The 562,619-nt window shown below is 45.4% G+C and overlaps 1 protein-coding gene and 1 non-coding gene across 2 annotated transcripts; one reads left to right on the forward strand and one right to left on the reverse strand.

Annotated features, from left to right (window-relative positions):
* Positions 1–124,862: 124,862 nt before the first annotated feature.
* Positions 124,863–432,600, reverse strand: LOC146854285 (protein mono-ADP-ribosyltransferase PARP12-like). Its single transcript, XM_085652066.1, has 12 exons — positions 431,610–432,600; positions 415,349–415,484; positions 346,345–346,609; positions 296,895–296,996; positions 295,899–296,025; positions 289,044–289,212; positions 263,469–263,586; positions 236,424–236,520; positions 209,798–209,861; positions 194,333–194,463; positions 145,231–145,382; positions 124,863–125,788 (listed from the first exon to the last, which is right to left on the reverse strand). The coding sequence occupies exons 1-12, from the start codon at positions 431,924–431,926 to the stop codon at positions 125,295–125,297; spliced, it is 2,172 nt and encodes a 723-aa protein (XP_085508192.1). The 5' UTR covers positions 431,927–432,600; the 3' UTR covers positions 124,863–125,294.
* A 119,631-nt stretch (positions 432,601–552,231) lies between these two features.
* LOC146854286 (small nucleolar RNA SNORD16) lies at positions 552,232–552,332 on the forward strand. Its single transcript, XR_014958937.1, has one exon. It is a non-coding gene; the product is annotated as a small nucleolar RNA SNORD16 (small nucleolar RNA).
* Positions 552,333–562,619: the final 10,287 nt, after the last annotated feature.

Here is a 562,619-nt window from a genome sequence, read left to right on the forward strand (position 1 = left end):
CCGAGTCGGCAATGCGGAGAGCACAAGGTAAGTGATTTTGTTTATTTTTTAATTTAATTTTCCCTATCCCGTCATCAGTCAACTTCTCCCACACCTGCCCCCAGCCCACCGCCCCACTGCACTTACCCGTGCCAGCCGCGCCTCTTTCTTAGGCCCTCTAATTTTTGATTATATATACTCCTAGATTTGTTTATTTATTTATTTTTATTGGCATTTTGCATAGTAACAACACATTTCCATTTGTACATGTCACATCAACTTATATAGGGCCATATTATCAAGGAACGGCGATAACATTATCGGTGCTTTAGCGGCAGGAAACTGCCGCTAAAGCGGCGATAATGGGCTTGATAATATGCCCTTGTGAATACCTATAGAAGCCCAGGTTCTGGTGTGAACCTGGGCTTCTATGGGAATTCACAAGGGCATATTATCAAGCTCATTATCGCCGCTTTAGCGGCAGTTTCCTGCCGTTAAAGCAGCGATAATGTTATCGCCGTTCCTTGATAATATGGCCCTTAGTCCTTGTCTCTAATCTGGGGGGATAGCATACTTCAAATATCACTAGCTCATATCCTCATAGCTTCCTCTGAGACTCTTACAGTTCACTTTTAGGTTATACCATTTTATCAGCCATAAATAACAATAACATTCAATTTATCCCTCCTCCCCCTCCCTAAGGTCGTGTTATTCCATACACCTGCAAAAGAAAAACCTATCATACTTTTTAATATGTTATCCGTCTATACTGCATTCTTTGTAGGCCTGGGCCAAAATTCCGTTCCGTTCGCGGAAATTGCGATATTTTGGCATTTTCGCGTTCCGCGGAAAGCGCGAAAATGTCAAAATTTCCACATTCCGCAGTTTAGCGATAATTAGTTTCTTGCTCGCGCTGTAAAAAAATACATTCTTGCGTGCGCGCAATCGCCTTACCTGAATACCCGCGTTCGCTGACAAGTTTTCCCGACCCGGTCATGTTCTCCACGAGATATTGGATTGTTGGTAGCCATTTTGCGCTGTCTCGCAACAGTTTGCGCTCGCATTGTCGCGCGATGACGTCATTTGTTGCGCGAACACGTCATTCTTCTCACGATCATGCACCGCGCGAGTATGAGAAGATTGAGATCTCGAACACGTCATTCTACATCGCGAGCGAGAGGGTGAGGACGCGGGCACATCTAATCGAACGCGAACAGGAGAAAGATACCCCGAACACGTCATATCCAACGCGACAGGGACGAAGAGAACGCGATCATGTCATTTTCGACACGCCGGCGGAAGTAATGTGAAGCTCGAGAACTCGAACATGTAAAATTTTCAATTTGGAGAGGAATATCAGCTCTAGCAGCATGAAACCTTCTGCAAATGCTGATTTTGGATGAAAACAACTCCTTACATTGACATTTGGCTGTCCTTTTTTGTGCAAGGAGTCCTTTTTTAAAAAGGTGGAGAGAGGGAGGAAGTGACACAGAATCTCCAACTTCCTGTTCCTTTCCAGCAGGCTCCTCCCTGCTCATTCTGCCTTTGGGTTTGGAGCTGGAAAGATCACTCTTTTTGTCTGCTGCCTCATTGCAATTGGATTTGAGGATTTTTGGAATAGGATATTTTACAAGTAAGTGGTTGTTGTGTCTGTTTGATTGTGGGCATTGTAGTTGTTGTAACTACAATTTATTTTTGATAACTATCATCATTCCTTTTTTTTTTTAAATGTTGTGGGTAGTAGTAGTAGACACCAAGTTAGCCATGGGCATGGCCTCATGGGTGTGTGCATGATGAAGCAACTGTTCCTTTTGGTGTTTTTTGAATGTATTTCATTTTCAAGCATCATTTAGGGCATGGATGGCATTGGATTGAGTTGGGGAAGTGTGCTTTGTGGGGGTGGCCTTTCTGATGTTGCTGGGCCTGGCCATGTGGCTGGTGGCCATTTTGAAGCCTAGGCCTGCAAGCTTGCCTGGCCTTGTCCGCCAACAGGCCTGCTTTCATCTACTAGGATCAGAGCAGGTAGCCACAGCTTTATTAATCTAGTGTTTTCTGTGTGGTCTGTTGAATTTAGACTTCATTTAGGGCATGGATGGCATTGGATTGAGTTGGGGAAGTGTGCTTTTTGGGGGTGGCCATTCTCATGTTGTTGGGCCTGGCCATGTGGCTGGTGGCCATTTTGAAGCCTAGGCCTGCAAGCTTGCCAGGCCCTGTCTGCCAACAGGCCTGCTTTCATCCACTAGGATCAGAGCATGTAGCCACAGCTTTATTAATCTAGTGTTTTCTGTGTGGTCTGTTGAATTTAGACTTCATTTAGGGCATGGATGGCATTGGATTGAGTTGGGGAAGTGTGCTTTTGGGGGTGGCCTTTCTGATGTTGTTGGGCCTGGCCATGTGGCTGGTGGCCATCTTGAAGCCTAGGCCTGCAAGCTTGCCTGGCCTTGTCCGCCAACAGGCCTGCTTTCATCCACTAGGATCAGAGCAGGTAGCCACAGCTTTATTAATCTAGTGTTTTCTGTGTGGTCTGTTGAATTTAGACTTCATTTAGGGCATGGATGGCATTGGATTGAGTTGGGGGAAGTGTGCTTTTTGGTGATGTGGCCTTTCTGATGTTGTTGGGCCTGGCCATGTGGCTGGTGGCCGTTTTGAAGCCTAGGCCTGCAAGCTTGCCTGGCCTTGTCCGCCAACAGGCCTGCTTTCATCCACTAGGATCAGAGCAGGTAGCCACAGCTTTATTAATCTAGTGTTTTCTGTGAGGTCTGTTGAATTTAGACTTCATGTAGGCCATGGATGGCATTGGATTGAGTTGGGGAAGTGTGCTTTTTGGGGGTGGCCTTTCTGATGTTGTTGGGCCTGGCCATGTGGCTGGTGGCCATTTTGAAGCCTAGGCCTGCAAGCTTGCCTGGCCTTGTCCACCAACAGGCCTGCTTTCATCCACTAGAATCAGAGCAGGTAGCCACAGTTTTATTAATCTAGTGTTTTCTGTGTTTTCTGTGTGGTCTGTTGAATTTAGACTTCATTTAGGGCATGGATGGCATTGGATTGAGTTGGGGGAAGGTTGCTTTTTGGGGGTGGCCTTTCTCATGTTGTTGGGCCTGGCTATGTGGCTGGTGGCCATTTTGAAGCCTAGGCCTGCAAGCTTGCCTGGCCTTGTCCGCCAACAGGCCTGCTTTCATCCACTAGGATCAGAGCAGGTAGCCACAGCTTTATTAAGCTAGTTTTTTCTGTGTGGTCTGTTGAATTTAGACTTCATTTAGGGCATGGATGGCATTGGATTGAGTTGGGGAAGTGTGCTTTTTGGGGGTGGCCTTTCTGATGTTGTTGGGCCTGGCCATGTGGCTGGTGGCCATTTTGAAGCCTAGGCCTGCAAGCTTGCCTGGCCTTGTCCGCCAACAGGCCTGCTTTCATCCACTAGGATCAGAGCAGGTAGCCACAGCTTTATTAATCTAGTGTTTTCTGTGTGGTCTGTTGAATTTAGACTTCATTTAGGGCATGGATGGCATTGGATTGAGTTGGGGAAGTGTGCTTTTTGGGGGTGGCCTTTCTGATGTTGTTGGGCCTGGCCATGTGGCTGGTGGCCATTTTGAAGCCTAGGCCTGCAAACTTGCCTGGCCTTGTCCGCCAACAGGCCTGCTTTCATCCACTAGGATCAGAGCAGGTAGCCACAGCTTTATTAATCTAGTGTTTTCTGTGTGGTCTGTTGAATTTAGACTTCATTTAGGGCATGGATGGCATTGGATTGAGTTGGGGAAGTGTGCTTTTTGGGGGTGGCCTTTCTGATGTTGGTTGTCTTAAAGACATGCTTTTGTTGTATGTGTCTGGTCACTGGTGTGTTGTCGGTGTGCAATGCATGCACCCTGCAGACCTTTTTGGGGCCTGTGAATGTTCGTATTCACATTTTGTTGCATTAAAAAGGCAGAGCAGTGTGCTTTAGCATGCATCCTTTACCTGGCTTTTATAGGCCTTTTGTCAGCTCCTGGTGTTCTGTTCTCCAGGCCCCCGGCTTGTTTGTGATTTGTGAGTGTCCATGTGGGTGGTGGCCTTTTTTGGTGTTTGGACTGGGAGTTATTAGTGTCCTGCTTTTGCCATAGGCCTGCATGGTTTTCCTATTGGCTATTTGGCTTACTGCTTCCATCCATCCACCCCCTTTGCCAGCAGCAGCTCCATGGATGCTGAGATGCTCAAATAATTTAATGCGCCAGTGCTGCACTTTATTCAACAAAGACTTTCACAAAGTGTATTGACTCAAACAATATCACTGGCAACTTCTTTTTCAGTTGGATTTAATCAAAAATATTCTTTGAATTACATTAAATTCCTCTTACAAAATACATTCCACAAACCTAAAAGCACGTCTCACAAAAATGCCCACATTGCTGTTTGCACATTTTGTTTTCTTTTACATTTGTATAACACCACCTTTCGTATCAAACCAACATAGCCGTACAACTCTCTTACTTACTATTCACTCATACACAATCAACCACATTCATAACCACTTGACAATTTCACAAAACCACAATTATATACATATACAAAAAAAGGCCATCAACGTAAACACATTAGTTGTGATTTTTGCACAATGAACTCTGTTTTTTGTTTAAACAAGTAGATTCCAGTTCATCTGGTGTTGGAAGTGGCACATCCAGCAGTGCCAGAAAGTTCTCCTCCCCAGTTTGGGACTTCTTTTCTGTTAGCGCCAAGGAGGAGAACATTGCTATATGCTCAATTTGTCGGCAAGGTGTTCGGGGTTGTAAGCTTGGTACAAACTATGGTACCGGAGGACAAGCAAGTCATCTAAGAATACACCACACTATCCTGTGGGATGATCACCTACTTAAGTTAAAAGAAAGTAGAAAAACTCAACCCATTGAAGTTTGTCAGGATGAATCAGAGAGCGATATTATTGCGGTGGCAGGTGAAGAAGAGGGAGGCATTTCTAGCCCTGTCCCCAGTAGTGCAGTGGTAACGCCCACATCCTCCTCAGTAACATCAGAGTGGCACCGCTGTAAGAGCCATACTCAGAGTCTGGGTGAGACACCAAGGCGGCTGGCGGGTACCTCAATGAGACAATCTGTGTCGTTGAGCCTTAGTGGGTTAATGAAAACAGCACCACTAAGGAAAGTAAGCCAGCCGACCATTGAGAGCATGTTTAGGTTGGAGGGGCAGTTCCAACGCAACCACCCAATGGCACGATTGTACAATGCGAAGCTGGCTAAAATGTTAGCGCTGGACCTTCTTCCTTTTTCATTTGTGGAAGGGGTGGGTTTCCTTGAATTTGTGTCTGCCATCTGCCCGAAATGGAAAGTTCCCAGCCGGTCCATTTCGCAAGAATTGCTGTTCCGGCACTACATCATGATGTGCTGGAATTGGTTGCACAAGCTTTGCAGCAGAGTGCTGTGCACAATATCCACCTGACAACAGACATGTGGAGCAGTTGCCAAGCCACAGATTACATGTGCATCATTGCACACTGGATCTCTTTTGTGGGGGTTAGTGATAAACTATCTGCACAAGGTGTTGTTGACACAGCTGCGATTTTTGAAGGTACTCGGAAACATGCAACTGTAGCCATGTTCGCCATGGAGAAATCTCATACGGCTGAAAACATTTTACACGAGTTTCGCAGCAAGGTTTTGGAATGGCTGCGGCCCAGAGGGCTTGGTATTGGTTTTGTTGCCATAGACAATAGCAGTAATGTACTTAAGGCCATGGAACTTGGTTCCTATTTCAGGGTTCCGAGTTTGGCTTACTGCATAAACATTATAGTTCAAGACTTTCTGAAAAAAGAACCCATAGTGAGCAATTTACTGGCCATCGGCCGAAGAATATGCACTCATTTCAGCCATTCTTTTAAAGCTCGGAAGCAGCTGAGGATCATCCAATGTGAACTTAGGATGCCAGTCAAGGCACTCATCCAGGAGGTGGCAACACGTTGGAACTCAACGTATTACATGCTTGATCGTCTGTACGAACAGCACAGGTCACTCCATGAATATGTCTTGTACAGAAGCAGGGATGCTAGTGTTAAAGGCATGAACCTTGAGAGGGATCAATGGACCCTAATTAAATGCCTGACTGAGATGCTGTCTCCTTTTGAGGTCTTCACACGTGAAGTCAGCAAGGAGGACTGTACAATGGGCCAAGCTATCCCATTATTGCAAATGCTAGAGCATGAGCTGAATAATGTGTCTGAATCATACAAAGGTGTAGAGGACAGAAGGCAAGCCCATGACTTGGTGGAGAGCTTATCCCGGTGCTTAGCTGAAAATGTAAGGATACAAAATAAAATTTTGTCACAAGAACATTACATTTGTGCCACAATTCTGGATCCACGTGCAAAATTAGGACTACTGAAGACATTCTTTGCTTTTTCCGACATTGATGTTGCCCGCTACAAAAGTTGTATAGCTGAAGCAGCCAGTAAGTTGGAAAACGAAGGGCTGCTAATTAAAACTCGCAAGATCAACCCACAACAAGTACTGAAGCAGGCCATGCAGGATCAAGTGCAACTTCGTTGGCTGAGGGCAGTGTGTTTGGCTCACAATCACAACACTCACCATCACTATCGACTACAGAAACAATAACTGGATCATTAGGCCGAGTACAATCATTATCATTACAGGAATGGTATGTAAAGATAGGCCTTTGTAAGCACAGTGCTGATGCACAGAAAAAACAGCACGAAAGCTTACCAGCAGCAACCCTGAACATTGAGCGGATGGTCCAGGCCTATCTGGACGACCCAACAGAGGTGTACGTTGATCAAAACCCATTGCAGTATTGGTATAGGAAAAGGTCTGAATGGCCACAGCTCAGCAGGCTGGCGATAAGCTATCTGGCTTGCCCTGTCGCAAGTGTCTCTTCCGAACGTGTTTTCAGTGCTGCTGGTTCCATTGTAACATTGAGAAGGACCAGTCTATCTCCAAAAAACGTGGAGAGGTTAACAATGATCAAAATGAATCAGCACTTCATACCACCGAATTACACAATACATGAATCAACGGAGGAAGATGAGGACAGCGGCTCAGGTGACGGAAGTATTGTGTCAAATGATTACCTACTACTGGCTGAACCCCCAGATTTTGAGAACGAGCTATACTTCTCTGACAATTAGGCTCGCACTTACTGTCCTCCTCCCTTTTTTCCCTGCTTTGTTTATGTGTCTGTCGTTCCGGTTATAAACTTGTGAATCACAACAAATCCATTACCACCGTCTTCTACTCTTCTAATTTAATATACAAGTTTCAGGTGTCTGCTATTTGACAGTATAGTCCTCCGAATCCAGATCCTCCGCTCCATCATACTGAATCTCCTGCTCAATTCCATTTCCCTCATGAATGATGATTGGATGATGGTAACAACAAATTCAAACTTTCCTAGTCCTTCCAAAAGAAGTGGAGCATGAATCAGATGACTACTATAGCTATCCTCCTTTCAGAGCCGAGAGAGACTGGCCATTAACTGAAAATAAGATGGAACAGGTAATGATTGATGCCATGCATTGGACGCAGAGTCGCAGACTGAATGATTTAGATTTTGTTGTGTTTGTTGTGCATGAATTTATGTAATTGTGCACTGCCACTAATCAACTTTCTACAGAACACACTAAACTTAACTCAAGGTGAATTCAATTATCCCCTTCTTGCAAATAAGAAATTTGTACTTCTCCTGCAGCTTGGTGATACATTGCTTTTAATTCAATACAGGAAGGGCACTCACTCAATCTGCGCAATGAGTATGATTGATACAACAGACCCGTCCATCATGATGATGGCGAAATAGACGGCCCGTTAACTTAAGATGAGAAGGAACAGGTAATGATGACAATTAATGGCATGCATTGGACACCTGACTCTGAGCGATTGGTCTTTGTGTTTCCGTTGTTTGTTTGTTGTGCACAAAGTGATGTCAAAGTGTACTAGTAATCTATCTTTCTGTACACAATAAAGAATGACTCAAGTCAGTAATATTTATATTTCTACTCTTGTTGTGTCATAAAAATTTTACTTATACTGCAGGCCGATCTTCACAGTCAGTCAGTAAAAGTATCGGAGATGATGATGAAGGCAGGAGGACGTTTCATGAGTGGCATAAAACGGAAACGCATAAGGTAAACACGCCAACAACAACCACAGCAGACACAAATGTCTGTGTAGAAGTGGAGTAGAGTGTAGCGGTGGGATGACTGCAGTGCATTGATTTTACTAACTGAAACTGTAAAATGCAATGTTTGGAATGGATAATGTGCTTTGCGTTTGTCCAACTCTTTGAGAGAAAAAAAAGGAACTGTTAACGTAGGATGTGCTACTGCTAAGCACTGTGGGCCTGCTCTCTCCTGTTTCTGTTGAAGGTCAATGCTGTAAACAGACTAGAGTAGTAGAGATGATGCATACATGCCACCTCGGAAAGTGTTCTTGTTGCACTACACCATCACTTGTGCATTTGTTTTAACTTTCTTTCTCAATATCCCCTTTGGTTTTCCATCTACAATTACAGGCTGGTCCTTGCCCTAAACTTTGTAAAACATTACAATGCATATTAATTACCTTACCAATAAATCACCTTTTTTTTTCTAGCCGGGCAGTGGCGAGTGGCGAGGCGACACACCCAAGATTGATGGACGAGAGGAGCAAGAGGAATGCCGAGATGCAAATCCAGTCCACATTTTTGACCAGGATAACACAGTAACAGTATCCACTTTTATCTTCTTTTAAATAATTTGATTAATATTTTGTATACAATCTTTACAACAGTGTGTTCTTGGAGTTGTTATTATCATCATTAGGTTTGCTCTGTGTTTACAATTCTTCCCTACCAATATTTAAAATTTCTATTTGCTATCTGTAAAAGTATTAAGGCCGGAACAGAACAAGAACTAGAAGTGTATGTAATCCGGGTCTCTCATCATCATGCATGCATTGCCTTTTTCTCCCTTAACATATGGATATGGTAGTCTTCAATGATTGTCGTTTGTTTGTCTAAGTATGCATACTGTTTTTCTATGTCAAACCTTTCCCAAAAACCCCCTTCCCATCCATTCAACAAACCCTAACCCTCTTCCCCCGGGCTGTGTGACTTATTGTCGAGGTGTAACTAAGGATATATGACGTTACAACGCATGCTATTACAACGCATACCTTTACAACGCATTTTTTACAACGCAAGTACTACTACAACGCATTACTTTACAACGAACACTTTTACAACGCAAAACCTATTAAAATACTGAGAAGTGCTGTTACAACGAAATCTATTATAACGCATACCATTACAACGCGATTTTTTATTTTTTTTATTTAAAAGTACAATAAAATCTGGCACGGGATGCAGGGAAATTAGGGGTTTTAGGGTGGGGAAGTGTATTAAAATGTGGAGAACAAGTGTACGTAAATCTAATCAAATCCATTACCAAATTAATACTCGAGTATTAAAATTAATACTCGAGTATTAAAATCAATACTCAAAATCCCCAATAAAATTCCATTTTCACACATTTCAAAGATTAACAAAAAGAACGATAGTTAAAACAACAGTACTAACACATTTTTATCATGATTAAATCGGAAAGTAAGTAAACAGAGTAAAACACACATACACATAGGCGCCATTTTCACCATCTCACTTGTAAAACTTGTCCTACAACACTTTCTATGAAAACAATACCAAAAGACATGTTACAAAATGGATGCCAAAACGGAGCAAATGAGTGAAAACAATACATTTTAAAATGCATTTTTAAATTATCATTTTCCACAGTAAAATAAAGTACAAAAAAAAACACATCGAACGCAGTTTTTAAAAAAATTAATAGTGACACAGAGTAAAACTTATAAATGCCAGGAAGACACCATTTTGCAATCAGTTGATTATCAACTACCAGAGAGACCAGACGTCAAAACCTGACCCTCTGTCACCTCCACTGCGACCTCCGCAGAGAGAGCACTGAATTTCTTCAGAAAACCATTATTAGTAGACAACTACTAGTAAGTCAGTAAAATATTTTTTAACCATGGTTTTGCATAAAATATGTCTACTTCCATACAAAATATATTTTTAAATTTTTAACATTAACTTTTAAAATGTACTGTTTCTAATTTGTTATGACTAAAAATATATACCAACTAAAAACAACTACTTTCTTTTCCAAAAACAGAAACTTGCAATACATTGATAATCAAAAATTGGTGTACCTAATTTTGCATCGCCTCCACATAAACGACTCACCTTTAGTATAGTGAAGGTAAATATAATTTAATTTAAATTATTTTAGTTTAAAAATATATTTTAAGCATTAGCTAAAGTGTTGTAATGGCAAAGGTGATTTTTTTTCTTTCCTCATTCTCACTACATCATAAACGAAATTATACCATGGTGCAGAGGTAACAATTACTAATAAGACTTCAGTTAGGTACAACACCTGAAAAAGCGTACCAAGTTACTGAGGTAACGATTAGTATTCTAAGTCCCAGAATGTTCAGCAATAGAGTAATTGAGTGATAGTGTAGGTGTATCCATTATTACTCTTATTTTAAAATGCATTCAATGTGTATTATGTTTTGCTTAACCAATTTTGACACATACTCATTTGTCAAATATCATACTTTTCAAAAATGTTTTTTTTTTTAACCAACGTTGGCTAAGTAACATTAATTTTTATATATTTTTTTTTTTTCCACAGTAAATCGGTTACAAAAAATATAACTATCCTGCAGCAAGCATTACCTTAAAGGCACGAAAACAAACAACAACTGACAAAGGTATTTTACATTATGAGTGTTATAATTTCAACAATTTAATACTCATTCCTTTTGCTATTGTTACTCCACTAAAGTGCAGAAATAGGATAACTGATGGATAGTGTAAAGGTACAATTTACTATTCCAACTCCAGGAAGGTGCAGCAGAAAGGAAAGTGATGGATGGTGTAGGGGTGCAATTTACTATTCAAACTCCAGGAAGGTGCAGCAGTAGGGAAAGTGATGGCTGGTGTAGGGGTGCAATTTACTATTCCAACTCCAGGAAGGTGCAGCAGTAGGGAAATTGATGGATGGTGTAGGGGTGCAATTTACTATTCCAACTCCAGGAAGGTGCAGCAGTAGGGAAAGTGTTGGATGGTGTAGGGGTGCAATTTACTATTCCAACTCCAGGAAGGTGCAGCAGTAGGGAAAGTGTTGGATGGTGTAGGGGTGCAATTTACTATTCCAACTCCAGGAAGGTGCAGCAGTAGGGAAAGTGATGGATGGTGTAGGGGTGCAATTTACTATTCTAACTCCAGGAAGGCGCATCAGTAGTGAAAGTGATGGATGGTGTAGGGGTGCAATTTACTATTCCAACTCCAGGAAGGTGCAGCATTAGGGAAAGTGATGGATGGTGTAGGGGTGCAATTTACTATTCCAACTCCAGGAAGGTGCAGCAGTAGGGAAAGTGATGGATGGTGTAGGGGTGCAATTTACTATTCTAACTCCAGGAAGGTGCAGCAGAAGGGAAAGTGATGGATGGTGTAGGGGTGCAATTTACTATTCCAACTCCAGGAAGGTGCAGCAGAAGGGAAAGTGATGGATGGTGTAGGGGTGCAATTTACTATTCCAACTCCAGGAAGGTGCAGCATTAGGGAAAGTGATGGATGGTGTAGGGGTGCAATTTACTATTCCAACTCCAGGAAGGTGCAGCAGTAAGGAAAGTGTTATGTACTATATGTTAAAATGAATTTAATTTTTGCAAAAAGTTATTGTAAATTAGCATTTCTCTACAACGTTCATTTTTCTCATTTTGTCCATTTATCACTTTTGCAGACAATTGTTTTTGTTTTACATTTCCAATCAATACCCAAGTGTCTACTCCAGCCTACAGGCCATTCCCACTGTTGAAGACTCTGCAAGGAAACCAATTTAAAAAAAACAAGGTATTTTTAAACAACATTATAAGGTGCAGCAGTAGGGAAAGTGATGGATGGTGTAGGGGTGCAATTTACTATTCCAACTCCAGGAAGGTGCAGCATTAGGGAAAGTGTTGGATGGTGTAGGGGTGCAATTTACTATTCCAACTCCAGGAAGGTGCAGCAGTAGGGAAAGTGATGGATGGTGTAGGGGTGCAATTTACTATTCCAACTCCAGGAAGGTGCAGCAGAAGGGAAAGTGATGGATGGTGTAGGGGTGCAATTTACTATTCCAACTCCAGGAAGGTGCAGCAGAAGGGAAAGTGATGGATGGTGTAGGGGTGCAATTTACTATTCTAACTCCAGGAAGGTGCATCAGTAGGGAAAGTGTTGGATGGTGTAGGGGTGCAATTTACTATTCCAACTCCAGGAAGGTGCAGCATTAGGGAAAGTGATGGATGGTGTAGGGGTGCAATTTACTATTCCAACTCCAGGAAGGTGCAGCAGTAGGGAAAGTGATGGATGGTGTAGGGGTGCAATTTACTATTCTAACTCCAGGAAGGTGCAGCAGAAGGGAAAGTGATGGATGGTGTAGGGGTGCAATTTACTATTCCAACTCCAGGAAGGTGCAGCAGTAGGGAAAGTGTTGGATGGTGTAGGGGTGCAATTTACTATTCCAACTCCAGGAAGGTGCAGCATTAGGGAAAGTGATGGATGGTGTAGGGGTGCAATTTACTATTCCAACTCCAGGAAGGTGCAGCAGTAGGGAAAGTGTTATGTACTATATGTTAAAATGAATTTAATTTTTGCAAAAAGTTATTGTAAATTAGCATTTCACTACAACGTTCATTTTTCACATTTTGTCCATTTATCACTTTTGCAGACAATTGTTTTTGTTTTACATTTCCAATCAATACCCAAGTGTCTACTCCAGCCTACAGGCCATTCCCACTGTTGAAGACTCTGCAAGGAAACCAATTTAAAAAAAACAAGGTATTTTTAAACAACATTATAAGGTGCAGCAGTAGGGAAAGTGATGGATGGTGTAGGGGTGCAATTTACTATTCCAACTCCAGGAAGGTGCAGCATTAGGGAAAGTGTTGGATGGTGTAGGGGTGCAATTTACTATTCCAACTCCAGGAAGGTGCAGCAGTAGGGAAAGTGATGGATGGTGTAGGGGTGCAATTTACTATTCTAACTCCAGGAAGGTGCAGCAGAAGGGAAAGTGATGGATGGTGTAGGGGTGCAATTTACTATTCCAACTCCAGGAAGGTGCAGCAGAAGGGAAAGTGATGGATGGTGTAGGGGTGCAATTTACTATTCCAACTCCAGGAAGGTGCAGCAGTAGGGAAAGTGTTATGTACTATATGTTAAAATGAATTTAATTTTTGCAAAAAGTTATTGTAAATTAGCATTTCTCTACAACGTTCATTTTTCTCATTTTGTCCATTTATCACTTTTGCAGACAATTGTTTTTGTTTTACATTTCCAATCAATACCCAAGTGTCTACTCCAGCCTACAGGCCATTCCCACTGTTGAAGACTCTGCAAGGAAACCAATTTAAAAAAAACAAGGTATTTTTAAACAACATTATAAGGTGCAGCAGTAGGGAAAGTGATGGATGGTGTAGGGGTGCAATTTACTATTCCAACTCCAGGAAGGTGCAGCATTAGGGAAAGTGTTGGATGGTGTAGGGGTGCAATTTACTATTCCAACTCCAGGAAGGTGCAGCAGTAGGGAAAGTGATGGATGGTGTAGGGGTGCAATTTACTATTCCAACTCCAGGAAGGTGCAGCAGAAGGGAAAGTGATGGATGGTGTAGGGGTGCAATTTACTATTCCAACTCCAGGAAGGTGCAGCAGAAGGGAAAGTGATGGATGGTGTAGGGGTGCAATTTACTATTCTAACTCCAGGAAGGTGCATCAGTAGGGAAAGTGTTGGATGGTGTAGGGGTGCAATTTACTATTCCAACTCCAGGAAGGTGCAGCATTAGGGAAAGTGATGGATGGTGTAGGGGTGCAATTTACTATTCCAACTCCAGGAAGGTGCATGTTAGAAAAGGTAGATGGACCGGGAGGGTCGGCCGGGGTCAGGAGGAGAGGTCTCCGGGGAGAGCCGTCTCCAGCGATCGTACAGACAAGTAACTTCCCCCCCACAGACAGATATCACACACGGATAAGGTTCAGCGTTCTTTATAAGCACTTAATTAAGGTACGGTTGAATGGTACAAGGAGGTCTGGACTCAGGGGTCCCCTCGATTAGGGTCTCGCAAGGTAGGGAAGGGGGTAGCGGGGCAGTCTATTTACCAATCAGGTAGTTCTGAGGAGATGATGATGAGCTCACAATCCTCGAGCTTGGTGGTTAGGTGGTACGGGCCGCGGCAGCGCCAGCAGGTCCCGGTGTGGATGGTCGATACAACGGGCCGCGGCAGCGCCAGCAGGTCCCCGGAAGATATACGGTCCGCGGCAGCGCCAGCAGGTCCCGGTGAGGATGGTCGTTACAACGGGCCGCGGCAGCGCCAGCAGGTCCCAGGAAGATGACTGTTGCAGAAGGCCGCGGCAGCGCCAGCAGGTCCCGGTGAGGATGGTCGTTACAACGGGCCGCGGCAGCGCCAGCAGGTCCCCGGAAGATGGTCGTTACAACGGGCCGCGGCAGCGCCAGCAGGTCCCCGGAAGATGGTCGTTACAATGGGCCGCGGCAGCGCCAGCAGGTCCCAGGAAGATGACTGTTGCAGAAGGCCGCGGCAGCGCCAGCAGGCAGGACGATGGTTCACAAGAGCGGGCTACGGCAGCGCCAGTAGACCGTCAAGGTTGAGTTCACTCGGTGTCTCTCGACTCCAGGATACAACTGCCTTCCTGCTCCGGAGCTGCCTCAGTTATAGGGCTGGTGCCCTTTGATGTCCGGACCCTCGCACTTGGAGGTCGGAGGGTCCGGGATGAAGGTGTCCAGACACCCAGCAGGGGGTGGAGCCAGTGCCTGGGGGAGCTGGGGGCGATCGGCACCTGGCGGGGGAGAGCCCTTGACAGTTCGTTCCCCCATTGACTTGCCAAGTGGTCCGCTCACCTCCTGGGTGGATGGTGGTGCCGGGATGTCGGGGCCGGCCAGGCCCGGGGTTCGGGTCGCGGGGAGGCCATGCGGCCGCGTGGTGCAGGGCCCCAGATGGCGGCTTGACCCGGCCGGGGAAGCCGGTGGGGCTGGACCCCGTGAGGAGTAGGGGTCCGGGGGCAGAGGGTCCGTCGGGAGACGGAGTACAGGTGCTTGTCGTGGGGATATGCCAGGTGGGCCGGAGTTCGGGCCCTGTCGAGCGGGGAGGGAGCAAGCCGTCTGTGAGGCCTGTCCAACATGCGTCCCCCCCAGCTGAAGGCGGGGAGAGTCACCCATCTCCTTGGGGACTCTCTTCGTCGAGGCGGAAAAAGCGGGACAGGCCATCCGCGTTGGCGTGGTCTTGACCTGGTCGGTGCTCCACGGTGAAGTCCATTCCCTGCAGGGAAATGGACCAGCGCAAGAGTTTTGGGTTTTCCCCCCGCATCTGCATCAGCCATTGCAGGGGTCGATGGTCGGTTTGTACCCGGAAGTGGGTACCGAAGAGATAGGGTCGGAGCTTTTTGAGGGCCCACACTACTGCAAATGCCTCCCTCTCGATGGTGCTCCAACGCTGTTCTCGGGCCAGGAGACGTCGACTGATGAAGGCCACCGGCTGGTCATGACCTTCGGGGTTCAACTGAGAGAGGACGGCTCCGATGCCGTGGTCGGAGGCGTCGGTCTGCACCACAAATTCCCGACTGTAATCGGGGGCCTGGAGCACCGGGGCGGTGCACAGGGCGGCCTTCAGCTCCTCGAAGGCCGCTTGACAATCAGGAGTCCAGTTGACCCGCTTCGGTTGGTTCTTGGATGTGAGACCCGTGAGGGGCCCCACGATGCTGCCGTAGTCCTTCACGAACCGCCGGTAGTAGCCGGTGAGCCCCAGGAAGGCTCGGACTTCGGTCTGGGTGACGGGGGGCTGCCAGGACTGGATGGCAGCAATCTTAAGTTGTAGGGGGGCCACCAGCCCGCTCCCCACTTGGTGCCCAAGGTAGGTCACAGACCCTTGGCCAATCTGGCACTTGCCGGCCTTAATGGTGAGGCCGGCCCGCTGGAGGGCGTGTAGGACCTCCTGGAGGTGACGGAGGTGGTCGGACCAGTGGCGGCTGTATACAGCGATATCGTCCAGGTAGGCAGCGCTGAATTCTTCAAGTCCCGCCAAGACCTGGTTCACCAGGCGTTGGAACGTGGCGGGGGCATTCTTCATGCCAAAGGGCATGACCTTAAATTGATAGTGGCCATCGGGGGTAGAGAAGGCTGACCGTTCCTGAGCCCTGGGTGTGAGGCCGATCTGCCAGTAGCCCGCCGTTAGGTCGAAGATACTAAGGTAGCGGGCGGCACCCAGCCGGTCGATCAGCTCGTCTGCTCGGGGGATGGGATGCGCGTCGGTCCGGGTGACAGCGTTCAAGCCCCGGTAGTCGACGCAGAATCTTAGTTCAGGGGTGGAGCCGGGGGCAGCGGCCTTGGGAACTAATACGACCGGACTGGCCCAGGGACTGTCCGAGGGCTCGATGACCCCGATCGTGAGCATCTTGGCCACTTCCTCCTGTATGCAGGCCCGTACCCGATCTGGTACGCGGTAGGCCCGGTGCCGGACAGGGGGACTGTCCCCGGTGTCTACGTCGTGCAGACACCAGGGGGTGACCCCGGGGGTGAGGGAGAACAGGGCAGCGAACTGCAGCAGGAGGTCCCGGCAGTCCTGGCGTTGCTCCGAAGTGAGGGCGTCAGAGAGCCGGACCCCGTCCACGGAGCCGTCCTTCTCCTGAGTCTTCAGGAGGTCCGGGAGGGGCTCGGAGTCTTCTTCCGTGCCACTGTCTGTAGCCATCAAGAGGCTTAGTTCGGATCGCACAAAGTGTGGTTTGAGCCGGTTGGTGTGGAGGACCCGAAGGGGGTTCCGGGAGGACCCCATGTCGATGAGGTAAGTGACGGGGCTTTTGCGCTCGACCACTTTGAAGGGCCCCGTCCACTTATCCTGCAGGGCACATGGTTCGGTGGGGGACATCACCCATACTTGCTGCCCAGGCTCGAATTCAACGGAGGAGGCATTGTGATCATACCACCTCTTCATGTCCTCCTGGCTGGCCTCGAGGTTCGCCTTGGCCATCTCCCTGAAGCGCCGGGTCTGGTTTCGTAAGGCCAGGATGTATTTGAAGACGTCTGGAGGGGTCGTGTGGGGGGCCATCTCCCAACCTTCCTTGACTAGGCTGAGGGGCCCTCGCACAGGGTGCCCGTAGAGGAGTTCAAAGGGGCTAAAACCGAGGGACTTCTGGGGAACTTCCCGGTAGGCGAAGAGGAGGCACGGGAGCAGTACATCCCACTGGCGACGGAGAGGCTCTTCCAATCCCCCAATCATCCCTTTGAGAGTGCGGTTAAAACGCTCCACTAGTCCGTTCCCTTGGGGGTGATAGGGGGTCGTGAATCTGTAGGTGACCCCGCATTGTTGCCAGAGGGACTTCATGTATTTGGATATGAAATTCGTACCTCGGTCGCTGACGACTTCTCGGGGGAAGCCTACCCGGGAGAAGATCCCCATCAGGGCCCGGCCAACCACCGGAGCGGTCACTGTCCGTAGGGGCACCGCCTCGGGGTAGCGGGTGGCATGGTCCACTAGTACCAAGATGAACCTGTGTCCTTGCGCCGTGCGGGGGTCCAGAGGTCCCACAATGTCTATCCCCACCCTCTCGAACGGGGTGGTGACCACAGGGAAGGGTTGCAGAGGGGCTTTCAGCTTCCGACCACTCTTCCCGCTGGCTTGGCATGTGGGGCAAGATCGGCAGTGGTTCAGGACGTCATTCCTCATTTTCGGCCAGAAAAAGTGGGTCACCAGGCGACTGTACGTTTTGTCCTGGCCCAGGTGTCCAGCCAGGGGGACATCGTGGGCCAGGTTGAGCAGAAAGTCTCGGAAGCGGAGCGGCACCACCAGAACTCGACCGGCCCCCAGCTCGGCGATTCTTTGCTCGCTGTAGAGCAGGTCGTTATCCCAGTAGACCCAGTGGGTTCCGGTGGTGTCCCCGGCGTTTTGGGTGCTGGCTTGTTGGCGGAGTCCCTCGAGGGAGGGACAGGTCTTTTGTTCCTGGCGGAACTGTTCTTGGGTGGGCCCCCCTTCTTGCCGCCACTGAGCCAGATCCGGAAGGTCCTGGTGTTGCGCGTCTTCTTCGGTAGTCGGGTCCGGGAGGTCGGACTCGCCGTTGTCCTCTACGGGGGCAACCGGGGGCGGAGGTGCTGGCCATTCGGTTTCTTCTGAACGGGGGGCGGCCATGGATCGGGTGGTTACGCAGGCCCAGTCCGGGAGGCCCAGCATCCCCAAGTGCTCTCTTCTCTCGACGGTGGCCCACGGGGAACTCTCGAGGTCATTCCCCAGGAGGCAGTCCACGGGGGCATCGTCCCGGACCGTCACCTTCAGTAGGCCGGAGACCCCTCCCCATTCAAACGGGACGCAGGCCATCTTACACATGCTCTCAGAGTTATCCGCCGAGCGGACGGGGCAGAGAATGTTCGGCAGGATCTGCTCGGGCTTTACCAGGTGACAGCGGATGGCCGTCACGCTGGCGCCGGTGTCACGCAGGGCCTTGGCTCTCTGTCCATTAATGGTCACCCACTGACCGTATTTTCTGGTGTTGGCGGGTAGGGGAGCCCGCGGAACCATGTCTCTTCCCCCTAGGCATGCCAGGACCATGGCGGCCGGTTCCCACCCTTGCTGGGCCGGCTCATACTCTTCGGGTCCCTCCGATGATTGCTCTTCCCCGAGGGCAGCGGCAGCTACCTGGCGGGGCTTGGGTGTTTGGTTCTGCGGGCAGCTCGGGTCATTGGCATAATGGCCGACTCGCTGGCATCGGTGGCACGTGACGTTGGCCCGGAACCCAGGACGCAACGGGGGGTTGCTCCGGCCGGCCGGAGGCGGGGTGCTGGCCACGGGGGTTGCCGGCAAGGCGTCTCTCCCTCGCCCCTGGCCTCCTCCTCCACCCCGAGGACGGTGCTGGCTTTGGTTGCTTCGATTCTGCTCGTGTGGCCCTCTCCGGCCCACTCGGGTGCTTTCCCATCGGTCAGCTTCGGCGGCGAGCTGCCGGGGGTCAGTCAGCTTACTGTCGAGTAGGTGCTGCCTGAGCTCGACGAAACAGTTGTTTGACAGGTGCTCCCATACCATAAGGTTGAAGAGTTGTTCGTAGGTGGTGACCCGACTTCCCTTGATCCAACCCTCGAAGGCCCGGCTGAAATAGTTCACGTATTCTACCCAAGTTGTACCTGGGATCCGGGTGCAGTCTCGGAACCTCTGGCGGTACATCTCGGGCGTGAGGCCGTAGCGGGCGAGGAGGGCATCCTTCATGTGGTCGTAGGACGACATTTGGTGATCGGGGAGCTGTAGTAGGGCATCACGACCCTCATTGATAAATCTCCCCCAAAGTCCGGCTCCCCAATCACTCCGGTCGATCCGGTGGGAGGTCATTGCGATCTCATAGGCTTTAAACCACTGTTGTATGTCGTCTTCTCGGACATACTCGCGGACCACATCCTTGGGGATGTGAACTTTTTTCTCAATTGGCCCCGGGGTGTGTGGTCGCTCAGGCACCCCCAGTTCCTTATTCTGTTTGCGCAGTTCTATTTCCGCCAGTCGGCGCTCGTGCTCGAGCGTTATTTTTTTCTCTTCCAGCTCTCTCTGTCTCTGCTTTTCTTCTCGTTCCTCTCGAAGCCGCATATGCTCGAGGTTGAGTTTCTGTTCAGCTAACTTGAGTTCCCCATCCATCTTGAGTCGTGCCATCTCTAATTCGTGTACTCTGACTCTGTCTCTTTCTCGTATCTCCTCCTGCGAGAGGCCCGTTCCCCGCTCCTCGGGAGCCGTGGCGTTCCCCTCTGGTGTGATGCTGTTTTGGTCTGGTGTGACGCTGCTTTGGTCGGAGGGTCCTGCGACCCCAGTTTCTGTCCATGACTCAAGAGCGCGCTTTAGATCATCCTTGGTACTCAGGCCGGTGGTAGCAATGCCAAGTTCTATGCAAAATTGTCTCAGTTCGCGGTGGTTGTATTCTTCTAATTTCTCCATTTGGAACTTCTCGGTGGAGCTGCTATCTTTGGTCGACATCGTGTTTTGTCGTGGGGTGAGCTACTCTCTGTACGATTACGCGTTGATTCGGATCACGCCGCTGGCCACCAATGTTAGAAAAGGTAGATGGACCGGGAGGGTCGGCCGGGGTCAGGAGGAGAGGTCTCCGGGGAGAGCCGTCTCCAGCGATCGTACAGACAAGTAACTTCCCCCCCACAGACAGATATCACACACGGATAAGGTTCAGCGTTCTTTATAAGCACTTAATTAAGGTACGGTTGAATGGTACAAGGAGGTCTGGACTCAGGGGTCCCCTCGATTAGGGTCTCGCAAGGTAGGGAAGGGGGTAGCGGGGCAGTCTATTTACCAATCAGGTAGTTCTGAGGAGATGATGATGAGCTCACAATCCTCGAGCTTGGTGGTTAGGTGGTACGGGCCGCGGCAGCGCCAGCAGGTCCCGGTGTGGATGGTCGATACAACGGGCCGCGGTAGCGCCAGCAGGTCCCCGGAAGATATACGGTCCGCGGCAGCGCCAGCAGGTCCCGGTGAGGATGGTCGTTACAACGGGCCGCGGCAGCGCCAGCAGGTCCCAGGAAGATGACTGTTGCAGAAGGCCGCGGCAGCGCCAGCAGGTCCCGGTGAGGATGGTCGTTACAACGGGCCGCGGCAGCGCCAGCAGGTCCCCGGAAGATGGTCGTTACAACGGGCCGCGGCAGCGCCAGCAGGTCCCCGGAAGATGGTCGTTACAACGGGCCGCGGCAGCGCCAGCAGGTCCCAGGAAGATGACTGTTGCAGAAGGCCGCGGCAGCGCCAGCAGGCAGGACGATGGTTCACAAGAGCAGGCTACGGCAGCGCCAGTAGACCGTCAAGGTTGAGTTCACTCGGTGTCTCTCGACTCCAGGATACAACTGCCTTCCTGCTCCGGAGCTGCCTCAGTTATAGGGCTGGTGCCCTTTGATGTCCGGACCCTCGCACTTGGAGGTCGGAGGGTCCGGGATGAAGGTGTCCAGACACCCAGCAGGGGGTGGAGCCAGTGCCTGGGGGAGCTGGGGGCGATCGGCACCTGGCGGGGGAGAGCCCTTGACAGTTCGTTCCCCCATTGACTTGCCAAGTGGTCCGCTCACCTCCTGGGTGGATGGTGGTGCCGGGATGTCGGGGCCGGCCAGGCCCGGGGTTCGGGTCGCGGGGAGGCCATGCGGCCGCGTGGTGCAGGGCCCCAGATGGCGGCTTGACCCGGCCGGGGAAGCCGGTGGGGCTGGACCCCGTGAGGAGTAGGGGTCCGGGGGCAGAGGGTCCGTCGGGAGACGGAGTACAGGTGCTTGTCGTGGGGATATGCCAGGTGGGCCGGAGTTCGGGCCCTGTCGAGCGGGGAGGGAGCAAGCCGTCTGTGAGGCCTGTCCAACAGTGCAGCAGTAGGGAAAGTGATGGATGGTGTAGGGGTGCAATTTACTATTCTAACTCCAGGAAGGTGCAGCAGAAGGGAAAGTGATGGATGGTGTAGGGGTGCAATTTACTATTCCAACTCCAGGAAGGTGCAGCAGTAGGGAAAGTGTTGGATGGTGTAGGGGTGCAATTTACTATTCCAACTCCAGGAAGGTGCAGCAGTAGGGAAAGTGTTATGTACTATATGTTAAAATGAATTTAATTTTTGCAAAAAGTTATTGTAAATTAGCATTTCACTACAACGTTCATTTTTCACATTTTGTCCATTTATCACTTTTGCAGACAATTGTTTTTGTTTTACATTTCCAATCAATACCCAAGTGTCTACTCCAGCCTACAGGCCATTCCCACTGTTGAAGACTCTGCAAGGAAACCAATTTCAAAAAAACAAGGTATTTTTAAACAACATTATAAGGTGCAGCAGTAGGGAAAGTGATGGATGGTGTAGGGGTGCAATTTACTATTCCAACTCCAGGAAGGTGCAGCATTAGGGAAAGTGTTGGATGGTGTAGGGGTGCAATTTACTATTCCAACTCCAGGAAGGTGCAGCAGTAAGGAAAGTGATGGATGGTGTAGGGGTGCAATTTACTATTCTAACTCCAGGAAGGTGCAGCAGAAGGGAAAGTGATGGATGGTGTAGGGGTGCAATTTACTATTCCAACTCCAGGAAGGTGCAGCAGAAGGGAAAGTGATGGGTGGTGTAGGGGTGCAATTTACTATTCCAACTCCAGGAAGGTGCAGCAGTAGGGAAAGTGTTGGATGGTGTAGGGGTGCAATTTACTATTCCAACTCCAGGAAGGTGAAGCATTAGGGAAAGTGATGGATGGTGTAGGGGTGCAATTTACTATTCCAACTCCAGGAAGGTGCAGCAGTAGGGAAAGTGATGGATGGTGTAGGGGTGCAATTTACTATTCTAACTCCAGGAAGGTGCAGCAGAAGGGAAAGTGATGGATGGTGTAGGGGTGCAATTTACTATTCTAACTCCAGGAAGGTGCAGCAGTAGGGAAAGTGTTGGATGGTGTAGGGGTGCAATTTACTATTCCAACTCCAGGAAGGTGCAGCAGTAGGGAAAGTGTTGGATGGTGTAGGGGTGCAATTTACTATTCCAACTCCAGGAAGGTGCAGCAGTAGGGAAAGTGTTGGATGGTGTAAATGTTATGTTTTTGGTATTTCATTTATTTTGTCATGCTAATTTTTTTTTCTTCTCTTCTCTTTTCCGATAATGTCTAGTCTGGAAGCTGCAAAGTTTATTAAATCCAAGAAGGGCAAAAATTTATTAAACCATGGTGGATACATATATAGTAAGGAAAGAATAAGTTTAACTAGAAATCATTGGAGGTGTGTGCAATACTACACTACCCATTGCAGTGGCAGAGCGGTTACTGTTGATAATTTAGTAGTGAAAACCACTGAACATAACCACTCTGCCTCTGCAATGGAGGTAGAAATTAGAGAAACAATAAACGAAATGAAAGCTATTGCAAGCACCTCCAATGATTCTACAGGATCCATTTTAAGAGAGGTTGCACAGCATGTCCCCAGTCATGTTGCTAGTAACATGCCTATAATTCCTAATTTGAGAAGAATTATTCAGAGACAAAAGCAGGCAAGTAACATTCAATTATCTACACCACATTCTTTCTCTGACATTAGAATTCCTCATGATCTTTCTATTTCTTTTTCTGATGAACCTTTCCTTCTGCATGACAACGAAAACCCTCAGAAACGAATTCTCATTTTTAGTACCCCACGTAACCTTGCTAAGTTAGAAAGTAGTGAAATTTGGATGATGGATGGGACGTTTAAAAGTACACCCGATCCTTTCACTCAAATTTACACTATACATGCTAAAATTAACAATAGTGTTATTCCCTTAGTTTATAGTTTGCTACCTGATAAGACTTCTGCAACATACACTGAACTTTTATCAGTGATTAAAAGTAAAACATCTTCTAGTCCTCGAAAAATAATTATTGATTTTGAATTGAGCATGATCAATGTGATCACTAAAACGTACACGGATACCCAAATTCAGGGATGTTTTTTTCATTTTTCGCAGGCATTTTGGCGTAAATTACAGAAAACATCCCTAGTTGCAGAATATTCTCGGGATAGCAAACTACAATTTGAACTAAAAAAATTAACTGCACTTTGTTTTGTTCCTCCCGATAGTGTGGACGAGTACTACACTGCAATTATAGAATCTGTTTATTATACGAGTAACGAAGAAAAATTGGCACCCATTCTAAATTATTTTGAGGACACATGGATTGGACACCTAAGCAGATCGGGTCGCAGGAGGAAGCCACGATTCCATGTGGAGTGGTGGAACTGCTACACGAGTTGTTTAGAGGGAGAAGCAAAAACAAACAATGCCATTGAGGGATGGCATAACTCCTTCAACCACACAATTGGCAAACCACATCCAAACTTCTACTCTTTTTTGGAAACTTTGAAGAAGGAGCAAAGTTTTCAGGAAATGAGAATAGCCCAAACACTCGCAGGTAGTCTAAACCCACGAGTAACAGTCAAAACAAGGGAAATGTCTGAGAGACTATTGGCAATTCTACAACAATTTTCGTTGTGTGTGGCTATAGACTACCTGGAAAATCTTTCTAACATTCTTTCTTTCTAAAATAATGTATTAACTTACTTTCCTGCTTTGCTTAAAAATTTAATATTTTTCAAATTACAATTGGCATACAATTTTTTTTTCTAAAAACTTTTACAAACAAACAAGTCGGGTCCTTTTTTTTTTTTAAACAAATCTTCATTTCAAGAAAAAAATTCCAATGTTTTCAAATTTACTGTCCCACAGTATTTGTACAATTTTTCTAAATCGGAACGCCATTACTATAATTACCGATAACTTCCATTATAATTTCCGTCCTAAGAAATCACCAATATTCAAACATATCTAAATTCTACACGTCAAACCATATTCAAAATTGCACTTTGCTGCTTAATCACCATTTTTCAATCTATCTTTATTTTCCAAAATTTACAAGTGCGCTATTTTTTTCCAATTCGAAATGAAGATTGACATTACTTTTGTTACTTCCTAAGTAAACAAATCAACTTTCTGAACAGTAACTTTAAAATCTTTTACAGTTACAAACTTTTTTTAAATAAAAAAATAACTTTTCGCGACCCGACTTAGGCATACATTAATGACATTAATGTGGACATGTTTACAAACATTTAAGACATCAATTAGTTTTCCCGCAACCTCTCCTTATTCTTTCCTCACTATATATGTATCCCTTTTAAAGGTTTAATCTATAATATCAAATGAAAGTATTTCCTACCTGACCGCAGATCAGCTTCCTGCTGCTTCCTCCTCCGATGCTCTGCAAAATGGCGCATTACGTCGACGCTCACGTCATTACGTCATCGCGTGCATCAAAATATTCAACGGACTACTTTATTTAACTAATCTGTTAATAAATGTTTATAAATGTAAATAAAATATTAATATGTTTTTTGGAAAATGTTAATTACATTGCAAAATTAAATAAAAATATGGTTTATTTTTTCCTTATTTTTATATAAATAAATATTTTCAAAACAAAAATTGTTTGCTGTTATTATTTATTAAAAAGTGATTAAATCTTCAAAATTGTAACTATTTATATGTAAATTTACTAAATATGTTCCTTACCTCGACTCTTTTGTCTTTTCCCTTCAAAACTTCCTCTTTCTTCTCTTTCTGATCCTTCTTTTCTTGTTCCGCGGGTTGTATATTCAGAAGCTGCCAAAATAAATGAAGGACAAATAAGCTCATAGACTTCAATGCAAAACCGTGGGAATTTTTTTTTAAAAGTAAGTACTTTTTTTCCTTCTCTTTTTTTTAATCTAATATTATTTTTAAAATGCATTTTTTATTAGTCTTTAAATATTAAAAATATTTTAATATTTGAAATATTATTTTTAAAAATTCTCTTAATATTTTTTTAAAAAGTCAAAAAGTACTCTTCCATTTTATAGATAATAATTATACTTTATTTTTGAAACTTAAAAATACTCTAGTATTAATCATTGTTATTACTGATTAAGTACTCTTATTTTTTTTTTTATTAAATTTATAATATATTTTTTTTCTCAAAAAAAACTCAAGTAATAACATAATGTAAAAAATACACATTAAAATTTGAAAAATAATCAAGTATTAATATTTAGTTACTCACTCTTTTTTTAAAAAAAAAATATTAAATACTCTTTCTATTTAGAATAATTCTCAAGTATTAATTTAACTTTTTACAAACTCACTATTAACTCTAATATGTTTCAAATTAAATTAAAAAAAAATCTATCTATTTAGAGAAATACTCAAGTATTAATTTAACTATCCTAAAAAACATTTCTATTAGTCAAAATACTCAAGTATTAATATTTTGAAAAACAACTCACTTTTCAAGTATTAATATTTAGTTACTCACTCTTATTTTTTTTTAAATATTAAATACTCTTTCTATTTAGAATAATTCTCAAGTATTAATTTAACTTTAAAATACTCACTATTAACTCTAATATGTATCAAATTAAATTTAAAAATACTCTTTCTATTTAGAGAAATACTGTAGTATTATTTTAACTATCCAAAAACAACATTTCTATTAGACAAAATACTCAAGAATTAATATTTTGTAAAACTACTCACTTTTTAAAAATTATATTTTATTTAATAAAAATTAATTATACGATATATATATTTATTTAAATTAAAATACCAACATTAAAAAATGCGTTGTAATAGTATATGCGTTGTAAAAGTACTTACCATATAACATCATGCGTTGTAAATGCATGCGTTGTAAATGCATGCGTTGTAAATGCATGCGTTGTAAAGGTATTTTCAAAGAATGCGTTGTAAAGGTATATGCGTTGTAAAAGTACTTACCATATAATAGCATGCGTTGTAAAAGCATGCGTTGTAAAAGTTTTTGCGTTGTAAAAAATGCGTTGTAATAGCATAGCGTTGTAAAAGTTGCGTTGTAAAGGTAGTTCCCCGTAACTAAATTAAATGTACACCAATACTTAATCACACACTTGCTGGGGCGGATGTGGTGAAAGCAACACTACTTCAATTTCAAGGTAGAGCGATGATCTTCTTCTGCTTGCCCACCCATGAGTAGGATATTTCAGAGGTTATTTTATTTAACAAAGGGACACATATCTCAGCATGAATTGCCGGCATCGATTGGATTTGTTTGTTCTCATTCCTCATATACAGCACTAACTGTTAGGCTGTAGGCCTAGTCAAGTGACTCGACACAACTATAGTTTGTAACTCTGTCTAGTAGGCTATCCCAAACCACCATTCTGTTTTTTTGGCAAATATTTGAGCATATTATTGTTGCTCGGTAAGTTCTGTACTGTACTTCATTCAACTACTCCTCTAACAGTCTCTCAAAGGCGATTGACTGTCTCCTTTTCTTTTTTTGCAAATGCTGCCGCCCTGCCAGTGTCTACTACTACTACTATGCTACCACCACCACCACCCCAATCATGGCATGTATGAAAAAGGAAACCATCTTCACCATGCAGCCAGTGCTGTGCCACAGTTGGACATAAACATCAAGCACCGGTAAGAGAGAAGTTTGGGGGAGGCAGAATTAATAATGGACATGTTGTCAATGATTTCATTTTCACACACCAGTACAAAGAATGCATAGACTAGAGGACAGACTGAAAGTACTAGAAGGACCAGTCAATGAGTGAGGTGTGTTGCATCTATCTGTTTGTGTCTTATACAGTCAGCCAATTATTGAAATAGAACACAGGCTATGGGCGGCCATGCACCAGCAAGGAAACAGTGTGATGTAAAACAGTTACTCCACCTACAAAACATTAACAACATTGCATGTAACATAGAAAAATATATTGAATTTACCCTAACAAAAATAAACTAAACCGACAAAAGCTGACCCCCACCCCCCTCCCTAACCCCAACCAATGTCCATAGAAGTCCGTAACGCCCAAACAAGTTCCCACCCACCCACCCAAACAAGAATTAAAAAAGGGGCAGAACAGGATGACAGGGACTAAGTGGTTGGGCTGGACTAAAGGAGGACACGCATCTGGCGCATCTCGCCCTCTAAACGGGCGACGCGGCGTCTAAGGGCGCGGCAGTTGCAGCCACAGTGGGGGGGGCACCGGAGATGGCACAGTGGCGGCGGGCAGCCGCCAGACGGTGGCGCCGAACTGCTGGAGGGCGGTGGCTGGGGCCCGGGCCACTGGAAGAGGCTTCAACAATTGCAGCCGCAGTCTCCTCCTCCTCCTCGGCTAAGACCACCAGCCGCCGGTATTCTCGCTGGATTACCTCCAGCTTCCCGCGCCGTGCCTTGGAGGCCAACTCCTTCCGATTTTGTTTCGGAGTAGCTGTGTATCAAAAAGAAAAAAACAAGACAATTGTAAAATATACTCTTAGAAAAACAGTAGGACAAGGTAATTATTTATACACATAGTGGCATGGTAGAGTAGCACTATAAAATAAAGCACAGTAGTACATAACATTTGAAATGTCGCCCGTCCTTCTTCCTTCCACCCGTCTTTCACTTTTTAGTTGAACAGTGCACCAGGTGCTCTTCTCCATAAAACTTTCAAAGCGGAGTTGAAATCAGATAGATGAGGCCATTGGTTACTCAATACTCCCGCTCCTATGCCAATTAAAGAGAATTCTAGTCTTCTAGTTCACTCTTCAAACGTCCCCAACAACTCATACTTACTTACGACATCGGATAGCGGGCGGACTTTGTCCGCCCGCGATCCTCATGCTAAAAAGGGTGGGGGTCCCGTGGGGACAATTAATTAGGATGATGCGCCCGGTACAGTGGCGGGCGCATCCTGTTTTTTTTACATTCTGGTTGGCTTTGCTGAAAGCAATGCTAAAATGTTGTGCTGCTTTTCCAAGCACAACATGACGGGCCCCGCACGGAGCCTGTCACGTTTTGCTTTGAAAGGCGGGGGGGTACCATAGCATAGGTAGGTACCCTCCATGGGGGCACCCAAGCATACGCTGCAATGTCTGCATGCCTTTCCGTGGCGGACGGCAATGCCGCCACGCAAAGGCATTCCAAAATGCATATTATATGGCTGGCGGTGTGTTCAGAGAGACACCACCGGCATATTGAACCCTTTTCCACCTGGTCAACATGTGGGGGGTCTGAATATTTTCTACAGGGATGGCGGGAGGTTTGCCCCTGCGGTGTCGGCAGTGGATTCCAGCCGGCCCAGCGGGGGCAATACGCCCACCATCCTAATGGGGCCCTAAATCACAACTGTACAGTATACATATACATAGAGTACATCCTTGCAGTGAGTGTACTGTCAAGTTCAACAATAGTTAAGGATTATGAATCTAACTTACCACCGCCTGCCACTGGTGCTGCCACTCCCCCTACCGCTCCATCGTCGGTATCGGCAGCAACTGCCGCATCCTCGCCCTCCGCGTCGCCTTGTTCGCTGGCCCCGGCAATGGTGGTCGGTAGTGCGCCTAGAAAACTTTACACATTTATTAGGCGTCATATACACCTCCCCCCTATTGATCAGTAGCAACGTTGAAAATGAGTTAATACTAACATACATCACTAGTACAAATCAGGTAGTAGTAGAGTAGACACTAATAGTTATATATGATCATTGTAGCCTTTGCTTAATTAGCCCTAGCCATGCTACCATTTTACCTTTGTGTCTTTTATTTTTGCACATGTGACGTTACCTTGCAGCTTCTTAAGACACCTTTGAGCCCACATGACCTGCCTCACACTGCTACTGTCTAGTCTACGCGCTGCGTACAAGCGGTCAACAAAAATTAACAAGCCACTTTTTTAGGAAGTACTGGTGTACTACTGTTACTGTTAGTCCATATTGCTTATCCATAAATGCTACACTTTTTGGCACGGCTGAGAAATGCTTGCAAGTTGCAATATACTAACGCACACCATTTCATTTTTCGCATTACAGACGGAAGATTCCCTTCTACGAACCAGAGCTTCTGAATGATGCAACAACTACCAGTACTAGGTTCTTCTAAGGTGAGGGGTCCCTTCACTCACATCTTCATTTATAAATTTATATAAACTAAATCCCTAGGAGATGGTGGTGCTGCCTTCCACCACTGTTCAGTTATCATGATTTAATTCCCAACTGTATAAGTGTAACAATGTATATTGTTTTAATGTTATTGATTTTCCGGTTGGTGCTGCATTTATAAGAAAACAGTGTACAGACCTTCTCAAATTGAAATAAACATTTTGAACTTACATAGACTTGGTGGTATTTGGTGTGGACTAACTTACACGAGAGAGCAAATTAAAGTAAGGGTGTGCATGTGAATTGCTTCCACGACTGAGAGGTTGGGTGTGTTATGTTCTGGGTTGTCTACTTGTTGGGTATCTTGGGGGGAGGGTTCCGAGACCTAATAGTTATGACAAGACAGTACTATAGTCAAGCAGTAGAATTGTGGTGGGTGTGGAATTTCTGATTGAGGTGTGCAAGGAAGGTCCAACCTACCATCACCAACATCCTATTTTCTGGTGCAAATGTCTGTGTATGTGCAAGATCCCTACAACAGTAGTATGTCCTATAGGGTATCATATCAAAATAGTAATAAATCTGGTAGGGCTGTTGTTGCTGGGAATTTTCAAAGCCTCAAGATCAATAAGAGTAAAAGTAGTACAAGTCGACGACCCAACGGATTGGACTCAATGGCTCAAGCTACTGTTGAATATGAGTTTTATATTACAACCTTTCACAAAGAGTGGCACTGGCCAACTGGGCAAGACTAGCTACTACAGTACAGACAGACTGATAGTATGTAGTAGTAGTAGTACTCAGAGTCATCATAGCGGAGGCAGGGATAAGATTTTTGAAACCGTACAGATCGAAGGATAATTGGTGGTAAAAAAATAGCATTTGGAAACAAACAATAGTTCGGGAAAAATATGGGGCAGTAAAAGTTATGGAATAAGAAATATTATTAAAAACAAGAAGACTTACTGGGGCCAGCAGAGGAGCCCTCAGCGGTGTCTTCCTGGTGGTGTTCTGAGTGTCCCGCCGACTGCCCAGTCCCTGTCTGTCTGCCCCTGGGTGCTGATGAACAGGAAAGATATAAGAAAGAGACAAACATTGATGGATGGTGTCAAACAAATACAATATTTTTCAACAACGGTCAAAAAACACTTATGTAAACAACAATTGCAATAACTAAATTGACCGATCTCATCTGGTCAACAAGTAATATCGGGGGATTCGCAGTTCGACTACTTAAGTTACTATTTATCAACAGTAATCCAGTCTTCCATTCTGATTCCAGAATACTAAGTTACAACTAAGCCTAAGTACAACGTACAACCCAACCTAGCCCACCTATTCCAGGCATGCCAATTGTACATTAAGTATGCATTTCCACTGTATTCCTCAACAATGCATATGGTCAAATCATGGAGGACAAATGAACATGACTACATTTTTTGTATACACCAAATTTGGGTTTGATTGATTGATGCTGATCTGCTAGTGCTAAGTAACTGCTAAGCCTACCACCACTCATTGAACAAACTAGAAAAGGTTCTAATAAAGACTGCCGTACTAGCAGCACGTCACATAACTGAGTGAGGGGGCATCACGCATACCACTAACAAATTAGAAGCTCATACAAAGTACCTAAACCTAAGTATCAATCTGCCCCTATCTATTAGTGACAGGACAAAGTAAGGAGTGGACTAGAGTCACTGTAGCATTACGTAGCTTAATTTCTCTAAAATAAACTCGTAAAGAATCACGCTAAGCAAGCGCAAACGCAAAGCTGCAAACAAGTAAGATTAGTAGTAGCGCAGAAGAGCACCTGTGTCAAAAAAAATCACAGACTTTTAAACGTAATTAACCTGGAATGTAAGCAGCAACATTCTAGCTGGTTGGAAGAAAAAAAAGATATTCGCAATATATAACACAGAGCAGAAGAACAGACACAAAGTAGTAATAATTAAATAGGTACTCACCAAGCCCCGGGACCTCCACTCCCAGCAGGTCCAGCAGGTCCTGCTCACGGTCCAAGATGTCGGACCACCGGTGCGTCAGCTGCGCCTGGGTGTGCTGGACACCAGAGAAGCGTGACACTGCCCGGCGCACCTTCCCCCACCGCTGCCGACGCTCCCGGAGGCCGTACCTGGACCCAGGCCTGCCACCTGCTGCCAGGGTTGAGGGGAGGTGGCGCTGCACAAAGAAAATGAGTGCAGCCAACTCCACCTCCCCAAATAAGGCCCGTGCCTGCACCCCTTGTGGGCGCCGCCTTCCGCAAGGAAGGAGGTCGCGGCTCCGGCTGCGCCGGCGAACAGCCCTACCCTTGGACATGGTTCTGGGGACAGGGCGGGAAAGAAAATGTAAAATAAATAAAGGAGTAAAGGAAATAAATAGCAGGCAATAGAAAGAGAAAAAGTAGCTAAAAAACAAAAAAAAAGTAGACAAAAACCAAAAATATAGAAGCAGGAAAATAGTTAGAGAAATAATAAGTAATAAAGATCCAAAAAAAGTGGCTATAAACAAAGGATTGAAAAGATTTTGGGAGGATTAAAAATCAGGCCCCAGAACCATGCAATAGAGTGAAAAACAAGATGGCCGCGCCCATTGCGACCACGTGCGCAAGTTCGCGCGATATTTTCTCCCAGAGCAAGCAAAAAGCAACGCGATCAAGTAAAAGCGGTCGCGAACAGGAAATATCAACCGCGAACGGGTGCGAACATGCATTGCGCGACCCGGAACAGGAAGTAGGCATCGCGAGAGGGCGGGACAAGTGAAAACAAGATGGCCGCGCCCGTGAGCAACCGCATGGGTAAATTGGCGACCCGCGATCACGCAAAAAATACCGCGAACAGGCAGGAAAAAAACTTCCGCGTATTCACGATATTTCGGGCGTGTTTGTGGAGATTTTCAGCATTTTCGCGATAATTTGCGAAAGTTAATTTCGCAAATTCCGCCCACCCCTAATTCTTTGTTGGAGGTCCTCTGGTCATTACCTCTGTGCCTATCTCTTCCTGTTCTGACTGAATTGGTTCTTCCTCCCCAGCCAAAGAGCCCTCTTTGTTTTGTATAGCTGCTATCATGAGGTACCAGCCACGCGCATCCTCTTCTAGTTTATCATCTCGTCTGACTTTTTCATTGAAACTGATTACGCTGTGGCCCATTCGTTCAAGTCTTTTACCCATCCCTCGATTGTGGGAGGGTCGCGGCTTACCCACCTGATTGCTATCCTTTGTTTTTCTAGTACAAATCCAACTGAAACAAACTTTCTGCTGAGTTTTTTGGTTTTTGGTGTGGGGAGAAGCCCCAGCACCACCACATTTATAGTGGTTGGTATTCTCAATCCAGTAGCGGTTTGAAGGCTATCTATTACCTTTCTCCAGTATTGTGTTAGTTCGGGGCAGTCCCACACCATATGTATAAAATGAGCGTCCTGGCTATCTGCATCTAGGACAGTGGTTTGCGAGCTCCGGATATATTTTATGCATTACTCGCGGGGTTAAATATGCCTGATGAATTATATTGTATTGCATAAGTTTGAACCTCGCGTTAGAGCTTATCTGTTTAACCCCTTCATGGACTTTCCTCCACTCCTTATCAGTTGAGCTCTGTCCCATCTAGTGTGTACTGGGAGGGGATTGTTGGGATGGTCCTCCCTTAGTGCTCTGTATATATGTACAAGACCAATCCACGACCTCCCGCTAAGCTAGTTATCGCCTGCAAAACTGCTATGATGGATGGTTCCTGTGGAAATGCAGGTCATATTTCCCTGGCTACGCTCGAGATTTTTGCGTATTGTAAGTATAAACCGTTCATTGCTGTTTAGGTCTCCCATCAATAGGCAACCTCCTTCCACCCATTTATTAATGGCCATTGTTTTTCCTATCATTTTGAAGGGCTTTACAATCCATATTGGTGTTTCTGGGGCACAGGGTGCTCGCCTAACTACTTTCTGTACAGCTGTTTCCAGACCTCTGCCACGTGTCTTATAATGTATGGGAAGGATTCGGGTACTCCAGTACCCAGCATAAGGAGCTCTGGAAGTGTTGTCCCTTCGTGTGTTCCTACCAAAAGCTGTTTCTCCCAATTATCCTGTTCATCCAACCAGTGTAGCGCATGTTGGAGCTGTGTAGCCAAATAATATAGTTCCAATCGAGGAACCTCCATTCCCCCCAGCTCCCATTTTCTTTGCAGAGTATTACATGTTATCCGTTTCCTTTTGGTTCCCCACAGCAGTTCTATCATAAGGTGCTCTAATTGTGTGAAATACCTATGTGGGGCTCTGTACAAGGAGTTCTGAAGGGCATATAGACATCGTGGTAGGATGACCATTTTTGTCAGTGCCACTCTGCCCATCAGGGACGGTGGAAGCTCTTTCCAGAAGGTGACCGATCCTCGGATGCCTTCCACGTTCCTTCCTATGTTGTTGTCTAGATATGCTGTGTGAGTGTATGTCAGTCTAATCCCCAAGCATCTGACTCCGTCTTGTTCCCATCTCATCCCCACCCTAGGCAGTTCAACGTCACTTTTCCCTACCAGACTCCCCATGGGGAACAGTTTGGATTTCCCAGGATTGGGGCGTAGGCCAGATAGCTCTCCGAACCTCTCGAGCTCTGTGAAAAGTACCGGTACTGCTTCTTCAGGTTAGCGCAGGTACACCAGAGTATCGTTGGCGTACATGGAGACCACGTTATTCGTGTCTCCCAACTGAATTCCCCATCTCCCCATTCTGTTTTCTCAAGGTGACCGCCAGGGGTTCTATCGCAATGGCGAACAAGAGCAGGGATAAGGGGCACCCCTGTCGGGTACACTTCCGTAATGTGAAGCGTTCTGACACTTGGTCCCGGAGTCGCACCTTGGCTGCTGGGTTAGTGTATAATATGTTCATCCATTTTATATATTTTCTTCCTACGCACCACCCAAACATACTCCCATTCTACTGGATCGAAAGCCTATTGGATGTCCAGCAATGCCAATGCTCAGCTCTCCTTTTCTATACGCAGTGCATGCCACACATGTGCCAACCTACGCAGGTTATGTGTGGTATTCCATTTAGGAATAAACCCGGCTTGGTCTGGATGGCTTAATTGGGGCATATAAGGCAACAATCAGGACGCTAGAATTCCACTTAGTATTTTGGCATCTATATTTATTAGGGAAATCGGTCTATAGGAGTTTAGAGAGAGGGGGATTTTATCCGGTTTGAGGACCATAGTCACCTCCGCCTCCAGTATATTTTTTGGTGACTCTTTTTTAACTACAGCTCAGTGAAATACTTCCAATAACCGATCAGCTATCAGCGGAGCAAATTTCTGATAGACCTCTGCCAGGAGCCCATTACCCCCCCCCCCCCCCCCCCCCCCCCCCCGGACATTTCTCCGACTTCAGTTTCCTGATAGCTGCGAGAATTTCGTGTTTTAAAATTGTTGCTCCTAGGACATCTGCCTCTGCTTTCCCCAGAGTAGGGAGTGTAATGCTGTCCAGGAATTCCTGCAGTATGTGCGCGTGAATCTGAAGGTTATTTGTGCATGTTGTCTCTAAGTGCGTGCGGATTCTTTCAGGATCGCCCCTTGTGTGTGTACAGTGTCCCAGTTGTTATTTTGAAGTTGCAAAATAGATATGTGTTCCCTCTCTGTTATGATCAATCTCGCAAGAAGTGCCCCCGACCTGTCCCCCTCCATATGTAATCTTTAACTGTATGCTGTGTATGTGAATTTTTCCAATCTAGACCACATTTCAAGTAGTTCCCCTCGGACCCGGGTCCATTCAGTCATGTGTGCTGGTGTCGTGTGTACAGTTCCTTCTAGTTTCTGCAATTGGTTTTCTAGTTCTGTTATATCTCTTACCAACTGCTGTTTCACCCCATACGTAGTTTTCATGCAATCTTCTATTGGGGAGAGGATGTAGCCTTATGGCTAAAGCGGTCGACCTCGGACCTAGGGAACTGGGTTCGAGTCTCGGCAACGATGCTCAACATCCTGTGATTCTGGGCAAATCTCCCCGCGCCTAACAAAAATGAATGTGTTCATCTGTAACGAAACTGGTGCTCATGTAAAGCACTCTGATACCCGATGTCTCGGGTCTAGTTCGCGCTATATAAGTCTTTTTAAAAAATACAAATAAACCCTCGTGGGCTTCCCACTCCATTGATCTGGTGGCTGTCAACCCCCAATTTTCGTCAAAATAATGTTTTAGGGCCTCTGATACTGTTGTCGCGTATGGTGGGTCTGTGAGTGATTCAACTCAAAGCCGCCAGAGCGAGATGGCCTGACGACCCTCACCACTCTTCAGGGTGAGCAATAACGGCACGTCAGATAAGTAGCGAGGAAGATAGGAAATTCCTTCCGTCACAGCGGAGAGCCCGGGCTTAAGACGGCAGTGGTCTGCGCGACTAAATCTATTGGCAGCTGGGGTGTAGCATGAGAACAATCTTTTGAGTGGGTTCCTAGCTCTCCATTCATCTCTAAGCTGCATACCTTGCATTACTGTTTTCAAAGACGCTGACATGTGAGGTTTAGTGTTATCTCTGGGGGATTCCCTATCCAGCACCGCATCAAAGCCACAATTAAAATCCCCCATGAGGATAGTCTCTCTGCACCTATATATATGGTGTTGCCGCATTCAGGATTGATGTGAAAAATTCAGGGGAGTCCGCATTAGGGGCATAAATATTAATAATGCATAGCTCTCTTCCCTCCCATTTTCCATGCAAGGTAACATATCTCCCCTCAGGGTCCAGGACATGGTGCAGATGCTGAAAGGGGACCCTAGGCGCCACACACACAAGGGCCCCCCGCACGAAGCCCGAATATGAGGTAACGTATAGCTGCCCTCTCCATTTTTTACGCAGACAGGAGATGGTGTCCCCCTATATATGGCTCTCCTGTAATCCAGCCACTCCTATTCTGCACCGTTTCAGAAATGAGTGCACTCTATGACATTTTTCCAGGCCTGCCATACCTCGATTATTCCAATTAGGTATTTTCAGAATTTATACATCCATTTTCTATCTTCCTCCCAGCCCTCATCACTTACATTTTTCTCCTGTGGAACTCTTTCCTCTGACAAGGTTTTACCCATTAAAAAGGCACATTTTTCAAGCGACTGTACAAACTTCCCCATAACTGATACAACATGTATAACTGAACTTTACCTTACTTTCCCCCGCCCATTGGGCAGTTGTGTGAGTTCCGCTGCTAGCAATACAACCAGAACAAAATTCAGCACATACCGCCCTATTCCACCCTTCACCTAACCCTTATGTATTCTTATAGTCAGTGCTCCGGCCTCACTTCGACTCCTATCTTTTTTTTTTTGGTTTCCTCATTCGCCTCAGTCCCCAGTAGACAAAATAAGCCGTCCATACCGTAACTCAATATTAACAAGACATAGGCTACTGGATGGGGACCAGGAGAAGGCGCCCCGCCTACCGGTACAGAACAGTCTTAAGATGACACTGGGCCAAAGATGGAAAGGAGTGGTCACACTCCCCTCTGGTTCCAGTAGAAACAGTGACTGTTAATGCTGGCCTATAGATGGACAAGACTGGGGGGCCCAACACAGTCAGGGGAGTTTCAAAAGAGGCACAATCATAGGATCCAGATTTCTTTAAAGATGAAGACTTAAAACATTCATGACAGTAATCAATAAATCCCCAAGACTAAGCATTAGACCATGTTAATAAGAAATCCCATAGTGCTTTCTTTTTACTACTCTGCGTTCTACACAAATCCAACCTGGATGTTCTAAATAAAGAAAGCAGGTGCAACTTCTACCCATCTTTTTCAAATTTCCCTCCTAGCCAACAGCATTGCGTAGAAGAGGAAAAGCATAGCGGGACGCTAATTCCACTAGATATGCCCAAAATTATCAAGCCAAGATTGATTTGGATTGGAAATCCCAAGATGTCAGCAACGGTTGTTCCCACTTTTTCCCCAAATTCTGCTATCGCAGGGCATTCCTTAAACATGTGTATATCAGAAGCACATTCTAAGTCAAGTTTTTTACAGTGGACTGGGGGCCCGTTCGACATTTTGGTCAATCTTAATGGTTCCTCCTCAGCCAAGCTGGTTTAACAGCGGCAAACAAGGTATTAAAGGAAGTTTGCCACAAAAGTTCCAACTGTTCGTTTGGCAAAGAAGCCCCCCACAGTTCTTCGGCCAACTTAAAATCACCATTGATAGCCTCTTCAATGGACCAATAAAGGAAAGAAACCTCTTTCCTCCCCGGTAGGTCTTACCACTAGCTGCTCCTCAAGGGTGTTTCCTATGCCTATAGGTTTTTTTTAGGTTTTGGGACCAGCTCTGGAACTGAATATATTTAAACTTAGACATGCCCTCCTCTAGCCTGTTGTATAGTGACCTCCATGGTAAAAGTGAATCCTCAAAAGCAAGGTCACCCCACACCTTAAGCCCCACAGCTCAAAGTGGTGGTGCCAGCCTGTCTTTGAGATAGTCTGGTGCACCAGGAGAGTCCCACAGGGGGGCCCGACTTGAAAAATAATTAAGACTAGCACACTGTTTAATGCCAGCCAATATTCATGCCATAGCCAGCAGGACTTTTAGCCTAATCTTCTTGAAGAATTTCTGTTCTCCAAATTTGAACAGAAATCCCTCATGAGACAGACCAGCGCCCTTTAAAATAGCAGAGAACATGGCCCCCACCCCTGAGTGGTCTGTGGTCTTTAAAAGCATTCTCAAGTGTGACAGCTGGAAGGCCCATGTATAATATTGCAGATCGGGCAGTGCAAGGCCACCCTTCTCCTTCCTACGCCTGAGCTTCTTCCAGGCATTCCTCGTAGCCCTATAAGCCCAAACAAACAAATTGATTGCCTGCTGAAGCTTAGCTATGGCTATTTTTTCAAAATGAAGAGGGATGGTGTTGAAGAAGAAAGTGATTTTCAGTAGCACCACCATTTTAACTAGGTTAATCCTCCCCAGAATGGTCAGGGGGAGGTGGGCCCACGATTTCATTAGTTTCTGACATTCCCTGGAGACATTTGCCAGGTTAGTCCCTGAGATCTTAACAATGTCCTGCACTATTCTCACCCCCAAGTACCTCATATCACGCTTGGTCCGGTACTGACATTCCGCCAAGTTCCACGTCATAACCTCAGTTTTATCCGCGTTGACCTCATAACCGGCTACCAGCCTGAAGTCCTGTGCTAAACTGATGACATGGGGCAAAGTCGTCGCCAGATCAGCAGAAAGAATCAAAATATCATCGGCGTACAGGGCTACCTTCCTCTCCCAGTCACCATACTTAACGGCAAAATGCTAGACTCCTCTCCTTAGCGCTGAGCAAATGGCTCAATATATAGGCAAAAAGAAGCAGGGATAGGGGGCAGCCCTGCCTTGTACCCCTGGTGATTTTAAAAGGTTTAGTCAATTTGCAATAACCAGGACTCTTGCCGATGGATCCCGTTGAATGGCTCGGCAGAATTTCTCACTCAGATTCCATTTTTCCATAACTGCCGAGAGATATACCCAATTGACCTTGTCGAAGGCCTTGGTGGCGTCTAATGTTATTGCTGCAAGGGGGAGCGAGAAGGTAGTGGCCAAATCTATTGCGCCCAAAAAAATAGTTAGCGAGGTCGGCTAAATTCCTGCCCTTAACAAAACCTTTTTGATCAGGGTGAAGCATCCTCCCGCTACTGAACCCAGCCTATTTACCAGGATCCTGGCAAAGATTTTATAATCTGCATTCAGCAGTGAGATGGGCCTGTAGGACCCGCTACTCGCTGGGTTCTTACCTGCTTTCAAAATCAGGGTAATAGTAGCTTCCACCTATGAACCTGGGAGCCTTGCGCCTCTAGATGAAATCTCATTAAAGAGTAATGTCAGAGTAGGAATAATCACCTCCCCAAGAGATCTATAAAGTTCTGCTGGAAGCCCGTCGGGCCCAGCAGCTTTCCCTCCTTTACAAGCAAAGATAGCCTCTCGCACCTCTTCCTAGGAAATGTCCAGCTCTAGATCTTTCTGCTGGGACAAATTCAGGGGGGTGAGTGTGCTCCCCTGCAGCCACTCCGTGGCCTTGGTTTTATCCACCACGCTATCCTCACGGAATAGCTCCTGAAAAAATGCAAAAAAAGTGTCACCAATCTCTTTGTCTGTAGATAGAGCAGTAGCTCTATCTGCGCTGTCAATTTGTTTTATGAGGTTGCACATCCTGTCGGACTTAGCCTTCCATGCCAAAAGCTTGCCTGGGACTTCTCCATACTCAAAGTGGGAAAGCTTACTCGCCTCCCACTTGCTTGTAACCCTTGTCCGAATAATAGTGTCCAGCTGATCCTTTAATGTACTTAATTTGGCAAGATTTTCCTGGTGCTTCTCAGAGTCAGCCTCTCTATTTAAACTCAACTCTACTCTCTCCATCTCTGCCTCCTTATGGGCCACCTTCTCCCTGTATTGTCTGTTCTTGTGACATACCCTGCTCGTAATCATGCCCCTTAAAAAGGCCTTTAAGAAGTCCCAAACCATCGGAATCCCAGCCGAGCCAAGATCCGTGTTAAAAAAAACACTCAGTCTCCTGAGATAAAAAAAAAAACATCTCGGCATTATCCAGAAGTAGAGTACGATCGAACGTCCAGGTTCTAAGATGATCGCCGTCTGCCAAGGCCAGATCCATTCAGACCCCTGAGTGATCAGACAGATGAGGAGTCAAGTAGCCAATGTTCTTAACTATACCCCTAAGGTTATGGCTGACCAAGATGTAATCAATCCTTGACTTGTGGCCGTATTTACTGTTGTAGTATGAGACTCCTGGCCGGTTACCTGCTCTGTCCTTCCAAATGTCACAAAGTCCAGTCTGCACCATCATAGATTGGAGGTATCTCCTGGACCTAGAAGGGACTCTAGCTCTACTACACGGCGACTCATCCAATTTAGGATTCAGGACAATATTAAAATACTCGGCCATGATAACTGGGTCTGGATATTCCGACAGGTTTTAAAAAAATGCTTTTTAGAGAGGAGGGGTTGTCCTGATTTGGGCCATAGTAGCCCACCAAAGTTAGCAGAGAACCTAAAACTTTACAATGATCCACCTACCACTTGGATCAACGATGGAATCTAAGATATGGGCATTTGCTTGTTTTTTAATTAATATGGCGATGCCCCTAACATTAGCACTCTGGTGAGAACAGATCATGTGCTCTATCCACTTTAAATTTGAATATCCCAGTCATCTCTTCTTTTAGGAGATGAGTTTCCTGGAGAATAATGACCTGCGTGGGAGAATCTTTTAAATACTGCAAAATTTTGGCCCTTCTGGTTTTAATCTGCAGGCCATTAACGTTCCAGGACAATAGCTGAATCGTTCTCATGGAGGTTCAAACATGAGAGCTGTGAGTCGACTGAATCTCTGAAGAAGCCAATACCAGACCAGTTGCGATAAGACCAAGGTAATCTGACAAGGTAGTAAGGTGATCCCTATCTTAATGAGTATATTTCAAGTGCTATGCTATAGAACTAGTTTCCTCCAAGGTGCGAGAATACTCTCAAGCTCTATAGGCAGGCCTGAACTCTGGAGGGGCATCGCTGGCCCGCGGTTGCCCGTCTCTTCCCCTGCTCTGATTTTTAGTTATGTTATTATTCTCACCTATACTTTGCCCATGCCACTCCCAACAATAAGCATATGTAACTCCACACCAGCGTGTGCTTGCTGATTAGTCACTTATCTACACAACTCTTTTTTGAATTTCTGGTTGCACTCATTCATGTCCACTTCCCTGGTCTCTGAATATCAGTCTCTGGGTCTTGAGATATCTCTTCTGATTCTGGTATCGTCTCCGTGTCTCAAGCTTGCAATGTGCCATTGAGAAGAACTTTGATTAGGCCTGGGCCACCTGTTCTGTCCATCTGCTGTTTTCTTTTTGACGGTCCGTGTTCCTGTGTCGAAGTTTTAGACATCTGATTTCCAGTGGAACCCATGGATGAGGCCAACTCCCCTGATGTCCAGCCATTCGCCCGCCTCCCCTGCTGAAAAGAAAAACAGCGTGCGACTCTTATTCTCAACTCGCAGTTTTGCAAGAAACATGAGGCATTAGGTTCAGATCTCGAAGTCTCTGTTTGACCGTGATGAAGGTTTTCCTCTGTTCCTGCACTCTTTGAGTATAGTCCGGGTATACAAAGCTAGGATGACCCTCGAAAAGGAACTTCCCCTTGTTGTGGGACCCCTGCAAGAGAAGGTCCCTGTCTTTATAATTGAAACGTTTTGCGATAATGACCCGGGAAGGTGCTCTGGTCTGGGGGGTTACCAATGCCCTCTGTGCTCTTTCAACACTGAAAAACTTGGAGAGTCTCTTGGGGGCGATTTCATTGGTTATCCAATCTTCCAGAAATAATTCCATTGAGGGAACTTCTGCTTTTTCAGGGAAACCAACAAATCTTAGGTTGTTCCGTCTTGATCTCCCTTCAGAGTCCTCTGCTCTCTGATCTAGTTTTATTACCTTCTTTTTAAGTTCGATCACCGTGGCATTAAGACTTCATTTCCTTCTGCAGTGTGTCCACGTCCATTTGGCGTCCCTTGGTGGCGGTCACCCTGCAGCCACTACGCCGATTCTCTATTGTCTCTAGTTGATTGGATTGCTTGGATCATGTCGGTCAATGAGTGGGGACCCTCATTGCTTTGCTCGTTGGGAGACTTACCGCCATTGGCATCTTCTTCTCTGCATTCTGGAACAGACACCAGTGGCTGGGCATAGTTTGATATTTTATTTGTCTGTGCCTTAAGTGCCTTGTCTTTCACCATGTTTGCTGCCGATTTCCCTTCCCAGCATCCACTTATCTTAATGGGCTTTCTCTCTGTATGGCCCAGAATGAGAGATGACTTCTCGGGTTGTCCTGTGGTAGATCCGCGGGACAGGCTTCCAGCTCCCCAGTACCACGGTGTCACCTAAAGTCTGTTTATCCCCCCTTTTGTTTCCCCTTGTGTGCCATCTGTTGTTTGTTTCTTTTTGTTCAGGCTGCGCTGCGACGTGTGTGGAGCAAACCTGCTTCACAGTAGCTTGCCTTGTCAGTTTATCTGCTCTTAGTTGGTGCCTTGGTCAACAATTTAACTGTCCCACTCTTAAGCCTCTCAATCACGCAGGATATTGCTTACCCCCAGTGTTTGCAAATCTTGTCTTTCCCACACACTTCAATGTGTTAATTCCTGAGGCCCTCTGGGGACCAGTTACATCGCGGCCCAGCCTGTCCCAGCAGATTCTCTGCAGTGATACAACCCAACACGAGGCTCGGGGGTTGACCGCGATACAGCGTTATAGGAAGGGGCACATTTTTGCTGTGGGTCCTGAATGCCCACTGTTAAATGTGAGTCCAGCAACTCACCTGAAAACCAGGAACGATGCTTGTTCCACAACCCTCCCTGAACACCTCTCAGTGCTGCTGACCAAAACAGAAGCCCTGGCAGGTGCCCAAAGAGGGAAGGGGGTTTGGGAGGAGAGACAAAGAAGAAAAGAGACTACTACATTTTGCGCTTCACCAAGAAGTGGGTGTACCGTCTGGACCAGCCAGGTTCTATAAAGTTGACACAGCAAACCACCTATGTGTATCCTAAAACATACAAAGAATATATATACATAAGCATAGAAAACCCTCACTACCCAGAGTTAAAAGCAATACTACACCATAATAGTTTTACATTCAAATTACCTTTTCTTGGTGTTAGGTTACTTTGCATAAGTTGTCTCTCATAAACATTAAAGGCATGGAACTTTAGTTTTTCTATAAACATAAACAAGGATTGTATTAGACCTTGTATTCTGTTTTATGCAAATTCACTTAGAATATTTGTTATCTCAAAACATTATTATCTCACCTTATTGTGCGTTACAATGTCTCTTCAAAAACAACCACATAACACCTTGCTCAACTGTGCTTAAGGTCCCTAAACTCTGGGAAAATCAAAACTCAAATAAAGTCTGATGTGCTTTTAAATGCTCTCAATAGGGCCCAATAGAACCCAACATGATATGCGTCAAAATATAAAACAGTTCTCATTACACAAGATCGCGTTGGCCACACGCTGCCAAATACGCGTGCACACAACTTGTTAGTGTTTTAAAAGTTCCAGGAATACTGATTACTTTTTAACTGCTCAAAGCGCAAACAACAAGTACCTGCTAAAAACATCAGCATCATAATAATTTTTGCTATTTCGAACAAACAAATCAACTAGTGACAAATTACCCAAAGATCTATGAGTTAAAACACATAAGCTTTTCAAGTTCTTTCAGACATGACAAATAAACCAAATTAATTTGCGTGACAAGAACACTTAGCTCTTTCACGCGATGTCCGATTTGCCCTGCAAACGTGATCTGGTTTTCTGAAAGGTCCTACACTCCGTCTGAGCCGGCTCGAAGACGGAGAGTTTTTCCTGAAGGCGTGGTCACGTGAGGTTGACACGGCGAGGCTCTAATCCTTGAGGATGCTCTCCTTGATGACGCGCAGAGAGGAATCCTTCTTTGATGGGAAAACAGAAAGCCAAGCAACGAGTGACAGAAACCCTGAGCTATTTATAGTCAGGATCTTGGGCGTCGTCGGGTGTGTGCTCATGTTCTCAACTGCCAAGAGCAGCCCTCATTTTAATACAGGTGTCACTGCTTAATAAACACAACAAGCATTGATACATACACTTCAACAAACATTGGCAAAGGATTCCTATAGACAATAAGCATTGGCCAAAACAAATAGAAAACTAAAACATAACAAAAGAGACAGGTTTCAATTAAGGCAATTTTTGTTGGAGTATTGCAATATGATTAAGTTTTCCACCATACGGGTGTTTGCAAATAACGCAGGATAAACAATGATTTGTGTGACGGGAATTCCTGACACCCACTCACTGATGTCCCAGATTAGGCTTACTGTCTCTCTATGGCTTTTGGCGTTTCTCCCCAGAGATGTAGGTGGGAACCAGAGGTATGCCTCCTACTTACAACAATGCGGGCAGTTCAGCGGTGATCGGCTGTCTCCCACGGCGCAGCAAGCGGCGGGACTGTTGTCCCGCGCCATTATATGATTTAGGGCCTTCCCTCAGGAGCCAGCACCCTCCTGGACTGCCGTACGATTTCTTCCCCTCCCGGGGTGCCAAGGGGGAGTTTAAGGGTTCTCTGGCGCGATCTGTTATTCCCACCGGGAGCGCGACCTCCGCCTCCCTCTCAAGCACAGCTCCCAGAGCTCCTCATCAGTGTTAGGTGACCTCCCAGTTCGTCCTCCACGCTTTCTTTTGCCTCAGGGGGGAACCGCAGGATACACAGGCTCTCCGGTCTCGCAGGTGAGTTAATTATGCGGTTCACTCCGCCCAAGATGGTGCCGCCACTCTCTGGGGAGTTTACCGTCGTCTCACCGGTCCCGGGGCTCCTCTCAAATCTGCGGCCCTCTCTTTTGCTGGGTAGGGACCACGTCTAGGGCTTATTTCAGGGGCAGGATGATGCAAGATTTCTTCTGATATTTGGACTGCCGCGAGAAGCTCTGAGAAACACGTCTAAGAGGCCATCTTGTTAAGCCACGCCTCTCATATATACTCCTAGGTATGTAATTACATCTCTCAATATCTGCAGTGAAAATGCTCCACCGTAGTCATCCTTGATAGTGGTAGTATGTCGATTTGGAGATGTTGATGGTGAGGCCCAAAAATTCCCCGAAAGACCTCTTTCTGCAGGATTCTGAAGAAATACCTGCAGGTCACCTGCGTATAATGAGACTCTATCCGTTGTGTCACCAGCACATACGCAGTCATTCGGCAAGTGGTTTGGGTGCTAAGACAAAAAGCAAAGCTGAAAGGGGTAGCCATTGCTTGTTCTCCTCACAATCTGGAATTCGCCAGCGAGTTGAGTGCCTAGTTGAACCCTTGCTTGCAAATCGATGAACTGAAGGCACACGTGTCGTATACTGTTATTGCCAAAATTGGCTTTATGAAAGAGCACTAATAGATATGTTGAATCTACAAATTAAAAGGCTGGCTATTAGGAGTGCTAGAGGGCCTTGGAGATGTCCTGTAAATGCCAGGAGATTGTAAACTCTGCAGATGTTATGTCACGTGTTATCGTCCCAGCATGAACCCGCATTGGTCAGTATTGGCCAACCAGCCGATCATTGTCAATATCCTTGATGTGAAGACTTGGCTATCAGTTTCACTTCAATGTTAATGAGGGAATTACAATGAATGCAATACGATTTGCATCCAGAGGGGCTCCTTACTTGGGGATCATGACAATGTCAGCTAGCCGAAGTTCATGAGATAAGGTGCCATTCTCGGGGCCTCCTCTACCATTGTCCTAAATTCAGTTGGGAGCCCATTTGTGCCAGTCGATTTCCCCGCCTACAATTGTGAGACGGTGTCAGACAGCTCTTCCTCCTCAATGTTTGCTTCCAGTTAAGTCCTCTGTTTCCCAGATAGGACTGCCACTAGTAGGCCCTTACAAATTCCACTCTCTCAAGCGGATCAGACACTATGCGCTCACCATAGAGTAGTGAAACTGAAATTCCCTCTCCTTCCACTGGCCAGTAACCAGTGTGCCATTCGTAGTTCGGAACACAGTAATGTGTCTTGGGGTGAACAGCCAATGCAGAGGATTTGAGGCTCTGTTACTACCTTAGTAAATTCTATTTTCAGAAGCAGGAAGATTCGAGTTCTATGACCGTTGATGTTGCGGTGAAGAATTGGATCGGACGGATGCTGGAACTAGGTTTCCATGCAATTGATGACAGTCTCCAGGCCGGTGATCTCCGATAGTTGTGTTTTGCATTGGACAGCTATATAGCCAATACAGACCACTTTTACATATGCCTTGAAACCTGGCTCGTAATTCTTAGCTGTACAGAGTATGCGAGGGATGATTTGCACAACTTCCTCAGTGACGCAAACTCCCACACTGCTGCCATCAACTTTAAAACACCGGGAGAAGTGTGCTTCATGGACCCAGCAAATATTTTTTGGTACTTTTACCATAGATTTCAAACTATACATAACTTTATCTGCAACAAAAGAAATCCTTTTCTATGTGAGGACACTGACTACTTTTGGAGAAAAGAGTACCAAGCTAAATAAAGGTGCTCAACATAGTCTCATGTTATTGTGGCTAAAAGGTGCGCCTAAATTTGGACAGAATACTGATGAGTCAGTACTGTCATTTATTGAGCATTATATAACATATAAGATTCCCAATCAGCATGAGGACACACCAGTTAGACAGCAACTGTTGTGATTTCAGTCCCACAGATGTGGCAAATACTGCTGTCACAGATAGTTAGTTAAATGTACATGGGGTGGACCCAGTAACTCTCAGAATCTGAGTTAAGTTATGAGCTTGATGCAGATTGATTGTTACAGGCCTAAACAAGAAGTTGACAACTTGCTGCCCCATTTGTCAAAGTTTGTATATAACTGTTCACAGGCTCTTATTGATGTAATATATGTTGTACATTTGTCTATTGTTTTCACCTCACTTTCACTAGGACTGCTCCAATTTCACCTTGTGGAAAACCCGAAAACCCTTCTAAATAAAGACGTTGTTTTAGAATATTTTTATCTAGTTTTGTTTTCGGCTAAGTGGTGTTTTGTTGTAAGTCACTACATAACCTGTTTAAGGGGGATTCTTGTACTCGTTATCAAAAGAGTTGGCTTTCAAAATATTTTTTGAGCCTCAGTACATCTTCCTGACACAATTATTCTGGAATTTTTTATGTCGCAGATACAGAGCTAAAGGAAAATACTGCACCAAGTGTCACTTTGGTTTCCCTAGCCCTGTTATCTGTAAGGGAAGATTAAACAGTTTCAAGTCTGCAGTCAAACAAACAGTCACTGGCAAATCTCTAAAGAATACATACAACATAAAGAGTAGTGAAGCATCCAAACTTCTCAAAGGCTGCAATCCGGACATTGTGTCTATGTGGGATGCAAACATGGACATTCAGTTTGTAGCTGACAATTCCATTGGTGTTGCTCTATACGTTACTTCTTACTTTACAATGTCTAAAAAGACAGAAATGAAAGAGGTGAGCCATGAGATTTCAGCAGAAAAGGCTTTAACAAAGAAGTTGTAAAGCTTCTGTCTGAAGATGCTTTCCCAGAGGGAAATAAGTTCTTATGAGGCATATGACCAATTAAGTTCGGTTAATTTATATGGAAAGTCCAAATCCATGGTTTGGATCAATTTAGGCCTTGCTTCTATTTGTAACAGAGTATTGAAGTATTGAGATTGAATATCTTGCACACTCTGATCCTGATAGCGCACACTTTGTGAAAACGAATATGCTGGACACTTATTACACAAATCGAAGTGTTCATTTAGAAAATCTCTGTCTGTATGACTGTTAGAAGGTGGCTCTGACCATCTGAGCCGCCCAGATTTTTCGCTTTTTGAACAGCTATTTGTTGAGCTTTTACTGTGGGAGAGCCTCATAAATTGGAATTCACGCCCAGTGAACTCATGCTGAAAGGGACTGCATGTGTATTTTACCGGTATCCCCCTGGCGCGAGTAGGCCATGACGCTGCAGCCAGAGCAAGGGGCACCGGGCTGGTTACATGCAGACACATGTTTACAGGGCACTTTCTACCACTAGGCAAGACTAGGCGGCAGCCTAGGGCAGCAAAAGGGGGAGGGCGGCAAAAAGCATGAGTTTGGGAATCGGAACGGCCTTCGACCTCGACAGCGCATTGGGTAGCGCCTTGCGCCTTCTACAATTCGACGTGACATCACGTTCGGGGCCATGGGCAGGGGCCGTGCACTAGCAGCTGGCGGAGGCAGAGTTTCTGCCTGAGGCCCAGCAGGTACTGGGGAGGCCTGGGTGGGATCCGGGTCGGCCAAAAGCCAGGTAGTTTATATGTGTATTTTTTAACTAACTACCCTTGTTAAGGGAAGACCCGGAATGATCATGGCGCAGCCAGACAAGAAGTTTTTTGAGAATCTTTCAGGCTCCGGTAAAGACAGCACGGTGCTGACCAGCGGAGAAGATGCGCAAGGTAAGCGGCTCACGTGGAGGTGGTGGGGGTGTGAGGCGAGGGACGTGATCTAGCGCTGGGTGGAGGTTAGAGTGGGGACTCTGCATTTGGAGACTGCTGCCTGTCTTGTTCTCCCCCTGGGAAAATAAGCTCACCAACTTCTGTGGCACCCAGCTCATGAACGGCATCCATGGGGACTCGAGGGATGTTACGTGCATAGCACTCTCCGCGGGAAGTCAATGACTAACGAATTACATAGAGGAAGTGCAGCTCATGAAAAAAACTCGTGGCTGTGCAAAACGTTGGTGATAAGCACTCAGCGGATGAAAAGAGATGTTATGTTATCTCTGTACAGCAAAGACGTGACGTAATGTAACATTTGAAAGCATATAGAGGAGAGGAAATGTAGGAGGATGGTGCTGCCCATCGTTTATAAACAGTTCATAGGTGTGAATGATACAAATTCAGACTTAGCGGTGTGTGGCTAGAGTTTCCTGTGGAGAGTAATAAATACGCGTACTTCGCCATCGGTGTAGGACAATCCACTGGCTTTCTCTAGTTGGGGGTGTCTACTCTACTTAGTTTGTTTTGGCATCGACAAGCAGGTTCTAAGTCTGTGACCATAGACTCGCGCCCAAGCTTTAGCCTGTGTTTAGGAATACTTAGCCAGTGGTCGAAGTGGGCAGGAACGGCAGGGCACGGCGTGCCCCTACTTCTTTAATTCTATAGATTCCGTTCCCCTACTTTTTTATTTTGAACATGCGTTCCGGGACGTAAGAAATATCCAAGGCCTGCAGAGAAGGCTGGCATTAGTGGCTGTTCGGGGACGGGCGGGGAGCAGAGAAGGAAAAGGTCTCCGTCTCTTGCTTCCTGCCCAGACAAGACAATGAAGGTGTCCGCTTCTGCTCTGCCGCTGGCAGCTGCCCCCCCAATAGTGAGTGTAAAATCGTTAAGTTCACCATGTTGTTCCTGCTTACATTTCACAAGCTTTATTTAATCTTTCATTCCCAATGAGTGTTTGCTTTTTCCAGGATGTTGTTAATTTTTCTTTTAGGCAGCATATTGCTCTCGCCTAGTGCGTAATTTGAATTGAGTCGCATCCAGTTGTTTATAGCAGGTCAAATTGGATTGTAGTTGAAGGCAGTGTGAATTTCTCTCAGTGGAGCAGTATGGTGTTCAGTGAGGGAGCGGATGTAGCACTGGGGGCAGAGCTGCCGAATTTAGAACTGGGGAACCAGGTTCAGCCTTCATGAGCAGTCCCCCAGACCACTCTCCTGAGGGAGCACATTTCCCTGCTAGACCTTAGAAGGCCCCGCAAAACTGGAAAAGCCCTGGTGTCTTAGCACCAGCAGGTGGACCCTAGCAGTGGCAAGTGTGGGTTCACCTTGAAGGCTTGTCCACCACAATTCATACTGAAGTTCACCTCCAGTCTTGCAGGCAGGCCTACGAAGTAACAGTGAGGTCACAGGACCCCTCAGAAGAGCTGGTACTAGGGTGGTGAGACCGGTGTGACTGTAACAGGTGCTGACTTTGAGTTGGGGCGTTGTATATTATGGTTTTAAAAGCACTTGCTGCCTCCTTCCTGGCCTACAACAATTTTCGGCAATAATAAAAATGTCATGATAACTCCGGTGAATAAACATCTTACTAGAGCGAGATCGGAGCATTGTCTAGTGGAAGTTTTGACTCATGGAAAGATAGCGCAGAGGGTTAATGTGCCTGCTGCTAAGAACATGTACCATGCCCATCACAAAGTGCACATATTGTAAATAGCTCAGTGGGTTACTGCTTTTGTCAGTAAGATCCTTTTGCTACTTGCAGTTTATAAGTTAAAATCCTAACAAAGAACAGCAAGCTATTAACTTTCATCTAAGAGCTGCATACAAACTGCAAGGTATAAACTAGAGCTTTATGGTTTTTTCCCCTAAGCCTTTGATTATCCTAATGTTGCAAAAAGTGTTCATTTGGATAGAAATCAGTAATGATTATTAAAGTGAACCCCCAATCATGGTATTAAGTTTTAAATTCTGAGTTTGTGTTTCTCGAGATCAATCACTATTAAACTATACTGCCTACTAATATGGTTGTCATGTGACTCCTACACCTTGTAGTCCTTTGTCTTATGTAACATTTCCTATACAGTGATTTACAGAAGTAAAATTGATTGTCCCTGTGTATATTGCTGACAACAGAGAATCCATGGCTCAGAAACAAATGGCTTGTGCTTCCACTTTTAAGCATATTTGGGACATTCTGTGATTAGAAACATGTCCCACTTTGTGAATTTATTTTAATGGCAATAACTCATATTAATCGTTAAATAATCATGTGTATCCATTGGTTGAATTACATAACATAATAAGCTGTAACTGGTCAGTGAAATGCCAAACAAATACTAAAGATTGGGAACCGCAAAGAACCTGCCGCGAGTGCTGCTGCCCACACGGAGGGAGAGGACTACGCCTCCCACACTCCCTGGCTGATCCTTGTCGCGCCCGGGGCTTCTCACCTGGTCTAGAGAACAGCGGACGCAGCAGCAGGCAGAACCGGGCAGCTTACGGGACCCTGACGTTGCTTGTTCCCCTCGCCGCCACCCTCCATTACTGGCCGCAGCAGAGGGGAACTACAACTCCCGCCATTCCCTGATTTCCACCGGACTTCCTGCCGGACACCAGAGCGCCCGGATGCGCTACTTAATCAGAGGCTCCCTCCGCGTCGCGGGACGCGCGCGGGACATGCCGGGCTGAGCCCGGGCAGAGGGCGGGCCGTCTGTGGCCGTCCGGGGCCGGAGGAGGCTGGGCCGGGCCATATCCCTTATTGCGCTCCCTTCCTCTAACAGGCACTATCCTGCAAGGCAAGTACACAACCACTGCTACGGGACCCGGGACACTGAGACTGTTGCTGCCATACTGGTTGTATCAATTGCCTATTGTTGACTGTTTCCTCCTGTTGTTAACGTTCTGCATCCACCTTGCCCCATACACTGGTCTGAGGTAGTGGTGGGAGATCTCGGCCGCGCGCAGTACCGCCCCTTTGGTCCTCATTAAATCAATAGTTGGTCCACTCATTACATTAATATCATGGTAAAGAGTAAGAACCCTCAGCCCAGGGTGGAGGGAGGGGTAAAGGGGACCCTGGACGCCTTTATTGTAAGAGCAGAGTCCCTGCTAGCCCACGAAATTTTATTGACGGAAAAGCGGCTTTCCCTGGACTCTTTAATAGCCAAAAAACGGTCCTCCTTGGGCAACTTAACCCTCAGTGTAACGCCGGGTGGGGTTCCCCCCAATTCCCGCTGGTGGCAGACCCTAGCCCACGAGGGACTCTAGACCTAGCAAGCCCGTCTGCTATAGTTATCTCCCCCACCCTCAGGGCGCCGCAAGTAGCTGGCTCGCTACACTCTGATACTGTGCTAGGAGAAGCAGACAGGGGGGGAACCAGTGCACTTTTAACAGCACCAGACACTGAATCTAAGCAATCGCCCACCAGGGAAGTGGTAACTCGATCAAAAAGATCTCAATTGCAGGCAGACCCATTAACCATAGGAGGGACGCACACCTCTAACCCCTCGAGTAGGTCTAGCCGCAGAGGACCAACTAAGGCCACCAAGAACTCCGAGTGCTCTAAATGCCCAACTTGCAAAACCACAAATGGGTCAACAGGGCTGCATGAAATCATCACAATACTGGAAGGGAAATTGGAGCAGCTCCTAGTTCAACATTTAGGCCCAGTATTAGCAGCAATCTCTAGTTTGGAATGCACATTGAGGAGGTTGGCAGATCCAGTCCCTGAAAAGCCAGTTGGGATCACTCCACAGAGGAGGCAGGAGGGTGGTGGGAGCGAAGAGGAGTCACATAGGGTTGCCAGTGATAAAACGGTTACCATTAATACTGAATTCGAGCCCAGAAATTGCAGGGAAGCCGTTTTAGAACAAACAAACACTGGTAATAGGCACACTGGACAAAAAACCAAGGGTAATATGCGGACTCCCCCTGATCTAAAAACCGCTCCCTGTGGCCCAAAAAAGAACGCAGTTTGGCCCAATATTAGTAACAATACTGTCTGCGCTCAGAACACCCCAGGCCTCCCGATACTAGATTTACCCCCCGCATCCAGTCCTTACACGCTAGTGTTAGTAGGCGTCCCAGGCCTTAATAAAGATGTCGAGGAATCAACTAGCACGCTGATAAATAAGACCTTACACTGGGTGCGAAATAAACCACATGGGATGAGGCTCCAACACAGGCACATCTTAATGGCCAGGAGGGTGGCCTGGATTGGGAATAGCGTAAAAAGATTTACAGGTGACTGTATTATAGTTAATCTCAAATACCCCGAGATGGTGAGAGACCTACTTGATAACCGACACATGGATGGGGGTTTTGGGTCAAGTATAACGATGTTACCCCTGAATTTCTTCTATAGGAACAGTGCACTTGAAACTGGGCAGGGATGGCGGGGGCCCTGGGATCCCAAAAATCGGAGGGAGGTGGCACCTGTTCATGACACAAATAGATTTGCGCTGCTTTCTTGTCCCTCCGTATTGGATGAACAGGACTGACTGATGGAAATAGGGAATATGGAGCCTGAGTTGGCAAACCCTACCCCGGGTAATACCGTAGATTTCAAGGGGATTCCAGAGCAAGCAGCAGCATCCGTCCCTGTGGTAGAGCAAGGGACGGAAATGGAAGCCAGGCCGAATACGCCACACGGCCTGGACAAGAGCCCCCCCCTAATAATGCCCTAGCACGATTAGGGTTGTAGCTCCAAACCTTAGGGATCTGGGGATTATTTCCTGGAATATTTCAGGACTTGCAACCAAGATCCAAAATATTGAATGGTTAGCCTTTATAACAAAATTCCAAATCATTTGCCTACAGGAAACATGGGAAACCAACAAAACTGTCCCATTCCTGGAAGGATATAAATTGTTTTTTGTGCCAGCCCAGAAATCTAATATGGGAAGAGCCAAAGGCGGACTAATAATGTATGTAGCGTTGTCATTGCAGGGGAAATGGCAAGATCTGGGGTGGGACTCCGGCTGCCTTCAGGGCGTAAAACACTCATCGGTGGGCCTAAAGCTCATTTTTATAAACTTTTATAATGCGGGACAATCTTTAATAAACTTGATGGAGTTAGAGGAAAGACTGGTTACCCTTCAGAACTCAGGGGATGAGGGCTATCAGATAATTCTCATGGGCGATTTTAATTGCCATCAGTGCCCACATCTGAAATGGGAAGGTGGCTCTTGGAATAATTGCCCTTCTATGAAAGGTTGGCACCTGGAGCACACCAGAGATGGCCTGTCCCTGAGTACAATACTGAGCGAGTTTGCCCTAACTCAGACAATGGATCTGATTGATCGGGGGAAGTCTGATAACATAGCCCCTTCCTTTAAGGGTAGAGGCTGTAACTCAATAATAGACTATATTTTTATTTCCACTGTCCTAATAACTAGAATAGGCCAGTTTACGATAGTACCCAGCGCGTTTAGCGATCACAATCCCTTGGTCATGTCACTAGTGGACATCTTTCCAGGTACTAAAACAGACAGAAGGACCACCACGGGTGAATTTAAGGCAAAGGATCAAGGAAGAAGAATTAAATGGGAAAATATTGATGGGGAACAACTCCATAGAGCACTCCTTGCCAACGCCGAGAATCACTTGTGGAGATGTTTAGACCTCACTGTTGAGGGGACGGACCTGATTGCAGCGTTTGAGGGCACCGCACAGCATATAGACACTCTCTTAAGAAGCAAACCAAGGCCCCAGGTAGATTTCTGCCCTAGATGGTTCGACAAGAACTGCTCCAGAGCCCATAGGGACCTAAAATTGGCACTATCAACTGCCCCTAGGAACAGAGGAGAGATTGCTGACTGTAGAGCCCGGTACAAAAAGGCAATTAAGGCGCGAAAAAGACTCCTACAAACAGAGGCCTGGGAATCTTTGAGAGAGGCCGCGGAGCTCCATGATATGACCAGCTTTTGGAGGATTATAAATGCTCCTTGCTTTCAACCCCCGAATAAGCCTCAGGTCGCTTCCCACATCTTGCCAGATGAATGGATGGCGCACTTCAGTGGCCTATACAATCGTGGCGAGCCTGAGGAGCTGCCAACTATCGGCACAGAATCCCTTGGTGGTGATTGGTCACACTTTACGGTCCAGGAGGTTAAACTGGGAATTGAGGGCTTGGTGGTGAGGAAGGCCCCAGGGCCAGATGGGATACCCCCCGACCTCTTCAAAAGCCAGGTAGACCTCTGGGCCCCGATACTGACCAGGGTGCTGAACACAGCTATTGAAGCAGGCATGCCCAGATCCTGGTCCACGGCCACCATCATACCTATATTCAAAAAGGGCAATAGAAACGACCCGCAGTGTTATCGCTCTATCTCCCTCATCGATGTCTCGGCAAAAATTCTGGGAAGAGTTGTTTTAAACCGTCTGTTGACTTGGGCCGATGATAATAACATCATTACGGATGTGCAGTACGGGTTTAGAAATGGGCGTTCTACCACTGATCAGTGCCTCAATCTGTACCTCCTGGTAGCAAAGTACACTGTGGCCAGGGAAGGCACTGTTTACCTGGCTTTTATGGATCTCTCAGCAGCATTCGACTGTGTGAACAGAAGAAGGCTGTGGGAGATCCTGGATGTGCTGGGCGTTGATCCGGGCCTGATCCATATCTTACGAACACTCCATTTAAACACCACGGCACGGGTCAGATTTGGCGAGAGGGGGGAAGTCACAGAGGACTTTGGGTGCAGTGGAGGGGTGAGACAAGGGTGTATCCTTGCCCCTTTTCTGTTCTCGCTCTATATTAATGGGCTTGATAAGGCACTTAGAGAGCTGGAGGCCGACTGTCCCTGCATCGGGAGGAGAAGTATACCAGTCCTCCTTTATGCAGATGACGCGGTACTCCTGGCGCGTACAGGAAGGAGCTTGCAGACTCTCATCAGCGGCTTTGTGCGCTTTATGGCAGACTTAGACTTAGTTCCCAACCTTTCAAAGTCTTACGTCATGGAAGCAGGCAAAACCCCTTCAAGGAACTGTACCTTCTCTATAGGCACCCATAAACTTGAGAAGGTAAAAACCTTTAACTATCTGGGGATCATGTTTGACAAGGACCTCTCCTTTAAACCCCTTGCAAAGCATAAATGTAGTCAATACCCGAGAGCAATAGGGTCAATCATGAACTATGCAAGTAGACTTGGACGGTGGTCGCCTAATGAAATAGTAAAGTTATATAGGTCAGTTTGCTGTGCGAAGACTCTATATGGAAGTGAGTTATGGGGTTTTATAGATGTAAGCAAAATCCAAGTGGAAGAAAATAAGTTCCTAAGGAGACTCCTGCAAGTGCCCCAATGTATCCCCTCATATATCGCCCATGAGGAACTGGGCATTCCCCACCTTAGTGACAGGATTCAGCTCAACCCCATAATTTGCTGGATCAAGATCTGGATAAATCCAGAGGCATTGTTAACTAGACAAATCCTGGAGGATTGCATGAGGGGGGACAAGGGCTTGCTAATACCCTGGCTTAAATACGTCAGGGATGCACTAGATTTATTGGGCCACGTACCCTTTTTTAATTACCCATCCGCACTGAGCAAAAAGGACCTGGCCCTTGCTAAGGCTGACCACCTACGATATATAGCCAGGGCCAGAGAAGAAATAGAAGGGCGAAAATGTAGTGTCTGTGACTATCAGCTCACAAAAACCTCTGTGGGGATGGAATTCTACCTGTCTAATACATATAACAAACAGGATAGATTCCTGATGACTAGATTTAGGTTAAATCTTCTGCACCACATTCTGTCAGTCCCCGCCGGTTTTGTAAGCGATGCTAGGACAAAAGGGTGCTGCGGCTGCGATCTACGATCTCCGCAAGACACCCTACACTTCATCCTACTCTGTCCCTTTTACGCACTCCCAAGGTCTCGTTTTCTAAAAACTGTCTTAAAACGAGCCAAAATTAGACAGGCCAAAGTGGCCCTCTTGTTTCTTAAAATGTCGATCGATCCTTTTGTCTTATTTAGCACTGTGCACTTTCTGCGACTCGCAGTTAAATTAAGATTGACCAAAGGAGAGGCACACTGAAGTAGATAGCGGAAAATCATCTGGGATTGATTGGACCCATATAGATACATTTTACTTTTTCTTTTTTATATAAATGACTGTCGTACACAAAGGCTTACTGTATTCGATTGCCTTGTTTTTATTCTTAACTTGTTTGTATATAGGGATTTTTATATCATTGATTTTACAGGGAATGTGTATAATTGATTTATATTACTCTTAATGGATTGTACGATTGGAGCATGAACTGCATCTTTTATGGATATCTTCTTTTTATCCGAATAAAGATTATTGACTTGAACTTGATTGGGATGTTTTACCAATCCTGGCCACACCTCTGGCTCCGCCCACTGATCCAATCCTCAGGTTATTCCCGCCCTCTGATTCTCCGCCCATAGTTCCCCTACTTTTTTTCCCCCACTTCGACCACTGTACTTAGCCCGTCTGTGCCTGTGGTTAGGGGGGCACTAGTCAAAACTTTGCTTAATATAAATGACACCTGAACAGAATAAACCTTGGCTGGAGGATATATGCTTAGATTTAGCCCCGTGGTGTAACGCTAAACGATGCCTCCTCCGGCAGAATGTGGTGAGGGGCCACTGCACTGAGATTCCCATATCTCACAGATATTCATTGGTGTTGTCTCTAAAGGGGGCCCAAGGAGATCGAGCCCCCTCCCTCAACCGTACCCCCTCCCCCGCTTGGAGGGGGAACAACCTTTACAACGCAACTTTTACAACGCACTACCATTACAACGAAACTATTACAACGCAAATGCTGTGACAACGCATGCCATTACAACGCAAGTCTTTACATCGACTTGCACTAGATGGCGTGCTAACATTAAAAATAGTGTAGTTTACTATCCAAACACCTTCCCTACTGCAACGTGGACTGGAGTTAGAATAGTAAATTACCCTTTTTTAATGTTAGCACGCCATCTACTGCAAGTCGATGTAAAGACTTGCGTTGTAAAGACTTGCGTTGTCACAGCATTTGCGTTGTAGAAAATTCGTTGTAACAGCATGCGTTGTAAAAGCATGCGTTGTAACGTCATACATCCGCTTGGAGGGGCCTGCGTTATGCCCCTGGTGCCCATTTGGTTTGGATCGCAACTCACTATATAACCCGCGTTAGAGTGGCTCCCTGAGTCTATTCTTCAGGACATTGACGTGGTTTAATTCTCTCACAGGTGGCCCGTGTGTGTTAATGTGTGTATATGTGGTTGTATCTGTAGTCTGACTGGCGCGGAGGTGTGCATGCGTACGTCTGTATCCATCTCTGGATGTGTGCGTGCGTACGTGTGCATCCATCTCTGGATGCGCGCGAGAACAGAAATGTCCTCTCTGTATGTGCGCTCCAGTGGCCAGCCACTACTGCCTCTCCAGAGGCCCCGCGGTTTGCCTTGTGTTGTGTTGACGGATTAAACTCACTTCTGGATTCCAGGAACGCTAGGTGTTACCTGCGCGTTCTCAGGCAAGGCCTTTCAAGGGCTGGGCTCCGGAGCTCATCTTTCTAACAACACGATCTGGCTGGAGCAGCGGGGAGGGCTGAGGTGCTGAGAGGGCTGAGGTGCTGAGAGGACTCGGTGCTTCAGAACACAGACCCCATATGCTGCAGTGCAGGTTTTCGCTGAGCACTTACAGTCACGGTCACAACCGGCTTTCGTTTTCACTGTTAACAGAACATATTACCTTTACAAGCGGGATTAAAGGGGGTAGGCAGAGGGACAGTGTTCGATAAAAAGAGGGGACACGTATTGCGTGCAATCCTCCAAAACTGGCACCGCTTTTACAATATACAATATGCTGCTGTGATTTGAGGCCCTGTTGAACAGCTCCTACATTCACCAGACATCATTTCCTTCATGTGGAGACATGTAGAATGGCAGAGAGGGAGTTTTGCGTACGAGGGAATGTTAGTTTAACCAGGGCATAAAGTACACCCTGCCGTCCCTCTCGTGCAGGGTGCCCCTACTGAAGGCCAAGATTTATCCGTGAGATATGGGAGACTCAGGGGCCCTCTTCCAGAGACGTTTTAATGCAGGGGCAAAGTGGGCTCTGGCCCAGGGCCCCAGCCTTTCAAGGGGCCCCCTGACAGAGTCAGCTCCGTTCTCCAGAGTTTTGCCCTAATGACCTTGAATATTTCTTAAACAGATTATTTTAAATACTGTTTTCCTTTCATTTATTTTTTATGTACCTGATGTGTGAGTCTATTACAGCCATTTTGCAGAGAAATGTTGTGTTTGTTTCATGAAATATACATAAAAAAAGTTTATTTTAGATCAAAACAAGGCCTAACATGTAAGAAATGGGAGGGCGTCACAGAGATTATTTGCAGTAATAATGGTGAGCTGCTGAAGTGTTACAATATTGAAAACACACATAACTATCCCTGAATATTAGATTTAAACTCATTTAGGGCCTTATTTATGAGAAGTGATGCATCGCTGTGTGAAAACAGGGATGCGTCACTTCTTAGTGCGCCCTCGTTGCGACATGATGGATGAGTCATATTTACTGTATGATGCATCATGTCGCAAGGAGTTACAGATACGTCCGTATTTCTGACATATCTGTAGGCGCAAAAGTGATGCATTGCTGGGGTGTGTCTGAAAATAGACGCAAGTCCAGCAATGTGTCCTTTCACATGGGGCAAGCCTCATGCGAAAGGGCCTGCATCAGTCTTACGCCTGCTGTGAGGCAGGTGTAAGATATTGACGCAATGGAGTCCTAGAAGTGGTGCACTGAGTTCTCAAAGATTTCAATGCACCACTTCTATGAGGCTTTTTGCGGGGGGAAAACCCACCCTGCATACATTGTACCTGGCGCAGGTATAATGTGGTGCAGGCAGATCTTTTGGCCACCAAGAGCTCAAGTCAGGCGTTTCTGGATTATTTTATGTTATGTTAGTGGGTTTATAAAGCGGACAGCTTCCCCAGCAAAGAGGCGTCCCGGCACTGACAGTAATGAGGTGACCAAGATCAGGGAGGGCCCAAGGAGGCCTACGAAGTGGGAAAGAGAAAGGTTTTGATGGCTTTCCTACATTCGAGGTAATTATGGAGCCCCCACATGTGGGCCGGCAGCGTGTTCCAAAGGATGGCCGCTCTGTTCCGAAAAGAACTACCTCCGGCACGAACCCTCCTAACCAGGGGGGCCACCACCAGGTGTTGTCCCATGGAGCGGAGCTGGCAGGAGGGAACATGAGGTAGAAGCAAGTCAGTCAATATATTAGGAGAGGCAAATTTCAGAACTTTAAAGGCTATACAGAGAGCCTTGAACTCAATCCGCCTAGCCACAGGCAGCCAGTGGGGACGGCGAATAGCGTTTGTCACTGAGCAGGCTCTGTGCACACCGAGGAGAGATCTTGCGGCCGCATTCTGATCTCTCTGTAGCCTATGTATTTCTGTCTTGTTTGCTCCCAGATACAGTGAGCTAGCGTAATCAAGTCTTTACATAATCAAGGCCTGGTTTTATAATTTGCCTGGTGGGAGCATCAAAGAAGCCCAAAATGGGTATGAGTCCTCGCAACAACCCAAAGCAGGTTCCCGCCACCTTTTTCATTTGAGTCTGGAAGTTAAGGGAAGCATCCATCCAAACCCCTAAGTTCTTCACTGCCTGCTTGGGGGAAGGGCAGTGCCTAGGCTCTTGGGCCACCAGAGCTCATTCCATACACCATGGTCATTTCCTATCAACAACACCTCCGACTTGTTGGCATTAAGTTGGAGACAGTTGGCGGTCATCCACTCGGCGACTACCCCAAGATCGCCTTGAAATTTAAAAGCATCCTGCTTAGAGTCGCTCGAGAGAGCCACCACCAACTATGTGTCGTCGGCATAGGAGACCATGGTCAGCCCTCTGCTCTTGTCTACTGTGGCCAGAGGCTGTACATATAGATTGAAAAGCAGAGGGCTCAGGGAAAAGCCCTGTGGCACCCCTTGCTTGATGGGAAAGATGCCAGAGGTATACGGGGGAGCTATCACCTGAAACATCCTATCAGCAAGGAATGAGGCCAGCCACTTCAGGGCTGAACCAACAATTCCAGCCTTCTCCAGGCATCACAACAGAATGGCGTGGAACACTGAATCAAACACGGCACTGAGATCCAGAAGGATCAGTGCCGATGTCTGCTCAGCATCCAAAGCTGTCCAAAGATGTTCTGTCACTGCCAGGAGCGCCGACTCTGTGCTGTGGCCAGGACGAAAGCCATTTTGGGAAGGGTCAAGCCTGTTGTTGGAATTCAGGTGGTCCGTGAGGAGGGAGTTAATATAATATTACCAAAGAAAACAACTTCAGTTTTGTCAGGATTGCACTTCAGCTGATTGATCTTAAGTCAGTTAAAAACCTTTGTGAGGCAAGACCTAATCATTGCCCTATCAATGTCAGTTCCTTTTTTACATGTAAAAATCAGCATAGGAAACAATTTTGGCACCCTCTTCCTCTACCAGAAATGCAAGGGGGATAAATATATATTAAAAAGGGTAGGACTGAGAATGGAGCTCTGAGAGACACCTTCATTCATGGCCGGAACCGGGGCTGGGAAAGGGGGGAGCCAGATGTCCTGAGATCGGTTTGCCAAAAAGGATGACATCCATGTTAAGGCGGTCCTCCCCAGGCCGATGTTAGCAAGTCTCTCCAGGAGCTTCTCATGTGGGACCGTATCGAAGGCTGCCGACAGATCGAGTAGTATCAGAACAGCCTTGCCTCCCTGGTCCAGCTTACCTTTGACAAATTCAGTCACTTCCATCAGAGCGGTCTCCTTATTGTAGTTTGCCCTAAAACCGGATTGGGACTCAGGTAGCAGCTTCCCATCTTCAATGTGTTTTTGGAGGGCCTTGTTTACATGCTTCTCTAATACTTTGGAGAGGTCCAGAAGAAGGGAGATTGGCCTGTAGTTGGCAGGGTCCGTCGGTTTGGCTGCAGCTTTTTTTATCAGTGGGAGAATCTTAGCATTCTTCCATAAATTTGGCACGTTGCCTGAGGAGAGGGAAGCATTAAAGAGCTGGTTTACCATGGGGTTTATGGTGGGAGCTAATAGTTTCAGGATATTCACTGGACATAGGTCGGTAGGAGAGTTGGAGTTAATGCTTTGGAGAAGGGTCAGTGACTCTTCAAGCTGAAACTCAGGGAAAGCTAGTAAGATGGAGGATCCAAGAGGTAGAAGGTCAGTTCTTCCTCTGAGATGTTAGTGAAGGCTTGTTGGATCATGGAGATCTTTTTGCGGAAGAATTGAGCTATTTGCTTAGACCATACTTCCATGCATGGCCCTTCCTTTGTGCCGACTTTTGGTGCGGTAAAGGATTTAACTATGCTAAAGATTTCCTTACTCTTATTTTGGGCATTTTCTATCTTGATTTCTCTTGGCTGCCTTTACAAGAATGTAATGAGCTTTTAAGGTGTCTTTATACACCTTCCTGGCAGGTAGATAGGATTTACGCCATTTCTGTTCCATTTTTCTACAATTTCTTTTGCTATATCTGAGGGAATCGTTAATCCATGGAGCTGGTGGGACCAACCACTTTGAGGAGCGGGAAAATACCGGTACCGCTGCACCAATGTTGGTTCAGAGCCATGAATCTATTGAGAGGGCGTCCGAGTCGGGCGGCTAGACAGCTCTGGTGAGGAACGACCGAGGGAGTCTGCTAACATCGGGATGGATATTTTATGGAACGTCCTGTGATTAGGGACCCTCTGCCCTGCGTTAGCCCGAGGGGCTGTGGCAGAGTTGGGAATGACGAATTTTAATAAGAGGTGGTCAGACCAGGTAATGGGAAGAGGTAGGCTTACTGATATGTCAAAGTTGTGAAAGATTTGGTCTAGGGTATGGCCCTTTCTCATGGGTGGGCGAAGAATTAGATGGAAACATGTTGTAGGCCTGCAGCATCTCCAATAAGGAAATTGTTTGAGGGTCATTTCATTTCATTACACTTTATTCAGTGTGTAGAAACAACCATAAAGGTATACAGAAAATACAGTACATCGCGAGTAGTTCATAACATAAAAAATCATAAAATGTAATTAAAAAGATAGTACAATTACATCAAATCATCAAGAATTCAGCGCTCCATGGGAATAATTATGCTTTTACGTATATTAAGTGCATTTATAATAAAAAGCGCCATGTTAAAACAGACCCTAGCATCGCTGAGCTCGGACAAACATTTTGCTGCAGCAAGATGTGATCCGCCACCAAATGCGAGCAAAAGTGGTTTAAGGTAGTAAATTCTGAAACCAGTATAAAATTAGCAAAGCAACATAAAGTGCACTGTGCTCTGTTTACTTTGTCCATCGCATGGGCACGGAAACGTGTTTGAGGGACAGGATTTTTCTGGGAAAAGCAACCAAATGATAGACAATACCCAATCTTAGTCTAACTAGGACAAAGCGATGTATGGGATTGTGTATATAGGTCAGCTAATCCTGGCAGCCCTGTACTTGGTTAAGCGTTAGATAAAACATAACTGATGGTTTCTTATTCTCACTAACTAGCCGGGTTTCCCTTCTAATATTCATATATAAGTTTCTCTGATGGACAATTTACTAAGTGATAAAACTTGAAGGGGGTTATTCTGGATTGACATATTAAACATTTTGCTATACACAGAATTGATATAGCTTAGCCAAGGGATCATAATGGCGTTGTCCAATTTAAGACTGTCTTGGATAATTGCTTTGGTAAAGCTGGTTTTGTCTTTGGACCATAGAGAATGCCAAAGCAATAGGGGGCGTGATGCAACTACATCTGTGAGGTACTGTAGTCCGACTTCTCTGTGAATAATCTCAGATGAAGACAAAGTAAGCGTTTTAGGAAACCATTTTCCTTAGTCTGCAAAACTTTACTATTAAAATAACCCCATACACCAGCCCATATGTTGCAATGGATAAAACCCTTGCCTTATAAATTTCAGTCATCTCCTTAACTGGTCTGGAGCCCAAATTGGCAGAAAATCTAAAAATGCCATGTGTACTTCTGTCCATTTTACTCTTAACATTAATGAGTTCACGAGTCCAGGAGCCATTACCAGAGAAGGTAATGCCCAAGTAACAAAATTAATCAACAGAAGCCACTGGTAATTTATCCAAAAGGAATGATCTACATTTTTTAACCTTGGACCGACATGCCATTGTGTAAGTTTTACTTTTGTTAATGACCAGTTTCCGTGCACCAATAAAATCCTCAAAAGCATCCCTTAGACGTTGCAACCCCAGAGGGGTCCTGGCCGGCAGGACCGCATCATCTGCGTACTGTAGTATCGGAATGGGGCACCCATCCACTTGTGGGACATCAGCATGGACAGTTTGCAAAGTCTGATCCACCCCATTAATAAATAAAGAAAATGAAATAGGGGCTAAAACACAACCTTGTCAAATGCCACGTTTAACTGCAAAATTATTAGTGCATTCTCCCAGAGAACCGTTGCACTATAGGGGACCCCCTGTAAAGGCTAGGGAGAAGAGGGGAAAGAACCAGAGACCACTAAATATGCTCCCTCATAGCCTATCTATTCCTTACATCAAGGACTTGCTCTCTCTTGAGCTATCTCATGCATATAATCACAACAGTGACACTTGACATTTAAATTTTCATTACTTTTATTATTTCATTGCTTTATATATTTTATAACATTTCACTTTTCTTTTTCTTTTTATGTATATCTTTCTTCCAAATAGAAAAAACTGATTATGAAAATTCGTACAAAAAACAAAATCATCACAATAATTACATAAAATTACATAAAATTTCACATGCACAAATCCATTTAATAGAAAAACAACCCCTGGACTAACTTCAATAAATACATCTATATCACAGCCATTCGAACACATACATACTCTCACAAACTTCATACAACCAGCATCTGAACAAGGTAGAGGTTATGTGTGACGCAGAAAACCTCCACAACCAAATAGATTTTTATGTTCAGAGAACAAGGCTCAACATAAGGTCGAAGCGCGTTTCGGCGGTATATGAAGAGTAGTTAGACCACCTTCATCAGGACCTTTCCAGATACCCACATCAATATCACAGCAACGAGGGGACAGGGTCAAAGGATTTATGGAAAATTGACAAATGGCAGCTATTCGTATACTCTCATTATAAGCGAAAGAATCCTCCCTATATTTCCAAGGCAAGTTCCTTAGCAAATGCGTAGTTTCAATATGTATTAGTCCTGGGGCCCAATGCGCGAGGAAGCCAAGCTTTTTCCAAAAGTTGTTGATAGGCAAGACCATAGAAGACCTTCTACGTTTTCTTTCATCAATTTGTATTCCTCAGTCGATTTTTTTCTTCCCCCACTTATATCTGTTAGAGTTTCAGAGTTGTTACACGACTCGTGCGTTCTGCTTCACAAAGTACGGATGTCTGCACGCGATGGCCCACAGTTCTCCAATTGAGAACCATAATTGCTTACCAAATTCTCATACAGTCTGGCCAGGAAGCTCACAATTGGTCTAGAGCAGTGGTCTTCAAACTTTTTTGCTCAGAGCCCCCCAAAGCAAAATGTTTTGGAGTCGGGGCCCCCCTGCAAAACTTTATGGCAAGGATCAGAAAACAGGAGATGCAGGGCTGAGCGCAGAGGCAGAGCTTTTGAGATCATATCATGGATACTTTTTTTTTGTGGCTCATAATCCACAATAAATGTGAAACATATAATAGGGAAAATCATCAAACAATAACAGAAATTGACTAAAAACTGTTCTCTCCATAATTTGGTTATTGTGAGCCCTTCACACTCCTGGGCTCCAATGCTACTGCACTTACTGCACTAATGATAGCTGAGGCCCTATGTAGAAGTCTACCCTTCTCTGCCTCTTTCACAACTTACCGACCATGGCCATCACTCCAATCTTGAATCAGGTTATCCATCCCTATTTTGGTTTTTGGAGGGAGGACCTGGCCCAAGGGCATTGGAAAACTTTACAAAGGCACCATATACATTACACAAACACTATTTCATATTCATTCATCCTATATTTTTTTATTTTAGGCGTTGGACGATTAAGTAATTTGAGTTGCGCTGACATGAGGACCTGAACTAGGTTCCAAAGTAGGCAGCTCTCGCCATTAGGCTACAACTCCTCCCTTTCAGAATAAAAGAGCTCCAGCGTGTTGCCCCCACCTTTTTGCAGCAAAGGTGCTCTCATCTCTATATGAAAGGTCCTTTTCAAAGCTTGACTAGTATGCTTTTTGCTATATTTGGGTATTAAACCGGTATTAATGAGGTGAAACCTACGCCCAGATAGTTTTTACCAAATGACAAAATGACAAAATAACAAAATAAATGTATGACAAAATGTGCTGTATAACATCACATAATTTTCCTTTTCTTGCCACATAATTTAGTCAACCCTACCACATAATTTGATCCTCCCCTGCCGCATAATTTCGGTGAGCCTGGCTTTAATTGACCTCATGACGCTGGACCCTATGCAACTGGGTAAGCAACACACACAAAAGTTGCTGAGGAGCTAATATATGCTCTAACTGTTGGAGTCAGAGTGCTTTTTACCACAGGCATGGAAGTTGTAGCTCTATAAATACACTAGTTACTATTTCCCACTGTACAAACCAGGATTCAAATCGGCGACTCTCTGGTAAGACAGAAATCTGCAGTTATTGCTTTAGCTAACTGAGGTTTATAACGTAAGACAGTATATTTTCAAAACATTTGTTTCATTTGCTTTGTTTTTTCATTTATTGTGTGTGCGTATCTGAAGACATGTGGTCTAGGGGCACCCATACCAAGCAAGGTAGTCCAAAGAGTGAGGTGATCTACTAGATCAAAAGCGCTGCTCAAGTCAGCGAAAACAAAGATATAATCTTCCACCTTTGGCGCGAGTTTACTTGCCTATAAGCAGGTCATAATTCACGCATTACTCGATAGACCCTTGGGCTTTCCGGAAACCAAACCGCGCAGGTGAGAGAATTGAACAGTCCCAAGCCCCTTCTTGTAGTCTTTTCAGAAATACCTGTCACGCCTGCCGATTCCAGCCCCCGGATGAATCCGTTCCCTGTCCAAGATGGCCGCTCCCGAGTGCGCAGGCGCAACATGGTCAGGCGAGTTGAAAAGCCTGACTTCCGGTTTACTCGGAGCTTCGCGTTCCAGTGGGGCTCCTCAGGCTGTTGCGATACTTATCCTCATCGTTCTGAGTTTCCTTGACTACCTCGGTAGTTGCTTTGTTCCTGTGTACTTCGCCCATCCTCTTCTGAGGATTCCGCGGTTGCTCTATTTTTTACCGCAACCCTCTCTGTCAGAGCTCTGACACCCGAGCCTGTTTCCTCCCGCTCGGGGGCTCCTTTTTGTTTCGCGCCGTTTGGCGCCTTGTTCCTTTGCTCTGTCGAGCATAATTCAGCAGGCAGTAGTGTACTCCGCCCACCTTACCGGACCTTGTCTCGTGGGCCGGCCGGGTTTAACTGCGCCTGCACCTCTGTCATTCCACGCTTCCTTCCCTGTTTCGTTCCTTATCTGCCCCATCCTCCAGAGACCCGCTTTCCTTCGTTCCCTAACTTGGAGAGCTGGCCATATTCTACAGCTGGCAGTCGGGACTACATACAAGGCTCCTTTCTTCACATCTCAAGGTACTGTGCCGGGGGAGCATTGAGGGAGGGGGTGTTAGTTCCCATACTATGAGCATTCATCCTTATCCTGTTCCTTTTATGGTTTCATAGATCCTAATCAAAGATGTGTCTCACATAACACCAGGGGCAGTTCCAGTAGCTTCTTAGGATTCCCTTCACAACCAGTCCAGTAGGTAGGCGAGCCTCCTGTTGGTAGCCAGGACAGGTGGGAGGGGGCTTTTAGGGATCTTCACCTCACTTCTCATTATTATTATATGTTCTTTGTGCCTTTTCCAGACTTCCGCTCTCTAGAGACCACAGTGACGAGAAAGAAGGCAGTTCTCTGGATGCTACCCTCCTTTCCTTGTTTTGTCTCCCCTCTTTCCCTTCTTACCCGTGTGTTCTAGGGTTTGATAGCCACACGGTGTGAGAAGGGACGGTTGGGAATTAGCCTCTGCACCTCGCAACAGCAGCGTGGGGACTCGGTGGCGCTCCTGCAGAATCCTATCCGGTAAGAACCTGACAATACCTTGCTCATCACTTTAACAGACGAGTCTAACAATGAAATTGGTCTGTAATTTTTGGGGTCTGATTTATTGCCCTACTTATGAATATGAGCTATGATAGATGCACCCCAAGTAAGAGGAGGAGTTGATTCTGCAGCCATATTAAAAACTCTAGTTAAAATTGGTGCCCATAAACTAACATTTTGCTTAAAAACATCCACTGGTACTCCATCCAGGCCCAGTGCTTTCCCCCTTTGCTTTCATTCAGTGCCCAAACCACTTCCTGTAAGGTATTTATTTATTTGAAAGATTTTATATAGCGCTGGCTAGACCCGGAAGTATCAGAGCGCTTTACATGAGTATCAGACCATAGTTGCAGGTTACATCGTTACAAAGGTTACACAGTTAATCAAGCATAGCTACATAGTTACATGTTCAGTCGAGACAAACAATAAGGGCATATGCGTAAGGGAAAAAGCAGGCAAGGGGAGCGAGTCAGGGGGGAGGGGGTAGGAGATGGGGAAGTAGACAGCGAATGAAGGAGGGAAAGAGGAGGGGGAGGGTAAGAGACACAGCATGAAAGAACAAGAGAAGGGAGGGTGACGGGGGCACAAACCGGTAGACGAGTAAAAGCTGCTTCCAAAGTCCAGTAAGCTGTGATCCCAGGGGAAGTGGTATCATTCCCTAACTCAGATGCGAGAGGCTCTCTTTACACAGTGGACTCTCTCAGAGGGGTCTCTGAGACTCCAAGGCCTACCTACTGGATCCTTCCCCAAAAAGGGGAGCGGGAGTGCTTTGGCAAGGGGCGCCATTCCATGCCTCAACTGTGAGTGGCTCCCTTGGCGCTATGGACTCTCTCAGAGGGAGCACTGAGACTCCAGAGTATAAGTAGTTGGATCTTTCCCCAACAAGGGGAGAAGGAGTGCTTAGTTAAAGGGCACAAGGGACAGGGAATTAGGGGGCGTAGCAGGCAAGGGGAGAGATTAAGGTGGGAGGGGATAGGAGCAGAGGAAGTAGACAAAGAATGAAAGAGGGAAAGCTGTAGGGGAGGGTGAGAGAGAGCATAAAAAGAGGGTGGGGGGGTGTTTTACGCGGTTGACTCTCTCAGAGGGGTCTCTAAGACCCCAAGGTCTACCTACTGGATCCTTCCCCAACAAGGGGAGAGGGAGTGCTTTGGTAAGGGTCGCCATGCCATGTCTCAGCTGTGCGTGGCTCCCTTGGCGCTGTGGACTCTCTCAGAGGGTTCACTGAGACTCCAGAGTAAGAATATTAGATCTTTCTCCAACAAGGGGAGAAGGAGTGCTTAGTCAAAGGGCAACAAGGGACAGGGGGCTAGGAGGAGGGTCGGAACTGGCAGGTCAACAGAGGGGGAACAAACGGCAAAAGAAAATCGCATTAATTACAGAAAGATAACACCTACAATACCCGAATAAATTAGCGATCCAGAAAAATACAGGATCCACTAAAGGCAAGGGTCAGGGAGGACAAAGGGAGGGAGTCAGTGAGTTGAAGAGTCCCACAAGGAAGATCCGTGTTAAGCTTGGTAGATTTCGCTAGGTCGTGGACCATTTCCAGGTTCCTGAGTATCATGTCCATTATGCTGGTACCTTCACCTTTAATATCCAGAGGTAACGATGGATTTATCAACTGGCCCCTTTTTAGAGTGGGCACCTATCCTGCTACAGAGGGATTAAAGATACTAGTGAAGTGCACCACCCATGCCTCGCAGGTGACATGCCAGGAAGTCAGGAAGGGAATCATCCTTTAAAAAAGACGAGTTAACAGTGTCCCAAAAATAACTTACTATCCCTTATCTCCGCCGCTTGAGTCAGTTTTGACCAGGCTATTTCCTGCAATTCTTTTTTCCTTGCTAGAAGTAACTCTCTTTGTTTAAATCTAAGAGATTTAACCAGTAGGCTATCTCTAGGTTGTTTGAGGGTCTTTTCCATTGTCCATATGTGTATTGAAATCTCCCAGAATAAGGCAGTTGTTGTATTTTAAGTCCAGGGAGGTGGTGGCTGTATTAAGTGTAGTAATAAAATTTCCAATTGCACCGAGAGGTCTGTAAATCAGAAAACCAGCTATGCTATGAATGGGGGGGATAAGGTACAGCGGAAGCTTAAGGACTCTGCGCCCTCGATGTTTTCCATTGGGATGGGAGAGCAGTCTAGTTTTTTATTGAAAATTATGGTGACACCGCCCCCCTTCTCACTCAGTCTGTCCCTCCAAAGGATATTATAACCCGTAGGAATGGCCGAGGTGATAGTAGGGTTGGAGGCTTCAGACAGGCAGGTCTCAGTGAGAAATAAAAGATCAGGCTGTTCGTCTAAAAGTAGGTCATAAATGTGTGGTTCATGCTTTTGCATAGAGCAACAATTTAAAAGGGTGAACTTTAAGTCCTCCGTTTTCTTATTGTTTTTACACTTATTGTTGAGTGGGAGGATCTTGGGTGCGAGTTTCCTGGGCTGGAGGAGAGACCAGTTGCACTTATTGCATCGAAAGTCTACCTCCAAGCTCATATCAGCCGCTGTACACTGGCATAATGGTAGCTGCCTAAGGCTAAGCAGTTTTCCCTATTGTAATATAGTGGAAGAAACTCACCGGAGGGGAACTGGGCAGCATGGCTGGCACCGGACGCCTCCGCGAAGCTGACAGGCGCAGACGGGCTTGTCTGTTTGCATCGGGAATATATAGGCTAATGCCTGTGATGCAAACTGGATCACTAACGCAGCTGAGGAAGCGGAAACTGCGTGGGCGGTAGTGAGGAGCCCGATAGTAGCCCCAGCCCTCCGCACAATCTGCGTATAATCCGTGACGGACCAGGACTGGAGGAAAAGCGAGATGCGAATCGGAGCAGCTAAGGAGGTGTAGGCAAGCAGAATCAAGTAAAGTGCAAGTGCGCGTAGGTAGGAGAAATTGTTAAAAAGCACAGAGTAATTCAGCCACACATATACAATTTAAAAAGTATTAAAAACCTAGTAGCAGGGCAGGATACACTAAATCCTGACACTGTCAGCTGTGTGCGTCCGTTTGCAGCGGGACTATATAGGCTAATGCCTATGATGCAAACTGGATCGCTACCGCAGCTGAGCAAGTGAAAACTGCGTGGGAAACAGGGACTCAAATTGGATCATAAATTCAAAGCTGTTCTGAAAAGGGGCCCCCAAAATATGTTTGGCCCAGGGCCCCCAAAATCCTTAAGATGTCCCTGCCCTCTTCAAATGTTGCCTGTTGGCCCCACCATTTTGCATTGCGTCATTGAGTGTAATGTGCTGTAGGCCACAAGGCGGCTGTGAGCTGCGCATGGTACCTTTGTATATTTCCTTGTCTAGAACTAGATATTCCCCAATACTTCCCGGAAAATCCGTTCTTGTCGGAGGAGCAAGTGTGTCACCGAACAGGATGTGACGCAGGGGTATAGGAGGGAGGGGATTCAGAAACGCTAACATCATGGAAGGGCCTTTAATGGTGCCGGTGTGATGATGGAATACCTTTCTGCACTTACATTGTTTACGGAAATGTGCTCCCTGTGCTTTAAAGTGAGGAGTGTTTGTTATGGCTTTGCCAATGTTTGTTGGTAAAAATCCTAACTATGTCATGTGTGAGACATGTAATGTTCCAGATTCTAGATGGGGTATTGGGAGTTGGAACCTGGGTTGGCAGTTTGCTGCCGGATCGAGTTCGTGAGGGTTGTGATTTTGAACTGGAGTAAAGCTTTCAAGATACTACATGACTGGATGGCATTCCATATCTTAACAGTGTTGAGTGCGCGGTTTAGTACGGGAAAATGGACCTGCATCCCCGGATCAGACTCTGGCAGCTAGAGATGCAGCGGAGGCTCGTGGTCACTCGCTTCCATTTCTGCACATTCATGCACCTTGGACCGGAAAACGTACGCTTGTCTGTAATGTAGCCAGCGCGAGGCCAGCTGCTGCAGCAACTGTACTCCATTGCTGTGGGCCCAGAGCGATGATCCAGGGTTAAACCTTCTCTAATCTCAGTTCCTTCGTTAATCGGATGCACCGACCAGAGCCTTGGCCTCCATTAGTGCAGCAGGAGCATTGGCACCGGGGTTCAGAGGCCCTATATAGACACACGCATTCAAACACACACACGATCTCCCTATCTAGACACACGCATTCAAACACACACACACAAACTCCCTATAGACATCCAAACACACACAACTCCCCACAGAGACACCTAAGCAAACCACATGCACATAACCTTTCTGTAGACACCTAAGTACACATTCATGCAGACACACTCACAAACGCGCGCACACCCCCACACATACACAAACTGTTTTCCAGACACCGAAGCCCACACGCACATGCGCGCACACACAATGACACACTGGTCCAAATTGCAAATAAAGTAAAAGGGACGAGGAGGCATTTTTCAATTCTCGCTAGGGAGGCAAAACACCTAGAAATGGCACTGCATGTGTACATGCATGTGCACAAGTGTAAGGGCTGCGCAGGGGAGATTCCTTGCGTGCGCAGCCCAGGAGCAGCTACAAATTGAATGGTGTGGCAGGACTTATGCAGAACTGGCTGGTGACATGGAATAGGCTTTCTACAATGGGAAGAAACATTTGAGGGAAAGTCAGTGTGCTTTACTGTTTTTATTCCATTAATCTCCTATGAGGATGGGGAGCACATGGGCTTGTTTTACTTTCCTAGGGCCTACAAATTCCACACACGCACTAAAGTCCACTGTAACTTATGTAAGAAGAAGTATTCTGCAGAGTCCAAAGTCATATTTGTACTGCTTTTGGGTCATCCAGAAATGTCATATTTCTCTGAGTCAGCTCATAACCAGGGCCTGGCTGGGGCTGACCCTGCCAGGCTGAATTAATGACCTTCCTCCCCAAGCTGTGGTCTCAGAGGCCCAGCCCTGCACAACAAGCATTCCAAGGGCGAAGACCTCCACTTCAAGAAGAGAAGATGGGTGGAGCTACAGGTTAATCCATCAGCAGCTGTCACCTGGTGCCAGGCACCAAGCTGCTCTGGAGCGAAAGCAGCGAGGGGGGAAGGGGATTCCAGAGACCATGTGGCATGAGACCCTTGGGTGACACCATTTTGAACTAACCCAGAGGCCTGTGCAGCAAGGAGGGAGCAGGGAAGTGATGTGTCGCTGTTTGATAGGGCAAACAGAGACTTCCTACCAGCCCCTCCAAATTCTTTAAAAGAGTCTTGCATAGGAAGGGGAGCTCTCTCTGGGTTGCGGTCTGCTGAGGAAGACTGGTGCTGGAGCCTGGCGCAATGGGCAGTTGGAAGGAAGAACCCCCTGACTGTCCCAGGATGCAGAATTGCACCAGGAAGAGAGTCCAGGACCAGTGAGCAGAAGCCTGGGCATCTGCGCAAGGAGAAGAGAGACCCAGGAGAAGAGCCAAGTGAGAGGCTGGTGCAGGGAGCCAGTGAAGACAGCTCCCTGCCGAGTTCACCCTCCTTGAGACCAGGAGAGCGAAGGAAAGTGCTTCCAGTGGCTGGGGAGCGCCACCAGGAGCAAGAAGAGGCAAAATGGTGCAGATCAGTACCCTGGGGGCTGAGATATGCCCCCCAGAAGGTAGGCGACCTTTGACCTCTGACCGGACCATCGACGAAGCGCGTGGGGCTCCGCCGCTGGTTTTGAATGTGCCCCCGGGGTGGGTCAGGTCCTGGGGGCTGCCCCCAACATGAAGCAAAGCCCCCGTGAAGTGGCCCAACTGGGGTGCCAGGAGCCCACCCTGGCCCCCGGCGACAACGGAGGGCGGGGAGCGCTGTCGCACCCCCCGCAAAGATGCCTTTGGGGACCGGGACCCCAACTCCGGGCCCTGACGAGGAGAAGCTAAGTTGGGGAGTGTGCCGTCGCGCTGCCCGTGAAGCTGGGGAAGCGAGGTGCCAGGCGCCCACCCTGGCCCCCGAAGAGAGCGGAAGTCGGGGAGCGCTGATGCACTCCCCATGAAATGGCCCGGGGCCCAGGACCCCATCTCCGGGTCCCCAACGTGAAGGCGGAGGACAGGGGAGTTCCCCTGCACTCCCCTGCAGCAGCAGTAAGGAGGGGGAGTACTGTCGCTCTCCTCCAAGGCCCCGCTTACCCAGCTACAGCCTCCGTGTCTGCCCCCCGGAGCGGGCAGACCAGAAAGGAAAGGCCAACTCCCGCGGCAACACACAAGGGTGCTGGCCAGTAGGAGAGCTGGCAGAGGCAGTCGGGGGTGGGCTTCCCGGGCTGCCCTCCAACAATGTGGCAATGCGGGGTGCCCGAGTGGGACCGGGCCCCTGCGAGGAGATGAACGGCTGGGGATGGGCTCCCCGAGCCGTGTAGAAACACTCACCTGGGAGGCCAGGTGGGACCAGGCCCCCAACGAGGTCTGGATGTGGCGGGAAGCCACCAGCATTGATTGCGGCTCTCCCCGAAGCAGCGGGGGAGCCGCTGCTACAATATTCAGGGGAAAGGGAGTAAGCGCCCCATAATGCCCTGCAGTGCTCGTGTAGGCATGCAGAGAAAAGCAGCTTTTTCCTGGCTTGTGGTGGTCCCAGGAGGATGGGGTCACTGCAAAATGTGTGCAAGGGTGCAGGGGGCGCTGCAGGAGCAACTCAGTCTCCCCCAGCATGACGGAAGAAAGTCCCTCCCTAAGTCTCTGGGGACTTGCAAAGAATAACCCCTCAAGGGCTCAGCACAGGCATCAACCACATCCTGTGGCTGGAACTTTTGTTCTTCAGCTGGGAGTGCGTTAAGGATTGCACCAAGGAGTGAAATGTGAAGGGCTGAATTTGGGGATGTCAGGAAGAGAGCATCTCCTGGAGGTGGAGAGGTGTAGTTGCACCAGAAGTGCATTTACCCACGTTATTTCATTTTAGAGGGGCTGAAAGTCACATGTGTAAGGTGAAGAACCTGTGTAAGGTGATGTCATAAGCAAAGTGGGGTTATGTTGCCAGACTTTCCTGCTAGGGTGTCTGGCTGTATATGCTTAATCCTGTGATTCAACTGTGATGCCTTTTAGGGGCTTTAATTACAAGGCATTACAACTGTTATCAACTATGATGAGTACCTCATTTAAAGTGATGCCCCAACATGTATTCTTGCTAATGCGTTAGGGGAAGAACAACCCAGACTGTTAGCCACTAAGATGTATAGCTGTATACTGTATGGTCAGTATAAGATGCTCAGTCAGGGTTATGTGTCTCCCAGGGCAGGTGTTCCTATTTTTAATGCTTGTTGAGATGATGGGGTGGGTCGCCACTGGGATGGTACCAGTTGGCAAGGCCCTTGCTCCAGGTTGTGTCAACCCACTGTATTAGGGGGCAAGATGATGTGCATATATGAGAGTGGGGGTACTAGACCCCACCCGTGGGAGGGGTGGAGATGTTATGCAATGTCACAAAGTAATTCCAACAGCTTATGTATATTTGTAAATTGGTGCATAGTATTGAGTAGTGTCTGTGTTTAATAAATGTACTCATACTTTTATAAAGCAAAGTACAGATTGGGCAATCAAATATTGAGTGTTATTCCTGCGTACCTTTTTTTTTGTTTTTTTTTTTAAACCTTTATTACAAAATGCAATGGATATACAAATATGGGCCTACAACCTTCAGGCCGGCCGCTAGCAAACAGTGAGGTCATAAAACACAGTTATAAAACACAAGCGGCAAGTGGTAAAGGTCCCAGAAGTCGAAAGAAGCGTTTGCGGCCACACTGTCCAGACCCCCCAAATGGCGGTTCCATTTTTAATGAAAAACTACAAACAAACCCACAAGGCAGCAAAAGTCTAAGCAACATTATGTGCTCCCCTCGGGAGGACCCTACCGATCTACAGGAATAGGAGGGGGGACGGGCAGGGACAGAAACAAAGTGGGCACGATGACACAGAGTCAAGGGAACAAGCAGACTAGGGAAACTGGGCCGCCGCCAAGTCAGGCGTCAGTGGCGGGGTACAAATCCCGCCACTCCTGCGTACCTTTAATGGTGATTACTAACCCACACCACCTCCCTTGAGTAAGCCTTAGATTGCTCTGCAACGCTACCCTCCGAGAGTCAAGCGCTACAATAGAGTGTTTGGTTCCCAGTGAAGAACAAATGTGACATGTTATTTGTGCAGACCTCACTGATACTGCCTCATTTTCCAATTCCAACAATGACACATACAGAAACACTGTGGAAGAAAACATTGAGAGCAGAAAGTTTGCTGCCTCTGGGTCTAACGGTTGTTTAGTGAAACACAATAAACCGACTCTCATCAACAACCAGAAACTCAGTTGCTTAAGTGCAGGTAATAGAGAGTTCATTAATTTGGCACTTCTGAAACTCTTCCAACCTTAGTATAATGAAGAAGAACTCTTAGGTCAATATGACTGCTATGAGGATGCTTTTAACACAGTTAAATACAACAGTGAAAGTTCAGTGTTTCCCACGTATTTTATATTGTTAAATGATGAGATCCAACAAGAGATAACAATAGCAGCTGAGGTTGCTAAGGAAAGTAACCAAAGCAGCCAGAGTTCAAGTTTCATAGTCATGATCCTCTTGGCCAGCCTATTATTGAGAATGAGGCAGTCATTGCTGAGAATGAGGTGCAAAATGCTATTGATCAGGTGAAGATTCAGTCTATTGAGTTAGAGACTTTAATAGCTCAACTAAATGATGGGCAAATACAGCTTTACCAGGAAATAACTACATCAGTTGATCATGGAATTCTGCACATGCACCTGTACCACATTCAAGCCTACACTTCTCTAGGTTAGTGGACAAGCAGGGCATGGTCAATTTTCCTGATAAAAGTGCTTACTGCATATGTCCATAAAAATAAAGATTGCAGCCTTTCTTGTGTAGTAACAACACCCACTTGACTAGCTGCACACAATAAAAAAAGTATTACTTTGCATGGACTTCTAATTTTGCCAGAGGAGTGTCATAAGTTTTACAGAGCTGTTTGTCATGATGTATTAATGGCTCTTAAAAAGTTCTGATTATAGATGAAGTTTCAAACTTAATGCAAGCCTTTGTTCATTTGAAGTTGTCAGGAAGTTGTCAGAATGAACTGCGATACTTTTTTGGGAGGGAAACATGTTATAGTGTTTGGGGATCTACTTCAGCTGACCTGTGTCAAAGTTTTACCAGTTTTCAATAAATTGCTGCATGAACAAACTAGAAGCTCTTTAGGCAGCATTGGAAATGTTAACATTTGGTTAAATTTCCAATACAAAGAATGAATTAGAAATATGAGACAGACTACAGATGTACAGTATGGGAGTATATTGAAGGATATTAGAATAGGAATAGTCTCTAAAAAAGCTGTAAACCCTTGAGTCATTCTTCAACTACTCTTCACCCACACTAAAGGTCTGCCCTAGCTGTAATGAAGGAGATCAGTAAATGTTACAAACTGATTGTGTACCACATGCAACGCTGGATGAGTGCACACAGTTCAATACTGACATGCTGATGTTAGAGAAAGAGGACATTACCAACCTTCCATGTAAAGACAAGATGGAGCATCAAGGATTACATTTACCACAATGTCAGTCAGTGGTAAAGAAGCTTGAAGAACTTGAGAAGACAGTGTCATGAAAATCTGCTTTAGATTAAAATCTAGGCCTCTGTAAAAAGTGTAGAATCATTTTGCGAACTAATTTGAATGTTGAGGGGGGCTTGGTGAATGGTGCTATGGGAAGTGTGGTCGACCTTATCACATATCCCAATAATAGAGAGTTTGAGTACATTTTGACCATATAGAGGAGCCAAAACAAATAGATAGGTCAGTCATTCAGTCAATAGAGCTTTATTTCGGCAAATCAGCCATAAAAACAGTACAATCAAATAAAACACATAAAAACTATTGTCTTCTAAATTGTTAAAACTAGTAAAAAAGCTCTACGTAGACATTAATTTAAGTTAAAAAAAAAAAAACTGTAGATGCAGTAAATTCTAAAACACATAAACAATCGCCCATTAGTTGTCATTGAAGGTGGCTAAAGGACATAAACCTAGGTGCTCCCTTTTTTCCAAGTCTATAATCGTGGCTCTACGGGTGCACCACATTGAGAGCAGAAATCTAGAAGTGACGAATACAATCAGTGGAGTGCAGTAGTGTTTCAAAAGTCTATATACTTCCAGATAATCCCTAATTCCTGGGTTATTACATAATTGCCGAATCCACCTTACTCTAGCTCTCTTATATAGGGTGTGGAGCAGATTAATTAATAACCTGCTGGTGCAGGGATCACCACTTCGCCACGGGTTCTTATCAAGTAAGGAGGAATCAACAGTGGAGCGAAGTACAAACCATAGGTAATTTATTAAGCATTCAGAATGGGTCTCCATCCAACGAGCACCATGGAGTTACTCAAGGAAAGGAGCACACTTGAACAATAGCTACATGGGTTTTTATAGGGAAGATGACCAACAAGGAACGCCCAGAGGTAAATAGAACTTTGGAAAGAATACACAAATGAGCTAAGGCAAGAATCTGACAGCCTCGGTGTTTTGTGCAATTTCTACGTTTTAAGGCTGAGCAACAAAATGTGCTATTCTGAGTAGACTTTACTTAAGGATTAACTATTGCCTGAAAATCTCCGAGCAAGCTGACTCTGCATGTTTACGCAGCCTACAATGTCTCAACTTTAGCTTTGTGACCTAATGTTTATGCAGGTAGCGTCAGGGACAGAATCAGGCTGAAAACAGATCAAAGGTGAGTATGAATGAAGCACAGCTAAATTAAGAAAATTAGAGATTCAGATTTTAAGGTTTCACAGTCCTTCCTTTTCAGCTGTGCTGAATACATAAGGAAGGTACGTATATACATTTTCATTATTTCATCAATTTCAAGTTGTATCATCATTTCTCTACTTAATTCATGAACATTAATTGGGGAAGGCTTGATACTGTTACAGGTAGCTATATAAGCTGTACATGTCACAGGGGCATGCTGAATGCAGCAACAGCAAGTGAGAAAGATGGCTCCTATAATCACTATTCCCTTTAATTATGTCCAGCCCCAAGCAGAAACAATACCTCAAAACCATTCTGATCAAATCCATGTTCCTTTTTCCTGGTGTAATTCTGCAGTTATTTGATGAAGCTTTTGTGTGGCTCAATTAACATTAAGGGCGTTTTATTTATTTGACAGTGTGAATCCTTAAGAGAGGACAAGGTGAAGTGATAATGTTCAGATGCGGTAGAAGTAGGGGGCACTAGGCTATGAACAGGGTAATATGTTTTAACTCCTTCGCCGTGGCACGAATTTTGCCGCGGCGCTGGGGGGGTCGGTGTGAGCGCTGTGCCACCATGCTCTTGACGGAACCACTCCGTCATGAGCCATGGGCGCGCTGTGCTCATGACGGAGTGGTTCCGTCACGACTCCGCCCACTTGCATTATTCGCCCGCACAGGCGGGGAATCAGTGCCGCGTGGGCGGAGCGGCCGCAACGGCCGCAGCATGACGGAACCACTCCGTCATGAGCACACGGCGCCCGTGGCTCATGACGGAGTGGTTCCGTCATGAGCAGGCAAGGGGTTAAGCCTCAAAAATAGACCCAAAGAAAAATCCCAATACTAAGAATAGAAAACATACAAATATCCCTATTTTTCTCTTTCTAATCCAAAACTGTAGGCTTTTAGCGGGCACCTTCCCAAAGGACCTTAATGACCGACAACTCTACCTATTTCAACGTAATCTATATACAAATACCTATTTCAGAAGAACACCTAACACTATTCCCTATACTGATCTTTTATATCCAACCTGTATGTTTCTTAACCTTCCTTCCTCTTAGTGTAGTATTTGTTGTTTGATTGCCAAGATAACAAAGAGTAGCGTAACGATCAGCCAGAAACAGAGCAATGTAGTCTCAATTCTCCCAAAATTTCCTCACTACACTATCAGAGAGCATTAAGTCCCAAGTGTCTTTTGCTTCAAAGCCTCACTTGCAAGCTTATGTACTGGTCCGGACGTTGGCGGTCTCGACCACCGGCATGGGTTGCCATCTCGCCAGAGATAGTTTCTTCAATCAAAGTCTATAGTTCTTTTCGGCCCTTGGCCACACTTTCTATCAGGGCTGAACAATGTCAGGATGTTCAAACAGAATCTGTTCATCTGGGTCAGGCATGATGGTAGCAAGTTATTATTCCAATGACACCACTTCACCATTTAAAAAAAAAAAAAAATCAGCATCTCCAAAAGGCACTTGCTGAGAGATCTGATTATATTCAGGTATTCCTCTTTTTATCCACTGATCATATGGCAAAGGGAGTGGCGCTTCTTTCTCCACATCACTGGCATGGAGCTGGTGCCTGTGCCCTGTGCGCTTAGCAGCAGTCTGGATGGCGAAGAAAACATGCGCTGGCCTCTGAAACTGTTGGGTAAAGACACCGTCTCTAGGCCTCAGCTTGTGACCTGGACCTTTAAGACTGGGAGAGAGACTGGCCTTCACCTGTGAATGGATCAAATGCAGATCTTTAGTCAATACAGTAATCAACAAGAATGGTAAATTCAATGTCAGATTGTCCTTGATCTTGGTACACCCTATACATTTGCTGACCTCCCCATAACCACCTCAACTGGTTGCAAGACCTTCAAAGGGCAGATCTGGGGGTGCAAAATATCCTGTTGAAATGGGGTACCTTTTCCTGTGCTATATGTATGGCACATCATGCACTTCTTGACATAGAACTCTGCCACCCTGGGAATCAGATTATTGAACCATACATGATCTGACATGGCCACTATTCCTTTAGCACTGATATGGGCTGAACTGTGGGCCATGATAACAATAACATTCACATAATAATTTGGAAGCATTCATCTTTGCTTTCCTGACAGATCTATCCAACATCCTGTTGCATCCTGGCGCCTATATTCTTTACGTTGTTCCTTTCGTTCCTCCGTAGCTTCTTCCTGTACTTCCCTAATGAAATCTAGAGTTTGATTAAACATAGTCCCTACAATATACATTAAACTATACTCTAAATTGTCTGACCGTTTAGCTGTTTCATTGGCTAAAGTATTTCCCTGTATTACCTCATCTATAATTTTCTTGTGGACAAAATATTTAACAATAGCAGCTTTTTGGTAATATCAAGGTATCCAGTATCTTTACTGTTCATTCATCAAACTGTATCTTATCACCATGCAAAATAAAATAAAACCTCTTTTTTTTTTATTTTTCCCTTCAAAGTCATCCGAATGAGGGGGCATCTCCAAAGGTATATATATTGATATTTACAGTCAAATCTTTACTTAATTCACAAGCTCTAGTCAAAGCTGTCAGCTTCACACATTACGTTGACATTTGCTGTATTTTACATAACTCAGCCACAGATTTCAAGGGAGTAACTGTATAAGCCGCTGTACTAGAGCCATCAGGTAGTTTATAACATGCACCATCCACAGACAGTTCCCCTGGTGGATCAGATATAGGGGTATGTGTCAGGTCTACCCGTCCCTTAGTCTCCTTCTCAGTAATAAAATATGCAATCATGCTTCTCATCTTGTTAGGACTCCAAGAGGGGTAGTACAGTGGGTGGATTCAAAATGTTACAGCATTTCAGAGTGATATTTTGGAGCAAAAAGTATCAACTCATACCCTGTTAATATTGCACTGGTCAGGTGCTGGGTCTGAATAATTTTTTAGATATCCACTAAATTTGGTGCTATAATTGTTCAAATTGTGACCTTAAATATACCCTTCAGATTGCTTTATCGCAGTGGGGTCCAATGTGGAGGAGAAATATGCACATGACCTATTCCTTCTTACATGGGACCGTGCCAAGTTGCAACCATATTTTACATGCACAAATTTGTAATAATCAAGTTTTACCTAAAGCAGGAGCATTACATAAAGCATTTCTAAATTGCAAAAAGACAGCTTCACACTGATTAGTCCAAAGAAAACGGCATGCATACGTGCCTTAATGTTAAGGCAAGCAGGGGGTTTGCAATTTATGAAAAATTTGGTAATAAACTCATAGATATTAGATTGAGTTAGTGGTTTCTGCAAGTTCTGCACCAATTATATCCTATGTTGTTGTATCGTCTCACCCCCACTTTGACACGAGAGACCTAAATAGGTAATCTTCTGTTGATAATACTGTTATTGAAAAAGAGATACTTTATGTCCCAAGGATACTAAGTGATGCAATGATTTCACTGTAACTTGTTTCAAACCTTCTGCTGTATTGCTATGTCTCCAACGAGTAGCTTACCAGTGTACAGTCCAACCTGTATTTTAAAATATAAAACTTTGGCATTCAAAACAACATCTCTTTTATATTTTCACAACTCATAAACTGATGCCTACAGAGAAAATAGGTAACATTTTAAAAATGTGTTTAAAACTATTATTTCAGTTAGAGAGGTTTTTTTAAATCATTTTTATACCTTGGTGCAAGGGGTATTGTAGCTATGGTTTGCATGCGCTACACATGCAGCTCTTCAGTTTAAATTGTCAAAGCCTTGCTTTTTTTTCTTCATTACTGCTGAAAACCCTGCCTAATGCACCAATGTGATCACTGCTGATAGTCGTGAATGGGGTGCTCATTTTACATTACTAGTAACTTTTGTCACAGAAAATGTTGGAGACCATTGTACTAACATTAAGTTGTTGTGAAATAGGGCTTTTAACGGGGATGTCAGAAAATCCCACAGGTGTATTAACTTTACCTGAGAAACAACAGGATATTGAGGGACTACTATCTTGTTACTTTTTTCCTCAAATCAATCATAAATTGATAAACTTGTATCCTGTATTTCATCCCCCTTTTAAGGACAGGAAGAATAGAGCTATTACATACATTAGAGGAAACTTCCTCAAAGCGAGTAAAGAAATCGGGGACGGCCTCTCCCCGTTTCTGTTTACAAGCAGTAAGGAGTGTCGAATCTATTTTCCTAGCTGGAACCATTGTTTTTATATAAGTAAGTATGTTACCATGGTAGATCCAGAATGAGCTGACTAGGTTTCTGACCAAGTTTCCTATCTCTATCAGCTGCTATAATGGCATCCAATCTCCTCCCAAATCAACAGCATGATCCTGTTTCCAGGTAAGTCGCCACAAATCTGGTGGCAGGATCATACCCAAAAAATAAATATCGATATCCGCTAAAGTCATGATACAGGAATCAATGGCTGCCTATACATGATCATAAAATCCCCTAGGATGTTTCCTTATGTCTGGTAAGGAGGCTTTTAAAGTAAGTACATCCATCCTTTTCCAGGGCGTATATATCCAATTGTATAAAAAATGGGCTCTAGCATTAGGACTATTTGGGTCATCATTATCCTCATTCCATCTTCCAGGAATGAACTGTGGCGAAGCTTCCCTCATAGGTCTCTTTATTCAAGGAGAGGAAAAGAGTTCATTAAATTATCCAATTATCATTGCAATAGCATTATTAATTCTATCTACAGGGAAGGCCCCTATCTGACACTGTCTATTAATTGCTCTAACATCATCCAGGCCATTTCGCCCTGTAGTCCTCTCCCATTGAACCATAAGTTGATGAGAGAGCTTATTTATAAGACAAATAAGCTCACCTTCAGAAAAAATCCTGAATCTGGTTTATCATGTCTTCTACTTCTATTTCAAAATCACTTAACCAATTTAATACCATCAATCTTATCGCATCCTGACGAAACTGAGGTACAGTAGAGCGAAGAACTCGAGGGGTTAGAACAGATGCAGAAAGTACATAATCATTAGACATTTGAAGTGCAGTGGCCTGAGGTGGAGGCGCAGAGGCTTGGGATGGGGGTGCAGTGGCTTGGGTTGGGGGTGCAGTGTCCTGAGTTGGAGAGGGTAAAGAGTGTACCGGTACTGGTTGAAACATAAGGGGCTGAACAACCGCAGGCCAAGGAGGTGGAACCGGGGGTACAAGGGGAACAACATTCAATGGTGCAGGGGGAAGAGGTGTTAAAGGTACATATGAGGGTGGGGGTTGTTCTATCAACAACCTATCAATATATGAATCCACATCTTCTTGGTGGACCTGAACTGCTACAATTGGTCTACCTATATATTCCTTAGATATTAATAATCTATGCTCCTTATCTAAACATTACTTTTTCTCCTGAACTTCCTTATCCTTCAATTCCTTATACTCTGATACTGTCTTCCTCTCCTGTTTCCTTTGTACCTTCTCTGCTTTGAGCTGCCGCTCCCTCACTTCTTTTCTCCACATACGCAAACTGTCAAACATAGCCGGCCTAACTTTCTTCAAAAACAATTGATTCTCTAAATACTGGAGTTTGTGAGGGTCCATGGTACCAACCGAAGGCCCCAGTCAAGGCTAGCAGCCGCCAGGAAGATCAGAGTTGGAGAGCAGAAAAATCACCTTGGACCACGAGCAACACTAATCTCATCAGGTGGGGCGCTTCCTCAGCGAAGTTCATTTTACCAACCTGATCTCCTGCCCTGGTCCGACTGCAAGCGCTTGATGAGGACCCACGTTGAGCGCCAATTTGTGGAGCAGATTAATTAATAACCTGCTGGTGCAGGGATCACCACTTCGCCACGGGTTCTTATCAAGTAAGGAGGAATCAACAGTGGAGCGAAGTACAAACCATAGGTAATTTATTAAGGATTCAGAATGGGTCTTCATCCAACGAGCACCATGGAGTTACTCAAGGAAAGGAGCACACTGAACAATAGCTACATGGGTTTTTATAGGGAAGATGACCAACAAGGAACGCCCAGAGGTAATTAGAACTTTGGAAAGAACACACAAATGAGCTAAGGCAAGAATCTGACAGCCTCTGTTTTTTGTGCAATTTCTACGTTTTAAGGCTGAACAACAAAATGTGCTATTCTGAGTAGACTTTACTTAAGGATTAACTATTGCCTGAAAATCTCCGAGCAAGCTGACTCTGCATGTTTACGCAGCCTACAATGTCTCAACTTTAGCTTTGTGACCTAATGTTTATGCAGGTGGCGTCAGGGACAGAATCAGGCTGAAAACAGATCAAAGGTGAGTATGAATGAAGCACAGCTAAATTAAGAAAATTAGAGATTCAGATCTTAAGGTTTCACAAGGGGGCAAAACATTAAAAAAAATGAATATCAGTCTCATCATTTTCTGTGCACCCCGGACATCCTAAAGGGGGAGTAAGGATTCCTCTCCACCTATTTGAGTAAGCCCTTAGGGGAAGGAATCCATGCCTAAATTGTGTGTACAATTTCTTTGCCAGAAATGGCTGTATGTTATCCAGGGTCTGCTCAAATTTATAAACACATTTGGCCTCGAGAAAGCTTGTTGTTAAGACACCCAATGTACTATTCTGCAATAGGCATGCCAATTTATGTTCCTTCATGGCCAGTGAAAGAGATTTTTGGGATATAAGTGGGCAGGACTCCTCCGGTGTGTGCCAGAGATTAGGTCTTCCAATTTTATAACAAAGATGTCTGACATGCAAAAGCCATGGTAGTTTCCCCACACCCAAAATAGACAATACATCCTTTAATTCTTCCTTGTAGGTGGCAAGTTCGGGGGTGCTCCAAATTCGTCGCCAACAAAAAAAAGGGGACGATGAGCAATAATGTCCTTTATGGGTTCTATTCCCAGATCAAGCCTCAGGGGAACGAGTGGTGTACTCTTTGGGAGACCCAAAAGGCATCTGAGGAAATCATTCTCTGTCAATGATAGTGATTTGACAGAGGAGTGCCCCCAAAGTTTGACCCCATAGAAGGGTCCCCCCCTGGCTTGGGTCTTATATATTTCCGCTGGAGGGGCCACAATTTTCAGGCTGCATTTGTTATACACCTTTAAAATAACCCTGGTTGATTGTAGGAGTTCTAGATTTGCTTTTGTCATATGAGGCCCCCAGTGCATTCGATCGTTAAGAGTAATCCCCAAGTAATCGAAAGTGGACGTTCTCTCCAAGGACAAACCATTCATTTGCATGGAAAACCATATATTTTGTCTTCAAGAGATTAATCTCGAGGTTTCTATTTTTACAAAATTTGCAAAACACGCTCAATGTCCTTTGCAGACCCATAGGGGACTTGGAGAGTAAGAGAGTGTTGTCCGCAAACATCAGGGCTGGAATCTTTTGATTAGCCAACCTGGGGGAATCAAGATCTTTTGTGACCAATAAATCATCAATCAAGCCATTAAGAAAAAGGGAAAAGAGAGTTGGGGCCAGGATACAGCCCTGCCTTACCCCCTTTTCCACAAAAAAGGGGGCTGTTAATTCCCCTTTTTTCCCAAAACGTACCCTTGCATATGTATTCTGATGCAAGCGTTCAATTTGATGGCATAAGTAAGGTGGGACACCCATATCTCTCAGTATGCCCCAAAGCTTGGGGCGCTGGAACATGTCAAAAGCTGATTTTAAGTCGACAAAAGTGAGATACAAACTGCCCCCCTCCATAATGACTGTCTTCCAATATATCAATTGCAGTCTAAATACCTGGTCGATAGTAGAAACCTTTGACCGGAATCCAGCTTGCAAAGGAGTGATAACCTTATGTTCTTCCTGCCAGGACTGCAGTCTCACGAGTAGGAAACGTGCATCTAGTTTCTGGGAAACATCTATTAGGCTGATTGGACGATAGTATGCAGGGTTCAATGGGGACCCCTTTTTAAATATTGGTACAATTTCTGCACCCAACCAAGTTTGCGGTAGCTCCATGCCCTGTAAAAGAGCATTAAAGAGCACCCATAAATAGGGGGCCCAAACCTTTCGTTCACTGCCGTACAGGTCTCCAGGGATTCTGTCCAAACCCGGGGCTTTTGCAGGCATCAAAGCATCCAACACCATCAGGACTTCTTTCATATTACATAAGGGAGTACTTGTATTTATACTACAAAAGTCAGATACACTGCTTAAAACTTCAGGGACAAATGTGGAATCAGTAGGGGAAGTTTCTATGTTATTTGCATATAAGTTTTTAAAGTGCAGACTCCAAACAGCTTCACTCAAGTTGGGCTCAAGGGCTGCACTTCCCTCAGCCTTACCAGATTTAACTAGATTCCAAAATGCCCTCAAGTCATGATTATCCAAGGCAGATTTGATATTCTCCCATCTAACCTCCTCCCAATCTTGTTTGGCCTGGGCAATAGTTTTCTTATAGTGAGCCCTGACTAATCTAATTCCCAGAGGAGCTCCACCTTTTATCTCTTCAAGTAGAGCGCGTTTGGCTAAATGACATGATCTAGTATACCATTGGCTGTTACTCCGAGCCCGTACTTTGGTATTAGTGGAGGTATAGAAGAAATCCGCTAATTTAGCACATAAATCATAATGAATGTTCTGTAGGGAGGATAAATAAGCCTGGCTATAGTTTTCGTCTGATAGACTAAAAGCGTTTTCTAAGAGAGGGGCGGCATACTGATAAAATGCGGCAACCTTGTCCTCTGCCTGAATAAACCGATTCCACCTAACTCTTTTTCCTCCATTGGCAGCAATCAAATTTGAATGGGAAGAAGACTCATCATAAGAAGATTTATTACAGCAACCTAGGAAGGGCAATAATTCAAGAACCAATGAATTATGGTCACTGTCAAATCTAGGGCTAACTCTAAAGTTTTTTATACTGCTCCAGAATTCAACATTGACCATAATATAATCAATAGTGGTGTTACTTCCTATCCTATTATAGGTGAAATTGTCAGGATTATCCAAAGGTAGTCGACCGCTGCATGCTCCAAGTGTGTGGAAAACAGTAAGTTTATAGAGCTGCAGCACTAACGGGGTCCACCCCGGTGTAGGGTACATATTACATTCAGGGATGGACCATGCCGAATCTTCGTCCTGGGTGATAGAGTCAACACCATCCAGTGGTTCATAGTGGCAATTAAAGTCCCCCCCCCCCAATATTTTGTGTGTTGTGTCATTAAGAGAAGAGAGGCAGGTATCAAGCAGGCTTAGTATATTCGATATCTGAGAGGAAGGTGCTGGACGAGAGTACACATTAATGACAGCTATCTTAAGGCCGTCAACAAAGGAGAGGAGAATACAAAGAATATCTGGAGATTGTGTATCAATGACAGTGATAGAGCATCCCAAATGAGTACCTACCCAAATATAGAGGCCCCCGTAAGGTCTCCCCCTCACCCCTTGATTTGCGGCATTAAAGAACGTGGCAAATCCTACTCTGTGGGGGGCTTTCAGGGCCCAAGTCTCCTGGAATAGACAGAGATCAAATGTGTCTATATATTCCCCCCACTCAGGAATCTCCTGCTTTGTGCCGATACCTGCGATGTTCCGGGAAATAATCTTAGTATTACATTGTTCCGCAGGTAAAGTATTAGAGGCTAGGGGGAGACTGGTTTAATTGAGTGGGAGAATCCTTAGTTTTTTCAATATTGCCAAGGGATAATTGTGAAGTAAGAAAAGTGCTCAAAACCTCCCCCTCTGTGTGTCTACCAGCATTTGTGTCCACATAGATGGGTAAAGTGGTAGGTTCCTGTAAATCAAAGATTTTCATTTGCAAAGCGAACAGTTTCCCTAGCCATACATCCCAAGGTTTAAGTCTGGATGCTGCAGTTATAAATGTACACAAAAAAGTGATGGATGGAATGCTTTAATCAATCTCAGCCACTGGTAATTACTCAGTCCGCAGCCCAATCCACTGTTATTTTGCACACCACCCCTGTTTGGACCCAGCTATATGCAAATCAGTCTTGACCCTGCTCCAATGGGACCAGTGCAGCCTGCACTGCCAAGCCAGGTCCTCCCAGAACCAAAACCCAGGCAACGCAGGACTGGTTTCACCCTAGTTATGGGCTCATCAGCCAGGTACAGATTGTTTCCAGTGACAAAGTGTGCACAGGACTCACGTCTGGGCATACCTGTCTCACTTAGGCCAACACATTAAAGTATACAAAAAAGTGATGGATTGAATGCTTGAATGAATCTCAGCCACTGATAATTTCTCGGGCCGCATCCCAAACCTTTCTTATTTTGTACACCATGCCACCTCAGTTTTGACCCAGCTTTATTCAAATCAGTCTTGACCCTACTCCAATGGTAATAGTGCAGCCCGTACAGCAAATCCATATCCTCCCTGAACCAGAACAAAAGCAACCCAGGAACAGTTTCGTTCTAGTTATAGGCTCATCAGCTAGGTACAGCTTGATTCCAGTGACACAGTGGGCACAGGGTCCACGTCTGGGCACACCTGTCCCACTTAGGGTGACACCGAAAGTATACAAAAATAGTGATGGATGGAATGCTTGGATTAATTTCATCCATTAATAATTACTCTGGGCCGCATCCCAATCCATTATTATTTTGTACCACATGCCACCTCAGTTTAGATCCAACTATATCCAAACCAATCTTGACCATGCTCTAGTGGGAACAGTGCAGCCCGAACTGCCGAGCCAGTTCCTCTCTGAACCAAAACACAAGCAACCCAGGACCTGTTTCGCCCTAGTTGTGGGCTCATCAGCCAGGTATAGCTTGGTTCCAGTAATAGAGTGTGCATGAGGCCCACGCCTGGGCATACCTGTCCCACTTACAGCGACACATCAAAGTGTACAAAAAAGTGCTGGATGGAATGCTTGAATTAATCTCAGCTACTATTAATTACTCAGGCCGCAAACCAATCCATCATTATTTTGCACACCATGTCATGTCAGTTTGGACCCAGCTTTAAGCAAATCAGCCTTCTGTCCCAAATGGAAGCTTAGTAAAGTATATGAAGAAAGGGAAGACTGAAATGAGGAGAATGTAAGACAAGATATTCAAAAAGGTGAAAGCAGAACTTGTAGAAAAAACCCTTGTCATTTTAGGCATCATCCAAAGCTTTATTTCGATAAGATTTTATCATAAAAGCATATAAACAAATATAAAAACACAATAGAAATCACGAAAAGATCCAATAGGGGCGAGAGAATAGAACAAAAAATCATTCAACAGACTAGATGGAAATACATGTTTACGTCTCTTTCCCAGTCCCCCTCGACCTAATACATGATGTCTAAAGTCGTGTTAACTATGGTCACAAGGTTAAAAATGTATTAAACTACGTTTGACACAAAGAAGGGATTATTTACCCAAAGCATTTTGACACACAAATAAAAACGAAACTAAAAGATATTTGGACAAGGCAAGAAAGGATATATCACGACAAGGGACCCAAGAATTTCAGTCTAATCAACCAGGACCAGGCAAGAAATTTGGCCACCCCACATACGAGCAAAACACTAGTGTCCGATTGGAGAATTCTCAGCGCAACACGGTGGTTCACGGTGCCCAATTGTCTACAAACAGGACTCAACCATCTTGCCCTGGGAGTTTTATAGAGAGGGCACTCAAACAGTAGATGCGCCACAGTTTCCACCTTCGTTTTACAGCACGGACAACTTGCAATCGTTTGGTGAGGGGGTTTCCATTTACTTGTACGCTCCCGGGTAGGCAAAGTGCCGAATCTAAACTGAATATACAGTCTCCTGTCTCTGGGCTTCTGTATTTGCTGCTTGTCATTTTCCCAATGCATCTGGAGATAGCAGTTATTGCAATGTAGTTTACAATGTCCTCTTTGTTTGAGCTCCAATGGCTCAGAGCTTTGAAGAAAACCAATATAAAACATTATGTAGAACACTGACAACTCTCCTGAGAACTGTGCAAGGACAGAAAGATGCTTGTCACTCTGCGATAGGTATACGCGATTATGTTGATGTATGTACTGGAATGACACAATTTACTGTAAATTCTCAAGAAGACGCTCAATAATTTCTAATGGTAGTATTAGGCATTCTAGTAAATGAGCAACATGAAGGTGAGATTTGTCAATACACCACATTAAATCACATTCGCTCAGAGTGATTTGTGAATTTACCAGACTGCAAATTAGTGCCACTTGACAAATAAAATTATTATTTTTTTAACTTATTTTTATTGGCATTTCTTATACAGCAATTCAAAACACAGACAGAGAATAAATCTACATGCAGCATCTTCCTTCGAATCAACTTGGCGCTTCAAGATATATCTCCTCAGGATTGCTTTGATCAATGATTAGCATGTTTATCACCATACTGCATTTGAGTAATCAGGTTAATGGTACCCACAAAATCTTAGGGCCCGATCCACAGAAGTAATCTGAGACAAAATCCTTAACTTACTACTTTTGGTATTCACAGAAGGCATTTAGTAGTAGTAAAGTTAGGATTTACTACTACTAAATGTCTTCTGTGAATACCAAAGTAGTAAGTTTAGGATTTTGTCTCAAATTAGTTCTGTGAATCAGCCCCTTAGTGAACAATGATACATTCCATTATTAGATGTACATTCCGTTCGAGTCTTGCACGTGAACAGTCGGTGGCTTCGCATTAGGGTGTGACAATGTAGCCCAACATAAATGAATTTACTTTTTAAAGAAAAACTTCTGAAACAAACTTAAACCTGTGCAGTAGAGTGGTATAGATTAGGGATCAGCTGTTCGTATCTGGGGGATCAGTGATTAGGGGTAGGGGGCCCACCTGGGTGTATCAGACGAGAGGGGAGAGACTCTCCCCACATCAGTGTCTAACATATTCCTGATCACAAGTCAACGCACTGCATTGTTCGAGAAAATCAGCATTTACGCCCCTATCTTTACAGGGACAGGAGCAAACCATCATGGCTTGGTACCATCACTTGGGTTGTCTCGCTCCCCCCTCCTCGTCACTAGTGTCTGTCGGCTGCTCCCAGGACAGCATCATTTCCTTCCATAAATCAGCTATGGGGCGTTTCCGCACTCCCTTACCTTCCTCCCAACTCAGTGCTCTACCTTCTGCTCCCTCTCAAATAATCACATCCCGATTCCAGTGTTCAAACTTGGGTCCCTGTGTGGATTTCCATACTAAGGCTAATCTGCGCTTAGCAAGACCCAGAGCTAAGGTGATCAGCCTGTTCCCAACCTTACGTTTCTGTGGACGAGGAAAGAGCCCCAGCAAACACACCCGAGTCGTAGAGGCCAGCGCCTCTTAAAGTTTGGAAACAATTGCTTCCCAAAAAGGGCGTATTTTTTGGCAATCCCTAAGCATGTGCATGAAATCAGCGTCAGGGTGGGCACATCTTGGGCATTTTCGTATGCCCCTCCCCCCCCATAGGTAATGTAATTTCAGAGGGGTGTCATGTAGGTCATATGAATGACATTGAATTGTACATATTTTAAGCGTGTGTTATGGGAAATCTTCTTGGGGGACTTCAGAATTTTACCCCGTCCAGCGTCAGTGAATACACCTCCCATTATCTTTTCCCATCTCCCTTGCAATCCACCCAGTGGGTCCAGGGACGCTGGAGCAGGGTGGCATAGAACCACTTCACTTGGTGCCCGGCCGTGCCTAAGGTTATCAGTGCATGCAAAATTGGGTGCGTCTCAGGCTCCTCCCTCCCCTCCCCCCACAGTTGTCCGAAAGTACAGATTAATGCTTCGTTGCTTCACCTAAGGACGCTGTTTTTTGCCTGCAGCTTGTCGCCCCAGGAGGGGCCCATATCGCCGCCATTGGAGAGCGAGTAGAGAGGGGAAAGGAAAGGAAAGCCTTACGGGACTCAGTCACCCACCAGCCCCTGCGGCGCAACACCTGTGCTTCCACGCCCACTCATCTTATTAAAGTCTCACCGATAACCGCTACGCGGTACGCGTGCGGGACGCGCCGGACGAAGCCCGGACAAAGGGCGGACAGTCTGAGACAGTCCGGGACAGGAGGGGGAAGGAGGGGGCAGCATACTGGTCTATTGTAAGTTAATATTTCGTTTAGTTAGCTGTTGGACCCGATCAGACAGTACTGTTTTCAGGATCGGTCAATAAGGTGCTTGGCAGTCCCATGTGATTAATTAATTGGGATAGGCAGCTACATTCAGAGTAAGTCAATATTTTCCCGCTTCCTGCGGTATCAGTCTGCTGTGAGGATTTGTTATAGGCCAGGCCCAGTCACAATGTCTAAAGCTAAACCTGCTGCTGTGTCCACCACCCTGGATAATTATTTGGTCAAGATGGTTGACAAAATCAACCATGAATGTAGGAAGTCTCTAGGACGCTCAGGGCCACAATGCACGAGTCCCCCCCCCGCTCAACCAACTGGTCCTCCAGTCTAGTACCAACCAAGATGTTATTACTTCTCCAGATCTTATAGATTGTTCGATACTGGGTGTTCCAAAGGATATCACAAGCGTGGTTAGTGATACCCCTGGCCCTTCTAATGATACGGATTCTGGCCAAGCTGTCTCACCTACTCCTTGCTTGACGGCCCCAAGGCCACAAAGATTATTACGCTCATGCAGGAACTATAGTAAAATTACACAGCCTAAACGAGGGGGGAACCGCTCCACTAAGAGAACTGACCCCATAATATCCAATATTCAACGAGATCAATCAGCATCATTGGATGGTACTAAGATCACTCTAGATAATGAGCAACTTGACTTTCTGATTAACGCCATAGATGTCAAGCTTGATTTATTGGTTAAACCCATTTTGACTAAACTCGCTACACTTACAGATGAAGTAGTCAGACTGGGAGGTTTATTGGACTCACTTATTAAGGCTGGTACTGAGGCAAAAACAAATGAACAAGGGCCGGCAGAGGTAATTCCTATTACTTCTAACTCAATCCCTTTAACGGCAGGTAGCAGAAATTCTAATTTTTGTACTGGGAATGTTTGTGAAGTACCATCCGCTGTCCCCAATACTCCCCCTCAGCGGCCGGGTCCCATTAATCCACCCTTTGATCCAGTAATAGGGAAGCAGTTGGGCCCCAATGTAAACGCTAACAGTCTTAGTAGCCCTCAACCGGATTTGCCACCGACTTGTGCACCTTTCGTGGCAGTCTTGACAAACGTTCCCCCAGTTAGAGAGTCCGGTAGTAATTATGGCTTTGGTGAATCCCACTCGTCATTAAAGAATAAGACTGTGGACTGGCTTCATCGACGGTGTGGCTTCCCTGTAGCTCTATCAAAGGATATCCTAAGCACTAGAAGAACCAATTGGGTTGGCAAATCCCGTAAGACCTGTGAGGGAGACTGTATTGTCATTAATTTCCGGAACCCACAACTTACCTCCACTGTATTGATTAAAGCCGCATCTCTCCCTACAAGTGACCAAGGTATCTCTCTACGCCCTCTTGGGTATTTTTATAGAGATCTTGTTACTCAATCTGATGCTGAGTGTCACCGGTGGAGGCCAAGCGACCGGAACTTGTGTGCCGGCCCTACTATCCCTATGTTCAATAGATTCGAGCCCCTGAGCGGGCTTGATTGTAACGACTGACTGGTACCCCTTTTAGCTGATATTGGATTCGAGGACGCTTCCCTGGGAAAGGGGAGGCGTAGTCTGGTCCCTGGGGTTCCTGATCCTGTCGACCCTATTAATATTATTGGTGCTTGTGGTAGTCCTATTGATTCCCCAGTGGATTGTGAGTCCGAAAGTCAGGTCTCCGATGATAGGGATTGGACAGTACTAAATAAGCTTACCCCTCCAGCCAACTGTGGCCCGTGCTCAAATGCCTGCTGGAATGTTGCGGGACTCTTACATAAGGACGCTTGTTTAGGTTGGTTTGATTTTATCAATCTTTTTAACATTATATGTTTTCAGGAAACCTGCAGTGTGGACCCCATCAATTATAATGGTTTTGTTTCTTACCAACTGCCGGCCGTGGCTTCCAACTCGGGAAGAGCCAAGGGGGGGCTCTTGACACTGATCTCAGTGGAAGTACCACTTACTGTAAAGAAATATGTTTTGATTGGGGCCCATTCCCAGATCCTATGGCTTTGTCAGGAGTCGGATAGAAATATCCTTTTAATCAATTTTTATAATAATGTATTTGATAATACCAGGCAACAGGTAGTGTTCGCCTTAGAGTCTGCTCTGGCAAACATTGTCTCGGGAAATGATATTGTCTTTGATTTTATTTGGCTAGGGGATTTTAATACTTCTGCTTGTCCATTTTCTGCAAATAGGGTCTGTGGTTTTGTAAACTGTTGGGGGGAGGGCGTCCCTCATTTTCCCCATAATCCCTATGGTGAATCATTAAATAAAATTCTGATGACCTATGACATGGAGATGTTGGGTAATAAGAAAGGCGCTATTGGCGAAACCCTCCCTACCTTCACGGGCCGAAATGCTAACACTGTTATTGACTTCATTTGTATTTCTTCTAGCCTTAACCCATGGTGTACAGTCCCCCTGGTAGTTGATAATCTAATTAGTGATCACAACTGCCTGACTATGGAGGCCGTCCTCTGGAAGGCAAAATATGGCCCTAAACCTAATATAGTAGCTAATATCGAACCACATCGACCCAATGGACCCAGAATCAGGTGGAAGGGAGATAAGGCGGATATCCTGTCCAACTCCATTATTACCAATTGTGTTAACGAAATTGTTTTTATTATAGAGAGCAGAGATTTAACTGATGCAATCATGCACAAGTTTATTAACATTAATCTCAGTATAGAAGCTAAATTTACCAAGCCTCTTAAGGGTAAGTCATGTCGGCAAAGGGGGTGGTTCGATCATGCTAGCACCATCGCCCTCAAGGGCCTAAAAGAGGCTCTGGCAGCCAAACCAAGGGACAAAATCCTGATCAGGGAGCTTAGAGCCACCTACCAGGCTGCAGTTACCAACAGAAAGGTTGAACTACGACAAGAGGCATGGGACAAGCTAGATCAGGCTGCTGAAACATCAGATTCCTCTCTATTTTGGGCGACAGTCAATTGTCCCTTCTTAAAGAACGAGGAGATACCTGTATTGACGGCAAACGTCAGCGCGGAAAGTTGGGTCTCTCAATTTTCCCTGATTTTTGATTCAGCTACACCTTTGGAGGCAGGGGGAGGTGTCTGGCCAATCATTCCCTTAGATATATCTTTATCTGAAGTTCAGGATTGCATCTCTGCTAGTAAAGGAGGGAAGGCCCAGGGACCTGATGGGGTGCCCATAGATGTCTATAAAAAAGAACCTGAGATATGGGGCCCGCTACTAACCAAAGTATTTAATGCAGCTGTCTGTTACGGTGTCCCGCATACCTGGGAGGAATCTATTATTATTCCTATTTATAAGAAGGGGGAGAGAAGGGATGCTAAGAATTACCGTCCGATCTCCCTCCTAGATTCCTCCGTGAAAATTATGAGCCGGGTGCTTCTTGTCAGATTAGAAGAATGGGCCGAATCGAACAACATTTTGGCAAATTCCCAATACGGTTTCAGGAAGGGACGAGGGACAGTAGAACAGTGCCTCAACCTAGAACTTCTCATAGGGAAATATACGAAGGCCAAGAAAGGCTCCCTTTTTCTCTGCTTTGCAGATTTAAGCAGTGCCTTCGATATGGTAAACCACAAGATCCTATGGGAGAAATTACTTGAAATGGGGGCACCGGAGGGCATTGTTTATTTTCTGGCAAGGTTATATGCTAACCTTAGCTCAAGTGTTCGATACGGCCCTGGAGGGGAGCGCACCCCAAAGTTTCTCATTAGGCGTGGTATCAGACAGGGGTGTGTGCTCGCCCCCCTACTTTTTACACTTTTTATTACTGAGGTTGACTCTGTTTTAAAGACTGTTGTGGCAGACGCACCAAAAATTCTTGATTTTCATGCTCCAGTTTTACTTTATGCGGACGATGCCGTTCTTCTTTCTAGGACCCCCATCGGCCTACAACGCCTAATGGACAGGTTTTCTCTGTTCATTAAGGAAAGGAAGCTGATGATTAACAAATCAAAAACCTTCGTTATGGAATGTGGGAAGGGCCGCAAAAAACCGCATTCTTATTTTATCGAAGGGCATAAGGTCCAAACGGTTGACACTTTTAACTACCTAGGTATAACCTTTTCCAAGACAGGTAGTTGGTCCAGTGAAATCACCCATGTTAGGGCTAGAATGGCGAAATGTGCCCACGGGGTGTTTATGTTCGCTTCAAAAATTGGGGATAAGCGGCTTAGAGATATGTTGAAAATCTACCAGATGAGGTGTCTTTCAATTGCCCTTTATGGAGCGGGTGTTTGGGGGCACGTTTTGACCGGGAGTCTACAGGTGGAGGAAAATCTCTTCCTAAAAAGATTATTATGTTTACCCATTTCAGTTTCTACGGATTTGGTGCACAGGGAGTTCGGAATCCAACATCTCTCAGATTCTGCTGCCCTTAGACCACTTCTGTTGTGGCGTGCAATTTGGATAAAGGAAGAGACCTCCTTAAACAGAGATATTATTAAGGATTGTTTTACGATTGATAACCATCTAAAGATTCCATGGGTTAATTTTGTCACGAGTAGTTTCATGGAGATTTATGGTCTTAACCTATCTGAGGATAGTCATGCCGCCTCTAGTTTGACCAAAAGCGAGATGAAATCTGTTTTTATGACCCAAAAGTCTGAGCGACGTGAGAGGGCCAGTAGTAACCTTACCACTTGTATGCTCTACGGAAGTTGTTGCGATTCAATAGGTTACCAACCGTATTTGAGCTTTGTAACCAGACCCTCCCATCGGTTCGTTCTGACCAGATTACGTTTTGGGATCGTCCACCATTTAGTGGCGTTCCCAAGTATCAAAAAGCACCCGATTGGCCCTTGCCCTTGTGATTATATTACTGCACAAAGCACTTTGCACCTTCTATTGTTCTGCTCACTCTATGGCAACTTTCGTATAGCCTTTTTAAAACCAGTTTTTAAGAAATATGGAGTTAGGACAGTTAAAGACACCATGAAATTGTTATTTAACCCCTCACCCGATGTCTGCTTTTTTACTGCTACATTTCTTCTCCAAGCCATTAAGGCAAGGCCTAGTATTATTTTTTAATTGTTATTCAACTGTATTTTAATTGCTTGTTTGACCATGTTGCATAGAGGATGTTTTTTAGGGTCTATCTTTTTTGTTTGTATTTAAAAGATGTTTTTTAAAATGTAATGTATGTGCTTTTATGGACTTTGTGTTAAGCTCCGAATAAAGCCTTATGAACTGAACTGCTTCATAATGCAGAAACTGTCCCAGAGGAAGCCTACTACCATCCACCAGTTCTTCAAAGGGAATGAGGCCTTTTTCCAAATAACAGTCTCCCACATTTTCTAACCCTATCTGTTTCCAAGACACCAGTTGTGTCCCCAGTAAATAATGACATAGGAGTGCCGTGTGGTAGGCCCACAAGATGGAGCATAGGGGTATATCTCAGGGCTTTTTTAACTTTATCCAAAGATCTCTTCCAGACCTGCAATGCAGTGCATTGTAGCACTGAAGGATATGGGGTGGGGGTAGTTGGGACTAACAGTTTAGCCAACAGCAAACAGGGATGACCATCAGGCTCCAACAAACATATGCCCTCCTCATTCACCCCCTCTAACCACTGCGCCAACCATTGCAGTTGGGCGGCCAGCATGTAAAACTCGAAGTTCGATACCCCTAGTCCACCTACTGTCATGGGGCGCTGCCATCCCACACTAATTCTCTCAGCAACAAGTTTAACGGGCAGAACCAACCTGGCATCATCAAAACTGAAAGGTTGACAGAATAATATAAAAGCCGGGGTGACATTACCATTTTGGACAGGGAGATCCTGGCCATGATATGGAGTTGCAGTGTGCTCCAGAACTTAACACAGAATTTGAGTGAACTCACTGCTCTTCCCAAATTTCCTTCCTTCAGATCTTCCAGGGAGTGGAATACTTGGATTTCTAAGTACTTAAAGGAGTGGGAAGTCCAATGTGTGTTCAACTGTAAAGCCTCCTGTCTGGGTAGTGGTCCCGTTACAGGAAATAAGTACGTCTTGGCCTTATTAACCCGGAGACCTGATATTTGCTTGAAGCTCTCTAAGATCTGCATTGCTGATGCGGTGCCTTTCACTGCATCCCCCAAATAGATCAGCACATCATCCGCATAAAGCAAAATAGTATATACTCGTGTGCTCACCTTAAGAACCAGCCCAACTCCCCCCAGTCGGGCCCTTTCTGCGAGCGCCTCTATTGCTAAAGCAAACAGAAAGGGCGAAAGAGGGTACCCCGTTGCGTGCTTCGGAAGATTGTATATTGAGCAGAGATAGTTTTACCCGTTTTGACCCTCGCAGTGGGTGACGCATAAAGGAGCCACACCCACTTCCCCTAATCGTTCCCAAGGCCCATTCGCAGCACGACCTCAAAGAGGTACTCCCATCCGATCATGTCAAAATGCCTTTTCCAGGTCAATTGACAGCACTGGTGCCTGCTGGGTGTGGGAAGGTTCCTCGTGGTATAATACGGAATCGAGTCTGTGAAGGTTGTAGGAGGTGCAGCGGGAAGGAATAAATCCATTCTAGTCTGGGTGAATAAGTGTTCTCATGTGGGGAAGCAACCTACTTGCCAGGACTTTACTAAGGATTTTAAAATCCAGGTTTAACATTGAAAAGGGGCTGAAGACTGTCACTCTGGCAGCTGTCTCCTTAGTTTTAGGGAGTGGAACCACAAGTGCCTCCCTAGTGTACAGGGTAGCTCAACCTGTTAAAGCAAATCGGCATAGAGAACCTCTAGCTTTGGTGCCAGATTGGTGGCAAACCGCTTAAAAAATTTCGCCGGGATCCCATTAGGTACTGGCTTTTTGCCCATTGCCATATCTCCAATGGCTGCACGAATTTCGTACACTGTCACCGGGCCTCCCAACTCTTCCTGTGTCTGGCGAGCCACAGCATGAAGTGGTAGGGGATCTAGGAAGTCCCTAATGAGGGATGTGTGGGCTGCTGCCGTGGCAGCATACAACCTCTCGTAGTAATGTCGTTTGGCCAGAAAGGAGCTCACCCATGGACAGCCATAGCTGGTTGACAGGTGACCCATGAGTTTCCGGTTGGATCAACCATGCCAGGAGCTGCTCAGCCGTCCCCTCCTCCCTCTGCATCCTATCCAGGTATTCTAAGTAAATATAATGCCGGAGTTGATTTAATACCCTTGTCTCCTGTAACTCAAGCAGGGCAGTGGGGTCAGCACCCTGGGCGTTGTCAAAATGGCGTAGTTTCTCCTCTAAATCTAAGATTTCTTTGCGTATTTCCAATTGTGCCCCAATCGACTGTCCCATACAAAGCCCCCGCACCACCACTTTAAAGGCCTCTCATTCCACCAAGGTCAAAGAAGCCGTATGTGCATTCACGAGGAAGAAGGACTCAATGAGTGTCGTCAAGGAGGACCGATATTGGATATCCTCCAATGCCAACGGATTAAGTCTCCAGGAAGGGATCGGGGGTCACCTCCCAAAGGGTTGATAAGACAACAATAGGGGGCTGTGATCAAACAAGGTGCGCCCCAAATATTCTGTGTAATGGAGCTAGTAAGTGTCGGCACACAGAGAAAGGTATCCAGTCTGGTGTGCACCTGGTGGATCGGCGAGAAGAAAGAGTATTCCCTGTCTTTCTCATGTTGCCATCTCCAGATGTCGACTAAGCCTCAATGTTGTATCCAGTCCCGAAATCCCCTGCCGCCGTGCGATGGGACTGCGACCCGGGGACTGGCGGGTGGGAACAGTCAGTCGCAATAGCCACCACACAATTAAAATCTCCTCCTAGAAATACCTGCCCTTCATATTGCCAGCAATCTTGACCAATAGGGAAGCCAGGTATGTGACCTAATCCTGGTTGGGCACGTAAATGTTACCTAGTATCTCTCGTCCCGCCAGTCTACCCACCAGGATTATGTACCTACCCTCCGTATCTATCATAGAGTGTGTGAGGGCAGAGGGGACTTCAGGCTTTACCCAGATCAACACCCCGCTTGAGAAGGCCGAGGAGGTTGTTGCAAAGACTTGCCCTCTCCACCGTTTACAAAGTTTCCCCGCGTCATCCTTGGCAAAGTGCGTCTCCTGGAGAAAGGCTACATGTATGTCCCTGCGCTTTAAGTAAGAATAAATTGTGTGACGCTTAGCCATGGATTCCATTCCCCTTATATTCCAGGTCAAAAATCTTATGAAGTTATGTGTTTGCACCATAATAGTAGTGGATCCCTCGCCTGCCACCCCGTAGGCTTCCCCCACTCTCGTTCCCATAATTATGTTGAACCACTCTATTCTGCAAACAACAAAAAAGAAAGTAACGTAGCAACCCTATTGCTGAACAACTCCCGGATCCCAGGGCAGTTTGGCAATGGCCAGCCACCCAAACAGTGTGCAGAACGTAGAACACTAGCTGAGGCCCAGCTCCAAAGAGATGGGGGACTTGGTGGGGGGTGGCAAAGATAGGGGTGTAATCTAAGACGGGTAAGCTGCCCAGGGCACATCGGCTCGAGCCAGTGTGGTCTAACTCTGGTCCCTGGCAGGCATCAGGAGCTCTCTCAACCCCCAAGGGTTCACTAATAATCACCAGCTTGCTCCTACATCAAATGATCTTGTCTGCTGTGTTAGGAGTCACCACCAGTAGTGTTATGCTGCCACTATGGGACGTGTCCGAGTCAATCCCCTCAGTTTCCCTCGAAGAGCGAGTCCCAGCCTCTGAGGGGGGTCTCTTGTCCTGCATGATGGCCACCACCGCCTGCAGGGCTCCGCTCCCTGTCTTTCAGTTTGTGAGGACGCCGGCTGGCCCGGGGCCACCCTTCTGGAGCATCTCCTAGATCTCTTCCTGGGGTCCTGCCTCTCGGATGTTACCACATGTGCCTGTGCTGACTGGGGAACTCTGGCTCTGTATGCTCCTAACCACTCCCAGGCAGATTTGGGTTCATCACAAAAGTGTGTCTTTCCATCCAGGACTATGCGTAATCGGGCAGGAAAGATCAAGGAATACTGGAGCCCCTCCTCTCTCAATGCTTTCGTGACCTCTAGAAAGGAGGTTTGCTTTTTCTGAACGTCCAAAGTATAGTCAGGGAAGATGGAAACTCTAATGTTGCCTACAGTATATGGTCCTTCTGTCCGGGCTTTATGTAGGAGGACATCCCTATCTCTAAAATGGAGGAGTCTAGCCACCACTGGTCACGGAGGCCGGCCCGGAACTGGTGGTCTGGCCGGGACACTGTGTGCTCTCTCCAGGGTGTAGAAGGTCGACAGGCCCTCGGCGGCCACCACAGTTCGGAGCCTTTGTTCTAGGAAGGATACCATATCATTACCCTCAGTTCCCTCAGGGAGGCCAAGAACCCTTATTCCCCCTCCGCAACTTCTGCTCTCCGCTCCAGGATGCAGATGCGATCTATGAGGTCTCCCATTTGCGCCACTAGTGATTGTTGCGCCGGCTCAGTGACTGTTATTCTAAATTCTGTGTCTTTCAATCTTTCGGCTAACTTCTGATGCTCCTTCCTGAGCAGACCTAGGCCCACCAACACCGTACTGATGTCCTGATGGAGGGTGACCCTGGTGTCGGCAATAGCCTCCAAAATTCTCAGCAATTGCTGCTGCACTGGGTCGCCCAAATAATTTTGCACCTTTTCTGGGAGAGTTTGATCAATTTCCTGGGCAGCCCCAGTGGGCTTCGCTTATGGTATGCCCATTGCAGCGCGACGATCTCAGTCCCTTCACTACTATAGCTGAGTGCCTCAGGAGTTGTCGCCCTAGTTTGCCTCGTAGCACTGTTGAGCGCCGCAGCTGCTTTCCCCTCCGCACTGTCCCTAGGCTCTATTGAACCTCCACTCAGGTTTTATTTATGATGTCCACAAGTGTTCCAGTGCACCTCGTGGCTCTCCATTCACAATGCCGCCCCAATCACAGCAGGACACAACCACATGTGAGTACCCCAGGGATCCTTCCCACCAGGGGTAACCACACTCATGTGGTTTCCGTTAGTCGGCGTGTTCACACAGTTAGGGCTTACGTGGAACTCCCACACTGATCACACCGCTATGTACTCCCATCAGCGGCTCCCGGCTCGCACAAGATCACTCAGGGATGTCCGGTGGTTGGCCTGTCCCCTCAGGGATTCCCCGCAGCCTCTCATGGGTCTGCTCTTCCAAAGCCTGAGTCACTGTTCAGGGTACGGGTCCTCTCGCTTGCCGGTGCTAGGATCTTTCTTGCTTCCAGTCAGGCCTTAGTGTTCAGTCCCAACTCCTCTCTGCTGGCCTGTTCCCAGTGCCCCCTTCTCTCTGAGGACCCTTTTTGGTGGTGTCTATAATGCAGCCTTCAACGCGGTCACCAGGTTTCACAGCAGGGCACTCAGGATTCTGCCCACATCCCCGATGGCCATACTCCACAGGTGCACACCTTCCACTGCACCTCCGCAGCTGGGCTCTCCCTCGGGCCTCCCCGGTTTTTCAAAGTGGGCTGTGAGCTGAACTGCCAACCCAAGGATCCGCAGAGTAGGCCTCACACCTCTTGTAGAGGGCCACCCGGCCACTACGTGAGCGAGCGTATGCACGCACCCCTCGTGACCGGGCTCGGTCCGAGGGTATATAATAAACGGGCCGAGGTCGCACGTGAATTTACGGCCAGATTATAACTCTCAGTGGTCGTGTCCCTTATTTGATTTTCCCCAGTTGTAGGCCGCATCCCAGTCCCAGAACCTCTACACTGGCGACGAAGGTGTTTTAAGAACCCCCGCTGCAGTGGTGCGGTGTTGTACTGCCGTGTCCCGCTGTGCTGCGGCGATATCGGAAGGCGCACGCACCCGTTCCAGGCGGTGCACATCCAGAGGTGTGGCCATTTTGGTTCCCGTCGCGGGAGCCGCTCTCTGCGTGTGCCGGCGGCCCCGGCTGCATTGCGCGACTCCCGCTGGAGTGTGCGCAGAGGTGGAACAGCGTGATTCCCTGCGGTGCAGCAAGTCAGACGGTGAGGCTGTGCGCACGCGCATCAGCAGGCGGCCCCGACCGGCACGTTGGCTCCACGTGGCTCCTGTCTTCTCGCCTCAGAGGGCATTTGTTTGCACGGGGGTGCCTCCAACAGAGAAAAGGAGGTGGATTCCTGCCGGCAAGGGGTTTTGGTGCCACAATTAAACCCAGATCTAGACACATGGCTGTTTCCCCAAGAAAGGGTGCTGTTTTTCCCCCATTGGTGGGAGTAGACCAAATAAGGCCTATACAACAGAGGAGGCAGATCTCACCCCATACCTGGTGCACGGAGGGTCAGCCTGCAGAAGAGACGGGACAGAGCCTGCGCATACACACTAGGGGGAACCCCTGTGCGAAATAGCGTTCATCTGGAAGCGGTTTCGGCCACCAGGCCCCAGCAGTCGGCGGTGCAGAGTGTAGCGACATGGCTGATGACCCAGCGGCCCAGGCTCCAGCCCCGATGGCCCCGCACTCGCATGCCTCGGTGATGTCCTTACCGCCTTTCAGCCAGTTGGCGGAACCGGCCACCGCGGCGCCAAGATGGAAGCGATGGGTAGGCCGCCTCAACCACTACTTCACGGGGACTCGAGAGCATGACGGCAAAGAGAAGCGGTCACTTCTCATTCACTTTGGAGGCGATGAGCTCTACGAGCTGTTCGAGTCACTACCCAACACCGGAACGGACGACAATCATGACGCTGCCATTGCCGCATTGAACAAATACTTTGATCCCCAAATGAATCCGGATTATGAACGGTTCAAACTGCGACAGGCTCGTCAGGGGGAAACGGAAACGATGGACATGTTCTACGCTAGTCTCAGAAAGCTGGCGGCCACATGCACGGGCATAGACCACAACGATGAAATCAGAGCCCAGTTGATCGCCGGATGCAAGGCGGTGGCCCTGTGACGCCTCATCCTGTGTCAGCCAGGCATCTCCCTGGATGAGATTTTGATCCTAGCCCGTTCGGATGAACTCTCTGATAAACGCGCAGAGGAAATGGAGACAGTGAGATTACGAAACACGTCAGTGGTAGCGACACCCAAGCCGGTGCGAATAAAGGAAGAGATGGTAGAGGCCATCCAAAGACGGCCAGGAGGAGTTCAACGACGGGGCACAGGACCAAGGCCCAGCGGCCGGTGCGGATACTGTGGGTTCGACCATGGGGACCAAGAAAGGTGCCCCGCGAGGGGGCAGGCCTGCGCAAAGTGCGGGAAAGCCAACCACTATGCGAGTGTGTGTCGCGGGCGAGGGGGAAGAACACGTGGTAGTGCTCCCAGAGGATGCCCGGGGAGTCTGAAGCACCTCACACTGGAACACTGGGAGCCCGGAGCGCCTCCCCAGACAAAGCTGTGGATACAGCATACTACGAAGACGACGATGACGCATTCATCATTTCATTCACTGGACGCACGGGCAAGAGAAGGCGACCACCTCCCATGTGCCAAGTCTGCGTCAATGGATTTTCCATACAGGCTCTGATAGACACTGGAGCGTCAGTGAACGTCATGGACTCATACCAATTTGATCTACTGCAGCCCAAGCCAACGCTCGTTCCAAGTAGAACCAGGATCTTCACATACAGGGGCACTGAGCCGCTCCCATTGAGGGGTATGATTGAGGTAGAGGTCTCAAGCGAGGCTCGCACGCTGACAGCAACATTCCATGTCACAGAAGGTGGAACAGGCACGCTAATAGGATGCCACACAGCGGAAGATCTGGAGCTGGTTTTCTTTGCGAGACAGGTGCATGAAAACCATGTGGAAGACATCATGAAAGAATTCCCGCAACTCTTCACGGGGCTAGGCAAGCTCAAGAACTTCCAGGTGAAACTGCACATTGATGGTAGTGTCCAACCGAGAGCACTCCGACGAATACCGCTACACATCTGCCCGTTGGTGGAGCAAGAGCTGCAAACCCTGGAAGACATGGGAGTCATAGAGAAAGTATCGGGACCCACACCGTGGGTGTCACCCCTGGTAGTGGCGCCTAAGCCCAAACAACCTGGCGCCATTCGCTTATGTGTGGATATGCGGCTCCCCAACCAAGCCATTCGAAGGGAGCGGCATGTGAGCCCGATGATGGACGACATCGTAGCGGACTTAAACAGAGCCCAGTGGTTTTCTAAACTAGACCTTAACTCGGGATACCACCAGCTAGAGTTAGCTCCGGAGAGCAGGTATATCACCACCTTCTCAACGCACGTGGGGTTGAGGAGGTACACCAGGCTCAGCTTTGGGGTGTCGTCCGCGGCAGAGGTTTTTCAGAATGTGATCCAAGAAACCCTGTCTGGCCTCGTCGGGGTGATCAACATGAGCGACGATATTCTAATATACTCCCAAAGCCTCGAAGAACACCACGCCAGGCTGAGAGACACGCTACAGCGACTAACAGACTGTGGCCTTACTCTATACCGGAATAAGTGTGCGTTCTACCAATGTTCCATCGATTTCTTTGGGTATGTGTTCTCCAGGGAGGGGCTCAGAGTGGACCCTCGGAAGGCGGCGGCGATCCGGAATGCTCCAGTACCGCAGAATCCAACGGCGATCAGAAGCTTCCTTGGCATGGCAACGTACTGCGGCCGGTTCCTCCCGAATCTCGCCACGTTGTCAGAACCACTCAGGCAGCTAACAAAAACCGGAGCACCATGGGCCTGGACGCCACGGGAGGAAGCCGCATTCCAAGGAGTCAAGAAAGCGCTGTTGGACCAAACGACAATGGCGTACTTTCACCCCGGACGAAGCACAGAGCTAGTGGTAGACGCCAGCCCGGTGGGGCTTGGCGCGGTACTTCTGCAAGAAACTCGGCAGGGAGTCTTTGTGCCAGTAGCGTACGCCAGTCGAGCGCTGACACCAACGGATACGCGCAGATTGAGCGCGAGGCCCTGGCCAATCGTTGGGCCTGTCAGCACTTTCACCTGTATCTGTTTGGTCATTCTTTTAGAGTCGTAACAGACCACAAGTCTCTACTGCCGTTGTTAAATGGGTCGAACCGGCTAGCACCACCCTGGATTGAGTGGTGGGCTGTCCAGCTGCAAGCCTACTCGTTCCAACTGGTATTCCGCCCAGGGGCCAACAACCTGGCGGATTTCCTGTCAAGGCACCCGTCACAAGTGGAAGAGGGACCACCATCGGATGACAGCCAGAGGACGGAAGCGTTCGTACAAATGTTTGAGGATGATGCTTGCCCGCTAGCGGTCACCAAGGAAGAGCTGTGCGAAGCCATGGAGCTGGACGTCACGCTGCAGCGGGTCAAGGAGGCTCTCACCACCGGGCGCTGGCACAGGTTTCTGGATGGAGTGGCTAGCCTCATCGAAGAGGAGCAGAACACTCGGAGACAGCTATGGTGCTTCGAGGACAGAACATCGTGGTCCCGCACAGCATTCAGAGACGCCTCATGTCCATAGCCCACCAGGGTCACAAGGGAGTCGTGAAAACGAAGGCGAGGCTCAGGGCCAAGGTATGGTTCCCGGGCATGGACCGCTGGTTGATGAGGAGGTGCGGACCTGTCACTCGTGGGCCATAACCGGAGCAGATCCGGTTCCCGCACCGGTAATAACGGAGGAGCCATGCAGCACACCCTGGACCAAAGTGAGCGTCGACTTCGGCAGCTTTCCGGACGGGCGGCACACGATGGTCGTAATGGACTCATGCACAAAATTCCCGGTGATTGAGCTAGTGTCGTCCACTGCGTTCACGCATGTACAGCCTGCTCTTGAAAAGATGTTTGCAACCTTTGGGCTACCGGAGGAGATAAAATCAGACAATGGCCCGCCCGTCCAAGGACAGGAATTTCAGGACTTCCTGCAGAGGCGGGCCATCAAACACAGAAGAATCACACCTCAATGGCCCCAAGCCAACAGGGAAGTTGAGCGATTCATGAGAACTCTCAATAGAGCGATGCGCATAGGGGTGGACCGTCATCAAGACCCTGAGACCTGCCTCCATCAATTCCTGTTTGCATACCGGCAGACGCCGCACTGGACGACAGGATGTGCTCCGGCTACCCTCCTTCTGAAGCAGCCTCCTCGGGACCTCATCCCTGAAGATGCCAAATGGGCGCCACCTGGTTTGGACCCAGTAAGAGCCCAGCAAAGGCACCAGCAGACCAACGACAAGGCTACCCTCCGCCGAGGGGCCAAAATCCCGACAATCCAGGTGGGGTCTCAGGTGATTCTGAAAGATAGGCACCCCGGCTGGAAGTTCCGCACGTCCTATGAGCCAAAAGAGTGGACGGTTACCCAAGTAAATGAAACAATGATCACCGCTCAGAGAGGGCCACACACAGTTGTGAGGAATGTGTCATGGTTTAGGGTAGTACAGAGCAAGCCGCATAGGAGGTCGAGTGACCCCGAAGACGAGGAAGAAGAGGATGTGCCCAACTTTCCCTGCGGTCCGGAGGGGAGTGCCCCGAGTCAGGGAGCCAGCACAGTGCAGCGACCTGGCCAAGAGGCCGAGAGTCCCAGTAGCCCCAGCCAAGAGAGGGCTGTGGAAGATTCCGACCTGGACGTGCCTCCGGGATGCGCCTCACCAACCCAAGGGGAACCGGTGTCCCGAAGCTGAAGGACTATGCCTGTCAAATGGCCGACGCGATGACGACGCCCGTGGAGTACGGGCCAGAGGCTCTCTGAGGACCTTGGACAGTAGAATCTATCTTTTTCTCTTTCTTTTTCTCTCTTTCTCTCTCTCTCGCTTCTCCATTCCTCGCTGGACTCTTTTCAGCTAAACGTTTGGAGGGATGTAGAGGGCCACCCGGCCTCTACGCGAGCGAGCGTACGCACGCACCCCTCGTGACCGGGCTCGGTCCGAGGGTATATAATAAACGGGCCGAGGTTGCACGTGACGTTACAGCCGGATCGTAACTCTGAGTGGTCGTGTCTCTTATTTGGTGCTCCCCATTTGTAGGCCACATCCCCGTCCCAGAACCTCTACACCTCTCAAGGTCTCTGCACCAACCCACCAGAGTGCGTGGAGACCTGCAGTCTATGCCAGCGTTCCCCAAGAGGCCCAGGGTTGGCCACCAGCACCCGGCGGGTACTCTCGCTGCTCCGCAGCCCTCGCAGCCACTGGACCTCACTGCTCCTCAACTGATGTCTGCGTAGGCCCTCCGACGCCAGGCCTCGTCATCACGGGATCCCAAGATCATCCGACAATACTCACAGAAGCCCTCCGTAGCCTGCAGGCAGCACTTGTCGGAGCCCTCTCCCCTTCTCTGCATGGCAACCGTCCACACGATAATCCCAGGACTCTGCTCTGATCCGCCGTCAGGAGCTACGCCACCATTTTATCCACAAGCAGGCCGGCTCCTCTATCACGCAGTTTTCAAGCGCGCCAGTATCTCCAAGCAGCGGGGAGTCCCACAATCTGCTCCGCAATGCCTCCGGTTGCCAGATCTGTCCCAGGATGTGTGTTCGGACCCCATCCGCCTCTGGAGTGACAGGATGATTGCGGGCCACCACGGAGCTACAAGCCATGCCCCCCCACATGACAAATTAATAAAGAAAGCTGTGCAAAATATTGTATGTCTTGACGTTACAGTAGACTTTCTATCAACTTTAATTGTTGATTGCAGCAATAAACACATCATTTTTAATGCTACAAAGATGTAATTCAGATAGCACTAAAATGGAAACGGAAATTTCCAACTTTAAAGCTGAGCAGATTTCACTTTAGATACACTACAATATCCATAATTTTCCAGGAGGGAGAGAGAATAGGATCTGGATGTACAGAGTGTAATGACATTTGATTTGCATTGCTGAGGAAAATAAAAATCTATGAGGCCTATGTGTCCCCATGTGCCCCCCCCCAAACGCTTATATGCACATACATGTAACCTATGTATTTCCCCTCCATGGCCTTTCTATCATGATGCTTATGCTATAACGTGGCCTGCCATCATCCAGTCTCCCATGAGAGAAACGACAAATCTGTATTGAGGCCTACACGTTTTTCATCATGTTTTCCTGCATTTTCATGAAGCCCATGTTTATGGCTCAGCCAGAGCCGAAAAGAGGTTTCATGCCTCAGAACGCTCTGAAAGCTGCAGCTACGTCTCCTTGGCCTTGCACACTTGGGCCTCAGCCAAAGGGGCCCCGACCGAGGTGCCGAGACAGTATTGAGCACGGTTATCTGCTTACTCTTACTGAAACCACATTCTTGCCTGGTGAAGGAGGAATGAACGCGACCCATCTGCAAGGAGGGAGCCCAGCCCTACTGTCTCTCTTTGTGAGATTGCAAAGCTCACGTCAGTAAAAAGCCCATAGCCCCCATGTAAGGCCTCTGCAGTAAATGAAGTAAATGAAGAAATAGATGCCACATCGGCTCTTGGTGATGAGCAACCTATGTCACAAATCAGTCCCTGCTCCAGACATCGGATATCAGATAATACAAGATGTGCTGGTCGTCCTGACACTGAAGGCCTCACTCACTGAAGGCCTCACTTCCAGACTTGTCCGGTTGCATAGCAACCCTCCCCACGTCAGTTACACGTCATGCTCGAGTTGAGCACAAGTAAGGCAAAGTTCCAGTACAATTCCAGCAGATCACGCAACCCCCTCCAGGTATCCACCCACACATGACAAATTACCCATTATCATCAAGTGGACGCCCACATGGACGCCCACCTTCACGCCTACTTACACGCCCACATGCTCTTATCTCATTCTCTCTTGCTCTTTTGCTTACGTACAATTGAGAAATGTATATATACTGTACTCTGTGAATAATGTTTTGAGAATATTGAGAATACTTTTGAGTCCCTTTCCAGATCCTTTTTGGTGATGGTAATATTCTCCCTTTGACTCGAGTTATTGGAATAAAGCCCTTTATGAACCTGATACCACAGACTCAGCCTCTTGCTTTATGCATGATCTTATTTATATTTTAAAAATTCTGAGAGCGTAATATTTTATTTACCACATAATGGCGCCCGAACAGGGACATCTCTTTCCCCACACGCCGGAGATGAAGGTCCAGTTTTGCCCCCTTCCATAGCCGTGACGGACTTCAAGCGCGCACGTCGCGGGTCTTCCCGCCAACTCCCTCAGGCCAACGAAGGGGACAGACTGCGACCAGGCATCCATACGAGGCGGTGAGGAACGCAGATTGTCCTACCCAGAGCCCACCTGCGAGAGAGCTGTGTCCGAGGTATACAGAGGCCCACCAGATTCCGAAGTTCCGAAGTATCCAAGTCACGAGTCGAGTCCAGTCCAGTCCAGTTTGGTCTAGTCCAGTTCAGTTCCGAGGCCTTCCGTTCCGTGCTACCCGGTGAGTACCGTTGCTGGGGAGGCAGTTAGACGTGCACATTAGGTTGTGCCGGTCAAGACGGGTTTGGGTACACAAATCCGGTCTGCACTGTTTCAGCAGTGTATCTGTACTGTTTAGCAGTATATCTAGTATGTCTTGCATATAATTCAGTATTCTCTAGTGTTAGTATTATGTCAGTAACTAGTTTCCTATTAGTTATCATCGTTCGTTAAATGTTAAATGTTAAATGTTTTAATATGTTTTAAAAATTGTGGTATGAATGAGTGTTCATTATTGTGTTTATTGTAATTTATTGTGTTCAAAATCAAGTAGCAAAGTTTAAAGATGCCGTTCTTTTCAAAATTAAGACAGATCAAAACTAGAAAAGGGGTACTCGAGGAAGCTGTTCCCATTCCACCTAGGGACACTCCAGGGTACTTTATTTATCATAAGCATGGCCTAGATGCCGTATTATTTCTTGATTTATGGGTGGACTACACCAAGGATTTACCAGAAAGTCAGAGGTGGCCCGCAGCTGGGACCTGGGATGCAGATTGCATCATGAGAGTAGAAGAAGAGTTATGGAAAAAGACAGCCAGACAGTCACAGAAAAATGCCATTGAATTATGGCGTAAAGAATTGCATAGACGCACAGAGAAAGCGCTCAGAAAAGAAGAGAAAAGTAGGGAGGATTCAGACAAAGCCCGAGAAAACGTATTAGTTGAGGAAGGTATCCGAGTAAAAGCAGAACAAGTAGACAGACAACGAAACACTCTTATGAAAGAGAAAATGTAGACCAGCTCGGAAGGATGCCATTGAGTTTTGGCGCAAGGAGTCACATAGGAGGACAGAGTAAGTGTTTCACGAAGCAGAGAGAAGCAGACTGGAATCTGGAAAAGCCAAGGAAAAGATGTTACAGGAGGAAGTGGAGCAGGTAAAATGAGCGCAGGCTGACAGAGGAAGAAATACTGACGTTGCTGGTATTTATCCCGTCCTTTCAGAGGACCTAGCAAGAGTGGCCCCAGTAGAAAGACCAGTTAGAGTGCCACCGCAAGTACCACGATACATATAATAATGATATAGTAGCCCAAAGGTTCTTGAGCCTCCCACCAAACGAACAGCGCATAGCTGGTGTTTTCATGGTCCAACATTTGATTACGTTGTTAAAAGGGACTTGAGAGGGGTGTAGCTAGGGTAATAGCAACACCTGTGATTTGATGACACCCCTAATGTACAAAGTGTTAACGAAAAAAATAATTAGTGAAAAGTTTAGCTTGAAAAAAGAATTGTGGGTATTTCGAATTTGCAAATTGTTCAAGAATACAGGTTTGTGTTCTTGGTGGTCCAGTGAGCCAATGTGCTGGGTCAAGACGGTAAGATTATGACCCCCTGAGAGCAAATTGTATGTAAAAATAATTTTTCAATTGGGCGAATTATTGCAGTTTTTATGGAATTGAGTAGTCTTTTTGTCTTTGACAGCTTCAGAATGAGGAGAAGGTGGGGGCTGTGTAGAGCAGAATGTGATACAGAAATCGGAGACAGATTCTGACCTTGTAGCCAGTGTAGGTGGGGGCCGGTGAGAGGAGCAGAACAGAGGCACTGCTTAGAAAGCTTCTCTGACATCGCATCTGTGTAATGCCTGCAGCCGGAGAGCCTTGGGGGCCAGGAGTAGGAAAAAAAAAAAAGATGGCTGGCAGCCCAGGCCCAGGCCGCGCTGAGGGGCTATTTTTAGCTTCTCTGATAAGACAGGGCAGCTGAGAAATGTAAGTCGAGAAAGATTCCCTTGTTCTATTCTGTGCAAAACCAGTGCCCCGAGGAAATGTCTATGGAGAAGATTTGTTTTATTTTTTAGCAATTGTTATATTGCTTCTGGCCAGAAAGTAAAATGTTGCTCTTGCTTGGAATTTTAAGGGCTATATGCCTATATAAAAACGATTTTCAAATTCAGACATTTTTTAATTGTGGCCACAAGCTGCCACCAGTTGCATTGGATAAATGATCCAGTGGTTAAAAGTCTGTGAGGAGAGATGAGAGGTGCGTCTTCGTCTGGGACATTAGGGTACATTGTGTTGACGAAGATGCATAGCTCATTTTTATAAAAGAAAACAAACAGGTTCGTGTGTTCTTCGTTTTTGATTATTATTGCTGATTCTGTGTGTCAGACTTGACACGGTGATTTCAGATGGGGGTGTATAGGGCAGGTAAACCAGTTATTGATTATAAGCCTGACAAATTAAGCAGGCCAGAATGTTCGCCTCTGAGCTGTAGGTACTGTAATTGCGCATCACTGCTCATTTATATATGTTAGTGTAATTGTCTATGCTTTCTGTGCTTGGTATACTGATGGCTTGGCATATGTATTTTATATATGTTTTGTTTTTGTGTTGTATTGACCAGTATGTTTGGCATTGATACAAGTTCTCCTGGGCGTCACAGAGATGGACGTGACGACGTAAATCTTTGCGCAGCGCTTGGCTGGAACTTGTTCACAATTACTAAATTTCACAGACATGATATTACCTTTATCATGCTGTCAAAATAGCGGACAACACGTTATCAGTGTATGTCTAATTGGTATTGGTGATGAATAAAAGAAGAAAATAGTTATGCAAGACTTAAATATGTATCACATGACTGCCTTTCTCTTATAGACAGGCAGCCTCGGTCATATGTTTCCAGATTGGACATTAAGGAACCATTATGATCTGTGCACTCGCATCTTAACTCTTGTAAGGCCTGTTTTAAATAAGGACTGCCACCCCAGAGTGACAAATGAGGCTCGGTATTTAGGGTAATGAGAAAATAGCTGACAGGATTTCCTTTTTAAAGTTTGCTTTAGTAAGCTCATTCTTGTAAGTGGTGGCCCCAAAAGTTGACTTGTTTTTAAATTAGGCTGTTTATTGTATAGGTGGAAATTATTGCAAAATGACTGATTTCTTTAGCAGATGAATTATTAATTATCAACATTAACAACTGTTCTTAAACTTGGTTTTCCGAATATTTAGGTAATTTAGCATTCCTATTAGGGCCTCCTAGCATTAATATTGACTTCAGGTTGGTGTAGGTTCATGTAATAGGGACATTTGCATATGAGATGTCATTTGGCCAGCTTATGAGCTAACACAATGAGGTTTGTACATTAATTTGAAGGATTTCTCGCCGTTTCAAATACGCTGTGTATCTCCTATAATTTTGCTTACGCCCAGTAGCTACACACAGGGATTAATAGTGTTGACAAGACACAGGGTTTGATAGTGTTTGACAGCAGTGAAATCTGTTTCGGATTTCCTCCTGTCAAAAAGGGGGGGAAGGAGGAGAATATTGGCTTTCTGCTGGCCCCTGAGGAGGTTCGCTTCCCGCTAGCCCCTTAAGAAATTAAGCCCCTTAGAAATTAGCCCCCTTAGAAATTAAGCCGAGGAAATAGGTATGGTGCTTTCCCCTTTTTCTCATGTTTTATTGTGATCTTTCAGGGGAATTAGTCCAAGCCCCTAATACAGCTTCTACTAAAGTCCTCCCTTGGACACAAGAACACACTGTGGCATTTGAAGAATTAAAGAGAGCTTTATGTCAAGCACCAGTTTTAGCAAACCCTGATTACAACAAATCGTTTATGCTTTTTGTGACAGAGCGGGATGGAACAGCACTATCTGTCCTAACACAAGATCATGCAGGAAAACACGAGCCCTGTGCTTATTTTTCTAGTACATTAGACCCAGTAGCACAGGCTTTGCCTGCGTGCCTAAAATCAGTTGCAGCAACGGCCTTAGCCATAAGACAAAGTGACTCGATAGTGCTGGGCCACCCTCTGACAGTACAAGTACCACACGCAGTAGAGGTTCTCTTGAACCGGACACAAACACAACACCTGACTGTAGCTAGACTGACAGGCTATGAGCCAACGTTATTTCAACCACACATAGAGATCAGACGATGCAACATACTGAATCCTGCTACCCTTTTGCCTTCCAGTACAGAAAGCGTTTCACCACACGACTGTGTTGAAGTAATACATACCGTGACTAAACCAAGACAAGACTTGACAGACGTTGCACTCCCAGACCCCGACCTAACACTATAAGTTGACGGCTCATGCATGAGGACAGGGGCGGGAGAATTAGTGGCAGCATATGCAGTGACTACTGATACTGTAATAATAGAGACTAAAAGAATAGACATATTGTCAGCACAAGCAGCAGAGCTCATCGCCCTGACACAAGCGTACATAAGAGCTAAGCACCTGAGAGTAAACATTTACACCGATTCTGTGGCGAGAAAGAGGTTTCTTGACCTCTCATGGAGCCAAGATACAGCATGGCCCCCTTATTCAAGCCCTACTGGAAGCAATACATTTACCAACAGCCATAGCTATCCTAAAATGTAAAGCACATACTAGAGCCACAGATACCATTTCCCAAGGCAATGATCTGGCAGACCGAACAGCTAAACAGACAGCTCAGACCCCACTAGACATGACAAAATCACAGATACTATCACTGTCCAAAGCCATGACAGTTAGGGATCCTTCCAAGGATGTACAAGACATACAGACACATGCTACTATGGACGAATTAAAGAAATGGTCGGAACAAGGAGGGGTACTGACTGATCAGGGTTGGATGAATAAGGGCAAATCCACATGGTTTCTTCCTGATTCGATGGTACAAGTGATTATAAATACCGCACATAGTCCTGCACACTTAGGAGAGAAAGCAATGATAGATAGCTTACAGAATATATGGTTCAACAAGCACCTGCGTGCAGCAGCGAAACAAAAGGTCAGAACATGTATGATCTGTTGCCAATTCAATCCAGGTAAAGGCATTCCGATGGAACAAGGTGGATTCCATCCACCTGACCACCCTTTTGAAGTGCTCCAAATGGATTATATCCAAATAAACAGATGTAGAGGTTACAAATATGTCCTGGTACTAATGAAGCAGGTGTCCCTTCTGTTAGGGTATACCTGGAAATTCCATTGTGTGCGACATCCTGAAGCAGCAGGCCTTGTAGAAAGACATAATCGGACATTAAAAATTTGCGCAGACAAAGGTGTAGATTGGATGGTAGCCCTGCCGGTTGCCCTCTTTTACATGCGAATGGTAGCCCATTCTAGAACAGGCTTATCTCCCTATGAAGTGGTCTTTGGTAAACTACCAAATATGTGGGGCACTCCAATGCCTAAAAGATTACTGATGTTGATAGTAACATGCTGACAGATTACCTGACTTCCTTGATGTCTGCACTACTCTCTTGTTGTTCGCAGGTTGCTGCCGCCTTCCCTGACAACACCCAGGTCAAAGAATACTCCATCGCTCCTGGATGGAAGGCGCCAAAGTCAGTGCTCTGGACCACGGGGACGGCCGTTAAAGTCAAAGGGCGGAAAGGATGGTTGCACCTTCACCACTCTTTTACAAAGGAAAGACTTTGAACACCATTTTCTAAGAGGAGACTCCCCAGCAGTTTCCACAAAGCTAAACTTAGATCTAAAAAGTCAGAACCCGTTTGATCAATTAAGTCCACTAGGTGGTGAAGCGGTTGAACATGTATTCTGGCTTGCATAAGATCTTGGACAATAACATTGATAAAAAAAGCAAGATAAAAAGCAAATACTGTAAAATATTACGTGGTAGATGTATAGTGACTGTAATTTTTCTATCTCTTCTGTGCATCACGATAATATGTATCAGCTTAATACTACATGCTATTTTTCCTCCTATTGCCTCACTCTTATACTCCTCCACTAATGATACCATCAAGCACACATTTAGTGATCTGCCATCCTATGAGCTATCATATCGACTTGCCTTACGCAACAATACCTTTATTCAGATGCTGCACCATTCACATCAGACTAGCAATGCTACAGACTGCTGGGTCTGTGGCCGATTTCCCCCGTATCAGAAGGTAAAGGGAGTGTTGCCTCTTTTTCCTTTTCCGTTCTCCCATGATGGTTCTTGCGGAGCATGGTTTGCCTTAATGACATCCATCAACGGTGATGCCAAAGAATACAAAGCAATAACAAGGCTCCACAAGATTGCCCAAAACATACATCAAGACCCAGACACGTGGACATGGTCCGGTTGGCTCTGGGGATTAATATCGGCTTGGGGATGGAAAGTGTTGACCGTCTGTGGGTTGATACTATTAATGATATTCAGTTGTTGCCTATGTCTGCAGTGTGGCCCGGCCATTTGTGGCCTGTGTGCTACTGCATGTGTTCCACATCCCTATTTACAGAGCATTGAAAATGGAAAAATAATGCTGCAAGAACAGATCGACTGTCTCATGAAAATAGACGTTACATAGGGGGTTCACTAGGGTACAAGGAGGGAATGAGGAAAATAAAAATCTATGAGGCCTATGTGTCCCCATGTGCCCCCCCCCAAACGCTTATATGCACATACATGTAACCTATGTATTTCCCCTCCATGGCCTTTCTATCATGATGCTTATGCTATAACGTGGCCTGCCATCATCCAGTCTCCCATGAGAGAAACGACAAATCTGTATTGAGGCCTACACGTTTTTCATCATGTTTTCCTGCATTTTCATGAAGCCCATGTTTATGGCTCAGCCAGAGCCGAAAAGAGGTTTCATGCCTCAGAACGCTCTGAAAGCTGCAGCTACGTCTCCTTGGCCTTGCACACTTGGGCCTCAGCCAAAGGGGCCCCGACCGAGGTGCCGAGACAGTATTGAGCACGGTTATCTGCTTACTCTTACTGAAACCACATTCTTGCCTGGTGAAGGAGGAATGAACGCGACCCATCTGCAAGGAGGGAGCCCAGCCCTACTGTCTCTCTTTGTGAGATTGCAAAGCTCACGTCAGTAAAAAGCCCATAGCCCCCATGTAAGGCCTCTGCAGTAAATGAAGTAAATGAAGAAATAGATGCCACATCGGCTCTTGGTGATGAGCAACCTATGTCACAAATCAGTCCCTGCTCCAGACATCGGATATCAGATAATACAAGATGTGCTGGTCGTCCTGACACTGAAGGCCTCACTCACTGAAGGCCTCACTTCCAGACTTGTCCGGTTGCATAGCAACCCTCCCCACGTCAGTTACACGTCATGCTCGAGTTGAGCACAAGTAAGGCAAAGTTCCAGTACAATTCCAGCAGATCACGCAACCCCCTCCAGGTATCCACCCACACATGACAAATTACCCATTATCATCAAGTGGACGCCCACATGGACGCCCACCTTCACGCCTACTTACACGCCCACATGCTCTTATCTCATTCTCTCTTGCTCTTTTGCTTACGTACAATTGAGAAATGTATATATACTGCACTCTGTGAATAATGTTTTGAGAATATTGAGAATACTTTTGAGTCCCTTTCCAGATCCTTTTTGGTGATGGTAATATTCTCCCTTTGACTCGAGTTATTGGAATAAAGCCCTTTATGGACCTGATACCACAGACTCAGCCTCTTGCTTTATGCATGATCTTATTTATATTTTAAAAATTCTGAGAGCGTAATATTTTATTTACCACATTGCAACGGAGATTACCTTGGAAATTACCAAACTCCTATTTTATTTTTCTTGAACCAAAGTTCTAGAAAATGAAGTGTTGTCAGTATTAGAGATGAGTGTTTAAGCAAAAGAATTGTGTATGGTCTATATTTATATTTATATATATGTCGTCATGTGGCCTAGCAAGGGTGACCCTACGTTAGGCCTTGCCTTTTTTTAATGGGCGTATGCCAGCATTATGGTGTTACTTTTTGGAACTTACGGTTTTAAGGAATAGTGTGTGAAAATGATCTGTGACTATTGGTGGTTTGCATTATCTGCTCTTTACAATTTATAGTCCGACATCCACAGTATTATTGTTTTTTTTTGTTCCCAAAATCAACATGCTTTTTTCCTCATACTTCAAGTATGACAAACATTTCTTGGAAATGTTGCCAGTGTTGATTGCATCTGGCTTCTTATACTTGGTATGAGAATTCAATCAGTGTGAGAGCATGGTCTGTGAACACAAAACAAAATTGTTTTAAGTATATTAAAAGCTTAATTGTAATGCTTATTAAAATCCAGAGAAAGTCACAGCTGCAGGAGATCTCTTCCAAGGAAGCGCAGGCGCTTCGCTTGGAACAGCACCTATCCACGTCAGAGGATGCCGCTCAGGCCCGACAATTGGCCCTCATCCGGGACGATATTAAGCAACTATCCCTGGATGCGGCCAAGCTCCTCTGGAGGTCTTCGGTAGCAAGAGTCTACGGCTGGGGGGACAAGAACGGTATGATCTTGCACAGGTTGGCCACATATCCCAGGGTGAACCGCATCATCCCGGAGGTGGTGGATTCAGCTGGAGCGGTACAATGCCATCCCGTGGCATTGGCAAATGGCTTTGCTACATACGATCGGAAACTGTATGCTGCACAGACCCCCGGGCTGACCGTTGCTGCTCTCCCTGACCGGGGAGGGGTGTGCCTCCCTAGGCTGGAACCAGCGGCCCAGAAGGTTCTAGAGCGCCCCATCTCCTTGAAGGAAATTGAGAAGGCGGTCACTCTGGTCTCCCTGGGCAAGACCTCGGGTCCAGACGGCCTTTCGCAGGAGTATTATGCGGTATACCTAGGCACCCTAGCGCCCCACCTAGCTAACTTATTTAAAGAAACCGTTGAAAGAGGTTTGTTTCCGCTGGAGGGGGACATCGCCACCATCGTGGTTCTCCCGAAGTCCCAGCCTCGCCCCATATCACTCCTTAACACCAAAATTAAACTTTATGCCACCATTCTGGCCCAACTGCTGAAACCCTACTTGACCTCATTGGTGCACCCGGATCAATGCGGGTTCATGCCTCAGCGGGGGACCCACCACTGCCTCCGAAAGCTGCAGCTGGCTTTGGCAAATCGGCACCTGCTTACCCCATATTTGGCACTTGTGTCCATAGACTTCGAAAAAGCTTTCAATTCGGTGGGCTGGACATAGCAGCAGGGCGTGCTGACCGAGATGGGGTTCGGGCCACACTTCCGTTTGCTGGTCCAGGTCCTATACGCCCACCCGAGAGTGCGAGTCTTGGTTAACGGGGTACTGTCGGAGGCCTTCCCCATCGCCAGGGGCACTAGGCAGGGATGTTTCCTTTCTCCGTTGCTGTTCACCATGGCGATGGAGCCCTTGGCGTCCCTGGTGCGGGTGGAAGACCGCCTCCGTGGATGGGAGTGGCCCAATACGGCCGCGGACACGATCACATTATATGTGGACGATGTTCTTGTCTTCCTCTTCTGGGCCACAGTGTCTCCGGATTCTGCTTGCCTTCGAGCAGGCCTCAGGGTTGCGGCTAAACCCCGGGAAGTCAGTGTTGATCCCCCTTCATCTTTCTAGAGAGTGCTTCGATTGGCAGTCCACCATACCACTCCAGAGGCAGTCTTTTAAATATTTAGGGATCTGGATCACCCTTCTTCCCGAGCTGGGCTGGTCCCTTAATGTGGCCCCGCTGGTTAAGAAGGCTAGGGAGGACCTCCTTAGATGGAAAACGCTGCCTCTGAATCCCCTGGGGAGGGTGGCCCTGTTTAAAATGATGATCCTCCCCAGGTTCCTTTACGTCCTGCAGAACACCCCCTTCTGTTTCTCCAGGGCCTGGTTCAGGGAACTGGACAGTCTAATCACCAAATTTCTCTGGAGCGGAAGCCGTGCCCGCGTGGCTCTGTCAGCCTGCCAGATTCCCTCCTACGATGGCGGCATGGAGATGACTCACCTGTCTCTGTATTTCCTGGTGGTACGCCTCCTAGTAGTCCATGACTGGTTCAATGGGGGCTGGTCGGACCCAGCCTATAGGCTTGAACTGAACGAAATGGGGCTCGCTGACATCCAAGCCATGCTGTACGGGGAGCCCATTCCGACCCGGTTGCCTGAGGTGACGCGCTCTGTGTTGTTGGCCTGGTGGGCCTCGCTCCGCCACACAGGGTGGACGGGAAAGTTGACCCAATGTACTCCCCTGTGGCAGGGAGCTTGGCTTCGGGAGGTTAGCGGGTTGCGGGTGTTTAGAACTTGGGACCTTATTGGTATCTCCCAGCTAGGGGATGTATGGGCAGAGGGCCACATGTTGTCCTTCCAGGAGCTCCAAACTCGCTACTCCCTACACTCATCCCAATTTTATAAATGTTTGCAGTTGAGGCATGCTCTCCACATACATATCACAGGCAATATGAGGCTCTCCGAATACATCCCCACTGAGGCTCAGACGATGATGGGAGACTTAGGTGGGGGGGTCTCCCACATTTACCGCACCCTAATTAACAACACTCCCACGTCCCTAGACAAGTTGAGGGATCAATGGGTGGACTGCGTGGGCCCCAATGACGAGGTAGACTGGCGTGATGCTCTTATGGCCCCAGAATAGTCACCGTCTCCGCCAAACTCAAGTTGATTCAGCTATACTATTTGCATGCCACATACCTCACCACCCTGCGCCTGCATCGAGCGGGTTTGCGCCCAGACGTGTCATGTACCAGATGTAACCATGCCCCGGCCGACTTCTTCCATATGGTTTGGTTGCGCCCCCACTTGGGGCAGTTCTGGGGATCCATTGAAGTGGAGCTAATGGAGGTATTGGGCTAGGAGGTTCCTCACGATCCACATCACTCCTTGCTGGGGATCGCCGATGGGCTGGATGGGTCCAGGAATGAGAAGCTGTTTTTCAGCACAGCTATGATGGTCGCTAAACGGGACATTGCGGCGGCCTGGATAAACCCCGACCTACCAACTCTAGAGAGGTGGCGACGAGGGGTAGACTGGTGTGCGACCCAAGAAAAAGCCCTCTACAAAGCTAAGGGGTGCGTCAAGAAATATCGTAGAGTGTGGGGGAAGTGGTTGGGGAATGTGGAGGGTCCTGATTAACCTGATTCCAAATTTCGCTTATGTAATTTAATGGGGATTGTGATTGGGGGGTATAGTGCTTGTGTGAATGAATTTATATTTGTGACTTCCGTGTACTGGCTGAATTGTTTACATGTTTTAAAATCAATAAAAATGTGCTTATCAAAAAAGAATTGTAATACTTATTATTACATTTGTGATAACAAATGTTTTAGAATCTGCTTCATAGGTATGAATAATTGTAATTAAACTACTGATTTATCTACGAAGAAGCTGACCACGGTCTTAAGGAGTACGTTAACAGTTTTTCAATGCTTCAAGTATATGATGTCTATACCCTATACTAAGTTCTATCGCACAGAGGCTTCCCTTTTAGAGCATTTACCTGCTGCAGATAGTAGCAGAAGACAATTTTAAAGAAGAAGAAAAGGAATGGTTTATAAAGTGGTTGTAGAAGTGTTAATATTTTAATGAACTAATGTGTGCTTTTCTTTACTATTTAATTATTGGGTTTTTAATACAACTCTTTATCTCTTCATACTGAAATTGATGTTGCGTATATCATAAAGGACATACTATAAACAGTGACCAATATCTTGAAAAAAAATTGTAATTCTTATTATTACATTTGTGATAAAAAATGTTTTAGAATCTGCTTCATAGGTAAGAATAATTGTAATTAAACTACTGATTTATCTACGAAGAAGCTGACCACGATCTTAAGGAGTACGTTAACAGTTTTTCAATGCTTCAAGCATATGATGTCTAAAAGGCTCTACTACTCTCACTCTTTGTTCAATAGACAACTCCTTATGGGAAACCTTTTCTCTCTTCTTATCAAAGGTATATTATATATGAATCAAATACTTTCTACAGTGTTCATGCTGCTGAGTGCTTTCCACAGACAGGCCATTTCTTTTATATAGAGAATCCCCAGTTTCTAAAGATACAATGTACCCTATACTAAGTTCTTCGCACAGAGGCTTCCCTTCACCATAGTTAAACTCCCTTATGTAAACAATACTCTTTAACTAGCCATTTTCATGCTTTACTTTGCTCTTTACAGAGAAGTTAGACCCTAAGTGAACTATAGTAATACTATATGATCAAGGTTATACTATGTGCAAAGTTAGTCTTTAACATGGGTGTTCATACAGAGGGTATTGTTTCACCAAAATGAGGTATCACTATATGTGTAAGTACCTAGTACATGGAACCTATGATCTGTTTAAAAAACTAAGAAAATATATGTTACTCCTCTCATAGAAGCCTAATTATCTGACAATTATTCTACTCTGCACAGACCTCATAATTTAAAGAAATACATGAAAAATGTCTGGTTCTCATTATTTTTATGTATTTTTCAGGGCACTAAAGATTCTTCTTTCAAATCATCAACTGTGAAACAGAGGGAGTGTTGCTGAAATTTCAAAACATATAAAATGTATATAATTTATATAATTGAGAAACATATGAGCAATAAAAGTTAAACATTGATGTTGATGCTTATATTTTTAGAGCATTTACCTGCTGCAGATAGTGGCAGAAGACAATTTTAAAGAAGAAGAAAAGGAATGGTTTATAAAGTGGTTGAAGAATTGTTAATATTTTAATGAACTAATGTGTGCTTTTCTTTACTATTTAATTATTGGGTTTTTAATACAACTCTTTATCTCTTCATACTGAAATTGATGTTGCGTATATCATAAAGGACATACTATAAACAGTGACCAATGTCTTGAAAGTGCTCACAGATTTAATCACCTTACACACAGGTAAAAACAAATCAGCAAACACACACACAAAGACACACACATACATAAAAACACCCCCACACATCCACACTGATATCTTTACACATTCATTGATGCATGCACTCACATACACACCTACACACACCTCTACACACATTTTCTTGCACACACATACACAGACAGATATTTTATTTATTTATAAAGTTTTATACACTGTCACACACATCCAGACAACCATGCACGTTCAGTCACACACATAGCCACACACTTGTGCACACCTCCATACTCATCCCCTCACATACACATGCTTCTAAAACCACACACACACATGCCCACACCAATGCACTCAAGTCACCCACATGCACTTCTGTACATTCAGTGACACACACACTCACACACACCTACACACATTCCTTTATATACAGACACTAACACACATACACCCACTATCAGTCACACACACTCACACTGACACCCCCACATAATTACAGACACACCCTCACACAATTGCATACACCTCAAACACATTTCCTCATGCCCACACACTCTACTACACACACACCAAACAATAAGTCACATACACATACAAATACACCTCCACACATTCAGTGACACACACACTCATACACATACCTGTACACACATCCATACACATTCTGTCACACACACATACATACACACTGCTAGTCAGACACTCACTCACACAGACACCCCACACATTTCATGACACACTTGCACTCACCTCCACACACACCCGCACACTCAGTCACACATATGCACCTCCACATATTCAGAGACACACACTCACATGTACACCTACACACAGCTCTACACACATTTCTGGACAAACATCCACACACAACTACAGCCACACAGACACCCCCACATGTTCAGTTACACATATCCCTACACAAACACTTGCACACACATTTCCTTGCACGCACACACACAAACACCAACACACTCATTCACACATATTTACACCTCTATATGTTGAGTGACACACACACTCACATACACACCCATACACACAGTTTCTTACACACATGCTCAACTACACTCATGCAGACACACCCCACACTCACTCACACACAGAGCCACAGACACCTCCACAAATTATCACATACAAATACATACACACATGCACACACCTCCATACACATTCCCTCCCACAAACACACTACTACAGCCACTCACACACAGATACACTCCCTTGCACGCATACACATCCAGTAACACACATTCATATACATGCCTACCCAATTCCCTTACCCACGCACACAACTACATCCACAGACACACCTCTGCCTAGTCACACATACCTACACAGACACCCTTACATGTTCAGTTACACACACATAGATCCATACTCACTTCCACAAACCTCCAGACACATTGCCTTGCACATACACACACATACTACTACACCCATACACACCCACACTCTCAGTCATGCACACAGTCATACACCTGCCCACATATAGTCACATGCACAGATTGACATACACACAACTGCAGACATACACAAACATATACTCACACACTATGAAGTTTCTCACATTCACTCATCTCCACATTCACTCTGCCACATACATGCAAACACTCACACATGTATCCTCAAAATCCTCAAACTCACCCTTTTCGACACTTACACTAACAGAAACACATACATACATGGATACAGACATGCACACAGCTATAAAACATTAATAGTCACAAACAGTAACACATTTAAAAACAACATGTCATTTTCTATCTTAGAACAAAAAAATGTGGTTCTGAAAATAAACTTTTTTTATTGTTTTTATTGAAGATTTGTTTTTATATTTATTGGGGAATTTTTTGTGGCGATTCCAAAACTAGGGGAAAACCCCCAGAAAAAGGGAAACTTCAAATTGGAGATGGTAGAGTAAAAAATAAAAAATAAACATTTGTGATGTTCTACAGCTTTTATGAATGCTGGTAGTTACTGATCACCCATACTGATCACCTTGCTGCACTCATGTCATAATCAATGGCATCACTGAAGACATCAATGATGATGTATCAAATTACATAATTGTTGACATCCCTGGTCACATCACTGCTGACATCATCCACAGAGAGCAACAGATTACTATACAGTTTTGAGAAAAAAGCATAATTAGAATGCTCCATCTACATCCAATTGTCTATAGCTTTTGTGCTGCTAATTTATGTAATAATTTACAAGAAGATATGAAAGCTAATGACAGACAGAAAATGGTTGACAGGTTGATTAGTGTCCTTTTAAAATCTAAACTACTTTGTTATTTGTAAAATCATTTGTATCACAATCCACAGTCAGAAACTGTCAATTAGCAATGGGCATCCCATTCTTGCCTTAGCTGATGCAGCAGCTCCATTCATTTTTGTTGACTTCTTTTCTCTGTTCCGTGCCATGTACATTGGACTGTGGGTATGCGTGTGCCTTGGCCTGCATAGAATTCTGTGAATACGCCTGTGCGTTGCTGTGTACTTTGGTCTGTTGATAGGCTTGTACATTGGTGTGTGCATATGCTTGTGTCTTGTCATGTACATAGTTCTGTGGATATGCCTGTGAATTGCTCTGCAATGCATTCCCTTTATATTCCAAAATGTAGTCAGGATAGACTTGAAGCTTCTCGAAGATGACAAAAATTGATGGGTCATACTCATTGTCCACACAGCTGTCGTAAGCCATTTTCTGGTTGATAGGTTTAGGAGGAGGGCGGCTGTAGCGTTCAAGTCCATTTACAAAGTCTCCAACTAGAACCCGTGCCAGAAACATAGACTTGCTGCTGGAACTGGATTGACAGTACTGGTGAGAATAAGAGGCATCTCTGGAGAAGTAACTCCCTAAGAAGGAAAAAAAAGGAGACATTATCAGCTGTTATATGCAGTTTCGCAAATCTTGCCTAAATATAAGCCCAAGAATAAAGGTACAATGAGCACAGGAATATGTTTTGGGAGAATTATTTCAGAAGAAAATACAACAGCAAGCTCATTCATGCAAATGCTAGAAAAGAATCTGAGCCTGGTTTTAATGAAGCACTAATTTGCAGAGACAGGATCCTAGTTCAAACTAAGCTCCAATGGGGGAGCTAATATAACCCCGTCTATCCTTCTTTACCTCTCTACCTCTCCCATCCTAGAGATTATTGCAATGATTGACAATGCAATGATTATTAATATGTGCTGAGAAGTGCAATTTTGTACCTGATGCTTCCATGAGATTAAGTGCATTGCAGGCAAGTTTTAGTTGTGGGAAAGTGTTGCTTAGAAAATCACAAAAAACTTGACTAAATATGAAACAAAGAAGTAGAGATACTAATGAACCTAAGGATGTGGGGAATTGGAAAGTAGTTTAAATGATATGGTTTTGATGATCAAGGGAAACAGAAAGCAATAAAGAAGCAGAGAACTCTGGGTAGTTCCCACATTTAAGCAGATAGCAGCCACTGTATAGAGCACCAGTGACACTCTAAGTCTGCTCGCCTCAAATGTTTGTTTTTCTAGCAAAGTTTTTAAGCATAGGATTAGCACAGACAGTGCTATCCATACCGAGCTAGAAAGGGATAAAGGACCATATGTGCAAAACTTGTTTACATTTGCAAATGTCCTGATTCACAGAATTAGGCAGTTTGGGAAAGCAAAAAGGCATTTTGAAATGTACAAAGGCCCAATTGTGATTTGGTAACCTCTTCGAATCACAATTTGGGTTTGCGATTCGGTATTAGGAAGGGGCGTGTTTAGTATGCCCCTTACTAATAATGAATCGCAGTGGCATGTCTGAATGTTTTGCAACCGAAATGCGGTCACAAAACATTCACAATTTACCACCAACTTCAAGTTGGTGGTAACCTATTCACAAATGGGAAGAGGCCCCCAAAGTACCCCTTTCCCTTTGCGAATGCTTGTCAAAACATCTTTGGAGGGAGGCCGTGGTCCCACAGACCGCTGCCTACTCTTAAAAAATGAAAATAAATCTTTTAATTTTTCTTTTTGAAATGCATCCTGTTTTCCTTTAAGAAAAATGGGCTGCATTTTTAAATTGCTTTATTAAAAAGCAGTCACAGACATGGTGATCTACTGATCCTTGTACCCCACCATACCTGTGATTTTTGCGATTCACAATGGGTAGCGAACCGAGACCTACCTCATTAATATTCATGAGGCAGGTCTATTTGCGACCCACTGGTAATCGCAAAATATGTAATACACACATTTCTGCATGGGTGTTTGTGATTACAAAATAGCGAATAGCAAAAATTAGCTATTTGGTAATCGCAAACGATTACCTACATACATCTAACCTAAATTATTTTGCCATTTCTACAGCAAAGTCTTTAAGCATAGGATTAGCACAATTTGGGAAAAAGGGGGTGGTGATGGACAGAGTCTCTGAATGATGCAGAATACTCTTACCAAGTCAAGAGATCATGGTTTTAATCCATCACCGTTTTTTAGCTCACTGCACCATCCCAGCTCAGAACCTGGCTACATGCAAATTAGTCTGTACCTCTCCCAGTGCATGATGGGAACAGGGCAAACCAAACTACCAAGCCAATTCTTATACTGGGAAGGAAACAAGCTTCCGGGGACCGGTTTCTGGCATCACAGCCTTCGTCGGCCCGGCTTGCCTGAATCCTGATGGTGCAATGAGCAAGGGACTCACGTCTGAGCATACCCTCCCACACTGAGTGTGGATAAAATCGATTTGGAAAAAAGGGGGTGGTGATGGACAGAGTCTCTGAATGATGCAGAATACTCTTACTAAGTCAAGAGATCATGGTTTTAATCCATCACCGTTTTTTAGCTCACTGCACCATCCCAGCTCAGAACCTGGCTACATGCAAATTAGTCTGTACCTGTCCCAGTGCATGATGGGAACAGGGCAAACCAAACTACCAAGCCAATTCTTATACTGGGAAGGAAACAAGCTTCCGGGGACCGGATTCTGGCATCACAGCCTTCGTCGGCCCGGCTTGCCTGAATCCTGATGGTGCAATGAGCAAGGGACTCATGTCTGAGCATACCCTCCCACACTGAGTGTGGATAAAATCGATTTGGGAAAAAGGGGGTGGTGATGGACAGAGTCTCTGAATGATGCAGAATACTCTTCCCAAGTCAAGAGATCATGGTTTTAATTCATCACCTTTTTTTAGCTCACTGCACCATCCCAGCTCAGAACCTGGCTACATGCAAATTAGTCTGTACCTGTCCCAGTGCATGATGGGAACAGGGCAAACCAAACTACCAAGCCAATTCTTATACTGGGAAGGAAACAAGCTTCCGGGGACCGGTTTCTGGCATCACAGCCTTCGTCGGCCCGGCTTGCCTGAATCCCGATGGTGCAATGAGCAAGGGACTCACGTCTGAGCATACCCTCCCACACTGAGTGTGGATAAAATCGATTTGGGAAAAAGGGGGTGGTGATGGACAGAGTCTCTGAATGATGCAGAATACTCTTACCAAGTCACGAGATCATGGTTTTAATCCATCACCGTTTTTTAGCTCACTGCACCATCCCAGCTCAGAACCTGGCTACATGCAAATTAGTCTGTACCTGTCCCAGTGCATGATGGGAACAGGGCAAACCAAGCTACCAAGCCAATTCTTATACTGGGAAGGAAACAAGCTTCCGGGGACCGGTTTCTGGCATCACAGCCTTCGTCGGCCCGGCTTGCCTGAATCCTGATGGTGCAATGAGCAAGGGACTCACGTCTGAGCATACCCTCCCACACTGAGTGTGGATAAAATTGATTTGGGAAAAAAGGGGGTGGTGATGGACAGAGTCTCTGAATGATGCAGAATACTCTTACCAAGTCAAGAGATCATGGTTTTAATCCATCACCGTTTTTTAGCTCACTGCACCATCCCAGCTCAGAACCTGGCTACATGCAAATTAGTCTGTACCTGTCCCAGTGCATGATGGGAACAGGGCAAACCAAACTACCAAGCCAATTCTTATACTGGGAAGGAAACAAGCTTCCGGGGACCGGTTTCTGGCATCACAGCCTTCGTCGGCCCGGCTTGCCTGAATCCTGATGGTGCAATGAGCAAGGGACTCACGTCTGAGCATACTCTCCCACACTGAGTGTGGATAAAATCGATTTGGGAAAAAGGGGGTGGTGATGGACAGAGTCTCTGAATGATGCAGAATACTCTTACCAAGTCAAGAGATCATGGTTTTAATCCATCACCGTTTTTTAGCTCACTGCACCATCCCAGCTCAGAACCTGGCTACATGCAAATTAGTCTGTACCTGTCCCAGTGCATGATGGGAACAGGGCAAACCAAACTACCAAGCCAATTCTTATACTGGGAAGGAAACAAGCTTCCGGGGACCGGTTTCTGGCATCACAGCCTTCGTCGGCCCGGCTTGCCTGAATCCTGATGGTGCAATGAGCAAGGGACTCACGTCTGAGCATACCCTCCCACACTGAGTGTGGATAAAATCGATTTGGGAAAAAGGGGGTGGTGATGGACAGAGTCTCTGAATGATGCAGAATACTCTTACCAAGTCAAGAGATCATGGTTTTAATCCATCACCGTTTTTTAGCTCACTGCACCATCCCAGCTCAGAACCTGGCTACATGCAAATTAGTCTGTACCTGTCCCAGTGCATGATGGGAACAGGGCAAACCAAACTACCAAGCCAATTCTTATACTGGGAAGGAAACAAGCTTCCGGGGACCGGTTTCTGGCATCACAGCCTTCGTCGGCCCGGCTTGCCTGAATCCTGATGGTGCAATGAGCAAGGGACTCACGTCTGAGCATACCCTCCCACACTGAGTGTGGATAAAATCGATTTGGGAAAAAGGGGGTGGTGATGGACAGAGTCTCTGAATGATGCAGAATACTCTTACCAAGTCAAGAGATCATGGTTTTAATGCATCACCGTTTTTTAGCTCACTGCACCATCCCAGCTCAGAACCTGGCTACATGCAAATTAGTCTGTACCTGTCCCAGTGCATGATGGGAACAGGGCAAACCAAACTACCAAGCCAATTCTTATACTGGGAAGGAAACAAGCTTCCGGGGACCGGTTTCTGGCATCACAGCCTTCGTCGGCCCGGCTTGCCTGAATCCTGATGGTGCAATGAGCAAGGGACTCACGTCTGAGCATACCCTCCCACACGGAGTGTGGATAAAATCGATTTGGGAAAAAGGGGGTGGTGATGGACAGAGTCTCTGAATGATGCAGAATACTCTTACCAAGTCAAGAGATCATGGTTTTAATTCATCACCGTTTTTTAGCTCACTGCACCATCCCAGCTCAGAACCTGGCTACATGCAAATTAGTCTGTACCTGTCCCAGTGCATGATGGGAACAGGGCAAACCAAACTACCAAGCCAATTCTTATACTGGGAAGGAAACAAGCTTCCGGGGACCGGTTTCTGGCATCACAGCCTTCATCGGCCCGGCTTGCCTGAATCCTGATGGTGCAATGAGCAAGGGACTCACGTCTGAGCATACTCTCCCACACTGAGTGTGGATAAAATCGATTTGGGAAAAAGGGGGTGGTGATGGACAGAGTCTCTGAATGATGCAGAATACTCTTACCAAGTCAAGAGATCATGGTTTTAATCCATCACCGTTTTTTAGCTCACTGCACCATCCCAGCTCAGAACCTGGCTACATGCAAATTAGTCTGTACCTGTCCCAGTGCATGATGGGAACAGGGCAAACCAAACTACCAAGCCAATTCTTATACTGGGAAGGAAACAAGCTTCCGGGGACCGGTTTCTGGCATCACAGCCTTCGTCGGCCCGGCTTGCCTGAATCCTGATGGTGCAATGAGCAAGGGACTCACGTCTGAGCATACCCTCCCACACTGAGTGTGGATAAAATCGATTTGGGAAAAAGGGGGTGGTGATGGACAGAGTCTCTGAATGATGCAGAATACTCTTACCAAGTCAAGAGATCATGGTTTTAATCCATCACCGTTTTTTAGCTCACTGCACCATCCCAGCTCAGAACCTGGCTACATGCAAATTAGTCTGTACCTGTCCCAGTGCATGATGGGAACAGGGCAAACCAAACTACCAAGCCAATTCTTATACTGGGAAGGAAACAAGCTTCCGGGGACCGGTTTCTGGCATCACAGCCTTCGTCGGCCCGGCTTGCCTGAATCCTGATGGTGCAATGAGCAAGGGACTCACGTCTGAGCATACCCTCCCACACTGAGTGTGGATAAAATCGATTTGGGAAAAAGGGGGTGGTGATGGACAGAGTCTCTGAATGATGCAGAATACTCTTACCAAGTCAAGAGATCATGGTTTTAATCCATCACTGTTTTTTAGCTCACTGCACCATCCCAGCTCAGAACCTGGCTACATGCAAATTAGTCTGTACCTGTCCCAGTCCATGATGGGAACAGGGCAAACCAAACTACCAAGCCAATTCTTATACTGGGAAGGAAACAAGCTTCCGGGGACCGGTTTCTGGCATCACAGCCTTCGTCGGCCCGGCTTACCTGAATCCTGATGGTGCAATGAGCAAGGGACTCACGCCTGAGCATACCCTCCCACACAGAGTGTGGATAAAATCGATTTGGGAAAAAGGGGGTGGTGATGGACAGAGTCTCTGAATGATGCAGAATACTCTTACCAAGTCAAGAGATCATGGTTTTAATCCATCACCGTTTTTTAGCTCACTGCACCATCCCAGCTCAGAACCTGGCTACATGCAAATTAGTCTGTACCTGTCCCAGTGCATGATGGGAACAGGGCAAACCAAACTACCAAGCCAATTCTTATACTGGGAAGGAAACAAGCTTCCGGGGACCGGTTTCTGGCATCACAGCCTTCGTCGGCCCGGCTTGCCTGAATCCTGATGGTGCAATGAGCAAGGGACTCACGTCTGAGTATACCCTCCCACACGGAGTGTGGATAAAATCGATTTGGGAAAAAGGGGGTGGCGATGGACAGAGTCTCTGAATGATGCAGAATACTCTTACCAAGTCAAGAGATCATGGTTTTAATCCATCACCGTTTTTTAGCTCACTGCACCATCCCAGCTCAGAACCTGGCTACATGCAAATTAGTCTGTACCTGTCCCAGTGCATGATGGGAACAGGACAAACCAAACTACCAAGCCAATTCTTATACTGGGAAGGAAACAAGCTTCCGGGGACCGGTTTCTGGCATCACAGCCTTCGTCGGCCCGGCTTGCCTGAATCCTGATGGTGCAATGAACAAGGGACTCACGTCTGAGCATACCCTCCCACACTGAGTGTGGATAAAATCGATTTAGGAAAAAGGGGGTGGTGATGGACAGAGTCACTGAATGATGCAGAATACTCTTACCAAGTCAAGAGATCATGGTTTTAATCCATCACCGTTTTTTAGCTCACTGCACCATACCAGCTCAGAACCTGGCTACATGCAAATTAGTCTGTACCTGTCCCATTGCATGATGGGAACAGGGCAAACCAAACTACCAAGCCAATTCTTATACTGGGAAGGAAACAAGCTTCCGGGGACCGGTTTCTGGCATCACAGCCTTCGTCGGCCCGGCTTGCCTGAATCCTGATGGTGCAATGAGCAAGGGACTCACGTCTGAGCATACCCTCCCACACTGAGTGTGGATAAAATCAATTTTGGAAAAGGGGGTGGTGATGGACAGAGTTTCTGAATGATGCAGAATACTCTTACCAAGTCAAGAGATCATGGTTTTAATCCATCACCGTTTTTTAGCTCACTGCACCATCCCAGCTCAGAACCTGGCTACATGCAAATTAGTCTGTTTCTGTCCCAGTGCATGATGGGAACAGGTCAAACCAAACTACCAAGCCAATTCTTATACTGGGAAGGAAACAAGCTTTACCAACAAGATGTACCCTCCCTCTGTCCATCACCACCCCCTTTTTCCAAAATCGATTTTATCCACACTCAGTGTGGGAGGGTATACTCAGACGTGAGTCCCTTGCTCATTGCACCCTCAGGATTCAAGCAAGCCGGGCCGATGAAGGCTGTGATGCCAGAAACCGGTCCCCGGAAGCTTGTTTCCTTCCCAGTATAAGAATTGGCTTGGTAGTTTGGTTTGCCCTGTTCCCATCATGCACTGGGACAGGAACAGACTAATTTGCATGTAGCCAGGTTCTGAGCTGGGATGATGCAGTGAGCTAAAAAACGGTGATGGATTAAAACCATGATCTCTTGACTTGGTAAGAGTATTCTGCATCATTCAGAAACTCTGTCCATCACCACCCCCTTTTCCAAAAGCGATTTTATCCACACTCAGTGTGGGAGGGTATACTCAGACGTGAGTCCCTTGCTCATTGCACCATCAGGATTCAAGCAAGCCGGGCCGACGAAGGCTGTGATGCCAGAAACTGGTCCCCGGAAGCTTGTTTCCTTCCCAGTATAAGAATTGGCTTGGTAGTTTGGTTTGCCCTGTTCCCATCATGCACTGGGACAGGAACAGACTAATTTGCATGTAGCCAGGTTCTGAGCTGGGATGGTGCAGTGAGCTAAAAAATGGTGATGGAACAAAACCATGATCTCTTGACTTGGTAAGAGTATTCTGCATCATTCAGAGACTCTGTCCATCACCACCCCCTTTTCCAAAATCGATTTTATCCACACTCAGTGTGGGAGGGTATACTCAGACGTGAGTCCCTTGCTCATTGCACCATCAGGATTCAAGCAAGCCGGGCCGACGAAGGCTGTGATGCCAGAAACCGGTCCCCGGAAGCTTGTTTCCTTCCCAGTATAAGAATTGGCTTGGTAGTTTGGTTTGCCCTGTTCCAATCATGCACTGGGACAGGAACAGACTAATTTGCATGTAGCCAGGTTCTGAGCTGGGATGGTGCAGTGAGCTAAAAAACGGTGATGGATTAAAACCATGATCTCTTGACTTGGTAAGAGTATTCTGCATCATTCAGAAACTCTGTCCATCACCACCCCCTTTTCCAAAATCGATTTTATCCACACTCAGTGTGGGAGGGTATACTCAGACGTGAGTCCCTTGCTCATTGCACCCTCAGGATTCAAGCAAGCCGGGCCGACGAAGGCTGTGATGCCAGAAACCGGTCCCCGGAAGCTTGTTTCCTTCCCAGTATAAGAATTGGCTTGGTAGTTTGGTTTGCCCTGTTCCCATCATGCACTGGGACAGGAACAGACTAATTTGCATGTAGCCAGGTTCTGAGCTGGGATGGTGCAGTGCGCTAAAAAACGGTGATGGATTAAAACCATGATCTCTTGACTTGGTAAGAGCATTCTGCATCATTCAGAAACTCTGTCCATCACCACCCCCTTTTCCAAAATCGATTTTATCCACACTCAGTGTGGGAGGGTATACTCAGACGTGAGTCCCTTGCTCATTGCACCATCAGGATTCAAGCAAGCCGGGCCGACGAAGGCTGTGATGCCAGAAACCGGTCCCCGGAAGCTTGTTTCCTTCCCAGTATAAGAATTGGCTTGGTAGTTTGGTTTGCCCTGTTCCCACCATGCACTGGGACAGGAACAGAAACAGACTAATTTGCATGTAGCCAGGTTCTGAGCTGGGATGGTGCAGTGAGCTAAAAAACGGTGATGGATTAAAACCATGATCTCTTGACTTGGTAAGAGTATTCTGCATCATTCAGAAACTCTGTCCATCACCACCCCCTTTTCCAAAATCGATTTTATCCACACTCTGTGTTGGAGGGTATACTCAGACGTGAGTCCCTTGCTCATTGCACCCTCAGGATTCAAGCAAGCCGGGCCGACGAAGGCTGTGATGCCAGAAACCGGTCCCCGGAAACTTGTTTCCTTCCCAGTATAAGAATTGGCTTGGTAGTTTGGTTTGCCCTGTTCCCATCATGCACTGGGACAGGAACAGACTAATTTGCATGTAGCCAGGTTCTGAGCTGGGATGGTGCAGTGCGCTAAAAAACGGTGATGGATTAAAACCATGATCTCTTGACTTGGTAAGAGTATTCTGCATCATTCAGAAACTCTGTCCATCACCACCCCCTTTTCCAAAATCGATTTTATCCACACTCAGTGTGGGAGGGTATACTCAGACGTGAGTCCCTTGCTCATTGCACCATCAGGATTCAAGCAAGCCGGGCCGACGAAGGCTGTGATGCCAGAAACCGGTCCCCGGAAGCTTGTTTCCTTCCCAGTATAAGAATTGGCTTGGTAGTTTGGTTTGGCCTGTTCCCATCATGCACTGGGACAGGAACAGACTAATTTGCATGTAGCCAGGTTCTGAGCTGGGATGGTGCAGTGAGCAAAAATACGGTGAGGGATTAAAACCATGATCTCTTGACTTGGTAAGAGTATTCTGCATCATTCAGAAACTCTGTCCATCACCACCCCCTTTTCCAAAATCGATTTTATCCACACTCAGTGTGGGAGGGTATACTCAGACGTGAGTCCCTTGCTCATTGCACCATCAGGATTCAAGCAAGCCGGGCCGACGAAGGCTGTGATGCCAGAAACCGTTCCCCGGAAGCTTGTTTCCTTCCCAGTATAAGAATTGTCTTGGTAGTTTGGTTTGCCCTGTTCACACCATGCACTGGGACAGGAACAGAAACAGACTAATTTGCATGTAGCCAGGTTCTGAGCTGGGATGGTGCAGTGAGCTAAAAAACGGTGATGGATTAAAACCATGATCTCTTGACTTGGTAAGAGTATTCTGCATCATTCAGAAACTCTGTCCATCACCACCCCCTTTTCCAAAATCGATTTTATCCACACTCTGTGTTGGAGGGTATACTCAGACGTGAGTCCCTTGCTCATTGCACCCTCAGGATTCAAGCAAGCCGGCCCGACGAAGGCTGTGATGCCAGAAACCGGTCCCCGGAAGCTTGTTTCCTTCCCAGTATAAGAATTGGCTTGGTAGTTTGGTTAGCCCGGTTCCCATCATGCACTGGGACAGGAACAGACTAATTTGCATGTAGCCAGGTTCTGAGCTGGGATGGTGCAGTGAGCTAAAAAACGGTGATGGATTAAAACCATGATCTCTTGACTTGGTAAGAGTATTCTGCATCATTCAGAAACTCTGTCCATCACCACCCCCTTTTCCAAAATCGATTTTATCCACACTCTGTGTGGGAGGGTATACTCAGACGTGAGTCCCTTGCTCATTGCACCATCAGGATTCAAGCAAGCCGGGCCGACGAAGGCTGTGATGCCAGAAACCGGTCCCCGGAAGCTTGTTTCCTTCCCAGTATAAGAATTGGCTTGGTAGTTTGGTTTGCCCTGTTCCCACCATGCACTGGGACAGGAACAGAAACAGACTAATTTGCATGTAGCCAGGTTCTGAGCTGGGATGGTGCAGTGAGCTAAAAAACGGTGATGGATTAAAACCATGATCTCTTGACTTGGTAAGAGTATTCTGCATCATTCAGAAACTCTGTCCATCACCACCCCCTTTTCCAAAATCGATTTTATCCACACTCTGTGTTGGAGGGTATACTCAGACGTGAGTCCCTTGCTCATTGCACCCTCAGGATTCAAGCAAGCCGGGCCGACGAAGGCTGTGATGCCAGAAACCGGTCCCCGGAAGCTTGTTTCCTTCCCAGTATAAGAATTGGCTTGGTAGTTTGGTTTGCCCTGTTCCCATCATGCACTGGGACAGGAACAGACTAATTTGCATGTAGCCAGGTTCTGAGCTGGGATGGTGCAGTGCGCTAAAAAACGGTGATGGATTAAAACCATGATCTCTTGACTTGGTAAGAGTATTCTGCATCATTCAGAAACTCTGTCCATCACCACCCCCTTTTCCAAAATCGATTTTGTCCACACTCAGTGTGGGAGGGTATACTCAGACGTGAGTCCCTTGCTCATTGCACCATCAGGATTCAAGCAAGCCGGGCCGACGAAGGCTGTGATGCCAGAAACCGGTCCCCGGAAGCTTGTTTCCTTCCCAGTATAAGAATTGGCTTGGTAGTTTGGTTTGGCCTGTTCCCATCATGCACTGGGACAGGAACAGACTAATTTGCATGTAGCCAGGTTCTGAGCTGGGATGGTGCAGTGAGCTAAAATACGGTGAGGGATTAAAACCATGATCTCTTGACTTGGTAAGAGTATTCTGCATCATTCAGAAACTCTGTCCATCACCACCCCCTTTTCCAAAATCGATTTTATCCCCACTCAGTGTGGGAGGGTATACTCAGACGTGAGTCCCTTGCTCATTGCCCCATCAGGATTCAAGCAAGCCGGGCCGACGAAGGCTGTGATGCCAGAAACCGGTCCCCGGAAGCTTGTTTCCTTCCCAGTATAAGAATTGGCTTGGTAGTTTGGTTTGCCCTGTTCCCATCATGCACTGGGACAGGAACAGACTAATTTGCATGTAGCCAGGTTCTGAGCTGGGATGGTGCAGTGAGCTAAAAAACGGTGATGGATTAAAACCATGATCTCTTGACTTGGTAAGAGTATTCTGCATCATTCAGAAACTCTGTCCATCACCACCCCCTTTTCCAAAATCGATTTTATCCACACTCAGTGTGGGAGGGTATACTCAGACATGAGTCCCTTGCTCATTGCACCCTCAGGATTCAAGCAAGCCGGGCCGACGAAGGCTGTGATGCCAGAAACCGGTCCCCGGAAGCTTGTTTCCTTCCCAGTATAAGAATTGGCTTGGTAGTTTGGTTAGCCCTGTTCCCATCATGCACTGGGACAGGAACAGACTAATTTGCATGTAGCCAGGTTCTGAGCTGGGATGGTGCAGTGAGCTAAAAAACGGTGATGGATTAAAACCATGATCTCTTGACTTGGTAAGAGTATTCTGCATCATTCAGAAACTCTGTCCATCACCACCCCCTTTTCCAAAATCGATTTTATCCACACTCTGTGTGGGAGGGTATACTCAGACGTGAGTCCCTTGGTCATTGCACCCTCAGGATTCAAGCAAGCCGGGCCGACGAAGGCTGTGATGCCAGAAACCGGTCCCCGGAAGCTTGTTTCCTTCCCAGTATAAGAATTGGCTTGGTAGTTTGGTTTGCCCTGTTCCCATCATGCACTGGGACAGGAACAGACTAATTTGCATGTAGCCAGGTTCTGAGCTAGGATGGTGCAGTGAGCTAAAAAACGGTGATGGATTAAAACCATGATCTCTTGACTTGGTAAGAGTATTCTGCATCATTCAGAAACTCTGTCCATCACCACCCCCTTTTCCAAAATCGATTTTATCCACACTCAGTGTGGGAGGGTATACTCAGACGTGAGTCCCTTGCTCATTGCACCATCAGGATTCAAGCAAGCCGGGCTGACGAAGGCTGTGATGCCAGAAACCGGTCCCCGGAAGCTTGTTTCCTTCCCAGTATAAGAATTGGCTTGGTAGTTTGGTTTGGCCTGTTCCCATCATGCACTGGGACAGGAACAGACTAATTTGCATGTAGCCAGGTTCTGAGCTGGGATGGTGCAGTGAGCTAAAAAACGGTGAGGGATTAAAACCATGATCTCTTGACTTGGTAAGAGTATTCTGCATCATTCAGAAACTCTGTCCATCACCACTCCCTTTTCCAAAATAGGATTAGCACAATGCCATCCATGCTGAGCTGTAAAATGAGAAAAGCCTTTTACCTCTCCAGGCACAGTATTACAGCTTTGGATTGGTCAAATACCATCCAAGCCAACCTAGAATGAATAAAAGCAAACCCTGACACGTGTTTTGCTATCTTATAGCACTTCAGAGAGGTTTAGCTTTTTCCAGACACAAGGGAGCACCCAATATAAGTCAAAACAATATCCTTTCGTGCTTAGAGTTCCACATAAATTATGCAAAAAAGAAGCAGAAAACTCTGGGTAGTTCTTAAGTTTAGGTGGCGAGCAGCTCCTGTATAGAGCACCCTACAACACCAGCAACACACTGAATCTGCTCACCTGAAATGTCTGTTTTTCTAGCAAAGTTTTTAAGCACAGGATTAGCACAGTGTCAACCATGCCGAGCTGCAAAATGAAGAAAAGACTTTTACTATTCCAGGCACAGTATTAAAATTTTGGATTGGTAAAATACCATTGAAGCCAACCTGGAATTAATGAAAGAAACCCCTGACACGTGTTTCACTATTAATATAGCTCTTCAGAAAGGTTTAGTTTTGTCCAGACACAAGGGATTACACAGTATAAGTCAAAATAATACTCTTTCATGCTTAGATTGCTGCATAAATTATGCAAAATAGAAGCAGAGAACTACCAGTAGTTTTGTCTGGTGGTTTCACTAATCATAAAGTAGCACAGAGGGTTAATATGTCTGCTACAAATAATGTGTACCATGCAGCTCACAGAACTGCATTTTATGTGGATAGCTCAGTGGCTTCTGCCACAGATGTCCTTTTGTTGCTTACAGTTCATAAGGTACAATCCTAATATAGCACAGTACCTATGAACTGTCATGAAAGAGCTGCATGGTATAGGTTGGAACGTGATTTGTTTCCCAGTCTTCCATGTTCCTAATGTTGGTAAATGGATTTGTTTGTTTGGATAGAAATACATTCTTATTAGTAAAGCCAACACAACCACTGTGATATGTTTAAATCCTAAGTGTATGCTTCTCCACCCCAGGCACTCTTAAAATATAGTGCCTACTAGTATTGAATACATGTAAATCCTACAACATATAATCCTCGTTGTAACATTTCCTATCGACTGATTTACTGTTTTCTTCACCATCATTAGTTGAGCATCCAACATTTCAAGCAATCAATCTTGCTAAAACCAAGTCCAATAAAAGGCATCTGATGCAGAGGACCCCAGTTTCTATTTAATATCTTTCACCAACTAATAGTTTGACTCCCATCAGCAATTAATAGCCATTCTAGATCTGTCTAATTTTTGGGTAGATGAAATTTGACAATATTGTTCATCTGCTGTGTGACTGGCTCCCCTAGTTTGTCGGAAACACACTTAATCTTTGTTGTAGATTCAAGTCTATGGGGCATATGTATCAAATTCTCTATTTGCGATTCTCAAATAGCGATTTTTTGAGAATCGCTATTTGGGAATCGCAAACGAGATGTAAGTAAAAATTCGCAAATTGTTAGCGATTCCTTGGCATTCCTTAATTGCGATTAGCAAATTGCGAATCGCAATTAAGGAATACCTTCCCATTCATTTCTATGGGCCAGGTGGCCCATAGGAATGAATGGGAAGACATTTTCAATTAGCGATTCGCAATTAGAGAATCGCAAATTGAGAATAATTTCAAGGGTGCAAGGGTGTCATAAGGACAACCTGATGCACCCCTGAAATGAGCATGTGTGCGCATGTGGTGCACATACATGCCCTAAGGGCATGTATGTGAGCCACATGGCACTTTGAAAAATGCCAAAAAGTGCATGTTTCAAAGAAATCGCAAATTACCACCAACTTGAAGTTGGTGGTAATTTGCGATTTCTTAAGGAGAAATCGCACAAATTGGGTGCTTGCGACATCGCATTTAAGGAATCGCAATTTGCAATTCCTTATATGCAATCGCAAAATAGAGAATCGCAAATTTGCGATTCTCTAATTTGCGATGCCCTTTTGGGATGATACATCCCAAAAGGCCTATTCCCGTTCGCAAACCGGCCGATTCTGAGAATCGGACTGTTTGCGAACCGGAAAAGGGCTTGATACATATGCCCCTATCTCTGTCCACTAACCTTCATATCTTGAAAACAAGCTGTCCATTGCAGAAGCAACAAAAGTTTGTGTTGTGCTGTGTTGTGCTATGCAGATTTGTAGTGTGTTCTATCACCTGGGCGGTTATCCTGGCACTGAGTAGGTGGAGTCTAGGCATACCTGGGAACTAGTGGGACTACTCAAAAAGCCAGGTCTTCAGCTACTTGTGGAATTCAAGTAGTGAGAAGGAGGCTCCTGTGTGTAGAGGCAGGTCATTCCATGGTTTAGGAGCGATGTAGGAGAAGGCTCGATGTCTAGATCTGGTTTTCACTATGCATGGGTTTTGTGGATGTTGGAGTTCAGATGAGCAGAAGTGTCTGGAAGGTTTGTGAAAGCAGATACGATTGTTGAGGTATTCTGGGTCAGTGTTACGTAGTGCCTTGAAAGTCTGGGCGAGGAGTCTGAATTGTGCTCAAATGTGGACCCAGTATAGCTCCTTCGTGTGTGTGTTGTGAGTGCATCATGGAAGGTTGAGAAGTTCTGAATGGTCTGCAGCCTTATGGTAAGTTTTTTGCTGATCCCGGCATAGAAGGTGCTCCCATAGTGCAGTTTGCTTGTGAGCAGGGTGTGCATGATGGTTTTCCATGCATGCGAGTGTGAAGTGTTGTGTGCATGGTTGCAAAACTGTGAGAGAGTGAGGTTTTGGGTGCGATTCTTGCGGTGTGTGTTGAGTGTGGGTAAGGGCATGAAAATGTGCAGTAAGCACATAAGAATGCTCTTTCTGTGTTGTGTGGTGCAGTGAGGCGGTAGTGTGCAGGGTTGAGGACGCTGATGGTCACTGCATGGTAGCAGTGGGAGAGAGGAAAAATATAGGTCCTGGCACTAAGCACGGTCCACGCACGGATGGGTGCAGCTTTGGCAGTCATTAACTAGGTCCTAAGAAGGTTGAGAATAGGAGAGGAAAAATGTCCCAACATCTGAAGCTCATTAGGAACAAAACATTTTCTGTTTCCCAGCTTCTCATCTTTGCAAAACAACCTTTAAAACATTACAATCCTTTTTATATTAGACCCTCTTCAGTATGTTCTGCTCCAGTGTTGTTGTTTTGAGCTGAATTTCTCTATTTTGACAAGCAGGTTAACAGCTTGTCTTGTGACTAAAAGCTACAACTAAACAATAAATGTATGTAACTTCATATTTAGATATAATCATCCTGAAGAGATTTGAACGCATCAATTCATTGATTACACTTTAGTGAAATATTTATCAACATTTTTATGGGGGATTTCTTAATAATTTTCATGGATGTCATTTTGATGGCACACTTCCTGTCATGTCATGTCATATGGTTTCATTGGGGTCATGTATGCATGATATCAACCCCGAGATATGTGATGTACTAATTGATACTCACCTGAGTTCTTTACAAAGTTGAAATCCCTGGCCAAAGAGTATGCTGTGTGTGATGATATTTCCCAGAGGGCGCTATATCAGAGTTACTGCTAAAGTAGGCTTTATGCACAAAGAAGCAACGATTGCCTAAAGTAGCCCTTACTTTTTTGTTGGTAGCAAGCTATGCACAGGAGGCTTCCAGGTGTGGGGGATTGAGGCTTAGGTGAAGGAGGGACTCTGAGGACTAAGGTGTTGCAAGGCCCACTTCAGGAGATTCTCTCAATCCCACTGATTGTTTACATCTTGAAAAGATGATGTCCTTGGTGTGTCTCACTGCGTAAGAGCGTCCATCCACAAGCTGGTGCAAGCTACTGGCTCCCACATTTGAGAGGAGTGACTTAGTCTGGGTCTAATCAAGATTGGCAAACCATGTGAGGGAGTCTATGAGTATATAAATGTTGTTATTGTTGAATACAATAGCCACTAGGGAGATGTCTGTAGACCAGAATGTGGATAGTGTGCTTCTGACTGAAATCAACTTTAATTCTGTAGACAAGAACTTGGATAAGAGAAGGTGTCCTTGGATATGACGACTCCTACGGTCTCTTAGTTGATGTGCAGTTTTATGTGTGGATACTATATACTGAGGTTATGATCTCAAGTGACCCCCCTTTTAAATCAAGTCCTTGAAACAGGCAAATACCCTGAGGCATGGAAAAAGGCCTGTATAAGGCCAATTCTTAAAAAACTGACATTGGACCCACTAGAACCAAAAAACTATCGGTCAATCTCCCGACTATCGCTACCAGCAAAAATCCTGGAAAAAGCCATAAATAGGGAGCTAATTCATTATCTAGAAGATAATTCTCTGTTAGACCATACACAACATGGCTTTAGACCTTGTCATTCGACAGAAACAGCATTGGTGCTGGCAACTGAGGAGATTCGAAGGATAGTGGATGGCGGCGGCAGAGCAATCCCGGTGCCTTTTAGACCAGGATTTGACACCGTAAACCACAAGGTGTTGATGCAGCGGCTGAAAGAGACAGGGGTGGAGGACACTGCATTAAATCTACTTTCCTCTTTTCTAGATGCCAGACAACAAAATATACATTGGGAGAACACACAGTCTGGAACGTTTCTACTCCCATGTGGTGTTCCGCAGGGGCCTGCCCTGTCCCCAACCCTTTTCAATATATATGTGTCCCCACTGGCCAACTTGGTTAGGAAACATGGGTTCTCACTGATCATGTTTGCTGATGATTCACAGCTTACCGTCTCAGTTGATAAATTCCCAGACACAGTAGCCATCGGCTTCCATGCCTGTCTGATGGATATTATGTGCTGGATGAGTTCAAACTTTTTGAAAATAAATACTGATAAAACCGAGGTCCTTGAATTCGGTAATGGACCATCGGTATGGAACACCAACTGGTGGCCCACGAAGGCGGGAGTTTGTCCCACTCCCGTTGCTAAGGTTAAAAACCTAGGGGTGACCCTAGATAAGCAGCTCAATCTATCCGCCCACATTAACCAATTAACTTCCTCTTGCTTTTTTCCTCCTAAAAACTTTGAGGAAAATATTCCCGTTTATAGCACCTGAGCTTCAAAAGACAGTTGTAGTTGCATTGTTTTTATCTAAACTGGACTACTGCAACACTCTTTTTGTGGGAATTGATAAAGCACAGGAGAGGAAGCTCCAGTCACTTCAGAATGCGGCGGGCAGATTGCTTATGAACATTCCTAAGGGTCGCCCCACTTCAGAGGCCATCAGAACATTACATTGGCTTCCTGTCCGTCAACGGGCTAATTTTAAAGCTCTCTGTCTAGTACATAAGGCTCTCCACGGAGGCATCTCTGGGGAGGTACGGAAACGTTTAACCAGATATCTCCCTGCTAGAACGCTTAGATCATCCACAGAAGGTCTTGTTTGTGTCCCAAAAACACGTAAGGTAAGATGGGGGTGCCGCACACTGTCTTTCTGCGCGGCAAAACTCTGGAACCAGATGCCATCTATTTTGAGTTGACAACCGAATCGGATGCGGTTCAGGAAGGAACTAAAAACCTGGCTATTTGACAAAAACTAAAATCCACGCTCAGGGCCCTTTATCCACGTCTACAGCTAGCGCCAAGACGCCACGGCATTCGTTGCGCTCTATAAGTAATAATTCAAATCAAATTCAAATCAAGTGCAGAGTTATTACCTAGCCACCTTTTAGTGATGAGGTTGGGAGTGTGGGATAACGCCTTGTCAGAAAGTTTTGTAGTCATAGCAGGTATGGAGAGGAAAGCCGGGGAGGCTGCGGGATGAATAAACCCTTTCTCCAATAGTGTATGGAGAGACTTTACTAAGTTAGGTTGGGTCACCATGTCAACATGCTGTACAGCTCTACAGGTTCATTAAGATGGTACTGGAGTGTAGAGGAGAGGATGTGCAGCTCTCCTGGAGGATTAAAAGTGTTCTGTACAGAATGGGAAGGCGAAGTGTTGTGTCGAAAGAAAGGTGACACTACATTGGGAATAGTGTGGATTGTGATCTGGAGGATATGGAAAGAGGGAGAATCAGGAGAGAAGCAGGTGGAAGGGTGGGCAGAACGAGTTGGCTCTAAGGAGGCTGTCCCAGGGATAGAGAGATGTGTGGGTGTGTGACTGAATAAGGGGATACGGAACAGAATGGGGTGAATTGAGGGGCTGGGATTTGTAAGCTGAAGTAGATCTGTGGTAAGGTAAATTTTGGAAAGGAGATAGCGTAGCGGGTAAGGCAAATGGTAAGTGGTGGGGGTTATGCGAGGGAGCAAGAGGGTGCTGCTGGTACAGGATGCAGTAGTAGCTACCAGAGAGTATACATCTGAAGCTAAGAAATGTATATGTAATAGAATAAAATTAACAGCAGAAGCAAAGAGGTGGATCTTCTGAATCTTGCAGAGTTCAAAATGATCTGTGGTAGATTTTCGGAATGTACCAGATGGATGTATTGATGTTGAAGTTGAGTCCTCCTATCCTCACCTATTCCACCTTGCTCATAGTGCTCTTTGAACTATTTATAGACTTTTTGAAGCCTTGAACATCACCTAGGCAAAGAATATTTTTCTTGTGTGAGCAGTTGTGCACTCGTATTGTTTGTACCCTACATTTCTCCTTTCAGATCATGGACCACCTCCCCTGCATCCCATTATTTCATATAGATCTGAGGAGGATTCCCTGAGGAGAGGAGAAGGTATTGGTTTAAAGTGCAATATCTATTCTTCATCATAGAAGAATATTCACTCACACCTTTCCTGTTCATCTTAACATACAGGTTTAATAGGCATTTCAAAGTCATCCTATTTGAAAGTTATTCCACACTCTTCCTACAAAATGCGCACCTTTTCCATAAATCATTTTACGGACTTCGTAAATTCTCCAGTCAAAGTTTTCACGACAGATTGTATCCACATGGCAGGTGTCGGTGCCGTGGAATAATTTCTTCTCCAGCACATCCTTCTCCATGTTCACCGTCTTCATTTTCTTCATTTGCCTAGAGACACACACTTGAAGTTATAAAGAGAAGAACAATACTGTGCACTGATAATGTGCGTTGCCCACTTTTTATTCAATCTCTTAACCATTTTACTATTGCAAGATAACTTTCTCAAAATAATGCTCCTCCATATGCTCATCTCTCACATCTGGGTCACCTCTCTGAGCTGCATAGTGCAAATGCATTCAAATATTCTGCCACGTTGGACCCTTTATGATCACATATTCTCCCAGCTGTTAAATCACAGTGTGATAAAGTGGCACACCCATACAGCTAAGCCACCACTGTGAGATAATCGACTTCCAGTCCTGAATAACTGCCACCAGGTGCCCTTTATACTCTTGCTATCATACACCATCACTTCTGCAAGATCTCTTAGACCTTGGTCACTTCAGCAAGATGACCCAAGATCGATTACAGCTGCCTTCCGTCCTACCACATGGACCGACATAGTATTGTTAATGATATGAGGATTTATGTGGCTCTCTTGGAGCAGAGGGTACCTTCTTACTGTTCATCCATGCTCAACTCACGTTGACAGTGCCATCCCACCCCTGAAATCCTGTCTGCCATTATATATTTCTAAAGTATTATACTCACAGAATAGAGAGGTGGAGGACTAGGCCACCGTACTTTCCTCCAAGTTATCTAGCACATCACAGAAAGGAATGGGGGCCTAACAAAAAAGAAGACAGCAGAAAGCACATAGAAAATAGTTCCCTAAATTTCAGGAAGGTGTTTAATGATTACGCACAGTGGAACTCAATGGAACTCAATGGCCATCCCAGGACCTCTGTCAAGCCACATGGGAAAGCAATCCTTTTTGAGACAGAAAGCCTCACACGCCTGCTTCATCATCATCGGCATCCTTTCCCCACCCTGGTAGGATAATACCACCAGGGCGGACTCAGACCTGGTAGGCGGTAGGACCGAGTTCGTGAATAAAACTACTGGACAAAGCCCGATCCAAATTCAATATACATTACGGTTCCTCGGTGTGTCACCTTTATTAGTTAAATAAAGCTCAAACCCATCTAATACTAGCCAACATGTTTCTGCCCATAGTAACTAGCCTATCTGTTCTGGGGCATTCATCAAGGCTCAAGGATCCCTAAATCTAAAGTGTAAGTGCAAATTTTCCTATTTGTTATTAAAATCAAATCACCCAGGTGATTCCTACCTGAGACTCAATCAATCAATCAATCAATAAAATCTTTATTCGATCTTTTTCAGAACAGATCATTAAAGCACAATTTCAATCAAGCACCCCACAAAATAGACAAAAACCAAAACATTCAAAATCATTTAAAATCATGCTATACTTTGTATGCCTTAAAGACCTTGTCCACTCAATATTTATACATTTCATGCAGGCCCGCAGAAAAGTAGCTACTAAAAAACAAAAAAAGGGGTTGGGCAAAGATTTAAAAAAGTAAAGTGCCACGCTACATTGGCTGAAATTGTGATGCCTTAAAATTGGAAGAATAAATGCTTTTCTTTCTGTTTTATAAAACTCTCAAAACAGAACTAAATGTAGATCCGATTGAAAAGAATGGTTATCACAAGGGCACAGACTTAAATCTGAGTGTTTAAATTTTCTCTCAGAATAACCCAACATCAAAGGGATAAGATTCAGACGGATTGCAGTAGTATATATCTAGGCTGCGCTATTGTAGTACGGGCTAGGTAGGAATATCCTTCCTCTGGTCTAGGGGGGGATTTGGTCATAAACAAGGGCCGCCTTTTGTCCATGAATCCTTTCCCTGCACACCTGGTTGGCCCTCCGAATATGTGTCTCACTTAATTTCTGTTTTGAGATCCTCCTACAAGCTGTTTGGTCCCTAAATAGTTCTCCCAGCTCAATTGCACTTAATTCTGTCTCCACATATCTAAGCCATCTGATCTTATTATAGTAGTCCAACTTCTTTGGTTATACTTTGTGCTAGGTTGACAGTGGTCCTATGCCATATAGAGAACCATAAAAAATTGGTGCTAATCTAATGGTGTCTACCACATGGTAACCCTAATTTGAGGTGTAAAATATAGTTAGAGAAGGACGGGCGTGCTTCAACATCCTACGCATGCTACGGAAGATCTTCTGGTGGATCCCCACAGAGACCAGGAAGACCGTCACCCAGGCCCTCGTCACCAGCCGACTGGACTACGGTAACGCCCTCTACGCCGGTACCACCGCCAAGCTCCAGAAGAGACTCCAGCGGATCCAAAACGCCTCAGCCAGACTCATCCTCGACATCCCACGATCCAGCCACATCTCCGGACATCTGAGAGACCTTCACTGGCTCCCCGTCAACAAGAGAATCACCTTCCGCCTCCTCACCCACGCACACAAAGCCCTGCACGACCAAGGCCCGAGCTACCTCAACAGCCGAGTCAACTTCTACGCTCCCAGACGCCACCTCCGATCAGCCAACCACGCCCTCGCCGCCGTCCCCCGCATCCGAAGAGCGACTACAGGAGGAAGGTCCTTCTCCTACCTGGCCGCCAAGACCTGGAACTCCCTCCCGTCCGACCTGCGCCTGACCCAAGACCACCTCTCCTTCAGAAAGAAGCTGAAGACCTGGCTGTTCGAGCAGTAGCGGCACCCCCCCCCCCAGCGCCTTGAGACCCTACGGGTATGTAGCGCGCTTTATAAGTGTCACTGATTGATTGATTGATTGACGGGGGTATAGATGCTTGAGATTTACAAAAGCTATCTTCCAATATTTGGAGTTGGTCAAAACGCGCCATACCCCAAACTCCCGCCCCATAAGTTGCTGCAGCCTTAGTCTTGGCCTGATAGATAATTTTAATTAGGTCCAAGGGGCTGGTGCCTAACTTTGTGGCAAAGACCTTGATAGGTTGCAAATTTCTTTCCATGCCGAACGCTCTGCCACTACCAGGTTTACCCATGAATGTTTTTTACCAAATAAAACTCCCAAGTATGGGAAAGACTCTTCAATTTCTATTTTCCTGGAGTCCAAGTGGAAATGGGGGGATTTTACACCTCTACCTGTTCCTGCTATAATAATGAAAGATTTTGGTTCGTTCATTTTAAGATCCAGTGAGGCCATGAATGATGCATGATGTTATGAGACTTTGGTGGCCTACCCCTGTTCTTGCAAGTAACACCGCATCATTAGCATAAGCTAAGATTGGTAGGGGTATTGTCGAACTTGGGCACATCCAGAGATGAGCCCGACAGAGCTGTTTCGACCCCGTTTGTGTAGATGGAGAAAAGGAACGGGGCGAGGACACATCCCTGTCTGACTCCTTTAGTGATCTTAAACGAACGGGTACATTCCTGGTTAGAGCCATACCAGACACAAGCAGTGGCATTGGTGTATAGTTGGTGAATAAAATTAATTATGAGGGGGATCGATCCCCATCCCCTCTATCAGAAGCCAAAGTTTCTGATGGGTTACACAATCGAATACCGCCGTCAGGTCCATGAAGGCCATGTAGATCTTCCCGCCTTTTGCTTTCGTGTATCTATACAGAGTGAGAGATTTAGGCATTGGTCTATAGTGCCCGCCCCCCTCTGGAAACCGTTTTGTGCCTGCATCAAGATGTTGTTATTTTGGGCCCACTCTTCCAGCCTAGATAGGAGGAGCCAAACCATAAGTATGGCAGTTGTATCCAGTAGAGAGATGGGCTTGTAGTTCTTTGGGCTGCCCCTATCCCCGTTTTTGTATATAGGGACTATGATGCTGTTAAAAATGTTTGTTAATAGTAGGGCCCGCAAATCATAGTTAACTTGAAAGAGGTCAATTAGCACCCTATCGGGGCCTGGAGCCTTCCCAGGAACACAAGCCGCCAACTCTCTTCTGACCTCTGAAAGTGAGAAATTCAAACTACCCTGCATTGAAGAGTCTATGTCAAAGGGCGGCGTCGTGGGGGCGGTGTTGGATCCAAAAATAAGTTCAAAATGTCCCACCCATGATTCTTTGTCAACACGTGAATCCAAGGACGGGTCCTTGGGATCTTCAAAATAAGGCTCATTTATTATTTTCCAAAAGTCTCTGCTGTTACCTGAGCTAGCTTCTTGCTCAAGACCATCCCATGCTGCCTCCCTCATATCCTTCTCCCTCTTCCTTCTAGCAGACTTATAGTCGCTACGCAGTGATCTTATTGGTGCTGGATTTCTGGGATAGAACTTCAGCGCATTTGCAAGTGCTTTTCTCACTTTAGAGCAGGGGCAACTGAACCAGCGCTTAGCAGATAAACTATTTGCCGATTTATGACAGGCGAGTGCCACTTTTACTTTTGCTATAAGGTCCCTAAACTGAGATACAAATATTCGCGGGAGGAACTCATTGCCCTGGCCTCTACCTGTCCTTCCTTACTCTGGCATCCGCATGAACAATCCTTTTACTGTAAATCGTGTTCGTTCGAATTGACTCCGGCACTGAGGGCCCCTTGTCCATTAGGGTTTAAGGAATTCAAATTCCTGAGCCTCAACTGCCGCTCTTTGATAAAGCACCATGCTGAGGTCTTTGATCTTTTGTCTGATGAGTCTCCAGATGCTCTCTTCCTTACAGAGACTTGGCTCAACCAGGACGTCGTGGCAATACCTTGGCTGGCTCTTCCGCCCGGTTATGTGTTGAAAACTCTGAATCGGGAGGGGGGGGAGGGGGCGGGGTGGCGATGGTAGTCAAGGAGGCATATAGGGTTAGCCTGGAGCGAGAACCTATAGTGGGCTGTGAATGTGCGTCGTTTAAAATCAGGCTAACACATAACTTTTCATTGGCCGGTCTCCTGATCTATAGGCCTCCCGGACCAGCAAGCAGCTTTAGGGAAGACCTATTAAATTAAGTGGGTCACTTTGCTAGTAAGGCAGCTAATTTTACCATTCTGGGTGATCTCAACCTCCATTTTGAGAACGTTGAAAAAGTGGAGATCGTCAGTTTTCTGGCAGACCTAGAAGCTTTCCAACTAAGACAGCATGTGCTCGAGGTCACTCATGCAGCTGGTCATTTGTTGGATCCTGTTATTTCCAACCTTTCTCAGATTATAATGCGCACTCCAATTCCACAGGCCTGGACTGACCATTTTTTGGTCTCCTTTTCCCTGCAACTTCAGATTAAGGCTGATTCTATTTGCCCTACTAAAACTCTGAAACGCGCTTGGCACAGGTTCAACCCAGAGGTTCTCTCTGTCTGGTTATCTAGCCATCTACCTCAGTTACCCTTGAGCGCGGATGGAGCGAATCAGTGTTATCATGATTGGCTGACGGCTGGCTTGGATAATTACATTCCAGCTAAATGGGGTAGGAAAGGTTGCAGGCCATCTAATCCGTGGTTTAACGATGCCCTTTCCCTAGCCAAGAAGGGCTGTAAACAGCTGGAGCGCGTATGGAGACGCACCTATGCTGCAACTGCAAAATTGGAATATCGAATGGCCCTTAAGTTATACCATAAGGGTATCCGTAGAACGCGGGCGGATTTTGTGGCCAGTAAAATTCTGGGCAGCTCCAACCCAGCTAAGACTATTTTTTCTTTACTGGGTGACATGAAGAATTCAGGCGGCAACAGGGCCTCTCCGGTTGCCTCCAATCACCAATGCAATGAGCTAGCCCTGCATTTTATCAGTAAGGTGGAATAGATCTATCTGGGACTCCCGCAAGTAGTTTCCCTGCCTGTGGAGGCGGACCTGATAGGGGGTGAGACTGCGGAAGGTCGTAGTCTGGTGGCATTTCCTTCCATCACGCCTTTGGAGTTTGTGGCTTTATGCAAAAAAATTAAATCTGGCTCCCCAACAGACCCAGTGACTCCCATTCGCTTCCGTCAGCTCTACTCTTCCATCGCTGGTGTTTGTTTGGATGTGGTTAATCTGTCATTGTCAACGGCATCAGTCCCACGGGCTTGGAAACATGCTAAAGTCGTCCCCTTGCTGAAAAAACCCTCCCTAGACACTGCAGAACCGGGTAATTATCGACCCATCTCTCAGTTACCCTTTCTGGCTAAAGTGACGGAGGCGCATGTAAATTCAATCCTGGCTGGCTTTGTTGAGCAACATGCCATATTTGACTCTACGCAACACGGCTTCCGGCCCCGGAATAGTACTGAATCTGCGCTTCTGGTCGTGTCGGAAGCTATTAGGAGCTATCTAGATGTAGGGGACTCAGCGGCCTTGGTCCTTTTGGACTTAAGTGCCGCTTTTGATACGGTATCACATAAAATACTCCTGAAACGTCTGCAGGACATTGGGGTCAGGGACTCAGCCCTGGCCTAGATTAAATCATTTTTATCAGAAAGATCCTTTCAGGTCTCGGCGCCTCCCTTCTCCTCACAGGAGTCCGGTCTACACCAGGGGTACCACAGGGCTCTATACTGAGCCCACTATTATTCAATCTTTACGTTAGCCCGCTGGCGGAGCTGGCTAAGGGAAGGGGGCTATCGTTGGTATCATACGCTGATGATACCTAATTGATGATAGCCTTCTCTAGGAAATGTACCATCAATCTAGATAACTTCAAGGACGATCTGCTGGCTATTTCCGACTGGATGGCAGTGAACTGCCTACAACTTAACTCCGGTAGATCGGAAATCCTGCTATTTGGGAAAGATAGGGAGCTGTGGACTGATCTTTACTGGCCGGACCATTTAAAACCTGCCCCAGTCCCTAGGGACACTGTAAAAAATCTTGGGGTATGGTTTGATCGAGGATTGACCTTTGAGAAACAAACAAAGGCCATCGCTGGGGTCTGTTTTGGACTCCTGCGGGGTCTTAGGCCGTCGCTCGGGTTTTTCCCCCCTCCGGGTCGGCAGACTATCATCCAGGCGTCTGTTTTATCTAGCTCCAATAGGAACAGTCCAGCCCAAATTGCCAGTCCAGGTCCTCCCTGACCCAAACACAAGCAACCCTATTAGGGTTCTTCAGTCAGGTATAGCGTAGTTCCAGTGGCACAAAGTACACAGGACCAACATCTTAGACTACCAGCCCAAAACTCTATTTGTTGCATGTTCGGTCTTGTTGGAAATCATTTTTCATTTAAAACCTTTTTATTATTCTGTATGCTGCTGTTACGTGGGGCATGGGAATAGCGGGATTGTGATGCCGTATTTTTATTGTTGAAACTACTTTTTAACCTTTTAAAACAATAATAAGTCCACTCACTTGCACTTTAAAACAATCTTGCATCTCGCTGCCAAATGGGAATTATCCTACCGGCACTTGCATTTCCTAGTCAGCGCCACCTTGGTTAGCGCGCTAGTTGGTTGATCGCTCAGCACACGCCTCCCTATTTAGGAAGGGTGATACAAGCGCGCACAACCTAGAACATCTTAGACTACCAGCCCAAAACGCTATTTGTTGCACGTTCGCTCTTGTTGGAAAGCATTAAAACCTTTTATTATTCTGTATGTTGCTGTTACGTGGGGCATGGGAATAGGGGGATTGTGATGCCGTATTTTTTTTTTGTTGAAACCACTTTTTAGCCTTTTAAAACAATAATAAGTCCACTCACTTGCACTTTAAAATAATCTTGCATCTCGCTGCCAAACGGGAATTATCCTACCGGCACTCGCATTTCCTAGTCAGCGCCATCGTGGTTAGCGAGCTAGTTGGTTGGTCGCTCAGCACATGCCCCCCTATTTAGGAAGGGTGATGCACGCGCGCACGCGTGCAGCGGGCACGCCGATGGCGTGCCGGAGACGCGCCAGAGGCAAGCCCGTCCGCGCTCCGATCTCGTTCAGCGCCAGCCATCCTGTTAGTTTCACTCAAGGACATGGTAGAATATGCTATCCCAGGGAACAACTCCTCCATATAGGTAAGAGGGATGTTGGGGGGACACAAGAAGCCATGGCCAATAACGATAACACTGCTGCTGCTGAGCAGACCCAGGATAGACTAAAGTGTGGCCTGATCAACAGCAGGTCCTTAGTGAAGCACTACCAAGAGGTGTCAACTATGTTAGAGTGCCTTGACCTAGATGTCCTGTTTTTAACTGAAACCTGGACTAGGACCGACTCCACTGTAGAGTTAGGATTCACATGTCCAGAAGGCTATAACATTTTTCATAAACCCAGGTCATCTGGGAGGGAAGGGGGAGTCGGGGTGATTTTTAAAGAAAAATTGGATTTTACCCCACTACATGTCGACGATGTCGAGGGTATTGAATTATTAGGCTTTTCACTGCAATAGGCAACAGGAAAAGTACTAACAGGAATAGTATGTTACAGACCCCCAGGTCTAAACACCCAATATCAAGTCCTGTTTGACACCCTCACCAACTTGACCCTAACACACTCAAGGATGATTATATTGGGGGATTTCAACCTCTGGGATAATGGGAATTTAGGACCCCCTCTGAGAGATTTGAGGCAAACTTGCAAAAGCCTTAATCTGCACCAACTGGTGCACCAGCCAACTCATCAGGGAGGGCATGCCCTAGACTTTCTGTTTGCTAATCGGAGCAAGACAGAGGTGATTGATGTACTGCCCCAATGTTGGACTGATCATTTTCTAATCCATTTCAGGATAAAATTGCCCAGATTAGTTAATAATACAAATCAGTCAGTAACCTACCGTAAGGGAAGAGAATGGGTTAAGCTAGTAAAAAATAGACAATACCCGACATTCCCAGAACATAATTTTTTTGTCCCTAGCAATTCAATAGAAGAAAATTATCAAATCTACTGTAACTACAGAAATCATACCCTGGATCAGACTGTTCCAGAAAAAAGACTGAAGAACAGAAAGAAACCCTCAGCCCACTGGTATAGTGAGGAGTTAAAATTGATGCGGAAAAAACGCAAACAGACCGAGAGGAAATGGAGAAGGTCGTATGTAGAATCAGATAAAAAAGAGCTGAAACTTTTGCAGGCTTCGTATAAGGAAGCTATCTCTAGGTCCAAAGCAGAGTATTATGCCAAAAACATCCTGCAACTGCCTAATAGTACTAAAGTGCTTTTTAATATTATAAAGGACCTATCCAATCCAGCTTGCATGGGCAATAAGGTGGATGCAACGCAAAAACTTTGCGACGATATTGCTGCCCATTTTGACGAGAAGATTAATAAAATTGTTGGGGGTTTAAACCCCAACAATAACAGCTGTCTGGATGAGGAAAAGGAATCATCTCAGACACTAGCAGAAGAGCCACAGATAGAAGCATCTCACAGCCGTCAACCGCCTGCTCTAGAGTGCTTTCAACCTCTTACCGAGGATACATTTAACAACCTTGCTAAGTGTATCCTCGGGCTCCCCTCTGGACCCTCTTCCACATGGGATATGGAAAGAGTTTCAGCTAGAATTATTCCCCTGGCTGCGGCAGATTTGCTGTCAGTCACTGGAAAAAGGAATAGTTCCAGATGTTTGGAAGCAGGCAGTGGTGACCCCGCTGCTTAAGAAACCGTCTCTTGATCCTAAAAGTCCTATGAGTTTCAGACCAATCTCCCTCCTGCCATACCCAGTAAAAATCCTGGAGAGGGCAGTTAGTAAATCTCTGCCCTTATATCTAGAAGAAAACCATTTCACACTTGTAAGGAGCACTACAAATATACACAATATTTCCAAACAAATATCTTTGATTCAAAAACATTTATTCTCAAATCTCATATTTTTTAAATATGGAGAATGTCCAATTAATCATGTACCAATGTGTTATTGCTTAATGCCTCGGTTAGTCCTTTATCCATTAATAAATGTTCTTGCCATATTTACCAGCATATATTAGAGACACTATGGATGTCCTAAATAAATTACAGGACTTTAAGTGGGAAGATGGAATGACTCTTGTGACTTTAGATGTAATCGGGCTTTATACTTGTATCGATAATGATAAAGGTAAACAAGCCTTAAAACACTTTTTGAGCAGTCGCAGTGCAAGCCTACGTGCACATTCGGAGATGTTGGTCCAAATGAGCACTTTGATTTTGGAGAATAATTTTTTTCTTTTTGAGGACCAATGGTTCCAGCAAATTAAAGGTACAGCGATGGGGTTCAGGTTTGCTCCTTCGTATGCCAACCTCTTTATGGGGTTCTTTGAGAAGGAGCATGGGACAGCAAGATGAAATTATTTCAATGTAGGGATGGTTTAACGGTGACCATTCGTTAAGTGAACACTGGTAATTTAAATATTTTGAGGAAGTGACTCCCTGTGCGCATGTGTGCGGGACCCTCATCGTTGTGGTACTTTTTTTTTGTCTAGTAGAAAACCATCTGCTAGATAAGGACCAATTTGGGTTCCGACCAGGTCATGGAACTGAAACAGCCCTAGTGACCGTACTGGACAACCTGAGAATGTGAGCCGACAATGGTAATTTATCTGTACTAGTATTACTAGACATGTCGGCCGCATTCGACACGGTGAATTACATAATACTGCTGAAAAGACTAGAGAATATAGGAGTGAAAGGACAGACACTGAAGTGGCTGCAATCATATTTGACGGGTAGACAACAGGTAGTGACCGTTCACATCCACAAAGTACCCGGTGCGCCACGGGGTGCCACAGGGCTCTGCAATAAGCCCCATTCTATTCAATATCTACTTGCGCCCTTTGATCCCTATTATCAAGTCCTTTGGAATAGTCAACTATGTGGACAACACACAATTGGTGTTTTCCCTGGGAGGAAATCAAGCAGTATCCATAGACACATTTCAGGATTATATGCATCAGACCTCCAATTGGCTTAGGACAAACTCACTACAATTTTTTGGGGGATAATCAAGTTTATTATATTTAAAGAGAACAAAAAATTCATTTGCAGCAAATCAGACACATCATACACACACAATGCAATCCTTAAGAATAACAGAGATCTATAAAAAACAGTCATGGGATGGGTAGACCACCAGCTTATATATGACCACATACAAGATAGGCACGACAACCTCAGGCCTGCAATAGATTAAACCATTTGCCCCAGATTCTGCTGAAGAGTTCAGGACAACCCCTAGCTTCGAAAAGAGGCTCCTCCTGGCTACCGCACCAGTCCACCCCCCTTCTCCATCTCCGCACTGTAGGGGATTTAACTTGGGACCAGAGTGCCGCGATGTCACGTTTTGCCACCGCCAACGCCGTTCCCAGGAAACGCTTATCAGCCCGGGATCCATCAAGGCCATCGAACACCCCCAGAAGCATGCGCAGCGGGTCGTGGGGTACCTCCCACCCAAGGGCCTGCGTGAGCTCGAGCTCCACCCCTGCCCAGAGTGGCGTAAGGGCAGAACATTGCCATACTATGTGATAAAAATCAGCCTGAGCCTGCTGGCAGAGTTTGCAGGATGGGGAGAGCTGCAAGCGAGCTCTGTACAGGCACGCGGGGTGAGGTATGCCGCATGGAGATAATATAGCTGGACTAGCCGCAGCTTGGAGGAGGTCGTCAGCATTTTGGGGGCCATAAGGGCGTCCCTCCAATCCGCGTCCTCCAGGGGACCAGCCACCCCACCCAGCGAGCGCGAAGGAGGTCCAGGACCGCGGGGCCGTTGTTCCCTAGGGTGCGATAGATCTGCGACACCCCCCCTCTACCCAGGTTCCCCTTCATCACTTGGGCCTCTAGGAGGCTGAATTCTGGGATGGATGTGGGGGAGGAGATGTGGACCTGAAGGGCATGTCTGAGTTGTAAATACTTGTAGAATTGAGAGGATAAGCCATGTGGCCAGGTAGTAGAGGTGAAGACTAGTCAGCCCCATGCCCCGTCGTACGGTGGTATGCTGCAGTGCGCCAGGGACATTCGCGGCCTCTTTCCTCCCCATAGAAAGCGGGTATGGACCCCGTCCAGCTCCCGGAACCAACTCCCTGGGAGATACAAGGTAACATTCTGTAATATGTATAGGAAGCGGGGGAGGACCATCATTTTAAAAATGGCACTTCTGCCAAGGGGGTTGAGAGGGAGAGATTACCAATTCTTAAGGTCCGCCTTTGTCCTAGTAACTAGAGGGGTGATATTCAAGGCCCACTCAAGCTCCGGATGTAGAGCAATCCATACCCCCCAGGTACTTAAAAGATTGCCTACGCAGGGGGATGGATGTTTGTCAATTGAGGCACGCACGTGATGGGTGCAAGGGGACCAGCGTGGATTTTGCTGAGTTGAGCCTGAGCCCAGAAATTTGCATGAAGGCCTCGAGAGCATCCAAACATCTCGGGCCAGAGCACTCAAGATCCGCCAGAAAGAGGAGAACGTCATCCGCATATAAGGCTATTTTGTCAATCTGGGTCGGATCCCAGGCCCAACCTCGGATGAGGGTGTCTTAGCGGATGAGGCAAGCCAGGGGTTCCATCGCCAGGGCAAATAGAAGCGGGGAGAGCGGACAGCCCTGGCGAGTGCCCCTCTGGATAGGGAATGGCTCCGAGAGCACGCCGTTGATGAGGACTCTAGCCCCAGGAGCAGAGTACAGGACCCGGATGAGACGTCAGAACGCGGGTCCGAGACCCATCCTCTCCAACACGTCCGCCAGATAACCTCAATCCACCGTATCAAAGGCTTCCTCGAAGTCTAGGAAGAGCAGGGCCAGATACGGGGTGAGGTGGTGACGGTGTGCCAGAGCGAGGTGGAGGCGGCGTATGCAATGCCTTGTACCCCGGGCAGGCATAAACCCGCATTGGTCAGGGTGCACCAGCGTTTGCAAGTGGGGGCGAAGTCTCTGAGCTGCCACAGTGGCAAAGAGTTTGATCTCCGTATTAATGAGGGAGATAGGGCGGAAGTCCGCGCAAGCAAGGAAGGTCGGCTGCGTCTTTGGAAGGACTACGATAGTGGCCACGTCTGTCTCAGGTGGGAAGGACCCCGCCTCCATTACATGGTTGAACATCTCCAAAAAGTACGGAACCAAAGTGTCCCGGTAGATCGCATAGTACTCCTGGGGGTACCCGTCGGGCCCGGGCGTTTTGCCAGAGCGCAACAGTAAAATAGCCCCTTGTATCTCTTCTGCTGTGATAGGGCGGTCGAGAGATTCGGAATCCGAAGGGGAAAGACAGGGCAATTGGGTCCCAGTGTCAGCCAATAGGGCTGCCAGGGAAGACTGGGGGGCTCGGGCTGTGTAAAGCGTTGCGCAGTAGCCAGCGAACATGCGAGCAATGGCCCGGGAGGTGACGCAAGGAGCCCCCACTTCACCCCGGATCTCAGGAATAATGCGGTTGGCCCTGGGATAGGACACTTAATTATGCAACAGTTTGCTATTTTCATCGCCCCAGCAATACACGTGTGCGACCGAGGAGCGCCAGAGCGTTTTGGCGGAGTCCAGTGAGAGCTGACAGATCTCCTCCCGGATCAAAGTGAGCTGTCGAGTGGAATCGGCATCATCATGATCAGTTTGGGCGCCTTCCAGCCATGCCACCTGGGCTTCCAGAGGAGCCAGTCGGGCAGATTGCTCCTTACACTTACTCCCTACAATTTAATGGAGGAAAAACGGAGGTTGTGTACTGCTCCACGTCCAAAATGACGCGGCATCTGCCGTTGGAGTTCAGACTCACCCTATGGACAAACCACTGGTTCCAGCAAGAACAGTACGTAACCTGGGGGTTTTAATGGATGATAATCTTCAAATGGAGTCACAAGTCAATAAAACGGTTAGTACTTGCTTCTCCTTGTTAAGAGCGCTACACCAGATTCTCCCACTACTGCCTAGTGCCACTAGACCTCTAGTAGTGAGGAGTATAATTTTAAGTAGACTGGACTACTGCAACTCTCTGTACTTGGGAGCACCACAATCACTATTACAGAAGCTGCAGAGAATCCAGTCCATATCCAGAGACGTTTTAATGCAGGGGCAAAGTGGGCTCTGGCCCAGGGCCCCAGCCTTTCAAGGGGCCCCCTGACAGAGTCAGCTCCGTTCTCCAGAGTTTTGCCCTAATGACCTTGAATATTTCTTAAACAGATTATTTTAAATACTGTTTTCCTTTCATTTATTTTTTATGTACCTGATGTGTGAGTCTATTACAGCCATTTTGCAGAGAAATGTTGTGTTTGTTTCATGAAATATACATAAAAAAAGTTTATTTTAGATCAAAACAAGGCCTAACATGTAAGAAATGGGAGGGCGTCACAGAGATTATTTGCAGTAATAATGGTGAGCTGCTGAAGTGTTACAATATTGAAAACACACATAACTATCCCTGAATATTAGATTTAAACTCATTTAGGGCCTTATTTATGAGAAGTGATGCATCGCTGTGTGAAAACAGGGATGCGTCACTTCTTAGTGCGCCCTCGTTGCGACATGATGGATGAGTCATATTTACTGTATGATGCATCATGTCGCAAGGAGTTACAGATACGTCCGTATTTCTGACATATCTGTAGGCGCAAAAGTGATGCATTGCTGGGGTGTGTCTGAAAATAGACGCAAGTCCAGCAATGTGTCCTTTCACATGGGGCAAGCCTCATGCGAAAGGGCCTGCATCAGTCTTACGCCTGCTGTGAGGCAGGTGTAAGATATTGACGCAATGGAGTCCTAGAAGTGGTGCACTGAGTTCTCAAAGATTTCAATGCACCACTTCTATGAGGCTTTTTGCGGGGGGAAAACCCACCCTGCATACATTGTACCTGGCGCAGGTATAATGTGGTGCAGGCAGATCTTTTGGCCACCAAGAGCTCAAGTCAGGCGTTTCTGGATTATTTTATGTTATGTTAGTGGGTTTATAAAGCGGACAGCTTCCCCAGCAAAGAGGCGTCCCGGCACTGACAGTAATGAGGTGACCAAGATCAGGGAGGGCCCAAGGAGGCCTACGAAGTGGGAAAGAGAAAGGTTTTGATGGCTTTCCTACATTCGAGGTAATTATGGAGCCCCCACATGTGGGCCGGCAGCGTGTTCCAAAGGATGGCCGCTCTGTTCCGAAAAGAACTACCTCCGGCACGAACCCTCCTAACCAGGGGGGCCACCACCAGGTGTTGTCCCATGGAGCGGAGCTGGCAGGAGGGAACATGAGGTAGAAGCAAGTCAGTCAATATATTAGGAGAGGCAAATTTCAGAACTTTAAAGGCTATACAGAGAGCCTTGAACTCAATCCGCCTAGCCACAGGCAGCCAGTGGGGACGGCGAATAGCGTTTGTCACTGAGCAGGCTCTGTGCACACCGAGGAGAGATCTTGCGGCCGCATTCTGATCTCTCTGTAGCCTATGTATTTCTGTCTTGTTTGCTCCCAGATACAGTGAGCTAGCGTAATCAAGTCTTTACATAATCAAGGCCTGGTTTTATAATTTGCCTGGTGGGAGCATCAAAGAAGCCCAAAATGGGTATGAGTCCTCGCAACAACCCAAAGCAGGTTCCCGCCACCTTTTTCATTTGAGTCTGGAAGTTAAGGGAAGCATCCATCCAAACCCCTAAGTTCTTCACTGCCTGCTTGGGGGAAGGGCAGTGCCTAGGCTCTTGGGCCACCAGAGCTCATTCCATACACCATGGTCATTTCCTATCAACAACACCTCCGACTTGTTGGCATTAAGTTGGAGACAGTTGGCGGTCATCCACTCGGCGACTACCCCAAGATCGCCTTGAAATTTAAAAGCATCCTGCTTAGAGTCGCTCGAGAGAGCCACCACCAACTATGTGTCGTCGGCATAGGAGACCATGGTCAGCCCTCTGCTCTTGTCTACTGTGGCCAGAGGCTGTACATATAGATTGAAAAGCAGAGGGCTCAGGGAAAAGCCCTGTGGCACCCCTTGCTTGATGGGAAAGATGCCAGAGGTATACGGGGGAGCTATCACCTGAAACATCCTATCAGCAAGGAATGAGGCCAGCCACTTCAGGGCTGAACCAACAATTCCAGCCTTCTCCAGGCATCACAACAGAATGGCGTGGAACACTGAATCAAACACGGCACTGAGATCCAGAAGGATCAGTGCCGATGTCTGCTCAGCATCCAAAGCTGTCCAAAGATGTTCTGTCACTGCCAGGAGCGCCGACTCTGTGCTGTGGCCAGGACGAAAGCCATTTTGGGAAGGGTCAAGCCTGTTGTTGGAATTCAGGTGGTCCGTGAGGAGGGAGTTAATATAATATTACCAAAGAAAACAACTTCAGTTTTGTCAGGATTGCACTTCAGCTGATTGATCTTAAGTCAGTTAAAAACCTTTGTGAGGCAAGACCTAATCATTGCCCTATCAATGTCAGTTCCTTTTTTACATGTAAAAATCAGCATAGGAAACAATTTTGGCACCCTCTTCCTCTACCAGAAATGCAAGGGGGATAAATATATATTAAAAAGGGTAGGACTGAGAATGGAGCTCTGAGAGACACCTTCATTCATGGCCGGAACCGGGGCTGGGAAAGGGGGGAGCCAGATGTCCTGAGATCGGTTTGCCAAAAAGGATGACATCCATGTTAAGGCGGTCCTCCCCAGGCCGATGTTAGCAAGTCTCTCCAGGAGCTTCTCATGTGGGACCGTATCGAAGGCTGCCGACAGATCGAGTAGTATCAGAACAGCCTTGCCTCCCTGGTCCAGCTTACCTTTGACAAATTCAGTCACTTCCATCAGAGCGGTCTCCTTATTGTAGTTTGCCCTAAAACCGGATTGGGACTCAGGTAGCAGCTTCCCATCTTCAATGTGTTTTTGGAGGGCCTTGTTTACATGCTTCTCTAATACTTTGGAGAGGTCCAGAAGAAGGGAGATTGGCCTGTAGTTGGCAGGGTCCGTCGGTTTGGCTGCAGCTTTTTTTATCAGTGGGAGAATCTTAGCATTCTTCCATAAATTTGGCACGTTGCCTGAGGAGAGGGAAGCATTAAAGAGCTGGTTTACCATGGGGTTTATGGTGGGAGCTAATAGTTTCAGGATATTCACTGGACATAGGTCGGTAGGAGAGTTGGAGTTAATGCTTTGGAGAAGGGTCAGTGACTCTTCAAGCTGAAACTCAGGGAAAGCTAGTAAGATGGAGGATCCAAGAGGTAGAAGGTCAGTTCTTCCTCTGAGATGTTAGTGAAGGCTTGTTGGATCATGGAGATCTTTTTGCGGAAGAATTGAGCTATTTGCTTAGACCATACTTCCATGCATGGCCCTTCCTTTGTGCCGACTTTTGGTGCGGTAAAGGATTTAACTATGCTAAAGATTTCCTTACTCTTATTTTGGGCATTTTCTATCTTGATTTCTCTTGGCTGCCTTTACAAGAATGTAATGAGCTTTTAAGGTGTCTTTATACACCTTCCTGGCAGGTAGATAGGATTTACGCCATTTCTGTTCCATTTTTCTACAATTTCTTTTGCTATATCTGAGGGAATCGTTAATCCATGGAGCTGGTGGGACCAACCACTTTGAGGAGCGGGAAAATACCGGTACCGCTGCACCAATGTTGGTTCAGAGCCATGAATCTATTGAGAGGGCGTCCGAGTCGGGCGGCTAGACAGCTCTGGTGAGGAACGACCGAGGGAGTCTGCTAACATCGGGATGGATATTTTATGGAACGTCCTGTGATTAGGGACCCTCTGCCCTGCGTTAGCCCGAGGGGCTGTGGCAGAGTTGGGAATGACGAATTTTAATAAGAGGTGGTCAGACCAGGTAATGGGAAGAGGTAGGCTTACTGATATGTCAAAGTTGTGAAAGATTTGGTCTAGGGTATGGCCCTTTCTCATGGGTGGGCGAAGAATTAGATGGAAACATGTTGTAGGCCTGCAGCATCTCCAATAAGGAAATTGTTTGAGGGTCATTTCATTTCATTACACTTTATTCAGTGTGTAGAAACAACCATAAAGGTATACAGAAAATACAGTACATCGCGAGTAGTTCATAACATAAAAAATCATAAAATGTAATTAAAAAGATAGTACAATTACATCAAATCATCAAGAATTCAGCGCTCCATGGGAATAATTATGCTTTTACGTATATTAAGTGCATTTATAATAAAAAGCGCCATGTTAAAACAGACCCTAGCATCGCTGAGCTCGGACAAACATTTTGCTGCAGCAAGATGTGATCCGCCACCAAATGCGAGCAAAAGTGGTTTAAGGTAGTAAATTCTGAAACCAGTATAAAATTAGCAAAGCAACATAAAGTGCACTGTGCTCTGTTTACTTTGTCCATCGCATGGGCACGGAAACGTGTTTGAGGGACAGGATTTTTCTGGGAAAAGCAACCAAATGATAGACAATACCCAATCTTAGTCTAACTAGGACAAAGCGATGTATGGGATTGTGTATATAGGTCAGCTAATCCTGGCAGCCCTGTACTTGGTTAAGCGTTAGATAAAACATAACTGATGGTTTCTTATTCTCACTAACTAGCCGGGTTTCCCTTCTAATATTCATATATAAGTTTCTCTGATGGACAATTTACTAAGTGATAAAACTTGAAGGGGGTTATTCTGGATTGACATATTAAACATTTTGCTATACACAGAATTGATATAGCTTAGCCAAGGGATCATAATGGCGTTGTCCAATTTAAGACTGTCTTGGATAATTGCTTTGGTAAAGCTGGTTTTGTCTTTGGACCATAGAGAATGCCAAAGCAATAGGGGGCGTGATGCAACTACATCTGTGAGGTACTGTAGTCCGACTTCTCTGTGAATAATCTCAGATGAAGACAAAGTAAGCGTTTTAGGAAACCATTTTCCTTAGTCTGCAAAACTTTACTATTAAAATAACCCCATACACCAGCCCATATGTTGCAATGGATAAAACCCTTGCCTTATAAATTTCAGTCATCTCCTTAACTGGTCTGGAGCCCAAATTGGCAGAAAATCTAAAAATGCCATGTGTACTTCTGTCCATTTTACTCTTAACATTAATGAGTTCACGAGTCCAGGAGCCATTACCAGAGAAGGTAATGCCCAAGTAACAAAATTAATCAACAGAAGCCACTGGTAATTTATCCAAAAGGAATGATCTACATTTTTTAACCTTGGACCGACATGCCATTGTGTAAGTTTTACTTTTGTTAATGACCAGTTTCCGTGCACCAATAAAATCCTCAAAAGCATCCCTTAGACGTTGCAACCCCAGAGGGGTCCTGGCCGGCAGGACCGCATCATCTGCGTACTGTAGTATCGGAATGGGGCACCCATCCACTTGTGGGACATCAGCATGGACAGTTTGCAAAGTCTGATCCACCCCATTAATAAATAAAGAAAATGAAATAGGGGCTAAAACACAACCTTGTCAAATGCCACGTTTAACTGCAAAATTATTAGTGCATTCTCCCAGAGAACCGTTGCACTATAGGGGACCCCCTGTAAAGGCTAGGGAGAAGAGGGGAAAGAACCAGAGACCACTAAATATGCTCCCTCATAGCCTATCTATTCCTTACATCAAGGACTTGCTCTCTCTTGAGCTATCTCATGCATATAATCACAACAGTGACACTTGACATTTAAATTTTCATTACTTTTATTATTTCATTGCTTTATATATTTTATAACATTTCACTTTTCTTTTTCTTTTTATGTATATCTTTCTTCCAAATAGAAAAAACTGATTATGAAAATTCGTACAAAAAACAAAATCATCACAATAATTACATAAAATTACATAAAATTTCACATGCACAAATCCATTTAATAGAAAAACAACCCCTGGACTAACTTCAATAAATACATCTATATCACAGCCATTCGAACACATACATACTCTCACAAACTTCATACAACCAGCATCTGAACAAGGTAGAGGTTATGTGTGACGCAGAAAACCTCCACAACCAAATAGATTTTTATGTTCAGAGAACAAGGCTCAACATAAGGTCGAAGCGCGTTTCGGCGGTATATGAAGAGTAGTTAGACCACCTTCATCAGGACCTTTCCAGATACCCACATCAATATCACAGCAACGAGGGGACAGGGTCAAAGGATTTATGGAAAATTGACAAATGGCAGCTATTCGTATACTCTCATTATAAGCGAAAGAATCCTCCCTATATTTCCAAGGCAAGTTCCTTAGCAAATGCGTAGTTTCAATATGTATTAGTCCTGGGGCCCAATGCGCGAGGAAGCCAAGCTTTTTCCAAAAGTTGTTGATAGGCAAGACCATAGAAGACCTTCTACGTTTTCTTTCATCAATTTGTATTCCTCAGTCGATTTTTTTCTTCCCCCACTTATATCTGTTAGAGTTTCAGAGTTGTTACACGACTCGTGCGTTCTGCTTCACAAAGTACGGATGTCTGCACGCGATGGCCCACAGTTCTCCAATTGAGAACCATAATTGCTTACCAAATTCTCATACAGTCTGGCCAGGAAGCTCACAATTGGTCTAGAGCAGTGGTCTTCAAACTTTTTTGCTCAGAGCCCCCCAAAGCAAAATGTTTTGGAGTCGGGGCCCCCCTGCAAAACTTTATGGCAAGGATCAGAAAACAGGAGATGCAGGGCTGAGCGCAGAGGCAGAGCTTTTGAGATCATATCATGGATACTTTTTTTTTGTGGCTCATAATCCACAATAAATGTGAAACATATAATAGGGAAAATCATCAAACAATAACAGAAATTGACTAAAAACTGTTCTCTCCATAATTTGGTTATTGTGAGCCCTTCACACTCCTGGGCTCCAATGCTACTGCACTTACTGCACTAATGATAGCTGAGGCCCTATGTAGAAGTCTACCCTTCTCTGCCTCTTTCACAACTTACCGACCATGGCCATCACTCCAATCTTGAATCAGGTTATCCATCCCTATTTTGGTTTTTGGAGGGAGGACCTGGCCCAAGGGCATTGGAAAACTTTACAAAGGCACCATATACATTACACAAACACTATTTCATATTCATTCATCCTATATTTTTTTATTTTAGGCGTTGGACGATTAAGTAATTTGAGTTGCGCTGACATGAGGACCTGAACTAGGTTCCAAAGTAGGCAGCTCTCGCCATTAGGCTACAACTCCTCCCTTTCAGAATAAAAGAGCTCCAGCGTGTTGCCCCCACCTTTTTGCAGCAAAGGTGCTCTCATCTCTATATGAAAGGTCCTTTTCAAAGCTTGACTAGTATGCTTTTTGCTATATTTGGGTATTAAACCGGTATTAATGAGGTGAAACCTACGCCCAGATAGTTTTTACCAAATGACAAAATGACAAAATAACAAAATAAATGTATGACAAAATGTGCTGTATAACATCACATAATTTTCCTTTTCTTGCCACATAATTTAGTCAACCCTACCACATAATTTGATCCTCCCCTGCCGCATAATTTCGGTGAGCCTGGCTTTAATTGACCTCATGACGCTGGACCCTATGCAACTGGGTAAGCAACACACACAAAAGTTGCTGAGGAGCTAATATATGCTCTAACTGTTGGAGTCAGAGTGCTTTTTACCACAGGCATGGAAGTTGTAGCTCTATAAATACACTAGTTACTATTTCCCACTGTACAAACCAGGATTCAAATCGGCGACTCTCTGGTAAGACAGAAATCTGCAGTTATTGCTTTAGCTAACTGAGGTTTATAACGTAAGACAGTATATTTTCAAAACATTTGTTTCATTTGCTTTGTTTTTTCATTTATTGTGTGTGCGTATCTGAAGACATGTGGTCTAGGGGCACCCATACCAAGCAAGGTAGTCCAAAGAGTGAGGTGATCTACTAGATCAAAAGCGCTGCTCAAGTCAGCGAAAACAAAGATATAATCTTCCACCTTTGGCGCGAGTTTACTTGCCTATAAGCAGGTCATAATTCACGCATTACTCGATAGACCCTTGGGCTTTCCGGAAACCAAACCGCGCAGGTGAGAGAATTGAACAGTCCCAAGCCCCTTCTTGTAGTCTTTTCAGAAATACCTGTCACGCCTGCCGATTCCAGCCCCCGGATGAATCCGTTCCCTGTCCAAGATGGCCGCTCCCGAGTGCGCAGGCGCAACATGGTCAGGCGAGTTGAAAAGCCTGACTTCCGGTTTACTCGGAGCTTCGCGTTCCAGTGGGGCTCCTCAGGCTGTTGCGATACTTATCCTCATCGTTCTGAGTTTCCTTGACTACCTCGGTAGTTGCTTTGTTCCTGTGTACTTCGCCCATCCTCTTCTGAGGATTCCGCGGTTGCTCTATTTTTTACCGCAACCCTCTCTGTCAGAGCTCTGACACCCGAGCCTGTTTCCTCCCGCTCGGGGGCTCCTTTTTGTTTCGCGCCGTTTGGCGCCTTGTTCCTTTGCTCTGTCGAGCATAATTCAGCAGGCAGTAGTGTACTCCGCCCACCTTACCGGACCTTGTCTCGTGGGCCGGCCGGGTTTAACTGCGCCTGCACCTCTGTCATTCCACGCTTCCTTCCCTGTTTCGTTCCTTATCTGCCCCATCCTCCAGAGACCCGCTTTCCTTCGTTCCCTAACTTGGAGAGCTGGCCATATTCTACAGCTGGCAGTCGGGACTACATACAAGGCTCCTTTCTTCACATCTCAAGGTACTGTGCCGGGGGAGCATTGAGGGAGGGGGTGTTAGTTCCCATACTATGAGCATTCATCCTTATCCTGTTCCTTTTATGGTTTCATAGATCCTAATCAAAGATGTGTCTCACATAACACCAGGGGCAGTTCCAGTAGCTTCTTAGGATTCCCTTCACAACCAGTCCAGTAGGTAGGCGAGCCTCCTGTTGGTAGCCAGGACAGGTGGGAGGGGGCTTTTAGGGATCTTCACCTCACTTCTCATTATTATTATATGTTCTTTGTGCCTTTTCCAGACTTCCGCTCTCTAGAGACCACAGTGACGAGAAAGAAGGCAGTTCTCTGGATGCTACCCTCCTTTCCTTGTTTTGTCTCCCCTCTTTCCCTTCTTACCCGTGTGTTCTAGGGTTTGATAGCCACACGGTGTGAGAAGGGACGGTTGGGAATTAGCCTCTGCACCTCGCAACAGCAGCGTGGGGACTCGGTGGCGCTCCTGCAGAATCCTATCCGGTAAGAACCTGACAATACCTTGCTCATCACTTTAACAGACGAGTCTAACAATGAAATTGGTCTGTAATTTTTGGGGTCTGATTTATTGCCCTACTTATGAATATGAGCTATGATAGATGCACCCCAAGTAAGAGGAGGAGTTGATTCTGCAGCCATATTAAAAACTCTAGTTAAAATTGGTGCCCATAAACTAACATTTTGCTTAAAAACATCCACTGGTACTCCATCCAGGCCCAGTGCTTTCCCCCTTTGCTTTCATTCAGTGCCCAAACCACTTCCTGTAAGGTATTTATTTATTTGAAAGATTTTATATAGCGCTGGCTAGACCCGGAAGTATCAGAGCGCTTTACATGAGTATCAGACCATAGTTGCAGGTTACATCGTTACAAAGGTTACACAGTTAATCAAGCATAGCTACATAGTTACATGTTCAGTCGAGACAAACAATAAGGGCATATGCGTAAGGGAAAAAGCAGGCAAGGGGAGCGAGTCAGGGGGGAGGGGGTAGGAGATGGGGAAGTAGACAGCGAATGAAGGAGGGAAAGAGGAGGGGGAGGGTAAGAGACACAGCATGAAAGAACAAGAGAAGGGAGGGTGACGGGGGCACAAACCGGTAGACGAGTAAAAGCTGCTTCCAAAGTCCAGTAAGCTGTGATCCCAGGGGAAGTGGTATCATTCCCTAACTCAGATGCGAGAGGCTCTCTTTACACAGTGGACTCTCTCAGAGGGGTCTCTGAGACTCCAAGGCCTACCTACTGGATCCTTCCCCAAAAAGGGGAGCGGGAGTGCTTTGGCAAGGGGCGCCATTCCATGCCTCAACTGTGAGTGGCTCCCTTGGCGCTATGGACTCTCTCAGAGGGAGCACTGAGACTCCAGAGTATAAGTAGTTGGATCTTTCCCCAACAAGGGGAGAAGGAGTGCTTAGTTAAAGGGCACAAGGGACAGGGAATTAGGGGGCGTAGCAGGCAAGGGGAGAGATTAAGGTGGGAGGGGATAGGAGCAGAGGAAGTAGACAAAGAATGAAAGAGGGAAAGCTGTAGGGGAGGGTGAGAGAGAGCATAAAAAGAGGGTGGGGGGGTGTTTTACGCGGTTGACTCTCTCAGAGGGGTCTCTAAGACCCCAAGGTCTACCTACTGGATCCTTCCCCAACAAGGGGAGAGGGAGTGCTTTGGTAAGGGTCGCCATGCCATGTCTCAGCTGTGCGTGGCTCCCTTGGCGCTGTGGACTCTCTCAGAGGGTTCACTGAGACTCCAGAGTAAGAATATTAGATCTTTCTCCAACAAGGGGAGAAGGAGTGCTTAGTCAAAGGGCAACAAGGGACAGGGGGCTAGGAGGAGGGTCGGAACTGGCAGGTCAACAGAGGGGGAACAAACGGCAAAAGAAAATCGCATTAATTACAGAAAGATAACACCTACAATACCCGAATAAATTAGCGATCCAGAAAAATACAGGATCCACTAAAGGCAAGGGTCAGGGAGGACAAAGGGAGGGAGTCAGTGAGTTGAAGAGTCCCACAAGGAAGATCCGTGTTAAGCTTGGTAGATTTCGCTAGGTCGTGGACCATTTCCAGGTTCCTGAGTATCATGTCCATTATGCTGGTACCTTCACCTTTAATATCCAGAGGTAACGATGGATTTATCAACTGGCCCCTTTTTAGAGTGGGCACCTATCCTGCTACAGAGGGATTAAAGATACTAGTGAAGTGCACCACCCATGCCTCGCAGGTGACATGCCAGGAAGTCAGGAAGGGAATCATCCTTTAAAAAAGACGAGTTAACAGTGTCCCAAAAATAACTTACTATCCCTTATCTCCGCCGCTTGAGTCAGTTTTGACCAGGCTATTTCCTGCAATTCTTTTTTCCTTGCTAGAAGTAACTCTCTTTGTTTAAATCTAAGAGATTTAACCAGTAGGCTATCTCTAGGTTGTTTGAGGGTCTTTTCCATTGTCCATATGTGTATTGAAATCTCCCAGAATAAGGCAGTTGTTGTATTTTAAGTCCAGGGAGGTGGTGGCTGTATTAAGTGTAGTAATAAAATTTCCAATTGCACCGAGAGGTCTGTAAATCAGAAAACCAGCTATGCTATGAATGGGGGGGATAAGGTACAGCGGAAGCTTAAGGACTCTGCGCCCTCGATGTTTTCCATTGGGATGGGAGAGCAGTCTAGTTTTTTATTGAAAATTATGGTGACACCGCCCCCCTTCTCACTCAGTCTGTCCCTCCAAAGGATATTATAACCCGTAGGAATGGCCGAGGTGATAGTAGGGTTGGAGGCTTCAGACAGGCAGGTCTCAGTGAGAAATAAAAGATCAGGCTGTTCGTCTAAAAGTAGGTCATAAATGTGTGGTTCATGCTTTTGCATAGAGCAACAATTTAAAAGGGTGAACTTTAAGTCCTCCGTTTTCTTATTGTTTTTACACTTATTGTTGAGTGGGAGGATCTTGGGTGCGAGTTTCCTGGGCTGGAGGAGAGACCAGTTGCACTTATTGCATCGAAAGTCTACCTCCAAGCTCATATCAGCCGCTGTACACTGGCATAATGGTAGCTGCCTAAGGCTAAGCAGTTTTCCCTATTGTAATATAGTGGAAGAAACTCACCGGAGGGGAACTGGGCAGCATGGCTGGCACCGGACGCCTCCGCGAAGCTGACAGGCGCAGACGGGCTTGTCTGTTTGCATCGGGAATATATAGGCTAATGCCTGTGATGCAAACTGGATCACTAACGCAGCTGAGGAAGCGGAAACTGCGTGGGCGGTAGTGAGGAGCCCGATAGTAGCCCCAGCCCTCCGCACAATCTGCGTATAATCCGTGACGGACCAGGACTGGAGGAAAAGCGAGATGCGAATCGGAGCAGCTAAGGAGGTGTAGGCAAGCAGAATCAAGTAAAGTGCAAGTGCGCGTAGGTAGGAGAAATTGTTAAAAAGCACAGAGTAATTCAGCCACACATATACAATTTAAAAAGTATTAAAAACCTAGTAGCAGGGCAGGATACACTAAATCCTGACACTGTCAGCTGTGTGCGTCCGTTTGCAGCGGGACTATATAGGCTAATGCCTATGATGCAAACTGGATCGCTACCGCAGCTGAGCAAGTGAAAACTGCGTGGGAAACAGGGACTCAAATTGGATCATAAATTCAAAGCTGTTCTGAAAAGGGGCCCCCAAAATATGTTTGGCCCAGGGCCCCCAAAATCCTTAAGATGTCCCTGTCCATATCAGCCAAACTGGCGTTAAACAGGCAGCGCGGGTCTTCAACGACGGCAGCTCTAAAGGACCTTCATTGATTACCCATCAAGGAGAGAATCCAATTCAAATCTCTCTGTATTGTGTTTAGAGCAGTACATGGTCTGGGCCCATTGCCCATGCAGGAGAAACTCACCTGGTACAATCCTGGGAGAAATCTTCGTTCTTCCAGTGCGAGTCTGGTAACCTCCACTAGATTTAAGAAGACCAGGATGGGTGGCAGACCATTTGGTGTAGCAGCCTCATGTCTCTGGGAGGATTTGCCCCCGAATATTAGACAAATTAATTCTTTACTTCCATTAAGAAAAAGCTAGAGATGAGTAACATGAGCTCTTTAAATCAGCGAATAGGCTATCTGTTTTGCCTGGTGCCATCTTGGTAAGTCGCAGCGCCAGGATACCTGTAGGGTTACAGTTTTTTGCGCTATATAAGTCTATGATACAATACAATACCAACGTCTGGGCATACTCATCCCACTTATGCTTTCACAATGAAAAATGGTGGATGGAATGCTTGAATTAATCTCATCCACTGGTAATTACTTGGAATCGAAAATCAGTCCTGACCCTGCTCCACAAGGAACAATTCAGACCAACCTGCCAGGCCAGATCCTCCCTGAACCAGAACACAATCAACACAAGACCGGTCTGCGGCCCAGAGCGCTCACCAGTGGCTGAGATTCATTCAATAATTCCTTTCATCACCTTGTTATTTTTTAAGTAGATGCCGTGAGTGGGATGGGTATGCCCTGACGAGGGTCCTGTGTCCACTGTGCCATAAGATTCAAGCCATAACTCACTGATGAGACCTAAGTAGGTCAAAAACGGTCTGGCATTGCTTGTGTTTCCATCTGGAAAGTACCTGGCCTGGCAGCTCAGTTGGACTTTTCCTATTGGTGCAGGACCAAAACTGATTTGCATAAGGCTGGTCTCTATCTAGAATGGCACAGTGGGCAAAAGACAATCATCTGGTACATAGCCCAGAGCGATCACCAGTGGTTGAGATAAACTCAAGCATTTCTTCGATCACCTTGTTGTATTTGCAATGAAATATTCCTGAGCACAGCTTTACTCGCCATGAACACTTCACAGAAGGTTTCCCAGCACAGAGGAATTGCACTCTCTGGTGTTAGGTCACTGCCACCTAGTTCTTACTAGACTCAATACAATAAAAATGTGTGCTCCTGATTAACGGTCACTGATACGCGCTGTATTCATCACTAAGAGGCATATCCTTGTTTTGCGCCCTTTACCCAGTTACTGCTGTGATTTGTCCTCCAAACTCCAGACTTAGAGACTGCTTGCCTTTAATGATTTGGCGGTGGAACAGCACCAGAAAGCCCTTCTATCACCCCAAGAGTGTGGAGCTGAGCAGTGTAAACACCAGCAGAGTGCAGGAAACGATGTGCAAACAAATGATGGATGCAATGCTGAACAAATCAAACATTCACCCAGTCAAGAGATCTGGGTTAAATCCATTGTTCTTTTGCTCACCATGCCACCCCAATTTGGACCCAGCCACATGCAAATCAGTCTTGACGCTGCTCCTCATGGGAACAGTCCAGACCGAACTGCCAAGCCAGGTCCTCCCTGGACCAGAAACCAGCCAGGGTAGCATGAATCCAGTGGCACAGCGAGCAAGGGACAAATGTCTTGGCATACCCATCCCACATAGGGCAAAATATACAGTGCAAACAAATGATGGATGGAATGCTGGACAACACAAACATTCACCCCCCAATCATTGTTCTTTTGCGCATCATGCCACCCTAAACTCTAAAATAACACTTTTCACCCAAAAACCATCAAAACCACATACCCGCCTAAACCCTATAAAATACCGTTGCCACTAGAAGAAGGAGCGAAGCTCAAGTCATTGAAGCACTGGAGTTTATTCCAACTAGAATGACAGCAGTAAATCGGTGCTACTGACATTAATACGACCTTGGAACTGCATCATGGAATTGGTAGTATTTACTGCAGTCACGTGTTCAAGGTGATTTAATGTGTGAATTACTGCAGTTTGAACTGGCTCACCTGTGATAAAGGCCAGACTTGTAAGGCAGAAACGTGTAAGGATTTACTGCTCACATTCTATTTGGAATAAACACCAGTGCTTCAATGAATTTTTGCTTCGCTCCTTCTTCTGTGTGTTTAATTACGGGTTGCTCCAGTCCATGCTCGTTATTGCGAAGCTGCCCTGCAGGGATGGGGGCTCCCATCAGTTGGAGAAATGGAGAACTTTTGTGTGTGTTTACTTTTCGTTTTCTTTAAGTTTTATGAATTTCGGCACTTCACGTTAAACACAATAGCACTTCCATACCATGTCCGACATTCAGGCATTTTTAGGCATTTTTCTATATGGATATTTTTCTCTCACCTCTCTATGTCAGGATCAGACTCTGTCATGTATTTTGAAAGTCTGAATACATTGTTAGGAAATGTCGCTGCTTATTTCAATGTATCTTGTCATGTGTTTATGCTTCTGATTATGGATACACAATATTTTACTGGTCATTGATTTATATTTAATAATCACTTCTACAATACAAAAACGCAAGAACAGAGGGTGGAGAGAGAAAAACATAAAAAGAAAAAAACAATAATGCAAAAATTGAAGAACAAAATATGATCAAATGCAATTATCTGTTTGGTAGTCTATTCGCATTTAATGATTTCTTTCCAAACATGCGTAATAGTAGTTGGTATTTTATCAATGTCTATGTTGGGCAGGTCATGTGACGTGGCCTCGTACTGCACTAGCACTTTAAAAATGCACTGAAAGTTGGCTCCGGCATGTCATGTGAACAAGGCTCTGTTGAGCTGAAACGCATCATGACGACAAAGGAGTGAAGTAAAATTATCTCAGCACTCACATTGGGTCCGTGTCCATTTGTTCGGTGTGGATTGTTGCCAGATTTGGAGAAGAAAGTGATATATATATATATATATATATACACACACATATAATAAATATAGGTCTACATATATATATTTAGATAGATTTGCATATTTCGTGAGCCCTGCCCCCATGCTGCGGTAGCACTCGCCAGGAGTTCGGCACAAGTTGCTGGGACTTGATTTACATAAGAGTGTCTGAACCGTCACATCGGATTGATTCCTGTCAGCCATGACTGTGAGTTAGTCAAACTGAAGGTTGTCTAGTTATTTAACTAACACCTGAGGACAAGATTTCCATATTGTGCGGCAAGCGAGGAGTATGTGGCACACAACATGGAGTGGCAGGACTGTGTTAATGGAGCCACTTAAAGGGGGAATATAACAGCTCCTGTATGTTCTGATGCCCATTAAGGAGAAATGGAGCATTGGGGCATTTAACAAAGAACGGACCAAATGAGGGGAAATACAAGGGCTGCCATTAGTAATACAATCAAGTAACAGCACGCTAATATGGCTGCCGAAGAAACTAACATTCAGTAAAGGACGACAGCAGTCTGCCCTCTCTAACCACGATGAGAAATCCTCCAATGGGAGTGATGTTGTAACTTTTCAAAGACCTCAAACTTTGTCTGCAATTTGAATTTTATAAAGAATTGCGAAAGGCATTATAGCCGAAACGCGTCTGCTTAAACTAAAAGAACTCTTCAATTCACCCTGTGATTGCTCTGCTATTTTTCTCTGAAGCTTGAATATATATATATATGTTTAAAAAAACACTTAATACTTACAGTTAATACTTACTTTACTTTTTTTTACTACAACTATGCCTTTACCATTCATGCATTTACAACTACATTTGTTGTAAAGGTATCCATGGTTAAGACATCTCATTGTTCAGCTTTCATTATAAAGGCTGTCTTCCTGTGAGCGCTCTGTTAGAAAATGAGTGTTTTTTGCGTGAAAAACGGGGGTGGGAGTATGGTCAACACCAATTCTTTTTTTTATACCTTAGTGTGCGTGAACGGTCCTGGGAGGAGTAAGCTGGTTACGAGGATAGTTGGACACTCTTTTGTGCACAGGGTAGCGAAGTATACGGGCCAGCCAATTTATGGACAACACCTGGGATTGGCCAGCAGCAGGCATGAGGTGCTATGGTTGGAGAAATGTGGGACGCGCTTGGGGCATTTTATTGCCGTTGTTGACGAAGCTGGTCCTGCAGAGAGGTCACCAGGATATGCTCCTGGTGCAAATGGGGGCCAATGATTTAGTTCAGTTGTCGGGGTTGACTTTGTCATACAGAGGGACTTGTTTGGTATGGACAGAGTTTGTGCCTCGTAGACAGTGGAGGGGTGTGATGAAACATGCAGCCATTGAGAAAGCATGGAGAAAGCTCAACAGAGCAATGATGGTGTTTTGCATGGCAAGAAACACTAAGGTGCTAGCCCGTGGGGGCATAACATGAGGGGTAGTTGTTGAAAAAAAAAAATATATATATATATCCGAGTGTGCACCACCCCGTAATGTTATTGGGGCCACCCGACATGGTAACTATCATGTCGGCAATGTGGGCCAGCAGCGGCAAACAGGATTGAGGACGAGTCCACTTGCAGGGTCCATACAGGACAAGATTTGTATGCTATCCTGACCACATTTCCCACAATGCACAGTCTCATTCGAGCTTCCCATTGGTGGGTGTGCAATATGAAAATGGCAATGTGGGTTCAGCGTTGGCACACACCTTCTCCGTTCAAGCCTTTGAAGAGAAGCATATGGAGCTTCAAAATGCGTCCGGCAATTTCATTACGGAGCGGCTTCTACAAGCGGATCCTCGTCCCTGCCTATCATAAATAAAGCTGCTGATTGAGTGCTTCTCACCTGGTGGACAACCTTTGGAGCAGAATATATCCATATATATTCACATGTATGCACTACAAAGATATCATGCTTAGATATATCATACTAACAAGAGGTCCGGAGCTCCAAAGGGCTTCCAAATCTGACCTAGCCTGGACAATCTTCAACAGCTATTCGGAACCACCTTAGAGGTCACTTTTCTTGTCCTGACGCCATGTTACCTTCCTTATCTGGTTGTGAAATTTGCTTACACAGTAGATCTACAGTATAATTGGCACAGTGCTGAGCCAGCCTTTTATGGTCTGCCCATGTCTAGCTGTTTATAATTGGCATGGTGCAGATCTTTCAATATCCCTGTTAGCCATATTTTGCTCGGTGCCTTATTCTAGTTCCGCTGACATGACATTACTAAATGTATATAAGACCCAGAAACCAGTCACTCAGGGAAGAAGCAGGCTGGGAGCATCAGTTGGTGACCCAACTTCTCCCTGATCAGCAATCATGCATGGGTATCAATATATACATTTCACTGTTTCTGAGCAAACTGCTGTGTCTGGTGAGTTTCTTTTATTTGCTCCTGGGAGGGTTGAAAGTATTTCCCTAACAGTAGTGTCTCTTTAGAAAGGGTGGGGTGCATCTTTCACAGTTGGGCAATGCTTACTATATGATAGAGATGAGGGATGTGGTGAGTAGGTTGTGGAATAGGAAGATATGGTGTAGAAGGGCGTATCACTGAATTCCTTAGAATGCGGCAGAACAGGGGCAGTAAAACTCCCTATGGGGGTTTCCTGCATGACAGTATTTTGGGGGGTGGAGAGTCACATGCAGGCTTATTCACCCCTTGAGGGATAAAGGTAGCGCAGGCAAATGAAGATGGTGTGCGTGATTCTTGGATTAGGACAAAGAGGTTAAATTGGGGTACGTTTGGTAGGAAAGTGAAAGACAGATTGAGGAATGGAAGGAAGTCTATGAGTGAAAGGGGAAAGAGGACTGGGGTGAAAGTTTGAGGAGAAGTGAGAAGTGTACGGCGAAGAAGAGAATGACATATCAAAGATGCTTTGACGTTATGTTAAATGTTGTGTTAAGGTTGATTAACTGTTTTGCAATACTGTCCTAATAAATGGCCTTTTATGCTACATGATGCTATGGTGTTTGGTTATTTCACAATATAGATATGATGGCCTGCAACTGACAGCAAATCCCTGTCCCTGCATATGCATTCCCTAACAGAAACATTTGTGTTCAAAGCAGTCTCCATCCTTTTAACAGACATGAACTTCCTTTAAAAATAAGTGTTTTCAGTTTGTAATGCCTTCTGTGGGAGCGGGCAGTGCAAAATTATAGCAGGATATGTTAAACTGTTTTCTCAGATTATGCGAACTTGCTATAATAGCAATGGCTATTTAGCAGGCTCTTATGAGAATAGTGCTGTAATAGCACTGTTTGTTTCTGTTTTTCGAATGGGATAATGATGGAAAATGCCTTTAGGGGGGCATGTGTGATAAGCATACCATGAAAGATTTGGAATACTGTATGAGCACTCCTCCAACACTGCCTGTCAAGCCTTTGTCTGAATTTACTGAAAATTAGGATGTGAAATGCTCTATTAGGCCCACTTTTTAATTCAAGTCTACTAAACAGTGCATGTCGCCCATTGCTTCACCTCCTCATCCCCTTCGTGTTGCTTTCATCTCCTTCATGTTACTTCCCACCTTCAACCTCCACTGTGTTGCCTCCCCCATCATTGCCTTCCAGGTTGCTCGCCACCCACCGATGATTCCATAAACAAAAAAGCTTACATAATTTTGTAGGTGCGTGCATGCCTGCTGCATGTACCTATAAAATGACGAAGGCTGGGTCTTGTGTTTTTTATTTGTTTATTTCTTCTAGCCATGTTGCACAGTGTTAGATTTGGGGGTCTATAGTTGACAGAGGTAGGTACCTTTGACCAAATAGGGGCCCTTGCGTCTAGTCAGAGTAAGGGGGTACACTCCTAAAATAACCCCTGCTCACCCCCTTGGTAGCTTGGCACGAGCAGACAGGCTTATCTCAGAGGCAGTGTGTAAAGCATTTGTGAACACATACAGTAACCCAGTGACAACACTACAGATAGACACCACACAAGTTGTATATTAAAAATAAGTATTCTTTATATAGATTTAACACAAGACCATAAACAACAAAAATCCACAATACTGTACTTAAAATGGTAGAATTAGCTTAGTTCTCCTCAGATGTTAAAACGCGACACTTTGAGTTCAATGTACCTTAGGATGCGTAACGCAATACAATGAAAGTGTTGCAGGGAAGGTGATGCGTCGGGTCCCTACTGATGCGTAGGGGATGCGTTGGTTCTTCTCTGCGAGGGGAGGTGATGCATCGGTTTCTTACTGTGCTTCCGTGGCGATGCGGCCCGCAACGCCGTAATGCGATGAAGATCCGGTACAATGCGACAAAGATGGTGTCTTCTTCTTGATGAGACATGATGCATGCACACCCGACGGCAGTGCGGCGACTCAACGATACTTCTGAGCTGCGACAGGCCCTGCGACAAGCTTCCCGGTGATGCAGCGTTATCTGATGCGACATCGATCCTCTTCTCCGGCGATGGGAGACGCTTCGACAATGATATGAAGGCCCTGCAGTGACTCAACGATTCTTCTGAGCCACGACAGGCTCTGTGACTCGCTTTCCGGTGATGTGGCGGCATCTGATGCGACGTCGATCCTCTTTTCCGGCGATGTGAGGCGCTTTCGAGTTGTGAAGCGACAGCGGCAGTTTGGTGTCACGCTTCTTGCTCGTGAGTTGCGCTTCCAGCTCCTTCAATCAATCAATATCAATCAATCAATACATTTGTAAAGCACACTACTCACCTGTGAGGGTCTCAAGGCGCTGGGGGGGAGGGTGCTGCTACTGCTCGAATATCCAGGTCTTGAGGAGCCTCCTCAAGGTCAGTAGGTCCTGGGTCTGCCGTAGGAGGATGGGGAGGGTGTTCCAGGTCTTGGCAGCGAGGTGGGAGAACGATCTGCCGCCGGTGGTCACTCTTCGGATACGGGGGACAGTGGCGAGGTCGGTGGATCGGAGCTGTCAGTTCGGGGTGTAGAAGGTGAGTCGTCTGTTGAGGTATGCCGTTCCGGTGTTGTGGAGTACCTTGTGTGCGTGGGTGAGGAGCTTGAAGGTGATCCTCTTGTTGACGGGAAGCCAGTGCAGGTCTCTCAGGTGTGGTGTGATGTGGCTGTAGCGTGGGATGTCGAGGATCAGGCGAGCAGAGGCGTTCTGTATGTGTTGTAGTCATTTCAGGAGTTTGGCCGAGGGTCCTGCGTAGAGGGCGTTTCCGTAGTCCAGCTTGCTGCTGACGAGGGCCTGGGTCACCGTTATTCTTGTTTCGGTGGGGATCCACCTGTAGATCTTGCAGAGCATACGGAGGGTGTTGAAGTAGGAGGATGAGACGGCGTTGACTTGCTTGGTCATGGAGAGTGATAAACCCCAGATTGCATGCGTGGTCATTGGGTGTCGGTGCTGCTCCCAGTGCGGACGGCCACCAGGAGTCGTCCTAGGCTGAGGGGGTGGAGCCGAAGATGAGGACCTCTGTCTTGTCCGAGTTCCGCTTCAGACGGCTGTTTTTCATCCACTCGGCGATGGCTTTCATTCCTTCCTGGAGGGTGGTTTTGGCAGTGAGGGGGTCCTTGGTGAGGAAGAGGATCAGCTGAGTGTCTTTGGCGTAGGAGATGACGTTGAGGTTGTGCAGTCAGGCGACGTGGGCGAGTGGTGCCATGTAGATGTTGAACAGTGTCGGGCTGAGGAATGATCCTTGGGGTACGCCGCAGATGATCTCAGAGGCTTTGGAACGGAAGGCGGACGCTCTGGGTTCTGCCGGAGTGGAAGGAGGTGGTCCATTCCAGGGCCTTGTCTCGGATCCCTGCATTCTGGAGGCATGTGCGTAGGCAGGCGGTGTCGAAGGCTGCTGATAGGTCCAGGAGGATGAGGGCCGCGGTCTCGCCGTTGTCCAGCAGGGCCCTGATGTCATCGTGGCGGCAATGAGGGCAGTCTCGGTACTGTGGTTGCTGCGGAACCCGGACTGGGACGGGTCCAGGATGTTGTTCTCCTCGAGGTAGCGGGTAAGCTGTCTGTTCACGGCCTTCTCGATGACCTTTGCCGGGAACGGGAGCAGGGAGATGGGCTGGACAATTTTGAGGTCCCTCGGATCCGCCTTGGGTTTCTTCAGTTAGGCATTGATCTCGGCGTGCTTCCATCTCTGCGGGAAGGTCGCGGTCTCGAAGGAGATGTTGATGGCCTTGCGGAGATGGGGTGCGATGGTGGCGCTAGCTTTGTTGAAGATGTGGTGTGGGCATGGGTCTGACGGAGAACCGGAGTGAATGGTGTTCATGATTTTGATAGTGTTGTCGTCGTTTATGTTGGTCCAGGTGAGCAGGGGATCGATGTGGGTGGTGGCCGTGGGGTCTGAGGTGTCGGTGGTTGTTGGGGCGGTCAGGTTGTTGAAGCTGTCGTGGATGTCTGCGATCTTGCGATGGAAGAAGATGGCGAGGGAGTCGCACAGGTCTTGCGATGGTGCGATATCGTTGGTATTGGAGCTGGGGTTGGAGAGTTCCTTCACGATGTTGAAGAGTTCTTTGCTGTTGTGTGCGTTGTTGTCGAGTTGGTCCTTGAAGGAGGCCCTTTTGGCGGATCTGATGAGGTGATAGTGTCTGCGGATGGCGTTCTTGTGGGCTACGTAGCTGTCTGGTGTCTGTTTGCGGTTCCATTTCTTCTCTAGTGTGCGGCAGGTTTGCTTGGAGGCCTGGAGGTCTGCGGTGAACCAGCTGGCTTTCTTGTTAGTGTGTCTGTTGGAAGGTTTCTTGATCGGGGCGAGAGTGTTGGCGCAGTTGTCGATCCAATGTCTGAGGTTGCGGGCGTCGGTGTCGGCGTTGTGGGTGGGCTTCGGGCGAGGGTGGTGTTTAGCTGGTCTTCGGTGATTTTGCTCCAGCTGCAGCGGAGGATCCGTTGAGTGCGGTGGTGGGTTTCCGGAAGGTGAAGTGTATGCAGTGATGGTCATTCCAGTGGAGTTCGGCGGTGTGGCTGAAGGAGATGTGGGGGCTTGCGGAGAATATGGGTCAAGCGTGTGGCTGGCGGAGTGGGTGGGTATTGTGACGAGCTGTCTGATTCCGAGGTTGTCGATCAGGGTGGTGGAGTTGGTGTCGTTGTTTTTCTCGAGGTGGAAGTTCAGGTCTCCGAGGAGGATGTAGTCCGTGGAGGCAAGGGCGTGCATGCTGACGAAGTCAGTGATGGAGTTGCTGAACTGAGGCCGGGGTCCGGGGGGATCTGTAGACGACACGCAGTCCCTCAGAAAGCCCAACACAACTGCAGGCACTTGCAAAGAACTCTTGGGGAACTGGTTGGTGAAGTCTGTTGTCACTGAGACTTCAGCAGGAGGCAAGCTCTTTTCTCAAGTCCTTTTTTATAGTTATAGTATGCAGTTATATTAGCAATACGGTATATAGTTTGATGTCATGGTTTATTGATGTAATTGCATTCTTTGTTCTCTCGCGCATGGAGTGTGCATCTCCGGAGGTTGGATTGGTAGCTGGCAGTTGCTGACCGAGCCTCTGAGGGTGCGACGCTCCTGGATGTGGCTGTAGTACTAATTTAAGAATAAACCTGATTCTTTATCTGGAAACGCCTTCCGTCTTTGACCTTCAACTTAACATCTTGGCGACGATCGGGATAGTCTTCAGCCACACACTCTGAATCCACGCAAGGTCCTGTCTGGCATCGATTTACAGCCCCGGAGAGTTCTTCTTGTTTATCACTGAAGTGTGAATTCGAGGGGGTGTATCTGCCATCTGGTAGGATAAATTATTTTTTCTACAACTTCAGCGCAAACCAGTCCAGGCGTTACCCTCACGCGCTGCATCGCGCGCCGCTTTAAACATTAGCTTGATGCTCGTGCCCTTCAGCGCGTGCCTCCCACACACGCTTCGTCTATGCGTAATGTCAAGAATGTAAAAGACTGATCTGGAGCTTCACGTTCCATGCATTTGTGAAAGACTGATCTGGAGGTTCACGTGCCATGCGTTCCAGTGATGTCATAATTTGGAGAGTGGCATTTTAAAGAGGCAGTGGAAGCTAACTCAGCGCGTCCTTCGGCTTGATTATTCATCTGTTTTCAAGCTACGGTGATGCGCACACCTTAATTGGATTGCATGGTTACGGGAACATTACATTAAGTTCCATTTGCGCACTACGGTGATGCGCACACCTTGCATCATATTTTGACATTTTTCAGCAATTTATTATTTACTTTTATTTAAATTCTTCTCTGCTTATTAAGGGCTGATTCTACTCTTAATCATATTACACAACCGCCGCCTTTTCTGGCAAAACCAGGGAAACCCACTTTACCTTGGGATGAATGGTTCTGCTTGTTTGAGAACCACTTAGTAGTCATTGACGCGGTTGAGTATTCTTCTGCACGTAAATTCGCCCTTCTTTTTGGCAGTTTAGGGTTGGCAGCTCAACGCATTTTCCAAAGCATTCCTCCTATTCCTCCTCCTACTGGACAATCTGGAGACAGACAGTGGAACACTTATCTGGAGGCTATCGCTAGACTAAAAAAACAATTTTCAGAGCCCCCTAATATAATGCTAGAAAGACACAAGTTCTATAAACGCAAGCAAAGCGAAGAAGAAAAAGTAGAAGAGTATATTTCAGCGCTTAGGGTACTTGCCACCACTTGTGGATTTGGTCCTTTGGCAGATGACATTATTCGTGATCAGTTTGTGTTTAATTGCGCATCTCAAAAAACTAGAGAAAGAATTTTAAGTTGCAAAAATCTCTCACTTTCCGAAGTAATAGACATGGCGTTAAGTATAGAACGCTCTACAATTTCTACTAAAGTTATGCAAAGCAAAACAGCATCCAATGTTAATTCAATTTCAGAGTTGGAAGAAACTTACGAGGATGAATTATACACTATTGACTCAAAAGGAAAAGTGTCAAACACTTTTAGAAAAAGTGGTCAGTCTTATTGCTACAGATGTGGTTCAAAAACACATATCGGAAACTTTCAGGGATGCCCTGCATTAGGGAAACTCTGTTCTATTTGTAAGAGAATGGGGCATTTTCAAAAGCTCTGCAGAGGTCGTAAGAAATCAGTTTCAGTTCGAAATGTGGACATCAAACGGACTAGTGTACAGAGTCTTTAGACAATTTACTTTTAACAGTAGACTATACAAAGTACCTCTTAGAGATTAAGGGCCCATTATGTACTCCACTAATCGATGGTAAAGAAACCAACGTCATGGCAGACTCAGGTTCCCTTATAACAATTCTTCGGGACACTTATTTTTTTGAGAACTGGGGAGATAAAGTGATCTGATGTCAATCCAAAGGCCTTTGGCGAGAAAGACATACACATCTTGGGATTTTTTATGGCTGATGTTGTAATTTTGGAAAGAAAAATTAATACAAAAATGTATGTAGCAATTAAGGGGAAAAACTTAGTAGGATGGAAGGATCTAGCCCGTTTAGGCTTGTACTTAGTTCCAGGTGATGTAAACCCTATAAAAGTCAAGGATATGCCTGTATGTAGCCTAGATGATCTGGCTTTAGATTTAAAAGGTTTAATATCTGAATTTAAGTCTGTCTTCAGCGATCAAATAGGTTGTGTAAAAAAATGTAAACACAAAATCAAACTGATTCCTAATGCAATTCCCGTGGTGCATAAGGTCAGACCAGTTCCCTTGAGCGCACGGGAAGAGTTGAAAGCCATGCTTGAGGAATTGTGCTCACAAAATATCATACAACCTACGGAGTCTTCACAATGAGTGGCCCCCATTGTGGTCGCTCGAAAAAAGACTGGGGAAATTAGGTTATGTGCGGATTTGAGGGAGCTTAACAAGAACATCGTGGTAGACTGCCACCCCCTTCCTAAGATCCATGAGGAGTCTCAGGAACTAACAACATTTGTTACAGCTTTCGGTGCTTACAAATTCTTAAGACTTCCCTTTGGGCTGGCAACCGCAGCTAGTATTTTCCAAAGATTAATGGATACCATCTTTAAAGGAATTAGGGGTGTTCAGACTTACTTGGATGACATCCTGATTTTTTCGAAAGATTCAATTGAACATGTTGATTTGTTAAAAAAAGAATCTATTCTGGGCAACCATGGTATGACAGTTAGAGCTGATAAATGCAAATTTGGTGTGAAGGAACTAGATTATCTAGGTCATACAGTGTCTGATAAAGGTAATACTCCTAAATTTTCTGTGGTCAGAGCCCTTAAAGAAGCAAAAGCTCCATCAGACAAGGATACTCTCCGTTCATTTTTGGGCCTGGCTGAATACTATGCGCGATTTGTGTGCAACTATGCTCAAATCGTAGAACCCCTGAGAATGTTACTCAAGAAAGGTCAAAAATGTGTTTGGTCACAGGATCTAGATCAGGTATTTGTGAAAGTGAAAGAACTCATTATTTCAGCTCAGGCATTGCATGCATTTCGTGACGATGTTCCATCAGTCATCACAGTGGATGCTAGTATAAGAGGTCTCGGGCTGTCCTTAGTCAGAGAGTTAAGGACAAGGAACAAACCGTAGCGTTTGCCTCCAGGTCTCTGAAATCTTTCGAAAAACATTATAGTACAATTGAAAGAGAAGCCTTGGCTTGCGTATGGGTGGCCCAAAAATGTAAGATGTATATCTGGGGCAGAAAATTCGAAATTTTTACTGACCATAAGCCGCTTACATTAATTTTTTCTAAAGTCCCTAACAATAACATGTCGGTGAGACTCACTCGTTTAGTCTCTAAGTTACAAGAATATGACTTTGAGATGAAATACATTCAAGGAGGCAAAAACTTCCAAGCAGGCTGTTTGTCTAGAATGTTAATGGAAAATGACGATGAGGATGATATTGAGGAGGAAGAGGTCGAATGTGTAGCTGTGCTTGATGCAATTGAAAACTGTAATTCAGTTTTTTTTTAATCTGAATGGAAAGATGCATGTGCTAATGATGACGTTTTAACTAAAGTCATAGAATTTTCTTCGTCTAAATGGCCTGATACTAGAAATTTATCTGGTGAGTTAAGGAATCTTTCTTTAGTTGCTGATGAGTTATCTGTCAAGGACGGTTTGATTTTAAGAGGTGATACATTTATTCCACCTACTGTTTTAAGAAATGCACTAATCAAAATTGCTCACGAGGGACATCTAGGAGTGTCAAAAACATGTATGAGAATCAAGTTACATTATTGGTGGCCTTCGTTGGATGCTCTGGTAAGAAGTTTGGTGGATGGATGTGATGAATGTTTACTATCGGATAAACACTGGAAACTTCCTAAAGTTCCACTTCACCCTACTGATTTTCCAGAAAAAGCTTGGGAAAAAGTAGGTCTGGATTTTTCTGGACCGTATAATGTTCTTAATGAGTCTTCTAGATTTTTGATTCTAGCAGTGGATTACCACTCTAAGTGGATGTACTATAAATTTGTAGATACCCCTACCACAGACAACAGAATTACTTTTCTGAACTAAGTGTTTGTTTTAGAGGGAGCCCCTAAATCTCTGGTTACTGATAACGGTACTCACTTTGTGTTTGAGAAGATGTGTCCATTTTTGAAAAATCATGATATCAAACACTTGAGGGTAGCCAGATATTCGCCTACTTCTAATGGATTCGTTGAAAGAGGCAATAAAGTTCTTAAAGAGGGGATTCAGACAGCACTAGCTGCTGGTCTTGATGTGAAATCATTATTGGAAAAAAAAGTGTGGAATTAAAACACTTCTCCACACTGTACGACAGGAATCTCTCCTTTCGAGCTTTTGAGGGGCAGAAAGGCTAAAACTAATTTGCTTCCCTCTTGGTTAGAAAGTAATAAACTAACATGTGTTGCTGAGAATAAGGATTTGAGAAAGAGTGTGAAACTAAGTCAAGAGAAAATGAAAAAAAATGTGACAGAAGGTGTCCTGTGTCCAATGTTGAAATTAAGGTTGGTGACTGGGTTTTATTTAAAAAGCCATTTAAAGTCAGAAAAGGTGAGTGCATCTTTTCAAATCCAGTCCTTGTTTGTAAAGTCAGTAAGGGTGCAGCCTTCCTCCAAGATAAAGGCTGGTGGAATAAAAGACAATTAATTAAAGTAACTAAAAATCAATCTGAAGTGATCAGAAACAAGAAAGCCTCTTTGATAGAAGAGGAGCTTAATTGGTTCTATTGGTTAAATAATGGTGAAAGTCAAACATCTTTAAAGAATCAAACACTGTTGCATGAAATTCCATCGTCAAGTAATGAAATAGAATGTGATGGAGGTAATTCTCTGGGCTGTCGTGTAAGAAAGCTACCTTCGAGATTCAAGGATTTTGTTACTTATTAACACTGAAATGGTAAATGAAATTTTGTTGTTAGTTTTGTTGATATTTAAATTTTGTTTATTTAAGGGGGGAGGTGATGTGATAGTTATAGTATGCAGTTATATTAGCAATACGGTATATAGTTTGATGTCATGGTTTATTGATGTAATTGCATTCTTTGTTCTCTCTCGCATGGAGTGTGCATCCCCGGAGGTTCAAATGGTAGCTGGCAGTTGCTGACCGAGCCTCTGAGGGTGCGACACTCCTGGATGTGGCTGTAGTACTAATTTAAGAATAAACCTGATTCTTTATCTGGAAACGCCTTCCGTCTTTGACCTTCAACTTAACACCCTTGGAGATCCTTCACAAGTTGAATAAAGTACACACAAAGTTCCTTTCTCCTCTCTTTGGCAGTCAGGCAACCACTGCAGGCCAACCCCTCAAGCTTAGGGATAGTCTCTCCTCAGTCTCTCTGGTTCCTCTCCTCAGCAAAGGTTTCTTCTTGTTTCCCAAAAGTGATCTAAAGTTCTGGGATCTGGGTCCCCCTTTTTCTACACAGTTTCTCTTTGTTCTCTGAAGGCAGAGAGGCCTTTGCCTAGTCCAAACCAGTTCAAGTCAGTCCTGGAGCACTTTGTTGACAAGACTCCTTCTTTCCTTTCCCCGGGTAGGTGAGTGACATCAGACGTACCATAGGAGGTGGAGCCAGCATTGTGGAGGGAAGGCACAGCCCTATTGAGGTCCCAGGTGCAACTCCTCCCACCCATCTGCATGCAGATCTCTCTATTCAGCCCTGTGCTGACTCACCCTATCTCCTGGAATTCCCCATCCCCTGTCATTTAAACTCCAGACAAGGAATACACAACCTAGCAGAGGCAGGCTTGGATGGTTAGACAAGAAAAAAACTTCTTTCTAAAAGTGGTATTTTCAAACACAGAATGTTAAAACCAACTCCACTAAAAGATGTATTTTATTATTCTGAGTTCAGGCATACTAAACTCAAATTTCTACCTAGTTCCCTGAGTCAGTTAGGATTATAAGATGTAATGATCAAACTGCCCATTCTGGCCTATGAAGAACAGGTAGCCTTGCAATAGTGAAGAACGAAAATGGCTGTAATTCACTATTAGGACATGCCACACACACCAGTGCATGTCTTACCTTATACTTACAATGCACCCTGTCCTTGGGCCTACCATAGGGGTGTCTGATATGAAGAAAAGGGAAGGTCTAGGGACTGGCAAGTGGGTGCACTTACCCAGTCAACATGGCAGTACCAGTCTGCACACAGGCTCTGCAATGGCAGACCTGAGACACACTTTACAGGCTGCTTCTGTGGGTGGCACAACCAGTGCTGCAAGCCCACCAGCAGCATTTGAATTACAAGCCCTCGGCACACTAAGTGCACTGTACTAGGGTCTGACCAGTAAATCAAATAATTCAATCATGGAGTCACTAATCCATATATCAATTTACAATAGAGAGCATATGCACTTTAGCACTGATTAGCAGTGGTAAAGTGCCCAGAGTCGTAAAACAGCCAACAACAGATCAGAAAAAATACAGGAGGAAGGCAAAAGGTTCAGGGATGACCCTGCAAAAAGGACCAAGTCCAACACACAGCTTCGGTGGATACTGTCTGTGGTGACTGGCATGGATCGGGGTGGCGGGTGGAGGGTAGGGGTGGGAAGGACTGAAGAAAAAATAAATAAAACTTACCTCCTCGCCGCGTCTCTCCTCGTTGTCCCTCGTCGTCGTCCCTCAGCTCTGGCTGGAACAGGAAGCACCCAGGCTCCCCTAAGCCAATCATAATGCTGCAATGCAGCGTAGTGATTGGTCTGAGTGCCGTGGTTTGACTCTCAGCCAGGGAATGGGAGCCTGGGCATGTTCTCCACCCAGGCTGTAATGCAGCCTGGGTGGAGAACATGCAAAGTGCGCATGACTGTTTGGCTGGCTCGAGACGGCCCGCCAAACAGTCATACGAATTTCAAGTACCCACCAATCCTCCCACTGCTTGTCTTTAGAGCAGTGAGCCCCACCATGCCAAGCTGCCACAGCAAGAACACATAAATAATAATGACGGATTGTTATCAATTTATTTTTCCTTTATTTCCACTGGTGAAAGCAGTGGGGCGATGTTCCTCTGCCTTAGCGGAACAGCTGCCACTGCCTGCAGTACAATCAATCAATCAATCACTCAGGGGGTTTAGAGCCTGAGAGTCCCAAGACACTGGGGGGGGGTGGTGCAGCTCCGGATCAGATGAAAAGTCAGGTCTTGAGGCTCTTCCTAAAGGTGTGCAGAGTAGGGGAGCATCTGATGTTGACTAGGAGCTCGTTCCAGGCTCTGGCTGCGGTGTAGGAAAAGGCTCTTCCACTAGATCTGGATCTGTGGATGTGCGGGGTTTCTGCTAGTGCGAGATCGGCGGAGTGGAGGTTCCTTCTGGGTACATGGAAGGAGACTTTTTTGTTGAGATATTTGGGTCTGATGTTGTGGAGGGATTTTTACGCGTGGGTGAGTCGCTTGAAGGTGACGCTCTTTTCGACAGGGAGCTAGTGGAGGTCTCGCAGGTGCTGGGTGATGTGCCCATGTGGTGGGGTGTCGATGATGAGTCTGGCCGCAGTGTTCTGGATGGTCTGGAGTTTTTGTAGCAGCGTATTTTTGATTCCTAGCATACAGGGCGTTTCCGTAGTCCAGTCTGCTTGTTATGAGTGCATGGGTGACGGTCTTTCTGGCTTCCGGGGGATCCACTTGAAGGTCTTGCGGAGCAAGACCAGTGATTCATTGTCAGTGAATTTGCTCTCCCACCCTCGCAGCTCCACCATTAAGTGAGGCCACCCCGAGCCCCCTTTCTCTCGCTCCTTTTTTTGCCCCTTCATCCTCTCCTTTCTACTCCGTTTTTCACCCTTTCACTTTTGCTCCGTTTTTCACCCTTAGCCTTTGCTCCATTTTCACCCTTTAGCCTTTGCTCCATTTTCACCCTTGCTCCGTTTTCACCCTTTAGTTTTATCAACCTTTCACTCTTATATCTTATTTCTTCTCTTTTTTCACTCTTCTTTCCTCTTTACATTCTTTCCCTTCTTTTGCCAGCTTCCCCCATTTTTTCCTGCCGCTGCTGCCCCCGTGACCCCTCCACCCCAGCGCGGCCAGCTCGAGCCTGTTCCCCTCCCCACTTCCGCCTCCCAGCTGTCCAGCCCTCCCCGACCCTTACTTAATGGCGGCCGCTGCGGACGGGCCCCTCTGCGCCCGTCTGTGACCCGACCGCGACTAGCGCCAGGAACCCTGGACCTCTGCACCGCCAATGCTACAACCCAGCGGCCCTACACACACTCAACCCAGTCTGCAACAACAACTGCAAGCTATCATCACCAGCCAACACCCACGGACCCGTCAGTGCTGCCGGCACACCTGCAGCACCACCAGGAACACAGACCCAGCACAACCTGTCCGCAAGAACCCAACCGAACCGAAGACCCTGAAATGCATCCTCCTCAACATCCGATCACTCCACAAACACGCCACCGAAATCTGGGACCTCCTCGACAACACCACCCCGGACGTAGGATTCTTCGCCGAAACCTGGACCAACACCACCTCGGGAACGGACATCGCCATCTCATCGCCATCGCCATTCCCCAAGGATACAAGATCTCCCAGAAGGACCGCCCCACCCGCCTGGGAGGAGGAATCGCCATCATCCACAAATCCACCCTCCGGCTCAGCACACTCCGTGACGAGCCCACAGACCTGATGGAACACCTACACTTCAAGATAAAGGCCAGCCCTACCACCACTCTCCAAGGAACTCTCATCTACTGACCCTCCAGACCCTGTGGACCTTTCACCAACTCCATCACGGACATCACCTCCCCGCAAGCCATCGCATCTACCAACTACACCCTGCTAGGAGACCTCAACTTCCACCTTGACAACCAACTAGACCCAAACACCACATCTCTCCTGGACAACCTCCACAACATTGGACTCTGCCAGAACATGACCGCACCCACGCACTCAGCAGGATACCCCTTGACCCCCTCTTCACAACAGGAAACTCCATCACTTTCAGCCACACCAGCAAACTCCCGTGGACAGATCACTGATGCGTCCACTTCACCTTCAGAACACCCACCATCCACAAACACCAGCACCTGCTCCCACGAAGAAACTGGACCAAAATCACCAACGACCAGCTCACCTTCTCACTCGGCAACTCCACTGCAGAAGACGACGACCCCAACACCGCAGCCCGAACTCTGCACACATGGATCTCCGACAGCGCCAACACCATAGCCCCCCTCAAAAAGAACAACAACACACACGCCAAGAAAGTCAGATGGTTTACCACCGAACTTCAATAGTCCAGACGCACACGCCGGTGCCTAGAAAAGGCCTAGAGGAACTCCAAATCCACAGAAGCCCAACTTCCACCACCAACTCATCAGAAATATGAGAAAAACAGCGATCGTAGACAGAATCTCCACATATGAGCACAACAGCAAAGAACTCATCAGCATCATCAAGGAGTTCGCCCAACCCACCAGCAAGGCTACTGACATTCCTCCCTCACAAGACCTCTGCAACAAACTGAGCACCTTCTTCCACCACAAAATCAAGAACATTTACGACAACTTCGACGAAGACAACCAACACACTGAACCCTCACCAGTCACCCCGGACACCCTGAAGCCAACGATTGACAGCTGGACAGCCCTCACCACTGAAGACACACTGAAGACAATGTAGACAATCCACTCCGGGGCCCTCACGGACACCTGCTCCTACCACATCTTCAGCAGAGCCGCCGACATCATTGCACCCATTCTTCGCCACATCATCAACCGCTCCCTGGCGAACGCCTCCTTCCCCGATGACTGGCAACACGCCGAGATCAACCCCCTGCTGAAGAAGCCCTCGACAGACTCCATCGACCTCAATACTACAGACCTATCTCCCTGTTTCTGTTCCCAGCAAAAGTCATCGAGAAAGCCAGTAACAGCCAACCCTCTATCTTCATCGAAGAGCACAACATCATCTACTCCTCCCAATCCGGCTTCAGAAAAAAAACACAGCACAGAAACTGCCCTCCTCACCGCAACAGACGACATCCGCTTCCTCCTGGACAGAGGAGAAACAGTAGCCCTCATCCTCCTCGACCTCTCAGCGGCCTTCGACACAGTCTCCCACCGCACCCTAACACGCAGACTTCATGACGCATCAGCCCAATGCACTTCAAAGTCTACATGGCTCTGCTCGCCCCATAATCAGAACCCACAGACTCAACATTGTTTCATACGCAGACGACACCCAACTCATCCTCTCCCTATCCAACGAACCCAACGCAGCCGAACACAACTTTCAAGAAGGCATGGAAGCTGTCGCCAAATGGATGAAAAGTAGCTGCCTACAACTCAACACTGACAAAACAGAAGTGCTGATCATGGGCCCACACCCTGATGCCTGGAACAACACCTGGTGGCCCCCCGCCCTAGGAAGCCCACCCACCCCCAAGGACCACGGACGCAACCTTGGAATCATCCTGGACTCCGAGCTCAAAATGGACCACCAGATCAACTCTGTCACATCCTCCTGCTTTCACACCCTCCGCCTTCTATGTAAGACCTTCAAATGGATCACCCTCGAGCACAGAAAGACCGTCACTCACGCTCTCGTCACCAGCAGACTCGATTACGGCAACGCACTCTACGTCGGAATAAACAAAAACCTCACCCGCAAGCTACAAAACATCCAGAACGCCACTGCAAGATTGGTCCTCAACCTGCCAAGACACTGCCATATCTCCCAGCACCTGCGCACACTCCACTGGCTCCCATCGAGGCTAGAATCACCTTTAAGATTCTCACCCACGCACACAAAGCCCTCCACAACACCGGACCAGCATACCTGAACAGCCGTCTCAAATTCCACACACCCCAAAGGACCCTATGCTCAGCCCAGCTCTCCTATGCCATGGTCCACCATGCCAGAAAGACCAGATCAGGAGGCCGCTCCTTCTCCTTCCTTGCGGCCAAAGCCTGGAACTCCCTACCGCTCCACCTCAGGCAGACAACATCACACCCCATCTTCATGAGAAACCTCAAAACTTGGCTCTTCGACAGACCCCCTCATTTATGGGCTGGAACCTGCACCTCCCCGCCTCCCCAGCTTTAAAACCCTTACGGGTGAGTAGTCACGATTAACAAACTCATGATTGATTGATTGAGGATGCAGAGGGTGTAGAAGCAGGTGGAGGCGACCCCGTTGATCTGTCAGGTCATGGTGAGGGAGGAGTCGAGTATGATGCTGAGGTTCTGGGTGTGGTCCGTTCGGGTATGGGGGTGCCGAGGGCGGAGGGCCACCAGGAGCTGTCCCAAGCTGAGGGGGTAGGTCCAAGGATGAGGAATTCTGTTTTTTCCGAGTTGAGTTTCTCGCAGCTGCTACTCATCCAGACTGCAACGTCTTACATACCTTCTTGGAAGCTGAGTTTGGTCGTTTCGGGGTCTTTCGTGACAGAGAGGATGAGCTGGGTGTCGTCGGGGTAGATACAATGATGAGTCCGTGCTGTCTGAAGATGGCGGCGAGGGGGACCATGTAGATGTTGAAGATCCTTGTGGTACTCCGCAGGTGATCTCTCATCGGTTGGGTTCTCCCAGCGAGGAAGGAGTGAAGCCAGTCAAGGGCGGTTCCGTGTATTTCTTCGTCATGGAGTCTGGCTGCAAGAGTGAGGTGGGAGACGGTGTCGAAGTTTGCGGAGAGGTCGAGTAGGATGAGGGCTGCAGTGTGGCCTTGGTCTAGTAGCATGTGGTTGTCATCTATAGCCGGCGAGGAGGGTGGTCTCGGTGCTGTGGTTGCTGTGTAATCCAGATTGAGAGGGGTCGAGGATAGAGTTCTCCTTGATGAAGTTTGTAAGCTGGGCGTTGATGATCTTCTCGGTGACTTTGGCTGCATAGGGAAGGAGAGAGATGGGTCGGTAGTTCTTCAGGTCCGTAGGGTCAGCAGCGGGTTTCTTGAGGTGGAGCTTGACTTCTGCGCGCTTCCAGTCATCGGGGAAGGTGCCGGATTAGGAGGCATTGATGGTGCGTCATTGCTCAGGCGCTATGGCGGTGGCGGCTCTGTGGAAGATATGCAGGGGCAGGGGGCTGTGGGGGCTCCTGAGTGAGTGCTCTTCATGGTCGTGGTGACCGGGGTCCAGGAGGTGATGGCGGGCCGGCTGTCATCGCTGGAGGGGTGGGTGGTTTCTGGGGTCTACTCGCTGAAGTTGTCGTAGAGGGCCTTGATTTTCAGGTGGAAGTAGGAGCTGAGCTTGTTGCAGAAGTACTAGGCAGTAGAGCATTGCTAAAAACTGATAGCAAAGTCAATAGATCCCAAAGAATGAGACTTATTCGATTTTCCAATTCTTGTACAAAATGCTATCAGGAAGAGAAAAGTCCAAGCTCACCAGAGACAGCAAGGCATGTTTGCTTGAATTGTATGTGGTACACACCCTATAATTGCGATTGTGATCCATACCGTACCAGTAGGGAAGTTCACCAGCCACCACTACCTTAGTTACTTCCCACAGCCACATCATTGTTGGAGACTCTTCTATTAGCCCTTAGATAATGCCAATGGGCTGGTATCCATCTGAGCCTAGGCCACTGCTAAAAGAGCAATTCTCGACAGTCACTGTGATGTATTAATAATCACCCAACATCTCTGTGTTCTCTGGTCCGTGCTCTTAGCTTGCAGGCAACTTTTTCTGCCTTACCAGTACAGTATCACTATGATGTTAATTTCTGCTTCATTAGGGGCAACCCCACATCCAAGCCACCTGTCAACAACCCCAGTGACTTTAACGAACACTCAAAATAATTTCTACTGGAAACATTGCCAATCAACCATAAAATACTTACATTTGATAAGCTTGCCAGAGGGATGGATTCTGAACCCTCTTTATTTTCAGTCTTGAATATCCATGCATGGTCTTTTCAAATTCTCTTTCAATTTCTTTGAATTCAGAAGAGCTCCTATGAACATCCACCAACTGAAAGGTAAAGAAATATATTGTTTTACACTTAGGGCCTTGATTAGAAGTCAGGAGGAATTATGTGTGGAAGTTCTGGGTGGCTGGAGTATTTAGTACTGTCTGGAATCTCCACACATAATTTCTCGAATTACAAGTTAAACCATAAAGAATGGGGAATAACTGTGCAGACCTGGATTTATTAGGCTCAATTCTGCACAGATTCACATTTCCATGTGATTTAATGCACTTTTTTATCACCTGCTCAGAGGAATATGACTTGTAACTACGCAAGTCATTACATCGCGTAACATTACAACTCAGTTGTTACAACGACCGTGTTGTTACCACGCAATGTCATTACTACGCAAGTCATTACATCGACTTGCAGTAGATGGCGCGCTAACATTAGGAATGTATAATTTACTATATATAGTGTGGAGAAGTGTGGCTCAATGGTTAGAGCGGCAGACCCTGATGCAGAGGTCTGGCCCGGACCAGGGTTCAATTCCTGCCTTGGCGGGTCTTGGGCTCAATTTCCCTGGACCCGATAATTCTAGCCTCGGTGCCTATTCTAATCATGGGTACCACTCTGCAACTCTGGGCAATAGCTTGCTTAATCTCCACAACGGCCCCAACAGCGCTAGGATGCCTGGCTTCACCTTGGGGGTGCCCAGGAGTGGGCACTTCACAGGCAAAGGCCAGGAAGGGTTCCACAGCGGTATGTGCACAGTGCCTGAGAGACCGTTTCGGGGGTGTGCGGAGCGCTATATAAATGCACTACATTTACATTTACTATTCCAACTCCAGCCTACGCAGCAGTAGGGAAGGTGATGGAATAGTAAACTATACTATTCCTTATGTTAGTGCGTGCCATCTACTGCAAGTCGTGGTAACATTGCATTGCGTGGTAACAATGCGGTTGTTGGAACGACCGTGTTGTAATGGCATTGCGGTGCAATGACCATGATGTAAAGGTCGTTTCCCGCTCAGAGTAACTGGTGAATGTGTTCGAGGAGGCTTGTGCAGGTTGAGGGGTGAAGGGAAGGGTTGGGATGGGTGGGGGAGGACAAGTGAAAGGGCGCCAGAGAAGGAGAGTTTGTTGTCTGATAGGGGGTACATTAAAGGCTCTCCGTGCCTTAGTAGAGGATCATAGAGGGGGCTGAGCTGCAATGTAGCCCTTTCCAAATGCGATTTTACTGACTGCAATTTCTGGCAGAAAAAATCGGGTCCGGTCTTCCAAAACCCCCAAAGTCGGGGTGCTGGATCCCCAGTTCACATGCGGGTTTGCGGCTGGCAGTGCAGGCCCACCGGGTAGATCAGTGTGTGTTCCTCACCGTGAAGTGTAGTGTGGGGGGTTGCTGGAGGAAATTGGATGGGTTATTTCTTATCCAGCAGTGACTGTGAAATGTAATTGGCTGTCTTGGCTGGGAAATATGGGCAATATGGGGGCTGCGCCAGGAGTGTTACCGCCTTTTGCTGTGCATTGTTTCATGTATTTTCAATTCCTACCCTGACTGTGCGCTTTGTCATCAGATTGCCTGTGCTGTCAGTACTCCTTCAGCATATTTATTGCCAGTGATTTACATGCCTGTATGATTGTTGACAATGAAAATACAAAACAAAACATTATGGCATAAGTCTTGCTGCATATCACTGGGATATTTTTGTACTTTCATTGGCACATCACTGAGATATTTCTATATTTCTGTGGCATTGTGCTACCTAAAAACCATAGCATCAGTCTTTTCCTTTAATAGCAATTTATGCAGTTGTCAGTGTCATTATGAATCTGTGGTAAGGTTCTTCTGTCCAAGAACAATGTGGACTCCAGGGCTTGTATTCTTTAACTTTAATGGAGCATAGGAACCCTGTGCCTGAACAACCAGACACCAACAGCCACCACTGAACACAACGGACATAGAACCCCACTATGTCACTATCCCCATATTCCACAGCAGACCTGACACACTAGGTGAATGGTGAAGAAAGACTAAGACACACCGTAACACATCCCCATTATTTCATTACAATAAATATAAATGAACCCACCTGTGACAGCAGGGGGGAGGGAGGTCACAAAGAGGGAAGGCGGACAGACAGGAACACAAGAGGGACCCCACACATGAGACACTACCCACGAAAAACACACCGACAACTTCCCCAGGTGGCTGATCAGTGACAGACATAATCATCAAGCCATCTGGGAGGCCTACCATACTGTCTTTCCCTTCGACCACCCACACCCTTTGTATTGTGCAACATCGACGTAGCTAGAGACAACTCTTCAACATTCTCACTCCCATCATATCGTGTTGAAGTCGCCTGGGACTCTTCTTCATTTAAGTCAGAAAAGTACGAGCCTGATTCCAGCCGGCACTGGAACAACTCCACCCCTTTGAAATAAAGCCACCCATCTCATGTTCCAGACTTGCTCATTTTCTAACTATAACCAATTGCGGCCCACCTGCTTGACTTTGTATGGACCACAAAATTTTGACAGACCGGACCCTACACCACCCGGCTTGACTTTGACCCAGTCCCCCACCCGGATCACACCATCCGTGGAGAAGTCTGGGTCTGCTTTGGTTACTGACTTACCACTCCTACACAACCAGGAAAAAAACTGTTTTGTGCCAGGTTTCCTTCCCCTCACCATCTCAAAAGGCGTCTTTCCCATTGCAGCTTTGGGTGTAGTGCGGTATGCCAATAACATATCTTTAATTGCACTCTACACACTCTGCTCTGCTTTGCCAGCCAATTCCATGGTACCCTTCACTGATCTATACATTTTTTCCACTTGACCATTGTTCGGAGGGTTACACAGGGACGTACACACATGTTGCACCCCAACATGAGCCAAGAATGTTTCCATTTCACCTGAGGTGAGCTGTGTACCATTATCAGTGATGAGTTTCACAGGCACTCCCTCCCCTCTAAATATATCCTCCAATAAAGCAATGGTAGTGTTTATACTGATGTTCCTCAAAAAACCACCTCAAACCACAGTGAATTGGCATCCACCAAGACAGTAGCAAAACGTTCTTGTTCTGGCAAAAATGTGAACGGATAAATAAAGCCAAGACTGACCTTCTCCCATATAGAATCAGCCTCAGACATACGCAGCAGAGTGTCCTTAGCCCTTAGCACAACCACCCACTCTCTACCTTTTCTCCGAATCTTTGCATTCTACACAGTTCTCAACCCACCTCTTAACGTCAAAATCCATTTTGGGACACCAACATTTTTGCTTCAACCTTTTAAGGGGAATATATGATGTTACAACACAAACAATTACAACACATGCTTTTACGACACGGATTTTACATCGCAACTACCATTACATCGCATGATTTTACAAAACATGCCATTATAACGCATTTTTTAAAACTACCATTACAACGCATACCATTACAACGCATATCATTACCACGCATAATACTTTTAGGGCAACAGTAGGGTAAGTGTTGGATAGTGTAGGGGTAAAAATTACTATTCCCATCTACCCCAAAGCCCATACCCACCCTAAAAATCTCCATTACTTACCTTATAATGCGTTGTAATGGCATGCGTTGTAATGGTATGCGTTGTAATGGCATGGGTTGCAGTGACATGCGTTGTAATGTCATGTGTTGTAATGGCATGCAGTGTAAAGGCAGTTGCGTTGTAAAAGCAGTGCGATGTAATGACTGTGTTGTAATAGATGTTTCCCTTTTAAGGTTGAAAGTTTGCCCCATCAATCAATCAATCAATCACAGCATTTATATAGCGCACTACTCACCCGGAGGGTCTCAAGGCGCTCGGGGGCGGGGGGGGGGGTCCGCTACTGCTCGAACAGCCAGGTCTTGAGCTGCTTCCTGAAGGCGAGGTGGTCCTGGGTCAGGCGGAGGTGGGACGGGAGGGAGTTCCAAGTCTTGGCGGCCAAGTAGGAGAAGGACCTTCCTCCTGTGGTGGCTCTTCGGATCCAGGGGATGGCGGCGAGGGCGTGGCTGGTCGAACGAAGGTGGCGTGTGGGAGCGTAGAATTTGAGGCGGCTGTTGAGGTATGCTGGTCCCTGGTTGTGCAGTGCTTTGTGTGCGTGGGTCAGGAGACGGAAGGTGATTCTCTTGCTGACCGGGAGCCAGTGCAGGTCTCTCAGGTGTCCGGAGATGTGGCTGCGACGGGGGATGTCCAGGATGAGTCGGGCTGAGGCGCTCTGGATCCGCTGGAGTCTCTTCTGGAGTATGGTGGTGGTTCCGGCGTAGAGGGAGTTGCCGTAGTCCAGATGGCTGGTGACGAGGGCCTGGGTGACCGTCTTCCTGGTCTCGGTGGGGATCCACCGGAAGATCTTTCGTAGCATGCGCAGGATGTTGAAGCAGGACGAGGATACGGCGTTGACTTGCCTGGTCATGGAGAGGGAGGAGTCCAGGACGAAGCCTAGGTTTCGTGCGTGGTCTGTTGGTTTGGGTGCGCTGCCCAAGGCGGGGGGCCACCAGGAGTCGTCCCAGGCGGTGGGTGAAGATCCTAGGATGAGGACTTCCGTCTTGTCCGAGTTCAGTTTCAGGCGGCTGCTCATCATCCACTTGGCTACTTCTGTCATCCCTTCGTGTAGGTTGGTTCTGGCGGTGGCGGGGTCGTTGGTGAGGGAGAGGATCATCTGGGTGTCGTCGGCGTAGGAGATGATGTTGAGGTTGTGTTGGCGTGCGATGGCTGCGAGAGGGCTCATGTAGACGTTGAAGAGGGTTGGGCTGAGCGAGGAGCCTTGAGGAACGTCGCAGATGACTTTGGTGGCTTCTGATCTAAACGGGGGGAGGCGGACTCTCTGTGTCCTACCGGCGAGGAACGAGGTGATCCATTCCAGTGCCTTCTCCTGGATTCCGACGTTGCTGAGGCGCTGTACTAGGGTGCGGTGGCAGACAGTGTCGAAGGCCGCGGAGAGGTCCAGGAGGATGAGGGCCGCTGTTTCTCCGTTGTCGAGCAGGGCTCGGATGTCGTCGGTGGCTGCGATCAGGGCGGTCTCTGTGCTGTGGTTGGCCCGGAAGCCAGACTGCGAGGGATCGAGGGATCCGTTCGTCTCGAGGAAGGCGGCCAGCTGCTTGTTGACGGTCTTCTCGATGACTTTAGCGGGAAACGGGAGCAGTGAGATGGGGCGAAAGTTCTTGAGGTCGGTGGGGTTGGCTGATGGCTTCTTTAGAAGAGCGCTGAGTTCGGCGTGCTTCCAGCTCTCCGGGAAGGTGGCGGTGTCGAGGGAGGTGTTGATGATGTCTCGCAGGTGGGGTGCGATGACAGCGTCGGCCTTGTTGAAGATGTGGTGGGGGCAGGGGTCGGTCGGGGATCCGGAGTGGATGGAGTTCATCGTGCGGATGGTGTCTTCGGTGCTGATCGGGGTCCAGGCGCGGAGGGTGGTGGTGGGTGGCGTTGGTGCGGTCGTGGGGAGCGTTGGTTGTGTGCTGAAGCTGTTGTGTATGTCAGCGATCTTGTTGTGGAAGTAGGAGGCGAGGGGGTTGCAGAGTTCTTGCGATGGTGTGATGTCGTTGTTTCCGGCGTTGGGGTTGGAGAGCTCCTTCACGATGTTGAAGAGTTCCTTGCTGTTGTGTGCGTTGTTGTCCAGCCACTCCTTGAATGCTCTTTTCTTGGTGGCGTGGATCAATTGATGGTGCTTACGGGTGGCGAGCTTGAGGGTGGTCATGTTGTCAGGTGTTGGGTCTCTTCTCCAGGCTCTCTCTCGAGGGCTCGGCAGTTCTTCTTGGAGCTCTTGAGTTCGTCGGTGAACCATGGGGCCAGCTTGCTGCCGGGTCTGCTGGGCGGGTTCCTCAGTGGGGCGAGGTCGTCTGCGCAGTTGCTGATCCACTTCGTCAGGTTGTTTGCGGCCTGGCTGGGGTTCGCTGAGCTGGCGGGAGGGTGCTGGCTCAGGGAGGCGGCGAGTTGGTCGGCCGTGATCTTGTTCCAGCTTCTTCGTGCGACCTGTCGCTGGTGGTGGTGGATCGTGGTCCTTCTGAAGCTGAAGTGGACGCAGCTGTGGTCCGTCCAGTGGAGTCCGGTGGCGTGGCTGAAGGCGATGTCTTTGCTGGATGAGAAGACGGCGTCGAGGGCGTGTACGGCGAGGTGGGTGGGGATGGTCACCAGCTGCTTGAGTCCGAGGTTGGCGAGGTTGTCAAGCAGGGTGGTGGTGTTGCGGTCGTTGTTGTTCTCCAGGTGGAAGTTGAGGTCCCCGAGGAGGATGTAGTCAGCGGAGGGGAGGGCGTGCGGGCTGATGAGGTCGGCGATGTCTTCGCTGAACTGTGCGCGTGGTCCCGGGGGTCTGTTGATGAGGGTGCCTCTGAGGGTGGTCTTGGGGTCGGTGTGGATCTGGAAGTGCAGGTGTTCGGCAGCTTTGAGGGTGTCGTCGGTGGTGGTCGTGATGCGGATGGTGTTCTTGTGGACTATGGTGATGCCGCCTCCGGTCTGGTTGGCGGTGCGATCCCTCCGGGTGATCTTGTATCCGTCCGGGATGGCGATAGCGATGTCTGGCGCCGAGGAGGCGTTCATCCAGGTCTCCGTGAGGAAGGCGACGTCTGGGGATGTTGTCTCGATCAGGTTCCAGAGTTGGATGGCGTGTCTGTGGATGGATCGGGTGTTGAGAAGGATGCACTTCAGGTGGTTGCTGGTGGTGTTCTTCTTGGCGGGTGTGGGTGTGGTGCAGGTCGGGATGCAGGCGAACTTGCAGGCGTGGCAGCTGAAGGGTCCGTGAGCCCATCTCGGGTCGGCTCGGCAGCATCTAGGGGTGCGTCCGGTGTTGAGTGCGTTGAGGTCGGTCGCGTCGTAAGTCAGGCGGGTGGGCTGGGGTCTGCGGGGGCCAGGGGTCCTGGCACTGGGCGCGGGCCAGGCGCGGACGGGCGCAGACGGGCTTACCTTTGGCACACCTTCGGCGCGCTTCGGGCGTGCCCGCTGCGCGTCAACGCTGCGCGTTCGCCACTCTGCCATATGTGGAGCGTGGGGGGCGGAGCGAGGGATGGTCAGCTGGGAGGCGGGAGCGGGGTCGCGAATGGGAATGGCGCGCGAGGGAAGGGGGCGGGGCCGCAGGGGGGCAGCGGCGGGGAGCGGGGAGGTGGCGGGAAACACCGCAGGGGCTGGGCACAACAGTGAGGGGGAAGCAGCGGACGAAGGGGACACAGAGGAAAAGACAAGTGAAACGGCGAAAAGGCAGAACAATAACAGGGGAGAGCAAGCAGGTTACACGGAGGCAAAATGCAGTGAAATAACAGGGGAGAGTAGGAGGAGAGCAAGCAAGGTTACACGGAGGCAAAATGCAGAGAGGTTAGCAGGAGAAAAATATAGATGGTGCAGAAGCAGTTCCGGCGGTCGGGGCCGGGAGCACAGCTGAGAGCAGTGGCGGCGGGAGCAGGCTCACTCACGGGGAGTGTGCACGGTGGGGTGACCGGCCCAGAGGGACAAGGTCACTGCTCCTTACCGTGATCACTCTTCCATATATGGTCCAGTGGGAGGGAGGGTCAGCTGGGAGGCGGGTGCGGGGTGGCGAATGGGAATGGCGAGCGAGGGAAGGGGGCAGCGCCGCAGGGGGGCAGCGGCGGGGAGCGGGGAGGTGGCGGGAAACGCGGCAGGGGCTGGGCACAACAGTGAGGAGGAAGCAGCGGACGAAGGGGACACAGAGGAAAAGACAAGTGAAACGGCGAAAATGCAGAACAATAACAGGGGAGAGCAAGCAGGTTACACGGAGGCAAAATGCAGTGAAATAACGGGGGAGAGTAGGAGGAGAGCAAGCAAGGTTACACGGAGGCAGAGAGGTTAGCAGGAGAAAAATACAGATGGTGCAGAAGCAGTTCCGGTGGTCGGGGCCGGGAGCACAGCTGAGAGCAGTGGCGGCGGGAGCGGGCTCACTCACGGGGAGTGTGCACGGTGGGGTGACCGGCCCAGAGGGACAAGGTCACCCCATGTGGCCTTTGTGTGCCAAACCCACTAATTTAGACCTTAGTGCCACAGGAGGAACAAGTCTCTCACCCCTGATGATGAGATGAACCGTATTCAGAGATAATTCGTCCACCACTTTGGAATAGAGTCTGACAGCATATGTGCTCTCCCTTTTAACCCCTTCCTTAATCATCCTTGTTACTGCTCTCTTGTCCTTGTCCAAGGATTCCATCCATTCTTCCTTGGATACCGCAATGTGCAGATCCACCAAGACTTGATTCAGACTTGCCACTACTTCCTCAGTAACTAAATCACCTCCCTCACACATTTTGTCAGGCAACCTGGATAGACAATCGGCTACTCTATTCTTCCAACCAGGCAAAAAATTCACTGTGAAATCACATTCCTGTAAACTCACAGCTAACCTGGCCAAACAAGCTGAACAGTTCTTAAAGCCATTAGGTGCTGGAACCTTTAATAAGAGTCTGTGATCACTCCTGAGAATCACTCTAGAACCCCTCATATAAAGGTGGGAAATGGGTAGTCGTCCAAACTGCCGCCAGTGCCTCCCGCTCAATGACCAAATAGTTCCTTTCGGTATTCGTCAACGACCAGGACGCAAAAGCTACCATTCTTTCCACCCCTCCATGTAACTGAAAAACTACAGCACCCAAACCAACTGCACTGGCATCTACTGTAAGCACCGTCTTCAGGTTTCACTGAAAATGGGGCTAATATCTTGGCATTGGAGATCTCTTCTTTAATGGTAGAGTAAGCTCGCTGCTGAGCGGTTGACCCACTCAAACATTCTTTCTTTCCTGAGTAACTCCCTCAACGGTTCGGATTTACTGGCAAAGTCTCTCACAAACTTGCCATAGTATTCTACCACACCCATAAATGAGCGCAACATGTCCTTGTCGCCGGGTGTTTCTGTATTGACAATGGCACTCACTAGATTCATTTTCGGTCTCACTCCTTCACTGAAAATGCGGTACCCAAGGCACTTGACCTCACTCACCAGGAATTTGCACTTCTCTTTCCGCAACGTGAGGCCTGCCTCTAGCAATTTACCGAGTACTTCATGTAATGGTCATTGTGAGTATCCATGCTATCTCCAACAATCAGAATGTCATCCTGAAAAAATATGGCATTTTTGATGTCAGCCAACACTTTCGAAATGAGTCTTTGAAACACACTAGCTGCGGATGACAAACCGAAGGGCAACCTAATAAATTGAAAAACCCCATTGGCTGTGACAGATGCAGTAAGATGTTTTAAGTCTGGATGTAGCATTACCTGATGATAGGCACTCTTGAGGTCTATTTTGGAAAAATGCTTTCCCCCGGCTAGTAGAAAAACTAGCTCAGTGATGTTGGGAAGGGTAAACTAATCCATGGACACATTCTGGTTTAAACTGCAGATGTCAACACACAATCTCAATGAGCTATCTGCTTTTCGTGATCACAACAGGGGATAACCATTGTGTTGCCTCAACAGCCTCGATGGCCCCATCATCAAGCATCTGGTCAATTATCTTTTTAACTTCTTCCCTCATAGCGATTGGTACTTTCCTAGCACTATGTCTCACTGGAATGGCATCTTTCTTTAAGATTATCTTGTGAGTAATTTTTGGCCACCCCTAACTTGTTTTTGAAAACAGGTGCAAACTGTACCAGTACGTCATTCACATCACTTTCATCCACAACCATGACCTGTTCTGACGCTCTTGGATTCACCACAATATGTAAGTCATACTGATGAGACCAACCCAAAATAGGTGGACCATCCCTTGCACTGAATACAGGCAGGCAGGCAGGCAGGCAGGCAGGCAGCACAAGGGCAGGCAGCACAGGGAAGGAGAGCACAAGCCTAGAACACTCTGAAGAATTCAGTGGGCGCGTCGGTGTCGAACGCGCTCGCTGAATGTAATGTCAGGCACTAAATACGGACAGCCCAAGCAGCATGGCGTGGTGAGCTCCTCTCCCAAGACTTTTCAAATATGAACTGGGAGTGACTTTAACTAAACATATTGGCAGCAAATCGTTAAGCGCAACTTCTACAGCTGACCCTTAGCTGACTGAATCTTTACCTGCCGCAGATTTAAACGCATTTGCGATTAGCGCTATTTTAAAAATCGAATCCTCTTGTATGCCATTTGATTTGTTTATTCTTTGTTATCCCCTGATTTTAGTCACACTTCAATCCGCTTACTTGCACATTAAAACTTTGCTCCAACACCGCTCTTTGGCGGATCACGTTACTGGGAAGTGTGGTGATCTTTTTGCAGCCATCTTGGTTTGGAAAGGAACTGCCAGGTGTATGCTGGGTGCCATTTTGGGGGAGTAGGCGGGCAGTGCAGGCTCCGACGGCGTATTTAAACTAGCCGTCTGCACGCGCAGCGGTGACGCGCAGTGGTGTGCGCCTCCCTGCGCCGGAGTCGTGCCAGAGTCCTGCCCGTCTGCGCTCGTCCGCGTCTCGGGAGTGTCCGGGGCAGGACGGAGAGGTGTCTATTGCTGTCTATGCTGGTAACACCGGTGGTTAATCTTACCGGTATGGTATGTTACAGTGCGGCCGATTTACTTGCCTTGCGCCCCCCTAGTGGCCAATGTCATCTTTCATTTCCTGGCAGTCGGCTTTTTCGAAAAAGCTGTTCTACTTGTGGGTGGCGGCCTCCAATTTCCACCGGGACTGCGCCTGACACCACTCCGCTCCCTTTCCAATGCCACCTTCTCAATACCAGATCCGTGATCGGTCACTCTTTGGATATTTGGAACTTATTGTATAATTCCGATATTTCATGTTTATTCCTTACGGAGACATGGCTGAGTGACTGTTCAACACCTGATCTTGCCAACGCCATCCCTCCGGAATATAACATCTTTAGGAGGGACAGAACATCTGGTAGAGGGGGAGGAGTAGCTCTTGTGGTCAATAAAAACATCCCCTGCTCAACCTTTCCGGTAGAGAACATTCAGGGATGCGAAGCCTTAGGCTTCACCCTTCAGCTCTCCCCCCTCCAGGCTTGTACCGGGATTCTCTTGTATAGAGCCCCGGGGCCGACTGGGTCGTTCTTTGATGTACTACAAGTCGCTCTCTCTGTCCCCTGTCTCAGATCAGAGCACTGCATGCTTCTTGGTGACCTCAATATCCACATGGACATTGCAGCGGACCCTGACGCAATGAAACTAAGTGACATTACAAATACCTTAGGTCTGTCTCCGTTTCTTCTAAAGCCAACGCATAACAAAGGCCATACTCTCGACCAGATTTTTTCTACAAAAACTATTGTGATAGAGTCCTTACAACCGTACTCTGGTCTGATCATTTTTTGGTCTCTTTCTCGGTACCTGTCGCTGTTCTCACCCGGGTGAGAGAATCTATACAGACCTCGCGATCTTCGCGCCCTTTCCATCTACTTTCGGCGGAGATGTTATCTGAGGCCCTTAATATCTTTCCATGTCCTCTTCCGGGTACGTTGGAGGAGAATCTCAGTCTCTTTCAGAGTTGGCTGACAGCAAGACTTCAGACCTTAGCTCCCGAAAAGAAGCATAAATGTGGCGAGCGCAGAGTGTCTGCCCCATGGTTCACTCCCCAGTTAAGGGAGCAGCGGCAGGGCTGTAAAAGGGCAGAGAGAGTTTGGCGACGGGCCTATGACCTGACTGAGAAAGCAAAATTTCGAGGATTAACTAAAGCCTACCATCAGTCAATTTGGAAGGAAAAAAAAGCATACTTTGAGTGTCGAATTGATGAGGCTGAAAATGGCTGTAAGGAAATTTTTAAAGTTGTTTTGGATTTTATGTCCCCTGCTGTTTGCACTCCATCTCATATTCATTCTGAAGAATGGTTAAAACAGCTTGCAACTTTCTTTACGACCAAAATTACAACTATTCAAGCCTCTCTTCTCGACCCTAGCTCACACTTGGCCGCAGGTTTCTCATCCCTCCCTGTATTTAGGGAGAGTTCAGGCCCTTCTCTCTCACTGTTTCCTCATCTTTGTCTTGACACCTCCCTGGAGCTTCTGTCTGGTTTGAAATCAGGTTCTCCACTTGACCCGTGCCCAGCTAAACATCTGGGGAAGGTAGCACCTGCTTTAAATGCTTTACTGAATCCACTCTTGAATTCTTCATTGATAACAGGAGTGGTCCCACAAGCATGGAAACATGCCTTGATCCTGCCATTGATCAAGAAGCCTACCTTGGACCCCCTCATCCATGCCAACTATAGACCTATCTCCCTTCTCCCCGCCCTGGCGAAGGTGGCCGAGAAATTTGTTCATCGGACGATTTCTAATTTCATTGAGGAGCACGATCTGCTGCACGACACGCAATCTGGGTTCCGTGCAAATTTCAGCACAGAGTCGGCCCTCTTAGAGGTCACGGATGCCATCAGGGAAGTACTCGACTCTGGAGGAAGGGCTATGTTGGTAATGTTAGATCTATCGGCGGCGTTCGACACCGTCCCTCATGATCGCCTCCTTAAAAGACTCTGGGAGTGCGGCATTCAGGGAACGGTGTGGAGTTGGCTTAAATCTTTTCTAGCCGGCCGCCGACAAACGATCTGGGCGCCTCCTTTCTCCGTGGATATGTCTCCGTTAGAGGTAGGGGTACCGCAGGGTTCCATCCTTAGCCCCACGCTATTTAATATCTTCATGGCTCCTCTGGCGGCAGTCGCGGAATCTTTTGGCGCTCAGGTCATATCCTACGCCGATGATACCCAGCTCCTGTTCACTTGTGACAGGGGCGGAACTTTCGATGGCGTACAGATCAAGGACTGTTTGGGGGCGGTCTTCGAGTGGTTTAGGTGTAATGGGTTAAAGTGTAATCCCGACAAGTCGGAGTTGCTCTTTTTTGGTTGCACCTCTGAACCAGACTGGAAAGCCTGGTGGCCTCAAGATTTGTTTCCACCTGACAGTGTGTCACTCAAGGCAAAAAACCTGGGAGTAATTGTGGACAGTGAACTGTCTTTTGGGCCACATATTTCGTGCCTCTCAGGTAAATGCTTCGGCATTTTACGGATGCTGAGAAAGTTCCTTCCTCTTTTGTCTGTTCAGCATAGGAAGACTATTGTTCAGGCTTTGATTGAATCGCGACTGGACTACGCAAACGCCCTTTTTTTGGGCCTACCAAAATATCTTCTGACCCGTTTGCAAGTGGTCCAGAATTCGGCAGCCCGTGCTATTTACGGGCTCCCAAGAAGAGCCGGCGCCACGGCCCTTTTGAGAGACTTACACTAGCTGCCGATCACTAAAAGAATTCTTTTTAAGTGCCTGACTTTTGCCTTTAAGGCTCTACAAGGCTCCTGCCCCAAGTACATAAGGAAACGTCTTTCCCGATATGTACCGGGCAGGGCCCTGAGATCATCTTTGCTATCTAAAATGACAGTCCCGGTCATTAAGCGTGCAAGGATGGGTGGTCGATCCTTCCGCTACCTAGTCCCAAAGGAGTGGAATGAATTACCACTCTCTCTTAAACAGGCCCCGAGTCTCCTTGCCTTTAGAAAGGAGCTTAAAACGTGGCTCTTCACTAATTAAGTTTTTATAGATAACCTGAGTCTCTTTTCTGTCTCTTTTTTGCAGTCGTTATGTTTTGTTTTTGTCTGCCAATGTTCTTCAGCAAAGCGCCGGGACGCTCCTGGGAGTAGCCGTGCGCTATAGAAGAAATAAATTAACATAACATAACATAACCCTGCCATTCAAGCTTACTCACACGTGATATTCTCACGCTTGTACCTTCAGCAAATTAATCTGGGTGAACTTGTCTACCCTCAGCTGTTTTCTGAAGCCCTCAATTGCTCTTCCTTGCGCTACGAATAATTGCATCAATTCAGCTTGCTCACCCATTATATGTCCTGATGATGATCTCAAACAGTTGAGATCGAAACGCCGTTGACCTTTTACAACAAAAAACTCTTCCTATTCTATAAAGTTGCTTGAGGAGTTTTACACTATTGTTGTCAATGCGATGCCGTTATTTTAAACTTCACCATCACTCTGCACGTCACGCCTCTTTCACTTATTGTGTGAGCACCTGAATTCTATTGTTGTGGAAATAAATGTTTCACATGAACTGACTTATGTCCCTATGTACATTATTAACTTTAAAGTAATTCATCTTCAACTCTCTAATCATAAGTGCTCTCCTTAGGATCACTTTATTATTGGACCTTTTGGCCACACCCGAACCATTGATTTTTTACTGCATATTTCACCCCAGGTTCATGTATTGGGGTACCCTTGTTTTTCTTAAAACTTGTAATGTCAGGCAGGCAGCGCGAGGGCAGACAACGCAAGGAAGGAACACGCGAGCCTTGTTCAAAAGCTTGGCAGGCTCGGATACTTGACAGCATGGCGTTAATTAATTAAATGAAAGCTGATCGCGGATGAGGAAGTGAAACGGAAAAAGAAAAACACTTGTTTCTGCGCAGGCAGTCCTACCGCACTCCTCACAGCGGTGAAAGTATTAAAGACACGGCACAGGGTTCCTTTCTTCTTGAGCTCCACTTCATGCACACAGGTGTGTGGCACATCCCATCCTGTTGCCAAAATGTGATAAGGTTCTTCTGTCCAGGAACAACGTGGACTCCAGGGCTTGTATTCTTTAACTTTAATGGAGCATAGGAACACTTTGCCTGAACAGCCAGACACCAACAGCCTCCACTGAACACAACCGACATAGAACCCCCTGTCACATCCCCACATTCCACAGCTGACCTGACACACTAGGTGAAGGGTAAAAGAAGACTAAGACACAGCATAACAGAATCTTGTCAGTTGTGTCAAATTTGTGATACCAGCCTGTCTATAAAAGACCTCCTCGTTCTAAATCTCTTCACCTTGCCTTGCAGAATCAACCTTCTAATTGATGCTTTGGTTGATTGCTGCAGATGTTTTACTTAGAAAACATAAAGCCATCTTGACTTTCAACTTAAGGGCCACATATTTATACTTTTATCATATATTTGGCTTCTGTGGGCTTTATTTATATTTATAAGTATTATTAATAAACCTTTACTGACATTTGAAAATATTTCCAAATTATGCATAAGTTGTCAGAGTACAGGAGAAGTGAACACACTCTGAGTTCATTCACATTATATTCATCCAGATTATTTGTTTCAGACCATCAGTGACGCTATCCACTTTTTAAAAGAGAGGCCGAAATTAGTTCTCATCATCAGTGCAGGGAATGCTGTCTAATATTCTGTGTTTCTGATGGCTTAATTTATTCCTTTAAACTCCATAATTGTCAGAACAGATGCTCAACAGTATGGGGTGTGTAGCTGAAGGAAAAGAAAGAGGCTGTAATGTAACAGGCACCTATTGTACCATGCTTTCATTAGAAGGGATAAGACATTCTAAAGAAATTATCCTTTGCTGTCAATTCACTTGCTTCACATCTTGTTTACTGCTTGCACATTACTATAAAAAGGCATGTCCCTTCTCTTTTGGGTTAAAGACACCAACTTATACCTGATATCCTTTGATGGGCAGTGCTGTTTTGTCCCAATAGGCTGGTATTGCTTGGGGTTTTCCACTAGAAAAGAAAACACAAAAAGAGTTGATTAAAGAAATCCCCTCCCACTATTCTCCGTCCCATGTTCTCTTCTCTATGCTAATTGTGTCACAAAAATATATGATGTATCTTGACCTGAAGATTGGCATCTGCCCTTAGTTTCCCAGTTACATGACAAATGCCTTGAGGCTGAGAGTTGTTATCTGCACACACTCAGTGTTCTATGGTGACTGTATTATTTACAGTATGTATTTGGTACACAACAACATTTCCAGGAGGAAAGCAAGCTTTAAATTTCCTAACCTGACCTAACATCTGGATAGGAATGGGGTCACAGAGAAAAAATAAGCAGATCTTTCAAAAAAATGTAATGATGATTGAACAAGACCTAATTAAATTACTTCAAGTGGTGTTCATGGTTAGTAGAGCTGTAGTTAGATATGAAAAGGGGGAACAAGGGGAGAACAGCAAGGTTGAACGCCCCCATTTTCTCTTTAGTATTTCATTATGTTTTGGAAATGAATTGAGATTGTGCTCAATAAGAGTGGTTTTCACACATCTGTAGTACACATTTTAGGTCACATAAGTGCATTACCTTTCACATATTTACAGTTTTGTTGCCATGGTGAGATTAAGTGATTTGCCCAGAAAATATACCTTTCCCAACACCAGAATGAAATCCTAGGGAAGATATTTAGTTAGTAGATCACACCTTCGGCTTCATGAAGAACACACTAGAACTGAAACTGTTACATACAAAAAGGATCTAACTAATTTGAAGAACTCAGGTCAATGACGTGAGATTAAACATTAACATTTTCTTTATTTAGGATTATCTGTACTATGTTAATAACATGATGTGGGTCACTATCCCAAGTGAGTAGGCACTATGACACCACACCAATTATGAGACATATAAATGCCATATATTTCCATCTCCTGAGGGATTTTGTACGCTTTAGGGGGCCATCTGTATACCCTCACAGGTCATGTTCACGCTATATAAAACACTATAAATAAATCTCTATAATTATTCCTCATTTGGGAGATGGAATACTTAGTTTCTCCACATACTAAATCAAAGGCCATCATCTGTCTGATGTAATGCTGGTTGGTAGAAGTTTGTTATACTCTCAAGGCTGTGGTTATCTGATAGTGAACGCATTTTTATAGACATGTTTTGGGCACAGAACAAATTGAACAAAGAGAGATATTGCTCTACATACAGTGACTGCTGGAATTAGCCTGCCACCATCAAATTGCACATCATTATTGATAGGTATTCTAGAAAATTAAATTGAAAAATCTTTCTCATTGTGCTTAACTTTGCAAAGTGTGTATCATAACCTTTATGAAGCAACCAATTGGCAGTTTTGTCAGCACAGGAACTTCTGTGTTCACCTGCTGAAATTCCCCTTTCGTCCCAGAGTCCGCTGGTATGTAATAAAAGCTTCGACCTTTCCCTTGTCGACCACAGAGAATGTGAACCAGCTGCCAAGCTTTAACGTTGCCCTTTCACCCACTCCATGAAGTGAAGAGGGCAATATTCATAGCACATCAATAGCTATAGCCTTCCTCATTAACAATGAGGTTGAGAAGAGGTAGGGAAGGCACGGACATCTTGCAATGGGATAGATCTAAACCTCAATAACCTGTGCTGTGACCACCACAATCCTCCCACTGAGATCCTCACATTACCTCTCAACAGATATGGACACCAGTGAGAGGACACAGTGTTAACTGTAAGCACAGACCTCCAGACTACACTTTATAATTGGATGAGGGAGTGGTCTGTGGACATAGGGGCACCATTTTCTGCTCACCAATGCCAGGCCAGGAAGCACCTGAGCTCTAGTTAACTTGCTATAATCTTCATTACAAGGTCTTAGATGTCTACAATGAACTGTCGGGTACAGTGGATATAATAAATGGATACAACCAGATGTCACGAACAGCTATTCATTTCTGGCATGGTTAACCTTCTGCCTTTAGTGGCTGGAGTAAAACGATAGTGTTTGTCTCTTATCCACCATCATTTTGTAAAGAGCTAGTATTTCGAAGTAACCGCCCCAAACTCCAACATCAACCCATTACAGAAGGGGAACCAAAAGTTTCCCTAAGCCATCTTTATTGAAGAAGCCTTTACTTAATTCAGACGAGATTGGGTAACCTCCCAATGGTAACCCTTCCTGTAAAGCAATGATCTTCTAGACCACCATCAAGAAGATTTCAGGCTAGAGAGGGTCTCGAGGCAGTCACAGTGGCAATAGTGGAAAATCTAAAACTAGACTTGGGCCAGGGTAATTTTATCCCCCTGGTCTGATAAGATCTCTTCACTTCTGTTGACACTAGATCATCGGATACTCCAATAAGCTCTTGCTGAGGTAGGAGCAGATGAACAGTGCTGAATTAGTACTTCTAGGCAGTCGGCAGTCAAGCCGAATATTGCATTGTCACTGCTCCTCTTTAATAGCTACACCCCTTGCTACTGTTGATCCAGTAGGTTTACAACTATGCCAACTATGCCAGTGACACACAGATGTTGTTCAATATGTTTAAATCTGTGTCTAATAAGTCATAAACAAATCCCCTTTGGATAACTACATACACACTCTATACATACTCAAAAGAGAATTTGCTGTCACCAAAACATAAACAACGCGTAGCCTACAAGTCTTAAAAAAAAGTAAAAAAGTAAAAAAGTGGGTCAGTTAAACATAGCAAATTTATTATCCATAAATTAAAAAACTCACATAAATATTGTACAGCGGAATTGATTCAGTAATTTCTAAAAACAAGGTAACACGATCCACAGATATCAATATGATTGTCCAGATTTTTTACAAGCCACAACAATTCATAAAAACAGTTCTTAAAAACATTTTTTAAACAGAGACCTAAACATATACTGTGGGAGAACAAGCAAGAACGTTATTTCTAGAGGTGTATACCCCATGCCACGACGACTTAACTAGGACAAAAACGTAGGACTGTGGTCTGAATTACCAGTGAATACCTTTGCTCAACAAAGGAACAGTATCATTCAGTTGAAGCTTAGTGAAATTGGACTCTTAGAATTTACCCCACACTTTGGAACAACTAAGGATCACCATTTGAATGGTGAGCTAAGATCAGTACTGGAGGAAGGAGCTTAGAGCTATACTGCCCTTCTCTTTCCAGTGGAGGCCTTAAGAGATTGGACCCTTTTTAATATACTCCAACCTTGAAGGGTTCATCCTCGAGGTTGCTGAAGTACAGACCAGGATTTGCTCTTAGGCAGATATTGTTTTGTCCTGATGAAGGTGGCGGTCAAATTATAGTACCCACCGAAACGCGTCAACGCTCTGATGATAAAGGTCACCCTAGATCCTTGAGGACAACTGTTACACTAAAATAAAGGACAAGAGAAAATAACTATCTCTAGGTGTAATAAGTGATTCGTGCTAGAAATGACTAGAAATGTGTTGCGTGCCGGCTGTTGTGACTTTCTTATCTGTAGGGGACGTGTATGTTTACCAGTTAGTCTGTGCCTTGTGGTCGTGTAGTGACGTATCATGTTTCCGTGGGCACTGGCGAGGCGCTCATCACCCTCGACAACATGCACTCTGACATGATTTTCAACATGTGCCGGAACCTCAACGGCAGCCTCATCTGCACAACGGACAAAGACAAGAAGGTGCGGGTGACTATTTATTTTCATGGGCGCCCCTCTCCCGTTCTCTCCATGGTTCCGCCCTGCCTGTACATTCGCGCTGCGCTGCACCGTGCTCCGGAAAGCCATCTTTCTTTCTGCCGCACACATCTGAGACAGCGTATCTCGGACTTGGGTATCCAGGCGAGTTGCTACCACCGAAGCACGTTCTCCTCTGTGCCTGAGAGCTCACATTGGAGCAGTTGTTGAAGGGTACAGTGTGTCTTAAGCCCTCCTCAAAGTATTTGGGCATTATGAAGAAGCTGTAGTATTGTGCATTTGTGTACGCATGTGTGCAAGTGTCTTTGTTTCTGTTTGCCGCGTGTGTGTGCATGTACGTAATTGTGTGTGTATGTATGTTGTGCGTGTGTATATAGGTGCATGTATGTTGATTCCTGTGTGTAGTTTTTGTGTCTGTGTAGTTGTGTGCGAGTGGCCTTTACATCTCAGCACAATAATTGTGGAGAAGGGAACAGTCCTGTCAGCATTGTGTGTTTAAGTTCCGCCTTGTACAGTGAGTTAATTACCCCTAATACTTTCATTTTGGAGGGAAGTGTTAAAGGAGCCGTATGACGTAATCGATAAAGTAGTTCTGATGCATAAATTGGCAGTTAAAAGGACTGCAGAAGGGGCGTGGCCAGGTGTCCGATGAGTCCGATGAGTGCGGAGACGTTTCTGTGAGGCTCCCAGCATCGGCAAGGAGGAGACCCGATTTCACGGAACCTTGCATGAAGCATTCTGCGGGAAAACATCGGTAAACCGATGTAGGACATGACGCGACAACGCCTGCGGCTGTTTCCGGGTGAATAACAACTGATTTTTGCAGGGTAAGCGCTCTTGAGCGTCCTTGCGGCATTGCGGCCGCCATTTTGGGATCTGAATCGAGTGGCGAGCGCCTTACGGATTAAAAGATTTAAACCTGGGTTGTATTAATATACCCAGCATCTACTTTGAATTATTGCAACCTTCTTACCCACATAAGCGGTGGTATTTTTGTGGTGAAGCCTATTTACACTGCCTCAGCAATTTGATGATGTGGGGATCTTTAGGTGACCGCCATTTTGGGTTTTTCTCTCACTTATGCTGCCACCTCAGTTGTTGGTCATTTTTTTAATTCTTCATTCAGTGGCTTTTTATGATGGATCTTATGAAGTATTTTAAAAAAATAAAAAAAGAGAAAATGGTGAACATGTTCTGACGGAGTTCAGTGCACATGCAAAAGTGGCTGCAGTGATTTTTACCTTTTAAGTTAATAACTACCTGAAAGCCCTCACAGGCCACATTACATTATTATACCTGGTTGCTTATTCCTTATTCTTCATGTTATGCACTGCGCTCAAAAGGTTGAAGCTGTTCCATTCTTCTCTCTATCTTTTACTCAATGTTTCTCTCCTGGTCCCACCTCCAGCACCTCCTTTTTTTACTCACCTCTTCAGTTCATGGGTAGAACAAAAGGCTCTCTCCACAACGCTTCAAACCCACAGCGCTCTTTTATTAAGAACTCTACACTTTTTTCACAGTTGTCCAAATTGGAAGACTTACAATTACTTGAGGCAGAAAACGCCAACATAACAATGGATCCCTCCCCACCTTCATCAGGAAAATCTAATGTGAAAAGGTTGAAGAAGGATCCCCTTTCGCCTCCTAAGCCAAATTCTCCAGTTTCAATCGAACTGTTGCTACAGGAGATAAGAGCCCTCAGACCCTTTATGGTAGAGACTAATTCTAAATTACAAATCCTCTCAGACAATTGGACACAACTAGATGCCAGACTTACCACTGTAGAGCACAACGTCTCCTCCCTTAACGAAACTACTAAGAGTGTCACTTATTTACACTCTCAAGTTTCAACTCTACAGCAGCAGGTCGAGGACCTTGAAAATCGCAACATAAGGAACAACCTACGTATTTATGGTTTGGCGGAGGAGGCCGAAGGTACGGACTATTACATTCTTCAAATCGATCCTTCCTAAAATCTTACCCATGTCAGAGGATACTACATTGAACATACAATGTGCCCACAGGCTGGGACGAGCTTCCGCTACTAATTCCTCCTCCAAAAGACAGAGAGGAGTCATTCTTTATTTTCTAGAATATACGGATTTGCTGAAAGTATTGGCCGCAGCCAAGGCTATTCAACGGATCACATAGTCCAGCTCCACTTTGTTCTTTGCGCAAGACTATTCTAAAGCTACAGCAACTAGACGTAAAGCCTTTCTCAACATGAGACCTGATCTCCGTTCTATGGGTGCCAGATATGGCGTCTTCCACCCATGTCTTTTCAAGGTCACCTACAATAACAGAACAACGACTTACGAAGATCCAGTACATTTGCAGAGCTTCATCAATTCGCAAGACAGATTCCTCATCGCGTATTACATGGACTAATGAATTGCATATTTTAGATGCTGTTATCCTTTTGAGTATTTGCTTCACGAAGTTAGTCTAATGTTCCTGTTGACAGTTTCTCCCCAAACAGTATTATAGTTTATTTGTTCTTTTCTAGTCTGTTTGCATGGTTTGAATTTCTGCTATCAAGTTTTATTGTTTCTATGTTTCTATGTTCATGGTTCATCCTACAACCTAAATTGTCTATTTTATTCTTGCTTCACAGTTATGATCAGTCATCAAGAGGTCCTCCCAGGGCCATGCCGGGTCCCCTCTAGACGTCTGTCTGCTCCATGGGGCTCCACATTCCCCCTATCCATACTCCCTCTTTGTAGGTATGTTTCTTGTTTTGTCTTTTGTTATAGGTATGATATTCGTTTTGTCCCCTGTTCTATGTCTTGTTTTCTGTGTTCGCATTTTTTCTCATAATGATGTCTCCAATTTTTCCACTCCTTCCTATCTTTTTATATTTACAATTATCTTTGTCATTACAACCATAAACAGTTTTATTTCTTCGTTCTTCTATCACCTATACTCTTAGCTTTGGCTAATTGATTCATATGTTCTTCTGGTTCCATCCCTCCTCACCTCAATGTTCCCTGTGTACAGGTATGTTTTTCTTGTTGTTTTCTTGTTTCTTTCTTTATCTTCTCATGTTCCTTCACCCTTTGTTGATTTTTTCTTGTTCCTCTCTTCTGACCTTTTCTTTTTTTACGTTCTTCGGTTTGTTTTTCATGTGTCTTTTGTTCTGTGTGTTGCATTATATTTTTCTACTTTGTTCTTTTACCATCTAATCTCTTCACTTATGTTTTTTTCGTGTGACTATTTTCTTTTTCCATTTCTATATCTGCTTATCTATTGTCTATGTTTCTCTACGTTGTGAACTCATTTTTCTTCTTCTTCTCTTTAGTATCTCTTATAACGAGAACCGACGTGTTTGCAATCAATTGGACTTTGGTGTTTTAAGTTTGGATTTTTCCATTTCTAATTTTTTCACCTTTTCTTGTTTCTGCATAATTACTTTCTATATTACAATGTCCTAAATTTATTTCACTCTCTCTTCTTTTTTCTATCTCTTTCAATGCTATACAATTTTTTTGCAATGTATTGGACTTTTGTACTGCAAGCTTGGATCATTCTTTTGTCGTTTTTTTTATCTTATTGAATTGGATTGTTATTTTTTTCTGTTTTTATCATTCCACTTTAACCCCTTCAGTGCCCATGACGAGCTGGACTCGTCATGGGCTGCGGTGGCGCTGTGCCCATGACGAGTCCAGCTCGTCATGAACTCCGCCCGCTAATAAAAAGCGCGGCACTGGGCGGGGAAAGGGGCGGGCATGCAAGGGGTTAATACATCATGTCACTTAAGTTAGTTTCATGGAACATTAGGGGTGTAAATTCTCCTATCAAGAGACAGAGAGTTTTATCACACTTGGCTAAGTTGAATGCTGATATTGTTTTCTTACAGGAAACCCACCTTGCAGATATTGAATCTCTAAAATTAAAAAGGGGTTGGGTGGGTGAGGCTTATTTTTCCCCAAGAGATGGCAAACAAAATGGAGTGATGATACTATGTCGTAAATCCTTACCAGTTACATTGTTATCGCAAGAATCAGATGATGAAGGGAGATGGCTCATTGTTAAGCTATCACTAAAGGGTGTTATAGTTTCTCTTCTTAATGTTTATGCACCTACAGGTGGAGATGCTTCCTTTTGGCCTGCTTTGGCAAAGCATATTTCTCAATGTATTGAAGATAATTTTATTTTGGCTGGAGACTGTAACCAGGTGTTTGACCCCTTTTTAGATAGAAATTTAAAAGTGTCCTTCGTACCCAACAAGTCACATAAATCTTTTACTCATGCTATACATCAGCATAAATTGCTTGACGCTTGGCGCCTTTGCAACCCGACTACTAGCGAATATTCCTTCTATTCCTCAACCCACCATACTCAATCTAGAATTGACTATGTTTTTGTATCTTATAACATTTCACAATCCCTTACACATGCAGAAATTGGCCCTATTCTCTTATCGGATCATGCACCGGTTTCCATTGGTTTCGATATACTCCCTAAGAATAACGCTCCCAGAAGATGGCGTTTCAATAATGCACTCCTTTTAGACTCCAATTCACTGCAGCTTTTGCTTCATTCTCCACTGAATATTTTGAAAGGAATAACACAGACTCCCTATCTCCCGCAATCATTTGGGATGCCTTTAAGGCATCAGCAAGAGGTTTTATTTTAGATTATGTGGCAACGAAACGAAAATCTGCACGTAAGATAACTAGAGACCTTCTTCAAGACATTAAGGCATTAGAACATTCATATTACACATCACACTCAGAAGAATGTTTAAAGACCCTCCTCAAGGCTAAGTTGGAGTTTAACAAAAAATCAACGGAAGATGCTTCACTTTATTTATTAAAATCCAGCAAATTTTATGGAGGTAAAAACAATGCAGGAAAGATTTAAGCCAATTACTTAAAGATTCGCCAAAACAAACTAAACATTGAATCTGTCTTTGATGAGCACTCAGTCTTAAAATTTAAAGATGCTGAATTTTTACATGAATTCTCTCTTTTACGAATCTTTGTACTTATCAGAAACTCAACCGACAGATCTTTTACTATCGCAATTCTTCTCTAACATCCAAAAGCCTCAACAAGCCCCTTTGGATCTTTCCCACTTAGAATAGGACCTTTCCCAGCATGAACTTTTAAAAGCCCTTCAGATTCTCAAAAAAGACAAAGCTCCTGGCCCGGATGGCTTTACCGTTGAATTTTATACCCATTTTTCTACGCTTTTAATTCCCAAACTACATTCACTTATAAATTTCTTTTGCACCTCAAAAAATTATTTTGGATCATTTTCCGAAGCTCATATCTGTCTTATTCCTAAAGAAGGTAAAGACTCTAAATACTGTAAAAACTACAGACCTATTTCGATGGTCAATATTGATTATAACATTTTCTCTAAAGCCTTAGCTATATGTCTTGACTCTTACCTCCCAAAGTTACTAGGTAAGGAACAATCTGGCTTTGCCAAACGGCGAGTCATTACAGACAACACACGGCTCTTTTTTGATATCTTATCCAAATCTTCACATCTTGACCATTCTTTGGTGGCAATTGCACTGGTTGCCGAAAAGGTTTTTGATAGAGTTGAGTGGAAATATTTATTTTATACCCTTGATTGGTTTGGATTTGGCCCCAATTCTATAAATTTACTGTCTCTTCTCCACTCTAATCCTCGCGCAGAAATATGTGCCAATGGCTTAATTTCCTCATTTTTTGACTTAGGCAGAGGGGTACGCCAGGGTTGTCCTCTTTCTCCTTTCCTTTTTAACTTGGCCCTAGAGCCATTTTTATCTAAATTACGTCAAAACCCAAATATTTGCAGATTCCAAACACCAAATGTTCACGTCAAACTTGCAGCCTATGCTGATGATATTCTCCTTTTTTTGTCGAAGCCAGAAGTATCAATACCAGCTTTTTTAGCAGAGGTGAAATCTTATTCACTTATTTCCGGATACAAATTAAATAATGATAAGAGCGAAATACCACCGCTAACAAAACATACTTTTAGCTCACAATTTCAAGCTTCTCAATTTAAATGGTGTCCAAATCATATTAAATATTTAGGTTTACACTTTACACCCTCAATTTCAGAAACGGTAACATTATGTATGACTAAGTGGCTTCAAAAGATCACAGAACTGACTTCTAAGTGGTACCCCCTTTATTTGTCTTGGTGGGGCCGCTTGGACACCATAAAGATGATGTTATCACCCATAGTATTATACACTATCTCGAATATCCCAATCCCCATTACTTCCAAATTAATTAAAAAAATTAACTCCATTTTATCCTCCTTCTTATGGAATAATAAGAAATCTCGAATGTCTTTATTAAAACTAATCCGTCCTAAAACAGAGGGTGGAGTTAACTTCCCAGATTTCCAGGCTTATCACAAGGCTTTCTTACTGCATCAGGCCTCTTTGTGGTTGCTTGACTATGCAGATGAATGCCCTCTCTGGACTTCAATTGAGCGCCTGTTTATGTCTCCTTACTCATTTTGTGAATATCTTTCTTTTTCACGTAAGCCACAGTCCATTTCCACTCCTGTACTGAAGCATACTTCCAACTTACTCGACTTACCTTCCTGCTCCACTCTTGATTCTAAGGATTCCTTTTTGAATTCCACAATTTGGCATAATAAAGATTTATTGATCCATAATAGACCCTTTTATTGGAGGACTTGGAGAGACAGGGGTTTGATATGGATTCATCAATTATTCTTAAATTCAGAATTTTTGCCTTTTGTTACGCTCATGGAGGTATTCAACTTACCTACTTCCTTTATTCATAAATACAATACACTTAAACAAGCTGTATTGGAAGCTTATTCCCATCTCCCTGACACGCCAGCCACCTCCAATAGTTCAGAACCCTCTTTACGACTTCATGCCCTGTTAATGACCAAACCCAAAGCCTCTACTATTTACAAAAACCTACAAGGCATCGACACTGATAGACAGAAAACAAAAACTGAAGACGCTTGGGAAAAAGACTTTGCAGTATGCTGGCTACTCTTACTTTGGAAAGCCATCTGGTCCAAAATACGTAAGGCCTCTAGAGCAGCATATACCACACAAACATTATTTTTTGTTTACAATAGACTTTTATTCACGCCAGCCATTTTATGTAAGCGTTTTTCAGCCACTCCGGACACATGTTGGACCTGCTCTTCCCCCAATGCTGACCTGTTTCATATGTTATACATTTGTCCACAAGTACAAACTTTTTGGAAGCAAGTATGGTCACAAGTTAACTTGATATACAATACTACATTTCCTTTTTCTGTTATTCATATCTTTTTGGGTAGTCTCTCTTCTATTTGGTACGGGGTTTCACTTAATGTCAAGATTATTGATTTATTGTTAGCGATTGCCTTTCAACAAATTATCGTCAATTGGAAAGACTTCTCAAAGATTTCATACAGAGCTTGGTGGTACACTGTCTGTCATAATCATAGATTGGACACTGCCTTTGTATATCCACCTCAAATGGCTACAAACGTCTTGACTTGTGGTCACAACATTTATTGATAATAGTGCCAAGAGATGATCTTTACCAAAACCATCTCAACAGGAGGTTCCCAAACCACCCTGAATTCCCTAGTAGTTCCATAAGTTGCAGAGGCAACAGGACTCAGGGCACACGGTTAGGACAAGATCCAAAACCCGCAGCGGCAATAGGGGCAGACAAAGAGGACTACAGAAAGAAACTCAGGTCAGGCAACGACAGGAGCAAGTAGATACATCAATAGTGGGTGTGCAGGTGGTCAACCTGTCGTCCAAAACTCTCACACCTGACATGATCTCACTTTTAAGCAAAGGACTCAGTTTCAATCCACGAGATTCAGGGGATTTCTGTAGAATGAAGGTCCATTTGTTCAAATTTATCAGAGGTTTAAAATTGAAAAAAGTTTTTGCTTGTAATCCATCTGCAAATAAAAAGATCAGCAATACTGAAATGAGTAATGTGCATGGTGTTCCAAGTATACAGGACATACAGGCAACCAAACTTTTACTCTCTTTGACTGATGTTGAACAATCTCCCTATACCAAGGCACGTCTTCTTGAGGAGTTGAATATAGAAATGGACATGTCTATTTCCAGTGGCCTCAAGAATAAATCTAAATGGACACCTACCCTACTGGGGGGCAACACTATAGATACGTTTTATAAACATGTCTTGCAAGATCTGAATTCTCATGACTACAAGAAAATCCCTACTAAGAGATTCTATAAAGATAATCTAGCAGCAGGATAACGTCATGCCCTGAGAACCTTAAGCAATGACCAGGATATACTAATCTGAGAAACTGATAAGTGAGGGAACATAGTTGTTATGAATAAAGTAGACTATAACCAAGAGATAATGTCCCAACTTAACGATGATATGTGTTACAAACTAATCAACCATAATCCCATGGGACCATTGTGCACCCTGATCAATAAACAACTTACAGAGTGGCATGCCAAAGGCCTTCTGGACGATGATGAGTATGCATATTTGAAAGTTTTTAGACCCACTTACCCTGTTCTGTACACTTTGCCCAAAATTCATAAGCATTTGCCTTTCCCTCCGGGTAGACCCATAGTGTCAGGCATTGGTGGCCCTACAGAAAAACTCTGAGTATGTAGACATCTTTTTAGGTCCTCTTGTACGCAATTTGGCTTCCTAGATCCAGGACTCGAAACACATACTTGGTCTTTTGACAGATGTCCATTGGCAGCCAGGTATGATCCTTGCTACCCTTGATGTGGTATCCCTGTACACCAGTATACAACCAGAACTAGGCATACAGGCGTTTTTTGAACAAGAGGCCGGCTGCGCAGTGGTTGCATAATGAAATGATAATCACTATGATGCACCTTATTCTTCATAATAACTTCTTTTTGTTCGAAAGCAAGTGGTACAAACAAAAAAGGGGTGTAGCGATGGGATCAACATTTTCTACTTCATATGCTAATCTGTTCATGGGCTGCCTCGAAAATGACTCAATTTGGGGTGCCAATGAGGCTGAATGGGTTGATCACATCATCTTTTGGGGCAGGTACATTGATGACTGCCTTTTGTTGTGGCCTGGCACTCAATTAGAGTTGGACCGTTTCTGCACATACCTTAACACCAATGTGTATGGCATGCAATTCACTATGGAATCCAGCTTGACTACCATTAGTTTTCTTGACATTGAACTGTACATCAGTGAAGATAAACTTAACAGCCGTCTTTTCTGCAAGAGTACGTCCTGCAATTCTGTGTTACACGCAGGTAGCTACCATCCCATACGTCAAATTAGATATATTCCATATGGGGAATTCATCAGAGCCAGACGTAACTGTAGTGAAGAACCAGAATTTCTAAATTGCATCAAGGATATGAAAACTAGATTCTGCACTAGGGGATACTCGCCTAACTACCTTAAAAGAGCCGAAATCTTGCAAATAAAAAGAGAGGAGACATTATTGTCTAGAAGTAAATCTGACAACAAAGATTAAAGAGTCCGGTTAATTACGGATTACAATGACCTCAGCCATACTCTCAGAAGGAGTCTTAACAAACACTGGGGCATTCTTTTGGCGGATAGCTCCTTGTCCGGTTTCATCACCAATTGGCCTCAGATTACCTTCAAACGTGGAAGGATATTACGAACCAGACTCAGTCCCACAGTTCCCAAAGCCAGTATAACACAAACTTGGCTTACACCACACACTAGGGGTTTCCACAAATGTGAGTGTTGTGGGGTCTGTAAGTGGGCCAAATATAATGTTAGAACTTTCAACAGTTTTAACAACAAACAGTATGTTATTAGATCTAACATTAACTGCAATACCAAGTTTGTCATCTACATAATTGAATGTACTTGTGGGAAACAGTATGTTGGCAGTACTATTAGGCCACTGAAAGAGAGAATTGGAGAACACGCTAGGGCATTGCATCAGCAAGATGCAAGATATCCGGTAGCGATTCATGCAGCATCATGCGCCACACAGGGCCCCCATAAAACTTGTGCTTTCTTTGGAATTGAAACCATAGACCCTAACCCACGAGGTGGTAACAGGGAGTTACATCTGAGACGAACTGAAGCCTTATGGATCATGCGATTACATACGGTCGAACATGGGCTCAATTGCGATTCTGAGATGCAATACTTTTTGGGAGACTAATGTATGGGTTACAGTATCAGTGTATCGTTTAATAGGTTTTTACATCTCATCTTTTAATCTATGCTAAATGTCACCAACATTTCACTTCTGAACCTGTACAATATATGCTTATATGCTTATTTTCCACAAAAATCTATTGTTAAGTCCTTGACATGATTTTCTATATCATTAATGTCTTTCTAGTACCCCGTATATTCTGGTAACAACATATGTTATTGTGTATACAAATGATTAATCTCAATGATCTTTGTGGCACTGCAGGCTTTGTTGTGCATTCCACCTGTCATGTTTTTAGACTTGCATTATATTCTTGTACTGTATCAATATGAACCACGTGGTTTTATATTATTGTTATGTGACACTTCAGCCTTTGTATAATTAATGCACGATCTTATTTTTGCAATACTTATGTGTTTGTGTGCATATCCAATATGACTATATCCTCTGTTATTTGCTTTTCTTTGCATCTATCTCTGAATCTGTGCGGTTTTCCTATCTTTTAGAGTCTTTTCTTCGTTTGCTTACTTGTTTTGGCTCTATTGTCAGGCTGTTTTGGACCCATTATTGGCGAATTTATGTCTACATATGACATATATGTCACTTATTTGTCCATTTTTGAAGCGGACACTGGCGGTTGATATCTTTTGTTTTTGAAACGCATATTCCTGGAATTTTTCTCATCGTAGACATTGATTTGGAAGCTTGGTATTATTGGTATCTTACACAGTGTTCCGATTGAGAAATTGTAATTACTCATACTTACTGTTTCATGGTGTATATTTTTTTGGCATTTCACACCAGCCATTCTTTCGTCCTTTCTTTTAATTGCATTATTTATATGGTTTTGACACGATGTACCTCTGGCACCATAATTTCCTAAGATTGGTTAACTATTTTGTGCTTATTTGCTGCTCTAACCATGAGTGTTTTATTCTGTCTGGATTAGATTCAGTTTAGTGATATTGGCTTCTGTTGGTGCTAATCATTTTATCAGGGCCGGACTGGGAACCAAAACCGGCCCTGGCAAAGTGCTCCGCCGACCCCTCCCCCCCCCCCCCACCACGGGGGGCGTTGGGGGTGCCGCCGAGCTCTTTTCCAGGGCCGGTTTTCGGCCGATCTTGTTACAGGGCCGATTTTACAGCTATGCTGCAAAAACGGCCCTGTAACACAAGCATTTACAATGCAATAGGTCTTGCATTTACAAGAGTTTGAGCTATTGGCATTGTAAATGATATTGCTAACAGCTTAAACTCTCGCAAATACGGGACCGATTGCATTTAAAATGTAGGTTTTGGAAAAGGCCCTCATGCCGAGCTTTCACGTTAATGTCAGCTACGCCACTTTCTTTAGACAAGCCACGTACCGTAACGTCAGGGCACAAGTATTTGAGGAGTATTGTCAATTAATTTAAGCCTGGTATCATTTGCAGAGGCATGGAGAGGACTCCTTGCTGTTTTATAGTTACAACCTAGTTTCCATAGGAAATCTCAAAATTCTATTTTGAATAACTTTGGCGCCGGTTGACGAATCCTCGCGAAATTTTCAAAACTAATGGGGCACTCCGTTCAGCTCCTACCCTGAAAGTCTCGGGGTGATTCGTCAAGCAGGGGTCGAGAAAAAAGGGGGGTCCCAAAACGCGTTTTCCCCATGCATTTTTCCATAGGACCTTTAGACACAGCTACAGCCCGAATGGCTGAACAGAATTACTTGAAATTTGGCAGAGAGGTAGCCATAAGGTCAAGGAAGTGCCTTTTGCAGGTCTGGTGTAAATCTGTTCAGTATTTCCTGAGAAAATAGCATTTAAAAGCATATATATATGTGGGCGGAGCCTAACCACACATCTCATCCTGAGATCTGATTGGCTGTCAGCACTTCATCCAAGAAGTGTTGGCAGCCATCTTGGGACCAATATACATGATAGCACCTCATTAAAAAGCATTGCAGTTAATAGAAGGTTTTAAGACTTTAGTTACATTATAAATCATTTGTTGATGGTACCATACTCATTTTAGGAATTGTGGTATGTTCTAAGGGGATTTCACCATGTGAAAAAGCCTTCTGCTGGGATATCATGATTGAGAGAAAAATATTTTCTAAACTGAGAGCTTATTTTCTGTAAATTCACATTATCTTTCTCAGTCATGTGAGAATGAAGTCTGACATTCTCAGTAAAACATGTACATCCAACAAGGGCAGAGACTGTCAGTTGATTCCTTTGTGTTCTACTGCAGCTTCCCAGAGTGTTCCAAAGAACTACTAGAGCGCTAAAACAAGCAAACTGTGGGCAGAACGGGGTAGGCAGACACCGGGATCCAAGAATGGACCTGCTCCTGCACGTAAGACAGCGATGCATGCAGCGTATGTTCATTTGATGGAAAACGCTGACTAATATGCGACATGTAAAGCGCCTTGACACCCTCTTGTCTGCGCTATATAACACTACTACATGTAAATAAATAAAAGGCGAGCATGTCCAGCAGGCAAACTGCTTCTTACTGAACAAAAACAAATGGATAAAACCACAAATAATCTATAAAGGCGCCATCATAACTACAACAAATGGGGGTGTAAAGCAGAATGTATCATGTGCTGTGAGCGGCTTCATACAACAGAGCGCTGCTAGAATAGCGCCTTGAGGCTATTTAGTGCACAGTGCACTTTTATGAGCTTATGTAGCGCGGCCATTGTGGTTTAAGCCACTAGCCCGTGGCCTCTCTGAATGCCTTTCCTCCACCCCAAGGAGATGGAATGGGGCAATTAAAGGCAAATAAAGGGCTGGAAGTAAAAGCTTGAAAACAGAACACAGCAAAGCTGTGAAAAGCATTCCAGTCTGAGCACTGCAGGTCACCGCGCCGGCGGCTGGCGAAGGCCTGATTTTATCCGAGCAGGATTATAGCAACGCGCGCCTGAGCCAAGGGGCCCTGAGCGCACGGAACTCGGGGGCAGGAGGGGTCTCGACAAAGCAGGTAGCAGGGCTGGGGAGGCAGAGAAACCAGTACGACTGACTGCGCCCCAGCACTACAAGCTCTACTCAGTGACTCCATTTCCCCACCTGGCCACTCTGCCGCTTCTTAACTCTCCCGCAGAAGATGCCCACCCACCTTTAACCATCAGCAGGGCACGGAAACCGTTTTTATTTATAAAGAAGAAAAGCTTCTCAGAAATGTAAGGGCATAAGATAGCTTGTATGGATAACGTCCCTGCGCCAGAAAGGTGCTCTGAGGTCTGCATAGGCTCCAAGCCAAATAACAAATAGCGTGCATGGTCGCTCCTGTTTAACACGGAACTCGGGGGCAGGAGGGGTCTTGACAAAGCAGGGAGCAGGGCTGGGGGGATGGGAGGGGTGCAGAGAAAACAGTACAACTCACTGCGCCCCAGCCCTACAAGTGCTACTCTGCTGACTCCATCAGTAATAATAAACGAGTATGAGCTATTGACATTGTAAATGACAATGCCTTTTATTTATGTTTTGGGTTTAAAAACGTAAATAAAAGGCATTACCATTTCAATACTAATAGCTTAAACTCTCGCAAATGCGACACCTGTTGCATTGCAAATGCTTGTTGTTTTTACAGGGGAAAAGAAATGCAAGATGTTGCCTATGAATATGCATAGAAAGCCAGTTTGATGTTTTTGAAAACTTTTCTATGAAAATAATTGCTAGATGGACGCTCATGCATGTGCAGACCTGTGCATCCACAGTTAGCCATCTTTTTGTAATAAAGTTTAAAAAAAACAATTCCCAAACAGAAACAAGCAATGGCACAACTGAAAGTTTGGCAGCCAATGCCAGGCCTATCGGCTTCACGCTCGCGGTGGAAATTGTTTGGGAATCTTGAAAGCCTGAAGTGGTGACAAGCAACATCCGGCTCTTATTCCGTCGGTGTGCTGGTGCAGGAAGGCGAGGGTCCGCGATATACCTTATAATTACACGTCAGGCACCCAACCCTGGGCTGTAGATTCTGAACTGTGTACACAAATGATGTACAAAAAAAACCGAAAAATGTTAAATTGCATTGTACACAGGTTGCACAAAAGCGGATTATGAGATAAACACGATTTACATGAAACCGCGAAGTTTTTTTAAATCACGCTTTCCTGTGCAGGCTCTGAAATTAAATATTAGTAATCACACAAAGAAGGAGAGCACGGGGGAAATCAGAAAGATGTAATGCAGGCAGTTAAAAGTGACATGACCTTCTGTAATGTCACTTGTCACCGACTGATGCCACAGACTGGAGGAAGGTCTCGAAAGAAACGAATGCCTGGCGCGACTCCTCACGCGCAATACTAATACAGATGACATTTGAAACAAGACAAGCAGGAAGTGGGATAAGGGAGGGGGTGGCAAATGGTGTGTACATTTTGCGGGCACTTTGATGTTCGCAGTGGCCACGCGGCTCACTGCGAACATCAAAGCGCCCGAGAAATGTACACGCAGGCTGCCAATGCACTGTGTGAAAGTGATCGCGATCGCGATCAAAGCGGCCGCGAAAGTGAAAGCAAACGAGTGCTTTCAGGCTGCCAAATGGTGCGCGCGCCCGGCGCACATGCACTGTATTTGGAGGCCTGAAAGCACTCGTTTGCACTTCCAGATCCCCCATTTACAAAAGCTCTTGCGAGAGCAGCGCTAAAGCGCTGTCTCAGGCGAGACCTAAAAAACGGCCCCAGGGACCCAAAACCAGCCCCCACCCGTGCGGCGCACCGGGGGATTGCCCGGTGCCCGCTATGGCCAGTCCGGCCCTGCATTTTATTCGTACAGCCGCCCTTATTCGGGCTTTCGCATGGTACTGGCTGTACTCGTAGCTCTCGCAATGGTTTCCGTTTTTTTATTTCGATGGCCATGTGCACGAGTCATTCGGACTCGGTCTAGTTGTTTTTCCTGGCTGGCCGCCAGGACGTGGGATTCCGCTTGCATCCAAGTAAGTCTTTGGACTTTTCAGTCCTTTCACATCTCTATTTTTCTTTTTCCATTTCATGTTTATCCCCGTTTGGTGCGTTATCGTGATCTTGTTGTTGTTCTTTTTCGGCCCTTAGGTGGGTTTCTTACACACAACACACGTGTCTAATATGGATGGACTTGGGCATTACCCAACTAATTTGTGTAAGTCTAGCTGCATTGGCATGTCTTTTAACTTGGTGTGTGCGATATATTCCTATTTGCTTCTAATGACATTCCCCCTCCCCTTTTTCTTTTGTCTGCACGTTCTCTTTTTTTCTCAGGACCTAAATACAGGAGAGAATTTTGTCTCTTTATTGATTATACTGGCGTGATTATATTCAGCCCCGGTTTTGGCCCATTAAGGTGAGGACGATTTATTTTGCACTCCCAGTATGAGTCTTCTTTTTCTGGGATTATAGGTATATTGTTGAGACATATTCATGGTATAGATGATTATTGTTCATCTTTACAGACCGCTGTTGTCATTTTGACTATTTTACCCGGTTACTGACTATTGAATTGCCATTGGAGTTATCATCATTTTTGCGGTGAGATTGCGTCCTTGTTTCCTCTCTTCATTTTTTCTTTTATGCCTTCAGGCTATTTGCTTATCTTGTAGTTTAATTATGCTTTTTGCTTTTTTCCCACAGTCCGTTACCAATTTGGTCTTCACTTTTCTGCTTCTGTGGTTTCGCAGCACTGCTTTTATAGCATTGAACATAACCCCACCGGGTTGGAATTATCACCGGTGTTTGGGTAAGGATTTACGGTGTCACTCACATTTTGATCACATGCTATGATAGTGTGTCAATTTTTCTCCTTACGGAGATGGGACCTTAGTGATTCTCTCGTTTTCTCCTTTATTCCTCTTTTTATTATGTATTTTCTAGATTTTACGGTGGGCGACTTTGAGCGAACAGGTATTTAGATAATTCACTCCACATAAGCATTTCGCCAGATAATGCGTCTTTTACCTGATGGGCCTTGTACTTGATGCGTGGTTTTTTCACGGGTTCTCTGCTTTTTTGTTTTCCATTCTTGCTTGGTCGGATGTGGGCCTTTTTCTTTTCATTTTTCTTCTTTTGATCTGATCTCTTATTGTAAATAGATGTATCTCGTGTATGTTAGGAAACACTGTACTTTTTGAATTTCGCAATTTCACATTCAACTGCAGATCCAGCGTTTAGTATTTCATAATGAAGAGTATTTTGGCCTATCCCCACACTTCATGGTCTCTTGGGTCTTCCCCCCCCCCTTTTTTACATTCATTCATTTTTTCATTTGTGCTTCACGAGTGATGGGGGCTGCTGTATCAAGGGTTTGTTTATTCAATTTTGATTGTGCTCTCAGGTTGCTTTTTGTTTTATTCCCAGCCCTGAAGATTCAGAGATCATTGTTCCCTCTGATGAAACACGTGTCGGCTGGCTGCTCTGTGTGACAACATATTAAAGAAGATTACGATCAAGATATACCTGTTGGATTTTGCCCTATTTGTTTTTGATGCATTGACTTTGCTTGTTATAATATTGTATGTGTGCACGTTTTTTTTGTTGGTTTAGCTTATGTGGTAGGGTTTCCCTGCGCAAATTAAGGGGTTATTAGGGTTTCCCCTTCCCTGATTAGCACAATACCAAATAATTCTTCCTTTTCAAAAGACACAGTTACGTTGATCTGCTGAGTGCCACATCTTCCTTGTGTGTAAAACCTGCTCTCTTTATATGTAGTTCCATACGTTTCTTTCATATTTCTTATAATGCATATATGTTTCATTTAATGTACATTGTTTTCTTTTATGTTACACCTCTGTATTATCCGTCCAATTCCTTTACTTCTAAGCAATAAGATTGGAATGTGATGTTGTAAGATTTATAGCGTATACTTTGTATGATCACCTTGTTTTCTTTTCAATAAAATTATTTGAACCTAATAAAGGACTGCAGAATGCCCCTTTGTTTCATGGCTTCTGATTCAGTTGTGAGACCTATTATGACTTTATTCACTTAGTGAGGCTTTGAAACCAGAAGACAGGGAAGTTGCGCTTTCCTTTTTAGATTGGGCCTGCCAGGCAGCACAAGTTGTCTGGGTGCGAACGGGTTTTGGGTTTATCAAGAACTTATAATGGCTTAAAGCCCTCCCACTGTACTCATGTAATAATGCATGCGTGCCCCTCCAAAATGCAGCGTCACTGTAGTTTTATTTTTTTTATTTTTGGTCATTGCCATTCCTATACAAAATTGGCAAAGCTAATGGGATCCAAAGTCGCGACCGATTGGCTTTGCCAATACTTGATAGTTCTGATTCTGCTTAACTCAAGGTACGAAGTCTCTGTCATTTTCTCTCTGTATGCTGGTATGTCTGCAGTTAATGCCTTGCTAGTGCCCTTCGTTTTTCACTCTCTCTGTTTGCAACTTTTTGGTTTTATGTTTTCAGTCTTTGGCTTTGGAAAATATCACTTAAATTCAAACAGAAACAGCCAGGACTTTATTTCGTTTCTTCGGGGCTTTTGACTCACATTTTTATAAAGTTTCGAAAAGGCTGAGTAAAATGTGTTCAGGTGGTAATCTTTTCCCACTTAAAAGCAGTTCTCCTTTTTTCTTGCGATAAGATGTTACATGCCCCAACAGGCCTGTGTGACTGTTATTATTGTAGGACGCAAAGACTAGAGGATTTCTAAGTGTGTGGGTCAGTTCAAAGCGGTGGCATATAACGTCCTGGCAGTGATTTAAAGACAGTGTATGCACACAGTGCACGGGCGGCCTTTTAAGGGCGCCGAGTCTGCCAGCGCGACATGTGAAGCACCAAGCTTCTGTGGTGTTTAGGTAAAGCTTGACTTCACAGCTGTCACCATACCTGTGACCAACTCACAAAATAGTTTTCTGGATAACTAGAGAGAGGTGCCTTGGCTTCACCCACTTTTGATTGATTCGAGTTCAGCATTTGAGTTGGCAAAATGTGTCTTCTCCCGTCGAGAGTGTTTATATTGCTCTCCTGTTGGCCACCAATTGCAAACGTAATGACATGGCAGATGCTCCTGCAGTCCCATTGGTGCAACAGAGTTTCACCTCGCCCAATGCATTAAGTGGTCAGGTCCTGCCCTGTACAGAGTACCTGCACTTCTGAGCACATTAAAGACCAGCTGGAATCTTGCCTGCCTCAACCGAGTGGCACTAGTATGCAAGAGGGCTCAGGTCAACTGATCGGGTCTCCTAGCTATTGGCATTGTAAATAACAATGCCTTTTATTTATGTTTTTAAAACAAAAAAAAACAAAAAAATGCATTGCCATTTGCAATGTCAATAGCTCAAACTCGCGGGAATGCGAGACCTATTGCATTGCAAATGCTTGTTTGATTATGTTTTGAATGCTTATAACCAACTCGAACTGCAGTCCAACTACCGAACAGCATGCATCAACACATCCCGAGTACAGTAGACCAACTTACATAGTGAGCAGTGTTTAACCAGTTCCCCCATTGCCCCCACATATCCCCTTACATATCATTACAGAATCCACAGCAGGCAGCGTCTAGCGCACGGTCTGATGTCTCTTCCCTCTTCCCATGTCCTTTGATGAAGCTGTCATTCATGTAGGCTGTCCGTCAGTATCCAGGCCAGCCACGTCATCCCAGAGACGCTCCCAGTAATTTATCGTTCAGGAGGTAGGCGGGAGGGAATCTGCGCACCGTTCTGCTAGCTCACTACACAATAACATGTCTTTAAGCCAGCTCCTAAACTATGGTATTCCCTTGCCCCCTATGTCACTGCAACCCTGCAGCGGCCCAGTAGGGTTGCCATTGCCAGCAGTTTCCTGCAGTACTTTGGGGCATCCATTACACAACCCAGCATTACCACCATGGGGGATATTGGAATCACTTTATCATTTTGTCTAGAGCTTGTATCACCTGTGACCAAAATGGAACTACAGCCGGGCAACCCAATGCAAGAAATCAACAGAGGAAGTGCCGCAGCAACAGCAACTGGGGTTGGTCGTCAGTCCGTGCTTGACCATACTAACAGGTGTGTATAATGCCCTACGGAGATAGTAGTGTATCAGTCTATATTTCCTATTTCAAGACACTTCTTTAATCTGTGCACAGCAGGAAGCGCAATGTTTATCAGTGATCCTAGTACTGAGATCTAGTGACCACAAGGTCCGTGAATTCAATTCCGGTTTTGAGGCCGCTATTATCGCTATGCTATACATTTGGGAAATAAGGGACCACATGCATCAAGCATTTTTGCCCTCGCAAGTGGGCCGATTCGCAGCATTGGCCCATTTGCGAGGGTGAAAAGGCCTTTTCTGATGTATTAAAGGCTTTCCATTCGCAACTTAGGTAATCGCAATTTTTTGCGATTACCTAAATTGCAAAGGCATTTAGGGAATCACAATTTGCGATTCCCTAAATGCGATGCATCAAGCCTTTCCTAAATGCAAACTGTGCATTTAGGAAACACTAATTACCATCAACTTCAAGTTGATCGTAATTTGCATTTTTCAAAGTGACATGTGGCACACACACGCCCTTAAGGCATGTGTGTGCGACACATGTGCACACTTACCTTTTTGGGGGGTGCATCAGGGGGGCCTTAGGCCCCCTGGCACCCTTGGAATTGCATTCGCAATTTGCGATTACCAATTTGGTAATCGCAATTTGCAAATACATTCCCATTCATTAGGAATGAATAGAGTGACATTACCTAATAGCGATTTGCAATTTGCGAATCGCTATCAGGTAATGTTTAGGAATCTCAATTTATTTTGCGATTCCTACATGCATAAGGAATTGCGATTCCTAAATAGCGATTCCTTAAAAATCGCTATTTAGGAATCGCACTTCCTTATGTTGATGCATGTGGCAGTAGAAGTTTTGGGTACAGGTTTTCTAATAGAGTCAACAACAGATCCCATTTTGTCTGGGCCTCTGCGAGTAAAGGGATCAATTGTTTCAGCATGTGTTTGAGGTTGTAGTATCCCAACTTGTCTAATACTGAGCATGGTGACTGAGCCTGAAACAACTCAAGCGATAAGAACTTCTGATTTGGGAATAGGTTACCCATACGTCTGAAATTCTTGTGCCAGAGTAGCAGGAGCAGTGCAGTGTTATGATCTGTGTGAGCATATAAGTTAATGCTTGATTTCAGCTCGGGACGAATACCTAGTCTGGTCCCTTCCCAAATCCACCAATCATAATAGCGTCCATCCCATTCATAGAGCTCTGTGGAGTTTGTTGTTCGGTCGAGGCTTTCTAAAGTACAGTTTGACCTGAATGCTGGCCGCAATGATGTTCGACGTGTGGGGCCCATCGCAGGTCATGTATCAAATGATGAGTGAAATGGGCCACACACGCACAGGGATCTTTATTGCCACAATCTTGACACCAGAGTTTTGAGAAAGAAAAACTCAGTAATGCTCTCAGTGAAGGAGGATGACATCATGGACATGCTGCTTACCCTGGATTGAGACGCTGCTAAGAGTTGAGCTGTGAACCTGCTAGCCATTACACAGCAAAATGCAGTGGACAGTGAGCTGAGGCTACATGCAAAGAGCCAGGCTTCCAAAACAAGAGTGAAATCATTCCTGGGGGTCAAGGGATCTAGTGAATGGTCACATGGGTACATGAAGCAGTTTACCATGGCCTGAGTGTGTCATAGTGTGAGTATCTATTACAGAAAAGAACTTAGAGGTAGAGGTTGCTGTTACGCTGTCTGACATGAGAGGTCACAAAACCAGTAAAATAGCAGCAACATCCTGTGTTTTCCACTTCTATTGAAGAGCAAATATTCTGATGGTGTTTTATAGGTTATAATCGGTCTTAACTGAAAACTGGAAACCCTAGATATAACCCACTATTAAGCTCGCCTTTACTTATAAACCATGACAAACAACATGCAGCAAGGGATATGCATCTGCCAATGTGCAGGGCCAGTACTGGTGATAGTGTTTTCATAACACATGCCTACAAATAAGAAGGTTATTCACAAAGGGCCCAGTCTCAGAGGAATTGGGTAATCGGCACTCATACGCTTACACATACATGTGGGTGTGGATTTCTGAATTTCTGGGGTTTAGAAAGGTTTCAAGAGTACTCCTGGAAAGCCGCAACAGTCACAGCTTTCCTGACGTGCTCCTGGGGAATCATTTGACAATCGCCATTTACTTTCAACTGTCGCCATTTCTGCATGTGTATTGCACAATTGGTAATGCAAAAATGGCTTTGTATTGTACTTTTATATTTGTTATTTGTTTTCTTTCCAAGTAAAATATGTTTTCCTTTAGAGAAACCCCTTTATCTATATCCAGATCAGTTTTGTAGGTGTTCCCGACCCGTTCCTATACTGAAAACGAATTTACTCTTTCTCTTGACAGGAGAAAATCAACAAGACAACATTTGTGAATACGCCCAACTCACAAATGTTTGGCTGTACATAAACTATTATGTACACAGTCCAAAGAAATGATTAACCAGCACATCATTTTTCACCATAGTATGATAATTTCATAAGATCTTTACAAAAATACAACCATGTTTTGTGAATGGCAAAAGTGCTTTTATACTCACAAAATGGCAATTTGTATTTGTTAACTGGACACACAGGTGCAAATAGCTTTGTGAATCAGGTCGAAAGTTGTTCCAACTGTGGGTTTGAATTTTATCATTTGATTCAATTGTCCTACTCCAGGCTGCTCATAGTTGGCTCAAAGTAGACCTCTTAAGCCTGACATGGAGGAACTGACCACGGGTCCGGATAGCTCAGAATAGTTTTATGGTAAAAAAAGGCAGGAAAACAATGTAGCACAGCTGTTTAGGAATTCCCAGGTCATGGGGGGTTAATTTTATCCTGTCCGAGCTGACAACCTTAACATTATTATTATTAATATGATTGCATCTTATAAAGCCTGCAGCTACCAACAGAGTTTCCTGGCGTTAGATCAGGTACAATGAATCATTCCTTATGTTAAAAAACAGGCCTTAAGGTTTTCACAGAACAAAGCAAGAGAAGTACAGCTTTGCAGAGCATCCTGGAGGTCATTCCATAGCTTTGGGCCCAAGTATGCGAAGAAACGGCCTCCTGTGCATGCCATACAGATTCTATGCACTTTGCAGAGAGATTGATTGCCAGATTGAAGCGAGTGCACAGCCTGGTATGGCACCACCAGTTCTTGTATGTATTTTGGGCTTGTCCTGGATCTGGCCTTGTGCATATACCACAAGACCTTAAATCATATTGGCTTTTCCACAGTCTGCCAGTGGAGGTCACGGAGAAGGTTTAATGCCAATGCACACTTTGGCAGGCGATAGAGCAACCTAGCTGCGACAATCTGGACCACTTGTAGACACTGGATGGCTGCCTTATCTGCTCCCAGATATAAGATGTTCCCAAAGGTTTCAGCACGATGAGACCTGTAGGTCTATACCTCTAATAGGAGGTGTACACCTCAGGCCCTAGCACACTTAGTACTGCTGATTGAAAATACTGGCTGAAGTTCACGTTTGTTACATGGAGCCGATCAGAAGATATGGTGTAATTGAAGTCAAACACATACAATCTTTGAACAAATGATGTCACGAGAAGGTGCTGCACCCTATCACTTTAGATACCAGGAGGATCTCAGTAGTGAAGTTTACTGAGTGCTAATTACATTTGGAGCAGTCAACTGTGGAGCTAAAAATGGAGGGGTTGCACTGACCTCTACACATCAAGCGTACCTAGCCTATTCTCCTTTTCTGCGAACAAGTTCACTTGAATATAAATGTTGACCTGGCTTTACCGACCGATGTACAACATTTGTTTAGAGTGGTCACTGTAATAAAATAATACATACCTGGCCTTAAGCCTCTTCACATCCTCCTGGGAAACAAACATTGGTCTGCGAAGAACCTCTTTCTTTGTCCCATACTTCAAATTCCTCTGGATCATCTCTTGAAAACAAAATGAAGACTTGAATGAGCTGCTGAGATATTTGAGAACATTTCCGTCTTCTGGTTGCCTTTTTGTTTTAAGTGCCATGTCTTTCACATCAAAGCGTGAGGACTCAATAAATCACTCAGGGTATTAAGGATAAAAAAAACTGATCTGAGCAACTTAAAGCAGGAAAGAGACCTGAAATTACAGTTCAGCACTGACATTTCTACAGTGTTTCCACACTGACTCAGGAGGGTATAGCATGGATTTCCCCAGAGGGGTGGACATGAAACATCATACTACACATCCTGCAGATGTTTAATGTGATAAACTGGTTGGACTAAGTATAAAATATCAGCATAGTATATTTTTACATTTTTCACATTTTTCAAAGTTCATCTATGCAACTCAGAAGTAATTAACAGAGCCCCTATCCAGCAAAGGCAAACCAGCATCTGTGTAGGACCACAATAATCTGGGTGTTCATGCTGAGAGTCCTTTCCCAGATTACACTCACGTCTTTTTGGCTTTTTAGCAAAAGCAATTGGGTGTCAGAAAATACCAGTGAGAAATAACTATGAGGGCGGTTAGAGTTATTTTAAATCCAACCAAAAGGACCTTGGTCTTAGCTCCTTTAATAACTAGAACAAAGAAGATTCATAGCTAGCCCGTGCTAAATAATAGAGAAGACAAGACAGAGAACAGCATTAGGGGATTCCACAGTCCACTGCTACAAATGTGGAGGAGCAAGTCTGTAGTCCAAATTCTCTCTCTCTTCCCTCCCAGTAAAAAAATGGTGGATCTGCTTAATACATGTATCATCCACCCAAAAGTGGCCAAGCAAATTATGTAACACAACAACTGCATCCACAGAATAATGTAGATGAAGGGTTGAGTGAAAGGAAGAAGGACAGAACACCCTCATCTGCTCCAACTAGAATGCCATTGAGTCGAAGGCCGTTAACCAAATCTGGATTGATTTTATTAATAACTTTGACATTCTTTGTCTCCAGGAGACGTGGTTACTAAATGAGTTACATCTTGATGGTTTTAAGACATTCCACATTCCAGCACTGCGGTCAGTACATGGGAGACACAAAAGGGGGATTTGTGTTTATATTTCCAATATGCTGAGGGTACAGAACATCAAAATGACAAAATACACCTCCTATTACCAAATTGTTACCATTCATATGCTCCCACAAGTCAAGGTAGTGGTCGTCAATTTCTATAACAATATATATAAGGGAAAATTTGCAGATGTTATAAAAAGTCTAACCGATGATTTGAGCAATCTGGTTGTATCTAAAGGGATGGATGTGATTACGATCTAGGTGGGGAACTTTAATGCTAGCATTTGTACATTGAACAATTGTGGGTCTGGAGACATTGAAACAGAAGATAATGGCCATACTACCCATTTTGTACATTCTGATAGGGGCGAAAGGTATAATGGAGTTATGGCATTGTTTGATCTTGGTTCGCCAATATGTTGTGTTCTCCAATAGCAGATTTTGGCCCTACGTTCATTGGACGGGGATTTAATTCTTTGATTGACTTTATTATTATCCCGAATCGCAACGCTAACTGGTTTGCTAAATTCATGATCCATCCCAATGGTCTGAGTGACCATCACCCACTAAGCATTAACATAGTGTTACCAGCTACCAATGCCCCCTCTACTGTTGAAAGTTTGGCATGGACCCAAGACATTGCTTTGGCCCGCCAAAATGGTTACTCGTTGAGGTGGGGCAAGAAAGATCCTGAGGCGATGAATACAAAAATTATTTCTAAGGTCTTAGCACCTATTATTAAATGCCTGAAAGAAGATACTTCTCATATGGATATTCTAAAAGCGTTTTCTCGAATTACACAGGTTGTACAAAACATTCTGAGTTTTCGCTGTAAGATGCCACCTAATAGGTGTTACGGATGGTTTGATAGCTTGTGTACCAAAACGTATTCCCTCCTAAAGGCCGCACTTCATAACCCAGAGAGGGACTGTGAGGAAATCAGAGCTTGCAGGAAGGCTTACAATCTTGCTAGGAAAAAACGCAAGAAAGAAATTAAAGAGCAGGCATGAAACAATCTTTATGAGGCCTCATTGCGCAGGGATTGTTCTTCTTTTTGGCAGGCAGTTAAGGCACCTTTTTTTGCTAATAGCGAGAGTGCGAAGGTAGAGGTAGCGATCGATGAAAAATCATGGATCGACTTCTTGTCCAATGTATATAGAAATAAGGATGGCGAGATTACAATCCAAGACCATGAATTGGATCTCTCGGGAGATCAAACCGCTTTTTTACCGATTGATATTAACTTCTCCCATGGTGAAGTCCTGGCGGCTATAAATGCGAGCAAAGGAAGCAAGGCCCCAGGCCCTGACGGGATTCCTGTAGACCTATACAGAACAACAACTGAACTCTGGGCTCCTCTGCTAACACGAGTCTTAGAAGCATGCTGTGCAAAAGGTTTTATTAAATCCTGGTCCGAGTCAGTCATAATACCTATTTTTAAAAAAGGGGACCGGGATAACCCAGCGTGCTACAGACCCATATCTCTTTTAGACTCGTTTATGAAAATTGCAGGAAGGGTCATGTTAAATAAGCTTCAATCGTGGGCTGAAGAAAAAAATATTTTGGATGGGCACTATCGAACAGGTTTTAAATTTCACTATAATACATGGGAAATACACTCAAACTAAGACAGGGCAACTGTTTGCGATATTTGTAGATCTTACCGCCGCCTTTGATTGTGTGTACCATAGTAAGCTATGGAAAATCTTAGAGGACTTAAGGATAGAACCCACAATTGTGCAATTCTTGAGACAACTATACATGGGGGCCTCTGCAAAGGTGAGACATGGACTTAAGGGAGAGTGCACCAAGTCTTTTCGCATGGAGTTGGGTGTTAGGCAAGGCTGCGTTCTGGCCCCGTTCCTCTTCTCATTATATACCAACGTAATGGAAGAGGAACTGGGGGCCAGCGCAAGAGATTCTCCGAGATTTAACAACAAACAGATTGTCTCCCTTCTCTATGCGGATGACGCGGTGTTAATGGCTAGAACCCAGATTGGCTCACAGAGAGCCCTTTCCACCTACATTGAGTTTATGGCCAATAGGGGACTGAAACTCAATGTAAAGAAAACATTTGTGATGACATGTGGGAAGGGGAAGAACAAATGTAGAAGCTTAGCAGCTGGGAGTGGTAAAATTGAAACCACCAAAACGTTCTCCTATCTTGGCTTGAGGACATAGGCTCCTGGGGACCAGCGGTCAAGAGCAGGACCCTTTCGTTCAAGAGGTCGACCGCAGCAGTAATGAATTTTTCAAAAAAATTGGGAAAAAGGCCCCCTGGGATCCTTCTTAAAATCTATCAAGCAAAATGTATAAGTATTACAATCCATGGGGTGGGGGTTTGGGGTTTTTATGATGTGGCACCTATACAAATAGTAGAAAATGCTTTTTTAAGGTTTATCCTAGCAGTACCTCAGAGCACATCTGTTTTTACTTGTCATAGTGGACTGGGAATTTCACATATTTCTGCCGTTATTAAAATGCAACCTATTTTACTCTGGCACAGAGTTTTGACCTACCCTAGTTTAGGGTTGAATCGCAAAATCATAAAGGATTCAATGGGTTTGGAACAGGTTAGAAAAATTCCCTGGTTAAACTATGTTCGAAAACAATTAAATGATTTGAATCGACCTGAGTTTTATGTTAAAATCTGTTCTATATCCAGAAAAGATCTGAAAACACTATGCTTGAATCATTTCGAGTCACTCAGAATTGCAGTGGAAATTAATAAAAAATCTGTGGTTCAGCACTAAATGATTCTGGCCAGCAATTGTATCCAAACTTACCTAGTCTGCTGTATAGGGGGTTTTGATAGATACATTTTGACTAGGTTTAGGTTTGATAGCTTCCATCGCTTGGTAACTTTTCCAGCTGTAAACGACTGGTCTAGGGATCTTTGCCACTGCCCATCCGATAATCTTTCTTTACAAACAACAATGCAGGTGATCTTTTTTGTAAATTTTATATTAGGGAATGTGCAAGATGGATTACGCCATATCTGAAGCAGGGAGCATGGCGGCAATGCCGTCCAGCTTTCCTATTCTTACAAACACTGGATAATGGGTACTGTATTGGGATTATGACAGGCCTTTTAAAAAGTATTCTGAGGAAACGGAAATCCATAACTTGCTAGTTTTAACGAAAATAATGAAATTATATATTGATGTGATTACTGCTTATTTATGGAATATCTTTTAAATGTATACTTCTGTATGAATTTGTCTTTTTGACTGTTGCTTTTATGATTTCATCAATTTTCTAAAATCGAATAAAGCATTTTCTGAATCTGAATCTGATATGCAATTACTCAAGAAAACTTAATTGGGCTAGCCCTGTACAGCAACACTAGACTCCATACACCTGCAAAAGGGGTAGTATTACTTGACCAAGTAATGTGTTGCTTATTGCTATTTCTAACAAAATGTAGTATGATTCATGTAGAGTACTTTTAAAAACAAGGGGATTTTGGGATGCCTATTAAATAATTTAGCATCCTCATATTTCGGATACATTTTTCAAATCTGGCTTATATATTTGTTTGTGGAGAACATCCGAGGTATACCAGGAAATATATTATTGTTGATCCTTTGACATAGCTATTGAACATATTGGCCCTTTATTGTTTGATTCTAGGGTACCTCTAGTTTAATTTCAATGTGCTGCTAATGTAAAACAAAAAATAGTTAAAGGTCAACTTGCAGTGCTGATGAATGGGCCAGTGACCATTATTTGTTGAAAAGCCGAGTTACTCTAAGATGTCTAATGTTTATTTGGAGACAGAAAGATTATTCTCTTTATGATAAACTGTATAAAATTAGGGAAACAATTGATCATTAAACAATCTAGTTAAATTGGCAAAGAAAGACCACAATTGTAAAAATTAGTGCAAGCTGACAAAGGCATAAAAAAGGAGGAATGTGTGCTTACTGTCAAAACTGTCTGATGAAAATAACAAACTGAATGTGTCCCACCATAGCTGAAATAGTTCTTGACGACAGCATTTTTGATTTCTGTTCAAGGATAATAGCTGCATATTTCTATTAGATTCAGCAAAGATAATCAGCACAAAGTAGTTTTCTATGGCCACTAGTCCAGATACATTGTTTGAGATCTATTTAAAGTCCTTTCTGAGATGATGGGCCCCCATATAACTTCTGGTGATTAAATCTGTCTTTTCAACTAGTTTGGATTTCAATCAACAAGAAAGATTCTGGAATTAATACGTAAAATCATAGCTGAATAAAATAAAAGCAAATAGTTTTGCAGGGTCTTGAGGACTGGGTGTAAAATAATAACATTCTATGTATTGTTTGAATCATATTTGGGGGCCGATTCCGATCCTGTATTTTTTTTTTCCGTACGACTCGTATCTGTATTTTTTCCCGTACGAATCATACAAGTCCCATCCCACCCGTGAAGTACGATTCGTGCGGGAAAAATACATACGGATCGGCCCGATCCGTACGAATTCGATCGTGAAGTTGTACGAGACGGACCGGGACACTTTTCCGTACGAAGCCTAAAAATACAGTCCGACCGTACAAGTACGATCCGGACCGGCTTTCCGATTTAGGATTCGTATGGCAAACGTCCCGTACACGGGGAATGACTTTACCCACTACAAAGCAAACTTTGTACGACTTGTATCCCAGGAAAAGTAGTTCCCGGGGTGCGAGTCGTACAGGCCCCCAATGCATATGTACGCACCTCACAACAACATCATCGCGTATGTACGGTGCGTACCCCAACATCGTGTATGTACGCACCTCACAACAACATCATCGCGTATGTACGGTGCGTACCCCAACATCGCGTATGTATGCACCCCACAACAACATCATCACGTATGTACGCACCTTACAACAACATGATCGCGTATGTACGGTGCATACCCCAACATCGCGTATGTACGCACCCCACAACAACATCATCACGTATGTACGCACCTCACAACAACATCATCGTGTATGTACGGTGCGTACCCCAACATCGCGTATGTACGCACCCCACAACATCCTCACGTATGTACGCACCTCACAACAATATCATCGCATATGTACGGTGCGTACCCCAACATAGTGTATGTACGCACCCCACAACAACATCCTCACGTATGTACGCACCTCACAACAACATCATCGCGTATGTACCCACCTCACAACAACATCATCGCGTACGTACGGTGCGTACCCCAACATCGCGTTTGTACGCACCTCACAACAACATCGCGTATGTACGCAACGTACATAGGCAATGTAAAACAGCACAAGGAGGGTCTATTCGACTCACACAACACCACAAAACACGTCTACAGTGCACAAAACATGGAAATGACTGACCTGGCCACATCCAAACAGGCAAACAGAGGGGCAAACTCACAACCACCCCTTATAACACACCCACCAAAAATTCAAACTGAGGCCCACCCATAAAAGGACCAATAAAAAGGGCCCACACACACAAACCATGAGCCTTTGCAACAGACTCCCTGCAGCTAGAGAGCACACACCAACAGCTGCACCCATCCACCTGAACATATACACCTTCACACAACCTCCTTCACACATACCCCCTCTTCACATTCAGACCCACAACTTCACATTCACACCCACACACCCACAACCATCCACACCCTCACCCCACACCATTCCCACAGACAAGAATCCAAAGTTCACAAGGGAGGAGCTGGAGATCCTTGTCAATGAAGTCATCAGAGTCGAGCCACAGCTGTTTGGAACATTGGTCAGACAGACCAGCATAGCCGAAAAATCACACCTGTGGCAGAGGATCGTCGATAGGGTGAATGCTGTTGCACCCATCAGAAGGACCAGGACTGAATGCCAAGCCAGGTGGTACGATCTGCGGAGGGCGGTCAAGCGAAAAATTAATGACGACTACGCCCAGAGCAACATCACTGGAGGCGGTGGGCCCCGCAGACCAGAACATTTCCATCCCTGGGAGGAGATGGTGATGGCCCTGCTTCCGCCGGTGGGAGTACATGGACTTCAAGGACTTCCAGAGCCTGGTGAGTACACAAACAACTTACATAACATGGGGGTAATGGCATCCACACCCCAACTACACAAAATGCACGCAACTACCCCCGACCACAACCACAGTCAAAAACAATTCTAATGCCAATAACATGTGTATGCCCCATTGAAAAAGCAAGGCCATGCTATGTCCCATGCTACACGAAGCACCAACCCAAGAATGTATGTCCCGTATGCTGGGAGGGTGGGTGTCACAAAACGCATAGTTGAACTCCAAATCAGACACAATTGCCCTCATCCCATATGGCCCAGGTACATACCCATGCACCATGCGCAATGCACAGGGATTGGGAAAGTACTGACAAGATAGCTGACACTTGGCCCGGGTGTAGGCAGCACAAGGCCCTCCTGTGACCAGTGCAAACACAAACACCAAGACAACAAGGTCAGATATCTATGACAGGAACTCACCCTCACTGTCATGGCAGCATGCTCCATGGGGGGACAGCTACATCACCTGGGAGCCCCAGTGCCAAATCACATTACACCCACCAGCAGGCCCTGTCACACACACCCCTTACACAAGCAGACACCCCGGGGACAGCCAATGGATTTACCCACTGTCACAATGGACATGTAACACAGCAACACCAATACATAGCCGAAGAAGCATCCAAGCCAAAAATCTATATGTCAAAGACTCAGGAGAACATATCAATCTGTCCCCTGCAACATTCCAATCCACAAGTGAACATTGAGGAGAATGCTAGGCACATACAACTACCTGGAGAAACAGTGCAAACTTGAATGTGTATGAAACATGGATGTTGCATGAAACAGCATTAACATTGTCTGTCTCTCACACACAGGGCAACGTGATGATTCTCCCCCCAACAATGGGGGTGAACAATCACAGTCCCAGACTCGGGAGGAACCTGATCCCACCGGCAGCGACGCCTCTCAACACTCCGCGGATGACCCCGACCGACCTGGACCCTCTGGTGTCCAAGCCCCTGCAGCACCTGGTTCAGGAACATCTGTGCCAACCACCACCCCCATTCCTGCCTCATCCCAAGAGACACCGAGGAGCCCTGCCCGCAGTGAACACCTGAGCCAGTCTGACCAGGAGGGACAAGGTGTGCCGGGCACCCAGGAGGACCCAGACAACACTCCAACTGCCATCCCTCAGGGGTCCCGTAGACCCGATGTACCCACAACGGCAGCCCAGGCTCATGTGGGCAGGGGTGGTGGGAATGGAGGCAGGCGGAGGCGAGAACCTGACCAGCCAGCTGAAGGGACCGGTATGTCACACATAGACAACATCATGGACGCATACCGGCGTGACACCAAGGAGTTCAGCCAGGTAGTGGTGACCCTCACAGAGATGAAGAACCAGGAGGCCGAGCAACACGCCAGTCAACAAGAACACCAAGGACGGATGGAGGCAAGACTGGCTGAGCTCCTGGCGGTGCAAAGGGACATAAGCCATTCACTCCGTCGGATCGCCGACAACATGGGCAACCCTCCCTGTGCCACCAGGCGAAGACCACCACCAGCCACAGGGAGGGAGGAGGAGGAGGATTTGTCCGACGGAGCGTTCCAAGCATCGTCAAGGCCTGCATCTGAGGGTCCCCGGAGGAAGGTGGGTCGTCCACGGAAAAGCCCGTGAGAGGCAGCGGACCATCCACATATGCCAGGTCACCTGGCGTGGCACCTGGCCTCCATGTGCGACAGCATCACCTCATTTACTGACATCATCTGCCACATGGACTTGCTGGTCACAGTCTGACCAATGATGCCAAACACTGTGGCCTGGACTCTGATGACTTCAAATGCCAAGGATCCCATCTCCACCTGTGAACTTTGGATTCTATGGTCCCTGTATTGCACCTTTTTCTGTGCACAAATCACGCCCCAGACCTATAATAAAAAAATTCATAATTGTAATTGTATGTTGCAGTCATTTAGCATGAGTCCACACCATACGTGTGGGGATATGTCAAAGTATGCCTGAGTGTGGAACTAACTCCAGCCATCCATACACTTGGATCTGAGTCCGGTCGAGGACACACATGGGTCACAATGTATCACCAAATACAGACATGGAGCCCAATCCTCACCTGTGATGGCCTCAAGCTGCTGAGGGGGGGCTTGCAATACTGCACAGACAGACCAATTTCCCAGAGTATCATGAAGGTGTAGAGGTCATGGGTCATGTTGAGGTGCCCGGGAAGGGAGTCCCAGGTCTGTTTTGCGAGGTGGGAGAACTATCTCCTGCATGCAGTTGTTCTGTGGATGTGATGAATGGTGACCAGGGCAAGGTGGGCTGCACGGAGTTGGGCCAACGGGGTGTTGGATGACAGACATCCAAGGTCCGTTTTGGGTCTGGGGTTGTGGACTGCCTCCTGAGTGTGGTTCAGGAGTCTGAAGGTGATCCTGCAGCAGACAGTGAGCCATTCTAGCTATCTCAGGTGGACGGTGATGTGGCTGGGGCGGGGGATGTTGAAGATGAGGTGTGCGGATGCAACCTGGATGTGGACAACTTCTCCTGCAGTTTTGCTGTTGTTCCTCCGTAGAGGGTGTTGCTGTAGTTGACCCGGCTGGTGTTGTGGTCCTGGGGGACGGTCTGTCTTGCCTTGGAGTGGATCTATCTGTGGATCATTTGCAGCATGCGGAGGGTGTTGCAGCATGAGGTACAGATGGTGTTGAGTTGCATGGTAATTGTGAGCGATGAGTCCATGATGAACACCAGCTTGCGTGCGTGGCCACTCGGTGCTGGTGCGGTGCCCAGGCCGGTGGGACACAAGGAGTTGACCCAGCCGTAAGGGGACAATCCTCAGATGATGACCTCAGTCCTGTCCAAGTCCAGCCTCAGGTGGCTGATGGTCAGCCATTCGTCAACGGATCTCATGCCTTCTTGAAGGTTGGATCTGGCAATGGCTGGGTCTTTGGTGAGGTTGAGGAGCAGCTGGGTGTCAATGGCATACGAGATGGTAATGAGGTCGTGTGCGCATGTGATGGTGGAGAGGGGGGTCATGGAGACATTGAAGATCGTCACGCTGAGAGATTAGCCCTGGGGCATGGGCCAGTGTACTACATGCTGCAGGGTGGAGGCCGACTCCCTGGGCCTTGCTGGTGAGCTACTTGGTGATTTAATCCTGGGCCCTCCTCTGGATACCAGTGTTGGAGATGTGTGAGCTGACAGTGTGGTAGCACATGGTGTACAATGCCGTTGAGAGGTCAAGGGGGGTGGTCTCACCATTGTTGAGTAGGGCTAAGTTGTCGTTGGTGGTGTCATTGATGACGGTTGCAGTGGTGTGATTACTGTGGAAGATGTTCTGGTGCCGGTTGCCTGGAGCTGTTTGCGCGGAGGAAGTTTGTCAGTCGCTCGTTGAGTGTCTTTCTGATGACATTTGCTGGGTAGGGAAGCAGGGTGATGTTCCAGGAGATCCTGCGGTACTGCCATCCGTTGTTGAAGAAGGGCCTGGGTCTCTGCATGCCTCCAGCTCCCATGGAATGTGGCAAACTCAAATGAGACATTCAGGACACCCTGGGCGTGGGCTCCAAGGATGGGGAATGATGTGGTTGAGATGTTGTGTGGGAAGGGGCCTGATGGAGAGCCAGAGTGGATGGTGCACATGAGCCAGGTGGTGTATTTGTTGCTGACGGGAGTCCAGAACCTGAGGGGGGTTTGTCCCGCGGATAATAGTGCTGACTGCCTCTGTGTGCCAAGGCTGTCATGTATTGGCATAAGCTTGCAGTGGTAGAAAGTTGCAAGGGATGTGATCTGCCTTGCAAGGGTGGGGTGTCTTTGGATGGAGATCTGCTGTCAGTTCACTCACAATGCTGATGAGCTCCTTGATGTCGTGTGTTTTGGTGCCTCGGCCCTATCTGAAGGATCCCCACTTGTCCTTGCTGATGATATGGTGATGGCTGTGTGTGGCGTTTTCCAGGGCTGTAAGGTAAATGAAGATATGCTGTGTTGCAAGGTTTGCACAAGAGTCCGGCTCGATCTGTATGAGTCCAGTAGGTGTGCCTTGTCCCAGGTGGCTTAACTGTTGTTGTGCTTCACAGGAAAGTCCGTCAATGTGGCAAGATTGTTGGATCAGTAGCTGATCCAGTGTGTGAGGTTGCAGGGTGTGGCGGTGGTGTTGGTTCGAGTGTCCCACACAGCTTGTCTGTGGTGACTTACATCAAGCATCTTTGGGGGATCAGTAGCGGGGTGTGGGGCAGTGTGTTACTTGTCGGAGACGTGGATGCAAATGTTGATGGACCAATGTTGGATGGTGGTGTGGTTCTCCTCCAGCAAGAAGTTACTGGCCCCCAGCCACATGTAGCCTGTGGAGGTGAAGGGGTGCATGCAGATGTACGTGTTGATGGCTTTGCGGGATTGTGGATGTAGGCCTGGAGATCTGTAGATGAGTGTTACTCTGAGGGTTGCCAGGTGGTTGGAGCACAACCGGATTTGTGACTCTGAGGGTGTACTTTGGAATAAATTGCAATTCATCCTCCGAGATTGTTGTTGCCGTCCCTGCGGGTGATCTTGTATCCGTCTGAGATGGCAAAGAAGAAGTTGTGTGCTGAGGATGCTTTTGACCAGGTCACTGTCATGAAGGTGATGTGTGGGGCCGTTGTGTTGAGGAGGTAACAGAGTCCAATGGCGTGCTTGTGGACGGAGCGGGTGTGGAGTAGGAGGCACATGACCTGGTTGTTCTGACAGGGTCTGCTAGGCGGGGCAGCGCTGTGTAGGCAGTTGAAGTTGCACACTCAGCATGCAAAGGTGTCGTGTGTGCGCTTAGGGGTTGCCTGATAGCAGGCGGTTGATTGTCTGGAGGACATTGCTTGGAGGGTGGCTGCAGCATGAGCCTGTTGTGTGACGTGGGTCATGCAAGGACCAGAGGGTCGTGCACTGTGCACGTTGCAGGAGCAGACGGTCCTGCCTTTGGCATGGCGTTGGTGCAACAGTAGCACAGACAAGCTGCTGGCTGCATTTAGAATGGGTGGAGGGGGAAGGGAGGAGCATTTTGTAGGCGTGTGGGTTGCCAAATCAGGGCACTCGGTGGGGCGGTGCCGCAGGTGAGGCAGCAGCAGGCGGAAGGGGTGAGAAACTAGGCAAAAAGTAGCACACAAAGACAAGGAGGTCAGAAAGGCACAGTGCAACAGGTGTATGTAAAGGAAGGAGTGTCAGGTTACTCATGGATCACTCCGAGAAAATGTATGAAGAATCAACAAAAATGACGGCCACAGGATCAGGCTACAAAATGCGGAGCTGCGCACAGGAGACACACCGTCAGCAGGCGTTGACGTCCCGTTGTGGGGAGAAACCTGCACAAATACATACACAACCAGGTACTTCATGCACAATAGAGATTATTAGCCATGAAGAAATGCATGCATGTTGCCAAAGTACACATACACTCATATGCTCAATCTTTGACAATTATGCCATAGATGACGCATGCAAACTGGCAAGAGATCTGCAGTGACAGAGATGAGGCACTTTGTATTGTGCAGAACACCTTTATTGCACAAACTCACACAAAGGTAAATGCATCCATATGAACAGACTCACAGGTCAGTTGACAGAACATGTGGGACATACGCTGGACCCCCCCTTCACAACACGGATGTTGTAAATCCCAATGAACTGGCACACAAGTCAAGGGGATGAGCCAAACACATCCTGCTGCACACGGAGAGGCTGCAAATCACCATAGAGCCAGTTGTTGTGATGTCCCACACTGTGTCCACCCGTAGCATCAGCAATGTTTCAGAGGCAAGGTTTACGCACATTGATGCCTTAATCAGACTCCACACTCCACTACAGATGACTGTCAAGAAGGGTGACTATCATGTCATGGGAGTGATGCTACATGTTATATGCTCCATGGTGAGAAGACATGTATGCATGGTACCACAACATGCACAGAAGCAGTCCCCACACATTCCCAACCCGCACCACCACCAAAAAGCCTTGCTGCAATCCTTACCCAAACTGACATTTCCACATGTCCGTGCATGGAACGCTGATTCAGCACACGTTGCAATCCTCATGAGGAATAGCAGGAGGACAACGATGACACGAGCAGACAACAGGCGCAAAAACCTGGGAATGACAGACACACAAGAAGTCACCACTGTACTTGTGCCGTAGGGGTACGTGTGAAACGCACCGTACCCACGCATTCATTGCCTGTGTACGGTCTGTATCACTATTGTACTGGTGCCGTACGGGTACGTGTGAAACGCACCGTACCCACGCATTCATTGCGTGTGTATGGTCCGTATCAATGTTCTACTGGTGCCGTAGGGGTACGTGTGGAACGCACCATACCCACGCATTCATTGCGTGTGTACGGTCCGTATGACTGTTCTACTGGTGCCGTAGGGGTACGTGTGGAATGCACCGTACCCACGCATTCATTGCGTGTGTACGGTCCATGGGCCCGATTCACAGAACTAACTTAAGACAAAATCCTAAACTAACTACCATTTTCGTATTCACAGAAGGCACTTACTCATTTTGGTATTCACAGAAGACACTTACTCACTTCGGTATTCACAGAAGTTAGGAGTCCTAACTTTAGGACTCCTAAATGCTTTCTGTGAATACCGAAAGTCTTAAAATTAGGATTTTTCTCAGTTTAGGAGTCCTAAAGTTAGGACTCCTAACTTTACTACTACTAAACTCAGAAAAATCCTAATTTTAAGGCTTTCGGTATTCACAGAAGGCATTTAGGAGTCCTAAAGTTAGGAGTCCTAAGTTTACTACTACTAAATTGAGAAAAATCCTAATTTTAAGACTTTCGGTATTCAGAGAAGGCATTTAGGAGTCCTAACTATACTACTACTAAACTGAGAAAAATCCTAATTTTAAGGCTTTCGGTATTCACAGAAGGTATTTAGGAGTCCTAAAGTTAGAAGTCCTAAGTTTACTACTACTAAATTGAGAAAAATCCTAATTTTAAGACTTTCGGTATTCAGAGAAGGCATTTAGGAGTCCTAAAGTTAGGAGTCCTAACTATACTACTACTAAACTGAGAAAAATCCTAATTTTAAGGCTTTCGGTATTCACAGAAGGCATTTAGGAGTCCTAAAGTTAGGAGTCCTAACTTTACTACTACTAAATTGAGAAAAATCCCAATTTTAAGACTTTCGGTTTTCACAGAAGGCATTTAGGAGTCCTAAAGTTAGGAGTCCTAACTATACTACTACTAAACTGCGAAAAATCCTAATTTTAAGACTTTCGGTATTCACAGAAGGCATTTAGGAGTCCTAAACTTAGGACTCCTAACTTCTGTGAATACCAAAATGAGTAAGTGCCTTCTGTGAATACCAAAATGAGTAAGTGCCTTCTGTGAATACCAAAATGGTAGTAAGTTTAGGATTTTGTCTTAAGTTAGTTCTGTGAATCGGGCCCGAAATCACTGTTCTACTGGTGCTAGGGGTACGTGTGCAACGCACCGTACACGTCCACTTCCGTTGTTGCGGTGCGCAGGGGTTGCTGGCCACGTCCCCAAGTGACCAGACCCTGGTGGTAATGTATGGGCTCCATATTCTAGGTTTTGCTTTGGGTATGGGGTATGTTTCCTGCCCCTCACCCCCCGGCCCCTGGGTGTTGTTCTCACCTTCTGCGGCGTGTGCGTCGGGTCCGGTGCACCAGGTCGTAGGCTAGGAGGACCGGGATGACACGTACGATGGGGTTCATGGCGTGTACGTCGCATACCAGTGCTCAGTTGCGTAGCGGTTCACGTCGGACTCTGCTTTTCAGGCTGTGTTTGGCTCCCGTAAAAAAAGAGCCGTACGGAGTGACGTAGGGACGAATCGTACTTGCTGGGCCGGAAACCGCTGCTTGAATGTGTCCGGATGTCGCGTACAAGCTGTTCCGGGTCAGAATCGTTGTTTTTTTTGACCCGTACGGTCTTTTGTACGAAACGTATGGAAACAGGCTTTCTGTACGAATCGTACTTCCTAGGTTGTATGGACAGTTTACCGGGTACGAGTCGTACGGAGAAAACGCTCCGTACAACTTTTCGTACAGCCTTTTCCCAGGATTGTAATCGGCCCCTTGATCTGGCCAAAGCACCACGACTAATTACTTGTCTTTATGTAATATAGAAATATTAGTATTGGAAAACATCATCTCATCTTTTCTTCTATAATGGAGTTTATCAATGTCTTTTGACTTGACAAACTGCAATATACTCTGCAAAAAAATATCAAATGGCCTATCTCATCTCACTTATTAAAAAGTGTTTGGTTACTCTATACTTCCAATTGTCCCTGCATTCTTCCTTCTAACATGGCCACCATAACATCCAGCAATGGTTTTGGCAGTGGAGTGAAACTGTCCCTCTGTGAAAAAGTTAGTCCCTCTGTATTTTAACATTTATTTAACCAAACTTTATGGAATGACCCAAATAATTAACAACTTCCCTCACAAGCTTGGCTTCATATCAGTGCTGGCTCTACACTGGAGACCTATTTTGTTTTTTATACTGCCTTACAGCTTTCTCCATTCCTTCTGGATTTGTCTTGCAATTGCAAGCCATGAAAGATAAACAAGAAAAAGTCTTGCCTATTTGACCGGGAAACATGTTATGATTAAAACAACAATAAAGGGTCTTATTAAACTTACTAAACTCCCTAAAGTCATAATGTTTGCTAGATAATACCTTGATTTAAGACTTCCTCTGATGAGATTTCTATCTTAATTTATATATTTATTTAGTAGTTTTACATATTGCAGACTAGATCCCAAAGAGTAACACATCACTTTCTTTAAAAATGTTTTTATACATGAAGATACTTTTTTTTATAATAGTCTAGGCCTAAAAGCTCTCAGAAGGGGATTTGAAAGAATTACTCAAATACTCAGGAATATAGATAAAGTAAGAGTGAAGTAAATATATTCAGCTCACACATGTCAAAAGGATCACAGTCCAAAGGAAAAATCCAATTTCTTGCATGGTTGGAGGCCAAGATGTTATTATCTTAGGTTTCTTGTATGTGATAAATAAGAATGTCACGCTCATCTGTAGACAATCAACAAAATGATCACAACCAAAGACAATCTAAAACAAACTGTTTTAAGTACGGGCCTCTGAAAACCGTCCCTTTAGCTTTCTCATATATAAGGTGCTATGCTATTGCTGCAAGAGATGAAAGATTATAATGCGCAGGGAAGGGACTAGGGCCATCATTGTTGGACAGAAGTAATCCTGTGCACCATGTACATACTGATTGAATTCGGTCATTAATTACAGGTTGTGCAATTTGCGCCCCATCCTGATTCTTGCACAGCGGAATGGTGGATAACTCTGAAACATCTTTCCAACATAACTTGACTCATTCTAAACCTGTATAAAACTTTGCATTGATCTAAATGCCATTATTTGCTTTGTACTATTTTGTATATGTTGATGTAACACATGAGAGGTTTAGTTTCACAGTGAGCAAATACTGACTGATATTTATTTATATTAAATGGCTTTTAGGTACATAGGCATTGCGGGTAGTTACTAGTGTATTCTATGTTGAGATTGTGTGCAGTATTTGGCTTGCCCCTAGTGACCCCACTGCCTTTGCAACCCTTGCACTCGGAAGTGTCAAAATCAGTGCCAAGAAGAACACAGAGGTGTCTCCTTTTTAGGTCTCGCCTAGCGAGATTTATTGCTGATGAGGACTTTCATAAGAGGGCTTTAAGCCCCACCCCTCATTTCCATTGGCTGGCGTCACCGTTTCTGCTAAACGGTGGCCTGCCATTGGAAATGAGCTTTCTGGGTTGCCTTCCTTTCGCTTTATTTAACAAGCAGATAAGAAAAGTCTTCACGGTAGCTGTGAAGCATGCGAGCCAGTGCTCCGGGCTTCCTGCAACCACGTTGCCTTCACACCTGGAGCATGCACCAGTCGGCTCTGTGATTGGTTGGCGGCAGGCAGGCACAGAGCTCAGAGACGTAAGGGGTCACGGGGGGGACAGGGGTATTCCGTCATACTGTGGGGCTAGTATCTCTGAATACAGGAATGTCTTCACCTTTGAGCATGTGTTATTGCTTCTAGTTAATCTCCCCGTGCCTAACAAAATCAATGTTCCGTCTGTAATGCCACTGGTGCTCATGTAAAGCGCTGTGATACTTTCGGTCGAGTCCGCGCTATATAAAAAACTCAGAATTTTTTTTTAATAAACACCAGTGACATTATTACTTATTCGCATCGTCCCCAGTCTCATTTGGACATTTGAATGTAAAATTCACTGGTAAAGTCACACGGAATCAAGCACACCCTCTTCGCACCCTCCATCTGCATTGGGAGCTAGGAGACCGAAGCTTGTGCGACTGTGAGAATCACCAAGAGGGCAGCCTTTGGGCGCTTTGCTGACTGCACACCAAGCGGGGAACAATGGGGCAGGTTTTTAACACGGTGCTTCTTACTGCGGTTTCCAATTGGAAAATGTTTTAATGAGATCTTGTAAAAACACCAGGGGGCCGATTCACAGAACTAACTTAAGACAAAATCCTAAACTTACTACTTTTGTTGTTCACAGAAGTTAGGATTTTGTCTTAAGTTTGTCTTAAGACAAACTTAAGACAGACTTAAGACAGTCTTAAGACAGACTTAAGACAGTCTTAAGACAGACTTAAGACAGACTTAAGACAAACTTAAGACAAAATCCTAACTTAAGTCTGTCTTAAGTCTGTCTTAAGTCTGGGGTTACGCACCGTACATACACGGGGGTACGACTCGTACGTACACGGGGGGTACGCTCCATACATACACGGGGGTACGACTCGTACGTACACAAGGGGGTACGCTCCATACATACACGGGGGGTACGCTCCATACATACACGGGGGGTACGCTCCTTACATACACGGGGGGTACGCTCCATACATACACGGGGGTACGACTCGTACGTACACAGGGGTACGCTCCATACATACACGGGGGTACGACTCGTACGTACACGGGGGGTACGCTCCATACATACACGGGGGGTACGCTCCATACATACACGGGGGGGCACGCTCCATACATACACAGGGGTACGACTCGTACGTACATGGGGGGTCAGCGCGTACATACGGGGGCTGGGGGGGTCGGCGCTTACGTACACGGGGGGTGTTGGGCACGTATGCGGGCACATGTCTCCATGGTTGCTATGGGAGTTCGGTCCGTACGGTGCATTTTCCATACGGTTGTAACATCGGACGCACGGGACGGATCGTACTTGCGCGCTCGGACTTCACTTTTCACATTTGTACGGTAAATCGTCCGGGGATGTGTCGGACACTTTTTCCGACCCGAGGACGTGTCGGGAATTATTCCCAATGCAATTCGTACGGACTTTTTCCCATGCGAATCGTACTTGGCAGTTTGTACGGCACTTGTACGATTCGTACGGTAAAAAGACCGGATACGGGTCGGACGGGGAAATTTTTTACAGGATCGTAGTTGCCACCAAAGTGGCTTAACGCTGCCTTGTAAATAAGTCTAAGCCCTTATCGCCACTACAATGTCGGTAAAAGTGATGTTGTGGGGGCATAGGGGCTATGCCCCTAGATGTCTCACCTAAGCAGACTAACTCACCCCAATGGATCAAATCCGAGGTTCTGGTATGGAGTCAGACTGCTGGATAATTCAGTGTGCATACATACCAAACGGTCTTTCTCCATCTGGCATATTGTGAGCTTAGCTAGGACCATTTTTCCAATGGAATCACAATGGAGTGGACATGGGAAATGCAGGAGTCTTCTCCAGCAATCATTGGGATCCTGCTTATAGAGCTCTGGTTGAAAGGAGACCCTACATTTCTATTCGGTGCAGACAGTTACCTTGCTCTAGATTTGCAAGAATGGCAGAGGTTGTAAAGATGGATATCGAATTGACAAAAGGGTTCCAGTTTTGGTCTCTACTCAAAAGCAGTAGTGGAAATATTGGTTAAATTGTGACTGTAGAACTAACACCATGACTTTGAACTCCCAGTAGGAATCTGGAGACACTGAGGTGCCAATTACGATCCTGTAAAAACTGGGTACGAACCGTCGGACGGAGGCTTTTTTCCGTCCGACTCGTACCCGGTTGTAAAACTTTACGAACATGCAAGTACGATTCGCACGGAAACACCATTTCCGTACGAGTCGTACAAAACACCGACCGACGAAAAGATACATACAAATGTGATCGGGGGAAAGCGCCGACGTGACGTCGGGATGCTCTCAGGCAGCGTTTCACGAACCAGGAAGTACGATTCGAACCGACAGCGGTCCGGACGGCAATATTTTTACGGCACCCAAAAAGTGCCGGAAAAGCGAAGTACGCTGCAATGCGAGTGGAATCGGGGCCCCGGTACGCGCCGTACCCCCCCCAGCCCCCGTGAGTACGCGCCGTACCCCCCCAGCCCCCGTGAGTACGCACCGTACCCCCCCAGCCCCCGTGAGTACGCGCCGACCCCCCGTGTACGCTCCATACATACACGGGGGTACAACTTGTACGTACACGGGGGTACGCTCCATACATACACGGGGGTACGACTCGTACGTACACGGGGGTACGCTCCATACATACACGGGGGTACGACTCGCATGTACACAGGGGGTACGCTCCATACATACATGGGGGTACGACTCGTACGTACACGGGGGGTATGCTCCATACATACACGGGGGTACGACTCGTACGTACACGGGGGGTACGCTCCATACATACACGGGGGTACGACTCGTACGTACACGGGGGGTACGCTCCATACATACACGGGGGTACGACTCGCACGTACACGGGGGGGTTGGCGCGTACTCACGGGGGCTGGGGGGGGTACGGCGCGTACTCACGGGGGCTGGGGGGGGTATGGCGTGTACATACGGGGGCTGGGGGGGGTGTTCGGAGCGTATGCAGGCACATGTCTCCATGGTTGCTATGGGAGTTCGGTGCGGACGGTGTTTTTTCCATACGGTTGTAACATCGGACGCACGGGATGGATCGTGATTCCGCGGTCGGACTTCACTTTTCACATTTGTACGGTAAATCATCCGGGGACGTGTCGGACACATTTTCCGACCCGAGGACGTGTGGGGAATCATTCCCAATGCGATTCGTATGGACTTTTTACCATGCGAATCGTGATTGGCAGTTTGTACGGCACTTGTACGATTCGTACGGTAAAAAGACCGGATACGAGTCGGACGGGGAAATTTTTTACCGGATCGTAATTGGCACCTCAATAACATAGCGCACGTTTGAAAGCACACTTTCACCCAGAAGGATATCTTGGCACCGATTAACAGATGTTTATTGTTACCCAACGGTACTCATTTTATTGACCTCAGAAGGATGCGTTAAGCCACTGGGATTTGAACCTGTGACCATGAGGTCAAACACAGGCTTCCTACAGTGGATGCATTAGTCCACTAAGCCACCAGACCTGGCATGTAAAGTGGGAAAGAAGGTGTCACATGTGGAAACGTAAGAATGAACCCTGCCCAGACAAACCCAACAACATCGCTAGAGGCATATAGAGATGCAATCTGACCATATTACTTTTGCAGGAAGTTCACCTAGGAGGAGCAGAGATGCAAACATGATTTCAAACAGCATCAAATGTGACTACCTGGAGGAAGAATACAAACAGGATCAAGGAGGGGTGCTCTCACTCTCAAGGAGATAGGCTCAGCTTGGGCATAGTTCTAGTGATGTGCAACAGATCATGTACACTCAATGCTTGACCTCAACAGAGTACAGTGATGAATGTTATGAGGATAACCTTATTTTACAAGGGGGATCACCAAGACCGCCTATCACTTTGGCACATGTACCCTAAACATCGCTCTTTGCCCTCAGCACCTCCCACTGCCATAGCCAATGGCTCACTACAGATCTTGTGCTGCACCCAAGAGTCAAAGCACCCCTCTAAATTTACCAATGGATGATGCCATAAGACACTAAAGATGACCTTGTTATTTTAGTCCTCTAAATGATATGGTTTCTTCTCTTCTGTGCAGACCCTAGGCCAGGCAGTGGGGCTTTGAATAAGCTTGGATTCACCAGTGACCGGGAAGAAGCAGTTCTGAAAAATGCCCATGAAATTTATTGCATTGTACTGCAACATGTATATAGCATTTACTGCTATCGAAATGCTTGCCTACTAAGGGGCATGCTACACCATGTAAGGTGTATGGGTTGAAGTGTGTTGTGTTTCTTTTGCTCCTATGTTGGAAATGTTTTCATGTTGTGCAATATGAGCACCAAGCTGCAGTTTTCTTTTTATGGGACACAGCGTTCAAAAATATGATGGATGAAGAAGTGTGAGACAGGTGAACAGATTATGGTTTTCAATAAGTTGGCAGCTTTGAACAGCTCGGCAGGTTTCTTTGTGGTATTTCTAATGATCATAGTCCACTTAAATTGCTACTGCACTGGGATGTTAATTCTGAGATAGTTTGTTTAATGTTTATGTTGTTGAGCAGGAATGGGTTGGAGGAAGACGTGGTGGAGAGGGTATTTAGACAAATATCAATCAAAAAATATTGAGATGAAGAAATATTGACTCTTTAATATCGTGATCCACAAATGTTGTGATGCAGGAATATAGTTGGCAAGAATATCGATTTTCTAAGGTAAGTAATATCGATGCCAAAAATATTGTTTACAAAAATATCTATCTTGCTAATATCAATGTTAATATCATTTACAAAAATATAATTGTTAATAATATTGTTTTTCAATTTTCTTTATGTACTTTAGAATATGTTTTAATTGTATATATTATAAATTGTATAATTATTGTTAATGTTTTTTAGTATAGTTTGTAAGTTTGCAGTTGTTTTTAAATTGAATTTAATTGTTTATTGTCATTTTTAGTGTTGTAGTGGGTTGAGGGGTTTGTACGGGTACAGGGTGGGAAATTTAATTAATTATAATAAATTAATAATTAATTTGTAGTTATTATTAATTATTGAATTGCTAATTAATTATGCAATTGTGTAATTAACTTATGTTTTAAGTTATAATTTAGGTGTGGGCTGTGGGGTTTGTAGGGGTACAGGGTGGGAAGTAAATTAATTATAATTTATTAATAATTAATTTTGATTAATAATTAATTGATAATTCATTATGTAAATTGTTAATTAATGTATTTATTAAGTTATGTTCTAGGTGCGGTTTGTGGAGTTTGTAGGGGATAAGGGTAGAGAGTAAATTCATTATAGTTAATTAAAAATTATTTTTTAATTAGTATTCATTATTTAATTGATAATTAATTGTGTAATTTATTTATTTTCTAAGTTATGTTTTAGGTGTGGGTTGTGGGGTTTGTAGTAATACAGGGTGGGAATTAAATCAAGTATAAACAATTAATATTTACTTTGAATTATTTATTATTTAATTGATAATTAATTATAGTAATTATGTTATTAAGATTTTTTTAAAGTATATTTCAGGTGTAGGTAGTTGGGTTTGTAGGGGTAAATGGTTGGAAGTTCAAAAATTATAATTGGTTAATTATTAGTTATTTATTATTATTGTTAAATTGTTAAATAATTTATTTAGAAATCTGTTTATTGAGATTGCAATCATAATCATACAGTACATCTCATATTGGCAGAGAGCATAGTTACATCTATTGCATGGCAAAGGCTCAGGACACATCACATATAATCTTAACATTTTGTACCAAATGAGTGGCATGTAGCATTGCCTAAGGCTATAGCCTGCGAGGCTATAAGTAAAGCTATCACCACGCGCGGTTTTGCGATCGCATCACTTGTGGAGATTATCATACCGCCGTCTCTGTTGCCAAATGCATACGTATCCCAGTGCACCCCTAAACAGATAGTCAAACATTGCTAAACGCCCCATTCTGCATCTGGGAAGCTGTCTCCTCCACAGCGTAGCAACTAAAACAACATCCAACATCAGCTCTCAACTGAATTCTAGATGCCCCTCCCCTCATACCCCTCTCCTGTCGGGTTTCTCCCCCCAGCCCCCGCCTCCAGGAGTGTCATGTTTACTATTATCCATGCAGCGTCATGTATTGTCATCGGTATCAAAGTAGTTATACCCAGCGTCGTGACACCCCGTCAGGCCAGACAGCCCCCTAGTGTCTAACGCAGCTCTTGCAGCTCACCACTGTCCCCCGCCAGGGTCACCCCATCCGATTGTAGCAGGACCTGCAGCATCTCCCCCTATTGGATGCGATTGGCGTTACCCTAAGGCCCAGTGTTTCCTCCCGCCGAAGTGCCACTTCCTCCGCCTTTGCCGAGACCAGAAAAGAGCCGCGCCACGCCCGCACATGCGGTGCAGCGTCTGCCTTCCAGCGCTTAGTGATAAGTCGCTTCGCCACTATGATCCCCAGATCTATAAAACAAGAGGCAACCTTAGCCTGGGGTGGCCTATGAAAGAGGTGCAACAAGTAAGTAGTCCACTCAGAGGGGAGCTCCCGTCCCGCGCACCTGCGGAGCACCCCTTGTATTGTCTGCCAGTATGTGCTCAGTTCCGGGCAACCCCACAGCATGTGAAGCAGATCAGCATCAACCTCCGTACAACGGGGGCAGCATGCATCCACGCGATGGAAATATCTATTAATGGCAGCCGGCGTAAGGTAGGCCCTATGCAAGACGAAGAACTGTATTTGGCGGAATCTCCTATTTCTAGGCACCCTCCTCGGCCCCTGTAGTGCCCTCTCCCATTCTTTATCCGCCATAGGGTGGGCAAGGTCCACCTCCCATTTCTCGCGCAATGCCCCTAGGCTCAGCACCGCATGCGCTCGCAAGGCCGCAGCGAACCATTTAATCAGGTGTCCCCCTCGTCCCATGACATGAAGATATTGCACCACTAAGTGCTGTTCCGGCTCCTCCCGTAGGTCTCCCCAGTGACCTGCCAGCGTCTCCACCAGAGCCCGATGGCGGAGGAACTGGCCCCGCGCTAGCCCCGTCTCCTCCGCAAGGGTCGTGAATGCTAGAAGACCTCCCTCACGGTATAGGTCCTCCAAGGTGTGGATATCAGCCGCATGCCAGTCCCTCAGCTCCGCAGCCCCAAGTATGCCCCGCCCACAAAGGGAGCCCTCCAAGGGTATAGCCGGCGCGTATGGGATCCTGGTACTGGTAAGCCGGAGACTTCTACGGTAGCATGTACACGCCACCACTAACAGCAGTGGCGTGGGCCGCAGAGCACCAGTCGCCGGATGAAAGATCCGAAGGAGCTCGGCCAACGCCAGCGGAGGGTCCTCTGCCGTCGCAGTGTCCTCACGACATCTGTCTGCCAGCCATCGGGCCACCCATTGCAACTGTGCTGCCAAATAGTAATGTTCAAAACATGGCATCGCGAGTCCACCCTGGCCTACGGGGAGACACAGTTTGGGCAGTGCGACCCTGTGGCGCGCCGTTCCCCATACAAAGTCCCGGAGGGAGCACGTGAAGCTCGTGAAGAAGGACGCCGGTATGTAGAACGGCAGATTGGCAAAGTAGTACAACAACCGAGGCAGTACTACCATTTTGACTAGTGCTATTCGGCCGGTGACCGAGAGGGCAAGCGTGCTCCAAAACGCCATCTGAGTCCGGATCGCCGTCACGGCTCGTCCCAGGTTACCCTCCACCAAATCCGCCGGGCGGCGATATATCTGGACACCTAAATAGCGAAAGGTGTCCGGCTGCCACTGCACTCGTACCCCGCCGAGGTGGTAATCAGGGTCTCGAGTGTCGTCTCTTAAATTGTTAAATTATTATGTAAATTGTATAATTATTATGCTAAGTGAAGGTCTTGTCCCATAACAGTATCAATGGCCTCTATTTCTTGTTCTATTGGGGGTGGTCAGAAAGGATTTTAAAAACATTTCATACAGATGCAATTTCTCATGCAAAATACATGCTTAGTGGTTAAGGGGCCGATTCCGATCCGGGTCGGAAGGGCACCGAACGCGATCCGGCCGGAAAAACTATGAGCCATATGCCTGTTTTTCGCCTGACTCGTACAGCTGTACGAGCGAGCAGGTAAGATGCGAGCTACGTGAAATTCACCGACCGAGTCGTTTCCGGGTCCGAACCGCTCCGTACGTCTTGGTCGTAAGCTAACCATGGCGTGCAATGGATGCGATTTACGACCGAGTCAGTACGATGCACGCGTCAGACAGCCGGTGCGAGCCGGAGAGTCCGGCTCGCAAAACATTCGGGAAGTTGCCTTTGGGGGTCTGCGTCGGACCCCCTGTCACCCGCAGCCCTACGACTCGGACACGGGGGAGACCCAAGGGTCCCCCCAACACAGGCATGTACGGTGCGGGTGGCACCGACGCGTACCCACTGTAGGGGGCGCCCTTGTGCAAGACGTACCCATTCAGTCAATGGAAGCCCATGTACGCGTCGTACAACCGGCTCCCATTTACTTCTATGGGAGTCCGACCGAATCGAGTCCGGCAGCATTCGGCCGCATCGTACTCGCTCTGTCGGACTGCAGGACTCCAGCTCGGTCGGAAAACACTCCGGGTCCGGCTCGGTCGTTGTGCTTTGCGACCCGGATCGGAATCGGCACCTAAGTGTAATATAGACTGATCATGCTTACCCTTATTTTGAGTCTTTCATGGGTCATGCGTGTCTGGAGAGTGGTGTCGTCCTATTGTGACACTCTTTTGAGGGGAGGAAAGTCATTAGATACACATTTCAAAAGGACTTTTTCTTATTCTAAAACATATAGGTGATGGTTCTCTAGTTTGGTTGCATTTAAGGAATGATATTCCCATATGTAAATACTGTCCAATCTAGACTCGGAAAATTATTTCTCAGTAAGGCTGTACAATATTATTGTTCCTTCACTTCTTGCGGGTCATAAAACCTTTATTGGCCATGTGTTCTTGGTGTCAGAATCCTGTTTTGTGATAGATGATGCACCCATCAGGCTGAGCTCAATTTCTTTAGCTGGGTGTATAGTTCAAACCTCCCGCCAGCGGTCATAACTGGCAATTATTTCGTATGCTGCCATGCTTTAATGTTTAGTTTGAATTTGCTTAGGTGATGCACCCATTTGGCTGAGCTCAATTTCTTTAGCATAATGTATAGCTCAAAGCTACCGCCAGCAGTCACAACTCATAATTATTTTTATTTATTTTACTTTTATAATTTATTTTTATTATTTTTATTTTGTATGCCGCCATGCTTTAATGTTTAGTTTGAATTTTCTTTGGTGATGCACCCATCGACTGAGCTCAATTTCTTTAGCTGAATGGATAGTTCAAAGCTACTGCCAGCGGTCACAACTGTAATTATTTCGTATGCCAGCATGATTTAATGTTTAGTTTGAATTTGCTTGGGGCTGGCGGTATAGTCCAAACAAGACCATCTCTCACTGGACGAACTCATACTGAACCACATATCTCGTGTCAGATTGCTTGGTTACGTTTGTGTACGCCATAATGCTTATCATGCTCATTCCGAACCAACAGTACATTTTAAAGCTCCCATTGCAAAAGTCAGGAATGGCCTGGCCACTAATATCACACTGTCAAACCAAGAGGGGTGGCCATGACTTCTCCTGTCGCTGATGGGCACAGGACGGGCCCGCCCATGGCCCGGGCTTCACCGGGGCATGTCCCTTGGAGCTATATAGCCCAGGAGATAATGGCGGGAATGCAGCAGTATCCTGGGCACTCCTGCTTCTTGGGGCAAAGCAGTCTGGGCTTTGGAGTCCCCTCAGGCCCCACCAACAAGCAACAACAAGCGTAGCGTCTCATGCCATGGGATGTCTCTTGGCGCTATATAGTGCGGGTGGCAGTGGCGGGAATATAGCAGTATCCTGACGCTCCTCCTTGAGGCAAAGCAGCGTCGGACTTGGAGTCCCCTCAGGCCCCACCAACAAGCAACAACAAGCGTAGCGTATGAGAGTGATAGGAGTATAAAAAAATCAAAAAAATCACAGTACCTTGAAAATGGATTTCGTACTTTTGAGAACCAGCTTCAAAGTTCACGACAGCTTTTATATCACTGTTATAAGTAGTTTCTAGGTCCTTTGAAGTAAGTGTTGCTGTATCCTTTCCACCCTGCAGAAGAATACAATATATAAAGAACTGATGCACAGGAGTATTCTTGTATACTCTTTTCGTTGGACAACAGAGTGCATAAAACAACTTATCGGGAACACTAAACATGAACATACAAGCATGAGACCACAGTAACTTATTGCAAGGGCCACTCCTATCTGTGGAACTTCAGCCTTTAACGTATTTGATATCACTTACTGACTGTCCACTGAATGAGATTCAGCCACACAGAGGAAGGCCATCAATTTCCTCGCAGACCAACATAGGGACGAACAGTGCTGAATTTAAAAAAAGACAGGTGTACAGTGCTGTTGAGTGCCGGTGTCATTTAAAAACAAGTATGCCTAGTCTTGTTTCCAGCTAATCCATCCTTTCTTCTCCTCCCTACACTTCCTGTCGCTTTACTTCACCCTTGAAGGTGCTTTTTCATTGCTGCTCCTCCATTTTCTCAGTTTTCCTATCTTTTTAATCTTTCTTCATTCTCTCGCTTGCTGTGGATAAAAATATGTCCATGAAAAATAAGTCCTGATCCCCATAAAGAAATGTCAGTGCCACCAACTGCAAGCACCGGCACAAATTAAGCACTAGGAAAGGGCAGTGATGTTGGAATAAGGTTACAGGAACTGCTGTAGATCCCCTCATAGCATGGAAGATAGATACGATGATTATTGCTGCACTTTTAGACAAATTAACTTGGAAAGTCAATTGTCATGTATAACTAAACCATACATTCAGAACAATGTTAAAGAACTACTGTTATTCTTTTATAATGCCAATCTGTGTTTAGTTGGGTCTAACAGCATTTTGTAATTTGAAACTAACAATACTCTGACTAGGGCACATAAGAAGATTAACAAAGAACCTAATTTCAAAATGATTCTCTTACCTGAGATGTAAAAACATACGTGCTTCTTTTTATAAACTTTAGAAATACTTTAAAAACTATAAATCTCATTTGGAGTTGAAATGAGACATGTTGGCTCTTAATATCTTAATAAGGGAATAAATATTTTTCAGAAAGGTCAAAAGTTGCATAAGCATCCCACCCAAGATGAAATCTCCCTTTTTTATTTGTACTAACACAAGTACAGATAAAAGGTAAACATTCTAAATATCGAGTTTTTAATTTCGACCTACAATAATATCGATTTTGAAATATCGCAGGGGCACAATATCGAAGTCAAGAATATCGATGACCAGAATATCGACCTGAAGGTAAGAAATATTGTTTTTGTTAATATCGAAGTTAGTAATATCGATAGCAAAAATATCGATGTTACTAATATCGATATTTATATTAGTGTTATGTATTTTATTATGTATTTTATATGTTTGTGTTTATATTTTGTGTTAATTATTGTACTAGTTTTAGAATATATGTATAACATTTTTAGAAGTTAGTCATTTTTTTAAAAATTACATTTTGCGTTTTAGTTTTGTAGCGGGTTGTGGGTTTATAGGGGAATAGGGTGGGAAGTAATTTAATTGTAATTAAGTAATTATTTATTTGTATTTATTGGTATTGATAATTAATTGTATGTTAAATAATTATTAATTGGTAATTAATTTTTACTAATTGGTAATTATTTGTTATTAATTGGTAATTATATTAAGTGTATTAATTTATTATTGAAGTGTGTTGTGAGTTTATAGGGCAATAGGGTGGGAAGTAATTTAATTGTAATCAAGTAAATATGTATTTTATTGTTGAGTATTGATGATTAATGTATTGTTAATTGATTATTAATTGGTAATAACTTTTTAATAATTAATATTTTTATGTGTCTGACATTAATTTCTTCATTAATTAATAATTGGTAATTGATTGTCATTAAATTAATATTTATCGCTATTCATAAATAATGTATTGTTAATTAATTATTGATTGCTTAATATTTTTTATTAATTATTGTTTGTTAGTATTGAAAATTAATTATGTATTATTTTATTATTATTTGGTAATTAATTGTTAATAATTATTATTTAATTGTATTTATCATCAATTTTATTGTTAATTATTAAGGGGCCGATTCCGATCCTGTATTTTTTTCCCGTACGACTCGTATCCGTATTTTTTGCCGTACGAATCGTACAAGTCACGTCCGACCCGTGAAGTACGATTCGTACAGGAAAAAGTACATACGGATCGGCCCAATCCGTATGAATCGTAGCGGGAAAAGTTGTACGGGACGCACCCGGACACTTTTCCGTACGAATCGTAAAAATACAGTCCGAGCGTACAAGTACGATCCGGACCGGCTTTCCGATTTTCGTATCGTACGGAAAACGTCCCGTACACGGGGAATGACTTTACCCGCTACGAAGCGAAGTTTGTACGACTCGTATCCCGGGAAAAGTAGTTCCCGGGGTGCGAGTAGTACAGGCATACACCCCCGTGTGTTATGTATGTGCAGTGCATACTCCCAGCGCGTATGTACGCACCGTACCCCCAGCGCGTATGTACGCACCGTACCCCCAGTGCGTATGTACGCACCGTACCACCAGCGCGTACGCACCGTACATACGCGCTGGGGGTACGCACCGTACATACGTGCTGGGGGTACGCACCATACATACATAACGCACGGGGGTGTATGCCTGTACGACTCATGCCCCTGTGGACTCAGCTTTTACGGCTGTTATTGGCTCCCATAAAAAAAGAGCCGTATGGAGTGACGTAGGGACGATTCGTACTTGATGGGCCGTAAAACGCTGCTTACATACGTACGGACGTTGCGTACAGGCTGTTCCGGATCAGATTCGTAGGTATTTTTTACCCGTACGGTCTTTTGTAGGATTCGTACGGAAATAGGCTTTCTGTACGAATCGTACTTCCTAGGTTGTACGGACAGTTTACCGGGTACGAGTCGTACTGAGAAAACGCTCCGCACGACGATTCGTACGGCCTTTTTCCAGGATTGGAATCGGCCCCTAAGTAGTAATAATTTTTAAGTACTTATTTATTGGTATTGTTAATTAATTTATTGTTACTTAATAATTAAATTTCTTTTTTTTTTTTAAAGTATTGTAATTATTAGTAAGTTATTTTTACCCCTACGCTATCCAACACTTTCCCTACTGTTGCACTCTCTGGAGTTGGAATAGTAATTTTAATCTCTACGCTATTAAACACTGTCCCTACTGCTGCACTCTCTGGAGTTGGAATAGTAATTTTAACCTCTACGCTATCCAACACTTTCCCTACTGTTGCACTCTCTGGAGTTGGAATAGTAATTTTTACCCCTACGCTACACAACACTTTCCCTACTGTTGCACTCTCTGGAGTTGGAATAGTAATTTTAACCTCTACACTATCCAACACTTTCCCTACTGTTGCACTCTCTGGAGTTGGAATAGTAATTTTTACCCCTACGCTACACAACACTTTCCCTACTGCTGCACTCTCTGGAGTTGGAATAGTAATTTTAACCTCTATGCTATCCAACACTTTCCCTACTGTTGCACTCTCTGGAGTTGGAATAGTAATTTTTACCCCTACGCTATCCAACACTTTCCCTACTGTTGCACTCTCTGGAGTTGGAATAGTAATTTTAACCCCTACGCTATCCAACACTTTTCCAACTGTTGCACTGTCTGGAGTTGGAATAGTAATTTTAACCCCTATGCTATCCAACACTTTCCCTACTGTTTGCACTCTCTGGAGTTGGAACTGTAATTTTAACCTCTATGCTATCCAACACTTTCCCTACTGTTGCACTCTCTGGAGTTGGAATAGTAATTTTTACCCCTACGCTATCCAACACTTCCCCTACTGTTGCACTCTCTGGAGTTGGAATAGTAATTTTTACCCCTACGCTATCCAACACTTTCCCTACTGTTGCACTCTCTGGAGTTGGAATAGTAATTTTATCCCCTACGCTATCCAACACTTTCCCTACTGTTGCACTCCCTGGAGTTGGAATAGTAATTTTAACCTTTACGCTATCCAACACATTCCCTACTGTTGCACTCTCTGGATTTGGAATAGTAATTTTAACCCCTACGCTATCCAACACTTTCCCTACTGTTGCACTCTCTGGAGTTGGAATAGTAATTATTACCCCTACACTATCCATCACTTTCCCTATTTTTGCACTCTCTGGAGTGAGAATAGTAATTTTAACCCCTACGCTATCCAACACTTTCCCTACTGTTGCACTCTCTGGAGTTGGAATAGTAATTTTAACCTCTACGCTATCCAACACTTTCCCTACTGTTGCACTCTCTGGAGTTGGAATAATAATTTTTACCCCTACGCTATCCAACACTTTCCCTACTGTTGCACTCTCTGGAGTTGGAATAGTAATTTTAACCACTACGCTATCCAGCACTTTCCCTACTGTTGCACTCTCTGGAGTTGGAATAGTAATTATTACCCTTATGCTATCCATCACTTTCCCTATGTTTGCACTCTCTGGAGTGGGAATAGTACTTTTTACCCCTACCCTATTCAATATTTACTGTTTTAGTTAATGTAGTGTATAATTTATTTATTAACACATTTTTTTTGGTTATATATATTTTTTATATTTTTATTTATATTATTGTTGTATGTGTATATTTATAATTTATAAAATGTTTTAACAATTTAAAGTTATTACAATAATTAATTGTAAATATTATTAAGTAGGTATATATATATTATATTTTATATATATGTTTATTTATTCTTTACATTATGGGGCCGATTCCGATCCTGTATTTTTTGTTACCGTACGACCTGTATCCGTAAATTTTTCCGTACGAATCGTACAAGTCCCGTCCGACCCATGAAGTACGATTCATATGTGAAAAATACACACGGATCTGCCCTATCTGTACGAATCAGATCGGGAAAAGTTGTACGAGACGGACCCGGACCCTTTTCCGTACGAATCCTAAAAATACAGTCCGACCATACAAGTACGATCCGGACCGGCTTTCCGATTTACAAATTGTATGGAAAACGTCCCGTACACGGGGAATGACTTGTACATACGCAATGTCGTTGTACGCACTGTACATACGCAATGTCGGTGTATGCACCGTACATAGCAATGTCGGTGTACGCACTGTACATACGCAATGGCGGTGCACGCACCGTACATATGCAATGTCGGTGTACGCACCGTACATACGCAATGTCGGTGTACGCACCCTACATAGCAATGTCGGTGTACGTACTGTACATACGCAATGTCAGTGTACGCACCGTACATACGCAATGTCGGTGTACGCGCCAATGTTGCTGTATGCACCAATGTTGTTGTACGCACCGTACATACGCAATGTCGGTGTACGCACCGTACATAGCAATGTCGGTGTACGCACTGTACATACGCAATGGCGGTGTACGCACCGTACATACGCAATGTCGGTGTACGCACTGTACCTAGCAATGTCGGTGTACGTACCGTACATACACAACGCATGGGGGTGTGTGCCTGTACGACTCGTACCCCTGTACCGTACTGAACCACGGACACTGTAAAACAGCACAAGGAGGGTCTATTCGACTCGCACAACACCACAAAACACGTCTACAGTGCACAAAAAATGGAAATGACTGACCTGGCCACATCCAAACAGGCAAACAGAGGGGCAAACTCATAACCACCCCTTATAACACACCCACCAAAAATTCAAACTGAGGCCCACCCACAAATGGACCAATAAAAAGGGCCCACACACAAAAACCATGAGCCTTTGCAACAGACTCACTGCAGCTAGAGAGCAGACACCAACAACTGCACCCATCCACTTTAACATATACACCTTCACACAACCTACTTCACACATACCCCCTCTTCACATTCTGACCCACACCTTCACATTCAGACCCACACACCCACAACCATCCACACCCTCACCCCACACCATGCCCACAGACAAGAATCCAAAGTTCACAAGGGAGGAGCTGGAGATCCTTGTCAATGAAGTCATCAGAGTCGAGCCACAGCTGTTTGGAACATTGGTCAGACAGACCAGCATAGCCGAAAAATCACGCCTGTGGCAGAGGATCGTCGATCGGGTGAATGCTGTTGCACCCATCAGAAGGAACAGGACTGAATGCCAAGCCAGGTGGTACGATCAGCGGAGGGCGGTCAAGCGAAAAATTAATGACGACTACGCCCAGAGCAACATCACTGGAGGTGGTGGGCCCCGCAGACCAGTACATTTCCATCCCTGGGAGGAGAAGGTGATGGCCCTGCTTCCGCCGGTGGGAGTACATGGACTTCAAGGACTTCCAGAGCCTGGTGAGTACACAAACAACTTATGTAACATGGGGGTAATGGCATCCACATCCCAACTACACCGAATGCACGCAACTATCCCCAAGCACTCACCGGCCAGAACCACAGTAAAAAAATACGCTAATGCCAACAATATGTGTATGCCCCACTGAGAAAGCAAGGCCAAGCTATGTCCCATGCACCACGAAGCACCAACCCAAGAATGGATGTCCGGTATGCTGGGAGCGTGGGTGTCGCAAAACACACTGTTGAACTCCTAATCAGACACAATTGCCATCATCCCATATGGCCCAGGTCCATACCCATGCACCATGCGAAATGCACAGGGATTGGGAAAGTACTGACAAGATAGCTCACACTTGGCCCGGGTGTAGGCAGCACAAGGCCCTCCTGTGACCAGTGCCAACACAAACACCAAGACAACAAGGTCAGATATCTAGGACAGGAACTCACACTCACTGTCATGGCAGCATGCTCCATGGGGGAACAGCTACATCACCTGGGAGCCCCAGTGCCAAATCACACTATTCACACCAGCAGGCCCTGCCACACACACCCCTTACACAAGCAGACACCCCCGGGACAGGCAATGGATTTACCCACTGTCACAATGGACATGTAACACAACAAGACCAATACTTAGCCGAAGAAGCATCCAAGCCAAAAATCTACATGTCAAAGACTCAGGAGAACATATCAATCTGTCCCCCGCAACATACCCATCCACAAGTGAACATTGAGGAGAATGCTAGGCACATACAATTACCTGGAGGAACAGTGCCAACTTGAATGTGTATGAAACATGGATGTTGCATGAAACAGCATTAACATTGTCTGTCTCTCACACACAGGGCAACGTGATGAATCACCCCCCAACAATGGGGGTGAAGAATCACAGTCCCAGGCTCGGAGGAACCTGATCCCGCCGGCAGCGACGCCTCTCAACACTCCGCGAATGACCCCGACCGACCTGGACCCTCTGGTGTCCAAGCCCCTGCAGCACCTGGTTCAGGAACATCTGTGCCAACCACCACCCCCATTCCTGCCACATCCCAGGAGACACCGAGGAGCTCTGCCCGCAGTGAACAACTGAGCCAGTCTGACCAGGAGGGACAAGGTGCGGCGGGCACCCAGGAGGAGGCAGACAACACCGCCACTGCCATCCCTCAGGGGTCCCGTGGACCCGATGTGCCCACAACGGCAGGCCAGGCTCGTGTGGGCAGGGGTAGTGGGAATGGAGGCAGGCGGAGGCGAGAACCTGACCAGCCAGCTGAAGGGATCGGTATGTCACACATAGACAACATCATGTACGCATACCGGCGTGACACCAAGGAGTTCAGCCAGGTAGTGGTGACCATCACAGAGATGAAGAACCAGCAGGCCGAGCAACACGCCAGTCAACAAGAACACCAAGAACGGATGGAGGCAAGACTGGTTGAGCTCCTGGCGGTGCAAAGGGACATAAGCCATTCACTCCGTCGGATCGCTTACAACGTGGGCAACCCTCTCTGTGCCACCAGGCGAAGACCACCACCAGCCACAGGGAGGGAGGTGGAGGAGGATTTGTCTGACCGAGTGTCCCAAGCATCGTCAAGGCCTGCATCTGAGGGTCCCCCGAGGAAGGTGGGTCGTCCACGGAAAAGACCGTGAGAGGCAGTGGCCCATCCACATCTCCCAGGTCACCTGGCCTGGCACCTGGCCTTCATATGCGACAGCATCACCTCATTGACTGACATCATATGCCACATGGACTTGCTGGTCACAGTCTGACCAATGATGCCAAACACTGTGGTCTGGACTCTGATGACTTCAAATGCCAAGGATCCCATCTCCCCCTGTGAACTTTGGATTCTTTGGTCCCTGTATTGCACCTTTTTCTACGCAAAAATAACGCCCCAGACCTATAGTAAAAAATTTAATTATTGAAGTTTTATGTTGCAGTCATTTAGCATGAGTCCACAACATACGTGTGGGGATATGTCGAAGTATGCCTGAGTGTGGAACTAACTCCAGCCATCCATACAATTGGATATGAGTCTGGTTGAGGACACACATGAGTCACAATGTATCACCAAATTCAGACATGGAGCACAATGCTCACCCGTGATGGCCTCAAGCTGCTGAGGGGGGGCTTGCAATACTGCTCAGACAGACCAATTTGGAAGAGTATCATGAAGGTGTAGAGGTAATGGGTCATGTTGAGGTGCCCGGGGAGGGAGTCCCAGGTCTGTTTGGCGAGGTGGGAGAACTATCTCCTGCATGCAGTTTTTCTGTGGATGTGATGAATGGTGGACAGGGCAAGGTGGGCTGCACGGAGTTGGGCCAACGGGGTGTTGGATGACAGACGTCCAAGGTCAGTTTTGGGTCTGGGGTTGTGGACTGCCTCCTGAGTGTGGTTGAGGAGTCTGAAGGTGATCCTGCAGCAGACAGTGAGCCATTGTAGCTATCTCAGGTGGACGGTGATGTGGCTGGGGCGGGGGATGTTGAAGATGAGGTGTGCGGATACACCCTGGATGTGGACAAGTTCGCCTGCAGTTTTGCTGTTGTTCTCCGTAGAGGGCGGTGCTTTAGTTGAGCCGGCTGGTGACGTGGACCTGGGGGACGGTCTGTCTTGCCTTGGAGTGGATCTATCTGTGGATCATTTGCAGCATGCGGAGGGTGTTGCAGCATGAGGTACAAATGTTGGTGAGTTGCATGGTAATTGTGAGCAATGAGTCCATGATGAACACCAGCTTGCGTGCGTGGCCACTGGGTGCTGGTGCGGTGCCCGGGCCGGTGGGACAGAAGGAGTTGACCCAGCCGTAAGGGGACAATCCTCAGATGATGACCTCAGTCCTGTCCAAGTCCAGCCTCAGGTGGCTGATGTTTAGCCATTCGTCAACGGATCTCATGCCTTCTTGAACGTTGGATCTGGCAATGGCTGGGTCTTTGGTGAGGTTGAGGAGCAGATGGGTGTCAATGGCATACGAGATGATGAAGATGTCGTGTGCGCATGTGATGGTGGAGAGGGGGATCATGGAGACATTGAAGATTGTCACGCTGAGAGATGAGCCCTGGGGCATGGGCCAGATGACCCCAGTGTACTACATGCTGCAGGGTGGAGGACGACTCCCTGGGCCTTGCTGGTGAGTTACTTGTTGATTTAATCTTGGGCCCTCCTCTGGATACCAGTGTTGGAGATGTGTGAGCTGACAGTGTGGTAGCACATGGTGTAGAATGCCGTTGAGAGGTCAAGGGGGGTGGTCTCACCATTGTTGAGCAGGGCAAAGTTGTCGTTGGTGGTGGCAATGATGACGGTTGCAGTGGTGTGATTACTGTGGAAGATGGTCTGGTGCTGGTTGCCTGGAGCTGTTTGCGTGGACGAAGTTTTTCAGTTGCTCGTTGAGTGTCTTCCTGATGACATTTGCTGGGTAGGAAAGCAGGGTGATGTTCCAGGAGATCCTGCAGTACTGCCGTACGTTGTTTAAGAAGGGCCTGGGTCTCTGCATGCCTACAGATCCCATGGAATGTGGCAAACTCAAAGGAGACATTCATGACGCGCTGGACATGGGCTTCAAGGATGGGGAATGATGTGGTTGAGATGTTGTGTGTGAAGGGGCCTGATGGAGAGCCAGAGTGGATGGTGCACATGAGGCAGGTGGTGTATTTGCTGCTGACGGGAGTCCAGAACCTGAGGGGGCTTTGTCCTGCGGATAATAGTGCTGTCTGCCTCTGTGTGCCAAGGCTGTCGTGTATGGCCATGAGCTTGTAGTGGTAGAAAGTTGCAAGGGATGTGATCTGCCTTGCAAGGGTGGGGGGTCTTTTGGATGGAGATCTGCTGTCAGTTCACTCACCATGCTGATGAGCTCCTTGATGTCGTGTGTTTTGGTGCCTCAGCCCTATCTGAAGGATCTCCACTTGTCCTTGCTGATGATATGGTGATGGCTGTGTGTGGCGTTTTCCAGGGCTGTAAGGTAAATTATGGTTCTTTGTGTTGCAAGGTTTGCACAAGAGTCTGGCTAGATCTGTGTGAGTCCAGTAGGTCTGCCTTGTCCCAGGTGGCTTAACTGTTGTTGTGCTTCACATGAAAGTCCGTCAATGTCGCAAGATTGTTGGATCAGTTGCTGATCCAGTGTGTGAGGTTGCAGGGTGTGGCGGTGTTGTTGTTTTGAGTGTCCCACACAGCTTGTCTGTGGTGACTCACATCAAACATCTTTGGGGGTTCGGTAGCGGGGAGTGGGGCAGTGTGTTTCTTGTGGGAGACGTGGATGCAAATGTTGATGGACCAATGATGGATGGTGGTGTGGTTCTTCCCCAGCAAGAAGTTACTGCCCCCAGCCACATGTAGCCTGTGGAGCTGAGGGCGTGTGTGCAGATGTATGTGTTGATGGCTTAGCGGAATTGTGGATGTAGACCTGGAGATCTGTAGATGAGTGTTACTCTAAGGGTTGCCAGGGGGTTTGTGCGAATCCGGATTTGTAACTCTGAGGGTGTACCTGTGAATAAATTGCAATTCATCCTCCGTGATTGTTGGTGGCATCCCTGCGGGTGAACTTGTATCCGTCTGAGATGGCAAAAAATAGAGTTGATGCACACGCTTTAAAATAAATGAGTAATTCAATAAATCAGATGCAGCGCAAAGCTTCCGTTCTTCTCAATTTATTAACGAAATTCTTCCACTCCCCAACGCGTTTCGTCGTTTGGAGGGGATTAACCCATACGACTTCCTCAGGGCTGGAAGTGACACAAATAACAAATGTATAGAAAGATGGCGGCAAAAAATACACAGAAAAAATAACACATAGTTCCTATAACTGAGAGCAAAAAAATAAACAGTTCGAAAAACAGGCAAAATTATAAGTCAGAGTTAAAACATAGTGTAGAAATAACAGTGTAGGACATAAGTCCTAAACAGCATACTTTTGAGGAGCACAAAACAGTGGTGATATCAGTGAAACAATACCTCTAAGAAAACTACTCACCAACCCGTGTGAGTCTCATACTACTAACAGTTATAAGAGAATTATCTGTACCTTAATTATTTGAAGAACTGCAAACCTACAACAATACAAATGACTCAATATTAGTCGTTGCGTCACACATGAGGCACGATCAATCATGAGACCCATGAAGTCAAAATAAATACCTGTTGAAACTGGATAGTAATCATACGTTCAAATACCACATCTAGATACAGCCAAATCATAAAGTGGCCATCCGAGTAAAAGGCCTGAGTAGAAAGCGTCTGAGATGGCAATGAGGAAGTTGCGTGCTGAGGATGCTTTTGTCCAGGTTACTGTCATGAAGGTGATGTGTGGGTCTGTTGTGTTGAGGAGGTAACAGAGTCCAATGGGGTGCTGGTGGACGGAGCGGGTGTGGAGTAGGAGGCACATGACCCGGTTGTTCTGACAGGGTCTGGTAGGCGGGGCAGCGCTGTGTAGGCAGTTGGAGTTGCACACTCAGCATGTGAAGGTGTCGTGTGCGCTTAGGGGTTGCCTGATAGCAGGCGGTTGATTGTCTGGAGTACATTGCTTGGAGGGGGGCTGCAGCATGAGCCTGTTGTGTGACGTGGGTCATGCAAAGACCAGAGGGTCGTGCACTGTGCACGTTGCAGGCGCAGACGGTCCTGCCTTTGGCACGGCGTTGGCGCAACAGTGGCACAGACAAGCTGCTGGCTGCATTTAGAATGGATGGAGGGGGAAGGGAGGTGCATTTTGGAGGCATGTGGGTTGCAGAATCAGGGCACTCGGTGGGGCGGTGCCGCAGGTGAGGCAGCAGCAGGTGGAAGGGGTGAGAAACTATGCAAAAAGTAGCACACAAAGACAAGGAGGTCATAAAGTCACAGTGCAACAAGTGTATGTAAAGGAAGGAGTGTCAGGTTACTCATGGGTCACTCCGAGGAAATGTATGAACAATCACCAAAAATGACGGCCACAGGATCAGGCAACAAAATGCGGAGCTGCGCACAGGAGACACACCATCAGCAGGCTTTCACGTCCCGTTGTGGGGATCAACCTGCACAAATACATACACAACCAGGTACTTCATGACCAATAGATATTATTAGCCATGAAGAACTGCATGCATGTAGCCAAACTACACATACACCCATATGCTCAATCTTTGACAATTATGCCATAGATGACAACTGGCAAGCGATCTGCAGTGACAGAGATGAGGCACTTTGGATTGTGCTGAACACCTTTATTCCACAAATTCACACAAAGGGAAATGCATCCATATGAACAGACTCACAGGTCAGTTGACATAACATGTGGGACATACGCTGGACCCCCCCTTCACAACACGGATGATGTAAATCCCAATGAACTGGCACACAAGTTAGGGGGATGAGCCAAACACATTCTGCTGCACACGGAGAGGCTGCAATTCCCCATAGAGCCTGTTGTTGTGATGTCCCACACTATGTCCACCTGTACCATCCGCAATGTTTCAGAGGCAAGGTTTACACACATTGATGTCTTAATCAGACTCCACACTCCACTACAGATGACTGACAAGAAGGGTGACTATCATGTCATGGGAGTGATGCTACATGTGATATGCTCCATGGTGAGAAGACATGTATGCATGGTACCACAACATGCACAGGAGCAGTCCCCACACATTCCCAACCCGTACCACCAACAAAAAGCCTTGCTGCAATCCTTACCCAAAACTGACATTTCCACATGTCCGTGCATGGAACGCTGATTCTGCACACGTTGCAATCCTCATGAGGAATAGCAGGACAACGATGACACGAGCAGACAACAGGCACAAAAACCTGGGAATGACAGACACACAAGAAGTCACCTAAAACAAATCTCCCCACATACATGGTCATTTACAAAACATGAACAATGTTGGACACATGCAAATTTCAAAGAAAGTCTCTCCGCGAAACTGTGTGGCATGACATCATCACTCGAGTGACACATCAGAACACACATCAAAGTCAGTTTGCATTCAGTCAGCTGGACACACACATTGCAACACATGCCACTCAATGCTACAAGCTTGCACACTCATACCCAGTGACTCCCCATTATGAGAAGAAGTTCCATATGAGCTGACTCCGGATATCATCCTCCTCCTCCTCATCACTAGCCTCGTGACCAAGCCCTTGATCCTCCACGGGTGGATGTTCCTGCTCATCCGAATCCAGGATGAGTGGCACTGCGTTCTGAACTGGCATGTTGTGCAGCATGCAGCACATGAGGAAGATTTGGCAGACCTTCTCCTGTGCATATGGGAGGGACCCGCCTTTCTTGTCAAGGCACCGGAATCGGCTCTTCAGGAGGCCAAACGTCCTCTCAATCACTCGCCTGGTCTGCCCGTGTGCATTGTTGTACCGGTGATCTGCAGCTGTTCTTGGGTTGTGGAGAGGTGTCAGCAGCCATGGCATGTTGGGATATCCAGAGTCCCCTACATGGAAACATCATGTAAATAAGTGGGTCAGGAGATGCCGTAAGAGCCAAAGATACCGCAACACACAGGACAAACAGAGTATACCCACCAACAAGACATGCTCGTTCGTTGTGCAGCCGCAGCACCATTTGTGGCACCATGCTACGCCTCATGATGTAGGCATCGTGTGCTGATTCTGGAAAACGTGCACAGACATGGGAAATCAGCATGTTAGCAAGACACACCACAAGGGCATTTATTGAGTGGTAATGTTTTCTGTTGCGATAGGCTTGCTCCTGTGCCTGTGGTGGTACCAAAGCCACATGTGTCCCATCAATGGACCCAATTACATGGGGCATCCCACACAGGGCATAGAAATCACCCTTGACATCTGTCAACTCCTCAGGAGTAGGAAATTTGATGAATTCATCAAGGTGCTCCAACAAGGCTGCCAAAACATCACGCAGGAGACGGCTGAACATTGTCTGTGACATCCCACCAACATCAGCTATGGTCAATTGAAACTTACCTGTGGCAAAAAAATGTAGGGCTGCCATCACCTTCATCTTGGGGTCAGCGCAGTAGGATACCTGTGTCACGGTTGGAGGTGTGGTGCCAGCTTGTTTGTCAAGTCCTCAATCAACTGACGAGTGAATCTGTAACGGCGTATGCAGGCACATTCCCTCATTGCAGCCAAGTCTGGCATTGTTCTTGGGACAGGCGGTGCCCTGCAAGACATTGTTTGGAAGAATGAAGATTGAGAGTCGGCCAACATCAATGTCACTGAACATAGCACATGCTACACTGCTACTACTATGGAGTCGGGTGTGTGCAATACATCCAGGACACAGATGCCAGCTTGCTGGCACTCCTACGAAAAGCCAGATACACCTGATTGTCAAGTCTACATGACATGCCCTGTAATGAGCTGAGAGTGACACACATCCACATAGCTGCATTGGAAGGATGTCATCTCATCCAGACAGCTGTCTGCAAGGCACATGCACAGGTCACATGGAATGTCAAATGTACATATCAAACACATTGCGATGAAGGGGTACACGTGACAACAGAAAAACACAGCCATTGAGACGACGCAGACATGTATGCCTGGGAAAATATGATGTCCAATGCACACAGACCCTACAGCCGTGGGAATCCACATGTGGCATGGTGTGCGTAGATGTGTGCCATGGCCATCTCCACACAGACCCATGTTGGATGCACCAACAGCAGATGCAGTTGACGGAACACTGACAGCAAGCTCATGGGAACACATGACACACACCTGATATAGTCACAAAGGGGCACGCTGATTGTGACATGTCAGTTGGTAGAGTTTCCCTGTCCCTGGCATCAGGAGACAGGTGCGGGTGTTGATGACTGTGCCATCCCACTGCTGCTGTGCATGACACAGTTGGACTACAGACACACATGTGGCAAGTGTCAAGGTGATGTGTGCCACATAGTGCCCCATCACACATGACTTGTGTCCACAGGTCATCACACATCAATTGTGCAACTAGATGAGATGACCTGTTCAATATCACTGGCTGCCACACCTAGGGCCTGCACATGAAAGTATGCAATGACAAATACTTGATGGACATCCTTGTGCGACTCGTAGCCCTCCATTCCTGGCATGTGTACGCCTGTATTACCATCTAGTGCCGTAGGGGTACGTGTGAAACACACCGTACAACTAGTGTGTACCTGTACATGTGAAACGCACCGTACAACTAGTGCCGTAGGGGTATGTGTGAAACGCACCATACAACTAGTGCATACCTGTACGTGTGAAACGCACTGTACAACTAGTGCGTACCTGTACGTGTGAAACGCACCGTACAACTAGAGCCGTTGGGGTAAGTGTGAAACGTACCATACAACTAGTGCGTACCTGTACGTGTGAAACGCACTGTACAACTAGTGCGTACCTGTACGTGTGAAACGCACCATACAACTAGTGCCGTAGGGGTACATGTGAAACGCACCGTACAACTAGTGCGTACCTGTACGTGTGAAACGCACTGTACAAATAGTGCGTACCTGTATGTGTGAAACGCACCGTACAACTAGTGCCATAGGGGTATGTGTGAAACGCACTGTACAACTAGTGCGTACCTGTATGTGTGAAACGCACCGTACAGCTAGTGCGTACCTGTACGTGTGAAACGTGCTGTACAACTAGTGAGTACCTGTACGTGTGAAACGCACCGTACAACTAGTGCCGTACGGGTACGTGTGAAACGCACCGTACAACTAGTGCGTACCTGTATGTGTGAAACGCACCGTACAACTAGTGCCGTAGGGGTATGTGTGAGTCGCATCATACAACTAGTGCCGTAGGGGTACGTGTGAAACGCACCGTACAACTAGTGTGTACCTGTACGTTTGAAACGCACTGTACAACTATTGCGTACCTGTACGTGTGAAATGCACCGTACAACTAGTGCCGTAGGGGTACGTGTGAAACACACCGTACAACTAGTGCAAACCTGTATGTGTGAAACGCACCGTACAACTAGTGCCGTAGGGGGACCTGTGAAACACACCGTACAACTAGTGCGTACCTGTACGTGTGAAACGCACTGTACAACTAGTGCGTACCTGTACGTGTGAAACGCACCGTACAACTAGAGCCGTAGGGGTAAGTGTGAAACGTACCGTACAACTAGTGCGTACCTGTACGTGTGAAATGCACCGTACAACTAGTGCCATAGGGGTACGTGTGAAATGCACCGTACAACTAGTGCATACCTGTACGTGTGAAACGCACTGTACAACTAGTGCATACCTGTACGTGTGAAACGCACCGTACAACTAGTGCCGTAGGGGTACGTGTGAAACTCACTGTACAACTAGTGCCGTAGGGGTACGTGTGAAACGCACCCTACAACTAGTGCCGTAGGGGTACATGTGAAACGCACCGTACACCCGCAAACATTGCGTGTGTACGCTTCGTTTCACCATTGGACTTGTGCCGTAGGGGTACGTGTGAAACGCACCGTACACCCGCAATCATTGCGTGTGTACGCTTCCTTTCACCATTGGACTTGTGCCGTAGGGGTACGTGTGAAACGCACCGTACACCCGCAATCATTGCATGTGTAATCTTCGTTTCACCATTGGACTTGTGCCGTAGGGGTACATGCGAAACGCACCGTACACCCGCAATCATTGCGTGTGTACGCTTCGTTTCACCATTGGACTTGTGCTGTAGGGGTACGTGTGAAACGCACCGTACCTGTGTGTGGATTTCAAAATTACATAGGGGACACATAAGGGACAAGTATTAGGCCCTAAATGCATGCTGGTTGTCATGGATGCAGAGTTTTCAGTTGAAATTTGTCGATCAGGTGTCCTGGAACAGTCAGTTGGCCACAAAATACAATGTTGCAAAGTGAGTGTTGACTTGACATGATGCTCAAAATTTGAACGATGCGAATGTGTGTCATTGGTGTATGTTTAAAGGGAGTAAACGTACGATGCTAATGAGTCTGACCAATCACTATGTACTCCTCTAAATGAATGCCCCTCTGCAAGACAGATATAAGGCAGCCAGAACCAATGAGAGGGCACTTGCCTGCACAACTTTCGAGTCGACCACACTGCTGCTGTCTCTGCTTCCTCTGGACCATGTCACCTACTGTGGTGAGGGCCCAGCCATTCACCATGGAGGAGAATGAGGCCTTGCTGGACTGCCTCCTCCCACAGTACACCAAGCTGTATGGGAGACCAGGGGAGCAGGTGAGTGCTGATTCCACTACCTTTGCCTATGCACCAGTTGTGTGACTGTCAATATTGTGTCCAGGTGTGACAGACATGCAATGATGTTTAGAGTGGGTCCCAGGGGGGGGACGGACATGCTGATGTTTCTCATGCATAGCATGATGCAGTTCCTGTGTGCACTCCTCACTTGCATTGTGCTTACTGTGACTTTCACTGCATAGTGCATGACACATTCAGCCTGGCAAATCCTTGGTGGCTTTTTTTCCTATTGTCCTGAGGTGATTCAGTGGTCCCCCCGGTGTGACAGGTGACTGTACCCACATATATGTATGAGTTGAGTGGACCTGTGGTGAGAGTGTCCAAATGATGTGTACGACCTCATGTACATTGATGTGTGTGAATGTTCCTTGACATGTGGGTGAGTGTCTATGTGAAGTGTTGCACCACAGCTGCATGGAGGAGGCAACAGATCTACCCAGCTGATGTGACAAGTAAGCTGTGCTGTGTGTCTGACTTGCAGAGCTAGCACGACACCTGTGACACCCCACTGGCAAGTGGCACATAGGCAGAGTGAGGGTTGTATCCGCTGTTGTCAATGACAGGCGAGTGATCTGTGCCTGGGTGTGTCTGTCTAGTCTGCTGAGGGTGCGTCAGTGGAGTGGAACATGTGACTGCTTGGCACGTGCTGGCCATCAGCCTGCTGTTGCATGTGCTGCACAGTATGTGCCATGATCAGTGAGTGTGTCGCACCCTTCATGCCACCTGTTGAATTTCAATGCCATGTAGTGCATTGGGGCTTGCACACAGGCCAATTTCTTGTTGTGTATGATGCAATTCCTGTCTGCATCCTATGCCCTGTTCAACATTTCAAAGATGTTCAAATGTGTGTCTCTGGGACATGGAGCAGGTGTATTGATGTTGTGTCACTTTGTCATCCTGACAGGTAACTGCCTACGAGAAGGGTGAGATCTGGCGGAACATCGTCAGGGCCGTGACAACTGCGGGGGAGCGTAGTCGGCAGCTGCCACAGGTCCGCAAAAGGTGGCAGGACATCCGGTGCTGGACCCGGCAGATCGCCCGGGTCCAGCTGGGGCTCGACACTCCTCGCCCCCATGGCGGCCACTGATGCCTGACCCCCCACATGACCCGTGTCCTGGCGGTGGTCTTCCCTGACCTCGATAGGCAGTTACAGGAGAGACTGCAGCAAGGAGGGGGTAGGTACATGGCTGTATGTTGTGTTATGTGTCTCCAGCTTTTGGAAGTGCTCTGTAGCCTGGATACACTCCCAGAGTTTATATGTGCAGTGCATTTTCTGTTCCCCAATGTCACCTGCTGCTCTTTTTCATCACTTCCCCTCCTTGACATGTGTCCCCTGGTCTGTGTGGAATCACATTTGCACATGGTCATCTAGGGTGCCAGTAAACCTAAGTGCACATTGCTTTCTGCATCATGTGGGAGGGTGGTCTGTGACTTGTGTTGGTACCTTGCCTGTGCCATGACCTGTTCACTATGTTGGGAGTCCATAGTTGTTGCCAATGATGATGAATCTCAACATAGGAGTGTGATGTTTCAACTGAACACCCTTGCATCATGCATGACCAATGTTGTGGCCTCAGACATGATGTGCATGAGTGGGAGATATGCATAGTGCCATGACGGTTGATCATGGTACAGTCAGCTCATTCCAGGAACACAGAGCAGTGTGCCCGCTACAGTCCCCTGAGACACCCTGGTCTCCTAATCTTGTGTGTCATCCAACACTGTGCACATTCTCTGTGGGTTCAGCATAGGTCTGCCTCTGTGGCATGGTTCCCTGGCCTAGTTTGTATTTTTCAAATATGTGCTACATGTGTCCACTGGACTGGGATACACCATTTTGCTTGTGCATACTCACACTAGGCAGTGCCTGTGTGGCTATTCACAACAATCTGTTGATGGTTGTTTGTCACAAATATGTGTTGCCAGCCCCACGAGGTGATGTTGTGTAAATGTAGCAATTTTTGCTGCACAGTTTTTGTAACCCTGAAAAAGAGGTGTCACTTCTTGATCTGTATCAATCACATTGACTCAGGTATGGGTGGTTGTGCGGGAGATGCCTACATGGGCAACCCTGATTTTTCCTTGCCAGGTCTGACCTGTGTGTGAGAATTGGCTGTACAAAGAATCACCGTGCAGTGCCCCTGTGATGCTGGCCAGTGCTTAATGTTCGTGCTTTGCAGCCTGTGTCAGTTTTTTAAAAACATGATTCCTGCTCATACATTTTTGGCACCTGTGTGTGGTTCAGATGCAACGCAGTTTGGACTTTGTGTGCTGACATCTGTGTGTACATTCTGGCTTGCCATGAGGGTGTCTCCACAGTACAGCTATGCTTTTTTACAACCCAATTGCAGGCCCATTAGCTTATGCATTGTCCAGGGTGTGGACATGTGTGCCACTCCAGATGACAGGCAGTAGGTCATATGTGTAGCCAACTGTGTAATCAGGTGACGGATGGCCATGTGACAACTGACATAATTCAAGTTGTTACTCAAATAAATTGTACCTTGTCACTCACAGCACTTGTCAACAGTTCTTCATGTTTTAAATGTGGTAATTTGATGATTTGTGTTAAGAACAATGATGTGCCTGCATGAAAGCTGTCTCCCAAGGAAGTGCACACCAAACGACATTTCCACTTTCATGGAACACGCTGGCATCTTTTCAAAGAAGCCAATTAAATGGTGTTGCTGATTCTCCATATACATGTTCCACAGTGGTCTAGCTGTTACTCATGATGCATTGCCTGATATGCACTGTGACCAATTGTTTTTGTGCTCATGTGTCAGATGTATACAGGTGACTGATGCATTTCGGTTTCTTCTCCTTGCCCACAGCATCATCCTCCGCAACAGAGGGAGACACCTGCACGGACCTGGAGGAGGGACCCAGCAACAGTGCCACCAGTGCTGTGGAGTCAGAAGGAGCCAGTGGCACGGAGGGCGAGGGGAGTCAGTCAGAGGACCTATCTGGAGGCGATACCAGCTACGACGCCGATGGGTCCGACGCTGACCTCCTCGAGGAGGCGGAGGCTGCAACACCACCTGGCAGCAGCCCCACATCTGTCCCCGCCTCCTCCGTTACCATCTCCGCCCTCCCAGTTGCTCCCGTCCCTTCTGTCCTTGCAGAGGCACACCATGTCTCCTTCGGCCCAGGCACCGCACCCCCTGTCACCCCTGCTGCCCTCAGTGAAGAGTCTGTGGACATCCTGCGGCATTAGCAGGTTGGGCAGGCATCGGTGCTGAATTGCCTCCATGGACACACTAAACTGCTCACACAGATGGTGTCGTTCATGGAGGGCATGTCAGCAACGATGTCTGACCAACGCAGGATTCTGCGGTCCATGGACTCTTCCCTGACGGCAGCTGTTACTCTCCTACAGCGCTCCGTCCCCCCCACCCCGGACCCATCCACACTTCCCTCTCCCATGCCTGCCCAACGCACACCCAGACAGTCACGGGCACGCACCCCACCAGACACAGCCAGCACACCCCCAAGTAAGGCAAAGCGCACACCTCCTGGCACACACACTCAGGGGGATGTAGGCACACCCACAGGGTCTGGGGACAGACGACATACACGCAGCCACAGTCGCAGTCCGCAGTCCTCACAACCCTGTCCCTCCAAAACCACTCCCCTTGGCTCCCCTGCCAAACGCTCACCCAAGCAACTCTTTATGGGTGAGCTGGCCCTCGCCCCCACTGAGACACCACCCCACAAGCGGGCGAGGAAGTCCCCGGGCACGGGAGTTGAGTCCCCCACCATGTCCACCCCCTCCCCCAAGAGTGCTGCACCCCATCCCTCGCCCACCACACCCTCCGTTGACCCTGGGGAATCCTCAGGTGCAGGGGTTAGGATGGACTTCCTAGCAGCAGTGTGCAGCGCCGAGCTCGCCTCCACCTTCGGCGCTGCCCCACCCCCTGTGGTGGAGATGTCCACCCCTGCACCCACCACACCTAGCCTTCCCCCTCCTGTCCCTGCGGTGCCTGGCCCTGCCACAGATGATGCCCCCCCCCGGGTCAACAAACCTTGAGGTTCCTTTGTGCAGGCAAGCTAGGGGTAGACGGGGTCCCCTACGTCCACCCTTGGACTTGAAATATGGACTGGCAATTGGCCTTTGTAAATATTCTAATTTTTCAAATTTTTGGTTTGTGCTGAATAAAGCCTTTTGTTTTACTTTCAACACTATTGCATTTTAGGTACTTGATGTTGGTGATGACGCTCCTGGAGTTGGTGTTCTGGTAATGTGTTAGGGTTCTGAGAAATGTTTTTGTATGATGGTCATGAGGTGGACCATGGTATCTGTGTGCCCTCACAATGTGTCTGCAAAGAATCATTGGTAGTGTCTGTTCATTTTGTTTTGAGACATTGTTCCAAGGAGTGTTCCTTCCTCTGTGGCACCTGACATCTTCCCTGCAAAACAGTTGCACTATTGTTGTGCTGACCTGTGTTAACATTTCCTTTGTTGGTGACGGATCCCTTCAACAATGGCCATGCCTGCTCACCGATGTCTCCTGCTGAATCGTCTGTGCCATCCTTGCTAGTCACTGTACTTGTGTTTTGAGTATGTAGGAATGCCTTCAGGGACAAATTCCCCCTTTTCAGCACTATGCATGTGTGTAATCACGGCCTACCACACAAAGGGTACTTGTTATGCAGGGTATTTGGGTACCTGGCTCACAATTGTGGGCATTGTATCTAGGGGAATTCCACCCTATTCCTTCCATGAGAGACAACATCTTTGTGGCTGGACCAGCACCTGGACATTCCTATCACTCCTGGGATGTGTGTGACAGTGTGTGTTCCCTATGGCTATCTTAGTTTTGTAGGCAGTTACATGACTATACAGTCTTGTGGCATGATATCAATGTGTGTATTGTGCTGCATCCGCCATGGGTGGGTATGCATGTGTTATATGTCCTCACACCCACGTGTGGTGTGTCATGCAGTGTGTGAAACACATCCATCCTCCTGGGAGTGGGACACTCCTGTCAGTGATGTGTTGTTATAGCACTATAATCATAGTCCAAAGTTAGGGATGCGTCCATACCACCATGTAGGTGTGGTCATCTGATAATGATGTACACAACCCCCATATCTCTGTCCACTGCTGGGAGTCCTCTGCACCCACCCCTCATATTGCAGGCCACTGCTGGTAGTCATATGCACCCACCCCCATATATCTGTCCACTGCTGGGAGTCCTCTGCACCCACCCCTCATATTGCAGGCACTGCTGGTAGTCATATGCACCCACCCCCATATCTCTGTCCACTGCTGGGAGTCCTCTGCACCCACCCCTCATATTGCAGGCCACTGCTGGTAGTAATATGCACCCACCCCCATGTCTGTCTCTGTCCACTGCTGGGAGTCCTCTGCACCCACCCCCATATATCTGTCCACTGCTGGGAGTCCTCTGCACCCACCCCCATGTCTCTGTCCACTGCTGGGAGTCCTTTGCACCCACCCCCATGTCTCTGTCCACTGCTGGGAGTCCTTTGCACCCACCCCTCATATTGCAGGCCACTGCTGGTAGTCATATGCACCCACTCCCATATTTCTCTGTCCACTGCTGGGAGTCCTCTGCACCCACCCGCATGTCTCTGTCCACTGCTGGGAGTCCTCTGCACCCACCCCCATATCTCTGTCCACTGCTGGGAGTCCTCTGCACCCATCCCTATATGTGTGGTCACTGCTGGTATTGATCTGCAGCCACCCCCATATGGCTGGCCACTGCTGGGAATCCTCTGCACCCACCCACCCACCCCCTTGGTGCAGTACACTGCTGGCCTGGACCTACACACACACCAATATGAAGGTAACATGCAGGGCCAGTCCGTAAGCCCACATTCCTGGCGTGTTTACGCCTCGTAGCACAAATGTACTGGTGCCGTAACGGGGTACATGTGCAACGCACCGTACCCACGCATTCATTGCGTGTGTACAGTCCGTATCGCTGTTCTACTGGTGCCGTAGGAGTACATGTGCAACGCACCGTACCCACACATTCATTGCGTGTGTACGGTCCGTATCGCTGTTCTACTGGTGCCGTAGGAGTACGTGTGCAACGCACTGTACCCACGCATTCACTGCGTGTGTACGGTCCGTATCGCTGTTCTACTGGTGCCGTAGGAGTACGTGTGCAACGCACCGTACCCACGCATTCATTGCGTGTGTACGGTCCGTATCGCTGTTCTACTGGTGCCCTAGGAGTACGTGTGCAACGCACCGTACACGTCCACTTCCGTTGTTGCGGTACGCAGGAGTTGCTGGACACGCTCCCCCAAGTGACCAGACCCTGGTGGTAATGTATGGGCTCCATATTATAGGTTTGGCTTTGGGTATGGGGTATGTTTCCTGCCCCTCACCCCCACCCTGGCCCCTGGGTGTTGTTCCCACCTTCTGCGGCGTGTGCGTCGGGTCTGGTGCACCAGGTCGTAGGCCAAGAGGACCGGGATGACACGTACGATGGGGTTCATGGCATGAACGTCGCGTACCGGGGCTCCGTTGCGTAGCGCTTCGCGTAGGACTCTGCTTTTCCGGCTGTGTTTGGCTCCCGTAAGAAAAGAGCCGTACAAAGTGCTGTAGGGGCGAATCGTACTTGCTGGGCCAGAAACCGCTGCTTAAATACGTCCGGACGTCGCGTACAAGCTGTTCCGGATCAGAATCGTTTTTTTTTTTACCCGTATGGTCTTTTGTACGATTCGTACAGAAAAAGGCTTTCTGTACGAATCGTACTTCCTAGGTTGTTAGAAAAGTTTACAGGGTACGAGTCGTACAGAGAAAACGCTCCGTACAACCATTCGTACAGCCTTTTTCCAGGATTGGAATCGGCCCCTATATGTATTACTTATAATTTTAAACATATTTTTAACTGTGTTGATTTTAAATATATGTATCATTTACTTTATTTTACATAAATTTTTAATATTAAAAAAACGATATTTTTAACAACGATATTTGTGACAACGATATTTTTTTCCCAATATTTTTGTACTTACCATAATGTAGATAGGACTTTGATATTCTTGACATCGATATTTTGGCTCCGATATTTTTGATGTCGATATTTTTGACGTCGATATTCTGTCAGTGATTCCAGATGAACAAATCAGTGTGCTTTGTAGCATCTAATTGTAAGACATCACAGCAGGTCCAAAGCTTAATAAGTTGCATATCATAGGTCCGGAATAATTCGGGCATAGAGGAATTCCATGAGGAAATCCCGGGTGGCTGAAATTGTCATTACCAGACAGATTAAGTTCATGGAATACCTGCCATTACAAGCTAATCCCCTTGAAATGGGGGATTACTGTCCAGACCCGGTTTTAATGTGCAGAATTCTACCTGACATTCCCAATTCTGTCTGGTTTAATTCTATGTGGATTAATGCACGTAGTTACCACCTGCTTTAAATAGATGGTAAACCAAACTTTTGATCAACAAAACTAGATGTTATTATTAAAGCTGTGACTTTTTGGTCTCAATAGGAGAGAATGTGAGTGTGTGTATCATTTATAAAAAAAATGACATTGAAGGGCAGTGAATATTAACAAGAACACGGTGCTTATTCAAGATAGACATTTTTCAAGTAGTCCGGCTCTGAGTGAGTCTCGGCACAGAGAAAGTCCGGGTATGAAGAGCCGCTCTGACTAAATTTCTTGTGCACCCCGGGTTTATCCGGACACACACATTTCTGATGAGGCATTTTCAGACAAAACAGTACCCGCATCAAATATTTAAGATCTAGTTTTTAGCTCAGTAAGACTTTAAGTTCCCTTACACTGATTGTTTATACTAATTTCACGGTTTTGAGAGGCCCTTTAGACAGAGGACATGCACTCAATAAAGGTGTATAAATACAATGATGAACTCATGTTTTGGATATGATGTTCTGTAAAAGGGTAGGTAGCACCCATAGTTTCCCCAATAGTCACCACTTGATTAGTAAAACCAAATGTATTCACATTCCATATCACTTTGGTGACGTGGCACCACTGGTTGGGACCCCTTCTCAGAGTAACTGGGGATGAGAGGGTGATCCCCATATTTACAGCAGGTAAACTCACATGCTTGCCATATTCGATCCATTGCCCGTGTTCGTTCTTCCAGTACCAGATCCACTCGGTGGTGAGGATGTAATCCGATGGTTTGGCCACAGAGGAGGCTGTGGAGAGCCGCCGAACTGGCTTCAGTGAGGATGTCAAGCTCTGAAAATCGATGTTCTGATGTTCCGAACTATTGCAGAAGGAACAGAATAAAAACACCCATCAGGCAAGAGATTGCAAAGTACAGAGAGGTAACTACATCTTTGTGAGAGGTTACAGCCTCCTTTGGGTAGGGTTAGCTGATCATCTGCAGGTTAACCCAGATATACGTAAGATCAGAGTGTATTTCTGAGCATTGAGTGTTTGGTTCCTGTATTAGCACCTCTTTGGCAGGCCCGGGTGTAGATGTTGGGCTTCTTCATAACACCCGTAGGCATCTGGCTTGTGAAACCTTTTCAACATCTGGACTTCAACTGCTGCTTTTGACACTGTCCACTGGCAGACTCTACTTTTGAGATTAGAGGAGCTCAGTATATGATGAAGTACCTTAAACTGGAGTACCTCTGCGCTCATTTTAAGTTCTGACACACCTCTACCGATCCTGATCAGTTCCTTCAACGTAGCCAGCTAAATTACACTGATGGCATACAAGTCCTACATCTGGAAAAGACGAATGACCTATGCCCTCAGATATCAACACCTTTCTCCATCGACACAGAATGAACAAAACCCTATGACACATCAGCCCTCTAGACTCAACAAGCGTTGATCACTGTCTCCATGTCCATAAGGCACGGATGTTGAACAACCATCTTACACGTGACTTTGTCAAAACGCAGTTACTAACCTGTGAAGAAATTTCCAAATTTATAACCAACTGGTACTAGGAACTTGAGACCCCAATATCGGTGTCAAACAAAATAAGAAACTATATATACACAAGTATGAGAGGCAACACAAAACTAAATACACTGTATTAATACAGTATGAAAACTGAGTGCTGAGTCCACACAAAGATTGAAAGATTCAAATGTTCTTTGTTCCAAGATGTGGTACAACCATATTCGCAGCCAACGCGTTTCGCCCAAACATGGGCTTCTTCAAGGCTGTTAAAAATCATACAAAGATATTGGTTGTAACATTAATATGTACATAAAAAAGCTTCACAAACACGAGTAGTATAAAAAAGGAGAAAAAGAAAATTTAAGGAAAAACTAAAGAAAGTAAGGGAAGAGCAAGAGACGGCAAAATGCAGAGAAATCAGTAAAAAGTTGGAAAGACCAGTGAAGAAGAGACCAAGAAAAAACTAAAATAGTGCAATATAGGCAAAAGTCTGAAATAACCAAATAACCTGATGATAAGTGAAGAGAGAGAACAAATGAAAAAAAAGAGGAATGACCCCTAAGGAAACCCCAAGTGAGTGTCCAAACATGGACGCAAGACTACATAAAAAAAGCCAAATGTGTTGACGAAAGGAGTTTAAAAATAACCAGATTGCACCAAGTCCACAGAGTTTGAGCTAAGCTAAAAGAGTATTAAGGAATTAAAGGTGGAAGATCTAGGCTAAAATCAGTCGCTTACCAAGGTTTATAGAACGTAGATGCACAGCAAGATATTCACAAATATAACGAAGGTAACTTAACCCAGTATTGAGTCTGTAATCAAGAGTAAGTAATATTCCAAGGTGAGGAAACACCGACCAGAGTTCGCCATGGCGTGAAAACACAGTAATGTCGACTCACCTTGCTAAATAAGTAGCCAGTGAGCAATGGATTTACATCTGGTGTAGTGCGTCAAAAATAATTCCCAAGAAGCTCTGGCTAATCAAATCTTTTAGAAGAATAGAATCACAATACGATGTGAATGAATGATAGAATATGTGTGGGTAACTGGCCGCAGGTACAGATCACAGCACACATAATATTTAAGAAAAAAGGCACACACAAATGCCCTGCCCGTAAACCCGCCAACCTAGTAGACCGCGTCCACGTATTCTCAAATCGCACAAACAAACTTTAGTACTACGTAAACTATAATGAAAAGAGACAGTGTTAAAGTTCAAGGAATCCTGCAAGTTTAACGAGTGTATCAACCTCAATAGTTGGATACATCAATAAGAGGTGCTGGCCCGTACATTACTGACGCTTCTATTGTTCCCGTTTATGAACACTATACGCTAATCACAGGCAAGAAGGAATATATACCCTTATATAGCTAATTCCCAAGTATTTTAGGGTATGGCAAAAATGCCACAGAGTGTCACAGACCTAGAAGAAGATCTACAAAAAATACGTAGCCACAAAAATATGACGGTACTTCTCACGATACAGGATCCCATAGCCCGACAAAGTCGTGCCCCCCACCATACACTTACTTCGATTATCCCATATCGTAGAGTCCAATGGAGGTCCGTAGCGCCGTGATTCTCGTCGTGTTGGAACGGTTACCTGGATGATGGCAACGCCCATGAATTTATACCTTCGTTATATTTGTGAATATCTTGCTGTGCATCTACGTTCTATAAACCTTGGTAAGCGACTGATTTTAGCCTAGATCTTCCACCTTTAATTCCTTAATACTCTTTTAGCTTAGCTCAAACTCTGTGGACATGGTGCAATCTGGTTATTTTTAAACTCCTTTCGTCAACACATTTGGCTTTTTTTATGTAGTCTCGCCTCCATGTTTGGACACTCACTTGGGGTTTCCTTAGGGGTCATTCCTCTTTTTTTTCATTTGTTCTCTCTCTTCACTTATCATCAGGTTATTTGGTTATTTCAGACTTTTGCCTATATTGCACTATTTTAGTTTTTTCTTGGTCTCTTCTTCACTGGTCTTTCCAACTTTTTACTGATTTCTCTGCGTTTTGCCGTCTCTTGCTCTTCCCTTACTTTCTTTAGTTTTTCCTTAAACTTTCTTTTTCTCCTTTTTTATACTACTCGTGTTTGTGAAGCTTTTTTATGTACATATTAATGTTTCAACCAATATCTTTGTATGATTTTTAACAGCCTTGAAGAAGCCCATGTTTGGGCGAAACGCGTTGGCTGCGAATATGTTGTACCACATCTTGGAATAAAGAACATTTGAATCTTTCAATCTTTGTGGGGACTCAGCACTCAGTTTTCATACTGTATTAATACAGTGTATTTAGTTTTGTGTTGCCTCTCATACTTGTGTATATATGCTTTATTTATGGTCGTTTAAGCAGCTGGCCATTTGAGGTGGGCAATACTCTCACTACTGCTAAGTGACAGGTCCAGGCTGTGCACTCATGTATAACCTTGCTGCTTTATCTCATAAGTGTAAAAAATAAGAAACTAGCAACTTTCCTATATGCCTCAAGAGAATCAAGTCACAAGAAGCACCCTCTAAATTATGCGTAAACCCAGACGTATCTTCTTGCACCAAAGAGAGATAGCTACTCTCTGTCATGCCACAAGTAGGTATTGGAAGTGGCTGTATCTAGGGGCTCTACTTCTTCTACTTTTTAAATTGCAAAGTAACCAAAACACTGCAGCAAGACAACTTCTACATTTTCTCCCATCGGGGATGCATCCGAATGCTTCACTGTCTACCGAAAGCTTCACACTCTCTTCGTTCAGAGAGCCATCTAAGCAATCCTCTGAACGTTCCATGGGCGAGGCCAACACTTCCACTTCTCTATTCAAGGGCTTATTCATTGGGCAAGAGCATGGCTTCTGGATCCTAGAGCATTTATTAAGAGCACTGTAATAAATGTGATTATTGGTTGAAGGGGGTGAGAACCGATTCCTAATATTATCACAGTCCTGGTCAGGGTGAACCACAAAAGTCACTAAACAAATCTGTGCTTAACCACCTGATACTAAGGCAGACAAGCGGTCAGGCTTAACTTAGAGGCAATGTGTAAAGTAGTTATGCAGGAGTCAAAAAGTTATAAAGTGAGAACACAACAAAAGAAGAATCCCAAGCCAAGGTAGTAAAAATGGAGGGTATTTTAATACATATGATACCAAAACAACAAACAATTAATCAGTAGAACCACAGTTATGAGCTTTTAACATTTAAGGTAAAAAATGTTTCAAAAGCCATGAAGTGCGAACTGGGGGTATCTGGTTGCATGGGACTGGGACAAAGGTGCAAGTTTTAGCTGACTACAATGGAGTGTGGGCTGGCTACAGGGCCAGGGTAGGTCCACTGGAAGTCTTACCTTCTGACTTTTATGCAAGGACAGTGTGGCACGATTCTGCGGGTCTCTGCATCGTTCTGCCTTGCACTGCTATGGATGTGGACAGTCTTTCAGTCAGGAGCTGCACAGCACTGTGGGGTTCTGAGTCAATCACAGTCGGATCTGGTGAAGCCTTCAGCGAGGAGTTGCATGTTGCAGCTCTGTGAGACTCTGCATCGATCCGCATTGCTTATGCGTTGGATCAGGTGAAGCCAATGGATCAAGTGATGTCCTCAGTGGTGAGCTGCATGGCACGAATTTGCGGGGTTCTGTGATGCTCGGTGTTTTCTCTGATGAAACCTTCCGATCGAAGCTGCACAGCTTTGCAGGGCACTGCATCAGATCCAGTGGAACCTTCAGTTAAGCATGGAGAAGTACACACTGACTTTAGCCTTATGGACAGCACTTGGACGTCAGGACTCACTCCCTCAGAAGCCAGCAGAGGGGACCAGGTCAAGTCCAATTGGTTCTGGTCAACTGGAAAGCAAGCAAGGCCTCAGGAAGCTTATTGTATCCCTGTAACTAAAATAGGAGGCCAGCCAATTGACAGCTGAAGACAATTCTGGGTGTTGGATTCAAAGCAAGCAGGTCCAATCTTCTGTCTTTAGACCTTCTTCTGAATATTCTCAAGTTCGGGAGTGTTTCAGGTTCTAGGGATGCCACTCTTATATACGGTGCCAGCCTGTGGGTGGGGGACACTCCTCTGTTGGACTCTAAAACTAGCTCTGGTCATGACATCCATTCCCCCTGGGTTAGGCTCCAGCTTGGTTAGTGAAACAAAGGGCTAGCAGGCACAGGAGCAATCCTCCTAGGATAGACTAGCATTTATCTATGGGGGGCCAGCCTTGCCACAGTAAAAAATGGCTTTGGGTTATTTTCACTGCCAGGACATGAAAAACATGAAACATACATTTCTTGCTTTTTAAATTCCATGCACCCTGCCCTATGAGCTGTTAGGGCCTACCATAGAGGTGGGTTATAAGTATTAAAAAGTACTGTTTAGGTCTGGCAAAAAGTTTATTTTGCCAGGCCAAAATGGGAGTTTAAAACTGCACACACAGTGCTACTCTAGTGAGTGATAAAATGAGTGCTGCAGCACACATGTAGCCTTTAATTTATAGGCTCTAGGCACACATTGTACCATATACTAGGGACTTATAAGTAAATTCATTGTGCCAATTGGGTGTATGCTGATTTTACATGTTTAAAAGGGAGAGCACATGCACGTTATTACTATGCAGCAGAAGTAAAGTGTGCAGAGTCCTAAAGTCAACAAAAAAAGGGTTCAGCACAAATAAGACAGTGAAGGCAAAAATATGGGGAAATAACACACAACAGATGGTAATTTCCAACAAGCACTAACCCCGAGGGTATGAGAATCAAGCCAGATGACCCCTTCAAGAGGCATGGTTATTAGGATCTGACCAAAACACCCATCTACACCAAGTTTTTTTTAACCCACTGTGCTGTGTGTGATCTATTCCCATGATTAAGAGGTGCTGAGATTTAGTGAGAATTCTGTTGCTCTGAAGGTTTGCTTTTTAGAGAAACTATAAAAGTTTAGGTTTTGAATCCCCAAAATGAAAGGGGCAACCAAACTGACATTAGCACTCTATTACTCCCCTCAGCAGCCTTCTGTTTGCTGCCTATTTTCTGCTGTTCGCTGAGGAAGAGGCAAGGAGTGTAAACTACATAAAGAAGGGTCCTAGAGCCATGCTTAGTTTGTGTTTATGTCATTGCCTTTATGACTCCTCAGACAAGGGGCAGTAGGACAGCGCTGCCAGCAATAACAATTTTCAAGCCAGAGACAGAAGCAGACGAGAGCATGATCTGGTCAGAGCCACTAAGTATGCACTTATAGGCAGACAATGGGAACCAGGTGGCTAGCAAAGTTTTACCATCTCCAGGATTGGCATGTGACTTTGGAATAACTGAGATGCAAGAAAGGGATGAGTATGACTATGCCCCTCATGATGTTTGTCCTTAAGAGATCATTTTTCATATTTGAGAGTGCCAATCAATTTTACAAAAAGCTAGTAGGATGAGCTAATGCACCTATTGACTGGGACCCAGAGAATATATTTTCATGCTTCTACCATCCAACAGCTCTGGAAGAGATCTTGGTTGTTCATTTGAAAAATAATTAGGAGCAATCCCTTCAAGAGATGATGCATCATTCATTGGCACAAACCTATGACATTTGTTAACCTTTCACTCTGTCTGTGCACTAAAGAATGTACATGAAGCAGCCTAATTAGGAAATCACATATCTGCAAACGATTCACTGTGTATGATTTACCTAGATGAAGCATCCCATCCACGGGCTCATTCATCTGACAACCATTCATCCTGCTTTTGTACCATGGCTAGATGAAAGCTTCTACTCATGCGTCTGAGAACCATCAGCCCTCCCGTTTAAACACGAATTTAGATGAAACACTTCCTCTGAAAATCCCCATCTCAAGAACCGAGTATTCGTGTAGCTTCCACACATCACCAACAATACAAGATTACTGACCGTCAGAGCTCCTTCCATCACAATATGCTCAGGCTTCAATGTGCAACTCACAAAGTGGATATGTCATACTAAAGAAGTATGCAAATTGAACATTTTGAAAAATGAATCTTGAACCAAAACTAGAAATCCAGGTAGCATTAAAGAAAATCTCTACCTGGTGTTGTTTGGGTCGCAGTAGGCTTTCTCAATCTCCTCCATTGATGGAAGATCTTTCCATTCCCCTGTTCCCTCCAATACCTGCCAGCGATAGGGCAGATAGTAGTGCACCTGGGCGCATTTATCTGAGTGAATGAGAAGAAGGAAGCAGTTAGGGACATTGAGAAAGAAGAGTGGTGGTGTGCAGTCCTTTGGACGCAACCACTATGGTGGGTGAAGAGGAGTGGTTTAGCTGTGCAGTCAGCATTGACAAGAAGCAAACATTACAATTCCTCAGAGTTCCTTCACTTCAAGTACACAATGCCTACTGGCAGTACGATTAGTCAAATCTGAAAAAGGCTAATGATCAAATAGATATCATTGAGAACACTGGAGATTTATATCAATATCTGCTGCTGTTTGAGGCCATGTTGTTGAAACTAGTAAATACTCTACATCCACAGAACAATCCCACGCTTTGCTGTCAACAATCGGTCTTGCAGCAACATCTCAGCTGGAATGGTAACAAAGTCATCATCATTGTTCATTAAAAAGTGAGGTTCTGCAGTCTTAGTTATTTTGGAAAGTGTCCACCTACCACTGCGGGAAACATTAAGATGGTACTGGGGTTCCAACCAAGAGCAGCAGGGAATATAAAGGTAAGGCTTTTTATCTCAATCACATATTCCTCTGAGAGCCACAGAGCACTATCCATTAGATAAGATCTGCCTGCAGCCATGGTGTTGAGAAGGACATTAAAGTGTGTAGACCCAAGGTCCCTGCAGCTATTAGGACCCAGGTGGCACCAGTGTCTCCACTGGGAGTTCTGTCTTCCAGTGTTCTAACCTCACATAATCTTTAGAGTGCGAGTAGCTTGTGGAAACAGCAGAGACTATCAAATTGTTGCTAAGCATCCTTCACTATGCAATGAAAACAGCTGAGAAACAGGCTGCCCTTGATTTCTCCCCTCTGGGCACCACTCCCTGCAAGAAGAATGTGGACCCTGAGCACTCACTTTGGTTTCTGCAGAACTTCCAGATGTGATAGAGGCAGATCTCGTTTGGGTCATTTTGTTCACCTGGAGGTGAGACCACTGGAGAAGCTTCCGTTTGTGAAGCTGTAGAGAGAAAGAGTAAAAAACAATGAAAGCTGAAGGCGAATATAGAGTTATTGTTAGAAAACCACCACAGCAACAAGACTGCAACATTTAGACAGCTATAGGAGATGAATGTGCACAACATGCTTTATTCATCCCTCAGGATATGGACTGCCATCCTGACCCCTATTCGGACCATGGTGCTCTTGCCATCTTTCAACTTCAAACTTGAATGCTTTGCCCTTGACCTTCACTTTACCCCTGTGTCTTGATGCCCAGAACTTGGTTTTGCCCACATCTTGGTTTTGCTCTCTTTTACTCAGTAACTCTTTCATGAAATTGAGATGTAATCACTGATGTGTCTCATGATCCCTCCTCCTCAAATCCAACAATTTTCATTCTTTTAGTCAATTTTTGTGCTGAACTTGAACATGTATATATTTGCTATTCCTGCATGTGCTATATAAAACGATACATAAATGAATAAAACAAATGAATTCATCATGCCTTAAACATGCTGATTATCAAATTTTCTGCAACCCCTTCTTGGCTGTTCCACACATGCCCTACAAGAATTGCATTCGATTTTACTGTACTCTCAAGATTATTCCCACTTCCTTAAAACCCCGGCTAGAACCGATTCTGTTAAACTGCATCCCAGGTATTAGTGACTTCTGTTCAGTAGTACAGTGTAGCACGTTATCACCACCTGCGAAAAAGCTAGCTGTGTAATGAGAAAACCCTATGGATTGGTCTTTAATTCTCCTAGCACACACTACTGCAGAAGCAATTTAATAGTTTTAAAGATTTAAAAGTTTAACTGTACCACAGTCATATAGATTGTTAGTCATAGTAATACTTAGATTAGTGTAAAGCTATCTAAAATAACCTAAACGCAGAAATGTGGTATTTGTATAGCGTAAAATTAACCAAAAATGCATCGCAACGCTTTCCAGGTTCAAAGGTAAAAATGCAGTCCACTATTGATAGGAGTGGTTAGTGGATTGTTACTGCATTGGGTGGAGGTGTTCTTAAAATAGGTGTGTCTTCATATGAGGTGGTGCCACGACCTAGACAGTGCCATGATGGCGGAGAGGGTGGTGTGTGTCAACAGAGGTTGCCCCCGGAGATGGCAGAGAATATGGGGAAAATGGAACACATATAGAGGCAATTTATGCGAACCCCCTGTACCGAACTCGGAGTCCGAGCTAAGCGACTAAACTCGGGGCAGTATTGTCACGTGGGACTCGACCTGAGGGAGGGTAAGGGAAGAAGAGGGGGGTGGCGGGTGGCGGAAATAAGGGCTTGGATGTACCTGTATGACAATCGCAATCAATGTCAGAAATTGAGTGATATGACAGCACATTGTACCGCACAGATATACCATGTAATGACGAAAGGTGTACTTTTGTTCGTTGTATTAATAAAAATTGTTTAAAAAAAAAAATAGGTGTGTCTTAAAGTGTTTACTAAATAAATTGGAGAAGACTTAAGGCAGTTCTTGTGAATATGGTGAAGTTCTTTCAGATCATGGGAGCATAGATAGAAAAAGCCTGCTGTCTTGTTTTTTCATTTTTACTCTTCTTAGTCTCCAGTCTGATGGTGGACTGGCTGCAGGTGTGCCAAGAGCCACCAGAGATGGTGGGCTTGTCTGCAAGATAAACGGGGGGGGGGGGGCTGGTTGCGATAGCTTTGTAAATATTCGAGCTGATTTGGAAGATGTGCAGGCAGGCAAGAGGACTCAAGGGCTTCCATCAGGATGGGGGCGATGTGATCATATCTCTTTATGTAGGGGCTAAAGTGTGTAATTTGAAAGGTCGTGGACGAGGCATTACCACCATGCAGATGCGAGGAAACAAGGGATTGAACAGTAGTTATGAAGTTTCTTTCTAGAAGAAATGGTTTCACCTTCTTTAGAAGAGAGCTGGTATCAGGGCATTTATTTTGCAATGTGCTTATTGATGATAATGTTGGTGCACATACGAATGAACTGCTTTTCAGTGAAATTGGGTCTCACAGCCATCAAGGTTCATGTCATTGAGTCAGATTTGTTGCTTATGGTAAATAACAAATTCTTTCTTGGTTAGGGTGAGCTGCATGATGTGCATACAGTGTTTGAGCTGTTGGATGTCTGGAGTAGGGTAAATATTTTCTAAAGGTTACAATTCACTTTGAAAGGAGTGAGTATGTCTGTTCGAAGCACATAAGCCAATCTGTCCTCCTGCAAGAGTGAATATTTGGGATGTGTTTGGTTTCTTCCACTCACCATCCATTTTGCATTTTTGGAGAGCGTTTGACAATGAGAGGTGTAAGAGGAAGATGCGGTTTGGCCATATCCCTCCTCAATATGCGCATTATTGTAAATCCTCCAAAAGTGATAATTATTAGCCTTTGATAGTTTGCTAGTCAGATGTGCCCAATGTTTGGGGCCAGTGCAGAGAGCTTTGGATTTAAAAAAAAAATGGAAACTACGGGCTAATTACGATGGTGGGCGGCCAGATGACCAATCACCGATGCAGTGGGAATAAGATTGCCCGACAAGGAGTCAGTGGTCCCACCTGCCTTATTATGATAAGACCGCTGTGTAGGCGGTCAGAAACTGACTTTCTCTACTGTGGCTTGTGCTGCGGTCCAGGAACAGGGCCATAGCATAAGCTGAAGTAGAAAAAGGCACTTTATGCACATCCATGCACCGTGTGCCAGACACCATGTGGACTTGGCACATGGTGCATGGCAGGGCCGGCTTTAGCACTGGTGGCGCCCAGTGCGACAATGTTAGTTGGAGCTCCCAATGACCACCTCCACCACGGATTCTCTCACTAGCATCCTTTAACAGTGACCAAGTCTCCATAACCACTCTCTCTCAGATGCATTGAATTAGTTATATAGTGCCAATCATACCAGTAAAGGATGTCAGAGCACTTTGCATCACACACATTACACAGAGACAATCAATCATACGCGTGTAAATCAGTATATAGGAATTGTTACATAAGCCAGAGGACTACAAGGTGTAGAAGTGACATGTCATCCATACTGCTGGGCAGTATAGTTTAGGAGTGTTGGGTGTGGAGAAGCACAAACTCGTAGTCGAAAAAGAAACAGCAAATGAACCCTTTTTGCAACAGTAATCTATGCTCTAATGTATACTTTGCAGTGTGTATGCAGTTCTATGATGAAAGTTAATTGCTCACTATTTTATATTAAGACTTTAAGTTATAAATTGCTAGAAACAAAAGGATGTCTCTTTTAAAAGCAGTAACCTGCTGACTTATTTACATTTTAAGCAATCTGTAATCTACATGGTACACTTTCTTTGCAGCAGGCATATTAGCCCTCTGCACTACATTCACATAAGTCAAAACCGCTACTACACTAAACTCCGATTTCTGTCTAGGAAGAAAATTAATCACAGGAGTTATCTTGACATTTTTGTGAGGCCCGGTAATTGCTGGAGCAAAAGAACACGGCAGCAGGTATTTTAAAAACATAATAAACTTGCAAACACTGTGCCCCCAGGAAGCAAGCTCCCGTTGCAGTGGCACCGGTCGCACTGCCCTAGAGCTGGCCCTGGTGCATGGATGTGTGTGGGGGGGACTACAAGTGCCCCCCAGGCCACTTCACAGTGGCTTTCGGGGGACGAGGGCCCAGCTTTGAGCCTCTAAGTCCCTTGCCAGCAGCCTTTTCATGGCAGCCGGGCCACCATGAATAGGCTGTCCGAAATGGACGTCGTAATCCTGATGGTGGTGCCTGCGCAGGCACGCCTCCATTTAGGATCGCAATTCCAAACGCCACCTTGTCAGGATCAGTTGATCCTGTCAGAGGCAGCAGTCTGTCCCTCGATAGTCAAGGGTCCTACCACCTGCATCGTAATGCGGCGGTCGGCCAGAAGGGCTGTCTGTTGGTGGGACCGCCACCAACTGCCTGTCGGTGGTTGCCCTACTGGTATCGTAATGATGCCCTAAAAGTTCCATTTCAAAAGTATGTCAAGGATCATTCAACTGCTTTATGAAGCCATTTATGTATTTATAACATAAAACATAAACATTTGAATTGTTTGTTTTCTTGTATGTGTGGAATTTATTGCTTAATACTTTTGCTCTTTCCAATTAAAAAACATGTGCCCTCAAATAAGTTGATTCAATTGTATTGGCTTTCTGAATTCACATTCAAAATGTGACCCACTAGCCTCTCAACTGCCCTGATGAAGATGACTCCTGCCTCAGAGGTGGACCACAATGATTGTCCGAGATATTAGACACATGAATTATGGAGGGGTAACAGTGAATTACACTGATGTTTTTCACTAAGGGGTTATGAGTGATATTGAATATACATCGAGTGCAAAGCTCAAGTTGTCACTCACAACCCCAAGGTGAAAAACATTCCCTTGATTTACTTTTCACTAATCTATAATTTTATGTTTTTGTGGGTGCGGGTTAACCCTAAAATTCTTACACCCCATGAAACACCTTAATAACACGGCCACGGGTGGGTCGATCAGGCACGGTGTAAAACTTCCATTTCATGAGGAAATGTGTCCCTAGATAAGGTGCAAATCAGCATATCAAAATACTGTGAATTAAGTAAGGACCAACTTAATAAGTGAGCTTAGGAATTTCACAGATTTATTATAAACATTCAAAGGGTACAATACAGAAACTGTAAAGTGCAAATGCATGAAGCAATTGCTGTGAAGTTTCTCAATGATAGGGAAATGCAGAGTAACAGGCAAAATCAAATGCCCTAGCCACAAATGAGCAGCAAAATCAGTAAGAAATCAGACTGGATGCCTAGAAGCATTGGAAAAGTCTCTAGCTCACCCCAAATGTGAGGGTTCATATAGGAAATCTTCTTATAGAACATATTGGAAACTGCATATTCTTAATGGTGCGGGCAAAATAATTACAATTTAAGCAAATAACATCATGGAATTATAGAGCGTCATACAGCCTTACCACCCAATCACTATCCCACTGCATGAATATTGATTCAGCTCCTCTAAGCTAATGTCATCTGGAGGTGTCAGAACAAACTAGTTACAATAACAACAGAGAACTATTTATACAGTGTAATACCGTGTGCTAGAAGAAGGACCTTGAAGAACAGAACAATACTGAGTTTTTGTTAGAGAGTCTTTATCGAGAACAATGTAATTCAGAAATTAACAAAAATGACTTGCTTGACTACGCGCAGCAGATATAACAAAAAACAAGCAGTCATTGTGGCATGATAAGACATCCATTTTGAACAAGACGACCTTGAGACCCAACTATGGCCTAATTAGCATAAGCTGAGAAAATGCACTTTAACAGGTTATATCAAAATAATTTCAAAGACAATAGTATCATGTAAGTTAATACATATATAAATTCGGGTGCATATTACTATTCTGCACATTGTTATTAAAGCACAATTCGATTAATTAAAAAAGTTTTCAACAAACTCTTCTCTTAGATTCTTCTATAATCACTATAACCCCACAATTATTTATAATCCAGTCTGCATTACTTTCTGCTTCTTGCAATTCAATTCTTCAAACATCTTCAGTTGATTATGTACTCGATCTCTGGCATCTTCCAGTTAAATTTCAACCTTCTTTCTTTTTGACAAAACCCTCTCCTTACCATCTCCATACACCACATTTTAGAAATATTAATTCAGAAAATTTGAAAAAAGAGCAGAACAATTGCACAAATCAACAGAATAATCACAGGGGTGAGTATAACCCTAAACATGTCCCCTCCCAAACTATCAAATCACTCACCACCATTACTAAAACCCTTCTCAATCTCACTCTCCCAGGCACCCATACTCTTCAAAAGCTTGGACTTCATGAGAAATTTGAGATATTTTGGAGACACAGGCGTTAGTTAATAACCCTACTGTTATCTGGGATCAAATTGCAGTACTTTCTCATCTTCGAAACCCTGCAAACACCACCATCCTTCACAAGAAGGATTTCCAGGGCTAAGCGGTCTTGCATAATCATCTTTTGCATAGAAATTAGCTCATTATTTTTTTTGAATTAGTGCATCAGCAGTGTTAGAAGCGAGACGATCAACAAGTGTAGATAACCTTTTAATATGACATGATTCAAATAGACATAAACATAGCCCCCAATACTTCTAGCACAATTTGTCCAAATCCTCGTTTCATTCTCTTAAAGCCAACAACATAACTCATCTCATTCACAGTGTAAACCCTCGGTAATACCAACTCCATGTAACAGGAATCAGCCCATTTATAAGGTAATATAAGCAGTCTTGCCACACACATAATGAATTCCTCCAAGTGTTGGTTCTTCACCAAAAAAAACTCACACTACCTATATAACTTCTTTCACTCTCACTGTTTCCCACAAATACTATTGACCTAACTCCTACAGGTTCAGGACACACCCATACAATTCACCCTTTCTCTCATGCTCCATTCTCTAAAAACAAAATATATTTTTGTTAAATTTTCCTTGCAAGTAATTTATGGTGCTGAACAATGCATCGAGAACCGTAAATACATAGGTGCGGAATCACAGCCGATCAGACAGGGAGTAGCACAATAAATTGTTATTACAATCAGACTTGTCACATAATACTGAGAACCATATAGTCTACCAATTTCACTCACACTTCACAACCGTTGTGGCGATAGGGGCCGTTCAGCCGTCTCTTGCTAGGTGGCTCCATCACCTGCCGAAGAAGGGACAAAAGTCCACACAAGACAGTTGCTAGCCCCCATTACATCGATATACTCCTTTAATAAATTTGCATACACATTACCTACTAACTAATCTTTCCCTATGTGTTAGTGTGTTATGGCTAAATTCTAGGGGTTGGCGGAACTTGTGGAATTTTACTCTGTAGAATTCCAAGGAGTTACATAAAAACTATGCGAGATTCCGCGGAGGTCTGCCAATGGGCGGAAATTAGCACGTAGTGCTGCTCGCACTGTGATTTAGTGCTGGGAGCGTGCTCCGCACTGAAACATCAATGTGAATGGCACCACACGGTGTGCCAGAGGGCGCTGCTGCTTGAGTTGATTTTGCTACCGCTCGAATAGATTTTCTACTCGAGCAGCAGCCTTCTGACCACGAACGATCACTACTGTCCTTGACCACCCACATTAGATAAATCTCACCGGGTGGCCTCCTAGCAACTGGAAATCATGCTAGGAGATGCCAATTCATGCTTGCATGCTCCATCTTACCATCCTGGAGTTGCGTGTAGAAAACAATTCCACCACACAGCGATAGGTAGAATTTTTGCTGGAACTCTAATGAATTGTTGCCAAAATTATGCAAATTCCATCGGCGGAACAAAATATTTCGCCCACCCCTGCTGAATTCATTATGTCCTGTAGTCAATTCAACTTGTGGTGAAGCATATCCGACTAGAGAAATTAGGCACATCAGTAGGTCAATTAAAGCCATTAATATTACTATATTAATATTTTACTAAACATTTGGCAGCATCTGCTGTAAGTCATGTCTATTGAGATCAAAAGTGATGATTAATAGCAAATTCAGGATTCAAAAACAGTCTTGAAAATATGTTTTTTTCAACAAAACATATATTTTGTTAAACAATAATCAAAATTCAAAGCTTGTTATTTGTTTAATTTCGTTTTTTTTGTTCAGGTTTCTATTTATTCATCAAGGTTGAAATCATTTCAGAATTTCACCACTAGCAGGACCTGCAAAAGATCAAGGTGGGTACTATTCTTCTAGTTCACTTTCATAGATTAATTTTCAGCAGTTTGTCAGCCCATATACTTCCACATTTGACTCTTCTTCCGACACAGATATGCCCACTCAGGTGATAAGTACTTTCTGTTCGGGATTCTCTTTCTCGTTTGTCTTTTGGCAATAGGCCACTGTTACTATTTTAATAATTGATTTCTTTCGACTCTGGTTCTTCTTTGATAGACTCTGATCTTTCAGTCTCCCAGTGTCTCTTTTTGCAAGTTCTCTTCACAGTGTTAGTTCATTTGACTATTTGACGCTTTCTTTCAATCTTCTGTTTCTTCACTCACAGTCATACTTGTACTGTGATCAGTAACTCGACTCACCGTGAACTGCTTCTTTACCTTGTGGGTTCTTGGGACTCTCATATTTTTAGCTGAAGTTTTTCACAAACTGGATCTGAGATTTTAGCTTCTTACTGCCTGTGACTTTGCAACAGTTCTTCACTCTGATTATCAAAGTGAAACTGTGTACTAATACCAAGATCTTCACTCTCATCAGCTTCATCAGCAACTTCTCCAACATCTTCCCCCTCTGGATCAAAACTGCAAACTTGAGCTTAGCTCTGTGAATCAGTGGTTGTTGTCACCACCTTTTCATCCACCATCTTCACTCTCCTCGTCTGAACTACGTGGATCCACTGCATCATGCTTTAAGGTAGTGTTAGTCACAAGCACGACTTAAAGTGACCCGTTCCACCTGGGTTCAAGGAAGCTCTTGCAGGCATACTTCTTCAAAAGAACCTAGGCTTAGGGTTGTAGTAGATGTCACTGAGTTTCTTTTGTTGGTGCTGTTGCCAAATTCACATGATGAAAGACATATTTCACCAGACCCTTGCAGTAATCTAATACAAAATCATCAATTAGTGACACAAGTGTTGCTGAAGGGATGTATGGAATTCTCATAGCTCTGCCCATTAACACCTCATGAGGTAAAATACCAGTCTTTTTATATGGAATGCTTCTAATGCCCATGAGAACAAGAGGAAGAGCATTCAGCCATTTAAAATTTGTGGCGGCACATACTATAGCCAGCTTGTTCTTAATGGTACCACAAGTGCGGTGGTGGCAGGATACTGAGTAATGACCTGTAGTAGTGACCAGGTCAGTTTCGGCCTGGGTCATGGTAGTGAGGCCTAAAAGCTCACTGACCTTTTTAAAAGTTCAGCTGCTGTCTGTTTAATTCACCCTCGGCCTACATCAGGTTAATGTGGTGGTGGAAACGTGCTGAGTGCACATGAGCATGCAAGATCTGTTTTAAACATATTTTTATTGACATGAACGTGCAAGATATACACTATGGAGAAGGTGTAGGGCCCGATTCACAGAACTAACTTAAGACAAAATCCTAAACTTACTACCATTTTGGTATTCACAGAAGGCACTTACTCATTTCGGTATTCACAGAAGTTAGTAGTCCTAAGTTTAGGACTCCTAAATGCCTTCTGTGAATACCGAAAGTCTTAAAATTAGGATTTTTCGCAGTTTAGTAGTAGTATAGTTAGGACTCCTAACTTTAGGACTCCTAAATGCCTTCTGTGAATACCGAAAGTCTTAAAATTAGGATTTTTCTCAATTTAGTAGTCCTAAATTTAGACTTAGGACTACTAAATTGAGAAAAATCCTAATTTTAAGAATTTCGGTATTCACAGAAGGCATTTAGGAGTCCTAAAGTTAGGAGTCCTAACTATACTACTACTAAACTGCGAAAAATCCTAATTTTAAGACTTTCGGTAGTCACAGAAGGCATTTAGGAGTCCTAAAGTTAGGAGTCCTAAACTTAGGACTACTAAATTGAGAAAAATCCTAATTTTAAGAATTTCGGTATTCACAGAAGGCATTTAGGAGTCCTAAAGTTAGGAGTCCTAACTATACTACTACTAAACTGCGAAAAATCCTAATTTTAAGACTTTCGGTATTCACAGAAGGCATTTAGGAGTCCTAAACTTAGGACTACTAACTTCTGTGAATACCGAAATGAGTAAGTGCCTTCTGTGAATACCAAAATGGTAGTAAGTTTAGGATTTTGTCTTAAGTTAGTTCTGTGAATCGGGCCCGTAGTGTGGAACTGGATCCACATGGTAAATGTGTGTGCGCTGGCAGAGGGTGTTTAAAGTGACAATTTATGGTGCAGTACAGAGAGACTGTAGTATTGGACATTGTGTACAGACTGAGTGCGTGTGCTGCATGTGGTAATGCTGGTGGTTGCATGGTACATGGGCACAACAAATCTAGACAGTGGAGTGTGCTGCGAATGTATGCCTAGTGCAGAAGTGGCTGCACTGGTACACTACAAGGACAACCTTGAATTTAATTTTGGGAAGCCCAGGCCTGCCTGTCGAAAACACGAGGAGCAGAGGAACCTCCCCAGACAAAATTGTATATTGCTGCATCCTGTAAGCTGGGTGGGACAAACACAGGGTGAGGGGGATCCTGGCTCTCACTGTGCATTTCCAAGGGCTCTTTGATTTAGTGACAAATCACAAGGAAGGGGCCTGGACACATCTGAGAGCCCAGGATTAACCTTTAATGCACAGATCACAATGTCTGACATCCAGCTGTGAACTCTGGTCACTGCCATGAATCTTGTTTTGGGTTAATCAGCTTCAGAGTCATGCCTGCAGTGACAGGCATCCTTCAGGAAGTGGAAGAATGGTGATAGATGTCCATTTCAGAGAAGCGGAAGCCGAGCATAAAACTTCAAAGGCCCAGACCCTAAATCACATTTTGTGTCTGGAAAAGGACTATAAGAAGGGAAGTCTAAGACCCCATACTTTGTAATCTGCCGAGCAGGCAGTCGGGTTGCATGAGGAAGGGAAGCTTTGTAAGACTTCTGCCTGTGACCAGGATTAGGGTTCAAACCTGCTAGTCTCCCTGCCTGCTCGCCAAGACCGGTGTGCCTGTGAGGGAGAGGAGTGTGTTGGAGGGAGCGAGATCATGAGAAGAGTCCGGATGTGTGGGGCTACTGAGTAAAGTGTGAGGAGCTGTGCCGCACCGATCCGGCCATTGCCCTTGTGCTGCGTTGTGAAGTTGGGTAACCCAGTATGCCAGGAGGGGCCACCATGCATCAAGGACAGTGCTGCATAGACTGGCCCGTTACCCCTGTGCCGCATTGTGAAGTTTGGTGACCCCGTATGCCAAGAGGAGCTGCAGTGCACTAAGGTCAGTGCTGCATCGATCGGGCCATCAGCCGTGTGCGGAAGGTTGCCCTTAACAGCATATGCCAGGAGAGACCGCGGAAGAGGCAAACTGAGGCCAGCACGACCGGACAGTGAGACTCGTTGGAGAGATCCCATATGCCAGGAGAGGCTCCTGGATGCCCGGAGGCCAGAGGTCACATTGCCTGTGACCCAACACTGCTGCTACGACCAAGACGAGGGAGGCTTTGTATCCGAGGAGGCTCGAGGACAGAGGAGATGCCGTCGGAGCCCTGCCTGAGCAAGGAGACTGCCTCTGTCCCCCAGGTAGGAAGAAAAAGGCTTACTGCATGTGGTTGGATCCAGATCAACTCCGATCATCAGTACGTTGATAAACGCGGCTCAGGAGAGAGAGTCAGCATATATTAATATACTTAATTTTCTACACACCCTTTACCCATACAAAAACAGCAACACAACCCCCCCAAAAAAATATACAAAATAATCTATTACATAATGTACATCAATATTTATCAATAAAATATTAATATTAATTCAATTAATTCTTAAATAATTATAATTAATTTACTTCCCACCCTATACCCCTACAAATCCCCAAACTCACACCTAAATGTTAATAAAAAATAATCATACAATTGACATAATTAATTAGCAATTAAATAAATAATAATAATTCAAATGAATTATTAATGTATTTTAATTGAATTGCTTTTCACCCTATACCCCTACAAAACCCACAACCCACATTTAAAAGTTAATGTTAACAAAAATTAATTATACAATTAAAATAAATAATTAGCAAATTAAATGAATATTAAAAAGTTTATTATCAATTAATTTGTAAAAATGTACCTCTTACTCTTTACCCTTAGAAAACCCACAACCCGCACCTAAAACATAACATTAACAATAATTAATTGCACAATTGACATAAATAATTAGAAATTAATATTGATAAACAAAAATATTATGATATAATTATATGATATAATTATAATGTATTTCCCACACTGTACCCCTATGAACCCCACAGCACCCCACGGTACTAAAAATAGCAAAATATGTTTACATTACATTTAAAAACTACAAAAAAAAATCAACTATATTAAACAACATTAACAATAACTATACAAACAATGGATAACATACACAATTGAAATATATACTAAAGTACATAAAAATAATTAGAAAACGATATTAACTATATTTTTGTAAATGATATTAATTATTTCGATATTGTTAAAATCGATATTACATACCTTAAAATCGATATTCTTGCACATTATATTTCTGTATCACAATAGTTCTGTATGACGATATTTTTGATTCGATATTTTGTCTGAATTCCATTTCAATGAGAGGATGTGTCTGGATAAAAAAACTTGGACAAGACAGAGAGGCCTTCATTCCAAGAGGCCAAGTAATTGGTGTGATATGTATTCCATTGAATAAAATCAGACTCTTCCGAGTTGGTATTCATCAGGTGCAATAAATACCACCGGATAACAAGTGTTTGGGAAATAAAATGCAGATTTTGGTGTTAATTGCATTACATACTGCGCATTTTTCCCCATATAAATATCATCAGGTTTGACCTACTGATATTGATCACAAAACTCTTAATTGCGATATGAGCGGTAACTGGAATTACTGCACATATTGAATTCCTGCACATATCGCAATTAACTGGGCCCTGCGTAATGGTACACTGTGTCAAATAGTTAAGAGATGAAACATTATGGGTATGATTGAAACAATAAGTGAGAAAGTGTAATGTGCCTTGCTAAAAATACACATATTTTAGGGTAGTGACCTAGGGGCCGATTCACAGAACTAACTTAAGTCAAAATCCTAAACTTACTACTTTTGGTATTCACAGAAGTTAGGATTTTGTCTTAAGTTTGTCTTAAGACAGACTTAAGACAGACTTAAGACAAACTTAAGACAAAATCCTAACTTAAGTCTGTCTTAAGTCTGTCTTAAGTCTGTCTTAAGTCTGTCTTAAGTTTGTCTTAAGTCTGTCTTAAGTCTGTCTTAAGTTTGTCTTAAGTCTGTCTTAAGTCTGTCTTAAGACAAACTTAAGACAAACTTAGGACAAAATCCTAACTTCTGTGACTACTAAAAGTAGTAAGTTTAGGATTTTGTCTTAAGTTAGTTCTGTGAATCGGGCCCCTAGAATCAGGAAAAAGCATGTCATGGGAAAAATTAGAGATCAACCACTGGGAACTGATTCTATTGCTGGTAACTGATCGGGCAAGGCCTTAGGAAGAAGGCCTTGCCCGATCAGTGCCAAACATTGATGAATACAATTAATGTTGAAGCCTCAAATCTTACATTTCTCAAAAAATGTAAAATGCCTAATCATATGTGCCCCCTTGGTTTTCCCAAATATTAGAAATGCTCAATAGAGCAATCATAGAGCTCTAGCTACAGCATGGAGACTCATGAGAATACACATTTGCTTCTAAGACATTATGGTTCTATGACTAGGGTTATAATAAATATGTCTTATCTCATCAGGTTCTTCCTGCATTCAACCCTCAGAAGGAACCCTTTCGAATTCATAAGGGATTTTTAAATCTACTGATCTTACCACTACTCACTAAGCTCACAGCAATTGGCCAACAACTTTACTTTATTAACAATATTGGGAAACTGCAAATATCACTAACCATTGATCCTTAGCTGTCATCTGAACCTGGGTTGAAAGGAGTGATTCCTGTCTAACGAGCTAAATTAGTTGTAGTCATCACTCCCCTTCCTAAAAGAAAGCTTCCTTGAACCTTTTTGATCTGAGAAATTCTTATGATCCTGCAAATCATCCCTTCACCTCAAAGTTACTGGAGACAGCAGTCAAACTACACACCACCCATCTCATTATGACAACCTGCCACTATGTAAACTATAAAACAAACTAACACACTCATTAGATGATATCATCAGTGATGTCATCAATGATATCATTTGAGATGTCATCCTTAAAAGGGGAGGGGGCTGCACAGCCTTATCAGGCTCCTGATACCCCAACCCAAATTTAATAAAAAAGGAGAGGCTGGGTAATTAATAAAGGGAGGGGGCTAATGGCACACCTACCTGAGCCTAATTAGGCCCCAGGTCCACACTCTGAAAGGCGCCTCCAGTTTATACATTACCCCCTATTCAAATGCTGCAAGTGAAGGGGGCAAGGAAAGATGCGTCTCGCGTCTCACCTCCATATTAAGTAAACCTTACTGAGGAGAATGTATTCATCTATCCATCCGTGTGTCTGAATAACCTGTATCGGAAAGGACTGTGCATATGACGTGCTGCGTGTTAAGAATGGTGAGAGTGTTGCCCGACCCCCCAAGGATGGTGAACGCGGAGCCGCACCACGCTAGGATGGAGTGTACCCCGGCAGTCGGGGCAGTGAGTGCATTAGCTGTTCCTGTGCTGCCCAAAGTTGGCCTTTGTTTGGTTAGAACCGGCCTGTGGTTCCCAAACTGTGTGCTTGCTTTGTGGCGTCCCTGGTTAGTTTCAATGCCGCACCAGCATTACGTGGCACACAGATTGGGAACCACTGCTCTAAATGAAAGTTGCTGACACATCGGTAGCAATAACGTGCAGTGGATCTGGAAGTGCACTGCGTAGACTGCAGGAGACACAAGAGATACAAGTGCGTGGAGGGGGTACATGGGCACCGTTAATCGGAACACACGGGCGTATAATACTTATTACACAATGTCCCAGCTCAATAGAAAGCTTGCCAGAAGAGTTGCGCAACATAAATCAATTTAGCCTCAGAATAACACTGTACAGACAGTCCTACCGCACTCATCATCGCAAGTAGACTGCCTTAATCCTCATGTCTTAATGTGCATACCCCGAGCTGCAGTGTTCATCGCAGAAGCTTTATATTTTTATTATAGCTCCGGATCTGAGAGTCTCCTGAAATACTTCTTTTAACACAATCGCCTCAGCGCCGCACCAAGTCGGCAAAAACAGCAGGCAGAGTGCCGCAACTAAAGTCCGCGCCAGGCTACCTGTACCTTTACATTTATAAACCGGCACATTGATTTTTACCTTAGCGCCACACCAAGTCTGCTGCAACGAAAGTCCGTGCCAGGCCACCTCTACTTTCACAAACAGGCACATTGATTTTTACTTGATGCGAGGCAACAAGATGGCTGCCAACACTTCCTGGTTTGAAGTGTTGGCAGCCAATTAGAGCCAGGCTCGTGCTCGGGGGTTAGGCTCCGCCCACATATATATATATTTTTTTCTTTAATATTTCAAAAAGTACTGAATGCATTTACGCCATTTAAAAAAAAGGTCGCTTTCTGAACCAAGCACTACCTTTTTGCCAAATTTGGTGCAGTTTCGTTCAGTGGTTCTGGCTGTAGCCTTGCCTAAAGTTTCCTATGGGAAACTGATTTTTTTACACTTATTTTTTTAATTTCTCGGCAACTACTGAACGGATTTACACCATTTAAAATTAAGGTAGCGTTCTGAACCAAGAGCTACCTTTCTGCGAAACTTAGTGTAATTCCGTTCAGTAGTTCGGGCTGTAGCCTGTCTCAAAATTTCCTATAGAAATTAACACACGAAAAACACTTTTTTGGACACCCTTTTTCCTCTGCCCCCGCTTGACGAATCACCCGCAAACTTTCAGGATAGGAGCTGATCTGGATAGACTTTTTTTTGGGAGAATTTCACAAAGATTTGTTGAACGACGCCAAAGATATTAGCAAATCAAAAAACGTGTTTTCAATAGAAATGAGGTCCTAACTATAACTACCTACTGGCGACCGCCAGTAGGTAATATATATGTATATATGTATATATGACTATTGGCTTGGAAAAGCGCAGGCCTGTTAACCAACGAGGAGTACAAATTTCTAAAGAATGATCATCCAGTTATCCCAACCCTTTACTTGATACCAAAACTCCATAAATGCAACACCAAACCACCTGGAAGGCCCATCATTTCCGCTATTGGGAGTTTAATGGAAAATACGTCTAAATATATAGACTTTTTCTTACAAGACTGGGTTAAGGGATTAGCATCCTATGTTCAGGACACTTCAGATTTCTTGCGAAAAATTGAGCAAATAACATGGGGTCCGGGGATGCTTTTAATCACGTTGGATGTATCATCATTATACACATCTATTAGACACCTTGATGGTCTAAAAGCTGTGGAACACTACTTGAACCTACGACCATTAAACTTTTCCCTGCACAACAGAATGCTAGCTACTATGATACAGGGATGCCTGGAACAAAACTTCTTTTTATTTAACAGTCAAATTTACCAGCAAATAAGAGGCGTGGCGATGGGGGCCTGCTTCTCCCCCAGTTATGCCTGTTTGCATATGGGACTGTGGGAGGAGCAGGTTCTCTGGGGTGTGAACAAGGAAATTATGAATAATCATGCCATCATATATCTACGATATATAGATGACTTATTCTTGATTTGGAGTGGTACAGAATTGGGGGCATCTGACTTTGTAGAGTCTTTAAATATCAATTGCTTCAATCTCCAATTCACATCAACTATCAGCGCCATGTCGGTTTGCTTTTTGGATGTGGAGATTTATATTGATGGAGGACGGTTGGCTACCAAATTATTTAGGAAGCCGACAGCGGGCAATACAATCTTGCATGCGTCTAGTCACCATCCACATCATTTAATACGCAGCATCCCTTATGGGGAGATGCTGCGTATTAGGCGAATCTGCAGCATAGACTCTGACTGTGATGTTGCACAGGAAGCTTGTAGGCAAAGATTTTTGTCCAGGGGCTATGCTAAGACAGTAATTGATGCGGCCATTAATAAAGTCAAAAATTTGTCTAGGAAAGAGGCACTCACTCTAAAAGTCAATAAGGTTGTAAGAGAGCCAACAGAACCATTATTGCAACCAAGAATTATTTTGACTTTCAATATACAACATCAAAAATTAAGAAAAATCTTCTATAGAAACTGGAACCTGATACAAGGTGATCCGGTTATAGGCAAATTAGTTCCAACTAAGCCTATGTTGACTTTCAGAAAGGCACCATCAATGAGCAATGCTCTAGTGAGCAACAGTCCTGAAGTTATAGCCTCCAATACTTGGCTATCACAATGCAAGGGTTTTAGAAAATGCTCCAATTGCAAAGCTTGTCAGTTTGGATGCAACAAAACCCAATATAGTAGCCCATTCAGACAAAATCCCATTGCAATAAACAAGAGGCTAACCTGCAAAACAGAATTTGCGATTTATGTGCTGGAGTGTCCTTGTGGGCTCAAATATATTGGAAGTACCAAACTTCCGGCCCACAAGCGGATACTCCAGCACATAAGAGCAATCAAATGCAAAGACCAGGCATACCCTGTCGCCAGACACTTCGAACAACATCATAATAGCAATCCCTTACATCTCCAATATTACGTAATTGATACCATCTTACCACTAAAACGTGGGGGGAATCGAGAAGCTAAATTACGCTTGCTGGAAACCCGATATATATTGGAACTTGACACTAAACAACCTTCGGGATTGAATGCTAGCGAAGATTTTTATACATGTCTCTGAGGATTTTAATTGGCATGACACTGTAATTTAAAATGTGGGCTCACATTTTTTAATTACATGTACAGCAATGACCAAAAACATCTATGATTAACCATACACACAATGATGGAAAAATCTTTGGCATGAAACATCGCAATTATAAGACTGATTCTCATTTAAATACTTTTTGAAACACTGTTTGTTAAACAATTCTTGTTTTGCACATTATTATTTATATATTTGCATTTATTCAAATTTGACTTGAGGGATTTGATATATTGTGATATCATATGACACACACCTATTGAAAAAGCCCCCTTGGGCATTATTACTATGTCTTGCAGCATTATAAACAGCAAAAATGTATTACACGCATAAATAGTTGGTTGAGACGAATTAAGACATAACAACATGTTCTTACAAAATTAGTAAGCGAGCAATTTCAATTCTATTGAAAACCATTTGACAATATTTTAAGAGATTCCAATTGCTTATGTTTTGTCTTTTAGTCACGAATATATAAAGGAAAAACTTTCCCCCCCCCTTTTTTTTCAAACTGTCAACCAACTTTATTTACATGCACAGCTGGCTTTTTTCGCTTTTTTTAACATATTGTGATTTTATCAGCAAATGTTTTTAAGTATTTAATAGCGCTTGTGTATATATATTTATTTATATTTATATATTTATTCATATTGCACTTTATTCATTGCTAGTGTTTTTATGTGTGTTTACCTATAACTGCTGCTAGTAGTAACTTTTCAGTTGCCATGCATTTGCACTTTGATCCTGTGTCGTCATATCCACGTACCTTTCCCTTTAAATGTCATGATTTGATTACGCAATTCGTCATGTGATCAAGACCCGATTGGGGGTTGAAACGCGTAATGGCGGATTTGCTTGGCTTGGAATAAATTGGAAATTGCACAGATTTTGGTGGTCCGCTTTCGTCCTTTGGTCCTTGAATGACTGGTGTTGGTGGCGAACTTCATTCATATATATGTATATATGTACATATATATATGATATTCCACTCTGCGCTATTCTACTCTACACCACTCCACTGTACTCCACTCTACGCTGCCCCACTGTACGTCACTCCCCTCTACGCTATTACACTGTTCACAACTTTAATCTTTGCCACTATACTGTATGGTATTCCACTCTACCACTCTCTACTGTATGCCACTCCACTGTATGTTACTACTCTATATGGTATTACACTCAACGCCACTTCCCTGTATGCCACTCCAGTCTCTGTTACTCCACTGTATGCCACTCCACACTACACTATTCCACTTTATACCACTTCACTGTACACTTCTCCACTCTACACTACTCCAGTGTACTCTCCTCCACTCTCTACAACTCCACTCTACCAAACTCTACTGCACTCTATGCCACTCTACTAGACTCCCTCCACTCTATCCCTAGGCACTCTACTGTCCATATTTATACTCAACTCTATGCCCGTACACTCTATTGTACAGCACTTTATTTCACTCAATGACAGCTTCCAACACTGTACGACACAGCACTCCACTCTACTGTATGAGATGCCACTCCAGTATATAACAGTTTCCTCAACTCTACGCTATGCCATTTTAATGTATGCCACCCCACTCTACGCTAATCCACTATAACCAACTCCACTCTATGCCAGTCTACTGTACACCACTGCACTCTAAACTATTCCATGCTATGCCACTACACTTTTCTATTCTCCACTGTACACTATTCCACTGTATGATACATCACTTTATGGTAATCCACTCTATGCCACTACAATGTACCCCACTCCTTTCTAAGCCACTACACTGTATGACACTCTCTTCCACTCTATATAACTCTACTCTACGAAAGTCAAACACACTTTATGACAATCAACCCCACTCTGTCCCCTTACACTCCACTGTTCTAAACTTTTATATACAACACAGCACTCCACTCTACTGTACGAGACCCCACTCTAATTTATAACAGTTTACTACATATGCTACGCTACGCTACTAAACTCCACTTTATGCAAGTCTACTCTAGACTACGACACACTACACTCTATGCAGCTCCACTGTTTGACATACTACTGTACTCTACGCAACTTCACTTTGCAACACTATACTACACTGCGTGCCACTCTCCCACACTTTACTTCTGTCTATACCCCTACACTCCAACATTAGTGGCTGCCACATAGATAAAGTGGTGGGGTGGGGGAGGGGTACGGGGGAGCATGGGAGGGAGAGCACTGGGAGGGAGTTTAAAAATTAATAAAAAGTTAAACTAATCTCTGCCGTCCGCCTCTGGCATCACACCTCTGTGCGGGTTCTTCCTGGTCCCAGCAGACACTGGGACCGCATTGCAGACTCTCCTGCTAAGACAGCAGCGCCGGGATTGGCCTGAGTGAGCTGAAAAGATGCTCTGCACAGTTCAGGGAGTCTGTGGGGGCTTCTCACTTAGAGAGTGCATATAGTACTCCTCCTCTACCCTTTCATGCCCTGGCCCTGCCTCTCTCTGCACACTGGCTGAGCCAGCTGCTTAAAAATAAAACGATAATGGAATATCATTTTATTTTTTAGCTGCTGGCTCTGACCAGTGGGGTGACACTCCTCCGCCATTGCGGAGGAGCCACGCCTGCATGCCACTGTACAACACTGTACTCCGCTCTATGCAGCTCTATGATATTCAAGCCTACTATACAACACTGTATGCAACTCTTTTTATGCCACTGCACCCTACTTCACTCCACTCTACTCTATGACACAGTATTCCACTCTACTCCACTGTACGCCACTCCACTCTATGCCACTCGATGCCATTATACTCTATTAAACTGTATGCCAATGCATTCTACTACACTCTACAACACTGTACTCTAGTACACACCACTCCACTCTACAAAACTCAAATAGAATGTGTGTGCCACTCTACTCTACTGTAGTCTACATCGCTTTCCAATACTGTAGGGCATGCCACTATACTCTAGTGTACAACAGGGTACTTCAATTGATGACACTTTACTCGATTTTATGCTATACCATTCCATTGTACTGCACTCTGCGCCACTATAGTCTACGACACGCCACTCCACTCTATGACACTTTATCCATTATATGTCACTGTACTACACTGTATGGCACTCTATGACATGCCCCTCAACTTTTCTCCACTCTACGGCACTTGATAATACTCCACTCTACAACACTCTACTTCACCCTACTCCACTCTAAAACACTCTTGCTGCTCCAGTCTGTAACACTTGACTCCACTATATGAGTCGTCATGCCACTACACTATATACCACTTTATTACACTGTGTGATACGTCACTATACTCTACTCTACTTCACTCTATTCCAATCTACAATACTCCACTCTATGACAATAGACTTTACAACACTCTCCTTCACTGTACTGTATGGCACTCGCATAACAACTCTCCACTCACGACACCGGACTCTATGATTTTAAACACATTGTTCTTAAAAGTTGTAAAAAAACAATGAAATTCAATGAAAAACCGAAGGTTAAAGCTTAGTTATAGTGGGGCGATGAGGTCCTCTTGTGTCCCGAGGACCTCAGGACTAAAGTGGACTTTATCCCCCGAGCAGCAGTGCGCCAGGAGGTGCGTTTGGAGAGTGGTGTAAAAAGGGGGCATGGCCTCGGACCACTCTCAGCAATCCAGCTATGTGGAGCGTACTAGAGATAACAGGTGGGCTAGTTGGGCCCCAGGGACCCTCAGGCGGCAAGGGGACTTCCTCCCCTAACCAAGAGCATGCCAGGAGGTGCATTTGCAGAGTGGTGGTGAAAGGGGGCATGGCCTGTGTATACCACTCAGCAATCCCACTATCTGGGGTTTACAGGAGGTATCAGGTAGGCTAGTTGGCCCCTAAGGAATCCCAGCAGCGAAGGGGTCTTTAATCCCCATCGAAGAGTGTGCAGGGAGCGCATTTGCAGACTGGTGGTCAAAGGGGGCATGGCCTGCTATGGGTACTTACCAATGCTACTGTGTGGGACTTACTGGAGGTAAAAGAAGGGTAGTTGGCCCCCAAGGCTGTCCTTGGGGGCCAACTACCCCTCCTGTTACCTCCAGTAAGTCCCACACCGTGGGATTGCTAAGAGGTCTTCGGAGGCCTTGCCCTCCCTTTCTCCACCACTCTACAAACTCGCTTCCTGGCACACTATGGGTTGGGGGATGAGTCCACTCTACTCCTGAGGGACTTTGGGAGCCAAGAAGCCCTCCTGGTACCTCCTGTAAGTCCTACGCTGTGTGTGTAGTGGAATTATGTGGTATGTTGTGTAGTGAAATTATGTGGATAGAAAGCATGTGGTATTTAGTGTATAGGAATTATGTAGAGTGGGATTATGTGTTATGGAGTGTAATTGTGTGGTATGATAATCTGTATTGTGGAGTGGTAACCTCAGGTTTAGTCTTCCTCATTTACATAGAAGCTAAACTATAAACTCAATGAGACAAAAAAAGAAGGAACCACTGAGGAGCACTTCTGGACCTAGTCAGATGTATGAGCAGGGCCACTGGAATTATGCAGCTGTTTGGCTGCACTGACTTTTGCATAATTATACATTTTCTGCATTTGCCACATAATCCACCATCTGCTGCATAATCTGCAGATTCGAACAAAAAAAGTCTTTCTAGCTCAAATGCTCAAACGTTACCAAAAATGCAGCGACGAGTGTTACAGCGTGGTGGAAGGCCCTTTGCAAACCTAGAATGGTCACCTGGTACTTATTGCTAAATGTGGGTATTAAATTGGTACTAATGGTGTGTAAACCACTCTTGCTTCTTTCTGCGCCTCTCTTGCCTTTTTCTGCATTTCTGTTTCTTATTTCTGCACCTTTCTTTCTTTTTCTCTACTTCTTTTGCCTCGTTCTGCTCATCTCTTACACTTTCTGCACCTCTCTTGCCTCTTTCTGCACCTCTCTTGCCTCTTTCTGTACCTCACTTGCTTCTTGCTGTATCCCTATTCTCTCTTCCTGCACCTCTCCTGCCCATCTCTGCACCTCTCTTGCCTCTATCTATACTTCTCTTGCCTCTTTCTGTACCTCTGTTGCTTCTTTCTGCACTTCTGTTGCCTCTTTCTGCACCCCTCTTGCCTCTTTCTGCATCCTTTTTTCCTCTTTGTGAAACCCTCTTGCTTCTTTCTATACCACTCTTCCCTCTTTCTGCACCCCTCTTGCATCTTTGTCCACCTCTGTTCCTTCTTTATGCACTTCTCTTCATCTTTCTGCACCCCTCTTGCCTCTTTCTGCACTTCTGTTGATTCTTTTGCATTGCTCTTGCTTCTTTCTGCACCTCTCTTGCAATTTTCTGCACCCCTCTTGCCTTTCCTGCCCCTTCTTGCCGTTTTCTACACCCCTCTTCCCACTTTCTGCACCTCTCTTGCCTCTGTCTCCATGCCTCTTGCCTCTTTCTGAACCTTTGTTGCCGGTTTCTGCAACTTTCTTACCTCTTTCTGAAGTTCTCTTGCCTCCTTCTGCACCTCTGTTGCTTCTTTCCGCACTTTTGCTTCTTTCTGTATCTCTCTTGCCTCTTTCAGCACCTCCCTTGCTTCTTTCTGCACTTCTCTTGTTTCTTTCTGCAGTCCTTTTGCCTCTTTCTTTACCCCTTTTGCCTCTGTGCAGCTCTCCTCCCTCTTTCTGCACCTCTCTTGCCTTTTTCTGAAGTTCTCTTGTCTCTTTCTGCACCTCTTTTGCTTCTTTTTGCACTTTTCTTGCCTCTTTCTGTACCCCTCTTGCCTATTTCTCCACCTCTCTTGCTTCTTTCGGCACCTCTGTTGGTTCTTTGTACACTGCTCATCCTCCTTTCTGCACCCCGGTTGCACATTTCTGCATCCTTCTTGCTTCTTTCTGTACCCCTCTTCTTTCTTTCTGTACCTCTCTTGCCTCTGTCTGCACACCTGTTCACTCTTTTGCCTATTTCTGCACATCTCTAGCCTCTTTCTGCACCTCTCTTGCCTCTTTGAGTACATCTCTTGGTTCTTTCTGCACTGCCCTTGCCTCTTTCTGCACCTCTTTTGCTTCTTTCTTCACTTCTCTTTCATCTTTCTGTACCCCTCTTGCCTCTTTCTGACCCTCTGTTGCTTCTTTCTGCACTGCTCTTGCTTCTTACTGCAATTCTCTTGCCTCTGTCTGCATTTGTTCCCTCTTTCTGCTCCTCTTTCATCTGTTTCTGCAACTCTCTTGCCTCTGTGCAGTTCTCTGCACCTCTTTTGCTTCTTTCTGCACTTCTCATGCCTCTTTCTGCACCCCTGTTGCTTCCTTCTGCACTTCCTATGCTTCTTTCTGCATCTGTCTTGCTTCTTTCTGCACCCTTCTTCCCTTTTTCAGCACGTCTCTTTGGTTCTTTCTGCACCTCCTTTGCTTCTTTCTGCACTTTTCTTGCCTCTTTCTGCACCCCTCTTGCCTATTTCTGCACCTCTGTTGGTTCTTTCTGCACTACCCAGGCTACTTTCTACACCTCTCTTGCAAATTTCTGTACCCCTCCTGCCTCTGTGTGCACCTCTCTTGCTTCTTTCTGCTCCTCTCGTGCCTCTTTCTGCACGCCTCTTGCCTCTTTGTGCACCTCTTTTGCTTTTTTCTGCATGTCTGTTGGCTCTTTCTACACTGCTCTTAAATCTATCTGCTACTCTCTTGCACATTTCTGTACACCTCTTGCCTCTTTCTGCACCTATGTTGGTTCTTCCTGCACTTCTCTCTTCTCTCTGCTACTTTCTTGCACATTTCTGTACCCCTCTTGCCTCTTTATGCACCTGTGTTGGTTCTTTCTGTACCTCTCTTGCCTCTGTGTGCTGTTCCTTCTTTGTGCACCTCTTTTGCCTGTTTCTACAACTCTCTTGCCTGTTTCTGCACTTTTCTTGCCTCTTTCTCTACCTCTGTTGCTTCCTCCTGCACTTCTCTTGCCTCTTTCTCCACCCCTCATGTCTACCCTATTTCTCACCATATACCTCTATCAATGTCTTTAATCTACATCTACTTCCTTCCTTTATACATATATAAACTTTCCATGTACTTATGGATCTATATATTTATTACTTTCTTCTAATTCAGCATATCCAATACACTACTCTATTTCTCACCCTATACCTCTCTGAATATATCTTCTACCTCAACTCTCTGACTCATCTCAAACCTCTTTCTACTACTCTTTCCAATGCGCTACCCAATTTCTCACCCTACACCTCTATCAATATATCCTCTACATCCACTCTCTCATTCCTCTGAAACCCCATATCACTACTATGACCCCCAAAATAGCCCTAACTAGACTCTCCCCTAATCTACCCCTCCTTGCACCATCTGTCACCTCTCGTAGTATACTGATCTCCCCAAACAAGTCTTTCTAAACTCTTCCCTCTGACCCTTCCCCACCACTTCCCTTTTCACTTACCCCAAGCCTCCCACTACTGCGATGATGTCCCTAATTCACCACTAATCCTTTATGGGTTCTGAAGTAGAGTGCTACTCGCCAAAAAAAAGCGCTTCAACACCCCATGAGGGATAACAAGTGCTATATAAATGCAAACCTTTTTCCCTCCTCTATACCTCCGCTAGCCTTCTCAATCCAAATAACTGATTAATATCCACTACTCAAATTACTTTCTTATTTCACTATACTAATTCACCACTAATCCTTATGGGCTCCGGAGTAGCGTGCTACTCACCAAGAAAGTGCTTCAACACCCCATTAGGCTTAACAAGCGCCATATATTCTTGCAATAGTCAGATCTAAAAAACATGGTGATGGAATCCACCACTACCGGTGATCTAGGACCAGCTTTTGCTGAAACAGCTTTCCGCAACAAATAATTGCCAAAGTAAAGTAAGAATGGCCTGGGATATTGTGGATTCTTCTGGCGTTGTACTATTGGGAGTCTGTGTGCCCTTTGAATCTGGCAATCCTAATCCCAATCGCCCAGTCCAGGAAAGGCCTTTTGCATAATCTGGACTATGTAGGCTCTGGGATCTGCCCCCTCCAAACCTTCGGGAATCCCAAAAAGTTTAAGATTCTGTCGCCGCTGTCTGTTTTCCATATCCTCAAGTTTAGCCTGTACATCCTTTAATTGTGCCTCATGTTTTTCAGCGAAGCTAATAGTACTAGAGGAAGCCTCTTCAATACTGACGACTCTTTGTTGAAGTTCCGCCACCTCTTTCGTCACCAATCCGACTTTTTCCATAACCTCTTTCATTGTTTGTTGGATTTTTCCATTGTCAGTTCTGACTTGAGAGAAGAAAACTCGTGTTTCTTCTCTCTGCTCGTTGAGAGCTAGCAGGATCGTATTTAGCATAGTCGTTTCTCTGCCTTGAGTACTGTGATCCATTAACCCTTGTTCTTCTAAGGTAGGAGAGCATATCTTTAGAGGCCATTCTTGAGGCAATTTTAAGGGTGGAGATATAAGTAGAGAGGAAGGAGAATTGCTGCTGTCATTATTATCCATGTAAGATGTAGGGATCTGTGCTACAGCAGTAGTCGGGGCACTTGACACTTTCTCCGGGTTTTGCACCTTTTCAGAGCCTGTCTGGTTGTCCTTTCCTGATATCGCCTTTTCCGTTAGCACCAAAGAGTTATCTGACACACACCCTCCATCAGTAAGCCCCATTCCTGAAAGCCTAGCAATGGCCTTCTTGATTCCTCCCTTCGACTGCACCCATTTTCTCATTGGGCTATTCTTCAGATCTTCTTGTGTCTTTCTTTCTAGTGCAGTGCTTTTGCTCAGTACACTTGTCGTTTTCTTAGGTTCTTTGGAATGTCTAGTTTTTTTTAAAACATCCGTCTTATTTGTTTTCTTTTTCTTGGGCTCCCTTTGTGAGCGATGATCCCTTGGAGTTCTAGAAGAGCACTGCTCTCGTTCTCCTAATGAGGTATCAGAGTTATCTGCAGAAAGCGATTCTTCCAGACTCGCCACTAACTCATGAGGTATATTACCACCAAGCGCCTCAGAAGAATCAGGTATTACCAGTTCATTGTCATTATTTCCGATATTCCCCCCTAATTTTTCATAGCAATCTCCACCATTTGTGTTCTGATGTGTGAAATAATAATTATCAGAGAAAATAAAAAAATCAACAAGAATTTGATATTAAAAGATGGAACAAATTTTGGTACTCTAGTGATTGTTAAGAAAGGGGAAAAGAAGCTAAGAAGGACGACATTTTACTTTATAGAATGGCAGTGATAAAGTTTATAGCTTGGAACGTGGCAGGATTGAACAGTAGGAATAAGAGGCGGCTTGTTGAAGAAGAATTGAGGATGTATAATCCACACTTTGTCTTACTGTCAGAAACGCACATAGCTCAAAAAAACCGAGGGGTTCTAAAACAATTGGGATATGAAATAATTGTGAGCTCAGATCAAGATTTCTCTACTAGAGGTGTCGCTATCTTAAAACATAAGCATTTAAAAGCTACGATCGAAAAATCACTAACAGACAAAAGCGGTAGATGGGCCATCACACAGGTTACGATGGAGGGTAGAAAATATGTTCTGTGTGTAATATATGGTTCAAATATCGATGAATATCAAATAATAGATAAATTAAATATTGAATTGCTTAGCTGGGAAGGTGATAAGATCGTGATGGGGGACTTTAATTGTATTATGAACTATGCAATGGATACCACCAGACGAAATGCGTTTCATAGGATGAGAAAGACACGCACAGCGATTAACGAGATGGGGCGAATACAGGCTATTAGAGATGCTTGGCGAGAATTATACCCTGAAGTACTGGGCTATACCTACTACTCTGCAGTTCACAGATTATGTACTCGCAGAAATATGGCATGGGTGCCAGATGACATTTTAGAGTCCTGCACAATGGAGATATGTCCTAGGGTCACTTCAGACCATAACCCTATTCTCTTGATAGTTAATATGAAGTTAACGAAAAAACAAACAAGGGAATTTTCGTTTCCCCGGTATTTATTTGCAGACGGAATTTATATAGCAAATATAAAAAAACACCTGAAAGAATATTTTGACCTCAATAACGACTCTGCGAAACCAACAATATTATGGGACTCGTGCAAGTCTAGTAATAGAGGTTATACACAACAATATATTTGGAATCAGAATAGGGAACGAAAGGAAGAGGCGGGAAAAATAAGATATCATAAATGCAGAAAAACAACAAGCAGAAGCACTACTAAATGACCTTCAATGTGCAGAAACTATAGGATTTGAACTGATAGATCTTAGATTAGTATTAAAACGAGCATTTAAGGAGAAGATAGCAGTTAAAATTAATAAATATAGGCTGTCCCAATATGAAAGTGGGGAAAAAATAGGGAAACTCTTAGCATTTAAAATTGCAGATGAAAAAGCGAAAACACATATTAAAAAAATTAAAGTTCTTAACAATAAAATATATGAATCTCCAAATCATATACTGGGGCAGTTTGCTGTGTACTATGAAAAAATATATACGCCAGAGACACAACCTCAAATAACGGATATTGTAAACTATGTACAGACATACATAACAAAAGGGATAACCAACGAGATGACAGAATTATTGTCAGAAGATATTCAGGAGGAAGAAATTAAAGAAGCTATAGCATCCTTGCCATCAGGTAAAGCAGCAGGGGAGGATTCAATCCCTTTGGAATTGTATAAACTGTGTATAGAGGAGCTACTCCCATTTCGTATACAACTTATTAGATATATTGGAACAGGAGGGAATGCCCCTGATTCCTGGAATGTTACTCGGATACTTTTTTTCCTGAAAAAGAACAAGCCTCCAGAAGAATGTGGGTCCTATAGACCTATATCATTGATTAATGTGGACGCAAACATTTTCGCCAAAATTCTTGCAACTCGACTGGCACCAATAATGCCAGAATTAGTAACATCTCAACAACATGGGTTTATACTAGGAAGGGACACCGTGGCTCATGTAAATACCGCTATAATAGTGTTTGATATCGCAAGAATAGAAACTGCCCCACTAGGTATGATACTATTAGATGCTGAGAAAGCATTTGACCGAGTGGGGTGGGGTTATCTTTGGGTGGTATTATCAACTTTTCGGATTAAGGGCAAATTTTTACATCTAATCAAATCCCTATATCATTATCCTACTGCTAGAATAGCTTATGCAGGATTACAATCTGATCTGTTTCCTATATCTCGAGGTACACGTCAAGGGTGTCCTTTATCACCATTATTATTCGCACTATCAATAGAACCTTTCATATCAGCATTGCAAAGTCAAATCAGGATTATTCCTTTTGTACATGATTCGGTTAGTTTAAAAATCACGGCCTATGCCGATGATATTGCTGTATACACATTGGATGCTAAATCTGCAGTAAACGAGGTGGTCAATGAGGCAGAGAGATATGGTTTAATATCAGGCTATAGACTTAACATTAGTAAAACCCAAGTATTAATGAATTATAAAGACAACGAACCAATAGCCGGAGTCTGTAATGAGGTCACATATCTGGGGGTTAAACTAACCACTAGATTAGATAAAATTATCGAAATAAACTATGAAAGTTTACTTAAAGAAACTTCTAAACTACTTAAAAAATGGCATAACGTTCCCATAGGTATTATTGGTCGTATAAATATAATCAAAATGAAAATACTGCCCAAATTTATCTATTTATTTTGCTCTATCCCCCTGAGATTAAATGCATTGTTTTTTCAAACGCCTAGACGGAATCTGTGGCAGCTTTATCTGGGGATATAAAAACGCGCGCAGAGCAATTCAATTACTTAAGCTTCCATGTAATCAAGGAGGTCTGGACTTTCCAGACTTTAAACTTTATTTCTGGGCAGCTTTTTTAGGTCGGATAAAGAGCTTAATATATCCTGCAGGACAGAACGTATGTTTTTATTTGAAACTTATGTTAGGAGAGGAATATAAGATGTTCTTACTTAGAGTAAATGATCCAAACTATTTCAAGCGGGTTAGATTTAAGGTCGCACGTGATATTGTAAATATATGGCGTACTATTATGTTGAATTGTAATATCACTTTTTTCCATGATAAACTTCCCTTGTGGGGTAATCCGGGCTTACCAACAATTTTTTAAGATACAGAGGGCAAGCGATGGGCTATCTTAGGCATAAAATGCTTGGGTGACATATTCGATCCAAATGGATTTATGAATTTTGAGAAACTAAAAATTATATATAAGTTAAAGCCATACATGCAATTTAAATATTACCAAATTCGAGACTACTTCATTCGAAATATGAAATTGACAAATATTACAAGCTCTGCTATCTTGGAACAAATATATCAGGAAAACACAAAATCGCTAATAAGTACCGGATCTAAAACTTTATGTATTTATAAGGTAGATGATTGTGATAAGTTAGCTGAAAGCTTGGGACGCAAATTAGGGATTTCAGTTACAGCTAATGCTATATCGCGTGCATTTACTAGAATTAATAATTCGGTACACTCTTCTAATTTGAGGCTACAACAATTCAGAACAATCTCTCAACTATATTACACACCACAAAGGATATCAATGTGGCTATCTCAAGGTTCTCCTAATGAACGCACAAAATGCCCAAAATGCAAATTACATGCAGCTGATTTAAAGCATATGTTCTTTTTATGCCCCTTATTAAAAAATTACTGGCAGAAGGTAACAGAATTAATATCTGAAAAATTAGGGAGGGAATTAGTATTCTCAATTACAGAGGTACTAATTGGAGCTCAGAGCACTGATAGCAGGCAAGCAGACCTAATATCCATACTATTGGTTAGTGCTAGGCTGACAATTGCTCGTGCATGGATTTTATCTACTCCCCCAACGGTATTGGAATGGTGGGGACTGGTTCAAGAAACATACGATATGGAATTAGCATTAGCTAAAACAAGAGGTGTACGTGCATTATGTAAATTCAACAAGATATGGCGACCTTTATTTTGAACAATCTATGGTAAAATATGTAAATAGTAATAGAAACCTTTTTTTTATATATTTTTTTATTTGTTAGCTGAATAGATTTGGATTCTTCTATTTTCCTTTCTACAACTTCGTCTTTTTCTTCTTTCTCTTTTCAATAATATCAGGTCTATGTTCTTCTTTTTTTTTTTTTTCCTTTTCTTATGTACCAATGTTTTTGTGTAATTGTAATCATTATTTTTTTCTTGTTGATAATAAATAAAAAGGATTAAAAAAAAAAAAAACAAGCGCCATATAATTGCAAACTTTTTCCCCCCTTCTATCCCTCCGCTATCCTTCTCAATCCAAATAACTGACTAATATACAGCACTCAAACTATTTTCATATTTCACTATACTAATTCATCACTAATCCTTTATGGGTTCCGAAGTAGAGTGCTACTCGCCCAAAAAAAGCGCTTCAACACCCCATGAGGGATAGCAAGCGCTGTTTAAATGCAAACCTTTTTCCCCTCTTCTATCTCTCCACTATCGTTCTGAATCCAAATAACTGACTAACCTATCCACCACTCAAATTACTTTCATATTTCACTATACTAATTCAACACTAATCCTCCTTGGGTTCCGGAGTAGCGTGCTACTTGCCAAAAATACGATTCGACGCTTCGTCAGGAGTAGTAAGCGCTATATAAATGCAATTACAATACAATACAATATGCTAGGGACTTAGAGGTAGTTTAAATCCCCCTGCCCTATTATGTACTAGGGCCTTACAGATGAGGTCATGCCAATCACAGGGGTATCTCAACCCATAGTTGACCCTAGTATATGTAGGTGTTTTCACTGTATTCTAAATTTCTTTCAGCATAGCACTGGCTCCGGGCCTGGTTAGGCAGAGCCCAGGGTCAGTCAGAGTCAGTTACCACAGTACCAGTCAGCAAAACGTTCGGGGTGCCCAGGGCGCAGGATGACTTTGCAACAAGGCCTCTTTCTGCACCTCTGTTGGTTCTTTCTGCACTTCTCTTGCTTCTTTCTGTGCCTTTCTTCCTCTTTCTGCACATGTCCTACCTATGTAGGCATAGTTAGAAATTAGCATTTAGAAAAACGTTGAAATTCACTGGAAAAACCATAGGTTTCAGGGATGTTATAGTTAGAAATTAGCATTTAAAAAACCTTTGAAATTCACTGAAAAAAACATAGGTTTCAGGGACGTTATAGTTAGAAATTAGCATTTAGAAAAACCATAGAAATTCACTGAAAAACCACAGGTTTCAGGGACGTTATAGTTAGTTGGACATTTCACTCATACAAAATCAGAGAAATTTGGCCATTATAGTTAGTTGAGCAAAGTATAACTCGTGCCCCCGCAATGCACTGCTGATGACATCACATATTACATCACTCATGACATGGTCAGTGACATTACTGATGACATCACTGACGGCATCTCAAATGACATCACTGATGACATTATCCACATGATAATCTGATGCACCTCCTCACACCCTAATATAACCTTTGATACACCCACTCTAAAATATAGACTACCATTCTCAAAACCATAGACACAGTAATACCAATTACTACATACCCACTCACTGATTCCTAGGTCTACACACACATCCACTCACTTACTCATACATGCAGTCACTCATCAATAGAGCCACTATCATATGCACTCATACACTTATACAGACACTCACACACTGCCACTCTCCCTTAGAGTTACGTACACAGCTAGTTAGTCATGCAAATAATTATTCATACTCCCATTTACTCACCTATACAGTTATACACACACCACCTCACTTATTCACACAGATACTAACACATACTCATTCTCTTATGCAGTCACTGACACAAGCACACACTCATCCACACAGCTACTCTCACAATCACTCACTCTCACATAGTCATTTATATATTCCAACACTCACATATACTGCCTTTCACATATGTAGTTACTCACACATGTACCACTGAGACATCCATTCACTCAGCCATACACACACTCACCCACCCATACAGCCCTTCACAGACACACTCTTGAACCCATACACCCAGTGAATCACCTACTCACACATCCATGCAGTGAGTCACAAACACCCCACCTACCCACACAGACGCTTACACACCAACAGACAGACTGATACAGACATTCACACAGTTTAGTCACTAACCCATGCATTCAGTAAGACACGTTTAATCACTCACTTATACAGTCAGTCACACACCTACTAAATCATTCATTCAGACAGTCATATACCCACTCATTCTTCAATAGATCTTGGCCTATATATATAAAATATATTTAAACTTTACAGAAACACAGTCACTGGATGATGTAATCAGTGATGTCCTTTGAGATGTCATTAGTAATGCCATCAGTGATGTCACTGGCCATGTCATGAATGATGCAATATTTTATGTCATCAGCAGTGTATTGCGGGGGCGCTAGTTATATTTAGTTTTGTACGAGTGAAATATCCAACTAACTATAACATCCCTGAAACGGATGTATGATGATACAACACGTACCATCACAACGCGGTATGTTATATCGTGGTTTTGACAACGCAAGTCGTTACATCGACTTGCGTTGGAGGGCGCTGGATTTAGGAATAGTGTGAATTACTATTCCAACTCCAGTCTACGTACAGTAGGGAAGGTGTTGGAATAGTAATTGACACTATTCCTTAGTCTAGACCGCCCTCCAGTGCAAGTCGGTGTAACGACTTTCGTTGTAAAAACCACGATGTAACCATACCGCGTTGTAATGGTTGTGTGGTAAAGGATGTTGCCCCCCTGAAACCTGTGGTTTTTTCAGTGAATATATATGTTACAGAGTGGCAGTAGCTATAGTTAGTGTTACTAGAGATGGGAATTCCTCAGATTGAATCCCTAATAACTTTGCACCCATTTGACAAATCTCCACAAAACGTTCCAGACCTTCCTTCTACCTTGGCTGATGATGGAAAGTTTTGTGGTTATTGGTTAAGGGGTTGCAAATAAAAAAGAGGGGTTCCAAAACAGGTTTTCACCCCAATGCATTTAACATAGACCTTTTGTATTGAATGAAGCAGTAAAAAGGCTGAATAGATTGTAATGATATTTCACAGCAATATATACTAGACTATGTAGATGATCCTTTTTGCTATTGCAAGTGATTTTATGAAGTGGTTATGAATTTATAAGTGCCAAACACTTAATGATATCTGTAGGACCAATACTACTAAAAATAACAAGGAAGCCCAAAAAATAAACTAGATTGCATACGTAAAGTTTCAGATTTAGTACATGATCAACTGAAAGACCCGTTTATGGTCACATGCTAATGTAAGCCAATAAACAAATACATAACAAATAGAATACATCTCAATCTACACACTTTTTCTTTTCATGCTCTATGGTTCACAAACTAAAACTGTGCCCAACAAACCAAACAAAACACATCTTCCTTATTTACTCCTGTGAAACAAAATGGAAAAATAACCTAGCAGTGAGCTGCAAAAAACTACTTTACGGAGGACATAATATTTGGCCACTAGGAACAAAACAATCAAAATCTTGTAACAGCAGCGATTGCCTTTCATTCACTTTGGGCTTCATATGTAGCACAATACTAATAAAAGTAGCAAGGAAGTCCAAACAATAAACTAGACTGCATATTTAAAGTTTCAGAATTACTACATGAACAACTAAAAGACACATTTATGGTCACATGATTATGTAAACCAATAAACAAATACGTAACAAATACAATAGATAAAAATAAATAAGTCACATTATATCAAATTGCCAGTCTTTAGTTATAGTTAGGATTCTCAGCGATAGGAATTCCTCTGATTTTTGTACCCTAATAACTATCCACCCATATAATGAACCACTTCTAAATTTTCTGGACCTATAGCGTTTTTCTATATTTTGTGATGATGTATATTTTTGTGGTGAATCATCAAGGGGTGCAAAGATAAAAGGGTAGGGGGGGGGTCCTAAAATGCATTTTGCCACCAATGCATTTTTCATAGACAATTGTATTCGACGTAGCACAGAAATGGCTGAACGGATTTACATTAAATTTGGCAGGATTATATATTGTGGTGCGTTGGTGATCTTTTTTGGGGTGCTAGAGGTAAGTATTTCTTAATTTATAAGGAATTTAAACTTACTGATATCTGTAACAACTATACTTTTGCAGAATTTCGCAGAATTTCCCGAAGCTACCACAGTACATGGCGATGACGAGTAATTATCTGATTGAATAATGACTGCCTTTACAAAAGTTTACGGCAGCCATGTTGTTTCAAGGCCACTTTGTCAGTGTTCAGGCTTAGGGCATTTGATATATATTGAGTATTAGGTTTAATATTTTTTCCATACCTATTACCACTTTAGTAAAGTGGTAGTAAGTAGGGAAAAATAATAATAAGTTTCTATTTTTTTTTTTAAATATATATAGATATATATATCTTAAAAAAACAATGTAATACACTATATTTCACAAATATAGTGTAGTACAGTGTATTTACAATTTTTAACACATTTAATTCTGTACAAAATGTGTAGGAGTAGGGCGTAAATACCTAAAAAATACTGCACAAATCTGACCCAACTTGAATTTTTTTTAAAAAAAGAAACCTTTTCTAAAAAATATGGTACTAACTAGGTATTAGCACAATGTTCCATAAACTTACTTAAAAATATGTGAAACAATATAAACACATTTCCCTACCTATTACCACTTTATTAAAGTGGTAATAGGTCAGTGTAGGAAAGTGCCTCTTATTGACATGGTCGCCCCCACTTTTGGCCCACTGGTACTGATGCTTTTGATTGGAAGTGCACTGGGTCCCTGCTAACCAGACCCCAGTGCCAGTGCTCTTTCCCTAAAACTACCACATGTTGATTGTAACCCAATTGGCAAGCACCCCTGTAAGACCCTGGTAAATGATACCCCTAGTACCCAGGGCATGGGTACTAAAGAGGGTCCCTAAGAGCTGCAGCATGTATTATGCCACCCAAAGGAACCAACACACAAACTGCATGATTTGCGTATGCATGAAATGGTGCAAGCCATTCTGAAAACACGATATTGCCCTCTACCTGTGTGCAATGCCAAAGTACAGTATATGTACTATTTGTAAGTCACCCCTACAGCAGGCCTTTAGAGCCCTAAGGCAAGGTGCATTATAGTACATGTGAGGGCACATCTGCAGTAGCAGATATGCCCCTGTGATGCCTTGTTCCATTGCTAGTCTTTGCAAGTGATCAGGAAGTCATTTTAAAGGTATGTACTGAGCACTGGTCATTACGAGTTATCTGTCTACATAATAGCTTCACTGAAAATAATGGTGTTTGGTATCAAACATCTTGTCTTGATAAATCTGTACTGATGCCTGTATCTGATTTATGAAGGCATGCACCCAGAGGGTCCACTTAGTGTGTTGGCTGACTAGTATCTTCCAGCCTGCCACCACAGAGGAGTTTCTGACCCCCTGCAAGGGAGAGCCCATGCTCTCAGAGGTCAGAAACAATGCCTATTCAGCAGAAGATGTACCCACCTCCTTCAGCAGGATGGCTAGAAAGTCAGCATATCAAGGCCAGAGGCTTCAAAGCATCTGCTGCATTTGAAATGCAACATTGGCTTTCCCCCAGACCTGGGGAACACCATCCCCTGCCCTAGGGCCCATTTGGTACCACAGCAAGTGGGAAATTAGTTATTCAGGGGGCGTGTTACACCCACAGGCTAGCCACACTCATTAGGTGGGCTACCTGAAGTGAACAGACAGAGAAGGGTTTCATCATCTTGATTTTTGGTGAAATAGGGTCTTCTGGATCAGGATTATGCCCAACCCCACAAGAAGTGGTCATATAAGGGGTAACTCGCCCTAGTGGCAGGTAGACCATTGACTACTACCATATACTTCCCTAAACACCCCTAAATTGAGTATTTAGGGCCCCGCACCAGGTCCTCAGATTTGACTACCTGGGAACAGAAGAAGGACAAAGTAGAGACGACATGACACGAACCAAGGGATTGCACAGAAACTGGCATCCAACCCTGCCTTGCTGCTTGCTCCTTCACGATTGCAAAGACTCGACTTGTCCTGCACATGGGTTTTTCTTTCCATAGGTTGACATTATAGAGTTCATGGCTCATGTCTCAAAACTATTATGTGAACTATTTTACTGTTTTCTTCTAAAAATCGATATCTCCGAATGTACTTAAATTAAGATCTTGGTGTCTAAATTCATGTAAAAATCTACTTTATTTTTCTAAATTGTTCTCGGATTTCTTATTGAGTGTGTGAACCATTTATTGACTGTGTGTGTACAACAAATGCGTAACACTCCTCTCTAATAAGCCTAGCTGCTCAACCACACTACCACAAAAAGAGCACTTGGGGTTATTAAAGTAAGCCCTGTAAACCGAATAGGGGCCGTCTGGACTTTTTGCATGGTGTGCCCTTACATTGGCATCACCACATAGAAAGTGAGCTTCCAACAGTAGGGAACTACAATCAAACCTACAACATATCCAAATCTAAGGCTCTAACATAGAACACAGCCAAAGGGTAGTAAAACAATATGACAGCCTTTTCATTTTTCTAAAAACAGCCATTGCCCAATCATATACTGGCTCGTCATCATCATCGCCATGTACCATGCTATACTGCAAAGTTACCACAATATAGCATGGGCTGAAATATAACTAAGGTCTAGCTGTATTATTGTAATGTGGTACTCTTGTGTCATGCATAGTGTTGCATGGGCAACGCAATACTTAAGTCAGATTTAACAAACAACGCAAGTCATCCATGCGTGGCCATGTGCTGATTGGTAAATCTGGAAAAATGCAAGGCAGCACAATTCACTGTTTTGAATTACTATGCACACCATAGTCTGCATTGCTGCTAAATTTCACATACATCTGTACACCACTACACTATACAAAACTCCACTCTAAGGTATTCCAGCATACGCCACTCCAGTGTACATCACTCCACTGAACACATCTCCACTGTACGGGAATGAGCTCTATGCCATTCCACTCTATGGTACTACACTGAGGGCAACTCCACTGTATGCCACTCCACTGTATTCCACTCTATGCCACTCCACAGTACGAGACTCCACTCTATGCTACTACACGGTACGAAACTCTAAGCTCTTACACTATATGCACCTCAAATCTATGCCACTTCACTGGATGCTATGCCACTATACGCTAATTCACTCTATGCTAATGCACTGTATCTCACTCCACTCTTCAACACTTCAGTGTACGCTATTCCACTGTACCCTACTCGGCTATACACCACTCCAGTGTGTGGCACTCTACTCTATGTCATTTCATTCTACGCTATTCCATTGGATGCCACTCCAATGTATGTAACTCCAATCTGTTCTATTACACTCTGCCCCACTCCACTGTATGCCACTCCAGTCTACCCCACTCCACTGAGCGCTACTTCACTATAAGCTATTACACTGACACCACTCTATTGTACAACACTCCACTCTACACCAGTCCACTCTATGCTATTACACTGTACACAACTCCACTCTACGCCAGGCCGCTCTACACTATTACACTGAATGCAACTACACTCTATGCCACTTCAGTGTACAATACTCCATTGTATGCCACTCCACAATACGCTAGTCAACTATATGCTATTCCTCTCTACGCCACTTTACTCTACGCTATTCCACTGTATGTCACTCCACTGTATGATATTTCACTGTATGTCACAACACTGCATGCTACTCCACTCTATGCCTCTCAAGTGTATGCCGCTCCATTCCATGCTATTCCATTGGACGCCACTCCACAGTATTCATTTACACTCTAACCCACTGCAGTGTACTCCACTCCACTTTTCACCACTCCACTGTAGGCTACTCCCCCAAAGGTTATTCTACTCTGCTATACGCCACTCCAATCTACGCTATGTCATTGTATGCTGCTCCACTCTGCGACACTCCAGTGAAAGCTATTCCACTGTATACCACTCCACTGTGTGTGGCTCCACTCTATGCCACTCCAGTGTACTCTCTTCCACTCTTTATAAGTTCACTCTGCAAAACTCCACTACACAGCACTCTACTGAACTCTACTCCACTATATCTCAACACTCCACTGGCTTGATTTGCCCATAAACTCTATTGCACAAGACTGCACTCCACTCTACAACAGTTTCCAATACAACACAGCACTCCACTCTACACTATGAAACGCCACTCCAATTTATAACAGTTTCCTCGACTCTACTCTATGCCACTCCACTCTACGCTAATCCATTATACCCTACTCCACTGTACACCACTCCTCTAGATGCTATTGCGCTCTATGCAACTCTACTGTTCTACACTCCACTCTACTCTATTCCACTGCATGCTACTACACTGTATGGTAATCCACCCTATGCCACTACAGTGTACTCCACTCCACTCTGCGCTGCTCCATTGTACAACACTCTCCTCCACTCTATATAACTATACTCTATAAAAGTCTACTACACTTTATGGCATTCTACGACACTCTACTTCACTCTATCCCCATACACACCACTGTCTAACTCTATACTCCACTCTATGCCTGTGCACTGCATTGCATAACACTCTATTCCACTATACAACACTTCTCTTTATTTTATGACACAGCACTCCACTCTACTTAACGAGATGCCAGTCGAAATTGATAACAGTTTACTATCTATACTCCACTCCATGCTACTCTACTTTACAACATGCCAATACATTCTATTATACTTTACTCCCGCCACACTACGTTGCGCCACTCCACTCGGCTCTGCTCCATTGTACAAGACTTTACCTCACTCTATGCTACTGTACAACAATCCACTCTAAACAGCTCCACTGTTTGACACTCTACTGTTCTCTATACAACTACACTTTACAACACTCTATTACACAGTATGCCACTCACCGACAATTTACTCCAGTCTATAACCCTACACTCCACTGTACAACACTGTGCTACACTGAATGCCACTGTACAACACTCTGCTCCACTCTATGGCACTCTACGATACTCTAGTCCACTATTCAACACTATATGCAACTCTTGGTATGCCAGTGCACCACACTTTACTCCACTTTATGACACAGTACTCCACTCCCCTCCACTACTCCTCTGTATGCCACTCCACTCTATGCTATTCTATGCCAGTGTACTGTATAACACTGTACACCAATCCACTCTACCACACTCCATAAAACTGTACTATACTGTACACCACTCCACTATACAAAACTCTACTAGAGTGTATGCCACTCTACTCTACTGTAGTCTACAACAGTTTCCAATATGGTACGACACACCACTACACTCTGCTGTACAACACTGTACTCCAGTTTATGACACTTTACTCAACTGTATGCTACGCCCCTCCACTCTACTGCACTCCATGCCACTATAGTCTATGCCACTCCACTCTATGACACTTTACTCCCCTTTATGATACCCTACTCCAGTGTACTCAACTCCACTCTACTCCACTTTATCCCACTCTAAGCCACTGTAGCATACTCTGCTCTTTGCCTCTCCACTGTCCGACACTCTACTCCACTGTATGTAACTCCACTCTACAGCACTTCGCTGCAATGTATGCCACTCTTCTCTACTCTATGCCCATCCTTTTTACGCCACTCTACTACACTATATGACACTCAACAACACGCTACTCCATTGTACTCTACAATCTGCTACGCCACTATATGACACGGCACTCCACTCTCCGACACTCTTGTCCACTGTACTCTATGACACTCCACTCAACAATACTCCACTCTACAACACACTACTTCACCCTACTCCACTCTAAAAACACTCTACTACACTCTATGAAAGTCAACAACTCCCTACTCTACTATACAACACGCCAGTCCACTGCACAACTCACCGCTCCACTCTACGATACTTGACTCCACTATATAGGACACGATGCCACTACACTATAGAACACTTTACTACACTGTGCGATACGCCACTACACTCTGCTCCACTCTATTCCAATCTACAATACTCCACTCTATGACAACAAACTTTACAACGCTCTCCTCCACTGTGCTGTATGACACTCCACATAACAACTCTCACTTGTTACACTGGATTCTACGATTTAAAACATATTTTTATTAAAAATGTTCAAAAACCATTCAGATTCAATGAAAAAATTAAGGTTAAAGCTTAGATATAGCTATAGATAGAAACAGCTTTTTTCCCTATGCAAACCAAGCTTAAACTACACAAACGTTCAAAATTCTAAAGTCATAGTCATAACTTTCATTTACAATTAATCCATCACCTTCAAATTATTATAAGTAGTGCACCTCGTTGCACACTTTTTTCCGCTCGCTAACCAGATAACACTAATTTTAGCGCACCACTCTACACAATACAACACACCATGCCACTGCACTGCATAACACTTTACTCCACTGTACGCTACATCACACCACTCTATTCGACTCCACTCTATTCCACTCTACAATGCTTCACGTTATGGCACTAGACTCTATGACACTCTCCTTCACTGTACTGTACGACACTCGACTTAACAACACTCCAATAAATGACACTCCACACTACGATTTGAGACTCATTTTTCATATTTTTAATAAAAAATAAAAACCTTTAACATACAATGAAAAAACAAAGGTTGAGGATCATATAGTTAGAAATACTTTATTTTTCTATACAAACCCAACTTATAATACACAAACATTAAAAACTGTAAAGTTATAATTATAACTTCAATGTATAATTTATGCACCACCTTCAAATTACTATAAGTCGCACATCTCTGGTTAAGTTTGTTAGTATAGATTGAATGAGAGGAGCAATGTACTGAAAGTGAGCTCACAAGTCTGTGTATATGTTCAAAACCAATAAATCTGTTGTAAAATAGTTGTGCACCTCCAAACACAGTCTTGTCACCTCACTGACCACATTAACTATAACTCATGCCTTTTCTATGCACTGATTATATCCTTTCATACTACATCACTTACAGCATGTGAAATCATAACATTCATAACAACACGTACAACATCTCAAAAGCCATCATTTGTCCCAACACCGTGCCTGGTAGAGTCACAAGTTATAGTTAGTGTTCTCTGATTAGCGAGCTGAAGATTTTGTATGAAGATTTATACTCACACGTATATATATTTACAGATTTGGGTACTTTTATTGCACAAGGTAACAAATTGCATTGGTATAAAAACCAAGCATATCTAGTCATCTACATTATGCAGCAAAAAAAAAAAATATGTGGCACGTCTCTTGAAGTGTAATTCTCATCCATTCTGCTGGAAATCTGCAAGTCATCCAAATTGTTTCCTTGCACAGGCCCTTAGACATATCCTGAATAATGGTCACTCTCTTGTGAAATCTAGTCTAGAGGTCTTCAAACCTATTCCAGTCCTCAAGCTAGAATTAGCATCTATCACTGACACTTGGCTCACAGGGGACTAGGCTCCTGATATTTATGAGGCAGTTCACATTGAGTTCCGGATTACTCAGATAGTTCGACCTACCCACCCCAGTGGAGGCATGGCAGCTATATCTGATCCTTCTCTCACCACATCAACCTTTATGCTGGATCACATCAAGGACTGCTAATCACTTTCCATTAATACAAGTGTATGCAGGGAAAAGAGACGCATGTTATCTGTGGCCCTTCAAAGCAATAACACCTCTTCTGTTAGATCTGCTAGGAAAGAGTATGACATGACAATTGAGCAAGCCAAGCGTATGTGGGAAGAAGCGCATTGGCAGGATCTTAAATCTGCCTCCCTTTTGAAAGATGCAACACTGTTCTGGGGCGTCATTGATAGAGGCAGCCGCAAGGGTGCTGATCCGATACCTAATCATATAACGGAACAACAATGGCATTCACATTTCCTTGGTTTGTACTGTGACGGTGACAGCTCCGTATCCCCTAACTACGAGAAGCCCCCCCCATTCTTGGAGGACCCCTTGTTGGTCGCTATTCCTGAGGCTGTTAGTTCACCTGAACTTTTTACGTTCAATGAGGTTTCCCTTGCCATCACTGGGCTAGCTTCAGGAAAGGTGGCGGGACCTGACGGCATCCCCGGCGATCTCTTCCTGCTAGAACCAAAGCTATGGGCTGATTTCATCTTGCTCATATTGAATTTAATTGCTAGAGGTCACCCTGTTCTGGATTCTTGGAAGGGTGCTGAAGTGGTAGCCATATTTAAAAAGGGGAACAGGGAGGATCCTGCCAACTATAGGCCAATTAGTCTAATCGACGTAATACAGAAGGTGGTTGGCAGGGTCCTCCTTATGAGGGTAAGGTCGTGGATGGACGATGGCAATGTGCTTCCGCATTTTCAGGCAGGATTTAGACATAGGGTGGGCACGATGGATCAGGTCTTTCGTTTCTATATGATCTACTGGAAAGTAGTGGTCATCGGGAAAGGTAGCCTATATTTGGCTTTTATCGATCTTACGAGTTTGACCTGATCCCTCATGCCAGGCTCTGGCAGGTGCTGTCCGACCTGGGTTTTCCACCTTTGATCCTTGATATCATCAAGCGTCTCCATGAGGGGAACTATGCCAAAATTAGGTGGGGTAATAAGGGACAGCTGACAGAAAGGGTGGCGGTGAATAGGGGAGTACGCTAGGGTTGTGTGCTGGCTCCAACTCTGTTCTCTCTCTTTATAAATGGGGTGGTTGACCATTTGAGAGAGGACCCATCTGATGCCCCAACCCTGGCAGGGGAGAAATCTCCTACTCTCCTCTTCGCCGACGACACCCTTCTGATGTCTAAAAGTCCAAGTGGCCTGCAAAAGCTGCTCGATAGATTTAGCCAGTTTTGCTAGGCACGGGGTTTAGTGATAAATACCACCAAAACAAAACTAATGACACTATCCCCATCCAAACGTTTTAGGAATGGGATCACACTCAATGGCACGCCGCTAGATATTGTAGATTCTTTTGACTATTTGGGCATTAGGATTAACAACAAGATGAAATGGAACAGCCATCTAGTGAAAATGCTCTTTAATCATAAGAGGGTGGCGGGGGCAATTCTAAGAGAGCAGCGACTTTCCTTTAGCAGACCAGTTGTTCCGGCCCTTGTGGTCTACGACAGGAAGGCCCTGGGGGTTTAAGAATATCAGTGATCTGGAGAGATCTGAGAATCATTTCTACAGAGAACTGGTTTCTCTACCATCTTCTACCCCCCTGACACCGCTCCGTAGTGATTTGGGGAAACACTCTATTAAGGACATAGTAAGATTGCGCCCGTTGCTCTTTTGGGTTCGCTTGAGACGCACCCCTGAATTGGTCAGCTATGCCGCTGCCTTGAACTAGATTATCAATTTAGATATAAGTAACAAGATCAAATGGATCCGCAATCTAAAGCAGCTGTCATAGAAATTGGTTATGGGGAGGCATGGTTCAGCCAGATTCCACCCGCAAAGCTAATTATTAAAAAAGCTTATTGGGACTGGGTAAGGGGAGAGGAAGATCGAAACCCCAATCGAGGGATCCTTACTGATCAGTTCCTGGAGCACAAGCCTGACATTAAAACTGAGCAGTATCTCGACTTTATACAATTCCCACGAGATAGAACACTCTACATGAAGCTTAGGATAGGAACCCTCCCGATCAACGCTCTGGTAGTGGGTTGGAAAAAACAGAGCGTAACATCTGCCAACTGCCCCGGGTGTTGCGCCCCCAATTAATCCATTTCCCATTTCCTCTTTGCGTGCCCGGTTTATAGGGCGGCAAGGAAGAAATGGCTTCGCCCAATTTGCAGAAATTTGGGTTCTCTGGATTTTAGGGTGGCGTTGCGCTCTATTTTAACCGATGCCTCTTCCCTAGCCATGGTATGTCGGGTAGCTACATTTTTGGGGTGTGCATGGTTGATGCGTATTAAATTGTTGAGACCTAACCAGAGATAGGCCTCTAGAGTGACATGTGAATTCTGCTCTGCCAAATTAGGAAGCGATTTTTATGGCTTATTTTATTTGTATATATTCCTTCTTTTTTAATTCTATTTTTTTTTTTTATCGTCACATGTGGCACAATGATGGACTTTTACTGATTATTGATGAATCAATTATGTTCGTACTTTTATGATATTTTTATATCGAATAAAGTGTTATACTACTTTACATTAATATTTAGATCAAACCCAATTGTTAATTTATGGTACTACCTATCTCTGGCGAACGACCATCCCAATCCATGCGTCACATCGCATGCGTTTACGTCACGTGCCGTCACAACGCACGCGACGTTACGACGCGAGCGTTCACTACGCACGACGTTACATTGCGGGCGCCATTAGATCGCGGGAGCTTTTAGAACGCAGGCGCCGGGACACGGACGGCGGGGAGACAACGCTGGAACCACGATGAGAGACAGGTAAGGATAGGGTTTAGGGTAGTTATGGGGAGTGTAGTGGAGGGGAGGGTTTTAGGCTTTAGGGCTTAGGGTTAATAGTAGGATATGGAAGTGTTTTAGGCTTTGGGGTTAGGGCTCAGGGTTAGGAGTCGAATTTGGTAGTGTTTAGGCTTTAGGGTTAGGGCTTAGGGTTAGGAGTCGTATATGGTAGTGTTTAGGCTTTAGGGTTAGGGCTTAGGGTTAGGAGTCGTTTATGGTAGTGTTTTAGGCTTTAGGGTTGGGGCTTAGGGTTAAGAGTCGAATATGGGAGTGTTTTAGGCTTTGGAGTTAGGGCTTATGGTTAGGAGTCGTATATGGTAGTGTTTTAGGTATTAGGGTTAATGTTAATGTATGATACTGTTTTTGCCTTGTCTGGTTACGTCTTAGGGTTGAGGGAAGTGTCAGGGTGTTGTACTGTGTTTGGGTGGCCGTTAGGGAGAATTTTGCGGTGTGGTAGAATGCGTGGTCTTTGTGTGCGTTGTAAAGGTCTTCTGCATGCATGTGAGGGCGCAGTGCGATGGTATGGTTTGCGTGGTGAATGCATGCGATCTAGCGGTGCGTGCAATGTGAGAAATGCGATGTAATGGTGTGCGTTGTGTTTGTTTGCGTTGCATCGTCATACATCCCCTATCTCTAGACCTACAGGTCCTGAATACAATCTTTACTCGTTATTTGATCAAATGTTTGCCTTAGCCCCAAAAATAGACAATTTTAACGTGTTAGATTTCCACCTTCATGTCAATGAGGATATGGTTTATGCAGTTTGGGACTTATTCAAATCCTGCCTGAGATTAAATCTTCCCCAGCTTGTTACTAACTTCACCCACTCCGACAGTCATGCGCATGTCTTGCTTGTTACTCAACCCTCATCAGTATAGATCACCTCTATATTGGAAGTCATCTTGTCAGATCAAAAAGCTATTCAATTTTCAATCTGCTTGTTGAATCCGGGCTAGCTCTTCCGATCATTCTTTGAACAAGCTTGTCTTTCAACAGCTGGAATTAATTCTCAAGGCTACTAAGCCAATTTCCCATCTGGATGCCTCCACTGCTACTAAGCCACTGTCCCATCTGGATGCCACCACTGCCTATAACAATTTCCATCTTTGGGTATCAAAGGCTTTTGATGTCACTGTGCCCATTAAAGTCAGTACATTCTACTGAGTCTCTCCTTCTAAACCCTTGGGTCTTGACAGAACTTTCCAAAGCTAAAAAACAATGCAAGACGATAAAGTGTCAATTGTGACACTCTTATAACTCTTCTGATAAAGCAGTTTATAAATCTGAACAAAAAAAATACAAGAAGCTTGTTAAACAGGCGTAAGTCAAATTCAATCATGATTGTATCGTGTCAGCAAAATATCTTACTAAAGAGGCTTTCCTGATGTATAAGTGTTTAGCCCATCCTACTACTGTCTCTATCTCTATCATCTATTCTCAAACTCTTGGGGCCCGATTCACAAAAGTAATCTGAGACAAAATCCTAACTTTATGACTTTCGTTATTCACAACGGGCATTTAGGAGTATTAAAGTTAAGATTCCTTTACTACTCCTAAATGCCCTTTGTGAATACCGAAATTCATAAAGTTAGGATTTTGTCTCAGATTACTTTTGTGAATTTGGCCCATTGTTCTCATTCTCAAATCTCTGAATTCTTTGTGAACACAATTCTTCAGATTCTAAATCCCCTTCCTCCTCAGACCACCACTACATTGGTGCAAAATAGGAAGCAAACCTCTGCCAGTCCTTCTAATGCTTTTCTTATTTCCTTCACTACAGTAAGTCAATCTGAAGTTTTCGCCAAACTCAAATCTATGTCTTGTGGCTCCACACTTGATCCTTGCCCAGCTACAATTGCACAAGTCATTGTCCCTGCCCTTGCAGTGGTCCTCAACAAGGTCTGTAATTCCTCTGGTACTGTTTCTACTTCATGGAAAGTGTCCTTGTTGTCAGTCTTTCAAGGAAACCTGATTCTGACCCTTTAGTGATATCAAACTATTATCTAATTTCTCTTCTCCTGTTGATATGGCTTACCTGACTGAGATCAACAAACAACTTTCTGCTTATAATAAAGAACAATATTTGCACAATGATCACGAGTCCTGTGTCCGGCCTGGTCTGAGCACTGAAAACAGTGTTGCTCTCTGCCACCAATTACATCATAAGGATTCTGGACAGAGGAGGCTCTTGAACTCTTATTCTCCTACATCTTTCTGCGGCCTTTGACACATTATCTCATCACATCCTATTGTATAGAACAAAAACCTGATTAAGAGTTCTGTGGTCTAACCGCGGAAGAGCCGCGGCCGCAAGAAGACAGCAGCATTGGCAGTCTTCCGAACGTCGAATTAACAATTGACCATGAGGACTGCGGTGTGGCTGTGGCGGTCTTGCAGCCGTGATGAATATATTTCCATAACTGCCGATTCATGTGTATACATTTTAACTGCATATGTGTCAAATACAATACACACATATGCATGATACATATGGAAAAATACCACCTACCCATTGCTGGAGTTCGAGCAATTTGTGGGCAGTCCCGGCAATGGGTATATGGTACAAAAAGCACTTACCTGTATATCACCTGAGACAAGATTGTATTCCATAGGGTAAATATGAACCTGTGTAGGGGGGGACCTGGAGAAAAGGAACCATGTCAAAATCTGCTGGAAAGAACAGAAAAGGGGTGAGTATTCACCCCAAATCCTTTTTTTCCGCTGACATTTAGACACAATCTGACCACTGCGGATGTTGGAAAAGCCAATACGGATGGGGTGTTCCTCCTCTGTACCGCCCTACAGAGGGTGCCTTTCCCTAACAGAGGTCCCGGCGGTCGGTGGTGTGCTTGCAGTACCAGTGGTGCAGCCACAGTTTTTTCAAAGGCAACACTCCCAACTCAGAATATGTCAGATGAACCGCAGAGCTTGCGGCGGTCGGACAGTGGGTACGACAGTCCACGGACTGCAGAACTCATAATAAGTCCCTTAGTGTTCTTGCTGGCAGTGGCATAGGTTGGCCATGGCTCTCTTCCTTTCCGAAAGATCACTTTCAGGGAAGCACTATGGCCTATTTCGATTCAGCCTTTGCTCTCAAATATTGTGGGGTTGCCACAGGAACATCTTGTAGCCAAGCTTATTCTATCTTTTGGCTGCAACTCCTACAGATATGTGGATGACATGTGACTGGCCAGACTATAGCAAGTATGAACGTATTGTATTTTTATTCAGTCCCTGTTGCTTGTGAATGTTTGTTGCTGCCCGGAGTTCCTTCTCAACATGTCTTCAACTATGGCTGGAGGGATGTTTACTTGTTGAGCTAGTTCCAAGAACAACTGAAAAAAACTGTATGCTATGAAATAAATGTTTTACTCCTCAGGTCAAATGGATTCACACATAGGATGTGCTCTACACTCAACATGGCATTCACAGTAACTACTGTGTCTGTAGACCAAATGGGATTACAGAGAGCCCAGAACGCAAATAATTTTAGGTATAAGCTGATCCAACCACATCACACTGATCTGTGGGCCCTATACTGGCTCACAGCCAAGGAATGATTTCAAGTAAAAAACACTATGCATCCTCCATAAATTACTGTTTTGCAATAACCTCTTATTTCTTGCTAGCATTTCCAGTATCAGGTGGCGAAATAAGGCTAAGAAGCCTGAGATTTTCAAACTATAGCACTGATGCTTGAATCTAACTCACTGAAGTTCCCAGAATGCTGAAAATCCAACTCTTCGAAATAGCGTACTGCCCAGCTTTACCTCCTTCTTGCAGTGTGCTGAAGAAGCTGTAAAGCAGAATGGAAGTTGCACAAGGCCTATACATGAGATAGGAAAGTCCCAATAGATTACTTTTAATGCATCCCTTGAGCAATTCATCTTTGCAAGTCATTCATTAAACGCACTGAAAACATGTCGTCTGTATTAAAATTGTTTACTAAATTTCTCACCAGCTAGCTTGCAGAAAGGCAATTCCATAGGTGACGAGAGCCTTAGAAAGGCCTACAAATAAACCTCTCTTAGTGTATGGGAAGTACTCTAGCAGCAAAATTCGCAAATCATCACTATTTTTGTTAAAGAGATACCCCAAAAAACAGGTATGTTCTGAGATAGGAAAATCTTAAACTTGTGGACAGTGATATTGGCTGGCTTGGGAGATAGAAGTAGGTGGGTGCCAAGTTAATGTGCAGGATGACTCAGAAGGCATGAATATTCAGAAGACGTGAATCTAGAGAGTGATGAGCCAGATTTGAGGCTGGGAGAAGGAACATAGTGCTGTAGAAATGGATGGAAGAGTATTAGGAGATTAGGACATTAGGACGTGGCTTTAGAAGGAGGGCCTCTCTAGGTAACTAGGAGGAGTTTAATAGCAAAAAGTAGACAGACGGGGGAAACAAGGCTAAACAATAGAGTTTTGCTGACTCAGCCATGCAGCACTATGTAATACTGCTGGAAGGGTGTCCAGATAAAGGCTATAAATCAGTTGCTGATCTTACAGGGTAAATTCTAATATTGGAGGTAAGGTATTGCAAAGAAAGATATGATAATTTCCAGAACACCTTGTAACCAGTAGAGCTCCACTTTTCTTGCTTCCTTACCTATTTTGTTTTTTTTCTCAGTCTCTTTTTGAGCCTCATTGCATTGGTGAATGCGTATCAGCTGGATGTTTTGGGCAACTTCCCCGCTTAGCCCACGCATCTGTAGCACATGCATGTTGTTGGGATCCAACAGGTTGTGAGATCGACTGCATTTGGAATTCCGACACGTGCCCCGAACAAAGAATCCACAGACATGGAGTCCTTTGCAACTTGCTCCCTTTGCGCAGAAGGCATCTTTCCTCTCACTTTGGTACTGCTTACATACCTGTAGTAGGAGAGAATTAACAAACTTGTCTCTAATAAGTAAAACACAGATTTAGCCTCAGGCCATGACAGTGACATTATAAAAATCTAAAACACAGTGACAGTGACATCAGTATCCAGACTAGGATCTTATTCTAGACCTTGTTCTTCTTCTATAATATCTTGAACAAGGGATGTATGGGTTTGGATGTCACTATATCCTGCTCAAATCATAGGCCTGCAAAAATCACATTCACTATATCGAACAGAAATACATTATATATAAAGTATATATTCTGTACACAACACAAAGGATTGGCGTGTTGTACCACTCTAACATGGTCGAGAAATTGACCAACTAAAACTTTTGCATCCACTCCATCAACTACACCTATTTTATTACGTGAACCTGATGTGGTCATTAAGTGGACCTGGAGTTAAGAACATACATATATATATATACACACACATATATATAAATATATATATGTATATATACACACACATATATATATATATTACCTACTGGCGGTCGCCAGTAGGTAGTTATAGTTAGGACCCCTTTTCCATAGGAAATCCGCAACATTCTATTTTGAATAACTTTGGCGCCGGTCTAAGAATCCTCGCGAATTTCTCAAAATAGGTGGGGCGTTACGCTCCGCTCCTACCCTGAAAGTCTCGGGGGGATTCGTCAAGCGGGGGCTGAGATAAAAGGGGGGTCCCAAAACGCGTTTTTCCCATGCATTTTTCCATAGGACCTTTAGACAGAGCTACAGCCCGAACGGCTGAACAGAATTACTAGAAATTTGGCAGAGAGGTAGTCCCTATGTCAAGGAAGTGCCTTTTGTAGGTTTGGTGTAAATCTGTTCAGTAGATTCTGAGAAAATAGCCTTTAAATCAATATATATATCTGAGCCCGCTTACGGTACGCTTACCGTACGCTTACCGTACGCGTACGGTGGCGTGCGCGATTCTGATTGGCTCTTAGATCTTAGTAAACATTCGAATCGGCCGAAACCAGGAAGCGGCGTCCGCCATTTTGTCTCTCGCACTGAGTGTTATTTATCAAACATGATGCCCAAAAACATGTTACGGGGCTGTTTTGACAACTCCCTCCCACATAGTCATGTTGAGGGAGTCCCAAAACATCCCCCAAGAGCAAAAACGGATTTATTTTTTTTTCGGCAATTTCGCCGAGTACGCTTACCGTACGCTTACCGTAAGCGTACGGTAAAAAATAGAAATAAAAAAAACACTATCCACACTTACCCCACCCCCTGTGCTTTTGGTGGCCGTAGGCCACCAAATGTACAGGGCTTAATACATCAGTAAAAAAACTATATTTTGGCAACATGAAATTAAAAAATCGAAATAAAAAAAACACTATCCACATTGACCCCACCCCCTGTGCTTTTGGTGGCCGAAGGCCACCAAATGTACAGGGCTTATTAAAGTTGATAAAAACCGTGCACGGAACGCACTGCGTTAAGTGGGCGCGCACGCCTCGAATGGCGTAAAGTAACTTAGCATTTAAAAAACCGTACAAATTCACTGAAAAAACCATAGGTTTCACACACGTTATAGTTAGGAATTAGCATTTAAAAAACCTTGCAAATTCACTGAAAAAACCATAGGTTTCACACATGTTATAGTTAGCGGAAATTTTACTGATAAAAAACCAATGAAATTGCCCCGTTATAGTTAGTGCTGGCAACTATAACTCACGCGACCGCAATCTTCTGCTGATGACATATGTGTCTTTATAAAAAAAAATATTTGTAATATATGTATAGCTAAAAATGTATGGAAGAAGACATGGGCAAATAAGTGTCTAAATACAGTATTAGCATCAGCAGAGGATTTTATATATTCACTGAAAAAACCATAGGTTTCAAACATGTTATAGTTAGCGGAAATTTTACTGATAAAAAACCAATGAAATTGCCCCATTATAGTTAGTGCTGGCAACTATAACTCACGCGACCGCAATCCTCTGCTGATGCTAATACTGTATTTAGACACTTATTTGCCCATGTCTTCTTCCATACATTTTTAGCTATACATATATTACAAATATTTTTTTTTCATAAAGACACATATGTCATCAGCAGAAGATTGCGGTCGCGTGAGTTATAGTTGCCTGCACTAACTATAACGGGGGAATTTCATTGGTTTTTTATCAGTAAAATTTCCGCTAACTATAACATGTGTGAAACCTATGGTTTTTTCAGTGAATTTGCAAGGTTTTTTAAATGCTAATTCCTAACTATAACGTGTGTGAAACCTATGGTTTTTTCAGTGAATTTGTACGGTTTTTTAAATGCTAAGTTACTTTACGCCATTCGTGGCGTGCGCGCCCACTTAACGCAGTTCGTTCCGTGTGCGCACGGTGCGCTTCGCGCACCGTGCGCGCACAGTGAGCATGCGATGCGCTTCGCGCATCGCGCGCCCACTTTACGCAGTTAGTGCCGTGCACGCACGGTGGGCACGCGGTGCGCTACGCGCACCGCGTGCCCACATTATGCTAGATGGGCCATGTACGCATGATGCGCTTCGCGCACCGTGCGCACATGGAGGACATATGATGCACTTCGTTTTGAAAGGTAATATTTTAATTTTTCGTATATTTTATAAGCCATGCACAAATGGTGCCCATCGGGCACCATTTGCACACGGGGTGGAGAGAGTGTGGATAATTTTTTTTTTAATTATTTTTTTTTTTAATATTTTAGTTTATCTCATCTCTATGAAGCTATGCACAATTGGTGCCCTGCGGGCACCAATTGCACACGGGGTGGAGAGAGTGTGGATCATTTTTTTTTTATTTAAATTTTTTACCGTACGCGTACGGTAAGCGTAATCGGCGAAATTACCGAAAAAATAAAAATACCGCTTTGGCCTTGGGGGATCTTTGGGGACTCCCTCAACATGGCTATGTGTGTGGGAGCTGTCTAAACAGCCCCTTTACATGTTTTTGGGCTTTATATTTTAAAAATCACTCTCAGTGCGAGAGAGAAAATGGCGGCCGCCGCTTCCTGGTTTCGGCCGATTCGAATGTTTACTAAGATCTAAGAGCCAATCAGAATCGCGCTTGCGCACGCCACCGTACGCGTACGGTAAGCGTACCGTAAGCGCACCGTAAGCTGGCTCAGATATATATATTGATTTAAAGGCTATTTTCTCAAAATCTACTGAACAGATTTACACCAAACCTACAAAAGGCACTTCCTTGACCTGAGGACTACCTCTCTGCCAAATTTCTAGTAATTCTGTTCAGCCGTTCGGGCTGTAGCCCTGTCTAAAGGTCCTATGGAAAAATGCATGGGAAAAACGTGTTTTGGGACCCCCCTTTTATCTCAGCCCCCGCTTGACGAATCCCCCCGAGACTTTCAGGGTAGGAGCGGAGCTTAGCGCCCCACCTATTTTGAAAAATTCGCGAGGATTCGTCAACCGGCGCCAAAGTTATTCAAAATAGAATGTTGCGGATTTCCTATGGAAACGTGGTCCTAACTATAACTACCTACTGGCGACCGCCAGTAGGTAATATATATATATATATATCAGAGATAAATTGTTGAGAAAGCTGGAATCAAAATTAATTTTAGAACTGGACAGCATGTTCCCCAACGGGTTGAACACTACGGAGGATTTGTATCATTTTTTATGAAATGACACTGAGCAATAAATTACAGACAACATACTATTAGTTGCATTTTTTACATGTAGCTGCTTCCCTATGACATTGCCAATTTTTGCTAAGAAAATGTTTTTTATTCTATCTTTAGAATTTGGTATTGATACATTAAATATTAGTGGTACACTTCTTGGGTATAATAATTTTTTCACTCGTTTTATTCAGTTTTTCACGTTCGATGTATTTTAAAACGATTTAGACATGGTTAATTAAGACATGGTTCAACAATTTCAACATTCAATAAAAAAAAAAAAATTTATGTTGGGATCAACATTCAAAAATAGGATTAAATATTTTGAAGACACATACTAGACTTATGAGCATTCATGCCAATTATTTTACATCAAAATGAGTGACAAAGGACAACATTAGATTATGTGACAAATTTTATTCATTACTTGCGTTATTTGCACATATATCTGGCAAATTGATTATATGAAATGTATTTATATTATAATAACATAATTTGCACGGCGTAATTTGCACATATTGCAACTGCTTTATTTTGCACATAGTTATTAGCAGAGTTTGCACATATTTAAGCATTGATTTGTCACATATGTTTTGTGTTCATGAATCGCCTTTTGATACAGTCAATTGCACCTAGCTAGCATCTCATAATGAGTTTCCGCATTTATGCCGCATATTTCTCTATTCTGATATTTGCTTAGCTTACAGGTATGTGTTTTAGATCTTCACATTCGATGTTTCAAAATTAACTTTTTGTTTTGAGTAGAAGAAAGACTGAACCATGTTATTGCATTAAAGCACTCAGTAGCTTGTCTATGTTGATTATCCCACGTGGTGCACACACAGCAGATTTAAAAAAATGGCAATACCGGCACTGACCATCTGTGAGCAAGGGCAACCGCCCGAAACGCGTCAGATTTTGTGCATTATCGACAAATAAATAACATCTTGCCTTATTCCTGGGATTCGTGGTGTCTCTGTTCGCCAAATTGGAGGTGCAGCGTCATCGAGGTTGTTGAATATATATATATATATATAGATATATAGATATATAGATATACATATATATATCCAAGTCGCCTCGCACTGCCGCAAGAACGAACCGCACTCCAGGTTTCTTAGAGCAATAATGCTCAGCTGTCAGCTACGATGGATATGGCTGAATGAAAAGTTTGGAATCAACTTGCGAGTGCACCGCATACTTTGTATACACAAAGGGTTTTTTGGAAGCGTGTAGCAGTTCATCACTGCTTGCGGCAGCACCCGTCCTGAAGTGAGCGGCGGTTGGCAGCGAGAACATTTTGGGATATATATATAGATATATATATGTATACACTCCAAGGTGTATTGAAGAATGAATGGGTGTATGAGTGTCTGTATGGATGATTCAGTGGGTGCGTGACTGACTATATAAGTGAGTGATTATACGTGTCTCAGTAAATGTATGGGAGAGTGAATAATCTGTTTGTGTGCCTGTATCAGTCTTCAGTTGGTGTGTAAGTGGCTGCATGGGTTGGTCAGTAGCTACATAGGTGTCTATATGGGTAATTGATTGGTTGTCTGAGTACCTGGATGGGTGTCTGAGTGTCTGTGTGGGTGGGTGAGGGTGTGTGTGTGACTCCCTGCATGGATGTGTGAGTGGTTGATTCACTGGGTGTATGGGTTTGTGATTGCATCTGCAAGGGGCTGTATGGGGGAGTGAGTGTGCGTATGGCAGGTGTCGGTGAGTGAATGGATGTCTCAGTGGTGTATGGGTGAGTAATTGCATATGTGAAAGACTGTATATGTGAGTGTTGGAGTATATAAGTCACTAATAAGTGAGGTGGTGTGTGTATAACCGTATAGGTGAGTAATTGGCAGTGTGATTGACTCTTTGGGTGAGTGACTGGGTATGTGACTCACTCAACGGGCACGTGGCGGTGTGTGAGTGTCTGTATGAGTATATGAGTGGATATATCAGTGGCTGCATTGGTGAGTGACTGGGTGTATGAGTGGCTGTATGGGTGAGTGAGTAGATGTGTGTGTGAACCTATAAATCAGTGAGTGGGTATGAACTTACTGGTATTGGTGTGTCTATGGTTTTGAAAATGATAGTCTGAAATTTGAAGTGAGTGTATGAAAGGTTACATTGGGATGTGAGAAGGTGCATCATAGATTATGTGGATGATTTCATGTGTGATGTCATCAATTATGTCATAAGTGATGTCACTGACCATGTCATGAGTGATGAAATATGTGACATCATCAGAAGTGCATTGCATGGGCACGAGTTATAGTTAGCTCAGCTAACTATAATGGCTGAATTTCACAGGTTTTGTACAAGTGAAATGTCAGCATAATTATATCGTTCCTGTAACCTGTGCTTTCTTCCATGAATTTCTAAGGATTTTTAAATGCTAATTCCTAACTATAACGTCCCTGTAACCATTGTTTTTTTCAGTGAATTTCATAGGTTTTTAAATGCTAACTCCTAACTATAACGTCCCTGAAACCTGCGATTTTTTTTCAGTGACTTTCAAAGGTTTTTTAAACGTTTATTCCTAAATATAACGTCCCTGTAACCTTTGGTTTTTTCAGTGAATTTCTAAGGTTTTTAACTAGCAGTCACATTTGCAGAGTGGTGGAGAAAAGGGGCTGAGCCTCCAACCAGCTCTCAGGAATTCCGCTGTGTAGGACTTACAGGAGCTACCAGGAGGTCTTTTTGGCCCCCAAGTTCCCTCTGGAGTAAAGTGGACATCATCACCTAACCAGTAGTGCGCCAGGAAGCACGTTTGCAGAGTGGTGGAGAAAGGGGGGCATGGCCTCCAAAGACCTCTTAGCAATCCCACTGTGTGGAACTTACTGAAGGTAACAAGAGGGGTAGCTGGCCCCAAGGATGTCCTTGTGGGCCAACTACCCCTCCTGTTACCTCCAGTGAGCCCCACACAGCAGGATTGCTGAGTTCTCATAGCAGACCACGCCCCCTTTCTCTACCAGTCAGCAAATGCGCCTCCTGGCATGCTCTTGTTTGGGGAATGAAGTCCCCTTCACTGCTGAGGGTCCTAGCCTACCAGTTACCTCTAATAAACCCCATACAGTGGGATTGCTGAAAGGTGGTTGCAGGCCACACACCCTTTTTTCACCACTACTCTGCAAATGCACCTCCCGGTGCTCTTTTGGTTGGGGGATGAAGTCCCCTTGCCACTTGAGGGTTCCTGGGTGCCAACCAGCCCTCCTGTTACCTCTAGTAAGCCCCACACAGTTAGATTGCTGAGAGGTGGTCAGCAGCCACGCCCTTTCCTCCACCACTCTGCAAATGCCCCTGCTTGGGGGATGAAGTCTACTTTAGTCCTGAGGCCCTCAGGATGCAAGGGACCTCATAGCCCCACCACAGTGCGCTGACAGGCGCGTTTGCAGAGTGGAGATAAAAGGGGCATGGCCTCCGACCACCTCTCAGCAATCCCACTCTGTGGGGCTTACTGGAGGAAACAGTTGGGCTAGTTGACCCCTAGGGACACTCAGGAGCGGAGGGGACTTCAATCCCCAACCAAGAGCACACCAGGATGCGCGTTTGCAGAGCAGTGCAGAAAGGGGGTGGGGCCTCCAGCGAGTTTTAATGTATTTTAGACAGTGAGGCTGTGTGGCCCCGCTTCCTTTGATCCTTTTGGGCCCCAGTAACCCCATCCCCCGGGGCATGACCCATTTTTTCTAATAAAATGAAATAAAAAAAGAGGGGAGCCATGTGGCCCCCCTCCCCAGCCCCATTTTGACCCGGGAGACCCCATCTCCCGGGGCATTGCCATGGTTTTGGGGATTTTCAATGGAGGGTAGCCGTGCAGCCCCCATACGGAGCCATTTTCGGCCCCTGGGACCTCATCTTTTTTCTTTTTTCTTCCCATGGACCACTGCCTGCTCTAAAAAAAAATGAAAAGAAAAGTTTTCTCTCTTTTTTTTTTTAACGCAGACCCTTTTCCTTTAAGGAAAACGAGCTGCATTTAAAAAAAATATTGCTTTATTTAAAAGCAATCACGGACATGGTGGTCTGCTGTACCCAGCAGGCCACCATCTCCATGATTTCAGTGATTCCTAAGGGGTCGCAAATTGCGATCTACCTCATTAAAATGAATGAGCTAGGTCAATTTGCGACCCACTAGGAATCGGTATATGAAACTCCTGGGTTTCATACATTGGAAATAGTGATTACCTAATTGTGATTCTCAGAAAATCGCAATTAGGTAATCACAATTTCCAAATTTGATATATGTGGCCCTTTGTTCCTTAATAACTTTGCACCAGTTGACGAACCCTCCGCAAAACTTTGCAGACCTGTTGCATACTTTACATTGTTCGAGGAATAAAAGTTTCATGACCTCTGGGCAAGGGGGTGCAAAGAAAGAAAGGGGGTCCCAATATGTGCTTGAAATTCCATGCATATTACAAAGACATTTGTATTTCACATAGCGGCAAAACGGCTGGACGGATTGTAATGAAATTCAACAGCAAGCCAAACAAAAACCATCTTCCTTAGGTACACCTGTGCAACACAATGGAAAAGCTACCTAACTGTGAGCCACACCAACTACTATGTGGAGGACATGATATTTGGCAATTAAGACAAAAAGAAATACAAATTTGCATAACAACAAATTGGCTTTCATTGATTTTGGGTTTCATATGTACCACCATCATACTACAAGTAGTAAGGAAACCCAAAAAATTAACTAGACTGCATATGTAAAGTTTCAAAATTACTACTTGAACACCTAAAAGACCCATTTATGGTCACATGATTATGTAAACCAATAAATAAAGATAAAACAATTACAATTGTGGAGAGGTGTGGCTCACTGGTTAGAGGCGGCAGATCCGTAAGCAGAGAATCGGCCAGGGACCAGGGTTCAATTCCCGACGCGGCAGGGTCGTGGACCAGGGTCAAAACGGACTTGATAATTCTCGCCTCGGTACCTACTCTAACCAGGAACACACTCGGCAACTCTGGGCATTAGCTTGCCTCATCTCCACAACGGCCCCCCACATTCGCCGGGGATGCCTGGTTTCACCTTGGAGATACCCTGGAGAGACCATCTCACAGGGATAGCCAGGACGGGTTCCCCAGCGGTCTACAGCGCCAGGACGCCTCAGGGCAGCAGTGCGCTTTACAAGACACATACATTTACATTACATTTACATTTACAATAGATGAAAAGAAAGAAATCGCTCTAAATTTGATTGCCACTTCGTAATTATAGTTAGTAATCCCAAAGATAGGAATTAACTTAGCAGAACTAACTATAACGGAGGAATTTCTATGGTTTTGTACGAGTAAAATGGCCAGCTAACTATAACACCCCTGAAAAATATGTTTTTTTCTGTGAATTTCTAAGGTTTTTTAAATGCTAATTTCTATCTATGACGTCTCTGAAATCTATGTTTTTTTTCAGTGAATTTCAAAGGTTATTTAAATGCAAATTTTTAAGTGTGATAGTAGTTATACCAATTTTTTTGTACTGGTTTTCTACAGTTTTTTAACTGTTCATTTATAAATATTTTATTCATTAAATAACATTATATATTTTTCAGAAAATAGCAAAAAAAAAACATATATATATTTTAATATATTTATATTATTTTCTTTAAAAAAAAAATTCACATTTTTTTTCGGAGTCGCTCACTCAAAGCTACACATTACGGTGGGTGCGCAGATTCTAGCCGCTATTTTAGAAAAGTCGTGAAGGATCCACGTACGGTGTGCGACGGCTGCGTGTTTTTCAGTTACATCATATACATTTAATATTACGTGATGTGCGCGATTGGTATGCGACCAGTCCGCGACTCCTGCTCCTGTGCATTCGCAACACATGCGCATTACGATACAAGATGCTTGCGCGTGATGTCATATACCTGTTGGGGTGCGCTGGGTGCGCAACTCCCGCAAAAAAAATTTATGTTCCAAAATGATATGTGTGTGTCTTTAATATACATATTAGGGCAAGAGATTATCTAAGATAGTCATAAAAATAACATATTTGTACTTATAATAAACTTATATTATTTTTAAATATATTTTCGCGAAGTCGGGTGCGTGCATCGTGAGTGCAGAGAACTAGGTCAGCAGAGGTGCTGTAGAGCCAGAGAAACCAGGTCAGCAGAGCCGTTGTAGAGCCAGAGAACCAGGTCAGCAGAGCTGCTCTAGAGCCAGAGAACCAGGTCAGCAGAGCTGCTCTAGAGCCTAATAAGCAGGTCAGCAGAGCTGCTCTAGAGGCACAGAACCAGGTCAGCAGAACTGCTTTAGAGCCAGAGAACCAGGTCAGCAGAGCTCTTTAGAGGGAGAGAACCAGGTCAGCAGAGCTGTTTTAGAGCCAGAGAACCAGGTCAGCAGAGCTGCTCTAGAGCCAGAGAACCAGGAAGCAGAGACGCTTAAGAGCCATAGAACCAGGTCAGCAGAGCTGCTTTAGAGCCAGAGAACCAGGTCAGCAGAGCTGCTCTAGAGCCTAAGACCCAGGTCAGCAGAGCTGCTCTAGAGCCAGAGAACCAGGTCAGCAGAGCCGCTGTAGAGCCAGAGAAACCAGGTCAGTAGAGCTGGTTGAGAGGGAGAGAACCAGGTCGGCAGAGCTGTTCCAGAGGGAGAGAACCAGGTCAGCAGAGCTGCTCTAGAGCCAGAGAACCATGTCAGCAGAACTGCTTTAGAGCCATAGAACCGGGTCAGCACAGCTGTTGTAGAGCCAGAGAACCAGATCAGCAGAGCTGCTCTGTAGCCTAAGAACTAGGTCAGCAGAGCTGCTCTAGAGCCAGAGAACCAGGTCAGCAGATCTGCTGTAGAGCCAGAGAAACCAGGTCAGCAGAGCTGCTTTAGAGGGAGAGAACAAGGTCAGCAGAGCTTCTTTAGAGCCAGAGAACCAGGTCAGCAGAGCTGCTCTAGCTGACACTGACTGACTGACACTGACTGACTGACACTGACAGATTGACACTGACTGACACTGATTGACTGACACTGACTGACTGACACTGATTGACTGACACTGACTGACTGACAATAACTGACACTGACTGACTGACACTGACTGACTGACTGACACTGACCAACACTGATTGACTGACACTGACGGACTGACACTGACACTGATTGACTGACACTGACTGACTCACACTGACTGACTGACACAGACACTGACTGACTGTAACTGACTGACACTGACTGACTGACACTGACTGACACTGACTACTCTCTACTACTCTACTACTCACTCTCTACTACTCTCTCTCTACTACTCACTCTCTACTACTCACTCTCTACTACTCTACTACTCACTCTCTAATACTCTCAACTACGCTCTACTACTCTCTACTACTCACTCTCTACTACTCTCTCTACTACTCACTCGCTACTACTCACTCTCTACTACTCTACTACTCACTCTCTACTACTCTATACTACTCACTCTCTACTACTCTCTACTACTCTCTGCTACTTACTCTCTACTACTTACGCTCTACTACTCTCTACTATTCACTCTCTACTACTCACTCTCTACTACTCTCTCTCTACTACTCACTCTATACTACTCACTCGCTACTACTCTCTACTACTCACTCTCTACTACTCACTCTCTACTACTCACTACTACTCTCTACTATTACTCTCTACTACTCACTCTCTACTACTCTCTCCTACTCACGCTCTAATACTCCACTACTCTCTACTACTCACTCCCTACTACTCACTCTCTACTACTCTACTACTCTCTACTCCTCTCTCTCTACTACTCACTCTACTACTCTCTCTCTACTACTCTCTACTATTCACTCTCTACTACTCTCTACTACTCTCTCTACTACTACTCTCTACTACTCCCTCTCTAGTACTCACTCTACTACTCACTCTACTACTCACTCTCTACTACTCCCTCTCTACTACTCTCTACTACTCACTCTCTACTACTCTCTCTCTACTACTCTCTACTACTCACTCTACTACTCACTCTCTACTACTCTTTACTACTCTCTCTCTCTGCTACTCACTCTCTACTACTCACTATCTACTACTTTCTACTACTCACTCTCTACTACTCTCTACTACTCACTCTACTACTCACTCTCTACTCCTCTCTACTACTCACTCTCTACTACTCACTCTCTACTACTCATTCTGCTACTCTCTATTACTCACTCTCTGCTACTCTCTCTACTACTCTTTACTACTCACTCTCTACTCTCTATTACTCACTCTCCACTCTCTACCTCTCTACCTCACTCTACCTCTCTCTCTACTACTCTCTACCTCTCTACCTCTACCTCTCTACCTCTACCTCTCTACCTCTACACCTCTACCTCTACACCTCTACCTCTCTCTACACGCACACATATGCACATATATATGCATATGCATTTATATATATATATGTATGTGTATATATATATATACATACATATATCAACATATATATAATCTGCATATCTATATAAATACAAATATGAATGCATGCATACATATACATATATGCATACATCTGCATGTTATGTACATGAAAGTTTGAAAAACACTAATACAAGCAAAGCTAAAAAGCCACCTAATTACAAACAGAATTGCTTTAACTTAAACAAGCGTTACAACAAACAAATGATGGACGGAATGCTGACAATGCAGACATTCTCCCCCAGTCAAGAGATCTGGGTTAAATCCATCGTTCTTTTGCCCACTACACCACCCCAGTTTAGACATGGCCATATGCAAATCAGTCTTGACCCTGTGCCTCATGGGAACAGTCCAGCCCGAACTGCCAAGCCATGTCTTCCCTGGACCGGAATCAAGCATCCTAGGACCGGTTTCTGGCTATCAGCCGTCATCAGCCAGGATAGCTTGACTCCAGTGGCGTAGTGAGCACGGGTCCCACGTCTGGGAATACCCATCCCACTTAGGGCGAAAAGCGTTACAACAAACAAATGATGGACGGAATGCTGACAATGCAGACATTCTCCCCCAGTCAAGAGATCTGGGTTAAATCCATCGTTCTTTTGCCCACTACACCACCCCAGTTTAGACATGGCCATATGCAAATCAGTCTTGACCCTGTGCCTCATGGGAACAGTCCAGCCCGAACTGCCAAGCCATGTCTTCCCTGGACCGGAATCAAGCATCCTAGGACCGGTTTCTGGCTATCAGCCGTCATCAGCCAGGATAGCTTGACTCCAGTGGCGTAGTGAGCACGGGTCCCACGTCTGGGAATACCCATCCCACTTAGGGCGAAAAGCGTTACAACAAACAAATGATGGACGGAATGCTGACAATGCAGACATTCTCCCCCAGTCAAGAGATCTGGGTTAAATCCATCGTTCTTTTGCCCACTACACCACCCCAGTTTAGACATGGCCATATGCAAATCAGTCTTGACCCTGTGCCTCATGGGAACAGTCCAGCCCGAACTGCCAAGCCATGTCTTCCCTGGACCGGAATCAAGCATCCTAGGACCGGTTTCTGGCTATCAGCCGTCATCAGCCAGGATAGCTTGACTCCAGTGGCGTAGTGAGCACGGGTCCCACGTCTGGGAATACCCATCCCACTTAGGGCGAAAAGCGTTACAACAAACAAATGATGGACGGAATGCTGACAATGCAGACATTCTCCCCCAGTCAAGAGATCTGGGTTAAATCCATCGTTCTTTTGCCCACTACACCACCCCAGTTTAGACATGGCCATATGCAAATCAGTCTTGACCCTGTGCCTCATGGGAACAGTCCAGCCCGAACTGCCAAGCCATGTCTTCCCTGGACCGGAATCAAGCATCCTAGGACCGGTTTCTGGCTATCAGCCGTCATCAGCCAGGATAGCTTGACTCCAGTGGCGCAGTGAGCACGGGTCCCACGTCTGGGAATACCCATCCCACTTAGGGCGAAAAGCGTTACAACAAACAAATGATGGACGGAATGCTGACAATGCAGACATTCTCCCCCAGTCAAGAGATCTGGGTTAAATCCATCGTTCTTTTGCCCACTACACCACCCCAGTTTAGACATGGCCATATGCAAATCAGTCTTGACCCTGTGCCTCATGGGAACAGTCCAGCCCGAACTGCCAAGCCATGTCTTCCCTGGACCGGAATCAAGCATCCTAGGACCGGTTTCTGGCTATCAGCCGTCATCAGCCAGGATAGCTTGACTCCAGTGGCGTAGTGAGCACGGGTCCCACGTCTGGGAATACCCATCCCACTTAGGGCGAAAAGCGTTACAACAAACAAATGATGGACGGAATGCTGACAATGCAGACATTCTCCCCCAGTCAAGAGATCTGGGTTAAATCCATCGTTCTTTTGCCCACTACACCACCCCAGTTTAGACATGGCCATATGCAAATCAGTCTTGACCCTGTGCCTCATGGGAACAGTCCAGCCCGAACTGCCAAGCCATGTCTTCCCTGGACCGGAATCAAGCATCCTAGGACCGGTTTCTGGCTATCAGCCGTCATCAGCCAGGATAGCTTGACTCCAGTGGCGTAGTGAGCACGGGTCCCACGTCTGGGAATACCCATCCCACTTAGGGCGAAAAGCGTTACAACAAACAAATGATGGACGGAATGCTGACAATGCAGACATTCTCCCCCAGTCAAGAGATCTGGGTTAAATCCATCGTTCTTTTGCCCACTACACCACCCCAGTTTAGACATGGCCATATGCAAATCAGTCTTGACCCTGTGCCTCATGGGAACAGTCCAGCCCGAACTGCCAAGCCATGTCTTCCCTGGACCGGAATCAAGCATCCTAGGACCGGTTTCTGGCTATCAGCCGTCATCAGCCAGGATAGCTTGACTCCAGTGGCGTAGTGAGCACGGGTCCCACGTCTGGGAATACCCATCCCACTTAGGGCGAAAAGCGTTACAACAAACAAATGATGGACGGAATGCTGACAATGCAGACATTCTCCCCCAGTCAAGAGATCTGGGTTAAATCCATCGTTCTTTTGCCCACTACACCACCCCAGTTTAGACATGGCCATATGCAAATCAGTCTTGACCCTGTGCCTCATGGGAACAGTCCAGCCCGAACTGCCAAGCCATGTCTTCCCTGGACCGGAATCAAGCATCCTAGGACCGGTTTCTGGCTATCAGCCGTCATCAGCCAGGATAGCTTGACTCCAGTGGCGTAGTGAGCACGGGTCCCACGTCTGGGAATACCCATCCCACTTAGGGCGAAAAGCGTTACAACAAACAAATGATGGACGGAATGCTGACAATGCAGACATTCTCCCCCAGTCAAGAGATCTGGGTTAAATCCATCGTTCTTTTGCCCACTACACCACCCCAGTTTAGACATGGCCATATGCAAATCAGTCTTGACCCTGTGCCTCATGGGAACAGTCCAGCCCGAACTGCCAAGCCATGTCTTCCCTGGACCGGAATCAAGCATCCTAGGACCGGTTTCTGGCTATCAGCCGTCATCAGCCAGGATAGCTTGACTCCAGTGGCGTAGTGAGCACGGGTCCCACGTCTGGGAATACCCATCCCACTTAGGGCGAAAAGCGTTACAACAAACAAATGATGGACGGAATGCTGACAATGCAGACATTCTCCCCCAGTCAAGAGATCTGGGTTAAATCCATCGTACTTTTGCCCACTACACCACCCCAGTTTAGACATGGCCATATGCAAATCAGTCTTGACCCTGTGCCTCATGGGAACAGTCCAGCCCGAACTGCCAAGCCATGTCTTCCCTGGACCGGAATCAAGCATCCTAGGACCGGTTTCTGGCTATCAGCCGTCATCAGCCAGGATAGCTTGACTCCAGTGGCGTAGTGAGCACGGGTCCCACGTCTGGGAATACCCATCCCACTTAGGGCGAAAAGCGTTACAACAAACAAATGATGGACGGAATGCTGACAATGCAGACATTCTCCCCCAGTCAAGAGATCTGGGTTAAATCCATCGTTCTTTTGCCCACTACACCACCCCAGTTTAGACATGGCCATATGCAAATCAGTCTTGACCCTGTGCCTCATGGGAACAGTCCAGCCCGAACTGCCAAGCCATGTCTTCCCTGGACCGGAATCAAGCATCCTAGGACCGGTTTCTGGCTATCAGCCGTCATCAGCCAGGATAGCTTGACTCCAGTGGCGTAGTGAGCACGGGTCCCACGTCTGGGAATACCCATCCCACTTAGGGCGAAAAGCGTTACAACAAACAAATGATGGACGGAATGCTGACAATGCAGACATTCTCCCCCAGTCAAGAGATCTGGGTTAAATCCATCGTTCTTTTGCCCACTACACCACCCCAGTTTAGACATGGCCATATGCAAATCAGTCTTGACCCTGTGCCTCATGGGAACAGTCCAGCCCGAACTGCCAAGCCATGTCTTCCCTGGACCGGAATCAAGCATCCTAGGACCGGTTTCTGGCTATCAGCCGTCATCAGCCAGGATAGCTTGACTCCAGTGGCGTAGTGAGCACGGGTCCCACGTCTGGGAAGACGTGGCTTGGCAGTTCGGGCTGGACTGTTCCCATAAGGCACAGGGTCAGACTGATTTGCATATGGCCATGTCTGAACTGGGGTGGCAGAGTGGGCTAAAGAACGGTGATGGATTAAACCCAGATCAGTTGACTGGGGGTGAGTGCTTGCAATGTTCAACACTCCGTCCATCATTTCCTTTGGTTTTTGCTTTGGTCGCCATAAGTTGGCAGGGTATGCTCAGACGTGAGTCCCTTGCTCACTTTGCCACTGGATTCAAGCAAGCCTGGCTGAAGACGGCTGAAATGCCAGAAACCGGTCCTAGGAAGCTTGTTTCTGGTCCAGGGAAGACGTGGCTTGGCAGTTCGGGCTGGACTGTTCCCATAAGGCACAGGGTCAGACTGATTTGCATATGGCCATGTCTGAACTGGGGTGGCAGAGTGGGCTAAAGAACGGTGATGGATTAAACCCAGATCAGTTGACTGGGGGTGAGTGCTTGCAATGTTCAACACTCCGTCCATCATTTCCTTTGGTTTTTGCTTTGGTCGCCATAAGTTGGCAGGGTATGCTCAGACGTGAGTCCCTTGCTCACTTTGCCACTGGATTCAAGCAAGCCTGGCTGAAGACGGCTGAAATGCCAGAAACCGGTCCTAGGAAGCTTGTTTCTGGTCCAGGGAAGACGTGGCTTGGCAGTTCGGGCTGGACTGTTCCCATAAGGCACAGGGTCAGACTGATTTGCATATGGCCATGTCTGAACTGGGGTGGCAGAGTGGGCTAAAGAACGGTGATGGATTAAACCCAGATCAGTTGACTGGGGGTGAGTGCTTGCAATGTTCAACACTCCGTCCATCATTTCCTTTGGTTTTTGCTTTGGTCGCCATAAGTTGGCAGGGTATGCTCAGACGTGAGTCCCTTGCTCACTTTGCCACTGGATTCAAGCAAGCCTGGCTGAAGACGGCTGAAATGCCAGAAACCGGTCCTAGGAAGCTTGTTTCTGGTCCAGGGAAGACGTGGCTTGGCAGTTCGGGCTGGACTGTTCCCATAAGGCACAGGGTCAGACTGATTTGCATATGGCCATGTCTGAACTGGGGTGGCAGAGTGGGCTAAAGAACGGTGATGGATTAAACCCAGATCAGTTGACTGGGGGTGAGTGCTTGCAATGTTCAACACTCCGTCCATCATTTCCTTTGGTTTTTGCTTTGGTCGCCATAAGTTGGCAGGGTATGCTCAGACGTGAGTCCCTTGCTCACTTTGCCACTGGATTCAAGCAAGCCTGGCTGAAGACGGCTGAAATGCCAGAAACCGGTCCTAGGAAGCTTGTTTCTGGTCCAGGGAAGACGTGGCTTGGCAGTTCGGGCTGGACTGTTCCCATAAGGCACAGGGTCAGACTGATTTGCATATGGCCATGTCTGAACTGGGGTGGCAGAGTGGGCTAAAGAACGGTGATGGATTAAACCCAGATCAGTTGACTGGGGGTGAGTGCTTGCAATGTTCAACACTCCGTCCATCATTTCCTTTGGTTTTTGCTTTGGTCGCCATAAGTTGGCAGGGTATGCTCAGACGTGAGTCCCTTGCTCACTTTGCCACTGGATTCAAGCAAGCCTGGCTGAAGACGGCTGAAATGCCAGAAACCGGTCCTAGGAAGCTTGTTTCTGGTCCAGGGAAGACGTGGCTTGGCAGTTCGGGCTGGACTGTTCCCATAAGGCACAGGGTCAGACTGATTTGCATATGGCCATGTCTGAACTGGGGTGGCAGAGTGGGCTAAAGAACGGTGATGGATTAAACCCAGATCAGTTGACTGGGGGTGAGTGCTTGCAATGTTCAACACTCCGTCCATCATTTCCTTTGGTTTTTGCTTTGGTCGCCATAAGTTGGCAGGGTATGCTCAGACGTGAGTCCCTTGCTCACTTTGCCACTGGATTCAAGCAAGCCTGGCTGAAGACGGCTGAAATGCCAGAAACCGGTCCTAGGAAGCTTGTTTCTGGTCCAGGGAAGACGTGGCTTGGCAGTTCGGGCTGGACTGTTCCCATAAGGCACAGGGTCAGACTGATTTGCATATGGCCATGTCTGAACTGGGGTGGCAGAGTGGGCTAAAGAACGGTGATGGATTAAACCCAGATCAGTTGACTGGGGGTGAGTGCTTGCAATGTTCAACACTCCGTCCATCATTTCCTTTGGTTTTTGCTTTGGTCGCCATAAGTTGGCAGGGTATGCTCAGACGTGAGTCCCTTGCTCACTTTGCCACTGGATTCAAGCAAGCCTGGCTGAAGACGGCTGAAATGCCAGAAACCGGTCCTAGGAAGCTTGTTTCTGGTCCAGGGAAGACGTGGCTTGGCAGTTCGGGCTGGACTGTTCCCATAAGGCACAGGGTCAGACTGATTTGCATATGGCCATGTCTGAACTGGGGTGGCAGAGTGGGCTAAAGAACGGTGATGGATTAAACCCAGATCAGTTGACTGGGGGTGAGTGCTTGCAATGTTCAACACTCCGTCCATCATTTCCTTTGGTTTTTGCTTTGGTCGCCATAAGTTGGCAGGGTATGCTCAGACGTGAGTCCCTTGCTCACTTTGCCACTGGATTCAAGCAAGCCTGGCTGAAGACGGCTGAAATGCCAGAAACCGGTCCTAGGAAGCTTGTTTCTGGTCCAGGGAAGACGTGGCTTGGCAGTTCGGGCTGGACTGTTCCCATAAGGCACAGGGTCAGACTGATTTGCATATGGCCATGTCTGAACTGGGGTGGCAGAGTGGGCTAAAGAACGGTGATGGATTAAACCCAGATCAGTTGACTGGGGGTGAGTGCTTGCAATGTTCAACACTCCGTCCATCATTTCCTTTGGTTTTTGCTTTGGTCGCCATAAGTTGGCAGGGTATGCTCAGACGTGAGTCCCTTGCTCACTTTGCCACTGGATTCAAGCAAGCCTGGCTGAAGACGGCTGAAATGCCAGAAACCGGTCCTAGGAAGCTTGTTTCTGGTCCAGGGAAGACGTGGCTTGGCAGTTCGGGCTGGACTGTTCCCATAAGGCACAGGGTCAGACTGATTTGCATATGGCCATGTCTGAACTGGGGTGGCAGAGTGGGCTAAAGAACGGTGATGGATTAAACCCAGATCAGTTGACTGGGGGTGAGTGCTTGCAATGTTCAACACTCCGTCCATCATTTCCTTTGGTTTTTGCTTTGGTCGCCATAAGTTGGCAGGGTATGCTCAGACGTGAGTCCCTTGCTCACTTTGCCACTGGATTCAAGCAAGCCTGGCTGAAGACGGCTGAAATGCCAGAAACCGGTCCTAGGAAGCTTGTTTCTGGTCCAGGGAAGACGTGGCTTGGCAGTTCGGGCTGGACTGTTCCCATAAGGCACAGGGTCAGACTGATTTGCATATGGCCATGTCTGAACTGGGGTGGCAGAGTGGGCTAAAGAACGGTGATGGATTAAACCCAGATCAGTTGACTGGGGGTGAGTGCTTGCAATGTTCAACACTCCGTCCATCATTTCCTTTGGTTTTTGCTTTGGTCGCCATAAGTTGGCAGGGTATGCTCAGACGTGAGTCCCTTGCTCACTTTGCCACTGGATTCAAGCAAGCCTGGCTGAAGACGGCTGAAATGCCAGAAACCGGTCCTAGGAAGCTTGTTTCTGGTCCAGGGAAGACGTGGCTTGGCAGTTCGGGCTGGACTGTTCCCATAAGGCACAGGGTCAGACTGATTTGCATATGGCCATGTCTGAACTGGGGTGGCAGAGTGGGCTAAAGAACGGTGATGGATTAAACCCAGATCAGTTGACTGGGGGTGAGTGCTTGCAATGTTCAACACTCCGTCCATCATTTCCTTTGGTTTTTGCTTTGGTCGCCATAAGTTGGCAGGGTATGCTCAGACGTGAGTCCCTTGCTCACTTTGCCACTGGATTCAAGCAAGCCTGGCTGAAGACGGCTGAAATGCCAGAAACCGGTCCTAGGAAGCTTGTTTCTGGTCCAGGGAAGACGTGGCTTGGCAGTTCGGGCTGGACTGTTCCCATAAGGCACAGGGTCAGACTGATTTGCATATGGCCATGTCTGAACTGGGGTGGCAGAGTGGGCTAAAGAACGGTGATGGATTAAACCCAGATCAGTTGACTGGGGGTGAGTGCTTGCAATGTTCAACACTCCGTCCATCATTTCCTTTGGTTTTTGCTTTGGTCGCCATAAGTTGGCAGGGTATGCTCAGACGTGAGTCCCTTGCTCACTTTGCCACTGGATTCAAGCAAGCCTGGCTGAAGACGGCTGAAATGCCAGAAACCGGTCCTAGGAAGCTTGTTTCTGGTCCAGGGAAGACGTGGCTTGGCAGTTCGGGCTGGACTGTTCCCATAAGGCACAGGGTCAGACTGATTTGCATATGGCCATGTCTGAACTGGGGTGGCAGAGTGGGCTAAAGAACGGTGATGGATTAAACCCAGATCAGTTGACTGGGGGTGAGTGCTTGCAATGTTCAACACTCCGTCCATCATTTCCTTTGGTTTTTGCCTTAACTTAAACAAGGGCAAGACCTATTGCATTTTCAATGCTTGTTTACTTGGTTCCATCAAGAAGGCATTCAGATGTGTCACACATTTGCCATAAATTCTGAATGTTAGCACTCTAGTTGCTCATTAGATCACTGCAGTAAAGCTACTGCTCACCAGGGAAGTCTGCTGCTGGTATTCAAAGTGCATGTTTCAGTCTGCATGTCAGATTTTTTTAATGAAATAGAAGAGGATTTGAGAAGTCAAAATGTGCCCTAATTTTTCTTTCTACAGCACTAATCATAATTTCTATGGCAAAATGAACCCCCTCCTTTTGTTCCTTTGCAAATTAAATGTTTTAAGTGTTACCACTTTATTCCAATCAAGATGGCTTCAGGTGTGCCATACGTTTGTAATAAGTAACACTGTTAACGCTCTAGTTGTTCTTTAGAACACTCTGGGACATTCTGTCATTGGGCTATACTTGGGCTACATCTGGGTGATATTTGTGCTACATTTGGGCTCTTTTGTCTCTGGTGGCCATCTTGGGAGACTTATTTGTTATGAAGTTTCCTAATTTCCTCATTTACTACAGTCTCCTCAGTAGGAATACTTTCAGTTTTTTACTTTGTTTCCATCAAGAATGCATTCAGATGTGTCACACATTTGCCATTAATTCAGAATGTTAGCACTCTAGTTGCTCATTAGATCACTGTAGTAAAGCTACTGCTCACCAGGGAAGCATGCTGCTGGTATTCAAAGTGCATGTTTCAGTCTGCGTGTCAGAATTTTTTTATGAAATAGAAGAGGATTTGAGAAGTCACTCAAAATGTGCCCTAATTTTTCTTTCTGCAGCACTAATCATACTTTCTATGGCAAAATGAACCCCCTTATTTTGTTCCTTTTTAAATTAAATGTTTTAAGAGTTACCACTTTATTCTATTCAAGATGGCTTCAGGTGTGTCATATGTTTGTCATAAGTAGGACTGTTAGCGCTCTAGTTGTTCTTTAGAACACTCTGGGAAGTTGCAGTAGAACACAAAGAAATCAACTGACAGTCTCTGCCCTTGTTGGATGTACATGTTTTACTGAGAATGTCAGACTTCATTCTCACATGACTGAGAAAGATAATGTGAATTTACAGAAAATATGCTCTCAGGTTAGCTTATAGATCACCTTCCAAACCTCTGTGGGAAAAGCTTGACAAAATATTTTTCTCTCAAACATGATTCATGATATCCCAGCAGAAGGCTTTTTCACATGGTAAAATCACCTTAGAACACACCAGAATTGCTAAAATGAGTATGATACCATTAACAAATGATTTATAATGTAACTAAGGTCTTAAAACCTTCTATTAACTGCAATGCTTTTTAATGAGGTGCTATCATGTATATTGGTCCCAAGATGGATGCCAACACTTCTTGTATGAAGTGTTGACAGCCAATCAGATCTCACGATGAGATGTGTGGTTAGGCTCCGCCCAGATACATATGTGATTTTGATTTTCTAAGGAACTACTGAACAGATTGACACCATTTAAGCAAAAGGCACGAGTCTGAACTGAGGACTACCTCTTTGCCAAATTTGGTGTAATTCCGTTCAGCAGTTCGGGCTGTAGCTGCGGCTAAAGGTCCTATGGGAAATTGCATGGGGAAAACACGTTTTGGGACCCCCCTTTTATCTCGTCCCCGCTACACGAATCATCCCGAGACTTTCAGGATAGGAGCGGACCGAAGCTGGCGAAACGTTTTGAAAATTTCGCGAAGATTCATCAATCGGCGCCGAAGTTATTGGGAATAGAATGTTGCGGATTTCCTATGGAAAATAGGTCCTAACTATAACTACCCACTGGCGACCGCCAGTAGGTAATATATATATATATATATATATTTGTCTTTCTTTCGCCCACAGACAAAGATTGACGACGCTATGTTCTGGCCAAATAATTTATTGGGACAGCTTGGAAGGACGCGTTTCGCCTGCACAGCTGGCTTGTTCACCAATAGTTTAACTATTTTGAAATCGGCCATTTTAACCATAGTGCATGAATACCTTGTCACGTGATACAACTACAACTTTAGTGTATTAGACGAAAGACTAGTAGTTCTTTGATATCGAACTTCCCCAGTTTCCTTCAAACGACTTATAGATTAATTCATACATTGCTTTAGGTGGGTAATAGTGCAACACATGATACAAACTAAATTATTAAGCACTGCACAAGTGCAACTCTTGCAGTTCATTATTTAACAATTTCAATAAAACTTTATGCAACCGCTAATTCACGCACAATCCTTATTGAATCAAGCGTTTGTGTCATTTTAGCAATACAATCCTAGTGGATATAGTAGAATCTACTTTCTATATAATTATCGGTTAAGTTTTTATTAACAAATGGTAACATATTTTACATTTAATTCCGCCCCTGTGGGCTACATACAAATTTTTGCAATTTGAGTTAAACTTTATTCAACCGTCAGTGCAAGCATAGCCCTTATTGAAACACAGAAATGTCTGCTTTGAGTGTAATCACTATTGCTATTCTACCTCACAATGACCCGTATCTCCTTTGGATAATTCAGCCCCAGTGGGCAAATACAACTCATAATCTATTCTAGTCGATCTATGATGTTTTAATTTTTTTTATATACATGTCTACCCGTGAAATATCTAAAAAGTGTGTGAAAAAAGTATAATAGTTAAAAACAAGATTTGTGAGAGGTGCAGTATATATCTCTTTTACTTACTAATAACGTTTCTTGTACCTACGATTTTACAGGTGTGTAATCAAATCCTCTTCCATATTTAAGCCCATAGGGGCTTTTGTATTGAGTTCTATAATGTAGCGTGACTCTAATCTTCTAAGCTTTTTTTCCCGATTGCCGCCCCGGATATTAGGAGGCACGCAATCTATCACGAAGTAGCTTAGCCCTTGTATGTTTTTGGCATGATGTGATTCCAAATGACGTGCCACTGGGTATGTCTTATCCCCATTCCCGATAGCTCTCAGATGTTGTAGTACCCTGATATGTGCTGGGTGGATTGTACTGCCCACGTATTGCAGGCCACATGGGCACCGCAGTACGTAGACAGCATATTCTGTCTTACAGGATAGAAATCCTTTGATCTTTTTCTCTCTTTTGGAGAGTCCAGGTATATATGAAAATAAGTTCTTCCCATGGTTACAGGCTTTGCATTTTGTACATTTAAAAAAACCTTCCTTCCTTCTTAACCATGTTTTCGTCTGTGCATCTTGCTGTTGTGAAATCATATTACTGACTAGCATTTGCTTGAAAGATCGAGCTCTTCTGAAAGTAATAGCTGGTCTTTTTTGCACTAGCTTGCCTAACAGTGAGTCGTTCCGAATAAGATGCCAGTGCTTATTAAGAATATTCCTCACTTGACCATGTTGTCAATTAAAGGAGGTGATCATTCTCACTTGATTGTTTTGTGAGCTTTTTCTTTTGATCTTGCTCTGACTATCATGAAACAGTATGTCCTCCCTCGTTCTCTTTTTTGCCTGTTCAATAGAGGCCTGAATATATTCCTTCTTGTAGCCCCATGATTTGAATCGTCGTTCCAAGTTCACAAGTTCGTTGTCTAGGATTTGTTGGTCGCTACAATTGCGGATGGTCCTAAGGCATTCTCCATATGGAATACTCTTAATTAAATTTTGCGGATGGAAGCTAGTTGCATGCAGCAACGTGTTCCCCGCTGTTGGTTTCTGATACATCTTTGTATGCACTTTAGAGTCTTTTATGTAGACAGTCAGTTCTAAGAAATTGACTGAACTACTGCTAATTGAGCTAGTAAACTTCAAGTTTAAAGAGTTTGTTTGTATTCTCTTAATAAAACTCTTTACAGACTCCTCTGTTCCTCTCCAAATAATGAATAGGTCGTCAATAAAAACGACTCCAGTGTAATATATTCTCTTCCCATTCTTGTTGGAACTCGACCCGGACCACCTGCTCCTCCCACCAGCCCATAATCAAATTAGCATAACTGGGGGCGAAGCAGGTGCCCATCGCGGTTCCACAGGTTTGATGGTATAAATCATTATTGAAGAGGAAATAGATGTTTTTCAAGCAAACAGAGATCATTTGGAGTAGCATTTGAGTATGCGACCAGAGTTTAATTGGTCGTCCACTCAAAAAATGTTTCATAGCCTTTAGGCCATCATCATGCCTAATGCTCGTATATAGAGTGGTTACGTCAATAGTAACCAAAAGCATGTCATTCTCCCAAGGCATGTCGTATATTCTTTTTAGGAAATCACCCGAATCCTGAGTATATGAGGGCAGTAATTTGGTCAATGGACAAAGAAAAGAATCAATATATTTAGAAGTGGTTTCTAGAGCCCCGCCAATTGCGGGTTTTCTATATTTATGTGCACTTTTGGTATTAAATAAAATACTGGCGTTGTTGGATTTGAAACCTTTAAAAACAGCATTTCTTCCCTTGTAATTAAACATTTGTTGTACCATTCTTCAAGTTGCCCATTATATACATCAAAACTGCTTTGCATCACAGCCTTAGGTATTTTAACATAGTTAGTACGATTGTTCAGTTGTTTGTGAGCTTCACTCAAGCATTTGGATCTGTCCCAAAGGACAACATTCCCACCTTTATCTGCGTTCCTCACAAAACAATTGCCTTTAGCTTTCAATTTGGTAATTAATGCAGAGTACTCTTTCTCATGCGGTGTGAAATTTTTATGTTTAACACTGGTGCATTTTTCCAAATTTTTTAAGTCATTGATGACTAACTCATTGTAAACATCAACTGAGTCTCTTGAAGTAATGGGCAGAAATTTCGAATTAGGCCGAAAATTAGTAGATATAGTTCCTTCAATATCTATTTCCTGTTCTCTCGCCAGTTCCACTGCTTGAATGCTTGACAGCGATCGTGATTGCTCCTGACTGGGATGCATTGGTTCCTCTGGAATTTCTATGTTGCTCCTGGGTTGTTGGTCCATAGTTCTTAAATCGAACATCAAGTTCATGTCAGCTACTGAGAGACTGCTCACTTGTATAGAGGTTTTTTGAAAATTCTTTTTATTGGCATTTGATAATATAAACGTACATTCATCATGGTCGTGTCGGGGTAGAAGCGTTGAAGGCGCGCTGGCGTTAGGTAGGCCCTATGTAGGATGTGAAATTGTATGGTCTTAAACCGAGCGTTCCTGGAGACTTTTTTGGGGAACTCTATCGCTCTGTCCCACTCGCTATCATGAAACGGTCGCCCCACTTCCTCCTTCCAGAGGGCCCGTAGAGATCCCAGTAGTGGAGGTGTCAGTTCTCTGATCGATTTGTATAGCCATGTGGTGAGATGGCGACCTGGTCCCATTCGTAAGATTGAGTGGAGAACTGGGTGAGTGGGAGGTTCCCCTAATGTGAGGTCGGAGTATGGTCGGTAGCAGCTGAGGAGTTGGCGGTGAAGCAGGAACTTTCCTGGGGGTAGGTCATAGTCGTCCATAAGCTGTCGGTACGGCCGGAGCTGTCCCCCTTCAAACAGTGTCTCCGCCTCGGTGATGTCTCTAGACGTCCATTCCCGAAGCCTGGCGGATGTAAAGAACCCCCCATGTCTGGGCCAGCCGACTAGTGGTAGTAACGGTGTGTATGGGGGGGCAATCTGGTGTCATGCGATGTATACGCTGAACGCACCTCCGGGCTATGTCTACTTGTAGGGGGTAGGCACGCGCAGGGCAGGATCCTGGTATAAGTAGGCGACATAACTCTGGTATGGGTATGTGACCCGTGACTGTACTTGTTTCGAGTGTATATCTGTCTGCCGTCCAATATGAAAGCCACTGGAGCTGCGATGCTAGAAAGTAGGCTTCAAATGATGGTGCGCCGAGCCCCCCTTGTGTCGTGGGTAACTTCAGCTTTGCTAGCGCGATCCTATGCCGCCCCTTACCCCATATTAAAGAACTGAGGAGTGTGTCCAAGTCCTTGAAGAAGGAACGAGGTGGGATTACTGGGAGGTGAGTGAAATAATATAAAAGCCGCGGGACCAGTATCATCTTTGCCAGAGCTACTCGGCCTATCGGGGCCAACGGGAGGCTCCGCCAGAATCCAATGGAAGACCGTATCCCTGCGAGCGCCTTGCAGTGGTTACCCTCGTAAAGGTCGACTGGGGAATGATATAAACGAATCCCAAGGTATCGGGGACCCTCTGCCGCCCAATGTATTCTCCGGTCCCCGATCCAGACATCCTGAGAGGGGGCGTCCGGGTGGAGGGGTATACCATTGACTTGTCCCAGTTCACTTTCAAGCCCGAGGCCTCCGTAAACTCCGTCAAAGCGGTCTCGAGTATGGTGAGGTCCGATGTCACATCTCGCAGGTATATGAGGAGGTCGTCTGCGTACATGGATACGCAATGCGTAACGTCCGCTAGACTTGCCCGTCCCGGCGGAGCCGGATAGCCAAAGGCTCCACTGCGAGCGCGAATAATAAAGGTGAGAGGGGGCACCCTTTCGTGTGCCCCTGTGTATTGCGAATTCCGGGGAGATGTAGCGACCGAGACGGACCCGAGATGTAAGGTTGGTGTAGAGCAGGCGAGTGTAGGCTAAGAGCGTGGGACCCAGTCCCGCCCGTTCGAGGACGGCGAAGAGGAACTGCCATGTTAGGGTGTCAAACGCCTTCTCATGGTCCAGAATTAGGCACGCTGCCCGAGGGTGGCGATCACCCAGTTGGGCCTGGATGTGAAAAAGGCGCCGGATATTGTGAGAAGTGTTCCTTCCCGGGACAAAACCACATTGGTCAGGATGGACCAGCGGACGTATGATTTGCGAGTATCTGTCTGCTAACATTTTCCCCAGGATTTTGCAGTCCGCCGTAAGTAGTGTGATGGGACGATAGGAGGCTAGGAGTTGGGGATCCCGGTCGGGTTTTGGGAATGTCACGATCACCGACGCTCTCATGGAACGGGGCAGTTCACCGATTTTGAGTGCCGAGTCCAGTACTGCTGATAAGCGGGGAGTCAGCAGAGGGCCAAAGGTGGCGTAATATTCGAGTGGAAACCCGTCCAGGCCTGGGGCCTTACCACGGGCCAGGGCTCGTATCGCGCTTGTAATCTCAGTGGCTTGTATCTTTGCATCCAACCTCTTTCGGTCATCAGCAGAAATCTGGGGGAGGGAGAGAGGGTCTAGAAAGTGGTCGACGGCCCTTGGATCAAGAGATGAGGGGGCAGTGTAGACCGCCGAGTAATGGTGGTAAAAAGCCTGGAGGATCTCATCCTGGGATTGCACCAAGGTGCCCTGGGAATTTATGATCGCAGTGATGGGCCGGACTTCAGCATCTTGTTTGGCGAGCCATGCCAAGAGTGTGCCCGTTTTATCACGGTCCTTGTGCATTCGGGTTGCATAAGACCGAAAATTGTGACGGCGAAGATCCACGCATGCCTCCTGCTATGCCGATTTGGCTTGGGCGACTTGGGTCGCCGTCACCACCGACTGATCTGCGGCTTTTGTGGCCGTGGCCAGTCGTTGTTCCGCCTTCTCTAGGGCCTGCTCCAAGGTATGTCTTATCCCGACCCTCTGCCTGATACATTCCCCGCGAGCTGCCACCTTGAAGCTGTCCCACTCGACCAGGGTCGAGGATGCAGTCCCTGTGTTATGCATAAAGTAATCTGAAATGCTGCTTTGGTGTTTGTGAGTGCAAACCTGGTCTGTGAGGCATTCCCGTGTTAATCGCCATGTGGGGACAGGGGGGTGCGGGGGTCTCCACTGTAGACTAAGCAGGTGTGCATCGTGATCCGAAACGACTCTACCCAAACAATCCGAGTGGCATATTTGCAGAAGGAGCGTTGCGGTGCAAAGGAATCGGTCAAGTCGGACTCGCAGGTTGTGTGGGATGGAGTGAAAGGAGTAAATACGGGTCTGAGGGTGGTGTAGTCTCCATGCGTCTGTGAGCGACCTGTGTGCAACCCATACTTTAAATCGCTCGATTTGTCTGTAGGTGGAGTGCGGGAGTGGGGGATGCGATCGATCCAATCTCAGATCTAGGATACAGTTATAGTCCCCGCCTTGTATCCAGGGTACATGCGTGAATTGGGCTAAAGCGTTTGTGAGTCGATCCCAGAATTTATCCTGATCGACATTCGGGGCGTATATACTTCCCAAGAGGACAGCCCTCCCATCTAAAAGTCCCGCCAGTAGGGCGAATCTGCCGTCATCGTCCACCACCCGTCTAAGTTCCCGGAATGGGGTTCTCGGGCGGATCCATATTAGTGCCCCCCGGGCAAACGAGGAGTATGTTGTGGCGCAGATAAGTCCGCGCCATTTTTTCGCAGCTTGCCCACTTCGGCTGAGTTAAGGTGGGTTTCCTGTAAGCAAAGGATGGACGCTTTCTGTCGCTTCGCATAAGCGTATATTGCATAGCGCTTACGTGGGGTGTGTAGACCGCGTGTATTGAGCGTAAGTATGTTAATGTTTGTGTTGTTCATCAGCTGTGCCAAGAGTAATATGGTCTGTGTGAGAGTCGGGACAGGTGTCCACTGGGCAGAATTGCGAGTTGTCTCCTAGGGATGTGCCGCGCCCGGGAGGAGTAGGCATGTGGGGGGTCTGTCCAAGCGGACAGTCTGTGACACGTGGCCCCATGGCAGGGTGGGACATGTTTGAACCGGGATATTAACAACGCATGGGGGTGCGGGAAACTGTCCCAATACATAGGACTCATCGTTTAGGAAACGGTGTGTCCAAACTTCCTCCCGTAACACGAGGGGGGATAACTGCTCTATGTGATAGGGGGTGACGGCGTGCAAGTGCGAGGCCACACGTTGAGTGGGCATGTAGAAGGGGCAATGCGCGTCTTGTGCAGGGTGTCGGCCCCTGTGTGTGAGGCAATATGCATGAGGTGAACTTCACATATAAGGATATTGTGCGGCAGTCTGTATGCCTGAACCACTTCAGGGTGAGGTAGGAGAGATCAGTCCGTCCAGCAGCCCATCCGCAGTTTGCGGGGTGGCGTGGGGGAGTGCCACCAGGTCAGCTCCCGAGATGGTGCCATCGCTGTCGCCATCTGATGAGAACATATGTGGGGGTCGGTCTATAGGCTCCGAGGGTCATGGGGAGCATAGATCTATAGCTGCTTGCAGAGCCTCACGCCTCTCTCGCATTATTTGTTCAAGGTCGGGCGAGTCGTGAGAGCCACTCGTTGGTCTGGGCTCGGTGTTACGGATCTTCTTGGGGCGTTTCCGAGTGCGAAAACTTTTGAGAAGCGAGCCCCTTTGGGGGTGAGGGTTGGGCGCTCGCGGGCAGTGCTGGTCTGCCCAGTCTTGCGCGGAAGAGGGAGGCCCCATTGTGGAGGATCTTTAGGCGGGCTGGGAAGATCAGAGCGTATTGAATCTGATTGTCTCGCAGTCTCCGCTTTACATCCAAGAAGGAGGACCTCTGCTGTTGTACTGCTCTGGCATAGTCCGGGAAGATCATTATTTGGTTGTTTTCCACCCGTAGTGGTGCCGCCATTCGCGCTGCCCGGAGCACCGCGTCCCGATCCCGGAAGTGTAAGAACTTAGCTAGGAGTGGCCGGGGCGCCGCGCCAGGCGGGGGCCTCTGGGCCGGCACTCTGTGAGCTCGCTCTATAGAGAAAAAGGCTGTGCGATCTGAGGACGGGGTGAAAGATTTCAGCCAAGTGTCCATATAGTCTATAGGATTTCCTTTCTCGATGCCCTCCGGTAGTCCCAGCACTCGGATGTTGCAGCGTCTTGAGCGACCTTCCAAATCGTTTGCGCGATCCTCCACTGCGGTTAGACGGGTGAGGACCCCCTGGAGCGTCGTCTGGTGTTCTTTCAGCATTGGCTGTATTTCCTCTAGTGTCCGTTCTTCTGTGCGCACCCGGTCAGCTAATTTACGGTGATCATCACGGAGAAGGTTGACATCTGTCGCCAGGGTACCAAGGCGCTCCTCCATAGAAAAAACGGGACAACTCGATGGCGGCTAGGACCTTATCCAGTTTATCCAATATTGATAGGTCTGTGGGAGACGCCGTACCGGGGGCCCAGGTCGAGGCCTTTGGCATGTTCTCCGGGGCTGTCTCCGGGACCGTATGGTGTTACACAGGCCTTGATTTCCCCATCTTGACTTCACGTGCAGCGGGCGGGCCAGTGCCATCGGTCAGGTCTCAGGAGCTCGCGGTGGCGCCAGGGGTCCGCGAGGGGCGCAGTGGTACAGGGTGACGCGAGAGCGGCGCCGGAGGGCAGCGCCCCGGGCCGGTATTCTGGGTCTCCCTCCGCAGGCGGGGCACAGGAGTCACCGATGTCAGACCCCAGGAGCCACCCACACGGTGCCGCCGGTTGGAGAACCCCCACTCAGAGTTCACGTCTGTCTCTGATGTCGCGGGCTGAAACTCTCCTGCAGCATCCGCATACTCCAGGGGCACACTCCACCGGGTTCGAAGGTAATCTTCTCTGTGGCCGCATAGATCAAGTCCCCGCCGGGGGCCCCCGACAGAGGCGAGACCCCCACAGTCCCTCAGGGTGTAGTCGACGAGGCCTGGTCGCGTGTGGTGGGGGAGTGCTGGCTCGCGTCACGCCTCCCCAGTGTCTCCGCCTGCTTCGTGTCTCCTGTATGACTTCTGTGCCCGGTGTCCGGGGCGCCCCCCCAGTGTGTGGGGCTCGTTGTCACCTCGCGCCTGTGCGGCCTGTCACGCCGGTACTCTTTGACCACCAAGGCTCCCCGGGGGCACCAGGGGGCTCCCTGGCAGTTCGCTGTGGGTAGACGGTGGGTGGGACAGGATGGGGCGCACCAACCCCCCCGGACGCCGCGGAGGAGGTCGTCGCTGTGTCAGTCCTGAACGTAGAGGCCTCACTGGTAGTGTAGAAGAGGGTCCGGTGTCTTCCCGGCGGCCATTTTAGGGTCAGGCAGGCTTCGTGGGGGAAGGTCAAGATACCCCCAGATCGCGTTGTACCCGCCGGGTCCCAGCGCTTCCTCGCAGCCCCCCCAGGAGCAGGTGTACCTGGGGCTCTTGTTGGTGGCGTCCGGATCTTCTCCCGGTTCAAAGCAGGCACTCCGCGCTCAAGATGGCGGGCCCGCCCGGGGCGGCGATGCTCCCCCGCCTTGCGGTGTCCCGCCTCGGTGTCCCCGGGTCCGCTCTTGGCTTTTCCCGGTTAGGCAGCAGTGTAGGGACAGCGCGATGCACCGCTGACCCCAGCGTCTCTCCCCGCACCGTCCCCGTCTCACTCACGGGAGTTGCGGCGACATCTTGGGTCCCGGGCTGCGGCGCTGTCGAGTTCCTCCAGGTAAAGCGTCGTTCCTAAGGCTCAGGACACAGTCAGGCGTCCCGCTGCATCTCGCCACCATTCAGGCATATTCCGGTGCTCTCTGAGCCGCCGAGCACCTGCTGCGACGCTCCATAGCTCAGCAGAGAGGCGCCCGAGCGCGGAGCCTCAGCTATGCACGACCGCCATCGTGGCTGGCTTAGCCACGCCCCCCTCACGCCCCCCTCACTTGTATAGAGGTATCTGACATCATCTTACTTTCAGCTTCTTTTTTGGTTTGACTTTGTGCCAATTTTTTTTCTTCATTTTAGTGATCTTATAAATTTAAAGGTGTCTACCCTGGTTGTCACATAGTTAAAATCTGCCGGAGGGCAGTATGACAGACCTAGTTGCAAAATCATTTCTTCTTTTTTTGTTAAATTGACATCTGTCAGATTTATTATGGAGCTTTCATTAGCCGTTGACTCAATGCCTTCTATTTGTTCCCTTTGGCAGTGGACACGCTGGCGTTGTTTAGCCCCTTTGCGCCTCTGTTGCCTCTGCCTCTTCCTCTTGGTTTGCTTTCGTACTGAGGTTTTGGTCTTGGTCGAAGGTTGAACTTTCTCTCTTGTTCTAAAAAACTAAATTCTTCGATGACCGAGGGTGCAGTTTTCATCGGTTGTCAACTTTGACCTTCCTCCAGGTCTGTATCGATTTCTGAGCTCTGCACGCTGCTCAACTCTGATTGCACCTCTGCTCTTGCCTGAGGCATCGGGTTCATTCTCTGTTTTCTCAAGGTTTCAAATTTTTGAACAAAGGTATAGATCTGCCCTCGATCGTAATCGTTCTTATCTCTTATAAATGTTTGAGCTTTCCTTTCCTTGATCGTTGTTTCCAGTTTCTTTAAACGATCCATCATCTTCTTTGTGAATTTAATGATAAATTCTTGATCCACTTCTTTGGACAGCATTTCTAGAATCTGAGCTATCTCTTCCAAGATTATCCGGGGCGGCAATCGGGAAAAAAAGCTTAGAAGATTAGAGTCACGCTACATTATAGAACTAAATACAAAAGCCCCTATGGGCTTAAATATGGAAGAGGATTTGATTACACACCTGTAAAATCGTAGGTACAAGAAACGTTATTAGTAAGTAAAAGAGATATATACTGCACGTCTCACAAATCTTGTTTTTAACTATTATATTATTTTACATATAGTTTTTTCACACACTTTTTTAGATATTTCACGGGTAGACACATATATTAAAAAAATTAAAAAATCATAGATCGACTAGAATAGATTATGAATTGTATTTGCCCACTGGGGCTGAATTATCCAAAGGAGATACGGGTCATTGCGAGGTAGAATAGCAATAGTGATTACACTCAAAGCAGACATTTCTGTGTTTCAATAAGGGCTATGCTTGCACTGACGGTTGAATAAAGTTTAACTCAAATTGCAAAAATTTGTATGTAGCCCACAGGGGCGGAATTAAATGTAAAATATGTTGCCGTTTGTTAATAAAAACTTAACCGATAATTATATAGAAAGTAGATTCTACTATACCAACTAGGATTGTATTGCTAAAATGACACAAACGCTTGATTCAATAAGGATTGTGTGTGAATTAGCGGTTGCATAAAGTTTTATTGAAATTGTTAAATAATGAACTGCAAGAGTTGCACTTGTGCAGTGCTTAATAATTTAGTTGGTATCATGTGTTGCACTATTACCCACCTAAAGCAATGTATGAATTAATCTATAAGTCGTTTGAAGGAAACTAGGGAAGTTCGATATCAAAGAACTGCTAGTCTTTCGTCTAATACACTAAAGTTGTAGTTGTATCACGTGACAAGGTATTCATGCACTATGGTTAAAATGGCCGATTTCAAAATAGTTAAACTATTGGTGAACAAGCCTGCTGTGCAGGCGAAACGCGTCCTTCCAAGCTGTCCCAATAAATTATTTGGCCAGAACATAGCGTCGTTAATCTTTGTCTGTGGGCGAAAGAAAGAGAAATATTACGGACCGTTCCTGGGTGGTCCTTTGGCGACGATGCACCTGTTGGTTTGGAGAGCGGCGGCTGTACCAAGGAGGAGAGGAGCGAGAGAATATATATATATATATATATATATATATATATATTCACTGAAATAAACATAGGTTTCAGGGGCGTTATAGTTAGCTGGACATTTCACGAGTGAAATGTCCAGCTAACTATAATGCCCCTGAAACCTATGTTTTTTTCAGTGAATTTCGGAGGTTTTTTAAATGCTAATTCCTAACTATAACATGTCTGAAGCCTATTGTTTTTTCAGTGAATTTCACAGGTTTTTTAAATCTAATTCCTAACTATAACAAGTCTAAAACCTATGGTTTTTTCAGTGAATTTCAAAGGTTTTTTAAATGGTAATTCCTAAATATAACATGTCTGAAACCTATGGTTTTTTCAGTGAATTTCAAAATGTACTCAAATGTCAATTTTTAAATGGAATAATAGTTATATTTATTTTTTTGATACTGATTTTCTACATTTTTTAAACTATTTATTAAGAAAATTAAGACCTGGCTATTTTCCATTCTTTAGACCCGACTTTCTGGAGCTCTCCCTACACCTGGGTTGGCTGCTGTGTACCTGGTTGTCTGCAAGCGCTGGGACGCCCCGTTGCTGGGGTAGCCATGCGCTATATAAGCTACCATAACATAACATAACATAACATAACATTTTTACCTAATTTAATTTAAATTACATTATATATTTTTAATATAAATGGAAAAATAAATTAAAAAAAATATTGAAACTGTTTTCTATTTTTTTAAAATATATTTATATTATTTTCTTTATTGGATTCTTTTTCAATGTTTTTTTTGGAGTCGCGCACCCAAAGCGTACCTTTCTCGATCTCTGCATGGAACCTAGCCGCTATTTTAGGATTGTTGTGTAGGATCTGCGTAGGATGTGCGATGGGTGCGCATTTTCGTGCGCGATTGCTATGCGAGTGGTACGCGACTCCAAGCGCATACACGACACATACGTATTACTTTACGCGATGCTCGCGCACTTGCGCGTGACATCATATACGTGTTCCCGCAGATTTTTTTAATGTTTAAAATTATATATATATGTATTTAATATACATATTAGGGCCAGACATTATCTAAGCTAATCATAAAAATAATATACTTTTACTTTTAATAAACTTATATTACTTTTAAATGCAATTCCGCAAAGTCGCATTGGGTGCATTCTGCCTGTGCGCATGGTGCGCGGACCCTATGTGACCTGAAAAAAAAAGATTTGATTGGTTCATAACTTTTCCCATTCTAACTATTGAAGGACCACACCCATTTCCATCATTCTTCTTTGTGCTTCTCTGGAGACACATCTCTCAGCTTAGAAGAACTTTTTTTGGCGTCATTTCTTTTGTGGTGTTTTTTCAACTCCAGAACATCATGGCATCAGGACAGCAGCCACAACAAGATCCTGAACATTCTTCAGAGGAAGAATTTGTTGCTGAACCTCCACGTCCTCAGAGACCTACATCGGTGGTGTGGAAGTTTTTTACTTTCCCAGAAGGCCAAAAAAAGGTGAATGCTACTAAAGTCACCTGCAAAATATGTGCAAGAGTCCTATCTAGAGGCAATGCTGAGAAGAAATATTCATGTGGTACAGCCTCTATGTACAAACATCTGAAGACTCTTCACAAAATCATCGTTGTTAGACTTTTGTTTGCTGTTTTTTTCTTGGGAATGAATGTTAATTCCTGAAGTTGCCTGGTTTTTTTCATCCTTTTTCTCTTTTGAAAAAACACCAAAAAAACAAAATCGTTTAGAAAACTACCAAAAAAAATAAAACAAAAAACAACCAAAAAAAAGTTATTTTCAGAACTAACTTCTCTGGTTAAAGAAAGAGCTATTTGTATGATAGTGTGTGAAAGTTTGGTTGAATGTATGCGTAGTGCATAATTGACTGGAAGAATGCATTTGTGTTGTATGGTGAATGTATAAGTGCAGAACTATAAGGAAGTGCTGCAGCATGACACTGTAAGCTCTTTAGCTGCAGTGTGCTGTGGTACTTCCAAAGCACAGGGATGCAACATATGTACATAAATATGTTGCAAGTCTATGCTTCCCTCTGCACTGCTGCTTAAACTGCAGCCATGCGGTGACACAGGCACCCTTGCACCATGGTGCAAGGATATCTGTGTTGTGCGGAGTTTGTTTTTGTGCAGGAAGACACACCTTCCTGCACAAAAACAATCAGTGAAGGCTTTTTTCTCCTTCAATGTATGCTGTATAATGCAGCATATATTGAAAGAGAAAAAATGAGGAGAAATGAGAATAATTCTCCTTGTTGTGCCTTGCTACCCCAACTGCAGGATGGTGCAGCATTCACACATCTCCAGATTTTTGATTTCTGATAAATCTGGACATATGTCTTGTTCTATGAGTGTTGTGTGCAAGCACCCACAGCAACACCTATGGAACGCCCCTTCAAAGGAAAGTGGTGTGTATGATGAGGTCGTATTTACATGGAGAAGAAAAGCTACACAGAATGCCTTTTCCTCTCCTTGTAAATATGAAAGAGTGTCTTGCGCCATCACTATGTTACAAAAAGTGACATGTTGTTGGTACAGGATGCTTCTAAATCTGCCCCATAAGTGCTTAGGTATTGGCTGACTGTTACAATAAGAACATATTGCTAGTTGATTGATTGAAAAATTGCATGACAGTGACAGGAGGTAAGCACAGAGATATCTCTCCAAAGATGCTTAAAGAAGAACGATTGAAATGCTTTCAGTCCTTCAATAGGTACAATGGGAAATGTTATGAACCAATCAAATTGCAAGTGGTATAATAGATTTTTAAACAGTTATGTGTCAGCAAAGACATGAAGTAACCAAATGCTTCTCTCACAATGGTTGCCCAAATGCACACAGACTCACAGTGGGATTCTAGACAAGCAACACTATTCCTTGGACTTTAGCAAAACACACTCATTAATCTGGAAGGGGTAAGGTGACTGCACACATTCTACATATTTCACTATTGCACTCTAGTGTGAATGCCTGACTCATTCTGCAAATGCATAAGCAATGACTGGCTTCTAATACTACTAAAACTTGACAACAGGATAGGTTTTTAAGCAGTTATGTGTCAGCAAACACATGAAGTAACCAAATGCTTCTCTAACAATGGTTGCACAAATGCACACATACTCACAGTGTGATTCTAGACAAGCAACACTATTCCTTGGACTTTAGCAAAACAAACTCACTAGGCTGGAAGGGGTAAGGTGACTGCAAACATTCTAAATATTTCACAACTGCACTCTAGTGTGAATGCCTGACTCATTCTGCGAATGCATAAGCAATGACTGGCTTCTAATACTTAAAACTTGACAACAGGATAGGTTTTTAAGCAGTTATGTGTCAGCAAACACATGAAGTAACCAAATGCTTCTCTCACAATGGTCGCCCAAATGCAGACAGACTCACAGTGTAATATTGCTTTCACACAGTTTTCATTAACCAATAAGAAACATGCTTTTGAAACACAGAAACATGCACCCTATTTTTCAGTCTATAATGTTCTCAAACAGCCAATCATTACTCTTCTTTTTTTTAAACTGCATCTTATCCACCATTTTAGAAAATTCTTAGTTTTCAAACTGCCCCTTTCACACACAGACATCTTTTGAGTGCATCCAGACCTCCCTTCAAGATGCTTAGAGTGTGGATTTTGGGACACAGCTATATTTTCTGGAGCCAAAGGTATGCAGAAACCAGAGGTATTGACAAAGCGTTGCCAAATGTAGACATTAAATGGATTGGACAGAGAGGATTAAAGTGGCACCAATTTATGCCATTGGTTAAATCCTTTTTGCATCTCCAACAAACTGATCTCATAATTGTGCACTGTGGTGGTAATGACCTAGGCACTTTGACTGGGGTAGGTCTGGAAATGCTTATGAAGGACACCTTTGGAGAATTGATGTCACTTTTACCCCAAACTGCCTTTGTCTATTCTAACATATGGCAAATACAGAAATGGAACTGGTCCAATCAATTTTGTCCACAGATTGAGAAAGCTAGGAAACATGTCAATAAATCAGAGATTATAGAATGGGGTCCATTTACAACAACAATCTTCGTTTTAATATCGACGGCATCTATAGGAGAGATGGTGTACATTTTACAGATGAGGGTAACAGAGTCTTCCTCAACAACTTTAGACTCTGCATCGGTACTTGTAGGTACCAAATTTCCCAATAAACCCAACGGCTCTTTTTAGAGCCACCCAAGATCTAAACACATAAGCTTGATATATATCTGAAAAACATTACTTTTTTTGCTCCGATTCGTGCACCCAACGCGTCAAAAGTCGTGCACCCAACGCATTCAGAGTCACGCACCCAACACGTCAAAAGTTGTGAGCCCAACGCATTCGGAGTCACTCACCCAACGCGTTAGAAATCGTGCACCCAACGTGTTAGGAGTCACGCACCCAGCGCATGCACACCAGGGGGGCGTGCTGAGCCGGCCCTGGGCGGTGGCAGTCCCCCTCCCATTTAATTCAAAGCCCCGGGGGGTGAGGACCCCGGGGTGTGTGGGTGGGCTCAAGCCCCCCACACAGGTAGTTTTTAATTTTAAAACAAGCCCTGGGGGGTGGCGGTTCCCGGAGCTGTGAGGGAGGTGAGCCCCCAGCAAATATGTAAATAAAGCCCTGGGGGGTGGCGGTACCCGGGGCTTGGGGGGGCCTTTGAGCCCCCTTACCCATTTCATTGTGTAACCCCAGGGGGTGGCGGTCCCCGGGGCTTGGGGGTCCTTTGAGCCCCCCACCCATGAATATTGAAGTCCCGTGGGTGGCGGTCCCCGGGCTGGGGGGGGGCTCCCGTACATAATTTTATAAAGCCCCAGAGGGCGGCGGTCCCCGGGCTGGGGGTCCCCTCTGGGCCCCGCATTCACATAATAATGTTGCCCCGGGACTTGGCCCCCCTGGGGGCTAATTACCACCGAAACGCAAGAGCCCGCGCTTCGTTTTTTTTTTTAATCGGCAGGATCCGCGCACCCTGAGCGCTTCTTCCTAGGGGGTCAGCGTGTTTCTACCCTGCCCCCTTTTGTTGTTTTGCGCACTTTTTTCAAGGATTTCCTGTGCCTCCGGTCTACCAAGGCACAAAATGGCTACCAACACTTCCTGGTTTGGAGTGTTGACAGCAAGTTGACAGCCAATGAACATGCAGCTCATGTTCGGGAGGGTGCGCTCAGGGTGCGCGGATCCATCCTGCCCATAGATATATATGTGATTTTACTTTTGATTTTCTCAGGAACTACTGAACGGATTTACACCATTTAACCAAAAGGCATGACTCTGAACCAAGAGCTATCACCGAAAAGGGTACATAGTTCCTCGTGTACAGGAGGGAAGAGATAAGGAAGGTGGTGGAAGTTGGGACTCAACCAACCGCTGGTTACCAAGAGGTAACCAAGGGAAGACCAGGGAAATTCCCTTGGTGGAACTAGAGCTCTCACACACCCAGCAAGCTAGGTGTCATGCTTCATCATATGAGCAATGCCCCTCGTCAAGTCGGCGCTGCAATCCTTGACGGGCTCCCGAAACCGGGGCTCTTTATGGGGGATCTTTTGTTCCTGCCGATAGGTGTATGGGGGTGAGGGGCCTAGTGTAAGTAGAAGTAGCAGGAAGTGAAGTAAAAAGGGTCAGTTAGTCCTAATTAATGCTTTATTCAGAAGGTAAACTACCCTATTAAAATGGTGTAGAGTGGCTAGGTACTAGAAGTAAAGTGTCTAGACGTGTAGCTCTACTCTAGGAGATCAACATGTTTCATGCCGTGTATGTCTGGAGGATCTGGGCAATTCATCGGGATCAAAAAGCACTGTCTACATTACGTGGTGAGGTGAAATCTACATACCACGTCCTTAGGTCTGTGACCTGTTGAAATAAGGCAAAATAATAAAGAATATAAACAATATAAAAACAATCTCTTCATACTGTACATAATGTGTAAAACAATGGTGTAGTAAAAATCACCGTGCTTGTAGTAGTTCAAAACAAATTAATTATAGTGGGGTACCTCAGAGGGCCGTGTGAAAGTGGAGGGAGGGGATACCAAGAGCTACCTTTTTGCCAAATTTGGTGTAATTCCGTTCAGTAGTTCAGGCTATAGCTGCGACTAAAGTTTCCTATGGAAAATTGCATGGGGAAAACATGTTTTGGGACCCCCTTTTTTCTCGGCCCCCGCTTGACGAATCACCCTGAGACTTTCAGGATAGGAGCGGACTGGAGCTGGCCAAAAGTTTGGAAACTATCACGAAGATTCGTCAACCGGCGCCAAAGATATTGGGAATAGAATGTTGCGGATTTCCTATGGAAAATAGGTGCTAACTATAACTACCTACTGGCGACTGCCAGTAGGTAATATATATATATATATATATATATATATATATATATATATATATATATATATATATATATATATATATATATATATATATATATATATATATACTTATTTATTTTTTCAAAAGCGTTTATGAATACAGCGCACTCTCAAAAGTCCAAATGCTCAATCAATAAGCTCTTTAATCTCAAACGGAACGCGTTTTAACAACTCAATGTCTTGTTCACACGATGAGTTTGCTCCAAAGAGACGTGCATAAATAAACAATAGACATGGAAATGGGACTCAAGGTACATGACACTCACAATGGTTAGTGAAGGCAGCGCCCATTTTGTAACATGTAATACGGGTACCCAGAAGTACAGATAAATTACTTAAATATGCACATCACAGCTAGGAAATGACAGTTCAGTGACCGGTATGTGCAATATAACAAGAGAATGTACTAGAGTGTAGGAAATGTGTAGGAATGCTCCGACAAGTCAGTGCAATGACGGTGCTATCGGACTAGTGTCAGTTTATCACACGGAGACAAACTGATAACACATTAACCTTACCAGTGTACCTAAGCTCTACACTCTATGTGCAATTAATGTTGCCTACGGACTAGTGCCTTTGATGTATAAACAGAGCGTTAACTTAAGTGCTGAGCAAGTGCTCGAGTTATGGGTCTAATTAAACCGCTGGCGTTCTAGACTACCTACATATGCCAGAACCATGCGAGATAACTATTAAGTGCCTAGTGCCGATTTACTAGAGTCCCTACTAGTCCTATGCAATTTCATCATCACCAGTGCATTGCGGGCGCGCAAGTTATAGTTAGCTCAACTAACTATAACGGGCGAATTTCTCTAGTTTTATATGAGTCAATTGTCCAACTAACTATAACGTCCCTGAAACCCATGTTTTTTTCAGTGAATTTCTAAGGTTTTTTAAATGCGAATTCCTAACTATAACGTCTGTAAAACCTATGGTTTTTTTCAGTGAATTTCAAAGGTTTTTTAAATGCTAACTCCTAACTATAACGTCTGTTAAACCTATGGTTTTTTCAGTGAATTTCGAAAGTATTTAAATGTTAATTTTTTGTTACCAAGCTCCATCAGCATGCGAATCCTATCCGCCATATTGCTAAACTCGCAAGAGATGCGCATTTCGTATCAGACGGGTTCGTGGCACCACGTCCCGCGTAACATCATATACGTATGTGGTCACGCCAGCTGCTACTTTGGTATGCGACGGGTACGTAGTACCAAGCCGCGTCTTACGTCATGTACGTATGGGGTCACACCCGCTGCGTGTTGCGTATGGTGTCGCGCCGGGTACCCCATTCCCTCATTTTTGTTTTTGTCTCAAAACTATATCTAAATAAGTTTAAAGTGCATGAGAGAACAAGTGATAATCTAAAATATTTTAAACATTTATATATTACTAACTGTAATAAACTTGTATTATGGTAAGTATATTTTCTCAAAATCGCGTCGGGTGCGGCCTCCTTGCGCGCTCAGTGCACGATTGCCATGTGACCTTAAAGAAAAGCATTTGATTGGTTCATAAAATTTCCCATTGTGACAGTTGGAGGACCCCACCCATTTTAGTCATTCTCTTTACAGCGTTTGATGAGAGACTCCTCTTCTGCTTAAAGAGCTTTTTTGAAAACATTTTGCCATGCACACATATCTGACACTACACACAACATGCAACCATCATTTTCATCAATATTCATGCTCTGCAAAGTAGCCTTCCACCTGTGATAGCCATGCATCTAAAAGCTACATAACAGAAGTTTTCCCCACTGCCAGAGGTAACATGGTTGCATACGCTGTCTACAGCACAATGTAATGTGGTACAGCCCAGGGGCAGTATCATGCATAGATAATGAACACACGGACACAGATAGATAGTGGAAGTGGGTACGGCACATGCGCTCGACTCCTTTTTATTACCAGGGTCACATATCCAGTGACGTCTGTGCTGAATGCGTGTGGGTGAGTGTAAATCAGCCCTCAGGGAATGGTTGCTGCTAGCATCAACTACAACAGTAATCATTGGATCACACACAGAGATTCAATAATAAAAGGGTCAATAGTTTGTGCTGCAGTAAGGTACGGACACTAGATGTGAAATAATACAGAAAATAGTCTATCATAAAAGAACCATAACTTGTGGCATACTGAGATACAGGCAGTAGATCTGAAATAATACACAAAAAGATTGTATCATAAAGTGTCCATCAGGTCTAGTGCACTCAGATAGCCACATCAAAAGCATTCAGCATGTGCACAGCCAGTGATGATGCGTGCTGCGGGCGGGCCGTACTAGGAACAATGTCTGTTGCCTACAGGACTGCCTCATCTGCAATAGCGACTCGATCTGAATTGTAAACACTGCTGTCTGCATTGTAGGCCAGAGAGCGGTCAGCAAGGGCCCACAGCCACGTGGCATTGACTTAAGCTGTCCTGTTTGCAGTACACGAAGCAACAAAAACCATGTGCGGACCCTGTGATGATGCGTATGCGTGGTGCAGACAGAGCGCACTGGAGCAATGTCTTTTGCCTACAGGACTGCGTCATCTACAATAGCAACTCGATCTGAATTGGGAACACTGCTGTCTGCAGTGTAAATTAAAAGCAGTAGTGAGCACAGTCATCCATGAATACTTTTTCTCACTTCCTCTTCACAAAATACAACAACATAAATTACAAAAAACTCTGCAATAAATAAATCAAAACAATTCGAATTACGATCTCTGCTGTCCACTGTGTAGACTGTTATTCAGTGTTCTTTACCACTACCAAGAAGAATTTGGTCATTGTACTAGACCTATAAGTCATCTAAAAAAAGTTCTTCAAGCAAGTATACTAAAAGGCTATTGTGCATATTTCAATAGATGTTGTAGTTAGTTGCCTACTGGATTCTGTAATTAAACAATCACCACTTGATCTGAATTGTGAGCCCTGCTGACCGCAGTGTAGGCCAGAGGCAGTGGTTATTAACGCCTCACAGCCACGTGCCGTTGGATTCGAAAGCACGGAGTTGGTTGCACCTGATAGGAGGGGGTACACACAAATCATCACAGACTTTAACTTCTGACATCCTCAATCACAGAATCAAGACCCCGTTTCACTGTTCTGACCTGCTGTACTACGGTGTACTCCACCGACTGCAGTCAGCCAAGCCCAATAATCATGTGCAGCAGTTAGCTACGGAAGCACAGAGTCTGATGCACCTCAACGAAGGGAGTTCTGTGAAAATCAAGCAGCAGGTAATATCGGACATCGCCCATTTTGGGATCAAGACACTGTTCCACTGTTGGGACCTAGAGTTGGTTGTACCTGTTCGAAGGGAGTACTTTCATCTCCACTCTCAGATGCAGCTCTAACATCGTACATTATGGGATCAAGACCCCATTTCACTGTTCGGACCTGCTGTACTGCGGTGCACACCAGCGACTACAGTCAGCCAAGCCCAATGATCATGTGCAGCAATCAGCTAAGGAAGCACTCAGTCTGATGCACCTCAACGGAGGGAGTTCTGTAAAAAACAAGCAGCAGGTAATATCGGACTTCGTCCATTCTGGGATCAAGACACCGTTCCACTGTTGGGACCTAGAGTTGCTTGCACCTGGTCAAATGGAATACCTTCATCTCCACTCTCAGATGTAGTTCTAACATCGTCCATTGTGGGATCAAGACACTGTTCCACTGTTGGGACCTAGAGTTGGTTGCACCTGGTCGAAGGGAGTACCTTCATCTGCACTCTCAGATGCAGTTCTCACATCGTCCATTCTGGGATCAAGACACTGTTCCACTGTTGGGACCTTGAGTTGGTTACACCTGGTCGAAAGGAGTACCTTCATCTGCACTCTCAGATGCAGTTCTAACATCGTCCATTGTGGGATCAAGACACCGTTCCACTGTTGGTACCTGTTGGAGTACTGTGTTAGTAGTATGCAGAGCACTGCACGGTCCTGGGTCTCTGGCTGGGTGCTGTCTGCTTGTGTCGCGGTAGCCAGCGTTGATCTCAGGAGCCTTGGTGGTGGCCCTCTTTCACATACAGCGGTGTCGAAAGGTGAACTGTGGGGCATATGTGCGTCGCAGCGGTCATGACGGATTCTGGGTACCAGCAGGCTGTAGCATTATTCCCGCAGCCACCTTCGCTCACGGCGTCAGTCTCGTGGCGGTGTAAGCTACGCAGACCTGACAGACATGTTTGCCATTCCAGAAGAGAACCACACCCAGAGAAACATGCCTTTTATTCATACCCCTACGCTAGACTGGCGTACGCCAACCCAGCCCACTACGCTAAAGATTTGGGGGGGGAAGGGCACGTACGCGCTACGTTTTCGTAATCTTCCCTACTGACTGTACTATCATGGTTTCATCCACTGTCCACTTCACTCAATAGACCATCAGTGTATGTTGGCATGTCCATATCTGTGCTCTGCATATATGTATACACACACACACACATGCAAACATAGCAGAATGTCCTTACACTTACGTGCTATCAAGTTCCTGTACATGTTCCTTCACATTACCCAAATTGTTGACTCCAGAATATATATGTATGGGGCAGTACCATTGTGAGTACTACCACCATCATAGAGGATTTGGCCACAGACATGACTATACAGCCCGGATGGAACAACAGGTTGGATATTTCAACAGAGACTGCAAGGTAACAGTGTTTGTAATTTTGTTTGGCTATAACGAACCCACTTGGAAAAAATATACATTGCAGAACTTCAACTACTGACATGCACTGGCTTGTAACTCACATGGAAGTCCCACTTAAGTGCAGAATTGTTAACAGGTCTCGCCTGCGAACGCAGCGCAAAGCGCTGCTGTCCGCAGCGAGATCTATTGTTGCTGACTTGCCTCGGAAGTGGGACAGGAGATGGGCACGCGCAAGGCTTTTGGTGGATTTGAGCCGGTGTACGCGCATGTACAGCTATGCGGTGTGCACATCTCCTGTCCCCCTTCCGTCCACGCAAGCCAGCTGCATGCAGTAACTGTGCCAACAAGCACAACCAGCTGCCCCCAGCCAGTGCACGCATACTCGATCAAACACACGCACCAGCCCCCACGGTACAACTGAGCCCCACTCACCGGGCTCTTTTTTTGGCTGCTACAGGCTCCGTCTCAGGACTCCCCTGGTCTAATCTCCTCCGCCTCACATGACCTGGCACACGCGGGGCTTCCCTCACTCATGGGAGCCCCGCACTTGCATCGGCGGCCTCTACCGCCACTTCTTACCCAGGGCTTCTCATTACTTCTGCCGCCACCGCGGGGCTCTCCCTCAGGCATGGGAGCCCCGCGTCACCACTTCTCCTCTCGGCCAGCCACTCCGTGGGCGCGGGCTTCCCGCGGAAGGCAGAAGTCCCGCCCCACGACAGGCATGACGCTGCCTGACTTCCGGTTTCCGCGCCGAATCGGGCCGGCGGCGGTGATACCTTTACTCCAGATTCAGCCAGCAGGGTCGGAGCACTGGCGCAGAGAAAGCACTGTAGCATGCAACTGGCTTTCCGCAGCCCTGCAGGCCTTTGACAGGCATCAATCAGCCTGCCAGACAATCTGCTGGTTCCCCCTGAGGGCCTGCACGCGCCACTGACTGGCACAGCGTGAGCAGCTCCTATCTAGTCACCCGCTGTCAAACTTGCAAAAAAAAGCGCTTGATTTCTCCTTGCCGAAGCCCCTTGCCCCAACCAGTCCCGGTGCTTAGTCAGCCTCAACCAGGTCATTAAGATTGGGGATGGGGGGAGGGGAGAATGAGCTTCAGATTTTCCAACACTCACGCTGGGATATAACATAAAAGTACTTGTTACGAGGGCAAGGCGCATGAGGAGCCTTAAGGGGCAGTGGAAAGGGCGAGGAATTTAGATTGGTAAGGGTACTAAGCGAGTGAAAACACAGTATTTTGTAAGCTTACCCGCAATTTGAAGACTTTGAAAACAGACAAAGGGAGTGTGTGTGCGTTTTTGCATATGGGAAAAGTTGTGGTGAAATCCGACTTATACCTCACCATACAAGACTGAAAGCACTTGTACCCAACCATTTACAAGAAAAAAAATGTATTAGGGGGTATAACACTCAACCCCCCACGCTAAAACAACCCCTGACCACAGCAGCGCTGTTTGTGTCAGCATGCAACACATTCCCCACTGTACCCTCACTGGATGATAGCACATTGCTTTCAGGCCTACTGCTGGACATGGGCCAGAGAAAGGGAATGTGGCCTCAAGCTAGTGCTGCTATATAGGACATGCCACCGGTTTATGCATGGCTCTCTATTTCCTTCTTACCCCTCCTATCAGTATGTTAGTTGCCAGTTGTTTTTTTAGGCGCCTGTGGTGACCACTTCGTTTAGGCCCTGTACTTCGATGTACTTTCCGGAGCCTGCTGTTGGGAGTCCACAAAAGATGGTGGTGAGGCCAGAATAGTTCTGCTTCTCTTCCCAGTTCCCGGTAGAGCTGTGCAGGCTGAGAGGATATGAGGTGCTGGATTCCCTAGCAGTGATTGTGCTCTAGACCAGTGCATTCAAAGGTTTTAGAATATCCACCCACTCTTTTACATGACAAATATTCACGATCCGCCTAGTTTCAATGGACATGAGGCTGGCAATTTTTTAATACAACTAAAAGCGTCCTGTGGTAGGGCGCTGTCATTTACAGATAGCATATTTTGCATTGAAATTGGCACTAAATTTGCAGACATGCAGTTTTAATGATAAAACTACATTGCACGCAAATGATATGTATGGAAACTGGGTTTCAGTGAATATTTATCATTTGCGTATCACCTAGAAACAGTGACTTCATTTGTTTAAATCCTATTATTTGTTTCAATCACATTTCAGAATTACCAACAAAATGTGTGCTTCATTGTTGCTTTCCAAACTGCTGAATGTGTACAGTTCATTTGCAGGTATTTACAGTCTGCTGTGTTTTATAAAAAAAATACCATCCTGTAGCCTTTCCTTTCACACTCTGTACTGCTGGGAGATTGTCACATAGTTCACTTTACTGTTCTTTCTTTGACTGCGAAGTGTGAGCAGTTTGTAAACCCAAGACCCATGTTAAACAAGCATATGCAATGCAATAGGTCTCGCATTTTAGAAACAATGACCTATTGGCATTGTAACTGACAATGCCTTTTATTATAGCAGGTTTTTAAACATAAAAAGGCATTGTCATTTACAATGCCAATAACTGAAAATCTTTCAATTGGGAGACCTATTGCATTGCAAATGCTTGTTATCATAGACATAGCTACAATTTCCAGTGTACTGCCCTGAAGATGTTTTGAGATATCCTTCTAAATTGTACTTCTTGTTTGCATGCCGTTCTTCAAGGGCCTATTATATTCAAATAGCCCTGTAACATCTAACCAGGTGTTCCAAAGTGGACGTGTCTGGTTGTTAAGTCACTATTGAATCATAGCATTTTGTATCCATTCAGCTTTGGAAGTTTTAAGACGTCCATAATATTTGAGGATTACTGTTTTTGATTGAAGTGAAAATATTAAGACTTGAAGTCCACTTCCCTGTCATTAGTGCTTTAGTCAAAGTTCTGTCAGAGGAAAGATTTCCTTTTTGTCTTGATTAAGGAATGGGTATTTAAAACAGTTTTTAACCAAAAGAGATGTCCAATATTACTAATACTTAATCCGGAACGGTATTATTGACTACATCATAGACAGGAACCAATTGATAAGCAAGTACTCCTTGGGCATTGCTGCTTTTGAATATATCCCTGGTCCTGATGAAGGTGGCGCTTATGCCATCGAAACGCATCGACCAGTGACCACCGACAGTACCATCCTGCCTTTGCAGCTGTCTTGTTGGTCACAGGAGATCATTGCTTGTTTTATATCTCCTATCTTTACTACAAAAAACTTTCTTCCCCTTTTTTTTGTGAATTTTCTATCTGTGCATGAAAGTGGTATGATTGTGGAGTGATTTGGTGTGGATAGATATGAGTTTGTGAGAAAATATATATCTTTTTACAATTTGTTTTAGTGTGTTCCAGGGACTACTGTTTGAAAAAAATTGATATGATGCACTATTATTGTGACGAATACAATCATTGACTGTCATGTATAAAGAAATTGTAAAGTAAATTATTTTTGAAAATTAAAAGAAATGTATTGAATCATCTAAGAAAAGGAGTAAATAGAAAATAAAACTTTAAAAATTAAAAAAAATATATATATATATAATAATCTATTTTGATTGTGTAGTGTATCACTGTTTTTAGGGCCCTTTTTCCCTTCATCCAATTGAATTGTATGAAAAGAAATATAGGTCACGAGGGAGTTCTCTTAGTATGCTTGCTCTTATTGCCCCTCTTCTCCCTGACCTTTAGTAATTTTTGAGGGGGGTCCATATATTTTTGCCCTGTTAATGGCTTTCTCCATGTTCTTTGCTAGAACAAAAGGTTGCTGGGAGATCGGTCAGTGGTTCGCTAGTTGAGTGGGGTCTGCCGAAGGTTTTTAAGCAGAGCATGTACCACTGCATGTTTTGAAGCATTTGAAAAGGTGGCTGTAGGTATAAAAACGTTCAGGACATGGGTGAGTGTTCCCCTTATAATATGGGTGACCAAGTTTTAGATGTTTTATGTATGGGCATGGGTCCATAGGTGATCGGGAGTGGATGGTTTTCATGATGTTTGTTGTTTTTTCCGTGGTGATGGTCTTTCAGACATACAGGGTGTTTCTTGTGTGGTGGGTTGGGAGGCTGGCGGCGAGACACTGAAGGACTGTTTGAGGGTCGACGTTGTTGTAGATGGTTCATATTTTGTCACTGAAGAGGTCAGATAGTCTGTGATATTTGAGGAGGCGGGGTGAGGTGAAGTCTTGGGTGATCGCAAAAAACTCCTTGTTGATGGTGGCGCTGTTCTCTTTGAGTTCGGCCTTGTTTTCTCTGATTTGACGGTGGTATCATCTTTGGGTGGCTTTGAAGGTGCCCATGTCTGTTTCTGTTAGGCTGATTCTCCATTTCATCTCTTTTTGTTTGCAGAGTTGTTTGGTTGCTCTGAGTACTTCTCAGTACCAGTTGGCCTGCTTTCTGGCTCTTTTGTGGTGTCTGCGTTTGAGGGGTTCCAGGGAGATGGCACAGTTGGAGGATGTAGACCCTGGAGTCCAAGGCGAGGGGGGCAATTAAGTCCATGATGTTTTGAGTAAAGTTTGTTCGCGGGAAGAGCGAGCGGTAGGCGAAGGTTCCATTTAGGATGTAGTTGACTGTAATTTGGAGCTTGTGAAGGTGCTCCATGGAGGGGATTGTGTTTTCGATTTCTGTGATGCAGTTGAGAAATTACTTGAAGATGATGGTAATTCCTTTTCCTGGATTGTGCTGTCAGTCCTATTTTACAATTTTGTATCGTGCAGGGGCGATGTCCGGGGCTGCTGAAGGAGTCAGCCAGGTTTTAGTCTGGAATAGGAGGTCCGGGGAGTCGTTGCTGAGCAGGTCCCAGATCTCGGTAAAGTGTCTGCAGAATGCGCGAGTGTTGAGAAGCATGCTAGGAACTTTACCTCTGCTCCATGTAACAGAACAGTCATCCCTGCATGCCTAAGTCTTTCTGCCACGTCTTCAATCCTGGAAAGCTGCCACTCACAGGCACCATGCCTTGTAGGTGAGATAGTTCCAGTTGTAAACAAGCATTTGCAATACAATAGGCCTCGAATTTACGTGGGTTTGAGCTATTGGCATTACACATGACAATGCCTTTTATTTATGTGTTGGTTTTTGAAACATAAATAAAACGCACTGTCATTTACAATGCCAATAGCTTAAACTCGCGTAAATGCGAGACCTATTGCATTGCAAATGCTTGTTCTGAATAGCTATGCATTTGGCCTGTGATCAAGGACAGAAATGTCTGAAAACGTGTAAGGCCTTGTAAAATCAATTCCCTGCATTTTATTTTTATTTGCTGTAGTCCGGAATAAAAGCATAAAACCTGGTTTGTGTGTGGACTTCCGTTCCAGGGCAAACTTTTCTGTAGAAATACATATATATATAATATTTTTTTTTTTTATCAAACAAAGTGCCCAAGCATCAAGAGGTCACTCGACAACACACCGCTCTCCGGCTTTACAATGCAATCTGCTTTGCACATCCATAATTGATTCAGTTTGCCGACGCGTTTTAAGGCCTGATGACCCCTTCTTCCTGGGCTGCCACAAACCGCACTGCTGACATCTGCATTGAATTCATTACAGACTTTAATCACTTTTAACCCAGCCCCAAATAGGCGTGCGCTGAGTGCAAATTAGCCATAGTGCATTCTGGGGCATGGAGTCTTCAATGCAAATAAAGTTATAGTCTTTAAGTAAGTTCAAAAGTGTGGTTAGATTAAGGCTTATTTAGTCCTTTAGTAGGTAATAGCGGTGAAGACAGATTAGGTTCGCATATTGTGTGTTGTGCTGAAATCATCCCGAATAGTGCGGAACTTCAGCCTCTCTCACCCAGCGATTCACATTCTCACTGGCTGACGATGGTGCTCCTCTTCGCGGCTGGACGGCCGCGCGAAAATTTTATCAAACAAAGTGCCCAAGCATCAAGAGGTCACTCGACAACACACCGCCCTCCGGCTTTACAATGCAATCTGCTTTGCACATCCATAATTGATTCAGTTTGCCGACGCGTTTCAAGGCCTGATGGCCCCTTCTTCCTGGGCTGCCACAAACCGCACTGCTGACATCTGCATTGAATTCATTACAGACTTTAATCACTTTTAACCCAGCCCCAAATAGGCGTGCGCTGAGTGCAAATTAGCGATAGTGCATTCTGGGGCATGGAGTCTTCAATGCAAATAAAGTTATAGTCTTTAAGTAAGTTCAAAAGTGCGGTTAGATTGATGCTTGGGCACTTTGTTTGATAAAATATATATATATATATATATATATATATATATATATATATATATATATATATATATATATATATATATATATATATATATATACATATAAATATATATATATATGTCCCAACGCAACACTTGGCATTTACCCAAGCCTCTTGAATGGTGGGCAGCACGGCAGGGACGCCACTCCCAACATATCGCACACAATCCAATGTTCCGTTCTTAAAAGAAAACTCACTGGTGCCGTAGCCTCTATACAAAGACGTATTTTATTCAACGGAAGTCCCTGCGCGTTTCGGAGTTTTAATCAGGGGTAGGGATTCAAAGTGCAATTGATTCTTTTAAAGTTACAGCATCCATTTCCTGTTAACTTTAATAAACATAGTAGACATACTGTCAACCTCCATAAAGCATCACAGGTATTGTGCAAATTGATTTTTATTGGTTGAATACCAACTTTCTCTTTTGGCACACAATAATTAAAAACAATGAAACAATATATATACACATTCTTAACTGTTGTGTACAATTTTATATATATATATATATATATATATATATATATTCTCAACTCTGTGTTGTGTACAATGAACTATGCAGACATAATGAAGCACATGGGAACATTCTCACACTTATTAATGGCTTTCACTGTGATGCATTCAACAACACAAGCAGGGACATAGGCTTGCAAGAGATAGCAGACCTTCATGCCACTCTCACAATGGGGTGGCGCTGAAACCTGGGCCAGAATGCCGCCCTCTGTGGCACTTTTAAGAACGATTTGGTGGGTGCACCTTCTGTTGAACAATTTCTAAAAATCATTTTGGAAACCTATTTTATAATGTACTGTTGAGTTTTGAAACTGAAGTACAGAATAGATTAAATATAAATAATATAAGATGAATCTTGAAGACGTGTGAAATAAGGGAGTTAAAGAGTGTTAGACACGGGTAGCGTGGTGCAGAGCGGATGGGCCAAACTCCGGAGGAAATGTGTAAAGCATCCGCACAGCACACACAGAGGACACACAAGGCACACTACAAAAAGAGACTCCACACCAGGTTGCATGAAAAATAACTTGTGTATTATATCAAACACAGTAGGATGCAATCACAGTTGTGAACACGGCGCCAATTGGCACCAGGTAGCCAAGTACAGAGGGGACTATTTACAGGGCAGGGCCAATCGGGCCGCTGCCAGAATCATCACCAGGCATAAACAGGATAAATGAAAGTCAGCAGTAGTATAGGTGTACCATCTGCATTAGCAGAACTGCGTTAGGTATAAAACTACAGCATAAACATATGAGCATGGGGGCATATTATGCACACCGACCATCCGTGTAAGGGCATCCACCCATTTGCATAAATCATGAGGCTCCTCCCTAGGCATAAATGCACACCATCAGTATGGGACCTACACATGAGGCCGAGAAGGAAAACATCCCTGCATCATCATATCAACATCAAAGCATGAGCATGGGAAATAACCTTAACGTGAAAGGCAACATCACATTTGCACAACTCCAAGTAGGCCTGCAACATGAACAATACATTAGGCATGAACCCATTAGCATTATGGTACGACATTGGGCATTATCATATGCACAAAGCACATCATGCAGTACATTGGGCCTAAACACATGCGGCATGAAGGCCTCCCCAGTAGCGCAAAAGCATAACATTAGGCACCCAACCCTCCTTGGCATAAATGCGTGAACATCGGCCAGCTAAACAACACTTTATGCATCACATTAGGCAGGAACTCAACATTAGGTATAAACTGAAACCTCAGGTTAGGCATAGGCCAAGTCACATTAGCGTGAGGCATAAAAGTGGAACCAGGTATCTATTCAGTACAGGCAATATTTCTTATGCCCCTATTCAGTAAAGGCAACATTTCCTATGCAGGGTTTATATAACAGGTAATCCCTCCTAAACCACTGGGCGGTATGGATGAACATTCCCAAGACTCCTTCTCAATGTGGGCATTCAGGCTCATTTAGGTAGGAAAAATCAGTAACAAGGGCAGATCTATGTTCAATTCAGGCCCCAGCCCTCCTGCACCGATTCACATAAGGAAGCTTGGCTCAACGCTGCCGCAGTGCACCAATAAGGCCCACAAGTGTCTGGTCAGGTATGCGTCCCTCTTCTACACGCAACAACGATATGGCGTCGTTGCAGCTGCCCACTGTCTGGCGGGGCAGCTGGGGAATAGCCAACCACGGGCTCCACAGTCCACAGATGTGAGCCCTCTCCGGGACTCAGGATATTGAAGTGCCCCCAACTGGTGCAGTTAGTCAAACCTGGGCCCTCAGAGCAACACAGGGGGGAGGCGGGCACCGACACCGTGCCCCGACACCACCCCCACCAAGCTGGGACTGAGCCCCACTCACCAGGCTCTCTCTGGCGTCCCCAGGCAGCTCTGTTCCTCTCGCTGGCGGGAGGCGGCTGCTCTAACCGGGACTCTTCTTGTGCTGGGCTGGTGCTGCGGGGCTCTCCTCTCCCAAATGGGAGCCCCGCCTTCCTCGTGGCACGTCTCCGGACTTCACCCGGGCCCCCTCCCGGGACCCGGGCCCTAGACGGGGAGCCCGTGCGGCTCCAGACAGCTTCCCCCCAGGACGGGGGAGGCGGAAATGGAGGCCGCGAGGCTCCGACTCGGCAGGCCCCGCCAACAGGGAGGCGCGGGTGCCTGTCTTCCGTCTCCTCTTCTCGGCGCTCTCTCCCAGGCTACAAAGTGCGGGGTGGGCTCCCGCCTTCGTTTTAAAACCAAGTAGAATCCACCCGCGGAGTGGGCACCCGCAGAGGTTGATGAACGGCGGGATAGGCTCCCGCAATATTGAAAGGCAGGCGAGAGGTGGCAAACAGCGGGGATAACGCGGGGTAGGCTCCCGCTGATTTTAATAAGCACCCCGTTGCGGCACCACGGCAGGGTGGGCACCCACTCGTGAATTCGTGCAGGCAATTGCGGTGATTTCTCCTTGTGGCAAAGTGCGGGGTAGGCACCCGCTAAAGGTGGCAAAACGCGGGGTGGGCTTCAGCTCAATTTGCAGATACTTGCGGGGTGGACACACACGAAAGCCAGTACAGTGCGGGTTGGGCTCCTGTTCTCTTTTTAAATAAACAGCTCTCCCTGGCCTCACAGCGCTGCCGGCGTCACTCGCTCCTCCCTCCTTCTGGGGCAGTGAAATATAGAGCTAGGAAGCCCCACAGCTCCAGGGACCAGAAATAACGCTCTCTTCTTCTGGTGCCTCGAATATAGCGCTCACGAGGCGCTAGGGTGCAGGCAGGCGGTCAGGGACTCACCCCAGCATGTAGTGCCCACACGCCTCACCTACTGGGAGTGCAGTCCAGTCCAATATAGCGCTCCCACGGCGCTAGGTGCCAAGAAGCAGGGTTGTAGCGCTCAAGAGGTGCTAGGCAGGAGAGCAGCAGGCACTACTTGGGCAAGATCAGCAGTCAGTGGGCACTCATCAGAACAGGGCCGCAATTCCTAGGAACTGTCATCCTCTGTAACGTGGCACTCCTCCTGGTACAGCAGTCTTTTACTCCAGCAGCGGGGCTCTCACTAGCCCTGTGGACAGCAGAGGGGTTACAGTTGGGCACAGGGAACAGCCCACAGGCCCATGCGGCGGTACCTCCTGGCAGGGTGTCCACGCTTCGTCTGAGCACATGGCATCCCAGCTCTGCTAGATATCCACTCCTCCCACCTACCAGCAAGGGTTAGAACCTTCCAGAAGGCTCCTGGCAGTTTCAGTCCCAACTGTAACTGTGGGGGTGGTGTAGGGCACCCTGTCACTTCAGACACTAGACCGCTAACCCACCTCAGTGAGGCGGCACATGTGCAGACAGGAATGGCGTCCATTTTAAAAGGGACATTTACACAATGGTAACAATAACTTGCGCACACCATTGTGCAGCATTTATTATTTTCCATCTGACACGTCAAACGTACATATTTATCGTGTTTACTTTCAAACCACCAATTCCAAGTTAGCAAAAAACACTAGGGAGAAAGACAAAAAGTTTCGGGATGCCAAGTCCAACAAAGAGTGTTTATAATGAATCCATTGTCACATACAAATATGCTAATATTAAGTTAAAAAAGGTAGATGATAATTATTAAAGTAGTAGAAAGATTAAAACTATCTGTTACAAGATACCATCTTAAACATTTAACTGGGAAGAAAATACATATTCATGGTATAAATACCATAGAGAGGTTTACCATAGAGAGGTTTGATTTAATGAACTTTGTGGTCTTGTGTCTTTTTGATTTTCTCTGTGGGATTCTATTAAATTACAAATTGATAAGTTGATTTAAAAATAATTCTGCCCTCTGCAGGAGATATTAAAGTAAAAAACTATTGGCAAATTATAAGGCAAAGAGAAGTTGCAAAGTGTACACAAATAAACAGCAATTCCCTAAATGCATTTGCAATTTAAGTAATCGCAAATTTTGTGATTACTTAGATTGCAAATTTGGGTTGATGCATCCCAAATGCAAAAATACCGGTTGCAAAGGGGCAGATTCGCTGATTCTGCCCTTTTGCGACCGGTATTTAGTATGATGCATGTGCCCCATTGTGTACTAATGTGAACAATTCAAATACAATTAAACACCTTGGAACCTCAGTTTGTTAAGAGAATTGTAGCATACACCTTTCAATAGTTCCATGCCTGTACAAAAATTATTTATTTTCGTTTGTTATAAATATATTACAAGACACCAATGAGGTATGTGACCAAATACAACAACAAGGACAGAGTTTATAAGGTCAAGGAACATTTAGGTGATGTGCAATATCCTTTTTACCTAAAGTAGACAGTATTTTATTCCTTATAAAACTTTGTCGTGTTACTCCCAATATCCTAATAAATCCCTTCTCTCCTTCTTTTACTGTACTGTAAAAGTAAAAACATCAGCATGCACCTTGTAACTTTTCATTATATACGAGTTACTTACCTTTCATGTATGAAAGGCAATTTTATTTAAAGTATTACAAAAGGGGTCAATAATGTTTCTTCTGATTAATCCTACAACTTTGCTTTAAAAGGGAAACCATTAAGATTTGAGAGTTTGAAAAACAGTTTGAACTAGAAGCATTGCCTACGTATACTTTTTTGGGGCAACATGGGAACCTAAATGCCTCCTCGCCATTACAGTGCTGACTTTATTTCCCAATTCATATGTTATGTTATGTTAGGGGCATTTGTATTGCGCACAGCTGCCCCAGCTAAGGGGCGTCCTGGCGCATGACAAGATAAACTTAGCCGCACCTAACAGAACAGAGGGAATAACACACAGACAGCCCAGAAAATAAGATGGTTAAAATAGCACAGTCTTTACAGCTTACGGAATAGAAAGAGATCGTCCAAAAGGCGAATCTCCAACGGGAGAGAATTCCACAAGATAGCTGCTTTCACCCGAAAGGACCGACCTCCCATACGACTCAACTTGAATCTCGGGACTACTGCCAACGCTTGGCCCAACGATCTCAAAGGGCGAGACGGTACATAAAAAGACAGAAGGTTAAAGAAAATCTGAGGGGCTAGACCCTTCAGAATCTTGAATGCCAGACAAAGCACTTTAGTGAATTCTAGCTTTCACCGGGAGCCAGTGAAGAGATCGGAGAGTGCTGGACACAGAGCAGGGCCTAGGCAGGCCCACTATGGCCCTAGCTGCTGCATTTTGGACCCGTTGGAGGCGGTTAATTTCCGCCAAGTTAGCCCCTACCAAGAGTGAAGTGGCGTAATCTAATCGAGAGATTATGGTTGCCTGAACAACCAACTGCCCCGTAGAGGAGTCAAAAAACTTCAAGATAGATCTTAAGCCTCGAAGAACTCCGAAACAACAGGCCGCAGTTTTCTTGGAGTGCCCCACGAAACTGAGAGCGGGTTCCAGCCATACTCCCAGGTTTCTCAGCTCCGTAACGAGTTGGAACTGGTCCAAGCTCCGGTGGCCACCATCTATCTCCCCACAGGTCACGTCCCTTCCCGACAACCATAACCTCAGTCTTCTTCGTGTTGAGCTGGAGGCAGTTGGCATTCATCCAGCTCGCCACCGCTCTCAGCCCACTCTGGAACCTGGGGGCATCGCACTCAGCGTCCCCGCTGATAGTGACCGCTAGCTGAGTGTCGTCAGCATACGAGACCATCGTCATGCCCCACTGTCTGACGACATCAGCCAGCGGCCTCACGTAAAGATTGAACAACGTGGGACTCAGCGAGGATCCCTGAGGCACCCCCAGGCCCAGGGGATAGAAATTGGACTGATGAGGAGGTATGGCAACGCAGAAGGAACGGTCCTCAAGGAAGGAGTGGAACCACTGTAAGGCGGCACCACCAATGCCCAACTCCTCCAGGCGACGCAAAAGGATAGGATGTGAGACAGTATCAAAGGCGGCGCTTAGGTCTAATAATATTAGCGCCGCCGTCTGTCCCAAATCCACCAGCCCACGAAGATGGTAAACCATAACCAGAAGAGCTGTCTCCGTACTATGCCCAGCAAGAAATCCCTGCTGGGTGTCATCCAAGATGTTAGCTCGGGTAATATAATCAGAGAGAGCCTGGTTGACATGGGCCTCCATAACTTTTGCCGGCCAGGGAAGTAAGGAAATAGGCCGGTAATTCTCCGGCCTCGAGGGATCCAATGAAGGCTTCTTCAAAATAGGAGAAACCACCGCCTGCTTCCATTTGACTGGAACCATGCCCGTCATCAGTGAAGTGTTAATGAAGGATCGCAGAAGAGGGCGTCCTACAAAGCACTGATCTCTAAAGACGACAGGCTTTAATGGGTCCAAAGGTGAACCAGACTTAATTTTTAGGGTCACCCTATCAAATTCCTCAGAGGAAAGCAAAGGTAGCGGCTCCATTGTAGGACGACCCAGAGGCCCCAAAGGTGGACTCAGAGCAGAAAACGACCGGTAAATGGCTTGCACCTTCTCCAAAAAGAAGGATGCCAAAGCCTCGCAATGTGTAGTGGAGGCCAATACCGGGGAAGAAGTTCTTTTGGCCAAGAGATCTTTAAGGGCCTTGAATATTGATTTCGATGGATTAGGGCTGTTACGGAATTCTTCTGAGTAGAACGCTGCACGAGTTCTACAAATGGCTCGATGGTACGCCTTGACGGAGGACGGATACAGCGATTTCTTGGCCGCATCATAGTGTCTCCGCCACTCTCTCTCAGCCCGCCTACAAGTGCCCTTTAACGCCCACAGGGCGTTATCATACCAAGGGCTCGATTCTCTCAGACGAGACCTACTTGCCCTAATAGGGATCAAGAGATCGAGCGCCCCAGTAATCCACTTACAGAACCGGTCATAACCCAGTTCCATACCATCGAAGGGTCCCAGTGGATCTAACGCCAAGACCTCATGGAGGTCCTCTAGTCTAAGTTTATTCCAATGTCTTTTGAGAATAGGTCTCGAAGGGGGGATAAAGGGAGTAGCAGGCAACGGAACTCGAATAGCCACTGAAAAATGATCCGACCACCCCACAGGTGTTATGGAAGAGATGGTGGCTTCCGGGAGGTTAGTGAAAAAGGGGTCGAGTGTATGCCCTCCCACATGAGTGGGTTGAGCTACCTTTTGAACCAGTTGGAGGGCCTCGAGGTCGGCTAAGATATTATTAACAGCCGGCAAACTCCTGTTCTCAAAGTGGAGATTGAGGTCTCCCAAGATGGAAAAATTCGCACAACCCATAGACAAGGAACTGACGGCATCAGGGAAGGCTTCCCTGACTGCCACGTCACTGCCTGGGGGCCGGTAGACCACCATCCCCGAGATAGAAAACTGGGGGCTGATCGAGATATTAAAAGAGGCACTCTCACATCCAACGATGTTTAAGACCTTCCAACTGCAAGGTAGACTTGATTTAACCGCAAGGGCAATACCTCCTCCTCTATATACATCCAAAACACTGGTTGCCAGTAAGTGTACTTGTGTATACAGGATTGAAGGACAAGCCCGTTAACACTCATTTCCTGGAAGTACATTAATGCTTTGCACATGCATTCCTCTTTCTCCCTTCAATAATACCACCAAGAATATCACCATCACCAATACCACAACACATACCACTCACAATGCAACCACCTCAAATGCAACCAATATCACCACTGCCACAAGAATCCCGCCACCTATAGAACCACGAAAAATACCAATACTACTACTAACACCGCCTAAATAATACTAACACCAATATCACACCACCCCACTAACAATATCACTAACAATATCACCATTGCCATCAATACCACCACAACAGTACCAGTATAATCACCAATATCACATTACTATCAATACCACATACCTTCACCATTATCAATAGCACTAGTCTATCACCGTTACTAATACCACACAATAAATAACAGGACCACCACTACCACCGCCAAACATTGACAAACTATACGTCCTTAAGGGTGCTTAACATTACTGTCTGAGGCAGGTAGAGTCGGGTAATCAGAGGAAGTTGAAGTGCAAATATGGCATTTTGTAAAGCGCATTTTGAAACATGAATTTGTGAATGTCAGTTTAATGCATGATATATTATTGTGTTTCACATAAATGGTAATGGTCATATTTGTTGTTTTTATTGTTATTTACAGTGACCCCTGACGAAGGGCACTTGACTGCCCGAAATGCATTGGGTTTTATTTAATAAAACACTGTCTTGGATGAGTTTTTGCATTGGTCATGTCCTTTCAAGAGGTCCGGATGGGCATGGTTGGAACACAAGAAACTTGGGAAATGGCAAACCATTCCGTGTGTGGCTTGAAAAACAAATGTAACTTGAAAGCATGTCAAAAACATTGGTTTAAAATGAGTACAGTGATCATAATTTATAACAATGGACTAACTACATGATCGCCTTGATGGCGCATTCAGCTGTGCATCTGGTAGGGGCAAAAAGGATGCCCCACCCCTTGCTTTTGAATTCAACCTGGTGCCATTTGGGCAAGGCACCATTTACCAGTTTGCATGCATTCCTTGATTAACAAAGTAAAGTTTGGCCAAGCAAAATGTAAGAAAGGTGTGCATCCCAGCCCCATAATTGTTCAGGTTTGAAGATTTCCCGGCTCTGGGGTAGCACCCGTCAGATTCAGATGGAATAAGAAGCAGAAAGAGAGAACTGTGTACGCGACCACACACTAGCTGGTGTTGATACTAAAAAGGAGACTTTTTTTCCAAAACAAACAACTGAAAAAATAATTAACATTACCATTTGGAGATTAGTTGCATTGAATGCGCACTTTTATTATTCGCAGTGTTTTTCTTGCATGGGTCAGGAAGTAATGTGATTACGCGAGCTCCGGTAGAGTTTTAACTAGTCCACTGTATTATGGGTAATGTAGTCGGTGTGATTGGTAAATAGTTTTGATTGCAGCATTGATGGCGGGAAAGTGTTTGAAACGAGCCAATCAGGAAGTTTAAACCAAAAACACACGTGGTTAAATAAGGGAGGGATGTAGAGCTAACAATCGGCTTTGAACGGAGAGGAGACAGGATGTTTTTAAACGCTTATGGCAGGTACGGGAGGAATAGGGTTGTAGATTACAGCTGAGGGATGAAGGAGGGGTGAAAGACTGTGCCATGGTGGAAGGATTGTTTATTATGCAGTTTTGATCATAGCACTGATAAGAGGATAACTCAGAGTAATTATGAAATAGATTCAGTTAGGGACAGCTGTTTTCGAATATAGGACACAGTGCTAGGATTCAGTCGTGAGGGGGGGAGTACCTGATCAGGTTTATGTGGGAAGGGAAAGAAGGACAAGGAGGAGGGTGTAGGATGGTGTGGAGAGTTTGAGGATGGTAGTTGAAGGGAAGCTGCGGCAAACATGGGAAAGCAGATTGTTGAGCAGGTTTTGAATAATCACGGAAATAAAGTGGGGAATGTATTAGCTAAGAAAGGGACTGACTAAGGAGAACGGTGGGTGCTTAACACTACTGTCTGAGGCAGGTAGAGTCGGGTAATCAGAGGAGGTTGAAGTGCAATTATAGCATTTTGTAAAGCGCATTTTGAAAAATGAATTTGTGAATGTCAGTTTAATGCATGATATATTATTGTGTTTCACATAAATGGTAATGGTCATATCTGTTGTTTTTATTGTTATTTTCAGTGACCCCTGACGAAGGGCACTTGACTGCCCGAAATGCATTGGGTTTTATTTAATAAAACACTGTCTTGGATGAATTTTTGCATTGATCATGTTCTTTCAAGAGGTCCAAATGGGCACAGTTGGAACACAAGAAACTTGGGAAATGGCAAACCATTCCGTGTGTGGCTTGAAAAACAAATGTATCTTGAAAGGATGTCAAACACATTGGTGTAAAATGAGTACAGTGATCATAATTTATAACAATGGACTAACTACATGATCGCCTTGATGGCGCATTCAGCTGTGCATCTGGTAGGGGCAAAAAGGATGCCCCACCCCTTGCTTTTGAAACTATACGTCCGGCCTGAATGTGCTACTGGATGAAAACATCCTTTTTGCATGCCTGTGTTTGCTGGCTTTGCCACATTAACCCTAGATCTATTGAATTTGCCTATATTTATTTTCTGGCTGGAGATCTGAAGCCTGCATTTCTTTGGACTGAATACCCTACAAATGGACCCACATGTTGATGACTAGCAGAGGCAAAACATCACACCTTAAAGAGTGACAGTCCTTCTCAACTTCCAGGGAATGCAAGGTCTCTTTTTCTCCCCGTCAAGGAAAGATTGCATAATGGAAAGTCTAGTGTTTGGACACCTCTTTTCAGCCCAGAAAGGCATTAATGTGGAATTGTTCCAAATTTGTTGTCTTTCGTACAATTATATGAATCCTACAAGATAGGCTGTCTACTACTAAGGGTAACCATAACTTGTCTAACCATAACTTTTTATTATTTACTTTTAGTGCAGCACTGAAGAACATGATGGCAGTGTGTGTATTTCCTGCTCTTGGAGTGTGTCATTACAAAGTACTTTTGCCGTCTTTTAGAAAAATACTGCCATTTTTTCTGATTCTGCAATTGCCAGGAGATAGTACTTGGAAGAGATTTTATGTAAAATCCTAGATATTCTTTTTTAGCATGGCATCTGATTTTTAATGACATTTTACGACTAGTTTGCACGGTTCTAAAAGAAGTTCGAAGTGATTTCTTATTGCATTTCCTGTTTAAGTTTAAATTTCAGGGGGAAATATACTGCTCTTTGCTGATTCTTAATATTTTTAATAGTTACATTTTAATACTATTACTTTTTAATAGTAATAAGGCTAATACTTTCCTTATAATAACATTTTTTTTAAATAGCCAGTCAGGAATATACTAACCATGTGGCTACTTTAAGTCCAGATGGTAAATACTTCTGTTTTTGTAGACAGTTAAAAAGTAGGTTTTAACACTGGCATTCAACTGTGACTCTTTCTGTCTCAATTCAGCTAACATACCACCCGGTGAGAGGGCACTATTACATACCTGGATACTGGACATGAAAAATGATTTACCTTTCCCAGAGATTCATTTGTCTTCAGAGGAAACTAACTACGTGAGCAGAGAATGGTGAGCTCTAATGGACCAAAAATAAGGTTTTCTATTTTTGATTTGTTTGCTACAGTGGTGCAGTGTTATCTCCAGGCTGACACTGTAATGTTTGTCTTGCATTTTAGTTTGCATATTGCTATGCCCGGTCTGGTAATGCAGAAAGATGCATTTAATTTTGGTACCAATACTGCACTAACAATTTCCTTTGCTCTTCATTTAAAAGGTGATGCTTATCCTAATTTTGTGGAAACAGGAATTTCAGGATAACAATTGGTATGGTATTAGCACCTTTTTCTCACACAAACTTTGACAGGTAAAACATGGCGGAATTTGGGCAAAGAAAGTTCTGGTCAATCTGAATTTACAGTTAGTAATGGGATAGCACATGTGATATTACAGCACTATCAACTGTTACAAGGTGTGGAACTCGGAAGGATGTAATACTGCAACTGGTATATGTCATGCTTGGTGATATCAGCATTTACCTAGTGCAGTAATACCGCACCAAACAACGTGATGCTGAGGTGGAGAAGCTGTCTGTTTGCCTTGTCCTGGATGTGCTGGACTTGGTGAAGTGCAAACCCGGGTTCCCCTTAGTTGTAGTATGTTTTCGTAATCTATTCAAGGGATAACCAAAGTTATTGTTGCCTCAACATCTGGAGATATTAAGGTGTGTACAAATAAGAGGCTGGGTCCTCATGATGAATAAGGGTGATTTGGTAATCTAACTAACCTGCAGAGAAGTCGGAGTCCGGAGTCCAAAACCACATTCAGGTTCCTCATGTTCATAGCAGTAGAGGTTCTAGTTCAGGGAGCACCAGAGGTCGTTTGGCTGGTTCATAGACCAAGTACAAATTTCAGTTTCAGAGGAGTTGAGCTTGAAGTGATTGTGTATCACTCATTCGTCCACTGCTCGGATGCAGGGGCCAAGATAATAAGACTCATGGTGAAAGCAATTTCCCAGTTTGAGAATGATCTGGGTGTCATCTGTGTGGTTGTAGGAGGTGAGACTGAAGGATTTCATGACATACAGGCGGAGGCAGACGCTAGATTTAAATAGAAGTGGTGCAATGATGAATCCCTGAAGAGAAGTGTTCAATTACAATAGTTGCATAGGAATAGAGAAAGGCTTCTCAGAAGGCTGGATTGTGCAGAGAGGGTCATTTAATGAGCATTATGGTTATGAATAGGCTGTAGGTGGGCATAGACTGTGTGGATGTCGCATAGTATGGGGGCAAACAAAGATCTAGAATGTTCAGCAATCAGTTGAAGAAAACTGTTCAGCTGCCTGGTCGCTGGTAGTCTGTCTCTTTATGCCCAATAAACCTCTGCCCCCTATCAGTGCTGTGGACCTCTTTTCTTCCAGTGAGGAGAGGGCAAAACACAACAGATGGTGACAATCCAACACAATCAGCCTGTGCAGAGGACAAATATAATTGCACCACCACCCATGAACTTTATACAGCAAGACAGTGAAGTGACACAGTGCACAAAGAACTGGAAGCTTCAGGTATCACAAAGGTGTCATACATGGTCTCAGGCTGGTATTTTGACATTTTCAATGAACACTGAGAAGATCCTATAAATCGTGTGGAACAACTCTAAGTTGAGATGAACAAAATGGTACCTTGACTCAGTGATGTCTTTGCATCATTTTGCATCTATCACCATAATATGAGACAGAGAATACCCATATTCTTGAATGCCAAGAAAATGTGTGATGCATTGCGCTGTGTGGAGTTGTACGCATGCATCAGCAGCTATTTGGATTAGGCCAACACCGCACTGAAGTTCTGTGTGGATATATTTGTGCGGATGTGTAGTTGTATTTAAATCAGATTGCTCAACGTAGCTTGCACAATACTCTAAAGTATTGTTAAGGTGTTTACGGAATGGGAAGAAAGCCTTCAACACACAGCAGGATACCAGTACGCTTGACTTTGAATTACAATTTCCTGGTACTAAGTGACTTATTTTATGATCCTACTGTTTGCAATGACATTTCAAGGCAGAGCAGTGCTGATTCTAAATTTAGCTTGAAGAGCAAAAGTGCAGAAGTCACATGGAATTAGTGTGCAAGTAAGATAACTTTTGTGAACTCTGGAAATCTGATTTTGAAGAGTGCTATTCTATTCAGCTAACTAATATCCTGAGATACTCCACGACTATGAAACACTGACATGTATTTGAAATCACTCTAGGAAATTTAAGCATATTGTTGCACTGTTATTGTAGATTGTTGTGTTAGTTTATTATATAAGATAACTATTTTATTTTTCTTTAACTCATTATGTTAACTTACTCATGACTGCCGCCAGTATGTCACAGCAACCACTGTTCCTTTCTAAAGCTGGTGAACCATTATTGCAATGGAAACAATATAAAAATGTATTTGATTCATAATAGATTGCCAGAGGGTGAGAGAAATTCTAGCTTCCAAGAAACAGGGGTACAGATACATCATCTAATGTTCAAAGGGAGAAATATCTATGAGAGCCTTGAGGAACTAGCACTGGGAAATGGTGATGACGAGTTGTGTGATGTGAATGAAATTTCTGTAAGGATGCTAGAGGACATTTTGGTTCACAAATCATTGTTGCACTGGAAAGACATACAATTTATGCACGACAACAAGGAAAGACTAATAAAGTAGAGAATTATAGAGCATGCTTGAGGAACATGGAAATAACATGTGAGTTTGGATATTTGATGGTATGTTTGATGCACTAAACATCTCAAGATCATAGAAAACCGTTAGCAAAGAACATAGATTTGAAGAAAGCCATTACAATTGTAGAAATGTTATAGAACACACACCCGAGTGGGTGCAATAAATGAGGAATGAGAACATATGTGAGGAAGAAGTAGCAGTAGTGAAGGATCCAGGTGGTAAAAAACGTATTAGTAGCACAAAATGGTGAATAGAATAAAACTGAAAGTGAAGAAGGTTGTGTTACAAGTCACTGAGACTGAAGAAGTTGTTGGAGCATGTGGTTAAGGTGAATGTATTAAGCCGAAGTGTGACATTGTATCATTGAGTTTCGTGAGCTGAATATCAGTGCTGGTGGTTATGGAAGAACAAGAACCAATTTTACATGCATGCTGAATAGATTTAGGGGAAAAGAGACCATTGTTAAGGTACATGTAGCCAAGAGGGGACATCATCTCCTAGTTTGGAGGCATCAAAGAGAACTAGGTACCACATTAATTTCCAATGAATACAGTTGTTTTTATGATTGAATGAGGCTTAAGGTACAGTTTATACTTTTCCCAAGGTGATCTGAAAAGAACTTGGTAATTTGGTCGATTTAAATAGAGGATAGTGTTGAAAAATAGGAATGCGACCGGTAGTGCATAAATTAATGAATTTGATGTTAGACCCACTGGGAGAGGAGTTGCATACGTTGAATAAGTTGGGAGTGATTGAACAAATTGAGGACTCCAAATGGCTTGCACCAGTGGCTTTGGTGCCCAAGGAATAAAGTAAAAATAATAGAATGTGTGTGGACATTAGGGATTTGAGCCAGAACTTATGGATTGACAGACAACCAATGCCCAACATTTCTGAAGAATTTCTCAGTTTTGGGAGCATTACAAATGTTTAGCATGATGGACATGTCAAAAGCATGTCACTTAATTTGTGTCCTTTCTAGACCACTGGAATTTATATCCGACTAACATAACTCAATAATATCTCCACCAAACACCTTTTCAATGTTTGGTCACTACTGACTCAGTCACCACCTTGTCATCAACTACAATGTTACACTTTCGCCTGAAGAGCTCACCTTGATCTCATGCTACAAATAATTTATCAATGTCTACCTGCTCTGATCATTTTTTAAGGATCTTCAGGAATGGGACAGAAATTGAAGTGGTCTAAGAATTCAAAAGGTGCCTTTAAGACAATCATATCGGAAATGGTAAAGATGCCTATGCTGGTTCATTTGATGTTCACAAAAAATGGTGGTGACAACTGATACCACTTTTCAGGACTTGCATACTAATTAACTCTAGCAGCTTGGGCAATAAGTCCAGGTGTCAAGGGCATGTCTTCTCGGCGAAGGATGAAGTAACTTCTTGGTCTGTAGGATTGGGTTACTATCTCCGGAAACAAACATGGGTGTGACTGGAAGTCTAGAGTTGTCCCAGAAAATAATATCAGAAACAAAGGAGGGAGAGTGGAGGTAGGGACATGTCCTCCACTGCACTTTATAAATAATCACGAGAGGTACCCTTAACAAGGGAAGGGTGGAATATTGTTCAATACCTTGCAGAAGACAACAAAAGGAAAAGAAAAAGATTTTTCCTTTTCATAAAACCGTCACTCACCCGGGTTTCCCCTTGGTGGCATGCTTCATCATAGGGTCCATCCCTGTCCTCTATGGACAGGGGCGTGCTACTACCAACGGATACGTGGGACCACTAAATTGTTAAAAATAGGCGGGTCCCTATACACCTATCCACATATGATAAATTTGAATGGAGTGTTTTTTAGCAGAAGTAAAGAAAAGTTAAAAATGCCAAATTTGTGGGTCCAAAAAAAATGTATTCCGTACCCCAAAGAAGGTATGTTAAAATCTGGGGACTTGTGGGAAAACCTTAGGCGTCAGAACCTATTGTTTTCCTTTTGTGGTCAACTAGTTTCATGCCTCTCCCCAAGGCATTTCATCAGGACCTAGAAGGAAAATGATGTTCCCACTCCATGTGTCTCAATCAACACAAATATTATAAAGAAAAAGACAAAATAAATATACAGCACCTAATTGGCCTGTGTTAAAAATCAAAAAAGACCTGCAAGGATATAAAGTAAAAAGGAGAGGTTCAAGATACACGACCATGAGGTCTAAATTGTTTTTATAAGTCGTGGTGGTTCTGTGGTGGTGAAATAAATAAACAAACTATGCCACAAAAAAGTGCGTGAACCTGTGATAATAGGACGCACAAGACAATACAAACTCATAACATTCAATGAAATGACACCAGCATAAACGTGTAAAAGGATAGTATCATACTTAAAATGCGACCATCAATGGGCCCCATGAGTCCATTGGTGAATATGAGGAGGGACACCTGTAGTCAAACCCTGTATTTTTTACAAGAAAAATAATATCTAGCAGAAAAGAAAAACTGGAGACCATTAACCTTCCAACTGTAAAACTAAGCAGCAGAGTGAAAAGCAAGGAGTAATGAAGTAGGAACTGGAGAAAGGTGGAGAATCCATAAATCAAAATAGGTGTGATGGAATCCAGGAAGCAGTTCAGCTATCTTGGATGGGGAATAAATAAGTAATGAAACACAGTAAAAATCACCAGCAGTAAACATAGAAATGTTCTATTAATTTCAGGATTTCTTCACAGATCAAAACATATTAAAGAAAATAGTTTAATGTGTACAATGCCATGGTACTAAGACTACCTCCCTGCATGCAGCATTACCGACATACCCGCATGCAGGGAGGAATTACCACAGAAACCCTAGTACAGGTCAGTTGAGCCGTAGCGTGCGGGGAAAAAGCAGAATGCTGATGAAGACACTAAGTCCTACTGCAGAATTGCTGAAGCGGCGGGAGGAGCCTACAGAGCCCACACCCGACCAATGTATGACAAGGTAAGGGAGAACCCTTTACACCGGAAGCCTGGGGTCCTTCTCATGAGAAGTGCGTGAAGAACCTCTGTAGCCTTTTTAACATTAACTACCAACTGGCCTTCATATGAGGAAGACTTTTTCAGAGATCTGATTCCTGAGTCCACTACTCATTAGTTCCCTAGAGTTTAACTGTAACTCCACATTCAAAACAATTACAACTCCCTTAGCATTCCCTACTGACATCACAGTCATTGGTCTGCAATGACCCAGGTCACTGCTGCTGACAGAATTGTCAGTCTCGCAAGATAACCACTTCCCAAATGAAATGCACTGGTCTGTGAAGAAAATACACATAGTAAGGTTTCGCTAAGTCCACTTCCTTCATAGTTGAACTTCCTCTAATTACAATTAAATGTATTTAAGAGTAACATTGCCTGTAAGGTCGAAGGGTGAACTAAAGATTTCTGTACATTGAATTAATTAGCAAGGGATTTGCAATAGTGAATTCCCTAAGCCAAATTCACTTAGAATCAAGTTGTACGCGGTTCCATGGATGTACCGACTAGTGTGCAGCATAGAGTAACAAGCGTAGCTTTCTCTGGCATATCTCACCTCAGGCAGGAAGGATGGGTCATTCAGCAGCAGCAGAACTTGCAGGTCCTTTTTTTTAAGGTTGCTAATCTTGTGGGCCTTGAGCACAGCCTTGTTGACATCAGACTCGATGTCATGTGAAAAAGGGCAAGTGTTACTGAAAGGAAACAAGCAGAAGGAAACAGTTACAAAAGCATCACTATACCACCCAGCCTAGCACCACAGGCATGCAAGATACATTAGAGTGTTGTGTGGGTTGGGCGTGTGTCATAACCAGCTGTGTACTCTGAGACTGCTGCTCCAAGATTCATAACCCCTTCTCATTACTGAATCACATATCCGTCTTCAAAAAAAATGAATGCATTTATTTTAAATATGTATCCCTTTCCCAACAAGCACTGCTTTTTAACGTAAACAATGCCACCTTTATGATTTACTTACTGCCTCACTTCTGGCCTCAATTATGGTGACATTTGGTTGATGGAACTGTGTGAATGTGTGTTTCAGCTACTAGTTTAGAATGATCAACTCAGATGCACTTGCGTTAGTCTAACACCTGATGCATGGTACTTGCAGCGCTGAAAGTTTAGGCTGCACACAGCAATGTTAGTGGAGCTCACCCAGCGCTAATGAAGCATGTGAACTGACCCGTGGTGGCTGGTGCAGGAGTAGTTTATGCAATGAAGTGAGCTCCAGTGGAAAAACCGAACGCCATAAAACCCAGGCAAAAATCTGAACATCACCAATGTGTTGGTTCAACGATGGGCGAAGAAGGAAGTCCATCGCCAAATGCAATGAAGTTGAAGAGTAAGTGCAAAAAGGTAGCTTTATTCCACAAATCAAATAGCTTACGATGCACTGCGTCACGTTCAGCTGGTTCAGACATTCAACTGCAACTAACTCGTTAAAGTTAGAATCCTCCCTCAGCGTCCGCTACACGTGCAAGTCACATTACAAATGATGTAGGGAAAAATAGAATACATTATATACAAACACACACAGAGCTGAGGCCTGTAACTTCCATGCAAAGGTTTGAAGTTAGAAGCAGTTGCAGGTCTTAGTAGGAACACACGCCTCTGCGAGAAATAGTTCAGAAATACCATACCACAAAAGACAATGTGTTTAGCTGAATGTTTCATGTCACACAGTTTGTTGAAATGTCAGGAAATAGATTGCGGTCAGCTAGTTGAGATACTGCATGAAGCACAGATCTTGTCTTCTTCCTGACTCAGAAAAGCCAGTAGCGCTTAAGCGTAGAAACTGCAAAAATAGGTTCATCTGCTAGAGAGACGGGCCAAAATGCACCACTCACATTTGAGCCAGCTTCCTCTGACGCACTGTGGTTTCTTACACCTATAAACTTGAACACGTACATAAGAAGAAATACCAGGTACACATCCTGCCTTAGTACATACTGATGCAGATTTATACGCCTCTGCAGAGATCACACCTACAAGTCTGATAGCTGGTCACTCCCTTCTGCACAAACCACAGCTTCACACCTAACCGGCTAGATGGCTTAATGGAAGAAACCACATTCAAAGGGTAAGATAAGCTTAGCCAATAAGCATTGAGCAGGATATAACCACACGCTGTGCAGTTAAATAAAGATATCTTTGCTCCGATTAGATTCCGAGAACTGAAACCCACAGGGGGGTTTCCACGCTCATCATGTAAGGCTAGTCCCAGCTGCATGTGCTTCTGCTTTCCAGAAATTGCTACATCCACTGATGTCAATGGTCAACTTGTGACCTTTTCCTTTGTGGTTTGGAAGAATAAATAGAGCTGACTCTGAGCTAAAATAAGAGACATCAAGTTGTATCTCCTCTGAGGTGAACTGATCTCTCCTGCAGTGTCTGATCCTCACTACAGAATTGTAAAAAAATAGAAACATATTGTATTGTCAACTTGCTTTTCTTCGTGTTTGTTCAATAGATTTATTTTCCTTTAACATTTTGGTGAGCTGAGCCAGAACTTCCACTTCTTCTCACCTGCTGCCATATCCAGAAATACCTCATGTCCTCTTGGAATGATTTAAGCAGCTAAAAGAAGGTAAGATGACGCCTGTTACAAAGTCTTCTCATTTCTCTGGGACGGGTAGGACATGGGAGTTGGAATTCTTAAAAGGTGAGAACAGTGCGAATGTCGTCCCTTTTAAGATACAGGTGGCATGTTGATAATAGAATATGTTATATGTTATTATTTTGTTTTTATTCATATGTGGGGAAATGCATGCATGATTGTGTATTGATACAACAGTAAGAACTATAGTTCCGGTGGTAAGTCCGGAAGGTATTAGAGGACCTGACTATAGGTAGTCAGAAGTGGTCAGGGTAGGGTAGCACTTGAGACTGGATAGTCGGCATATGTTCTAAAAGGCAGAACACTCAAGTCATCCCAGACCTTAATTCTGGAAGTGACAGTTTGTAGTTACAGGTAGTGAAAGTTGTCCTCCTTGTGAGTCCGGGAGAAGTGACCAGTAGTAGTAGTTTTTTGCCCTAGTAGGTATTTTTAGTAGATTAGTAGTTTTATATTATATTAGTATGTCTATGGAAATGTGGATAGAAGTGTGGCCACAGATTAATGTCATGTTGTAGTTTTATGCTATTCATGTTATGTAGTAAGGATTTCCTACTTTGTGAGAAATACTGTAGAATTCTAGAAAAGTATTTTATTAAGAGAACTGTCTCAAGGGTATACAGGTAGTCAATCACAACAGGTCCCTGGATTAAATGTCCATCTTTATAACAGTAAGGTTGTAGGTTTTTCTAACGGCACTGACCACAGTAGACTACCAATGCCAGTACCACCCAATAATCCCTTCATGGGAGAAATCCTTGAGTGCCTAGAAATTGACACCACATTACCTTTAGGTCTAAGGACACCATACATTGTTGTAATAACATTAGATACTTTAGAAGATTAGATAGGTGTTCCAAATAATTAATTGAAAACCTTTTAGAACATCCTACAGGGACATAGATGAATATCTTGAGGGTATACACACAGTCATTATTTGAGAATATTCTCTTATTGCAGGACTCAGTAGATTAAAACTGCATTATAAAAGTATGTCATTTTTGAAGATTGCAATCAAATTTTATCATAAATATAAAAGTAAAATAAAATATTTGTCTCACTTATCTAAAAGAATAGAGAGTCTAAGACGTTAGACTATTCTCTTCTTTTAGGTTCACCAGCCAAAAGAAACTGGATTATTTAGAAGAATGTATGAGAATAAGTAAGTTGAAAAGGAAGAAGAACAGCTTGTATTAATGGAAAGTATGCAAGGAGTAGGAGACGAGTGGATCTCCAGGATAATGAGAAATAGATAGCAGGATATGAAAGAATTTAGGAAAATAAAAAGTTTAAATAAATACAGGTGTTAACTCAACAGGCCTACCTACCTGTCAGAGGCAGGGTTGTTTTAGAGGTTGGGGAAAGAGAGTTGGGCGATTTATTAATGGAATAGATATTGATGCACTGTCCAGTGTAACCTCTATATTCAAACATAAAGACAAGGTCCTCCAAAGTGCCATGGGGTCCCCTCTAGAAATCCTGCTTGAGGTATACCCTGAAACCAGAGACCAGATAGGAAACAATTGTACAGAATGCCACAAGGCTACTAAATGCCACACATACCCATGGCCTCAGGAGTCTGCCAGTACTCACACTCAGAGAGACCCAGGGGCAGACCTAAGTGCAGTACAAAGAAAAGTCAGGAGCCTGCCAGCTCTCCCATTCAGAAGAGACTCGGAGGCAGACCCAAGGGCACTGTAAAGAAAAGCCATTTACAGAAACAAGTAGTAGATGCACAAGCCCAGAAAAGGCTAAGAGGGAGACCCCGAAAATGGCCAAAGCCAGAGGGTCCTAATGATAACAAAGCAGGAGAGGGGACATTGAGAGAAAACCAATGTCCTCCTCAGTTGACTCACATCAAGGTAATTAAGTGTCATAAAGACAACACAGCTGCCTTCTTTGCATACCCAATTTCAGATACAGGTGATGATATCCATGACTGGGCCCCATATACTCCAGATGAGTGTAGCCAGGCACAAGAAGACCCCCATTCCAGGCAGTGTTGTATATTTTGTAGATGGGTTTCCACAGTAGATTAGGACACAGATTGAGGCACACAGGTGTAGCAGTAGTCAAAGTCATGCAGCATGGCTCTTCAGATATTTTACTGATACCAGACCAAATAACATTGCCACCTCATTACTTAACTCAGGCTGCTGAACTAGTAGCTTTAGTAAACACAAGGAGATGATGGCCGGAGTGCTGAAACTTTTCAAACACTCCCCCCCAGTCACAGATCTAGGTTGAATCCATCATCATTCTTTAGCTCATTTTGCCACCCCAGCTCAGACACAGCTATATGCAAATCAGTCTTGAACCTGTGCCTCATGGGAACAGTCCAGCCCGAACTGCCAACCCATGTCTTCCCTGGACCGAAACAAACATCCTGGGCACGTTTTCGGGCTAACAGCCTATATCAGCAAGGCTAGCTTGAATCCAGTGGCAAAGTGAGCAAGGGACCCACGTCTGGGCATACCCTGCCTACTTAGGGCGAACAAAGAAAAAACAAGGAGATGATGGACGGAGTGCATCTACTCTCTCTATGACATGAGGTATAGTTACTTGAGATAACTATAACTGGTAAATTTGAGTGGTTTAGTTTTATAACTTTTTTTTAAAATTCTGATGGGATCCCAGGGTAAAAGAAAGTGGTTTGCCCTAGGGGTCCTGTTTCCAAGCGAGCAAGTCCGATGCACGATTCGGACAGCCTTTACGATTCATTATGTCTGGATCGAAAAAGCTGCCGGAATCGTTCTTTTGGGGCCCATAGCAGGCCCACCATCACCTGGAGCCCTCCGATTCGGACCCGTGGGGGTACCCAATTGTTCCCCTTCCCATGTGTGCACAGTGTGTATGCTTTTCCCACCCACCCCGTTTGCTATGGGAGTCTAGTACACAGGCTCCCATAGAGTTCAATGGGAGTCCAAGCGAACCGAGTCTGTAAGTATGTCAATGCATCGTACTCGCTCGCTCGGATACCAGGTGCACGATTCGCTCGTAAAGCCATACGGACCCGAGTGGTACGGAGGGCTTTACAAGCGACCGTTTTCGGGCTAACAGCCTATATCAGCAAGGCTAGCTTGAATCCAGTGGCAAAGTGAGCAAGAGACCCATGTCTGGGCATACCCTGCCTACTTAGGGCGAACAAAGAAAAAACAAGGAGATGATGGACGGAGTGCATCTACTCTACTCTATGACATGAGTTATAGTTACTTGAGATAACTGTAACTGGTGAATTTCAGTGGTTTAGTTCTATAAAACTTTTTTTTTTAATTCTGATGGAATCCCAGGGTAAAAGAAAGTGGTTTGCCCTAGGGGTCCTGTTTCCAAGCGAGCAAGTCCAATGCACGATTCAGACAGCCTTTACGATTCATTATGTCCGGATCAAAAAAGCTGCCGGAATCGTTCTTTTGGGGCCCGTAGCAGGCCCACCATCACCTGGAGCCCTCCGATTCGGACCCGTGGGGGTACCCAATTGTCCCCCTTCCCATGTATGCACAGTGTGTATGCTTTTCCCACCCACCCCATATTGCTATGGGAGTCTAGTATACAGGCTCCCATAGAGTTCAATGGGAGTCCAAGTGAACCGAGTCTGTAAGCATGTCAATGCATCGTACTCGCTAGCTCGGATACCAGGTGCACGATTCGCTCGTAAAGCCATATAGACCCGAGTGGTACGGAGGGCTTTACAAGCGAAATCAGAATCGGGCCCATAATGTTTACTATTGCTTATTTTCAGACAGAGAACTGAATCACCGAGTTCTAATATGGCTGCCATCACAACTTCATGGGTGTGGTGGCAGCCAATCAGAACTTATCTCTAGATCTGTCAGTTCCCAGATGCCTTCCAGAGTAATAGATACATACATTTTAAACCTTAATTTCTCAAACACTACTGTATGGATTTAGATCAAAGCACAAAAAGCACACTTTCCTGACCAAGATTAAGCTGTGTGCCACATTTGGCTGTGGGGTTTAAAGGGGTAAAGGGTGGGATGTACTTTTTGATTAATGAATAACTGGTTGTTAATTTATATTAATTAATTGATTGAAAATTAATTATGGAAATTGTGTAATTAATTTTCGGTGCGGGTAGTGGGGTTTATAGGGGTAAAGGGTGGGAAGTAATTTATGTTTAATTAAATAATAATTAATTGATCATTAATATCAATTAATTGATTGAAAATTAAATATGAAAATTGTGCAATTAATTTTAGGTTTGGGTTGTAGGGTTTATAGGGGTAAAGGGTGGGAAGTAATTTATGTTTAATTAATTAATAATTAGTTGATCATTAATATTAACTAATTAATTGATATTTAATTAGGGTATTTGTTTATGTTTTTTTGTGTGTGGGTTTTACTTTTATAGGGGTACAGTGTGGGAAGTAAATTAATTTTACTTACTTTATAATTAGTTGTTAAATACTATTCGTTTTTTAAACTGAAAATAGGTTTTAATTGTGTAATTAATTGTTTTACAGTTTCATTTTAGCTGTGGGTTGTGGGGATTATAGGGGTAAAGTGTGGGAAGGTAATTCGTTTTTATGAGTTTTAATTTGTTTTTTAATTAATAATATTTCTTTAACTGGTAATTATGTTAATTAAGGAAGTACATTAAAAAAAAGAAATTAGATGTGAGTTGTGAATTGTGTGGTGTTATAGGGTAGGAAATTAAAAAAGTAAATTTATGTAATAATTAATGCTTCTGTTTCTAAATAATTTCTAATTAAAAATAATTATTTGCTTGAAACTTCTCTTTTTATTTTATTTATTATAATATTTGTAGGTATTTGTCATATGTATTTAACATTATAATATGTTTTAAAACATTTTTTATATTAAATACATTTGTATTTACATTTTAACATATTTATGTATTTTTTAATTTATTTTGGTTTTTTAAATATTTTTGTTGTTGTTAATATTTTATTTGTTTTTAATTTTGAACTGATTGGAGTGAGACTATTAATGGTTACCCCGCCGCAATCCAACACTTTCCCTACTGTTGCACTCACTGAAGTGGGAATATTAATTTTTATCCCTCTGCTATCCAACACTTTCCCTACTGTTACACTCATTGTAGAGGAAATAGTAATTTTTACCCCTCCACTATGCAACACTTTCTTTACTGTTACAATTATTGGAGTGGGAATAGTAATTTTTACCCCTCCGCTATCCAACAATTTCCCTACTGTTGCACTGACTGGTGTGGGAATAGTATTGTTTACCCATCCACTATCCAACACTTTCCCTACTGTTGCACTGACAGGTGTGCGATTAGTAATTTTTCCCCCTTCACTATCCAACACTTTCCCTACTGTTGCATTCACCGGAGTGGGAATAGTAATTTTTACCCCTCCGCTATACAAGACTTTCCCAACTGTTGCACTCACTGGAGTAGGAATAGTACTTTTTACCCCTCTGCTAACCAATACTTTCCCTACTGTTATACTCACTGGAGTGAGAATAGTAATTTTTCCCCTCTGCTATCCAACACTTTCCCTACTGTTGCACTCACTGGAGTGGGAAATGTAAGTTTGAAGATTTTTAAATAGTTTCATGTTTTCATTTATAATAGAATTTCTTTTATTGGATTTTCTGTTATTGTACATGTATATATATATACACAAAACAAAGATGCGACGCACTCCAGATCCAGTTTAAGCTTTTATTTTCAGCTGTACCGGCTCACACCAACGCGTTTCAGCCCTACTAGGTCTTTGTCACGGTTAGTGAGTATTCCTTTGCTTTCACTATGTATCCCAAACACAGTTTGCCTATAATGTGGCACTGTGGGGAAAGTAGTTTTCTCATTATATTGTGTATTTATATGTACAATATTTACACGGTTATCTCTGAGTTTCAGGTGACATATTTCACTATTTTGTTATTTATTACAATTCATTATAAACAAAGAAATGGCTCAATTCATTTTTTGTATATGATTTGTATCAGTTCAATGAGTCTTTTCTTCTATCTTCATTTACTAGACTTTAGTGTCTTTACTAATTTCAATATCTGAGCTCATTTCTAGAAATGTTGTCACATTCATTGCTCCTGGTTCATTTTATTCCTGCGTCATAGGGATTAGTGCCCTTAATGATGTTTTTATACAACAGTGTTCCTTTCTTTCCCTGAGTGCAGTAATTGTTAAAATTCAGGAGTACTCAGTCCAGATGTACAAATAACTCCTCATCATTATTAATCCCATGAGGGGTCTTCGTTCGTAATCTAATTATGTATCTGGATTCTGTTTGGCGCAGTTTCTTGATCTTATCACCTCCTCTTTCATTACTTAGTATGGTGTGGATTCCAGAGAAGCGAATCATTGTCCAGTCACTGTTTTGACAATTCATCATGTGCTTTGCTGTGGCATAGGATGTAGCCTTGTTCTTTACAGCTCGAATATGCTCAAGTATTCTTTTTTTGAGCATACAGATTGTACATTTTATAGACTATATAGCGCATTTACATTGAATGATGTATAAAACGAACTTCGTGGAACATGTGATTGGTTGGTGGATTTCAATTGTGTTTCCTTGGAAGTCCTGTATTGATTTGCGATTTTCTCCAATTTTTCACACTTTGCACGCACTACATTTCACAAATCCCTTTTGATTTTTTTTTAACCAGTTCGCTGGTGCTTTTTCTTGGAAGTGGCTTTGCACGATTAGATCTTTTATGGATTTCGTATTTCTATATGTGATCAAAGGACGTGATCCAAGTAAGGAACCAATATCTGGATCATTGGCTATTAAGTGCCAATATTTTTGGATGTTTTTTATGATTAGCCCACTTTCTCTTCTATACGTTATGATGCATCTTGGCGGTTCTTGCTGTTTAGACTCTGTTGTCGTTTTTTCCTTTTTCGTGATGAGAGTTTCAGTTTGTGTGTTCTTTCGTATTTTCTGTCTGCCCTTATGCAATGTGGTCTCTTTATAACCTCTTGACTTTAGCCTTAAAGACGTTTCCATTATGTTTTCCTCCACGTCACTTTCTTTTGAGCAATTGTGTTTCATTCTTGTGAATTCCCCATAGGGGATACTCTCTAAAAGGGACTTGGGGTGAAAGCTAGTGCCATGTAATATGCTGTTCGTGGAGGTTTCTTTTCGATAGAGAGTGGAATGAATTTGGTCACCTTCAGTGTATATCCATGTGTCAAGGAATGCGATACCTTTGGTGCTAGTAGTGCATGTAAAGCTCAGTCCTACAGCATTGTCATTCAATATATTAAAGTATTCCATAAATTCTCCCTCTGTGCCGTTCCAAATTATGAACAAGTCATCTATAAATCTGACCCATAGAATTATTTTATCCATGTAATCCTGATTTTATTTGTTCCATGCTATCTCGTTTTCCCACCATCCCATCACGATATTCGCGTAGTTTGGCGAAAAGGAGATGCCCATGGCAGTTCCGCAATCTTGTCGATACAGGTCATGATTAAAGAGAAACACGTTGTTAGTCAAACATAACTCTATCATAGCTAGTAACATTTTCGTGTGTTCCAATTCCGATATGTTACTCTGTTGTAAAAAATATTCACATGCCTTCAAACCAACTTGATGCTCAATTGATGTGTACAGTGAGACCACATCAATGATTGCCATGATGTACTCTGGGTTCCATGCTGTTCCTGTTAAAATTCTTAAAAAGTCTCCAGTGTCACGTATGTCAGAGCTCAGATTTTGTGCGACACTGATAAAGCTGTTGTACGCCGAAACGCGTCTGTCGTGCGGGGGGGGTCTGCACAATAAAGAAAATATGAGGAACTGACCCGTGAGTGCATCCTTCTGTGGCTTTCACTGTGCTGCTTGTGGATGAACATATCGCAGCTCACCACCGCGACGACAGCACCCAGGGCAAGTGGAGTGGCGGCAGTGACTTTTCGTGTACCAAAATATATATATATATATATCCATCCAAAGTGCCACGCAAATGAACCATGACCTTAACAGGGCGGCCAGTGCAACTGGTGCGAGGCTTCCAGGAAAACATACTATCCAAGCCTCCTTTCTTTTCAAATATATATATATATATATCACACTCTTCCGTGCGTTACTGGATCTTCTCCAAAGACGGACACGGACCCATCATCGGTGCAGAGACGATAGTTTATTGCCCCTCACCAGTCGCCATTACGCGTTTCGGCTCGCTTGAGCCTTGATCACATGACATATATATATATATATAAAACTCCACCACCCTCGGTTAGTACACCAGCCCTCCTCCTCTGGTGCAGTGCGAGATTTCTACGGCACGGCAGCCGGAAATTATCACAGCAACTAACCCCTGAGTTCCGAGGGTGTCAAAAAACGCACTCACTCTAAATCCTTTTGAGTTCAATTGCTTTATTGTAAGTATGCAGCCATAGCCAAGCCCCTTCGCATTTCGGTTCGCGTCTCGAACCTTAATAACAGGAAGTTTAGCATCACCCGGAAGAGACCAGGCATTTTTTTATATCGTAGTTTCACGGACATTTCCTGCTAGTAATTTTGCAAAGCATTCTGGTCTACGTATTGGCGTTTTTTTGTTAGCAAATAGCGTGAATAGGTAGAACAGTGTTGTTGTGCTCTAGTGCTCTTTACAATTTATGAAACAGTGCCAACGACGCAGTGCAATTGTGATGTGATTGAATTAAAATCAATTTATGACAAACATGGCCAAACGAACGTGATTTGGTTAGCAGCATGCCATTATTGTTAGTGCATCACTACTCCCTCTAGTGGGTTTTTATGCTAAACCAATCTCACTATTTTTTCCCTCCTTTTAGAAAATAACCGAAACAGTCATCATGAAGAACATTTCAACATCCTGTTTACACAGACACATTGTTATTTCTTTCATAAAGTTTTCTACAACCTTTTAACTTGATTTTATAACTGTATCGTACATTTGTAACCTGTCTAGTCAGGAAACCCGCGTGTTGGCACAATGTCTTTTTATAGTTTTATATTTACTTTGTGATCTTTATATATGTATTTCACTCTGTGTATCTATCCAAGCTTTTTCATTATTGTAGGTAATGTTCTTAAAGGTGTACAAAAACTTCTCCATCTTGATTTAACCCTAGAGGGGTTAAAGTCCTGAATGTCACAATATGTCTCGACTCCTTCTGTCGGAGAAGTTTTTCGCGATTTTCGCCTCTTTCCAGTTGCGGTACCTGTTCAATTGTGTAAAATCTCAGAGATTCCCAGTCACTGTTGTGCATTTTCTCCATATGCTTGGCAATGGCATTTGAGTGATCTATATTCACTCACAAGCACCAAAGAAGTCTTTTTCTTGAATATATTGATTACAGTTAACCACCATTTGGGAGTGCGACCATTTCCTATTCAATCTTCATGCTGCTAACCAGATCACGTTTGCTTGGCCATGTTTGTCATAAATTGATTTTAATTCAATCACATCACAATTGCAATGCGTCGTTGGCACTGTTTCATAAATTGTAAAGAGCACTAGAGCACAATAACACTCTTCTACCTATTCACGCTATTTGCTAACAAAAAAACGACACTACGTAGACCAGATTGCTTTGCAAAATTACTAGCAGGAAATGCTTGTGAAACTACAATATTAAAAAATGCCTGGTCTCTTCCGGGTGATGTTAAACTTCCCGTGATCAAGGTTCGAGACACGAACCGAAACGCGTTGGGGCATGGCTATGGCTGTTTACTTGCAATAAAGCAATTGAACTCAAAAGGATTTTGACTGAGTGCGTTTTTCGTCAACCTCGGAACTCAGGGGTTACTGGTTGTGATATATATATATATATGCATATATATAAATATATTGTTAGATCTGGGGGTCTCTAGTTGGCAGGGGTAGGTACCACTGTCCAAATAGGGACCCTTGCTACTAGTCAGGGTAAGGGGATACACTCTTTAGATAACCCCTGCTCACCCCCTTGGCAGCTTGGCACGAGCAGACAGGCTTATCAAAGGCAATGTGTAAAGTATTTGTACCAACACTCACAGTAACATAGTGAAAACACCTCAAATGGACTCCACAACGGTGTAGATAAATAAAGTACTTTCATATAAACTACACAAGACCAAAACGACAAAAATCCAACATACACAGTTCAAGAATATGGTTTCCAAAAAGAGTTCTTAGGTTAGCGACAAAATCATCCACATTAGCGTCGATTTTAACCAACAGTACCTGGTGATGCGATAAAAGTTCTTAGCGGCACTCAGGCGTCGAAAAACAAGCAACAGCGTCAGTCCTGAGACCCTGGGGAGGCGATTCGACAACCCCGCTGCACGCAGCGGGCGTGTGCGATGAATCCGGTCTGTATGGGGAGTGAGGCGATACTTGTATGGATTCCAAGGCGTAGCTTCTCCGGTAGAAATTTAACTCGCAAAGGCACGATGCGACAAAATCCGGCCCGCTAACGAGCGGGCGGCAATTTCACCAGCGATGATCTTGGCTGGCTCTGTGACGATGTTCGCAGCGACACAATTCGGCCCGCTAACGAGCGGTGCGATGATCTTGGCTGGCTCTGCGACGATCTCACTCAGCGGCGGCAGGCTCTGCGACGATGTTTGCAGCAATAAAAATTGGGCCCGCTAACGAGCGGAGCTATGGAAATTTTCTCGCTAAGCCGGTGGTGCGTGAAAAAGTGTAGATCCTTTGCTTCTTTCTTCTTGGTCAGCTTCCCAACAGCAGGCACAACTTCCAGAGGCCCCACAATTGGATCAAGCACTCTAGGAAGGGCAGAGCTCACACAGCAGAGTTCAGGGGGAAGCTGGGGGTGAAGTCCTTTTGTTCCTGGGACTTCTTAACAGGAGGCCAGCTCTACTCAGGCACTCACAAACCAGACAATCAATTCACAAACAGGCCAAGGCACACAGAAAGGGCAGAAAAGTGCTGTTTTCATACACAGGATTTAAAAACCATCCTTCCTAAAAGATGTGTTATTGAATTCTGAGTTCAGGGATACCAGACTTTAGCTTTCTATCTTGTGCCTATGGGAAGATATGCAGGTAAACATTATACTCAGCATTCTCCATTATAGCCTATGGGCAAGATAACCTTTCAATAGTGAAAAACGAAAATGGCTGTAATTCACTACCAGAGCATGTCACCTACACCAATACATGCTCTACCTTTCACATACACTGCACCCTGCCCAGGGGGGTACCTAGGGCCTTCCATAGGGGTATCCAATGTGTACAGAAAGGGAAGGGTTAGGCCTGGTCAGTGGGGACACTGGTCAGGTCAGCATGGCAGTTAGCAACTGCACCCAGGCACTGTGGTGGCAGGCCTGTGACACCATTTTAGGGCTACTCCTGTGGGTGGAATCACCAGCCCTGGCACACTCAGTGCACTTTACCAGGGACTGACAGGTGAAACAAATATACCAATCAGGGATAACCAATCAATATAACAATTTCCCTAGGGAGCACTTGCACTTTGACACTGATCAGCAGTGGCAAAGTGCCCAAAGCATCTAAACCAGCAAAAACGAAATCCAGCACAACGTCAAAAATACAGGAGGTAGAGGCAAAAAGTCAGGGGAAACCACGCCAAAGATACCAGGTCTAACATATATATATATCTATGTAAATATATATAATAACTATTATGTATTTATTTATGTGTGTTTAACTTTTTTAATTAAGTTTATTTGTTATATTTGTTAACATTTATATTAAATCTACTTTATTTTGTCATTAATTTTATTATATAACAATATAATATTTATTATTTATTTTATATATATATATATATATATATATATTTTTTTTGTACAACTATATTTTTTACATTGATATTGTTTTTTCGATATTTTTGTACTTACCTGTTTAAGTATAGGGAGTCGATAATTTTGCATTCTATATTTTTTTCATCTATATTTTTTACATTTATATTCTGTCAGTGAACCTTGCTTCATTTGGCTCATTTCCACATTTTCCTTTCTCTCGTACATGTACTCTGAGCCTCTAACAACCTACTTCTATGCATTCTTTGCTGGATAGTTGGATCTGGGCACAATGAGTCAGGTCTGCTATCTCTGGGTTGGTTTTTCTTATCATGTGCCTAGTAAGAAAAACAAAACAGTGGCCTTTGATGTAACCTGGAGAGATACAGACAGACTAAAGCAGAAATATCCCATCTGGTGGCTGAATTTCCACCTGTGAAACCAGATAACCTGGAATCAAAAAGGGCGTCCCTGCTTGTCCAAACTGTGTGATCCTAGGCATTTATTTTATTTCACTGAGCCTTCCTTCTTTATTATCACATATGAGTGCACTTTTAAATACTTAAGTTCAGAATGTGCTCTGTACAGGCACTTCTTACATTTAATTTAATAGACTGTAAGGTTGCTCTATCTGTAATGACGTTCTAGGCACGTTTAGAATTTACAAGACTACTGACTTGCCTCCTAGTTCACTAATGGAATTGTTGTTGGGGTGCAAGCAAGGAACGTTTCTAAAAACGTTCACTTTTAATATATTTCTGTCTATGCAGTTATATAATCTGATTTACTAAGGTGAAACACTTCAACATGTTAAAAAAAACATTATTTAGAATTTTGAAGAGGTGGATCATATTTTTATTTTATGTTTGCTGCGCGATATACATGCCAAACGTTTTCATGGCTGGGCTCGACTTGTGCACTAGTTGGATTCTTAGAGCGAAGCACGACCCATGGCTCACCCTAGTAATTTGCATGTGTGCCTTCCTCTGTTTGTGGCTTAATACATGGGGGCGATCAGTCATTGATTAAATGATTTATAAAAGGCGAGGACTAGAAACATGGAGCCCTGCCTACATGCAACAATTTGACAACTCTACCATCAAGTATTCTTGTAGCAGAAATGAATATGAGTGTGTGCAGAGAAAATACATTTAAAATAAGTGATCCCAGGCTGTTGTGTACCACGTGACCTAGTCATGAATTCCCAGAGAGAACTACTAGGCCCAGGAAGGGCGATCAAGGATCTAGCTTCAATTAGGGTGTATGGGGTGACCAGTGCTTAATTTCAGCTGGTGACTTCGGGTGCTCAGCACAAACACTTAATTATCAACACTGCCGCTTGTCATGAGCACCAGTTAGGACATTTATGGTAGGCACGAGGAGATAAGTGATTCGCCCACAATCACAGGATGTTGAGTCGACGCTGAGACTCGAACCTGGTTCCCCAGCACCAAAGTCGGCTTCTCTAGCCACTACGCCACATCCTTGCCCCACTTTCATAGTTAGCAGTCGGTTCTCTTTTAAGCGGCGCTAACAGGAGAAATGGGCTGGTGCAAGCTGCCTCCTGACGAGAGCCCCAGCACTTATGTTTTTTACTAATTACCCACTGGGTGTGACACTCCTCAAATGCATTCTTGGTTTGGTAGTTTGGTAGTTGGGCGCCACTACTCTGACCCCTCGACCCCTGCCCTAAATTACAAGACTCCTACCTGCTCCCCCGCTCTGAGGCCCAAAATCTGCCCTGAAACTAGCCCTTTCCCTCACCCTGCCCTGAGGCCTAATACCATGCTCCTTAACATACACCACCCTGCCCCCCTCCCACCACGCACTGTCCCTAAAATTAAAAAAACTACCCTTATCTCCCCCGTTCTGAGCCCTAAAATCTCCCCATGCCTAAAAAAACTCCCATCAAACCCAGCCCTTAAAACTACCCCAACCCTCTCCCCCGCCCTGAGCCCTAAAAACCTGCCCCCTTCTTAAAAGTTTCCCTTGTAAATAGTCTAACCAGTGGCAGTCACTGCGGGGGGGGGGGCATTCCGACCCACTGTTTTTTGTCCAATGTGGCACTTTAGACAGAGACCCAACTAATGCAAATTAGTTCTGACCCTGGTCCTCATGGAAACAATCTATTCTAAACCTTGGCCTTCTCACCCCTCCACCCTACTACTTTATTAGTAGAGAAATGTAAGAATCAGACATCCCGAATCTCACTGGCAAAGCTACGGCCCTGTTCCTAAGCCGCCGTCTTGTGTGCGCACCTGTCCTCTTCCCTTGGCTTCAGTCTCCCCTGACCTCTGCCCAGGCCGAGCTCGTTGCCAGGAGTCAACGTCTCTCACTCCATGGACCATGCCTCTATCTCATATGTATTAAAAGCCTCTCCTTCATCACCTTGTAACATTCAGTCACCTTTGTCAACCCCCGCCGTGAGTCTCTGCACTCTTCTTGGGTCCTCGACTCCCACCCGGTTCCTTGTCACTTACACTCGCGCGCACGTACCTCTTGCGTGTGCACCGGCCCAGGGCGTAGAAGCGGCAGAGGTGCAGACGGGCGCAGTCCAGGCCCGGGCACCGTTCTCTCGTGCAGATGCGAATGTCGGACAGCGCGAGAACAAGGCCGGCTGGCTCCAGCAGCAGGAAGCGGGAGGCCTCCTCCCGGAGGATGCTTGCGATGTGCGCCGGTGGCAGGGGGAGGTGCTGCGGTATCTCCGATACGGCCATCCGCCCCCCGTGTTCGCACAACACCTGGGTCAGGAAGGATGAGATGGCCGGGTCGGACATGAAGGGCTGCTTGGACTCTGTGCTCTTCTCCCACATGGCGAGGATGAATCACTGAAGGCGAAACTCTTATATAGCGCCTTGTACTCCCAAGGCGACTATCAGGTGATGAGGAGCACCTCTGGTTTGCGGTATTTAAGGCTGTCAGTCGAGCAGTATTCGTGACAGGGCGTGTCTGAGGTTCTCAGTGCTCGCAGCCTGGCATTTCAGAGCTCCTCGGTATCGGGATAGCAGAGTCCACACTCAGAGTGTGGGTCACTCCTGTAGCTTGTGTAGGGAATACCTCCTGGGTTTCTGTGCGCCAGTCACTCTCAGAACTGGTCCAGTGAGTTTATAGATTATCAGTGGATATCAGTCACTCCCAGAGTAAAGAGTTGGTGCACTTATAGTGCCGCCTGGGTTGCTGGTGCGTGTCAGTCACTCCTAGAGCTGCCGCAGAAAGTACATCTTGGCTTCCTGGTGCGTGACTATCAGTCCTAGGGCTGGGCCAGGACTACCTGTGGTTTGCCAGGTGCATGCCGGTCACTCTACAGCTAATGTGAGTACCTCCTGGGAGACTGGTCGGATACCGGTCACACTCCCTCTCCCTCCCTCTCTGTTTGCAGGTCACGTGTGCCCCTGGCTACCTCTCACTGGCTTCTGTTTATCTCTGTTGTGTCTTTCTCCGTTGGGCGTACAGTTTTCCTCGCCCTTCCTCGTCTTGTTCTTACAGCAAACTGAAGAAACGAAACCGAACTAGTGAGGGCAGCAGAGGGCGGGGGCAGTGGAGACCGCGGGCCCGAAGGGAACAAAGCAGAACCTTGTCACGTCTCATTCTCCCCTGTGAAACGACATTTTAAAATGTTCGTTATTTAAAAGATGTTATTTTGGCGTCAGTCCCATGTGCCTTGTGTTACAGATAGCCCTATTTGTGTAAAAAAAAATGAAGTCAGTCATTTATGAATGAATCTGTCTGTAGGTGCCATTTTAGTTATTGGTCAAATCGAGAACAGACCCTTGCTTTTTTTTGTTGAAAATATTTTATTGAGTTTTGCATGATAAAAGGAACAAGAAGGGCAAAATGGCCTATAACAATGTGTACGATAAGAGACACAAGTGATACATATAGCACATATATGACATATGCATTATTATTATTGAGTATTTATAGATGGCACAGCTACCCACATGCGGACTTCCAGGCGCTAGATATAGAACGCATCAATCCCATTACATCCTCCCCACCCATCACTCCCCTTCCTTCAAATATAGATACAGATGTTTTGTTCAGACCCCCCTCTACCTCGGCCGTCTTAATCTCCCACCTACATTACACTCTCTAACTTCTTCATCCAGCAACGAGTGAGTAGTGTGTGGCCTGACTCTAATTCTATATCCTGATAATCAGCCCATCGTTTCCAAATCTTGCTTGGGGGGTGGGGGGGCAGCCCCTTGTTTTATATGCAGTGATTTCCATTCCCATTAAGTGGTCCATGCTCTGCTTCCATACCTTCAGGGAGGGGGGAGGCTGTTGCTTTCCATTCTCTCGCTATGTCTCTCTTAACAATTGTGAGGCCCAGAAAGAGGCGCGATCGCTTATATCTATCCCCTTCATAGTGTCCATGACATGGAGGAGAGTTAGCGTTCGGTCAAGCGGGTCCTGTCACAACAGGACTCGGCCCAGGCATGTGAACACTCCCCGCCAGGAGCTAGCCAGCCCCGGAAACTCCAATCCGTGTGTAGGAATGAACCATCTTGCGCTCCAAACCGGAGGCAGGCCGGGGAGTCTATCACCCCCCTGGGCCAGAGCCTGTGGCGCTATTTGAATTGCATCGTCCTGAGACGGGTCGCTAATGCAGCCTCCTTTGGTGTGCCCAGGGTTTCCACACAGTCTTCATTCTCCACCCCTCCCAGATCTGCCTCCCAGGTGGCCCGAAAGGTTCCAAATTCGTCTTGCTTCTTAGATATAAGTGAGTGGTGCATTTGTGTCACCCAATAGGAGTTTTCCCTCTAGGGTATTAAAGTCTGAGAGTTCTGTCAGTGCATTTATGTATGGGGTGAGACAGTGAGGAGCTGGAGATATCTGTGGAACTGGCTTATATGCAGTACGTATTCATCGTGCAGCACTTGGAATGATTTCAGATCTGTGCCCTGTATCACATCACCCAATGTAGAGATCCCTATGAGATGCCATTTTCGAAAACCCGGCAGGGCCACCACCAGTGGAAAAATATATCCCAGCCCCACAGCGGCAAAAAAAACTTGCCCCACCACTTCAGACGATGAAGGATGGACCGCCAAAGGGAAAACACCCCCCTCGTCGCCGGAGGTAAGGCTCTATTTATTTTCTTACTGTATAGGCACGAGTCGAATGGCTTATCGATATCGGGCAGTAGGAGCGCTGCTGGTCCCCTGACTGTCCAGCCATTGCCAGAGCATTTTATGTTCTGTAAATATTCTGCCGAGTTGCCCGTTGAGGCATGAACCCAGATTGTTCAGGGTGGACCAGAGCGGAGTTGTGTTCTACGAGCCAGCTTACGGGGCCTTTGCAAGAATCTTGACCTCCACGTTTAGAAGAGAGATGGAGCAGCATGAGGCCATGTTGTGGGGCGGGCGGCATGGTTTTGGAATTACCTCTATGTCCACATGACGTCAATCCAGCAGCATAATCGCTGTGGGTGCCGCTGAATGGACTGCCCTCAACAAGTGATCTTTTAATTTGGGCATAAAAGCTTTGTAGAATTCACAAGGAAACTGTTGTAAATAAAAGATCTCCTGTAGCCAGGTTAAGTATAAGTACGTTGTAGGTTTATTCATAGATACAGTTTCAGATAAGTTACTGGAAGATGTATAGTCCAGGTGATGCCCCACCAGGAGCAGCCTCCCTGCTGCTCAGCCTGCTTACTCCAACTGACACTCACAACCTCACCAGGCACCCATGCATTCCATGACATCACCAATCATCCAACATTCCAGGCATCTCCAAGCACACTAACTCTCATTATGGCTGTGCAGTAAGGAAGAGATACATAGGCAAAGGGGAAAGGCAAACAGTAGATCATAACACATCCCCCTTCCTAAGGAACCCAAAACACAATAAAAGCAAATGAAAGTACATAAGGCAATCAAGATAGAAAATACACTAGATTATAAAAGATGCATGAAAAGACAATGAGCAAATTAATCAAGACATAACAAACAAATGAAATGCATGACAATTCATTAAGTCAACAAATTCACACACCAAAAATCACGAAAAAATCCAAATGAAAGAGTTTCAAGAAAAGCATCAGGCTTAAACAATACTAGAATATTCAAATCAAACATTACAAAAGTAAAACCAGAGAAGCCTCGTTAGACTCATATCAAGGTAAACGCAGAAGCTTCGTGACTCATATCAAGATAAACGCAGAAGCCTTGTAAGACTCATAACAAGGTAAACGCAGAAGCCTCGTAAGACTCATAACAAGGTAAATGTAGAGAAGCTTCATAAGAAGATGTCTTCTCTATCTCTTAACACAGTTCAAACAGGGAAAAACCTTTCACCCACACAATCCAAACAGTGAGGGAAACTGACAAACTCATGTCAACCAATTACCACAAATCAGAGGTAACACAGAGAAGCTTCGTAAGAAGGTGTCTTCTCATAACGCAGTCCAAACAATGAAGGAATCCTTTCACTCACATTGGTGACACACTAATGTCAACCAATAACAACAATCAGTGGTAAACCAAGGGTTAAGGGAAAGCTAGGGGTGGGTAGTCTACCCCTAAACTCAGGGTCCAAATAGTGAGAGAGACCTTACACTCACACAAAGTATATTGACTACTACACACACAAAAGTAACCAGGGACACTACACACTCACCTCCCCTTTTCCATACAATAGCAAAATCAAAGACAAACCACAACTCAAAAGAATGACATTCACATCATAACAAAAACATAAATGAGACATTCGAGTTAGTAAAATAGACACAGCAACCGGTGAGCGATATCTCACCCGAGATCTCCACCCAATGTGAACACAGTGTCCAAAGTCCAGTGTCTTCCATGCATTTCAGAGCATGAAAACTTAAACTGACCACCCCGAACTTCAGTGGTTTGCAAGAAATGCATTTAAGCTTCCACGAACACTGTGCAAACGTCAATAGGACAAAATGGTCACGAGTGAACTCCATGCTTGGAAAGATTGATTCACCACACTGAACCTCAGTGAGTTGCCAAAGATTTTTTCTGATCTTCACAGTGTCCCTGATGAGCCTGTGGTAAAACTCTGCCTCATTCAACTGGAAGTCGTTTGTGCACAAATATTGCTCTGCAACACTATAACTCTGAATTTTCAAAAAGACTTCGGTGGAGCGCACCTCATAGAAACTCCAACTCTTCATCAAACGCGAAAGGCAACAGCAGATCACCGAAAACAAAGGTGAGTGCAAACAACGTTTTCCCGGCAAAGAATAAACATAGCAAAATGGTGGCACGTTGATCTTGCGTCTGCCGGGTGGCTCCGGGTGCGCTATTGCACCAAAAACGTCTGGAGGCAGTAAAGCAGCAAGTAACAAATAGAAACATCATAGAGGGCTCACAGGTTGATGCGCGTGAAGAGGTGAGAGGCGCGCGCGCCCTGTATGAAATTTTGAATGGCTGCAAAGCGATTTTCTTCTAACTGTAATAAAGGCAAAACCACTTACTTGTGATAGCAAGGCCACTTTTACATCCAAAATCGTCATGTATGGACACAGTCGAGAGAATACACATTGGCCCCAACTCATTGAAAAATACTCGTACACCATAATAAAAACTGGGGCGCTTTTGCAAATGCATAGGTGACATCAAACCAAGTGCCACTGAATGGTGGCTCTTATGAAGTACGGGGCACTGCCTGCGCTCAGAGCACCTTCTTGAACACAGACACAAAAGGTGCTCTCACAGGAAAGAAACCGTGCTCACACTGCAGAAAGTTCAGAGCTGTCCTACCGAGGATGCAGCCAAAGCGTGCTGTCAGGGTCCAACCACAGCAGAGGGACACAGCAGGGTGATCAGGCCAACTGCATCTCTTTGGAGCTTGTAATTGTGAGATCACTGTTATGACAGTCACTAGCAGTGCACGGGTAGAGCAGCCATAGGTGTGTGAGGCAGGCAACGTGCAAGGCAGGAAAAACCAGCACTTCAAATCACAGGTCACAGGAAAGTCAAACGAAAGTCAAACGCCCTGGTCTGCAGGCTGTCCTGGTGACAGAGGACACTGGTGGGGCTGACCAGAGCGTATCTCTAGTAATCCTTTTTCTTGGGAATTCTTTTTCTTGAGGTTCCAGTAGCAGGGTATTCCTTCAGCAGGACGCAGGTTCTTTTAAATCGTCGCCAGTGTTGTAAATAAAAGATCTCCTGTAGCCAGGTTAAGTATAAGTACGTTGTAGGATTATTCATAGATACAGTTTCAGATAAGTTACTGGAAGATGTATAGTCCAGGTGATGCCCCACCAGGAGCAGCCTCCCTGCTGCTCAGCCTGCTCACTCACTCACAACCTCACCAGGCACCCATGCATTCCATGACATCATCAATCATCCAATTCCACAAAAATCTCTACAAGAGGGTCTGAGGGGGACCAGTTTACCGACTATACTACCTTCAGTCCCCAAAACATATCTACAAACACTAACAGAAGGTCCTAAGTCGAAAAGTAAACAAAATGCCGCATGATGCTGTATGTGCTGCCCCTTACGTCAAAGCATTACTGCATCACTAGGCAGGAAGATTAAGAGTCTATCAGGCCACCCTTAATGGCGGAGCTTCGTCATGTGAGACCCTAGGGGGTCAGAGTCAGGGCCCCTACTCTCTCGAGCCACCCGGCTCTACTGGGTACCCGTCCCAATGATCCCCAACAAAGGAAATCTCCTGCCAAAAGTGTGCAACAATATTTCAAAGAATACAAAAAGTGCAGTGCGATAATGTGATAGTGCTTTAAAAATGACTACGTGGTCAAAAAATATGTTTAATGTGAATTGACCAGGTGTCATGTCTAAAAAAAACAAATTAGTCAAAAAATTATATATGACTAATTCCTGACTTGGTCTATCAAGGTCGACATGTTTCAGCCGATCTGGTTGTTTCACCCGGCTTTCTTCAGGACCTAATAGTGATGATGTCAAAAAAGGCTACTGCAGGATCAATTTGGTAAACAATGGTGCAAATAAAATTCAAAATACTCGTGAAAAATGTTATGTGGCCATAGCCACCCTACCAGACTAGCATAGTTTATGCTTTGATTAGGTGTTATCACCTCTTCTTCTTTCCTAAAAGAAAAGATAGTAAGGGTCACAAATAATTTATAATGGGGTTTGCACAGAACAAAACAGCATCAGCGACTAATGTTTGATAGTGTCCCTCTTGAGCAATACTTAGTTTATAGAATGGCCACCATGTGGTCCATTGAAAAAGAGAACATTCTCTCAAAACATAAAGGATTGTAACTCACCCAACGTTCTGTGGGAGAAAAGCCTCACCTCACCCGGCAGATTGCTCGGTGTAGGAGGCACCGCTCTGTTAAAAATAAGGACACAAGAGAACGGGTTGTATACACATATACCAGTACTCGATGGTCCCTACATACAAGTTAACACAAAACCAATCAACTCTTGACTCTCAGACATACACACCTAATGCCTGACAAAACTGTGCCATGCACACGATTTTACTTTGAGCCTATTGTGTGGTGGTATCTCATAAAGCATTATCAAAATGAAGATTATAGATATCGCCACCTTATGTGATCATTTCTGATAAACAATACATCCCTCTGTTTACTGGTCGGGGTATAGAAGTTAAAATGATAGGAAGAATAGAGGGTGGTGCTATATCAACAGACCTATCAACAGAGGTTCAAAGTACACCCATACTGATATTCTCGCCTATATTATGTCAAAATCATTCCTGAATCAGGGTACAAGTTGCCAAATGCCTTACCTATCCGTCGAGACCTCGAGCTGGACCCTGAGCAGTCTGGGAGGTAACGACATCTAGGCATAGGCTCCTTAAATAGCCGCTCCCATTAGTTGGAGATCGCGCCAAAACGCAGGTGTTGCGTATAAAATTCTGCTAAGGGTAGGTCATTAGAGCAACGCGCATGCGTGGATACACAGTCGCCACTCCCATTGATCGGAGATGGCCACAGAACGCAGGCGTCGCGAGGCATACTAGCCGAGAATGTGTCGCGCATGTGTAGAGACACTATCGCCGCTCTGACTACGCATGCGCAGCCCCAAATGTCACCATTAACTGCGCATGCGCATGCGCAGTGCCACAGATCGATCACGGCAAATCAAGCGCTGACACCATTCAGTAAAATGTCACAAAATCAAAAATTCCTTCCAAGTTCCCAGTCCAGCGCATTGTGCAAGACATGCGCTGCACTCCAAATACTCGCGAACACATCCTGTTGCCCACTCTCACTCCCAGAAGAAACACATACAACCCGTTGCAGTGTATGTGCCAGTGTGAACACGGTACTGTATTCACAAGTCTCAAAACAAGAAGAGAAATAAAGCAGGGCAGAGACCAGCCTGGGTGTTTCTTTACAGTGTATATCCATACCTATACCACCCAACGTAGCCTCGAAGGCCACCACACACCGCGCATGCGCAGTGCCGCAGATCGAGCAAAGCATACGGTGTGCAGACACTGCTCAATCGAGCATCATATAATCAAGGATTCTTTCATAAGATACAGGACCTTGATACATATACTCTTGAACAATGTGCAAAACACGCGATGTATTCAGTGTTCGTGAGCACATCGTATTACTTATTCTCACTCTTTGGAGAAATGCATCCAAAATATTGTGATGTGTATGCTAGTGTGAACATGGTGTTAGATTTGGAGGAAAAGGGAGAACAGAGACCAGCCCAATTGTTTCTTCAAAGTCTAGATCGGAAGTTGTGCTACCTCAAGCAGTATTATTTAAGCGAGGCCAACGTAGACGAACGATCACATGTCTATGTTTGACATACCAACAGAAGCCTCCATGACAAGAGACAACAACCACAGAACAAAAGCCAACTCCTTCAGCTCAATTGTTATAGACAATAAGGTACAGCATCTTAGTTGAACTACCCAAGTCTATCGGTGGAAAAGAGCCCAAACGAGGCTCAAATATGAATGTGAGTATCCAACCTCTTGGGGTAAATAAACTAAATCTCAGAGCAGTTTAGGCACCTACGGGAAACACCATGTTGTTATTTGTGGCTAGATCAACACGCGATAATGGACCTGTTACGTATGTTATCTCCCTAACATGGTATAATAGTCAGAATCTCTCTTCTGGTATGACCCTAGTCGAAGTCAGTCTAGTTGATGTCATCTAGATCAGTTGAGAGTAGATATATTCAAAGTGTATTTGGAGATAGACCAGGTCTGCTTCGATGTCTAAATCCATATAGCACTGCGTGTCAAACAGCCCAATGGCCCTCCAAAATCTCTGTGGCTGAATGGCACAATCTAGGATAGTCCACTTACTAAGTGGTCTTCGTTACAGAACATGGGAAGTTTATATGTCTCGTTGAGTATTGAAAATGTAGTGACTATTTAGAAACGGAGGGGTTCACGATCAAATGGATGTCCAGGGGATGTTATCATTAAGACCATGTGTGTCCGTTTTCATTTTGAAAATCCATTTCTGCTCTTTCACAAACAGAAATTTTGAAATGTCACTCACATGTGAAGGAATTAACGGTCGTTCAAGCACAATCCATCTCATGTCGTCTGCTCTGTGATGTTTTGCAAGAAAGTGGTCTGTCAGACATGTAGACTGTTTTCTGCACCGGATCGTGCTCTTATGCTCGCTGATACGGAGCTTAATCTTCCTTGTCGTATAGCCGATGTAGTGCAGAGAGCAAGGGCACGTGATCATATAGATCACGCTCTCTGAGTTACAGTTCGTGTGGCTGTTCAGCATCCAAGGCCGTGCCGTACCTATGTCAACAGAGGTGGTTTTAGAAGTCTGAGGGCAGACACTACATGACCCACATGGGTAGTGTCCCCTTACTGGTGGTAGTGACCACAACGTATTATCACCACGTGTTTGTTCAGTCCGTGGTCGTGTGTGCACCAGACTATTGCGCAGACTGGGACCTTTCCTGAAGGCAAACAGAGGAGACGGAATATTCTCTGCGGCCACGTTCAAAATGTGCCAATGCTTCCGTATCATCTTCTGCAGATTGTTTGAGAGGGTGCAAAAGGTAGTCACAAAAGTGAGCCTCTCATTAGGTGTCCTCATTGTGCTATTGTCCAAGAGGGCATCGCGATGGTTATTGGATGCTCTTTTCCAAGCCTGTCGTACAAGTCTCCTAGGGTACTGGCGTGACTGCAAATGGTTAGCCAATACCTCTGCGTGTTTGTGAAAAAGGTCTTTAGTGGAACAATTCCGTCTAACACGCAGAAACTGACCCACCGGGAGGTTCTCTCTTAAGGCCCTCGGGTGGTGACTGTCGAATGACAAGAGAGAATTCCTGGACATCGGTTTCTTAAACAGCTCACAGTGTAACGAGTTGCCAATAGGGAAGATTGAAATGTCAAGAAAAGACAAGCGTTGTTTATCAAACTCTATCGTGAATTTCAGGAAAGTGTTTTGCTCATTGAGCCAGGCATGGAAGGCCTGAATCTCAAGGCTGGAGCCCCGCCAAACCACCAAAATATCGTCTATGTACCTCTTCCACAACACCAGATGTTCGAAAAAAGGGTTGTTGTGGTTCAGTACATGTTGTTGTTCGAAGAGGTGGACATAGAGGTTGGCGAGGCTCGGCGCAAAAACACTCCCCATCGAAGTACCAGAAATTTGTAAAAAGATCTGGTCCTCGAAGCGAAAAAAGTTTTCGGTCATCGCTATTCTAGCGCACTGCATGATGAAATGGACCGGTGTTATGCTATCCAGATCCCGTCTTTCCAGGAGCCCTCTGATGGATTCAAGGGTCTCCAATTGCGGGATGCATGTGTAGAGAGATTCTACATCAAAGCTCGCCAGAATGTCAGTTTCAGGATGGAACTCAATATCTGGCAGCAATCTCAAGACATCTGAGGTGTCCTTGAGATAAGTTGGCATTTCTACGGCCTATGGTGTCAGAAATGCCAACTTATCTCAAGCGATGACCGAAAACTTTTTTCGCTTCGAGGACCAGATCTTTTTACAAATTTACGATGGGGAGTGTTTTTGCGCCGAGCCTCGCCAACCTCTATGTCCACCTCTTCGAACAACAACATGTACTGAACCACAACAACCCTTTTTTCGAACATCTGGTGTTGTGGAAGAGGTACATAGACGATATTTTGGTGGTTTGGCGGGGCTCCAGCCTTGAGATTCAGGCCTTCCATGCCTGGCTCAATGAGCAAAACACTTTCCTGAAATTCACGATAGAGTTTGATAAACAACGCTTGTCTTTTCTTGACATTTCAATCTTCCCTATTGGCAACTCGTTACACTGTGAGCTGTTTAAGAAACCGATGTCCAGGAATTCTCTCTTGTCATTCGACAGTCACCACCCGAGGGCCTTAAGAGAGAACCTCCCGGTGGGTCAGTTTCTGCGTGTTAGACGGAATTGTTCCACTAAAGACCTTTTTCACAAACACGCAGAGGTATTGGCTAACCATTTGCAGTCACGCCAGTACCCTAGGAGACTTGTACGACAGGCTTGGAAAAGAGCATCCAATAACCATCGCGATGCCCTCTTGGACAATAGCACAATGAGGACACCTAATGAGAGGCTCACTTTTGTGACTACCTTTTGCACCCTCTCAAACAATCTGCATAAGATGATACGGAAGCATTGGCACATTTTGAACGTGGCCGTTCAAAATGAATATTCCGTCTCCTCTGTTTGCCTTCAGGAAAGGTCCCAGTCTGCGCAATAGTCTGGTGCACACACGACCACGGACTGAACAAACACGTGGTGATAATACGTTGTGGTCACTACCACCAGTAAGGGGACACTACCCATGTGGGTCATGTAGTGTCTGCCCTCAGACTTTTAAAACCACCTCTGTTGACATAGGTACGGCACGGCCTTGGATACTGAACAGCCACACGAACTGTAACTCAGAGAGCGTGATCTATATGATCACGTGCCCTTGCTCTCTGCACTACATCGGCTATACGACAAGGAAGATTAAGCTCCGTATCAGCGAGCATAAGAGCACGATCCGGTGCAGAAAACAGTCTACATGTCTGACAGACCACTTTCTTGCAAAACATCACAGAGCAGACGACATGAGATGGATTGTGCTTGAACGACCGTTCATTCCTTCACATGTGAGTGACATTTCAAAATTTCTGTTTGTGAAAGAGCAGAAATGGATTTTCAAAATGAAAACGGACACACATGGTCTTAATGATAACATCCCCTGGACATCCATTTGATCGTGAACCCCTCCGTTTCTAAATAGTCACTACATTTTCAATACTCCACGAGACATATAAACTTCCCATGTTCGGTAACGAAGACCACTTAGTAAGTGGACTATCCTAGATTGTGCCATTCAGCCACAGAGATTTTGGAGGGCCATTGGGCTGTTTGACACGCAGTGCTATATGGGTTTAGACATCGAAGCAGACCTGGTCTATCTCCAAATACACTTTGAATATATCTACTCTCAACTGATCTAGATGACATCATCTAGACTGACTTCGACTAGGATCATACCAGAAGAGAGATTCTGACTATTATACCATGTTAGGGAGATAACATACGTAACAGGTCCATTATCGCGTGTTGATCTAGCCACAAATAACAACATGGTGTTTCCCGTAGGTGCCTAAACTGCTCTGAGATTTAGTTTATTTACCCCAAGAGGTTGGATACTCACATTCATATTTGAGCCTCGTTTGGGCTCTTTTCCACCGATAGACTTGGGTAGTTCAACTAAGATGCTGTACCTTATTGTCTATAACAATTGAGCTGAAGGAGTTGGCTTTTGTTCTGTGGTTGTTGTCTCTTGTCATGGAGGCTTCTGTTGGTATGTCAAACATAGACATGTGATCGTTCGTCTACGTTGGCCTCGCTTAAATAATACTGCTTGAGGTAGCACAACTTCCGATCTAGACTTTGAAGAAACAATTGGGCTGGTCTCTGTTCTCCCTTTTCCTCCAAATCTAACACCATGTTCACACTAGCATACACATCGCAATATTTTGGATGTATTTCTCCAAAGAGTGAGAATAAGTAATACGATGTGCTCACGAACACTGAATACATCGCGTGTTTTGCACATTGTTCAAGAGTATATGTATCAAGGTCCTGTATCTTATGAAAGAATCCTTGATTATATGATGCTCGATTGAGCAGTGTCTGCACACCGTATGCTTTGCTCGATCTGCGGCACTGCGCATGCGCGGTGTGTGGTGGCCTTCGAGGCTACGTTGGGTGGTATAGGTATGGATATACACTGTAGAGAAACAACCAGGCTGGTCTCTGCCCTGCTTTCTTTCTCTTCTTGTTTTGAGACTTGTGAATCCAGTACCGTGTTCACACTGGCACATACACTGCAACGGGTTGTATGTGTTTCTTCTGGGAGTGAGAGTGGGCAACAGGATGTGTTCGCGAGTATTTGGAGTGCAGCGCATGTCTTGCACAATGCGCTGGACTGGGAATTTGGAAGGAATTTTTGATTTTGTGACATTTTACTGAATGGTGTCAGCGCTTGATTTGCCGTGATCGATCTGTGGCACTGCGCATGCGCAGTTATTGGTGACATTTGGGGCTGCGCATGCGTAGTCAGAGCGGCGATAGTGTCTCTACACATGCGCGACACATTCTCGGCTAGTATGCCTCGCGACGCCTGCGTTCTGTGGCCATCTCCGATCAATGGGAGTGGCGACTGTGTATCCACGCATGCGCGTTGCTCTAATGACCTACCCTTAGCAGAATTTTATACGCAACACCTGCGTTTTGGCGCGATCTCCAACTAATGGGAGCGGCTATTTAAGGAGCCTATGCCTAGATGTCGTTACCTCCCAGACTGCTCAGGGTCCAGCTCGAGGTCTCGACGGATAGGTAAGGCATTTGGCAACTTGTACCCTGATTCAGGAATGATTTTGACATAATATAGGCGAGAATATCAGTATGGGTGAACTTTGAACCTCTGTTGATAGGTCTGTTGATATAGCACCACCCTCTATTCTTCCTATCATTTTAACTTCTATACCCCGACCAGTAAACAGAGGGATGTATTGTTTATCAGAAATGATCACATAAGGTGGCGATATCTATAATCTTCATTTTGATAATGCTTTATGAGATACCACCACACAATAGGCTCAAAGTAAAATCGTGTGCATGGCACAGTTTTGTCAGGCATTAGGTGTGTATGTCTGAGAGTCAAGAGTTGATTGGTTTTGTGTTAACTTGTATGTAGGGACCATCGAGTACTGGTATATGTGTATACAACCCGTTCTCTTGTGTCCTTATTTTTAACAGAGCGGTGCCTCCTACACCGAGCAATCTGCCGGGTGAGGTGAGGCTTTTCTCCCACAGAACGTTGGGTGAGTTACAATCCTTTATGTTTTGAGAGAATGTTCTCTTTTTCAATGGACCACATGGTGGCCATTCTATAAACTAAGTATTGCTCAAGAGGAGCACTACCAAACATTAGTCGCTGATGCTGTTTTGTTCTGTGCAAACCCCATTATAAATTATTTGTGACCCTTACTATCTTTTCTTTTAGGAAAGAAGAAGAGGTGATAACACCTAATCAAAGCATAAACTATGCTAGTCTGGTAGGGTGGCTATGGCCACATAACATTTTTCACGAGTATTTTGAATTTTATTTGCACCATTGTTTACCAAATTGATCCTGCAGTAGCCTTTTTTGACATCATCACTATTAGGTCCTGAAGAAAGCCGGGTGAAACAACCAGATCGGCTGAAACATGTCGACCTTGATAGACCAAGTCAGGAATTAGTCATATATAATTTTTTGACTAATTTGGTTTTTTTAGACATGACACCTGGTCAATTCACATTAAACATATTTTTTGACCACGTAGTCATTTTTAAAGCACTATCACATTATCGCACTGCACTTTTTGTATTCTTTGAAATATTGTTGCACACTTTTGGCAGGAGATTTCCTTTGTTGGGGATCATTGGGACGGGTACCCAGTAGAGCCGGGTGGCTCGAGAGAGTAGGGGCCCTGACTCTGACCCCCTAGGGTCTCACATGACGAAGCTCCGCCATTAAGGGTGGCCTGATAGACTCTTAATCTTCCTGCCTAGTGATGCAGTAATGCTTTGACGTAAGGGGCAGCACATACAGCATCATGCGGCATTTTGTTTACTTTTCGACTTAGGACCTTCTGTTAGTGTATCATCAATCATCCAACATTCCAGACATCTCCAAGCACACTAACTCTCATTATGGCTGAGCTGTAAGGAAGAGATACATAGGCAAAGGGGAAAGGCAAACAGTAGATCATAACAGAAACCCATTGGGTCCCTGCGCCTTCCCGTAAGGTAGTGCTGTTACAGCCGAGGATAGTTCGTCTCTGGTTAACTCTCCGTCCACTGATTTGCTTGCTGTCTCTAGGAGGGTCTGAAGGGGAAAGAGCCCACACAAACTCTTTTATTTGTGCCGGAGATAGCACCTCCTTTCAAAATGGGAGGCGAGATACAGTGCAATATCCTTAGGATTTGTGAGCAATATGCCAGATTCATTTAATATTTGGGGGAATGGGGGTATCGCTGGGAAACCTCAACAAAGTCTATGAAGTATTTGGCTGGACTTGTCACCCTATTGATAAATACGACTCTGAGAGGCCTGCCAAACTAGGCTTGCCTCATCCATCAGAATTTTGTGACATTGCTGCTGCACTACGAGCCTGGTGAAAGTCTGCCCATTGCCCCTGTGCTTCCAGTGCCATGATTTCAGCCTCCAGGGCCACCATCTCCTGTATCATATATTTCCTCCTCCTGGCACAGTAACTAATGCCTATGCCCCTGAGGGTGGCTTTTAATGCTTCCCATAACATTCAAGGGGATGATACTGTGCCCACGGTATTTGTCAGGTAATTGACTATTCATTTCTCAATATGTTTACGGGAGGGTCCATGGCGACATACGCCAGTGGAACAGATGCTTCCCATGGCCCATCTGCAAGCTCATTGCCACTGGAAAATGATCCGACAACCCCCTTGGCAGCAGTTCAACCTCTGCCACTCTATGCATATAGCTATGTGGCATCATGATATAATCTAATCTGGAGTATGAGCCATGAGCCCCTGAGAAGATTGTGCTTCCCCTTTCTGTGGGATTGTGCGATCTTTATACATCCATCAGGTGTAATGCCGATAGGAACGTAGCCAAGTGTGTGGGTGCAATCTCTCTAGTGCCAGGGCTATGACTCTGTTCCAGTCGCATCCCAACACAATTAACCAATCTGGCAACTCTCCACATAGTCCAGTCAACAGCTCAATAAAAGAGTGGTTATGGGGTGTGGGGCGTGTACACTTAACCATGTGACTTATTTTCCATATAATGTACCTGTGACTGCTGTGTATTGGCACTGTCTATATGTCCATGTCTTAGGGCACCATTACGATGGCAGATGGACAAAGTCCGCCCGCCAACATAAAGGTATGCGGGACCGACCGCCAGGGCTACGGTGGTCACGCTGTGCCTATTAGGATGCAACCATCACCCTGGCGGTCGCATCCCACATATTGAACATTGTGGCGGGCGGTGCTTCAAGCAGCACCTGCCACAATGTTCAAGATGTATGTTGTGCATTGGCATGCACAACGTGATAGGCACCGCTCAGTGCCTGCCACCTTGTGTATGCAAATGTAGGGGGGTAACGTAGGTACCCCCAAGTGCAACCCCACATCCCCTCATCCCCCCGGGGGCCCGTAACGGGCCCCCAAAGCAATCTCCGCCAGCCTTTCCATGGCGGCATCGCTGCTATGAAAAGGCCTTTCAGGTTGCCCATGCTAATATGGATGGCGGTGCCTGCAAGGCACGGCCACCATAGTAGTCTCCTTTTCCGTCCGGTCGGCAATCCGACTGGCGGAAAAGTGGCAGACGGTCTTTCCGTCTGCCGCGGTGCCCCTCACCATGCTAATATGGCGGGGGGGTCCAACAGGGGCATTTGGCGGGCGGATCTCCACCACCGTGCCGGCGGTGGTGATTCGCCCGCAATGCTAATGACCTCCTTAGTGTGGTGAAACGGCACTGACTGCCAAATTAGTATCCCCGTGCCCCTGGAACCCCGAATAAATCCAGAATGATGTACCTGTGTGTAGCCACATTTGGCGAGGCAGGGGGCTTTTTTTCCTGCCAGTTGTGTCTCCTGGAGTAGGACATCCACTCCCAAGCGTTTAGCTTGTTTTAGGACCGCCCCTGTCTTTACCCTATCGAGAGGTCTATTGATGTTCCAGGAGACCACACAGAGATGACTGTCAGGGCCCTGGCACACTGTGGGTTCTCATAGCGGGATTGTGTAACATCGGGAGAACTGATAACGTATCAAGGTGTGGGCGTCATGCTAATGAGGCGATATAAGGCAATCAGAAATACGTAATGCACATATTATGAAAACAAATTTAAAACACCAACAGTTGTCATTTTGACATACTCCGAACTCCCCCCTCCCTATACTTTGAAACCGTAAAGTATCTGTAAGGTACAGGTACTGCACGGGCCCCAATGCAGGTCCGTTCCAATGGATCCCCATCCTAAATAACTATAACCTAACATAGAGGGGGTTAACCACTCCTCATTAGTTCCTGGCACCCACCCATTAAACAAATAGTCAGGGTCTAAGTGGATGTCGTTCGGGACATTATGGCTGGTCATCTCACCCTGGAGATTCATCCCTTGATAGCTAGGAAGTGGGGGGGTCCCTTAAGCCTCTTGTATGTCTACGGATTGGGTGAAGCTCCTCCATGATGAGTGAGATCGGTGTCGTCGCTTGGACGGGACTTTCTTCGTGGTATTCCGTAGGGTGCTGTGCGATGAATCAGAATCCATGCGAGGGGGCGTGTGGAGCTTAATTCAGATTTTTTCATCTGTCCACTGGAACACTTCCTTGGGAGACTCAAAGAGGAATGTTTGTGACAGATAGATCACATTAAGTTTTACTGGAGAGAGCAGCATATATTGGATATTCAATTTGAGGAGGCGTTGTTTAGCAGTTTGGAAAGACTGTCGTTGCTGCTGTACTATTTTGGTATAGTCCGGAAACACAATGATGATGTGTGATTAATATTTTATATTTTCTTGGGCTATAGCATATTTAAGGATGGCATCCCTATCCATATAAATCAACGGTTTGTAATGACTGGCCAGGATCTGGCCTATGGGGGATGGAGGCGGCATGTCTATGCCCGATAATCCCTTTCAATTACAAAGCACAAGTAGACGGCACCGAAGTGCATCAGTACCTGCAGCCAATGATCTAAAAACTGCTCCATCGATCATCCCTCACAGCCCTCAGATAAGCCCACGAGGCATAGATTATTGTTTTGTGCCCTCCCCTCTGCAGCCTCCACCGTCACTGCCAATTCCTTAGTCACTGTCGTAAGTTCGGACACTTGGTGCTGCAGGGAGGTGACAGAATCTTCCACTGCCGAGACCTTAGTTTCTGTCTTGGTGATATGTTCTATTGTGTTGTGCAGGTCCTGACAGCGTAGGGAGACCGCAGAGCCTACTGCTCCCACCTGGGCTTCAGGGGCAGCCCGCGACTGTGTAATGGCCGCAAGTAGGGTCGCATTGTCTGGCACCTGATCCATAAGGGGGGCCCGGTACTGGTGGCAGGGATGACGCCACTGGATTAGTAAACTTATCTATTGTGCTTTGTTTGGCAGTTTGCGAGGGTTTCTCTTTAATCATGGTGGGGGAGGGCCCCAATTTGTCTCAGTTACTTCTGTTGCACGTCGACTGACCTGCCTGGCCCCCACTTCTATGAAGCGGCAGGAGCAGTCAGTGATGCTGCATCTCCAAGTCTGCCGCTGACCGCGGCCCCCGCAGGGGGCCGATCGGCGGTTGGCACCTTAGTGCCCCCGGGGCACCGGTCACCCCTCCCCACCCCCTCCCACAGGGAGAGGGCGGGGACGTCGACCGGAGCTCCCCTCCTCGGGCTGGCCGGAAGTGACGCGCAATGCGTGTCACTTCCTGGCCCTGGTGTGAGGGGGAGGCTATTTAGCCTTCCCCCACCCTCCTGGCGACCTCTTTGCTGCCCACCTTGCCACATAGAAGGGTCGTCGGGTCCTCGCGCCAGAAGGTCGCTCGTGTCATTTTGCGCCCAATCTACGGTGAGTTTCGATGCACCCCACCCCCGCCCCGGCCCTGTCCCTGGGCAGCACCAGGTGAACGGGGCCCTGTGGCATGGATTGCCACGGGCGGGGGGGGCGGGCTCGAGCTTCACGGGCCTTTGGCCGGCCTCTGGAAGGCGAACAGGCGACTTGCTAGCTTTTCAGTGGCTGTATCGTAGCCAGTGCGGTCTAACTGTGGCGTGATTATGGCTTATTGAAAACTTGAAACTTTAGGGAGCAGTAAGGTGCCCGGGCTAGCTGGCCCGCACGGCTGCCCCGGTGGGAACCCGCTTGAGGGTCCCGATCGGGTGGTGGGCTTGAGGCTGGGCCCAGAGGTAGGCCGCAACTGGGGGCCAGCCACGCGGTCTGCCCTCCACCCCCCCTCATGCTAAAAGCCGGGGCGGTGCGGGTTTGAGTCTTTGTAAAAACAGGAGGCGGACGCATCTACCGGGATGGCACCTCACCTGGCCTGCTCCGCCACGCTACCGTTGCGAGGCTGGGGTCCCACAGGCTGTTAGTACTAGGATTGAGTCAGCCTCCGGGAGGCCATGCCCGGCCCGTACTCCCAGGGTTACGCCTCCGTTGCAATTTATTCGAGTTAGAAGCTCGTGGTCTCCTCTAGGTGTGCACGATCGCACCCCGCCACTCCCCACCCCCACGAACAAGGTGTGAAGTAATTGCGGGCCAAGCACCGCTGTTCCTACACCGTCGGTTCGTCGGTTATGAGCGGTAACTGCAGTGTGGCAGGGACTTAGCCCGCTTAGGCGGTTGGTCATCATGCTAGCCCGGGCGATCCCTTCACCCCCCCTCACCCGCGCATCGAACTAGGGTCCGGGGGTCTCGCGGGCGCAGTCTAACTCATCCCCTGCCCACGTGTCGCACGTAGTGACATACCGTGGGGGGGTAAAGCGCTTCAATACCGTCCGGACGAGCACACACTTTTGCAATCGTGTGTCCGTCGGCTTAGTTTTTGCCTCGGGGCAGCGTCCGCATCGTTCGACCGTGCCGGAATTTGTAACGTAGCCGGCGCGCGGGTAAGCGTTTCGAGCCTTTGAAAGCTCATTTGCTAGAGCGGTAGTGGGGAAGCTGACATCCTTAGGTAGCTGGTTCTAATCCGCTCGAAGGAGGTTGGCAAATCGGAACGTTTAATCCCCCGCTGCCCGCAAAAATTTGCGCTCGCCAGGCTAGCTCAGCTGGTTGAGCGCCACGGAGCTGCCTAATCACCGCTTCACATCCCAATCACCGCTTCACATCCCACAGAGCTGACTTAATCTGCAAAGCGACAGTCAGCTCCATTTCCGATTATGCTATCAAGTAAGCTCGGGGACGGGTTGGTGGTCCTGCAGAACAGCAGGTTGCGCGCCTCGCGGTCGCGTCGTCATCTGGGGCGATTCCATTAAGCCCCGTGACGCGCGTTGGGTCCGGGCTTGTAAATATATAATTTAATAAGTGGGTTAGCGGCGCATACTAGGCCTCTGGCGTGGGCTCGTTGCGGCGCACCACGTGACCAAAAACTGAATGGGGGAGCGGCCGCGCGAGGCCCGTCGGTGCATATACCGCATTCCCTGCGACGGTGTCTATTGAATTAGCGTGTGCATACGGCCCCCCCTCACAAGCATTGCAGAGATTGGTAACTGGGCTGCCTGAGTCCCCGGGGGTCGTGGACGGTGCCAGCCTCGTGGTCGCTGCCTAGATGGAAAGGTTATCGCCCCCCCGTCGGCTACGCTGCCGCTGAGGGCGTGGGGGGGGGGCAGGCAGCGGGCCGCGCGCTCAGAGGCATTGCGTGCGTTGTCGTCGAAGGTGCTGAAGGGAGCGGGCGGCTGTATTAGTGCATGAGCCCCGGCGCCTGGTCACCATAATGGGAGCTCAGCGCTTGCGTATTAGCACACAGATGGCAGGCATTAATTCATATCACAGCGCCGGAGCTCGAGTTCGAGCAAAGGTCGGGTCCATAGTGTCTAATTAATTCTCTCTCCCTGGGCCGGAAAGAGTCAGGACAATACTAATAAAAAATAAAAAAATAAAAATGGATAAGGTGCGACGTTGGCCTGGGGGACCAGGGTTCGAGGCTTGGCAGTGGCGCAATGGTCTCAGCGGCGGCGCAACATTAATATTGCCGCCATATGGCGAGAACGCGGGCTGCAAGCCTTGGTGTCGCGCCACCATCCTGTCAGTCTGGGCAAAGTATATGTTGCCCAGTGCCTCAAGTTGGGTCCGGGTGCAGGGGACGTAGCTCCAAACGGCAGAGCATTGCTTACCTTAGCAGGCAAGAGGTAGCGGGATCGATGCCCGCACTCTCCACAATCCTTGGTTTGCTGCATACGTGTTTACGGATTGCAGGAAACCAGGTTCGAGTCTCGAGGTCGCGTCCACAGTACGTGATTCTGGGCAAAGTACTTAATCTCCCCGTGCTTCAATCTAAATGTAAATACGGTACTATGCAAAGCACTCCAATACCTTCGGGTCGAGTTCGCGCTATATAAACATGCACAATAAGAACCCTTCTGTTAGCTTGGCACAGGAAAGGGTAGGAGTTAAACTATGTGTCTTCACGGGCAGGTGCTAGGCGGGAACCCTAGGCGTGCTCTCCCTAACTTGCCTGTGAGATATGTGTTTTATTGCCGGTTTGAACTGGCTGCATGCTCTGCTGCGACTGTCCTAGTGCATGGCTTTCTGACTTAGGATTGGTCAGTACTATGTCAATCTACCCACCAATACCACAAAGGTAATGCAGTATAGGGCAACGCAACCGAGATAGAATGGTAGTTTAGTATCTAATGCAGATGGAAGCCTTGAGTATGCCAATAGATGGGTGTAGATATGGGTGTAGCTTAGTGCCCCAATCTCAGCAAATACGGGGATGCACCGACACAGCGGCAAAAGAATAAGTGGTCACCACATAGCGCATCACTAGGGCCCAAATCACGACACAAAGTTCCAGGGTGATTTGACCAAGTGTTTTCGGGTGCGCCCCTCGCGAGCAAATGGCGAACTGGCGCTGGGGATAGTCTGCCACAAGCTGGTGTGGCCTCTAGATTGTAGAGATGACCCAACAGCTTGGATCTATGCGTTTGGGTTGGAACCCACTGTTGCCAGCTGAATAAGTATACAGGGTTCCGTAGAACTGCCTTGAGGAGGAAGAGCGCGCGCACTCTGCCTTCAGCTGGCACGGCAGTGCGCCTGCCTTGGGGTAACCGGACAGGGTATTTGTCCCTTCACGTGAGGGGTGATTCTTTCAATGCTTTTCTGCATAGAACTATTCTCAAACCCACCAATAGTTCGCTGTCAGGCCGATTACTTGCTGGCCACCGGTCAGTGTTTCAGACCACCTCTTGGCGCCCGAGTTAAATCTTGGAACAGGCAGGTTGCAATTATGCAATACAACTTCTGTCTGGGCAATCAACCCGATCGGGCTGCATGTGATCACTCAGTTGGTCATTGCTCCCAGGACCCCCTGCCCCAGCATCCGTGCAGGTCAGTGGAAATATGAGAGGCCTCCAGAGATGTTCATCTCTTCTTCAGCAGGTGGGACTTGTGGGGTTTGCCGTGCAGACGGTCCATGCGCGGGCGTATGGGGCCGCCTGCCCCTCACTTGATAGTCATGCAAAGCTTTACGAACATTAGATTATGCGGCCTAGAATTTCAGAAGACACAACATTGCACAGGGCAGGCTGTAAGCACACTGCCCTGTGGGATGCCAGGCAGAGAGCATGAGCATGGGACTACCCACAGGCCACGTTGCTTAGCATAACGTTGGCCGACTGGCGACACGGTGCCCAGGGCATATGCCAGGGGTGAGCTTGCTATTCACTGAAGGGAGACACCTAGGCTAGTCAACACAGAAAGGTGACAGTTCCACCATTTCAGGGAACCAGTGGTAGGGCATTGAGCAACAGATAAAGTATCAGTGGGTGGGTAACAGACTTCGGCTCTCACGCGTGTTGCCCAAACTCTGAGGCCTAACCATAAGGGGGCCGAGTAGCAATAAGCAGGTAAATAGGTTTCACAGGCGGGCCTCGGGCCTCACAGCTGTGTGAAATCACCATCATTTAGAGATAGGTCCAAGTGAGAATAGGGCATTTATTAATCCCCGGATGACCACTGCGGTTGGTGGTACCCCCCAGCGGAGTCACTGGTCAGTCACTGCAGCGGCAGGAAACTGGGAACCGGGTTTACGGACACGTTTACCTCGCTTAGGCGATGCGGCCATGCCAACATATGGTGCTGCCATCCCAACAACTGGGGTGTCAGCGGGCCAAATACAAGGGGACATTATGTCAATACAACATTGGCACGCCCATGGTGCCACCAAACTCTAATTCAACGGAGCAGGTATGTGGCACCGCAATGGATGCTCTGGGCTGGCGGGGGGCACCCCTCTGCCACCCTCCTACCGATGATGGGAGGGGCAAAGTAGGACTTAATCTATTGTCAATTCTTGAACCATACAGACAGCACACACTGCTTAAACCAGACAGATTCCCGAGGTTGGTATGCCTAGGGGGTTTCATCACCGAGGGATCTGTAGGGGCATAATTCCCACGAGGAATAACGGACGGTGGGCAGGGGCAAGAGTCGCTCCTTGCCCATGGTCACGCGCTGTCAGCTAGGAGCACTCCTGTGCATCAGGTTTAGCATCCAGAAGGGTCTGTCCAAAGGTTAAGTAAATCCCTTCTCGCCATAACAGCCAAAGACGGCAGGCGGGTGGGCTGCTGTCCCAGAGTTGGGCACACAGGTTCAGGCACACCCGGTGCGGAGGGCGGCTGCCAGGTGAGGTCATCAAATGATCGGGCTTTACATGCCAGGGTACCGGCCTCCTCCCGCCCAGAATTGTGAAAAGGTGTAACTTCTGGGCACATCCTCTCAGGCCCAACGGGTCCTTTAATTCAGCTGACCCTATCCGACCAGGGATGGATAGCGTCTAGGGCCTGGGGACATAGATGGGGCCATCTACACCACCAGGAGCTATAACTCACTGGTAGTCTTGTGCCTGTGGTTGTACAGGATCTCACTGGACAAGGGTTTGGAGTCCCGCTAGCGCTGTCAAAGTGTCATAAGGCGGCAAAAATTTCACACTCTTCTTCTGCAGGGATGGTTCCCTTCCAGCTAGACGCAGGACGCCCTAGACAGGAGAGGCTGCAAGAAAGACTATTAGCGGGTTGGTGGGGGGCCCTGGTTGCGACGGTGAGCCGCCTCCAGGGCTGTGGCGGAGTTACAGGGCGATCTGGAAGCAGGCCGGTACAAAGGGTACCTCTGCGCGGCACCATAGGGGGTGCCAGAGCCAAAACCGAGGAGCCTCATGGGAGGGTCCCGAAAGCCGTGTCGGCGCCCCACTAGTCCTGCGGGCGGTTGTGGGCCTGAACAACCGGGGGCTTGCTAAGCGACGCTCCGCCCCGAGAGGGGGGGCGTGAGTAGAAGTTACCAACGGCACGTGATCGTAGAAAGAATCACATGGATGGCAGCAACGGCGGGCATCGCTCCCGCGCTGCCCGGCTCATCAGGCGGGCAGGCGACCCAGTTGGTTGCCTGCCCTTGGATCGCCCGTAAGATAACCCACCCATTACATATTCTGGAATTATGTAATAAACCTGCAGCATTGTTACCCAACACCAACTGTCTTGTGTGTGTCATTTGGGTAACCTACCATGGGGGAGGGGGGACAGCGGGGTACCCCTGGGGGTACTATGCCGCTGACCGCGGCCCCCGCAGGGGGCCAATCGGCGGCCGGTGCCTTAGTGCCCCCGGGGCACCGGTCACTCCTCCCCACCCCCTCCCACAGGGAGGGGGCGGGGACGCCGACTGGAGCCCCCCTCCTCGGGCTGGCTGGAAGTGACGCGCAATGCGTGTCACTTCCTGGCCCTGGTGTGAGGGGGAGTCTATTTAGCCTTCCCCCACCCTCCTGGCGACCTCTTTGTCGCCCACCTCGCCACATCCCTCCCTACCGCTTACCCGGCGTAGGCGTTGGGTGGGGGGGGGTTCTGAGCGTTGTAATGTTTTCTTTTTTCGTTGCAGGCGGAGTTACAGGGCGATCTGGAAGCAGGCCGGTACAAAGGGTACCTCTGCGCGGCACCATAGGGGGTGCCTGAGCCAAAATCGAGGAGCCTCATGGGAGGGTCCCGGAAGCCGTGTCGGCGCCCCACTAGTCCTGCGGGCGGTTGTGGGCCTGAACAACCGGGGGCTTGCTAAGCGACGCTCCGCCCCGAGAGGGGGGGGGGCGTGAGTAGAAGTTACCAACGGCACGTGATCGTAGAAAGAATCACATGGATGGCAGCAACGGCGGGCATCGCTCCCGCGCTGCCCGGCTCACCAGGCGGGCAGGCGACCCAGTTGGTTGCCTGCCCTTGGATCGCCCGTAAGATAACCCACCCATTACATATTCTGGAATTATGTAATAAACCTGCAGCATTGTTACCCAACACCAACTGTCTTGTGTGTGTCATTTGGGTAACCTATCATGGGGGAGGGGGGACAGCGGGGTGCCCCTGGGGGTACTATATGATTCCGCCAATCCCTAAGCCCTATGCAGGGGTTGTTGGTTAGCAGATGGTTCTATGTAAGGCCCCTATGTTTCAAATTGCACCAATTCCTGGCTCAGCCTTCTCTGGGGCTGGCCCTCCCACAATGTACAGGGCCACTTAATGAGGCTTAGCGTCTATTTCTCGGCGTGGGCTGACCTTCTGTCCTACCGCCAACAGTCCCCAATTACTGTGTTAAAGGACAAGGCCAACCGTTCTGTCACTATGCATGTGCCCCCCATCTGCTCCCAGAACACACTGTTCACTGGGCTGTGAACATAACCCTTCTCCAGCACCCGTGGTCGGGTGGATGTGACGATATGCAGGTGGTGAGCCTGAGTTTGAATCTGCGCACCTTCTCACGGGCACCCGCTCAGTGACTTCATATTGACTCCATGTACCTCGCTGATTTCTGGTGCTTAAGGCGAGACAGTGCCCCAGTCACCCCCCAATTTGTCAGCAGAAGGGGAGGGGTTGAGCACGCAGCCATGCCTATCAGTCCTTCCACACAAGGCCCAGCAGCACGCCCGCATTCGTTTCACAGGGCCTTTGCTCCCGCGGCTTGGCTGTATGGACGCTGTGCCCCGGCTCACAGGAGCTCAGTCCGGGAGTGAGAACGCAGCCGCTCAAGGCTTCATGTGTGGCAACGCTTCACTAACAAACATTTGCAATGCAATCAGTCTCGCCTTTGGGACCTTATACGTATTTAGCTATGCAGCACATTAACCTGGGTGCTGAAACATCTACTGTTGTTTAACATGGAGGGAAAGGAATCACCAAACTGCGTGACACGCCAGGTATGGGAACACATGGAAAGAAATATTGCCTTTCAGCGGGAAATGGTATAGTACAAGGCTCTGTTTTAATAGAAAATCAGGGCCTTAGGTGGTCATATTACTGAAAATACAAGATTTGAAAAAAATATAATTGTCTACGGATGCTGGTGGAAGACAATTTCTATGGACTGGAATCTAGAGAATGCAAAAGAGATTCTGGTATTTTACTGGCCTCTGCTGGTCATTTTCAATCAAGAAAGTTAAATAGGGGCAGTTGCTAGAAAAATTAAAAAATCCCTTAGCTGAAAGCCATTCTGCTATTTTACTGACCTCTACTGGTCGTTTTCTAGCAAGACAGTTAAATAGATTCAGTTGAGCAGAACAAAAGTCCCTAAGCGGAAGCAGGCAAGTCCTAGGGCTGATCTCCAGAGCCCACAAAGTATATACACATACAGTATATGCTAAAGTATATACAAGAGGTCTTGAATGCTCAACCTATAAAGGGCAATATTATGTAGGTTAGCCACACAGAGCCGGTCTAGATTGCATTCACCATGATCGATGGTTAAGCCACGCCCCAACCTTGGTTTTTTTACAGACCATTGAAAATGCTTTTGAGTGCATTGACCATCTCATTTAGAGCAAGGGAGCAGCCGGAAAATAAAATATCTCCCCCCTCTAGCTCTGAACAAAGGGGTGAGGCAAGCAAAATGTCCTTACTTCTCTCGATCCTTCAGTCATTCATTTGTCCTTCCTTCTCGTCATCATTCTTTGTGACTATTTACATCGCTATTTGCTTACTTTGTTCTATCCTTTCTGTACTTTATTCAATCCACTCAGCTACTCACCTATCCTTTAACATATATGCATCCGTCTTTTCCATACACGTATCCTTTTTATTTTTACCTATGTACATTTCTCTCCATCCTTCTTTGTCTTGTTCCATCCTCCATCCCTTGTATTTCACCCATCAAACATACTTCCTTCTCGCTACTCAATTTCCTATCCATCTCTCTATATTACTTTCCTTCTTTCTTTCCATCTATTGCTTTATCTTTTCTTTTCATCCGTTAATTCTTTCTCCACCCATACAAAACCTCTCCTCCTCTCCACCCATCGCTACATCCCTGCGCTCATCCTCTCTCCAGCCTTCTCTCAATCCCTCTTTCCATTCAATCTCCATTCTTCCTTCATTCTCCTTTGCACACATCCATCCATTCATCTATCTGGGGCCAGATCTACAAAGTCATTTTACTATCAGAAACCCTGCGATTCACTAAATCACAGATTGTATGCCCTTAAAAAGGCATTTTGGTTTGTACGAAACCTATTTTAGGAGTGACCAAAAACCTTCCCAACTCTCAAAACCGGTTTCGTAATCCATTCTGAATCATAGTTAGGCGGAGTGAAAGTGGCTCCCTCCTAATTGCGATTTGCAATGGTGATGAATACAGGCCCCAGCTAGGCCCGCAAGGCACAAGGGTTCGCTCTCCTGTAACGGAATCTATAAGGAAGTTGGCACGGAAACTGCAAAGTACAAACACAGCATTTATTAACCCTTAAGGGTGGTCCTACAATCCACACAACACTCTTCAGTATTGCATGGAGTAGCACAAAGAACTTGCGTACATAGTCCCCTTTTATACACAACAGAGGGGCTCATAAGTGGGTGGATACAACATGAGGCCGAAGAACATTACCATTTATGGTCATTCTCAATACTGAATCAATACATGGGCGGAGCCAACACACTCCTTGAGCCCGCGAAACACATGGTCAAGCAAGGCTAATTATAACAGATGTGGTTAAGTCTGGGCATGCGCCAGATGGACAGGAGAGAGCTATTTATAAACTGTTACTAGGCAGATTACAAGAGCAACTAACACAGAGGTCGGACTCTCCTCGTGGTGAACACATGGCAGCATGTCAATACAAAATGGAGTCCGGACTTCGGTCAACATAACGAAGAAAACATGATCTAAAGGGAAAGCATTAATGTCTTTAGTAAATGCTTAATCACATTCTGTTTCAATTTACAACAGACGACCCTTTCAGCATTTACTGAAGACATCCGGTTTCCAAAAATCATCATATATGTCAATTATCATCATTCCTTTAACCTCTTTAGCTAGACCCTTCTGGTGAGCAACATCGGCAATAGCTTTCTTATCCGGGATGCAGAATGAAATGCATACAGAACAGCACAATGGTCCACATTGAACACACATACAGAAAAAGAACAGAATTGCTATAATAATACAGAGACCAGTTAAGACCTTCCATCCCCAGGCAGTAACCAACGCCCAAAACCATCCAGAAAAGGACCAAGTGCCGTTTTCTGTGTGGATTTCAGCTGCTATTTTATGCAGCTTGTTAATGGCGTTATAAACGGATGGCGTATGATCAGGGATGAACACACAGCAACTACTTCCAATAATTTTACAGGCTCCACCTCGATCAGCTAGCATTACATCTAATACCATACGATTCTGTAATGCAACAATCCTAGTTATTTGTAACTCTTCCGTAAGATTCCCAAGAGCAGCAGCAGTCTGATTTGTCACAGCTTCTACCACTCTTGTTAATCTTCGGATCTTCCTACTATTCAAAGCGGCTCCAACAAAGAAAAACAGTCCTAAGTTAAAATCAATATACTGTTGCAAGCTGGTATCAGTTTGATCCACATCATCAATTGATAGAGTACGTTTATACCTATTTACAGTCACATTATTCAACAATTTCAAATCCTTATGATATGACGCGGGTGCTAGAAATACAGGAGGTAATAGGAATGATACATAGCATACCCCAGACCACCCAGCCGGCAAACGGTAATAACCTTTATTTCCACATACAAAGTAAGTATTATGGGACGCTAGGAAGGTACTGTTGTTCAACCCGTCAATATTCAGTACAGTTATGCAATCACTGACACCAACAGGGATAAAACCCACACTCTGGACACACAGGTCCGCTTGAGCTTGTGCCACTTGGATCACAAATTTGTCCTTCCCCACAGTGTCTCTGGTGTTCGTGAAGATATAGGGAATGGATTCATTGTCCGGTCGGTACTCTTCCCACTCCCAAATTGTCCCATTCGCTTGTGGATACCCATTCTTGTCTTGATGGCATTCTCTATTAAGTCTGAAAAGCAATCGTCCCACTGTCGGTTTCCGAGTGGCAAAAAGCAAAGTGTACCATGCTCTACAAGAGCCATTATGAGAGAAAGGAAGTGGTATAAATGGCGTTCCTCCTTTCTTCTGATGGGCTGGCATCATCCCACATATCCAACAGTTCGTAGCATTCGTAGCAACGTGGGTATGATGCAGCATCTGGATGAAAGTGTTGTTCAAGTAAGATTGTCGATGCTTCAACTCTTGATACGGTAATGTATAAAAGTAGTGCTCCTCAGGCACCGGAGTTGTCAACACAAGTGTTTTCCGAGCAGGAGTTACCTCCTCCACAAACCATGTGGTTATCCCAACAACAGCTACTGTTAGCATGAACCCCAACGCACAAAGGATTTTCTTCTTCTCCATGTCAAAAGAAACAGTACCCTGGTATCTTCCTGAAACTAAAAGGTCTGTCAGAACTCTTCCCCTTGGGCAGCGGTTGATTTCTTCACCAGCGGGCCAAGACGGGTGTCACTACACTAATGCAGGGCTGATCCCCCCCCCTTGCCTCATCGGCTCTCCGTTTCACTAACCCAAGGGCCGTTCTGACAGTATGTCCCGGCACTGGAAACCTTACTTCCTTGGTCGAAGATGATATCGCCTTCCTCCAGAAGTCGTGTGGTCCGGGAAGAGCTCCTCAGTCTCTCGTGGCTCAGCAGCACGACCTGTCTCTGCTGCCAGGATTTCTCGTTGATCGGTCAGCACGGCAGACTCCACCAATCCGGGCGGTACCTTTCGACAGTGCAAGGAATGGATCCAATTCTTTCGGTTCGAGACTCGCACAGCCGTCCTCGTTGCAAGGAGGACTTGCTCAGGTCCTACCCATCTCGGCTCCAAACTGTTCGTTCTGTCGAAGACTTTCACCATAACATGATCTCCAGGCCGGAGACCATGTCCTTCGCCGGTAGACCGATCAGGGAGCGCCTCTCGGACCTGTTGATGAATAGAAACCAAGTTATCCGTTAACTGTGCCAGATAATCGCTCATCATTACACAAGGTACATCGTACACAGCCTTAGGCCTTGGTGGACCCCAAATGTTCATTGGGCGTCCGAATACTATTTCGTACGGCGTAAGGCCGGTTCGAGAGTGTGGCACTGACCTAATTGACAATAACGCCAGTGGCAGGGCGTCTGGCCAAGTCAAGGACGTTGAAGCTTGGATTTTGGCGATCTTAAGCTTCAGTGTACCATTATACTTCTCAACTAGTCCGGCAGACTGGGGGTGAAACACGGCATGAAACTTCTGAGTGATGCCTAGGCCCTTCAAGACGTACTTTATAACATCCGCTACAAAGTGAGGGCCATTATCACTCCACAGAAGCCTACAGACGCCATATCGAGGGAAAAACTCTTTTAGCAGTAGCTTCGCCGTGGTCATTGCAGTATTGTCTTTCGTATGGGTACGCTTCAACCCATTTGCTGAAAGCGCAGACCACTACTAGGACATACTTCAGATTATTACAGCGCTCAAGCTGGATGTAATCCATCTGCAGAACCTCAAAGGGTGCAGTGGGTGTCGCAAATCCTCCTGCTGGGGTTCGAGTACCCTTTCCTGGGTTATACTTCAGACAGATCATACAGGTCTGCACCACCCTCTTTGCTGTGCTAGCAATCTCTGGATGCTCCCAGACTTGGGTAAGCAATTTCACAATTGCGGAAGCTCCAACATGTGCTAGCCCATGTGCCATCTGAACCATAGGTTGTACGAAAGCCGTGGGTAACTTCCATCTATCCATCTGTTTATTTCTCCAACAACCCTCATCATCCAACTCTCCCTCGCTAGCCCATTTCTCCCGCTCTTTATCAGAAGCGGTCCTTTGCATTTCTCGCACTTCCTCCTTCGCATCACGCCATCTCTCCACCTGTGATTTTACTACATACATGGCAGTAGCGCCGGGCTGCATCGCAGTCTCTCGTGCTACTCGGTCTGCTAACGCATTCCCTTTCCCAACTTTATCAACTACTTTCCTATGGGCGCTACACTTAACAATGGCAATTTTCTTTGGGTATGTCAATGCAGTTAAAAGATTATGAACTAACTCTCCATGCATTATCTGTACTCCATGTGACGTTAAAAACCCTCTCTCCTTCCAGAGTAGGCCGAAGTCATGCGCTACTCCGAAGGCATAGCGGCTATCTGTATAAACATTCACACATAATCCTGTACTGAGCTCACATGCTCGTGTTAATGCTATCAGTTCCGCTGCTTGAGCTGATTTCTGTGGTATGCGTGCTGTCTCCACTATCGTGTGTAATGTGGTAATTGCATACGCTGCTGAAGTCGTACCATCTGGTAGCTTCAGGCATGATCCGTCTACCCACAACTCTCCATCTACATCTGAAAAGGGCGTATCCTGGAGATCAATACGACCCTTTGTTTGTTCCTCAGTCACAAGAATACAATCATGCGCTTTCTGTGCCTCAGGCTGGGTCTCGGGGTATGGCAACAATGTGGCCGGGTTTAATGTCACGCACCTTTTCAACGTAATATGAGGAGCCAAAAGCGTCAGCTCATATCCCGTTAAACGGGCACTGGTCAAATGCTGCGTCTTTGTTTGATTAAGCAGGGCATCAACAGCATGGGGGACTAATACCAACAGCTTATGGGATAACACAATTCCTTCACTTTGGCGTATTGACACAGCTGTCGCCGCAACCGAGCGAAAACACCCTGGTAATGCTCGGGCGACAGGATCAAGCACAGCCGAAAAGTATGCACAAGGGCGCTGCTTGTCGCCGTGCATCTGCACTAAAACTGACAATGCACATCCATCTTTCTCATGCACATACAACGAAAAGGGTTTTTCATAGTCAGGGGTCCCTAACACTGGTGCTGAACAAAGGGCCTGTCGCAGTTGCTGAAAAGCAGCATCACACTCATCTGACCAAGGGATTGGGATAGGCGTGTCTTTTGTCAAAAGAGCTAGTAATGGCTTAGCTATGTGTGAAAACCCCAATATCCACTGTCTACAAAAAGAAACAAGGCCCAAAAATGCACGCACATCCTTCTGCGTGGATGGTCTCGGTGTGTCCAAAATTACTTGGATACGATCTGGTGTGAGTGCACGTCCCTCCTTAGACAAAAGGTGACCTAAATAAGTCACCTTTGGTCTACAGAATTGCAATTTCTTCCTAGATACTTTATGATTGTGGGATGCTAAAAAGGAAAGTAGGGATAACGTGCTCTTCTCACACAACTCCAGGGTGTCAGCCGCCAACAAGATGTCATCGACATATTGAATGAGGGCGACCCCCTCGAGTAAAACAAAGGAATCCAACTGTCGTTTCAAAGCCTGACTGTAAATACTAGGGCTTTCTGTGTAGCCTTGGGGAATTCTACAAAAACGATAAGATCTATTGTTTAATGTGAACCCAAAAAGAAATCGGCTATCAGGGTGAATGGGAATGGAAAAGAAGGCATTCTTCAAATCAATCACTGAAAACATGGTCGCCGTAGGCGGGACCAAGGTAAGCAACGTCGTGATATCGGAAACCACCGGGTACTGAGGTATCACGATCTTGTTCACCTCCCTCAAATCAATTATGAACCGATAGACCTTTGCATCCGTGTCCTTTTTCAGAATAGGGAGAATCGGACTGTTACAGATATTATAGGGAACTTCTTCCACTACCCCTACTGCGATCAAGTCTTGCACAATCTGTATGAGAGCCTCCTCGCCCTCCTGGGAAATACGATACTGCGGGAGGCGTGGTAACACCGCCCCCTCCTGGACACTAATGTGGACCGGAGGAATCACCATTTGTCCCACATCTGTGTCCGAAGTCGCCCATAAAGCTCGGGGGAGGGTAGCCAACAACGCATCCTCTGATATCGTACACATCCGCCCAGACCGGGGGTAGTTGTCATTTAAGATCACCCTCACACCCTCAGGGGAGCAGCGGATCGTAGCCCTAAAGTACTTTAACATATCAAGGCCCATAATGTTATCCGGTGTATACGGAGCAAGCAGAAACGGACAGGGCGCAGAAAAAGAATCAACCTTAAATGTAAGGGGCTGTGAAAGAGGGCTTCGGGAGAGTGTACCGTCAAACCCTACCGATGTAACCACTGAGCCGGATGGGGGAGCCCCCGGAACCAAGTACCTAGACAATGCACTACGTGTCGCTCCTGTATCTACTAGGAACTGATCAGTAGAACCTAAAACCTCAGCCGATACATAAGGACCCGTCTGATCGACCGGCACCTCAACTGATTCAGACCCCCATCCAACGCATTCCTATGCATGCTGCGAATCGTGATATCCCGATCGATCGATGTCTGACACATGATACTGGTGCTGGCGATCGAAAACATTTGAGCTATCCCGGTGCTGCCCAGCAGTATCGAAACGGGCATTATCATTAGAATTCCCTCTAAAGTTCGAGGAACCCCCTCTACCTCTCGGGCCACCCGGAGTATGCCCCTGACGTGAAGCACGCAACACTGGGCAATCCCTGGCCCAATGGCCCAATTGCTTACAATACGCACACTGGTTCCTATTCAAATCAGATCGGCCCGAAGGGGGACCATAAGATCCGCCCCTTCCTCTATTATTACCCCGTCGGGGCGGGCCATATACTTGTGCTAACATCACCTTAGTCTTGAGGTCTTTCGATTTCTTCTCTTCCTGGCCCTTCGCCTCGTGCTCCTGACGCTCATAATACTGAGCGATAGTCAGAAGGGCCGTCGGCGTCGCGGAGGACCAGGAACTCTCGCTCGCTTTTAACCGGGCCGCAACTGCCGGTAGCAGATTAGCCACATATTTGTCCGCGAAAAGGTGGCGGCCCGTGTCGTCAGTAAGCGACTGGCCACTAAAATCATGAAACGTCTCCTCAAAGCGCGTAAAGAAGTCCGCAACTGACTCGTCAACTTTCTGTTTACATGCAGCTAACATATTCCAGTCAATCTTTTTAGGGGGGATAATCGTCTTCAACTTAGCCACAATAGCCGCAGGGAGATCTAAAATATTCTGGGGTGGTTTCTGTGCGGGCTTCCGTTCCCTATCCTCATCCTCAAGGTCAGACCACCGGGCCTTGAAGGCAACCGCATCATCTACCTTTCGGACAGAGCGCCACGTATCCGGCGGTAGGATAAGGCCAAAGAACAGGTCTATATCCGCTAAGGTCATAATGCAAGAATTCAAGGCCCCCTCGACTTCTTCATAGAAGGCCGCTGGATTCTTGCGGGGGTCAGGCAACGCATTCTTTAATGCCATAACATCGGCCCTATGCCATGGAGTGTAAACCCAATTATACACAAAATATCCCCTTGCATCGGCGGAGTTAATGTCCGAGCTAGTCCCCGCTCCCTTAGGAGGAACATACAAAGGCGCCGCCTCTCGCATTGGTTTAGCATGCACTATGTCATCCTTATCTGACTGGGAGGTGAATGGGTGGCCCCCTGCTGCAGACGAATCCGACTGCTTCTCCTCCTCCGTTTGTTGGCGTGCTTTCTCTCTAAGGGCCAGCACCTCGTCCCGCAAAGCGAACAGCCGCCGAGCCGCCTCAGGAGCCTTAGGGGGAGAAAAAACACCATTACGTAATGCTCCGGCATCCGAAGACACTTCGTCAGGCTCAAGGACACTAGAATATTTTCGGAAAGCAGCAATTACTTCATCCGCGAAATGAGACAGAAAATACACCCTCTCTCTATCTTGCCACGACCCCCAAGTATGGAACAACTCCTCCCTAGACATCTTGCCCTTAAGTGCACGGAGGGAAAGTTTCCGAAGCTCAGCCATATGCTCGGCCGATAACATGGACCGTGTGTCTACCTTACCCGAAGCCGGGCCAGAATCTTGCGGCCGCGGAGCGGATGCGCCAACATAAGGGGGCGGAGAGCGATCTAGTAAATAAAAATCATCATCAAGATTATTAAGGACAGGATAAAGTGGCTGACGAACAACATATTGACCCGAGACCTGTAGCCTACGCTCTTTCTCTTGTCTGTCCGTTTGCTCTTTGTCCTCCCGACGCTTCGCTTCCTGCGCTCGCACATGATCATTCTTCCGTTGCTCTTTATCAAACAGCGCTTTCTCACGTTTCTCTCGCTCACGCACTTCCTTCACCCATAATCGCACACACTCAAACATATCCTGACGAGCACGTCGCTTACACATACACTGTTCCACATACTCAATCTTACGTATATCAAACGATCCATACAAAGGCCATCGCAACTCAGGATCCTTCTTCGTGTATTTCCTCCATAGTGTGCTGTACATTATGGAAGAAAGACCATGCTTCACATACATATCCCTACTAGGAGTCCCCTCTGGGGGAGCTGGAGCAGATTCCTCGAGGTTCAACCGGTTACCAAAACAGCAGCACCACTTACGGAGTGCGCTAAAAGCAGGCATGCTAGGAATAATGCAAAATATGCAATATTATAAGGAAAAATGGCACTTAAGTGTTGCGCCGTTCAAAGTTTACACAGCTCCGGAGAAATCTCTCCACATTACCTGCCTATATGTGTTGCAACGCATATATTTTCACAAAGACAAATTCAAAATATGACTAGTCATCATCAATCAAACTCAAATAGCCAAACCAGGCTTCAAAAACTCGGAGCAAGTACCGTACAACGGTTCTTACCAATCAAGAGTCCAGGTTCCAACTGCCAAGCTCCACAATCGCCCAAACGGCTCTCACGGCAGGACCGACAGAAGAGGTCTCAGTCGATGACCGGCGCCACCCAGACGGTCAGCTCGGAAGGGAAGGAAGAAAAAACCTCGGGATGCCAGGGCTAAGACGCCGCTGGCAGTGATCACGTCCCCGGCCAAACTCCTCACCTTCGTCGCGACCAGTCCTTCGAGCATCCGAGTCACCGATGAGCCCCACGTGACGGGCGCCAATTGATGAATACAGGCCCCAGCTAGGCCCGCAAGGCACAAGGGTTCGCTCTCCTGTAACAGAATCTATAAGGAAGTTGGCACGGAAACTGCAAAGTACAAACACAGCATTTATTAACCCTTAAGGGTGGTCCTACAATCCACACAACACTCTTCAGTATTGCATGGAGTAGCACAAAGAACTTGCGTACATATTCCCCTTTTATACACAACAGAGGGGCTCATAAGTGGGTGGATACAACATGAGGCCGAAGAACATTACCATTTATGGTCATTCTCAATACTGAATCAATACATGGGCGGAGCCAACACACTCCTTGAGCCCGCGAAACACATGGTCAAGCAAGGCTAATTATAACAGATGTGGTTAAGTCTGGGCATGCGCCAGATGGACAGGAGAGAGCTATTTATAAACTGTTACTAGGCAGATTACAAGAGCAACTAACACAGAGGTCGGACTCTCCTCGTGGTGAACACATGGCAGCATGTCAATACAAAATGGAGTCCGGACTTCGGTCAACATAACGAAGAAAACATGATCTAAAGGGAAAGCATTAATGTCTTTAGTAAATGCTTAATCACATTCTGTTTCAATTTACAACAATGGTGTGTATCAATTGCGGTCACAAACATTGACTACCAACACCTCAAAGGAGAAGGTAACTGATCAGCAAAGGGGAAGGTTTCCCCCCACTGTTTTTCCTGTTGGAAATATTGAATTCAAAAGTAATACTGGTTCCTTTAAATAACACTGGCTGCTTTTAAAAAACGATTTCCATCTTGGAAAGCAAGTACATGTACAGAGGTCTGCTGTGCCTTGCAGGCCTTCAGCCTTCAGCCTCGTGACCTCCTTCCTGCAAATGGAAAATGTGAGATGCACAAATTGCAGTCCCATTTACAAATCAGATGGAGTGCACATTTTGCATCAGGCCCAAAATCTCAATAGTGTAAAAACAACAACTCCATTTGCTGGAATCTGCAACCTGCTAATGGCATGATTTTCAAGTGGTTGTGCAAATACTTTAAGGAATGCCTAAGATTTTAAAAACGAAAGGGACATGAGTTAGGTTCGCCTATTGAAATGAAGTTAATAAAAGTATGAAAATTATGAATGTAATTGAAATCTGATGGGCAACAGTAATCAATGGTACTTGAAGATCAGGTTTATTTCTTTACTACATCGCCAGCAGTCAGCTCTCAACTGACAAGCCTCTTGTGAGAATAATCAACATTCTAAGGGCAGTACGAGGGCACGGGGAGGAAAGGAGCTACCAAAAAGGGACCATAAGGAAGGGAAAGAAATGCGAATTTTAAACCAACAACACATTACATCTCAAGATTACAACATATTTATATTTGTAGTTACTTCATTTTGATAAAGAAGATAAACTGCTGAATCCCAAGTTGATACTTAAAACCGATTTTGACTCCTTTTTGTGAGAAAAATAACAAACATGCACAATTTGTGTTCCCTATGTGTTGGCAAAGAATGTGAATTGCATTATGAAAAGACTTAGTTACTGCATCGTAAAAGCATGCAGAAGAGCGTAGAGTAGATGAAACTACACACTGAATAACATAATTCATGTTTACTAAAATACATTGGTGTCGTGTAATTCCTAAACGAATTACACAAAATAACTTTTCAAGGGAACCAAGATAAGGTGTTTTGCACAATTTTTAGGGATACTGTGCCCTTCAAGCTTGATTAACCAACAGCTAATAAATAGGATTTTCGCCTATTCAGCTTTGGCTGTGCCATGTCGTTTAGTTTCTACACGATATATACAGGATCTGCGCGTTTAGACAACATACACTATAGGATTGTTGTCGGACAAACTGTGATCACCCCTACCAGTAGGCTGGCTTTTTTTGTACCAACTAGCTCACAGTGCCACTAGAATCTCCTCTTACGAAGGGGAGAATAGTTATTGGTAACCATCGAACACGAAAACCCTGATCCCTCAGGACCATGGAAACAATATACTACTTTTCGCTCAGTCACTCGTGCTTCCTTAGTCTGTCTCAGAGAAATACACAGAATAAACAGGCTGGGCGTTTTCAATAAGAATGTATTGAACAGTTGTTATTGTGGTTTAGAATAGATGAGCTGCAACAACCGTTAGGCAATATAAGATATAAATGATTAGCAGTACGATAAAGGTAAATGGATGGTATAGCTCTACCATCTTACTATAGTCATGAATACATATGAATATATAAAACACATGATAAAAGATTCATACTCCTACAATGACTCCCTAAGTATATGTACCTGAGTGTACCTAGCATGTATGTAGGTGTTAAGCCAAGAATACCTCTGGGATTTAGTCAACCCCATTACCTGAAGTGAGAGACTGTGGGAACCTGCCCTGGTCTCGAGTTGGACACCCCGCAAAGGATGTTAGACCACTGCAAGCTGGAGTATCTGCATGCAGGAACCTCAGCGTTTCTGGTCAGTGTGTTGGCCGGGTAGTCTCAGTCTCCTTTGCCTTCTCTTAGCAAGATGACATGCATTTATACCTATAGGTCTCCCCAGGGGTCCTACCTTGCTGAATTACTGTGTCGGCCTAAGGATGACGTTGGGAATGAACTTTGTACATAGATTTTATACAGGAGATGGTAGTGCTGCTGTGCTTCCAAGAATCCTCATGCATAATGTATGAGATTTCGAACTAGGGAAAATCTGTGTTCTGAATGAAGTATAATATCTAGGTAAAAGGTCAGTCCCGGTAAACCGTGACAAGTGTAATGTAGGGAGAGAATATAGGTAAAGGGTAATGAGATTACCAGGGCCTATGTTATGATACCTATATGGAATATAACACCCACTCCTCTTCCGAACGGATGACATAGGTAAATTCTAAACGTACTACTAGGCTGACTAGATACTGATACGCAGATAGAAAAAAACATGAGTTTCATTTTATGCTTAAAAACAATTTTTAAAACGTTTAAAAAAAGGTTCTAAAAATAATTCTAAAAAGAGGTAAAAAATGGAAATTGACATTCAAGCTATAGGTCTAATATGTCCGTAGGTATAGTTCGAACTACTACAAGCATTTTGAAAGCCATGCATGCTCAAAAAGAATGTCAATTTTGATAAGGAGTTCCAATTTTCCCTTTGTTTTCCAAAATTCTAATTTTTCCCCAGCACACGACAGGCCAAATGAGTCAAATGTTTAGGTGTCCTGGCTGGTAGATGCAACATTCTCGTTGCTTGCCTCCGCAGTTGGCGGTCCTTGTAACACCTCGCATATTATGTCAATTGAGCACAGATGATCTTCTGTACTGTCCACAGCCGGTGCTGGGGACGCCTGTGCGCCATCCAAGGCCGGGGTGTCAGAGGAGGAGACCGTGTCCACACCAACAGGAGCAGATACCACCTGTGGTGGCTCTAGGAATGCCGCCATCAACATAGGAATACGCTGGGGACACTGCAGAACATGGGCCGTTATCGGGTCCACTAAAGCATCAACGCCCGCTTGTGAACATGATGGGAGTGTCAGAGATACAACACACATTTTTCTCCACAAAAGAGGCATCGGAGGACAGGTAAGATGCAGTCCATCCAGACTGGCCTAAATGACAAGAACCAAGAAGCACTTAATTCTCTTAGACGAGGTGTGCCTAGAAGTTGTACCATGCGATCACGGCATTTTCTCTCCAGGAGTACTGTTTCCATCTCCTTGGTGACTGGGACGTCCATTGTGTAGCAGAAAAGCGGCAATCAGGATACCTGCTATTAGAAACAGGATCAGCGGCAGCCCTCCAAATATGCTTCCAAATTCGGAGTGTATAAAGTTCTGTATAACTCCGAGGACCATCTGAAAGGTGCTTAACAGTCCAGAACCTATGTTATTAAATAGGTGGACAATGCCTGTCATATCAGACACATGTTAAAGATATGATTTACCATTTCTGTGAAATGAAAAGGGGAATTTGTACGTTTAAGTGCCGGTATCTCTGCCGAAGACCTTGCTACTTGAAGATAAAAAGTCTCTTGAGCGGAGCTTAAGGACACGGGTTTCTGTATAATCATGGCTTTCATTCTGCTCAAAGTATCAAACCGTATTAATGAAACATTTAGTGAAGGCCATAACGTCACCTCCCTGACTGTATGTGTCGGTGGAAACAATACTTGCATACAGCAAGTAACCCTGGAACACACACTTACCAGAGATGCGATGCCCGGAAGCATCCCACAGCAACCTTGATTGTTCAGCATCAAGTAACTCCCATTTGAAAGTAGCGTGAACATTGGAGTGATCACAGCAGCTGGGGCACCCTTTAAGTGACAGAACAAATTTTCTACTGAACCATTACAGGACCCATGAAGCATTATATCCTGGCATATAGGTGACCCACTTAAAGTATTCTCGCAGTCTGTACCACTTAGAAACACTTCTTTTTCCCCACTCTGGCATTGAAATCTGTATGGTAATTTCCATGATTGCTTGATGAATTCCCTACCCATTTCTTCATATCTGCCTGCCTGCATTTGTTCAAGGCAATATCGGAATTAAAAAGTAGTGACCGGAAGAGTTGTGTGGCCATGGATTAACCATTCTGTGATTTTGTGGATGGTGATTCTGCCATTGTGAAGGCTAATCTGTCCAGTTTTTCAATGCACAGCATTGTATACTTTGCTCCCCTCTGTGCCATTTGTATCTGTTTTTCTGTCAGATTGTTTGAGGAAAACAGAGACATGCTGTTTAGAAAAACACCAAGGCACATAGCCTGAGCGCAAAAGTTGGAATGTGCAGCTTAGCAACATAATAGAGTGCACTTGTGATTGCCCTTGTTTTAATATGGACACATCCTGGTCCAGTATATCGATAGCAGATGATACAATGTTGCCCAGTGAATATGTTCTGGATGTTAGAGCTTTCTCTAGGTTTATACGATCTATTTCTTATAATCTTTCCGCGGCGTCTTGTTGTGCTATTTTCCAAATCTCATTGTAGACAGCATAATAGAAATGTTTGTTACGTGGCTTCCTAGGACCTAATAAAAAATCCTGTGGGTCCACATCTTGTCAAAGTAAGGATAAGTGTTGTTTCACCTGTGTGAGTGTTGAGGTTCTTAGCCAATTGAGGCATAACTTCCCAACACTGTATGATGCCACCTAACCTGGGTGTTGTTTTTGCACATAACGTGGATCTGGCCTATTAATTCTCAGGCCTTTAGTTTTACCCAAGAATCTTTCTTGACAGTTATTGGTGTCTACGGGCTAAACCAACCATTCCATCACCCTTGTTCAGACAACTGGGCAATAAAGGAAGCAAAATAAATCTGTCCGGTGTTTGTCTACATATTTTCTGTGCCGGTGTAGGTGCAACCTTATAGTAATATGAGGCTGGGTCTAAAGTGTTAAACCCTGATAAATATGGAAATTTTTATGCAAATGTTTTTTAACTGCTTTTCGGCGGTGTCGGGCAATGTTTCCATTGGTGATATGTAAAAACATTTCTGGGATTAGCAGATTTATGTAGAAAGTTATGACCATAATGTTGATAGCAATACATTGTTTCAAAGTCTGATGTGTCTTCTAACATTTTTCTTTGTAGAAAAGACAGCAGATTTTCCTAAATCATATTATTTTCAGTTTCATAATCACAATCATCGAAAAATGTACTGGAATGAAGAGGAGTAACGCAATGCTACACCCAAACTTTGCATGGCTTCCTTATAAGCCCTAGAGCTAAACACGGGGCCACGGTCAGAATGTAATGTGCCAATTGCGTTTTTCCCTATACAGACTCGCAAATCTTTTATAACAGTTTGAGCATCAGCTGAGCGTTGTGGCCACACCCATAGGAACCTAGAGCAGGAATCCACTGCAACCATGATATACTGGTAAGCCCCATCCGACTGTAAGGGTCTGCAGTGCTCCAAATAAACTCATGTGAATGGTTTGTCTGCTATTAGTAATGCTGTTTCACTGGACGTGTTACAGTGGAGCCTTTCATCTGCTGGCAGATGTCGCATTTTAAAACATAGGGGGTCATTATGATGGCGCTGAAACCACCACCGGCAGCCTACCAGTGGCAGTTTCACCGCCATCGTAAGGCACTTCTCCACATGCCAAATTACAACAGCGGGCGGTGTGCTGGCGGACGCAAAGTCCGTCCGCCACAGGTCTGCCACAGGCAATCATTACGATTGTCTGGCTGACCCACCCTGCATCGATAATATGGTGGCGGTGCCTGGCAGGCACCGTCCGTCATATTATGATGCTGCCTCCCCACCAGCCGGTGAATGGCTGCCATTCCCAGGCTGGCAGGGATTGCATTTGGGGGCCACAAGCGGGCCCCCCTTGTGCTGTGGGGAGGTGGATGTGCACTTGGGGGGTACATATGGTACCCCGATACATTTCCCTGCACCAGGTGGCAGGCACCATATTGTGCCTGCCACATAGTGCAGGGAAATGCAAACAGTGCATTTCGGACATTGCAGCGGGGGCTGCTGCCAGCAGCATCCTCCGCAATTTCAGAGCTACTCAATGCGACCGCCACGGTGGTGGTCGCATCATAGTCTGATGTGCAGGACCACCGCATTACAGGCGGATGGTCCCAAGCCCCGGCACGATGGCGGACGGACTTCTGTCCGTCCGCCATCGTAATGACCCCCATAGTCCTTAGTCTGCCTTCTTAGTCCTGGCCACAAATAGCTCTGTTTCAATAAAGAAACCGTTGCTGTAACTCCTGCATGTGCAGAACCTATACCCTCGTGTGCTGCTAGAATTAATCCTAACCTATAGTGCATATTTGGTATTACTCTATCCCCACACCAGGAAATTTAAGCAAATGGAACATTGTTTGCATCTAACTTGTAGGAGTACCTGAGTGGAAATCTTTTCGGTACCGCTGTGTTATTGCGTGTATCAATAATCGCAACCATTATCTCACCGTCTATCCTCGTTTTTGAATGAGTGATTGCAGCTACAGAAGCCATACGTACAGCCCCATTTACGGCTTTGTCAGACAATGAATTCCCTTCAACGTGAATGCCATCACGTTGATGACTCAATGTGTGTATCACGTGAGCCCTTGGTAGTTCGTTTTTCAACTCCACTACCTGTTCCCATAGCGTTCACACGCTTTATTGTGCCACCTTTTGCATCTTTAAACCCGTTTTGTCCCCAGTGATGTAAATATTCATTATATGACTATGCACAGTAAAAGGAATCACACACAATTAGTGTGGGGAATTCTCGATCCGTATTTACCAGTGCCAGTATTAGTGCTTTTAGTTCTGCCAGCTGCACCGTACAGTCTCCTAGAGACTTTGTTTTTGTGCATTTCGGATGAAACTTTCCATCCTGCATGCATCCTTTAAAGATAGCACACACAACACTGTATTGGTGTTTGCTCCCTATGGCCGGTTGTGCAGAACAGTCAGTATAAATAATATATTCATACTGATCTAGAGGCATTAATACATTTGGTAGAGGATATTCTTGTTCGTATTGCAGAAATGCTTGTGTTTTTAAATTTGGGTCATCCCTGTATTCTACATCTGTTGCAGTGAGAGAATTAGCCCATTGTATCCATCTTGAATGTAAGGCTTTAGCGTTAGGAACGCTTGCCTTTGTTACAGCCTCTAAGGCTGGAACTGGTGTAACGACTATTACATGTTTCCCTTGAGCTTGGGCTCTTTCTCCGACTCCAGCAGTCTGCACTGCTGTTAGAATTTTTTCAGTAGATGCGAAGCACATCTCAGCATTTGTGTACAAACGAGATTTATATGCTATTGGTACTGTCTCACCTTCATTATATGTTAGATAGGTGTACCCAGATTGACCCGCAACTATACGAATCACCAGCTTGCGTACATTTACGCGTATCTGTAAGTGTTTTGAAGCAATCATGTCAGCTTGTAAGGAACAAAGAGTATCTGTGTGTTCCTGTGTCCACTGTCTAACTAAAAAAACAGGTTTTATCAAATCGTAGAAAGGTTTTGCTCTTAGAATCCCAAGATTGATTGTAAGTTTTAATGATTTTGGAGGTTGGAGCTGTGCACACTTTTCTAAAAAGTTAGCTGCCAGGCTTTTCCCTTCACTTGAACGCTCATACCCTAGAAAAAAGACATTAAGATGGGCTATCCTTGATTTTTTAAAGTTGAATTTGTAACCCTCAGAGTCAAATCCCAAAATTATGGTATTCACTCTGTTCAAGTGTTCCTCCAGGTCATCATCCATTAGATAAATATCATCCACATAGGACAATGCCTCCTCGTCCAGATTTTGAAGTAATTCAGTTACTCTGGCTGAAAATAACCCCGGGCTGTTCTTATACCCCTAGGGGAGTCGACAAAATTGCCTTTGTAACCCTAGCGCTGAGAATGCTGTTAAAGATCTGCTCTCAGGAGTTATATTTTGGCAAAAAAAATCAATTTGAGATATCTTGTGTTGTTTTGTATTTGTTCCGCACAATATTATTCATTAATGCGGCACTGTGTGCATTTTGAACTGCAAATGTCTTAGTGCAAGGGTTTAAATGTCTGTAATCTAAAACTAGCCGATAAGTGTTATCTGGTTTCGATAGGGTAAACAAGGGTTATTCATTTGAGAGGTGCATGTTTCAATCACTCCTTGGAGTTCAAGTTGATCTAAGATCTCCCGGACCTGTTTTTTAGCTTTTTGCTTTATTGGATACTAATATAACACAAACAAGTCTAACGGTCTCAAGAAATAATGGTGGCCTAAGTGTCAGTACGTACACTAAGAAACTAAAACTACACAGGAAGTCCTATCTAAAAGGAAGGAATCCCATCACTCACCGAAGTGACATGCTTCATCATCTGTGTGGTATAGGTTGTATTGTTTCATTTATTTAGTCACATTTTGACATTATTGAACACACACAGTAGCAATTTACATCTAGGTCCTGAAGAAAGCTAGACACTTCTAGGGTCATGATAGCTGAAACATGTAGACCACGCTTGCAGTTATATTGTTAAAACTGCTATTTTGCACTGTTTTTAATCCTGTCATCACAAGACAATTAATAAATGTCTTTGTGTCTCTTGATAGTAAGTCTTAATTCACATTAGCACATTTATTACTTTAGTTTGCACTGCGCGCATCACTCATTTTTCATCATATCAGCTTCTCATTTCTGGGTTTTAGGAACGAATAGTATAGTGATACACATCTTAAAAACATCCCTGAGCTCCTCCCTCTCAGTGAGGGGGTTGTAGCCCTCAGCTGTACTAGGTTTTACAGCTGAGAGGAGGACCCAGATGATGAAGCATGTCACTTCGGTGAGTGTTGAGATTCCGTCCTTTTAGATAGGACTTCCTGTGTAGTTTTAGTGTCTTAGAATACGTACTGACACTTAGGTCACCATTATTTTAGGTGCCCTCTTGAGACCGTTAGACTTGTTTTTGTTATATTAGTTGATTGGGGATTTAGTCTAAATTGATCCTTAAATATTTTCCCTTTGGCCCTTCCTTCCCATGTATATACCTGTATTGGATACTGCCTTTGTGCCGTTGGAGTATTTTTTAATGGAATTATGTGGTGGGTTGAATCCTCATCCCATCCAACATGATTTTTGTATAATGCTGTTGCTTAGGCTACCGCTCACTCCCGCGCATATGTATATTTTAAATATTTAGGAACGTGGTTGTAGAATGCTAGTAAAATTACTGTTTCTCCTCTAGGGCAATCCATGACGAATGCTGGTGGCCAATCTTGTTCAGCTAACAAAATGTCATAGCCAAATGTTGGGTTCTCCCAAAAGAGACCTCTAACTGTCCTGCATTTGTCTCCCTCCATTTGGAGTGTAATTTCATACAATTTATGAGGGACACTTACCCTAGTTTCAGGTGTTTCTACCGTGATATAATCATTCAAGTCCGCTGTCACCAGAAATTCCATCAGGTTCTGGTGAGCTATTGTTACTTCTGCCGCACTGTCTAGCATCCTCAGAGCCCATTCCCCATTCAGTAGTCGAGTCCTCAGAATTCTGGGCATGTCTGATCTTTAGACCTGCAACCTTCTTCTTTTAGAACTATGGTTTTGATTTGTCTTTTTCTTATATTTTGGAAGTATAGTCTTGAGCGTACTGCTTGTCTCTGGACTTTGTATGCTCTTCTTGTCTGTCAGACCGTCCTTCCCTCTCGGAGTTTTTCGATGGACCCTGAAAGGAATGAGAGGAATGTGTATCAGTATCCTGATACCTGTCAGGTTTCCTATTATTATCCCTATTCCTGTGGAGGAGATCTACCTCTGGATTGAGATCTGTTTTCTGTAACTTTTTGTTTTTTGTTATTGTCCCACTTCTTTTTAGAAGAAGTAGTTGTCTGCTTCAAAGTCTCCTTCTCGGGACTACCCATCAGTTGTGGTTTTAATGCTTTTCCACCCAAACTCTGCCTAACTAAAGCATGCCTAACTTTGCATACGCAGTTTCAATTATTTTGGGTAGTTCGTGTTCCTGTTGTAAAGGACTGAACTCCCTTAGGCGTTGGTGGATGGCCACTGATGCTGCCTCCCCTTTAATATTTGCTAATATTATGGCTTATACCTAGCCATAGTTACCTAGCAACTTCATCTCTAAGTTCAGAGCAGGTACTGCTCCGTACTCATTTTGTATTTGTCTCAATACATCTGGTATTACAGCTAATGGCGGGATAACATGAGTTCTGGTATATATGGCAGCGAAAACTGTACCCCACGAGGTACAATCCTCTATCTGTGGTGTTATCCCCATCGGTAAGCAGATTGTCAGCATTCTGTGTTTTTCATAAGGACTAGTATTTGAGAATACTGCTTCTAGCTGTGTGATCTTCTGGGCTATCCAGAAGGGCATTTGTTCACGTTTTGCGGGCATTTTATCCATTCCTGCATGTAATGTTTGTGGTGTAATTTTAGTTGCTGTGTTCTGAACGTGAGCTGTATTTGTTGTTACCATCGCTGGCTGGACCGTAAGTGTCCTCATGACGTATTGCGTCATGTTTCTGTAAAGTTTTATCAATTCTTTGTGAAGTATGAGTAAGTCTGGTCCTGGAATTGTTTCAATGTCAGGATGTGGTGTGTAGGATGCTAATATTGGCCAAGTCACCACTTCTCTTCTGAGCGGACCGTGTCTTACTCTTCTTCTTGTATGGAATAGGGCACCTTTAAAGTATAAATGTTCCTGGTACGTGAGCGGAATTTCAGTGTCCTCGTATGGACAATTTCCACTGGTGGTTCATCTTCTGTGTAAAAATTAAAGGTTTTTGTTCTTGCATTTGCTGCTGGGAATGTAACCACAAAAAAAATACCTCTGTTCTGTATGATTTATGTGCCTCAATCAAGAAAGCTACTATGCCTCCCCTAGGTGTTACACCATGTGCAAGCAGCTCCAGGGTGACTGTATTTCTAACATTTGCTGCAATATGTATTGCATTTGCATCTTCCTCATCTTCCGAGAGCGGTAATGACTGGTATAGTGGGTCTAAGACCTCGTTAGTCATTATGTTTAGAACACAAAATAACTTTTCAAGGGAACCAAGATAAGGTGTTTTGCACAATTTTTAGGAACACTGTGTCCTTCAAGCTTGATTAACCAACAGCTAATAAATAGGATTTTTGCCTAATCAGCTGTGGTGAAGTTTATCCTACCCACTCCAGACGTCTCTGGTGTTTTGTGAATAGGGATTTCTGAGAATAGCACTACTGAACTACTCAGATTCTACTGTTAAATAAGTACCCAACCAACCTTTGCTGTGCCATGTCGTTTAATTCCTACATGATATTTACAGGATCTGCACGTTTAGACAACATATACTTTAGGATTGCTGTCAGACAAACTCTGATCACCCCTACCGGGTAGGCTGGCTCTTTTTGCACCGACTAGCTCACAGTGTCACTAGAATCTCCTCTTACCAAGGAGAGAATAGTTCTTGGCAACCATCGAACATGACCACCCTGATCCCTCAGGACCGTGGAAACAATATACTACTTTTCGCTCAGTCACTCGTGCTTACTTAGTCTGTCTCAGAGAAATACGCAGAATAAACAGACTGGCCGTTTTCAATATGAATTTATTGAACAATTGTTATTCTGGTGTAGAATAGATGAGCTGCAATAACAGTTAGGCAATATAAGATATACATGATTAGCAGTATGATAAAGGTAAATGGATGGCTCTACAATCTTACTACAGTCATGAATACATATGAATATATAAAACACATGATAAAAGATGCGTACTCCTACAATGCCTCCCTAACTAGATGTACCTAAGTGTACCTAGCATGCATGTAGGTGTTTGTTATGTTTCATATAGGTACCATAATATAGGCCTGGGTAATATCATACACCTTCACCTACATTATCTCCCTTATACTACACAGTAACAAGCCTTTAGGATTGAACATTTACCTAGTTCTAGTCCTGGGCGCAGAAGAAGGGGTTTTCCCTGAACAATAGCAATCAATAACTTCATCAATGGACTCATACAGCATGAATGAATATTCATGAGGGTTATTGGAAACCAGACAGAGGCTACACCACCTGCATAATATCTACGTACAAGGTTCATTCCATACGTCATCCTCCTCCAACACTCCAACACAACTCCTACAAGCTAGATGCAAACAACATTCCATATGCTCAGATTCCTAGAGTGGGGGACAGAGTAATACCAAATATGGATCCTAGGCAAGGTTTGATTATTGCAGCACACAAGGGTTTGGGCTCTGTGTATATAGGCATTACAGCAACTATTTCATTGTTGAAACAGCGCTACTGGTGGCCAGGTCTAACAAAGCAAACTAAAGACTATCTCTTGAAATGTGACATCTGCCAGTAGATGAAAGGCTCCACCATAACACACCTGGCACAGACACTGTTATTACAATCAGACAAACCTTTCGCTTGTGTGTATCTGGACCACTGCGTCCCCTTACAATCAGATGGGGCTTACAAGCATATTATGGTTGCAGTGGATTCATGCTCAAGATTCCTATGGGTTTGGCCGCAGCGCTCAGCTGTCGCTCGAACTGTTATCAAAGATTTGCGAGTCTTTATAGGGACATACGCAGTTGGCACGTTACATTCTGACCGTGACCTGGCGTTAAGCTCTCGGGCTTACAAAGAGGCCATGGAAAGTATGGGCGTAGCATTGCGGTACTCCTCTCCGTACCATCCTGAGGGAAATTTGGTTGTGGAAATGAAAAACCGGGACCTAAAGCAATCTTTAACAGCTAGGGTATTAGGCAAGGGCGGTAGTTGGGTCAATCATCTATATGGGGTACAACAAGCTCTCAATAACCAGCCAAGAAGTTCTCTAGGGGGTGTCACTCCTTACGAGGTCCTATTTGGGACAAGAATGTGGGTACCTGATCTTGAGTGTGAAGGCATAGTGGCGGATAAAAAACCATTTGATATCCATGATCGTTTGGCTGTTTTACAGGATGTAAATGAATCCAGGATACAACAAAGTAACATCCACCTGAAACAGATCGCCACTGGGGAAGTCAAGGCACTCACAGCAAGACCTGTCTGGATTCCAAAAGTCGGGGATCTGGTCAGAGAGAAAATAGCAGATAAAAAAGAATTTGGACCATCATACAGAAAGCTTTTACCTGTCCTAGCAGTTCAAGGAACAAGAACTGTACTTTTGCCACCTCTTGCCACGATAAAGGAGAAACGATATGTCTCAATCGACCTAATCAAACCACACTATGTGGCCAATACTGAACAGTAGGCCTCATGGACTCCGCTGTAGCAGAGGCCCTCCTCTTTTACAGTCCAAGAAGTTCAAACAGAAAGACTCATCACGTTCGAAGAGCCTCCTGTACGGAATGAAGGACTATGCAACAATGCTAGGGAACTTGTTCCACTTGAACGTGAAGTTCAATTTCAAAACCAAATTGAAAATAATTCACAAGTTGTAATAAGACCAAATACTGATGTTTACGTCAACATGCCTCGACAAGAGCAAAGCACAATTTCAACAAATCCTGATGCAATTCCAAGCATTGATCGAACTGCTTCTGGCCACTTCATAAACTTTGATCGTTTTTTTTGGATCCAAGTGAACCAGGAACAATGCCAGCCCAAAAATTACACCAACAGCAAAGACTTTCCGAACTTTCTCAAAAAGACTTACCTGGTATCACCTTGGGTAGAACTCTGGGTAATTACTGGGATACTGTTCTTTCTTTTCTGGTTAGGCTTAGTTATAACTTTTAAAATGCTTACTAATGGACGAAACCTTCAACAAAGACCTGCAGTCAAAAAAGTAAATTGTATTCCGAAGCCACATCAATCTTCTCATTGTGAACAAAGAGACTTGTCATCAATGAACATTACAGCAGTTCCTATACCGGACGGTATAGTTTGGGACAAGATTGATTTTGATATATTCGGTCCTACTGGTCTTTAAAAAAATTCTCATGTAGTTAAAATTTCATTGAGTGATATCATTACCTCCAGTACACTTTCTGATGATTGAGACTCTGAAACTGTTAATAAAATGTTGTCTGATTCAGAGAAAACTTCCACATTTCCGAACACTGAAATTCTAGAAGGTTTCAGACTTTGTACTGTGACCAACATTATGGTCATAATTTTTTGCACAAATCTATAACACCTAGAAATGTTTTTGAGTACCACCAGTGGGAACATTGCCCTACACCACCAAAAAGTAGTTCACAAACATTTGCACAGAAATCTTCATATTTTTCAGGGTTTAACACTTCTGACCCGACGTCATTTTATTATAAAGTCGCATCCACATTGGCACAGAAAATTATGTTGGCAAACACCAGACAGATCTACTCTGCTTTCTTTATTGCCTGATTGTCTGTACAGGGTTTTGACGGATGGAACGACACAATAGACTTAGATTCAGTCTGGGGTTCTAGAGACTGGTAAGTCCAGGCAACAGAAGCGCTATTTAGAGCATGCCTCATTCCACAGCAGATTATATTTCTAAATGACACTGTGCAACAGACATCCTGTCTTGGATTAACCAAGAACAAGGACCTGAACACACCTAGGTTTCCAACACCATCACAGATGGAGGGGTGGCAGAATTCAACTTCACAAGAGGGGGCAAAAGTAGATGACATTTTACGGTACAATAGATCAGACCCTAATTGGAAAGGATGGTTGGTTTGGCTCATAGACACAAACAGATGTCAGCAAAGATTCTGGGGTACCACCAAAGGGTTCAGTATCCATAGGCCAGACCCACGCTATGTACAAAGAGAACATCCAGGGGTAGTGACGTCCTACAGTGTTGGAATGTTGTGCCTTGATTGGCTAGAAACCTCAACATTCACAGAAGTGAAACAGCACTTATCCTTACTCACACATGACATGGATCTTAGGGATTTTTTACTAGACCCTAGGAAACCACGTCAGAAACGTTTCATATATGCTGGCATTTATGCTGCCTACAATGAAATTTGGAAAATATCCCAACAAGAGGCCGCAGAGAGAATACGGAAAATAGCCTGTATTAACTTAGAGAAGGCATTAGCGGTAGTGGATAATGGGTTAACAACTGTGACCTCCAGGATATATTCCTCAGGCAACATTGTATTTTCTGCAATAGACATACTGGAACAAGATTTGGCCAAATTACAACATGGGCAATCTCGGTAACGTTCTATTATGCTGTTAAGCTGGACGCTGCAATCTTTGCATGCAGGCTATGTGCCTTGGTGTTTTATTAACAGTTTCTGAATACAATCTAATGGATAAACAGGTAGAAATGACACAAAGGGGAGCAAAATATACAATGCTGCCTATTGAAAAACTGGATAGATTGCCATTCATGTGTAGTGAGTTCTCTCTGAATACGTACAGGCATTGTTAAGTTAGCATAACCACGTTAGATGTTAGAAAGCCATCTTTTTGCTTTTGCACACGGCACTGCGTTTACATGTTATTTCTTAAAACAAACTGTTGACTCGAGACTTGCTTCACACAAGCGCGATCTGTTGTTACTATCCCAAGCTCTGCGCAGCGACCTTGGTCTGTACATGGTGTGACAAACAGTCTGGGTTATTACACAATGCATGTTTTTCGCTCTAGGTTGATCGGCCCACTATTTAGCCATAACACACGCGCAGCTGCAAATGCCTGAAAATTAGTGCTTTTAGTATCACAGACATCATGTTTATTATTCAGACCGAAGACGAGCCTTCCTGCGAGAAGACTCCTGATGCTCCTGTGATGTGATTTCACTAAGCTGATCTTTGAGGTATGGGGTCCCCTATTCAAGCCTAAGAGACCTTCTATTAGCATAATAATAATATTAGCTTCTTAGTAAAGGGAAGGTGGTAGTATCCACTGTCATTATAATATGATCACCCCTTTTATATTCTATGGTATTGTAACTATGTTGCTGGTTTTGATATTAATCATTTGTCTGCTTGTATTAGCCAAAGTACTGCATCTTAGGACACGTGGTCTATAAAAATAAACCCCTTTTATTTACAACGTGTCTCTGTTGATTATTGTTGTGGACTGATGTGAGAATAATATACGAACAGGTATTTCCGATTCCCACCATTCCTGAGAGTACCCTGAGTCGCTTGTTCTGGGTTGTCTATTCATTGGGATCTCTGAGCTAAATCTTGGATAACGAATGGGACACTTATGCTAGCCGGATACTGGGTTCTGGGTTCTGAGGTGAGTTTCTGGTACACCACAATTCACTGAGGTCCTGGGGTTCTTCGCATAGTTCTGTGTATCAGCAGAATCCCTGCAACATGGCGCACCTAACGTTTGGTCTATGAGTTGAAACGCCTTAGTAGTGCTTACATTTAGTCCACAGCACCCTCATTCTTGTTTCCGGATAACAAGTCTGACGGATTTCAAACCTACCTAGTTCTATTGATATAGGTTCCTTCAAGCTTGATTATTAAAAAGGTTATTGAACCCTTGTGCTACTGAATACTTGAAGTGTAGCTTGTCCTTATGGCAATTAATATTGCGGCGCATAGCCGTGCGGCCCTGAAACGTCACTTGACGCAGTATGGGGTGCCGGACGCGGGCATGGACGTCATCTTTGTGGTGGGAGCCGATGCGGCTCACCCCTTTGAGTTGTTCTACTCTTGGGTGACGATTCCGGCAGTCAGTGGTAATGATAATACATTTCATTCTTACACTGCCACTGCCGTGCCTGCCGCCTATGCGCCTTATAGGACACAGGAGATACCAATATCTGCTTGGCAACATCAGATTTGGTTTAATGGCGCCCTCCCCCATGTGGTTATACCGCCGAGAATGGGCCCTTTATCAATTGCGGGGGCCACTTGGCCGGTACTAGCCGGATTTACGCCTCATCCCCGTTACCTCACGGTGACGGTGGATGAATTGCGTGTACTACACACTGCCCTTATAACAGTATATAGGGCGTTAGTGCAGTATGTGTCGCGCACTGTACAGGCGGGGGCGCCTGTTAGTGCGGGACAACCTAGTGATCGTCACGCGGTGGTCATTAGTCCTGTTATGGTCAATTCGGTTGTGGGCAAGCGCCCCCTCACAAGGGATGATTATCCTTTTTGGCTTGCTGAAAAATTTGACCAAATAGAGGCGGTTTATCCGCATACAACTCCTGTGGAAAAACACAGGATCCTCACCATTAGTTTGCCTAAAGACTTAGTTCCCCATATAGATGACTGTGTATCCTGGGGTAAGATTTTTGCTGCGACGTACGCGCAGTGCTTCGGCACTCCGTCTATGTTACAGCTGCCCTCCATCATTAAACAGGTTCAAGAGGACCATGGAGCGGAGTCTGCGATAGAATTGGGGATGCGGCTCCTCGGAGATTTTGGCCTGGTGGCTACCATGATAATGGGAAACCTTAAGGGTGATGCGTTGCACTTTCAGGTTCGTAATGAACTGAAGAAGGTTGCTGAAGAGGACAAGCCGCAGGAATTTGCTAAAATAATCGCAGAAGCATATCGTGATTTGGGTCGTAGCTCTTTAGGAGTTAAGCCTGTGATCAAGAATCCCGATTCTAAGCAGCAGGGTAAGGCAGGAACTTCTGGTAAGGATGAACGTCCCTTTTTTCCAAAACAAAAGTGGCCGTTTAAACAACAGGGCAAGCAGCAGCAGAAACAGGGCTCTCGGCCTGCCTCTCCCGTACAGTCAAGTAGTGAACGCACTTATGATCTGCGAGATCGTGCTACTATTAAGTCTCCTGATAGATTTCAGGTTTCTGAACCGCGTTCTCCTCGTTCTTCACAGGAAACATCGGCTACACAGTCTGGTGGCGGAGGCGGTGGCAAAGGTCGGGGTGCTCCACAACAGCGTGACCAACCCCGACAGACTGAGGGTAAAGGCAAGCAGGACGAGTTTGCTCGACAAAGACCCCCGTTTCAGAAGAAGAAAGTGGCGGCTCTGACGGCAACATATGCCTCAGATAGTGCGGACACAGCTTCAGAACCGGACATGGGCGCTGACGCTACTAGACAGCGCAGCGGAAATTACCATAGTCCGTCAAGCTCTGCGTCCATTTCTGGCGGCGACAGCAACTGATGTATTGGTTACTGTTGAAACAGCTGACACCAGAGTGGCTCCCCCTGATAGACTTTATGAAATAGTCTTATTAATAGAGGGTGACATACAACGTACTATAAAAGGGATTTTTTGGGATAATCTGACCACCACCTATGATATCCTCCTAGCGGAGGCAGATTGGCCCCCGGCCTTCATTTTGGAAGCTCCTAGAGGGGAGGAGAAAATCCTCCCGTCCTTTGCGCACACGGTGCCTAAGGACCAAGCTGAAATGTACGCTGGTGAGTGGGCGCTGGCGCTTGCGCCAGCGGTATATCGTACACAGGTGGGTTGGGACCGGTTGTCCCCCTGCCATGAGATTCCATTGCGGTCTATGCCCCAGCCTCAGCCCCAATATCCCATGCGTCGTGAGGCTAGACCTCACGTCGCGGCGATCCTTGAACAATTGGAATATCAGGGTGTAATTGAAACATGTGTGTCCCCTATGAATAACCCTTTATTCACTGTGACGAAGCCTGACGGCTCGTACCGTTTAGTTTTGGATTACCGGCACCTAAACTCCCATTGCCGGACCTGCGCGGTACAAAATACACATAGCTCGGCTCTAGTCGACAGTCTCGTGCGTAAACGATTTAAAACGACACTTGACATTTCCAATGGCTTTTTTAGCCATAACCTGTCCACACTGAGTAGCCAGTGGACAGCGTTTACTTCGGGCGGTAAACAAAAACAGTTTACGAGATTAGCCATGGGCTACAAAAATAGCCCTGGCGTCTTTTCCGCTCGCGTGGTTTCCCTCTTAGAAAGAATAGACCCCGAGGCATACTCCTATGTTGACGATATCTACCTCACGGATGACGAGCTGTTGCCGCATCTGTCTCGAGTCGACAATATTGTAGTGAGTTTTGCTGACTATGGCTACAAATTCAATTTTGCGAAGTCTCACATCGCGGAATATACAGTGTTGTTTTTGGGCTACGAGCTCAATAATGAAGGAAAGGGGTTAGCTCCCCACTTTCTGGAGAAGTGCGCATGCTTGAGTGCGCCAACGACACTAAAGAAATTACAATCTCTACTGGGCTTTCTGAATTTCGGCCGTACGTACATTCCTGATTATGCCCAGCGTATCAAGCCGCTTTACGCCTTGGTACAACCCACATTTTCGAAGTCTAGCTGGCAGCTGGAACATTCTAAAATTTTACAGTCTTTACAGGCTGACCTTCTTGCTTCACAATATTTGCTGACACGTGATAACCGCACCAACCTGGTAATAAGAATAGTGCCAGGCGCCGTGGGTTTCACGTATTTGACGTTTAATGAGGGCGATACAGTCCCCATTGCGTACAAATCCCACTTGTACACCTCTGCTGAATTACGTTTTTCCGCGGTCGAAAAAGTTCTGACTGCTGTACAGATGGCGATCCTTAAAGAACGCGCACTGTCACATGGGAAACAGATTCTGGTTGTAACACCCTATCCCGCCTTAGAAGCGGTGACAAAGGCAAGTGTACCAAATTCTAAAGCTTTGCATCCTCGGTGGATACAATGGGCCACAACACTGACGTCGCCAGACGTCACCTACATCTTTGATGCCTCATTACAGACTCAAGAGTTCTTGCAGTATGAATTCGTTCATCCGGCTCCTCGGTCTTTGCGCCCGCTCGAAGAATACCATTGTGTCATATACACTGACGGGTCTGCGCAGCCCGCAATTGGATCAAAGCACGCCTACTCGGCGGCTTGCGCAATTGTCGTAGGTACTTTCGTAAATGGTGAATTCCAATCTGATGCAGTGCATACGCAGTCATTGGGCGATTGTACCGCACAATTGGCGGAGCTTCGGGCTCTAGTGCTTGCGCTGGAATTTGCCGATCCCCGAGTCACTACTCTAATTGTGAGTGATTCTTTCTACTGTGTCCAGTCCTATAATGACAATTTACACTTCTGGTCTCAGAATGATTATCGAGACACAAAAGGTGGCACAATTAAGCATAAAACGCTTTGGGTTCGAGTGGCAGACTTTAAAGAACGTCTCCCACTCGTGAATGTAATTCACACTCTTGGTCACCAACGACTTGGTGTCCATGCTGTCGGCAACGGCTTGGCTGACGAGGCAGCAAAAACAGCAGTGGCTACATACTTAGTGGCAGCAGTAACCAGATCAAAGAGTAAGATTGATGATGACATCTTGGCAGCTATTGCTGCTACAGAAAAGGGAGGCGATTACCCGAAGGGTTTTCCTTCTCGTTACATTTACCATTTAAGTCCTGATAATGTCCCATTAGTGAGGATTAAAGACGTTGGTGACAGAATTATTCCCAACGCGGACTGCAGACCCGCACTGATTCTGGCTGCTCATGAGGGGTTGGCGTCAGCCCACGCCGGAGTGTCAGCCACTATATCTCTGCTACAACAACGTTACTGGTGGTTCGGTTTATATAAACAAGCGCGCGCTTATGTTCTCGATTGTGACATTTGCCAACAGATTAAACCTTCTACTGTTGCGCGCCCATCACAAACACAGTTGTACATATCCAATAAACCATTTGGTTGTGTTTATTTGGATCACTGCGGTCCTTTTTCTTCTGATACTGCGTACAAGTACATCTTGGTTGCAGTGAATTCGTGCACACGTTTTCTGTGGGTATGGCCACAAAGGAGTGCTGACTCGCGGACTGTCATCAGAGATTTGCGTGTCTTTGTGGGAACTTTTGCGTGTGGTACCTTCCATTCTGATCAGGGCCCTGCGTTCGCCTCTAAGGCTTACAAGGAGGCTATGAGAAATTTGGGGGTCCTAGTCAAATTTTCGTCCCCCTACCGACCTGAGGGTAATAGTGTGGTGGAGCGAATGAACCGTGACTTAAAGCAATCATTGACAGCCCGTGTTTTAGGCACAGGCCGAAACTGGCTAGCCCATTTGTATAACGTCCAACGTGCACTTAATAATCTCCCTAGAAGGTCTCTGGGTGGGCGGACCCCGTACATGATGCTCTTCGGAATCAGAATGTTTGTACCAGACCTTGATGGTCTAGACATGGCGGCGTCGACCGCACCCTTTGACGTAGATGATCACTGTGCTGTTTTACAGACTCTGCAAGAAGCCAGAGACACTCTATCGAAGGAACACATGCCCTCCACATCTGAAGCTGAAGTTCAGATTCCGGTAGTCGGCTGGCTACCCCGAGTTGGTGATCTGGTCCGTGAGAAGGTGGAGAACAAGAAGGAGTTCGGCCCCTCTTATCGTGCACCAGTTCCAGTGCTTGGAGTGCAGGGTACAAGAACAGTCATTTTACCTCCACTTCCTGGTCGCAAAGAAAACAGGTACATCTCGATTGACAATGTCAAACTTCAGCGAGTGGCCGATACTTCTTAGTGTGACTCCAGCAGTTTCATGCCAGACGATGCAAAGAAATTCAATGTTGACTCTTGCTTCTAACACCTTGCCTGATGTTGCCATTGAGATGCAATCGGTTACTGATCCCTTGTTGATACCATCGGCTGGTGGTTTGCCCGAAGAGACTGAGTATGCTTATCCTACACGTGGTCCCTCACCTGTTTTACAATCTACGGCGCTTGGACAGTCCCGTTTCTCCTTTGACACTAACTCATTGCCCTCAAGCCCCCCAATCGAACATTGCAGTTTTTTTCAGCTGGTTTAAGAGACATTTTTTGATTGCCCCTTGGACATACATTTGGCTGTTGCTTTTCAGTGTTTTTTTGTTTATGTCCATTGGATTTGTAATAGTTTTTTTCCGTCTTGTGGATGGCCACTATCTGAGTGAGAGATCGACAATTAGACTTATCAATGGAACTTTGGCCCCCCACTCCTCGTCCCACATCATGAAGAGGGACCAGACTTTTGTGAATATTACTGCCTGGCCCGTCTTGGATGGAATCGCATGGGATGCTGTTAAATTCCAAATTCATGGGCCTACAGAGGTCATTAATGTACCTAATGTATTTCGTGTTTCTATGGGTGATGTGGTTAGGCAGAACATACGTTCTGATGATTGGGATGTACACGCCATTGAATCACTGTTTTCTGATTTGAAATATTATGCCGCTTTTGATGCTGAAGATTTATACGAAAATGCGGCTAATTATGCGGAACAGTATTGTTTTCAACATTATGGCAATCATTTCCTGCATAAAGCAAATACATTTAGAAATTTTGTAAATTTTACCCAATGGGAACACTGTCCTACTCCCGATTTCGGAAGTTCACGAACACTAGTTAACAAGTATTCATATTTTACCGATTTCAGTGTTTCCAACCCGGCAGCGTTTTATTTTAAGGTGCTGCCTGAGTCTGCCGCAAAGGTTAGACTGACACACACGAAGCTACTTTATTCTAGGTCCTTTATGGACGAGTTGTCAATCAAAGGTTATGATGTATGGAAGGCTACTATTGATCTAAAGTCGGTTTGGGGTTCCAAGCCGTGGCAGGTACAGGGTACAGAGGCTTTACATCGTGCCTGTCTTATACCAAATCATATTTTATTTTTAAATTCATCCATCTTCCAAACCACCTGTTTCGGATTGGCTACTTCTAAACAATTAAGGTCACCTTCTGTGCCAGATCTGGGCGCTTATCCCAATTGGGATAACCACACAGATCTGTCCCGCGCTGCTTTGCAATCCTTAGTTTCAAATACATCTTTCAATATTTCGAAAGTTAATAGTGAGGGTTGGTTAATTTGGCAAAGCAGTACAGATATCTGTCAACGACGTTTTCTAGGACTGAGACCGGGGTATACTCAAGAACGTGTAGACCCTCGGTTTGAGTCGTCACATACTGTCACTACATACTCTGTGGGCAAGTTATGTCAATCTTGGCTGCGACATTCCACTTTGGCGTCTGTCAAGGATCACTTATCACAATTACATGACAGAATAGATTTCAATGATTTTGTTAAGGGTCCTGTGGGCGGCAGAACCAAAAGGTGGGCGTATGCTATTTACAACGAAGTCTGGAAGTTGTCACAGATTGAGGCGGCTTCCAGATTGAGAGCTATTGACCAAGCAAACATGGAGAAGGTTTTAGCCGTTATAGATAATAGCATTAGCACTCTCTCTTCTAGGATTTATACATTAGATAATATTGTTTCGTCAGTTGTTGATATTGTGCATGATGATATGTCTGTGTTATATCATGGTCAAAACCAGTTGCGTTCTGTTATGCAGTTTGCGTGGACATTGCAGACGTTAAAGGCAGGGAGGGTCCCTTGGGACTATTTGAACACTACATCGTTATTCCTTCCCTTTAACCTTACTGACAAGCAGCGCTTTATGTCCATGAAGGATGCTACATATTCATTGTTACATATTGAAAAATTAGAGCCATTGCCCTTCTCAGTAGCGGAGATCAATTCGGCTACGTGGCTAGCACACGGATTGATAACTCTCCCTTTTGCGCTTTTTAAGTTTACGTCTTGTATGAAACATTATGCTTTGGGTAGATATGAACCGCTGGGCACCGCTTTCATACATGAGGTTTGGTCCCTCCCCTTTACGTATAGATGTTCTAGGGACGGGACTGAGGTTTATTTGAAGGGCGAGGAATGTACCACGTCACCTGACCATTCCTTGGTATGTAGGCACATTCAATTACACGGCGCATGCAATGTACAAGCACCGAATTTAGCATGCGTCCTACGGGGTGTCCCAGTGCCTGTGATTACGCCTTCTTTCACGCTGCTTGCTAACGGTAGTTATTTGATTTTGAATAGTGAAGCTTGCTGTGGGATGTTAGTGGGAATCCCGTATATTGTAACTGTCTCGCAGAAAGTGGTCTGCTGCAATAATGTTCTCTTTCCACCCCCACATGGGCGGCTGGATGCTTCCATCTGGCCTTCGATTCCAACCTTGAAAGCAGAGTTCAACAAGTTGAGCAGAATAAGAGCCTTATTGTCCCAAAAGGAGGTGTCTTTGACTTCCTCTTGTGAAACATTCGACCTTCACGATGCTAATACGCGCACAGAGGTACAGGCGCTTCTGAATACTGACCTCCCCCTACATTTCGGCTCTTTGATAAAAGCTATTTTCAATGCCTCGTCCACGACCGGCCTGGCTCATTTTTTTAAACTTGTGGGCTCGGGTCTCGTGACCTCTTTCCAAACTATTTTTGGTGTGGTTCCGGGCTTTTTTCATTCCCTTTTCTCGAGCATCTTTGGAGGTGTTCCGCTACTTCTGGCGCTAGTGGCAGGTGTGCTGCTTTTCCTTTTCATACTACGAAATGGCTGCTCCATCTGTGCCACTCGTGCACCTGTCCCGCCTGCAGCTTCTTCGGGATAGGATGCTTGACTTTTATGGAACCCTGCCGATGGCGACATTAAGCCTGGCGTATGGATTGTCCTTCCGGTATTGCTACTTCACCTGCGTACAGCCTGTGCTACACTGCCTGGATTGCCCCTTTGAATGGCCTTTGGATTTGTGCTTGACCAGCCTGGTGTCTCCGGTGCCGGATTTCGATCGACTAATGAGGCCCTTAGTGTCTCACGAGTTGACCTGTTCTGGTGTCCGGATAATGGCTTGTGGAGCAGCACATGGGATCCTGGGTAATTGGGACATCTCTAAAGCTGCCTACAACTTCTTGGCTATGAGCTATTTGGAGGAACATTCCGGGTGCCCTCTGATCGTGCTGGAAGCTCCGCTGATTGAAGAACACGTGTGTTCCTTCTCGTTGATGGATTGGATGGCTGAGACTTTCGCTGGCCCTGCAAATGATTTTTTGTTGGAAGCGGTTGCCACATATGCTGCCTATACATTCATGGATTGACTGAACTATCGTCCTTGGCGCCTGTCGCTCCTGGACAGCACCCTGCCGCGGCATTTACTTTTTTGCTTTCTCCATGATGGTTGTTTTGAGTTTTTTTTTTATTTGATTATATTTTTTTTTCCGGACACCACAGTTTCCCCTGTTGCTTTTCAATTTTTTTCGTTTCAGACTTTAACTCATTCTGAACCTTTGAATTGGTTACGCCTTGTTCTGCTCTGACGAAACTGAACTCTGCGTTCTCTCTTTTCTTGCCTACTAAATAGTGCTTCGATCAAGGGGGCGTGTAGTGAGTTCTCTCTGAATACGTACAGGCATTGTTAAGTTAGCATAACCACGTTAGATGTTAGAAAGCCATCTTTTTGCTTTTGCACACGGCACTGCGTTTACATGTTATTTCTTAAAACAAACTGTTGACTCGAGACTTGCTTCACACAAGCGCGATCTGTTGTTACTATCCCAAGCTCTGCGCAGCGACCTTGGTCTGTACATGGTGTGACAAACAGTCTGGGTTATTACACAATGCATGTTTTTCGCTCTAGGTTGATCGGCCCACTATTTAGCCATAACACACGCGCAGCTGCAAATGCCTGAAAATTAGTGCTTTTAGTATCACAGACATCATGTTTATTATTCAGACCGAAGACGAGCCTTCCTGCGAGAAGACTCCTGATGCTCCTGTGATGTGATTTCACTAAGCTGATCTTTGAGGTATGGGGTCCCCTATTCAAGCCTAAGAGACCTTCTATTAGCATAATAATAATATTAGCTTCTTAGTAAAGGGAAGGTGGTAGTATCCACTGTCATTATAATATGATCACCCCTTTTATATTCTATGGTATTGTAACTATGTTGCTGGTTTTGATATTAATCATTTGTCTGCTTGTATTAGCCAAAGTACTGCATCTTAGGACACGTGGTCTATAAAAATAAACCCCTTTTATTTACAACGTGTCTCTGTTGATTATTGTTGTGGACTGATGTGAGAATAATATACGAACAGGTATTTCCGATTCCCACCATTCCTGAGAGTACCCTGAGTCGCTTGTTCTGGGTTGTCTATTCATTGGGATCTCTGAGCTAAATCTTGGATAACGAATGGGACACTTATGCTAGCCGGATACTGGGTTCTGGGTTCTGAGGTGAGTTTCTGGTACACCACAATTCACTGAGGTCCTGGGGTTCTTCGCATAGTTCTGTGTATCAGCAGAATCCCTGCAACACATGGTAGTGGAATCACCATCCACAGAATGGCTAATCCATGGCCACATAACTCTAACGGTCACTACTTTTCAGTTTCAATATTGCCTTGAGAAAAAGCAGGCAGGCAGATATGATAAAATGGGTAAGGAATACATTAAGGAATCGTGGGAATTACTATACAGATTTCGATGCCGGAGTGGGGATCGAGAAGTGTTTCTAAGCGGTACAAACTGCAAGAACACTTTGAGTGGTTCTCTCATGTGCCAGGATATTTTACTACACGGAGCTTGTAATGGTTCAGTAGTGAACTTGTCCTGCCACCTGAAAGGTGATTACACCAGTATTCAAGCAGCTCTTGAATGGGAGTTACTTGATGCTGAATGATCAAGGTTGTTGTGGGATGCTTCCGGGGACTGCCTATCTGGTCACGGTGAACTCCAGGGTTACTTGCTGTATGCAAGTATTGTTTCTCCCAACAAGTACAGTCAGGGAGGCACCGCTATGGCCTTCGCTAAATGTTTCCTTCATACAATTTGATACTTTGAGCAGAATGAAAGCCATGCTTTTACAGCAAACTGTGCCCTTAACCTACGCCCGGTAGACCCTTGATCTTCAAATCGCAAGGACCTCGGCTGAGATACAGGCACTTATACGTACAAACTGCCCCTCTCATTTCACAGAAATGGTGGGACATATCTTTAATATGTCTGATACGAGTGGTATTGTACACCTATGTAATACCATAGGGTCAGGATTTCTAAGCACCTTTAAGACAGTCCTCGGAGTTATTACAAACTTTATACACTCCGAATTTGGAAGTATTTTTGGAGGTCTTCCGCTGATCCTGCTCTTAATAGCAGGCATCCTGATTGTTATTTTTCTGCTACGCAATGGACTGCCCAATCACCAAAAAGATGGCGAAAGCACTCCTAGAGCGTAAATACCGTGAACGCACAGTACAACATCTGAGCGCCTCTTGGTTCCTAATTGTTTAGACCAGTCTGGATGGACTGCATCTTACCTGTTCTTCGATGCCTGTTTTGCAGAGAAGAATGCGTGTTAGGTCTCTGTGTGACACTTCCATCGGCAACGACACCGGACATGAATACCATGCTGGAACCGGTGAGGGTCCATGCTCGCCAATGTCCCCAGTGTATTCCTATGTTAATGGCTGCATTCCTTGAGAACACGCAGGTGCCTTTTTGCTACAACTGGGTTGAGCATCAGCTCTTCTTCTAGCGCTCAGGTATCGACTACAGCACCGGCTTCCTCTGCACAAGCTATTGGCAGTTCTGAGTATCATCTGTGCTCAATTGACGTGCTTTGCGAGGTGTTACAGAGATCCTTCTCTGCCACAACAAACATTGGTGATGTTACGTCTACCAGCCAAGACACTTAGGTGCCGATCACGATCCGGTAAAAAATGTCCCCGTACGACTCGTATCGGGTCTTTTTACCGTACGAATCGTACAAGTGCCGTACGAACTGGCAATCACGATTCGCATGGTAAAAAGTCCATACGAACCGCACTGGGAATATTTCCCCACACGTCCTCGGGTCGGAAAATGTGTCCGACACGTCCTTGGACGATTCACCGTACAAACGTGAAAGGTGAACTCCGACCGGGGAATCACGATCCATCCCGGGCGTCCGAATGTACAACCGTATGGTGAAAAGACCGTCCGCACCGAACTCCCATAACAACCATGGAGACGTCCAAACAGGTGCCCGGTACGTGCCGTACCCCCCCTGCCCCCGTAGGTACGCGCCGACCCCCCCCCCAGCCCCCGTAGGTACGCGCCGACCCCCCCCAGCCCCCGTAGGTACGCGCCGACCCCCCCCCAGCCCCCGTAGGTACGCGCCGACCCCCCCCAGCCCCCGTAGGTACGCGCCGACCACCCCCCCAGCCCCCGTAGGTACGCGCCGACCCCCCCCCAGCCCCCGTAGGTACGCGCCGACCCCCCCCCAGCCCCCGTAGGTACGCACCGACCCCCCCCCCAGCCCCCGTAGGTACGCGCCGACCCCCCCCCAGCCCCCGTAGGTACGCGCCGACCCCCCCCCAGCCCCCATAGGTACGCGCCGACCCCCCCCCAGCCCCCGTAGGTACGCGCCGACCCCCCCCCAGCCCCCGTAGGTACGCGCCAACCCCACCCCCAGCCCCCGTAGGTACGTGCCGACCCCCCCTGTGTGTACACCCGTGTACGGTGCGTACCCCCCGTGTACGCTCGAGTCGAACCCCCCGTGTACGCTCGAGTCGAACCCCCCCGTGTACGCTCGAGTCGGACCCCCCCGTGTACGCTCGAGTCGGACCCCCCCGTGTACGCTCGAGTCGAACCCCCCCCCGTGTATGTACGGTGCGTACCCCCCCGTGTACGCTCGAGTCGGACCCCCCCGTGTACGTTCGAGTCGTACCCCCACCCGTGTATGTACGGTGCGTACCCCCCGTGTACGCTCGAGTCGAACCCCCCCCCGTGTATGTACGGTGCGTACCCCCCCGTGTACGCTCGAGTCGGACCCCCCCGTGTACGCTCGAGTCGAACCCCCCCGTGTACGCTCGAGTCGGACCCCCCCGTGTACGTTCGAGTCGTACCCCCACCCGTGTATGTACGGTGTGTACCCCCCCGTGTACGCTCGAGTCGGACCCCCCCGTGTAGGCTCGAGTCGAACCCCCCCGTGTACGCTCGAGTCGGACCCCCCGTGTACGTTCGAGTCGTACCCCCACCCGTGTATGTACGGTGCGTACCCCCCTGTGTACGCTCGAGTCGAACCCCCCCCGTGTATGTATGGTGCGTACCCCCCCGTGTACGCTCGAGTCGGACCCCCCCGTGTACGCTCGAGTCGAACCCCCCCGTGTACGCTCGAGTCGGACCCCCCCGTGTACGTTCGAGTCGTACCCCCACCCGTGTATGTACAGTGCGTACCCCCCGTGTACGCTCGAGTCGGACCCCCCGTGTACGCTCGAGTCGAACCCCCCCGTGTACGCTCGAGTCGGACCCCCCGTGTACGTTCGAGTCGTACCCCCACCCGTGTATGTACGGTGCGTACCCCCCCGTGTACGCTCGAGTCGAACCCCCCCCGTGTATGTACGGTGCGTACCCCCCCGTGTACGCTCGAGTCGGACCCCCCGTGTACGCTCGAGTCGAACCCCCCCGTGTACGCTCGAGTCGGACCCCCCCGTGTACGTTCGAGTCGTACCCCCACCCGTGTATGTACGGTGCGTACCCCCCCCCGTGTACGTTGGAGTCGTCCCCCCACCCGTGTACGTTCGAGTCGAACCCCCCCCGTGTACGTTCGAGTCGTACCCCCACCCGTGTATGTACGGTGCGTACCCCCCCGTGTACGCTCGAGTCGAACCCCCCCCGTGTATGTACGGTGCGTACCCCCCCGTGTACGCTCGAGTCGGACCCCCCCGTGTACGCTCGAGTCGAACCCCCCCGTGTACGCTCGAGTCGGACCCCCCCGTGTACGTTCGAGTCGTACCCCCACCCGTGTATGTACGGTGCGTACCCCCCCGTGTACGCTCGAGTCGGACCCCCCCGTGTACGCTCGAGTCGAACCCCCCCGTGTACGCTCGAGTCGGACCCCCCCGTGTACGTTCGAGTCGTACCCCCACCCGTGTATGTACGGTGCGTACCCCCCCGTGTACGCTCGAGTCGAACCCCCCCCGTGTATGTACGGTGCGTACCCCCCCGTGTATGCTCGATTCGGACCCCCCCGTGTACGCTCGAGTCGAACCCCCCCGTGTACGCTCGAGTCGGACCCCCCCGTGTACGTTCGAGTCGTACCCCCACCCGCGCTGGGGGTACGCACCGTACATACACGGGTGGGGGTACGACTCGAACGTACACGGGGGGGTCCGACTCGAGCGTACACGGGGGGGTTCGACTCGAGCGTACACGGGGGGGTCCGACTCGAGCGTACACGGGGGGGTACGCACCGTACATACACGGGTGGGGGTACGACTCGAACGTACACGGGGGGGTCCGACTCGAGCGTACACGGGGGGGTTCGACTCGAGCGTACACGGGGGGGTACGCACCGTACATACACGGGGGGGGTTCGACTCGAGCGTACACGGGGGGGTCCGACTCGAGCGTACACGGGGGGGTTCGACTCGAGCGTACACGGGGGGGTACGCACCGTACATACACGGGTGGGGGTACGACTCGAACGTACACGGGGGGGTCCGACTCGAGCGTACACGGGGGGGTTCGACTCGAGCGTACATGGGGGGGTACGCACCGTACATATACGGGGGGGGGGTTCGACTCGAGCGTACACGGGGGGGTCCGACTCGAGCGTACACGGGGGGGTTCGACTCGAGCGTACACGGGGGGGTTCGACTCGAGCGTACACGGGGGGGTTCGACTCGAGCGTACACGGGGGGGTCCGACTCGAGCGTACACGGGGGGGTACGCACCGTACATACACGGGGGGGGTTCGACTCGAGCGTACACGGGGGGGTCCGACTCGAGCGTACACGGGGGGGTTCGACTCGAGCGTACACGGGGGGGTTCGACTCGAGCGTACACGGGGGGGTTCGACTCGAGCGTACACGGGGGGTACGCACCGTACACGGGTGTACACACAGGGGGGGTCGGCACGTACCTACGGGGGCTGGGGGGGGGGCCGGCGCGTACCTACGGGGGCTGGGGGGGGGTCGGCGCGTACCTACGGGGGCTGGGGGGGGGTCGGCGCGTACCTACGGGGGCTGGGGGGGGTCGGCACGTACCGGGCCACCTACTCTGGTCGATTCGTGCCGTACTTCGCTTTTGCGGCACTTTTTGGGTGCCGTGAAAATATTGCCGTCCGGACTGCTGTCGGTTCGAATCGTAATTCCTGGTTCGTGAAACGCTGCCTGAAAGCGTCCCGACGTCACGTCGCAGCATTCCCGGATCACATTCGTATGTATATTTTCGTCGGTCGGTGTTGTTTACGATTCGTACGGAAATGGTGTTTCCGTGCGAATCGTAATTCCATGTTTGTAAAGTTTTACAACCGGGTACGAGTCGGACGGGGAATTCGCTCCGACCGACGGTTCGTACGCGGTTTTTAACGGATCGTGATCGGCACCTTAATCTTTAATTGGCTCATCGTGTGCTGGGAAAGAATTTTTTTTTTTTTTCCTTTTTGTTTCAAAACTCAATTAAATTTGGAACATTTCCTTTACTTGACACTTTTGCTGAGAAAGAATGGCCTTCTAACGCTTGTAGTGGTTCAACTTATATAATGAACTCGACTAGGACTTTGGCTTAGAGTGACATTTCCAATACTGACTTTCGTAAAAAAACAACTCTTCCCCCCCATTAGACTATTTTAAAATGGTTTTAAAGACAATATTTTATAAAGCTCACTGATAGTTTTATGCGCTGCTACCTAGTAAAATTAGTAGTTTGCTATCATTTTTATCATTGTTGAATGTTCGGAAGAGTGGGTGTTATGTTTCATATAGGAACCCTAATATAGGCCCGGGTAATATCATACACCTTCACCTACATTATCTCCTTCATACTGTTGATGGTGACCTCAGCTAGGCCTACCAGTGCAAGGGGTTCGCCCTTCTCTGCACAGAGTCCTCAGACCAATAGGAAGAAGTTGGCACAGAAACTGGAATAGAAAATACAAAGTTTAATAAACCTCATGAGGTGGAACTACATTCACACAGCACCCTTCGGTGTTGAGTGAAGTAGCACACTGAACAGAAGAAGCATGGTCCTTTTATACCCACACAGGGGCTGAAAAAGGCGGTACAAGTACACATGAGAAGAGTTATGCACATAGATGGTCATACAGAAACTGCACAGTCAACAAGTAGGAGGAGTAATAAGTTGCTGACATCAGTTAGAACAGCCTGACAGTTCTATACTAGGAACAGGTGCACTCTACTAGCTAAGCACATCTGCGCATGTGCAAGACTCTGGGAGAGGGAAACAGCAAATGTCCAGCACATAGCTAACTAAAATGGCTGCCAAGTACAAAATGCTCATGCTAAGAGATTAATACAATCTTCAACAGATGGTCCTTTTCGCATGAGCTAAAGACATTCCCATAATCCAGTAGGAAATATGCATATGAATTTTTTTTCATAAATGTATCAATATCCTAATTCATTGCTTGGTGGGCATTTCTCATTCTAAATATTGTTAAGCTGGTATGTATAAGGTATAAGCAGGAGTACAAAGGGAACAGAGCATTGGGTCATACAGATAGCAGGAGAGAGTAATTACTATTATCAGAAACAGAACTATTAGCTTTCCAGTCCTAAGGAAATCCTAGAACCATCCAGTAAAAACATTTTCAAGACTCCTATGCATTTCAGTGACCATCAATTTCAACTTCAAAATAGCCAACAGCACATATCTAATAAAAACATTTTCACTAGACTTTTCCAGTGTTTCCTTTATGAGAGCTAGAGTATCAATCAAGAAAAGGGTAAAGTAACATTTGTCAATTGCTCAGATGAACTTTTCTCTCGCAGAATAAACATTATTCCTAATACAATTATGAAAGCAGTCAGACATATTATTACAAAAATGATCATGGATCCAGAGGACCAGGAGGACCACACAGGACCATGAGAATTAGGACGAAGAGCTGCAAAGGGTTGCTCCTCCTCAAAAATGGGACGACCAATGGGGTGCATTTTCAACAAAAAAGAAAAGGAAGTCCTTGGGAAATTAAAGCCGCTGTACAACCAATCAGAGGGGAGTCTTCTCCCTGTGTCTGTTTGAGCCTCACAGGCAGGCTCTTGTTGTTCCCACGGTGGAGCTGCACAACTCGCAACTCAGGAATCATGGCCCAGTTTCAAGGGAAAAGTTTCTTCTTTCAGGATAGGGCAATCACCCACCAGGGCAAATGCTCTCAGCGATCCTGTCCAGTGTCTCAGGCAGTGCACCAGTTTTCTTCATTTCAATCTAACAGGCACCAGAGACACAGCAACTGTACCCTGAACTCAAGTCCTTCCCTAACTCCTGTATTGCTCTGCTGGCACACTGCTCTTTCGTTGGGGCCATAGATTGCATTCAGTGTGCCCAGGTATCTCTTGAAAGGTGAAAACTTTACAGCCACTTTGGGACCAGGATTCAGAGGCCTGATGCTAGAATCTCTGAAGCAACCCTTGTTTCAAAGGGGGTTACCTCAAGCAAAAACTTTCTCGCCTTCCTGGTCGGTCTGTGACTCTCGGCTGGGCATCAAAAACTTGATCCACGATTTCTCCTTTCTGATTTGTGACCCTGTCTTTCGCCCAAGACAGTGGCAGGGGTACACACTTCACATCCCAGTGCTTCCGGCCTTCTCCCTTCACTGAGGTCCTGGTTGCCAGCAATGCCTGTGCTGGTTACCTTCACTTTGACTTCAAGCTGGACTGGTGCTGACTCTCCAAGCTGGATCTGATGTCCGCGCCCCTCTGGCAATGGTTGTAAGGCAGCAAATATCTATTGGTGGACAGAACAAAAGGTCTTTAGACAAGGCACAGAAATAATCTATCAACAGAGAGGATAGTCTAAGAATACTTCCTAGTCTAGGGACGCCCCATATATTAGCAAGGCACCCAAGAACCACTTTCATCTATGTGAGAGTAAAAGAAACAACAGCCTGGACCTATTGGCAAGTATAAAAGGAACTCTTTGGTGAACTGACAAGAGTAATACGTCACCCAAACCCAAGCAGCCAAGGAAGTCTGTGTTCATTTACTAAATTCTGAGGAAAAGAGAAAAACAATACAGACATACTCCAAATCCTTACATCTGTATATTCCAATCTTAATCATCTAAAGACCCTCAAGAAAAAAGGAAATGTTCTACACTTTTACTCATAGACTTTGCATTCCTTGTACAGGACTGCAGACACTTCTAAAATGATTTCTCTTAATAAAAGCACCTACATTGTATGCTTAGGACCATGCTCTCATGTTATAGGAGCAACAGGAAAATCTAAAACTGCTAATTTAACAGGGATTCCTATTACATAAAGAACTAAAAAACTTCAACATAATGGGTACATTTTCTCCAGCAGAACATCTTGTGACAAACAGACTCCTATAAAACAATATTTTCCTCAAAAATGTTTCCTAAGGATCACATGGGCATCTTCTCTGCATTCTATTTTTCACAATCCAAACTATGCAACATCAGCTCTAGTAAGGACTGTCAGTTTATTTACACAGACTAGCTAATAAAAACTAGCAATGCCCTTGCAAAACTGTATGTAGCATGAGAATAACAAACAATAGTGGTATTATCACCTGAGAATTTTAGAACAAAAACTACCCACAGCTAGTTCCCCTTAAAGATCAAATAAAGAAACCACAATCTAGACTACTCATCCTTTCATAATTTCATCAGACAGGATGGGCAGTAACATAGCAAATTTATTTATTCATTTTATTAATGCTAATAATGTTTAAAACAATATTACTGAATAGCCAATTAAATGTCTCATGGCTATTTCACAGACAGTTTAGACAGGCTCAAAAGAAATTGAGAAAAAGAGAGAGAACACATACATTTGCCTACCCTTAATTTGTAGAGGAGCTAGCCTCCTCCCCCCATTTTTGACAGTAGGAAACCTGTAACAGGTTTCATTCTGTCAACACTATCAACCCCAATTTGTAGCAACTGGGCATAAACAAACTCTGAGGAGCTAAATAGCACATTGAGCTAGCTAAAGAACATATTCCTTTAGCAAATGTACAAGTGTGACACGAGGGCACATGAATTCAAACTAAATCCCATTGCTTCCTTAATTCAGCCCTAAAAGCATTAGTGCTACATATATGGCAGAGCCATTGTCTTAATAAGAGCTGACATATACCATTATTATTCAATCTGTTCATATGAGTGAACAAAAACTTGCTTTTGCAAAAAAAAGCAAGCAAAACCTCTTTCTGTCCCTGCCCTGCCATTTCGTCTTTCAAATGTCGAAATGTCAAAGCAAATGTTGCGCTGAGCCCTGCTTCTAAATGTAGAACTTCGACCTTTAACCTATTCGCAGCTGTTCCATCTTGAGTGCAAGGTTTTCATGCAGTTTTACAAATTCAAAGTGACCCTGGAGACTGAAAGCTCAACAGCAAAACCCACTCCATTCCTGACTACCAGCAATTCAGAGGTAAGCTTAATAACTTCTGCCAGATTTTTTGTACATATTTATATTTGTAAGCAGTGTGCCGAGTGCTTGTCTAGCAGTATAGATGTCAGCTATTCATTCTATGCTTACATATGTGCATTTACTGTAGCCTGAGGCAGTTTAAAAGCTGCTCTGATTGGAATAACCTCATTTAAATAGTGAATTTTACTCAATTTCGACTTTGATATTTGGGGCACTTAAAAATGAATATCCTACAATGTTTTTGCATAATAGTCTTCCCCAGAATGTCATCCCTACATATCCCAGAGATGTGGCATCAGAAATGTATAATGTATACCCTTATAAAAATGAGTTTTGTACGCCTGGGTAAAGTGACATTTCACATGTAAGTGACCCCCTATTGCTGTATAGCATGGCTTAAATTCAATTTGGATGCTAGGAGGTCACAGCATCATTATTAGGCATTATAAATATTAAAAAACGAATTTAATGCACCTATTTTAAATAACATTTTTTATATAATCAAAATATTTTTATTTTTTTTAATAAATCCAATCATTTTGATGAGTTCACATATGAAAAGCAAGCTGCATCCCTTGCCTATCATATTTAAACGCATTCATTCATAGCCCTAAGAACAGAAACCTAATTTGAAAGTCTGCGCCACTTTTAAAGGACAGTCATTATTATTTAACATCAAAAACCACTCTTATCCTTATTTAAAAAGGCATTAAGAAAAGAAATCCATACTGTCAATCTGTCCTCTGTTTATCAAAAATAATGAAACTATATTTCTAACTTTTAAAACAGCAGTCTGAAATGCAGGATTTTACACCGTGCTTGCACTGACTTAAGGGGTAGTGACGTCAGCTGTTTTCTGTGGCCGGAGTCAGAAATACCCACGTGCTGACACAGCTGCTTGACACGTAAATGCGTCGAATTCACACGCCTTTCAAGTCAGCCTTTCCACAAATCTGTTGTTCTGTAATGTATTCAGGTCTGCAATAACCAACTCACTCAGATAATGTGAATGCCTGTTAATACCTAATACAGAAGGATAAATGCTGTGACATTTTGTATCCTAATTTTATCTATTGCAAAACACACAATTTCGTTTTTTGAAGCTTTTTTTATTCCTATTAAATGTGGATTCTAATTTTATCTTTAACATTGTGGCAATGTGCACACATGTATAGTGTCTTACTCTGTCAATTTAATGATAGCGTGCAGCTATTTAGCATATATTATATAATTCATTGCTGGATTCTTTTAAAATGTATTTTATTTTAATGATATTTGGCATAACAGAATGATGACAAAAAAAAACATTGAGCTCATTCCAGACATTTTCAAAACTGTGTCATACACATAATACAGGGCACTTAAGGCTAGCCATTCTTGCACCAAGAGCGCAATGGCTACTTACAAGTATCACTAATGACAAACCACAGACATTTAAACACACATTTAACCCACAGATCAACACTTAGGACAGAAACAAAAGACAGCCCACAGACTGTACTTAAACCAAACCATTTGTAAATACTAGTTGTAAGTCATATTCACTAGATTTGGCTGGCAGAACAACAAGAAATAAAACGCTCTGCATATCACCACTTATGAATGTTACTAAGTGCACAGACCAGGACAGACAGTTCCTCGGGGTACTAGTCACCAAAGAAGAAATACTTTTTTATACCTAAACCTAGTTAAGTATCCCCTCTAGGGGAGCCAGCTAATTATATACAAGTTTAAAATGGTACATCCAAGAAAGCAACACATTCATAAATTCACCTGGGGAAAACAAAAAGACCATCACGCATTTTGCTTACAATTAACTGCTTTGTTCTTCAGCTCTAATGCTTTCACATAAATGTTCTTTCGCTGTTCTTTTTCAATCAAGGCTTGCTCACGCTTCATTCGTTCACGCACTTCTTTCTCCCACATTCGTACACAATCAAACATCTCTTGCCTAGTCTTTCGCTTAAACATACATTGTTCCACATACTCAATGTTTCGTAAATCAAATGACCCATACATAGGCAAACGCAACTCAGGATCCTTCCGAGTGTATTTATTCCATAATGCGCTGTACATTATAGAAGAAAGACCATACTTAATATACATATCCCTATTAGGCGTCCCCTCCGGGGGGCGGTTGTGCTTCATCTAGTCTCAAATTGGTACCACTACAAAAGCAACACATCCTATGAAGTGTGCTAAAAACAGGCATGCCAAAAATAGTGCAGAATATGCAGTATTATAATCAAAGTAGCACTTAAGGTACCTTTAGTACGATGTGCCATTCAAATCAATTCAGATAGAGAAAATTCTCCTCATTACCTGCCTATATAAATTGCAATCCATATATAAATCTCATAACAAACCAAGTTGGCCAACACCAATTCCAAAATCCAAAAGCCACAGTAAGTGTTACTAAACTACCTTACCAATCCCAGGCATCAAGACCAACAGCAAGCGCCACAGAAGGACACTTACCAATCACTTGGTGTCCAGGTTCCAACTGCCAAGTTCTAAAATCCACCAAATGGTCACTGCACGGCGAATCAACAGAAGAGATCTCAGTCGAGGACCGGCACCACCTGGATGGTCAGATCAGAAAGAAAGGAAAAACGCCGTGGTTGCCAAGACTCGGGTCTCATCGGGCAGCGATCGCGTCCAGAGCGAGATTCCAATCCTTCGTCGTGACCAATCCTTTGGGCATCCGAGTCACCGATGAGCCCCAGTAGTTGGGCGCCAATTTGTTGATGGTGACCTCAGCTAGGCCTACCAGTGCAAGGGGTTCGCCCTTCTCTGCACAGAGTCCTCAGACCAATAGGAAGAAGTTGGCACAGAAACTGGAATAGAAAATACAAAGTTTAATAAACCTCATGAGGTGGAACTACATTCACACAGCACCCTTCGGTGTTGAGTGAAGTAGCACATTGAACAGAAGAAGCATGGTCCTTTTATACCCACACACGGGCTGAAAAAGGCGGTACAAGTACACATGAGAAGAGTTATGCACATAGATGGTCATACAGAAACTGCACAGTCAACAAGTAGGAGGAGTAATAAGTTGCTGACATCAGTTAGAACAGCCTGACAGTTCTATACTAGGAACAGGTGCACTCTACTAGCTAAGCACATCTGCGCATGTGCAAGACTGTGGGAGAGGGAAACAGCAAATGTCCAGCACATAGCTAACTAAAATGGCTGCCAAGTACAAAATGGCTTTCACCTCATGCTAAGAGATTAATGCAATCTTCAACAATACTACACAGTAACAAGCCTCTAGGATTGAACCTTTACCTAGTTCTAGTCCTGGGTGCAGAAGAAGGGGTTTTCCCTGAACAATAGCATCCTATAACTTCATCAATGGAATCATACAGTATGAATGAATATTCATGAGGGTTCTTGGAAACCAAGCAGAGGCTACACCACCTGCATAATATCTACGTACTAGGTTCATCCCATACGTCATCCTCAAATCCAACAATGGCTAATACAAGAAACAAGGAACAAAGAAACCCTAGATACCTTTGTATAAATACAGCACATCTTGCCAGGGTTAGACAGAGGAAACCGAGACTTCCCGGCCGACACACTGACCAGAGACGCTGAGGCTCCTGCATGCAGACGCTCCAGCTGACAGTAGTCTAACACATCCCACGCGGGGTGTCCAACTCGAGACCAGAATGGGGTCCCACACTCTCTCATTTCAGGTAATGTGGTTAGACTAAATCCTAGAGGGATTCTTGGCTTCATACCTACTCACATGCTAGGTGCACTTAGGTACATCTAGATAGGCATCGTAGGAATATGCGCTCTTTTCATCATGCATTTTATATTTATGTATGTATTCATGATTATTGCAAGATGGTAGAACTGTACTATCCTTTTATTTTCACTGTAGTGCTAATCATGTATATCTGGTACTGTCTAACAGTTGTTGCAGCACATCTATTTTACACTATAAGAACAACTGTGCAATACATACTTATTGTAACATGCCGGATTGTTTCTTCTGTGTAACTCTCCGAATAAGTGAGCACGAGTGAGTGAGCAAAAAGTAGTACATTGTTTCCAGGGATGTCATGTTCTGAGGTTCCCAGAAACTATTCTCTCCCCGATAAGAGGAGATTCTAGTGGCACTGTGAGCTAGCTAAAACAGAAAGGCTAACATTCTTGGTGGGGGTGCTCAGAGTCAGTCTGCCACCAATCCTACAGTTCATGTTATCCAAATGTGCGGATCCTGTATGGGTAATATAGGAACTACACAACAGTTAAGCCAAGAATGCCTCTAGGATTTAGTCAACCCCATTACCTGAAGTGAGAGACTGTGGGACCCTGTTCTGGTCTCAAGTTGGACACCCTGCGAAGGATGTTAGACCACTGCGAGCTGGAGTTTCTGCAAGCAAGAACCTCAGCGCCTCTGGTCAGTGTGTCGGCCGGGAAGCCTCGGTCTCCTCTGCCTCCTCTTAGCAAGATGTGATGTATATATACCTATAGGTCTCCCTAGGGATCCTACCTTACTGTATTACTGTGTCGGCCTAAGGATGACGTTGGGCATGAACTTTGTACATAGATTTTATACAGGAGATGGTAGTCCTGCTGTGCTTCCAAGAATCCTCATGCATAATGTATGAGATTTCGAACTAGGGAAAACCCGCATTCTGAATGCAGAGTAATATCTAGGTAAAAGGTCAGTCCCTGTAAACCGTGACAAGTGTAATGTAGGGAGAGAATATAGGTGAAGGGTAATGAGATTACTGGGGCCTATATTATGATACCTGTATGGAATATAACATTGGAAAATTCTTACAAAATGTAATACAAAACATGAAAAGACATAACTTATGTGCTATACTGGTTTCTTTAATCATCATCTTTAATATTGAAGTATGTGAATACTTAGGAATAACTAATATAGCATTAACAAGAATTATGTGCAAATGTGGAGTTTCATTCCAAACTCCTTCTTATACTTATGGGAAAATGTGCACCAAGTGAGAGAAAGTAAAATTGGTGCTGCACTTTTGTACTATATGATAATGACCTGAAACTTGCACAGTATGATCTTTACATATTTGAGGGAAGGAGTTGGCCTAATGGCTAGTGCAGCCAACCTCAAATCTGTGAAACTGGGTTCGAGTCTTGGCAAGGACGTGCAACACCCTGTGATTCTGGGCAAATCCCTTAATCTGCCCGTGCCTACCAAAAATGAATGTGTGCTCATGTAAAGCGCTCTGATACCCGATACCTTCGGGTCAAGTTCACTTTATATAAAACTCTGCAATAATAATAATAATAATATATGTACTAAACTAATGTAATGTGCTCAAAATTAAAATAGTTTTTGATGGTAAGTAGAAAACAAGTTTATTTGTAAAGTTGTCCATAAAGCATTCTAAAAAACACATAAAACAGTTACAGTGTACAACTGATTTAAAACCCATCTGACCAACCCATCGCCCCTCCTCCTACTGTAATCCATCATTAAAACTCTGATTGACAGAACGTAATAACCGAGCAATTCCTACTCCTATATCTAAATAAAGCATTTCTGACAGCAGCACTACAGGCTTCATCCTTTGTACAATTCTATACTTAAAAAGCAAGGGTCTTAAAAGCTTAAAGTGACTTGTAAGATAGAAAGCACAGTCCATAATTATATGCAGTAAAGTGCATTGTACATTTAGGGGGCAGGGACAAAAACGTTGTTATCCTGGACCCTGGACCAACAAAGGCGGGATGAATTGCTTGGATTACATCCCACTCTTGCCCTTAAAATGTTATTCTGCATGCTGGGATAAGGTACCTGTGTCAAGTAGGGAAAAACAGTATCCTTGAGTAGAGCGAAAATGGAAAAACTGATAGAAGGTTTCAGATTCAGGTAGGCCTGGACCAGAGTCCTGGCCATCTTTGCCACAGACTCTTTCAATACTTTTTTTACCTGGAAAAGGGGACCAGTACGTAATTGTACCACAATCAGAATGGAGGTTCTTGATACAACCTAATCTATTTCTTACTTCCCTTGCCCACCTTCTTTCACTACTTAGAATCTCGTCCCAGCAAAGTTTAAAGACCTTTATCTCTTCATCGTCCTCCGATAGTCTAATAAACAATCTTAAAGCCCGGGTAAATGCCAACAAATTCCGAGAAGTGAGATTGAACTCCCTCCTTATGCTCTGGACCATGGTGCCGGGTGGAAGCAAAAAGAGTCTTCTAAGAATTGCCCCTTCAATTTGGTCCCACTCATAGAAAGAATTGAGGGAAACAATCCCTCTCCACCATACAAGCCCAGGGAAAGTATCTTCCCTTCATAGGCCTCAATAAAGGAATATGAGACAACCCTCCATATTTCCAATTAAATCTAGACAAACAGCTGCCTGCACTAGTAATGACTTCTGCTGAATACAATCCCAGTGTGTGTCCCAATGTTAAGTTCCTTCTAAATGTCAAACCTAAATATTTATAATGGTCTACTGACTCCACCTCTTGGGCGTTTAAGCAATTTTTCTCCATTGGGTGTCCCAGTCCACCGAATCAAAGGCTGTCCTGAAGTCAACAAAATAACAGCACAGCCTTTGATTCACTTTTAGAGACTTCTGAATGATGGCCTATAGCGAGAAGCAGTGATCTATGGTGGAATGACCCTCCCGAAAGGCCCCTGCTCAATTGGATTATCTAGGATTCGGAGGTCCACCCTTCCAATTTAGATAGAATCATTTTGGAGAATACCTTATTGGAAATATATCCAAAAGGCTAATCAGCCTATAATGTGTAGGATCTGAGCCATTCCCTTTTTTTAAGATAGGTTTTACTATAGCCCTCTCCATGATGGAGGCCAGTTGAGGCAATCCAACTGAAAAAGAGGGAGTATACCGTTGCCCACCAATCGCTATTCGACTTTATTGTTACACCTGGAATGTTGTCAGGCCGTCGGCCCTTGAAAGCTTTATTTTGTCAATAACTGCTCTTATCTCCTTTATTGAAAACCAAGTGAGGGGGAGATTTTTATCGAGAGTTCCCTTGGGTCTAGATGAAATGGAAGGGCTGCTATATAAATCTACCAAATAGTTTGCCCACATACCTTCAGTCATCACACAAAGTAGAGTGCCCCTATTTTGGCCGCTGGACTCGTTGACCTTTCCCCAAAACCTTTGTTAATCCCTAGAGAGAATGATTTCCTGCATCTATTCCCACTTACTATGATAAAAGGAGGTATTTTTCTCCTTAACCAGCAGCTTGTATTGTGGCTTAAGATTAACTAGCTCCAGAGGGGGCTGTGAGGTTCTGCCCGGCTGAGCCATAATCCGCCCAATATCCGCCTGCAATATTAGCCATCTGGAGGTATGAGGGGGTGATTCTGGCAGCTTAGACCCTCCTGCATCGACTGGTGAGATCACATTGCTCTCTCCGCCTGCTGTTGCAGTCTCCCAATCATCTTTAGCCACAGCTTCCCCGGCCACAAAATGGCGCCGCCCGTGAGGCCTTGAGTGTGGCGGCCTCTCTGTTCATCTCCTGTGTTGGCGGCGGCATGTTCGGTGCCAGCGACATTGCCGGTGTGGATAGCGGATCACTGGTCTTGGGGCACTGCCACAGGCTCAGTGTCCTAAGGAGCTCCGACGGCGTACGGTGGCGTGTGGGCCCCTGGAGACCGAGCGCCACTGGGAAAGATGACGGCGGAGGACGGCGCCTATGCCCCCGGTGCTGTCGGCGGTGAGTGGGACGCGACTTGCGTTGGGCCTTCGTTTACGGAGGCGGGTGTGGGCCTGACGCGGTCTGTGGCCTGGGCGCTGCTGCCGGGCGCTGGGGTGCGCGGGTTGCCACAGTGTTGTCGCTGGGCCGTACTGCTGGCTGCCGCGGAGCTGCACTGCGGGCGTCCTAACTGATATCCCGGTGCCGCCTTGCCCTTGGTCTATCCTCCGCAGAGCCTGACTTGACCGCATGCAGACTGAGGCATAGCTATCGCCTGCAAGTTCACGCCGCTGACATTGGCCTACATTTCCCAGCTGCATTGTATCTGGACGAGGGTGAGAGTGTATCTTTCGATTCCCCACCTGGTGACATTTTTCAAGTCTCCTGTGTATTGCCTGCAGCTATGCTTGAGACATCTGGACGACCCCCGGTGGTCTCTCCTTCGTTACCTGGGACCCGGCACCTTTGGTATGCGCTTCTTCCCTCCCGCTCTGTCCTAACAGGCCTAGCTGGCTTCATGTACTTGTGATCTTGCTGGGGGTATGGTATTGGCACACAGCATTTTTGGCTATTGGGTAGTGTGGTGCCCTGTCCTGCCCATGTTAGATGGCCATTTTCGCACCAAAGCCCCCTTGCGTGAGCGGCGCTTATCTTCCTACCCTCTCCTGCTGAGTGGAGCGGTGGACCCGTTATTACCTGCCAGGGCTACTGGTGGACCCTTGCGTCGCACTGTTGACGGTTTCTGACTTGGGGACGCTGCCCTCCCCTTGTGCATCAGAGTGTTCCCACTTGCTGCCAGTATGGGTCGGAGTGATAAATCACAACCCGGCCTCACGTTTGAGGTGCACAGATCCTCCAAGCCTTCACAGAAGGCGGCCTCGGACTCGGAGGCTGATGCCCAGGATGTCGGACAACCCACCTTACAAACCACTCTTCTCGCAATGCAGCGCAGCCTCCAATCCATAGAGGGTAGAGGAGTTGGCTTAACGGTTAGGGCGCTCGACCTCGGACCTGGGGGAACTGGGTTCGAGTCTCGGTAACGATGCTAAACATCCTGTGATTCTGGGCAAATCACTTAATCTCCCTGTGCCTAACAAAAAAAAAAATGAATGTGTGTCCTCATGTAACGTAACGTAACTGGTGCTATGTAAAGCGCTCTGATACCTGATTGGATTCGGGTCAAGTTCGCGCTATATAAAAAAAAGGGTACAATGGCGGCTATTAACAAACATCTTGATCACATGTCGTCCCAACTCGAGAAACAAAACGTTCGTATGGGGGAAGTTGAGCAAAGGGTATCTGCCGCGGAGGATGGATTGAGCGATGTTGCGGGGAAAACCTTAAACATGGAAAAGGTCCTTTCTCTCATTCAGGCCAAGAATGAGGATTTGGAAGCTCGCTCCAGACGGAGTAATATTCGTATCACGGGGCAGCCGGAGTCCACCAATGTGGGGAAAATGGAGACCTTTATAGAAACATTGATCACGGATATCTTTGGCACTGAAAAACTTTCACCCATGTTTATTATTGAGCATGCTCATCGCTCCCTCACAGCTCGACCGATCCCGGGCGCCCCACCACGCCCTGTCATTGCTCGAGTGCTTAACTACAGGGACCGAGACACTATATTGCGCATGACCAGGTTAAAGGGTACAATTGAACATCAGGGGAACTCCCTCTCCTTTTTCCCAGACTTTACTGTTGCTGTACAAGCGGCGCACAGAGAGTTCGGAGCAGTCAAAAAGTTTTTACAAACTGATGGAGTCTCTTATGCCATGCTTTATCCTGCCCGCTTGAAGATAGGCCCGACAGTGACTACAAGATCTTCACATCTCCCAAGGCAGCACTGGAACATGCAAAACACTTGAAGAGAAGGCGACAAGAATCTCAAGCATTATCTGAGACTGAGGATTAGTGATGCCATGGGGACAGTTCTTTATTCATTGCCATATTGGGTACCCAACTGGGCAGTTCTATTCTCCTTCGTTATAGATATGTGATTTTTATGTGATGTGTAACCTTTCTTCTTGCAGGTGGATGGTCCTCGACTGATTCTGTCTCATTGCCTCTCTAGACCTATAAAATGTTGGGTATGTGCTTGGTTTCAGGCACAGCAGTTGCTCTGCTCAGCCACCTCGTACTGGATATGAGGCCAGTTGCTCTCAGACACCCACCAATGGGTGTACCCCGTTTGTGCTCAAATCTCTTTGTTTTCAGTTGGGGTTGGGTTTTGGGTGGATGGGATGGCTTTGGCGAGTTGGGGGCGCTGAAGTGGGTGGGGGGTTGGGAGGTGGAGGCTATGGAGTGGAGTAGAGGGGTTCTTTGTGGGTATGGCAGCATTGCATTGTGGCTATCTTAAGTATTCTTTAGTTTGGAAAATTTGGTTTCCTCAGACTCACACTGTGTATACTAGGATACTGGCATTTGAAATTGATGATGATTTGTCGACATGAACAGTACCATTAAGTTCCTCACCTGGAATGTGCGGGGGCTCAACACTCCTAAAAAGATAAGATCAGTTTTTGCGTATTTGGTATTTGGATCGTATGGGAGTGCAAGTGGCCTTATTGCAAGGTGGGAGCGCGCTGGGTGGGTGCTAAAGTTGCGTCCTCTTACTCTTCCTACTCTAGAGGAGTGCTAATTCTTATAGAGAAAGGTGTCCCGTTTACTGTGATTAGAGTGGATACGGATGAACACGGACGAGTGGCGCTTATGCATGGGCGTTTGGGCGGCATGAGTGTACTGTTGGTGACTGTGTATGGTCCAAACATAGATGATCCCTCCTTCTACTCTGATGTGTGGCGAAGAATTTCTACATTTCCCCTAGCCGCACTCATTTGGGGTGGTGACTTTAATGTTTGCCAGGTCTTGACCCTAGATAGAACTGGCAGTAGTGAGGCGAGACCTAAACAAGCTTCGGAGGTGCTGCTGGGGAAAATTGGGGCAGGAAGCTTACATGATATATGGCGCCATCGGCATCGCGCGGGTCGGGAGAGTACATTTGTTTCCTCTGTCCATGGATCGTGGTCCCGTATAGACTTCTGTCTGGTTTCAGAAGAGGTTTGTACATGGGTAAGGGAGGTGAAACACGAGGCGCGGACGCTTTCAAACCACTCTCCTGTTGCCCTTGACTTGCAGGTCCCCACTTGTGAGAGGCCACTTTTTACATGCCGATTACAGCCAACTGAATTAACGGATCCAGTATTTAAACAGACAATTGCTGAGGCAATCAGGAACTTTTTTAGAGAAAACGAGGGCTCTGTAGACAATGCAGGAGTGCTTTGGGAGGCTTTTAAAGTCAGGGGGGTTTGTATTGGGGCACAGTCAGGAGTGTTGCGTGACATCTGACATCTGATTAAAAAGTTGGCGTCTGATATCGCTACACTTGAACGAGAATATGAGGTCAACCCCTCTCCAGCAAAATTGGCTGATATACGAATGTTTGTTAGGGAGCATAATGAAACAGTTGACCAGGAGTTGCTCCACTGCTCTCGCCGAAAGGCGGCTCGCTACTATGGTGAGGGTGGCCGTCCGGGTCGTTCCTTAGCGCAAAAACTGGCAGCGCCGCGAACTCAGGAGCATATAACGGAAATGCAGGACATGGATGGGGTTGCCCACTACTCAACTCCTGAGATTAGTGCAGCCATTGTGCAGTTTTATACCCGACTGTTTTCTGCTAAAAGCGCCCTGTCGCCTGAAGAGATTGATTCATACCTAGATGATGTTGCGTTGGGCTGGCTCTCTAATTCACATCGAGAATATCTAGTACAGGCGTTTGATGATGAGGATGTTAAGGTGGCCATAATGTGATTACCGACCTGCAAAGCAGCGGGGATTGACGGCCTGCCTAGTGAATTCTACAAGGCATATGCGTCGGAACTTGCCCCCCGATTATTAGAAGTCTATGCGGAAGCATATGAAACTGGAACATTGCCGCCTTCTCTCAAGAAGGCTCTGCTGGTGACTCTGTTGAAACCAGACAAGCCTCCGAATCAGTGCGACTCCTATAGGTCCCCCTCGATTATTAATATTGATGTAAAGATTCTTACAAAAATGATCGCCACTAGGATACAACCATTGGTTCCTCTTTTGGTTCTACCTGACCAGTCCGGGTTTGTCGCTGCGCGCTCTACCACACATAATCTCTGCACTATTTTCTCCACTCTACATTATTTTGACCCCGACTTTCCAAGCAGTTGCAGTGCTGCTAGATGCAGCAAAAGCTTTTGACTCCTTGCAATGGCTGTACATGTTCACGGTTTTGACTAGGATGGGCTTTCCTCAATTTTTTTAAAAATGGATCAGGGTGCTTTATGAAAATCCAGTCGCTCGGGTGCGAGTTAATTAATGGATGGGTGTCGTCTCCGATCCCTATTGGAAGCGGCACACGGCAGGGTTGTCCGCTGTCACCCATGCTCTTTTCGCTCGCACTTGAGCCCCTAGCTTGCAAACTCATGGGGCAGCTGCCTTGAGATTTCAGCAGAGACCACTGGTTGTCTCTTTTTATGCGGACGACATGTTATTGTATGTGCGCGAGCCTGAGGTGTTTGTACCAGAGTTTTCGGTCTCGGGATCAATTGGTCAATGTCAGTGGTGTTTCCACTGACGGCGCACACCAAGGAGGTTGAGCTGGAATATCCACTAACCTGGACATCGGACCCCTTGAAATATCTGGGGGTTTGGCTACATGAAGATCCAGAGGTGGTGACCTCAGAGAACTATGGCCGTGCAGTCATGCGTATTTATGACCAGGCTGAGCGATGGGCGCATCTGCCTCTCTCCTTGGCGGATAGAATAGCGGTTGTAAAGATGGCCTTTCTACCCAAACTGCTTTACTTCTTCATCAATATTCCTATCAAATTGAATATGGCGCTGTTTAAGACACTTCAATCCTCTTTGTTGACATTTGTGTGGGGCGGTAAGAAACCCAGATGTAGGTGGGATCTTTGGTGCAGCCATTTGAACGGGGAGGATTCGAGGCCCCAGAACTCAGACTGTACTACCTCTGTGCACAGGCACAGTTTGCGCATTATTGGCACTTCCCACAGCAGTTTCAGTCTCATGGGGCGGTAGAATTGGATGCAGTCCACCAAATGCCAGTACAGGCGGCAACCCTGTCGGGTGGCGCGGGTGGCCCGCGGACAGAGATAAACCCTGTACAATGCACGCCGTGGGCCTGGCGTATGCTGGCGGAACAAGCTCAGCTCTCCTACCTTTATGCTCCATTATTGCCTCTAGCATCGCACCCTGATATATCTGCGGCACGTGAGAAGCAGGCTCTCCACGAGTTGGCCACAGTGGGTATCTCATGGCTGGGGATCTGTATACGAATGGTCAAGTTAAGACCCTGCAAGATGCGCAGAAAGGTAAGGACCGTGACTTTATGTTTGGCTTTACATACGTCCGGGTGCGGCAAGCCGTCAAGACGGTCTATCCGACCGATCCGGCGGAACCTACTACTCCACGGGCATTGCAGGCGATGCTGGCGGGAGAAGAGCATCATGGCCTAATAACTAAACTAAACTTTACAACGCGTCCTTGCGAGAGCGGGAGCAGACTGATCACCACTCCTGTGCTAGATGGAAAGCACCTCTGGGGACTGCCTTCAATCCAGATGTATGGACGGCATGTTGTGGCCTCACCGGTCGACTCACGGCTAACTGCAACCTCAGAATAATTCACTTCAAATTTTTACACCAATTATATTATACCCCTGTACAGCTATGTAGATATGGCCTGCGAGAAACTGCTAATTGTGTGCGGTGTGGAATGGCAGATGCAGACTTCCTATGTATTTCATGGCTGTGTGCGGGTGTGTTTGCCTTTTGGTCTGAGGTGACAAAACTGCTTAATGATATAATATTGGAACCCGTGCACTGCACCCCCTAACTCTGCCTACTAGGATATGTAAAACGCCTCAAGCCCTGTAACAGACGCATAGTTGCAGTGTCCACCTTGTCTGCTAAGAGGGCTCAGGTGAAATTTTGGGGTGCGAAAACTACTCCGACGATAAAGAAATGGCTTTGTGATTTGCTGTACTGTAAAACTCAGCTATTGACTTATGAGGAGGAGTTACCTGAGACTTCTCACCCCAAAGATTTCTGGGCCCCGCTCACTGCATACCTGTTGTCCAGATTGGACTTGCTGTAAACCTGAATACATAATGTACCCTTACAATATGTATACTGGCTTGTTCGGGCCCACATGCTGTTCTAATCGCTGTTCTACTGTAGGTGTCTTCTTGAGCCCTGCGGGCTTTCATTGTTCGCTCATACTAGTAGCCTTATTGGAGGACTTTGTAGAATGCGTCATTGGTATTACTATGCATATGTGTAGCTGTTGAACCACATGTACTTCTTCGATGCACTAGACCTCTGTCTGTTCTGCCTAAGGGGAAGGGTGTGGAGGGATGGGGTCGGGGTTTGTTTCTTATTGCTCTATTGTAACAGAACTCTCATTCTTTGAAGTCATTGTTTTGACTGAAATTAATAAACAAAAAATAAAAAATAAAAAAGAATATTAACTAGCTCCTGGGATACTACAGTATCACCATACACTTCAACTCTTGACAGGCTAAATCAAACCAACCCTTCCCCTTTGGGTGAAAGCCAACTTGTAATCTCCATTTCCTTAAATGTATAGCAATGCAGCCAAGCATTTTGAGGACAATTTCATTGAACCACACAATTATGTTCTCCGAGCAGTCGGAGAAAGACTTGATATTCTCTTTTAATTGGAATGCAGCTAGGCATTAGAGATGAATAGGGTCTAAACGTATCGAGAGCATCCAAGGATAGGATACTTTCAAGGGCAGTACCCTCTCTACAGCCACTGGCTCGCAGAGGCTAAGAACTGCCGAGGTAGCCCAATGGTCAATATTTTGCCACTTCACAATCTAAAATGAGATCAAAGTGTCAAACGGGCATAAACATATAGTCAATTGGGCCTGGCAACAGGCTCTGCCGGGGCATTGTAGCTGCAGGCATATCCTAATTTAAAACAGCCATTTAAACAACTCATTCCATTATTTACCATTGACTCAAGGCTTTGGCCTTCCTTCGAATACCACCTGGGGCAAATTGAGCTGGAGGGATGTTATTAAAATCCAGGGCATCCTCCATTTGTAAGTCTAGTGCAGGAAAAAGACGGGCATTGACGTACCCGGCCATTATTATGATTGCTTTCCAGAAATGTTGCTACCAAATTCTGAAAGGATTGTTTGAACAATTCCAACCAGCCATTCATTCTCCTGTACTCTTCTTTATGAATATATGCATTTATAAGCAGAAAGCGCCTCCAAATGTTATTACTTAGACCAATTTCAACCACTGACAGCTGTAAACCTCTGGACACATTTATAACATGCAATGATTTCTTTTTTTTTTTTTTTGAAAAATTTTTATTGTGCAGAAAGAAGGTTACAAGCACGGGCCTACAACCACCAGGGCCGGCCGCTAGTAGGTAAAAGATCAAACAGTGCAATCACGATGACTGGCCCACCGGGGCTCCGCACACTACAGAAGAGCAGACTGCGCTTAGAGGAAATCAGGATACACCCTTTTAACATAAATAACAACTTAAAACAAAGGCGAGGCAAGAAAACATAAGATGGGCGTCGGGCCACAGCAGGGGTACGTCCATATCCGACCACCCGATGGCAGTCAAAAAGCAGGGAAACAAAGAGGTAGGGGGGGGGAGAGACGGGAATACAAATCTATACTCAGATGTGCCAAATAAGTAAGGAACCATCAAGGATCAGGGGGACATGGCTACATCAGACGTTTCCACCAGGGGGGGAGCACAAATACTTCCACGATACGCATTCCACTGCCCCCAAATTCTGTTCCAAGCCCCGGGTTTACCACGAGCCACATAAACAGTCTTTTCCCTGAACATGCACCAGTCCATGTTCTCCTTCCAGAAAGACACGGTGGGGGGCCGCTGCGAACCCCAAAGCTGCGCTATGTCCCTCTTTGCTATCATGTTCCCCACGGCCGCCCACCGAGTCTGGGCCGCGTTATAGTCATTGGGCTCCCAGACATTCAGCACACAACGACGCACCTCCGGCAACAGCGTGACCCCGGTGACTCGCCTCATAACCTCATGCACCTGACGCCAGTATTCCACCACCTCGCAGCACTCCCACAGGATGTGGAGAAAGGTGGTACTGTGCCCACAGCCACGCTTGCAGAGCCCGTCCTCAGAAAACCCCATCGAGACCAAACGGGGGCCCGTCACGTAAACGCGATGGAGGATCTTAAGTTGGACCAAACGGAGACGGGCCGGGATGGCCACCTCCTTAGGAGATGACAGCGCGGACTGCCAGTCCTCGTCGTCCAACTCAACCCCATCCCCCGTCCATGCCTCCCGTAGACGCACCAAGAGGTCAGCCTGATTATTTATCAATTTCTTATAGATCAAGGAGATAGTACTATCGGGAACGTGACCGTCGAGTATGCGGTCCTCGAGGGGCGAAGAAACAGGGACCGTGGACCCTTCCCCAAAAACCGAGAGCAGGGCATGCCGAACCTGGGCGTAGCGAAAAAACTCCCTCTCACTAAGCTCATACTCGCTCCGGAGCGCCGCGAAGGTCTTGACCGCGCCTTTAACCCACAGATCCCCCACTCTGCTAATACCGATCGTGTCCCAGTGCTCAAAGCCTTTCGTCGTCCAAAGGCTCCCCAGGCGGTCTGAGGCAAACAAGGGAGTAGCACACGTTAAACGCTCACTCCAGCCCATCGCTACATTCGCCGCCTTCCACACCCTTACCGCAATCTTGGTAGGGCCCGTAAGGGTACCACCAGCAGATCGGGAGTAAAGCGCTCTGTTATAATTACCGCCGGGAAGCAGGAATTTATCCATCTCATACGCCGGGTTCAGACCAGGAGCATACGTGGCATGGTTAATTGCCGACAGTTGGGAGGCCCAATAGTACCGTCTAATGTCAGGAAGCGCGATGCCCCCGTCGTACCAGGGGAGAGTAAGCTTTGCCAGAGCGATACGCGCCCGCCCGTCCCAGACCAGTCTCCTCTGCAGGCTCTCCACCTCCCGAAAGTAGGCCACCGGAATGACATCAAATGAGTTCTGTAGTGCGTAAAGAAATCTGGGAAGGGACATCATTTTAAACAGGGCCGCGCGACCAAGCGGAGACAGGGGCAACCTACACCAACGCGCCGTATCCACCCTCAAACGTCGGAGTGGAGACAGGAGGTTCTGCTCATAGCGGACCGCCGGGTCCAACGAAACATACACCCCCAGGTACTTAAAGCCGGATGAGGACGTTTGGATAGGAAGTAGAGGCGGCAAGACGGGAGGGCCACCGGAGAGAGGGTACACGCAAGATTTGGACCAGTTAATTATCAAACCCGAGTTTTTCCCAAAGGAGGTGAGGACATCAAAGAGAACATTAAGTGACTGTCGCGGCGAGGTGAGGTACAGAAGAATATCATCCGCGTACAGCGAGACCCGATCCTCGAAGCCCGGGGCCCACCGGATCCCTCTGATAGAGGGCTCCCAGCGGAGCCAGGCGGCGAGCGGTTCCAAGGCCAGAGCAAAAAGCAGAGGGGACAACGGGCACCCCTGCCTAGTGCCCCTCCCGAGAGCAAAAGGCCGGGAAGACCGCCCATTGACAACCACCTGAGCCATTGGTCCGGCATAAAGAAGCTTCACCCAGCTAAGAAATCCCTCCCCAAAGCCAAACTTCTCCAAGACCGCCCAGAGGAATGGCCACTCGATGGTATCAAAGGCCATGGTGGCGTCCAATGAAACCAATACGGCTGGTTCAGAAAAGTATTTCGCCCTAGCTAGGACGCCGTGCAGACGCCGCAGATTAAGAGCGGTATTACGGTGGGGGATGAAGCCGCATTGATCCGGATGAATCAGATCACAGATAACGCTCAGCAAGCGGTTGGCGAGGACTTTAGCCAGGATTTTGGGTTCTGCGTTTAAGAGGGAGATAGGCCTATATGAAGCACAGCGGTCACGTGGTTTACCCTCCTTAGGAATCACGACTATAGTCGCCAGACGCTGGTCGGCGGGAAGGGAACCCCTCTCTTTCGACTCCTGAAACATACGACGGAGGAAGGGCGCGATTTTATCCGGGCGTAGTTTGTATAGTTCGATCGGCAGGCCATTAGGGCCCATAGCTTTGCCCGAGCGAAGGGAGCCAATCGCGGTAGCAATCTCATCGACGGCCAAGGGGGCATCCAACCGCTCACGGTCCTCGACGGATAAGCCGGGCAGGACAATATCCCGTAGTAGAAGACGAGAGTCGTCTTCATCTCTGTCAGACACCGGGGAATACACCGTCCGGAGGTGGTCAGCAAAGCACTCCACAATCTCGCCAGGCTCAGTCACACACACTCCATCCGCAACCCTGAGCTCTGGGACCACACGATTCACTCTCTCCTTCCTATCCAGCCAAGCAATCAATTTACCAGCCTTGTCTCCAGCATCATACAACCTACCCTGCTGCTCCCTATACATGGTCCGGGCAGCGTCAGTAACAAGGGACTTATACTCGAACTGTTTCAGGCTGAGGGCATGTAGCCCATCCGGAGAGACACCCGTCTCCAAGGCCGCCTCCAACCCCAAGATGTCGGTCTCCAGCTTCTCCACCTCCTCCGTCTTAACCTTCTTAGCCGCCACAATCTGGGATAGGGCCTGCCCACGGAGTACTGCCTTAAAAGCTTCCCACAGGGACACTGCGGACATCACCGACCCATCATTCTCAAGGAAGTATTGGTCAATCGACTTGACCAGACTATAGCGGATCGTGGGGTTCCGCAGGTACCAAGGGTTAATAGGAGCGATCCGCCCAGCAGACCGCGTCCCAGTGTCAAAAAGCAACCACAGTGGGGAATGATCAGAAATACCCCGGGCCAGGTGCTTAACCTCTCGAATCCGGGCAGTCTGGGCCACGGGCATAAGAAAGTAATCCCATCTGGAGAGACTCCCATGCGCCCCAGAATGAAAAGTGTACTGACACTGTGTAGGATGCATTAACCTCCAGCAATCGACCAGACCGAAGGTCTCCATGAATCCGCCAAGCCACGCCTGCGCAGCAGGGAGGGCCCTGGGCGGGTGGCGATCCAGGTCGCCCGAGACCACCGAATTGAAATCCCCACCCATAAGCAGAAGACTGTCAGGAAGCTCAAGCAGCATTCGACCCAAGTCTGAAAAGGTGGAGTTCTGGAGGCCCGGGGGAACATAGACAGAGACCAGGGAAAGGGACTGCCCCTCCCACCGCCCAGTCAAAGCCACATAGCGCCCTCTGTCGTCCGGGACTACCCTGGTGATCTCCAGCGGAAGTGAAGAGCGCAGGAGAATGCCAACCCCTCTAGAGCCAGTGGTGAAACCAGAATGGGCAACGAGTCCGTACCCCCCCCTGTACATGGCATGACAAACGTTACCCACCAGATGCGTCTCCTGTAAAAACACCACATCAGGAGACATACGTCGCAGATACTGCAGCACAACACCCCGTTTGATACGGTCCCCCAATCCATTGATGTTCCATGACATCAACCTCAACCCGTCCCCCCCCATCCCCTCCAATCGATCAAGGGTCCCCCAGCAGATAGCGCAACGCCCAAGACTAGAACAGAACAAAAACCTCGCATTAAAAACAAAACACACAAATCAAAGCCCCCCAACCCCCCCCCAACTACCAACTCCCCCCACCCTGCACCCCTGCGACCCAAAAAACCACCCCAACTTGCAGTGTGCCTGTCGCCCCATAAACCCCATTCTACGGAAAGACCCCGGAGGAGGAGAGGGACCCGTCCCCAGCCGCCCCCCACATAGATCATAATGAAACAAAATGCAAAAGAGAAGTTGAACCCAGCCGAACAGTACAAAATGGCAAAATCAAGGACCAAAGTCACTCCGAGGGAGACCCGCCACCCTCGGTACCAGTAGAGGGCCCAGGCCGGTCCCCGCGGCCCGGCAGCGAGTCAAGCCAGTCACTCACAGTCGCGGGAGAGTCAAAAAAGATTGTCCGATCTTCGTGCTCCACTCTGAGCCTAGCAGGAAAAAGCATGGAGTACTTGAGACCCAGGTCGCGGAGGCGACGCTTTACCCCCTGGAAGCCCATCCTTTGCTTCTGGACAAGTTGGGTGAAGTCCGGGAAAAAATTAATAGACGCATTCTCATGGCGAACCGGGCCATGGGCCCGCGAGGCATGCAAAATCACATCTCGGTCTCTGTAGTAGAAAAGTTTGGCAACAATGGGCCTCGGGGGGGCCCCCGGCCGCGGCCGACCGCCCGGAACTCGATGGGCCCGCTCCACGGCAAAGAACTTACTCAGGCCGGCGGGGGCAAGATGCTTGAGGATGAGCTCTTCCACCAAGAGATCCACCGGGTGGTTGTCGGAGGACTCCGGGACGCCTACGACTCGGATGTTATTGCGGCGGGCCCGTCCCTCAAAGTCCTCCAGCCGCCGGGCCATCAGATCGTTGGCCGACTTGAGGTCGCCGAGAGTGGCCCGCTGGTCCGACACATCCGTAACCAGGGTGGACGTCCGCACATCAAGCGATTGAACCCTCTCGTTGGTCTTGGAGAGATCCGCCCGAATCAGTGCGACATCAATAGCCACCGTGTCGATTTTACGGGCCAAGGCCTCGTATTGCGTAGCAATAGTCTCCTTGATGCCGTTAATGGCGCCCATAATGTCCTGCAGGGACGGATCCGAGGGCATGGACGAGCCACCACCAGCTTCGTCCGAGGGGGCTCCAGCCGCTCCAGGGGACCCTCTTCCTTGAGTATAGCGATCCATGTTGTTCGTCTGGACCGGACCCCCGCGGAGGGATGTCTTAGTCTTACGCCCCTCGGGGCCCCCCCTGCCACCCATGAGAACCACGCTCACCAACGGGGACCACCGGCCCAGCGTCAAGGGGGTGCCGGCCACTCAGTCAGAAGCCGCACCAGATACCGTGATGCGGCCAGGCGAGGAAACCAAAATCAACGGACACACTGGTGGCAAGCGGAGACAAGGGCATCCAGCGGAGATAAACACCCAGCCGCTCCAATCAGTTACGATCTCCAGCCCCTCAGGGATCCAAAAGTGAAACCGAAAGTAATGGAGCGGCCACTGGCACAGATCCGCTGCCGCTGTTGTTCAATTACACCCCGGCTCCACAGGTCACCCTCGCACCGGGCACAGCCATCGATTGGGCCTCGAAAGTTCCAACCACCGTAGATCAGGATTCCCAGGTCCGATTCGGTTTCTGAAAGAAGGTCAACGTTCAGCCAGAATTCGCCTTCCAGATTCCGTCAGCCAAGTCAGGATAATTTCAGGATAAATTCCGAGGAGCAGCGAGGGTCCGGGGAGCCCTGTGCTCACGCGACCATCTTGGATGCGCGCTAGGCTCCTCCATGCAATGATTTCTTAATCACCTTAGGAGATATTAAAGTAAAACCACCAACTATGATAAGTGCGTTTTCCCTAGCTAGTGTAAATAGTGCGAAAACATAGGGGGTAGCTGTTCCTCAAGAAAAAGTCGTATCAGGGTGGATGGTGACGAGGGAGGAGCTTAGGAAGTGATGCCCTCACACTTTGTTAGGGTGTCATTCTTCATCATCCAACGTGCATATATATTGCCATTCTTCATAGTTAGAAGTATAATCTATACACATTTATAGTCCATTCCAAGGGGACCACTGATTACACTTATCTTACGGTACCCCTGAGGTATTTTTAATTCACCATCTCAACTCACCCCATACACCCGCACTGACCATCGCTATATTAAAAAGATCTCCGCCAAAGAGCCCTCTCGCGGGGCCCATGGTGCCCGATGATAAAGCATGACACCCTAACAGGTGTGTGAGGGCATCACTTCCTAATGGGGAAGCTCCCCCCTCATGACCATTCACCTTGATTTGATATAGCTACCCCTCTATGTTTTCCTACTAAGTCTTGGGAGCAAGGGTAAAGGACCTTTCACATAGCTCCCTGCCCCCCTTCTTTTGTGGGCGATAGTGTAATGGAGCACCGGGATAGCACCAAAGATTTAGCAAATCAACATCCGAGCTCGGAAATACATGAAAGAGGGTAGGTTTGAGGGGTGCCATGATCACAGACACCCCTACACAAAGCTGCACAGCAAACGATAACCATACCTAACAACTAGTGGGAGGCGAGGCTGAGGCACAGTTTATTATCTGAAAGCAGACATAGCTGGGTTATAAAAACGCAATTAGTATGCTTGCAAATACACTAGCTGAAAAAGTAGATAATTTGAGCGAAGTACTAATCAAATTTACTTCGAATGGGCGGAACAGATCCACTAGTAGTGCAGAGCAAGATCATCTTTCAAGTGTTAATTCAATTCATTTATTTAATCAAATAATAAGTAGTACTTTCCCAGGGCAGCACTTCAGCAGGAGCCCGTAACAAAGATCGCCAATATTAAGCAATCTGACTGCGATTACAATAGTCGGGAGATAAACACCCAATTCCCACGACTGTAGGGTATACCCAGAGTATGAAGATGGGCATAGATAGGTATGTAAGACCGAAAGCACTCTCAACCAGTCTCTCGCCCTTGGAAGGAACAGATATTGCCCTGCAGTTCCATGTACACAGTGGCTTCTGTACACCGTGAGAAGGCTTCCAGAACTTTCAAAAGTTCAGAGTCTCAAAATCATTACCTCCTTATAAATCTTCCTTGCCGCAGTAATAACGAAGTGAGCTTCAGCTCGCCCTCAGAACCCTCCAAGCAAATTAGCGCTGTAGCCTCCACTATCCCTCCCTAACATGGCCGACCTCCTTCCCCCCTGAGCTACCATAAGAGGAGGCACGACCCGCCCTGCTTCCTGTTTGTTTGAGTTCCGATGTGCAGACCCTTCAAGCAAGTCACAGGTAAGCGGGGCGAGGCAGCTGTAGCAGGCCCAGGGTGAGGGTCCCAATACGAAGTCCCGCTGTGCGGGCTCTTTTGGGGATATAATATTATCATTTGTTTGGCTCCCTGCATATTGTGAGGGCCAGTTATAGTGGGCTCTTGCCGCGTGTGCGAAGCCCTGCCCCAGCTGGCTCATGAACGCTCTGTTCGGGCAGGTCCTTGTGTCAGGACACAGTTACACCGGCCTTCAGTGTTATCAGCGCGCTGCTTTCTTTTTTGGCACGGGCGGACCACGTGGTGGGCGTTGTCGCTTCTGGTTTCCTTAACAGCCGGCGGGCAGGCCCTAGAATGCTGACCCCTTCATTGCAAGTCATGCAGCACATGGTACAGGCTGCATTGGCTGGTGCATTTAAGGAGCATGAGAGGGCCCTTTATCTCCCAAGAAGCAGCGTATTGAACCTTCCACTAGTACAGAGGCTGATGGGGAGGAGGATAATCTCAGGGGCAGTATATGCAGGGGCAAGAACTTAAGGATTCAGGTGCCCTTCTCCGGTTCTGCAGCATTTCAAAGATAATCTATCTTTCCCGTTCATCATGCAACACCAATAGCATGAGCCTGAGTCACTCCCTCTGCATCCCTCAATCAACAAGCATTTGCAATGCAATAGGTCTCGCATTTATAAGAGTTTGAGCTATTGGCATTGTAAAATTACAATGCCTTTTATTTATGTTTTGGTTTTAAAACAAATAAAAGGCATTGTCATTTACAATGTCAGTAGCATAAACTCGCATAAAAGCAGTGTGTGGAGTGCAGCAGTGCAGCAGTGTGCAGCGTGCAGCAGTGTGCGGCGTGCAGCACTGTCCGGCATGCAGCACTGTGCGGCGTGCAGCAGCGTGCGGCGTGCAGCAGTGTCGTGCAGCATGCAGCAGTGAGTAATGCCGCAGTGTGCAGCAGTGTGCGGCGTGCAGCAGTGTGCGGCGTGCAACGGCATGCAGCAGTGTGTGGCGTGCAGCAGTGTGCGGCGTGCAGCAGTGTGCCGTGTGCAGCAGTCTGTGGCGTGCAGCAGTCTGTGGCGTGCAGCAGTGTGCAGCAGTGTGTGGCGTGCAGCAGTGTGTGCCGTGCAGCGGTGTGCGGCGTGCGCCGTGCAGCAGCGTGAGGCGTGCAGCAGCGTGAGGCGTGCAGCAGTGTGTAATGCAGCAGTGTGTAATGCAGCAGTGTGTGGTGTGCGGTAGTGTGCGGCATGCAGCAGTGTGCGGCATGCAGCAGTGTGCGGCATGCAGCAGTGTGCAGCAGTGCAGCAGTGTGCGGCGTGCAGCAGTGTGCGGCGTGCAGCAGTGTGTAATGCAGCAGTGTGTAATGCAGCAGTGTGTAATGCAGCAGTGTGTGGTGTGCGGTAGAGTGCGGCATGCGGTAGAGTGCGGCGTGCGGTAGAGTGCGGCGTGCGGTAGAGTGCGGCGTGCAGCAGTGTGCGGCATGCAGCAGTGTGCGGCATGCAGCAGTGTGCGGCATGCAGCAGTGTGTAGCGTGGTTTGTAAACAACAAGAAAAGCGGACATCAAAGGAAGGGTGGGAGGGAACGAGCATATGGGATGTGAGTTATAACAAAAGTTAATTGTTGTAAGAGGGGATGCAGGAAGTGAGGCAGAGCGCTCGCTGGCGAAAGCAGTCTGCTGCTTTCAAGTCCGATGCCAGATGCCAGCTTCGCGCTTGAATGCCTCACATGCACTGGACATAAATCGCATTCCTAAGGTCTTGTGCCCCTTACTAAATCTCTCTGAATGCGTGATGCGGCGCACGCGCAGGAAGTAGCTGGTGGCAAATGGAATGCGCATGGTTGTGCGCGTAACCGCCACCCGATCCGCCTGGGAAGCCTTTTGGAGCATTTTCTGAAGCCCCTACTTAAGTCTCGCTGTGCGATCGCTTACGCGATAGCCAGGCGAGACCTAATGAGGTGGTGAAATGTTTCCTGGCACCGGTGGTGACAACCTGCAGATAGCGCTCTTGGAGTGGTTGGTGAAGGATTCATTTTTGGGGTACTGTCCAGTGCATGCTGGGGCCCGCTGTAGAGATGAGGAACCAAAAGGCGATTCAACAGTAGACCGGGACCGCGGTCTGATAGTGGTGCTCTGTGAAGGAGTGGGCCATGAGAACGAGCCGGGGAGGGGCTGAATTCACCAGAGGCTGTTGAACTTGAGATATTTGATTCATGGACCAACGATGATGTGAAACCTTATGGTTTCTGCCAATAAAAATATTTTGGAAAAGTAAGTCTATGGAGGAAAAATGTTATAAAATTGTATTAAAATGAAGCTATCCTGCTAAAACCCTAAACATGCAGCCGGTATTAGTCAAATGCACTGAAGTCTTTCAGCCCAATCAAATGTTCCTGTTGCAGGTTTGTGTCTGAAAGGGCAAAGAAGATACACTGAAGCAAAACATGAGGCAATGTATTGCTATGAATTATAACAATGAGCATAATGCAATGAAATGGGACTGCAAAGCTATCAAGTAGTGAACTGGATGCAATTCTGATATAATAGAATAACTGCAAAATATAAGAACCAACACCTGGATGCAATGAGAGTCAAGAAGGAGAGAAATTAAAGACACACACACAGACCTCATGGAGCATCAGCCACCCAAGACCACTGTGAGCTCCCTCGTTTCCTCTCTTGATCCTTCACCAAAGGGCAAGACATCTTTCTACTCCAACCATTCCCCCCAAAAACAACAGTAGTCCTGAGACAACTGTGCAGCAAGGAACACACTCAACCACTCCAAGAAACACAACTTTTGCTCTTCATCACATTGAGTGTTGTACTGCAACTGGAAGAGACCCCACTCTCCCAAATGAACCGGCAGCAACAGTCCACCTGCCACCATGACACTCCTAAGACAAGTCCTGCAGCCTCTATACACTCTCCTTTACCACAGCACCATCTTAAAAAGTCGTCTACTTGCAGCACAATTAAAAGGATACAGTTTCATGAGCATTCACCTAGACATAATTAAACAAAATTAAATCTTAAACTACAAATTTGAACAGAAAGAACTCTAAATCATAAAAAACAGAAGAGAGGTTTTCAATCCACCCTGAATTATTTGCCACGGAAAATAAAACTAGACCACAATCCTTACATTAATATAAAACAGAAACTTATGCTGCTGTGCAGACTTCAGCTTGTTCCATCCACCTCTCACCACTCTCAATCACTTGTGGCCATACTCTCCAGAATCTTAAATAGAGAAGCAAGACTATAGTTGGATGGTAACACATTATTTTGTGCAAACGGAGCAAGTACCATCACAAGTTGGCTAAGCAGAACACAACAAGCACCGGCAAAGCCAACAGGCTGCGGCTTATTAACACCGGCAAAAAGTATCTGAAAAAAAAGGCTAATTGACACAGTCACGTCTTTCCCTAGGTGGAGGCCTCACCATGCATTTGTGCTCCTTCTAAACGGTGTGGCCGTTCTTTATTTTCTTTACCAATCCAGAATGGCAGACGTCACTTGAATAATTTTTTTAAAAAGTTGCATTCAAGTGTATTCCTTAAAGTGGAGTAGCAAAGCAGCAAATGTGAGCTGCCAGGAGCTCCAGAAAAAATGGTTTAAAAAAAACAAACTCATTTGAAGCACTGCAAGGGGTGGGAGAGCAACAAAGGGGAGGGTTGGCGAAGTAACGAACAGTGGGCAAGGTGAGACAGTGAAAATCACCAACCAAGGCAGCAAGTAAATTGGGCATGGGAGAAGCATATGAAGAAAAGAGCAACACAGACTGAAGGAAAGGGTATTTGGCAGGGGTTGTGGTGGAGAAGTGCAGAAAGTAGAGAGTTGGAAAACTCATGCATTCTCATTGAGCACTTAAATAGAAAAAATATTTTTCTAAATCTGAGCAGTGGAAGAAATAAGTCAGCCAATCAAATGGGTGGCAAAGAGACAATGTATCAGGGAAGGGCTAAACACAAGAAGAGAAAAGCAGGCCATTGAATAAGAAACAAGTAAATTAGAGGGACAATCAAGCAAACTAATGGTAAGGAAAGGGTAGGCTGTAAGCCCACTGCAAGTTTTGGTAAGCCCCCAAAAGGTCTTTCGCAATGTCTGGTAGCTGAGACCTGTAAACAAGACTAAAAACACAAACATTAAAGTAAAACGGCAGCACCAGTACATCCAAAGTAGTGCTTTTGCATTGCCAAATTGTCTCATAATAAGCTCTATTGCTGTAAGCTGTACATCTTCTAAGAAGTCAGACCGCAGAACATGTCGTTGAAAATTAAGGAAAAATACTTATACAGCAAGTAAAATTTATAGGCATAGCGATCTGCATACAAAGGGTGAAAAAGAAGCCCAGGATAGGCATTTATAGAAAAATGATTGTCCTGAATTTAGGAGTCTTCCCGGTGTGTGGCCTCAGGAAATTTCAAGTTTCATACGGCAGGAAACTTCATATTTCCCCGGTTCAACAAAGCATCTATTTTCAGATCTTGTGCGTAGCTCAAAAGACGAACTAAATGCAACCGCTTTTTTTAACGGTCATGGTTAGACCTCACCACACAAATTATATCACATCCCAAAAATTGGAGAACCATAGCTGGACATTAAGGACTGAATAAAGTTAACCCTAATACAAGTCGTACTAACCGCCAATACGGCAAAACAAAAACCTGATGAACCTTGCATCAAATACAATTTTAGCAAAAAATAAAGCAAACATAAAGCTGCGGAAATAAAGCTGCGACCTGGTCCGTTTATACCAGACTGACCTGCTAAGTGAAAGAAGACGGAGGAAAGCTTAAATAGGTAAATAGAAAGACAATTGTTAGGAAACAAGGAAGAAGATATAAACTAGGAAAAGAGCAACATACAGGAAAGACGAACTGTAGAGAAGCTATAGTGAGAAAAGGTAGACAGTGAAAACAGAGAGGTAATGTGCACTTGCGTTGACATGCTGGTATAAGGATTTGTAGAAGCGGGGATGTAGGGAACCAGAGCCAATGGTGGGATCGGGTAGATGGGTGCGCAGTGTGTTTTCTTTTCTAGGGAGAGGCTTCCAAGTCTTTAGCAGCTGTCTGGTCTCATCTGAAAGGGAAACAAGAAGGGCTGGGCGAGAAGGGAGGGGGGAATGCCAGCAACAGAGGAGCCCGCGAAAGTGAAAGTGATCGTGATTATGATCGCTACGGAGGAAAGACACATGGCGCTGCGCTGCGCGCGTGCACGTTCACGTGCACTGTAGCTTTAGGCCACGGCAGCACTTTGAAAAGCCCAGATATAAAATGTCTCTTCGAGCCTTTGGCTCGCGAGACCTAAAAAGGGGACAGATAACAAATGGCAGGGCATGCACAAGCCTTCTTTACACAGTACTTGTCTAAGCAGTATGCCATTCAGGTCTTTGCAAAGGATTTTCCAGTTGCTGTGGAGGTGGCCTCCTTGATGGCTGGTTTGTCTTTGCAGGGGGCTATCTTTCCAGAGGATGCCTGCCCTTCAGACCCGGTTAACAAAAGGGTGAAGTCGGCAGTCAAGAGATCTTAAGCCACGGCTAACTTCTCCGTTGGTGCCTCAGCTTATCTCTGCTACACTATCCAGTCTCTCCTGAAGGAATATCAGTCTCTAGCTGAACTTATGGAGCAAGGGGCATCCATTATGCCTACTCTGGCAGTCATGGAGCAACAGACCAGGATGCTGCTAGACATTTCCTTTGATACCTTGGGGGCTGCAGCTGCCTCGGCAGGCGTTGCCATTCAGGCCAGGTGCCAGATCTGGTTGTGCCATTGGAAGGCTGAATTGGCTTAGAAAGCCCTTCTGATGAATATTCCTCTCTCAGGGGTAGAGCTGTTTGGCGCTCCCTTGCAGGAGATGGTGAAGAAGTCAGTGGAGAATAGGTAACTGTTGGCTCCCACTAGACCTTCATGGGGTAGATTCTTTTGGCATTAATTGGGCCTTCGGTCAGTCTTCTACTCCTAGGAGTGATCTGCCCTTTCGAAGGTAGGGACACGGCCATGGTATCCATTTTTCTCTCATAAATCCCAGTCTCGGTAGTCCGATGTTGGTTCCATCCTCGCGACTAAGTCCTTACTATTCGGAAGGCCCATCGATCAGCTTCTCGTGGGGGGTCGATTGTCAAAGTTCATAGAGACTTGGATGGGGGTCAATCTCTGTCCAGTCGGTATTAAGGATTATCGAGGAGGGATACATGGTTGTCTTCGATTCTCCGACCCTATGTTTTTTGTTCACACTCCTTTTCCCCCAGCTGCCGCAGAAGAGGGAGGTTCTTTTGGCAGGTATTTGGGATCTTCTTGCAAAAGGTGCCATACATCCGGTTCCTGCTTGTCAGAGGGGTCACAGTGTCTACTCAATCCTCTTCCTGGTAAGGTAGGCATCAAGGGATTTCCGTCCTGTGCTGGATTTAAAATGGGTATACTCTTTTAACCCTCTTCTTAAGTTTAAATTGTTGTCTTTGAAGGAAATTCTTCCTTTTCTTGTTCAGGGGGAAGTGGTGGCGTCATTGGATCTGCTCGATGCCTATATACAAGTGCAAATCCATCCGGCATCCCAGCGGTTCCTCAGGTTCTGTGTAGGTTCTAAGCATTTTCGGTTCCACTTAATGTCTTTTGGATTGTCCTCAGCCCTTGTAGTGGAGACAGGGTTTTGTCTGCATACATTGCTATGTTAGCATAAGCGCTTTAGAAATTAAACTCCATCTTGCCACGTTGCTGCTTTTGCACACAACACTATAGGTAGCTGTTATTACAAGTAAACTGCTTGCTTGTTTTTTATTCACATGAGAACAGTCTGTTGTTCACATCTCTAGACGTGCACCGCAACCTTAGTCTGAACACTATGTGCAGAAACCGTCAAGGTCAAATTACAATGTATGCTGTTGAATTCAGGTTGATCGGCCCACGCTCTAGACACAACAAGCATACAGATGCAAATATCTGAAACTCAGGTGCCTTTAATATTGCATTTGCATGCATGATTCAGAAACTTGGAGAAAACCTTTCCAGACACAGAGAGCAGAGCTGATCCTGTGATGTGATTCACCTAAGCTGATCTTTGAGGTATGGGGTTCCCCATTCAAACCTAGAGACCTTCTATTAGTATATAAAACTAGCTTAGTAGCCAGGGGAAGGTGCTTCACAAGGTATTATAGGACCTGTTTCCACTATCATTTTAATATGATTTCTCCCTTCATTTTCTATGGAACTGTAACAATGCTGATGGTTTTATTTCTAATCATTTGTCTGCTTATGTTAGCCAAAGTACTGCACCTTAGAGCACGTAGTTAAAAATAAACATTTTAAACTTTTCTGTGTCTCTGATTACTCTTGTTGTGGACTGATATGAGAATAATAACGAAAAGGTGTTTCTGATTCCCACCATTCCTGAGAGTATTCTAAGTCGCTTGTTCTGGGTTGTCTAATCATTGGTATCTTCGAAATGATATGGAGAACGAATGAGACACTGATGCTAGACGGTTAGGGGTTCTGGGTACTGAGGTGAGTTTTTTGCTACACCACAATTCACTGAGGTCCTGGTTTCCTGTGCATAGTTCTGTGGATGAGCAGAATCCCCGCAACACCCCATGGGTTTTTACAAAAGTATTGGCTCCCTGGTTGGGCTCAACCATACTGAGGGGATTCGGGTGCTCCCGTACTAGCTGATTTCTGCCTCTTTTCCAATGGGACTCTTCGCATCCCTAGGGTCTGCAAGATTCAGAAGGTCCACAGCTTTCTGATTAGCCACAAGAAGTTGCATCATGTTCCCACCCAGGACCTGGTGTTCCATGAGGGTCACCTGGACATGGTCAGGGGACATGTGTTCTGCAGGCAGACAGGAGAGCAGCCTCAAAGAGGAAACTGGGTTGCCTGTGTTCAGACCCAGTGCATCGGTGGTTGTGATTACATGGGCTTGATATCAGCAGCAATCAATGTGTTACCATGGGCTCAGTTGCACATGTACCCATTAGTGAACTATGGGCCATATGCATGAACACATTTTCCCATAGAAACAGAATGGGCAAAACCCTTTGATGCATCTGGCCCTATCTCCTGCTCCATTGGTTCCTTTGTTTCCGTCTTTTATGGTCTTCCGGTGGTGGTGTCCCTTCAGATCCTGGTAGCCCTGGGGTGGTGGCTGGACTAAGTCCATCTTGCGAGGGGTCTTCCCCTTCAGGTGTCCTCTTCCCAGGTGGTGACTGCAGATGCCAGCCAGCTGGGCTTTAGGGACACCTTTGGATTCCTGGTCTGTTCAGGGGTTATGATAACACCTGCAGGCTGGTTGTTCTTCTACCTTTGGGGAGCTGACGGCTGATCAGCTGGCTTGTAAGGAATTTGGGCTGGTCCTTAGGGGGCATCATAAGCTGGTCCGGACGGATACTCTGGTCATGATGGGTTATCTCAATCACCAGGTGGGTTGCATGATTCAGTCCTTGTGGCTCCTAGCTCAGGAGATTCTGGCCTGGGCAGAAAACAAGTTGTTTCGGTGGGCTGTGTACCTCCTGGGGAGGGGAAATTGTGCGGCAGACCACCTGAGCAGGGTCTTTCTCCCCATGTATTTGTTATCTTTGTTGACGGTGTGTTCTGTGTGTTGCAGAAGAGGTTTGGGTGTCCAAACATGGTCTTATTTGCAGACAAGGACAATGCTCTCCTCCCATGCTTCTGCACGTTTACTCCTTGTCCAGAGCCATGGCAGATAGATGTGTTGTCATTCAGGTGGCCACCAGACCTGCTTTATGCATTTTCACTGATTCCATTGCTTGCCAGGGTATTGTGAAAATGATGCCTGGAGAGAGCTTTTGTACTGTTGGTGGTGCCAGACTGGGTCCGACGCCCGAGGTACCATCGGTTGAGGGAGCTTGCGGATCAGGAGTGTTGGGCGATTTCAGACAATCGTATCCCATGAGGGGTTTCCCTCTACCGGCAGGTGTTCTGCTGCAGCTCCATTGTCATGCCTGGCTATTGAAAGGGTGACTCTGTAGACTAGCGACTGCTCTGCAGAGGTGGTTGACCTGATTCAGATCTCCAGGCATCCGATGACTCTAGGGTCTTATTCTAGACATTGGAGGTCGTTTTTCTAGATGGTGTGTCACTAAGGTGCTGGACTCTACTTTGGTGGATCCGATCAGGAGCCTGGGTTTTTTGTCTGGTTGTGTTTTGTTGGGCCTGGCTCCCTCTACTCTTCAGGCACAATGAGCGGCTTTGTGGGCTTTCTGGAGTCCCCAGTCTGATGAGTTAGATCCTTTGTTTTCATGGTTTATGCATGGTTTCTTTCGTCGGTGTCCCTGGTCTGGGTTCTCCCATTGGTGTTGCAGGTGCTGTAGGCTGCTCCTTTCAAGCCTTTGGGGGTGGTTGACTCAAATTCTTATCCATGCATGTTGTATTTTGTTTTGGTAGCCTTTGTGTCGGCTGGAACGATTGGGAAGGCGGGGTCCTTTTTCCGGTGTCCTTCTTTCTTGAGGATGTTGCCTGACTGCATCGTACTGTGGTCTGATCTGAAGTTGTTATCTAAGATCCTTCCATGACTAATGGTTCCAGGGCGGCTGTTCTGCCTACATTTTCTCCAGTTCCTTGGTCTGGGGTGGACGCTGGTCTCCATTTGTTGGATGTACAAAGGGAGGTGCTGGTGTATCTAGTGAGGTCCTTAAACCTTTTCACATGTGATAGTTTGTTTTTCACGTTTGGCCCGATGATGTCCGGTTAGGCACCTTCAGTTTCCACCTTGAGTGGGTGGATTAAACTGATGATCCTTCTGGCGTATGAGCCTCAAGGGTCGGTCGTATCGTCCAGGATACAGGGGTGGTCTGCCCATAGTATTTCTGTCTCCTGGGCATCTTTTAAGGGGGTCTTGATCACAGACATTTGTATGGCTGCTACGTGGGCCTCTCCTCCCATGTTCAAGGACCACTATCAGGTTATATTGGGAGGCTCAGCTGCTGTTGGTTTTGCTGCAGCTTGTCTTTGGTCTGGAACTGACTGTTGTTTGATTGGCCCTCACATGCTGTGCAACTCTATTTTCCTCTGTCGTAAGTTTGGATTAAACTGTGTTTGTGTCTCGCGTTTTCATATCTGGTGTTTTTTTCTGGTGATCATAAAGCCGCTTTGGCTATATGCTCGCTACGTTATTACTGTGGCGAGGAAGACTTACAAGGAGGTAATGCCCCGGTTACTTATAGGTAATCTTCATTACTCCAAGTGTAGTCTTCGTCGCCACACAGGTTCCCATCCCTTCCTTCCCTGTTTTGATATCAGCTTCATGTTTTTGGTAGAGGAACAGGAAATTGGGTGGGTCATGCCTCCTTTTATGGTAGGTGAGGGGTGAAGGAGGTCAGCCATGTTAGGGAGGGATGAGGGAGGCTAGAGCGCTAACTTGCTTTGAGGGTTCTGTGGTAGAGCTGAAGTTCATTACGTTATTACTGTGGTGAGGAAGACAACACTCGGAGTACTGAAGAGTACAAGTAAGTAACAAGGGCACTGTTTGGCTGCAGTGTGTTCTCAATTGTAGATCGGTAATAACGGACGATATTGGTTTTGTGAACAGTTACCCAAATGAGCACAGTAGCGCAGAACATATCGGGGTTAGATTTGTTGGTAACAAAATAATTGAGTGTTTATTTGCCATGGAACATAGAACATTAATACCTAATGGCTTAAATATTCACATAAAATTAATCCTGCCCTGTGACTTACTTTCAGATAGATTGAATGAGTGTAGACCACTGTTCAATGACGCCAGAGGGGCTCGATCAGAAAGGCCTCGTTTACTGGCTGTTTCGAATATAGACTGACTACATCAGGTTCAGTCTAATAACACTGGTGTGAATCATTCTGTAATTTCCAAAGCGACTGAGCCAAATGCTTTAAACATCCAGCTGAACACAAGCGTAGCATCGTGAGAGAGGGCAGTTAATGCACGCAGAGAATGTACAGACAGTCACTCCAGCATTGTCCTTGTCTAAAACTGTGCCTTACAACAGGGTGGAATTACCAGTTAAATTAATATCATGGAATGTGGCTGGCCTCCAGCCAAAACTCAATGATTTAGAATGGGGGTATTTATGAATAATGATGATGATGATGATGAAGAAGACTTTATAAAGCGCGTGGCGACCCGCAGTCATCCCAGCGCTGTTCGAGGAAAGGGACTGTCAACCGAACCAGAGAAAGCATTCATACACTAGTTCTTAAAGAGACAGGTCTTAAGGGCCATCCCAAAGCCTAGCTCATTGTCCATGGATCATAAGGCCAAGGGGAGAGAGTACCAAAGCTTTGCTACATTGAAACTACTTGCCGTCCTCCCCTTCTGGTTCTTTTAACTGAAGGAACAGTGGCCAAATGTAGATTAGAAGATATGCGTGCCCTGTTAGCCCTATAAGGGGTGGCCAAGTGACAAAGGAGGGGGGTAGGGGATACGCAAGTGTAGAGCTCTATGGACAGTACACAGAGACTTAAATTCAATCTTCGATAACTGGTAACCAGTTCAGAGATTTCAGACCATTTCTTGCTGACTCATGTTTGGGAATACCCAGAGAAATACGTGCCACCTGTTTTGCACCACTTGTAATTTTTAGGTGATTGCCATGGGAGCACCCAAGTACAGTGAGTTTCCGTAGTCGATGCAAGAGAGGATCAGGGCCTAAGTTACCAGCCTACTTGCCGTCTGAGGAAGTGCAGTATTTTGCACGGCATAGGCAAGGTACCAAAACAACTGGCAGCTAGATTAGTGGCCTATGTATCCAAAGTCAAGCCTTTATCAAGCCACACCCCCAGGTTATTTATGGCTATATTCATCACATTATCCTCTTACAGGAAACCTTGGTGACAGAGCCCCAGTGTGTAGACCAGGTTACTTTCTGTTACACTTTAATGAAACCCCTTCTACCTGTGGGAGAGCCTCAGGGGCTTATTCATATGGGTAAAACAATGGCCCATTCCAATGTTGAAGTGTTATATGCTGGATCAAAGGATATACTGGGGGTTACCTTGACTTTTCCGAGCACCTTCCTGCACAGACATATTGTTGTAGTAAATTATCTACTGGCGTTCGCCAGTAGATAGTTATAGTTAGGACCGTGTTTCTATAGGAAATCTCAAAATTCTATTTTGAATAACTTTGGCGCCGGTTGACAAATCTTCGCGAAATTTTCTAAACTAATGGGGCTCTCCAATCAGCTCCTACCCTGAAAGTCTCGGGGGGATTTGTCAAGCGGGGGCCGAGAAAAAAGGGGGGTCCCAAAACGCGTTTTCCCCATGCATTTTCCCATAGGACCTTTAGTCGAAGGTACAGCCCGAACGGCTAAACAGAATTACTTGAAATTTGGCAGAGAGGTAGTCCTCAGGTCAGGGAAGTGCCTTTTGCATATATGGAGTCAATCTGTCCAGTAGTTCCTGAGAAAATTGCAGTTAAAAGCACATACATATCTATAGCTGCGCACCGTGGGCGCACGGTGCGCGCACCCTAACGTGCGCGAGCGTATTTCTGATTGGTTGTTACATGTCAGTCAACGTTCGAATCGGTCGAAATCAGGAAGTGTCGGCCGCCATTTTGTTTGTTTTCAGTGCGAGAGTGGAAAAGGAAGGTGGCGAACGTGAAAAGGGGGAAAGGTAGAGAGTTCCTGACCCCCTAGCCTTTGTCAGGGGGTCCCTGAAGGACCCCGAAGGAAGAAAAAAACATTTTTTTTTTTTTAAATCGCGGGGGTGCGCGCACGCTGACAAACCTTTAAAAAAAAACAAAAAAAAATTAATACGTGGTTAATTGTAATATAAATATATATTAAAAATAATACATACATAACTTAGCATTTAAAAAAACGTACAAATTCACTAAAAAAAACATAGGTTTCACACACGTTATAGTTAGGAATTAGCTTTTAAAAAACCTTGCAAATTCACTTAAAAAACAATAGGTTTCACACATGTTATAGTTAGGTGGATATTTCACTGGTAAAAAAACAATGAAATTCCCCAGTTATAGTTACTTCAGATAACTATAACTCGCGCGACCGCCACTCTATCACAAGGATGATGTCATCAGTGATGTCAAGAGTGATGCCACTGACCATGTCATGAGTGATGTAATATGTGACGTCATGAGCAGAGGATTGCGGGCGCGCGAGTTATAGTTATCTGAAGTAACTATAACGGGGGAATTTCATTGTTTTTTTACGAGTGAAATATCCACCTAACTATAACATGTGTGAAACCTAAGGTTTTTTAAGTGAATTTGCAAGGTTTTTAAATGCTAATTCCTAACTATAACGTGTATGAAACCTATGTTTTTTTTAGTGAATATATATATATATACATATATATCACCAAATTTGCCCTTAGACATGAAGACGCACTCCCATGTAGACAAAAGGATTTATTTTCAGGCAGGAGGTCTGGCGCTTACACAGAGAATTCTTTTCAGGCCTTACACATTTCGGATGGTCCCGATCCTTGTTCACAGGCAGCCTGATGGCATTACAACAAACAGTTGCAGCACTTTTTTCTCATGCTTATAAAACTTTATTGTCCTCCGGTGGGCCATTCAGGTAAGTTTGTTTTTAATTGCATTCTGGGAAACGTAGTGCTGCAATGTTCATTGTTACCCTCCAGTGGTTGTGCATGGCCATAAAGCAAAATTAAACAAATGTTTATAGCCTGCTAGTGGGCCTCTCAGTGCAAGAGCCAGCTGCACTTACGTTTTCTTTGCCAGTCTACTGTTCCTCTGCTTGGCTCCAAACCTTGAACCAAACCAGACCCACAATTCCTCCTCTGTGGTGGTGCAGTCTTCCAGGCAGGACCGCCATATAATCTCTCACCAAATTTTTCCTTAGCCATGAAGATGCACTCCCATATAGACAAAAGGATTTATTTTTAGGCAGTAGGCGCTTACACAGAGAATTCTTTTCAGCCTTACGCATATCAACACATTACCAGCAATGTATTTTTCAGGTGTCATGACTCTCACAAGACCCTCGCAGGGTCCTCATGAGATCGTAGAGCTGTACATTTCACTGTAATCTATTGAACACAGATGTTTATCATGTTTTTAGTTATTATTTAATGCCAATCTAGAATAGAATAGTGAATAAAAGATGGTTGGATTTTTTTTTATATAAAGTTATGGCTCTCACGACACGCTTGTGGGAGTCGGATACACAATCTCATACGCGAACTCTGCAGGGGTGTACTTCTTGTTTGGCTCTCACAAAGCACTTGCAAGAGTGTACATTTAGAATTAAGTTAATTACAATGGTTTTGTGTCATTTTGAATAAAGTAGAACATTAAACATGGCAATTAAGTTTGAAAAATTATGTATTGTTCTAGAAGCAACTACTTTTTTACGGTCTCGTGAGATGCCCACAAGCCTCTCGCAAGAGGTCCGGGTGAGGAAGCACACCCTAAGGAAGGATTGTTATTGGTCCATACGCATGTCTTTATTTCAAAGAAAAAGATTCCATCCTTTTTGATGAATTTCACTGTTGGATTTTGGTGAGGGTAAACATATGGGGCTGGCTCTCCTTTCCTGTTTGCCTTTCATCACAAAGATGTCTTCATCAGAATCTGATGAACAGCTGGGGTCACCTGCACCAGCTCAGCCATCTCAGCCTCCTGAGGAATCCTTGGTGTGGCAATTCTTTGAAATGGGGCCAGGTAGAAAGAAAGTTTCTGTAAAGTATGTAATCTGTAAAGTTTGTTAGAAGAAGTTCAGCCAGGGGAGACATATCAGATCTATGCACCGCAAAGGCTTCCAAGGGCAGAGTTGTCTCGTACTGCAGAGTTAGACAACTCTACAGGAACTTCCACATCATTTGCCCTGGGAGATACCGTGCCTGCACTGGTTCTGAGGTTCTAAATGCACAAGCAGATAATAACCCTGCATTCTTGAGTAAAGCACAATTTTGATGCTTGTGTAAGCAGATCATTTTTCATCTGCGACAAGCACGTCTGCCTAGGACAAGCTTGTCCAACATCACAAGTGCCCCCATAGGCAGAAGCTCTTTCTTTCCAAAGTATTTTGCCAATATTTCTCCTTTTTGTTTTTAATGAGATGTTGTTGGTGTTTTTTTAACACCTCAAGTTGTATGTTTTTATCCTACCATACTGAGATTTTTTTTTAAATACTAACATTATTAAAAATGATTGAAACACCCAAAAATGTTTATAGTTGTTGAAAAATGTTAACAAAATGGCTCTTTTCAAAGTTACCCTCTATTTCCATGTTCTATGTTGTATGTACTGTTTCCCTTTATTCCCCTTCTTTAAATCTCTTGTGGGACTCTAGCGAGAGCCAGGTCGGCAATCCCTCACGTGCAATCCAAGGGACAGTGCTTTCTGGACTTCGCTTGCGAGATCATACTTTTTATAAAGGGCTTCGCATTTACACTAAACATCCCCTGAAGTAGCATGTATAATTTTATGATTAGTAATAGTGTGTTTAGTTTAATGAAATGAAATCCATTATATATTTATGGGGGAGAATAAATCACTTAGATTTATGAAAAAATGCCTACGTGTTTTATCTGTATGAGACCAACATACATTGATACACAGCATACATTGATGCTCATTTATTTACTTTATGTCCATTTATTATTGCTAGAAAAAGTTCAATCACTACTTTTTTTACTATCCCACTAGAGTCTAGCGAAATCATAACCCTTTTTTAGAGAAAGAAGTTGCACTTTCCTTTACTACAGGACTTATGCCTTCTAGTCCCCCTTCGTAGGGTGTGGGGGAATGTAGACACAGTATAGCAACAGTGCACAGTAAGGTGTTAGACGACACTGGGCTCTCACTTACACCTCTTCACCGCCTAACAACTGTGCATAGTAGACTATGGGGAGAGACTGGCCTCTCTAGTAAGGCCTTGCATTAAGGTAACAAGTGTGTAGAGTAGGGTGTAAAGACACACTGCCTTTCCACTCACACCTTTCCCCAGGCTCAGTAGTATACAACGTAGGGTGAAGAAGGTATTCACCTTATATATAAGACCTCACTATTCCATACTCAATATAACAAGCACTGGTCTCTCCATTGAGACCTCTCCAAAGGAAAATAACCCTATATATTAGGGTGTGGGAATGGATTTAACTGTCTAGTCACAGCTCTCCCCAGCACAACAGACATGCACATTAGTGTGTAGGGAAGCATTGTCTTCTCCACTAACAACTATCTCCAGGACAACATGGATGTGCAGTATGGTGTGGGCAAGCCTCTGTACTGATACCTCTCCCTACAGCAACAGGGATATATGCAGTAATGTCTGCGAACAGAGTGAGCTGTCCACTAACACATCTTAACAGGGTGAGAGGTGTCTATAGAAGGGTATGAGAAAAAAGATACCTCTCTGCTCATACCCATTCCCACGATGACAGGTGTGCATAGAAGACTGTAGCGAGGAAGTGCTGTTTTCTGACAAATCTCTCTTGCATGGTAAGTCTTCGGAATACAGAGTGGGGAGAGACAGGCCCCTCTCATGTGGCCTGTGTCTTAGATTAGGGGTACATCTCTGGTCACAGCTCTCCCCAGGATGGATGAAATCACCTCAATGCTGAGAAGTCTGGCTTGCATAACAACTATACAGACTATGATGTGTAAACACACTGCCCTGTCAGCTAAACACATCTTCCCAGAATAATATATGTGCTAAGTAGGCTGTGGGTAGTAAGGTGAAGAAATTGAGTATACCCTCTGCTGAGAACTGTGTCCTGGTTGATTAGTGTGGATAGTTGAATGTGGGTACACGCTCACCTCTCCCTCAGACCTCTCCCTATGGGGACAATGATGCGTAGTAGGGTGTGCACAGGGACAGACTTCTCAGTTGAAACTTCTCTCCAGAGTCACAAGCATATATAGCAACATGTGCAAAAGAACTGCCTTCTCCAATATCATATCTCCACAAATGATAGCAGTGCGTAGTAGAATGGGAGGATACACTGGCCTCTTTGCCAAAACCTCTCTCTTGTATGAGAGATCTGTATACTACAGTTAGCACAAGGACTACACTCTCTATTAAGACCTCTCTAGTGAGAGCTCACTGTCTCATGAGAAATCACCATAGTTGGGTGTTCAAATAGTTGGCTTATCCATTAACAATTCTTTGTAACATAGAAGATGTGCATATTACTGTAAAGATATACATACATGCAGGAGCACTTCTGCACTCCCTGACGATGGAACTGCCAATTTTAGTCAACATCACAATACTGTAATAACATTCAAATCTTTCAGAACTATTAAGCAAACAAATCAGTAGTTACTTGAAACCTTTTTTATTACAGAAAAACACTTTAACATTACAAAACTACAGCAACTACATTAACAAACGATATCAACAATTACAAAACAAAAAACAAACAAGTTTACTAACTTATGTCTTCATCACGTTATGATAAGCAGCCTAGTGTAGCTGCACCACCTCAGCCTGGCTAAGAGTCTTTGGTATGGCAGTATTTAGGTCGTACCTAGGCAGCGCATATGTGCTGTCTGAAGACCTGCTGTAATGAATAAAACAACTTTATTCCCGCCCGCTGCTTACCATTGGGTCACTCCGGTGTCGCTCTTGTTTGCTCCCGGCTTACTGATTCTGCAGCCGATACCTCACTTCCGTTCAACGCACAGGATCATCGGCCAAGTACAGTCTTCATACACTTACAGTGCTTCTCTTGTTTGGGAGAATTATTTTTCCTTTGTTACCCTTCACCCCAGATCTGAGACATTTTCTTGCACCCAGTCGGTTCAGCAGTCTTGAGCAGCTGCCCGCTTGTCACCATCTTTTTTCCCTGACTATAAACTTTAAGCCCTGCTCATGTCTTCATTCCCATACGTATTCAGTGACTGTCTTTTCAACTTTCCTACTGTTGCTGCCTAATCTCCCGGTGCTCTGCCCTCCCACCACCACCCGTCACTCCTTGTTTTATTTAAATTTTCCACTTACTGCTCTCTTTCCTGTGACATACAGTTAAAACCAAATAATGCTGCTGCAGTATCCAATTTCGGACGTTGAGTGCTTCGATGTTCCGCGTGGGTTAACAGCAACATTAGCCAGACATCTAATTTCCACTCAACTTTAAATCCATTTCATAAACCTATTTAATTCCAGCGTAGCTACTTTCTTTAATATATATACTTATTGCCTTATTGATTGTACTTTATTCATTTACAAATAAACATAATATTCTCTTTAGGAAGCTCATTAGTGCAAGATGGCTTCACATGATATTGTTTTGTTTTAGTCCTTCTCTTCTGTCTATTGCAGAAGCAGTCGCTCTCATCTCCCAGCATGCTCCGCTACTGAAAACCAATTACGGTAAATGCAAGCATTGGTGGTTATTAATTCCTTTGTTTATGCAATTGTTAGTGTTATATGAAAGCAGCGGCCCCAGTGTCTCAATGTTTGTGGTATAATTGTTCACTCTTTGCCTTTACACTGTAATCTGCATGTTTTCGAATGGCCAAATGGGACCAGGGGGGACCTTGGTGCGAGCCGGGTGTCCCCCTGGGACGATTCACGCGATGGTACAGAGCACGCAGCGAGATACGTAGTTAGGTAGGGGGCGGGGCTTATGAAAGTTCGTACGTTAGGAAGGCGGTTGGGCGGGAAACTAGTGGCTGAGGAAACGAGGCGTTTGTTTTTTGTGACGTTTTGTGTCATTTGAGTTATTTAGTCTGTTTTTCACTGGAGAAGTTTGTCATGGCTGACAGCTCAGCTGTCCAGAATGCGCTCCGTGTTCAGTATGAGGCAGGCCGTGTGGACTTACTGGCCCCCGGTGTTCCCGCCTTAATGTCATCAGCTGTGAGGCGCCCGAAGAGAGTGGCGGCGAAGGGTGTGAGCGACGCTGTGGCAGCTTGTCTTCCTGTCAAGGGCCGTGTGCAGGAGATCGCCACCAGCGGTGAACTCGCTCCTTTTTCGAATAAGGAACAACGCGGCAGGTCTGCTCGTCGGAGCGCCCATTCCCGGCTCCTGACAGCGCGCTGCGCCTCTGCACCATCAGTCATGGTGAGGAAGTCGGGGGCGGTCTCAGTGACTCGTGTGAGACGAGCTCATCGTCACGTCAGCGCTAGGGGCGGCGCTGTTTCAAGAAGCCTGCCTACATCATCACTCAGAGGTATAGGTGGGAAGGGGAGGGGAATGTCTAGTGAGGGTGCTGATATTATGTTTATTGAGTCCCCTTCTCCTGCAAAACGGTCGTCTTTGATGGACACAGAGTACTGCTTGAACAGACCCGGTAACATTTCTGGGTATAATATTGACATTGCTCCCCCTGTTTTGCCATTTGGACGCTCTGCAGCTTTGGTGGACTATCCTAGCGATAGTGGGGGGGAAGAGGAGGTTTTACAAGAAAGGTCATCTTTTTCTATCCCTGCTGAGGCTTATGGGGAGCGCCTAGTGAAGGGAGCTAATTTTGGAAAGCTGTTATCAGTTTCTGGGGTGTCCCCTTTACCTAGAGGCCCCCCTGGGTCTAAAGGTGGTTTCGCTCATACATCAACAGTTGGCTTGGGGCAGGTTACTCCTTCTCGTTTCCCTTTGGGTGAGGATGTTTCAGAGGCCATGGCTGTAGTTGAACAGAGGTCATTAGAAGATGCTGGGCCTTTGCAAGAAGATACTGTTATTAACCCTTCAGACATTGTCTCCATTTTCCCGGCATCTCGCCCCCCTCCTTGTCACCCGCAGGTGGATTTTGATTCTCCGTTTGGTCCTCAACGTGGTCAATGGGTTTGGGTTGAGCATGCTGTTCCTGACTCGTTGGAGGTGGATGGTTCTAATCATGTCTCTGGTCATGGTAAGTTATCGCATTCTGGCACGAGCGGCGAGGAGGCGGTAAGGTATACAGTCCAGCAGGCAGCTCAAGTTTTTCCTTGTAAAGCATTTCAGAAGCAGGTTTCGCCTTTTGGTAACGTGTCATCTTCATTAAGCGGACCAGGTGCGGATCTTGGTCTAGCGGCCGGGCTCTCTAATCGGAGGCCTGTGACCAATTGGGAGTTTTACGATGGTGGGGCGGGTGATGGCAAAATGCCAAGTACAAGCAGGGATGTATTGGAATTTTCAGAGGTGCATGGTATTCGAGGTCTGGGTCATGATGATGGAACTGAAGATGGGATTCAAGAAAGGGAGCTTGGGGGTAATGGCTTTTGTTCCGAACATGTTCCTTTCGTGCCTCCAAAGGGTGCGGGTGCAATCAATTCTTCTAGTGTCTTACAGAAGTCAAGTGCGGATTTCACGTCGGATCAAGAGCGGCGTCACGATGATCGGCGTCGTGATGATCCTCAGGAATACCAGAAGCGTGCTGCACAACTAACGTCAGGTAAGCCTCATTGGTGGGCTGCTTGGTCACAACCTTTGGTAGGCAAAATTACGCCGGGCTCGGTGGGGGTGGACGAGTCAAATGCGTCTAATGTGTTGGGTGTTGGTTTTGGTGGGGATACAAGGGACAAGGCTTTTCGAACATCTATTTCTGGTAATGCGGATAGTTCCAGCAAATTGTCTTTTTGGGTAGTGGGGTTACTGAGGTTGGTCCGACTGGTTCAGGACAGGTGAAGGTTACTGCTAGGACTCGGCAGAAGCTTCCTTATATGGATCTTGCCATGCCATTAGGTATACATCTGTCAGTTACCACCAAGAACAAGATTTGGCTGCATGAATTTGTCGACGTTTTTAAACTCCTTCATAGGGACATCCAAGCCAGAGAAGGGTCCAAGGAAGAAGAATGGGAGCTTTCTAGGCGGCCCAGGGTCCCAAAGTCTATAGAAAATTGGACTGTGGCCTTTTTGATATATGCTAGCGTGTATTGTGAGAGGTATCCGGACAGGGCTATTTCATTGTTTAAATATATGGACACCATTCATAAGGCACACTTGCAATTTGGGGGATATGCATGGCTTAATTACGATGAAGAATTTAGAGCTAGGATCAGTATGTTTAAAGATAAACCGTAGGGTGAGGTAGATCAAGAGCTTTGGTTGCAGTGGATGTCCTCTGCTCAGCCGCTTGCGTCGATGCATACTGCAAGTGGTCTGCCGATTATATATCGGCCCTTTCTGCCTCGCTCCGCTCCAGTTGGGGCGGGGGTTGCAGGTAGGGGACACTTGCCGACGCCAGGTGCCTGCTGGAATTTTAATCGGGGCTCATGCATCAGGCAATTCTGTAGGTTTAAGCACGAGTGCTCTCAATGTGGCGGTAGACATGCCATCACCCACTGCTCGCTAAACAGCCTCAAGGGGGTTCAGGGAGTTTTCCAAGGGGTGGCGGGGGATTCCCTCAACTTATGTCAAAGGGCTCATACCCCAATTAAACTGATTCGATTGATGCCTTGGTTGGAAGTTTATCCTGACTATGAAGCTGCGTCCAAATTGTTTTGGGGTTTTAAAGAAGGTTTTCGGATTGGCTACCAAGGGCCTCGTTATCACCGTTGGGCTGACAATTTAAAATCTGCTAAGGAACTGCCTCACGTGGTGCAACAGAAATTGGAGGCCGAAATGCAAGCTGGTGGTGTAGCTGGGCCTTTTAGTCAATGCCCCTTGGAAAATTTGATAATATCTCCGTTGGGGGTAGTCCCTAAAAAACGGATTGGTGAATTCAGAATGCTTCTTCACTTGTCATGGCCGGAAGGCCAATCTATTAACAATTTTATTTCTTCGGATGATTCCAATGTCTCTTATGCGTCTGTGGATGATGCTTTGAGATTGGTGCGGGAGGTAGGGGCTGGTGCAGAACTAGCAAAATGTGATATTCAATCTGCCTTCCGTTTACTCCCTATCCATCCATCGGATTTTGAATTGCTAGGTATGTTTTTAATGGAGCTTTTTACGTTTACAAAGTACTTCCTATGGGGTGCTCAGTGTCTTGTGCTTAGTTCGAAACATTTAGCACGTTCTTGCAATGGTGTTTTTCGGTGAGGAGTGGCCACACACATGTTTGTCATTACTTAGATGATTTTATGTTCATTGGCGATGCACACCTCAAACAATGTCGTAAAGGTCTCAAATTCTTCCAGGACATGGCTGAGGAGTTTGGTGTTCCGCTGGCTCCTGAAAAAACGGAAGGTCCCTGCACTAAGCTCGTATTTTTGGGCATAGAGATAGACACTGTAACTATGATGGCTAGTTTGCCAGCTGTAAAGGTAGAAGAGATCAGGTCTTTTCTGTTGGAGGTTCTTGGCAAGGATAAGATTGAGCTTCGGCAAGTCCAACGGCTCTTGGGCTACCTGAATTTTGCTTGTCGTGTTGTTAGGGCCGGTAGGACTTTTTGCAGAAGGTTGGGTTTTGCAATGTCTGGAGCTTACCTCACCACAGAATTCGTCTTACAAAAGCCATCAAGGAAGATCTTCTGGTGTGGCTAACCTTTTTGTCAGATTTCAATGGCGTTTCTTTATATTTTCTTGGAGACAATACTATTTGGCAGATACAGATTTTTTCGGATGCCTCTGGGGCACATGGTTTGGGACTTTTTTGGGAGGGTCGTTGGTGTGCAGAGGCATGGCCACGCCATTGGTTATCACAAGGGCGCAGTATTGCTTTCCTTGAGTTGTTTCCACTAATTGTGGCTATGATGGTTTGGGGTGTGGAATTCAGTAACAGGTGTGTAATGTTCCACATTGATAACATGGCTGTGGTTCAGCTCATAAATAATCAGAAGGCCAAAGATCTGCGGGTTTTAAGGCTTTTGCGTTTTTTCATGTTACACAGTCTAAAATGCAATATTGTTTTCGAGCAAGGCACATTCCAGGTGTCAATAACTCAATTGCAGACGCCTTGTCTCGTTCTAATTGGCAGAAATTCCGCAACTTGGCGCCTGGTGCGGACACCTACAAAACTCCAATCCCGCAAGACATCTGGGTGCTGGGGGGAATGAGGATCATCGATTTGGTCGAGAAATCTATAGCCCCTGCTACTAGACGCAGTTATCAACAGGCTTGGTCTGAATTTTTAACTTTTACGAGATCACACTGTTTTGAACGCCCTTAGTGGATTCCAATTTCTGTATGTTACAGTTTGTTTGATATTTAATCAATAAAGGTTTATCACACACAACCATTTCTGGCAAATTGGCTGGGATTTCTTTTTATGGGCAGTTATGGTGGGGTCAAGATTTAGTTGGGGATGTTTTGTTGCGTCGGATGCTAAAAGGTTTGAGCAGGGAGCGAATACAGTCCGGGCCCTTACGAGAACCTATTACTTTTGTGCTTTTACAGCAGTTACTAGTTCAATTGCCTTTTTGTTGTCATGACCTTTGTGAAGTTTCGCGCTTCCGTCTATGCATGATTTGGTTGTTTTTTGGTGCCTTTCGAGTTTCAGAATTATTGGGGTTGCGAGGACAAATGGGGATTCGGTTCAGTGAAATTGATTTTCAACGAGGGGTGTCAATCAGGTTATTTTTGAAGAAGTCTAAAACTGATCAATTGGGCAAAGGTGTTTGGATTAAGTTGAGTGGTAGTGGTGTTCAAGGATGTTGTCCTATTGGGGAATGGGATTCATTTGTAGGTTCCCCTGATTTCATACATGTGCCCATATTTTTGCATCAAGATGGGACAAAAATTACTGATGCTCATTTATTGGTTGTTTTACGCAAATCCTTGAAGAGGATTGGGAAGGACCCCTTACTTTTTGGGACTCACTCATTTAGGATCGGGGCAGCTACGGAAGCGGCTAAATTGGGCTGGGACTGGGAGGACATTAAGAGGATTGGTAGGTGGAAGTCTGCATGTTGTTCTCGTTATGTCAGACTGTGATAACATATACGTTTGCTATGATGCAGGCTAATTTTTGTTTTTTCTGCCTAGGTCGTGCCATCAATTCTTTCTCCTCAAAAATGCGTACTTGGATCATAGGTCATTCCTTCGTCAAGTGGTCTGCTGTCTTTGCAGAACGGCAGATCTACGACAGGTCGCTCGGACTTCCTAGCAAGGGCCACGAAGTTCTATGGAAGGGTAAAGGTGGGATGAGGTGGAGCAAGTTGTTTTCTACGCTATCTGAATTATCAGCTGAAAGAGGTTTTCCAGACTTGTTAATAATACATTTAGGTGAGAATGATCTTGTATCTTTATCTGGGCTATCGCTCTTGAAGCAAATTAAATTGGATCTAGCAGTCATCAAGAATAACTGGGTGGGTACGTCTCTGGTGTGGTCCGAATTTATTTATAGACAACAGTGGAGGGGGGCTCGCAATCATTCGGCCATGGAAAAAGCTCGCAAAAAACTAAACCGTGCGCTGAAAATTTTTTGCAATGCAATGGGTATTCAGGTTTTGTCTCATGATAACATTACCAGTGTCGAGCATCATCTTTTTCAGGAGGATGGGGTTCATTTATCCCAGATAGGTCAAGCTTATTTTATGATGGAATTAAGGGACTTGCTGGCGGGTTTTTGGAATGAGAATCTTTGGTGTGACCAACGTTTAAAGTAGAATATGTTTGTTTTGAGCAATTTTCTTGGGGAACAACCTTTACAACGCAACTTTTACAACGCACTACACTTACAACGCATTTTTTACAACGCACAATCCATTACAACGCATGACATTACAACGCAGGACACTACAACGCATTTTTAAAAACTACCTTTACAACGCATTCCATTACAACGCATACTACCATTACAACGCATACCATTACAACGCATAATATAGTAATTTTTACCCCTATACTATCCAACACTTACCCTACTGTTGCACTCCCTGGAGTTAGAATAGTAATTTTTACCCCTATACTATCCAACACTTACTCTACTGTTGCACCCCCTGGAGTTAGAATAGTAATTTTTACCCCTATACTATCCAACACTTACCCTACTGTTGCACCCCCTGGAGTTAGAATAGTAATTTTTACCCCTATACTATCCAACACTTACTCTACTGTTGCACCCCCTGGAGTTAGAATAGTAATTTTTACCCCTATACTATCCAACACTTACCCTACTGTTGCACCCCCTGGAGTTAGAATAGTAATTTTTACCCCTATACTATCCAACACTTACCCTACTGTTGCACCCCCTGGAGTTAGAATAGTAATTTTTACCCCTATACTATCCAACACTTACCCTACTGTTGCACCCCCTGGAGTTAGAATAGTAATTTTTACCCCTATACTATCCAACACTTACCCTACTGTTGCACCCCCTGGAGTTAGAATAGTAATTTTTACCCCTATACTATCCAACACTTTCCCTACTGTTGCACCCCCTGGAGTTAGAATAGTAATTTTTACCCCTATACTATCCAACATTTACCCTACTGTTGCACCCCCTGGAGTTAGAATAGTAATTTTTAACCCTATACTATCCAACACTTACCCTACTGTTGCACCCCCTGGAGTTAGAATAGTAATTTTTAACCCTATACTATCCAACACTTACCCTACTGTTGCACCCCCTGGAGTTAGAATAGTAATTTTTACCCCTATACTATCTAATACTTACCTTAAATGCAATTTAATATTATGCGTTGTAATTGTATGCGTTGTAAAGGTAGTATGCGTTGTAATGGAAATGCGTTGTAAAGGTAGTTTTTAAAAATGCGTTGTAGTGTCCTGCGTTGTAATGTCATGCGTTGTAATGGATTGTGCGTTGTAAAAAATGCGTTGTAAGTGCATGCGTTGTAAAAGTGTGCGTTGTAACGACATACATCCAATTTTCTTTTGGTGGGGCCAGGAAAACTCTTTGGGTTTTCCTGGGTGGCGGTTTTTTGAGGGTTTGGATAGTCTGGAGCGGGCTTATCCTTCCCTCTGGGGCAGGGGGAGGATGGAAGAAAAGCTGGACAGGTAAACCAAAATGGTCAAAAAGGAAATGATGTCATTTGGCAGTACATGGGGTATTTTATGGTAAATTTTGGTTGGGGTATTTTTGGACTTGTTTGTGGCAAAAATGTTTGGAAGCATTTTGATAATATGTATATTGTCTCAATAAATGTGTTCTTGGTTACCTGTCCTAATAAAGTGACCTTTTTTGCTAAGTCAAATTTGTGTGGTTTGTCTTATTGCGCGATGGGACCCGGGGGGACCTTGGCGCGAGCTGGGTGTCCCCCTGGGACGATTCGCGCGATGGTACAGACCACGCAGCGAGATACGTAGTTAGGTAGGGGGTGGGGCTTATAAAAATTCACTCGTTAGGAAGGCGGTTGGGCGGGAAACTAGTGGCTGAGGAAACGAGGCGTTTGTATTTTGTGACCCTCCCTCCCACCCCCTTTTTTCTGCTAATGTATATAACAAAAACAAAAAAACAAAAAAATGTTGATCTTAAGTCACGATAGGACAGGTGACAGTTTGTTTCATTTTATGTGTGTGTTTTAGGCGGTTTTTTGAGGGTTTGGATAGTCTGGAGCGGGCTTATCCTTCCCTCTGGGGCGGGGGGAGGGTGGAAGAAAAGCTGGACAGGTAAACCAAAATGGTCAAAAAGGAAATGATGCCATTTGGCAGTACATGGGGTATTTTATGGTAAATTTTGGTTGGGGTATTTTTGGACTTGTTTGTGGCAAAAATGTTTGATAATATGTATATTGTCTCAATAAGTGTGTTCTTGGTTACCTGTCCTAATAAAGTGACCTTTTTTGCTAAGTCAAATTTGTGTGGTTTGTCTTATTGCGCGACATGACTCCATCCTTGAAACCAATAATATGACAATAAGGGGCTAGTTTTGTTTGTTTTAAAATGTGCGCCCCTAAACTGAATAACAATGTCCATCTGACATGAGATGGTGGTTGCTATGATGTTGTTATCTGCATCTTACCTGGTGGTCAGTGACAGCTGTCTGCTGTCCTTGAACTGACGCTACAGGCTGTCAATCATTTTGAGTCTGAGCAACTTGACTGACCTGCTAACATCACACCTTTATCTTCAGACTTAATATCAAGAAGTAAAGTGTTTTTGTGGATTCGTAAAAAATTGAGCTAGATTAATGCTGAATTTCTTTATCCTTCAGGCCTGCGCCAGTCTCTTGATATTTGTGTTATCGGGGAAAAATGTCACAGTGCCTAATGTGTTCAAAGCTCCTATTCGTCCAGATATTATAGACTTTGTTCACACTAACTTGCAGAAGAACAGCAGACAACCCTATGCTGTCAGTGAATTAGCAGGTATGAAGCTTTTTCTACTTGTATTATTTCGGAATTTGTGATTGTGGTGGCCGTGCCAGTTAATTTCAGAATGTGTTTGTGTGCGCACAGTAGGCATTTGACGGGCATTTAAACTAGAAAATGGATTATCAATATTGCCGCTTCTCAGAATGATCATTACTACGTAATTGGTCCGTGTTTCTAAAATCCACAATAAAAGTAGAAGTTCTAATGGCATTAGTAAAGCAAGTTATATAATGGGTCAAAATGTGTACATGCCTTTTCGATATTTTTAAAATTGATCACTTACAATTCACCCTTGGTGCAGATTGGGATGCTTTCACCACTCTAATGACACTGCTTTTATTTTTGCCTACCAGACAGTGAAAGCTGTTTCGGTGCCAGTGACCTATGAGCTTACAGCCTACCCGTTCCCTTATGTTGGTTGGCTTTATCAATTATTTTTTTACTTTGTCCGATAGCTTGTTTTACTTTATCGTGTTTGTCCTTCCCCTAAACCATAGCCTCCCTGCCATTATTTTTAATGAGTGCCCTGGTTTGTATCTTTCAACTGTTCGCTTTTAAGGAACTACTTCTCTTTTTTTATGTAAGCACTCAAGAGGGCACGTTTTCAAGCTGCCCCCCTGGTTTTGCTCCTTCTTCAGCCGCATGCTCAGTGTGAGCATTACTTGGAGAGGGGTTGTGGCTCCGCGCTTATTTTTGGAGCCAGGATGCAACTGAAGTTGTGTACTTCACAAGAAAAGCATTTGCAATGCAATAGGTCTCACATTTGCAAGAATTTGAGCTATTGGCAAAATAAATTACTGCGTTTTATTGATATGTTTTGAAAACCTGTAAGCGGTGCGTAAAAACGCACTTTGTACTTATAGTCCTTGCTTACGAGAAGCAAAGCTGTCAGTAAAAGTGGCGCAGTTTATATTTATATTTATCAACTGGATTACTAATCCCATCATGCATTATGGTTTATCATCTACTCACCTGAGGAGAATTGAAAGATATAAAAGGTATTGATTGGCAGTCCTGACAAGATTCTTTAACCTTGCCGCTTGCCTGTGAACAAGGATGATGTTAGATCCGAAACGCGTTGGGCATATGTGATGAACTGATGCAGCTATACCTCTCTGAAGAGCTCTAAATAGAGTGAAACACTGTGTCATGGGTTGCTTTTGCTCATTTCGGGTTGGCTTGGTTGGTATTTTACCAATTCAAAGCAGTAATAATGTACCTGGAGTGATAAATGTCTTTTATCATTTTACAGCTCGGCCTGGACAGCACTGTGCTAGTCCTATGCTCAGAGACGTTGCTGTAGAAATGGCAAAAGACTTTGTCCCTTTCTATCACGGCGTTGATGACACTGTGCTAACCTTATGCTTAAAGACTTTGATAGAAAAGCAGACATTTGAGGTAAGCAGATCTAGAGTGTCGCTGGTGTTGAGGGTGCTATATACAGGAGCTGCTTTCCACCTAAACCTGAGAACTACCCAGAGTCTCTGCTTCTTTTTTGCATAATTTATGCGTCACTCTATGCCTGAAAGTGTATTGTTTTGATATACATATATATAGTTATAAGTATATATATATGTAAGTTTTTAATTACAATTTTGCAGTATGATTTATCAATAGAACTATTTATTTTGGCCTATGTTATTTTTACCACTTTAATATTTTAATTACATCATTTATAAATCGATATTTATTTAACAAAAATATATGTTCCTACCTTTTTTGGTGATATTCTCTTCCACAATACTTTTGGTACAATATTTTTGTACCTTTCATTGTCAATATATAAACACAATATTTTTGTAAAGAATATTTTTGACTGGATATTCTTGTACTGTGATATTATTGTCGATATTCTGTAATACAACCTTTCAGTAAAATCATACCCCATGCCCCCAAGAGCTTCAATATTGTATTGTATTGTAATTGCATTTATATAGAGATCACTACCCCAGACGAGGCGTTGAAGCGCTTTTTCGGCGAGTACCACGCTACTCCAGAACCCAAGAAGAATTAATATTGAAAGTAATTTGAGTGGTTGATAGGTTAGTCAGTTATTTGAATTCAGAAGGATAACGGAGGGATAGAAAAGGGGAAAAGGTTTGCATTTATATAGTGCTTGTTATCACTGATGGGGTGTTGAAGTGCTCTTTTCGGCGAGTAGCACGCTACTCAGAACCCATAAAGGATTAGTGGTGAATTAGTTTAGTGACATATGAAATTTGATAAGTGGACATGTTAGTATGTTATTTTGATTGAAAAGGATAGTGGAGGGAAAGAAGAGTGAAAGATTTAGATTTTTATTTGGGACGACATAGCCGTAGTGGGAGGCTTTGGATAAGTAAAAAGGGATGTGGAGGGGAAGAGTCAGAAGGAGAATAGTTTAGAGAGGCTTGTTTTGGAGATCAGTATAGTAAAAAGAGGTGTCAGATGGTGCAAGGAGGGGTAGAGTAGGGGAGAGCCTAGAAAGGGCTATTTTGGGGGTCATAGTAGTGGTATGGGGTTTGAGATGAATGAGAGAGTGGATGTAGTTTGATATATTGATAGAGATATAGGGTGAGAAATAGGGTAGTGCATTGGTAAGAGTAGTAGAAAGAGGTGTGAGATGAGTCAGAGTTGTGGTAGAAGATTTATTGAGAGAGGTATAGGGTGAGAAATAGGGTAGTGCATTGGATATGCTGAATTAGAAGAAAGTAATAAATATATAGATCCATAAGTACATGGAAAGTTTATAGATGCATAAAGGAAGGAAGTATATGTAGATTAAAGATACTGATAGAGGTATAGGGTGAGAAATAGGGTAGTGCATTGAATATGCATTTTTTTGGGGAGGAAAGTAATAAATACATAGATCCAAGTACATGGAATGTATATAGATGCATAAAGGAAGTAAGTATAAGTGGATTAAAGATGCATTCGATAAACTCTGGTTTTCAAGTGTAGTACTTAAAATGTATTTATTCTTTTTTTTTAAGACATAGTTATTCGCCATGATTATACAAAGCAATACACATATATAGGTACCTATTTATAGTACAAATAAATGCTTATATATAGTGGGATATGCTGTATATTTATGTTTGCGTATGGTGCTTATGTGGGGAAGAGACAATTCTTGAGTAGTTTTTTTAAGATAAGTGGAGAAGTTATGGCATGACGTCATGTCAGGTGAGTGTTCTAGGGGAAGGGAAATCCTTTAAAGTGAGTCATTTTCTCTTTGGAGTTCCCTTCTCTTTTTGAATCTCCGGAGCAGCAACATTGTCCTGGTGTCACCAGGGCTTTAAGTGGAAGATAATATATACAAACCATAGTTGCTGCTTATTTATCTTATGCAACTAACAACCATTGACAAAGCTAATAGTCCTGACTTGTTGTAGGTATGATGTTACTTGTTGTATCATATATCTGGATGCAATGAGAGAAACAGCAAAATACAAGTCAGGCGGCAGACTATGCTAAGCACAGATTTTTAGCTTATGTATTTTTAAGCCAAGCCCTTAATTACATTGGCCACACCCATTTGAGAGACCCCCAAGTTTTTTCATCCCACTTAAACTGCTCCATATATATATGTGGCTTTAAATATTGATGCAGAAGCTTTTGCTTCTAATTCACTAGTGAAAAACACAATACAATCAATATACTGATTCAACCAAATTCAGGAAATTACAAATTGGATTGCATTCCTTTGTATCATTGTGAATAGCCTTAAATCATGGAAATGCATCCTAACTGCTCAATAATTTTAACCATAAGTCGCTCTGGAGTGTAGATATAGTCATGCATTTAAGAAAGGATACTAGCTGAGGACGGGAAATTACTCAGGCTAGCACATTAGCACATACTTCCAATTTGGAAGAAATGGAAATTAAGGTTAAGCGAGCTTCTGTTCCCAAATATGTAATACTCTTCAATCTAGAGTTGTCTTATAGAATATTACAAAGGATATATGGATGGGACAAATTGATGCTTTCACTTTTTGAATGCCCAGACAAATCCTTATAAACAGAATACATTAATTTTCTTTTAAGATTTGCTTCAGTTAATATCATCAGGAAAAAGTGATATCCTCTCCTGCAATAGTATCTCCTGCCAACGTGAAGGATAACCTGGGTGGCAGGGGAATACATTAAGTCCCTGATGTGAAATAATGTGTGTACTTCCTAAAACCCCAAAACAGCAATAGAAAGCCTTTGATTTTTGCCAGTGACTATATTACGATTGGAAATTAGAACACTGCAGGACTGAGCAAATAAATCTAATGGGCTTTCAAATTATCAATTTTCAAGAAACAAGATGCCATGCCTCATTCCCAATTAATAATTATATATCCTAAGAAAAATATGTGCGGGTAAACTTAATAAGTCGCCCGTGTGGAGGTGTTCTAACTTTGCTTTTCATAACTTTTGTTAATAACCACTACAGCAATGTTGGCTGTAGAACTCAAGATAACATCTATTACCTCCACGTCCCTCTCACCTCCCTCCCCCACGCAATGAGGCCCCTGTGCCTCGTAGACACCCCCCCAACCAAAATAAAAAGGCACTGCTCCGCCACCATACCTGTTCTCTTGTGTCTGTAGACACGGTGGGGTGGGTGTGGCGCGGTCTCTCCTGTGGTGGTTTATTTCTTCTTCTTTTTTTTTCTTTGGATGTGCTGGCTTGGGTGCACACTTCAGCCTGCTCTGGTGTTCATGTAGGCCCAGTTTCTGGCCGCGCGGTGCCGGCGTTCGCAGGGGCCGGCTTCTACGTTCTCCTCTGGCTCTTTGCACACGCATATATATACACATGCATATATACACACACACACACACACATATATACACACACGTGCATATACACACACACACATATATACACACACACATACATATATATACACATATACACACACATATATACATATACGCACACATATACATACACACGCATATACACACACACACACTTATACACACATATATATGCATATATACACACACACACCCACATATCCACACACACACATATCCACACACAATTACACACTGACACACATATATCCACACACACATATATAAATAGACACACACAGACATATATACACACACATATATACACGCACATTTACATATATACACACCCATTTACATATATACACACACATTTAGATATATACAACTTTGGCACCATTTGACGAATCTTCGCCAACTTTTTCCAAAAAAGGTGCTCCGGTGATTCTTGTTGCACATGGAAAGTTTCTGTGATTTGTAAAGCGGGGGCTGACAAAAATGGAGTTGAAAAAAGGGTGCATTTGACTTGTTAATTCCCATCGGAACCTATCAACATTACTACAGCCCAACCAACTGAATAGAATTACACCAAACTTGGCAGAAAGGTAGATGTTATGCAGATTGTGCTTTTTGTTATTTGGTGCTAATAGCCACCTCTTGAGGCTAATTGCAATAATATAGGGGGCTATGAAGACCCCCCCAGCCTGAGAATCACTGGGCTGGGGGGGTCTTCACAGCCTATGACTATATATGATGATATATAACTGTGTATGTTTTGCTATATATGACTATACATCATGCATATAGGGTCTTCACTATGACACACCACTGCTGTAAATGCTTCAATACAATAATACACCATGCCTGTGAGGACTTCAATATGATCAGACAACATACCAGTGAATTTGTCAATATATTCACACAGCTTCCCTGTTTGTACCTTAGTATAATCATACACTATCCCTGTGTGAATTTCAAGATGATAACATAAACCCTGTGAGACCATCCTTATGAAGATGCAAAGTGCCTGTGATTGCAGCAACATTGTCCTGGTGTCACCAGGGCTTTAAGTGGAAGATAATACATACAAACCATAGTTGCTGCTTATTTATCTTATGCAACTAACAACCATTGACAAAGCCAATAGTCCTGACTTATTGTAGGTATGATGTTACTTGTTGTATCATATATCTGGATGCAATGAGAGAAACAGCAAAATACAAGTCAGGCGGCAGACTATGCTAAGCACAGATTTTTAGTTTATGTAATTTTAAGCGAAGCCATTAATTACATTGGCCACACCCATTTGAGAGACACCCCAGTTTTTTCATCCCACTTAAATTGCTCCATATATATTTGTGGCTCTAAATATTGATGCAGAAGCTTTTGCTTCTAATTCACTAGTGAAAAACACAATACAATCAATATACTGATTCAACCAAATTCAGGAAATTACAAATTGGATTGCATTCCTTTGTATCATTGTGAATAGCCTTAAAGCATGGAAATACATCCTAACTGCTCAATAATTTTAACCATAAGTCGCTCAGGAGTGTAGATATAGTCATGCATTTAAGAAAGGATTCTAGATGAGGACGGGAAATTACTCTGATATTCAGAATGTCATCTAACCACAAGGCTAGCACATTAACACATACTTCCAATTTAGAAGAAATGGAAATTAAGGTTAAGCGAGCTTCTGTTCCCAAATATCTAATACTCTTCAATCTAGAGTTGTCTTATAGAATATTACAAAGGATATATGGATGGGACAAATTGATGCTTTCACTTTTTAAATGCCCAGACAAATCCTTATAAACAGAATACATTAATTTTCTTTTAAGATTTGCTTCAGTTAATATCATCATGAAAAAGTGATATCCTCTCCTGCAATAGTATCTTCTGCCAACTTGAAAGATAACCTGGGTGGCAGGGGAATACATTAAGTCCCTCATGTGAAATAATGTGTGTACTTCCTAAAACCCCAAAACAGCAATAGAAAGCCTTTGATTTTTGCCAGTGACTATATTACGATTGGAAATTAGAACACTGCAGGACTGAGCAAATAAATCTAATGGGCTTTCAAATGATCAATTTTCAAGAAACAAGATGCCATGCCTCATTCCCAATTAATAATTATATATCCTAAGAAAAATATGTGCGGGTAAACTTAATAAGTCGCCCGCGTGGAGGTGTTCTAACTTTGCTTTTCATAACTTTTGTTAATAACCACTATAACCACTACAGCAATGTTGGCTGTAGAACTCAAGATAACATCTATTACCTCCACGTCCCTCTCGCCTCCCTCCCCCACGCAATGAGGCCCCTGTGCCTCGTAGACACCCCCCAACCAAAATAAAAAGGCACCGCCTCGCCACCATACCTGTTCTCTTGTGTCTGTAGATACGGTGGGGTGGGTGAGGCGCGGTCTCTCCTGTGGTGGTTTATTTCTTCTTCTTTTTTTTTCTTTGGATGTGCTGGCTTGGGTGCACACTTCAGCCTGCTCTGGTGTTCATGTAGGCCCAGTTTCTGGCCGCGCGGTGCCGGCGGTCGCAGGAGCCAGCTTCTACGTTCTCCTCTGGCTCTTTGCACACGCATATATACACATGCATATATAGACACACATATACACATATATACACACACACACACATATATACACACAGGTGCATATACACACACACATATATACACACACACATACATATATACACATATACACACACATATATACATATACGCACACATATACATACACACGCATATACACACACATATATATACACACACATACATATCCACACACAAACACATATCCACACACAATTACACACTGACACACATATATCCACACACACATATATAAATAGACACACACAGACATATACACACACATATATACACGCACATTTACATAAATACACACCCATTTACATATATATACACACATTTAGATATATACAACTTTGGCACTGTTTGACGAATCTTCGCCAACTTTTTCCAAAAAAGGTGCTCCGGTGATTCTTGTTGCACATGGAAAGTTTCTGTGATTTGTAAAGCGGGGGCTGACAAAAATGGAATTGAAAAAAGGGTGCATTTGCAATGTTAATTCCCATCGGAACCTATCAACATTACTACAGCCCAACCAACTGAATAGAATTACACCAAACTTGGCAGAAAGGTAGATGTTATGCAGATTGTGCGTTTTGTTATTTGGTGCTAGTAGCCACCTCCTTGAGACTAATTGCAATAATATAGGGGGGCTATGAAGCCCCCCCCCAGCCTGGGAATCACTGGGCTGGGGGGGTCTTCACAGCCTATGACTATATATGACGATATATAACTATGTGTATGTTTTGCTATATATGACTTTACATCATGCATATAGGGTCTTCACTATGACACACCACTGCTGTAAATGCTTCAATACAATAATACACCATGCCTGTGAGGACTTCAATATGATCAGACAACATACCAGTGAATTTGTCAATATATTCACACAGCTTCCCTGTTTGTACCTTAGTATAATCATACACTATCCCTGTGTGAATTTCAAGATGATAACCTAAACCCTGTGAGACCATCATTATGAAAATGCAAAGTGCCTGTGATTGCTTCAGCATGATTACACACTCTCCCTGCATCCATGTTGACACTTAAATATTGATTAAATACAATACATCTGAGGACTTTATTATAATCAGACCTCATCCCTGTGAAGATTTGAATATGAACATACATTATCTATTTGATGGTTTGAGTATGATCATACACTATGCCTGTGGGACCATGAATATGATCACACACCATCCAAGTGGGGACTTCAAGATGATAGCACAGAACCTTGTAAGAACTACACTATGGGCACACACCATCCCTATGGGGACTTCAATACAATAATGCACCATCCCTGTAAAGACTTCATTGTGATCACTCAACATTCCAGTGAGTACCTCAAAATAACACATTGTGCCTGTGCTCCTCAATAAGGTCACACGCCATCCTGTGAGTACTTCATGATGGTCATCCAACCTCCCAGTGAGGACTTAAATATGATCACACTACATCCCAGTGACAACCTCTATAGAATCACACATCATCCCTTTAAGGAGTTCAAGATGGTAATACACCATCATTGTGAGGACTTCAATATGATTGTATACAATCGCTGTGGGGACTTCTGTATGATCACACACCATCCCTGTAGGGAATTCTATAAGATCACATCCCATCCTTGTGTGGACGTCTGTATAATCACACACCATCCTTGTGGGGACTTCTGTATGATCACACACCATTCCCGTGAGGACTTCTTTATGACCACACACCATTGTTGTGAGGCATGATTTGCTTATGTGTTTTGTGATTTCAAATATGAAATCTGTCAAGTATTGGTAATGTAAAAACAAGTGTTTAAAATTAGGCATTTAAGTCTAGTAAATATAACACTCACAGTTCAAAAAAGGGAATATGCTCATATGATGTATGGCTTGTTCTAAAAAAATGGAGATAGTGCCATAATGGGCATTAAAATAAAATAGAATTAACGCATAAGATTACTGATAGGCATGCTACTTTTCCATTTAAATGGGTTCCCTCTCTGCTAATAGCATAAGTGTGTTATAATTCCTTTTGTGTGTTTAAGGTTGCAGTACCACCTTCTGTCTATGGGAGAAGAGCTGAGCAGAAACATAAACACACACGACAAAACACTGGTCCCCACAAGGTACATTTTCAATAAGTTGTAAAAATTGGTACATTTGTTTTTGGCGTCATTTTTTTATCATTTAGAAGACATTACTTTGTGGGGCCTTAGGTTCAAGTCACCACAGTGCAATGCAGTCCACACAGGGTGAGTGTATTATCACACTTAAGCCCAACAAGGATAGTAACATAAACCCTGGATTGCTCATATGCACACACTTCCATACACATTACCTCCCACAAACACACAACTGAAGTCACACACACACACACACCCACACACTCAGTCGCAAACAAACATATACTTGCACACATCAAGTGGCACACACATTCACCAATTCACTTTCTCTTACACACACACAATTGCACCCACAGACACAACCCCACAGTCAGTCATGCACACATCCATACAGACACCCCTGCACCTTCAGTCACACATTCACTGGTCCACACACACTTCCACAAACCTCTAGACACATTCCCTTGTACACACACACACACACACACATTCTTAGTAACACACAGTCCTACAC

This window comes from Triturus cristatus, chromosome 4_1 (genome assembly GCF_964204655.1).
Source record: "Triturus cristatus chromosome 4_1, aTriCri1.1, whole genome shotgun sequence".
NCBI classification, from domain to species: Eukaryota; Metazoa; Chordata; class Amphibia; order Caudata; family Salamandridae; genus Triturus; species Triturus cristatus.

What these genes read in the sequence shown, in the direction of transcription:
- LOC146854285 (XM_085652066.1), bottom strand. Translation starts at nt 431,926, where the DNA reads ATGTGGGAGAAGAGCACAGAGTCCAAGCAGCCCTTCATGTCCGACCCG. An exon ending in TGAGAAAAAAAACAAAATAG is followed by an intron (nt 296,997 to 346,344) that starts GTAAGGAAGCAA and finishes TTCTCTCTACAG; the next exon opens with CTTCACAAACGGAAGCTTCT. An exon ending in GGATCGAATATGGCAAGCAT is followed by an intron (nt 263,587 to 289,043) that starts GTGAGTTTACCT and finishes ATTCTTCTGCAG; the next exon opens with GGTGGAAAGGATACAGCAAC.